The sequence below is a fragment of the Gorilla gorilla genome, chromosome 18 (genome assembly GCF_029281585.2).
Source record: "Gorilla gorilla gorilla isolate KB3781 chromosome 18, NHGRI_mGorGor1-v2.1_pri, whole genome shotgun sequence".
Classification (NCBI taxonomy): domain Eukaryota; kingdom Metazoa; phylum Chordata; class Mammalia; order Primates; family Hominidae; genus Gorilla; species Gorilla gorilla.
The window spans coordinates 28,787,064-29,322,500 of NC_073242.2; the positions used below are offsets into that span (position 1 = coordinate 28,787,064).

The 535,437-nt window shown below is 46.2% G+C and overlaps 7 protein-coding genes, 2 long non-coding RNA genes, 1 other non-coding gene and 2 pseudogenes across 38 annotated transcripts; 7 read left to right on the forward strand and 5 right to left on the reverse strand.

Moving 5' to 3' along the window:
* The first annotated feature begins 45,285 nt into the window (after positions 1–45,285).
* LOC129527621 (uncharacterized) lies at positions 45,286–59,302 on the forward strand. Its single transcript, XR_008672622.2, has 3 exons — positions 45,286–51,632; positions 53,103–53,280; positions 53,366–59,302. It is a non-coding gene; the product is annotated as an uncharacterized lncRNA (long non-coding RNA).
* A 4,127-nt stretch (positions 59,303–63,429) lies between these two features.
* LOC115932779 (sortilin-related receptor-like) lies at positions 63,430–371,464 on the reverse strand. 17 transcript variants are annotated; one of them, XM_055365626.2, is made up of 71 exons: positions 371,306–371,464; positions 325,778–325,942; positions 323,886–324,011; positions 319,141–319,278; positions 317,632–317,753; positions 317,156–317,281; positions 297,163–297,294; positions 292,476–292,631; positions 289,098–289,328; positions 287,765–287,942; positions 285,483–285,644; positions 280,950–281,042; positions 277,487–277,690; positions 265,455–265,601; positions 262,068–262,110; positions 257,383–257,458; positions 254,323–254,449; positions 250,257–250,433; positions 247,065–247,232; positions 243,511–243,694; positions 230,647–230,732; positions 226,340–226,468; positions 222,279–222,378; positions 221,971–222,115; positions 217,837–217,897; positions 217,692–217,727; positions 207,069–207,136; positions 200,022–200,202; positions 183,995–184,096; positions 182,777–182,946; positions 176,244–176,436; positions 174,391–174,508; positions 174,106–174,179; positions 164,546–164,634; positions 153,376–153,554; positions 151,377–151,563; positions 146,713–146,841; positions 146,131–146,216; positions 144,029–144,031; positions 142,677–142,846; positions 141,497–141,628; positions 139,415–139,515; positions 137,986–138,232; positions 137,176–137,314; positions 129,709–129,882; positions 126,552–126,665; positions 122,465–122,587; positions 119,427–119,546; positions 113,236–113,361; positions 110,493–110,600; positions 108,614–108,745; positions 107,375–107,506; positions 106,588–106,722; positions 105,602–105,757; positions 100,975–101,124; positions 93,145–93,276; positions 92,227–92,353; positions 91,898–92,067; positions 90,511–90,623; positions 90,177–90,281; positions 89,294–89,366; positions 86,312–86,394; positions 84,305–84,401; positions 82,084–82,268; positions 78,246–78,365; positions 77,222–77,386; positions 75,901–76,075; positions 74,870–74,976; positions 71,858–72,050; positions 69,366–69,578; positions 63,430–67,635 (listed from the first exon to the last, which is right to left on the reverse strand). In XM_055365626.2, exons 1-71 carry the CDS (start codon positions 371,351–371,353, stop codon positions 67,565–67,567), a joined length of 9,327 nt encoding a protein of 3,108 aa, XP_055221601.2. In that variant the 5' UTR covers positions 371,354–371,464; the 3' UTR covers positions 63,430–67,564. The 17 variants fall into 17 exon arrangements, with proteins under 17 accessions (XP_055221601.2, XP_063555643.1, XP_055221587.2 ...); XM_063699573.1 differs by lacking the exons at positions 63,430–67,635; positions 69,366–69,578; positions 71,858–72,050; ... (41 more) ...; positions 207,069–207,136; positions 317,632–317,753 and adding exons at positions 208,057–216,331; positions 300,591–300,652; XM_055365612.2 differs by lacking the exons at positions 63,430–67,635; positions 69,366–69,578; positions 71,858–72,050; ... (42 more) ...; positions 292,476–292,631; positions 317,632–317,753 and adding exons at positions 208,057–216,331; positions 300,591–300,652.
* LOC134757431 (uncharacterized) lies at positions 218,660–219,299 on the forward strand. The gene is made up of 2 exons (XR_010131339.1): positions 218,660–218,732; positions 218,999–219,299. It is a non-coding gene; the product is annotated as an uncharacterized lncRNA (long non-coding RNA).
* Positions 371,465–372,329: 865 nt separating the features above from the next.
* On the forward strand, positions 372,330–412,646 carry LOC134757470 (uncharacterized). The gene is made up of 9 exons (XM_063699798.1): positions 372,330–372,607; positions 375,901–376,008; positions 377,824–377,903; positions 378,011–378,136; positions 378,226–378,323; positions 401,190–401,280; positions 404,878–404,990; positions 406,117–406,314; positions 412,330–412,646. Exons 1-9 carry the CDS (start codon positions 372,330–372,332, stop codon positions 412,516–412,518), a joined length of 1,281 nt encoding a protein of 426 aa, XP_063555868.1. The 3' UTR covers positions 412,519–412,646.
* LOC129528975 (small nucleolar RNA SNORA25) lies at positions 402,983–403,108 on the reverse strand. The gene has a single exon (XR_008674330.1). It is a non-coding gene; the product is annotated as a small nucleolar RNA SNORA25 (small nucleolar RNA).
* Positions 412,647–424,155: 11,509 nt separating the features above from the next.
* LOC115931110 (sulfotransferase 1A1-like) lies at positions 424,156–461,822 on the forward strand. Of its 6 annotated transcripts, none has more exons than XM_063700076.1 (8): positions 434,979–435,102; positions 439,078–439,187; positions 456,914–457,039; positions 457,129–457,226; positions 459,965–460,091; positions 460,187–460,281; positions 460,781–460,961; positions 461,084–461,821. In XM_063700076.1, the coding sequence occupies exons 3-8, from the start codon at positions 456,943–456,945 to the stop codon at positions 461,194–461,196; spliced, it is 711 nt and encodes a 236-aa protein (XP_063556146.1). In that variant the 5' UTR covers positions 434,979–435,102; positions 439,078–439,187; positions 456,914–456,942; the 3' UTR covers positions 461,197–461,821. The 6 variants fall into 6 exon arrangements, with proteins under 6 accessions (XP_063556145.1, XP_063556148.1, XP_063556146.1 ...); XM_063700074.1 differs by lacking the exons at positions 434,979–435,102; positions 439,078–439,187 and adding exons at positions 446,583–446,665; positions 455,332–456,809 and having other exon boundaries at positions 461,084–461,822; XM_031003138.3 differs by lacking the exons at positions 434,979–435,102; positions 439,078–439,187 and adding exons at positions 454,010–455,591; positions 456,627–456,809 and having other exon boundaries at positions 461,084–461,822.
* LOC134757498 (N-alpha-acetyltransferase 60-like) lies at positions 433,479–434,475 on the reverse strand. Of its 3 annotated transcripts, none has more exons than XM_063700081.1 (2): positions 433,984–434,475; positions 433,483–433,685 (listed from the first exon to the last, which is right to left on the reverse strand). In XM_063700081.1, the coding sequence occupies exons 1-2, from the start codon at positions 434,318–434,320 to the stop codon at positions 433,483–433,485; spliced, it is 540 nt and encodes a 179-aa protein (XP_063556151.1). In that variant the 5' UTR covers positions 434,321–434,475. The 3 variants fall into 3 exon arrangements, with proteins under 3 accessions (XP_063556149.1, XP_063556151.1, XP_063556150.1); XM_063700080.1 differs by having other exon boundaries at positions 433,521–433,757; positions 433,985–434,473; XM_063700079.1 differs by having other exon boundaries at positions 433,479–434,439.
* Positions 461,823–462,405: 583 nt separating the features above from the next.
* LOC115931111 (SAGA-associated factor 29-like) lies at positions 462,406–464,824 on the reverse strand (annotated as a pseudogene).
* A 34-nt stretch (positions 464,825–464,858) lies between these two features.
* LOC129527338 (structure-specific endonuclease subunit SLX1-like) lies at positions 464,859–466,906 on the forward strand (annotated as a pseudogene).
* Positions 466,907–468,281: 1,375 nt separating this feature from the next.
* Positions 468,282–473,776, forward strand: SULT1A2 (sulfotransferase family 1A member 2). Of its 5 annotated transcripts, none has more exons than XM_031003135.3 (8): positions 468,282–468,737; positions 469,769–469,951; positions 470,059–470,184; positions 470,270–470,367; positions 472,152–472,278; positions 472,374–472,468; positions 473,278–473,458; positions 473,581–473,776. In XM_031003135.3, the coding sequence occupies exons 2-8, from the start codon at positions 469,804–469,806 to the stop codon at positions 473,691–473,693; spliced, it is 888 nt and encodes a 295-aa protein (XP_030858995.3). In that variant the 5' UTR covers positions 468,282–468,737; positions 469,769–469,803; the 3' UTR covers positions 473,694–473,776. The 5 variants fall into 5 exon arrangements, 4 of the variants coding, with proteins under 4 accessions (XP_030858995.3, XP_030858993.3, XP_055221614.2 ...); XM_031003133.3 differs by having other exon boundaries at positions 468,662–468,737; positions 469,215–469,951; positions 473,581–473,744; XR_004067668.3 differs by lacking the exon at positions 468,282–468,737 and having other exon boundaries at positions 468,892–469,951; positions 473,240–473,458; positions 473,581–473,723.
* A 156-nt stretch (positions 473,777–473,932) lies between these two features.
* LOC101133975 (SAGA-associated factor 29) lies at positions 473,933–511,968 on the reverse strand. Its single transcript, XM_031003139.3, has 10 exons — positions 511,701–511,968; positions 484,581–484,670; positions 480,736–480,811; positions 480,004–480,076; positions 476,557–476,621; positions 475,496–475,625; positions 475,279–475,425; positions 475,055–475,090; positions 474,786–474,948; positions 473,933–474,131 (listed from the first exon to the last, which is right to left on the reverse strand). The coding sequence occupies exons 2-10, from the start codon at positions 484,653–484,655 to the stop codon at positions 474,015–474,017; spliced, it is 882 nt and encodes a 293-aa protein (XP_030858999.1). The 5' UTR covers positions 484,656–484,670; positions 511,701–511,968; the 3' UTR covers positions 473,933–474,014.
* A 14,449-nt stretch (positions 511,969–526,417) lies between these two features.
* Positions 526,418–528,191, forward strand: NUPR1 (nuclear protein 1, transcriptional regulator). Of its 2 annotated transcripts, none has more exons than XM_004057408.5 (3): positions 526,418–526,762; positions 527,402–527,551; positions 527,888–528,191. In XM_004057408.5, the coding sequence occupies exons 1-2, from the start codon at positions 526,651–526,653 to the stop codon at positions 527,536–527,538; spliced, it is 249 nt and encodes an 82-aa protein (XP_004057456.4). In that variant the 5' UTR covers positions 526,418–526,650; the 3' UTR covers positions 527,539–527,551; positions 527,888–528,191. The 2 variants fall into 2 exon arrangements, with proteins under 2 accessions (XP_004057456.4, XP_004057457.4); XM_004057409.5 differs by having other exon boundaries at positions 526,537–526,762; positions 527,348–527,551.
* Positions 528,192–535,437: the final 7,246 nt, after the last annotated feature.

The window sequence follows — 535,437 nt, forward strand, 5'->3', positions numbered from 1 at the left end:
CCCATTCAGCTCAGACTTAGCTGCCACGATGTTCCGGCATTGTCTTTCTGAGCCATACTCTTCCAGCCCCTGCCATTCTGTTATTTAACAGAGAGCATGCAAAAGAAAAAAAAATTAAGGTGAAAAAGAATCATACTAAAGGTCAACCCCATATTTTGTATAAAGATATTTTTTTTTGTTGTTTATTATTGTTGGCCTGTTTGGATTAATTATAGCACCGTTTTTGTAAGTGGCAGGGGCAATCTGTCACCCAGAATTACACAGCAGGCCACCCAAGCTCCACACTTCCTGTTATCCTGCTGTAAATCAGTGTCACTCGCTGGAGAGCATGCCACACGTACCCACGGCCGGGCTGGCCCCTGTCACAATCAATGCAGTGCCCACCACTCGCCTCTTCTCATTCCCGAAAGGGTCCTGAAAGAGGATTTGTCCAGGAATGCCACAGCCTCACAGTGTGCTGACTTTATAAAGAGACGAGGTGAAGTAACACTTTTCTTTTTAATACCCCGTGGTGTCGAACTGAAATTGCAGCCTGCTTCTATTTTCAGAGGCCTCCTTGGCAAGAGAATGTTTTTTATCTGGAGATACAATGACCGTACCCCGTACCCTGCAGTTCCCATGAAGCTGTTGCCAAAGTCCATGAATGCTTGCTTTATGAATTGGTCTTGCAGGTGTTCAGGGGGGTATGTAATCACTAATGAATAGTCGAAAAACACAGAAACTCTCTGCAGCCTCTGGCACCGAGAGCTGCTGGGCTTTATAATTCTGTGAGAAAACACACATGCAACTAAAGCTTTCCCTGGGCTCCAGCGTTGCCTGAGGCCAAATATTCGTCACAGCCCATCCCTAGGCTGGTGGTACGTTCCAGAAGGGATGAGAGCTGTAGTCGCCCTGTGGGCCGGGAAGTTTGTGGCACTTACACAGTTTCCCTGCCCTGACGTGGTACATTATTTTAGCCAATGGTACCATCTTTATTTAAGGGCCATTTATGGAATATCCAGCAGGCCAGACCACCTGGATATTTTATGAAGACCTTATGGGCTTAGGCCCAGGTGGGCTGGATGCCCAGGGAAACAAGGCATTGGGAGGTCAAAACCAAATCACCTCAGATAATCTGCACCAATGCTTGGGCAGGAGGGACTAGAGCTATGGAGAGTCAAGAGTAAAGTATTGGCTGGGTGCAGTGGCTCACACCTGTAATCCCAGCACTTTAGGAGGCTGAAGCAGGCAGATCACGAGGTCAGCAGATCGAGACCATCCTGGCTAACACGGTGAAACCGTCTCTACTAAAAATACAAAAAAATTATCCAGGCGTGGTAGCAGGTGCTTGTAGTCCCAGCTACTAGGGAGGCTGAGGCAGAAGAATGGCATGAACCTGGGAAGCGGAGCTTGCAGAGCCAAGATCATGCCACTGCTCTCCACTGCTTTGGGTGACAGAGCGAGACTCTGTCTCAAAAAAAAAAAAAGAATAAAGTATTTTTTTCAGCCAGGCATAGTGGCTCACGCCTGGAATCCCAGCACTTTGGGAGGCTGAGGTGGGTGGATCACCTGAGATCAGGAGTTCAAGACCAGCCTTGTCAACACGGTGAAACCCCGTCTCTACTAAAAATACAAAAATTAGCTATGCGCAGTGGTGGGCACCCGTAATCCCAGCTACTCGGGAGGCTGAGGCAGGAGAACTCCTTGAACCCAGGAGGCAGAGGTTGCAGTTAGCCGAGATCGCACCACTGCATTCCAGCCTGGATAACAGAGCGAGGCTCCATCTCAAAAAAAAAAAAAAAAAAAAAAGAATAAAGTACTTTTCTCAAGCAGGCTAGATAAGGGGGCTGTGCATGGGAAAGAAAGGGTCTTGGTATTGGATGCCCACAGAGCAAGAGGCTTTAAATCTAAAGAGAACCTATCATGTCCCCTCCACCCAAGAAAAGTTACTGAGAATCAAGACTTGTAGGAAGAGGATTTTATTAGAGCTAATCGAGCTTGTCCTTCCCAGCCTCAGCCCGGCGGGGAAGCAAAGCTAAAACATTTTAGATGTGGAAGGCAATGCTTGTTATTTTTCTCACTTTCCCTACCTGCCCTCCCTCTCTTTCATGAGCCCTCTCTGAGCTGATAACTGGAAAAATGTAAGAGTGGTAACTGGATCAGCTCTCCAGCCCTTCGAAAGGCTGGAAAAATAAAAATAAAAACTTGTGAGAGATATCCAAATTCTCTGGTACTTTGAATGGGGGTAGTAAGATCTCTTTATCAATACAGGCTCCATCCCCACATTGAAAACACAACATCAGGGCATTGGGAAAATACAGAAGCCTAGTATTAGAAAAATAGAATATTGGACAGTAGCATGTGGCACCTTCCAGTATCCTCCATAGCTGGGAGCAGCCCAAATCTCTAGCAAACACCGAAAGCCCCTAGGCACTGATAAAAGAAAATGGGGGCTGGCCCCCGACAGGGCCATGTCCCTGAGAACAAGCTTTCAGGGCTCACAGCACCTGGGACGCTGAGTCTCTTTCTCAGCCAGAGCCAGCAGTAGTGGTCCCAGAGCAAAGCTAGGACTGGAGTTCAGAAGCTGAACTGTCATAGCTACTTATAAACATTGAAAAACACTAACTTCTGCACTTTGGGGGTGAAAGAATTTTGAACTATGGGAGCTACAAAGATAGCAGACTCTTTCTCACAAAATACTTGCTTTCTCTGGGTTTTCATACCTCTCCTCATTCATGTTACACTAACATTTCCAATCATCTACACTGACACTGGAGATGCCAAAACTACCCTGATGAGTCAGTTACAGTTAGATGGGTTGGGACATCTTGGAATTAGTGATATTTCAGAAACACAATGAAAGTTCTAGCATGCTATAGGAGGATGACTATAGTTAATGATAATATTGGCCGGGCACAGTGGCTCACGCCTGTAATCCCAGCACTTTGGGAGGCTGAGGTGGGTGGGTCATCTGAGGTCAGGAGTTGGAGACCAGCCTGGCCAACATGGTGAAACCCCATCTCTACTAAAAATACAAAAATTAGCAAAAAAAAAAAAGTGTATATATATATAATATATTATACAGCTTCAAACAGCTAGAAGGAGAATTTTGAGTGTTCCCAACACAAAGAAATGATAAGTGTTTGAGATGACGGATGTACTAATTACCCTGAACTGATCACTACATATTATGTTCATTGAAACATCACTATGTACCTCATGAATATGCACAATTATTATGTGTCAATTTTTTTTTGAGACAGGGTCTCACTTCATCGCTCAGGCTGGAGTGCAGTGGTGTGATCTCATCTCACTGCAGCCTCAACCTCCTGGGCTCAAGTGATTCTCCTGCCTCAGACCCCCAAGTAGCTGGGGCTAAAGGTGTGCCTCACCACATCAGGCTAATTGTGGTATTTTTTGTAGGGATGGGGTTTCACCATCTTGCCCAGGTTGCTCACGAATTCCTGAGCTCAAGCCACCTACCTTGGCTTCCCAAAGTGCTGTGATTACAGGCATGCGCCATCGCGTCTAGCCCATTATGTGTCAATTTTTTAAAAAAATTCCAAGACATTTTATTTCCAAAAATATTTCCCAACTAAGCACCCTGACACAAGAAATTCCACAATTAGAGGTGTGTTTCTTTGGCCTAATTCAAAATTGCACTACTATAAACATTAATTTATTTAGCAAATATCTACTAAACATTCTATGCAATGCACAGTGCTGGGGAATAGATAGATGGAGTAAATAATATGTACAAGGTTTCTGCTCTTGTAGCACTTCTATTGATCTATATCAGTCATTTAAGGATGAGTTCACCAAATTATTTCCTGGAAACACATGAAGAGGGGCTGGGTAGTGATGGCTGTTCCTAAACCAAAAGGCACAAAGACCAGGATGTCAAGACAGTGGCCACTGAGGATAAATTTCACCTACTTCATTCATTCACCACTCAACAAGTATATTTTGAGCATCTCTTTAGAGCCAGATACTAGAGATATAACAGTGACCAAGGCAGACACAGTCCTTGCCCTTGGAGTGTTTTTTTTTTTTTTTTTTTTTTGAGATGAAGTCTCGCACTTTTGCCCAGGCTGGAGTGCAGTGGCGCGATCTCGGCTCACTGCAAGCTCCGCCTCCCGGGTTCATGCCATTCTCCTGCCTCAGCCTCCCGAGTAGCTGGAACTACAGGTGCCCGCCACCACGCCAGTCTAATTTTTTGTATTTTTAGTAGAGACGGGGTTTTACCATGTTAGCCAGGATGGTCTCAATCTCCTGACCTCGTGATCCACCCGCCTCAGCCTCCCAAAGTGCTGGGATCACAGGCGTGAGCCACCACGCCCAGCCGGAGTGTTTATATATAATATGAGAGACAAACAAGTAACTCAATTACAGTACAACATAACTAGTGCTATTCGGGGTGAGCACAATACACTAACAGGGCACACATTAGGAGTACATACACTGGACATGGGGAAAGGAGTGAAGCAGGGAAAGCTCTGTGAAATCATAGGAATGGGGATGGGGGGCCCAGTACTCCTGAGAACAGGAGCAGCTTATGCACAGTCCCTGAAACAAGAGTACTATTGTGCCCCTCAGCACCACAGTTGGAATGTGAACTATCAAAGCACAGTTGAGGCAAGAGAGCACATCAAACTGTAGGTTGAAGCCAGGTGTCAGCTCACTGCTGTTGCAAAGGGCCAGATGGTAAATATTGCAGGCTCCATGGTCCACAGGGTTCATTGCATTGACTCTACTCTCCCCTTGTAGCAGAAAAGCAGCATAGGCAGTGAGTAAGCAAATAGGCATGGCTGTATTTCAATGAAACTGCATGTACAAGAAAAGGCAGTAGGCTGGATTTTGCCCATGAACCATAGTTTTTCAATCTGTGGTCTAACCAGGATTTGGAGCCAAACAGAGGAAACTAAGGAAACCTTGTCTGCTGGGGTTGGCTTCCCTAAAGAAAGGTGATATTTGTGGCAAAAGAATACTAGGGTAGGGAGCCAGGAGATCTGAATTCAGCTCTTGGTTGGACCACAGTCTCTATGATAATGTCCCTGAAGCACAGTTTCCTCATCTATAAAACTAAAGAGTAGAAAAGAGTCTCTAGGGTCTCTTCTCTGAAGGTCTAAGCAGGGGTACTTAACTTAGGGGACAGGGTCATCCCAAGGAGTCTATGAATAATATTGAGTGGTTCATGAACTTAGAGCCCTATTACATTTGTTTCATTAATTTCTAACTGAAATGTTGTATTTACTTCAATTACAACAAACCACAGTATCATTAGCAGTACCTATGACTTTGTCTCCAATAGAAATCATAAATATGTTCATATGTTACAGTTGGTGCATATATCTTGAAATACCAATTATATTTATCACTTCTTTTAATTTATGATAGCTATTAGACCTGCAAGTAGACCTTGTTATTTAATATGTTAATAGAGACACACACATTTCTGTATCACAAATACAGTTTTTAAAAATATGTTTGACTTATTCTCTTTTTTCTACATCCAAGTATCCATTATTTAAAAAAATTGATAACTGTATTTCAATATAATTGGTTTTTCTTTGTAATCCTATGTAATTTATTTTGCTTATTAAAAAAAAAGTATTCAGGCTTGGCATGGTGGCTCACGCCTGTAATCTCAGCATTTTGGGAGACCAAGGCAGGTAGATCATCTGAGGTCAGGCGTTGAAGACTAGCCTGGCCAACATGGTGAAACCCCACCTCTACTAAAAATTCAAAAATTAGCTGGGTGTGGTGGCGGCACGTCTGTAATCCCAGCTGCTCAGGAGGCTGAGGCACAAGAAACATTTGAACCCAGGAGGCAGAGGTTGCAGTGAGCTGAGATTGCACCACTGCGCTCCAGCCTGGGCGACAGAGCAAGACTCCATCTCAAAAAACAAAAAACAAAACAAACAAAACAAACAAACAAAAAACTAGTATTTTGAGAAGGAGTCCATGGCCAAAATAATGGTTAAGAACCTTGGTCCAGAGCAATGAATTATTAATTTATATCAATTATACTTATAAAATATTTCTTACAAAAAGAAAACACACCATTTTGGGTAAAAATGTGGCAAAGAATTAGTTTCTTACACAGTTTATGAAAATATGAATTGTTACAGCCTTTTAAAAAGTAATGGAGCAAATATTTATTAAAATTTTAAAATACATATATACTCTGTGATCTCAGCCCTGAGACTTAACTTATATAAAGAAAAACGCCAGCACAAAAAAAAGGATATGTAGACAAGCATTGTTCACAGTGTCAAAAAGAAACAAACACACACACCTAGAAACAAAGTGAATGCCTATTGCTAAGGGATGATTGAGAAATGATGATATATCAACAGAATGGAATATTATATGGTCATTAAAAAGAATGAGTTGGACAGCCTGGGGTGGTGGCCCATACCTGTCATCCCAGCATTTTGGGAAGCTGAGGCGGGTCGATCACCTGAGGTCAGGAGTTCAAGACCAGCATGACCAATATGGTGAAACCCCATCTCTACTAAAAATACAAAAATTAGCCAGGTATGGTGGCATGTCCCTGCAGTTCCAGCTACTCAGGAGACTGAGACAGGAGAATTGCTTGAACCTGGGAGGCAGAGGTTGCAGTGAGCCAAGATCTCACCACTGCACTCCAGCCTGGGTGACAGAGTGAGACTACATCTCAGAAAACAAAAAAGAATGAGTTGGAGCTATACTAGATGCCCTGGTGGAATGTCCATGCAGTATCATTGAATGAGGAAAGGATAGAATTTTACTCCATTTAATAAAAATGCACTGTGACAAAAGACATGTTATATGTGTATGATGATGATGATGTGTGTGTGATTATGTGAGGATGGAGAAAAGTGAAGATGGAAATATATCAGTATGCTAATATGTACATCATGGGCAGAGGTCAAGTTGATGGGAACAAGAGTGGGGAAAGGAAGAGCCAAGCAAAAACAGAAAAGGAAAACCACACTTACAACAGCAACAAAGTGCATGTATAGTATCATTGCATTTTTGTGTTGACATAAAATTATATCTGTATGGTTCGAAGGAGAAATCATTCTCTCCACCCCTCAGAAAAATCTATGACATCAGATAAACAGAGGGTGAATCCTCCTTCTCTGGTATGCGACATTATCAGTTAACTTTTAAATCATCAAGTATTTATTGATTCCCTCTTTGCTCCAAACTGATACCTAACATCTTCGAGCACCTTATTTGGGAACTTAAAAGATAATCACAACACCAAAATGGTTTTATTTTACAAATAAATATGTCTATTTTGATATAAACCACTCATTCACTCATTCCTACATTCATTTCCAAAGAACCTTAAGTGTCAGGGTCTCTGAATAAAAAGAAGCAAAAAAATACAGGAAGGGAAGAGTATCTTATATTCTTTCCTGTCTCTAGTTTGTTTGATTGTTGTCATTGTTGATTAATATCAAACACACACTTTTTCTCATTTCCACTACTTACTCCTTTGCAGGCTTACCAAATTCTCATAAAGATCAGGTCAATGCCCAGCACATCATAGATACTCAATAGAGGCTCACAGAGCAATGAATGCAGATCCACTTGTCACACCTTTCAAGGTCAGAAGAGAGCAACGGTGGCTCCAGCCAGGCGCCATCCTGCCCAGTGACCTAGATGCTCAGGAATCTGATCAGGCCACTTTGCAGAGGCCGTCCACCCCACTCACTGCCCATCAGTTTCTATTCTGATGACCAAGAATGAGAACAAAAGAAATGAAATGCCAGCAACTTTCAGTCTTTCCTCATCCGATTGGATGGCCTTTTTGTTTTTACCTATTCAGATCTGTTTTGGGAACTGTTAACCAAAGGACAGTCTAAGCCTCTCAAACTGCCGTTCTTAACTTTTAGGAAGAAAAAGTTTCTCACAGTTTTCTCCTTGCACGAAGTGGAAGATGAGGAATGATCCTGGATGTACTGGATCCTCTATTAGAGATGGCAGCTGTTACCACCTAACGATCATTCTAATTCCTTACAGCCAGTGCCATACATTTCAAAAGATTCCCTTCCACCTATAAAATTCCATGAGAGATCGGTAGCATGGGCAGTGTTAAACTAGCAATCGGTGAAGAATCTGAAGCTAAGTATAGGGCAGCAACTTGCCGGAGATGACAAACTAGTGATCTGGGAACCAGGAGTTGAACCCTGGTCTTTCAAATAGTAGTAGGAGTACAAGAGCAGTTGGCATTTTAGAGAAAATAAACTGATGTAGATCAATGCTGTTCAACAGAAACTTCATGGGAGCCACACGTGTAAGTTAAACATTTTCCACATTTAACACAAATTAGCCACATTCACAAAGCAAAAGGAAACAGGTGAAATTAATGGTTTTTTAATGCCAATATATTAAAATATTATCATCTCAACATACAGTCAATATAAAAATTTTTCATGAGCTATTTTACATGCTTTGTTGTACATAGAGGACATCTGAATTTGAACTGGCCCCATGTCAAGTGTGCAATAGCTACATGTGGCTGATAACTGCCAGACAAGCCAGCATGTAGGTAAAGGAGGAAGAATAAGACAATAGGCTGCATTTACAAATCAAGTGAGATTTCCTTCAAAAAAAGAAATTGTGTTGCAGTGTTTCAGCAGAAATGGAGCTAAGGAAAGTCAGCAACAACCCTTCTTTAGGCCCCAAAATGTGGAATTCAAAGCCGTGGTACTGTACTACATCACAGATCACCCAGGAAAACAATATCTAGCCCTCAATAATAGAAGCAATGCCTGGAAAGGTTATGAACAAGCTGCTCTCTGCGGGATGGAAGCAGGGACAGACATACTGGGGGCTTATAAAGCCTCTGTCAATAAGAAACTGGGCTCCATAATAATTTTAAACCACAGTGAGCCTGACAGGAAACTGACCTAGTAAACCAGACAAATTACTGCTGCAGCCAGGCCAGCCTGCCTCCCACTCCAACCCGCAGTGAAACTTGAGCTGTTTGAAAGCTTTCTGGAGGGTGAGAGAGAAGAGGCATGCAGAGAGACCATGAGTGCTCTGGACAGCCTGAATCCTGAGCCCTGGAGGTCTAGGTCACTGTCATTTCCCTATGGGAGCAAGTACACAGGGGTGTGCACTTGAGGGCAGTCAATCCTGATTTGCTGGATGTCTCTGAACTGGCTGGTTCCCCTCTCTGTCCTCTCCCTCACCCTGACAGAAGGTGACTATAATAATGCCTGCTCATCTGGGACCACATTCTTTAAGTTGGTGACCTCCTCCGACAGCAAAAGACCGTTGTCATAATATTTAAGCTACATTGGGATAAAGTGTCCAGTGGACTCCCATTAGAATCCTTGGAAAAAGCCAGAGGTATCACACTTGTAGCACACTTCGAAATGTGCTGTAAGACTACAGTAACCGAAACAGCATAGTACTGGTAAGAAAAAGGATACATAGACCAATGGAACAGAATAGAGAACCCAGAAATAAAGCCACACGCTTACAGCTATCTGATCTTCGGCAAAGTCAACAAAAATAAGCAGTGGGGAAAAGACTGCCTATTCAATAAATGGGCTGGGATAGCTGGCTAGCCATATGCAGAAGAATGAAACTGGACCCCTACCTTTTACCATATGCAAAAATTAACTCAAGATGAATCAAAGATTTAAATGTAAGACCTGAAACTATAAGACTCCTGGAAGAAAACCTAGGAAACACCATTCTGGACATCAGTTTTGGGAAATAATTTATGACTAAGTCCTCAAAAGCAATTGCAACAGAAACTAAAATTGACAAGTGAGAGCTAATTAAACTGAAGAGCTTCTGTACAGCAAAAGAAACTATCAACAGAGTAAACAAACAACCTACAGAATGAGAGAAAATATTCACAACTATGCATCCTACAAAGGTCTAATGTCCAGAATCCATAAGGAAATTAAACAACTCAACAAGCAAAAAACAAAGAGCCCCACTAAAAAGTGGACAAAAGACATGAACAGACACTTCTCAAAAGAAGACATATGAGCAACAAACAAGTTTATATAAAAGTTCTCAACATCACTAATCATCAGAGAAATACAAAACAAAACCACAAGGAGATACCATCTCACACCAGTCAGAATGGCTATTATTAAAAAGTCAAAAAACAACAGATGCTAGTGAGGCTGTGGAGAAAAGAGAATACTTACACACTATTGGTAGGAATGTAAATTAGTTCAGCAACTGTGGAAAGCAGTTTGGAGGTTTCTCAAAGAACTTAGAATGACCATTCAACCTAGCAATCGCATTACTGGGTATATACCCAAAGGAAAATAACTTGTTCTTTCCAGAAAGACATTGGCACTCCCATGTTTATTGTGCGCTATTCACAATAGCAAAGACATGGAATCAACCTAAGTTCCCATCTACAGTGGACTGGATAAAGAAAACGTGGGACATATACACTACAGAATACTATGTGGCCATAAAAAAGAATGAAATTGGCCAGGCATGGTGGCTCATGCCTGTAATCTCAGCACTTTGGGATGCTGAGCGGGGTGGATCGCCTGAGGTCAGGAGTTCGAGACCAGACTGGCCAACATAGTGAAACCCCGTCTATACTAAAAATACAAAAAATTATCTGGGCATGGTGGCAGGTAACTGTAATCCCACCTACTTGGGAGGTTGAGGCAGGAGAATCGCTTAAACCTGGGAGGCGGAGGTTGCAGTGAGCCAAGATCGCGCCATTACACTCCGATCCGGCAACAAGAGCGAAACTCCATCTCGAAGAAAAAAGAAAAAAAACAAGAATGAAATCATGTCCTCTGCAGCAGCGTGAATGCAGCTGGAGGCCATTATCCTAAGCGAATTAACACAGGAAAAGAAAACCAGATAGTACATGTTCTTAGTTATAAGTGGGAGCTAAACACAGGTACTCATGGACATAAAGATGGCAACAATAGACACTGGGGACTATTAGAGGGTGGAAGGAGATGGGGAGGGTTGAAAAACCAACTAGTGGCTACTATGCTCATTACCTGAGTGATAGGATCAATCGTTCCCCAAACCTCAGCATCACACAATATACTCATGTAGCAAGCCTGCGCATGTACCCTCTGAATCTAAAATAAAAGTTGAAATCATTTTTTAAAAAAAGAAATTGAAAAAAGAATCCTTGGGACTCGATTCCTGGCAAGAAGGCTATAGGGATGCAGAAGAAACCACTGGAAAACAAAAGTTATAATATAAAAGTGTAAAAATAGATTCGGAGGGCATCAGAAGGTCCAAGCGGGTAGGAAACGGCCTTTTTGTCTGGAGTTTACTCCACTTCTATCCCCTTTGTAGGCAGGAAACCTGGGGCCCTGCTCGATGATTATAAACAGAAAACTGTAAACTTGGACAAAGGTGGGGCAAATCAAAGTCTACTGAAATAGGACACCCGGGATTATTCAAATGGCACTGGGCTGGTTAGTTAGAAGACTTGAGCAAATCCCAGAAGTACTCCAAGTCCCATGACGTCTCTACAAACTGCGTACGGACGCCTTCCACCTCTGATGTTCTCTGAATCTGTTTCTGAACCCTCTGCACATTGAGTGCATGCTACAGGCACTTAAACACTCACTAAATGGGCAACCCAGTGTATTCCACACAGGACAGCAAGATGACTCTAGTATAATATTCTCCTGACTCTCACTCAAAATACTAAGATCCATTCTATGGGAAGGACCAGGTGCATTGTGGGAATGGACAGAGCTGAGCTCAAGGAGCCCTGTCATGTGAGGAGCTCAGAGCCTTGGCACCCCTGGTACTGCTCTCCTGCTTCCACCTCCACCTGGGTCCTGAGCTCCAGAATTGGGTTCCTTTCAGTCCATTTGTGTCCCCTCAATCTGTGGAATTTCTCAAATGCTCTGGATTTTCTGGCTAGTTTAACAGCCTTATGGAAGGGTTGAAATCTCGAATTTAAACTGTCAATGCTGCTTAAGGTCTAACAAAGCCTCAACGATCTAGCTGAATCCAGGTCCCTTACAAGGATGCAACTGAATGCCATAGTCATTTGGTTTTTGCAAATTCTTCTCTTTCTATTGATGTTAAGAAACTTTGACATAATACTAGAAGGCAACTAAACACGCAATGAAAATAAGGCAACGCAATTTCTTGGTAAACCCTTGAATTTTAATTCTTATCAGTCATGAAAGCTCAAACCAGTGATTCTGGGAGGTAAGTGTTCTAACATAACCTGTGGGCACCATGCTGGGAGAAACTATCAAGACACCCACCTTCCTCATGTGTCTTCACCCTGATTTCTGATGTCAAATTGCACAACTTTCTTGAATCCCTGAGCCTCAGTTTCACCATCTGCAAAAAGAAGACAGTAACCTATTTTCTACCTAGGAACCTATCAATATAATTTATTGTATCAATAATATAATATTAGAGTAACTTGAATTGAGTTAAAAATTTTGTAAGGACTGTGATAAGTTTACAGAGGGATTTTTTTCTCCTGTATCTTTCAAGAGTTTTGAAATGTAATCATATTTCACTCCCCCAAAATTAATTTATGATAAATTTTAACATAAAGTAACTTGAAATTGATGAATGCCATATGAGGGCAAATCACAGCCAAACCGTAATTATTCATTTGCCACTGGATTCACAAAGTCTATTATCTACAATTAATTTTTAAAATCCAAATGGAATTTCCCTGGTCACTAAGAATACTTTAGAGACAATCTCAATCCATCAGTCAATCACAAAATATGAATACATGTATTGATTTTGAACTGTGAATTCGGCACTGCAGAAAACATCTGAGAAGGCAGGAGAGGACCTTCAGGTCCCGACCTGAAGGAATCCCAGTGATGTTGGAAAAACAAGACTAAAAATTATCACAAAATGCAAATGGCAAAACTGTGGCCATGACTAAGGGCCAAACCATAGGGAACAAATTCTAGAGATGAGTGGATGTTCAGAGCAACTATGTACAATGTTACGAAAAATTGCGATGAAGTGAATCCTTGAAAAATGTATGACATCTATCTATGAGATAGAAGGAGGAAAATAAACTAATATTTGCTGACATCTACTATTCCCCAACACTGTTGTAGGTGATTTCACACATGTGATATGATTGGCTCCCCACAACTTCCCTATGAGACAAGAATTTTTAGTTTCCATTTGACAGATGAGGAAGCTCAGCCTCAATTATTGTGCTGTGTTTATGGTATAATGCAGGACCCTGCCTGATTACCAGGGACACTTGTGCCCTATGCCTGATAACATAATGAAACCTAAGCTAGAATAAAGAGGGGCCAGATAATACACAGCTGTGTGGTCCAATATGGTAGCCACCAGCCAATGTGCCCCTGGACAATTTGAGACGTGTCTGGTGCAACTAAAGAACTAAAACAGTGTGAAATATTTTTTTGTTAAACACAACTACATTGTTTGGATAGGGCTACATTTTCCTTTAAACATTGAACATTTAGCTTCCAAATTAAGAAGTGTTACAAGTTTTAAAATACACACTGAATTTCAGAAACTCCGTATAAAAAAGGAATGTAAAAAATCTTATAATAAGCTTTTAATATCGATTGAATGTTAAAATGATAATGTTTTGGATATGTTGAGTGAAATAAGATATTGTAATAAAAATCATTTCACCTATTTCTTCTTACATTTTTATGTGACCACTAGAATATTTTCAGTTACAAACGTGGCCCTCCTTATATTTCTCTTGAACAACACTGCAGCAGAGGATATCAGATGCCAGGCAGTGGCAGGATGGAGAATAAAGTACAGCAAGGAGTAAGAGTGATGGTCTGTCTTCCTCTACAACATGAGATCCATATATTCTCTATTTACAATACAGTAGAGGCCTTGTTTCTATTCACCGCTGTATCCTCACTACATCCTCACTACATCCTCTGGCATATAGTGAATGCTCACTACATCCTCTGGCATATAATGAATACTCAGTACATTTTGACTCTGAACTCTCGCCATTGGTACCACCACCATTCTAACCACTGAAGCTAGAAAGCTTGGTGCTCTGTTGGCTCTCAACTGTCTGCCATCTTTTGTCAGTCCCAAGACCTGTCATTTCTCCCTCTGTGAGGGCCCCAATATCCATCCATTGTTTCCTATTTCCTATGTCTCCCACCCCTGCCTCACCCCACATCCCACCTCACTAGGTGCTAGTGCCTAAATTACCTTAATTGCTTCATAACTGCTCTCTCTGCCTCTCTCTCCCTCCAATACACTCTTCTCATCACTGCCAAATTAATTCTTCTCGACCATCACTTTCATTTTCAAAGTTCCTTAAAAGCAAGAAATGGGTCTTATTCATCTTGGAATAACCTGTGTATGGCACTCAGTAGGTGCTAAAGAACTGTGAAAAAAAAAGTTTCATAAATTTATTTACTTATTTAGAGAGAGAGTCTCGCTGTGTCACCCACGCTGGAGTGCAGTGGCATGATCTCAGCTCACTGCAACCTCTGCCTCCCGGGTCCAAGAGCTGGGATTACAGGTGTGTGTCACCACGCCTGGCTAACTTTTTTGTATTTTCAGCAGAAACAAAGTTTCACCATGTTGACCAGGCTGGTCTTGAACTCCTGGACTCAAGTGATCTGCCTGCCTCTACCTCCTGCAGTGTTGGGATTACAGGCATGAGACACCGTGCTTGGCTGTTGTATAATTCGCTTTTGTCCATAATGACTAAAAATTACTTTTATCCTGTCAGTTCCATGCTCAGAACCCTTTAGGATTCCCCAACAACCAACAAAACAAAGTTCAAAATCAGCCTATGATTCATGGCCCATTATGATCTGGGGATGCCCACCTTTTGGTCCTAGCTCCTCCACATTCATCCTTCCCTCCCTGATAACACCCCTCTCTCCTGCTTACTTCTGCTGATGCTGTTCTTCACTCCCTTGGGGCACCTTCCCTCATCCATTTATCCAACTTCTACCCACCCTTCAAAGTCTGGATCAATCCCCACTTCTCCATCAAGGACTCTCCAAATCATATCATGCAAAAGTGAGCACCCCCTGCCCTGTCCTCCTGGAGATCCTACCAGTAGCATTAGTCATTTGGCATTTAGCACACCCTGACATTCATTCATTTATCATTCATTTATTCAACAGATACTTATCAGACCATTATCACATAGTATTAACATTTTCTTCCCATACTTGCACATTATCTATTCAATTATGTTATAAACTCTTTGGAGGAGAGCACTAAGATTTTAAACTTATTTGAATGTACACATTCATATATATGTTACATTACTGATCAAAGAGAATGTGGTCTGTTTCATGCCTCTATGTTGTTACACATATTGTTCCATTTGCCTAGAACATCCTCTCTCCAGCTGTCATGATTCCCATCTGTCAGGCAAATTCTTAGTCATCTTTAAATAAACAAGTGAGTCTGATCTCTCCCTCCTTTGGGTGTCCTCTACCAACAACACATCACACTTGTCCAGCTCTTATCCTCATGATTTTCTTGTCTGTCTTGTTTGGTGAATGATTCTCCCTCCTGAAACCACTAACAATAGTATTTTATGATATACTCAAGTACTATATGTTCTTCACAGGAAAAGCATTAATTAAATTTATTCAGGTGTTGTAGTCATGGTTGTACCAAATATATCTATGAACTTTAAACATACATTCTCATGACTAGTCCCTTATGTAGTAAAATGTGTTTCCTTCCTTTCAACCCTCTCAACATCTATGTGATGTTGCTACAAAACATCCCCATATTGCATTTGAACTAATAAGTTCTGCAGTTTCATGCTTCTTTTGCTGTTTTTCATATTATTCCATTTGCCTGGAATGCCCTAAGAATAGAAAGAGATTAAATGAATCTGTAAAACATACTCAATGTACACCGAACAGATCAGCCTGGCCAACATGGTGAAACCCCATCTCTACTAAAACTACAAAAAACTAGCCAGACGTGGTGGTGCACTTTTGTAATCCCAGCTACTCGGGAGGCTGAGGCTGGAGAATTGCTTGAACCTGGGAGGTGGAGGTTGCAGTGAGCCGGGATTGCATCACTGCACTCCACAAGGGGCAACAGAGTGAGACTCCGTCTCAAAAAAAAAAAAAAAAAAAAAGAGGATGCTGAAGGACCCCATATTTGTTCATATTTGGCATTCCTTGGGTACTTCAAATGATATTTAGAAACAAAAAAAGAGTTCAATTTTTTGGTTAAAAGAAAATTCTGAGAAATCACGAAGCTCAAGACAGGTGATGTTAAGGATAGCCCAGTGGTTCAACTGGTATTTTCTAATCAAACTTCTTTGATTCAAATGTCAGCTCCATCTCTTTCTGGTTATGTGGCCTGAAGCATGTTATTTTATATCTCTAATTCTCAATTTCTTCAACTATTAAGTGAGGATAATAGAAGAACTCATATTATTGTAATGATTCAAAACTCACAGTATTATGATGACTCAAAAAGATAAGGTATATAAAACATGCAGCCTGCTTCCAGGCACACAGTAAGCACTTCATAAGCAAATAAATGTTATTTATAAATATTATGCCAAAGACCAAAAACAGACAAATATTTTCATATTTTTAAAAAGCATATTCCAAAACCTGCTTAATGGTAAACATTACATTCTCTGGGAAAATCCCTAAAACATCATTAAATGTCTGACTTATGAAGAGAAAGAGATGTGATCCCTATAGGCCAGCATGGGTTCATTACGAATAAGTCAAATCCACTAATCTTATTTCTGTTTGAAAAGGCTTATCAGACAAGTGAATTAATGTGATCATACAGAGGTCATATATATTTTTTGTTGGTTTTATACTCTTCTGGTGATTTCTTTAAAGAAATACAGACAAAATGAAAATTCTGTTATGTAAGCTGATTAAACCTGTATCAATGGCCATGATGGAGTAACTGGTACCAGGTTTGCCCTCCTATAGTAAATAACTTAAAAACTGGACAAAAAAAAAAAAACAATTATTTTCAAACATTAGAAAATAGGCAATGCTGGACTGCGATCTCTGAGAAAAGAGATGCAAACTAGGTGAGCTATAGAAGAGAATGGGCATTCTGTCTGGAAGCATTTTCAAGGCCACAGCAGAGAAGAAAGGAGCCCAAGCAAAGCACAGCACTCTTGCTGAATTGAGGAGGCAGAAATCAGAGTTTGAGCAGGCGGGGGCAGCTGGAATTTATGAAATAGAATACAACAGAGCAGGAATTCTACACAGGAAAAGAGCTCCAGAAATTTGCATAGTGGTCCCCTTGAGTCTTTTATTAAGTATTAAGCTGCATATTTTCAGACAGAAGCTCTATGAGGCCAAGAAAACAACAAATATTGGGGAGTTGTAAACTAAACAATTTCCAGAGCTCATATGGGCTGGAAGATAGTTAAGCTCCAGCCAGCCAGCATGAAGAGAGTTCACAGAACCTCAGGGCATTTAGCAGAGACTACAGAAGAACCACACCTTAGCAGTAATAAGAAAAAACTACCGTGAGGGTAAAGACTATTCTAGACCCAAGTTTTAAAAATTTTTACACAAATCTCAACACAGTCAGTGTGATCCACAAGTAACTTAATAGTCTGCCAAAACAAAATTCGCCAGTCTTTAAAGGAAAACAACAAAATCCAAGACACTCAACAATGTAGCTTTCACAATGTACAACACCCAATGGACACCCTACACCAAAAATGGTTAGATATGGAACCCATAGTCAGTTTAAAAAAAAAAAAAACAGGCAATAAGAACAGTGGCAGAACAGATAGAAATTATGAAAGTAGCAGACAACAACTTTTAAATGGCTAATATAAACAAGTTTAATGATTTAAGAGAGAATATAAAAGTATAAATTAAAAATATGAAAAAAAATCAAAATGGAACTTCCAGAGCTGAAAAATATTATATCTGAAATAAAAAATTTACTAAATAGACTTACCTAAAGCAGACTAGACGTTGCAGTAGAAAAGACCAGTTCTGTTTTAAGAACTTGCCTGAAGTTCTTTTAGGCAAGGCAATAGAAATTATCCAAATTGAAGCAGAGGAAAGAAAAAAAGAATTAGAAAAAAAATGAACATAACATCAGCGACTTTCAAGACAAGAGGAAGCAGTCTAGCATGTGTGTAATTTGAGTCCTAGAAGGACAAGCATAAAATATTATTTAAATAAATAATGGTTACAAATTTACCAAATTTGATGAAAATTATAAATCCAGAGATCCAAGACACTCAACAAAGAGCATGTAGAATGAAAATAATTGGACACACCAGAGTGAAACTGTATAAATCAAAGGTAAAGAGAAAATTGCAAAAGCACTTAGAGAAAAAATATATACAAAGAAGCAAAATAATACTGACTGCAGACTTTCCAAAAAAAAAAGTAAGCCTGAAGGAAATTGAATGACACTTTTAAAGTGCTGAAAGAAAGTGGTCAATCCAGAATTCTATATCCATTGACAATCTGTCTCAAAAATGGAGGCAAAATAAAGACATTTTTTAAAACAAAAGCTAAAAGAATCTGTCATCAGCATATCTGCATACAAAAATATTAAAGAAGTTTAGGCTGAAGGAAAATGACATCAAATGGAAACTGAGATCTACACAAAGAAATGAAGAGCATCAAAATGGTAAATGTATGAATATAAAATATATTTAAGTGAATTTAATTAAAGACATTCTTTTCAAAAACGTAAAACTTTCCCAAAAAGCAAACTCCCACCTCAGATGGTTTCCGTAGTCAGTTAGTTGAAACTTACAAGGAAAAAATAATACTTTTTTCACAGAATATTTTTCAGAAAACAAAAAAGGGGAAACATTTGCCAACTCATTTTATAGGACAGTAATAATATGATACCCAAACCAAATAATAAAACTACAAGAAAAAAATTCAAACTAATATCCTTCATAAATATAAACACAAAAGTGTTAGCAAAATATTCGCTAATTAAATTCAGCAATGTATAAAAATCATAATGCATCATAACCGAACAGGATTTATACCAAGAATGTAATACTGATTTAACATTTGAAAATCAGCCACTGAAATTTGCCATAAAATTTTGCCACAAAATAAAGGAGAAAATTACACGATCATCTCTATAGATGCAGAAAAAGCACTTGACAAAATTCAACATTCACTCATGATAAAAACTCTCAGTAAACTGAGACTAGAAGCAAACTTTCTTCAACCTGGTAAAGGATGTCTATGAAAACCTACAGTTAACATCATACTTAATGCTGAACACTAAACTCTTTCCCCCTAAGATTTGTAACAAGGCAAAAATATAAGCTCTCACTACTTTTAGTCAACTTTGTACTGGAGGTTCCAGCCAGTGAAATGAGAAAAGAAAAAGATATAAAAAGATAGCTGTTGGAAAGAAAGGCGTGAAACTGCTTTTATTTACAGGCAATATCACGTACGGAGAAAATTCTAAGGAACCTAAGAAGTCGTTGAAACTAAGTAAATTTGGAATATCAGAGGATGCTAGGTCAACACACAATAGAGGATGCTAGGTCAACACACAATAGAGGATGCTAGGTCAACACACAATAGAGGATGCTAGGTCAACACACAATAGAGGATGCTAGGTCAGAGAATGTTAGGAAAGAGTCAGTTATATTTCTATACACAAAATAAAAAATAATATTTAAAAGCAATATAATTTGCCATAGCATTCAAAAACATGATATAATAAGGGATAAGTATAAAAATCTTTTCAAGACCTGCACACTGACAATGGCAAAGCAAAAGCATTGTTGAGAGAAATTGGAGAAGAAAGCCAAGATACGCCATGTTCATGGATTGAAAGACTAAATGTTATCACTCTCCCAAATTGATCTATAGGATCCGTATAATTATTTATTTATTTAGAGACGGAGCTTCACTCTATTGTCCAGGCTGAAGTGCAATGGCACAATCTCGGCTCACTGCAACTTCCTCCTCCTGGGCTCAAGGGCTCAGGTGATTCTCCTGCCTCAGCCTCCCGAGTAGCTGAGATTACAGGTGTGCACCACCACGCCTGGCTAATTTTTGTATTTTTAGTAGAGATGGGGTTTCACCCTGTTGGCCAGGCTGGTCTCAAACTCCTGACCTTGGGTGATCCACCTGCCTTGGCCTCCCAAAGTGCTGGGATTACAGGCGTGAGCCACTGCACCCAGCCAGGATCCATATAATTTTGAGCAAAATTATAAAAGTTTTTTTTTTGTAGAATTTGACAAGCTGGTTCTAATATTTATAGGGAAATAAAAAATCCATAATGTATAATATAATTTTGTATAAAGAACAAAGTTGGAGAATTTATGCTGTCTGATTCTATATTTACTAGAAAATGACACTAACCAGTGAGGTTTGTGCTCACACATTGGTGCGAGGTCAGGCATACAAATCAATGGAGAGTATATAGGGTCCAGAAACAGACCCGCACTCATATCTGGTCAGTTGATTTTTCAACCCTTTGGTCAGTTCATTCAAACAGTTGAACTGCCAAGGTAATTCAATGGGGGAAAAAGCAGTCTTTTCAAAAAACTGTGTTAGAATAACCAGATGTTTGTGAAGAAAAACTTAAATCTTGGCTTTTATTTCACATCATATACAAAAAAGTAGCTCAAAGTCCATCACTAAACTCAACTTAAAAGTTACAACTACAAAACTTCAAGAAAGAAACAGTAGAAAATGTTATCAATCTCAAGGTAGGCAATGATTCCATAATAAAGGCAAGTAAAGCATTAATCATATAAGAAAAAATAATCAATTAAGCTCCATCAAAATTAAATATGGCTGTTCTGATCTTTAATACTATTAAGAAAATGAAAAGAAAAGCTACAAATCAGGTGGAAAGAAAAACAAAACAAAACAACAATGACATTATATATATATATATACACACACACACATAGGGAGAGAAGAGAGAGAAGCTCAACCTCATTAGTAATCATGGAAATAAAAATTAATTGCCCAATAAATTATCACCGCACACAATACCAAATGTTGGCAAGTATGTAGAACAACTGGGACTCTCAGCCAAGGCATGGCAGAGGTGAGCTGCAAACTCCAGGTGAGGGCTAGACACCGAATAGATCTGTTTTCTGCATCTCCAGCAAGGCATGGGAGAAGGCTTCAAGGGCCCTTTCCCAGCTCATGCCACCAGCACTTTGCACCTGCTTACAAGGAAACCAGGAAGCCAGAGTGCATAGGTATTGGTGCCTAGGACTCAGGGTTCAGGGTGCTAGACAGGCAATGCAAGGTGCACTCTCATACACCGCTGACAGGAGGGTAAAATCTGACAACTACTTTGGAAAACTGGCAGTTGCTTATACAGTTAAGCATACACTTACCTTATGATGTAAAAATTCCTCGCTTAGGCATTTACTCAAGAGAAGTGAAATGAATGGACTCATACACAAGGACACACAGACTCACAAGGACTCATACAGGAATATTTGAGACTGAGTTAATCACGATAGCCAAAAACTGGACATAACCCAAATGTCCATCGAGAGGGGAGTGCATAAACACATTGTGACAAATTTACACAGTGGAGTATTCTTTAGCAATAAAAAGAACAAATTACTTATATATGCTACCTCATGAGCGAGTCTCACAAACATTATGCCGAGTAAAAATGGCTGGATACAAATAGTACATAATGTATGATTCCACTTATGTGAAACTCTAGAACAGGCAATACTGTACTAATCAATAGAGACAGAAGACAGAGCTGTGGTTGCCTGGATCCAGGAAGGGGTGAAAACTGCACACAAAGCGACATGGTAGATGGCAGAAATGCTCCGTCTTGACTGTGGCGATGCTTGCAGGGCTGCATGTGTTGGTCAAAATTCATCAAAATGTGCACTTTAAACGGGTTCATTTTAATCTATGTGATTTTTATGTAAATTATACCTCAATAATATTGACTTTCAATAATCAAAAAAGATTCTATAAAATGGATTAAAAGTACGGGGCTTTGTTCTTGACCTTGCCCTGTTCCACGTTTTCATATGGCAAAAAATCCTACTTATTAGATTTACTGGTGGCATTTAGTTGTGAGAGTTTCTTTTATGTGTTTATCCAACAAGTGTTCTTTAAGCATCCATGTTTTGGTAGACATTTAAGACAATAATGATGAAGAAAAGAATGAGGTTTCTATTCTCATGGTATTACCGTCTTATAGGGGAAGCAGACATTAATTGAACAAGTAGAATGTACGATTTCAAGGTGAAAGAAGCTGAACAATTCTATGGGACCACATACAAAGGGACCTGGCCTAGCCCAGGAGAGCAGGGGAAGCCTCCTTGAGAAAATGACCATCCAGTTAGACGCTTAAAGATGAGTGGGTATGACTTCATCCAATTGGGGGAGGGGATGCATTTTGCATTTGCAAAGTCCCTGTGTGGGAGAGGGAAGCATTTTGAAGGAAGTATAGGAAGATCAGTGTGGTTGGAACTCTAACAACAACAAAGCAAGATGAAGTGCAAAAGGCAGGAAGTCATATCCAAGCCATGTCCTGAGAACCATGAAAAGCCAGCCAGGGGTCCTACGCAGGAGCAAGAGTATTAACCAAACAGTCTGGGTGAGAGAATTGGCAACTTCTGCTAGGCCTATGGCAGTGGAGAGGGAGGAAGTGGATGCATTTGAAAAATAGCTAGGAGGTAAAAAGGACAGTTAGTGAGGGATTAGATTTGGAGGATGAGAGACAAGGAGGTGTCAAGGATGACAGCCAGCTCTCTTCCTTGGGCAACACTGAATGGAAGCATCTCCATTCTATATGAAGGTAAAGAGGCACTCAGGGGATTTTGAGGCAAAGACGAGGAACATATTCAACCTCACGTACCTAGAGGATGCTGATAGGAAAAAGTCCAGATTATTCCACACGGTGTCCTGAAGTTTGGGACATCCGGGCTGGAGGTATGGAGATGGCACCCATCAGAATAGAGCAAAACCTTTAGGAGGACGAGGTTACAGAAACAGCTGTAAGGAGAGAAGAGTTGATCCTGTAACAGAGCCCAGAGGAGAACCAGTCCTTAAGTGCCAGGCCAGAAAGAGCAGGGTCCACAAAGAACGATGAGAAGGAGTGCCCAGGAAGCGGGAAGAAAAACAGAAAAATGTTATACTGCAAAAACCAAGAGGGTGCAGCTGGGGATGGCGTCCCTTCTAACTCAAGATTCCAGAACCATGCAGAAGGCGAGTGGGAGGGTAGTGATGGCAATGTCTAACATGATTGAGTGCTTACTGTATACCCTGGCACTACTCTAAGCTCTTTATGAGAATGATCTCATGTCATCACAACAGTGGCATTGCGTAGGAAAAGGGATCACACTCATCTAGATCTCTCTGCCAGAGCCAGGATGAATACAAGACTTCTGACTTCTGAGCCAGTACTCCTTGCTCCTCTTGCCTTTTCACTGGCCTAGCCTACCTGGCCATCTCTTTCTCCAAAACTGCCCCTCAGGCTAGGTGACCTAAGTCTTCTGTACCATGGGATGTGATACTCATCAAAGATATTTGAGACTTTGGACTTCAGGGTCTTCTTCCTGGCCCACGTTGAAGCCAGCTGACTCTGACCAGAGGGGGAGGCCACTGTCAAGCAAGTCACCAGAGAAAGAGCATCTACTCCTGCAGGAACCTGGTGCAGCACCCCGTCCACCTACCCGCTTCGGGATTCCTCCTTTATCACGCAATTGATGGCACAATTTCTGCAGGAGAAGTCACTGTCACTGCAACCTGCTGTGGGTGGATGAAGGGGAATATCTCTAGCTCTGCACCAAAAGTGGCCTTCCCTGCACTCTCCCCATTCTTTCACTATCCCATCCCTTAGGTTGGCATCATTCTCTTTCCTTCCCAGGCCTTATATAGTCATGAAGTTTCACAAGAACTCAGGCTGACTGTGACTGTCTGCCAGCACCTCTAACCACTCTACTGCCAAGGCATGGCTGAAGCAAGCTGCAAACTCCGGTCAGGGCCAGACACCAAATAGATCTATTTTCTGTGTCCCAGGCACCCGAGAAGGCCTCAGGGGCCCTTTCCCAGCTCATGCCGCCAGCACTTCACACATGCTTACAAGGAAACCAGGAAGCCAGTGTGCATAGGTGCCGGTGCCTAGCACTGAGGGGCCAGGGTGCTGGGCAGGCAATGCACAGTGCCCGTGGATGCCTGGCAGGTGCTGAGCACCCACCCTTCTCCCGCTTGCTGCCTGCACAGGCTGCAGTTCTTCGTGTCTGAGTTTCTGCTCCCTGTCTGCACTAGACTGGGTGGGGTGGGGAAGCCGGAAGTGTCAAATCAGCGTCTGGGTCTTGAGAAATGCCTAGAAGTGGACATTTGCTTTAGAAACTTCGCCCGTTTGGACAGAACAAGTCTGCCTGTGCAGTTGTTTTCCTCTCCTGGCCTCCTTCCCTCCCCCGCACCCACTTCTTATCACCTTAGCTCCCCTTTCTGATTTCTCTACCAACCCCCTCCCTCCCTGGTCATCTGGATCTCGTTGTTCTTGCATTTCCCCAGCTGCCTGTCTGCATTAGCAGCCCTGCATGTGCACAGACACACACGTGCTCCCGGCACCCCCACCCTGTGGCTCTTTACCCTAACAACCCCACACCTTTTGCAAATTCACAAGGCAATTCCTTCCTTGGCTCCAGGACCCCCTTAACAGAATGGATTCTTTATTCCAAAGTAGGAATAGAAAGGGCCTTGGGTATAGTTAACTTGAGTGAGAGAAGCCACCAGGAAGGGGTGCATTTTTGTATGGGAGAGTGGGTGGGCGGCTTGTGTGGTTTGCTGTATTTTAGTCCTTTCTCAAAGACTATACCATACGAACAATCTACTTCTCCACTTCAGGGGCTTCCCTAAATGAAGACTGTTGAAAGGAATATATAGGGAACACCCTTAACAAAATGTGTTTCCCTCACTTCACCTAAAGGCCTTTTGCTGCATTCAATTACTGTTCATTTTATATTGCTTATGTTAACCAATGTGTTGAAAAAGATCAGCAAAAATCTAAGACATTGTCGCTTTAAGAATCTAGACTAAAACACCTTAAATGAACTCTGCAGCAGACAGATGAAAAAAAAAAAAAGCCCTCTCTGGCCCTTGCTGCTTTTGCCATTATTCATGATGTAATTTTTCAGGTGTTAGTTTGGCAGAGAAAGATTGGAACAGAGCTTGTTGCTAGGACATGAATGAAGAAGAGGGATCCCATTGGTTCTTTGGGACTTGGCAGAAACCAATGGGAATGAAGGGGATGGAGGGGGGAAAAAAGCCACCAAAAGAAAAAAAAAAAAGACTCTCCCGGCTGGACTATTGTTGCGTTTTCTATGTTAAAGTGGGGTATTGTAAATTTATGGGAGGTTTCGTTGGTCTATTTTTTTAAGGTGTAGGTGGGTAGTGGTGCTCGATGGACCAAGGCTGAGAATGAGCAATTAAGAGGCAGCTTTGTTCAGACTGTCCTGGGTTTCACTAATAGCTCACTGTTACTGGCAGTCTGGAGAGGTATGCAAACGAGGCCGGGTACATTTCACACCCTCGCCATGCTGTCACACACCGTTTGGGGAATACAAGTATACTAGAGCGGGAGGCAGGGATGAGGGTGGAGGGGCACTGGGATGCTTCCTCCAGCCTCGAGATTAGGTGAACCCCAAACAACCTTTTACAATGTAAGTGAAACTGCTCTGCGTGCGGAAACGAGGGGCCCAACGTGTTCCCTGCCCAACGCTTCTGAGCCGCCTCCCAACACGCTGCCCTAAGCATTTCACTGAGTCAGGGCAAGATGTGGCCCAGCGAAACCTCTAGTTCTGATAACAAGCATGTGGGCTCATGTGTTATCAGTGCAGCAGAGAATGTCACTGGGACTTCCAGACGGAGGCTATAAAACGTTCCCCCACTTAAGCCGTTTGCGTTTCAGCCTCCCAGCTAGCAAAGTAAGCAGTTCTGTGTGCCAGTCATGCTTAGCTGCTTGATTCTAGGCAGAGCCTTGCAAATCTGGGCAGGAAGAGAAATACCGATCTCCACAGGTCCCCCTCGTCTCCTCCATTGACTGTGTAGACTTGACAATCATTGCGGGGCCTCCGTTGCTATATTCCATTGTCTGGGCTCCGGCTGTAACCCACATCTTTTCTTTAATACATGGGCAGGGTTTGGGCTGAGTGACTTGAAACACACACACATAATAAATTGACTTCTATTGGGTTATAGACCTGGCCAGTTTATTTACACCCTGGAGGGGGCTCAACCTCTGCCAGATTCCTAACATCAGAGATTTTGTGGCTGGAGTCCAGCAACATAAAAGGATTTCTTTTTGTAATCGGAGCACTTCCTCAGACCACAGGCAGTTTCAACCAATTAACATCTCTGATTGCAATAGAAACATTTTAGGAGACTCACAAGGACTAGGAGGGTTTTCATTCACAAGCCTTTATTGAATCCATAGCATCCAGGAATTGATCTGATTATTGATTTATGATAATCATCCAGGAATTGATCTGATTATTGATTTATTTCTTGCTGATTTCTGTGACTTCTCAGGTTGTTGGTGATTTGGGAAAAAGGAGGGTGGGGTGTGGGCAGAAAATGGGAAGAAATGAAACAAAAAGGGAATTGTTTTTAATAGGCCTGTCTTGTTCTTTCAGCCAAACGAATCCCACGCACTGTTCATGTCCACCCCTCAGCATTGATAGAAAACATAGCTCCAAGTACAGAGCTTAATTGCACTCTTCAGGTGACAGGTAGCATGTGTGCCTCAGCTCAAAGCCAAAGTCCGGGTTGAATAAATCTGATTTCAGACAGTCAGCATTTTAAAATAAAAGCATTCACCCTGAGCCCCAAATGGGAGGTCTCTCTGCGCTTTTTTGTTTGTTTTTTAACCAGGAATCCTGTGAGATGCACTGCAGTCAAAGTCTCCACTCAGACCTCACTTTGTTCTCAGTTCTCATAAAACCTCAGACTGCTTACAAAGCTGCCTCACCCAAACTAAGCAGAGGCTTCAGAGCCTGGTGCCAGACAGGGTAAACTGCACAGGAATGAGGTTGCAGGCAGCCTCCACTGGGGAGTGGGGAGCTGAGCAGCCGCCAAGGGGGACAAACAGGTCCCCGGAAAGAAGAATGAAAGTGGCAAGGCATCTCTTTCCCTATATCTCAATGCATTAATGAGTTATTTATTAATTAGGAACCTTTCTATATTTACTGAGGAAAATGTGTGAAAATCATAAGATCTGAGCTCTCCCTTTCATGGAAAAAAAAAAAAAAAAAAAAAAAAGACAAAAAAGACTATCAGACCAGTTGAAGAATCAATACTAGAGCTCTGTCATTTAAGCAAAAGGGATTGTATTCAAAGCCAGGCTCTAACTTGAAGCCTCCAAATATCCAACTTATGTATTATTAACTGTATAAAAGCGTTGTCATTCCTGGGTGCAAGAAATTAACAAGGGCCCCACAAGTTAAGAGAGCTGCTTAGTGACACCCGATCAACCTGGGTCAGGAACCAGAAAGGAGAAAGGAACACCTCCCACTTGGATCAGAAAGGACCCTCCACCCACGAACAGACTTTAGAAATGAGCACATTTTCATTGCCACTGCGTGACCTATAAGCTAATTATGTTTTCCTGCAAGGGAAGCAAATTATATTGATTGTACAATAAAAGCTATTGTCATTCCCAGTATATTCATCATGACTCAGAAAGATGCAAAAATATTGACTTGCTCTAAATAGCATTTTACTTTTGTCTCCAGACAACAGTTTTTAAGGCGTAGCATGACTAGAGATGATTTTGTTAACCAGTCATGGGGAGGGAAAGGGACGGAGGAGAAAGCAGTTTATGGGCATAACCTCGTCCACCATTTGTGAATGACAGAGAACTCTAAGGAAAAGCATACACATTTCCAAGTTCATGAAAGAGTTAACCTTGGTTATTACATATATATTTTTTAAATTCCCTAAAACTCCCAATAGTACGCACAGTAACAAGAAAATAACGAAGCCCACCGACATCTTTGAAAAGAAGGTGATTAATTAAAGTAATTAGGCTGCACTGAATTATTAAAATATGAAGTCTTCTGTAGGGAGGACAAAAAAAGGCAGAACATTTTTGCAGTTCAAAAATTAAAACCATATTCTGGTTCATTAGCTGAGACGGGAACTCACACGTTTTAGCCTACAATCTTATTCACAGATGCGTGTCTAATATTTCACACCTTTGTAATGGCTTTTGTAAAAATTTAAAAAAAGAAAATACAACAACCTGACTTTAATTATTTTATTGCTTGTAGAAAAGAGGCGATCTTTTGAAAGAATGGCAATGAGCCTTTCGGGTTTGCTTTGAAAATGCCCCAGGCTTTGAAATGCCAGGTGTGTTGGGGCCGTGACTAGGCTCAGGCTGGGGACAGTGAAGGGCAAGGAGACACCTCTTAACACATTTCTTGGCTGTGTCTTCAAAGTGGTCCATGTCTCTTTCCCTCTTACTAAATCAAACCGAACTCCTTAGTCTGACTTTAAAATCCCTTACCACGTTGCTTTGCCCTATCTGTCCCCACTCTATGAAACCTACTCCCAACGTAGTCAAACAAATCTCACTATCTTGCTCCAATCCACATTTATTCCTTCTACGTCCTCAGCGGGCTTGTCCCTTGCCTGGAAAGTCCTTTATTTCTCTCTGATATGATCATAGCATCCCCATCACTCAGAATCCAGCTCAAGTCCCCTTCTCCTCTTCTCCCATGTCTTCACACTTTAGGGACCTGGGCCATTTATGATTTAATTACGAATCTGATCATGTCACTCTCCTCCTTTGAAGCCTTCCATGGTGCCCCCTGCCTCCAGAGTAAATGTTCGGGTGCCTTAGGCTGGTGTTCATTGCCCTCTGGAATCTGGACCTTACCTGTAACAGCACCCACTCTGGAGTCAGATGGCCTCAGGGACAAGCTTAGCTCTGCCTTATAGTACTACTGTGGACTTGGGCAAATTAACTTAAATAATACTTAAAATCTTTGGGCCCCAGTTTCGACAAAGGACTATTGAGATGACTAAATGAGTTACTATACGTGAAGCACTTAAAACCGGGCCTAGCACATACTTGGCACTCAGTTATCATTGTCCTTCATATCCTTCCTCCTCATCTCAGATCCTGCCCTCAAGCAAACTATTTGCTGTTCTATGTTGCTTTTCTACCAGCATGCCTTTGTTCAAAGACTCTATCAAAACCTACCAATCCTTCAGGCTGTAATGCCATGTTCTCCAAAATCCTGTCCTGGATTCAGTCCCACCAATCTGTCCAGTCTCTCAACTAACTCAGCACTTTATCTGTATCTCTCTGATGGTGCTTAGCACCATCTGTTTTGTGTCATAGTTTTGAACAGGAATTGAGGGTAGGGACTATATCTATCTTTATATCCACTCCCACGTGTCGCAGAAACTGTTAGTGTTCATCAAATATTTCATGTATGCTATATTAAAGTTCAGCCACAATATGGGGAGCTCCCATCTGTATGGGTCCCTGAGTGACTATGTGGAGCAGACAATTCCTTACACCCTTGTTGGATGTATTATCTGAGCAAAATTAACCCTTTGTTGTGCTAAAGCTTTAAAATCTGGGGACTGCTGTTACTTCAGCACAGCTTAGCTTATCCTGCCTATTTTGACAGCCTACATTTTCAACACCTGATATAGGAAATTTAGCACATAGCAAGTATTTAATATTCAAATGCAGAATACATCATATACAGAACTACCTTTTTTTTTTTTTTTTTTTGAGATGGAGTCTTGCTCTGTCACCCAGGCTGGAGTGCAGTGGCACAATCTCAGCTCACTGCAACCTCCACCTCCCTGGTTCAAACAATTCCCCTGTCTCAGCCTCCTGAGTAGCTGGGATTACAGGTGCACGCCACCACATCCAGCTAATTTTTTTGCATTTTTAGTAGAGACAGGGTTTCATCGTGTCGGCCAGACTGGTTTCAAACTCCTGATCTCAGTCCATCTGCCTGCCTCGGCCTATCAAAGTGCATGGCATGAGCCACCATGCTCGGCCCAGAATTACTCTTTTTTATGAACCTGTCTAATGGTTTACATAGTTCAGTCCAACTTTAAGCATTTTGTTTTGACTCCTTACCTAGAATGCACACCCTTCGTGGGTTTTCTCTGTTGTCCAAAGGACCTAGCATAGTACTGGACATGTGCTTAGTAAGACCTGTTGATTAATCCGTCAGCCTCAGTCCACCAGTTCACCAGAAGTCAACTCCATCTGAGACTACAAATTGGTAGTAAAGGCTCTGATGATAGCTGATTCCTCTGGAGCTACTTCTGGCTCCACACTCTATCAGGGTATAGTGGGATGATGGCCATGCAGTAAGGTAGCTGTCCCAGCTCCAGAGACCACAACTCTTTGGTGGACATAGAGGACAAAAAAGATCAAACTGGTTTTCAGTATTTTTTTTACCCATACCATATTAGTCAAGATTTTGCCAGAATTTTCCTAGATAGTTTATATTATAAACATTCATTTTCTAAGCAGGAATGTATAATGAATATATTTTTCTGAAAAACACTAGATTTTTTTTTTCCTCCTTTGCCCACTCTGGAGATTCTGATATCCACCAGATGGGTGGATATCGAGTTGAAGCCCTGTTCACAGTGCAGCTTTCTACCATCTTCATCCAAGATGGATGAGCCAGGTAATACATATGATGCCTCCCACCCTCAAAGAACTTCTCCCTGTGGTGGGAATCTGAAGACCCAGGTTCAAGTCCCAGATCTACCTAATGGATAGCTCATTCCTTCTACATCTCAGTTGCCATCTATAAAAAGGTAAAAGGTGAGGAGGAGCAAGCTATTCCACTCTCCTTCCTTTCCCTGTAGGATTATTCTAGTAAAGATTAAATAAGATACAATGGGAAATTCTTGGAAATAAAAAGACATGAACATTTTCCTTTGGGCTTTTAAATAAAATCCCCTGTCCCCTAGAATGCTCACATGCACTTACCTGTTGGGGGCTGTCACAAGCATCTGGGGCATATGAGATAGTTTATATAATTCAATCCACCTTCAAGCATCTTATTTTGACTATTTACCCAGAATGCACACCCTTCGTGGGTTTTCTCTGTTGTCCAAAGGACCTAGCATAGGAGCTCTTATCTGAGCACCTGATGAGAAGACGACACTCAGAAATCTAGGTATCATGCTCACCTTCACTGTCAGGGTCATCAAAGTTGACACAGAGGGAAAGATTAAAATATCTATAGAATAAAAGCAACTCAATTCAGAAGAAGGGTAAATTTTGGAGTTTCTCTACTGACTGGAATTTAAGAAAAAAGCTAAGAGGGTTAAGAGGCGGCAAATTTCGTCAGTTAGCTGGAGAAAGCTCTCCATTCTGAGGTCATGCTCTGAACCAAGATGCCGTCAATCCAAGGTCACCCACCCTCAAAAAGGAAAAACATTGAAATCCTTTTAGAGCAGGGAGAGTTCAAGAATAGGCACTATCTGGGCTGAGATGACCTGACTGAGGTAGGCTCTTTTCCAGGATGTCAGAACATTGTACAAAGAGAGCATCCAGGGATTCAGGTAATTACCGTCACCCTGACTTGGAAAGTCCACCAATGATAGACTATGCCACGGGTCCCAGCATCTCTGAACTGCCCTCTTAATTGGTTTTATCCTGTGCCAGTTACTCTCAAAGGCTCTAAATGCCAGTTTGCCCTGTGGGGCATTGCCCCTGAGTGGACAGAACTAGCTCAGAGCTGCCAGGGCCACCTGGATGTCAGGCTGCTCTGAACCACTACATGGGTAAGGCAGGATATCCCAAAAGGAAAGGGCTGGCTGAAGGCGACCAAAGGAAATCTCAGCCAGGAAAGATAGGCTTTGTCAGGTCACTGCTTAAAATGCAACAGGGAAGCAAAGCTGGTCTCTTGAGCCAGGTGGGAGCCAAGGCTGGTAATTAAGAGGTAAGAGACACTGGAGCCAGCGGGCTGGGAATTAACTAAGCAGATGGTGGAGGTGGAAGTGCAGTTGCTCCCCAGCCAAGTTCCCTTGTGCACAAATGACATTGTTGGGTACGTGTCCTACCAAGGGCTCCAGCTCTTTGACACAGCAGTGTGACTGTCCTGCCTCCTGCTACGTGGAGACACATTATACCATACCAGCTCCTACACTGTTCCGAAAGCATGCTAAAACAATGCTATCTCAGCCCCCGAAGCCTCAGCTTTAAGGGTATTTTATTCTCCTGCTTGGCCTTTGAGATTCCTTCCTTCCTTCCTTCTTTCTTTCTTTCTTTTTCTTTCCTTCTTTCAATTCATTAGACAATGAGCAAGCACCAATTATGTGCCCGGCTTTGTGCTGTGCCCTGCTGATTCTAAGATAAATGTGATTCCTGTACAGTCTGAACTTGAGCTGGACTTGGAAAATGGGTCTAGTCAGTGAGACAGACAAGTAAATACGTGCATGAAGGTGACATCGTTTCTAGGAGTGAAACTTTACATGGCTGACCAGTGCTCCCTTAACACTGTCTGCTCTGGGCTTCAAGGATAACACAGTCACCTGGTTTTCCTCCTAACTCAGTGACGCCTCCGTCTCAGCCTGCTTTGCTGGATCTTGTTCCTTCATGTCTCAGAAAGTCCTGTGGCTTATTCCCTGGTCCTCTCTTCCCCTGAGTGACATCCAACACAGTGACTTTAAGTACCATCTATGTGCTGACAATTTTCAAATTTATAGTTCCAGCCCAGTTCTCTTCTGAGCTCAGTTCCCTACATCCAACCTCTCTCTGACATCTATGTTTGGATACCTAATAGACATCTCAAGCTTATTTACTGTTTACATGCTGACTTTCCTCTTCTTCAGGTCTGCTCCCACATCCACCAGCAAATCCTCACTCCCTCAGTACATGGCAGGACACCCATCCAATCACTCAAAGAGAAAATCCAAGATAAAGAAAATTAATCAATAAACCAATAAGTCCAAAACAAAATCCAGCATCTGCTACTTCTCACCATCTCTTATGCCCTAACTCTCACAGCAGTTGTGGACCTTATCCCCAAAATATGCATATATGCAACATTTTCCATATCATTTCAGAGGTTTCGTAGACTCATTCACACACTGCTGGAGGAGAGGCTTGTCAGTAGATTTCAGGTTAAGAACCCAGGTCACACTGGCTGCTACAGATGAGTGTTTATATCTGTTTAGCAGTTTTAGATGTTAAGCTACTTAGGGACAGGGACCCTTCGTGTATTTATCTCGACAGAGCACCTGGCACTGTGCCTCATACAGCTAATCCTTTAATTAATTCTTTTTGAATATAATATGGAGAAGAAAATTAATCATTCATCCAATAAACGTTTATTGAACATATACCATGTGCAGTGACCTGTGCTGGTTGTCATGGAAAATACAAAGATTTACACAAAACATAGAAGGAAAATCAGCCAACAACACAAGGAATGGCATGAACAGGAAGGGAGTACAGGATAGAATGGGACAAGGTAGGCTTGTTAAAGAATAAGGCAACTCAGCATGGCTAGAACAGAGGGTGTGGAGAGGGCTTGCTGGAGCCAAGGTTAGGAGGTGATGGGCAGTGGAAGCAACTCTCAAGCAATACTTTCCTGTGGCTGAGTTGGCAGGAGGATCATCTGACAATGTTCAAAATACATTGACTCTGAAAGGTGGTGGGCAGCCTCCTTTATTTTCCTGTTTTCATGCTGGAAGACGGAAAATGGGTTGGATCACACTCTTCAGAGGACACTGGGGTATCCAGGTACTTACAGAGGGCACTGGGGCATTGGGTGCTTAATTGTACGATGTATTTTTGAGTGTTTTACAGGCGCATGTAAATTAATTTCAAACTTATCACTCCCTTTTAAATAGGGGTGCCTGAACTCCACTATATAAAGACTACTAACATTTTCTTTTAGCCTCTCTGAAAACCCTGATTGTCAACATCTGTCTCTCTATCAACGGGTCTTCATCCAGTACCCCCAGTTCCAACTCTCTGTTCTGATGGCTGTGGATTCCCCACCAAAGTCAAGTGAAGAGGAATGTCCCAAAATAATGGAAGTACCATTTGTAGCACTCTTATCACCAGTCCTCTGAATGGCAGGCAGAGGGTGACTGTGTCTGAAGCCAGGGAATTTAGAAATAATCATATTTAGAAATAATATTTCTAAGGGAATGAGCTTTGAAAAATTGAATTCAGAGCTGGACTATTCTTTTGCATACCAGCTTTTATTCAAGATTCTCAACTGAATATAATCACCACTCATATTCCTATTTCCTGGGGTCTCCTTCCTCTACACCCAGTTTATCTAACAAAATCTGAAAGAGGAAATCAGTTCTGTGGTCCTACAAGAAGTTGGGGTAGAGATGGCTATAGATCTAGACAGCCTTGAGGAAAGGATCAATGTCTAGTGCATAATACGACGGCCCTACAGCACCTGGTGTGGCATCTTATTCCTGAGAGCACCTCAACAACAAATAATCACTGAATTTCATTGAACCTAGCTGAATCGAAATGGCCCCATGAATACTGCTCAGCAGAGAGTGTGGTAGGTGATTCCTTGGTCACAGGTTTCATCATTAGTAGAGAGGGAATCCTGGTGCTCCTAGTTTGGGAAGGTGGAATCAAGAGATGACAAGACCTCTCTATCACAACGTCCAGTCCCTAAGCCCAATCAGCTTTCCAGGTGTCCATTCCCGGGCAGTGGAATCAATCACCCAAGCCATTGTCAGTTGTCCTGCATGGGATTTAAGCTCTAGTTGGATCCAGTATGAAACTTTTATTTTTCTATAAGAACCACATAAACATGTTCAGCTTGGTTCTGAATTATGAAATCAACTGGAAACTTGTTTCTTATCCTTTACAGATAGGGGCCTGGGGGTGAGGGGCAGGGACAGAGAGAATATTTTGAAAACAGTCATTAAGGAAACACTGCCAGGACAAATTACACAAGCCAACACAATTACTCACCATCTGTTACATGGACAAGGGATGGTTATTTAGTGATCAGAACAGATCCCTTGGTTCCTGGCCTGAGCTCTTCATGGAAACTGCTTTGTGCTCTGAAGTTGGTGCCTTTGTCTCTCAGCACACAATTTACTGGTGTGTCAAACAGAGGTGAAACGGCCATACCCTTGCGGATGTGATGACAAAGTTTTTTCCATACAGATTGAGCAGGAATGTGACGCTAGCAGTCTTTAATTTAATTAGTCTTTGCTACATTTTGGGTGGAATTGCTGGTGAAAAGGGCCACATAGAGGAGCAAAGTCTTGTTACTATAATTTATGACTCAACTCTTTTCCCAAGCTCTGTGTTGATACATTTTGCAATCCCGTGTGATTTCCACAGCAGAGTTCATCTCTTCTACATGCATTGGAAAAACAGCTTCCCAGAGGAACACCACTAGAGGCTCTCACTGTCTTACGGAGCCATACTTAATGCATTAATACAAGTGCACACAGAAACGAAACTTCAATAAGGGAGACTCTCCGTGACCTATTTATGGCTGTCGGTTTCTAAACACATAATCAATTCTTAATTATGCATTCAGATAAAGGACAAATGATGTAGGAATCTAAATGGATGTCAATGAAAAGATACTTCTCCTTCCATCCATTCATTTATCCACTCATTCTTGCAATAAGCATTTATTGAGCACCTGCTAAGTATCAGGAAGTATGCTAAGTTCTGGTGATTCAAAGCTGACTAAGATATAAGATTGTCCTTTAAGGACTCATGGTATAGCAGAGAAAACAGGCAAAAAAAAAAAAAAAAAAATCACAATACATGATGATAGGGACTGTAGCAATAAAGGTATACAAAATTTCCCTGGGAACATGGAGGAAGAAATGCTCTTATTTCCATGCTGGTGAAGTCCCACTGACAACCCAGCTGATGTGGGGCCCTGGCATAAGCTGGGCAGCAGCCAGGCCTCTTTCCTGCAAGCTCTCGATCCATGGAGCTGGCAAACCAAGGTAACATGAAGATATCAAAAAACCATGTGACCACTGGCTGGTTATCGCAGCAAGCAGACACTGAGGCAAGTAAGTGTGGGGAGCTGAGTTGTGGAGCCAAAGGACTGGCGATCCAAAAAGGATAAGAATAAGAAGCAGTGGGCCAGGCGCGGTGGCTCACGGCTGTAATCCCAGAACTTTGGGAGGCCGAGGTGGGTGGATCACTTGAGGTCAGGAGTTCGAGACCAGCCTGACCAACAGGGTGAAACCCCATTTCTACTAAAAATACACATACACACACACACACAAAAGGCAAGGTGATGGATGCCTATAATGCCAGCTACTTGGGAGGCTGAGACAGGAGAATCACTTGAACCCAGGAAGCGGAGGTTGCAGTGATGCCAAGATCACGCCACTGCACTCCAGCCTGGGTGACAGAGCAAGACTCCATCTCAAAAAAAAAAAAAAAAAAAAGAATAAGAACCAGTGAGTGCATTCTAGAGAAAGTAGGCAGAACCGGCTCTTGTCAAGACTGACCTTACCTGCTCCTGGTGACATCGCGATGAGTGTGAATGGACTTCAGAAACAGAAAGAGAAGAGGCCAGAGTGACTAGTTCTATCTGCAGAGGTTGGGTAAAACTTTAGAGAGGAATCTTACGTGCTAGTTTTGAAGAATGGGCAGGAGTTTGCCACAGAAAATTCATTAGTTAGACAACCAAGTGTTGATGGTTATACTGCAGCTACTTGTGGGTGCAGCATGAAATACATGTTTGGTTTATCTCTTCTTGAGGTCAGAGTTTTAATTGCTTGTATAGCTTTTGAGGCACCCATTGTCAGACACCAAGCAATATTTATACCCCGTTACATCCCTCCCCATACCTACTACCTTCCAGTCACATAGAGTAATCTCTGTGTCCTAAACAACTTCAGGCTCTGTAACTTTGCTTCCATTGTCCCCTCAGCCTAAAATCACCCCCCCCCGACCTTGCCCTTTTCCTGTTGAAACTGTACACACCTTTCTATACCTAATTCAAATACTGCCCCATTAAGAAGCCTTCCCTTACCCCCATCAAAGCCCTAGGAAAAATTAACAACTCTCCATTTTGGTCTTCCAAGATCTACCACTTACACCTCCTCTGGCCATGTATTCTATTCTGCCTTGGATTAAATATAGTGATTCACATGTCTGTTTGCCTTTGATAAGCAGCAAAGGGTAAATAAATGGGAAATGGAAGCCCCCTGTGGACAGGGGCACTCCCTTTTTGGTCATGACTTTTTATTTCGAAAACTCATCTCCAGAAAAGTTGAGTTAGTCAATGAGCACTTGATACTCCCCATCCTTGATTCATCAATCATCAGCAACTGGTACATTTGCTTTTTTTTCTGAATCATTTGAAGGAACGTTGCAAACATCATGACACTGATCCTTAAGTACTTCAGCATGTAAAATGTCTCATGTAAAACCACAATGCTATTATCAAATCTAAAAAATGTGTCAATAATCCCATTACGAGATCTATATTCAGATTTCCACAGGTCTCTCAAAAATGTCTTCTCTGGCTTTTTTCTTCTTCTTGGATCTAGGATTTAGTTATAATGCCTCTGTAGCCTCTTAATCTGGAAGAGTCATTCCTAGAAATAAACATTCTTCCCCATCCTTTTTTTTAAGCAGAGTTGGTACTTAACAAATGTTTATAAGATGGAATAAATGGGTGGATGGACAAACAAGCCCCAGTGATGCAAGATCCCTGGGCAGTTCCTCTAAGAAAAGAAAGAATTCTAGAGAAGGGACTTACAGCAAGTGTCCTTTGTGAAGTCACCAGGCACTGGGTAGGGAACCAAGTCATTGTTTTTGTGTGGCTGCTCATGTTCTGACCTCCATTTTTAAAAATCATGAGTTAGTCCTAAGGTCACTGGGGAAATGCCTCAAGAGTAATTGACTTAGAGAGAGAAGAGAATCCAGAGCCTCACATCTGACCGACAAAAGGAAGATCCCAGAGATGAGGAACTCATTGTCCCATGAAATGTCAGAGCTGGGAGAGACCTCAGAGATGATGTCCAACTTCCTGGCTTTTTTCCAGAAGAAAAAACTTGGGCCCATAGTGATACAATGGCTTGTCCAAGGTCACACAGGACACCGTTGCCTGACTCCCTGTCCAGCTTCCTTTCCACTTTACCTGGTGACCACAACGTCTGGGCTCTTTGTCTCCCTTGTTCCCAATGAGTTATGGTAATATGGTAACTTCCTCAACCTTCAAGCATCAAAGATCTCAAAATATTCAAGTCAAACCAATTCTCAGAAACATAGGGTTAAGCCAGTGACTGCTTCCTTGCCCACAGAGGACAGATGTATTTCTGAGGGTGTTTGTTACCTCCAGCAGGTGACGACTAACAAGAAAACAGCACCTTGAGCAGCCCCAGGGGAAGAGAGGTGAGATTAAAGCAGTGATGTCACCAAGGGCTGGGAAGTGGGTGCCTCCATGTTCATTTTGCCTCTGCCATCTACTTTGGCCCAAACACGGCACTAAACTTTTCTAGGGCCCAGGAGCCTCATCTCTAAAAACAAATCATTGCAAAGCAGTTATCACCATGATGGCCATCTGCAGGTGTGAATCCCGTTTGGGAACACAAGTGATAAATGAGGGAAATCAGGGTTGGCGGGGGTTAGATTTTCATTTCTAAAGGTCTCAGTATAAGCCTTTATTTAAAGCTACAAAGTTGAAAATTCCCCAGTAAGTACTGTTCTCTCTCGGTATCTGTGGGGAATTGGTTCCAGGACCCTCACAGATACCAAAATTCATGGATGCTAAAGTCTCTTTAGATGAAATGGTGTGGGATTTGCATAAAACCTACACACATCCTTCTACATACTTTAAATCATCTCTAGATTACTTATAATACCTAATACAATGTAAATGCTATGTGAATAGTTGATATACTGTATTGTTTAGAGAATAATGACAAGAAACAAAGTCTACATGTTCAGTACAGACACAGCCATCCATATATACATACATATATATATATATATATATTTAATATTTTGTATCTGAGGCCAATTGAATCCATGGATGAAGGACCCATGGATACAGAGAGCCGACTGTAAGAGGAATTTCTTATAGGCAACAGCAACACAGGTTGTGGCGGATAGAGGGTTTCATTAAACAGGGAAAAGAAGTGACCGGCTCAGTCATTAATGGGTTCAAAGATTGAGGAAAAGCCTCAATCATTGCTGAGGAGCAAGGAGGTCTTATACAGAAATTCCATACTTGGACTTGAATTTGTGTGACCTTGGCTGAGCCGCTTAAATCTTAGGAACCTCATCTGTAAATCAAGGGAATTTGGGTTAGAAATGCAGTGATTTTTAAATTTTGTTTTTTAGCTTCTAGCTGTACATTACAACCACCTGGGCAGGGAGTAAAATCATGACCCCTATCCCCAACCCCTTTTCATTGTGATTTCAGCAGCTCTGGGGGTAGGGTCCAGGCAAATCTTAAGTACGCAAGACTGAGAATTTCTGGATTATAGCATGTCCAAAAACTGATTCTCAGAAGGGAATAAAGTAAATGAAGCAATGGAAAGGAATACTGGAATTCCTTAGCCATTCTAGGCACACAGGCCTCGAACCATTGTACTCACCTGAATGCCTAATTTGCCTATTTCCCTCCAAGGCCAAGCCCCCTCTAGGATCAGCGTGAGGCTCCCGCCAAGACAATCAGCACTTTCCCAACAATCTGCAGGGACACATGTAGTTTTCAGACTGAAAGGAGGATAGCAGGAAGTCTGGGTCCCTAAACACTCTGGAGGTATTGGACCAGATGTGTGGAGGTCCCACCATCTTTCCTACGCCTCCTCCACACAGTGGGGTGGCCCCTGCAGCAGGTAAGTGATGAGCGAGGCCCCAACCACATCTAACAAGATGGCCACTCTGTCTGCCTGGCTGGCTGATGCCAACACCAGCCGCTAGCTCCCGACATGCAGGACTTAAAGCATCTGCCAGACTGGTGCCAGCTTTTGATCAGTACCATGTTCAGCCAGAGACCTGCAGGGAAGCGGCCAGGCTCCCTGTAGTCGACTAGCAGGAATCTTACTTGCAACCTTGAGAGAGGTGCTTGAAGAATTTGAGCACAGATTTAAAAGTGAGGTGCAGGCAGGGGGAAGGGGTGTGGGGGACTGCTTGACAGAGGCTGTCTTTTCAAGGCCAGGTTATTCCATCTCTGCTAAGGGAAGAGACACCCTTTCCTGGCTGGTGGTTGGAGCAGGATTTCTGGGCTCCCTTTGCACATTTTGCTGCTCTGCCCTGGGGGTCAGAGGGAGTCTTTTAGCCTCAGCTCATGCATCTGTAATACCCTGAGACCACCAGGATGGGTCCCTAGTCTCCCCCGTGTCCAGCTCCACGGTGTTGCAGTAAAACCACAGCAGGGCCGTTTACAAGACACTTGATGACTCCAGCCAGTCCACTCGCCAGAGGGCCTGCAGGAGGGCTCCTGTCTTCTAAATGAGTCCTCTGCGGCCTAGGCTGCTGTCCTTAGGAAACCCAGTCTACATCCTTGGCAGACATTCAGAGTGCCCCTAAAAGCTGTGTGCTAAGATGGGGAGCCCCCTCCTCCACTGCCCCCTTCCTGGGACACCAAGCCAAGTGTTAAGCAGAGGCCCAGCCCCAGAAACAACACGTTTTGTGTCTGACAATAGCAGCCTACGTGACTTGAAGGACTCTGCTGTTGGTAAACCAAATGCACGCCAGTTTTGCTTATTTGCTCTAACCTTCAAAGAACCTAGAGGTCCCTTCCTAGTTCAACAAATAAATCCAGTTCCACTCTAGCGGGCCTCCTGGACAAAGTGCCATTGTTACGCCTTCCCTGAATGTCCACTGCTCGCTCCCTCTCGGGCACCCTAGCCCCACGCCTGTGCACCCTTCTTTCGTTTTGGGATAAATCAGCCTCCTTTTTTTGTTTTGTTTTGTTTTGCTTTAATTCTTTCAAAGGGTAAGGAATGTTGACACCCCCGAAACATGCCTCTGATGTCTGGTTAGACTTCAGACGGCTGTATTTGAACGTGCGCTGACGCAGTCGGGTAGATTGGGTTAAACCAAATATTACAATTGCAAGAACTCATCTGGAACTAATAATTTTGAGGCCACCGAAAGTAAAAGGGCCCTGCTTTGGGGCTGGCCAGCGGCAGAGGCCAGCTCGGGCCAATGCTGCCACCTGCCGAGGGCGCCGGGAACAGGGTGCGCCGCCGCGGCCTTCCTGTTTTGTTCTGGCCCCGCTCACCGGCTCCCACGCAGACAGGTTCGCCAGCCGGCCAGACCAGGGCTATTTTAAAAGGCTAGCGCCTCTTCCCAGCCCTTGGTGTAAAGATAGCTAGTCTGGCTGTCCCGTGTCTTCGCTGAAAAAAAGACAACTTCCCAATTATAGAGCCGGGGCTGGCTACAAAGGCAGTTGCACTTGGAGTCCGATTAAACATGTGCCGGGTGGATTACACAGATCGTGTCAGTGGCTCGCCTAGGAGGAAGGCTCGTTTAAGTTCAGGATTTTTATTTTGCGGGGGATGATGGGGACGTACAACTCTGGGTTATGTCGGCGCATTGCTGAACTGCGAGTCACATGCCAGATCCAGAAATGATGAAAACATCTGTTTTTGCTTTAGACCAGCGAGGCTCTGGCGGTGGGGAGGGGCGCGAGAGGGACGGGAATGGCTTTGCTCACCAGCGCCATCTGCTGAGCCTGCTGTGGAAACGCGTGCGTCCCCAGCACAATGCAGGTTGCCACTCGCCCCGGGAAGGGGGAGATCAACAGGTGGGGGTCTCTGCCCGGGCGATCACTCTCCATGGAGGACAGCCCCGATTGTGCCCTGGGCACTGTGCAATCCCGTATTGTCTCGGAGTGTTCACAACAAAGAGCTTTGTCCCTGGGGACTGCCCGAGGGCAGAGGAGGAGGAGAGAGAAGCAGCAAATGAATTCCCAGGTTGGGAAGGAAGGAGGTAAAGGGGGAGGGGAGTAGCTCCTTAGTGGTTTGCAGACAGTAAAAATTTGCTGTTCTTTCTGGCTGAAATCTACCAGAACAAAGGAACCACGTCTCTAGGAAAACTCCCAGCTGCACTTCCCCCCACCGTCCCTCTTGCCTGCGATGGTAGCTTTTGCTCGGCATGTCTGAGAATGTTCCAGTATTCACAGAGACCTTTCTGGTCTCTATGACCAAAGTATTCACAGAGACCTTTCTGGTCAGGCAGGGCTTGACCAGCCCTTCAACGTGCAATCCTCCCAGCTTCAAGAACCCAGCAATGGGATGGTTCTGAATCGGAGCCATACTGACAGCCAAGCCAACGGCATTCTTTCGATGTACAGCAAATATTTACTGCCTGCCTGCTAGGTGTTCGGAACTCACTCAGCACAACTATTTGTCATACAGTTTAAAAAACAATACAAATATGTCAGAGAAAAATGTATGTTTAGTGTCAAGTGCGTGTTTGAGACAATGACAGCTCTGAGTTCAGAGGCAAGGAGAGGATTGCGGACCTCGAATCTACCGTTCCTCGGTATTTGGGGGCAGTTCTGAGAAGAAGCTGGATTCCTCCAGCTTGTGTTTTGGGTTGTGTAGTCAAATCCCCTGAGTAACTGATTTTAATCAGCCTGCTTCAGCTCTGACCTCCAGCCCTCTGGCGTTAAAGATAAATCCTCTACAGTTCCCATCCAAACGGCATCCATTACTCACAATCAGAATTGGGTGGGGACCTAGATTCCACTCCCAGGAATCTCCTCTGGGCCAGGTACAAAATTCTGAGCTACAACCAGATGAACAGTACTTCCCAACAACACACAGAGAGGTTAATCTAAGGGAGAAAAACCTGGGTCAAATGAAAAGATCCAGGCTTGCAGACCTCATTAAGCACAGTGCCTCCCTTTACACGCAGCTACCAAACACACCCTCAGCTCTCTGCTGCCCACAGCTGAGGTTCCCAGAAGAGCAAATGCTGCTGATCCGGACGGAAGTTAGTCTCTTCCGTAGGCTCATTTTTGCCCACTTACCTATAAACTCCCAAGTTCAAAAAGGAAAGGGATCCTCTCCATTCCATCCCTTCTTCCGTTTCACTCCCAAATAAGTATAGAAAGAGCTGCCATTTGCGTGGGAATGGGAACTTGACGCTAAGGGATGAGTCGGAAAAAAGCCTCCTTCCCATTTTACAGCTGGAAAAAAAATGTAAGAACCATCCCGATCCTCACAGAGCTTGCCACCAGCTATATCCCCAGTGGCCACATCCGTTCCCACAGGACTCACGTTCTCAAATTATGAGGGCGCAAACGAATCCCCAAAGCCATCTACAAGTCCGTTGGTCAGTCACCTGCTCCGCTCTGATGTTGAAAGATTACTAGTTCAGGGGAGCCATGCAAATCAACACAATCAACTTCACTTTTTGTTTCAGGCCTCAGAAGATTAGAACATGAGACAGCACTTTAATCTGGTTTGGTATTGGGCTGATGTGGAGAGTTCTGATGAATTTTCTTTGTTTTATAAACTGAGGAAACCTTGTCACTGACCCGTATTTCTTTTCTGGACTCTTCTTGACAGTTTTCCTCATTTCTACCTGGTTTTGCAACAGGTCTGTGTTTGAATCTATTGAGGGCTGAAATTTTTCATGCTGCATTGACAACTGGGAGCCCAGAATTTAGGGTGTTTTGTCAACATTCGGCAAAATAAAATCTCTGAACTAGGCTCCAGCAAGAGGGTAGAAAAACTGCAGATGAAAAAATATGTGGCATGAAAATAAACTTTGGTGATTTTGTGCTTTACTAGGCTTAGGATGCCAACCTCCCAACTATTTTTCCAGGCCTATATAAGACTCTCTTTTTCCTCATTATAAAAAATAATTTCTGTTGCCCCACTTCACTCCATACATCTTGGTGTGATTCCCTTCACACAGAGAAATAACCTTTGTTCAAAGCTCTGCTCTCCTAAGCTGAGCTAAATTCTGCAAGATCACTCTCCACATACAAGATTAGCACCTCCTTTCCAGCTCCAAATAGACTATAATCCAAAAGCTGCTCTTTTAAATAGAGGTTCCTTTTATGCTTAAATTCCTACATAAAAGAAACATCAATGCTACTGCTAGTCTCCCCAGTTAAATCCGATTTGCAAGAAATGCTGCATGCTCAAAAATCTGGGTGTGAACTGAAGTCTGGGCTAAGGGAACGCATTTGGGATTCTCCAGTCATTCTCTATCTGGAGGGCCCTCCAGTGGCCAAAATAATACCTGATATAAACAAAGACCACCAAAGCAAGTGTTACAACAAAGGCAGAGGATGGACGCTGGCCTGCATTTAAAATGCTGCATGTGAGCCCCACATTTGCCCCTTAGAGGTGTCTCTCATTTAAAGAAAGCCAAGACAGAATCTCAGCTCACAAAACGAAGACATTATTTGCATTACAAAAGGACCCTTCACTTGATTAAAAAGAGGCAGGTTTGAACTCCATTAAACGACAACTCCCCCTAATTTCTTTAAGATTCTATTGAATTTGCAGGAAAAAAAAGACTGACATACAAATTTGCAGAATGCATGTGCGGCGTAAAACAAGGTACATTTGTACTCACTCTGCACTACCTGACCTACCCCACCCACATCTCCACCTCCGAAAGCCTAATAAGCACTCTGACCATGAGACACGGGGGGAAAGTGCAGGTCAGAACCTGTGGAGGTAAGATCTGAAGGCTCAGGGCAAGTTCAAGGTGCTCGGAGCCCAGAGCTGCCCTTCTGGAGGACTGTGAGGGAAGCAGCCATTTGTTCCAATACAATTTGCTTTGGACTTGAAGGATGCTGTTGGTTTTCCAGAAGGAAAGTTCTAGCTCTGTCGTGTATTGTCATCTTATGACACGCAGGCATGCCTCACTTTCCACGGGTGTAAAATGAATGGGTGGACTACACAAGCCAGATACAAATTCTAGAACCTTGGACTCCCAGACGTCGTAATGATCTTTTTTCCCTCGGAAGCATTGGGCGTGAAGTGGGGAGAAAGGGGGGAAGGAAACTTTCTCCCATTAAGTCTTTTAGGTCCTTCTGACTTCTGCTTCTGCACCTCACCCTGACTCCAGTCCCCCAACCAACCTGTGACCTGCAGCAGCACCAAATTTCAGCACCCCACCACAGACCACAGTCTTCACACAGCCACCCTCACCTCACTCCCTGCTAGGCAGACTCCTCCTCATTCCTCATGGCCCAAGTCAAATGCCAATCCTACCCTTAATCATTACCAACTTCCCCAAACACTGGGCTGTTTTCTTCCCTGCTTTATGTCCCAACAGCACTGTGCACCTGCCTCGGTCCTGGCACTTGGCCATGCTGGTCCTTTCCAGCTTGAGGACTACAGGGCAGCCGCTGCCTCCTTTGTAGTTACATCCCCAGGGCTTAGCATACTGCTGGGGACATGAGGTGAGTAAACGGAGAATGAAAGCAAGGGATTCCTGAGAGCAGAGCTCCTTCCATTCCCTTGGGAGATGAGACAGTGGTTGGGGTCAGCAATCCCTTCCCCAGGCCTGCTCTGACCCAGGGCCATAGGCTTCCACTGCCAGATGCTGGGAGAAACAGAACACTGGTCCCTCCCTTCTGCAGTGTGGTGGTGGTGATGGAGGAATGTCTTGTCCTCCCCATTCCTCTCTCTCAATCAAGCACCCGCCATCAGTCAGATCCCCCTTTGTGTTATAATGATCTGTGCTAGAGACTGAATATTTGTATCCCCCCAAAATTTATAGGTTGCAACCTGATCCCCATGGTGATGGTATAAGGAGGTGAGGCCTTTGGGAGGTGATTTGGTCAGGAGGGCAGAGCACTTATGAATGGGATTCATGTCTTTATCAAAGGGACCCCAGAGAGCTCCCTCACCCCTTTCTCCATGTGAGGACACAGCAAGAAGTCTATGAACCAGGAAGTGGGCCCTTATCAGTCATCAAATCTGCAGGTGCCTTGATCTCAGACTTCCCAGCCACCAGAGCTGTGAGAAATACATTCCCTCTGTGAATCTGCCACCCATTCTGTGCTATTCTGTGACAGCCCCAAACAGACTCAGATCACCTGGGTTATTTTTGCACTTTCAACGAGGCAGGTGCTCAGTTCCGTGGGGGCACAAAGCAGGGAAGAAAACAGCAAGTATCTGGAGCAGCAAGTGTCTGTCTGGAAACTGTGCTAGTGCTGGGCCCAGCCACATCTAGTTCAGGAGAAAGGACACATCTGAACAAGATGATGACGTTCTGAGGCAGGTGGGGGTGCAGGCGGCAGAGCAGTGAATTCTGAGGTGGCAGAAGCCACTGAGCACACAGGTACAGGCTGCAGGGCTGGCCTCCTGCTCTCCAGACACTCCTGCTTCCCCTCTGCCCACCAGACATGCCCCGGTCTTCCCCAGACTATGAGATCTTTCCCTTGATCTTTTTTTCACATTGAACCTACTCTCCTCTTTCTCTCTTTTTCAACATTTGTAGAGATAACTCTAAACTCATTTCTTCTCCCCACCTCTCAATCCCTGCTCATCCTCTGCTAGTCTGGTGTCGCTGCGTAGTGTTCCAAAACCCACTTGTTGAGGACACCAATGGTTTCTTTATCTGTCAAGGGCTGCAGGAAGGAGGAAGGAGGGGCACTCTCACAGGCAACACTCATAGTCTTGGTTTCGATATGCATTATTATCTCATTATCTAATTTCATCCTCACTACAACACTGTGAGTCAAGTGCTAAACCACCCTTATTTACAACCAAGGAAACTGCGATGCAGAGGGTTAAGAAACCCAGAGTCACACAGCCCGAGTCCAGATCAAGCCCAGGCCATCCGAGCCCAGAGCCCAGACCATTAACCACATGTGATTCTGCATGGAAAATGCAAAGAAGAGTTTCTGGAACAGAGGAGCTTCTCCACAGTCATCATCCCTGAACTCCCTGTGGTATTTGAGCCAGATCCTGCCTCATAAGCTCCCTGTGCCCCTTGACATCTGAGTGCTCCTGATCTCCACCTACCTCTCTGGCCTCCCTAGCACAGCCTGTCCCAGGCTCCTAATGTTGGATGTTGGAAGAGTCCTGAAAGTGTTGCTTTGAGATCTCTTCTCATTCCTGACATCCTTCTCCCAACTTTTCTCTCTACCCTCCCTCTTACTGCCACGATTCAAGATATAAATCTCCGGCAAACATCTCCAGCCTAGCTCTGCACTCCAAAAAACACTGTCTAAACTGTCCTCCCCAACCGCCCCTCCCATACACAATTCTCCTTCAAACTCTATACCTCCCGCAGCCCCGGCCCCCCAGCACTGGTAGCACTGACCACCTTCAAACATACGATGTCACTTCGTAATCTCTTGTGTTTATTGTTTGTCTCCCTCTGCTTGAGGCCAAGTTCCTCGAAGACAGCGGTTTGTGTGTTTGTTCACTGTATTATCCCCAGCACCTGGAGTGTGCCTGGTACACAGTCACTCAGTAGATGTTTGCTCAATGAAAGAAACCAGCTGTCAACCAGTCATGCTGCCTGGAAGTGCCACTAGCCCTTCAAACTCAACATTTCCAAAACAGAACTCACCACCTTTCCCAGCCCTTGTCCTCCTTCTGCCTCTCCTATCTGGGTTCATTCAGCCAGACCCTCAGTTTTACAGGCTGGGAATGTTGGAAGTGTCCTGAACCTCGCTCTGCCTTCATGCCCCTTCTTCTAGGGGCACACTGCTAGCTGTAGTGAGTTCTCTGCAGATGGTGTGACCTCTGAGGTTTTGCAAAACAGTGATCTCTGTACTCAAGGAGACCCCTAACAACCTTACTAGCAAGGCATTTTCCTAGATGAAACAACTGAGGACCCACGTAAGACTAGATAATGAAATGGGCGGCACGAGTAGTGTGGTGAATGCAGTGCAGCAAAGTCGGTCACAAGACATTGGCCTGGGCTAGGTGATCATTTGCCAAACATTGTCTTTTTTCTCCAAACACTTATAGAAGGGATATTCATCTAGCGTCTTCCAGCTTAAAAGCACTTGTACGACCCGGTGCGGTGGCTCACTCCTTGTAATCCCAGCACTTTGGGAGGCGAGTCCTGAGGTCAGGAGTTTGAGACCAGCCTGGCCAACATGGCGAAACCCTGTCTGTACTAAAAATACAAAAAATTAGCCAGATGTGGTGGTGGGTGCCTGTAATCCCAGCTACTTGGGAGGCTGAGGCAGGAGAATTGCTTGAACCCAGGAGGTGGTGGTTGCAGTGAGGCGAGATCACGCCACTGCACTCCAGCCTGGGCAACAGAGTGAGACTCCATCTCAAAAAAGAAAAAAAAAAAAAAAGCACTTGTACATCTACATCTTTCAAACCTTCCAACAACCCTGTGAGGTCCACTTCCACATCATTCCATTTTATGGACAAGAGAACGAAGGCACTGAGGTACTGAGGTGACCAGGGAAATTGTCTTAGTGGTCACAGAGCCACGAAGAAGCGCTGAGGCAGGCTGATGCCTCAGCTTATACTTGCTCCCCTGCACCGCCCTTTGGGCTAGACTTAGCTAACCTGGCCCTCCGTATAATCCGGCCTGTTTTGTTTTCGTTTTTTGTTTTCTAACTTTTCATTAGTTTTACTATTATCTGCCACAGACTGTATGGCAAAGATCACTAGTTGCCTGCTCAATATGGATTCTCCCCTTCCTCCTTCCAGTGCTGGAAGTGGCAATGAGCCAGGATAAATGCACGTGCTTCCCAGACTCCTTGCAGGAAGGGATGGCCAAAGCCACACAATCAGAAGTTGTTGGGTGGAGATTCTGGGAAAACTCTTTAAAAGGAGCCGACACAACAGTGAAGTACTCTTACCCACCTCACCTCTTCCTCCCTCTTGATACCTGAAACTTAGACATGCTGGCTGGGATGGGAACTCCATGCAGGCTGCAGACAAGGTGGGGATCTAAAGGGAGAAACTCACACTAAGGATGGCGGAGCAGAAAGATGGGAAGATCCTGGATCTTTGACGGCCAAAGCTTCTATACCAGCCCAAGATTTCTTTTACACAAAAACAAACAAACACACAACCCCAGTCTTTTGAAGCCACTGTTATATGGGGTTTAGGTTATATGCAACTGAGCCACATACTAACTGATTCACTCTTCAAGAACAGGTTAATTAAGGCCTGGTGCAGTAGCTCACATCTGTAATCCCAGCATTTTGTGAGGCCAAGGCAGAGAATCACTTGCGCCCAGACTCTGTCTCCAATAAAAATTTAAAATCAAATTAGCCAGGCATGGTGGCACAGCCTGTAGTCCCAGCTGCCTGGGAGGCTTAGGTGGGAGGATCGTTTGAGGCTGGAAGGTCCAGGCTGCAAGTGAGCCATGATTGCATCACTGTACTCCAGCCTGGGTGGCAAAGTGAGATCCCTGTCTAGAAAAGAAAAAGAAAAGAAAAGAAAAGAAAAGAAACAAGAACAGGTTGATTCATCCCCTCATCCATTCAACAGATTCACTGAGTGTCAAGGATTGTTCTAGGCTCTATGGACATAAACAAATGAGGAGCTCCAATTTAAAAGGTTCTGTGTTTTCTACTTCTTCACCCTCACTCTACCCCTAACCACTCGGGATCCAGGGCTGACGAGTGGCAGGCTTTATTCCACAACAGTTTGCCCACTCTTGGGTAAGATCAATGGCCTTCACTTTTATACTCTCCCCAGCAAGCTCACCATCTCCACAGATGGGGTGACTTGTGCTCCTGAAGCAGAGAGGTCACCTTTTGTGCTGTCTCCCCCTATCAGAGCCACTTCTGGCCCATGTGTCTTTGTGTGAAGAGCAACCTCACATGACCTTGGAATGTCTTTTAAGAGTGAGCCCCCAAAGGACTACTTCAGTCTGGAGCACTTATTCAGAAAGTTTGCTACATCTTGAAAATGTGTCCATTCATTCTAACCTATTCAATGTATTACCAAATTTTGCAGCAGTAGAAATTTAAAGATCATGTAGCTATATAGAATAGATTACTCTGTGTGTGTTTGTCTCATTTTCAATGAGGAGTGTGATGGTTAATTTTATATATCAATTTAACTGCCCATAAAGTGCCCAGATTAAACATTATTTCAGGGTGTGTCTGTGAGGGTGTTTCCAGACGAGGTTATCCCTTGATTGTTGGACTCGCTAAAATAGATCCCCTTCCCCAGTGAAACGGTGAATCACCCAGTCCATCAGGGGCCTGAATAGAACAAACGTGAAAGAAGGAGGGGCTTGCTCCTTTTTTTTGATCCCTACCTGCCTGCTTGAGCTGGAACATCTCATCTCATTGTCTCCAGCCCTTAGATTAGGATTTACACCATTAGCTCCTATGGTTCTCACCTTTTGGACTAAGTTACACAACTACCTTTCCTGGGTCTCCAGCTTGCAAACAGTAGACTGTAGGACTTCCCAGTCTTCGTAATTATGTGAGCCAATTCCATGTATATATTTCCTACTGGTTCCACCCTAATGCAAGGAGATAGGGAAATCACATAAATCTCTGGGCTCACTCTTCCTGCCATGTCTTGCTGCCTCTTGTAAGACATAATTACTCTGTCTTCTCCTTTCAATCTATCCCCCTCCACCCAGAACCTCTGAATACAGGAAACACGCAAGTAAATGTCGATTCCATAAAAGAGACCATCTAGTAACTAGCACAGTGGGGTTAACTCCAGGAAGGACCAGATAGATCTGGGCTCAAAACTGGCTTTATGTTCTATGTAAAACTTGATGATTATATTTATTCCAAAGGAGTTTTCATGTTTAATGATATGGCAATGCCTGGCAAATCATTGGTCCTAAATAAATGGGAGCAATTATTATGCACTCACCCGTCCATCCACCCAACAAACATTTCCAGAATAACCATAAATTCAGAGCAGTCTAGTTTCAATGATAGAAAAGAAGTAGACAACATGGCTTTTCATTTTAGAGAACTTAGTTTTGCCATCCAAAATAGAAGTTAGGGGAAATTTTACCAGGTGAGAAGGTAAAATAGATTTTCCATCAAAGGGTTCCAATGGCCATGGATCTCTGTAATCAGAAAGTTGATTCTCTGATGAATCCTCCAGTGTGATTTATTTTATTTTATTATTTTTGAGGCAGGGTATCAGTCCATCTCCTGGTCTCAAGCGATCTTCCCACCTCGGCCCCCAAGTAGCTGGGACTACAGGCGCAAGCCAACACACCCAGCTAATTTTTGTATTTTCAGTAGAGACAGGGTTTCACCATATTGGCCAGGCTGGTCTCAAACTCCTGACCTCAATCAATTGACTTGCCTTGGCCTCCCAAAGTGCTAGGATTACAGGTGTGAGCCACCACACCCAGTCAGTGTGATTTATTTTAGTAAGAAACCACATCACACCTCAGGCCCTGTGCATATATGCCATTCCTTCACACAGCCCAACTTCAGAGATGAGCAGAAGACAGCTGCCCTTTCAGTGAAGGACTGAAGGATGCATTCTTCACTTTCCATCCTGCTGGTACCCCTGCTACAGAAGCTGACAAGCAGAAGCATTCAGGGAAGGACTCCGTCCCCTGCTCTACTGTGCAGGGGATGATGCTATTTTCACATCAACAGGCCATATGGGTGTAGGATACAGCTGCTTGCACCATTGTTTCAAGGCTGTCTAAAAGAGTCAAGGAGAAGGAATCCCATCTATGGAGTTCAGAAAAGGGAGGAAGATCAACTTGTTAATCTGTGGTTTAGAGACTCATTTTTAGTATGAATTACAGAGTTTAGGGTGAAATGGTTAAGACAGACATATTACCTGTGCTCCATTAAGAAAGGGAGCTGAGAAATTCTGGAAAAACTTTAAAAGGTGGGTTATTCAAAAATGTATTTTCTATGTGTGTTTTATAAACAAAAAGCTTGCCTACTTGTGTACATTTTGCTGTTATTACAGTCAGCTTTTATTTCCCCAATATAAAATAACAGAATAGTGTTAGGTTATAGGAGAGTATTTGGGTACTGGGATTCTTCCATTCATCCCTCTTTCCATTTGAGGAAGAGTCTACATATAAAAAACAATGGCCAAGGGGAATAAGGTACCACATTATTAATAAAATCTGGATCAACAGACAACAACACAACCCTTCCGCCCCAGTGAAGAAGGTTTCTCTGAGAAGCTGAGTTGCAGCCTGACTCAGGCTGGAAATCAAATTGGAGCCTACTCCCCCATCCCAGTAGAATCACAGGATGTACAGCACGGGCTTCACTTCAGAGCTTTTGGATTAAAACTGATTAGCTCACTGATGAGCCAAACTCTTAGGCAAGTCATTTGACATCTTTATTCTCCATTTCCTCTTTTATCAAATCATTTATACTACCTACATAAGACCCGAAATGGCCTCTCAACCCTGAGGTTTTATTATTTGTTACTCTGGAGAGCAGGAATCATGCCTGTCTTATTCCACATTATATTCCCAGGACAAATATAGCACTGGATACAGAGGAAGTACTCAATAAGTATTTCTTGAATAAATGTTGCTATTGGATCTATGCATCCAGTGCCCTAATTGACCAGGGAGTTTTGAATCTTGCCAAGTAGAGCTTGAGACCTCACTTTCCTCTTTAATTTCTCCAGAAACTACTAAATCCTCAGGATTCTCTTTTTCTCCTACTTGAACTTGATACTATATCCTGAAGACTGCAGACATAAAAGATTCCAATAGAAGGCTCAGCATCTATTCACATAGAATCCGAATTTTACATCCTCTAGCTCTGGCATCATAATCTCTTTTTCTTTTTTTTTTTTTTTTTTTTTTTTTTTTTGAGACGGAGTCTTGCTCTGTTGCCCAGGCTCTGGAGTGCAGTGGCGCGATTTCGGCTCACTGCAAGCTCCGCCTCCTGGGTTCATGCCGTTCTCCTGACTGACATCATAATCTCTATAATATTCTTGTGCTGCAATTTAATACTAAGGAAAACCATCTTGCCCATTTAACACATTCCCATTCTGAGTTGAAATGAAGAAAGTATTCACCACCCAACACTAAATACCTCCAAAGCTCCTTTCATCTCTTTCTCTTCCTCCCTCCCCATCAAAGAAACCCGCAAACCAGTCCCACCACTGAGCTTTTAGCAGACTGTAGACCATCCACTTCTCCGCAGAGTCAACACCTCCTTGTTTGCAAGTCAGGTTCCTTTTGTCCTAAACGTGCTTAATGTGACAAACATGTTTGCAACCCATCTTCTGTTTATGTGCCTATGTTATGCTGTCTCATGTCTACTTCTGTTTTCTACTTTCGTTGATGGGATGTGTTGATAGCTATTCCTCCAATCTTGTGAGCAGCAAAACACTGAAGAGTAAAAACCTGGTGAGCCAGAGATAACGAGGTGACTGGAATGAATCCTCCTGGGAGCTCCATTAATGTGAAAGATGACTCAAAGCACTTGATTGTAATGATAAGAGAGGGAGACAACACAGCTGGCGGTGTAGCAACAACCCCCTGGTTCCACTGGTCTTCTGAGTAAGTCTATTAAAACTGCTCACAGGGACAAAGGGGGACGAAGATCCTGCTCGGCTTCTATCTGAATTCAGATTTGTCTTTACAGTTGGAACTAAGACCTAAGAGAAGTGACAGAAGTCTGGAACACTCCCACACATGGACTTAGTCATTGTCACAGCAGAACTGTAACAGATGCCATCACTCATACAGAACAAAGCAATAAAAGGACACATACCAAATGTTAACAGCCATTATCTCTGGGATTACCTGGAAATCTTATTTCCTTCTGGCTGCTTTTAGTTTCCAAAAATGTCTACAATGGATACAAATTGTCAGGCCTCTGAGCTCAAGCTAAGCCATCGCATCCCCAATGACTTGCACATATATGCCCAGATGGCCTGAAGTAACTGAAGAATCACAAAAGAAGTGAAAATGCCCTGCCCCACCTTAACTGATGACATTCCACCACAAAAGAAGTGAAAATGGCCAGTCCTTGCCTTAAGTGATGACATTACCTTGTAAAAGTCCTTTTCCTGGCTCATCCTGGCTCAAAAAGCTCCCCTACTGAGCACCTTGCCACCCCCACTCCTGCCCACCAGAGAACAACCCCCCTTTGACTGTAATTTTCCTTTATCTACCCAAATCCTATAAAATGGCCCCACCCTTATCTCCCTTCGCTGACTCTCTTTTTGGACTCAGCCTGACTGCACCCAGGTGAAATAAACAGCTTTATTGTTCACACAAAGCCTGTTTGGTGGTCTCTTCACACAGACGTGAGTGAAATTTGGTGCTGTGACTCGGATCGGGGGACCTCCCTTGGGAGATCAATCCCCTGTCCTCCTGCTCTTTGCTCCATGAAAAAGATCCACCTACAAACTAGGGTCCTCAGACCCACCAGCCCAATGAACATCTCACCAATTTTAAATCGGGTAAGCGGCCTCTTCTTACTCTCTTCTCCAACCTCTCTCACTATCCCTCAACCACTTTCTCCTTTCCACTCTTCAATCTCTCCCTTCTCTTAATTTCAATTCCTTTCATTTTCTGGTAGAGACAAAGGGGACACCTTTTATCCGTGGACCCAAAACTCCGGCGCCGGTCACGGACTGGGAAGGCAGCCTTCCCTTGGTGTTTAATCATTGCAGGGACACCTCTCTGATTTTTATTCACCCACGTTTCAGAGGTGTCAGACCAGGCAGGGATGCCTGCCTTGGTCCTTCACCCTTAGCGGCAAGTCCCGCTTTTCTGGGGGAGGGGCAAGTACCCCAACCTCGTATCTCTGTGCCCCAATCCCTTATTTCCATGCCCCGACCTCTCTCTGTGCCCCAACCTCTTATCTCTGTGCCCCAACCCCTCATTTCCACACCCCAACCCCTTTCCCGCTTTCCTGGAAGGTAAGAACCCCTGAACCCTTTCCCTCCGTGTCTCTATTCTCTCTTTTCTCTGGGCTTGCCTCCTTCACTATAGGCAACCTTCCACCCTCCATTCCTCCTCCTTCTCCCTTAGCCTGTGTTCTCAAGAACTTAAAACCTCTTCAACTCACACCTGACCTTAAAACCTTATCTTCTTCTGCAATGCCACTTGACCCCAATATAAACTCAACAGTGGTTCCAAATAGCCAGAAAATGGCACTTTCAATTTTTCCACCCTACAAGATCTAAATAATTCTTGTCGTAAAATGGGCAAATGGTCTGAGGTGCCTGACGTCCACACATTCTTTTATACATTGTTCCCTCCATAGTCTCTGTTCCCAATGCAACTCGTCCCAGATCCTCCTTCTTTCCCTCCCACCTGTCCCCTCAGTCCCAACCCCAAGCGTCACTGAGTCTTCCTAATCTTCCTTTTCTACAGACCCATCTGACCTCTCCCCTCCTCGCCAGGCCGATCCAGGTCCCAATTCTTCCTCAGCCTCTGCTCCCCCACCCTATAATGCTTTTATCACCTCCCCTCCTCACACCCGGTCCAGCTTACAGTTTCGTTCCGCGACTAGCCTTCCCCCACCTGCCCAGCAATTTCCTCCTAAAAAGGTGGCTGGAGCTAAAGGCATAGTCAAGGTTAATGCTCCTTTTTCTTTATCTGACCTCTCCCAAAATCAGTTAGCATTTAGGCTCTTTTTCATCAAATATAAAAACCCAGCCCAGTTCATGGCTCGTTTGGCAGCAACCCTGAGACGCTTTACAGCCCTAGACCCTGAAAGGTCAGAAGGCCGTCTTATTCTCAATATGCATTTTATTTTATTACCCAATCTGTTCCCGACATGAAAGAAAGCTCCAAAAATTAAATTCCGGCCCTCAAACCCCACAACAGGACTTAATTAACCTCACCTTCAAGGTGTACAATAAGAGCAGAGGCAGCCAAGTAACAATGTATTTCTGAGTTGCAATTCCTTGCCTCCACTGTGAGACAAACCCCAGCCACATCTCCAGCACACGAGAACTCCAAACGCCTGAACCGCAGCTGCCAGGGGTTCCTCCAGAACCTCCTCCCCCGGGAGCTTGCTACAAGTGCCAGAAATCTGGCTACTGGGCCAAGGAATGCCCACAGCCCGGGATTCCTCCTAAGCCGTGTCCCATCTGTGTGGGACCCCACTGAAAATCGGACTGTTCAACTCACCTGACAGCCACTTCCAGAGCCCCTGGAACTCTGGCCCAAGGCTCTCTGACTGACTCCTTCCCACATCTTCTCAGCTTAGCAGCTGAAGACTGACACTGCCTGATCACCTCAGAAGCCTACAGGACCATCACAGATGCTCTAAATAACTCTCACAGTGGAGGATAAGTCTGTCCCCTTCTTAGTCAATACGGAGGCTACCCACTCCACATTACCTTCTTTTCAAGGGCCTGTTTCCCTTGCCTCCATAACTGTTGTGGGTATTGACGGCCAGGCTTCTAAAACTCTTAAAACTCTGCAACTCTGGTGCCAACTTAGAAAACATTCTTTTATGTGCTCTTTTTTAGTTATCCCCACCTGCCCAGTTCCCTTATTAGGCCAAGACATTTTAACTAAATTATCTGCTTCCCTGACTATTCCTGGATTACAGCTGCATCTCATTGCCGCCCTTCTCCCCATCCCAAAGCCTCCTTTGCATCTTCCTCTTGTATCCCCCCACCTTAACCCACAAGTATGGGACATCTCTACTCCTTCCCTGGCAACCCATCACATGCCCATTACCATCCCATTAAAACCTAATCACCCTTACCCCGCTCAACGCCAATATCCCATCCCACAGCATGCTTTAAAAGGATTAAAGCCTGTTATCCTCGCCTGCTACAGCATGGGCTTCTAAAACCTATAAACTCCCCTTACAATTTCCCCATTTCACCTGTCCTAAAACCAGACAAGGCTTACAGGTTAGTTCAAGATCTGTGCCTTATCAACCAAATTGTTTTGCCTATCCACCCCATGGTGCCAAACCCATATACTCTACTATCCTCAATACCTCCCTCCACAATCCATTATTCTGTTCTAGATCTCAAACATGCTTTCTTTACTATTCCTTTGCACCCTTCATCCCAGCCTCTCTTCGCTTTCACTTGGACTGACCCTGACACCCATCGGGCTCAGCAAATTACCTGGGCTGTACTGCCGCAAAGCTTCACAGACAGCCCCCATTACTTCAGTCAAGCCCAAATTTCTTCCTCATCTGTTACCTATCTCGGCATAATTCTCGTAAAAACACACGTGCTCTCCCTGCTGATCGTGTCTGGCTAATCTCCCAAACCCCAATCCCTTCTACAAAACAACAACTCCTTTCCTTCCTAGGCATGCTTAGTGTGGTCAGAATTCTTACACAAGAGCCAGGACCGCACCCTGTAGCCTTTCTGCCCAAACAACTTGACCTTACTGTTTTAGCCTAGCCCTCATGTCTGTGTGCAGCGGCTACCACTGCTTTAATACGTTTAGAGGCCCTAAAAATCACAAACTATGCTCAACGCACTCTCTACAGTTCTCATAACTTCCAAAATCTATTTTCTTCCTCACACCTGATGCATACACTTTCTGCTCCCCAGCTCCTTCAGCCGTACTCACTCTTTGTTGAGTCTCCCACAATTACCATTGTTCCTGGCCCGGACTTCAATCCGGCCTCTCACATTATTCCAGATACCACACCTGACCCTCATGACTGCATCTCTCTGATCCACCTGACTTTCACCCCATTTCCCCACATTTCCTTCTTCCCTGTTTCTCATCCTGATCACACTTGGTTTACTGATGGCAGTTCCACCAGGCCTAATTGCCACTCACCAGCAAAGGCAGGATATGCTATAGTATCTTCCACATCTGTTATTGAGGCTACCGCTCTGCCCCCCTCCACTACCTCTCAGCAAGCCGAACCAGTTGCCTTAACTCAGGCCCTCACTCTTGCAAAAGGACTATGCATCAATATTTATACTGACTCTAAATATGCCTTTCATATTCTGCACCACCATGCTGTCATATAGGCTGAAAGAGTTTTCCTCACTACGCAAGGGTCCTCCATCATTAATGCCTCTTTAATAAAAACTCTGCTCAAGGCCGCTTTACTTCCAAAGGAAGCTGGAGTCATTCACTGCAAAGGCCATCAAAAGGCGTCAGATCCCTTTGCTCTAGGCAACGCTTATGCTGATAAGGTGGCTAGACAAGCAGCTAGCTTTCCACCTTCTGTCCCTCATGGCCAGTTTTTCTCCTTCACATCAGTCACTCCCACCTACTCCCCCGCTGAAACTTCCACCTATCAATCTCTTCCCACACAAGGCAAATGGTTCTTAGACCAAGGAAAATATCTCCTTCCAGCCTCACAGGCCCATTCTATTCTGTCGTCATTTCATAACCTCTTCCATGTAGGTTACAAGCCGCTAGCCCATCTCTTAGAACCTCTCATTTCCTTTCCATCCTGGAAATCTATCCTCAAGGAAATCACTTCTCAGTGTTCCATTTGCCATTCTACTACCCCTTAGGGATTGTTCAGGCCCCCTCCCTTTCCTACACATCAAGCTTCAGGATTTGCCACCACCCAGGACTGGCAAATTGACTTCAGTCACATGCCTGAGTCAGGAAACTAAAATACCTCCTAGTCTAGGTAGACACTTTCACTGGATAGGTAGAGGCCTTTCCCACAGGATCTGAGAAGGCCACCACGGTCATTTCTCCCCTTCTGTCAGACATACTTCCTCGGTTTGGCCTTCCCACCTCTATACAGTCCAATAGCAGACCGGCCTTTATTAGTCAAATCAGCCAAGCATTTTTTCAGGCTCTTAGTAGTCAGTGAAACCTTTACATCCCTTACAGTCCTCAGTCTTCAGGAAAAGTAGAACAGACTAATAGTCTTTTAAAAACACACCTCACCAAGCTCAGCTACCAACTTAAAAAGGACTGGACAATACTTTTACCACTTTCCCTTCTCAGAGTTCAGGCCTGTCCTCAGAATGCTACAGGGTACAGCCCATTTGAGCTCCTGTATAGACGCTCCTTTTTATTAGGGCCCAGTCTCATTCCAGACATCAGACCAACTTGGACTGTGCCCCCAAAAAACTTGTCATCTCTACTGTCTTCTCTCTAGTCATACTCCTATTCACCATTCTCAACTACTCATACATGCCCTGCTCTTGTTTACACTGCTGGTTTACACTGTTTCTCCAAGCCATCACAGCTGATATCTCCTGATGCTATCCCCAAACTGCCACTCTTAACTCTTAAAGTAAATAAATAATCTTTGCTGGCAGGACTATGCTGAATCTCCTGAGGCACTCTCTAATCAGATGTCCTGGGTCCTCCCAATTCTTAGACCTTTTATACCTGTTTTTCTCCTTCTCTTATTCCGTTTAGTTTTTCAATTCATACAAAACCGTATCCAGGCCATCACCAATCATTCTACACGACAACTGTTTCTTCTAACAACCCCACAATATCACCCCTCACCACAAAATCTTCCTTCAGCTTAATCTCTCCCACTCTAGGTTCCCACGCCGCCCCTAATCCCGCTTGAAGCAGCTCTGAGAAACATCGCCCATTCTCTCTCTCCATACCACCCCAAAAAATTTTCGCCACCCCAACACTTCAACACTATTTTATTTTTCTTATTAATATAAGAAGGCAGGAATGTCACGCCTCTGAGCCCAAGCTAAGCCATTGCATCCCGGATGACTTGCACATATATGCCCAGATGGCCTGAAGTAACTGAAGAATCACAAAAGAAGTGAAAATGCCCTGCCCCGCCTTAACTGATGACATTCCACCACAAAAGAAGTGAAAATGGCCGGTCCTTGCCTTAAGCGATGACATTACCTTGTAAAAGTCCTTTTCCTGGCTCATCCTGGCTCAAAAAGCTCCCCCACTGAGCACCTTGCCACGTCCACTCCTGCCCCCCAAAGAACAACCCCCCTTTGACTGTAATTTTCCTTTATCTACCCAAATCCTATAAAACGGCCCCACCCTTATCTCCCTTCGCTGACTCTCTTTTCGGACTCTGCCCACCTGCACCCAGGTGAAATAAGCAGCCTTGTTGCTCACACAAATCCTGTTTGGTGGTCTCTTCACACGGATGCGCGTGAAACAAATTCCTTCTATAATCCATCCCCTAACAGAACATTACTGTATTGAAAAAGGTAAACTGGCTGGTTAAAATAAATTCCTAATGCATACACCCAAAACTGTGCTATCAAAAGGGTTGTTTGGACGGGCCGTGCAGTGAAGTAATTGAAAGCAGTCCGGAGCCAGGTTACCTGGGTTCATATCTCAGCTCTGACACTTAGAAGCTGTTGTGACCTTGGGGAAATTTCTTAACCTTTTTGTGCTTCAATTTCTTTATAATATGAGAATAATAATACCTTCCTTAAAAGGTTGTTGTGAAGATTAAATGAGTTAACATACAAGAAGCCCTCAGAACGGTGTCTGGCAAGTAGCAATTGCTTACTACTTATTACGAAATACTATTACTTATTGCTACAGTGTTGCCATTGCTCAAGATATTTTTGGACCACCTTTTGGGAGTCTTGTCATGAGTCTTAAACGCATTCTTTTGAATCACCTCAATAAGAACAAAACTTCTCCTTTGAAAATGTGCTAATTTTTAGGAGCAGTCCAGCAGTTTGGGGTCCAAAATAAGGTGTATTTATGAAACCAACAGGTTGTTCTCATGTTGTTCATCTGCTGTCTATGAAGAATTCCATCAAACATAGCTGCACACACACACCCAGACAGTTCAGCACCATCCAGGGCTTGATCAATCCCTGAGTAACTAATAAGTTCTGCCTCTGCTAGAGAGAGGTTGAAAAACAAGTTTTAATTATGAAACCTCTTTGTCTGATAGATCTTGAAGGTTTACAGATTAGCATATAACCAAAGGGCAAATCTCATAAAAGGCTGATTTATATTTAAATCCTAGTCTTTTTTCTTCCTCAAAGTTTGCTGATGCTGAGTTTTAAGTATGAAATGTCATTGTTTTCAAACAAATATTCCCAAACATTACCAATCATCATTTTGGCATTAAATAGGGTTGCAACATTACAACTGTAACATTAGCATTTTAAAAAGCATAACATCATTGTTCTGTAAATTGTTGCAGGCTCAAATTACCCTGCACATGATCTCTTAAAATTAATGGGCCACAAGCATCAAAGCCAGTTCGGGCTGGATGAAAAGAATGGGAGCCACCTCCTTTTGCTGGGATTTTTGATGGTCTCATACTAGCCCAATTATCACCCTAATAGAACATGTGATGATGTACCTCACTGCGTATGTAAATAAAGGTGAATAAGATATTCACTGAACCTTCCTATCCAAAGATGCAAAGAATTTTGATAAAATGTAACTGGCTTGCTGCAAAGCAAAAGAATCCTCCATGTTCCTAATTATTGAACTATTTGCAAAAACATTTTCCAATAAAAAAGGCTTCATTGATCTACCACCCATAAGTAATACTGTGTTCCATATAAATGGCTGTGCAAAGAAATCTAAGTATACTTCTTTATGTCTCCAAACGTTGTTTTTAATCTTTCTAGTGGGAATCCTTTAAATATCACTATTACAGATTCTTAATATTGTACTGACAGGGCTAAATAGCATTGACAACCAAGAGCAGGAGTTTTAAGGATGCAATAAATCTAGATTTTGACTCTTCCACTTTAATTCATGTGAGACCTTGGAGAAGTTACTCTTCTTTTAAAGCAACATCTTGTTTCTTTTAAAGGAAAGATTAATACCTAAATCCTAAATCACAGAAGCACTTTTAGAATTAAAATATGTACATATATATTTAATATATTTATATTCATATATTATATAAAAATATATTTAATACATTTGATATTTTAATTCTAAAAGTGCTTCTGTGATTTAGGTATTAATCTTTCCTTTAAAAGAAAAAAGATGTTTTTATATCTATAACAAGATATATAATCTTTCCTATAAAAGAAAAAAGATGTTGTTTTATATATATACAGAGAGAGAGAGAGAGAGTTTAGCATGGTCACTACCAAAGAACAGGGGTTCAACGGAAGGGAATGATAATTATTCTAATTGGATGGGCTACTTACTGTGTAGGACTCTGGTTTTATGCCAAATATTCCCAATAAGTATATTTGCTGGAGTTCCTTTATCTCTCACATAGGTTTTCCAGCAGTCTAACTCTAACTCGTGGCTTCTCTTCTATTGTCCTCGGAGTAGCTGCCTTTAGCAGCCTCACCCCATGTTCAATTTGCTGTGGGCTGGGGAACCCAATAATCATAGCTGACGGATGTAGTCAGAATCTTTGCCAGGAAGATTCGATTCAAACTCAGTCCAAATGCATTAATTTTGCTATAGAATGTTTTCGTGAGTGGGAGAGTTTACTCAACAACAGGACATGTAGAGATGAGTCAGAGTGACCGATATGGGAGTGCCCAAGCCCTGTCCAGGGGAACCACAGTGCATGGACTTAAAGTATTAGATCCCATTGGCAAGATCTTTTTAACTAGAAATGGATACAGGGTGTTGCAATCTGACGGCTTCAAATACTAAGTTTATATGGAGTAGATTATTCCTGTTGTGGAGTGTCAAGCTTTGTTCATTCATTCAGTATTTATTGGGCAACCACTATGCTAACCCAGATCCCTCTTACTTTTAAAACTCTTTGCCCCTGCTCTCCAAGCAACCTTCTGGTGGTGACTGGCTCCTGGGGTAGATCTCCCTACAGGGGGAGAATGCACTGGTCATGCAGACATTGTAAGGGACAGGACACTTTCCCAGGGTGAATTAACAAATGGACATTATGACGTTGCATATCAACATCCTGAGTTTGGTTAAGGTGTGTTTGGCCATGAGAGATGAATTCACTATCATGTTGACAAAAATTATCTAAGCCTGAAAACCTAAGGATGAGGCCATGACCAAGGAGGCTCACCCAGGTGGTAGGTCTCCCCTTGGGATTTCGCTTGGTGCAATGTGTTGGACTAATGTGTTATTTGTGACACTGAATGGTGACATGAGGCGCTGTGGCGTCGTGATTCAGAAGAGGATCTGGGATCAGAAACACCTGGGATGGGAGGCTGGTGTTGCCTTTTATGCTCTGGTTTCTCCTAAATTACTTCACTTTTCTATGCCTCCTTTTCTTCATTCACAAAACCGGATGACAATACTTCAGGGTTTGGCTCTGGCTCAGTGTCTAAACAAAAGCAGCATACCAGAAGACCTGTTAACTTCTTAAAAACCTGCCTCCCTCCCCCACCCAGTTCCACAGCCTCCAATCCTGACTTACAGGCCCATGGCCATTCAGCTGCCCATAATAGGTACATGCAGCGCTCCTCACAAGACTGTCTATGGAAACCCACAGAAGTGCTCTTAGACACACAGCTCATCTATACTGCTGTGCTTCCATCTCTTAGATTTGAAAATTGCCTTCTTAGCAAACTGTCTCTTAGCAAATGTAGTTACAAATTTAAGGGAGCCACTTTAGTCATTGTCCCTACGGAATAATTCTGTTTACTCAAAACAGCCACCACATCTCCCCGCTCCTCAACCAACACAAAGACATCGTGTTCTTCAAGGATCCACCATCTGAGACCAGCTTGTTAATAACAAAATTATTCCAGGCCTTGGTGTTCTCTCATCTATGAAATAAACATCCGTTTAAAACAGACCAATCAAATGGGGTTTGGAGACTGCGTTAGCCATCTTTATCGCGCTCTAAAGAACAACTCGAGACACACAGAGACAGTGGATTTTCAAAGAGGTGTTTTCTTGACCCAGTTAAATTTTTATTCAGTGAAAAAAGTTGACATTGAGACAAAAATTATCTTAAAGTTGTGCAACAATACAGTAAAACCTTCAGCAGATTTCAGTGACTTGGAAACTTACCGAGGCAATTGAAATTCTAAATACTTAATTTCACTTTGGAGAGAAACAAGTATACAGTGTTTCACTTTAAATAAGAGTAGAATAGGCCTTTATTTTGCCGCAAATACTTTTGATTTTGCCTAAAGTTTCTAATAGTTCATAACAAGAGTCTTTAAATGAGAAGTGACATAGAATATTTGAGGATAATGGTCCACTCCAGCATTCATGCTTATTCCATTTGAGCTATTACACATGAAACTAATACCATTCTTGGGTTATTACTTGGCTGTGACGATTTAATTCATAATATGGCTGCTCAAAATTAGTGGGCAGAAACATACATACAACCCATCCTCCCTCAACCCATTTTCGGTGCTGGTACTCCATCTGAAGACACACTTACTGTCCATGTACCCAGCAGTACATATCTCTTCCTATCTATTCCATATCTCAGTCTTGCATAGAAAGTAGTCTATATAAACTTAATGCACTGGCTTTTATTACACAAAAATTGTACCTGAAAGGCAGCACACACTCCAGTTAAGAAAAATAACATAACAGGAATGTCAAGATACAATCCCAACACAAGATTCTGCACAGAGTTTTAGAGTCAATTCCTAAAATCAATATGGGATGATATTCAGTTTGGTTATGTCTCTGGATGCCTTCTCTAAGGGACTCATCCAACTGTCTGCAGAAGGAAGAAAATTTTCAGGAATTCACCATGACTCCCTTCATGGAGAAGGGACTGACCAAACCTGACAGGATGGTGTTTCTGCCCTAAGGAAGTGTACTGGAAATATAATCTTACTAGATGCAGTGACCACTTGGTAAGCATCTGAAGGCAGCATTTGCCAAGGAGGAGTAGGCGCTCATCTCTAAGGGGCTCACCATACTATTGCTCTCCCAAGCTTCCCCTGAAAATGGCCAGTTCTGAGAAGGGTTACATTCCCTAAATTGCTGAGTACAGCTTCATCTAGTGGGCCAAACATGATGGGCAGGAGAGAACAGGCAGCTGGGTGTCTTCTGTCTGTCCCACCCAAATATCCCTGGTGATGCTACCAAAGACAGAACCCCAGGAATTACTTGTCCAAAAGTCAGAGTTTCAACCAGTTACCCAGAATGATAACTATTTACTCAGCTTGTCAAGGTAGCCAGTAGTTCCTGGAGCTTCTCACCTGTCTGGAACTAGGACTGCACAGACATGGCCTCTTCCTGGAATCCTCTGTAGAACTCCACTCTCTAACATTTTATCCATGTGGACTCGTATCTCATAAAGCTCAAGGGGCATTCAATACATCCAGGAGTAAAATCGGTTTCCAGAGAAAACTCATAAGCAAACCCCCTGCCCACCAATTTTTAGAGGCCCATCGTGGTCCACATGGATGCAAGCATCTGACATTCTAATGTATGCCAGGAGAGAATAAAACCTGTTTCCTGCACAGTGTGAACTTCTGAGGTGGCATCTCCAACAAGGTACAAAAGCCCCTTCTTCACAAGCAAGCAGGGACTCCGATTGGTCACAGTGAAGACAGTTATCTGGTCACCTTCAAAGGCTGCCTGTAGTACAAGGCATTTGTTTTCATTTTCTATTGGCACTCCAACCTCTGGATTCTTTCAGACAGCATATATACATGAAATCCCCACAAAGCTACACAGAGGGAAACAGGAGTGTGTGCTTCAAAAGTTCATAAAAATATACAATTTACATATAGCTGCAGCTATCTAGCTTAGTCTTCAGGAACTTAGCTCTTCTGTTTATATAAAATACTCTAGCCCTAAAAGGCTGCTTTTTTTCAAACAGCACAGTGGCATTTTCCAAGGAGAGGGGTGATGGCCAGTCTACAGTACTGTGCACTAAGCATTGGGAGGCACTGGTAGCTAGAACCGGATGCTGGGAAATATCTCAAGCTGCCAACTGGAGACATATGCTCTGTAAAAAGGCTTGCCTATGGAATAACTGAAAATAACATCTCAGAGCCTTTTATATCAGCTTTTACAAATGCCACCAAAAAGTTGGCAGAAAAAGAAAAGAAAATACACTTCCTAGTGGTTCAATTAAATGACTTGCCTCCCACCAGGTTGTTAATGATTCAACTATTTAAAGAGCTTATTAAAGGGGAGGTGGTAGGGCTTAGAGTTTTGAACGAATCTCTACGGTAAGACAAGATAAAGCCAAAAAAAATTCCAGTCTTTAAAAAAAAAAAAAAACTTAAAAAAGGAGAGTGACAGGAAAGAAGAGAAAATACACTAGAAGGCGGCTTATCATTACCACCAGTTGTTAAAATGAAATACAGTCCTACCCGTATGGCAAACTAAAGGTCGACAGCTTAAAATACTCATCTAAGTATACATATAAATAAAAATTTCAAAAACTAAAAAATTTAATTGGCTCTTTCTTTGTTTTCTAAACAATCCCTAAGTAGAATGAAACTATATTATCACCCAAGAATGATACTTGTGGTTAAAAGAAACTAAACACTTGTGAGAAGGTGATGCCTCGCACCTAAGGGGGGATGGGGTTTTACAAAGCTTGCATATCAAGGACACATATTCAGAGACATGACTTTGGAATATTCCCAGACCTCACTGCTTCTTGGCTGAAAGGAAATTCTTCAGTGAGAATCATACAGTACAAGTCACAACGATGCTCGACATTGGTGCCTACAACACTAAGCCTAAAGGGCTTGCATCAGCCCACGATGGATTCTACATAACTATCAAGTGGCCATGGTTTGAATACACGGGTGGCATTTTAAAGGCAGAAGAAAAAAAGCACAGCTTGTTTTACAGACAGAATAAATGAACAAACTCTAGTGCTCCTGCTGTTGTTAACTGAATTGAGTAGTCTCAACTTTTTAGATCTTCTCTATCTCTATGAGAGTGTACAGCACTGTCTCTTTAGATTGGGTGGGGGCATGGGTGAGGGAGATGGAAGAAGAGGAAAAAAAAAAAAAAGAGAAGGCACTGTCCAATTCAAAATGACTGCATATATCAGTATGGATTTTTAAAGACAATAAGTGGCCATCTCAAACCAAATACATAATTTTACATTTGAGATCGTTCAGTAGTAAGTAAAAACAAAAAATGGAAAATGGAAAAATTATGTACTCTATTAGCCAGTGTATGGATCATGGCACAGATCTAGAACTCTCCCCCACAACCAGGGTAAGTTTTTGCAATGACAATGAAACCAGTGTGTAATAAAGCAGTGTTATCATTTTGTAGCTCTCAAAGCTACATCTTGTACAGAGGCACATACAGTAAAATTCCATCAATTAATATAAGAGAGGAAGCTGTGGGCTTACAGGGCTTCCCAAGCTGCAGCTTTGTTGAACTGAACTCCAGCAATGACTCAGTGCTCTCTCCTGCCAAAGACCATTACATGACACACGAGTGAATAAAAATGGATTGCTTCCAGAATGGCAAAAAAATATGCTTCTCTTCCCACCCCCAACCCTATGGGTAAGGGGCTCATAACACATGTGGTGTCTAATGACCACTAAAGCCTGGCCTTACACAGAGTCCCAATAAATTAACAAAATAACATAAAGAAACCTTCTCCCATAATACACCCACACACTTTCCTATAAACTATATCCAAACAAAATGGAATATCTGTACACACTTTCAAGGAGAAGGGGTTCCACCCATCACTCTCTCGAGGTTTTTATTAAATACATTTCTGTGTCTTAGAAAAATAAAAAGATTGGCCAATTTACTGAACCGAAATTATCTCACAGACGTAAAAGCATGCCCAGCAAGCACAGCCCTGTAAGGCTACATTAATGTCAAATCAAAGCAATTGGGTTACTAAAATCAACCTGGTTTGAAGTTCACAGTTGATTACTACAAAGTTTATTCATTCCTTTCTTTCCTTTTTTTTTTTTTTTTTTTGTTTTTGGCCCATATAAAAATAACATATTGCAACTCAAAGTGCATCTTTTAAAATAAACCATCAACTATCTTTATCAAATAAAATATTTACACCATTTGGTTTCTAGTGAGGAAAGCTCTTTCAGGCTATCACCATGGGGACGTCGTCATCTGAAAATCCAGTTGTCATAGGGGCATCTTCATCATCTTCCCCTAGAGACAAAACAGTCAGGCCTTGGTGAGTTCCAACACATTTTAACCTGACCCCACATCCCACCACTCTACCCACCCCTCAACCCTACCACAACCCTCTAGCTGAGAAGGTCAATGCCATAGCCAGGCAGCCACCATAATCAGTTGTGAAACCTAGCCCAGCTTCCCACTGTCCCTCCTGGCCATCTTCTACCCGTCGATGGATCCTCACATTTATTCTAGTGGTCGTTTGAACTTAGCCAAATTAGGAAAACAAAGCTTCTCAGGAGAAGACTCTTATTACCTACTCAAAAGCTAAGTGGGTAGTTTGGGTTCCCCAGTTTGAGTTATCTATACCCTACACTAGCACAGTGAACTTCAGTGTCTGCTTTCTCTTCTGAACCCAAAGTGCTCTGAGGAAAAGGATCTGGGAGGAGTTTAAGCATTTTGAGGACAGCTTCCCAGACTAACGGCTGTCCCCTTGTGACGCCCGGTATAATCCTGTGTCACCAAGTGTGGACCGACACTCAGTGACTATCGCAGGGCATGATGATGGGTCCACTCCTGTTGCCTCCAACAGCAGAAGCAAAGAAGCCACCCCATTCACACAAGGCAGTCCAGGTGCCGGCTTATTAGGCAAGAAAGGAAACTGACAAGGAAAGGGAACAGAGCTAACATCATATGATCAGTGAAGGGGAATATACAAATGTCTTTGTAAACATAGATAAATAATTGTAACTAGTTAACGGAAAAAAATAAACTTGTACATTCACAGTCATTAGTCTTAAGTTTGGGGAAGCCTCGTAACACACCCACTTTATTATATTACTATCTTACTATCTCTATTAGCATTTAGGGTTTTCATTGTGCAAAGATTTCAAAACGGGAAATTTCTTACTTTTTCCCTTGCTATGTGTTAAGACAGGGATCCCCAATGCCCAGGCCGAGGGCCATCAGTACCAGTACATGGCCTGTTAGGAATGGGGGGCCGCACAGCAGGCTGTGAGTGGTGAGTCAGAGCATTACAGCCTGAGCCTCGCCTCCTGTCAGATCAGGGCAGCATTAGATTCTCACAGGAGCGCAAACCCTATCGTGAACTGAGCGTGCAAGGGATCCAGACTGAGCGCTCCCTATGAGAATCTAATGCTTGCTGATCTGAGGTGGAACAGTCTCATCCTGAAATCATCCCCCAACCCTTCCCCCTCCACCGCTGGTCCAGTGAAAAAAGAATTATCTTCCACAAAACTGGTCCCTGGTGCAAAAAAGGTTGGGGACCACTGTGTTAAGGTACATAAAAGAATGGCTGGTGAGGTTACACTAGCAACCAGAAAGAGAAACAGTAAGATGGAAATGGTCTCCTTTGATAGAAGCTGACTGGGAAAGCATTATTTTTTATCTCGAGTTAGGATCTCCAGAGACGTCAGACCTCCAGGCTCAGTGAAGGATGAGACAGGGGTCAGATATTCTTAAGGATTTTCCGATACTTTGGGAGTCTCAAGGCCTGGGGCAAGCTCCCTGTTTCAGGCCAGAACTACACAATCAAAGAGAATACAACATTTTAATTTAACTTAAAAGTTAAAAAGTGAGGGCTCTGAATGGTTTAACCAAAACTCATGGAATCAAATCGCTGGCTGATGAAGAGCTCCTCTAGGGTCAAAAGAGGAGCTGAAGGTGGGTGTTTCCTAATCAAGTCATTGGCTGCGTGGGGGTCAGCCCTGGGAGGAAGAACCGACTCTCCCTGCCCCACTTACCCAGGTCATCCCCAGAGGAGAAGATTGCGGACCCCAGCCTGGAGCTGTAGTGGCTGTTGGCGAAGGCGGTGAAGCTGCTCTGCAGCCTCCGGTGCTTCGTGTACAGGATGGCAAACCCCACCCCCAGGCTCAGCAGTATCAGGAATAAGATGGGCACCACCACAGCAGCAACATCCGTAGATCTGGCAGCCTGCGTTGCAGATGCATCTGCACCTGCCAAGGCAAAGTTCCCACCAATAGGCCCACCTGAGGGCAGGAGAACAGACCAGATGACTCCTCAAGGCCCCACCCACCAAAAAAAGCTGGACGATCGCCACAGCTACGCAAACTGCCTGTCTGGTGTGAGACGTTTCTGCATATGCGTGATGCCTGATTGCTTCCCCACTACTTGCCATGAGCTGATAGACCAAGGGCCTTGTGCATGCAAATATGGTAATTACATTAGACTCCTAATCACTGCCTTGTTGGTTATTTAGATAATCTCTTGGAAGGGAGACCTTTGTTGGGGTATCAACATTGATTTCATTAGCATTATTACTTAAGACCACTTGCTTGCCTTACATAAGAGGATGTGAAATCAGACCACTAATTAACGAGATTGCAATTATTTCCCCCTACTTGGCACCAAAGTCACTCTGAACTGCAATTACCTGAAGCTCCATTAAGTGATACAAACGAGATTCCTACACCACAATACAGACTTAACAGCTCATGAAGTTTTATGAGGTTTTTCACTTAAGTGAAAAAGAGAGTGAGGGAGAAAAACAACTTTCCATATACATTTAACATTTTTTAAAGTTCTTTGCAAAGCCGTTTCGGCATTTATAACCTAACAAAGATGGCCCCTTCCTATTAACTTAAACAGACAGGCTCTGTGATGATTCACTAATAGATTTGTACCACCAGGACTCTAGGGCAAAGCCATGCCCCATGTCCCATCCTGCTGGGGTAGGGGCCAGTCTCCTTGAAAATGGTAGACTTTTCATGTTAAAAATCCCAGGGTAAGTCTGAACTTGAAAATGAAACCTAGGAATCAGTTTTTGGCAAAGGAAACAGACTGGACTTCCCTCAGTCTAGGTCTCCATGAGGAGCCTCAACAGGCTCAGGGTTGCTCCCTGGTGTCAGGAGAGGTGGCGCAGGCCAGGTCTCTGCTTCACTAGAAAGCTCTGTCACTCCCCAGGCATTCACCCTGACAGGGTATTCATCAAGATGGGCCAGAGAACAATCGTTTCTTGCAAACCTAGTCTAACAATTCAATATTTGTGTCTGTATTTACATTTCTTTCATTATTTCCTTGCCAGAAAAAAAAAAAAAAACTCTAGCAACATCTTATTTAATATGTTCCAACCTATTCCAACTGTGCAGTGGTTAATGAAGGGGGTGTGCTCAGCTGGAGCAGTGAAGAGGAAGTCGGCACAATGAAGGCTGGGAGCTCCAGGAACGAGTGCCCTCCCTCCCCCACCCCACTTCCAAGGGGAAGGTGAACGTGAAGGGGCAAGATGTTGGCCAAGAGCCCTTCTGCCTGACAACCTTGGTTCCATAAAGGTGGCCGGGAGGGGTCTGCACAGGAATTTTTCCCAAAGCATATTTCACAGGTTGCCAATTAGTTTTGCCTAAAAATGTGGCTCTGTTGAGGAAATACTAGGTCAACAAGAGTTGGGCTGGTTTTTGTAGGACCTTCTTAGAACCTCTAATATGTTAAGATTCTCCCAAGGGAAGTGGCAGGCAGTGTTTCCCTCTCTTAGTGGGGCGTGCCAAGGATAAATATTGCACGAGATCTCACCCTGAGAAACACTATGAGACGGAACATTTAACAACTCTAACACAAGATTTTGGCTTGAGCACTGGTTAGTTCTTGGCTGAGAGTAAATGGAACTAAAAAAGACCAGTGGCAAAACATTTGTTGAAATCCTGGCCAAACTACTATAATGTAAGCAGACTTTCTGTATGAACGGAAGGGTCCTCTCTTCCATCACTAGCGTGGCCCAGCGTAAGACATAAGACAGAGATCCCAGGACAAATTCCAGTCCTAAGCTTATGCTGAGAGCTAAGATGAAGCCGGGGCGGGGCAGAGGTGTGCACTGTAAAATCAGTTATATGATTTTACATGTAAAATCCACGACAAGGAGATGATCTACTGGCTTGGAGATCCACAGGATATATTAGCATGTTAGAGGTGCTGAGAAGTCCCACAAAAAACAAATGAAACTCTTGTGAACCTAGAGTTTCCCTTTTTAAACAAAGCCTTGCCTTTCTTGCACTTTATGTTCAGAATCCGGTCCCCCTGTAATCTCAGCTTCCTGTACCGTGTTCAGCTCAGGAAGTATTTGTTAAATACATCACTACCTGACCAAACTGATATATAAATGATTTTCTTTTAAGCTGAGAATATCTTCCATGTGTTTTAGAAAGACACATGGTCATCAAACCATATGACGTTCTTGCTATTTCCCTAGAACTGAAGACAGAAACGGGCAGCAATCGCAACTCACCAGACCCTAGCTCATCGTACAGCAGGATGGCAGGCTCCCCACAGATCTGGCTGCCAAAAAGGCATCTTGCTTGGACGGTGAACGTGTAATTATGACCCATCTTCAGGTTGGAAATTTTAAAGAAATTGTCAGTAGTATTCCCAAGGTAAGCTGTGATATTCATGGCACTATCAAACATGTGTATCTCATAGCCCTGAAAACAAACACAAGAGATTGCTCAGGAAGTCGAATATGGAAACTGACAGCCTCTATTACTGGTTCCATCTTTATGTGAGCTCCTCACTGCAGGCTGCTACAGACGCGAAAGCGCCCTGGGTTTCTCCTTGTTCTTTTTACATTACCACTGAGATACTGGATTCAGAAAATGAAAATTTTCTCATCTCCAATATCTCAAATAACTGCCACCCCCCCCCCCCCCAACAAGCTATATTGTGGAAATGAAAACTGTGGCCCTCAGGAAAGTCATTTTAACAAAGCCACACTCAGAGATTTGCTCAGCAGTCTGCCTGTCTCAAGCAATATTAAATGCCACCAAGAATCTGAACAGTTTGCCATAATGGAATTTGACTAATAATAAATCCAGGTCGCAGTGGACTCCAGCAATGGGGTGAGAAAGGGGAACTTGCAATTAGAAAAGACAAGACATTTGTCCCCAGAACAATATGTAGGAATGACCTTGTCGGCTCACTTCCTGTCTCCCTGCTTTCTAGCTCCTTCTGAGCCGATCTCAGCCCCCCAACAACCTGGCCTTGAAATCAGAAGCACTGAAGCCAGCTCAGGCCCCTGTTCACTGGAGGAGAGGATGAAATGTCTTCCTAGTTACAGCCCTGGACTCTGGTGCTGGGAAAAGCCATCCTGGGGACAGCCCTGGCCCAGGATACTAGCTGGGATGAGGGCTGACAACCTGACTTCTCTGCTGATCCCCAACTATTCCAGTGTCAAAGCTACTGACACTCTCCATCATCCCCCTGAAAAGACTCCATCACTTTTCTCTAGCCACATATTGGGCCCCCTTGCATAATCAAGGTCTCTTGATCCCAATACCACTGACCCATCTATTCTTGATGTGGGTTGGCTGTGTCCCCACCCAAATCTCATCTTGAATTCTAGCTCCTATAATTCTCCTGTGTTGTGGGAGGGACCCGGTGAGAGATCACTGGATCATGGGTGCGGCTTCCCCTATACTGTTCTCATGGTAGTGAATAGTCTCACAAGATCTGATGGTTTTATAAGAAGTTTCCCCTTTCACTTGGCTCTCATTCTCTCTTTGTCTGCCACCATGTAAGATGTGGCTTTGCTCCTCTTTGCCTTCCACCATGATGGAGAGGCCTCCGCGGCCATGTGGAACTGTGAGTCAATTAAACCTCTTTCCTTTATAAATTTCCCAGGCTTGGGTATGTCTTTATTAGCACTGTAGAAACGGACTAATACAATTCTTTGAACTCCTTGTCAGGGGAAGGGAAGAAGGACATGTTATGCCTATGCCAGACCCTCCACTAGGAACGAAATACTAACCTAGAATCTTCACCTAAGAGCCGGGCTCCAGCCACCCAGGAAGGATCCCCTAATGGCGACTGGCTGCCCAACTGGGATTCCCAATACCCGCCTGGAATCTCATCCCCGCATTCTTTCCTATAAGCCAGCAGTTATTACCTTCCACCTAATAGATATCTGGCGTCGATCATTTGTAAAATACATAAAGGTTATAAAGAAAATAATTGAGATTACACAACATCAACCACCCATACGTTATTTAACCCATCCTCTTCTGTTCGGCATCTCGGCTGTTTCCTCTTTCTTGCTGTCATAAATACTACACATAAATTCTTCATGCACGTTGTTGCTTTAGAGTAAAATCCTACAACTGCTGGATCAATGGGTGTGAACACTTTCAACGTTTTTGATAGGTATTACCCAAGAGCCTTACTTGAGTTTGAACCAATTCATATTCCCAGAATGTTTACTTCCCCAACTACTATTCATACCAGTTATACTCTTCCCTGCAAATCTTTACCAATTTAACATGAGAGGGCTACCTCTTTGTTATTTAGATTACTGGTGAGGTTGAACTTTTCTCCTTTTGCTTACTGCTGCTGGAATTTTCCACTTTGTTACATGTTACCTTCTTCAAAATTAGAATATTTCCATTTTGAACTTACTTGAAAGCTTTCCTTATATTTAAGGATATTAGCCATTTAGATGTCATAGTTACAAGAGTTATGAGAATTCTCACTGAGTGTGTGGTGAGAATTTTCCAATTTTAATTTCACTTTGCTTTGGCATTGCACGGTGACTATTTAGAACCCATGGCTCTTTGCCTATGCTGCATCTCCAGGTAGCCATAGTTGATTCATCACATTCCTATTTAGCAAAGGCTTCGCTGTCACTGGGGCCAACCCAGTTTTACTCAAGAATCTGTCCACCCTTGGGTGGTAAATCTACTCCCAGGTCTCACTCCTCTTCCCCTGTCTTTTGCTGTGAATACCATATTGGCCTACCAATAGCAAAACCAAACAAAACCAAGGTGTTCTTCATAAGCCAGCACAGTATCTTCAAGTGCCTCCTGCTCCCTGTAATTTATCTGGGAAGAGAGTGCTGAGATGCCAGGCTGAGAGTGCAGCTCAACTCCTGGTACTGAAGCCACAGGCCCACCCTCAGCGAGTGTGGAACAGGCAGGGCTCCTGGTTTAACACCCTGAGCCCCAGCCCAGCTGCAGCTTCTGCGGGAAGCACAGCATGGCCTCCAGCCCATTTGTCTTTCTTCAGGGGAAGACAAGTCAGGATTGAAAAGTGCTTAGTGCAGAGATTCTCATCTTTAACGGGCAGTATAAACATTTCGCTAATTAGCAATCCCACTGAAAATGGTCCTTTAATTCTCAAGTTCATGTCCATGTCCTATTCTTTTTCTTTTTTTTTTTACACTATCTATGCCAGCATGCTGTTAACAAGCTTATCTCTGAAACAGCATTTCAATTAAATTTCCAAAGTCATTGAGAATGAGGGAGGAACTTACCCTGCTTTCATTAAAATGCTTTTCCTTTAAAGCCAGGCTTTTCCAAAACAGAAGAACATGGTCATTTTCTGTTATGATTTTTAAGGCATCAGGTGCTGATAATGAAACTGAAAATTAAAGATGAGATGGGATGCGGTTAGTGGATATACATTTGAAACTCCATTTTCTTGCCTGTCAAAGAGAGATTAAATAATGCTAGCCTTGGAGGGCTGGGTTACAGAAAAAATAAAACACATAGATTGCTGAGTACAGAATCTAGCACATGGTAGATATTCTTTAATTGGCATCTCTTTTATTGTTGTTATAACATCTTTAGCCAAGAAATTTGGACAGTACTTAATAGCCCTTGTAACCAAGTGTGTACAAAAACAAATGGGGTGGGGTAGAAGGGTGGTGAGGAAGGAATGGGATGGGATAAGGAGTTCCATCTGAAGACAGGACACTGGAGTGACAATGGCACATGGCCCAGGCCCACTGCACACCACCAGCATAAATGGGGCTGGGCCTCCATTACCCAATATCAAAACTCCCAATAATACCTGCTGCTGTCTGAGCAACAGAGCTTACTACCAGCTCTCTGAACTTGAGCCTGACTGCCCTTTGATCTACTGCCCAGCTGTGGGTCTCCCTCCATTTCAACATGTCAGATTGCCACAATGGACCACTGAGAACCTGTCATCCAGATTCTCAGATACAGCACTTGGTCTTAGTGGTAACTATTCAGTTTTATTTCCTCTCTTGGGCATCCCTCCTCTTTTCCTTTAGTAATATCAAAACCAGCGAGGGGAGTTAAAAAGACTTAGAAAATATAGAAAACGATAGCCACTCCCCAGCCCACTGTGCCCTGGCCACCACGCCATGGCCCAGACCCTGGAGCCTCTGCACTACTCTGCCCCTGTAGGGATATTGAAGGGCAGCGTGTGCACTCCCTGTGAAACAAACGCCTAATGAAAAGTCTGTCTCTGGAGGTCTAGCGGCACAGCACTGAGGGCAGGCTGTGTGAGAAGACCTCTAACCTCTCTCCTGCTTACCTGTGGTAATTTTTATGCTGGAATCTTTGCTCATGTTCCCCAGTTGGACAATGATGTGGTATTTCCCGCCAGGCTCCAACTTGTTAAGGGTGTATTCCACAGTGCTGTTACGGGATTTTACTTTGTAGCTCCTGTCAGTCTTTCTTATGAGACCTTTGACTGCAATTGCATACAACTAGGACCAAAAAAGAACATGTGAATGATAATCAGAAAGTTGACATTTTTCACTCTTTGTAGTTCAATGGTGGACAATGTAGTATATTAATAGCTGGGACCCACAGCAACAAGAGTTTGAGTCCCGAAATCTGACTCCATTCTTTGGAAGGCCTTTGGAGTGACCAGATCCAATCTTAAAATAACTATTCACTCATAGAATTGCACATAGAGTTATCAACTAAAATTTTTTTAACCCTCTAGGGAGGGCCACATTCATCGTGACATCAGCAGGCAGGTTGGAACAAGCAAGCACATCCAAACTCAGTACTCAACTTCCACATCTCCACCACTGCAATAGTTCATGGATGTTGTTGGTGCAGAGAGAATGAACCAAAGTGTTCAATCCCGGCTCTAAAGGGCAAGGCTCTACTTACTTTCTCCCAGGCTGCTTCTGGGTATAGGGGGGCAAGGGGAAAATAACAGGGCATATAGTAAGCACAGGAAATTAAATCGTGACAAGGAAGTGGAGAGTTGAGAGGAGTATTAGCAACCAAGCATTTTAAACCAACCACCGCTGGATGAAGGGGAGTGGAGAGAGGAGAGAGGGAGGAGCAACCCAGAGCAAGGAAAAAATGGCAGTTTTTTTGTTTTGTTTAGGATCAATGCTCCTTTTAAAGAGGGGTCAGGAACCTTTTGTAAGGGTCCACACACAGTAATACTGTAGGCGTTGAGGGCCAGATAGTCTCCACCACAACAACTCTGCTGATCATTGCATGAAAGTGGTCAGATATAATATATAAACAAATAGGCGTGACTTGGTTCCAATAAAGCTTTATTTTAAAAACATAGGCAATGGGCTGTGTTTGGCCTGCAGGCCTTTGTTTGCTAATCCCTGTGTGAGAGGGTCAGGGAAGGAAATATGAGCAGCGGAGGAGAAAGAGGGACAAACCAAAATGGCAGCTAGGAATAATGGAGAAGGGCCAACTAAGAAGAGGTCCCTATACGGACCCCATCTTTGGTCAGACAGAAATGGGAGAGAGACCTCCTGCTGAGCGCCAGAAACCAGGCCTGTGCTTCTTGCCCCATTAGCGGACCCGCTTCCATCCCACCCCACCCTAACCAGGCCAGGAATAAACAAAGAGGCCTGGAAGCCCAACCCACTCACCAAGTCCTGGTCAGGAGAGTCATACGGTGATTCCCACTTTATGACCACGGAGGTTTTGCCCGTATGAACCACATGCAGGTGACGGGGTGGAAGCCTGCTGTCCGGGATCATCTTCACTACAACGTAGTCAGAGGACGGCCCCTGGTAGGGTACCACTACACGGACCTGAAGCCCAAGCACACACGTAGGAAAAAAAATACATCATGGCCTTATGCAATCTTTATTAAAGTATTTTTTCAACAAAATAATGACAACAATCAAAATTCAGTTAGTACAAAAAACCATAAAATATAAAATAATTTCCCACCTACCCCAAATCATTTTCCAAGAGGTACCACTGGTAAGAGTTTTTGTGCTTCCTTCCAGAAATCCCCTATGCATATATAAGGAAGGATATGTATGTACGTGTATCCTTACACATATATGCATGTGTATATGAAGCCTATCTTCCTCAAATATTTTTTATACAACTGAGAAAATGGCACACATATTATGCTCTTGGCTTCTTTTATATAATAATATAGCTTAGAGATTTTTCCATATCAGTACATTTAGAGTTGTCATACTTCTTATGAACGGCTGGCCTGCATTCCATTGCATGAATAAGCCATGATATGTTTAACCAGTTCTCTCTTTATAGACATTTAAGTTGCTTCACATCTTTTGCTATCATAAGAATAATAACGTACCATGTATCTTTCTCCATATATCTTGGCACACACATAAAAGTATGTAGGCTAAATTCCTAGAAGTGGAACCTGATAAAAATTTTTGATTTATCTATACTTGTGATCATCTGCCAAGTTATCAGTCCTCCATAACGGAGCTGCAGTTGGTCAAAGTGGCCGTTCATTCTGTATTTCAAGCAAGAACCTGATGATGCTTACGAAGAAGAGGAAGTTGCCTCTCGTCACACACATCGATCCTGGAGTCCAGGTATGTGAGCTCCCCAGGTCCTGGGTTGAGACCAGAGCCCAGGACTTAAGACATCCCTTAAAAAACTGAAATGGTACGGGAAACTTACCAGAAACAAATACTGCTCATCCTTACTGACAATGACCGTCTTGTTGTGGAGTGAAGTAGTCAAGCTCTTTGGGTTGCGATAGAGGTCAAGAAAGGACGTGGCATAGAAAATACCACAAACCTGGTAAAAGCAGAGAATGGAAGAGGACATCAGCTCATGGGCCGATGATCTCATTTCCTTGAAATCCCCAATTTAAGACCCTGGAACTGCTTCAAAAGAGCTCACAGAGAAGTCTTCATTCAACATTTATTGCATTTATGGCATTTACAGAGAAGGCACTTGGGCCAGGCACTGTATGTAGAGCTACAAAAATAAATATGATGTGGTCTCTGTCTTCAAAGTGCTCTTCTGGAGGAGAGGCGGGCAGAGAAGAAAAACATACATAATTATAAATAACAAGTGGCAAACATAGAGTGTTAGATGCTACACCAGAAACCCACAAGATGAGCCAGGGAACGGGGGGGTTATTAAAGAGGGGGTGTCATTCTACCATTGGCAGCACAGACGTGGGCTCCAAGGGGATGTGCTGAGTGGGAAGGAAAGCCATGGGAGCTTGCACAGTGGATGCGAACACCCCAGGAAGTATGTGGAGGGAGGGAAGGAGAGCAGACACGGCTGGCTGTCCAGCAGGTACCCATCCTCCCTTTCTTCCTCAGAACTCTGGTTCTGATTGAGAATTGCTGCCTGGAAAAAGTCTAAACTGCGAACCTCCCTAAGCTAGAAGAGGCTAGACAAAGAGCTTCCAGCCATTGAGACGCAGAAGTGTCACAGGAAAAGCTTTAGGAGGGCTCATTACAACAGAGGGAGGAGCCCTTCTTCCTGCCCTCTGGTCGCCTGGAATACAGATCATGACTGCAGGCCCAGGAGGCCTCTTGTACCATGAGGTGAGCTTGAAGACACATGCCACAGGCTGGAGATGACAGGGCTCGGGTGCCCAATCAAATCGTGCTGCCACGACAGAAGCCCTGCACTGCTCAACTCTAAACTTCTTTTAATTACAAGAGGAAATAAACTGTTCGAAGCCACTGTTACTGTCACTTCCTCTGCTCTATGCATCCCTGCTTAGTCCTAACTGGTAAACGTTGGAAACTGAGGGAGTTTCAAGCAGGGAAGTGCGAATGGGATGAAGTTTACAGCAGAAAGTGGAAGCCGAGGGAGTTTATAACTGGAGGGTGGGAGCTGAGGAAGCTTTCTTTGTAAGGCACAATCAAAGAGCATTTTCTCCAAGAGTTATGTGCACATGTAAGACAGGGGCTTGACGAGGACTGTAGGAGCTGCAGGATCCATGGGATGAGCAGGAACTGAGCGGGGACCCACAAAGGGATTTCCAAGTCCCAGGCAACAGGGTGACTTTCTCCAGCACTGCTCAGCAGCTGTGAGGACTAAGCTCTGATTTTTTAAATCTTGCCCAAATCCCTATCTAAGGGGTCTGGGGAGTCATGTCCTACAAACCATAAATTCTCATCAGATGGGTTTTATTTAATCCTATATATCGTGACTTACTTTCCAAGTTGACTCTGGCATAACATCATGAGACAAGGAAGAAAATCAAAATATTTTACCCCAAAACATGTTTCTTTGTCATATCTTGAAATGGCCCTGAAAAGCTGTCCTTTGTGGGGGAAACTTCGCATCTGTAAAGAATCTCTATTAACATAACTAGATCTTTTTCTTCCAGGCCCTCCCAATCCTGAAGACATTAGCTAAAAGTCTTGCACCTTTTAAAGATCTGGATAGGAAACATTTGTCATCTATTTCCCCTAAGGGCAGCCACTAAAAGATGTCAAAAGAACCTTGGTCTCCACAATCTTTTATCTTAACCTGAACATCTCCTTTCTGTCAATCTCAGGTCTTTAGACAAACTCAACCAACTGACAACCAGAAAATGTTTAAATTTCCCTATAGCCTGGAAACCCCCACTTCCCCATGCCCACTTTGAGTTGTCCTGCCTTTCTGGACCAAACCAGTGTATTTCCTAAATGTATTTGATGGATGTCTCATGCCTCCCTAATATGTATAAAACCAAGCTGCATCCCGGCCACCTTGGGCACAAGTTCTCAGGACCTCCTGAGGGCTGTGTCACGGGCCATGGTCACTCCTATTTGGCTCAGAATAAATCTTTTCATATATTTTACAGAGTTTGACTCTTTTTGTTGACAGATGAGAAAGGACAGACAGACAGGAGAGCACAGACAGAGAAACAGGAAGGGAAGCCCCGAAGGGGGTGATCGCCTGGGAGGATGTAGGAAAGAGAAGCGCTGAGGGACTCAAAGGGGTCCCAAAGCAAATGCAAGTGGAGCTGCAAAGCATGAGATGGGAGTAGGCCAAGTGGGGGCTTAGAGTACAGAGGTAGGATGACATCACCGAGGACAAGGCTGGTGACCACCCGGGATGGGGTGTCTCTGGAGAGGAAAGGGGTCCACAGAGCCATGGGAGCCAAGGGATGAGAGGTTCCCCACATGCACAGTGACAATGGCACTTCTCACAGTAGACAGGAAAATCATGAGAGCTGCCAGGGTCCTCAATGAACTAAAGAGGGGCAGAAGCAGAGAGCTTCCTACAGGTGATCTCATTTGCGCTCTCACCTCTGAAAGCCACCTTTAGTGTGACCAGTGCATGAGCTGAGATGAGGTGCAGGAAGCCTCCTCCAACTTCATGCACAATTAGAGACCCTAAGTCAAGTCAGGCTTCTGTGTTCTGTGCAATTGCCCTACTCTGGAGAGATAGTTGGGGGTGATGGGGTGGTCATGTGCTGCCAGGTATATAAATGGAAAGAAAGGGTTCTTTACGAGTAGACTCAACTTCCAGGTAAAAGAGAGCTCCGGGGATAGGTCAGGGCTTCTCTTCACTGTCCCTGCCTCAGCATCAGGTGCTGGGACACACAAAAGAGCAGAGGCTGTTAAATTAGCCAGACCTGAGCTGAAACTCAGTCTACTGCTTGTGAGAGCTTTAACTCTGGCAAGTTACTTCGCCTCACTGAGTCTTAGTTTCCTCGCTGGCAAAATGGGAATATTTACCCACAGAACCAATGAAAGGAATAAGGGGGAACATGGGTTTATCGGATTTTATATTGTTCCTGGCACTTACTGGCTGCTCAGTAAATCTTACTTCTTCCTTCTTCTTCACTGATTTTACAGACAACTACTTGCAAACTTTGGTTATTTCCCTATGAATCAGCCCTGTGCCAAATGCACACTTAAGATATCCTCAGAAGACCAGACCTAGGCTAGTTCCTCTGCTCATCACTAAGGATTTACTAATTCCTTATTATAAATTTACTTCTGTATGCTTTTCCATTGAGAAAATCAAGAAAACAATCCTTCCCTTCAAGGAACTTACAAACTAGTTAGGAAGGTAAGAGTAACAGACAAAAATTATCAAATAGGGTAAAGCTGTATTTAATGAAATATCATGCTATATGGAACCAACTATAAATATATTAGGAGTTCATAGGGAGAGAGATCAACTATAGAAGGGAGGATTTTCTTGCACAGCAAGAGGAGGGAAGGACACCAAGGAGGAGAAAGGGCATAAGCCAAGTACAGAGGCAAGAGGGGGACAAATGTGCCAACAGCCTTGGGACGGTTGATCTAAAAGCAAAGGGGACACACTGGGGAGGAGTGGAAAGTAAAACAGTAGACTCAAAAAGGAGCACAGATCTGATCATAGTGAATCATAACGCACATATGAAAACAAAGGAAAAAGAAAGGCCTATATCCAAGAGCAGCAGGGGCACTGGAACATTTGCAAAAGAGAGAAAAGACCTGCAGTTGTGTGGTGGCGTAGCATCAGGGGACAGTCCACACTCACTTTGTGATGGTCATTCTGGCTGACTCACCACATTCCGGGGGCCGGTCCAGGTACATTCCACTGCAGTCTGGTTGATGGCTTTGGCCTTGAGGCTAGGTGCAGATGGGCGAACCCCTCTGGTCATAACATGCTCAAATGCCAGAGGGCTATCCCCCAAGTCAGTCTTGGCCCAGGCAGAAATCTCATAGGATGTATGAGCTGTCAGATTGCCAACTGTGAAAACAGGAAAAGGAGATTCCAGGAGGAAGTTGGGGGTGTGAGTCAAGAACGTGTCTTGGTACATGCACTTTTTTTAAAAAAAATAGTAATCTCTTGATTTAAATGAGTCCCATGTGCTGTAGGACTGTCATTAGATGACAAATTCATTCAACGTTTATGTACTGATGATGACGGTACGTAACACACTGCACAGGCACTGGGTAATTTCTTTAAAGCTGTCCATCCGCGGATAGGAGTTGGTACAACGTTCCTGGAAGCCATTTGGCCTTGTATAACAAGAACCTTGGAAACCATATCCTTCAATCCAGTTATCCCATGAAGTCAGAGAAAGACTCAAAAGTGTGTTTAACAAGGATCTCCATCACAGTGTTACAGCAGGAAAAAACTGAATGTAATTTGATTGTCTAGTAACAGGATAATAATTAAATAATGTGCATTCCATCAACTACTGTGCAGGCACTAAAGGTTGTTTCAAAAATATTTGATGACACTGGAAAATTCTCACAATTTTATGTGAAGTGAAAAGGGCAGGATACAATACTATATATGGCATTATTCTGATTTTAGAAAAAAGATATAAAGAGATCAATCCATGGAAAAATATATTAGAAGATACCTGAAATGTAAAAGTGAAATTACAGGCAATTTTAATTTTCATTACACTCTTTTTGTTCTCTCAATTTTCTGAAACAAATATGTATCCCCTTTCTAATCAGAGGAAATGCTATTAAAACTAAAAAAAGAAAAGTGAGAAGGGGGAGGCTACGCTAACAGGATAGCCTTTGGAATCAGAAGGACTGGGGTTTAAGGCCTGACTCTATACTTTGTGGTTGTATAACCTTGGGTAAAGTATTTAAACTCTCTATTTCCTTGTTTGTAAGATGGAGAAAAAAATAACAGCACTTACAGCAGCTGCTGGCTGGCAGGGAGAAAAAAAGAAAATGCTTAGAAAGTGCTTGGCATAATGCCTAGCATCGCACTAGCCCTAATAGATTTCAAACAACAGCTAGTTAAGGCTTCTGCTCCTGACTCTGCCAGTTTCTACTGGGGCAACACTAAGGCCATGAGATCATAGGCTGTGGAGTTAGAAAGATGTGGGTTCCAATCCTGGCTCTGCCACCATCTGAGCGTATGACTTATTCTTTCAACTTCAGTTTTGCCTCTGTAAAGCAGGCATATCTCACGGAATTATACTTGGGGTTATGTAAATAATATGCGTAGAATGCCTATGTAAATGCCTGTACATGGTAGGTGCTCAATGCGCAAAAGTCAAAATAACAACCTCCTCGGGCACCTTGTAGACTTTCAATTAAAAAAAAAAGTAACAATAGAACATGTGTAGTCTCTACTTTATAAGGCTATGACAAGGACTAAATAAAAACATGACTGAAAGTGCTTCACAGCCTAGAAGGAGGAGACAGGAAGAAGCTCCCAAGTCATTCTCAACAGTTACAGGCAGGTTTCGCCACTTAGAAATAAATTAAAATCCATCCTTTAGCACGTGTTCAGATAGAGGAATTTTAGCTGAGACTTGCTGCTGGTACATACGTAACAGGGACTGGACCACTCCTCCCTTAGTTTGTTGTCCATTCCTCCAGTCAACATGTATTTACTGAACACCAGTTATGCATAAGGCCTTCTGCTGTCTCTCATTAGCAACAGGAGAGTGAACCAGACTAGAAAGGACAGATAGGTAACTGTCTACATCTAAGAACTCTTTCTTTTGGAAATCAAAACTCATCTGCAGAGAATTAGTCTTGCCTCTGTCCAATTTTCCTCCTTATGGCCCCCAACTTCCACTAAGGGTCATGAGGTTGGAGGAGGGCTCGAGGGGCCACTGAGTGAATCCCTCTGCCTAGGATCAGCAGCACACTTATAGGATCCTCAATGCACAAGAACCCGTCAACACAGAACAGCTTCTAGAGAATACCTCCCCTTCCCTGGCACCCCCAGTCAAGCTCTACAGCGGGAAAGCATTGGTCCAGCCTTACCCCTTCCTGCTCACACACTGACCAGCACCAAAGTGTTACCTTTGTGTGACAATATGCTTCCTCGGAAGTTCAAAGTTCTCCTCTCTTGCTTGTGGGTGTCAAATGCCCAGAAAAGGTTCACCACATAGCCATTCACCTGCCGAGAACCAAGAAGCATGTTAGATGAACAGCTAGTCATGGGGCACACTAAATACAAAAGGCGGGATTAAAAATACACCTCTTTTCTGTTCTTTCCTTGGGTATCTCCATTCTTACAGTGAACAGGTTGTTTTTAAAAATTTTTAAACAGGTTCTATTTGTGCTACCATTAGCTAATATTTAGTTGTACTCCACCTACTTCTAAAAACAAACATGAGACCATATTTAATTTATAGATTCAATGAAACAAAAAAGTGAAGAATAAAAGGACGAGAACCAATTAATAAAGGTAGAAAGAGGAAACACTGGAAAGATAATTAGGCTACGGAAATTAAGGATAAATCCTTGCAGTCAAGGCCAAGAAGACAATCCATACAAAACAGGCTGGTTAGATCTCATTGTCTAACTACAGAAAATACATCCACCCATCAGGAAAGACTACCTTTTCCAAGTCCTGAGCTCATAAAAGGATTTGATCTGAAGATCTGTAAATATGGGACAACAAACAAAAATATTTTCAAGATCAAAGACTACAAGACAAGAAGCACATAAGCCCATTTCTTTTTTCTTTCTTTTCTTTTTTTCTTTTTTTTGAGACAGAGTCTCACTCTGTTGCCCAGGCTGGACTTCAGTGGCATGATCTTGACTCACTGCAGCCTCTGCCTCCCAGGTTCAAGCGATTCTCCTGCCCCAGCCTCCAAGTAGCTGGGATTACAGGCATGCGCCACCACACCTGGCTAATTTTTGTATTTTTAATAGAGATGGGGTTTCACCATGTTGGCCAGGCTGGTCTCGAACTCCCAACCTCAGGTGATACACCCATCTCAGCCTCCCAAAGTGCTGGGATTACAGGCGTGAGCCACCACGCCCGGCCAAGGCCGTTTCTTTTGTTTTTTTTTTTTTTTTTGAGACGGAGTCTCGCTCTGTCGCCCAGGCTAGAGTGCAGTGGCGCGATCTCGGCTCACTGCAAGCTCCGCCTCCCGGGTTCACGCCATTCTCCTGCCTCAGCCTCCCGCGTAGCTGGGACTACAGGCGCCCGCCACCACGCCCGGCTAATTTTTTGTATTTTTTTAGTAGAGACGGGGTTTCACTGTTAGCCAGGATGGTCTCGATCTCCCAACCTCGTGATCCGCCCGCCTCGGCCTCCCAAAGTGCTGGGATTACAGGCGTGAGCCACCGCGCCCGGCCAAGGCCATTTCTTATATCAACCCATTCTGAAGCCAAGGTCATGACACTAAATGGCAGTTAAGTAAATGGCAGAAAGACTCTGAAGGCTGCTTGTCCCAACTTGTCCCAACACAAATTCATCAATGGAGAGGCTGTGAGGCAGGACAGATAAGAAGGAACACTATGGAAAGCGGATCTCAGCTTGAGGAACCACATGGGCACAGATAACAATGATGAAGTCGGCTATGCAGAGGGCCAGTAGAGCGGATGGCGGTGCTGGAAGAGGAAGATCTTAGGTGGATGGAAAGTGAATAAGTTTCCAAGGTATCCAACTCTCCCACAAGAAGGTTGTTCTTCCACTGTGAGCGCCTCAGCATTAGCGCTTAGCACCAGGAAATCCAATAAAGCTGAAAATTACAGGGCATACATATTCTGTTAACACCAACTCTTTATTTGCACTGTAGCTGTGAACCATTTAATTATATGGTTAAGGAAAAAAAGGCACCAGGCTGACGCAGAATAATTACATGTGAAGACTCAAGTTGTTCTTCATGGGGGAAGGAACCACCCTAGTTCTGGTATTTTAGCTTCAGTAGATCTAGCCGTTCGTTTTTTTTATTTTTATTTATTTATTTTATTTATTTATTTATTTATTTTTCCCAGTCTTACTGTGCTATGTCCTTTCAGTTCCCATACAAAATAAAGCCCCATCCAGCTGCTGGCTTGAAATTCCCACATTACCTTGATATCACTCTCCATGGTCAGGGTGAAGCTTAGATAATTTTCACCATAGCTGTCAATGTGGATATCTGGTGGTGGGATCACTGAAAACAAAAAGGAATTCAAAAACAGAAGCCACGTGATGAAAAGTGAGGAAGGCAGGACTTAATAGTTTTCAACTCAACGGACAAAGCCATCTTTCAGTCGGGGAAGAAAGGGTATTTCTTTGGCAGTGTTCCTCATCGATCTTTTTTTACCACTGTTTTCCTGAAGCTAAGGTTGGTCCACAGTTGCTTGGTGAACACAAAACTATCTTGGCTCAGTCGGCTATCCTGGCAATTAGGTCAGGCAGAAAAGTTCCATTTTGTAAAGGTCCCAAAACAGCCCAGCTTCAGCCTGGTTCTTAAAGGAACAGGGATCATTCACTGCGAGTGGCATCTTGATTGGCACTAACAAAGTCCCACCAATCTCAAGTCCTTTCGGAAGGCTGACAATGGAGTAAATCATAAATGGTAAACGTGCGTGTGGCAAAATGGAAAGAATGTGGCCTCTGGAAGCTGGCAAACTTGAGTTCGAATTCCTATTCTGGCAGCTGTGTAACCTAGGCAAGTTACTGATCTTCCTGGAGCCTAGATAGAGATGTTATCTGCATTTCACAGAGCTGGGAAGGTTAACTAAAATAATGTATGTGTGATGCCTAGCACTCAACTGATACTCTCTTTCTCTTCCTTTCCAATATAACCTCACATATGGCCAACTAAACAACTAGAAACCACTGGTGCTCTCAAAAAGACTGGAGCTCAAGCTGAGAGTCGAGGGGGCAAGGAGAAGTGGCCAAGGAAAAGATCCCTCTCAGTTCAACCAATGAGCGCCATGCTTGTCATCTGGAAGGTCTTCCCACCAGAAGGCTGACAGTGCTTGGCCCAGCATGATCTAAAAGAGCTCAATGGATCAATATTATCAGAAAATATTAAACAACAACTTGCATATTAGACTCTCCACACATATGCCCCTTCTATAGACTGGGCAAGAGAGACTCAAAGGAGCAGATAAGATTTGGTGGCAAAAGAGATGTGTCAAAGTCTGAAGAGGTCTGTCCAGATAATCAATCATGTAATAAAACTAGGCTTCAGGAAAATGCAATAACCGGAAGAAGAAAGGATATTGGAAGCTTCAGGCGGCCAACACAGAGCAAAACAGTGCGAGTGCTGCATATGGTAAAGCTGACTTGAATTATAATCATGGCAACCAGGGACAAGTCACAATCCACTCCAAACCCGTTTCCTCAGCTACACAATAAGGATAAGGATACTTATCTCATAGGATTCATAAGGATTAATAAGGGATTCATTCACGAGCAACAATAGCATGGTGCTTAGTGTATAAGAAGTGCTCAGGGAATGGTGGCTTTTCTCATTGTCATTACTAATCCACTACATTCACCAATTAACCTGGTGTGTCTGGCTGATGCCTCTGCTGTCTTTGTCCTTTATCTTAAAACGTTATTATGATACTATGTCACAGATATTTTACAACAAACACTTTTTGGATATGGCACACAGCTGCCTTCTGTACAAATCCTAGCCCAAATATATGCAAGCAGCTGAGATTCATCAAAATCACAGAAAAGAAGTTAAAGAGAAGCAACCACCCACTGAGATTTTCAAATGCAGTTGTGACTTGTGCCTTCGGAATTCAAGGTACATGTATTTGGTTGCTCTTCCAACATCCCTTCTTGGTATGTGTGGTCAGTGTTTTGAAACAGACTTTGTAGAGAGAAGAGATACAACAATAAAAACTCTAGGAGAGTGTGAATTCAGCAGGCTTTCTCTAATACCAGCAAGCATTCAGCTCCAAAGACCATCTGGTGGCAGTACATTTGGCCGCCTTGGGCCCTGATCTCAAAGGCTCCAGATTTTAGAGGGGACTAGACAGTGACTCTCCATGACCCAGAGCCTATTCCTCACAGGCTTAGGTTAAAGTACAATCTTCCAGTCCTATTGCGTGCCACAGTGTCCATCTGGTTTTAATACCTGGAAGTCCAGAAATGCAAGTCCCCAGTATCAAGGCTAAGGTCAGGAAAACCACTCTGGAAAATGAGTTGTAGTCCATCTCCCAAAGTATGCCAGAACCCTTCATTTAACTGCTTCGATTCACTCAATCATCAATTATTTCCTTAGTCTCTACTAGATGCCCGTGATAGAGTAGAGAAAAACAGACCAGATCTCTGCCCTCATGAGGCACTTGTGCAAGATGCTGAGCCCGCCACCCCCGGCAAGCAGGGCGGTCCAGTAGGCCGCATGTGTCTCAGCCCAGAGAGAAGCGTGGAGCACAGTGGTTAAGAGCACAGGCTTTGGAGTCAGGCAGATCAGGTTCCAGTGCCAGCTCTGTCACTTACTGATTGTGTGGCCTGGAACAAGTGACATAACCTCATTCCAGTTCCTTATCCTTTCTTGTAGTTGTTCTGACTGTTCAATTAGATGAGCTGATGTACGCAAAGCAGTGAACACTCTAGAGTGTCCTGCCCTTGGCAAGCCATCAGTTATTACTAATGTCAGCTCTAGTACAAGATAAAAAACCACCTACACACAGTTTGCCAGTGCCACTGGGAGAATAACAAGAGTCAGCATGGTGCTTTCTTTAAAACCCTGCAAATGAACATGCACAAAATCATCTTCAGCTTTGGTGAGAAGGAAGGACTCCTTCTATTTTAGATATTGTGACTACTCACAAAGGGCTGCGCATGACGGCCTTTGGAAATCCCTTTGGATGTCTGCATTAGAAGAAATGCTCAATACTAGGAGGAAAAAGACACTCAGTCACCCCAAAAAGACTCTATCTAAAGCACTACAGAGACACCCAGAAATGTGCGTGTGTTGGGGAGAAGGAAGTTGTGTGATGTTTTTCTAAACTACGTTTCTCCATTTTCCGGTCATACTGAAAGTCATTTGAAAGGGTTTGTATAATATTTTCTCTAAATCTGCAAATGCTGGGATCATTTACCTTTTCCTTTTATGGTGGTAATGGATTTAGAATCGCTCCAGTTTCCTATTCCACGACTAGTCACCGCAGCCACCTTTTCAAATCAGAGGGTGAATTAATATGAAATAAAGGCAATACACCATACACCATACAGCAAGAATACTGAATGAGCTAAAGGGGTGAGATTTTGGCAGTGAGGCTGGAAAAATTTTATACAGAGTGATCCAGAATATTCAGAGGCCCCAGCATCTGAAATAAGAGGGCAAAAAAGCCAAGGGAAGGAGCTTGGGTAAAGGGCATTATGACAGTCCTAAGATCAGAAAATTTCTATTGATCGACAAATATCAAGGTTCTTCTAAAGGGCAGGTGTATGGGGGGATGTGTTCATAAATACACACATATACAAAAAGGGTACTGACAAAATTATCAGTGTGAGAGTCACGAATGTGTACACTTAATGGTCTCAGCAAACATATTCACAAAATCTATCTCTTTCTGCTAAAAATACTAAAAATATATTTCATAAGAACCTCATAAAATCAGTTTTGAAAGACTACTTATCATAGCTCTGCATCATCCTGCAGCTAAAGATAAGCAGAAAAGAGCTGAGTGCAAAAGTATAGGAGCTGGAAAGCTAGCAGAATATCGGAGTTAAAAGCAGGGAAAGCTGCATTCCCATAAACGCCCGGTTATCTACAGAAACTCTGATGTCAAGCTCTTTGTGGTGTCCATTTAAGAGACTGAAAGAAACTCTGAGCTCCCCCACCCCAGGGCAAGAAGTTGGGTATTTTGCAGATTACTAATATGCATCTCACAAAGGTGAGTAGAGAGTTCTCACAAAACAGCAGCAATTTCGCTCAGTTCTAAGACTGCATGGATGGCTGGAATGGATGACGACACTCACTCTGACGGTGTATAGAGTGTTGACCAATAAGTTCTTGATTTCTGTAAAGTTACTAGCAGCCCTCTGGGAGGCCCACATCTTGGAACCACTCCTGCTGTATTCTACCTAAAGGGAGAAGAAAAAAAAATGTGAGTAAAGGGAACCAAAGGTCCAGGGCATCCTAATATCTTGCAAGGAGTTGGGAGGAGAGAAAAGAAGGTGAGGAGCAAAATGTTCTGACGGATGGGTCATCACCTACAAAGCTAAACCAAATCAACCCCCTAGTCATACAGAATACCCAGAAATCTCCTAGCACCCCCAACACACATACAGCCAACTCATGGAAGGTACTTACAATGTACTCACGGATGAGGCCATGGGTATGGATGGGAGGAGCCCAGTGGCCTACAATCACACCTTCTGCTTCCCTGGGGAGTGACAGCTGGAGATTTCGAGGGGCATCTGGCACTAGAAAAAGAGCCAACTCAAGGTTAAAACCCATCTGCATAGCAGCCAACCAGAGGAATTTTCCTGAGCTTAGAACAAGGACAAGAACGACTCCACAGCCGGCACTGAGACTATCCACTAGAAAGGCTGCTAGCTTGGTCTTCACATTGACAAGACACTTTTCCTCTTCTTCCAAAAAGCAAGGTGTGCCGTCCACACATCACATCATGGCTCAGTTGAGTGTGTGGTAAATTTGTGGCTCATAAGGGCTGCAGGATAGAATCACTTGGGCAGGCTGAGTCACCACTGACCCTGAGACTTCCATGCTGAGATCTTAATTGTCAATGACAGCACCTGCTGCCTCTGCTTCTTGTACAACAAAAACTGTACTGCGGGCATGACTACCAAAAAATAAGACTAATTTTGTAACATCACAGAATTTCTATATCCAAATGAATTTGATCATCTTCAAAGCAGGCTCCTTAATGAGTTTAGTGCTAGCATATTCAAGATACTTTAGGCAATGGAAAAATATGACATTCAAGCAGACAGTTGCTCATGTCAACTACTTTGAAGTAGGGAGGAGGCGAGGAACTCTCTTAGACACATAAATTTGGTAAATTTCTTAAAAACTTAGCCACAAAGCCAGGTGCAGTGGCTCACACCTGTAATCCCAACATTTTGGGAGGCTGAAGTAGGTGGATTGCTTGAGCTCAGTAGCTCAAGACCAGCCTAGGTAACATGGCAAAACCCTTTCTGTACAAAAATACAAAAAGTTAGCTGAGCATGGTGGCACACACCTATAGTCTCAGCTATGCAAGAGGCTGAGGCGGGAGGACCACCTGAGCCTGGGAAGACTGAGGTGGTGAGCAGTGATTGCGCCTCCACTGCACTCCAGTGTGGATGCCAGAGTGAGACCTTGTCTCCAAAAAGAAAAAAACTTAGCCACAAAATTGCTGATATGCCTCATATTTTAACGACGATGACCTCCTCCTAAGTACCAAGTACTAGGAAATATCTAGAGGAGGAACGTAGAGGTAGAAACTAGACAAAAAAATGCAAGAGGGCAATGGTGGAGAGAATCTTAAATTAACTTAAGGTACAAGAAAAGTCTCTGATGCAGTAAGAAGAACAGATGTTTGACAACTCTGGCAAGACTATAAAGCTTAGCCACCATACTTCTGTACATGTGAGGCACATGTATGTTCCCACATTCCTGAGAATACTCAGAAAGACCCTCACAAACCCCCACCTGAGGTCTTACCCATGCCATAAAAATTAACTGAAACACTTACATCCCTCCGGGGTCCTCAGGGTCACGAAGTCATTGGTGTTGTGTGCCTTGCTGAGACACTGAACCTGTACTTTAACCTGATACGTGGTATCTGGTTTCAAGACTTTTAATACAGTGTTTGTCTTATTGCTGTGGGTCTCCAGAGTCTTCCATATGCTCTCTCCAACCACCCTGGCCCAAAAAAAAATAAAGATATTGTCACACTGGAGCAGCATGGGGGGCTGAGATGTCTGACTCAGTTAATAGCATGGTGCATGCCACTAGAGAGTTTACAGAACATCCCTGGGCAAGGAAGACATTTTCATCTCCCATGACAAAGATGGGACCTACCTGTAGTAGACATTATATACACAAGAAGCAGAGGGCATTTTTTTGGGCCTCATCCAGGTCAAAGTCACATCCCCAGAGAAGTCAGCTGTCCACTGAAGATTCTGTACTTTGTACACAGTCAACTCATCTAGAGAGATAAAGGAGAAAAAGTCAAACAAAGTTACATCTTGGCTGGGCGTGGTGGCTCACACCTGTAATCCTAGCACTTTGGGAGGCCGAGGCGGGCAAATTGCCTGAGCTCAGGAGTTTGAGACTGGCCTGGGCAATGTGGCTAAACCCCGTCTCTACTAAAAATACAAAAAAAAAAAAAAAAGTTACATCTTACAAATCCTTAGATTTCAAAGGACTCCTGCTTTTAAACAGAACTACTATGATCTAGATTATCAGGAGGCCATAATCATTATCTGAAAAGAAATCTCAGAAAATGTAGTTGAAACCTCCCTATGCAAGCCCTCCTAGGGTCTCCTACTTTTCCGGTCGTGATATTTTCCCTTGAATTTCATCTTCCTCCTGCCTATGACAATTTAAGCCTATTTCTCAATAAAGAATGCTACAAGTCCAAGGACCATGCCATAGGGTCCGTTACTAGACACTCCAGAGATAAGAACTGAGTTAATCCCACCAGCAGATTGAGACTGTGAGAGCCATGGCGTATGGGCATGAGGTGGGAAGTCCATAAAAAAAAAAAATCCAAGACTAGCATTTCACTAACAGGGAGGAGACAGCTGCATGTTATATCAGAGTCTAGCCAAGGCTCACCTCACTTGGGGCTCCAAAACTAGGCACAAATCTGTTTTATCCTTAGATTGAGCAACAGTTCAAAAGGGTCCTAGCTCGAGGTCTACAAAGGAGGGGCCCTGGGGTAAGCGAGCCTCCCAGCCCAGCCCAGCCCAGCCCAGCCCATGGACCAGCACTCACCACTGCAGGCCTTTTCATCGCTCTCATCCGAGCAGTCCAGGAAGCCATCGCAGCGCTCCGAGAGCACAATACAGGCCTCCCCATCCTCACACTGGAACTCCCTGCTCATGCAAGTCAAGGTGCTGTGTGTGGCTGAAACACAGAGAGGCTTCTTAAGTCCACGGGGAGGGGCCGTATGGTACTAAAGGTTGGGCCCAAGTTTATTCTCATTTAGGCAAAGTACTAATCGGCTTCTGCTTCAAAACACACCTCTGGAATGACCAGTGGTGGAATCTATACCAGCACTAAGGTGCCATCTCATCTAACATTAACAACTGGAATCTGCATTCAGGAAGAGTGAGCACTTTGGAGTCAAACAAACTAGAGTTTAAATCCTAGATCTGCATGAGCTTGAGCAAACAGCTTACCATCACCTGAGTTCAGTTGCCCTATAAAAAATGGAAGTAACAATTCCATCACTATCATGTCTGCAAGGATCTAATGAGATCACACACCTGGAACGCTGCCTGGCTCCTGGCCGGCATCAACAAACTGTAGCTATTGCTCTATAGTACTATTAATTATTCTGCTACTATTATTAGTTTGCAATCTGGAAAGAGGAGCTGATTTCTGGTTTGAGTAACAGAAATAACAATGAGATGAATCCCAACAATATTAAGAGGCATGCATACTTTATGTAGTATTTAAAGTTGTTTGGCTTTTCAAAGTACTTGAACAGAAAATGAAATAATGCAAATAATGAGCACTGGTAAGTTAAAGGTTATGCAACTGTATGTCTAGGCTATTGACCAAAATGTGATGTTCTCTCCAGTTCTGAAAGTAGATTAAAACTTCATGGGAGGCTCCAAAAAGAAAGCAATGACCATATAATTGCAAATGCTCCTGAAAAGAGAAAAGGTGAGAATGGCTGTAGACAGCAAATCTGCTGTGCAGGCTGTGTACCTGGGTGATACAAATCTGCTATGTAGCTGGTTAAGCCCAGGAACAGTAACTTGAGGCCTTCCTTATACAGATTCACACCTGCCTGCCCAGTCCTGGACAAGGAAGGGCTACATCAGAAATCCAATCCCACCAGTGATGAGGGTCTAAAATCAATCTTGCTCCTCCAAGTCAAAGACATCCACATCCTAATCCCTGGAACCTGTCATATGTTACCTTATGTAACAAAGCAACTTTGCAGGTGTGATTAGATTAAGGACCCAGAGGTAGGAGAGTTCAGCCTGGATTATCCAGGTGGGCTCTGTCTAATGACATAGGTCCTTAAAAGCAGAGACCCTTTTCTGGTTGTGGTGAGAGAAAGAGAGAATACAGAAGAAAGGTGAGAGACATGCAACATCACCGGCTTTGAAAATGGGGAAATTATAACAGACAAAAGGAGGCTGAACATGAGTGGCTCCATTCTGCTCCCCGCACCCTGCCCCCTGCCCATGGTGACATCTTGTAGGTTAACGGCCTCTGCTTATCTCTGCACGTAGGCCAAGCTAACTATGGAAGGAATTTTGTTTATAGTTTAATTTTAAAGCAAGGATGATAATAGCCCCTTCCTGAAACTAAGCCCTGAGAAAATAAAGAGAGTGTACACACAAGTAACAAAGTTATGTTAAAGGTGATATGAGCATTGTGACCTGAGCAAGGAAGCTTCATACGCCCCACTTCAGACCCAGGCATGTGGTCATGGGTCACCACTTGACCTCGACCCCCTCCCTCTTCTCCTTCCTCCTAACATAAACAACCACACTTTGAGATATAGGTAGAGAAACTGGATAATGTTCCCATGAGAGCAACCAGGATGGTCAAGAGGAATGGATAAAGGATCCAGGGATATTTTCCTAGAGGTGAAAAGATACAAGGATGGGGGAGGTGGTAAGAAGACATGCAGACCACTCTGACAAGTGTTCTCCACTGATGAGTTTTCATGAGAAAGAAGAATTAAGACTTCTTTGCACGAGTCTCCAGGATGGAGGTACAGACTTCAGTTCACTACTTATTAAAAAACAATCCTGATAAAAAATTGTCAATAGGAGAAGGGAACTATCAAAACCACTTATGAGGCTTTTCACAAACTATAATCCCCCATTCTCCAGGAAGATCATTGCATTTCAGAATTCTATTATATACTGAGCTGAAATTAGTTTGCCATGGTGGGGGGAAGCTCATGACAAATAAACGTGTATTCAAGAATTAGAGAAAGGTTTGAGAACCACTACTGTAATAGTCTCAGAAGCCCAAGATGGAATTCTGTGAACATTCATGGAGGTCCTACCATGACTCGGGCACTGCTCCAGATGTTAAAAATATGGGGATATGTAAAACAGATGAAGGACCTGTCCTCAGGGAGTTATCTTCTATTGAGAGAAACTGCAAACAAGTAAATTAACCTGATCAGGTTATGCCATTTTATATAGGATTGCCAGGGAGAGACTATGCTCAGAGGGGATTATTTTGAAAAATACCAAAACCCCCATCACAGAAGTATTCTACTGGGTAACAATGTGGTCAGATATAATCAAACAACAGCTAAGCAGTAGAGCTGAGGACGTTGGAGGTTTCTTTACAAAGTATGTCTCAAAATTTTAAGAGCAAAAAAGCATGGGCTTTAGACTCTGGAAGTAAGCTGGGTGCGGTAGTGTGCACCTGTAATCCCAGCTACTTGGGAGGCTGAGGCTGGATTGCTTGAGTCCAGGAGTCTGAGACCAGCCTGGGTAACATAACCAGACCCGGTTTCTTAAAAAAAAAAAAAAAAAAAAAAAAAAAAGCCTTAAATTAAAACAAAAAAACAATAGAATCTGGGAATAAAGTTGTCATTAACTCTGAAAATTCTTAAACTGATAATTAACCGATGATTAACAGGCACTTAGAATAGAACTTAGTAGCCTTCAGGGGACAGGTTCTCCAAAAAGAATCGCACCACACTAATCTCATTTCATTTTTAGATATGGTTATCAAATTAATGTTGGAAAAAAACTGTGGATATAACACATCTTGATTTTAAGACCCTTTACCAGGCAACATCCCTGTGAATAAGCCAGATTGGAAACAAGCTGAAAACACTGATTTAAAGAATGCCAATTAATGAATTAATATCACCCAGGAGGGAGGTCCCATTTCTTTTCTCTTTCTTAATTATCTCCAATGTTCATCTTATTATGTGGTTGCTTATTCGCCTCAGACGTTCCTACTGTTATTTTGGTGAGTGTGGGATCAACCTGTCCCTGTTGGTTTAACACTCTAGGAGTCTACTTTGTTCATTCCTTTAATGTAAGTGTAGAATTGTACACTAATCCCTATTCAGTTCATCTTTGTTAGTTTTGGTGTATTCTTCCCTGATGAGAACTTTCAACATGGCTTTCAACCTAAATAAATAACCCAATCTGGTACTGGCTAGGTGATCCTCTTGGGACCTTAATTCTCCTATCTCGACAAAGGAGATAAGACCAAAATCACAGTTATTTTGAGAATTAAGTGAAACGAATACATGATTTGCTTGAGAATAATGAATAGCACATTAAAACCCACCACCAAAGTTTAGCTTCCCTTTGTAAATCCTGAGTGTTTTGCCAGAAAATAAGCTATCTGGGTAACTCTGTATTACCTGCAAGTATGACAGGCATGCCTTCCAAGTTTTCATCTGGTCATTAATGACTTTGTAAAGAAGATAGGGCCACTTTTAAAAGCATCAGAAAATATTACCACAGCAAATAGAAAAAGTAAAGCAGAAGCAGCCTGAAAAAGACCACTTATGATAAAGCAAAGTGAAAAACAAAACAGCCAAAATGCAGGAAAGCAAACAGGCATAAGGCGACAGAAAGAGAAATAAGAATCTTTTAAGGCTTATCAAAGGCTGCCGCATCCTGCTAAACACCGAAGAACTTCAAAAAAAAAAAGTACACAGCAGGAGAATTAATTATATTGAAGACAAACTCCATCAGCAAATCCAAACACTTATTTGTGCAAACTTGCATTAACTTTGAAAGTAAATGACAAAGCTCAACCTTAGAACTGAAAGACATGACAAAGAAATGAGAAAGAGATGTAATATGGAAATGTTAACCAAGGAGATTAAAATATCCCCCACCATCTGAATTTATTTGGTTTATTTTTTTATTTATTTGACAGAGTTTCGCTCTTGTTGCCCAGGCTGGAGTGCAATGGCCCGATCTCAGCTCACTGCAACCTCCACCGCCTGGGTTCAAGCGATTCTCCTGCCTCAGCCTCCCAAATAGCTAGGATTACAGGCATGAGCCGCCATGCCCAGCTAATTTTACATTTTTAGTAGACACGGGGTTTCTCCATATTGGTCAGGCTGGTCTCAAACTCCCGACCTCAGGTGATCCACCCGCCTTGGCCTCCCAAAGTGCTGGGATTACAGGCGTGAGCCACCGCGCCTGGCCTATTTGGTTTATTTATATAGATTCATTTATTTATTTATATGGATTTATACACAAGTATCAAGAGATATCAAATTATCTTAATCTTTTTGGTTCTTGGGTTCCAGATAACAACTGGCACGTTCTGGACAGAGAGAAATCCATCCCCAAAATGGATCTGAGTTCCAACAGGAATAGTTTAGTAATGAAAGATTCCTTATGATTTTCCTAAACTAAAATAAACAAATAAATAAATAAACGAAACAAAAAGAAATCACCCTACCTTGGAAATTGAAGAATTGGAAAGACTCAAAGGGTGTTTCTTGAAAAAAAAGACCTCTAGGTAGCAACTTATCCAATTCCTTGACTTTTAGCCAAAGAAAAGACCCTTCAGGCAGCCGAAACAAAAGCAAAAGTGACATTCCTGGAGAGGAAAGGACGCATGAAGGATGGGGGTCCTGGGACCCCTCTGAAAAGCCAAGTGTTAGGAGAAAAACCTATGCATGGTGGAAATAAATTAGTTTCATATTTCAAGTTAAGGACTTGGCCAAGATGATTTTTCTCTCAAGTCAGAGCACGTCAAGGCCTAGAATGAAATTCGTCTCCAGAAGTCCATCACTGTAGAGATCATCATAAGGAACAACAAAAGTGTGAAAATTGGCAAAGACTCATTGCAACAGGCAAGCGAAGATCACTTGCATGGACAATTAATGTAGTAAAATGAAAAGGAAGACAAGAATGCCCCGGTTTCTGACCTCCCCTTTTCAGTTTCTTCCAGGATGACTGGCACTACCTCAGATGCTGATGTCAATCAATGAACCCACTATCGTGCTAGCCCCACCCAGGGAAAGCTGCGACTCCTCATCCTCAATAACCCCCGCATAGCTGGTAGCATCAGCTTTCACTGTCATCCTGGGGAAAACCCTCATTATTCCTTTTTCCTTATTACCACAGCCAAAAAAACTCACTGGATGCTGTTAATAGTACCTCCAATATACAAAGAGGTCACTCTTCCTTTTTCATCTTCACAGTCCCATCAAATTAGCCTCCTAATGGGCACCTGGCTTCCAATCTCACCTCAGCCTTCTTCTAACCCATTCCCCCCATGATGAAGTCCAGGTGATCTAAGATATAAACACCCCATCTCTGAAATCTTCAAGGGCTCCTTAGGACCAGAAAAATAAACTCCAAGCACAGGGGTCGCCCTATCTACCTCACGCCTACCTCTCTGCACTCACCTTTGTCCCACCCACAGCCACTCTACAGGTCTGTTTTCTTATGCCTCTGAGCCTTGGAATATACATGCTGTCCCTTGTGTCTAGAATGCCCGTCATCTGCCACCTTGTCCCACCATTGTCCAGGCACCATCAATGGGGCTGCCTCTCCTGGCCTGTCCCCACCTCTCCAGGAAGCTGGCCCACCTGCAAACTATGCCAGTTCCTTGGATAACTTCTGCTACTGCCTACACCACACTGTAGGATAGCTGCTGACTTGATGTCCCTCCCACTAGAATCTGTATTGCCAGTCACCGGGCATGGTGGCTCAGGCCTGTAATCCCAGCACTTTGGGAGGCCAAGGTGGGCAGATCACTTGAGGTCAGGAGTTCGAGACCAGCCTGGCCAACATGGCAAAACCTGTCTGTACTGAAAACATAAAATTAGCCAGGCATGGTGGCACATGCCTGTAGTCCCAGCTACTCGGGAGGCTGAGGCAAGAGAATCACTTGAGCTCGAAAGGCGGAAGCTACAGTGAGCTGAGATCCCACCCGCCCCTGCACTCCAGCCTGGGCGACAGAGCGAGATGACATCTCAAAAGAAAAAAAAGAAAAAAAAAAACACACAAAGAATTTGTATTGCCAGAAACCTGATCAATGCCTGCCATGCTGTGCATGATCAACAAAAATTTGTCCAACCAAACTGAAGATGTTACTGGATCCACACTCCTTCCTCTTAACCAGGCCTCTCCAGGGAGAGCCCAGTCGGGCACCCTGTGGAGAACAACGCTACAGACAGAGAAGGGACAGCCGACTCCCTCTTCCCTTTCCCCCTGAGCCTTACTGAGTGAACTATTTAGGACAGAGCAGTATTTGCCAATCTTGTCTGATGCTAAGAATCAGACAGGGCACCTCTGAAAAGGCTTGGGTTCCCGAGCATCTCCTCCACCATTGCTCTTGATTCAGTGGTCTGAGGTGAGATCACCAAATTCACATTTCTTATAAGCACTTCCACATGATCCTGCTAAGTCCCATAAATTTTGTAAATACTGAATTAGAGGAATTAAGAGATGACTAACCTCCACCTCAGATTCTATTCCATCTCTAAATGGTAAGACTTGGTAGGATTCCAAGTGAGGCTCAGTTTTTCATTGGTTGAGGAAGTCATTATTTTAAGATTAAAAAAAAAAAAAATGGGACCAGAACAGGGATCAAAGTGGAGGAACTGAGGTGTTTGCTGCTTAGGGTTAGGGCTTGGCGGCAGGGAGGCTCTCAGCAGAGAGTGAGAGGGGCGTCTTCTACATTCACCAGGACAGGAATCAGGCAAGCATGGACGAAGCCCTTATCCCGGCAAGGAAGGGAGAGTGACTGGCTAGGACATCTGCTGTCTGCAGCCAGCAGGAGACTGGATGGAGGGGAGGCCCGCAAAGCAGGGATCCCCGAGCCAGAGCAGCACCCAACCATCAGAGAGGCAGGCTGGTGGGGGGCTGCATAAGCACCGTCCAGCCATGCCCTCCCAAGTCTGCTACAGTAGGACAGACCAGCCAACGGCGGCATTAGCGTGCGGCCAGGGACTGAAAAGTGCTGACTGGTCACATGAGGATAAACGCTTGCAGAAGCCAGTGTCTCCCTCCATCACTCACTGCAAAGATCCTCCCTGGGTTCATAAGAGGACCAAACACCAGGACCCACCAACTCCAAACCCGTAGAGAATGCATGCATCACCTCACACTAGGCTCAGATGGCCCTGTGATTATTCCCCATGTGGCTCGGCACACTATCTCACCAACCATAATTACCCTAAGGACTGAGAATGAATTTTCTTAATGGGGTGCTAGAGGCAAACCCTCTAATAACACAGCTTCTATGCCCAGTAAGTGCTCACTAAATACTTCCAGAAGAATGAATGTACATACAGAAGAGTTGTGGCTTTCCCCAAGGGCGTTTTTAAAGAGTTAAACATGCTTATGAAACCTATTTAAAATATTTATCTTAGTCATTCAGAAAGTATTTTTACTGGACATGCTCCTGGTATTTAAAACGCAGTCAACTTATTAAAAAGAAGGTGACTAACGCAATGGTATGGGTGCATGTGGCAAAGCGCTTGTGGAGAATGCAGTAAGAGCATGGTTACGCAAGTACACAGACTCACACACAGGCGTGTGCTGATCCAGAAATGAAGCAGAAGCACCGGAACTGTGCTCTCTGCAGAAACGTGCCCAGGGGGTGAAGGGCTCTCTGACTACTCACGGCAATTGGCCTCGTCCCGGCCATCCTGGCAGTCTTGGTGGCCGTCACAGCGCTTCCAGTTGGGAATACACTTCTTCGGTTGGTGGCATTCGAACTCAAATCGGTCACATCGCCCAAGTTGGGTGGGAGTGGAGGCAGCAGTGACGTTTGCTAAAATAAAAGATTTTTAAAATTTACTTTTTAGTATTGAGGGAGCTGGCCAATAACAGCAACCAATCAATATGCTAGGAGATTACGGTGTTTTAGAAATTACAATGGGAACCTGAAGACAAATGCGAGTTCCGGATAGACAGCAGAGTAGACACAGACATCTAATGTTGCTTCCCCACAGGATCCCACTAAAGCCACAGTCAAGAGATTGTTTTCAAAGACCTAAATCCACGAGGACATGGATAATGAGATTTGGGAGCTGGAAAGAAGACAGATAGCGGTATGTGACTAAAGAGGCCAGTGAAGGCTGCGTCCTACCCTAAGCCGTCACAGGAGAAAGCTCAGAACCAATCAGATCAACAACACACAGTCCTCCAAAAGTTCAGAAACTGGTATCTCCTAACTGGAAGTGAAGAAGGAGTTAAAATAAGGGAACTGACTGAATGATGTTTAAGACGCAGCTACGTTCCTTCCTTATATCCCCTCCTATCAGTCCCACGAGGCAACCAACCCATACGTCAACCCAATAGAAGAATGGAGGATTGTTATTCGGAGAAAGTAAAAACAGAGACTTGTTTAGATAGGCGTAGTTGACAGAGTATATCCTACTGATAAAAGGGGGATTAAACCTACATATGGAAGTCCCAGTCCTCTTCTCCGAGGATCCTAGCAATAAGGTAATTATTGTCTAGGCAGGAGATCTAATAATCTTCTCTGGGGAAAAAGACCAGCTTCAGAGACTAACCCTGAAGTAACCAAGATTCAGAGTTCCCCCATGGTTCCCAGCCATGAACCTCGAAGTTGACAAGCCCACCCACGTGCTCAGAATTACTTACCAGCACTTTAGTCCCCAGCCTTAAATACAAGCAGCAACCAAGGACTATCTGAGAAAAGGCTTTGACATGAAAGGCAGAAAGCCAAACAGAGCCCTAACCCCCAGAAAGGCCATTTGGAGGAAATAGAGGCTTTGCAAGAAGAAAACTTCAAAAACAAATATCCTTAATATGTTCAGAAAGAAAGAATATATTATTTATCCAAGAAAAAAAGAAAACAGGATACCATAAAAAGGGACAGTGGTAAAAATGGAAAAGCTCTTAAAGTTAAAACCATGACAACAAAGATGAAAAACTCAGCAAAGAGTTGAAATATAAAGTTGAGTAAATCTCCTAGAAAATTGGGGGGGTGGGGGAAGGGAATTTTCAAAACGATAAAAGATTAAACAAAAAAATAAGGAAGAAGACCAGATCAGGAGACAATATATGAATGACAAGAGTTCCAGGAAATAAGAGAAAACAGAGAGGGAAATATCATTAATAAAAACTTCAAGAAAAATTCCTTGAACTAAAATATATAAACTTCCATATCAAAAAGCATGCAAGTGTCCGCTATGTTAGATGGAAAGGGTCTCAGAGCAAAGCACATCATTGTGAAATTTTAAAACACTGGTGCCAAAGGGAAGATTCTACAAGCTTCTAGAGGATTAAAAACAGGTTACATACAAAAAAAAAAAAAAAAATCAGAATCAAAATGGCTTTTGGATTTCCGAAAAGCTGCTTGAAGGCAGTGGGAAAAAACCTTCAAAACTCTGAAGGAAAATTACTTACAATCTAGCATGCCAAACCCAGCCCAACTATCAATTAAGTCTGAAGACAGAATTAAAACACTTTAAGACAAGCAAGACCTCACACAGGCCTCCCACATACATTTTCTCAGGCATTTTCCAGAAAACGTGCTCTACCGAAACATGGGATTAAACTAAAAAGAGAAAAACTGGGACACAGAAAACAGGAGCTCCAACAGGAGATGGAGGTAAAGCAAATCCTGAGGATGATGATGGTACAACGTCCTAAAAGGCAGTTGTGCCCCAGGTATACAGGGCAACCAATACAAACCAGAGCAGCAAAATTCAAGAGACAAACACCTGAGAGCTGTCATCACAGTGTCCTTGGCCACTGTGTCATCATATTCACCTGACAAGGCTACTGAAGGATGCACTCCACCCAAACAAGGGAGTAAACCAAGAAAAAGCAAAACACAAGATCCAGAAACAAGGAATCTAAACTGGGAGAAAGGCAAAGAGAATTCCAAGGAGGCAGTGAAAGTCCCCGGATAACAGGTACACAGCAGGACTAGAGAACAATCTGTCCCGAAAGGAGAATCCAAGTTGTTAGAAGGAGTATCTCCAAGAGAAAAACTGGACTTGATAAATCCCTGGACATGTCGACCTGTGGAAAGTTATCCTGAGTGGCGATTGAAAGGCAGAAAGCATTGGCAAATGGTACAAAACAACCTAAGCAAACAAATGAAAAAAGTAATTATTAACTTCAGGATATTGTGCATATTCTATAGTTTTCACTGGATTTTCAAAGGGGCTTTCCCTAAATCTCAGAACCACTCTGCAGAAACACAAGGTACATGGAGACAGGTGATAAAAAATAAAAAGGGGGAGAACGCCAGGCCAAGGCAAATCATGCCCTGGACAATAAGGGAGGCATCAGAGGGCTCCAATACTGGGGAGGACATGATCATTCATCAGTATGGGCCTTATCAGAAGAAAAACTGAGAGGGGGAGAAATATGAGGTTGATAAGCCAGTTAGGAGACTTCTACACTAAACAAAGAAGATCCACGAGCTACAGATAACAATGAGTTTAAATTTGTCCCAGCACTGCGCACAAAAAAGAAAGTACAAAAGCTGAACAGGATATATAAACAGAGATCTGCTCACTGCATTAGTCAGAATTTGCTAGAGTCTATTAATGTCCTGGTCAGAGTTTCAATAAGCAAAAACAACTTGGAGAGGATAATCAAGTTATTCAATAAATATGTAGGCCTTGAGGAGAAAGGACAGACACAAAGTTTTGTTTTCTCTTTTACAATTCATTTTAATTTGAGAAGGATTTTAGGGGATACTGACTATTTGCCTATTATTGTAGGAAACACAGAGCAGGACTCAAAGTAGTAGACAGCATGATTCCCAAACAGGAAATCCACACAATGGCTATGGAAGCAAAGATCAACATGCATGAAATAATTAGGAAGCAATATATGGCAGATCATAGTTAAGAATCAAAAGGTCAATGGGTAAGTTTAATGAGACTGGAAAAGAGATGGAAATCATTTAAAGGAATCAGTGAAAGAGCCACAGAGGTGAAGCTTGAAAGGAGAATAATACCCTACTTGTTCAAAGCAGAAATCCCAAACTTTTGTGAACCTAAGAATCATATGGGGATCTCCTGGGCTCCATCCAGAAATTCTGATTCTACATTTTTTTATAAACACCCCAGGCAATTCCATTAGGGTGGTCTTTGCATCATATTTTGAGAAGTTCTGATGATATTAATATATCAAGGTCTCTTTTGCTATAACATCCATGCTTCTGTTTGCACTGATGGATGGTGGGTTTCAGTGATAAGGAAAGTAGGAAGACAAGGTTGAGGGTACAGGAGTTCCTGCTGAGGGCAAAACCTTGCTGCAGGTGCACAGGCAGGAAAGAAGCAAGTCTATCTGAAGAAGATCAGGAATCTAGCTTGGCTGATGTAAGGAATCCAGGGAGGCAAGGAGGAATCAGCTCATAGAGGGCCTGGAAAATAGAAATTGTCAAAAATTGATCTTCTAGACAGGAGAACAAGAGGAAACTCAATATGGCAAAAAGACCACCCTAGTAAAAACATCATTTTTATAATGTTTTATAAAAAACATAGAATCAGAATTTCTGGGTGGAACCCAGGAGATCTCTATATGCTTTAGGTTCACTAAAGTTTGGGGATTTTGATGTTTTTAAACAAGGAAGCAATAGAAAGAACATGCTCACAGAAGAAGGGAAAAGATCATGCAAAGCATGCAAAAAATTGTTTGTTCTCCTATTATAACTGAGTTCGAAGTAGACTCCTGCTTAGGAAAGAACACAGGATCCTCACCTCTGTTCCGCCTGCTGTTAGGAGCACAAACAAAATGGGATTTCAAGGTCTACCCCACCTCCAACAATATGGTGACCACAGACCTTCAGCTGCCTCTTTGAGTTTAGCCACTAGATGGCAGTGCTTACCCTTCTTTTAGTTGGACAGGCCGGCCAACTAGCAAGCTGAATTGGGCTCTCTCCCCAGAGAGTTTAATACACACACAAAAAGTTCCACATTAATTCCAATTTGTACTTTCCCACTAAGAAGGCAGCAAAGGTGGCATAACCACAGCCTGGGTGGAAATCAGGGTGGCTGGCATCTTGCAGGAAGGTCAGAGGCCAGTTATAGAGGATGAGATGCTCCCATTCCAATTTCCTATGCATCTATGATCCAGGAAAAAATGCTAGAAATCAGCCTTCCCTGGAGGTACACCATTAGTAACAGGCAACCTGGCCACACAGCAGAGTCCCAGACAGCAGGGCATGGGGCCCGGTTGGATTGTGCCCAGAGCGTACCCCCAGAAGGTCCTCTCCACAATAGCAGGTACCACAGGAGAGGACCTGGGCCAGAACTCACCAAGCGAGGGGCAGGCTTCCTCGTCAGAGCCATCTGCACAATCTCGGTACCCGTCGCACACCCAGGTGTCCATCACGCAGGTCCCACTGCTGCAGCGGTAGTAATTGGGCAGACACGTGGAGGGCCCAGGAGTCGAGAAGGGAAGAATATGTGAATCTGAGAAAAACACCAAGCACGGAAACCCAAAACATTAGAAGCAGCTTGATCTTAGACCAAATATGTCCCAAACCTAGTGCGGATGTCCCAGTTTTAGCTGTACCTGCTGAGGGAGGCCAGTGACAGGCACAGCTCTGAGCAGCGGCTAATCTAGAAATCATGTATAATGGGTTGTCAGAAGAGGCAATATTCTTTTCCCTTTTGGGGAGTAGATTTCCCTTGCTTACTATATTTGATTTCGGTTAATATTCAGATAAGTTTGCTTTTGCAGGGGCTGGTGAAAGAAACAGGTGGCTGAGGAGGCACAGGGTGGCTAAGAGAATTCCTACTGAGGCAAAGCATTGTGTTCTAGTTAATTCAACCGCAACTACCCCACGACCTGGTTCAGAGATGAGAATGCCAGAAAGGAAAGGGGCAAGTCTGCATTCCACATGAGTGCTCCTCAAATGCACTGTGGAGCACACAGGACCTGGGGGCTTATTAGCATGCAGATTCTGACTCTGTAGGTCTGGGGTGAGGTCAGAGATTCTACATTTCTAACAAGTTCCAAGGAGATGCAGATGCTACTGGTTGCAAACCACACTTTGAGTAGGAAGGCTCTAGACTTCTCACTCTGCCCTGCAAATACGGAATAAATAGCCTGAAAATAGGAGAAACCAACCACACTTATTTCAAAATGAGAAAGAGGAACAGAAAAAATTTGAGTCACTCCTCTCACAAAAATATGCCCCCCAAAACACGGAATCAGCCAGGCACATCCTGCATAGCTGGTGGAACTATTCTGGTGTGTCTTGGTTGTGGGGCTGACCCAGGCCCCAGGGGCCTCTTACCTCCACAATCCTTCTCATCAGACCAGTCCCCACAGTCGTTCTCCCTGTCGCATTTCCATCTGTTGGGGATGCAGTGGCCATTCTCACACCGAAACTGGAAGTAGCGGGAGCAGTTTGGGGCTTCTGTGGGGTTTTCTGCAGAGATCAACCACATCATCAGTTGCTTTCCCCGCATCAGTGTGAACACAGGGCTCCAACTCTAGGCATCCTCCTCCAGACCCAAGTTCCAGGGCAACCCACACTTCCCACCCATAAAGAGATAAGGCAGCTTCATGGACCCAATGGGGAACAAAAAATACGCCTACAAACTAAACAAAACCCCATCTTCCCAGCCCCTAACCCATGTTCCTCTGATCTATACTACAATATCCTGAGAACGATCACCTGAATTTTAATTCTGACATTTTACCAAAGGAATAAAACAACTATTGATGGTAATCCAATCATGACAATAACTATTACATTGTGGCCTGTCACTTTTAGGGGGAGGTCACTCCATTATATTTACCATAATTCCTTATCTACCACCTTCCTTATACATAATGTGGTCTTCCCAACTGCAGAAAGGAAAGGAGATCAAATAAACTTTTCCCTAGCACCTGCTGGGTGCCAGCTGCCCCCTTCAAGACTCAGCTCCTCGTATGAGTATTCAGGAACTGGCAGCAACTGTTGCTGAGTTACGGGAAGGCCAAGTCTGCAGTGGGGTTGCCGGTGAGTGTCCCTGTAACTGCAGGCATCACTGTTACCTAGAGGATTAGGATGCGAGGAGGCAGATTGGACATCTTACCGCAGTTGGCTTCATCAGAATAATCGCCACAATCATCCATCCCGTCGCACTTCCAAATCAAACTGATGCACACTCCATTCTGACACTGGAAACCGAACTCATCACATACCTTGTGGAACTCAGGATCTTGGGCTACAGAGGGAACAAACATCCATGAAGTCCAGGAACTTCCATGCTGAGGGGTCGAAGCAGCAGTGCTGCCCAGAAGCAAGGGGGAACAGCAGTGAGTTCTGGCAAGGGACTGTCTGGCTAAACCATGCCTTGAAAGCAAAAGCCAAACCTAATCTAAACAGAGCACACACTTTGTTAATTAATTCATTCCATGAATCTTTACCGAGTCGTGTTATGAGCTGAGTTTATCCTCCCAAAAATCATGTGTTTAAGTTCCAACCTCTAGTCTCTCAGAAACAGGACTGTATTTAGAGATAAGGGCTTGAAAGAGGAAACGTTAGAATGAGGTGATCTGGGTGGCCCGAATCTAATAGGCCTGGTGTCCTTACAGAAGAGGAAATTTAGACACAGATGTGTACAGAGGAAAGACCGTGTGAAGAGCCAGGGAGAAGGCAGCCAGGCAGCCGTCTATGAGGCCAGGGAGAGAGGCCTCGGAGGAACCCAACCCTGCCAACACCTTGATCTTGGACTGCTAGCTTCCAGGCTTGCAAGAAATAAATTTCTGTTGTTTGAGCCATCTGGTCTGTGGTACTTTGCTACAGCAGTCCCAGGAAACAAATATAAGAGCTGCCCCAAGGAGGGCACTATTTTAGGATAGGGCCATAGCAATGCACAAAACAAGTCCCTGCTCCTATGAAGCTCAAGCAGCAAAATGAATAGACAGGTCCAAATTGGGGCAAGTTGTGACAGGATCATCGAAGCAGGGTAAGGGGCTACGGCACGCTGGGAGTGCCATCTGATACAGTACTGGCAAGAAAGGCCTCTCACTTTCAGCGACCCTTGAGCCAAGACCCTGGTCACTCGCCATCCTGCCCCTTATACATACACCCACAACTGAAAAGCAGGATTCCTTAAGCAACAAAAGAAAGTCTTTCTCAGAAAAGGCAAGCTTGGATGCTCAACCTAGACACGTAAGCTAAATAGAGGTGCAACTCCAGGGTGGTCAAACCCTCGACACTCAACCAAGACCTGTAAGTTATTAAATAGAGACACAACCCCAGGGTGGCCAAACCCCCGTGCAAGCTCTTTAGTGACCGTGAGTCACCTCCCCTGCCTGCCCCAACTCACAGCATCCTGCAAACGCCACATCCTCATCGGACCCGTCACGGCACTGGATGATTCCGTCACAGACCATGGAGTGGAACAGGCACTGCTGGCGGTTCTTACACACAAAGTCCATGAAGTGTGTACAGAGGGGCTCTGTAAGGGATCCAGAGAAGGGAAGAGGCCATGAGCACTGCAGCTGGCTGGGCCCTCTAGCCCTGGGCAAGTGCACACGAGTACAGATGTGGCTTCAGGAAGCAACAGTAAAAGCCACCATTTATTGAGCACTTGTTTTCTGCCAAGCCTAGAGCTAAAGCATTTGACATAAAGTGCATCATTAAACCCTCAAGACAACATTAGGAGAGATTTTATTGTCGCTAATTCAAAATGAGAAAACAAGGGCAGTAGCATTAAGTATTTTGCCAAGAGTACACAGCTGATGAAGATGAAGCCAAAAGTGAAATCCAGAGCTGTCTGGCATCAAACCCCCGATCTCAAGCATGATTAATAGATACTGACTGTCTAATACGGGGGCAGGCAAATTTTTCTGTAAGGAACTAATATTATGGAATGCACTGTGTTCCCCCAAAATTTGTATGTTGAAGCCCTGATCCCCAATTTGACTGTATTTGGAGATAGGGCCTTTAAAAAGGTAATAGAGGTTAAATGAAACCGTAAGAATGGGGCCTAAACTCAAAAGAATTCATGTCCTTTGAGAAGAGAGAGACACCAGGAATGTCCACACAGAGGAAGAGAGAGACACCAGGAATGTCCACACAGAGGAAGAGAGAGACACCAGGAATGTCCACACAGAGAAAGGGCCATGTGCGGACACAGCAAGGAGACCTTCATACTTGAACTGCAACTGGCTCTCTCCAAGGTTTGCAGCCTGACGGCCTTTGGACTTGAACTATATAGCCTCAGTGTATCCCTGGGTCTCCAGCCTGCTGGCTCACCTAGCAAATTTGGGACTTGCCAGCCTCCAAAATTGCATGATGGTTCCTTAAAGTAAATCTATATGTACACATATGCATATCCTATTGGTCCTATTCCTCTGGAGAACCCCAACTAACCCCAACTAACACAACTAGAAAGCAACTATTGCAGGGTTTTCAGGTCATACAGACTCTGTCACAACTGCTCAAGTCCACCACTACAGCATGAGAGCAGCCATATACAATATGTAAACAAATAGTAGTTACTGTATGCAAATCAAACTTCATTTAATAGAGCAGGTTAGGGACTGGATTTTGCCCACAGGCTAGTTTGCCACTCCCTGCACTGATAACATTAGCTCTCAACCGGGACTGCACAGTAGAATCACCAGGAGCACCATAAATGTCCCAACGTCCCAGCCACACCTACGCTAATTAAATCAGAATCTCTGGGGGTAAGGTCCAGGCACCAGGTGGTTTTAAAGCTCCCCAGGTGATTCCAATATATAATCAAGGATGAGCACCAGTGACCCAAGGCAATCTTTCTGGGGCTAAAGAAAACTGAAGATAAAAAGGGTCACCTGGCCTAAAAATGCCCCCCACCACTCTACCCCCAGTGATACTCAGCAACACTAACAAAACCAATCAAGTAGAAATAAGTGGCCGATTCAAAACAACTGGTCAATTAATAGAACATATTTCAACTAAACAATAACTTTCACTGAAGTTCGATCTAATCCCACCATCGCCCCCAACCCTGCTTTCTTCCTTCCTGCTCTCCTTTAACCAAACCATGTCTCTCTGCCACGATCAGCCTCCAGGAGTCCTAGCCAAGTACTCAGGGATCAACTCAGTTAAAAGCTAACCACAAGCAGGTACTGAGGAAATGAAAGGATTTAGTCCAATATACGCTCTTCACTCATAATCACTAGGCCTGAGTGCTTCCTGGAGGCAAGGAATGAACTCACCGCAGTGCTGTTCATCAGAGCCATCAGAGCAATCACGCAGACCATCACAATGTTTGCTGGATGGGATGCAAGTGCCATTTGGGCAGCGGAATCCATTGCACTTCTTCTCTGAAATAGAATTCAACAACACAGAAGAATGACGAGGAGGAAACAGGCAGGCAATCACACACAGTGCTGGCGGGAGTACACACTGGTACCACCACTGGGGAGGGCAATTTGGCTGTAACTAGCAAAATGACAAATGTATACACACTTTGACCCAGTAATTCTACTTTTGTAGAAATGCATTCTATTTCACAACTGAAAAAATAATGTAAATAAAAGTTTACGACCTTGTACTTAATGTAAGTCACAAGGGTTGCATTACAACACTGTTCGTAATAGGTTGAAAACCGCCCACAAGTACAAGTGTTGCATTGCAAAACTGTGTAATAGATTGAAAACAGTCCATCAATAACAGACTGTTTAATAAATTACTGTACACTGGAACACAGACAGCTATAAAGAGATGCAAGAAGTGCTCTATAAAAATTATGCCCTAGATAAACAGTTCTGTGAAAAAAACAACGTGCAAAACAATATGCAAAGTTAAACATTATGGGTATGAAATAGGACAATAATACAGAGTATACTTAAATTTGTTTATATATGCACAAAAATATTCTGAAAAAATATACAACTTGGTTTCCTATTAGGAAAAAGTGGGAACTAGGCAGGTGAGGAGATCAACCTACACCTGAGAGATTATATCTTTTTGTATCTTTTCCATTTTGAACATTTCCATTTTGATAAGTGTGTGTGTGTGTGTGTGTGTGTGTGTATACATTTTTTTTTTTTTAAGGCAGAGTCTTGCTCTGTCACCCAACCTGGAGTGCAGTGGCGCGATCACAGTTCACTGCAGCCTCCACCTCCCATGCTCAAGCAATCCTGCCACCTCAGCCTCCTGAGTAGCTGGGACCACAGGCGTGCGCCACTGTGCCTGGCTAATTTTTGTATTTTTGTAGAGATGGGGTCTTGCTATGTTGCCCAGGCTGATCTCAAATTCCTGGGCTCAAGCCATCCTCCCGCCTCAGCCTCCTAAAGTGCTGGGATTACAGGCGTGAGCCACCATACCTGATCTAAGTATATTTTTTAGAAGAAAAAGAAAAGCTTCAATGAATAGAAAAAGCACAATATGAATCTTGAGTATGAAATCCTAGTTTTATAAAGCTCTTTAAATCACTCACCACCTTAATTCTGGAGGAATTCTAAAGCAAAGTTGTTTTGGAGAAAGTTTGCCTAGAAACGCTAAGAGCCTGAGGTTTCACAACAGTTCCAGGGGAAATTAAACTACAACTAAGGTATCTTGATCAGAATCTTTAGTACTAGGTCACCCTTTCTCCTGAGCAAAAAGTTATTGCCAGGCATTGGACTTGAATATCAGTTCTGGCCAGGCGCAGTGGCTCGTGCCTATAATCGCAGCACTTTGGGAGGCCAAGGTGGGCAGATCACTTGAACCCAGGAGTTTGAGAGCAGCCTGAGCCATATGGCGAAAACCTCATCTCTACAAAAAAATACAAAAATTAGCTGGGCGTGGTGGCCAACCCCTGTGGTCCCAGCTACTCAGGAGGCTGAAGTAGGAAGATGCCTTGCGCCCAGGAGGTCAAAGCTGCAGTGAGCCACAATCATACTACTATACTCCAGCCTGGGTGACAGAGTGAGACCCTATCTCAAAAAAAAAAAAAAGAAAGAAAATCACTTCTAATGAGGCAGTCATAGATAGCCTTTGCAAACCGAGCTCTGTGTAGAATAGTTCCTTGAGGATTAGGTATAAGCATGAAAATGTGTTTTAATCCTGTAAAAAGTAATCATTTCTGGGAAATTAGCCAAAGGATATCAAACAGAAACAGTAAACAAGCACCACTATTTGGAGAAATGGTTAATGTCACTAGGTAGAAAAAGTATTTTAAAAGAGGTATAAATCAAAACTACATGAGGCAAACACACATATTACATTAGTGGAAGCAACTAAAAAGATACAAATCTAATATCAAGGAGACTTGGGGAAACATGCAACGTTTTACTGGTAGAGACACATTTGATGTAATCCCTTGGAAACCCAATTTGGTAACAGAGAGACTCAAAAACTGGTCAGAACCTTTCACCTTACAACTCCATACTGAAGAATGCCTCTCAGAAAATATCTCAAAGAAATATCAGGCCATTTCCAAGGACACGAATAGTGGTACTAGCATAACAGTATAAATCTAAAAACCTCAAACACCCAACCAGGAAGCAACCATGTAAACTAGGTTATGGTAGCATAAAGTGAATATGCATCCTCCATGAAAATGCTTACTACACAAAAACAGAGTTGCATAAACATCTTCACTTAAGGAGTAGAATGTATAACAACATGTAGACAACTAACATCCCCTGAAAACTTGGAATGTTTGGCAAAAGGATAGAGAACCTTAAACATATTTGGTTTCAAAAAACATTTTATATATTTTGTTTACGTGGCAGCATTTTATATAGTTTGTGTGTGGGGCAAACTGCTTGCCTGCAACTCTTAAGACTATATAATTTAATCTGATACATCATATGGCAATATAACATAGAAAGTAGATGGGCTTATTTGGTTTCAGAGTGTAAATACAGGCATAGGAGAACAGCATTTCATCCCCTGGCTCTCTGTTGCCTCTCTTCCTGAACAGCAGACACTGGGGAGGCTCAGGGAGGGAGCTGGGGAATTTGCATTTACCACAGTTGACTGGATCCTCATCGGAACCATCCTGGCAGTCCGTATCCCCGTCACACGCCCACCGCTGGGGGATGCAGTGCCCGTTTCGGCACTGGAAGTTGGAGGCCTCACAGGTGTGAGAGATGGCTGTAACAGAGAAGACACAGTCGCACACCCCTCATCTCCATCCCCCGCCAACTGTCCAAGGGGGTGGGCTGAAAAGAGGTTTGCATGAGGTAGGAATAAGGTCTGAACTGTGGGAGCATCTGGGTTTCTCCTTGGCTGAGAATTGGGCACTTGGGCTGACCTTGGGCAGCTCCCTCGGTGGACTTGAGCCTATGGATTTATAAACATGACCCAGGCCATTGCCCAGGGACAGATGCACACGTTAAAAAATCACTTGCTCTTCATGACAACCTATGAGGTAAGGATTATTCCCCTTTCACAAATGAGGAACAGGCTTAGAGAGAATAGGAAAATTAGAGATCATTAAGTAGTAACACCAAGGCAGTCCAAGGCCCAAGCCTGCACTTCTTCTGCTATACCCTGGTAGTTTGCCTTCTCACCTAAGTCCTCTTACTCATCCAGATGCTGAGAAATAAGGAGCGGCAGCCTGTGCTCAGGAGACGGAGTCCTGGACCTGGTGCAGCCGCTGTGTGGTGATCTCAAATTCACCATCCTTACAGTGAAACCTAAGGGCCCTGCTAAGTTCTGGAAGGCCATACATTACAATTCTTAAAAAAAAAAAAAATCCAATTTCAAATGTGAAAAACCTCAGGCCAGAGGAATATAAAAGAGTCATCCAAAATCACAAAGAAAGCAGGCCTAAGAACCTGAAATTGTCTTTCTGTAGAGTTGAAAGCAACATCTACCAGCCAATAATATGTGGTGTCCACTATAATCACTAGAAGCAAAAAAGAAGCTAGTGAAACAGAGAGTCACTGCTAAACATGAACAGCCTCCTCTGCACACATGGGCTGAGGCCACCTGGAAGTCATTTAGAACCACCTCAAAAACTCAGTCAAACACTAGTTCAAATGCGTAATATGTGCCTCCAACCCAACCAACACTCCTAACGGTCCTCTCCATCTGATTTCCTCTTCCTCCTCTGAAACAGAAAGCTGTTTGTGTCTGTTCATTGCTGAATGCAAGCCAGGACTGGCCGTGTTTACAACCAGCATAAAATAATAGAACCTAGATAGATGGACTCTCTGTTAGTTTAACTGTGTGGAGAGGATGACACCACAACAGAAAGAAACAAAACACACAGAAGTGGGTTGCTGAGAGCAAACTGTAGTTTTCTATTCAACTGAGACAGTTGGCAGTAAGCTGCCCAAGGACTGGGGAAATTGGTTTATGATGTCCTCAGGAATTTTACTGCATTTGAGGCTATTTTTTGCAATGGTCAGAAATCCAAAGAACCTGATTTTTCAAACCACTTTAAAACAAGTGGTGGCTCATTATCTATGTCTTCCCATCTCTCCAAGGACCAAGGCTGTATTTGGCAGCGTGTATATACAACTATAAGAAGTTTCAATATTTACAACCTTTGGCACTCAGAATCCATTAAACATCTTTAAAAACTATACTTATTTCTGATAAGAGGAATAAATGTATCATGCATGTTACATGAGTTTCTGCCCCAGTAACAGCCATCGCCTGGAATACTTTTGATTTATTAGTGTCACAAGTCTGACAGCCTTTCAAAACATCCCTCACCGACACCTTGCTCACATTCATAAAATATAAAGTTGCCTAAACCGATTGCCATACTAATCTAGTTATTATTCAGCCTCTGCATTTCATTTTTAATTGAAAACCATTTCAGAGTGCTAGTGAAGTTTCCAAATGACAATTCTGGGAGGCATGGCTGAGATCTCCAGATTCTATCACAGAAGCTGAGCTCAGAAAGAGTAATCAGTTTGCATTCAAGTGGCCAGGTATGGCTGGAATACATAACACATTATCTTTTTCTAGATTTTTCTATCTTCTTAGTAACTTACGAGCTCTGATTTTGAGTGCCCGGTAAATACTGCATGCTTAATACATAATTTTTTTTTTAATTACAAGGATGGAAGAGATGGACTTTAATCCAGACTGAAGAATTTAGGGAAGAAAAAGAATCCTCTGCATGGTAGGATTCATTGTAACTGTAAGAATGGTGAAGTTCATGTGGTAAACAATCATGGAAATCTAACATCAGTTTCTAATATAGGTCAATATCCTACAACTTAATCTTTGACTCAGGCAGAACATTCCTGATTCATCAAGACCTGCTGGAACACCTGATTAAAAGCATTAACCAAACATGAGCAGAGTAGAATGGATGAAATAAGTACTATAACAGGGAAAGTACTGCCTTATTTCTTACAAAGCACGACTATAAAGAAATGCATGAGGCGTGGTAGCTCACACCTGTAATCCCAGCACTTTGGGAGGCCGAGGAGGGTGGATCACTTTGAGATCAGGAGTTAGAGACAAGCTTGGCCAACATGGTAAAACCTCATCTCTACTAAAAACACAAAATTAGCCAGGCCTGCTGGCACACATCTGTAGTCCCAGCTACTCGTGAGGCTGAGGCAGGAGAATTGCTTGAACCTGGGAGACAGAGGATGCAGTGAGCCAAGATCGCACCACTGTACTCTAGCCTGGGTGACAGAGACCCCGTCTCAAAAAAAAAAAAAAAAAAAAGTGTATGAGAAGGGGACCAGGTGCAGTAGCTCATACCTGTAATCCCAGCACTTTGAGAGGACAAGGTAAGAGGATCACTTGCACCCAGGAGTTCGAGACCAGCCTGGGCAATATGGCAAAACCCCATCTCTACAAAACATACAAAAATTAGCCAGGCATGACGGCACATGTCTGTAGTCCCAGCTACTCAAGAGGCTAAGGCGGGAAGATGGATTGAGCCCAGGAGGTCAAGGCTACAGTGAGCTGTCATTGCGCCACTACCCTCCAGCCTGGGAGACAAAACAAAACCCTGTCTCAAAAAAAAAAAAAAAAAAAAAAAAGTAAGTGCGTGAGGAAAAAAATGACTATCATCACAATTTGAATGATTAATGACAGAGAAGAAAAAACATAAAGTATTAAAAAAAGAACACTGAAAAATAAAAGGCAGATGTGAAAAAGAACCAAACAGAAATTCTAGATACAAAACGTATACGCATGGAAATAAAAAAAACAGCTCCATGTATATGTGAAACAGCAGATTAGAGTTAGCTGAAAAGAGAATTGTTGAACTGGAAGATAAATCTAGAGAAGTCGCTCAGATTCTAGCACAGAGTCATAAAGAGACAGCAAATATAAAAACAGGAGGGAAGAGAACAACAGAATGAGGCAGTCCAACGAATGGCTTAGAGTAACTGCTGAAGACAAGACCAGAGAAAGTAGCCAACAGGTATAGTTGAAGAGTTAGTAGCTGTAACTTCCCAGAGTTGTCTTTCGAAAAATTCTCAGATCTTAAAACAAACAAAGTCTCAAGCAGGATAAGTAAAAATAATTCCACGCCTAGGTAGGTAAAACTAAGAGCAATATAACCTAAAGGTAATTAGAAAGAAAAGAATGTCTGTTATTATTTGAACAGACAACTAAGAGCAGAATTCAAATCAACACAAAAGAGGCCAGGAAGAAATGGAAGAATTCTATGAAAATACGGAAAATTACTAAAAGCCTAGAAACCCAGACCCATCTGAATTCAAGATTGAGGATTAAATACATGTCTATAATAACAAAACCTTGAAAGAGTGTGCCACTCATAGACTCCTGCTGCAAAACCCCTGAAGGATGTACATTGGTGGGAGGCATTAGCAATAAGACACAGAGGTAGTTGGTAATACCTGTGTGCCTATGCAGAAGTGTGGTTATTTAAAAAGAGTAACAGTGAAGTTTAGGATTTTTTAATATAAAACTAAAATACTAAATATTTAGTGTTTAAAATACTAGGTATTTTAGTACTGGAACTGTAGGCAGAGATTTGGATCAAATTCTAAAGTCCCCATATATCTAGGAGAGAGAAAAGATGTTAAGAATACAAATAAAATGTCTACAGGTAATTGTCCTAAAAAAACACACAGAAATCAGATGTACACGTTTAAAAACAATAGCGGTGGGTTGAGGTGAATAAAGAAAACAGCCCTGTGCAAAGTAAAAGTGGCAAAAAGAAAAGCAAAGAGGACGCACAGCAGAGTGCGCATCCAAGCTGATGCCAACAGGAGGTCAGCTACCTTGACCTATTTCTTTTGGCACTGTACGCAGCTTAATTTAGTAGGTCTGAAAATGAGGTGTCATGCCACACATCACCATGAGCTCACATCTGACCTCCAACTATTTTGAGATGACAGAGAAGGTGGATCATCCTTGAAAGGTTTGGAAGAACAGCCCTTGGAACAAGACTGCAGCTGAGCAGCAAGGACTCTAAGTTTTCTCCAGTTTGCCTTGCTGGAAGAAAATCAGAGAAAAAACCAGGAGTTTATTCAAGCTTGCCTATAGAAATGAAGTTATCAATTCATTCTGTAAGACCGGCACACGCTGCTGAAATGCAAATTTGAGTAAGGCAGTTGTGTTAACAAGATGTTCAATCATACTGCAATTTACAAACTGCAATGTCCAAGTGCACCCTTCTAATCTATTAACTAATTATCCATCCAAACCCGAAGCTTCCAAACAGCATTCATGTGTTTCCTGTGCCAACGGCAGCTCCTTTATGGGCCTCGGTTCTTCCTCCTTCTGCAGACCATGCTTTAATATACAGAGAGAAGCATTTTCCTGCAGTCTTTTCAGAAGCAGAGGTGCAGACACAGAGGCTGCGCCAGAAAGAACATGGGTGGACTTTGCAAGTGAACAGGATTTGGTAACACCACAGAATATCCCATGTGATGTATATGGCATTTGAAGAGATCCATTCACTCCCTTAAGGCCATATGAGGTCACCTCCAAACTAAAAGGAATGGAGGGAAGCAGTTGCATAAAATTACTCAATCCACAAAGGTTCTCTGAGCACGTACTCTATTATGTGCTGGACACTTCAGAGAACACAAAAGAGTAAAAGAGGTCATCTCTCTCCTTGGTGAAGCAAGTCTAAGCCAGAGCATAATGCACACTTATTTATCCTTAGGTTTGAGATACAACAGATGTACCTTCTTTGTATTTCCTTTTACCAATTAGTAGGCGTGCTCTGAGCCGCCAGATGCCGGGCAGTGTAGGAAGTGCTGGGATACTCTGGGGGCAGAGGAGGTTAAGACACGAGATTTAAAAGTCCAATAATTCACAAGATTAATAGCTGGCTTCAGATAATTGAGAAGTTGACTCAACAATGAATTACACAATGAAGTCTGAATTATCCGAGTGTAAAAACAGATCTGTCCTTACCATGAAATGTTTAAAGGAAACATCTTTATCTCCCTAGTCCAAAATCACTAGAGGGGTTCAAGACAGAACTGAATAACAGCTTCTCAAGGAGGCTGTAGAGCAAATTTACTCAATGAGTAATAAAATCTGGAACAAAACTTCCTTAATTTTTGTTTTTTGGACAAATTACAATGGGGTACAAAGTGATGATTATAAAATGGAATTTGTTTTCATTTCTCCACAAGCTTCTCAACTCCTTGCACTACCCACTGCCTATCACCCCCAGTCTGCCCTGCCCCATCATAATATATCTGGCCACCATTCATCCACTCATTCATAAATATAATGTAATGAACATAAGTGAACCCAACAAAAGAATGAGAACACTACCCCTACCTTATAGCACCTAGCACATTCATGTTGTTTCCATCTTTACTTTTAATAAAATCTTACCCAAAACGGGTACAAACACAGTTTACATTTTCATTGTCTGGGGAACCCCCTGATGCTCCATTTTAATAAACATGAGCTACTTCAGTGCTTACTCAAAGTATGGACCCCAGCCGAGGGGCTGGTCTGAAAACTGTTTAACACTGGTCCTGAATGAATAAGAAGCTTGAGCCAGAACATAAATCAACGATATCACTCAGAACACTGTTAAATCAGTTGAAAGCAGGGTGTTGATTTACATTCTGGCACAGGTTCCTTATCTCATCAAAGACCAGCTCTTTGAGAAGCATGAAACTCGCTGATTTCTAAGGTCCAAGCTAATTCTCAGAGCCTAGATTTTCCGATCGTTTAAAGCTATAATGTTAACCACTGCATGAACGGATGAGTGCTGTCAACTGAGTCCAGGAAGTACTGACCGGTACAGTTGGCTTCGTCAGACCAGTCCCTGCAGTCGTTGTCCCCGTCACATACCCAGGAGGAGCGGATGCCCATGCCGGAACTGCAATTGTACTCGTCACTCCGGCACTGGTGCATTTCTGCAGGTGAGACCATAAACAGAGAGGTGAGGACAAAAGCTTCTTCAGAATTTTGTCTCTGGTGTCAAAGCTCTCATAAAGGGTGGAGATGGACCCGTGATCACCAATGATCCACAGAGACCATGAACGAAGAGACTTTTACCAGGGACAAAAGGTCATTTAGCAGCTTCCAGTCGGTGTGCCGCAAATGGGTTACAGGTGTGCTGAGATTCTGAGACCCTCAGACCCTTGGAGCTGCTTGCCTCTTGACAACAGCATCCTTGTCCATTCATCCCAGTGCTCTCCACATATATTATTTTCTATGCTTGCTATGATGGGAAGAAGGTTAGGAAGCAGTGATAGAGGAGGCCAGGAAGTAGAACTTTCAAGAAACAGAGGACTCCTACAGACACAGCCTGTGGTTTGAGAAAAGGAGTGCCGAGATGTCTGCATGAGCTGATCACCGTGAGATGCTCAGTCAGAGAGAGTAAAATCAGTGCTGAGCTCCCAAAACGGAGGAAACATAACTTGGGACTTTCTGTGGGCAGAGCTCCAGGGACACGGGTGGATGCGCTGTCTCTAGAAGGGTGGGGGCCTGGTAAGAACCAACCAGCAGAGCTTGACCAAGAAGGGGAAGGAGGCTGCCCTGGCAATAGCCTTCAAAGCTCCTGGGGAGATCATGAAGACAGAATGCTATAGACTGAGCTTATAAACAATAGCAATTTATTTCTCTCAGTTCTGGAGGCTAGGAAAATTCAAATGTTTATACTTCATATGTTGAAACTTCAAATTTGTATGTTGAAACTTAATCACCAATGTGATATTATTAAGAGATGGGGCCTTTGTGAGGGAATTAAGTCATGGGGGCAGAGCCCTCATGAATAGGATTAGTGTCCTTATGAAAGAGGTGGGAGGGAGCTGTTCACTCCTTCTGCCACGCTTGCGTACAGATAGAAGCATTTCCCTGCAGTCCTTCCAGAAGCAGAGGTGCCATCTGACGCTGCAGTGAAGGTACCATCTATGAGGAACAGGCCCTCACTAGACAATAAGTCTGCTGGCACCTCAATCTTGGACCTCCCAGTCTCCAGTACTGTGAGAAACAAAATACTATTGTTTATAAATTACCTACACTAAGTATTTTGTTATCACAGCCCGAATAGACTGTGGCATAGAACTTTCACATGGAGTTTACAGAGCCTCAGAAAACAGGAGCAGCCAAGCGTGGGGCCCAAGGCAGCCGTCTCAGTCATTCTCGCCAAGAGGCTTGATGATGGCAAAGCTAGTAAGTCAGATATTTTTGAGGAAGAGTTTGGAAACTTACGAAGAGGACCTGCATCAGAGGAAGGGGCTAACTGGGACCCTGGGATGAATTCAGGACAAACTAGTAAGAATGAGCCATGAACAGAGGATCCGGGGGGCTGAAACTGCTTCACAGTCACACACGTGCCCAGTACGTGAGCTCGATGATACCAGAAAGAGGGAACCACGTGGAGTTTCCTTCTTACTAGGGCAAAACTAGCTACACATTTCAACCTTCTAAGAGTGCTGGGAAGGAAATGGCAGGGATGAAGGGGAAATAGTTGCATATTCCAAGGACATGTTTTCAGGCACTTGAAGAAGGAAAACTGGGAATTTTTAAAAAACCTTCCAAGAGCCAGGCTAGGGGTATTTTCTGTGTGGAAATGGCCTAGGCTCTGCTCTGCTGGTTAACTTGCGTTGAGATGATTTACAAGCTGCCCTTGCTCCCCTTATTTCAGCTGCTCTGAGTCAAACCACCTGCTCATAATCAAGCAGGCTGTGTCCATGTGCGTAAGCACAGCGTGGCTGGACCTGCCCCCCGTGGACAGGGAGAGAGGGCCCAGTAGGGCCCAGCCAACTCATCACCACGTCTGGGTCAGTGTCTGACCTCCACTCTCACTTCCCTCTCATGCCTCAATCTGGCACACCATGCTGATTGCATAATGTCTCCTTCGGAGGTCAGCAACTATGAGTCTGGGACCAGGGACTGTTAACTAAGATGGGTCTCATGGAACTGACAAGGAGGTACTGTGCAACAGAAATAGTGGAGGATTAGAAAACGGGAGACATGGATTCCAGTTCCCCATTCTGACACAAACTAATTGTGTCACCTTGAATAAGCCCCCTGACCTCTACAGACCTCAGTCACTTTAGAAAGTAGAAATTAAAAGGATTGGACCAGAGAATCTCTACCATTCCTTGGAATTGTAACCCACTGTTTTTCTAAATATAAAAATGTCCATTCAGAAAACAGATGCTCACTCAATGCCTATACCATCTGCTAACTTCTAATAATAACAGAGTTGAATGAATTAAATCGGTTTAAAAAAAAAGAACAGTTCACAGAGGTGCAGATTTATGTCTTCAGCAGGCTAATCTCACACCCACTGAGACATGTGGGCCAAGCCTGTAGAGCTGTTAATAACCCCCTGAATTCATTCAGAAATTTACTTCTTTATCATCACCTTTCATCCTTATAGCATCTCTCCAAGGCAAAGCAGGGTCCATTTCCCCATTTTTCAGACTAGAAAACAAAGGCTAATCTAAGAGTAAGTGACAGGAGCTGAGTCCAGTCTCCATCTTTTCTGACCATGAATCATGAGGATTCAGTTCTGCTGGAGACACTTGATCCAGAGTTAATGGGAATCTAGGGTCCCATCCAGAGTTAATGGGAATCTAGGGTCCCAGTTCGCAAGTGTCTCCAGCGAACTGAATCCTCATGAAAAGCAGCAAACAAACTCTTTAAGAATGGACAGAGAAATGACTCAACCCCACCATGTGGATGGAGAAAGCCATTCAGCTAGAATATCATAAATCCTGAGACGGCTATCAGAAAACCAGTACACACCAGTACAGCCCTGTGAGGGAGCACGATGACCCCCCTCTCCAGAGCAGGGTTTCAGGATGTGGTGTCCCCTTACCACAATGACTTTCATCACTGTTGTCTCCACAGTCATCCTCAAGGTCACATTTATAGGACAGTGGGATACAAGTCCCAGATTCCTGGCAACGAAACTGGGTGTCCAGGTCACAGATGGTGGTAGCTAAAATGGGAGAGAAAGACAACATATTCCTTAGGTACAATTCATTTTCCACAAATGTAAACATCCTACTGGAAAACCAATTAAAAAATAGAAGAAAGCAGATATTAATTGTAGCAACAGAAATTAAACCTAGACTTACAGAAGAAATAAATTGCATGAGAGCTTGAAATTTACAACCAAGAGAGATAAGGGCATATCTTTCTGTGGACAGCTTCCAGATCGGAACAGGACTGGGAAAAGTGAGAAACTGTCATCTGTTGGCGAGAGAGAGTGACAGGCTAGGTGACCTCCTAAGATCCCTTCAGACGCGAAAAGTGTCTTCCTAAATAAGTGACAGAAATACCTTTATCTACGAAACTGCGATTAGAGAAGCTCAATTTCACACAAGAAGTTAGCACTTCATTGTACAGATGGTAAAGGCAGCATGGAGGTAGAATTCTACAGTAGGAACACAGGCTCTGTCTGCAGTCAGTCAAGACTGGGTACCAAATCGTGGCTCTACCTCTTCCTGGGGAAATTAATTTTAATCTCCCTACGGCTCAGTTTTCTCAACAGTAAAACTGGGTAAGATAACATGTCCTAGTGCTTGAGATCACAGTCAGAGAGACTAGATTTGTTTTTTTGTTTTTTGAGATGGAGCCTCGCTCTGTTGCCCAGGCTGGAGTGCAGTGGCGCAATCTCGGCTCACTGCAACCTCCGCCTCGCGGGTTCAAGCGATTTCTCCAGCCTCAGCCTCCTGAGTAGCTGGGATTACAGGCACCCACCACCAGCCCCAGTTAATTTTTGTATTTTTAGTACAGATGGGGTTTTGCCATGTTGGCCAGGCTGGTCTCGAACTCCTGGCCTCAAGTGATCTGCCTGCCTCAGCCTCCCAAAGTGCTAGGATTACAGGCATGAGCCACCACACCCAGCCAGAAAGTCTAGATTTGAATTGAGTCTGCTACCTACAACTTACTTAATCTGCCTTTACTTGGTAGCATTATTATGAAGATAAACCAGGGAAGAAGTTTGGAACCAGAGCCTATTAAATAGGATGTAAATATAATGGGCTCTAAACAAATGTCACTTCTCTTCCTCATCATTCCTCATGTCCTTCTGGCATTAGAATGGATATAGAATTAGATTTTTCTTCCTCTCCTAAGTAGATATTTCCTGTGCTTAAGCACAATCCCTGGCACCCCGTGAAACACCCTCCAGGAAAGGCGAGGGGAAGGCAGGCTGCTCTCAGGAGAGTGAAAGGCTGACCCAGGAGGTAAAATGTGGCAGAACAGAATCCTGGCACGGGGGGTGGGGGGTTGTCGTGCACGAAATGCCAAATAGCAATGCTGCCGTTAGACATCCTGGCAGCTCTTATTTGAGGCTCCATTTCTTCTCTGTAATTGAGCTCGTGGTGGGAGGCAGGGGATGAATGCAAAATGACAAGACTGCAGGGATTCACGTCAAAACCCTGAGTGCCTGACAGTCACCCAGCTAGAGGAATCTGTGTAAGAGGGAGGGAAACCCACTGACAACACCCTCCTGCATCCCTGTGTCCCCCCTCCTCCACTGCTCCCTGGCAGCTGGCAGAGTGCCTCACTTAACTCCCCACATGGCAGTACTCAGTCACTGCGGTCCCGCTCCTGCAGCCCTGCTTAGAAACAGGGAACCTCTCTCCTCCACACGCAACCTCCTTGATGAGGGAGACACACACGCAGGCACAGATAAGCCCCTCTCTCTTGACTCCCAGTCTCTGAGTTTTAAATCCTTCTGGTTCCTCCTCTCCACGCCTCAGCTCCATCTGACATGTGTAGACCTGAGCCAGGTGAAACAGGGAGACGACGGAGCAGAAAGTAGGTCTCGGGGTCTCTGGAAAGTGAATCCCAGTTGACATTCACGCCAAGCCAGGAGGAGGGCAGGCCCAGCTCCATCTTTCATGCATAACTGTGCAGTCTGCAACAGAGCTCAGGGGCTGGGTGGGAGGAAGCCATTGGGGGCAGCAGGTGCCTCCCAAAAGATGCAGGTCTTCATTCCTCTCAAAACTCGGAGCCAATACAAGATTCAGCTTGTCCATTTAGTAGAAACCAAGCCCAAGGGCACAAGGAGGAATGCTCTGCCACCTGTGTCCCTCACTCTTGGCTATGAGGTCATCTGGTTTGTATCTCGCTGCTTCCACTGTGCCTAATTATGTCTGGGCAATTTCCTTGTAACTTGTTAATTCTAAGAAGCATCTTCTATCCCACCCAGATATGTAATAAACTCCTTTCCATTATCTGCTTCAATGCTGTTAATAAGCATTAATGTTTTTAAAGAGCTTTGGCTATTCCCCCACAAATATCACACCTTCCTGCAACTCTGAGAGATAAAGGAGGCTTTATAGGCCTTATTTTTTGCAGAAAAGACACAGAGAGGCTAGTGCTTTCCCAAATCTGCCATTCAGCAAATAAGCTCTACTCCCTCGGTGTGAAAGGCACCCTCTGAAGCCAAGGGAAAACGATTAAGGAAAGGCTTTGTAAATAACCCTCTATCAGCCAAAAGGGGGAGTCTATAGGATTGCAGGGCCCAGATGTGTTTAATGAGCTGGATATTTCACAAGTTGCTTTCTGGGTGAAGTGGCAGGGGAGCCGGGCACAGGCCCCATGGATGACTGGCTAAATGAGTATCTAGAGCTTCCCATTAATCTGTTCTTATAGTACAAATGGGTAAATGAGCCCCTGGGTTGCCAAAGGTAAAATATATAAAAGAGAAGCCTCTGACTTGGTTCCTGCTTCTGGTCTCTCTCCATCAAACGCATTCTGCCCACTACTTATCCTTCCAAAGATGAACTTTCATCACATCACATCAGTGGTTCCCAACTGCTTCTCCGATAAAGTCCACAAAGCCCTTGCTGCCCTGGGCGCTGCCCACTCATCCAACTTCACCTTGGCCCCTGTGCCCATGCCCATTCTCCATAACTCAAACCAGTTTCCTGGCCATGCCAGCTTCCCCACATGCTGCTCCCTTGCCTGTGAATTGATTCCCTCCACCTCTGCTTGGTTCACCCCAGACACTCTCCAGAGCTCTTTGCTAGGGCCTACCCAAGTTTGCTTTGGGTGCCCATCCTACATGCATATGACACTTCCGCAGCGCAGTGCCCATCACTCTACTGTAACTGCCTATTTTTCTGACTCCTACTTCAGACTGTGAACTCCGTTTCTGCCTTGATCGGCAATATATATGCAGGCCCAGCACAGAGCCTGGAACACAGGGTGTATAGCAACTGCTTATTGAGTGAGTGCATGACTGACAAAAGGGCAAATCATCTCCTTATAAGATAATGTCGAAGCTATTAAAAATTAAGTGAAGAAAAGATAGTGAAAATTCGTGGTTAATAAACTATCTGTTATTTGTGGTTGTTTGGTTGTCTTTAACTTCTGCTAACCACAGTCTTATACTTTAGAAGTCAGACCTTAAAAATTATACAGCCCAAAGATGACATTTACATGGCATGTACACCAATGGCCCCACACTGTAGGCCAAGCTATGCATTACTAACCAATGAAAACAATCTCTCTTGAGCCTGGTAGGTAGCCAACATCAACCAACTGGAGTAAATACTCATTTCCCATCCCTAAAAAGGCTGAATATTGAATTTCCAAATCAAAGAACATCACCCGTTTACTCGCCCCAAGTCATCAGCTTTATTACAGAGCCACAGCTAAGATTAGAGCCCAGATTGGCAAATCAATTCAGTTTCAGCCATGTGATGTTTATTTATAAATCTCTTGTAACGAGTGGTACTTCTGGGGTGGTTAAAAAAATATTATGTATATAATATTAATCCTATATATCTAATATCTACCTGTGTATGGAAATATGTTTTCTCTGTCATCTAAGCCCCATCAACTAAGATGGGCATCACCACTAGACCTTAGGCCCTCAGCCTGGGAAGAGCCAGCCAGGCTTCTGAGTAATGGTAAGTGCTTAACGTCCAATCCAGAAGACTTACGGCAGTTTCTCTCATCGCTCATGTCTCCACAGTCGTTGTCAAAGTCACACCACCAAATGCTGTTGATACAGTTCCCGTTGCTGCAGCGATACTGGTTGCGAAGACAGGTGTTCTCTACCCATCAGAGTGCGGCAGGGGAGGAAATGAAACCAATATTATTCTTACTGCTGGACCACAGGACTTTCTCTTTTGAGTTTCCCTCCCTTTAGTAACTATCAGGGGAAATTCAGCCAGATATCGGGTGAAATTCACCCCCGATATTTCACGTAGGTTCTTTTCTATTTTCCCTAAGTGTCGGCGGGTCTGAGAAATAAAGGGACAGCATAAAAAAAGAGACAAATCTTAAAGCTGGGTGTCTGGGGAGACATCACATGTCGGCAGGTTCCGTGATGCCCCCTGAGCCGTAAAACCAGCAAGTTTTTATTAGTGATTTCAAAAGGGGAGGGAGTGTACGAATAAGGTGTGGGTCACAGAGATCACGTGCTTCACAAGGTAATAGAATATCACAAGGCAAATGGAGGCAGGGCAAGATCACAGGACCACAGGACCGGGGTGAAATTAAAATTGCTAATGAAGTTTTGGGCACGCATTGTCACTGATAACATCTTATCAGGAGACAGGGTTTGAAAGCAGACAACCAGTCTGACCAAAATTTATTAGGCAGGAATTTCCTCATTCTAATAAGCCTAGGAGCACTACGGGAGACTGGGGTTTATTTCATCCCTACAGCTTCGACCATAAAAGATGGCCGCCCCTCGAAGCGGCCATTTTAGAAGCCTACCCTCAGGGACGCATTCTCTTTCTCAGGGATGTTCCTTGCTGGGAAAAAGAATTCAGCGATATTTCTCCCATTTGCTTTTGAAAGAAGAGAAATATGGCTCTGTTCCGCCCGGCTCACCGGCAGTCAGAGTTTAAGGTTATCTGTCTTGTTCCCTGAACATTGCTGTTATCCTGTTCTTTTTTCAAGGTGCCCAGATTTCATATTGTTCAAACACACATGCTCTACAAACAATTTGTGCAGTTAATGCAATCATCACAGGGTCCTGAGGCGACATACATCCTCCTCAGCTTACGAAGATGGCGGGATTAAGAGATTAAAGTAAAGACAGGCATAGGAAATCACAAGGATATTGATTGGGGAAGTGATAAGTGTCCATGAAATCTTCACAATTTATGTTCAGAGACTGCAGTAAAGACAGGCATAAGAAATTATAAAAGTATTAATTTGGGGAACTAATAAATGTCCATGAAATCTTCACAATCCATGTTCTTCTGCCATGGCTTCAGCCGGTCCCTCCGTTCGGGGTCCCGGACTTCCCGCAACAAGTAACATGATGGTAAAGGGGGAGGAGGAATGCCAAGCACACATGTCTACAGGGAAGGAAATGTCCCATACTAGCCTCTTGCTTTCCTCTTTTAGTTAAAATCAAAAGAGAGGAGGAGGCTGGAAGAAATATTTAGAAGCAGATACAATGCTTTAAGAAGGATAGCCACAATACCAGTTGAGTCTATTGGGTAGTGAATACAGTACATCAACATTATAAAATACTAATTACACACAGAACTCCTTAATGGACTGTGTCTACACAGAATTAAAACATACAGATTCAATATATCTATAGGTATGTTTTTATATACATAGTTATATATATCCATATATATTCTATCAAGCAAATGAGTTATGAAGATTTTCTCAATACTCTGAGAAATTTTTCTGCCCCATGACTACTTTAAAGCAAGCAATTAAAATTCCTTACAGAAAAAAATGTATAGTTTGGCAAACTGCATCAAGGACATGCAATGATTGGTCTCATATTTGGATAATCAAAGGCATTCTAATGGGAAATATGGAGTAGCTTTCTTCCCCTTCTCTTGGAATTTAGTGTTGATTCTATTTCTTTCCAAACAGTTTTAAGATTGTATCCATAGCCTGAAAGAAAGTCTCTTGTTTCTAAGAAAGAAAGGCTCATCTTTTTTCTGTTTATATTTCTTAAGGAAGATTGACTAAAAGGCTTGTATTGTGTGTTTCACTGCCTTGGACTTGGGCTGCTGTGAGAAGCAGGGTTAGGATTACAAAGCAAATAGAGTAGGCACAGTGGCTTATGCCTGTGATCCCAGCTCCTTGGGAGGCAGAGGAGGGAGGATCCCTGAGCCCAGATGTTCAAGACCAGACTGGGCAACAAAGTGAGACCTCATCCCTATAAAAGAAATTAGCCGGGCTCGTGCCTGTAGTCCTAGCTTCATGGGAAGCTGAGACAGGAGGATCCCTTGAGCCCAGGAGTTTGAGTTGAAGCTGCAGTGAGCCGTGAATGTGCCAGCCTGGGCAATACAGCAAGACCCTGTCTCTTTCTTGTCTCTTTAAAATATAAAAAAAAAAAGGCAAATAGAATCACAGATAAGGAAAAGCAGAAATTCTGGCCATCAATCCATGCACTTCATGGCAAGGTGCCCCTGCAGGGGTTCACCTCACTCACAGAAACATGACGCTGGAGGCGGGGGAAGTGGTGACGGTAAAAATTACACAGGAAGGAAAAATGTTTTAACTTCGGAGGAAAGAAATGTTAAATCTCTATATTCAAATTCAGAGGGGGAGTGGGTGTAAGGCTGCTCTTGCCGCTTGGTCATGGCACAAGGTCTAGACTCAAAGTGCTTTGCAAACATTGGTCTGAAAGTTCAGGACACACTGGGCTAGGCTACGGTGAGAGGATGGACAACCGTTAGGTGAGAGTAAGTCAATGCGGAAGGAGTCACACTGGTTATTTTTCCCAATCAGGTTGGTCCAACTTATGCAAAACAGGAGAAGGTAAGAAACCTGGATGTGAGGGATGGGTGAGGAGAGGAAGAAGCAAAAGAATAAAAAGGGAGACCCTGAAGAAAGCCTGTGCCATCTGACACGAAACCAAAAACCACAGCTACTACTTAGAAAGGTACAGCGTAGGCTTGTTCTGAGTGAGGACTGAAGGGCCTCTTTGACCCTTACCAGGCCTTAGAACCCAAACCAGTATTCTTGTGAGTATCTGGTAGGTTTGATTTTTACCTTGGACTTTTTCCAATAACACGAAAAGGTTAGGAAACAGAGAGCTATCCCTCCCTCCCCTGGCGGGGAGCAGGAAACAAAGGAAGGAGGATGACAGGCAAAAAAGAAAAAGGGAAGTACCTTCTTTGACACAGGTATTGTTCTTGAGCTGATAGCCCTGAGGGCAGTCACACATCAGGTCCCCTGATGGAAGCACACTGCTGGACACGCCCTCTGGACACCTGCAGCTTCTACTGTTGTTGGCCTTGGGCAGGCACAGCAGGCTGCATGGCCTGGGCACACAGGCATTGCTTCCTGGAGGGAAGACAAACAGCAGCAGGTAGGTTAATACACACCATGAGGGAGGTACTGAATACAAGAAGGAGACCCACTGCAACCTCCTCGTCTTACGGAAAGGACAGCGAGAAGCTCTCAAGGGTCAAGTGGCAAGCTTTGGGGCGCCTACTGTGCTGAAAACTTCTACTCAGTATAACCAGTGACTTGCATCCTGTCTTCAGCCAGATCAGACTGCCCCAGAGCCAAACCAGGCAGCAGGGTTCCTCCTGGGAATTTGTAATTGGGTCACTGAAAGACAAGAAAGCAACCAAGGAGCTGGAGCCAGGGAAAGGGTCACAGAGCATGGGTGTTGAAGTGGCGCATGGCAAGCCAAAACCGTGTGGAAGTCAAAACTCTGGGTATGCAGATAAGCTCAGTCTGCAGACCGTCAGGAGACTAAAAGAGACTTAAGGAGGCCAGGCATGGCAGCACGCACCTGTAGCCCCAGCTACTCAGGAGGCTGAGGCAGGAGGATCACTTGAGCCTGGGAGCTCGAATCCAGCCTGGGCAATATAGCAAGATCCTATCCCTTAAAAAATTTTTTTTTTAATTTAAAAAAGAATCAGAATGTCTTTGGACTTCTCAATTACAACACTAGTGGCTATAATATAGTTGAACATTGCCTTCAAAATTCTGAATAATTTTTTTTTAAAAAAGAAAGAGACTTATGGAGAGAAGAGGCCTAATGAGAGGGAAAGAGAAAGAACAGCTCCAGTCCCCATGAGGCTCTCCTAGACTTTCAACTTTGGGCTCCTTTATTCATTCCATAAAACCATTCACTTGAGCTAGCTTGAGTGGGTTTCTGCTCCTTAGGGCCCCAAAGGCCTTAATTAGAACATACACCTGGTTAATGGTGGGCCCAGGACAAAAATCCAGGCCTCCCCTTCTCAATTCCTTTGTGCCAGAGTGCCCCTCAAGAGCTAAAGGAGGAGCCGACCACAGTACTCATCAGCCACTGCTGTGCAATGTGTTCATGTAAGGACTAGTTCATGCTCATCTAGCCCACTCCTGCCAATCTTTTCTCTGGTTCAGCTTACTAAAGGCAGCACCGGAGAGAGTTTGTAAAATCCACCACTGCACTCTTGAGAAGGAGCCTTTGTGGATGAACGAGGATGGCAAAAGTGCCATCCTATCCCCTACATCGTTCCGGGGATGGCAGGTAAGAAGATGCATAAACCATTTTATAACAATCTGAAACATGATACAACTATGGGGTCACAGAAACTATGAAATCATGTTTTTTCTTTTGACTGCAATCATTAATCATGAAAATGGGAAAAATGAACATAAAAACTTAGATAAAACTCAATTGCTAATTCTTCATTCGTGCTATGTCATGGACAGAGATGCCCTCCCACACTTCAGCACCATATCCAAATCATCTGTTGCCACCCAGCCAAGCATTCATCTAAGCCATGCCTATCCTGGCCTACAGGTTAGACGAAGTTCATTAATGACAATCAGTGTCGATATGGATAATATACTCAGTAGCTTTGGGTGTGTGGGCACATCATTGGTTAATTTACATTACAAATAAAAATAAAAATCACAATGCTATGGCAACAACGTTATTATGATGCCAAGGAAAAGACTAAGAGGTATTACCAAAGAGAAAACATACACGTCCAGAGGAAGGGAGGTTCATATGATGAAACATTCCAAAAGATTCAGTAAATAGAGAGAAAACATACACCTCCAGAGGAAGGGAAGTCCACATGATGAAAGAGTCCAAAAGGTTCAGTAAATAATCAATCATAACAGCTTAATTACCATAGCAGACTAACCAGTTGACTAGAGCAGAAGTCCCAGACATCCCTTCACTCTGATCCATTAGTGGGCACAGATGGCTCCTTTAGTTCAAAGGTACAGGCCACTGGCTACAAGAGGGAATGCAGAATTGACATAGAGCCACCACTCATGAGAAACAACTCAAACAAGGATGTGGGAACACGTGTTTTGTATTCAAAGGACAATATATCACTCAATGTTCCAAGATCCTGAACAATAATGGAATATGATGTTATTTTAAAATACTCTATTACCGGCTGGGTGCAGTGGCTCACATCTGTAATCCCAGCACTTTGGGAGGCCGAGGTGGGAGGATCACTCGAGCCCAGGAGATCGAGACCACCCTGAGCAACATAGTGAAGACTGCCTCCACACAAAAAAATAAGCAAAATTAGCTGGGTACACATCTGTGATCCCAGCCACTTCAGAGGCTGAAGTGGGAGGATTGCTTAAGCCCAGGAGACAGAGGCCGCAGTTAGCTGAGATGGCGCCACTGCACTCCAGCCTGGGCAACAGAGCCAGAGCCTGTCTCAAAAACAAACAAACAAACAAAACGAACAAATAAAAAAAACTACTCTATTACAGGATGATTTTTTTCACAGGGATCATGTCTGTAAAATCATGTAACTAACATTTTCATATGCAGAGCAAATATTCCTATCCAAACAAGCAAGAAGAGCTAAGAGTAGAGAACTCAAAATGGGGTATCATATTTCAGGAGGCTGATCTAGGCAGAAATGTATGAAACTGTACTCTGAGGCAGTAACCAGGGGCAAACTGCAAAACAAGCTAACCAAGTCACTGATCCTAAGAGGTAGGCAGGGGCAGGAATGTCTAGGCTAGTCTGAAGCCAGAGAATGGAAAATGGGAGAGCTGCATCAGAGAGAACCTGGAAGAAGATGGAAGGGTAATTCACCAGCTCCTATGATGGCAGTTCTACCACAGCCACAGACCCTTTATACAGGATGACGATTGTCTTGAGTGGACCAGGCAATATGAAAACCGTCATCTCAATGTGAACAGTGGACAATCATCTTCAAAGACATTCCCTTAGAAGATCAAACACGTAGCCCCGTGATGTCTTCACTGGGCATGTTCAGAACATTTTCACATTTCCTGTTTGGAAAATTCCTCCAGGAATACTTTAGGAGCCAAAAATGTCATCATCTCAAGTATCTATACACTTGGCAATTATCAAAATCAAATCTACCTCAAATAATAAATATGTGCCCTCATTATAGATACTTAAAAGCACATACTTACTGCAGGCTCTAAAGGAGAATTCCAAAACTGCAAAAGAATTCCAAAGCTCCAAGAGCCATTGCAGGAGCAACTGAATACATCAACAATCTTGTAACCTCTTTAAAGAAAAAACACACTTTACAAAGAACAAATTCCAGTTATACCATTTAAAAACCAGCTAGTGGCCAGACACAGTGGCTCACACCTGTAAATCCTAGCACTTTGGGAGGCTGGGGTGTGCAGATTGCCTGAGCTCAGGAGTTCAAGACCAGCCTGGGCAACATGGTGAAACCCAATCTCTACTAAAATACAAAAAATTAGCCAGGCATGGTGGCACATGCCTTTAGTCCCAGCTACTTAGGAGGCTGAGGCATGAGAATTGCTTGAACCCAGGAGACAGAGGTTGCAGTGAGCCAATATCATGCCACTGCACTCCAGCCGGGGCAACAGAACAAGACTCTGTCTCCAAAAAAACTAAACAAATAAAAAATAAAAACCAGCTAGCTATAAAGGAAAAATGCATTTTTTGTTATCCATTTATAACCAAATATTTCAAATTGATAAATGTTGCAACTGAACAACATTTTTATTATGAACCATCATCAGTCAAAATCTAGAACAGTACTTCTGAACTGCTGTCATACTACCAGGGCACTGCTATTCTAGCAACACATGACAGAGGGAGCAGAGCCTGGTGGTTTTATCGAAGTTCAGGCTTTGAAGTCAACGGGCCACAGTGCAAATTCTTACCACTTACTAAAAGTGTGACCTACACAAGTTACTAAACCAGACTTTCATATTCTCATCTATAAAATGGAAATATTGATAGTACATATAGAAGTCTTTGGGAAGACGAAGTGAGGTTATACAAGCCCACAAAGCACATTACTGTGGTACTTATAACACAGCAACCCCTCAATAAATGTAGTTACTATCAATTATTATTATTTAACACTTGGTTAATATAGTAGTCCCCTCTTATTCCAAAACCCCCAATTCCAAGACCCCTAGGTGACACCTGAAACTGCAGATACGACCAAACCTATACTGTGCATGAATTTCTTTTTCTTTCTTTACAATTTCAGAGATAGAAGGTTCGTTCTTACAGCAGATCTTAGCAAACTTGGTGTAAGATTTTTTTTCCTCCCTTATTAAGTCTAGAACTTTCACCCTTTCCCTAAAGGAAGCACTTTACAACCTCTCTTTGGCATATCCAAATTACTGGAATCACTACTCTTGAGGTGTAGGGTCATCATGAAGTAAAATAAGGGTTCCTTGCGTACAAGAACTGCAGTACTTTGACACCCTGATAACCCAGCCGGCTCCTAAAGGGACTAATGAGCCGGCAGCATCAACAGCATGAGACGCTGGACAAAGGGAGGATTCACATCCCAGGTGGGACAGGGAGGAGACAGTACAAGATTTCATCACACTATTCAGAACAGCAAGCAATTTAAATCTTATACATTGTTTATTTCTGGAATCTTCCATATATATTTTTGGACAGTGGTTGACCACAGGTAGCTGAAATCACAGAAAGCAAAATGGCAAATAAGCAGACTACTGTAGAAAGTCCCGAATGTGTTAGGAGGAGACAACAAAAATAATAAAGATGGACAGGAGTCACATTCTTTCTTAGAGGAGTCACCTGTTTTAAAATAAGGAGAGTTGAAGGAATCTTGCTTCTTAGCTCCAGTGACTGAAATATTCAGGCCCTTGCTTGATGGAGGACATCCACCCCTACTGATCTGACTTGCTAGCTGGCAGAGTGGATTTTTAGCATTTCTCCAAGTGCTAGATCCAACACACACCGTGGATCTGTAATACAATGTCCAAAAAAGCAAGTGTCCTCTCAGTGTCCAAAAAAAGCAAGCAGGTTAGAGCAAACAAGTTCAAGGCCAAGAGGTGCGGAGTGCTCATAGACAGTGCTGACAGCCAGACACCATTGCAAAAGCTTTGATTTGACCCAAACTGGGCTGCAGAGAAAGACAAAAATGTCCTTCTCCAGCCCTGTGTTTGGAGGCAGTAGGTCTCCTGGAAGTATCCTGCTCACAACCAAAGGACAGCAAGAGAAAATCCCAAAGGCAAACAGAAAGGAGCAGAGAGGCGATAACTGGCCATGGCCAAAGGGACAGTCACAGCCGCCCATGCACAGGTCCAGGTATGTGTTCTATTCACCAACACAGATCTCCCCCAGCCATTTTTTTTTTTTTCGGTGACAGGGTCTCACTCTGTCACCCAGGATGGAGTGCAGCAGCACGATCTTGGCTAACTGCAGCCTCAACCTCCTGAGCTCAGGTGATGCTCCCACCTCCGCCTCCTGAGTAGCTGAGACTACAGGCATGTGCCACTATGCCCTGCTAATACATATCTCCCTTTTAAACCAGCCTGTCATCTATCCAGACCTCACTCTGGGCCCCAAAATGACTCTGGCTAATTTAAATGAAGATGACTCTTTGAGGCATGAAAGGGAAACTACACCTAAGATGAGGATTGCAGACCTGTCTGATTGGCACCAAGACACCATGTTTGCATGTGCTGAGACCACAAACTCTCTCCTCCCACACTGCTCCTCAGTCACAGGTGTGACTGCATGTCAGCTGTGCCCAAGTTCTTGGGATGAAGTGGACAGTCAAGACTGGGAAGTAAGTTGTGACCGGGTAGCCACTGGCTTCATCTGCACACAGTGTTTCAGAAGCTCCTGTGTGCAAATCAAACACATGCATACAAGCACTTGTAAAAATGAAAACCCTCTCTTCTGGACTAAGTGGTAACGTGGAGAAATGCTAAAAATCCACTTGGAGAAATACTAAAAATCCACTCTGCTAGCTAGCAAGTCAGATCAGTAGGGGTGGGTATCCTCCATTAAACAAAGGTCTGAAGATTTCAGTCACTGGAGCTGAGAAGCAAGATTCCTTCAACTCTCCTTATTCTAAAACAGGTGCCTCCTCTAAGAAAGAATGTGACTTCTCCATTTAGCGGCAGAATTGCAACAAAAGCCCAGCTCCTAAACTAGTGAGAATATTTTGGGAAAGCTAATTCATATCTGAGATTTAATTCCCTCATCTATAAACCATGGATCATAATACCAGCCTTCCCTACCTCACAGGTCAGTGGTGAAGACATAACAAATAATATCGTCTTACATTTGTAAGACACTTTATAGTTTTCCCAGGGTGTTCTCATGCTATCTTCACAATCCCAAGAGGATAACAATGATATCTATAACAGTATTATTTCCCCTGTCAATTTTCTCTTAGTATAGGGTCAGCCAAGAACCATAAAACAATATCAACATTCCAGTTAAGAACAGAAAACTTAGCAGTTTGTCAATAAAGGAGAATCAGCAAACCCAGGATGCCATTTAATCCTGCTGAGATAAAGAGGGAAATTCTTAAAGGGACTATTCTTCTTGGTAATCCTCTGATCCTTCTCCTCTAGAATCAATAGTATGGCTGGGAGATAAGCAAAATTAAAGAGCAGTCATGAAATGATAAAGGCTTTCCACTGAATAGTCTCAGACTCCAGGACTAGCAGCTCAAAGCCTCATAGCAGTTCTTGAAGCCTCGCCCGGTAGATCTCTAAGACAGCTACTGTCTGCACTCACTGCAATTCTTCCCCTCCCTTTTCATCCCTTATTCTTTCAACAAATATGAATTGAGCACCTACAAAGTGCTAGACACTGGTAAAACTATCGGGGAATAAAAAAGACCATCTCTTTCTTCATGGGGTTTAGAGTTTCATGGTGGGAAAAGTTAATTAAAACAACACCTAACTACACAGCACCATTCCAGCAGAGGTAGGTACAGTCAATGAGCAGTAGGTCATCTGAGCAACCGGAGAACAAGCAAGAGTCCCTGACAGGAAGCAACAACTATCTGAGCACCCAGCACAGAGTCTCTTCCTGCAAGTGTGCCAAACAGGGATTAAGCACATGTTAGGACTCTCCCAGCTGCAACAGAAGCCGCGCCACCAATCAGTCAGGGGCCAAGGGCAGGAGGAGGGTGTAATTACCCACCAAGCACCAACACTCTAGGCAGGCAAAAGCATGCTGTCTTCCAGCTGTTTGTGTATCATTAGAAAAGAAATTAAGATGTCATTAGGAAGAAATTAAATAATGTGCATGTTGTCGTGACAACAAAGATGCAGGCTGCCAGCTCCTACTCTGAGCAGAGATTGGCCACACGCAGCCCCTTTCTTGAGATCAACTCTACAGAGACAAAAGAAGAGACTCCGGCTTACCAGTGTTCTTCCCCTTGTAGAAAATCTTCATGTCCATGAGCCCCGTGAGCTGGTTTGCCAGAATCTCCATCTGGGACCCACTGTATCTGGAAGCTCGGAATATGCTGAGCTGTGACCAGTCATCCCGGTAGATTTCATTCTAAAAAGAAAACCTTTGCCCGTTAGTCCAGCTCTTTCATTCTTTACTCTGGTTCTCTCTAACGGTAAGAGTTCCCCCAGGCAGGAGACAACTAACATTTATTGGCTGAATGACTGGCCTGATCAAGATTCTACTTAAATGCAAAGGACAGCAATTTTATCCAAACCTCACCATATAACCCCACAGAAGAAACTGCCCAAAAGAAACTGTCTGATAAGCATTCAAGTTTATGACACAAACCCAACCCCCTCAGCTTGAAATCTGCTTCCCAACTCCATGTTGCTCTCCAGAGTCGAAAAAGAACTGCAAGGCACCATAGGTGGTGCAGAGCTCACCAGAAGTCATCAGAGAATAAAGTGAGCAAAGCGCACAAGAAATGAAGACACCACCCCGAAATGAGGCTACTGACACTGAGGGGCAAACTGGGAATGTTCATGGGAAGAGCCTTCACTTTTAACCTTTTGAAATGTGAACAGCAGGGGAGCCTGGACCCTTGGCGCCTCTGCCTGGCATCCCTCCATAGGCTGAAAATAAGTTATCTCAAATTTGGAAAAAAGGCAACCTTTAAGAAGTTAAACAGCTTCTCTGCAAAGCCCAGGGATGCAGGCTCCTGATCTCATATCCTCCTCACCCGCTCTAGCAGACTGTCCAGCAGCAACAAATGGACTCACCTTAAAGACAGCAATGGCATAGGGGTGCGGGAGGTTGTCCAGAATAACGGAGCGCTGCTGGCCACTGAACGTGATCCGCTCTATGCAGTCCAGGTAGGCATCCGTCCAGTAAATCCACTGGTCGTCCACAGAGATGCCACTGGGCCACTTCACATCCTCTGACACCAGGCGATAGGCAGCAGAACCATCCATATTGCTCCGATAAATCCCAGGCTTCAGGTCTCCCCAGTCTGTCCAGAACATCACCCTAGCGAAAATGGGGACAGAACACATACCTCATCAATACTAGAGAAATGGGAGCTCAAATACTACTCCAGAAAAGGTCAGAAACTCCTTTCGAATGATCCGGCTGGTTATTTCAGCATTATTATAACAATATGTAATGACAACACCTGAAACTACTTAAATTCCTTCACCTGGAAATTCCTTTACTAGAATTTATCTATAGATAAAATCAAATTATGCAAAGATAATATACAAAGAAATGTATATGTATGTATATTAAACTAAATGTTAATCAGCAGAGGAAGTGACACATTATGGTACATATAATAGAATACTGTGAAACCTAAAAATCTATATATGCTCACACAGAACTATTTTCAATACATATTAAGTTTGTTTAAAAAGGTACAGAATAGTAACTATACTACAATTCTATCTGGCGTGTATGTGTGTGTATATGTGTGTGTTTTAAAGATAATACTTGTACATAAGTAAAAGCAATCACGAAAGATACACAAGACATTATTAACAATGATTACCACTAGGAAGTGTGAGGGTAAAGGGTTGAGAATGAAAAGAAAGAAAGCAAATTTTTTTCATAAAGTGCTGTTCTCTCTCAATATTGTCAACCAAGTACATACATTACTCTTAGAATTTTCCTTGAAAAAAATTGTGCCAATTCTCTATCATAAATGCTACGAGAGAGGAAAAGCCAGAATGTCAAATCCAGAATTTCCCTCTTAATTATGTTTCCTTCAGTTAATGAGTTAATAAAAAGCACCTTTGCCTTCCCCAAGTGCACACTGATTGTACATAAGAAAACCTACACATGCTGGGAAGGCAGGGGAAAGATGGAATGAATTAAATGTTTGTACCATGCATGAAACTCAAGAGAAAGTTCTCACAATATCCAAGCAGGCCTGTCTATGTCTACAGAAGCTCTCTTTTAACATCAACTTTTCTAGAGAAACAACCCACAGATGCAAGACATCTGGATGCCTAAAGAGACTCTGACACTGGCTAACAAAAAGCGAACGGAGTTACCTGACCACAATGACTAAGCTGTGGTCTCAAACTTCTCAGTTAATAGACCATTTCAACCACCATCATGAGAAACAAGAGTTTTTGTCCCGCAGTCTGTGTTTCCATGAGAATCTATTAGTGTAGCATTGGACGCAAGACTGATTTCCTTTTGGGGCAACACTTACCCCTCCCCTCTTGGGGCACGAGGACCAGAGCCCTGGGACGATCAAGCACAGAGGAATTGACGATTGTGAGTCGGAAGTCGCCATCTGGATTAGCTACCTGACAAAAACAGGGGGAAAAGAGGCTGAGATGGATCGGAGCTCCTTAAAGACCCCCATTGCCAAAGATGGCTACTCAGCTTCTGCTACAGACATGCCCCCTCCATGCCTGCCTATTTCCCTGACCTGACCCATCTGGGAAACCTGCCCCAACTTCTAGTCACAATGCGCTGTTCCTTCCTCTGACTCATGGGACAATTTTCAAGTGGTCTGAAAGAGGAGCTAGAACCATGTATGCCCCAGTTTCCAGGGCATGATGATCTGGACAAAGCAGTATCAATAAGTAAATTACTCAAATAAGTAAATAAGCAAATGAGCATTTACTTATTTCACCATCCCGTGTCACTCCACGTTCCAAGGCAATCGATGGCTCCACACTCCCATAAAACAAATTCTCAATGTCACAGCCTTGCAATGAAGAGTCCACAGGTGGGACTCATATTCTTGCTCCTTCCCGTCAGCCAGGCTGGTCATCTCTTGCTTCTCCAAGCCTGATGCGGACTCACTCCCGTCTGCTCTTGCCACATCCCATCCTGGGCCTACCTGCCCCACTGCTTACTCTAATCAAGGCATAACTCTCCTTCAAACCTCACTGCCAGGCCTGCCTCCTTTCCTAACTCTTCTGACCCACCTGGCCCAATAAGCATCAGTAGCTCTGCACCTTGGCTCATCTGACACCATTTTGCACCAACAGTATTTGAGTTGTGCAGTGGTCGCCCCACAGCCTGTGAAAAGGTGGGTGCTTGTGCATCACCTGCATTCTTCTAGCCCCTAGCCAAGTGCTGACCACACGCAATTAAAGAAAGGAGAGAAACAGCAATAACACAACCACCGAGGCAGCATTCAGTAGATGCCAGTTCACTTCTATCAGCATCCCCATGAGGTGGACACAAGATCATCCTCTTCTCAGCCAGGGCTCAGCTAAGACATCAACCTCAAGTTGCCTGCTCTGTCTGCCTATTCTAATGTTGCCCCACTCTCCAAAAGCGCAATCACACTGCACTGTTTCAGAGTCTTTGCAGCATGTACCACCAACAGAACTGATTTATTATTTTGCTTCCTCCACTAAAATCTAGGCTCTACTGGAACAAGAACGTGTGTGTCCTGCCCACTGCTTTATCATCAGAACCTAAACCATATGTATCATGCAGAGAACCCCTGTCAAATGGTTGCGTGAATAAATGAATCTCCATCTAACGCATGAAGCAACTTAAGTTTAGAAAGCATAAGTACCTTGCCCCATGTCGCTGAGCTAGTGGAGTCAAGCCTACACCCGGGTCTATCTCTCAAGTCTGTGTCTTTCGTCTTGCAATTCCTCTTAGCTCTCTGCCTCTCCCTGCTTCTACTGCACTTCCCACTTCACCCACATGCCGTCTCTCCATGCAGAGTCAGTATAAAGAGGTGCTGAGGCAGTGAGCTAGCATACTACATTCCCCCAGACAAAGATTTGGCAGTTTAGAGGTCACTCATCATCCTTGCCTTGGGTATATAAGGTGGGACAGGTTACTAGGTAGCTAAGTTGCAGAGAAATGGGGATTAATAACAGTGGTGATGATGATATTGTTGCTATCACTCTAATCGACTAAAATAATACTAGACGATTATTGTTATAGCATTATAATAATACCATGATTTAGGTTGATGCAAAAGTAATTGTAGTTTTTGCCATCATGTTTAATAAAAGTAGTAAAATAAAACAAAAATAGTATATAAATAAAATAAATAAGTACATATATAAATAAAATAAAAATACTACCATTTATTGTTATTAGCTAAGCTTCTGCTAGCCAAAAGATCAACTCCCAGGTACTTACCCCCTTTTCTCTCCTCTCCAGAGGCTCAGCTGGTCCATTCTCTGGAAACTCGCAGTAAATTTCCTGAGTAATCTGACACACTGGCCCTTGCCTCTGTGTCAAATGTGGCTCGAAGCCCAGGTGCCCCGCCTGCTCCCTTAATTAAGAACAGCACGAAAATACACATACCTCAATCTTTTTGAAGCCCGCATCTACCCAGTAAAGCAGCTGGCTGAGGGGTTCAAAAGCCAAAGCGTCTACTGTCTCCAGGCCAGAATTGATGATCACCTCTTGCCCTGTGCTTCCATTCAAACAGAGGCGCTTAAGAGAGAAAAGTAATAATAAATGCTAGGAACTGTTCAAATGACCCCCTGCCAAGTCAGTCCCATGAAGGGTAACCCTTTATTCAACTGGCAGGACTGGCAAGGGATGAGAGGTTTTACGTTAGTAAACTTTCCAGACACATGAAGCCAGCTACATTTTTGTTTTTTAAGCAGAATAAAGAGAATTTAATCATATATATTACTCTGCATTATCATTATGAACACTGGTTACTAAATTATGCTGTATGGCAATAATAAAGTCGGAGATTACTGAGATTGTATGAGTCTGTTTGCTTTTAAAATAAGTGAAACCAGACTGCTGTTACATTTCAGTTCTTGTGTCTGCTTTTATACTCTTTCTTCCCTGTGAGGCTCTTAGCCATCAAGTGCTATTGTTGGACAGCTCCATTCAGCATCACCGCCATCCCCCACCCCAAGCCCCTCAAATACCCAGGCACTGTGAAATTTCTGTTGGGTTGGAATCTAGATAAAAATTTGTTGGAATTGCTTTTCTAAAAGGATTAAGTAGACAATGAATAAAGATCAAATAGCTCTCCTTTAAATGCATGGGTTTGAGCGTATGGCTATCTACCTGGCCCGTCCAGGGCTCTTTAATGCTTACTTCCTGGTTCTTACTTGTGTTCAGAGCAGCTGAAGTGGACAATTATGTGAGCTATGGGTAAGTCAAGCGTTACTGTATCATGGCTTGGGAAGAAAGATGCTCAAGAGGCAGTTGGCACAATAGGGGGGCAACTAATCATCCTACATTACTAGTCCCAACACTTTCCCAGCAGGAAAAGCAAGACCTCACTTTCAAGCAGGTCTGTGGATTTAGGGCTTTCTTTATCCTTCCTATATGAACAGATGAAGACAGAGAAAGAAAAATACTAACACAGAAGACTGGAAACTTTCACCTGTCAGCCCTGAGATGAGTAACACTTACAAACTTCTAACTGCCCATTTCCATAGGCCATTCTGCATGCAGCTTATCAGGACAGGGCAGTCACGATGCACAGCTCCCACAGTCAGACCAAGCGCTGACTCACCTGGATGATGTCCAAGGCCAGGTCGGACCAATACAAACAGTTGTGCTCATAGTCAAAGTCCAGGGCCACTGCTGCCCGTAGCCCGGTGAGAGGCAACTGCTCGGTGGCTCCCGAGGCCAGATCATAGCGGTAGATGGATTTCCTCACAGCATACAGAATGAACTCGTTCTCTTCCGCCAGACACACAAGACACGTGGGAGGTTGGACCCAGGGGATGCTGAAGAGGTCCTAGCACATCTGACCTATTTGTTTCTCACACACAAACCTCAAATTCATTGGCATGTGGTGTGGACCAAGTGAAGAGCACAGAAATCAAGACTCAGGAGGTGTGTAATGGAATCACATTTCTGCCTCAGGCAAGTTACTTAAACTCCAGTGAATCTGTTTCTTCATCTGCAAGTGTTTCACTTGTTATGTTTTTCTTTATTCTAAATCTCCCAATATGCATGCTTCAACAACCATACTTCGGGGCTAAGCCTGCCAGTCTTCAAGTCACACTTGCCAACCTAATTACACCAATCGCCCTGTTCTCCCTCCTCACGTGACTGTATCACCACAGCACCATCATCTTGTTGACGAGAGACCATTAGTCACTGAAGCTTTGTAACTAAGGTCTCTAATCAATTTGCTCACTTATTCATATTGTTCACAACACCATATGGCAATTCTACGAACCTCTTAGATCTCCAAAATAATACTAATAATGCATTTGTTCTTGGTTATTTACAAAATGTTCCACAACATAATCACCACAAAAATTCTGTTTCTACTCAACAAATATAAATTGTGTACATATTGTGTATAATGTGCTTACTACGTATCGGGTATTGTTTAAGACCCACAACAACTGCCTGATGGTAGAACTCTTGTTAACCAAATTTTACAAATGAGAAAACTGAGACCAGAGAGGTTAAGTAACTCACCCAAGGTCACACAACTAGCAAGTGGCAGAACCAAGACTGGAACCCAGGCACTCTGGATCCAGAGTCTATGCTTTAACCACTACACTGTGCTGCCTGTTATGATACAGACACTAGTGCGGATGATTTTTAAGATGTAGAAATGAAGGTCCTGAGTGCTGAAGATACTTACCTAATGTCAGACAACTGGAAATAGGAAGACCCAGTACACTCTCTTGTCCACTTAGGGAACGGCCTGGGAAACATCCAGATTCTTCCCCAGGAGTGGACACAAGCAGCACACCAGCATCTGTGTCTAAAGTGTGCATCTTGACAGTGTGTTGCATATGGGACCAAGATGCAAATCGGAATTCTTTTGCTGCATGCCTGGGTTAGCCATTCCTGCCCACTTCCTGATTCCATACACTCAGTGACTTAACATGTACCACTCACCTTCTTTATAAAAGCTGTAATATAGATAATGCATCAAAAAAATAAATCTACCTACAATTTTTAATAAGGTAAGTTTTCCTTCTTTTCCTCTGGTTCCAGCTCACTTTAGAAGTATCTATGTTACCATCACATGGTAACCTACCTCCCCTTTTGGTTGTCAAGGAAACCTTCCTGCTGTCATTCCCAGGGAGGGGGCCAGCTAAGGTATAGGGACATGAAAGCTACATTTGCAGGAGCAAGGCTTTTGCCCCACATCTCTCTCCAGCATCTATAAACCAGATTCTGTCACTCTGGGCTTTTTTTTCCTCTAAGAAACTAATACCCATAAAGTAGAACCTGAATCCAGAAATACTTGTTTTAGGATTATGTTCAGAGCAGCATGCGGCATTCCAGGGCACAATGCTTACCCTGGAAAAGGAATGGAATTCTTGGCTGGTCCTGCCATACATACAGCCTAGGAATGTGTGTTTTCATAGTAATTGTAAAGGAAGAAAAATTCTTGCGTTTAAAAAATCCTTCCAGATGCCCAGATTACCTCATCTTTGCAAAGATATTACGGCCCCCATTAGTCCTGTGAAAGCATCTTTTTCTTTCCTGGTATATCCCTGCCTCCTATGCCATGCCTTTTTTTTTTTTTTTTCTCTTTTACATAGGAGGTGGCCCACAATGGAATGAGATTTCTCCACTTCATTCCCTGTTCTATCTTCCAGTAGAAGAGAAAATAGCTTTCCTGCCAGTATAGATGGCTTTAAACAAAGTGTTTTGTCCCTTGCTGAATTATCTTCAGAAATATTTATTACAAAAGTAGGCACTCCAGCCCCTTAAGAGCAATCACTCAAACCCTACTAACCCACGCCCTCATCAATAACAGCTCTTGTGAGGGAAATATTTGAATATTATCTGCTCATTTGTTGGAATTTGCTGAAGTGGTGGTTCTTTTCAAGTCTCCACAGTGAGGTATGTTAATTACTCTGGTAATGATGAAAGATTAAATTAAGGGACTAACGAACTTAGCATGAAAAACACCAGGGCAAGCTGGCAGCAGTGAGCAAAAGAGAGGGCTGCCCTGCCCTGCCTGTGGAGACCACACACTTCTTTCATGATTCATTCGGTGCTTATGGCTGTCCACGCAGACACCACCACCCACCGCAGATGGAAGTTAACTCCAGCCATTTACCTTCACCAAGAGGTATGGGCAGGAAAGAGGGCACAGAGGGAATAAAGAAGCTTTAAATGAATAAGAACTGGAAACAGAGTGAAGAAAAGCAAATAAGAGATTATTTTTCAAAGTATCATAATTTCATGTCTCTGTGGTAAAGACCCCATGTTACATCGCCACTAAATCTAGCAGAAACGTGTTTTAGAACACACTATACCTTTATAGCATGTGAATCATTTCAGAGAAGTTTTTCTTAATTAGCATGCATAATGATTATCTAAAATAGTGAGAATGACATTTATTTGCCATTTGGGCAATGTCCAATGAAGAGCATGGGGCTTAGAGTCTGAATTTCAACTTTGTCACTTACTAGATGTGTGACCTTAAGCCATTTAACCTCCTCTGAACATGCTTCCTCGTGAAAAAGTAAAAAACAAAATTGATAATATCTGCTTCCCTGAGTTGTTAAAAGGGTTAAACTGGCAACACATAAAAAGTACACTGAAATCTATAAAATTCCATTAAAATTTTAGTTACAGTTAGTTTTATTATAAAATTAACATAGACTACTTAGCTACTTCCTAAGAAGTCACACACCTCTTTATACTCAACTTTGACAAACAGATTAAGGAACACACAAAAGCCTGTGGGGACCTTTCTACCCTAGTGGATGCTGAATAAATATTTTTCAATTAACAAAGGGATTTCCCTGAAAGAAACTGAGCTGACACAAAGTACTTTCCATTCCTAAAAACGGGTATGGCTATGTATAAGTTCAGTGTGGAAACCAACCTTAGGGAAAAGAGGAAGCCCTGTGATGCTTGTGACGGCCACTGTTTTTCTCCACTCAATTAAAGGAGCCACAAGCCCGGACTTGGGTGAGATCGTGATACTGCTTCAACCATGTCTCAAGAAACGAAAGGGAAGAAACCACCTCTCTTACCTGCCAGGGGACAGGGGACCAGCTCTCCTTCCAGTCGTGCTTCAACATCTCCTCTGCTACAAGTGTCCCCAGAAATCTTCCAGTAGCTGTCACCCCACCCCAAGAGCAAGAGGTCAGAAACATGGAAGAATAGCCACAAAGGCATCCCAGCTGGGAATACATTTACTACCCACGGCCAGTAGAGTCCATCCACTCATTTCCCTTTAGAACTAGAAAGAGGATGTTCGTAGTTCTGAGTCAGTTCTGCTTATAATTAGACTAGGCAGGCCCAGACAATTTAGGGCACTGTCCTGGCCAAGATTTTTAAATATATCTCTTGAATACATTCCTCTGAAGATGTTTCCCTGCTGAAGTTGATGACTTAAGATATTCCTAGAGTTTCAGGGATGCTTACAGACTTGCAATGTGGAGGTAGGAGAGTTTACAAATACCATAATTTATAATGTTGCCCAAACTACTTGCAGGCTGTTAACTTGGAATTCTAGAATTTAGAGTGTAGGGCAATCCAGATGGTCCTCTATGCTCTCTCGCTCCATGTGCGGACCGCTGAGAACCTGACAGGGCAACCTCTGTGATACATACCCTCTCGTTCTCCTGTAAGTAGAACCCACAGGGCAAGGCACAGGAGGGGAGTATGACTTTCCAGAAAATTCCGGATCTGGAACACAAACCTCTAATGACAAATCTTCACTCATCTTGAAACCGAAGTCACTAAAAAGGCAATTGGGCTTTGTTAAGGCCACTGTTTTATACATTTCAGGCATTCCTGTACCAATTCTGCTGACTTTACCTTACTACTTTTCACTTTTATTATAAGTTATTTAACATGTCCCTTTAAAGAATATTTACTTTTTATATAAAATACATCTTCAAAAGAAGATTTATATCAGAACCACAGTTGGAAAAACACAATCACATGCCATAAATAGACCAAAAAAAAATAAAAATCATCATGCCAAATCAAAACAGTATTAAATTTTAGCCAGATCCAGTTCCCTACTCTAAGACTCTGAACCTGCCCTCTCTGTTAAAAGGGATTAGGCAAATGTTACAGTTGCTAGCAACCAATGAGACTTTCTTTTTGACAGAATCTGAAGAAGTAAAAGAGAAATTTTAAAAGAATAACCTTTTTAAAAAATTATTTGGGGCCGGGCATGGTGGTTCACGCCTGTAATCCCAACACTTTGGGAGGCCAAGGCAGACATATTGTTTAAGCCCAGGAGTTCAAGACCAACGTGGGCAACATGGTAAGACCCTGTCTCTACAAAAAAGAATAAAAAAAAATAGCCAGGTATGGTGCTGCACACCTGTGGTCCCAGCTACTTGGGAGGCTGAGGTGGGAGAATCATTTGAGCCCAGGAGGTCAAGGCTGCAGTGAGCCGTGATTGCGCCACTGCACTCCAGCCTGGGCAACAGAGCAAGCCCCTGTCTCAGAAAAAAAAGAAAAAATTTGACTAGGGGTTCAGTGTTATTTAAGAGTATATCCACATACTAGCTAAGTCATCCTGTACTTTGAGATACATCAGTTAGGTTCATGAGACCTCCTGTGATCTGGAGTCACATCTGCCAAACCTCCCAGCTTGAAGGGCAGCATCCTGGAGTAGGAAGCAGGAGGCCTCAGTCGAAGACGATTCTAAAACGAGGTGACTGTACTATGAATGTTCTAAGGCCCTTCCAAACCTGTAAATTCTATAATTCAATGAATTACAGAATATATTCAAAGAGTTATAGAACAGAACATATATTCCACGTTCATGTGCTCTACCAGAACACATTTATTTGCTCTATTCAATTCAACAAATATTTAGGTCCGGCATGGTAGCTCACGCCTGTAATCCCAGCATTTTGGGAGCCTGAGGCGGGTGGATCACTTGAGGTCAGGAGTTCTAGACCAGCCTGGGCAACATGGCAAAACCCCGTCTCTACTAAAAATACAAAAATCAGCTGGGCATGGTGGCACACACCTGTAATCCCAGCTACTCTGGAGGCTGAGGCAAGAGAATGGCTTGAACTTGGGAGGCAGAGGTTGCAGTGAGCCAAGATTGCACCACTGCACTCCAGCCTGGGTGACAGAGTGAGACTCTGTCTCAGAAAAACAAAAAACAAAAAGAAAAACTCCAAATATTCATTAAACATTTCTGACACAAAAAGTATTAACAGATACACAGAGAGTGATTTGTGTGCATTATATCATAATCCACATTTAATAGTTTGTAAGAATTGTTCAAAAGGCAGCAGTTTTGTCACTGTATCAAATGTGCCTCTTTCATTACCTCAGTTCGTTATTACTGAACGGCCACTTTAAATCTTTTTAGGAACCAGATAAAGCATTAGCTAATTACTTATTTGCCTCCAATAGCAAAGCACTCTTCCTGGGCAGCTTTCTTTGACCATAGGTCATGACCTAGTGGACTCTGAAAGTACTTGGGAGGCCCAAGACTAGATTCTTCCCCTCCCAAAAAAGTGCAAAAGATTGCAAAAGGCACCATCACACATTTAAAAGTCAATGTTGTCTCCTAAAATTTGTGTTTTAATTATATGTGTGTATGTATCTACACATACATATGTAAGTACAGGGTCATAAGAGAAAATGTATTATTTACTAGGGGTTGCAGTCAAGAATGTGAAAGCTGTATGACTTGGCAATGTCGAGAAATATAAGAAATAAAAGAATCTACCATGGAAATCAGGAAACATGGGCCAATAGCTGGGCTTCCCAGTGTGGTCTAAAAGGACTATCAGAAATAACCTGGTGTTCAAACACAGTTGTCAACCAGTACCTGAACTAATGGAAAGATACTATAAGCTTGCTCATTCTCATCTCATTTCCTGACGTCCATCTTGGGACCATTTTCCTTCTCAGTGCCATAGTCCAATGCCATCAAACATCTCCAAGAGCCATATAGTTGGGCTGGCTGCCTTCCAGCAGCTACAGCAAGCAGAGAAACAATTGGGGGGGGGGGGTGGAGCGGGGAACAGCTGACATCCATATACCCCTTACCATTTCAGAGGGTCATCACCCCACGATCTCATTTGGCCTGCAACCCAACTCCACGAGGGGCAGAGCAGGTGGTTTTACTGGTCTACAATAAAAACACTCCACATACAAGCAGGGTGAGCATACAGCAGGTTCCAGCAAGGCAGATGGGGTGGGCATGGTAGACCAGCAGGTCCCAGGCCAGTTTACCCAGAAGGGCACACCAAGCTCCATTTCTTTTCTTGTGTGTGTGATTTTTTTTTTTTTTTTTTTTTTTTTTTTTTGGTGAGGGTTGGGGAAATGTAGGGCAAGAGAGAAAATTTTAATGTTATTTGTTTTTAAGCCTAAATGTCATGAAAAAAAAAACCCCAACGATTTGTTAGACTTTCTCACCTATTTTTCACTTAGTCTTAATTTTATTTTGAAGTACATATTGGGGATAGGAAGAGGGGAGAGAGAGGGCACTATGATCTTTTCAGGGATTAGGACCTCTCCAGTCTCAAGCCGGTCTGGGGAGGACTACCTGGAGCCAACAAAGCTCTCAGATTAGATTAGACTATAATGCAAAAGTGTGTAAGAAAGAGCAGAAGGCAAACGGCATGGAACTGACGTCACCAAGAACATCAGTCAGCTCTGTGCTTTTGCTGTTAAAGAGTCTGTGTCGTTACCTTGGGAGCACACACCTTTCTAAGGAAATTACTGTCTTCTCTGTTCTAAGCCTTGCTGCTCAAAGGGTGAATGTGCAGATAAGCAGCAGCCACATCTCTTGGGAGATTGATGGGAACACAGAGCCCCAGAACTCCTGAGGCAGAATCTGCATGTGACCAAGGCAGAATCTGCAAGTGATTCATATGCACCTTAAAGTTTCAGAAGCACTGGTCGAGAACAGAAGTGGCCAAACCTGGCAGGCCATTTTTGTAAATAGAGATTTACTGGATCACAGCCACGTTCATTCCTCTAGAGCTGCTTTCATTCACCCATGGGTACTGCCATGGGCAAAGTGAGGAGTTGTAACGCAGATCATAGAAACCATATGGCCTACAAAGTCTAAAACATTTACTATATGACCATGTTCCAACCTCTGGTCTAGAATACGTCGGAGGTTTCTGGCTTTAGTCAAGACAAGTACAGCTGCCCAAAGCAAAATCTAGTTCCTCTGTGCCTCAGCAACCACTGAAATATGAGTTGTGTATTTATATTAAATACCCATGGCTCTCTTGGTGCTCCTGACTAAACTACAATGATTTCATGCTGAATTACAGACTACAGTGACTGTCCAGGAGCTCTGAGATCCTGTGTACTCTGCCACTAGAATCCTCTTCCTACAGCTAAGCTCTGTTCTCATCATCAATTCTCCTCAAAAGCTCCTACAGCTAAGCTCTGTTCTGATCATCAACTCTCCTCAAAAGCCCCTGAAGGCCTCCTCCTAATTACAGAATAAGGTTCATCCCCTCTAAGGTCTCTCTCCCCTACTGTATTCTATCTTTTCAGCCTCATCTCCAATTATCATCCCCATGTCATACACCCAACAAGGCATCCCAATTCAACTCCCAACCACACCCTGCTGCCTCTACACCTGCCTGTTGCAGACACATGGTCTCAAAACACTGCTGTCTGCAAATATAGATGCTCCCTGAGAGCCCAGCTCAAACAGCACTTCTTCCAAAAATTTCCTCATTCTCCAACAGCAATCCACAGCCCTCTCATTCCTTTCAATAGTCACAATAAAAGTGCCAGTTCCTCCTCTGAGGCACTTGCTCTCTTCTACCTCCTGTGCCAATTAGCCATGCACAAATCACTTCTCCTACTTCTAGCATTCGCAGCAGTGCCTTGGATATTTTGCTTAAGGAATAATAAATGATGCAAACACACACACATATACATACACTAACATCCCCTCGTTTCAGATAAAGAAATAAATCCCCTCTAGAATAGGGTCCTAAGGAGAAGGATTAAAAACAATGAAACCTTCAGCATATTTTTGGGTTACCCTAATAGAAATAAATCCCAGAGCTATCTATTCCTGTAGAAATAGCTGCAGATCTCCTAGACACCTCTACCGCATTACCTGGCTATAAGAACTAAAGAAAACAACTTACATGAAACACGCCTAGCACAGTTCCTGGCACATAAAAGATGCTTCACAAATACTTGTTTCCTTCTATTCCCTTCCTTTGCTCAGGGAAAGGGACCATGCCTAATCTCTTCCCACAACACTGCTGAGTGAATAAAACACAACTCAGTCCCCAGCCATCAAAGAAGAACTGACCATTCATAGTCCTCCCGGGTGCAGGGGCAGTTGGACACGACCACCGGCCTGTCAAAGTCCTCTCCATTGAAGCATGTGGCATGGGGGGTCCTCCGTTTGAAAACAGTCTTGTGTCCCAGCAAACACTCATTCCCCCGCTCATGAGATGGTGACCACAGCTTGTAGTCATTCTCTGTGCAGGGAACTCCTAAAGAAAAAGGAACACAGCACGAAGCATTAGAGGCAGGCCCAGGTAGGGTTTCCTGCTATGCCTCAAGGTGCCTGGCCTCAACCCCCACTTCTTGTCTATCTGTTGCCACCCCGCAAGCACACAGACCCTCCAATCAGCTTGCTTTGAAGCTGGGCAGCCCTATGCCAATGAAAAGGATACCTGAAACGCAGGCATTTGCCTGGAAAAGTTGGAAAGAAGCAAGCCACCTTTAGGCACTATCCAAATTTCCGAAACATTACAGAAGAGTCAGCAGTGCCCTTTAGAAACGAGTACTCAGAAGTGTTTCTCTCCTAGAGAACTAGGGAACAGCTGAATCCTTGATGAGCAATACCACTGGGGGTTAATGTTCCTGGCCTGCTTCCTCGGGCAGTGAGGGCACATCTGGTAGTGTGGCCCGAAGGCAATGGAGGGCTCGCTGGCCCTACTTGAAGGTACAGATCTCCATGGAAAGAGGCTGGAAAATGCTAAGATACCTTGCACCATCACTCCATCTGCCACGTTCATCGAAATGTCTAAGTAGGGTGCTTTCTACAAGCATTCCAAAGTATGCCTATGTCTATGTTGGCACTTCGTGTCTCTTATATATGTGTCTTCAGTCAGACTAGATACTACCCGAAGCTGATACACAACCTTTGACTCAATGCCATGCAAATCAGTAAACTTATTAAACTCCTACAGACTGTTAGGCTATCAGGCTTTCCAGTAGGTACAATACAAATATGCACAGGGCAAGTTCTTATCTTTAAGGGCTTTATAATCTAGTCAATGGAAGGTGAAACACACTGAGTGACAGACACAAAGTTATGCATACACTTATGTTCTGGACATAGAGAAGAAGGGAGACGTCTTCTGGTTGGGATATCAGCCACAAATGTGTTGGATCCTGAGATATGAAAAGGATTTCGAGTAGGGGAGGCTGAATGGGTGGAGATGAGAAGAAACAGGGCACTCTGGGCAGCTAGAATCAGGTTAGCCAAGGCTGAGAGGTAGGAAAGGGTAAGATAACACGGGGAAGCAGGGAGAGGATGCTGAAGAGTTTCACTTCTCCCTGCATACTTATGCATCCTGTATCTAGATTAGCAGATCACAACTAGATCCTAGATGGCTTTGAGAGGACCCTGCATCGCTTGGCACACTGACTTACAGAGAGTCAGGCACACTCACTGAATACATCCAATTGGCACTGCTGATTTGGAAATATGTTTTTCATTCATGCATTTATCTACATATTCAGCAGACATATATTTAAACTTCTTATGTGCCAGGAACTGCATGAGGAAACTAAGATACAAAGAATAACACCCAGTCTTACTAAGAAGAATTGAGCAGGCCTTCAATTACCTCCCTATGCTTTTTGCTAATTCTTTTTTTTTTTTTGAGACGGAGTCTCGCTCTGTCGCCCAGGCTGGAGTGCAGTGGTGCAATCTTGGCTCACTGCAAGCTCCGCCTCCCGGGTTCACGCCATTCTCCTGCCTCAGCCTCCCGAGTAGCTGGGACTACAGGCGCCCGCCACTGCGCCCGGCTAATTTTTTGTATTTTTAGTAGAGATGGGGTTTCACCGTGGTCTCGATCTCCTGACCTCGTGATCCGCCCACCTCGGCCTCCCAAAGTGCTGGGATTACAGGCGTGAGCCACCGCGCCCGGCCGCTTTTTGCTAATTCTTATGGGCCCATCTCCCCCAATAAATGTCAGGCTCTTCTGAGTACACAGTATCTAAGCTGGTGCTTTGCACATAACAGGAAGTCCACGCATATCCATGTGAAAAGGTCCAAGGAGGCAGCGGCTTACCCAAGGCATCCGTGGCATTGACCTGGAGGATCAGCCAGCTGTGGACATTCTCTTTGTTCGAGCCAAAGATGGTGAAGACAGTGCTCTTCTCCCCAGGTTCTGTGAGGAGGCCATACACAAACACTGGCTTCTCAGAGAAGATGAATGTTTTCCAGGTCTCCCCTTCATTGGTACTGTATCTGCCCAAATGCAAGTAAGAGAATCCTTGCAGTGAAAGTCTCTAAGGCAAAGGTTTGGTTTCCATATAACATTCACCAGGAACAGGAACCAGGGCTCCTTGGAGAAATGGCTGATCCTGGGCTAAGGCAGGGAAAGTTTAAGGAAATGCTCAGAAATAAATGCAGTCATCTCAAAAGAACACAGGAACCAGCCTGATGGGGCTCCAACTGGCCGAATTTAGGAGAATTCAAACATAAAAAAGAAAAATGATGGTAACAGAGTACACACTGAATGAAAATAGGACATGGGTCTCTAACGATACTAAAAGACAGAGGAGCAAAAGAGAAATTTTTTTCTTTTTTTTTTCTTTTTTTTGAGATGGAGTCTCACTCTGTCACCCAGGCTGGAGTGCAGTGGCGTGATCTCGGCTCACTACAAGCTCTGCCTCCTGGGTTCACGCCATTCTCCTGCCTCAGCCTCCCGAGTAGCTGGGACTACAGGTGCCCGCCACCACACCCGGCTAATTTTTTTTTTTTGTATTTGTATTTGTAGTAAAGACGGGGTTTCACCATGTTAGCCAGGATGATCTCGACCTCCCGACCTCGTGATCCACCTGCCTCGGCCTCCCAAAGTGCTGGGATTACAGTCATGAGCCACCGCGTCTGGCCCCCAATTTTTTTCTTATATTAGAATGGCACTTAATAAGGGTTGGACACAATAATATATATATTATAATATAATATAATATAATTACAGAAAAATTATCCCCACTGCAATAACTAAATCACACAAGGATCATCACTGGATGCTAAAACCATTCGGTGAAAGTGTTGGGGCCAGGATGTTCAGATGATCTGAACAGACAAATCATTCACTACAAATGGGGAAATAAAATTTTACAAAACATAATCTTACAATGAATGATCAGAGAGTCACAATCTTAACTAAACATCATCAATAGCAGGACAACTTGATATTAGGTGCCTCCTGAATAAAGCACTGAGAATAACACATCCTCTGTGTACTATTCTATACAATTGGACAAATCCAAAATGTGGGCTATTCTACACGATAACTGCTCCAGATTCTTCAAAAAAAATCAAGGCCACAAAAACCAAATAAATAAAGAAAAAAGGCAGATAATGTGTTATAGGTTTTAAAAGACTAAAGGAGTATAAAAGCCAAATGCAATGACTAAACAAATTTGCAATGTGTAAATCCAATCCAGGGTTTAGTTCAGGACTGGCTAAATCCCGGATTGAAGGGGAAAAGTGGCCATAAATAATTTGAGACAACTGAGAAAATATGGTCTATAAGTCATACCGAGTTCATGTTAATTTTCTTAGGTGTGAGAATGGCATTGTGATTATACAGGAAAATGCCCTCATTTATTGGAGATACACATTTAAGTAGCTGTGAGGGAGCATGATGTCTGCAACTTTCTTTAAAATGATTCAGCTAAAAAATAATGGATGGATACACAGGATAGATAAATAGACCAATGATAGAAGTAGAGCAAACCGGCAAATGCTAACAATTTGTGACTCTAGGTGAAGGTTTCATGGGTGTTCGTTATACGGTTTTTCTAACTTTTCCGTGGTCTTAGAAATTAAAAAGTAAAAAGTTGAAGGAAACTATATACTGAGGAAAGTCTCCAAGACAGACTTTAACAGAAGCAGGAAGCCAGCCCTTGAAAAACTAAGCAGCGTTTGAGTAACTGCACTGATTTTACATTATCTTTGGTGTCGAAGAAGGAGAAGAGGGACAGAGAGGGAGGCAAGGAAGAAAATCTGCCCAACACTAGTTTTATCACCCAGTGAGCTGGTGAGACGCTTGACATGAGAAATCACTCAATTCAAGCCTTCATTAGAATCACAGGGCTTCTGGGTCCTTCTTAAATCCAAATTATATGCAAAACTTTTTCTTTCACCTTTCTCATGTTTTTGAGATTTTAGTTTTACACCTTTGGGATTCTAATCCTTGACAGAAATCTTTTCATGACATCACTCTATCCAAACACTTCATCTCATATTGAGATTATTAAAATCGATTTGGCTAGGTGTGGTGGCACATGCCTGTAATCCCAGCACTTTGGGAGGCCAAGGCAGAAGGATCTTTTGAGGCCAGGAGTTTGAGACCAGCCTGAGAAACATAATGAGAACCACATCTCTACAGAAAAATTTTTTTAAAAATTAGTCACGTGTGGTGGTGCCCCCTGTGGTCCCAGCTACTTCTCTGGAGGCTGAGGTGTGAGGACTGCTTGAGTCCAAGAGTGTGAGGCTGCAGTGTGCCATGACTGCACCACTGCAGTCCCACCTGGATGACAGAGCGAGACCCTGCCTTAAAAAAAAAAAAAAAAAAAGATACTGCTACAAAAAGGCTAGGGGGGTTAAACCAACTGGTAGGGTTACAAGGCAGAATAATAAATGTCAATGGGAGACTAAGTAATCTCCCCCTACAAATCTCTCACAAGGGGAGAAATCTCACCTGGCAGATATGCTTTTGGTTTAAGAAAATTTTGAAACAGATATTTGGATAAATTAACTCATTCAGTCTCCTTCTTGTAACCAGTGTGATAAGCTAAAGGTCTGTATTACTTTTAAAGCAAACTGAACCAACAGAGTCAACCTATTATCCAGACATGATGGTAGCCATCTGCCCATTCAGTGGTAATGCTAAAGTCCATCTATGTATACATTGCCAAGTTAATTCTCCTTAAGAGCTCCTCGAACCCAACATAACCTCAGGAAATGATCACCCCATTTCTTGAGAGTTCCCAGAGGACTCTGACAATAACTCATTAATGAAATAACAAGCAGGTACATGACCAAGCATAGCTTGTATCTGAAAATACACTGCTCATTTAGAAAATGGTGCTCTTCAGAATTTTGGGGAAAAGGCTCTTGTCTTATCAACAGCAACAGTTAAGAGAACACGCATTTTGGACTGAATTCTGACCCCCAAAGGAGAACTTGTATGGGTAAAAGTAAGTGACAAGAACCTTGTGAAGAAACAAAGTCATCTTTGCATTCTTTTTTTTTTTTTTTTTTTTTTTTTGTATTTTTAGTAGAGATGGGATTTCACCTTGTTGGTCAGGCTGGTCTCAAACTCCTGACATCAAATGATCCACCCACCTCAGCCTCCCAGAGTGCTGGGATTACAGGCGTGAGCCACCGCGTCTGGCCCATCTTTGCATTCTTAAGTTATGAAAGAGGATATAGGGCACTAGCCTTTAGGAATGAAGAAATCAAACTGTTCAGATAAAAATATAGACATAATCCCAGGGCCAAAAACTCTCAAGAAGATGGGAAGGTCAGATAATATAATAATAAAACATAATATAACCACAGATACTCTAAAAGGAAGAAGTGTGGTAGATACCCAACTTAGGACTCTAGCAGGCAGCTACCCAGAAAAGTTCCTGATGAGTTCAGGTTTCTAAAGAACACATTCAAGATGGGAAAAAAGGTCATACAACCAAGAGCGACAAATTCAGTTACTGCTAGCTAATTCTAGCTGTAATTCTCATAGCCAGTAGTCTGTTGGAATAGTAGCAAGATAAGTTCAAAATGAATCAAGGTTTATGTTTCAAATTACCAAAATAATTGGCAGACTGGTGGGTCAATGGATTGGTTATCTGGCAAGTTCTATAAAGAATTAGAAAGGAATAGGATCATTGCTCTGATGGCCAATAGAATAAATAATAGCAGACATAATCATATGTATCAATTTAAAAAAACAGAGCACTTGATACACATTCGTCCATTCGTTCATTCATTCATTCATTTATGAAAACCATCACCCAGTTCTTCCTATCTTTACTAGAACTTTGAATTGAAAATACTTTATGTTTTCTGGCTGATTGGAAAGCTGAGAACAAAAGAAATAAAGACTTCGTTAGTAAAAAAAAGAAAAAAATCTTTGAATAACAACATAGTAGTAAAGCTGGGTCTAAAAAAAAAACAGAAAAAAAATTTCTATTTGCTTTTATCTTTATCAAGGAAAATAATCTTCAAATTGGACAAGAAAAACCATTTAAGTTAAAGGAAAATGAGTACAAAATAAATTCTAAGGAACTGAAAGACTTAAAGATAGGATGATTATAGCACCCTTTTCAATAATCTCTAGAAGAATTATGAAGAACAAAGATCTCAAAAACTAGAATGGGAAAATACTTTTATTTCCTTAATGAAGAAAAGGTGGTTTCAAGAATGGATTATGAAACAGTTTATTTGAGAGCACTCAGACGAAAAGAAGGTCAAGGCTAAGAACCCAAATGGTTTCACACACAAGTCACAACAGACTAACTCCATTTCCTTTCCTCGTGGTAATTCTTGATTTGAAAAACAGGACAATGACACAGAACATTCTTTTTTTCATGAAGATCTCTGTGGACCACGCAGTCAGATAAAATTCACTGATGGTAAAATAAGCACATCCCAAGAGTGCTGACGTATGGTTTGATCTCAACCCAAGATAAGACTTCTAGTTCTCACAGAGCTCAACACATCTGTCAATGATCTGGATAGGGATCTGGAAGGCGAATCTGCCAAATTTGCAAAGGGTAAAAGGCTAATTGTATAAATAATATAATAAATGCCGGGGCCAGGCACGGAGGCTCACGCCTGTAATCCCAGCACTTTGGGAGGCTGAGGCGGGCGGATCACAAGGTCAAGAAATCGAGACCAGCCTGACCAACAAGGTGAAATCCCGTCTCTACTAAAAATACAAAAATTAGCTGGGCGTGGTGGTGCATGCCTGTAATCCCAGCTACTCGGGAGGCTGAGGCAGGAGAATCGCTTGAACCTGGGAGGCGGAGGTTGCAGTGAGCCAAGATGGCACCACTGCACTCCAGCCTAAGCGACAGAGTGAGACTCTGTCTCAAAAAAATAAATAAATGCCAAAAATACAATTCAAACCAAAAAAATAAGCAAAAATAAAAATAAAGCTCCACACGTAGTTTCAAAAACCTGTTTGCTCAAACACAGGACGGGGAACATCCGGTCTTTAATAAGATCCATAAGAAAGAAGGATCTCAGGTATTTTAGTTAAAGTGAACTCAGCCTACTGATACCAGCTAAAAGATTGATAAATCTCAAAATCATTATGCTGAGTAAAAGAAGCCAAATACAAAACATACACACAAATGAAATTCTGGAATAGGCAGCTACAGTGATAAACATACCAGTGGTTGCCTGTAATTGGGGCAGGGGTTTGGGGGTGGAGAGCACTGACTGGAAAGGGGCACGTGAGTATTTTCTGGAGTGATGGAAATACTCTACATCTTGACATGCACCCTTCAGAACTGATTAAATGGTGTAGTCAATATCTGAGCATCCTGTGGTATGCAAATGATACCTCCTCTCAAAAAAAAAAAAAAAAAAATAGGAGCCACCAGTTTGAGATGGCTGTTAAAAATGGAAACACTGTCACAGGTTTTTATTAATAGATACAGAGTGTTCAGAATCATGAAGGCAAAATCTCAACATCTTCTGCATGTTTCAGGCTATTGGGGCCAAATCCAGGTACCACATTTTAAGGCACTGACATCGTGAGGCAGACCTAAGGGAGAACCTAGAAGATGGAGATTGAGGATCTATAGAATATGAGGAAAGGAACTGGGGATATTCATCATGAAATGGCAGACACTCAGGAGAACATGACAGGGTCCTTAAATACTTGCAAGGCTTTCATGCAAAAGGAAGTATCTACTGTGCATCTCTAGGGAGCAGAACAAAGTCCACGAATAGAAGCTGGAGGGAGGAGAATTTGGGCTCTCCCTTACCAGAGAACCTTAATTCACCAATGAATTAGTGAACAAATGAACAGCAAACTGTCCCAAAGTAAAATGGAAGCACCTTTTGATATGGCAAATTCCCCATTAATAGAAATGTTCAAGTATAGAACAAAAGATTGTCTATCACAGATGGCATGGAGAAACTTCTCGCAAAGGGTGGCGGAAGGCTGCACCAGATGTTGTAATATGTCCAGATTCCTGCTGGACATCGCCCCCCGGACACACCACAGAGGCTTCAATTCAACCTGTCCATGTCTGTATTTAATATACAGCCCTGCAAGCCTACTCCTTTACCTCTGCCTTTCTATGAGCGATATAATCACTTCTCCCATCATCCCAGGTGAATCAGAAACCATGCCCTGCAGACTTAGTCCTCAAACGCACCCCAGCATCAGCTCTCACCTCCATTCTCTCTCCACTGAATCCATCCTCTCCATTCTGCCAGATCCATCATTCTATAATGCAAGTCTAGCCATGTCATTCCCCTACTAAAATCCTTCAAAGGGACCCTATCACCTCAAAGCAAACTTTAATCTCTTTAGTAAGGCACAGGTGAGGTCCCCCAGGACCTGGCCTCTACATACACACCTTCCTCCAGCCTCGTTTCTCACCACTTCCCACCTGGAAATTTGTATTCTATTAATACTCAAGAGCCGTGCACATTCCCCACTGATCATGCTTTGGCCCTTGCTCAAGGTCTCTCTAGACCTGGAAAAGCATTCCGACCTTGCTTTGTATCCTTTTAGGCTCAGCTGGGGTTTCCTCTCTCAGAAGTCCTCCTTTGTCCCCCAGATAGCATCACCTGGCCCTCATTCTGGCTCCCACCGCACCCAGCGCTCTCCATAATCTTATACCTCACTGTATTTCAGTGACTTGATTTTGCGAGTGTTTTCTACTGGATTGCCGTTCATCAGGAATAAGACCTCTTACTTTTCTGCCCCTGGCACCTCGAATCTTTCCTAGCACACAGAAAGGGCATTATTCATAAACGCTTGTTGAAGGAAGTTAAAGAAACTGCACTGCAACTCCGTTTCTCGGTTTCTTAACAGTTAAAAGGTGATAAAGACCAAGCTTGGTGGCTGACACCTGTAATCCCAACACTTAGGAAGGCAGGTGGATCACTTTGAACTCAGGAGTTCAAATGAGAACAACCTGGGCAACATGGCGAAACCTGTCTCTACCAAAAAAAAAAAGATATAAAAATTAGCCAGGCATGGTGGCTCATGCCTGTGGTCCCAGCTACTGGGAGGCTGAGATGGGAGGACCGCTTGAGTCTGGGAAGAGGAGGTTGCAGTGAGCCGAGATCGCACCACTGCACTCCAGAAAAAACAAAAAACAAAAAACACAGTGATAAGAACACCTGCTTCTCTATACCTCAAGGGGCAGAAAAACCACAGGGGTTAGGATAAAGTAGGGGTGGCTCTCCCGACAACTGTACCATTGAGAGGTGCTGCAAGCAAGTGAAGACATTAACCACTGCCTCCCACATTCTGGAACTGTGGGGCTGCTTCCAGAGCCCAGGTCCAGAAAAGACAGCTGCTCTGCTGCGTGGAGTCTTTTCAGGGGCTTTTTAGGATTTCCAGAGACAAGCCCCTATGAAATTGGATGTCTTAGAAAAAAAAGATGCTTTGGGGCAAGTTCAAAATATTATTACTGACTACGAATAATATCATCACGCTGACAAGCAAACCGCAGCGAAGAAACAGAAATTGATCTTCTCTTCCGTGATCAAGCTGACAAACGTGTTTGAATCTTCTTCGGTCAGGGTGCAAAAATGCAACAGCCCCTTCTCTGACGAAAAAGCCACTGCCCCTATGCCTCCCGTGAGCAGGTTCACAGGAGCAGCGGGCTGAATGAACGAATAAGTGGATCCCCAGTGCAGGTTCTTATTTACCCATTTCAGACATGTAGACACAAGAGCAAAACAAAGTGTTCCACTTCTTGCTCTCAATTTCAATTAACAATAACAAAGATAACAGTCTCAGAGGAGACTCAAGGCAGAAGCTGAAACAAGTAACAGTCAACTCCTACATATCTGTGCTAGTCAGGGAGAGAAAGACATGCATAACTTAAAAGAACATCAACCAAAAAAAAAAAAAAACCCTAATGTTTACTTTGAGCAATGCTTCAATTGCTGTCCCCACTACAACCTATTTGAGTTACTAATGCTACTTTACTTGGCTTTCCTCCCTAAAGATGAGTAAAATCAGAGCAGAAAGCCCTCTTTCAAACAACCCCCTCCTCCCAGCCTCTCTCTCTGCATCTGGCTCAGAAACATCACAGAGCCACAGTGGGCACAGGCAGCTCCCGATCAGTGCCCCGCTCGCCTTTGCATCCTTGGTATCTAGCACAGCATCTCCTTCATTGTAGATGTTCAACAGTTGTCTGTGTAACTGACCTGAAATGATTCCTAACAGAAATATGCTCAAGTTCCAGTGTGGGCATTAACTCCTGACTAATCTCTTATTCCCTCATGTGAAAACTAAGGAAAGTGGATTAGGTCATCTCTGGTGTCTCTTGGGTACCACCAGGTTGCACACATCCAGGGAGCCTCCACTCACATCTGTGCTCCAGGGGTTGTCATTGACATGGAGCACAGTGGCAGTGGTCCCCTTGGAGCTGTGCAATTGGCACACTAGCTAGGTCTCTTCTAGTTTTATAAATCAGTTAAAAAAAAACCCATAAGCAATCTTGGATGATTAAGTATGCATGACCTATTTCAATCAAATATTTGCTAAGTGCCTGGTAACCTATATCGAGCAGAAATATTTACCTACAAAGACCTTACTAACGAGTTGCAGAATTCAGGCACATCATGTAAAGGTAACTAACATAAGGAGTCAGAATATGATCAATGCCAAATGAATGGGACAGCCTATACATGCTACGAGTCATAAAGGAAAAGAGATCTCTGTGATTGAGGAGGCCAAACTTAGAAGGGGCCTGAAGCCCTAGCCCAGCAACAGATATCCAGTCTTGTCAGAAGCCACCTGTCCTTGTGCATGGGTGTCACACTAAATCACCATTGTAGTCTGAGAATATCAACTAACTTGAATATTATTTCTTGCTTTTCAGAGCAGCAGGGGAAGAAGCAAAATACCTCTGTGAACAACACACTGAGTAAATGCCAGGTGGCTACACAGATTTAGGCCAAGCTCAGGTTGTTATGTGGGACACATGCACCTGTCAATTACGAGGCTTGTATGTATTTTCGTATTTTCAAATGCTTTATTTGAACTATTCAAACAGACACCTCCAAATGAAACCTATACAAATAGAGGAATGCTACAGTGTCCATAATCCCCCAAAGTCTACAACCCCCAAGTCATTTCAAAATGTCTGGGGAAGGCTTTATGATTTTCTGGCAGCAAGTTTATTTTCCTGATCATGTTTTGCTCCAGCTAGTGCAGAATGACGCTGCGTTCCCTGAGCACATATGCACCGACAGATGGTGTAAGAGGACTAGATTCACACTAACTCCTTCAGAGGAGCCAGTTTGGAATGCAAATTTAATTTTCAGAGAAGTTAAACAAGGCAAATTGAGAACTGACTCTGAAATCTGAAAGCCATACAAAGAATGAAATGTATTCCTAGGAAGCCAAACTATGTCCCCTACGTGCGTATTACACACATAGCAGTATACCAAACACTACAATTGTTTCCTCGCCCACCTTTCAACTACAGGGTGGCAGGCATCCTATTCATCTACAGATACACAGCATCTGGCACAATCGGTGCTTGCTGAACATGTGAAATGAAAATTAAATTAATGGGTATATAAATGATAGCACAAATGTGGGAAGTACTGTGCTCTGTGATGGTCGTTGTCTGAGCAAACACCAATCTGAATATGAATACAGAGTGTTGCACACAAACAGGACCTCTTCGGAGTATTGCCTCTAAAGAAATAGCTAACCAGTGCTACATGGAACAGAGAACAGCCAGGTGGAATGCCAAATACCAGTACTTTGCTTCTCTCTCCATCTCTGAGGCCAGGCTGCTCAGCACATGTCAAATTAACCACAGGGGAAAAAAAACAGCTGCTAAGATCTCTTTTTCCAAACCACCCACCTCTCACTTACTGCTGGCCCCATTTCTAAAAGGAGCAAAAAAAAAGAAAGCTTTGTCCTCGCAATAAACAAGATAGTTACAGAAGCCCTCTCCAGATCCTTCACCAATCCATCTAATGGGTTCAGCTCAAAAACAGGGAGAAGTGTGGTCCAGCATGAACTTGACCTAACATGAACCATTCAGAAACGAGCCAAAGGTAATCAGAGGACTGGTTCTGATAAAATCAGAACATAAGGGTGTAGAGGTTACAAACTCTTGACAGTTTTGCTTTTCAGAACAATATATTGCAAAGAATGTACGACGCAATCGAAAAACCCAAGTGCTAATCCTGTCTCTGTCACTAACAAAGGGAATGACCCTGGGCAAGTTACTTTGCCTTGCTGAGCCTGTTTTCTCATCTGTGAAACGATGCAGTTAACCCTAAACACCCCTTCCAGCTCCATGAGACCCCCCACCAACCTAACGCACCAAAAGTCAATGGCTATCAAGTTGTATGCATTCTGTAATTGTTACTCACGTATTATTATTATTATTGCTATTTATTATTAGTCATTCTATGTAATAAAGACACAAAGCAAAGAAGGACAAATTAAAGAGCCTCCAATTAATTATTTGGCCATTATTATTAATTGCCCTCTTGCTCACAATCTCCCTTTGTGATAGAAAGGACAGGTTCTTATATTCCCATTTTGGAGATAAAGAGTTTAAATCGGGGTGGGCACAGTGGCTCACACCTGTAATCCAAGCATTTTGGGAGGCCGAGACAGGTGGATCACCTGAGGTCAGGGGTTCGAGACTAGCCTGATCAACATGGTAAAACCCTGTCTCTACTAAAAATACAAAAATTAGCCAGACGTGGTGGCAGGCACCTGTAATCCCAGACTCAGGAGGCTGAGGCAGGAGAATCGCTTCAACCCAGGAGGTGGAGTTTGCAGTGAGCTGAGATCGCACCATTGTATTCCTGCCTGGGGGAGAGAGCAAGACTCCATCTCAAAAAAAAAAAAAAAAGTTTAACTCATATCCAGAGATCACAAATTGTGCTGTCAACAACATAGTGCTGTAGAGAGATAATCCAATTATAATCACAGATGTAAATTTCTGGGAGAAAGTTTGATGTTAAAAGGCCTCATCAGAGACACTTACTTTAGCTCGTTGGTTTCCATGCCCTGGGCAATGGCCGTGATGATTCCGCCGTGGTCTCCCCACGTGTAGTAGTGAGGTCCAGGAAGTGCCTGAAGAGGAAAAATCCATGGTGACACCACTGCTGTGGAGGTAATTGTGCAGAAACCATGTACACATGCCCACAGGCATGCACACACGTGCACATAGACATAACAGCAATGACAACCACTTGAAAACAATTTTTCCGTTTACAGAAGACATTGACATCCATTATCTCATCTGTTCCACACAATCCTAGGGACAGGTGGAGCAAGTTCTAGTATCTCAATTTTTTTCCCAAATGAAGAAACACGGGCTTAATATTAAAATGGTAGACTGTGAACAGCAGAGGTAGGACTCAAATCCAAATCTATGACTCCCACCAACCCTTGATTAAAAATTAAGTAACTGGGGTTTCAGTTCTACTATGACAGTATTAGCCCTCTATACCCCATCCTTCCTGCTAATTACAGCTGAAAACTCTGGACAAAAAACAACTACCAGTGGATGCTGAAAAGTAAACAAAAGCAAGCCGCTTGTGGAGATTTAAAACCTAGAGAAGCTACACACACAAGTCATGAATATCCTGGTAAAGCTTTGCCCAAAGGAAAAGTCCCAGTCATGGGGTGCACCTCAGTCTCAGTCACAGCTAAAACTGCAATAGATATTATTTCCCCCAAAGGAACCAGAGAAAGGAGCCCCTATAGGGTAGGTAAAGTGTGGATGGAATCCCATAGCAGGGAGTGTCAAAAAAGTAAATCCCCTAATTTTGTATATGAACTTACGCAAGTCGCAGCCTAACCCCTGAAGTGTACATGCATGAAACAGACACAAACCAGTGTAACAAAGGCTTAGCATACTGAACTAAGAGTTAAACTACCACCTACAGAAAGCAAGACAGAACTCAGGGTCAGAACCTAAACAGGCTGATTACATGCTGAGACAAAAATGTCAATATCCTCCAGAAGGCTTAATTTCATGAATTTCATTCATATGTGCAGAATACAAACCAAAATTACTTAACATACAGCATACAAACATATCCATAAGATGTGTCCAATTCTCAAGGGAAAAGATAGTCAAAAGGTGCCAATCCCAAGTGACCCGTATATTGGAATTTTTTTTTAATTTTTTATTTTTTGAGACACAGTCTCACTCTGTTGCCCAGGCTGGAGTGCAGTGGTGCAATCTCGGCTCACTGCAACCTCTGCCTCCTGGGTTCAAGTGATTCTCCTGCTTCAACCTCCCAAGTAGCTGGGATTACAGGCATGCACTACCACGCCCAGCTCATTTTTATATTTTTAGTACAGACAGGGTTTCACCATGTTGGTCAGGCTGGTCTCAAGCTCCTGACCTCAAGTGCTTCCACCTGCCTCGGCCTCCCAAAGTGCTGGGATTATAGGCATGAGCCACCATACCTGGCTGGAATTTTAAAATAGCTATTATAACCATGTCGCATGAGGGAAAGAAAAACACATGTGAAATGAATGAGAGAAAAGAATTCTCCCAGAGAAGTGGAAACAATTTTTAAAAAGAAACCAAACAAATTTTATAACAGAAAAATATAATGTCCGAAATAAGAAATTTACTGATGGGCTCAACATCAGAAAAGCAATGATAAACGAATTAGTGAACTTCAAAATAAATATAGATCTGTAGAAATTATAGATCTATCTGTCTGTTCTAGAGAACATACGGGGGAAAAAAGATTTCAAAGAAAGAAAGATTGCCAAGGACATAGGGAACAATAACAGTAGGTCTAATATGTAACTGGAGTCCGAGAAGAACAGGAGAAAGGGATGGGAGCAGAAAAAAAATATTTGAAGAAATAATGGCTGAAAATTTCCCAAATTTGTTGAAAGATATAAATATAGATTCAAAATCAGCATCTACATAGAGAATAAACTCAAAGAAAAGCCCTCCTAGACACATCATACCAAAACTGCTGAAAACCAATGAAAAAAAATCTTCAAAGCATCTAGAGAAAAATGGCATGTTACACACAGGAGAATGATAGCTAAAGTGAAGAGAGGTTTCTCATCAGAACCCATGGAAACAAGAAAACAGTAGACATCTTTAAAGTACTAGAAGAAAATTACTGTCAACCCAGAATTCTCTATCCAATAAACATATCCTTCAGGAATGAAGGTAAATAAAACAGAAATTTCAAAAGAGGGAAAAACAAGAGAATTCACAGCCAACAGATCTCACTACAGGAAATGCTATAGGTATTTCTTTAGGCTATAGGGAAATTTCCCATGGGTAAACAGAGATTTTTCCAGAATGAAGAGCAAGCAAGAGAAATGGTAAATATCTGGGTAAATATTTAAGTTCTTTGAAATTCATATGATAATTTAAAGCAAAAACAAACACTGCTTTGTGGGTTTTGTAATGTGTGTTGATGTGATAAATATGAAAATAACATATAGGTGGGGGAGGAGAAAAGGGACTTGTATGGTTGAAAGGGTTCTAAATTTTACGTTAAGTGCAATTATCAACTCAAAGAAGACTATAAAAGATTAGATACGTATGTTGCAATCCTTAGAGAAGTCACTAGAAATACACATAGATAAGCCCCCCAAAAAATCTAAATAAAAGTAGAATACTTAATGTATCTAGATAATACAAAAGGAGAGAGGACAGAAGGAACAGAAGAATAATAAATAGGAGAAATGAAAAGAAAATAAATGAAATATCAGGCCTAAATTCAAATATATCAATAATTATATTAAATGTTAATGGCCTAAGCATTTCAGTTAAAAAGGAGAGCTTGGCAGAATGAGTAAAAAAAGCAAGACCCCACTATATGTTGTCTAGAAGAAACACTTCAAAGAACTGGGCATGGTGGCATGTGCCTTTAATTCCAACTATTTGGCAGGATCACTTGAACCCAGGAGTTTAAGACCAGCCTGGACAACACACAAGACCCAACTTCAAAAAACAGAAAAAAAAAAACACTTTAAATATAAAGACATAGATAGGTTGAAAGCGAATGGATGTTAAAAGATGTACTATCCAGGGCTGGGCGTGGTATCTCACACCTGTAACCCCAGCTCTTTGGGAGGCCAAGGCGGGTGGATCACTTGAGGTCAGCAGTTCAAGACCAACCTAACCAACATGGCGAAACCCTGTCTCTATTAGAAATACAAAAATTAGCCGGGTGTGGTGGTGAGCGCCTGAAATCCCAGCTACTCGGGAGGCTGAGGCAGGAGAATCACTTGAACCCAGGAGGCCGAGGTCGCAGTGAGCCGAGATCATACCATTGCACTCCAGCCTGGGTGACACAGTAAGACACCAACTCGAAAAAAGATGTACTATCCAAATAGTAAACAGAAGAACGCTACAGTAACTATTTTAATATCAGATCAAATAGATTTTAAGACACATGGCATTACAATAGATAAAGAGAGATAGTTCATAATGATAAAAGGGACAATTCATGAGAAAATATTATTATAAATGTGAATACACTTAACAACAGAGACTCAAAATGCATACCAAAATAAAGCAAAAATTGACAGAATTTAAAGGAGCAAGAGGCAATTTCAGAATCATAGTAGATCTTACCATTCCTCTCTTAGGAATTTAGAGAACCAGAACCCCCAAAAATCAATATGAACACAAAAGATCTGAACAACATTATCAACCACCTTCATATAAATAATATCTACAGAACACTACCTCAAACAACTGCTTAATACATATTCCTTCCCAGTGCACGTGATATATTCAACAATATAGACCACAGGCTGGATCTCAAAACAAATCTCAACAAATCTAAAGGGACTGAAATCATACAAAGGGTCTTCTCTGACTATAGGAAATTAAATTAGAAATCAATAACAAGATATCTATGAAACCCCCAAATACCTGCAAATTAAATAACACTTTGCTAAGTAACTTATCTTTCGAAGATAAAAATCAAGAGATATTTATGGATTGATGAAAATGTTCTGGAATCAGATAATGGTGATGACTGAATAATACTAAAAACATATGAACTGTACACTTTAAAATGGTGAACTTTATAGTATGTGAATTACATCTCAATTTTATCTGTTTTTTTATTTTTTTGAGACCCGGTCTTGCTCTGTCACCCAGGCTGGAGTGCACTGACACAATCACAGCTCACTGCAACCTTGACCTCCTGGGCTCAAGTGAGCCTCCCACCTCAGCCCCCAGAGTAACTGGGATCACAGGTATGCCCAGTTAATTTTTTTATTTTTTGTAGAGACAAGGTTTTGCTATGGTGCCTGGGCTGGTCTTGAACTCCTGGCCTCAAGTGATCCTCCTGCCTTGGTCTTCCTAAGTGCTGGGATTACAGGCATGAGCCACTGTGTGCAGCCTATATCTCAGTTTTAAAAGGGGACATTAAATATACTCTGAACTTAAAAACACTAAAAACATATCTAAATATGTGGCATATAGCTAAATTAGTACTTAAAGGAAAACTTACAGCTTTAAATGCTTACATTAGAAAAGAAGATATAAAATCAATAACCCAAGGTTATATCTTAATAAGCTACAAAAAGAACAACAAAACAAATAAGGGAAAAAATAATAATAAAGAAAAAAAAGCAACAAAACAGAAAACAGACAACAGAAAATCAACAGAGCCAAAAGCAGATTCTTTGGAAAGATCAACAGTATTGAAACACCTAAATGAACAAAAAATAGAGAAAATACACATATCACCAATATCAAGAATGAAATCATCACCAAAGATCCTACAGACATTAAAAAGATAAAGAGAATATATCATTGATAACATAAGGCCAACAAATGTCACAACTTACATGAAGGGACAAATTTCTTGAAACACACAACTCATCAAAATTGAAACAAAAAGAAGAAAATCTGAATAGTCTTATATCAACCAGAGAAATTAAATCTCTTATCAAAAAATATTCCCAAAAAGAAAACTCAATGCCTGGACAGTTTCATTAGGGAATTACTCAAGAAAAAATAACACCAAACTTTGTCCTAAAAAAGAGGAAGAGGGGTTTAACCCTCTGCTTGTTTTATGATACTAGCCAAACACTAATATCAAAACTTAAGAAAGATTTTACAAAAAAACAAATTAAAGGAAAGTATCTCTCACAAATAATGCAAAAATCTTTAACAAAATATTAGCAAATCAAACCTAGCTGCACATAAAAAGGATAATGCATTATGACCAAGTAGAGTTTGCCCTAGTAATTCCAGGTTGTTCTAATATTCAAGAATTAATTAATGTAATATTTAATCATCATAGTAATAGAAAAACTCATTTTAATAAATGTAAAAATAGCATTTGACAAAATCCAGTATCTGATTATGATAAAAAAAAAACTCAACAACTAATGATAATAGGGAGCTTCCCAAATGTTGATAAAGAAATCTACTGCTAACACCATAGTTAATGGTAAAAAGGTTGAATTGTTTCCCCCAGAGAGAGAGAACAAGGCAAGAATGCCCACTTTCACTACTTCTATTCAATACCGTATAGAGGTCCTAGCCATTGTGATAAGAAGAATGAAAGAAATCAGAAGGGAGAAAATGGAGGAAAGGAGGGAAAGAGAAGAAAGAAGGACAAGAAAGAAGAGAAAAAGGAAGAAGGGAAGAATGAGAGAATACATAAAAGACATTAAGATCAGAAAGGAAGAAATAAAACTGTCACTCTTTGCAAATGGTATGATTGCTTACATAGAATCTAAAAACCTACTAGAACTAATGAATTACCTTAGCAAGGTCACAGAATACAAGATGAATATATAAAAAATCAGTTGTATTCTTATATACTAGAGCAAAAATTAGAAAATAAAATTCCATTCACAGTAATACCGCAAAAAATTAAAATACCTAGGAATAAAGCTAATAAAAGATGTACAGGACCTCTACATTGGAAACTACATAGTACTGAGAGAAATTAAACAAGAAATGGAAAAAGATACTACATTCATGGATCAGAAGACTCAATAGTATTAACATGTCGATTCTCCTCCAAATTGATTCTATAAATTCAAGGCAATTATAATAAAAATCCCAGCAGATTCCATAGAAATTGACAAGCGACCCTGAAATGTATCAGGAAATATGAAGGACCTACAATAATAAAAAAGATTTTTAAAATGATCAAAGTTGAAGGACTTACCCTACTTGATCTCAACATTTACTATAAGGCTTTGGAAATTAAGATAATTTGGTATTAGTGAAAAGACAGACAGATTAAGGGGACAGAATAAAGACCTGAAATACACCCAATTGGCCTAAAATTGGCCCATATATGGCCAATTGATTTTCAAACAGGTACCAAGGCAATTCAATGGGAGAGAGAGAAGGGTTTTCAATAAATGGTGCTAAATCAATTAGATCTCCATATGGAAAAAATGAGTATCTACCCATATATCATACAAAAGACCTGAATCCAAAATATATTTTTTAAAAAACTCCTACAACTCAAAGAAGATAGACAACTCAATTATTAAAATTAGTTTTTAAAATTTATTTATATATTTATTGAGACAGGCTCTGATTCCATTGCCCAGGCTGGAATGCAGCAGCACAATCACAGCTCACTACACCTTCAACCACCAGGGCTCATGTGACCCTCTGACCTCAGCCTCCTAAGTAGCTAGGACTACAGGCATGCACCACCATGCCTGGCTATTTTTATGTTTTGTAGAGACAAGCTTTCCCTATGTTGCCCACGGCTCCAGCAACCCTCTTACCTCAGCCGTCCAAAGTGCTGGGATTACAGGCAGAGCCACTGTGCTGGACCAACCCAATTTTTTCAAAAAGGCAAAAGATTTGGGCAAATACTTCACAACCAGATTTTAAAATGGCCAATGAGCACATGAAAAGAATCATTAATAATCACACAAATGCCAATTACAACTACAATGAGATATTATCACCTGCTTATTAAAATGTCTAAAATTAAAAAGACTAATCATACCACGTGTTGGCAAAGATGTGAAGCAATTAAAATTCTCACATACTGTTTGGTGGAAATGTAAAAGGGACAATAATTTGGCAGTTCTTTAAAAAGTTAAACATATACCCACCATGCTACCCAGCTATTCCATTCCTAAGTATTTACCCTAGAGAAATGAATAAAATATGTACATGAATGTTCATAACAGCTATATTTGTAATCAGCAAAACTGGAATGTTTATCAACAGATGAATGAATAAATAAATTATGATACATCCCTACAATGGGATACAACTAGCAAAGGAATGAACAACTGATACACGAAGCAACTTGGATGAAACCCAAAATCATCGTGATGTGTGACAGAAGCCAGGCAAAAAGAGTATATACTGTGTGAGTCTACTTATCAAAATTCTAGAAAATGCCAATGAATAACCTATTCTAGAAAATGCCAATGAATAACAGAAGCAGACAAGGACAAGACTGGAGAGTGGGACGGATTACCGAGGGGCACAAAGATACCTCGGGGAGGGTGATGGAAATGTTTGTTATCTTAATTGTGGCGACCATAATTAATTCCGATCAAACTGTACACTTTAAATATGTGCGTGTATTGTCCCCTTATCTGCTTCAATAAATTTGTTAAAGAAAAAAGCTAAAAATAAAAGAAATAAAAATTATTTTAAAAAGAAAAAACACAAAAAAGGAATTGTGAGGATCAGAGAATTTGCAGATGGAAATGTTTGTTATCTTAATTGTGGTGACCATAATTAATTCTGATCAAACTGTACACTTTAAATATGCGCAGTGTACTGTGCCTTCATCTGCTTCAATAAAGTTTATAAAGAAAAAAGCTAAAAATAAAAGAAATAAAAATTATTTAAAAAGAAAAAAAGCACAAAAAAAGGAATTCTGAGGATCAGAGAATTTGCACAACTAATTAGGAGGAAAAAGAAAACCACAATTACAGTCATCAGTGCTCCAGGCAACATTCTGTCCACTACAGCCTCTTCCTCTGCCACCACCTGCTCCCGCATACAGCCCAGATTGTCCCTCTAAAGTGAAGGCTGCCCATGGGTACTCAGATGCCCACTCACACAGATAAACTCACAATCTTTTCATCCCCAAGTTAGTTTTCTGCTATGTCCCAAAATAAGGTCTCTTATGCACTGGTTGCTTCTTGGCAGGCACAAGGCACGTGTGGAGGGAGGCACTGACAGCTGCCCCGGTAATCGCCAGACGATACCACTTCACTGGAGGAGGAACAAGACACTGCTTTCTAACCAGAAGGAAATCACTTGCAGATGTGCAAATCCCAGATTACACCAACAGCAGAAGGCACAAACAAACCACAGGCCTATTCGCAGAGAAGAGGATACCCCATTTCAAAGGGAGCGTCCAGCTCCACGAAAGGGGAAAGCAGCTGCTTAATCTTCCCTTGGGAGCTGGACAAGGACAACCCGAAAATTTCCATTCAAACTGTTTGCACTCTGACTACAATGGCCTTAACAACCTGCCTCATCTGAACACATATTTGTGTTCGCCACATACAGTACACAGTGTCTGAGCCTCATCTCTCTCCTCGGGAGGGATGGGAAGCCGTGCCACAGTGAGAGAAGGCTTGTGACAGGCCTCTGTGAACTGCAAGGTGCCAAATGAATGTTGGTATTTTTATTACTGCTTTACGTATTACCTATTCAAATATCAAGGTGAGCATGGTGCATTCCCAGTAAAGCACCACGTGGATGGGAACTATGTCTGCTAGCTGTTCTGAGAACTCCACATCACTCCCGACGTGCTGCTCCGGCTGCCCAGCCTGCAGGGCTGCTCGATGACAAGGTGCTCATCCTGTCAAGTGATCTGTTGGGTTTTACCCTGGTGGCTCCTGGCATAACTAGAGGGTCACCCCTGAAAGCACCCCTACAGAACGAGACCAAACACACTTCCTTGGCCTTAATCAATGGGAGGCTGGCAACAACTTTTTTTTTTTTTTTTTTTTTTTACAAATTTGGAAATTCTCTAATGCCCACAGATGAAGATGAATTAGCATTTTGGAACTAGGGAACTAGCCCTGTCTTAGGAATTGGTATAATCAGAATCGATACTAGTTATACAACCTTAAGGCAAAAAGAGAGTCTACTTCCATAGCACAGAGTGAGACGAAAGTGCCTATACAACATAGCCCAGCAAGGACAGGCTTCATCTCAACTTCAATAATATACAAAATAATAATAATAATAGCAGCCCATTTCAGGGCTGATACCACTACGCTGTAATTTGCTGATACATGCAGCATATATGCCCTGAGTCCCCACTCCATGCCAGGCACTCTTAGGTGCTAAGGATAAAGAAGTCAGTAAAACAGACATTGTCTTTGCTCTCATAGAACTCATAATCTTAGAACGTTCAGTAAAATTCACACATTTGCAAAGGTCTGTTTTTAATTTAAAGTAACTGTGGATATAAATCAGTGGCTTCAGGTACCTTTCTTTACTTTATAGTCATATCTGGCATTACTGGTCTCTGCCATGGACTATTTGTGTCCCTGAAATGCCAAGGCACAGTCTACATTCTCACACAAATGGGAACGAGGGTGGAGGGGACGGGATTGGGGGAGGGGGCTGACCTCTCGCCACCTGGCTCCAGCACTGCTAGAGATGTACACGTTTGTCTTGCTAGCCAAGTTCTTTCCCACTGAGCCTAAAATGCAAGAGAAATAATTATTTTTAATTTCAAGAATATGTCAGATAATCACCTTGCCCAGCCAGAAATTCTGAGTAGTATCTAGCAACTAAGAATGCTTTCAAACCACAAAGCGTGGTTACTGCTGGAGGTGTGGGTGATCGCCCTGCATTTGGCTGCGTATCACCAGACAGCTGAACTCCTTGTGAGAACAGGCAAGGACACTTACCAGTGGCGATGATGAGGCCTGGAGCCGACTCCTTGGACAGGATGGGCATTCTCCGGAGCTGGAGGTTGAGGAGCTGACTGAGGCGCTGAGCCAGATGAAGGGAACAGCCCTGGGAAAGCTATACAACCAAAGTTTCAGACAGTGTCAGCACATGATACCATGCCTAGCATTCCCTGTAAACCCTGCGGCCTGTGTGAGGGCAGTGCAGCTGACACGGGGCAAGGAGGCCTGGCCCAGGGGAAACCAGACTCACAGCCCAGCTGTCCCCACACCCCCCAGACAGAGAGGATCATCTGAACCCACATCAATGTCCCGTGGAAGAAGAGAACAATTACAACTTAAAAAGGCCTTCTGAGACTCTCAGGGAATAACAATTAGAAATCAGTGTCAACTCAAGTAGATGGGAAAGTCATCATCTCATCCTATCACTCAGAGATCCTCTCAAGTGACTCAAAACTAAAGAGAAATGAAATGATTTTGTCATATTCACTTTCTAAGTCAGAGACATATTTCAAACATGATTCCAGCAATTCTGTCATAAGAAAGACCAAGAATCAGAAGTCATAAGTCTCATGGATAAGCTCCCCTGATGTACAGTATCAATGAGATATAAAAAGCAAAGGATTAGCACTAAATTTTTTCCTATGTATTTTACATTTGCACAAAGGTGTAGGTATACAGGGCAAGGCTTCAAGCGATTCAATCTGGCCTCCATCACTCATGTCCAGATTTTCATAGCTCTGCAAGCAATCAGGACAACACCTTTTGCCACATGGTCACACTCAGTTCTCCTGGTCAGAAAGAGCTTGTTCAATGTTACTCAGATGTGGCCAGGGTTCTGCACAGGAGGACTATGTGCTTATGTGGTTATGGTCAGGTAAAAATGGTAGCAAGGTTTGCTGGATTATTTGCTACTTATTTTTGTCATAAAAGGATCTCTAACAAGTATCTGTCTTGCTAGAGTCTCAGTTTGACCAATGAAAACTGGAACAAATTAGGCTGGGTCTCAAAGAAATATTTATTTGCTCACTCCTCTTTCTGACTCATGCTTCTCTGCCTGCAAGGAAGTCTATTCACTGAAGAGTTTCTGTAACCTCAGGTAATCAGACTTACCCATTTCCTATACATTCCTTCCACCACCTAAACTCAGAAGAAGAAACCTATACCTAAAGCTGATGAACGACAGTTCATAAATAAACTGATTAGTCAGGGAAACAAAAAGCTGAATTTGAATGATACCATTAATTCGATTTAACTAAAGCCTGACCCCCACAGCACGCTCAAAAACACCCAAGCCCTAACCATCCCAGGATCTCACCAAGCTGCTGTAGAAGACACTATTGAGGGAAGAGGAAGTACCCAGATATTTGTCTATATCCATTTATAGGCTGCCTCTTTCCAAAATTAGATTTGATGTGGTAAGCCAAGACCCATTGCCAAATAGAGAAGAAAAACCAAGAAGTAAATTCTAAGGTAAGAGTCTCCTAAAGAATTTTCCCAAGGGCCACAGATACATTATATAGGGGAGTGTCCACATAGCCCACCGTGGACAAACAAAATTCAAAAATCCAAAAGACCAAGTAATGGTCTAACTAAACAAGTAGTACTAAAAATGAATAGTACTTTTTTTTTTTTTTTCTGAGTTGCTTCTGCCCAGAAGTGGTAGCAAGACCTTGGAGCAGAGTTTGGAAACTCCAAGTGTAGCAACACAAATAGAAGTCTGCTCCATGTGATATTAATAGAATACCATGTGATCTTGTATTTTTTCAATAAATACTAGACATAGGAAACTACCACAGAGCAGGGCTCTTTCCCTTATATTAAAAAGCAAAAGAAGATTAAAGCATCAATACCTCACAGTTGATTTTCTCTCCATATCCCGTGAAGGCTGGAGCCTGAAGAAACTCCCAGGTTCCCCCTTTGTCAAAGGTGATGACCGATCTCATGTTCTCCTCATTCATAGAACCATTAATCAGAGTAGCAATGTAGACTCCTTGCAATCCTTCCACTCGGTGGAAGTCAGCAAATGGCTCATTTGCAAAATACCTACAATATGAAAATAAACAGCTATGAACCTGAATTGGTATTTGCTTGTTATTGTAAATAACATAAAATTTGAACATTTAAAAGTATACAATTTTGTGGCATTAAGCACATGCACAATGTTGTGCAACTATCATTACTATCTAGTTCCAGAACATTTCATCATTCCAAAAGGAAACCTCATACCCACTGGCAGTCACTCTCCATTTCCTCTTCCCTTCCCAAGCCCTGGAAACCACTCATCTGCTCCATGTGTTTATGAATTGGCCTATCTAGACATTTCATATAAATGGAATCTGCAATATGTGGTCTTTTGTATCTGGTTACTTTCACTTAGCATAATGCTTTCAAGGTTCATCCACGTTATAGCACATTGTTAGAACTTCATTCCTTTTTTTTTTTTTGGAGACAGAGTCTTACTGCTGCCCAGGCAGGAGTGCAGTGGTGCAATCATGGCTCACTGCAGCCTCAACCTCCCAGACTCAGATGATCCTCAATGATCCTCACACCTCAGCCTCCCAAGTACCTGGGACTACAGGCATAGTGTGCCACTATGCCCAGCTAATTTTTTTTTTATTTTTTGGTAGAGATGGGGTTTCACCATGTTGCCAAGGCTAGTCTTGAACTCCTTAGCTCAAGTGATCCACCTGCCTTGGCCTCCCAAAGTGCTGGGATTATAGGCATGAGCCACCATGTCCAGCCAGATAATCTGCTATTTTAAAAAATTTGTTTCTTTTCAACTTTTAGGGCCAAAAGGCTTATCTGATCAACAATTCCTAACAGGGGGTTTAGAATGATGAATATAATATACAAAAGTTGACGAAAGAGTCACATCTATTACATCGCTAACGAAATTGACTCCAAATCCTCCAGTGAGCCTTCAAAAACAGAAATCATTAAGTCAGACTTGCAAGACACTAATAACAGTGCTGAGGCTTAAAATTCAACCCAATCTGTAGGAACCTAGCTCAGGGTTACACAGCCCCTGTCCAGGTACTTACAACCTAATTATCCAACACCCTGATCAGATAGAAGCCCACAGGGTTTTCTGTCACGAAGCTCAGCAGAACCTGTCGATTCTTTCCTAAAGAAACTGTACATATAGCAAGGATGGCTCTAGAAAGCTTGGGGTTATATTCTTAAGAGAATATGGGCGGCATGAACCCGGGACGCGGAGCTTGCAGTGAGCCGAGATCGCGCCGCTGCACTCCAACCAGCCTGGACGACAGAGCGAGACTCCGTCTCAAAAAAAAAAAAAAAAAAGAGAGAGAGAGAATATGGGCTTCCCAGGCTTTATCTACCATGCGGATACCCTGATGCCACAGCCACAGGGAAGTGGTTTTGCGCTAAAATGATACACGCATTACAAATAGAGCGATCTCTGAGAAATTGTAACCAGGGTTCATAGGTGGCTGTTAAGACTGGAAGCTTGGCCGGGCGTGGTGGCTCACACCTATAATCCCAGCACTTTGGGAGGCTGAAGCGGGCAGATCACAAGGTCAAGAGATCGAGACCATCCTGGCCAACATAGTGAAACCCTGTCTCTATTAAAAATACAAAAATTAGCTGGGCATGGTGGCACGTGCCTGTAGTCCCAGCTACTTGGGAGGCTGAGGCAGGAGAATCGCTTGAACCCGGGAGGCAGAGGTTGCAGTGAGCTGAGATCGTGCCACTGCACTCCAGCCTGGTGACAGAGCGAGACTCCAACTCAAAAAAAAAAAAAAAGAAAAAGAAAAAAGACTGGAAGCTTGCCCTTTACTTCAGGGGTTCTAAGCCACTGGCTACACAATAAAGCCGAGAAACGCTGCCTTCCATCAACCGTCTCCACACAATCTCTTCAGCTGGATGACTGCCCTGCCATCTCAGACAGAAAGACCCAAACAACAACCTCTGAGGCAGGAAAAGGAACACTAGGAGCCCCACCAAAGCTGCTTCAGGCTGAGGGACTGAGCAAAGTGTCGAATGAAATGCTGGAGTTGAGACCAAATTCTCTGACATATGGTTTCCTTAGGTCTAGTTCAGTTATTTTTCAGGGGCTTCCTTAGGAACCAGCTGAAGGTCTCGATTCCTCCTTCTCTGTTGACCTCTGCTCTACCTCTCTGAGGGTTATCCTCATAAACTTGTCATCCCACTGGTTATGGGCTTCTTCTATATATCTGGGAGGCCTGAGTTTCTCTCATTTAGATGAGCCCTGTTTCTTTCCCGAGTCGGATTCCTGGAGTTTTATCTTTTACTTCTAAGCAGAATCCTGTCTTCCTGTACCTGACATGCTCCTTCACCAGAAGTCCCAGCCCATCCTTTCCTTTCCCCCACTTGACCTGCCCTGCAACAATTTGCCCCACCCTAATACTTTCTTCCATTTTATCCTCACTGGCCCTCCCCAGGGCACTTCTCCCCTTCTTCCCAGAGTGCCCTGGGCCAAGGCTTACCAGGAAGCTCACCAGGTCCCCTATAGCCCCACTCAGTGCAGAATCCATGCCCTGGCAATACCCCCACCAACTGGGCCCATGCCCCTCCCTAAGGTGACCCGCGGGGCTGACATCTCCTCAGCACATTAGTTCCTCCAAAGCATCCAACATCTAGCTAGTGCTTTCCATGAGACTCCCACCTGACACAGCCCACCAGGGCCAGGGTCATTCCCTAGAAAGAGCTCTTTCTCCATGTCTCTGAGTAAATCAGAAGCAGTTCCCAGACACCATTCTTTCCTATTCAGTTCAAAGACTTGCTCATTTCACATACCAGTTTACTCTAAACCAGCCTGCCCACACGATGTGCTAATTCACCTTTATCCCATTTCTTCTGGCTGAGATTGAGATGCAGATGACAAAACGTCACTCAACTGAGTATAATGGAACCTCTCTAGTCCTCAGATAAAATCTGAGAACAATGAGAAAACTGAGTGGGACGTTGGCCTATGACTCTTGACGTGAATCTATTTCCAGTTTCTTCACTGGACTGTGTGCTCAGGCAAGGAGGGGAGGCCTTCATAACTCTGTAAAGGGCCATCGCTCTGGCTTCTGGCTCATACTTCGTCCCAGCATGAAACATTCACCCTGAATATCTGACAAATGAGGAAGACGAGAAAATATTTAGCAAGCTGTGACTTTTCCATTCCACAGCCAGGGGCTTTCAATGGTGAAAAAAGAAAAATTAAAGAGTCAGTGAAAGGTCTGAGGGATAGTGATTCATTATTTTAATTATTTTTAAAAGGAGAATATTATTCACCCATTAAAATGAATGAGGCACTGATATATGGTACTCACGGATGAACCTTGAAAACATTAGGCTAAGTGAAAGAAGCCAGACACAGAAGGTCACATATTATTGTATGATTCCATTTATATGAAACATCCTGTAAAATAGGGAAAAATCCACAGACACAGAAATCAGACTGACGGCTGCCAGGGGCTGGGAGAAGGGGACGGTGGGGAGAAGCGGCTTAATGGGCATGGGGTTCTCTTTTGGAGAAATGAGAAGGCCATGAAATTAAACAGAGGTGGCGGTGGCACAACATTGTAAATGTATTGAATGCCACTGAATTGCCCCACTTTAAAACGATTAAGCTGATGTTATATACATTTCACCTCAATAAATATTTTTTTTTTTTTTTTTGAGATGGAGTCTCGCTCTGTCGCCCAGGCTGAAGTGCAGTAGCACGATCTTGGCTCACTGCATCCTCTACCTCCCAGGTTCAAGCGTTTCTCCAGCCTCAGCCTCCCAAGTAGCTGGGACTATAGGTACGTGCCACCACGCCCAGCTAATTTTTGTATTTTTAGTAGAGATGGGGTTTCACCACGTTAGCCAAGATGGTCTCGATCTCCTAACCTCGTGATCTACCCACCTTGGCCTCCCAAAGTGCTGGGATTACAGGCGTGAGCCACCATGCCCGGCCAGTAAATAATTTTTTCAATAAAAAACAACAAGAACCAAACAGAAGGAGGTAGGGTCCTCCACTGACCAAACCAGGACAAGCTGAGCATCAAAATGTATCATGGCAGGAATGGTTTATAACACATTAAATAATAATTAATCCATGAGTCTATGTCAGGGGAGGAAAGGAATAAAAGATGACAGCACCTCCAAAAGAGAAGAAACAGGAAGTGGAAAAGCACTATCAGAGACCACGTAGAAAGCTGGGCACATGGATATCCAATAGGCCTCTCCAACCAGGTAAGTCCCAAACCAAGCTGGTGATCTCCCCCAAATATTGCCCCTGCCCCAGCTCTCCCTGACTCCCTATGCGGCCATCTCTTTAAAGGCAGCTTGGGTGAAGCAGTAGCAGTCCCCTGGCTCCTCCTTCTTTTGTACCCTTCGTCCCATCTATCAACAAATCCCACTGGCTCTACTTTCAAAATATATTTAGGGTCTGACCATTTCCAGCATCTCTAGTGTGACCACCCTGGGTCCAGCCAACATCCATCCCTACTGGCCTGTATCTCTGCAATACTTTCACAACTAGTCTTCCTGTTCCCACCTTTGTCCCCTACAGTAGTCACAGTAGTCAAATTCCCACACAGCATTGAGGATAACTCCTGTAAAAGATAAGCCACATGAGTGCTCACTTATAATTATTTATAACACTATCCATTTATGTTTTATATTCTTTTCATTATATAATGCAATTCACAGATTTTAATGGAAAAAAATTGAAAGGTTAAATCAGATCATGTCCATCTCCTGGTCTAAACCTTCCATCTCATTTAGAAGGAAAAGACAGGATTGAGTGTGGTGGCTCATATCTGTAATCCCAGCACTTTGGGAGTCCAAGGCGGGCAGATCACTTGAGGTCAGGAGTTTGAGATCAGCCTGGCCAACATGGTGCTGTCTCTGCTAAAAACATAAAAATTAGCCTGGCCTGGTGGTGCACACCTGTAATCCCAGCTACTTTTGAGGCTAAGGCAGGAGAATCACTTGAACCCAGGAAGCGGCGGTTGCAGTGACCCAAGATTGCGCCACTGTACTCCAGCCTGGGCGACAGAGTGAGACTCCATCTCAAAAACAAACAAACAAAAAAACAACAACAAAAAAGAAAAAAACAAAGTTCTTCACAAGCCCCTGAAGGCCCTATAGGATCTGAGCCCTGCTCTCTTAGGTCCTGTTTCTTCCTTCTCTCTCCCTCTCTGCAGCCCTTCCAGCCACCCTGGCCTCCTCCCTGCTCCTAAAACACCAGTGCAGTCCAGCCTCAGAGTCACTGTGCTTCCTGTCTGCCCTGCTTGCAGTGCTACTCGCCCAGGGGTCTGCCTGGTTCCTTCCCTCATGTAATTCAGGCACCTGCTTAAATGTCCCCATCCTGAAGCAGCCAATAGAATAAAAGAACACCGTTGCAAATCCCCATCCCCTGATCTTGCTTTATTCTTCTTTTCAACATGTTACCAGGCAGATCACATATTTGCTTATATTCTATCTTCCCCAACTAGAATACAAACTCCATGGAAGAGGGACTTTGTTCTGATATTTTATTGCTTCATACATTACTTTGTGGCTATACCTAGAACACTGTCTGGCAGAGAGCAGCAGCATACCTGTGAATAAATTGACAATGGAATGAATTGCCCAGAAACAGTGGGCACAGGGGCATGCCCTCAGACCCGGTTGTCATGGCTGGAGAGCCAGACCCCATCCTAGACCAGTCAGCTTCACACAGGAGACTCTTTCCAAGAGCAGAGGGGACTCTAACCACAGCCACACAGGTCACACAAGTCTGGTTGTCAAACGACAAATCAGAATAAATGGCCCTGAACGGATCTTAAGAACCAATTCATCCCTCCCAAACCCCCAACTCCCCCACCACCCCTTGATGGATGTGGTGCTCAGAGACCGCCCACTGCTGGACTACAAAACAGCTCTAAACACGCGATTTACAGACAAAGGATCAATGCCGTTGGTGCCTTTCTTTACAAAACACCGTCCAATTATCTCTTAAAAAGAGTAATGACATCAATTAACCTGATCCACTGGCCACATATGCCAGCTCTCACTGACTCATATTTACCAAGTGCTGTTTTTCACTGCTCAGAAACCACAAAACCAGAAAACTGAACAAAAGGAGCTCAAGGGAGTGATTAACACAGTAGCTCGGACCCTAAATGTTACCTAGAGCTGTAATTCCCAGACTTGGCTGCACGTAAGAATCACCTAGGGCGCTTCTTAAAATCCTCATAACCTGGCCACACCCCAAACCCATCCCATGGTGATCTCTGCGCACGTGAGCTAGGCATCGGGTTTCCGAAAGCTCCCCGGGTGTATCCACATGGGCAGCTAATGTTGAAAACCACAGAACCAGAGAGAAGCTAATGGTTGTGTTGGCCTAAGAAGGCAGGAGAAGGACTCACAGTCTCCTTACCTCACCAAGGTGTCACTGCCGGCCCCTCCTGGGCTGTAATAGAGCACGTTCTCCAAGGACAGGGAGAACTTCAGGCCCTCTGCCTCTGAGATGTATAAATTGGTGCGGTTGTTACTGTGGCTGACACACACAAACACCTGGTCCTCGGAGGCATCTGCGATGTAATATTCCTTTGGAATCAAAAGTCAAAAAAGATACGTCAAAAAACAAATGTGCCCTGTGGGCTTTTACTATACACACGGAAGCAATGACTTTCAAATGTTCTAGCGACGAATGTTGGCCTGAAGCCCACGGGAAGCTCCCTAACCTTGGCAAAGAAGCTTTGGTGACTTTCCCTTTGGAGAACCTGAGGCAGATCTGCAGCTTAGCGGGCCCCTTACTGGCAAATGGGGCACAAAATAATGGGCCACTGCACTGCACAAATGACCTACAAACCTCTTCCCGTTAATAATGTCTCCCTCATTTTCCCATGAGAACTTTCATTCGTACAAAGTACAATACGGGTTAATGCACTTCCCTTTATTTTTCCTAAGGTGACCAAAGGAAAGCAGAATCCATAGAAACTAGCAAAGGACTGGCAAGACTGTTCTCCGTATGATCCCATTCATTTGGTGGAAGGTAAGTAAGTGAGCTACTTACCTTTCACCAAACCACCTGCCAATGTCAAGACGTTTCACTGTGACCGCCTCCCTGTGGCAGCTCCTCTAATGACCCCATCCCAGGCAGACTTTTCCTATCCATCTTCATGTTATAAAGCTGCATATTTAAGCATTTGCTTATGTCTGGTTTCTTCTGCTACTCAGTTCTTAGTCTCTCCAGCCTGTTTCTAAAAGGTGGGACCCAAATCCTATCCTCTTCTGGAATTCACCCCCTGCAAGCAATCCAGCAGTTACTTAATAAAAAAAATTCCTATCATGCACAAACTTCCCATTGCTTCAGTACTGGCACATTGCTCAGATGGCACTGACTCTGTCTCCAACCTCTCTCTGCCAGTGCTGTTCCACTTAAAGCAAACTAAGTCTCTCGTTCAGCTCTGCTTCAGTGAAGTGGGAAACACAGACCACGATGCCCAAAGCATAGCTGCACTCTCTAGAGACCTGACTTCAGGGAGGCGCCATAAAATATCCAATCCAGCAGGCCATCCCTGCAACAACCTTCCTCTGACCTCTGCATAAAGACAATGATACTTCTTCCCATCCTCAAGCAGACCCCACTCACATTAATAGGATGTCTTGTGACAAACTGGGCTGCTCGCATGGGCTTCCGGCCAAAGGAGACCCAGAGCTGGACAGAAGACTGCTGTTCACTGCCCAAGAGATGCTGCCAAGGAAGAGGAGAAAAAAAAAATTAATGGTGCCACATTACAGTCATTCAAAAGCAGCAAAAATAAAAATAGAAGAGTCAGATTCTTCCAGTTCTACTGGAAACACAAAATAGAGACTGTGATTGCAAATTCATATTTTTGCAATGTCTGCCATCACTGGGCAGTTTGGGTTGTACCGCTTCATCTTAGATACCCGGTTTGCAACAGACACTAGACACTCCATGGATATTAGATAAGGAAATGGTATGATGGTAGAACTTGGACTAGAGGAGGTTTTTGGAGGCTGCCAACACTTCAACAGAGTAAGAGATAGAAAGAGGATTGTGTGATGAGGCTGAAGAAACACGCAGGGTGGAGCCTACAGCCCCCCAGCCACTAAAGGGTGAGATCAGCCACACACCATGCACACAAAACATGTTCTTTTCTTCTTTCTACTCCTATTTTTAGATTACAAAGATGCTCCAGTCACAAGGTTTTAATTTGCACCAAGACTTGAGAGAATCTTCATTGATTCTGGTTTTCCATCTCTGAATAATCTCATTGAGGAAGGTCTTTTGCTAGAATACATATTCATTGGTAGAGTATTCAACATGATGTTGACCACATCACATTGCATTTTAGGGATTTTTAAGTCACAGCAAGAATCTTGGAAATGTGTATAAAAGCATAGATTAAGAGCTAGCTCTACCAACTGAGAAAATGACAGAAATCTCTCTAGCTTTCAGTTTATTCACATACAAAAGGAGAAGCTTATTTGGATCAAGACTTCCCTGTAGATGGGTTTAAATGGTCCAGCAACCCTGTAAACATATATGCAAATTTTTTTATATACACTCATTTATTTTGCTATGGAGGCTCCGTACGTTTTATCAGATTCTCAAGAAAGTCCACAACTCAAAAAAGGATAAGAACTGTTATAAACACTCCGTGTGGTTTCTTCCAGCTCTAAAAGAACATGGCCAGAAGCTGAAGGCAAATGTTGCATATCTATCAGGAAAGACACAGGGAGGCATACCCTCATGTGGACATAATCATACAAATGACTATTAAACGTATTGAGATGTTAGGATTCCCAGCCAGAGGGGTTACTTTGGCTTCACTTATCCTTGACTAGGTTGCTGTTTATTATAGATATTAACTTCCTATAGAGAAAGGAACATATCCATTTATTTTATCTGTAATATAACGATTCAGTACCCTGTGCTCATACATGCCCCATAAATACTGTGAGGACCCAGCTGATAAAGACAAAGTTACTTTTAATCCATTTGAGCAGCAGACATTCAAACCACCACTGAACAAATGGTTAAAAGTAGTTTGTTTTAAAGAAATCAGGCAGAGAGGTACGAAAGACTGCCCACCAAAATGGAAACCTGAAAACCATATTAATAGCTTGTACTAAACATAGGGCCGTAGGAAATGATGGATCTATTAAAAATGTAAAAGCATATTAACTGAATAAGAAAACAGTTCCCAGCAAAATTGTTACATATAAATTCCAAAAGCCTTCATTAAGTTGATAAAATGTCATGGCTATGTCAGATGATTAGTTTAAGTCAGCCTGTACACATACATTTTTGTGAATATATAGAGGAACATATCAATGAAATACACATTTTTATGCTTTGTTTTTTACGACTTCCAACTGTGAGTATAACTTTAAAAAGAGTGATTTCTCAATGACACCCAGGCCCATCATTAGTTAAAAATACTTAACGATTGCTGCTGGGAGGCCTGAGTATTAAGAATATATTTCACAGGTCAGTCTTACCTCATAAATGCAAAAATCACAGAATACTACAATCATCAAAAAAAATCTCAAAATGCATCGATCCCACTACCTTCTTGGAGAATTATTCCTAAACCTGGACAATTCAGGTTCATTCTTAATGGATTTTTAAAGAGTTACTGTATTGTTTTACTGCCACCAAGAAATATATTAACAATTAAACTATGGCACACTAGTGATTATAAGATGTATTGTAAGGCTCTGAGATTTTTCTTAATAAACCATAGGTTTTGGGTTGGTTTGTTTTTTATCACTATTATTAAAAAGCAAAGCATACTCATGGAAAATATCCAACAGCACAGATGGGTATAAGGTAAATGCAGAAGCTCTGCTCTGATCTCCACATCCCTCCTCCCACTCTACCCTGCAGAGTGCCCAGTGGCTAACAGCTCTTGTGCATCCTTTCAGAAATGTACTGTGCCACCACACGCAAGCATACGTACATAGTGACAGACACTGCTACACCTACCCCCAACACCCATTATCCCTTTCCTCCCGAGCAGTGGGACCCTGATACCACCCAGAATAAATGACTGCACTTCTCTACCATTTTTGCAGCTATGGGAAGTCACGTGACTAAGTACTAGTCAATGAGATAAAAACAGAAGTTTCGTGCTGGATTTCTGAGAAGGCTGCCTAAACAGACGGAATTGGTGGGAAGAGGTCCTACTTGCTGCCTTTCCTTATTCTTCTTAACTGCAATAAGGACTTGAAGGCTAGTATGGATGTCTTGAACCATGAGGTAATCTTGAGAATGGAAATCACTAGTCAGGATGGTAGAACGTTAAGACAGAAACCTGGGTCCCCAAGAACATCAGGACACCAACATACCAGCCCGAGACAGCCTACCTCCAGGCAGCAAGGGGGAGAAAACTAAACTCCTGACTTGGTTAAGCAATTTTTATTTCTAGTCTATTACCAGCAACCTAATATAGTTCTAAACTGACACAGGCAATTTAATTTTTCACATATAATTTGGATCATGATATAAATGCTGTTGTATTACTTAACTTTTTCCATTAACAGTGTATCTTACTGTCCCACAATTTAAAATTTTATCATTGGCAATGTATCTTAGACATCTTTCCACTTAACAGCTATTGGTGGGCACTTTAGTTATTTCCAAAAACATTCTTAAACACACACATATATATGCATGTATTTATTACTTTTTCAGAACTGCACAATACCATTGGTAGGATGCAGTCTTAGAAGAATTATTAAGTCAAAATTTGTATTTTTGATAGCTATCATGAAATAGCCCTCCTGAAAGGTTGTACCAACTAATACATCCACAAACGCACATACTTCATCAACTAGTAGGAATGATTTAAATATTTGAATCTAATTCAATCTTATAGAGTCTGAGAATTTATAAGAAGATTTTTTTTAATTTTGTGTTTTCATTTCTGATAACTAAAAATAAATTCTGCTGGGTGCAGTGGCTCATGCCTATAATCCCAGCACTTTGGGACGCCGAGGTGGGCAGATCACGAGGTCAAGAGATCAAGATCATCCTGGCCGACATGGTGAAACCCCGTCTCTACTAAAAATAGAAAAATTAGCAAGGCATGGTGGAGTACACCTGTAATCCCAGCTACTCGGGAGGCTGAGACAGGAGAATCACCTGAACCCAGGAGGCGGAGGTTGCGGTGAGCCGAGATCATGCTGCTGCACTCCAGCCTGGCAACAGAGCAAGACTCCATCTCAGAAAAAAATAAATAATTAAATAAATAAATTCATCTAGGTATCTGAATAACCTGAATTTCCATTTATATTTGAGATTGTGTCAAGAGCAAAAAGAAACAGAGGATCAAGGAGAAAAGAGGAGTAAAGGAACTAAATAAAGGACATTCTTATCAAGTAAAGGCCAAAGGATACTGCAATGAGCTATCCCACTGAAAGTTGCATGGCAGCTCCGCTAGAGAAAATGGGTAAAGAACTAAGCCCTCCCAGGGCATGGGGACGCACAGGGCCACTAGTTCAGAAGCACCAGAGCCATGGGTCACATCCTCCCTTGGAGCAGCAACAAAGGTTCAGCAAAACATCCTCATCCACCTTAATGTTGTTTACAAAAAAAAAAAAAATCATAAATAAAACATAGCTAAAATCCGACATCTGGGATATTCCAGGGGGGAAAAAAGTAGTGAGTAGATAGCTAAGGAGAGGTTGGCAAATGTAGGTAAGTAATATTGAAGTTGGATGAGGGCACGTGGGGAGGTCATATCAGCATTAACTGTTCTTTCGTGTAGGTTGGAAAATGCCTATAATAAAGTTTACAAAGTTAATATTAATTGGAAGCATTTCTAGGAACTCTAAAAATATACTTATCCATAAAAGCAAGAAAAACACTGACAAAAATCCTCAAAATCAACTTTTTCAGAATTCTGCAAATGAAATAAAGGGTTGCAAAAATCCAAGGCACATTTACTCAAGAACAATGGCTGAATCTTGGCAAAAATAGCCAGCTTTGTGATGTTTTCATTTGCCCTAATCCCATCCCCCTCTCTCTAGCTCTGTGGTAGCCTTGGAAACCCACAGCCTCACATCTACAATAGCTGTGAAAAACAGCAGCCTAGCAGCCACTGGAGAGGACAGAATAGGTCTGGAGTTCCCAAAAAGCCTGACCTGTCTGGGGGCTCACAGGAAAGCTGCATTATCAGCTCTTGTCTTTACATAGCCTGACTTGGTTCATGATATAGACAGCCTTATAGCCAGCCAAGACATTTACTGAAAATAGTGAATAAAAATTAGCAAAGGCTTATCACTGTAACTTCTGAAGACAGTATTACCAATCGGGAATTAAAAAGAGGCTAACTAAAAAGCTTAAAAGGAAAAACTGGGGAAGAAGATGCCCTTAGGAGGCTTTAATAAGCTCTAGAGTATTCCTGGGACTCTACAAGGTCAAGCACATAAGAGCCGTGAGTATGCTCAAGAAAGAAATGAATGGGGTCTAGTCTCTTACCTCCAGCTAATCTTGAAGCTCTACATAAGCAGGAAGTGAAGGCTAGGACAGAGTTGTAAACTGCCTGCGAAAGCATTGAAGGTATACCCTAACACACACCCAGAGGCCATTAGCAAAGGCTGAGAGACTTAGTGGTTCAAAGAGTTTAAGAAAATCTCTGTCTTATCATTAGCTGACCAATAAGCTAAATTATGAGACACTTCAGTAGCAAAAACAATAAAGAACACAAACTTGATAGCAGTACAAGAAACTCCCTGAACAACAATAACAACAACAACAAAAACAGCAACAACAAACAGCAACAACACAAAACCCTGAGGAGGGGGTGTCAGTGGTTCGGAGCTGCCACACCATTTAAAATGTCCAGTTTTCAACAAAAAAAATCACAGGACAAGCAAAGAAACAACAAAGTATAACCTATACACAAGCAAAAAGAGTAGTCAGTAGAAATTGTCCTTAAAAGCTCAGACATTAGACTAAGTAAAAAAAAAAATTAAATAAGCTATCATAAATATGTTCAAAGGACTAAAAGAAATCATGTATAAAGTATGAAAGGACAGTATGAGAGCAATGCCTCATCAAATAGAGAATATCAATAAAGAAATAGAAATATTTTTTAAAAACCAGCAAATAGAAATTTGGGAGTTGAAAAGTATAATAAATCAAAAGAAAAATTTAGTAGAGGGGTTCAACAGAAGATTTGAACCAGGAAAATAAAAAAGCAGTGAACTTTAAGACATGTCAATTGTGATGTCTCAGTCTGACAACAACAACAAAAAAGAATGTTAAAAATAAACAGCCTAAAAGACCCAGGAAACACCATCAAGTGCCCTGACATACACGTTACCGAAGTCACTGATGAGATGAGAGAATAAAGGAGAAAGAAAATTTGAAGAAATAATGACCCAAAACTCCCCAAATTTGATGAAAAACATAAATCCAGTAAGCTCAATGAATTCCTAAAAGGATAAACTCAGAGACCCATACCCAGACACACCACAGTAAAACTGCTGAAAGCCAAAGATAAAGAACCTTGGAAAGCAGCAAAAGAAAAATGACTCATCTAAGGAGTCCTCAATTAGACTAAAACTGTGCTGTGGGCTTAAAGAGTATAAAGATGAAACAATAATAGCACAAAAGCAGGGACACAATAAAGCTATATAATGACAAAGATTTTGTACACTACTGAAGTTACATTGTTATTAATCCAAATTAGATTTCATAAATTAAGATATTTATTGTAATCCCCAAAGCACAGATTAAGAAAACACCTGGGAATAATTTAGTGAAAGAAGGTACAAGGGAATTTAAATGTCACCCTAGAAAATCTGTATTTAATACAAAAAAAGGCAGTAATGAAGTAATAAAGGATCCAAAAAAAATTTATCAGGAATATAGAAAGCAAACAGCAAAATAGCAGATATGTAGTCTACCTTTCAGTAATTACATTAAATGTAAGTAAATTAAACATCCTAATCAAAAGGCAGAAATTAAAAGAATGCATAAAAGACCTGACACAACCATATGCTATTTACAAGGATTCAAAGATACAAATAGATTGAAACTACAAGGATGAAAAAATGATATGCCATGTGATATGGTTTGGCTGTGTCCCCACCCAAATCTCATCTTGAATTCCCACATGTCATGGGAGGGACCAGGTGGGAGGTAATTGAACCATGGGGGCAGGTCTTTTCCATGATAGTGTTATCACTGTTCTCCTGATAGTGAATAAGTCTCATGAGATCTGATGGTTTTAAAAAGGAGGAGTTTCCCTGCATGAGCTCTCTTTGCCTGCTGTCATCCATGTAAGACATGACTTGCTCCTGCTTGCCTTCCACCATGATTGTGAGGCTTCCCAGCCACGTGGAACTGTAAGTCCACTATAAACCTTTTTTGTAAATTGCCCAGTGTTGGGTATGTCTTTATCAGCAGCATGAAAATGGACTAATACACCATGTTTACTGTACCCAGAAGAAAAGAATAGGCAAAATAGAATTTAAGACAAAAAATAGTTACTAGAGACAAGGAAGGACATTTAATAATGATGAAAGTGTCAATCTAGAAGAATTAACAATCATAAACATATATGCACCTAACAACAGAACTCCAAAGCACATGAGGGAAAACTGCCAGAATTGAAGGGAGAAATAAATAATCAAGATGATAATACTTAAAGATTTCAACAGTTGAAGATTTTCCCACCTTCAATATAGAACAAGGCAGAAAAGGAAAAAGATAAACTGAACATCACCATCAGCCAAGTAGATTTAATAAACATTTATAGAACATAATACCCAACAACAGCAGAATACACATTCTTCTCAAAGCACACGTTTCATTCCACATGTTCAGCCACATTCTGAAGGATAACAGATGTTAAGTATCAAAATAAGCCCCAATACATTTAAAAAGAACTGAAACCATATAAAGCACATTCTGTGATCATAATAGAATAAAATGAGAAACCAAAAAGAGAAGGAAATTCACAAATATATTGAAATTAAACAACACATTCAAAAATCATCAGTGAGTCAAAAGGAATCACAAGAGTCATTAGAAAGTACTTTAAGATGAATGAAAATGAAAACATAAGCATATGAAATGCAGCTAAAGCAGTGATTAGAGGAAAATGTATACCCGTAATCACTTATATAAAAAAAGAAGAAAAATATCAAATCAATAACCTGACTATCCACCTTAAGAACATAGAAACATAAGGGCAAACTAAGCCCAAAGCAAGCAGAATGAAAGAAATATAAAGATTACAGTAGGAATAAATGAAATAGAGAAGAGAAAAATAATAAAGAAAATTACTCAAATAATATATTGATTCTTTGAAAAGATTAACAACATTTAATAAACTAGACTACAAGCTAGACTTACCAAGAAAATAAGAGAAGACTCAAATTACTAAAATTAGGAAAGAAATAAGAAACATCATTAACAACCTCACAGAAATAAAAAAGATTAGTGTGAACACTATGAATAATTAAACATTAAATAACCTAGAATAAATGAACAAATTACTAGAAAGATACAAACTGCTGAAACTGAACCAAAGAGAAATTTTAAAAACTGAAAAGATTGAATTAGTATCCAGAGAACTTCCCACAAAGATGGTAAAGTCTGCCAAACAAATTAAAGGATAAAAATGATTATAAACCAAGAGCATGTGGGATTCATTCCAAAAATGTGCATTGGTTTAACATATGAGAAAGATCCATCAGTGTAATATTCAATGTTAATAGACTAAAGGAGGAAAAAAAAGAAACATATGATCATCGCAACTGACACAGAAAAAGCACTGACAAAATCCCAGATTTTTTCATGATAAAAACACTCAACAACCCAGGAATAGAAGGGAACCTTCCTCAAATTGATAAAGGACATCTAGAAAAACTTCACAGTTAAAAATCATGCTTAATAAGACTGAATGCATTTCCCCTAAGATCAGGAATAAGACAAGGATGCCTACTCTCTCCACTCCTAGTCAACATTTTACTAGAGGTTCTAGCCAAGGCAGTTGGGCAAAAAAATAAATAAATAAAAAGCCTCCAGACTGAAAAGGAAGAATTAAAGGATGATGTTGTCTCTTTTAGCAGACAATATCATCTTGTAAACAGAAAATCCTAAGGAATACACACACCAAAAAAGTTAGAACTAATAAAGTTCAGCAAGGTTGTAGAATATAAGATCAATAATACAAAAATCAATCATGTTTCTATATATTAGCAATGAACAATCTGAAAATAAAATTTAGAAAAGAACCATTTACAATGGAGCCAAAAAGAATACTTAGGAAGTTTTTTTTTTGAGACAGAGTCTCGCTCTGTCACCCAGGCTGGAGTGCAGTGGCACGATCTCAGCTCACTGCAATCTCCACCTCCCAGGGTCAAGCGATTCTTCGGCCTCAGTCTCTCGAGTAGCTAGGACTACAGGTGCGCTCCACCATGCCCAGCTAATTTTTCTATTTTTAGTAGAGACGGGGTTTCGCCATATTGGCCAGGCTGGTCTCGAACTCCTGGCCTCGTGATCCGCCCACCTCAGCCTCCCAAAGTGCTGATATTACAGGCGTGAGCCACCGCACCCGGCCAGGAAAAAATTTTTAACTAAAGAAGTCCGGGACTTGTACACTGAAAACCAGAAAACCCAGTTGAAAGACATTAAAGAAAACCTAAATAAATGGAAGAATATCCTTTGTCCATGCATTGGAAGGCATGATATATTAAGATGATAACACTCTCCAAATTGTGTTGAATCTGTAGATCAATCTCTATCAAAATCCTATCTGTGGTTTTTGTTTTGTTTTGTTTTGGCAAAAAATTGACAAGCTGATCTTAAAATACACAAGGAAATGCAAGGAACCCAGAATAGCCAATACAATCTTGAAAAAGAACAAAGTTGGAGAGTTCAAATTTTCCAAATTCAAAACTTATTAGAGAACTACAGTAATCGAGACAGTGTGATGCTGGCATAGGGGTAGATATATAGATTAATGGAATAGAATTAAGAGTCCAGAAACAGGCCAGGTGCAGTGGCCTGGGCAACATAGTGAGACCCTGTCTCTTCAAAAATTTAGCCAGGCACAGTGGTGCATGCCTGCAGTTGCAGCTACTCAGGAGGCTGGGGCGGGAGGACCATTGAGCCTGGGAGTTCAAAGCTGCAGTGAGCCATGACCATGCCACTATATCCCAGCCTAGGTGACAGCAAAACTGTCTCAAAAAAAAAGAGAGAAGGAGTCCAGAAATAAATTCTCATATTTATGAGAAAATAATTTCCAACCAAGGTGCCAAGGAAAAAGTATAGCCTTTTCAACAAATGGTGGTAGGACAACTGGTTATCCACATGCAAAAGAATGAAGGTAAATAACTATTTCACACTAGATACAAAAATTAATTGAAAATGAATCATAGACTGTAAGAACTAAAACTACATAACTCTTAAAGGAAAGGGAAGTATATCTTCATGACCTCAGATTAGGCAATAGTTTCTTGGATATAACAATAGCACAGGCAACAAAAAAAATTGACAAACTGAACTTCATCAAAATTAAAAACATGGCTGGGCATGGTGGCTCGTGCCTGCAATCCCAACACTTTGGGAGGCCAAGGTGGGAGGATTGCTTGAGCCCAGGAGTTTGAGACCAGCCTGGGCAACATGATGAAACCCCGTCTCTACAAAAAATAAAAAAATTAACAGGTATGGTGGCACATGCCTGTGGTCCCAGCTACTTGGGAGGCTGAGGTAGGAGGATTGCTTGAGCACACGAAGATCACGGCTGCAGTGAGCCACGATCGCTCCGCTGTACTCCAGCCTGGGTGACAGAGGAAGACCCCCAACTCAAAAAAATAAAATAAAAATAAAAACTTCAGTGCTGAAAAAGAAAAAAGTAAAAAGATAAACCACGGAATGGCAGAAAAGATTTGCAAATCATGTAACTTGTATATAAAGAATATATAGAATAAAGAACTATTATAACTCAACAACAAAAAAGAACCCAATTTAAAAACGGACAAAGGACTTGAATAGACATCCATCCAAGAAAGACATACAAATGGCCAACAGCCATGTGAAAAGATGTTCAACATCCTTAGCCATCAGGAATTCAAATGAAAACCATAAGATACCACTTCACACTTAACTGGGATGGCTATCATCCAAAAAACAGTAGCAAATGTTGACAAGGATATGGGAAAACTACAACTTAATACATTTCTGGTGGGAATATAAAATGGTACAATAGTTTTGGAAAACCACTTGACCGATTCTCGAAAAGTTAAACATAGAATTGTCGGCCAGGCATGGTGGCTCACGCCTGTAATCCCAGCACTTTGGGAGTCCAAGGTGGGTGGATCACGAGGTTAGGAGATCAAGACCACCCTGGCTAACACAGTGAAACCCTGTCTCTACTAAAAAATCCAAAAAATTAGCCAGGTGTGGCAGCGGGCGCCTGTAGTCCCAGCTACTCGGGAGGCTGAGACAGGAGAATGGCATGAACCCGGGAGGCGGAGCTTGCAGTGAGCCGAGATCGCACCACTGCACTCCAGCCTGAGCAACAGAGTGAGACTCCATCTCAAAAAAAAAAAAAAAAGTCACATGACCCAGTAGTTACGCTCCCAGGTATAAACTAACAGAATTAAAACATAAGTTCACACACAAACTTGCACACGAACATTCACAGCAGCACTGTTTGTAGCAGTAAAATAGTAGACACAAGCCAAATGGCCACCAACTAATACACGGATAAATAAAATGTGTTATATTCATTACAATACTAGTCAGCCATTAAAAATGGTTAAAGTAACGATACATGCTACGATATAAATGAAACTTGAAAACATTATACTGTGAAAGAAACCAGTCACAAAAGGTCACTGATATGGTTTGGCTGTGTCCCCACCCAAATCTCATCTTGAATTGTAGCTCCCATAATCCCCACGTGTCATGGGAGGGACCTGGTGGGAGGTAACTGAATCATGGGGGCGGGTTTTCCTGTGCTGTTCTCATGATAATGAATAAGTCTCACAAAATCTGATGGTTTTATGAAGGGCAGTTCCCCTGCACACGCTCTCTTGCCTGCCGCCATGTAAGCCATGCCTTTGCTCCTCCTTCACCTTCCGCCTTGATTGTGAGGCCTCTCCAGCCATGTGGAACTGTGAGTCTATTAAACCTCTTTTTCTTTATAAATAACCCAGTGTCGGGCATTTCATCATAGCAGTATGAAAATGGACTAATAAAGTCACAAATTGTATGATTTCCATTACATAAAATGCCCAAAATTGAAAAAGCCATAAAGATACTAGATTAGTGGTTACCAGCATCAGGGAGGAGAAGGAAGTAATGGTAATGGGTATGTGGTTTCTTTCTGAGGTGATAAAAATATTTGGAATTAGGTAATGATGATCATTGCACAACCTTACGAATAAACTAAAAACCACTAAATTGCACACTTAAAAAGGGTAAATTTTGCAGAATGTGAATTGTATCTCAACACAGTTGTAACAAATATTAATTTTAAATGTATTGTTATTATAGTTTTATTTTTAATCTGTAAATATCTGGGTTTTATTGATCACATATGAGAGTTATAAGCATTGGGTGCTTATACATTTAAGTAACATAGTTAAAATAATTTATAAGTAGTTTGGTTTGGGTCAGTTATCCTATAATTCACAACACAGTTTTGTCAGCTGATTTCTCATCTAGAAGCCCACAAAACCCTGTAGCAGTTACTAAACTGTTCTGTTACCTCTGATCAACATTAGAGACTAAATTAGCTTAAGGTTGAAAATTGGTTTTCAATAGTGAAATTCGTGGTTGCTTAGTCAGAATCATGAAAATACACATGGACCCTCACTTGGGAGATTGGTGTGACATCAAAATATTTGAATTGGTCATAATATTCTAAAGATACCATCCTGTCATTAACAGGGCATAACAATTTAGAGAGGCCCATAACCTATACTTTTCGGGATAATGCCTGGGACCTGTCAAGACATTGCGATTCCAGTTACCTGATGCCAACTGAAGGGGTAACAGACAACTATCAGCATAGTCAGCAACTACAGGAAGTGAGACAACTATCTGTAAAGGTCCAGATAATAGATATTTTAGGCTTTTGGAGCCATACTGCCTCTGTATAGGTACCTATGCAACTCTACCACTGGGCATGAAAGCAACCTTAGACCACAAATAAGCAACGAGCATGGCTGCGTCCCAGTAAAACTTCATTTACAAAAACAGGTGGTGGGCCACAGTTTCCTAGCATCCACTCTAGAACACAGCGTCTGCAGCACGCAAGGCGTGGGTGGCTGCATCATCTGTAAGGTCACAGAAGAGACTTCAAGTCCACAGATCACGTCTTTGCTTACTGATACACATTTGTGCAAGAAATATCTGGGCCTGGCTTGCATGATAATCTTAATCTGGTAGTGAGGTTATGAGGTTGTGAGGTTGTAGGGGAGTAGCTAACCCTGACCCACCTCAAGCTTTTCAGCAATTACTGTTACCTACTGAAAGAGCCTAACAGTTGTATATTACCAAATTAACAAATCACAGAGGAACCTCACTGTTTCTTTAATGGCCCTATCATTTTGAGGTAGACTATGAAGACAGATAAGTGAACTTCATGTCAAAAAGCAAGGAATAAAAATTAAACAAGGCAACTTAAGGGCAAAAAATACAAAGCACATTACAAAGCCAGAGCGAGGCCAACAGGGTACCAGGAGGTTCTGAAGACCTGGACACCAGCTCCAGTCCAGAAGCCAGGGGGCTGAAACAGTAGCTTGCAAAGGACTGTAATCATTCATGGTGCTGGAAGGAAGCAAAAGAGTTAATCATGCAAAACCAGCTTTCTGTAGTTTTAAAATCAGTTCTTTGATTTTCCCAATTTGATTTGAATTCATTTAACACTAAAGCCAGCTGGAATTTCCCAAGCTCAGGCAGCCTTAGAGCTAGGCAGACCCCAGATAAAAAGTTACACTTGCAGGTTTCAACACTCCTACTGGGAGGGGATTATCTGACCAAGGCCAACTTTGTTTATCTTTGTGGTTTAGCAGTCTGATGTAATAAAAAGGAGGAAAGCACATATTTAATGTGCTATCCACAGCCAGTTGTGTTTCTTTTCCCATCAATCCATCCCTTGAGAAATATTCCCTAGACAGTAGTACAACTCTGTCATTTGAAGCATCTGCCTGTAGAAAGCTCAGGGCAGAGTTTGTCAAACTGGTGATTGTTAGACAACCTTGGGATGATCTGGGGAAAAGTGCATTTGAGCCCTGCAATCTGCACTTGTAACAACTGTCCTTGCCTGATGCTGACGTGGGTACTCCTAAGACCACAATTTGGGAAACACCTCTCAGTGGTGGCCTAACTCATCTTACCTACATCCTCTCGCTAACACCACTGGCCCTGGAATCTGGTGGCTCATCCATGTGCAGAAGGAGGAGCCAGCTCATAACTACAATTTTGCCACCAACAGCATATAAATAAAAAAGCCATACAGAGAGTTAAGAATTGCCTATAAAAGTACCAAAAATTTAATACCTCTCCCACCAAATTTCTAAAAATTGACTACTTTTTAAATTAGGTGGGCAAACATGGCATTCATTCAACTCTATTGTGCATCTGCTGCGTATCAAACATAGCGCAAGGCACTGGGTACTGTATCAGTGAGATCAAAACAAACATGACCCCTAATCTTACCACTGGCCAGGTTTAATTAAAAACTCACCACAGGCACTCTGTAAATCAGATATATCTGAAGAACAGACATAGCTGTCAGACTGGAATGGAGGGCACGGAAAGCTCCAGCTAGAATATAACTTCTTTTTTTTTTTTTTTGAGACAGAGTCTTGCTCTGTTGCTCAGATTGGAGTGCAATGGCCTGATCTTGGCTCACTGCAACCTCCACCTCCCGAATTCAAGCAATTCTCCTGCCTCGGCCTTCCGAGTAGCTGGGATTACAAGCATGTGCCACCACACCAGACTAATTTTTGTATTTTTAGTAGAGACGGGGTTTCACCACGTTGACCAGGCTCGTCTCGAACTACTGACCTCAAGTGATCCACCCACCTCAGACTCCCAAAGTGCTGGGATTACAGGCATGAGCCACCATGCCCGGCCCAGCTGGGATATAACTTAAACTCTCGACCGTGACACCTAGAAATAACCCGGTTAAGAGAAATGCACAACAGCTATCCATCCTGCCCTGGTTCACGCAAAAAGGACGACAAACCAGGCAGTCAGTCAATGTGTTTTAGAGTTCAGAATTAAAATCACACAATAATTCCAGGCCCAAGGCACTAAGGCAGAAAAGGCCTATAAACCCTGGAGAACTGAAGACAAGCTTTTAGACCATACTGAAAACTCAAGACTGTCCAACTGATGTCACAAGGCACCAGTGCTTGGGCCTGATTTCTCATCTGTGTGTTCCCATCACCCCATCCCTGCCCAAAGCCATTCAAGGATGCTTATGTTTCTGGGCTGCTGTACATATTTGTGCATGTGTGTTTAAGAGAAAGATAAAGAAAGAAACAGTCAAGGCAGGAAGGCACTGAACCAATGTCTATGGGTCAATGCAAATGGCCTGACAAGAAAAACTGCCATAGGCTAATGGTTTTTCAGAACATTTTGCAAGGTATGTAACTGGAAATGCCTCTAGCCTTTAGCCACCCACATCTCTCTTCTCATTCTGTCCTTACTCCCTGCTTTTCCTGCTGGGGAGATCCTCTCTTGACCCTAAAATCCTACTAAGAAGGTTGACCTACTTCCACTTGGCCTGCTACCAATTATAGAAGTAAATGAGAACCTGAAGGAAAACATTACGTCTGATTTCAGTCTCTAAGGTTGACAGTGAAAGACAACAGAGCAACCTCCCAGTTAGCAAAGGCCTTCAACAGAGCCTGAGTCAACAAGGGAAGGGCACCATCAGGAAAGCAAGCTAGTAGCCTCCCAGAAATAAGAGCCCCGCCTGCCCTTGACTGGGCCTGGTTTTTTCCTTTACAACCAGGGAGATAAAGACTGAACTCAATACAATTTCAAGACAAGTCCTGTTAAGTAATCAACTCTGGTTTTGAATGAGCAAGCCCACCATTTTGGCACCTGGCTCCAACACATCAAATCAAGGGGAAGATTTTCCCAAAGGCTGAGAGTTAAGCTACTTACTGACAGCTGGAAGCTTAATTACTGCTTTCTTAGAGCATTAACTCCCACTAGCCAATGACTACACATCCTATTAGCCATGTAAATTAACATGTGTTGAAAAATCTCAAAGAAATCAGCCTAAGTTTAAAGGAAATCAGGCAGTGGGATTAAAGGAAAGAAGCCACTGAGCCACCCTCCATTCTTTGTTCTTTTCATTGGGATTTCAAAGAAATACGTCTTTGTCAAGGATGCTTGGCTACCAGGAAACAACCAAATTCCTAGAGCCTAGAGCCACTTTGAGTGTTTGTCCTAGGCCTCTCCACTCCTCTGACTTCCTAGCACCTGCCAAGCCCTTTGGGAATGTTCGTCAATGTTGTCAATGTTGAGATTCCTTCAGTCAATCTGTCCCAAGCACATCCTTCCAATTCCTGTGTATGCAAACTCACCTGTTTAATCACAGAATGCCAAACTTCACAAAGGAAACTCAAAAGTAGTTTATTCTTTAGTACATTCAACTTACCACCACCTTTGTAGGAAACATGTACTTGTCCCGAAGCTGAAAATCTCTCACTTCCTCAAAGATCACTTCCTGGTTTTCCCGGGACTGGAAGAAATCTGTACTTCGGAAAACAGTGGAGTAGCCAGAGGGTTCATGTCGTTCAATGTAGATGGTATTCGGTTTCTCATAGGGATCAATTCCCCTGGCAGAAAAAAAAAAAAAAAAAGGTTGTTATCATTTGCACATTTAATTACTAGAGGCATGGAAGTCTTGCAATGAGGATAATCAACTAGAGTTTAGGCCTACCATGGTGTGACCCACAGATCATACTCTCTGTGCCTCAAACATATCCCTTTGGTTACTCCTTGACTCAGGATAGAGGGGACAAATTGCCATTTGTAAGGTGTTTTATGTTGTTTTCAAAGCATCCTGGGTTTAGCTCAAGGCAACCCTGCCCTGCTTAGGAAGAGCAAAAAGTAGTAGTACAAGATTAAATGTTTCAAAATTAATAAGCAAGGGACTGCTTGAAGCTATAAGCAAGTTTCTGGTCTAAAGTTATGAATCTCAGAGGAATGAAGGAGAGTTTTCCCAAGGTGCTACATCCTCTGAAGAACATTACTGGAGAAACCACACCATGAACCTCTGAGCCTGATCCTTCCAAGTGACGCTGCCCTGTCTCTGCCCTGTCCCCTACCAATGTCATGGATCTAGGCAATCTGGAGCTGCCTGTGCATTTCGTCTCCCATGAGGCTCTTCCACAAACTCTTTCTCACACATACTGATCTCCTCGATGTCCTTCAGAAAGGGAGGGCACCTTTCTCCCACTGTGCTTTTGCAAACACCACACTCCCGTGAGGAGATGCCCTCTGCACGCACTCTGATCCCTCCACCCAATTCCTACTCTCCTCTGTCATCAAGTTCAAGTCTTCATCTTCCAGGAAGCCTTCCTCAGTGCTGTCCTCTCTTCTCCCAACACTAGCAATAACATCCCTCTGCAGCATCCAATTCCTACTCTCCTCTGTCATCAAGTTCAAGTCTTCATCTTCCAGGAAGCCTTTCTCAGTGCCGTCCTCTCTTCTCCCAACACTAGCAATAACATCCCTCTGCAGCATCCAATTCCAAGCCTTTTACATGAGTTTTAACTCCAAACAAAGGTATAAAACCCCTTTAGTTGGGTGATTTTTTAGAATCAGTCTTATTCCTTTATGCAGTAATGCCTCTTAGACACGGTATTTTATTGTTCACCATTATGTATTTGTCTGAGCTTCCTAGACACAGTATAGATGCCTCGGAAGGCCATGTCTTAGATTTCATTTTACCCTATAGTATTCCTAGCTGAAGAGATACTTTCTGCATTGGATCTGTGGGGCAATTCAAGAAGCTAATCCAAAATGAAAACATAGAATGACCAGGCCAAACTACCTTGGAGAAGAACTTCTGAGCCAGTGATCCCCCAAGAATCCCCACACAGCAGCTCAGAGGACAACTTACCTGCTCCAGGTCTCCTAACATTCTCAAGAACACCAAGGCCATGGGAACCATTCAGCAAATGGAAAAAGTAAATGGTAAAGTCGGGAAGATAGTCTTGTAGTGAGAATACAGAGTGATGACTCAAGGAAAAGCAGAAGGCCTCAGTTAGGTAACTGCCCTTATACAATCCCATATGCATGATGGCTCTCAGAATAATGAAGGTAATCGTGTCAAATTCCTTCAGAGATATACTGTCAAGAGCATATTCCCCCCACCCCTCCCAAAAAGGAAAACAAGAAACAGAAAAACAAGAACCTCTTTTGCCAGATGTACTGGGTCACACCTGTAATTCCAACACTTTGGGAGGCTGAGGCCAGGGTAGGGAGGGGGACCATTTGAACCCAAGAGTTCAAGACCAGCCTGGGCAACATAGTGAGACTCCACCTCTACAAAAAATAAATTTAAAAAATTTAGCCAGGTATGCTGGCGTACACCTGTAGCCTCAGCTACTCAGGAGGCTGAGGTGGGTGGATTGAAGCCTGGAAGTTTGAGGCTGGGTGAGCCATGATTGTGCCACTGCACTCCAGCCTGGGCAACAGAGCAATACCCTGTCTTGAAAAAACAAAGAAAAAAGAGCTTCTTTTTACAATGGGAGCAAGACTTGAGTTTTGCCCTACAATCTGGATTCTTAGGGCAACGGAGAAACCAGCAGCTTTGGTCCCAGTGTGGGAGAACACTATTCTTCATTATCAGATCCTCTGTGTGCATGTGTGGGTGGATGGTGGCATGTTCTCTTCTTTTCCACAATTAGAAGTACTGATTAAAGTACTTCCTCTAGCCAGAGGATACGCAAATTAAAATGAGGCTGCTTGGTATTTTTAAAACGGCAGAGAGGAAGGAACCTTTATTGAGCTATTTTGAGACCCAGCTCACCTCTATTATTCCTTCCTAGCCAAAAGCAGCAGCCAACACCTAGAGATAGAAAGAACTGTGGCTTTCATCCCAATTTTCTTCCATAATCCATATTTGGACCTCCCATTTCTGCAAGCTGCTCCACCTACAAGTTCTCATACTTTGCAATCACTTAGACTTCCAATGTCTTACGCTCACTGACACCTACTTTCTATTGTCTTTGTCCTCATTGAGAAATTCCAATCCTTGCTCTATCTCTGAGCAGTCACCAGCCTCACCTGAAATCCCTCAGTGATACTCCACAGGGTATCTTTGAGTCCCCTCAGCCCCCTCCAGGTCTTCCACTGTTCTGTCTTGCCAATCGCAAGCTCCGGACCACGTAAATTTTTAGCTTTCCCACTCCTGCTGCCCCCAACTTGCCAAGCATTGTTGAACAAATGTATATCATTATTCTGAGAGACTAGATTACACTTTCACTTATTATGGGGAAACCTAGGGGGAGAAATCCCACAAATAGCCTAAAATCCCCTAACCGACATGTCATTAGCTTCAATGAGATAAACCAGTCCTTTCTCCCAGGATATCTGTATATCTACACAGAGGCAGAAGGTACAATATGATTTTAGAACTTAAAATTTCTAAATTGTATGTTCCCTTATCTAGTAATTCTGCTGGTTTTCCCTCTTAATTTATAGTTTCTTAAGCAGATAAAAGAACAATTTTTCCCTTAAAATTCAAATAAAGCAGAAGAAAGTTCTAATGGTTCTCCTTGAGCAGAGTGTGTCCTTGGATGAGACTGTGGTTATAATTTCACTAAGATCCCACAACTTTTGCTCAAGGAAAATAACAAAAGGGTGAGAAACAGCTACCCTCTGTGGAAACATAAACAGAGTCTATGGGTGTCTGATGATGGTCAGCTGTAAGGCTCCTCAACATACCAGCTCCATCTTTACCATCCTCTATTACTAAGGAAGCAATACTAACTAAAAGACATTTCACTTTACATGGAGAACTAAAAGAAACAAAGGCAGTATCTACATCTTCTGGGACCATTACACTTAATGAGGACTAAAATTACAAGTAAAAGTCTAAAAACAAATGAAAAACTAGGAGATAGAAATATACATACACACACATATGATCTATCTCATATCACAGCCAAAGGGCTAATCTCGAATATATAAAGAGCTCCTTGAAACCAACAATGAAAAGACTAATAATCAAATAGAAAACAGGCATGAGATCAGGCATGGTGGCTCACACCTGTAATCTCAGCACTTTGGGAGGCCAAGGTGGGTGGATCACCTAAGGTTGGGAGTTCGAGACCAGCCTGGCCAACATGGTGAAACTTCATCTCTACTAAAAATACAAAAATTAGCCAGGCATGTTGGTGGGTGCCTGTAATCCCAGCTTCTCGGGAGACTGAGACAGGAGAATCACTTGAATCCGGGAGGCAGAGGTTGCTGTGAGCCAAGATCATGCTACTACACTCCAACCTGGTCATACTTAAACAGACAAACAAACAAATAAATAAAACAAACCATAATCCCAGCACTTTGGAAGGCCAAGGTGGGAGGATTGCTTTAGGCCAGGTGTTTGAGATCAGCCTGGGAAACATAGGGAGACCTCCTTTCTACAAAAAAATGTAAAAATTAGCTAGGCATGGCTGCACATGCCTGTAGTCCTAGCTACTTGAGAGGCTGAGGTGGGAGGATCACTTGAGCCCGAGTTTGAAGCTGCTGTAAGCTATGACAGTGTCACTGCACTCCAGCCTGGGTAACAGAGTGAGACTCTCACTAAAAAATATAAAATAAAAATAAATAAAATTAGCCAGGCATGGTGGCAGTCACCTGTAATCCCAGCTACTCAGGAGGCTGAGGCAGAGAATTGCTTGAACTCTGGAGACGGAGGTTGCAGTGAGCCGAGATCACGCCACTGCACTCCAGCCTGGGCAACAGAGCAAGACTCCGTCTCAAAAAAAAAAAAAAAATGACCCTTAAGCAGATTAAAAGATGTTCTAACTCATAATAAGGAAAATGCAAATTAAACCACAGAGATAACATTTCTTCCCTAACACATTGGCTGTGGAGGGAGACACTATTCTATATTGTTGAGATGAGTGCAAACTTGACACTTTCTATATCAAATCTGCCACTCTCTACCAAAGTTACAGTTTTAAGGATTTATTCACTGTGGATATATCAGTGCACAAAACTTACAAAAGTCCTTGCCCTTGGGAAGCTTTCATTCTATTGAAGGGAGAAAGACAAATAATAAACATAATAATAGTATATTAGAATGTGGTAAAGTGCTCTGCAAAACAGAACAGAACACAGTACAGGAGATTGGGAGTAATGGGGGAGTAGGTGCAATTTTATTTTTATTCATTCATTCATTCATTCATTCATTCATTAAGACAGTTATTATTTATTTATTGAGACAGTGTCTTGGTCTGTCGCACAGGCTGGAGTGCAGTGACGCAATCTCAGCTCACTGCAACCTCCACCTACCGGGTTCAAGCGATTCTCCTGCCTCAGCCTCCCGAGTAGCTGGGACCACAGGCGCCCGCCACCATGCCCAGCTACTTTTTGTGTTTTTAGTGGAGATGGGGTTTCATCATGTTGGCCAGGCTGGTCTCGAACTCCTGACCTCAGATGGTCCACCCACCTCGGCCTCCCAAGGTGCTGGGATTACAGGCATGAGCCACCGCACTTGGCCAGGTGCAATTTTAAATAGGATCCTAAGGTGGGCATAAATGAGGTGGGCTTCATTTAGAAGATGTTATTTGAGCAAAGACTGGAATGAGGTAAGGGAGTAAGCAGTAAGTATATCTTGGGTAACAGCATTTTAGGCAGAGAAAACAGCAATTGCAAATATCCTGTTCCCTGTGGTAAGAAGGTATCTGACATTTAATCTGAGAGAAATGATGAAGCATTAAAGGGTTCAAAACAGAGGAACAAAATGATCTAATTTATTTGAATAGACTCAAACTGACCACATGCTGAGAATTAATGATAGAAAAACAAGAGTAAAAGCAGAAAGACTACTTGGGAGACTAATGAGCTATGACACTGGAGGCTGGCACTAGAAGTGGTACCTGAGTAGAAGATTCTAGATATATACTGAAGGTGAAGCCAATAGGATTTCCTGATAGAATGAATTTAAGCATAAAACAAATGTGAAATCAACGATGACTCCAAAGATTTTGGCCTGAGCAAATGAGAAAAATTATAGGTGGAGCTGATTTGGGGTGGTGAAGATCAAGAGTCAATTTGCGAGGGGTCAAGTTTGCAATATCTATCAGTCATCCATGTGAGTGAATGGATAGCTGTTAGATAAACCCACTGACCCAGCATACCCACTCCTAGAAATCTGTCCTACACATTTGCCTGCACATGTACAAATTCATATAATTCAAGATCCTATACTACTTTATCACTGTAATAGTAAATTACGATAAGTATATTACTATTTACTTCTAGAAGTACTTCTTGAAGTACAGCCTGTTTATTTCACTCCTCTTCTCAAAAAACTACAGGGGTACCTCATTGCTTTCAGAATGTAGCCCAAATTCCTTTATCAAGCAATGCAGATTCTAATACCAACTTCCCTTTCAAAACTTCACCCAATACACTGTCCAAAATTAGGAGTTCATGTTCTCTACCCAAGCACCACATTGGCGCATCCCTGTGCCTTTCGCAAGTCACTTTGTTCCTCTGCCTGGAATTCCTGTCCTCCACACCTCCACACAGGGACATCCTACCTGTTGTGCACATCCTGGATCAAGGACCACCTCCTCTACACGGCTGTTTATGATCCTCCCATCTGGAAGGATAAATCCTCTCTCTAGCTTCTCATACTATGTCTGTTACCTCTGTGCCTCTTTCACAATGTGTGTTATGTACCTGAAATGTCTTTCCTTCACTCTCCTTAATAACTATATCCATAAATTATTCAACTTCTTATACCCTTAAGAATCTAGTAGGTTTTATATTTAACAGACATTCAAGATAATGTTATGAACAAATGCAGGAATTTTTTTTTTTTTTTTTTTTTTTGAGACAGAGTCTCACTGTATCGCCCAGGCTGCAGTGCAGTGATGCGATCTCGGCTCACTGCAACCTCTGCCTCCCAGGTTGAAGCAGTTTTCTTGCCTCAGCCTCCCAAGTAGCTGGGATTTATAGGCACATACCACCATGCTCGGCTAATTTTTGTATTTTTAGTAGAGACAGGGTTTGACCATGTTGGCCAGGCTGGTCTTCAACTCCCGAGCTCAGGTGATCTGCCCACCTCAGCCTCCCAAAGTGCTGGGATTACAGGCATGAGCCACTGCACCCAGCGAAATGCATGAATTTTATATAGAGAAAAAACTCCCACTTCTAATATGATGCTCTAAAAATGAAACTCTACAAACATGCAAGGGCCTCAAGATTCCCCTGGGTTCCCTGACTGATTGAAAAATGCAAAAGCTCTACCACTCCTCTCATAAATACCTTACTTTCTCCTCCCCGCTACTCTCTCCCCCAGTGAGATCACTGTACTTGCAGCTCTAATTCTCAGATCTGGAAAAATATATTTCCTGAATATATTGACATTTCAGGGGAGGGCAGTTTGTCCACCATGAAGGAGCTAGAACTGGAGAAAGGAGGTTACGTACATCAAGATTTCTCAGATGACACAACTTACCAAGAAAAGGACTTGACATGTTCCTGAATCATGATCCAGGTCTGGCCAAAGTCATCTGACTTCCACAGCTGCAAAGACAAGTGGTCATGATGCAAGAGGCATGTACAATACAACCTGAATGGCATCACCATCAAACACCTGCTGAAATCCCACCTTCCGTGACATGCTGTCTGTGAAGGCAGGCACTGAGACTGCCAAAGCCAGCTCAGTTGCTCCAAAAGCAAACAAGGGCAAGAAAGGAAAGACAACTGTGTACCTATGTGTTCTCTCAATAGCAACTGGAAGGAAAAATGAGTAGGACTTGCCTTCCATTTACGGATTACCAAAAATTATATTTCACTCAAGACTAGCCTCTAGGTAATGGTAAAAACCAACGGATGATTATACTCAGCACTTTTCAATGAAGAAACAGTGTCCTTAAAAACCTTTCATGGATAGCAGCATTATTCACAACAGCTAAAACGTGGAAGCAATCCAAGTGTCCATGAGGGATAAGCAAATAAGCAAAATGTGGTCTATGCATACAATGGAATATTATTCAGCTTTAAAAAGAAAAAAATTGACACATGCTACAATATGCATTAATCTTAAGGACATTCTGCTAAGTGAAATAAGTCCATCACAAAGGGACAAATAGTATATAATTCCACTTAGGAAGTACCTAGAGTAGGCAAAAGCATAGAGACAGAAAGCAGAATGGTGGTTGCCAGGGGCTGGGGGCAGAGAGGTATTATTTAATGGGTGTAGCGTTTCAGTCTTGCAACATGAAAAGTGTTCTAGAGATGGATGGTGGTGATGGCTGCAAAACAACATGAATATACTCAATATCACTAAACTGCATGCTTAAATCGTCTCAAAAAATAATAATAATATTTTACATAACCAACCACTTCTAAAGATTAAAACAACCCCCATGGTTAAAAACCTCAGGTCCCTCAGGCAATCAAAGCAGATATCGAAACAAAGCAATAACATAAGGACTGCAGTATTTATTTTATTTTTAAATTATTTATTTATTCTTTGTTTTTGGAATGTGGGTTTTGTTTTGTTTTTTGATTTTTTTATTTTGTTCTACTCAGTTTTATTCTTATTGCTCAGGCTTGAGTGCAATGGCCTGTTCTCAGCTAATTCAACCTCCGCCTCTTGGGTTCGGGTAATGATGGTTCCACGTCGGCGGCCTGCGGCCTCTTGCGTTTGCGTGGCAGTTCCACGTCACCGACCCTCCGCCTCTTGGGTTCGGGTAATGATGGTTCCACGTCGGCGGCCCTCGGCCTCTTGGGTTTGCGTGGCAGTTCCACGTCACCGACCCTCCGCCTCTTGGGTTCGGGTGATGATGGTTCAATGTCAGCTGCCCTCCGCCTCTTGGGTTTGCGAGGCGGTTCCGCGTCAGCGGCGCTCCGCCTCTCGGGTTTCGGCGACGGCTGCGCGTCAGCAGCGGCGCTCCGCCTCTCGGGTTTCGGCGACAGCTGCGCGTCAGCGGCGCTCCGCCTCTCGGGTTCCGGTGGTGATTCCAGGTCAGCGGCGCTCCGCCTCTCGGGTTTCGGCGACGGCTGCACGTCAGCGGCGCTCCGCCTCTCGGGTTTCAATGACGGCTGCGCGTCAGCGGCGCTCCGCCTCTCGGGTTTCGGCGACGGCTGCGCGTCAGCGGCGCTGCGCCTCTCGGGTTTCGGCGACGGCTGCGCCTCAGCGGCGCTCCGCCTCTCGGGTTTCGGTGGTGATTCCAGGTCAGCGGCGCTCCGCCTCTCGGGTTTCGGTGGTGATTCCAGGTCAGCGACGCTCCGCCTCTCAGGTTTCGGTGATGGCTGCGTGTCAGCGGCGCTCCGCCTCTCGGATTTCGGCGACGGCTGCGCCTCAGCGGCGCTCCGCCCCTCGGGTTTCGGCGACGGCTGCGCCTCAGCGGCGCTCCGCCCCTCGGGTTTCGGCGACGGCTGCGCGTCAGCGGCGCTCCGCCTCTCGGGTTTCGATGATGGCTGCGTGTCAGCGGCGCTCCGCCTCTCGGGTTCCGGTGGTGATTCCAGGTCAGCGGCGCTCCGCCTCTCGGGTTTCGGCGACGGCTGCACGTCAGCGGCGCTCCGCCTCTCGGGTTTCAATGACGGCTGCGCGTCAGCGGCGCTCCGCCTCTCGGGTTTCGGCAACGGCTGCGAGTCAGCGGCGCTCCGCCTCTCGGGTTTCGGCGACGGCTGCGCCTCAGCGGCGCTCCGCCTCTCGGGTTTCGCTGGTGATTCCAGGTCAGCGGCGCTCCGCCTCTCGGGTTTCGGTGATGCTTGCGCGTCAGCGGCGCTCCGCCTCTCGGGTTTCGGTGGTGATTCCCGGTCAGCGGCGCTCCGCCTCTCAGGTTTCGGTGATGGCTGCACGTCAGCGGCGCTCCGCCTCTCGGGTTTCCGTGGTGATTCCAGGTCAGCCGCGCTCCGCCCCTCGGGTTTCGGCGACGGCTGCGCGTCAGCGGCGCTCCGCCCCTCGGGTTTCGGCGACGGCTGCGCGTCAGCGGCGCTCCGCCCCTCGGGTTTCGGCGACGGCTGCGCCTCAGCGGCGCTCCGCCCCTCGGGTTTCGGCGACGGCTGCGCCTCAGCGGCGCTCCGCCCCTCGGGTTTCGGCGACGGCTGCGCCTCAGCGGCGCTCCGCCCCTCGGGTTTCGGCGACGGCTGCGCCTCAGCGGCGCTCCGCCCCTCGGGTTTCGGCAACGGCTGCGCCTTAGCGGCGCTCCACCTCTTGGGTTTGCGTGGGGGTTTGCGTGGCCGTCTCACGTCAGCGACCCTCCGCCTCTTGGGTCTGTGTGGCGGTTCCACGTCAGCGACCCTCCGCCTCTTGGGTTCGGGTGATGATGGTTTCACGTCAGCGGCCCTCCGCCTCTTTGGCCTGCGTGGAGGTTCCGCGTCAGTGGCGCTCCGCCTCTCAGGTTTTGGCGACGGCTGCGCCTCAGCGGCGCTCCACCTCTTGGGTTTGCGTGGGGGTTTGCGTGGCCGTTCCCTGTCAGCGGCCCTCCGCCTCTTGGGTTTGCATGGGGGTTTGCATGGCGGTTCCACGTCAGCGACCCTCCGCCTCTTGGGTTCGGGTGATGATGGTTCCGCGTCAGCGGCGCTCCGCCTCTTGGGTTTCAGCGACGACTGCGCGTCAGCAGCCCTCCGCCTCTCGGGTTTCGGTGATGGCTGCGCATCAGCGGTGCTCCGCCTCTCGGGTTTCGGTGATGGCTGCGCGTCAGCGGTGCTCCGCCTCTCAGGTTTCGGTGATGGTTGCACGTCAGCGGCCCTCCGCCTCTCGGGTTTCGGTGATGGCTGCGCGTCAGCGGCCCTCCGCCTCTCGGGTTTCGGTGATGGTTGCGCGTCAGCGGCGCTCCGCCTCTCGGGTTTCGGTGGTGATTCCAGGTCAGCGGCCCTCCGCCTCTCAGGTTTCGGCGACGGCTGCGCGTCAGCGGCGCTCCGCCTCTCGGGTTTCGGTGATGGTTGCGCGTCAGCGGTGCTCCGCCTCTCAGGTTTCGGTGATGGTTGCGCGTCAGCGGCGCTCCCCCTCTCGAGTTTCGGTGGTGATTCCAGGTCAGTGGCCCTCCGCCTCTCAGGTTTCGGCGACGGCTGCGCGTCAGCGGCGCTCCGCCTCTCGTGTTTCAGTGATGGTTGCGCGTCAGCGGCGCTCCGCCTCTCAGGTTTCGGCGACGGCTGCGCCTCAGCGGCGCTCCACCTCTCGGGTTTCAGTGATGGCTGCGCGTCAGCGGCACTCCGCCTCTCGGGTTTCGGTGATGGTTGCGCGTCAGCGGCGCTCCGCCTCTCGGGTTTCGGTGGTGATTCCAGGTCAGCGGCCCTCCGCCTCTCAGGTTTCGGCGACGGCTGCGCGTCAGCGGCGCTCCGCCTCTCGGGTTTCGGTGATGGTTGCGCGTCAGCGGCGCTCCGCCTCTCGAGTTTCGGTGGTGATTCCAGGTCAGTGGCCCTCCGCCTCTCAGGTTTCGGCGACGGCTGCGCGTCAGCGGTGCTCCGCCTCTCGGGTTTCGGTGATGGTTGCGCGTCAGCGGCACTCCGCCTCTCGGGTTTCGGTGGTGATTCCAGGTCAGCGGCCCTCCGCCTCTCAGGTTTCGGCGACGGCTGCGCGTCAGCGGCGCTCCGCCTCTCGGGTTTCGGTGATGGTTGCGCGTCAGCGGTGCTCCGCCTCTCAGGTTTCGGTGATGGTTGCGCATCAGCGGCGCTCCCCCTCTCGAGTTTCGGTGGTGATTCCAGGTCAGTGGCCCTCCGCCTCTCAGGTTTCGGCGACGGCTGCGCGTCAGCGGCGCTCCGCCTCTCGTGTTTCAGTGATGGTTGCGCGTCAGTGGCGCTCCGCCTCTCAGGTTTCGGCGACGGCTGCGCCTCAGCGGCGCTCCACCTCTCGGGTTTCAGTGATGGCTGCGCGTCAGCGGCACTCCGCCTCTCGGGTTTCGGTGATGGTTGCGCGTCAGCGGCGCTCCGCCTCTCGGGTTTCGGTGGTGATTCCAGGTCAGCGGCCCTCCGCCTCTCAGGTTTCGGCGACGGCTGCGCGTCAGCGGCGCTCCGCCTCTCGGGTTTCGGTGATGGTTGTGCGTCAGCGGCGCTCCGCCTCTCGAGTTTCGGTGGTGATTCCAGGTCAGTGGCCCTCCGCCTCTCAGGTTTCGGCGACGGCTGCGCGTCAGCGGTGCTCCGCCTCTCGGGTTTCGGTGATGGTTGCGCGTCAGCAGCGCTCCGCCTCTCGGGTTTCGGTGGTGATTCCAGGTCAGCGGCCCTCCGCCTCTCGGGTTTTGGTGATGGTTGAACGTCAGCGGCGCTCCGCCTCTCGGGTTTCGGCGACGGCTGCGCGTCAGCGGCGCTCCGCCTCTCGGGTTTCGGTGGTGATTCCAGGTCAGCGGCCCTCCGCCTCTCGGGTTTCCGTGATGGCTGCGCGTCAGCGGCGCTCCGCGTCTCGGGTTTCAGTGGCGGTTCCACGTCAGTGGCCCTCCGCCTCTCGGGTTTCGGTGGTTTTTCTGCCTCAGCCTCCTGAGTAGCTAAGGGAGGTGTCTTGAGATTATCATCCGCTGAGGGTGGAGCTGAGGGTGGAGGTGAGGGTGGAAGAGGAGTGAGGAGACACTCGAGAGGCATTTCGAGATTATCATCCGCTGAGGGTGGAAGGGGATAGACCAGAAACTCGGCAGGTGTCTTATCCACTGCGGCCCTCCGCCTCTCGGGTTTCCGTGATGGTTGCACGTCAGTGGTCCTCCGCCTCTCGGGTTTCCCTGATGGTTGCACGTCAGCGGCCCTCCGCCTCTCGGGTTTCCGTGATGGTTGCACGTCAGCGGCCCTCCGCCTCTCGGGTTTCGGTGGTGGTTCCACGTCAGCGGCCCTCTCTCTCTCGGGTTTGGGTGGTTTTTCTGCCTCAGCCTCCTGAGTAGCTAAGGGAGGTGTCTTGAGATTATCATCCGCTGAGGGTGGAGGTGAGGGTGGAAGAGGAGTGAGGAGACACTCGAGAGGCGTTTCGAGATCATCATCCGCTGAGGGTGGAAGGAGATAGACCACAAACTCGGCAAGTGTCTCATCATCCGCTGAGGGTGGATCTGAGGATGGAGGTGAGGGTGGAAGAGGAGTAAGGAGACACTCGAGAGGCATTTCGAGATTATCATCCGCTGAGGGTGGAAGAGGATAGACCAGAAACTCGGCAGGTGTCTTATCATCCACTGCGGCCCTCCGCCTCTCGGGTTTCCGTGATGGTTGCACGTCAGCGGCCCTCCGCCTCTCGGGTTTCCGTGATGGTTGCACGTCAGCGGCCCTCCGCCTCTCGGGTTTCGGTGGTGGTTCCACGTCAGCGGCCCTCTGTCTCTCGGGTTTGGGTGGTTTTTCTGCCTCAGCCTCCTGAGTAGCTAAGGGAGGTGTCTTGAGATTATCATCCGCTGAGGGTGGAGCTGAGGGTGGAGGTGAGGGTGGAAGAGGAGTGAGGAGACACTCGAGAGGCGTTTCGAGATTATCATCCGCTGAGGGTGGAAGGGGATAGACCACAAACTCGGCAGGTGTCTTATCATCCGCTGAGGGTGGAGCTGGGGATAGACGTGAGGGTGGAAGAGGAGCGAGGAGACACTCGAGAGGCGTTTCGAGATTATCATCCGCTGAGGGTGGAAGGGGATAGACCAGAAACTCGGCAGGTGTCTTATACACTGCGGCCCTCCGCCTCTCGGGTTTCCGTGATGGTTGCACGTCAGTGGTCCTCCGCCTCTCGGGTTTCCGTGATGGTTGCACGTCAGCGGCCCTCCGCCTCTCGGGTTTCGGTGGTGGTTCCACGTCAGCGGCCCTCTGTCTCTCGGGTTTGGGTGGTTTTTCTGCCTCAGCCTCCTGAGTAGCTAAGGGAGGTGTCTTGAGATTATCATCCGCTGAGGTTGGAGCTGAGGGTGGAGGTGAGGGTGGAAGAGGAGTGAGGAGACACTCGAGAGGTGTTTCGAGATTATCATCCGCTGAGGGTGGAAGGGGATAGACCAGAAACTCGGCAGGTGTCTTATCATCCGCTGAGGGTGGAGCTGGGGATAGACGTGAGGGTGGAAGAGGAGCGAGGAGACACTCGAGAGGCGTTTCGAGATTATCATCCGCTGAGGGTGGAAGGGGATAGACCAGAAACTCGGCAGGTGTCTTATCCACTGCGGCCCTCCGCCTCTCGGGTTTCCGTGATGGTTGCACGTCAGTGGTCCTCCGCCTCTCGGGTTTCCGTGATGGTTGCACGTCAGCGGCCCTCCGCCTCTCGGGTTTCCGTGATGGTTGCACGTCAGCGGCCCTCCGCCTCTCGGGTTTCGGTGGTGGTTCCACGTCAGCGGCCCTCTGTCTCTCGGGTTTGGGTGGTTTTTCTGCCTCAGCCTCCTGAGTAGCTAAGGGAGGTGTCTTGAGATTATCATCCGCTGAGGGTGGAGCTGAGGGTGGAGGTGAGGGTGGAAGAGGAGTGAGGAGACACTCGAGAGGCATTTCGAGATTATCATCCGCTGAGGGTGGAAGGGGATAGACCAGAAACTCGGCAGGTGTCTTATCCACTGCGGCCCTCCGCCTCTCGGGTTTCCGTGATGGTTGCACGTCAGTGGTCCTCCGCCTCTCGGGTTTCCATGATGGTTGCACGTCAGCGGCCCTCCGCCTCTCGGGTTTCTGTGATGGTTGCACGTCAGCGGCCCTCCGCCTCTCGGGTTTCGGTGGTGGTTCCACGTCAGCGGCCCTCTGTCTCTCGGGTTTGGGTGGTTTTTCTGCCTCAGCCTCCTGAGTAGCTAAGGGAGGTGTCTTGAGATTATCATCCGCTGAGGGTGGAGGTGAGGGTGGAAGAGGAGTGAGGAGACACTCGAGAGGCATTTCGAGATTATCATCCGCTGAGGGTGGAAGGGGATAGACCAGAAACTCGGCAGGTGTCTTATCATCCGCTGAGGGTGGAGCTGGGGATAGACGTGAGGGTGGAAGAGGAGCGAGGAGACACTCGAGAGGCGTTTCGAGATTATCATCCGCTGAGGGTGGAAGGGGATAGACCAGAAACTCGGCAGGTGTCTTATCCACTGCGGCCCTCCGCCTCTCGGGTTTCCGTGATGGTTGCACGTCAGTGATCCTCCGCCTCTCGGGTTTCCACGATGGTTGCACGTCAGCGGCCCTCCGCCTCTCGGGTTTCCGTGATGGTTGCACGTCAGCGGCCCTCCGCCTCTCGGGTTTCGGTGGTGGTTCCACGTCAGTGGCCCTCTGTCTCTCGGGTTTGGGTGGTTTTTCTGCCTCAGCCTCCTGAGTAGCTAAGGGAGGTGTCTTGAGATTATCATCCGCTGAGGGTGGAGCTGAGGGTGGAGGTGAGGGTGGAAGAGGAGTGAGGAGACACTCGAGAGGCATTTCGAGATTATCATCCGCTGAGGGTGGAAGGGGATAGACCAGAAACTCGGCAGGTGTCTTATCCACTGCGGCCCTCCGCCTCTCGGGTTTCCGTGATGGTTGCACGTCAGTGGTCCTCCGCCTCTCGGGTTTCCATGATGGTTGCACGTCAGCGGCCCTCCGCCTCTCGGGTTTCCGTGATGGTTGCACGTCAGCGGCCCTCCGCCTCTCGGGTTTCGGTGGTGGTTCCACGTCAGCGGCCCTCTGTCTCTCGGGTTTGGGTGGTTTTTCTGCCTCAGCCTCCTGAGTAGCTAAGGGAGGTGTCTTGAGATTATCATCCGCTGAGGGTGGAGGTGAGGGTGGAAGAGGAGTGAGGAGACACTCGAGAGGCATTTCGAGATTATCATCCGCTGAGGGTGGAAGGGGATAGACCAGAAACTCGGCAGGTGTCTTATCATCCGCTGAGGGTGGAGCTGGGGATAGACGTGAGGGTGGAAGAGGAGCGAGGAGACACTCGAGAGGCGTTTCGAGATTATCATCCGCTGAGGGTGGAAGGGGATAGACCAGAAACTCGGCAGGTGTCTTATCCACTGCGGCCCTCCGCCTCTCGGGTTTCCGTGATGGTTGCACGTCAGTGGTCCTCCGCCTCTCGGGTTTCCGTGATGGTTGCACGTCAGCGGCCCTCCGCCTCTCGGGTTTCCGTGATGATTGCACGTCAGCGGCCCTCCGCCTCTCGGGTTTCGGTGGTGGTTCCACGTCAGCGGCCCTCTGTCTCTCGGGTTTGGGTGGTTTTTCTGCCTCAGCCTCCTGAGTAGCTAAGGGAGGTGTCTTGAGATTATCATCCGCTGAGGGTGGAGCTGAGGGTGGAGGTGAGGGTGGAAGAGGAGTGAGGAGACACTCGAGAGGCATTTCGAGATTATCATCCGCTGAGGGTGGAAGGGGATAGACCAGAAACTCGGCAGGTGTCTTATCCACTGCGGCCCTCCGCCTCTCGGGTTTCCGTGATGGTTGCACGTCAGTGGTCCTCCGCCTCTCGGGTTTCCGTGATGGTTGCACGTCAGCGGCCCTCCGCCTCTCGGGTTTCCGTGATGGTTGCACGTCAGCGGCCCTCCGCCTCTCGGGTTTCGGTGGTGGTTCCACGTCAGCGGCCCTCTGTCTCTCGGGTTTGGGTGGTTTTTCTGCCTCAGCCTCCTGAGTAGCTAAGGGAGGTGTCTTGAGATTATCATCCGCTGAGGGTGGAGCTGAGGGTGGAAGAGGAGTGAGGAAACACTCGGGAGGCGTCGTGAGATTATCATCCGCTGAGGGTGGAAGGGGATAGACCAGACATTCGGCATGTGTCTTGAGGCTCAGGGAGTTATCAGTTATAGAATGTTGTTGAGTTGGAGGAGGTGGCTGGTGGCCCATCCTGTTTTTTAAAGTTTCAGCTGTGAGGTAGGGCCAGTGGGGCAATCCTGAAGAATGACGATGCTGCGCTGCCGCCATTCTGACCTGTAGGGACAAAGGAGGGAATGTTTTCACACATATCCGTTTGATGGACAAAATTACCGCCACCAACACAGTCTGCACCTTCTGTTGCTGGTGATAGATTTTTGCACCTTTCCATCCTCCGGGTTTCAAAATAGCAGTATCAGTGTCATAATATCACCCTTCCACTGAGTACTGCCGACAGCTGGGGGGTAAAGAAAAGTCATTGGGACACACTGTTGTCTCCACATGCCACTCTGTCTGTCTGCAAATGTAGGCAGGCTGGGGTCCTGCCCCAGGGAAGACAGAGTCATAACAGAGTAATAAAGAAGCATGTTTGAGACACAGGAGTGTCTATGTCTATCCTCATTCCTCCCTCACAGCCATCACCAGAGCATGTTTCTTGCACCAGGTCAACAGACAGTAAGAGACAGTAAGAGAGGCATGAAAAGCCCATTGTCCACACATGTTGCAGCTTCTTTTTGGAGAATGTTTTCCAGGCCTTTTATGTTCTGTCTCTGATTCTCAGAACTCTGCAAGGTCAGTGTGACCACCCTGCTCCAAATCTAAGAAAACAGAGGTTTCCAGAGGAAGGAGAAATTGTGCCCAGGGTCACACAGCTTGCAAGAGGCAGAGTGGAAGTTGACTCCAGCTCTGCCTGCAGGACCCTCTCATTTCCCCTCTGTTTCCCTTCTTGACAAAGGATCTTCTTCACTCTGGAGGTGCCACCCATGAGAACAAAGAGCTCTGGAGAGATGTGGATTCCTGAAGAGCTGCAGGGGAACTGGGAGAGGGTTTTCTGACAGAACAATCTTATCTCAAGAAGTCAGTTAGGCATGGCTATAATATTTCTTTTCACTCCCAGGTAATGCCAAATTGTAAGTGCACTAGGACATGAAGAATACTTTTGTCCCTGGAAAAATGAGGTGGGAATTCTAAACAAAGCAAGTTTTAAAACTGTGTTTCACTTCAAGTGTACAAGTCCCATCACGTGTAATCATAGGACTCGGCAGCTTTTGAAGGTACAGAGGCCACACAAGAACCAGCTTAGCTGAGCATCATTTAAGGCCTTCATTTGGAATTGTCCCTGTGGGTAATAAGTTACATTCACTCTTCACTAATTTACAGTCAGGGCCCATTTGCTATTACAAATACGGGACCTCTGACACTTAGAATATTAGATCAGGGGCCCCACTGGGTGGGGATGAAAGTGTTTTTGCACAACATGGTTACCAACAGGGATGGGACTGTGATGCTTGTAGGCAGCCTTTCTCTCTGCCATCTCCCTCTGCAGGGCTTGAGCACAGAGCTGTAGGGAGAAAAATGTATCCATGTCCTGACCTGGCAGACTATGTCCAAAAGCAAGGAAAACAAGCAAACTTACCCAGTTGCAAAGAGGCTTTCTTGCAGAAGGGGGGATCTGAAAAAGCCAACACATGAGAAATTGAATGTTGAGAGAGTCTAAGGGCCGTGGCATCATCTGCATCAGCACTGAACTATCCTGCAACTGCGGGGAGGAAGCTCCTTACTTTGCGTTTGTGGTAGTCCTCTGCCCGCCGCCGCAACTCTTGCGCACGTTGAAACATTTTCCTATGGATTACAATCACTTTCATCAGATAAAGCACCACTTTCAGGATGATTTTAAATAATCTGCCATGTTTCTCTTATCCTCACAACTGTACCCTTACACAATCTATCTATACCTAGAAAACGTATTTCAGATGGCTATAAGAGTACAGTCTGAGCCGGTCACGGTGGCTGACGCCTGTAATCCCAGCACTCTGGGACGGCGAGGCGGATGGATCATGAGGTCAGGAGATTGAGACCATTGTGGCTAATATGGTGAAACCCCTTCTCTACTAAAAATACAAAAAATTAGCCAGGCGTGGTGGCAGGCACCTGTAATCCCAGCTACTCGGGAGGCTGAGGCAGGGGAATCACTTGAACCTGGGAGGCGGAGGTTGCAGTGAGCCAAGATCACGTCATTGCACTCCAGCCTGGGTGACACAGTGAGACTCCATCTCACAAAAACAAAAAAACTGTACAGTCTGATCCAAACTGTTGCTATATTGATTCCTCCTCTTGCTTACTGCCTGCTGACTTCTGAGATGATAGTTTCCTTCCCCATCCTCAGTATATCCCTAATTCATCCTTCATTGAGCATCTTTTATCATAAAGCTGTATTGTCTTTGTATTAACATCCTTACCGTGTTTCACAGGGCAGAAACAGCTGGGCTTATAAACAGGCATAGTCCTTTTGAAGGATGTGGTTGATCCTACAACAACACACTTTCCTAAGGATGACAACAACTCACCCCACCCCTAGAATGGCTGGTATGAACCGAGTTTCCACACAGTCTAGCTGGCAATGGGGTCAGGAGACGTTTTGCTACTTCACATCTTTTGGTCACTGGTAAATATTAAGGTACTTTGTTTTCTGTTTTGTGAACTCTCTCTCTCTCTCTCTCACGATATGTCTTCTGACCATTTGTTTCTATTTCTGCATTTACTGGGTCTAAACACTGTACAAAGGTTAAAAACAACACTCCAATGGGCGTTTCCCAGGAGGGTGGGGTTCAGTTTCTGAACTCACTTGTAGGTGTGTATTTCTTTCATATCCAATTTCCCATTTTCCTCTGCCTCTGATACCTACCTCTCCTTTTCTGCATGCTCACATTCTTTCATGTTTAGTTTCCTCAGATTAGAAGGGAGAGAAATGCACACACATGATCCACCAGCCCGTGTGGGATTCCCTCTGCCCTTCTGGCATCTGAAGGCTGTGATTCAAAGATCCCCCCTGCAACCTTTCCACAAATGAACCAACTGATTCTCACAACCGAAGGGAGAATTGACACCTCCCATTCAGGGACAAAAAAAAGTCACACTCTGGCCTGCTGGCAAGTCACCTGTCATTTCCAGCTCATCTTCATAGTTCCATAGTTAGTCCTATTCTTTAGTAAATATAAAGACTATTAAAAGCTTCTATGAGGTGCAGTATGTGTGTTTCTGGGGTCAGTCTTGTGCTTGACACAGCGAAAGCTCATTTCAGTTCTGTGTGAAAAACCAGACCTCACCAATTCATCACAACTAACTCCTTCGGAAGCAGAGGATTGCTCCTCATCTGACTCCTCCTGTGTGAGACCTGATTCTCAGTCAGAGGCTGATGCCGGAACTGAGACCATCAGCCAAAGAGAGATCCTTCCAGAATATGGTGTCATTAACCCCGCAGTTCACTACTGCACTTTGCCATGATTCAGGACTGGAACTCTTGTCATCGACTTTAAAGATCCTGGTTGAGAGAAAAGGCAATCTGAAGGCTGGGCGCATCTATTGAATTACAAATGATTGGAATGGCTCCTAAGTCAGGGTGTTATGTCCTGAAAATAGGTGACAACGGCAAACCATCCACCCTGGTGTTGACTGACTTTAACAAGGTTCAGTTCACAGAGATTGAGGGCAGAAAAAGGAAACGGCCTAAAAAGGGTAAGTTTGCTGTGTTGCCCTCACACCACTTGATTCATGGTCCTGATCCTAAGGATCTCACCTGATACTTGGTTTTATAGGAAGGATGTGTAAAATTCCCAGAACGCTAGGAAACAGGGACGAAAACACTTCAAAGAGAAAGTTAATGAACTTGTTTCTGACCACAGGGCATCCTTCAGCACGTGCTGTCTGGAGTGGCCTCAAACAAGGAGTGTGTGGTGAGGTGCTGAGAATGCAATGGGAGCAGGGTCCTGTCCCCACGCTAAAGAAGCTCACAGTTTAATGCAAATGAGAAGCCAGTGAGGACATCACTACTCCTGCTGTGCACTTGGGAACTAGAAACATAAAACCTGACTCTGGAGGGAAGCTAAGGAAGCATTCTACTCTTGAGTTGACGTAAGTGCATCTGAAGCTTCTGATCTCCGATGAGAACAATGGGGGACACCAAACAGAATATAAAACCCATGATTGAATACATCAAATTGCTAACATGGCAGTAAACAGACATGAGGTGAAGATGGAGAAGAAGGAAACCCAGGATGAAAGTCAGCCTCGCATTTGGAACCCATTTCCCTGAGTTTCATTGCTGAATTCCAGAAGGAACTACTACTGAGATGCAAAGAAGCACAGCAGCTTTTGCACACATGCGTGGGATTAGAAGGAAAACAAGTGGATTGAGGGTCTGCCAATGAAAGCGACCCATACTGAAGTCCACTGGCTCTGGTTGAGACCCAGAAGAGTCACGCATCAGAATAGAGGTGGACAGGAAATACCCTGGCCTTTGTAGGGACTGAGCCTGCACCGGCGACCTCAATTGCAGCCTGTATGGAGGACCCCTGACCATCCCCCAGAAGTAGACTCCCATCTCTTCTGCAGCAAGATAACATGCTACTAGGCCTCAATTCATTGCTAAATATTTTTTAACAAGTATCTCACATTTAACAAAAAAAGATCAGTCATATGGCAGCAAAATACAATGTAATATGACCAAAACATGAAAGACTGTGAAAATGAATCTGGAGGTGACCCAAGCATTGAATTCAACAATCCAGGCTGGGTGTGGTGGCTCACACTGGGAGGCTGAGGTAGGCAGATCACCTGAGGTCAGGAGTTCAAGACTAGCCTGGCCAACATGGTCAACCCCTATCTCTACTAAAATTACAAATATTGGGCTGGGCACGGTGGCTCATGCCTGTAATCCCAGCACATTGGGAGGCCGAGGTGTGCGGATCATGATGTCAGGAGTTCTAGACCAGCTTGGCCAATATGGTGAAACCCCGCCTCTACTAAAAATACAAAAATTATCCGGGCATGGTGGCATATGCCTGTAGTCCCAGCTGCTCAAGAGGCTGAGGGATAAGAATCGCTTGAACCTGGGAGGTGGAGGTTGCAGCGAGCCAAGATCATGCCACTGCACTCTAGCCTGGGTGACAGAGTGAGACTCTGTCTCAAAAAAAAAAAAAAAAAAAAAAATCGGCAAAATGTGGTGGCACACACCTGTAATCCAAGCTACTCGGGAAGCTGAGGCAGAATTGCTTCAAACTGGGAGGCAGAGGTTGCAGTGAGCCAAGATTGCACCATAGCACTCCAGCCTGGGCGACAGAGCGAGACTCTATCTCAAAATTAAAAAAAAAAAAAAAGGCTGGCTGTGGTGGCTCACGCCTCTAATCCCAGCACTTTGGGAGGCTGAGGCAGGTGGATTACCTGAGGTCAGAAGTTCGAGACCAGCCTGGACAACATGGTGAAACCCCATCTCTAGTAAAAATACAAAAATTACCTGGGCGTGGTGGTGGGCACCTGTAATCCCAGCTACTTGGGAGGCTGAGGCAGGAGAATCGCTTGAACCCAAAAGGCAGTGAGCTGAGATTGTGCCATTGCACTACAGCCTGGGCAACAACAGCAAAGCTCCATCTCAGGAAAAAAAAAAAGAGAGAGAGAGAGAAAGGAAAACCAATGCCAGTACTAGCAACTCCTCTTCCGCCGAAAAAATGACAAACAAGAATGTAGGAAGGGAAAGGAATTATACAGCTTAAACTAATGAAGCAGAAAGGACAAACTCAATTTTGAACCCACTGAATTTGCCACAAATATTGTAGAAAATATTCTCAAGGACTTTACAGTTGTCTACTTTGATTGGCACATGGTTCATACAACAGTATTTGTGTCAAGGCACATCTTACTGTTTTTTGGCGGTCTTCCTCTTTCCACTGATTTTGTCATGATGGTTGATTTTCGTTGTCACCTTCATCTTACGGATTTTAGGCATAACTTTTGTTTTCACATGTCTCCATAGAGTAATGACGTCTTTCCGGCCAATTTTATTTCCTGGAAAGGAAGAAACTCTTTTCTTTGTGTGCATACAAATAGACCTCAGCCCTTGGTGAGAGTGAGGAGAGGAGAAGGTGAGAAACCTGAGGGCAAGAAGCTGTTCTTTCCCTTTCCAGGGCAAACTCATTTCCACACTATGGGGACTCCAACAGAGCCATACCTTCCTGTCTACGGCGGTTGGACCTCCAAGCTCTCTGCTGTACATCTGTGGATCCATCATGTCCATTTTCAGACTGGAAGATAGTCTTCAGGAAAGACAACTAGGAAATAATAATATAAGAATGACGGCTGGGCACGGTGGCTCATGCGTACAATCCCAGTACTTTGGGAGGCCGAGGCAGGTGGATCACGGGGTCAGGAGTTCAAGACCAGCCTGGCCAAGATGGTGAAACCCTGTCTCTACTAAAAATACAAAAATTAGCCAGGCACGGCAGCGGGCGCCTGTAATCCGAGCTACTCGGGAGGCTGAGGCAGAGAACCGTTTGAAGCTGGGAGGCGGAGGTTGCAGTGAGCCGAGATCACACCACTGCACTCCAGCCTGAGCGACAGAATGAGACTCTGTCACACACACACACACACACACACACACACACACACACACACACAAGAATGACATGAGGCTGGCACGGTGGCTCACTCCTGTAATCCCAGCACTTTGGGAGGCCGAGGCAGGCGGATGACCTGAGGTCGGGAGTTTGAGACCAGCCTCACCAACATGGAGAAACGCTGTCTCTGCTAAAAATACAAAATTAGCCAGGCATGGTGGTGCATGCCTGTAATCCCAGCTAGTCGGGAGGCTGAGGCAGGAGAATCACTTGAACCCAGCAGGAAAAGGTTGTGGTGAGCTGAGATTGTGCCATTGCACTCCAACCTGGGCAACAAAATTGAAACTGTCTCAAAAAAAAAAAAAAAAAAAATAGGCCAGGTGCGGTAGGTCACGCCTGTAATCCCAGCACTTTGGGGGGCTGAGGCAGGTGAATCACAAGGTCAAGAGATGGAGACCATCCTGGGCAACATGGTGAAACCCCGTCTCTACTAAAAATACAAAAATTAGCTGAGCATGGTGATGCACGCATGTAGTCCCAGCTACTTGGGAGGCTGAGGCAGAAGAACTGCTTGAACTCAGGAGGCAGAGGTTGCAGTGAGCCAAGATCCCACCACTGTACTCCAGCCTGGTGACAGAGTGAGACTCCGTCTCAAAAAAAAAAAAAAAAAAAAAAAGAATGACATGAATATACTTCACACAACGGAACTGTACACTTCAACAGTTAGACGGTAATTATCATCTTATAAGTATTTTACCACAGGTTAACATGTTTCACAACTTGAAAAGGAAGTAATTACCTTCAGCTCTCTGAGTTCTAGAATTTGTAACATTTCACCCCCTGCTCCTTCCTGATCTGCACTGGAGCATCTTCCTTCTGTCCCTGCTCTACTCAGAGTTCACTTTCCCTTCCCTCACATCAGCTTCATTGAGGCTGGTTTGAACTTAACGCAAAACATTCTCACTAATGACTGAATTCCCACCAAGATTTCCATATTATCACAGTATGCTTTTAATCTTCGAAGATACGGCCGGGCGCGGTGGCTCACGCTTGTAATCCCAGCACTTTGGGAGGCCGAGGCGGGCGGATCACGAGGTCAGGAGATCGAGACCATCCTGGCTAACACGGTGAAACCCCGTCTCTACTAAAAATACAAAAAAATTAGCCGGGCGTGATGGCGGACGCCTGTAGTCCCAGCTACTCGGGAGGCTGAGGCAGGAGAATGGCGTGAACCCGGGAGGCGGAGCTTACAGTGAGCCGAGATCGCGCCACTGCACTCCCGCCTGGGCCACAGAGCGAGACTTTGCCTCAAAAAAAAAATAAAAATAAAAATAAATCTTCGAAGATACTAAATATTTGTTCTCATCATAGCTAAAATGCAATGCAAATCCCATCTCAGATGTGGGTCAGATACCTATGAATCTCCTGAGGTAGTCATTGAAATGACTTTTTTCTTGAGACGGAGTGTCACTCTCAACCATGCTGAAGTGCAGTGGCGTAGCTACCTTGGCTCACGGCAACCTCCACCTCCCAGATTCAAGCGATTCTTGTCCCTCGGCCTCCCAAGTAGCTGGGATTACAGGTGCCTGCTACCATGCCTGCCTAATTTTTGTCTTTTTAGTAGAGATGGGGTTTCACCATGTTGGCCCATCTGGTCTTGAACTCCTGACCTCAAGTGATCCATCTGCCTCAGCCTCCCAAAGTGCTGGGATTACAGGCATGAGCCACCACACCTGGCCTGAAATAATATCTTTCAAATTCTTTGTAGAATTTGTTTTTTCCTGATTTCTGCACATAGGATAAAAAAAAATTCATGTACTAGGATTTCGAGAGAAGCAATGGGTAATCTAAAAAGATGAAAACAGCAACCACGTCAATCCCACAGCTACTGCTAGATTTCATAGGAAAGGTAGCTGGCCCCGTTTGGAGCTAGGAGAAATGTCAAACACATGAAGAAATGAGAAGCAAAGAAATGCCATCACGCATGAATGCTTCATGGCACCCATGATGTCTCCCTGCTTAGGAGGTAATGGTATAGATGACTAGATGACAAGGACAAAGATGAGAGGTGCGAAGTTGTCCAAGTCCAACAGCTCAACTGAACCTTCCTAAATGGAATTGTTAAAAAGTGGTAAATTTAAAAACTTCCCCTGGCTCACGTGGTGGCTCACGCTTGTAATCCCAGCACTTTGGGAGGCTGAGGCGGGTGGATCATTTGAGGTCGGGTTTTGAGACTAGCCTGGCCAACATGGTAAAACCCCGACTCTACTAAAAATACAAAAATTAGCTGGGCATGGTGGTGGGCACCTGTAATCCCAGCTACTTGAGAGGCTGAGGCAGGGGAATCCCTTGAAGCCAAGAGGTGGAGGTTGCAGTGAGCCGAGGTCACACCATTATACTCCAGCCTGGGCAACAGAGGGAGACTCGTCTTGGGGGTGAGAAAAGAAAAAAAAAAAAAAAAAAAAAAAGCTTCCTCCAATTCATACCGAAAATTCTCTGTTCAGGACTAAGTGGCATAGAGAATGTTAAATGTGCCTAGATATCTTCATAACTCATATATTTTCTGTTTTCTACATATCTTGAAAGGCAGTGCCAAATGACGTGTAATTATCTAGGTGGTAAAACTGAAACATACTTCCTCTTCCCTTGAATATAAAAAAGCATTGTGGTATTAGTACTTTTATCTTGGATCATTGTTCAGAAGGAGGTTCAGCCCCCAGACAACCATATTTTTACTGTCATGAATGGCAAGACAAAACGTAGAGCTCAACTTACCCAAAGGAAAAAAGGCTCAAAAGACAAATTATGGCACAACTTAGCAGCCAAATTCTTACCAAGTACAGACTTTTGACATACTGATCTCTCTCCAGTTGCAAGTGGGAACATGCACTTTGAATGATCTCATTCAAAATTACCCTGCCCAGACACACTTTTCATTGATTCTCTTGGAGGGCAGTTCTGAGAGATTCTCTGGGGCTTTCTCTGCATCATGAGACGCAGTGCACTTCTGCCCTTCACCTTCCGGCAGTTTGTCACCTCGTCCCTATGACCTCAGAGGAACTTTGTCTCAGGCCAATTGTTTGTTCCTTGGGCTCTTTCATTTCCCCTAAAAATCATTTGCTGCCCCTCTAAATGGCCTACATCTCCATCTATCTCCCTCTCCCCTCAGAAGAGGGTGCTCTTTAAGCATCAACCATCCGGCCCTTCTAGCAGTCTCATTTTTCAGCTGGTTCCCATGTTTATGCCTGTTCTATGTTTTTCTTTTCCTGTTAAGCTGTCTGTTGTCAGCTCATTTCTGCAGTGAATCTTCAGAGAGGAGACTGGAAGCTTTCCTTCCACCCATACGATAGAACTATAAAACAGAAGAGTTTAGAAAGAATTTCCTATTTAAGTGACGAAACCTCATACTCCATTTGTGACAAATAGCACAAAGGTTAAAAAAACTTATTTTTGACCAAAAGCTCTGTTGACATTCTATTAAACAAACACTGACCTATTTAATTTTCATAATGTAAATGGCAGATATTTTCATAATTCTTATGCTAATAAATCATTTCCCTGATTTTTTGGGTAAAACCACATATTCATAATGAAGTCCAGAAACGTGAATTGTTTTATATAATTTATTCTTATTTGTGATTACAAGTATACCTCTACAGAAAGTTAGTATACTCACCCAAAGGTAAACTGTCCAGAGGATAATGACAACTTTATAACTTCTCGGAAATTCAATAATGATATCTAACCAAGGACTTCCACCAAAGTCAGTCCCACGATGATGATGGTCAGCCAGAGTATTGATAACCTGGAATAATAATAGTTGAAATAATGAAAAGGTCAATGACACTGACAGTATTTCACTCAGAAAGAATCATCCTTAGAAACCGTCAACCTCCTCCAAAAGGTAACCACATCCCTCAGATATCACCGTGGGATTCCACTGCTACAAAAAAGAACAGAAGTTAGAAGTCACGTTTTTCAGATGGCTGGTAGTGTTTTTAGGCATTGCAAATGTGGGGTGTTGTGTTGTCTTTCTTGGTATAAAGCAGGGATATCCAATCTTTTGACTTCCCTGCCTATATTAAAAGAAGCAAAGTTGTCTTTAGCCACACATAACATACACTAACACTAACAATAGCTGATAATCTAAAAAAAACCTCTTTTTTTTTTTTTTGAGACAGAGTTCTGCTCCACTCAGTCACCCAGGCTGGAGTGCAGTGGTGCAATCTCGGCTCACTGCAACCCCCAGCTCCTGGGCTCAAGCCATTCTCCTCCCTCAGCCTCCCGAGTAGCTGAGATTACAGGTCTCTGCCACCACGCCCGACTAATTTTTGTATTTTTCGTAGAGATGAGGTTTCACCATGTTGGCCAGTCTGGCCTTGAACTCCTGACAGGCGATCTGCCTGCCTCGGCCTCCCAAAGCGCTGGGATTACAGGTGTGAGCCACCGTGCCCAGCCATTTTTTTGTTTTTGTTTGTTGTTTTTGAGATGGGGTCTCACTCTGTCACCCAGGCTGGAGTGCAGTGGTGTGCTCTCGGCTCACTGCAACCTCTGCCTCTCAGGTTCAAGTGATTCTCCTGCCTCAGCCTCCTGAGTAGCTGGGAGTACAGGTGCCTGACAGTGCACTCAGCAAATTTTTGTATTTTCTGTGGAGATGGGGTTTTGCCATGTTGGCCAGGGTGGTCTCGAACTCCTGACGTCAGGTAATCTGCCCACCTCAGCCTCCCAAAGTGCTGGGATTACAGGCATGAGCCACTGTACCTGGCCAAAATCTCCTAACGTTTTAAGAAAGTTTACAAATTTGTGTTGAACTGCATTCAAAACTGTCCTGGGCCACATGCAGCCCGTCACTCATGGGTAAGACAAGCTAAGTATAAAGTAATTATCTTCTCTTTTCTTTTTTGTTTTGAGACAAAGTTTTGCTCTGTCACCCAGGCTAGATTGCAGTGGCATGATCTCAGCTCACCGCAACCTCCACCTCCCGGGTTCAAGCGATTCTCCTGCCTCAGCTACTGAGTAACTGGGATTACAGGCGCCTGCCACCACGCTCGGCTAATTTTTGTATTTTTAGTAGAAACAGGGTTTCACCATCTTGGCCAGGCTGGTCTCCAACTCCTGACCTCATGATCCACCTGCCTCGGCCTCCCAAAGTGCTGGGAATACAGGTGTGAGCCACTGCACCTGGCCAGTAGTTATCTTTTCTTTAAAGTTATTTACTTGTTTTTTAAATTGATGTATAGCATTGGATGCATTTATTATATATCACATGGTAAAAGAATCCCTCTAAATAATACTTCTCTCTTGGATTATAGGAATCTTTGTCATTTAAAGCTCAGCATAAGTAAAAAAAAAAAAACACACAATGAAGAGATTACTTCATTCACAAATAAGTATCAAATTTTAGTGCTTAAAAATTAACCAGGTGGGCCGGGCGTGGTGGCTCACGCCTGCAATCCCAGCACTTTGGGAAGCCGAGGTGGGTGGACCACGAGATCAGGAGATTGAGACCATCCTAGCTAACACGGTGAAACCCATCTCTACTAAAAATACAAAAAATTAGCAGGGCATGGTGGCATGCGCCTATAGTTCCAGCTACTTGGGAGGCTGAGGCAGAAGAATCACTTGAACCCGGGAGGCAGAGGTTGCAGTGAGCCGAGATCGCACCACTGCACTTCAGCCTGGGTGACAGAGCGAGACTCTGTCTCAAAAAAAAAAAAAAAATTACCAAGGTGGAGATCGTGAAAATGGCATGAATAGTATGGGATTTCTCTAAGACTGTTGATATTAATTCCATTAGACTCTTATGTGAGTGAAGACGAAGACGTCCCCTGAGTAATTTCAGACAGCTTGTGATAACATTTCTACATGGATTCCTCAGGATTTGACTATATATTCTTGAAAACATCTCAATTTTCAATGTTTCTTTCAAGATGGTGAATTAAACAGAGATAGCCCTTCAACAGGTTGAACTCAGCATATGCTGAGTCTGAAATGGAAATGATGGAGTTAGAGAACCAGACAACAATGGTAATGATTTCAGAAACATGGTGTTGAGCAAAACAAAGCAGACACAAAAGAGTACCTATGGCATGGCATGCATCTGTATACACGAAATTCCAGAATGAGCAAGCTAACCTATGATAAGAAAGAGACTGGCTGGGAAGAGTGAGAGTTCACTTTCTGGGGTGACATAATAGTGTAGATCTTGGCTGGGCACGGTGGTTCACGCCTGTAATCCAACGCTTTGGGAGGCCGAGGCGGGCGGATCACCTGAGGTCGGGAGTTCAAAACCAGCCTGACCAACATGGAGAAACCCTATCTCTACTAAAAATACAAAATTAGCTGGGAGTGGTGGCACATGTCTGTAATCCCAGCCACTCGGGAGGCTGAGGCAGGAGAATCGCTCGAACCTGGGAAGCAGAGGTTGCGGTGAGCTGATATTGCCCCATTGCACTCCAGCCTGGGCAACAAGGGAAAAACTGTCTCAAAAAAATAAATAAATAAATAAATAAAATAACGTAGATCTTGAAAGGGGGTTGGTTTATGCTGGTGTATGTACTTTCCAAAGTTAGTAAAACTTACACTTAAGGTTATATATTTTGGCCAGGCACGGTGGTTCACGCCTGTAATCCCAGCACTGGGAGGCTGAGGCAGGCGGATCACGAGGTCAAGAGATGGAGACTATCCTGGCAAACATGGTGAAACCCCATCTCTACTAAAAATACAAAAATTAGCCAGGCGTGGTGGTCTACTAAAAATACAAAAATTAGCCAGGCGTTGTAATCTGAGCTACTCAGGAGGCTGAAGCAGGACAATTGCTTGAACCCCAGAAGCGGAGGTTGCAGTGAGCCGAGATCTTGCCACTGCACTCCAGCCTGGGCGACAGAGTGAGACTCTGTCTTAAAAAAAAAAAAAAAAAAAAAGAAAGTCATCAAACCAGATGACACAAATCAAATGACATTTCACTTTGTTTTGGTCCATTTTGTTTGTTAGAGACAAGAGTGCAGCGGGGCCATCTCGGCTCACTGCAACGTCCAGCTCCTGGGCCCAAGCGATCCTCTCACCTCAGCCTCTCCAGTAACTGGGATAACAGGTACACACCACCAGGCCCAACTCATCTTTTTTGGAATTTTTTGTAGAGATGGAGTTTCGCTATGATGCCCTGGCTAGTCTTCAACTCCTGGACTCAAGTGATCTGCCTCTGCCCACCTCGGCCCCCTAAAGTGCTGGGATTACAGGCCTGAGCTGTGTAATTTCATGCCGCGTGACACAGCCCAGTAAAAAGGAAGAAACCCCACGGGTCCAGCGTCTACTCACAGAGATGCACTGATGGCTGATAAATTCCAGCAGGAGCAAAAAGAGGAGCCAAAAGAGCATCCACCACACCCGCATGTCCTGGTCCTTTCAGGGCGCCCTGAGGCGGCCAGGACAGAGGTGGAGGTGGCTTAGGGCAGGGGGGAGGGAAGGGGACGGGGACCGGCCGGGATCTGAGTTGGGGAGGGGGAGGGGAGGGGGAGGGGAAGGGGAGGGGAAGGGGAGGGGAAGGGGGGAAGTAAGGGAAGGGAAAGGAGAAGGGGGCTGTTGGGCACCTGGAGGAGGAGGAGGAGAAGAAGAAAGGGGTCTGGGAAAGGATCCGGTTCAAATTAAGTTCTCAAGCGCTGGTGGAAGGTTTAGCTACAGGTCACGGAGAAGATCAGGGAAGCAACAGGACACGCGGGGCAAGGGAGCGGGCAAGGGAGCGTGAGGCTTAGGAGCAATTAGAGGGAGACAAAGGTTCTGCTATCCACCAAACCTTCTTCGGTCTGGGCCCTCCCTTAGCAACCCTGGGGCTTTATACTCCCTCTCCACCAATCCCTGATGACCCCGGTGGTGCCTCACAATGGACAATGCCAAGTAGCTCCCGCATCATTCCAATGACCCCTCCCCCATCTCAGTCTCCCACTCTCCTCCCAAGGACAGGTCCTCTCTGGAACCTTCACAAACCTGATTTCTGGTCCTCCCCAACCAGCTCCCTGTCCCTGCTTCTGGGCGCTCCTTCCTTCCTGAGCTCCCAGGGTTCCTCAAGGTCACTTTTGGCGACAAAACATAAAAAGTAAATGATGGCAGGATGGCAGGAAGAACCTCATACCCAAGCAGAGTGCCAGGTTTTACAGCCTCCGCTCAGCCATTCATATCCTAAGCAACAAAACATCAGCAGGATGCGGAAGGTCCCGATAGTAAACCATCTCCATCACATCCATGTAGCCATCTGTCCATCAACCTGTATCTCAGGAACAAATGTAGATACATTCATTTTAAGCATGCATGGTATATTTACAAAAATTAACCTGACTTATTTTGTTCCAGCAAATCTCAATATATTTGAGAGCAATCAAATCACACAGCATGTTTCTGATCATATAACTGTGCTAGAAGTCAATGATTAAAAGCTAATTCAAAATTATTATTTGCTTGGAAATTCAAAGTGCCCTTATAAGACATAAACATAAGAAATAATCCAAAATGAAACAAGATTGCCTTTCAACTCAATGATAAGATCATAACATGGCAATAAAATGTCTCCCTCTGGCCTGGGAATTCCTCTTTGTGGCACAAGGTTGTGTGATCTCAAATCACCCCTAACCCACCTAGACATTTTAACATCCGAAACCGAGTGATGAGGTCCTTATCTATATCATCTTACTGCCTGTGTGTGTGGACTTTAAATTCTGAACCCAAATGAGGGGGAGAAAACCAAGTTGACTTTCATGACTGACCTCTCAGGGATGTCCAAGGAATCTGTGCATTTCAAGAAACAAAGTTCATCAGCTTCTCTCCTAAGGTATTTGCCCACAATACCCAGAGGGCTTGGCAGCATCATGTGTGATGGGTGGGGAGCTCCAAGCAGGTGGGCAGGACCCAGGGGCCTGGTGACCAGGACAGACCCCCACTGTCCATCACCTTTCCTGGCCCCGTCCTCAGCTAAACTTCCCACAGGCCTTCTGCCCGATCACACAGAGTGTGCCCAAACTCTCTCAGGCCTCTGGCAGCTGAAAACCACTGCTTTAAATCCCTTTACCATTTACTATGACATACGGTTATTGTAAACAGGAAATATTCTATTGATGCTACAAATGGAAAGCCAATGCCTTTACCATAAATAGAAAAACAACCCTAAGAAACAAGCAAAACAAAAACAACACAGGGGCTGGGTGTGATGGCTCAGGCCTGTAATCCCAGCACTTTGGGAGGCCGAGGTGGGCGGATCACAAGGTCAGGAGTTCCAGACCAGCCTGGCCAATATGGTGAAACCCTGTCTCTAATAAAATACAAAAATTAGCCGGGTGTGGTGGTGGGCGCCTGTAGTCCCACCTACTTGGGAGGCTGAGGCAGAAGAATAGTTTGAACCCGGGAGGCAGAGTTTGCAGTGAGCCGAGATTGCACCACTGCACTCCAGCCTAGGTGACAGAGCGAGACTCTGTCTCACAAACAGCAACAACTACAAACAAACAAACAAAAAACAGGGTTAACAAAACTATGGAATTCAATTCTATTTGTATGCTGCAGCCATGTTCCAGCCCTAGATTTGGCTGGGCATGGTGGCTCACGCCTGTAATCCCAGCACTTTGGGAGGCTGAGGCAGGCGGATCACGAGGTTAGGAGTTCGAGACCAGCCTGACCAACATGGTAAAACCCCGTCTCTACTAAAAATACAAAAATTAGCCAGGCATGGTGGCACATGCCTGTAATCCCAGCTACTCAGAAGGCTGAGGCAGGACAATCCCTTGAACCCGGGAGGCAGAGGTTGCAGTGAGCTGAGATCGCGCCATTGCACTCCAGCCTGGGCAACAAGAGCAAAACTCCGTCTTAAAATTAAAAAAAAAGCCAGGCACGGTGGCTCATGCCTGTAATCCCAGCACTTTGGGAGGCCGAGACGGGTGGATCACAAGGTCAGGAGATCGAGACCATCCTGGCTAACATGGTGAAACCCTGTCTCTACTAAAAATACAAAAAATTAGCTGGCCGTGGTGGTGGGCGCCTGTAATCCCAGCTACTTGGGAGGCCGAGGCAGGAGAATGGCGTGAACCTGGGAGGTGGAGCTGGCAGTGAGCCGAGATCGCGCCACTGCACTCCAGCCTGGGTGACAGAGCAAGACTCTGTCTCAAAAAAAAAAAAAAAAAAAAAAAGAGGCAAAACTAATAGTATAATTTATAAGAAAGGAAGATTAACAAATTGGCTGTGATACTTGGTACATTACCACAAATTTTAAAACATGAAGTGAAGATTTTACCAGAAAACAGCAGAACACCAGTACTGCCTGTGATACAGGTGATAAACTGGATTTTTTTTTTTTTTTTTTTTTTTTGGAGATGGAGTCTTGCCCTGTCGCCCAGGTTGGAATGCACTATTGCGGTCTCGGCTCACTGAAACCTCCACCTACCAGGTTCAAGAGATTCTCCTGCTTTAAGTCCCAAGTAGCTGGGACTATAGGCGCGTGCCACCACACCCAACTAATTTTTGTAGTTTTAGTAGAGACGGGGGTTTCACGATGTTGCCAGGCTGGTCTCAAACTCCTGACCTCATGTGATCTGCCCACCTCAGCCTCCCAAAGTCCCGGGATTACAGTCATGAGCCACCACACCTGGCCTTAAATTTTTTATAGGCAGAGTGCGGTAGCTCACGCCTGTAATCCCAGCACTTTGGGAGGCCGAGGCGGGTGAATCACCTGAGGTCAGGAGTTTAAGACCAGCCTGACCAACATGGCAAAACCCTGTCTCTACTAAAAATACAAAAATTAGCTGGGCGTGGTGGTGCGCACCTGTAATCCCAGCTACTTGGAAGGCTGAGGCAGGAGAATCGCTTGAACCTGGGAGATGGAGTTTGCAGTAAGCCAAGATGACACAGACTCCGCGTCAAAAAAAAAAAAAAAACAGGAACAGAAAACAAAACAAAACATATACAAAAGAAATAAAATACATTTAGGCCAGATGCTGTTACCTGCTGAAGCCCTCTCTGTTCAAAATGGAGATGAGGAAACCTTGGAGATGTGTTAAAGATATAATAGCCAGCCGGGCGCGGTGGCTCATGCCTGTAATCCCAGCACTTTGGAAGGTTGAGGTGGGTGGATCACCTGAGGTCGGGAGTTCAAGACCAGCCTGACCAACATGGAGAAACCCCATCTCTACTAAAAATAAAAAAAATAAAAAAAAAAAAATTAGCCAGGCATGGTGATGCATGCCTGTAATCCCAGCTACTCGGGAGGCTGAGGCAGAAGAATCGCTTGAACCCGGGAGGCAGAGGTTGCGGTGGCCGAGATCACGCCATTGCACTCCAGCCTGGGCAATAAAAGCAAAACTCTGTCTGAAAAAATAAACAAACAAATAAATAAATATATAAAAAGATATAATAGCCAATGAGGTACTGTGTGCTTGTAGTCCCAGCTACTTGGAAGGCTGAGGCAGGGACATCCCTTGAGGCCAGGAGTTCGAGGCTACAGTGAGCTCTGATGGCACCACTGCAGTCAGGCCTGGACAACATAGTGAGACCGTCTTTCAAAAATAAATAAGCAGGGTGCAGTAACTCACACCTGTAATCTCAGCACTTTGGGAGGCTGGGGTGGGTGGATCACTTGAGGCCAGGAATTTGAGACCAGGCTGACCACGAAGCTAAAACCCCCATCTCTACTAAAAATACAAAAAAAATTAGCCAGGTGTGGTGGTACGTCCCTGTAGTCCTAGCTACTCAGGAGGCTGAAGCAGGAGAAACGCTTGAACCCGGGAGGTGGATGCTTCACTGAGCTGAAATCGTGCCAATGCAATCCAGCCTGGGTGACAGAGCGAGACTCTGTCTTAAAAACAAAAACAAAAACAAAATGCTGGAGTCATGCTGAGCATAGGGAATGTGAAGGTCCTGGATTGAGACAGGCTGAGGGAAGGACAGCTGTGCCCTCTCCTCCTTCTATTCAGCCCATGGGTTCTATGTTCTTACAGAGTGGAGGGCAGAAACCCCTGCATTATTTAAAGCATTATTCTTTCTGTCTGTCTCATTTCTGTCTCTTTCTCTGTCTCTCTCACATTCAAACATGCATAGTTGGATTTACCAAGTTAAATACAGGTATATTATGACTCCAGTGTTTGTAGCTTGTCAAAGCATCCCCTCATGATTTGTTTCTTCCTGTGGCTTCTACAAAAAAAAAAAAAAGAAAAAAGAAAGAATGAAAGAAGAAAGGAAGGAAGGAAGGAAGGAAGGAAGGAAGGAAAGAACCCAGAGAGCTGGGCATGGTGGCTTATACCTGTAATCCCAGCACTTTGGGAGGCCAGAGCGGGCAGATCGCCTGAGGTCGGGAGTTCAAGACCAGCCTGACCAACATGTAGAAACCCTGTCTCTACTAAAAATGCAAAATTAGCCAGGCATGGTGGCACATGCCTGTAATCCCAGCTACTTGGGAGGCTGAGGCAGGAGAATTGCTTGAACCCGGGAGGTGGAGGTGGAGGTGAGCCGAGATCGTACCGTTGCACTCCAGCCTGGGCAATAAAAGCTAAACTCTATCTCAAAAAAAAAAAAAAAAGGTAAAAAATTAGCCAGGCGCAGTGGTGTGTGCCTTTAGTCCTAGCCACTAAGGAGGCTGAGGCTGAGGTGGGGGGATACTTTTAGCCCAGAAGTTTGAGGCTACTGTGAGCTATGATTGTGCCACTCTACTCCAGCCTGGGCAACGGAGTGAGACCATATCTTTAAGAAAAGCAATGCATAATGAGATACTACTTCATATCCACTAGGATGACTAATACTCAAAAAGAGAATAATAAGTGGTGAGGATATGGAGAAACAGAAACTCTCCCACATTGCCGGTAGGAAAGTAAAATGGGGCCTGCCACTTTGGAAAGCAGTTGGAAAGTTTAATAAAAATGTAAAGATAAATTGATCCAGCAATCTTATTCCTAGGTATCTCTCACTGAGAGGAATGAAAGCATATGTTTACACAAAGTAACATAAACTCGCCTCCTGAGTAGCTGGGATTACTGGCGCTTGCCACCACACCTGGCTAATTTTTCTATTTTTAGTAGAGATGGGGTTTCATCATGTTGGCCAGGCTGGTCTCGAACTCCTGACCTGAGGTGTGATCCACCTGCCTCAATCTCCCAAAGTGCTGGGATTACAGGTGTGACCCACCTTGACCAGCCTAAATTCAACTATTTGAATTATATATATATATATATATATGGTCTATATATAAACATATATATAATATAGAAAATAAAATTCAATTATATATGTTTTAATTAAACAATTTTTTTTGTTCTGATGGGGTCTCACTATGATGCTCAGGCAGGTCTCAAACTCCTGGGCTCAGAATATCCTCCTGCCTCAGCTTCTCAAAGTGCAGGAAGGTGTGAGCCACCATACCCAGCCAATGGTTGAATGGTGTGTGTGTGTGTACATACATACATACACATACACATACTTTATTTACTTATTTATTTATTTACTTATTTATTTATTTTTGAGAGACGGAGTCTCGCTCTGTCGCCCAGGCTGGAGTGCAGTGGCTTGGCTCACTGCAAGCTCCACCTCCCAGGTTCACGCCATTCTCCTGCCTCAGCCTCCCGAGTAGCTAGGACTACAGGCGCACGATGCCACGCCCTGCTAATTTTTTGTACTTTTAGTAGAGACGGGGTTTCACCACATTAGCCAGGAGAGTCTCAATCTCCTGACCTCGTGATCTGCCCGCCTCAGCCTCCCAAAATGCTGGGATTACAGGTGTGAGCCACCGCTCCCGGCCACATATACATATTTTAAAGAGTGATCTTCATCAGAAATTCTAGATGAAAAAAATAAAAGTAAATATAATTTTTTTAAAAAAGAATAAGGAAATGTTTTCCCAAATGCCTCTGACAAATTACCCCTTGTGATTTATTGGCCCAAGGTGTGGCATGGGGACTGGCTTGCACTGACCAGCTTCGTCCTGGGTTCTGGAAGGGAGCAGCTGGTCATGGAAGCTGGGGCTAGCATCAGTGCCCGTGAAGCATGTGGGCTGTGGGTAGGGATCATTACCTAATCAAAAATCAGGGGATTGCAAGAAGGTGAAAGCGGATACTAGGTGGACAACTACTAAGGTGTCAATTACACCCAAGACTGGCCACTAGATACAGACCCCTCGCCCTGCATTCTCCAGCCCATTATCCACATCCTGTCTCCTACTTCTCTGCCCACTATGGCAAAGGGAGGCAGAGTGGGGGTGGGAAGAGTCACTGCCTAAAACATGGCTTTCCTGCAGGGTGACCAGCTGTCCTGGGACTGAGTGGTTTCCTGGGACATGGGACTGAAGGTGCCAAAACGGGGGAAGTTCCAGGTGAACTGGGAAGGGTTGGTGACCTGGTCACCTCACCAAACAGAAAAAAAGAAGCACTCCTAATGAACTGTGGATCCTGTCATCAAGCACCAATGGCTGCTGATACCACAAAGAGACAATTGGTCATTGTGCGTCTGTGAGGAAAGCACGCTCAACACCATTTTTGAAATATTTTTTGGCAAAAAGATTGAACATAAATACAAACAAGTCTGTAGATCCAAGTACCAATTCATAGGAAATACAGACTGTGGAGTGTTTAAAATGGAAACTTACTGGGCGCAGTGGCTCACGCCTGTAATCCCAGCACTTTGGGAGCCCGAGGTGGGTGGATCACCTGAGGTCAGGAGTTCGAGACCAGCCTGGCCAACATGGCGAAACCTCGTCTCTACTAAAAATATAAAAATTAGCCGGGCGTGGTGGCAGGCACCTGTAGTCCTAGCTACTTAGGAGGCTGAGGCAGGAGAATCGCTTGAACTCAGGAGGCGGAGGTTGCAGTGAGCTGAGATCGCACCACTGCACTGCAGCCTGGGGAACAGAGTGAGACTCTGTCTCAAAAGAAAAGAAAACAAAAGAAATGATCTCCTGCAGAATGCCCAGGAGGAACACTGACTGAGAACCAGATGCTCATGCTGGCATTGGAACCAGGCTTCTTGAGGTCCCCTCCTGAAAACCTCTTTTGCTCTTGGCAGGCTCTCAGTCTCCATGCTCAGCTGGCTTCACCCCAGGGGTACCAGGCACTAGGGGGTGGAGGACAGGTACCCTGCTGACCAGGCCCCCAGGAGGGCTCCACAGCTCGCCCTGCCTCCTCATTTAGGCAGCATGAATTGTTGCCAAGATGGCTATTATTTTTATTTTTAATTAATTAATTAATTCTTCTTCTTCTTTTGAGATGGAGTCTCACTCTGTCACCGAGGCTGGAGTGCATTGGTGCGATCTCAGCTTACTGTAGTCTCCACTGCTTGGGGTTCAAGCGATTCTCCTGCCTCAGCCTCCTGACATTTCTGTATTTTTAGTAGAGATGGGGTTTCACCATGTTGGCGAGCCTGGTCTCGAACTCCTGACCTCAGGTGATCCGCCTACCTTGGCCTCCCAAAGTCCTGGCATTACAGTCATGAGCCACTTTTTTCCTGATTCTTTGTACTCTTTTCTAGTTTGCAAATGTCTACGATGAGCACATGTTGCTTTTATAATCATTAAGAAAAACTCGGTAAATACTTAAGAGGGAAAAGTATTTGCCATGAGGTTAACAGATGGTTCAAGCAAGGTTTTGAAAAATGGCCACAGGCCAGGTGCCACGACTCATGCTTATAATCCCAGCATTTGCATTTTGGGAGGTCAAGGTGGGAGGATCGCTTGAGCCCAGGAGTTCGAGACCAGCCTGGGCAACAGAGTGATATCCCATCTCTATAAAAAAACATAAAAATATATAAATAAAATTTTTAAAAGAGAAAAACGGCCACATTGTTGGAATAAAGATCCTTCTCCCAAGAGGACAAGGGAAGAATTCAGCAGTGTGAAGTCGGAGCACACCGGGTTTCTTGCTCATGGTGCTTTGGATGTCCTGGCGACCGGATTCCCTGTCACGGGGGGCAGGGTAAGGGGGAATTCGTCTTGAGTGCTGTAGGATGTTTAGCGACATCGCTGGCCTCTACCCTGGTTGCCTGCCATGGGCAAACCCCACTCCAGTTTTGACATCCAAACATGTCTCCAAACATTGCCAACTGTCCCCAGGGTGGGGGCAACTTGCCCCTGATGGAAAACCACTGCTCTAGGTATTAGGTTCCTAAGAAAGAAACCAGAGTCATGAAGATGTGTTTTACCTTCCAGGTATGAAGGTTAATGAGCCATTTTTTTAAATCCCTTAAAAATCTGTTCCCCTAAGGTGCTTGAGGCAATCTGTGAAAATGGTTCACTATTCACTTTATCCAGAAAACACCACAGAATCATGCAGATCAAGAGGTTCAAATCTTCGTGTTCACCTTAAGAACATTTGTGAGGCCGGGCATGGTGGCTCAGGCCTGTTATCCCAACACCTTGGGAGGCTGAGGCAGGAGGATCCCTTGAGGCCAGGAGTTTGAGACCAGCCTGGTCAGCATGGTGAAACCCCATCTCTACTAAAAATACAAAAATTAGCCGGGCGTGGTGGCACATGCCTGTAACTCTAGCTACTCGAGAGGCTGAGGCACAAGAATTTCTTGAACCCGGGAGGTGGAGGCTGCAGTGAGCCAAGATCGTGCCACTACACTCCAGCCTGGGCAACAGAGTGAGACTCTGTATCAAAAAAAAAAAAAAAAAAAAAAGGCCAGGCGCAGTGGCTCACGCCTGTAATCCCAGCACTTTGGGAGGCCGAGGCGGGCGGATCATGATGTCAAGAGATCGAGACCATCCTGACTAACACAGTGAAACCCCGTTTCTACTAAAAATACAAAAAAAATTAGCCGGGCGTGGTGGCGGGTGCCTGTAGTCCCAGCTACTCGGGAGGCTGAGGCAGGAGAATGGCGTGAACCCGGGCGGCAGAGCTTGCAGTGAGCCAAGATCGCGCCACTGCGCTCCAGCCTGGGCGACAGAGCAACACTCCGTCTCAAAAAAAAAAAGAAAAAGAAAAAGAACACTCCTGAAAGCGCCCAGGCCATCAAAGGTATGCACACACAAAAGGCCACAAAGTATCAGAAAGATGCCACTTTACAGAAACAACATGTACCATTCTGACATTGTAATGGTGGAGTTGGTAGATGTACCCAGGCCAAGAAGTGGGGCTGGCCACAAGGTCGGCGGCCCAAAAAGAGCACTGAATTTCTGCTGCACATGCTTAAAAATACAGAGAGTCACACTCAACTTAAGGGTTCAGATGCAGATTCTCTGGTCCTTGAGCATATCCAACTGAAGAAAGCACCTAAGTTGCGTCACCGGACCTACAGAGCTCAAGGTCGGTCGGATTAACCCATACGTGAGCTCACCCTGCCACATCCAGATATCCTGCCTGAAAGGGAACAAACTGTTCCTAAATCAGAAGGGGAGGCTGCACAGAAGAAAAATATATCCCAGAAGAAATTGAAGAAACAAAAGCTTATGGCATGGGAATAAATTGGGAATAAATTAGGAATAGAAGGAATGCCATTAAAAGTTTAAAAAAAAAAAAAAAGGAGAGAGGGAGACAAACAGTAAAAAAGATATATTTCTTAGAAATCAGTAAACTGAATATCCCGGGAGAGAGGTCGGTATGGCCCCATTCACAAGCCTGGTTCCTGCCCATCCCCCCTCAAGGATTCTCCCAAACCAAATACCAACACCTGCACCCCTTCAGCCTGGGTGTTCTAAAAAAAAAAGAGCTGATTAATCCAACAAGGAAAAAAGTTCCCCTTTAGGAAGAGCCAAAAATGTGGTTTAAACAAACCCAAGGTCATTGGCGCTTCGAGTTGGCTAAGGCTGGGCAAGACCAGACCCTGATGTCAAGACTTTATAGCCAGGGCCCCTCCAGAGCAATGGAAAAGGGTGGGTGGTGAGAGAGGGGGGTGCCCCAGTTTGATGTAAGACCCACTGCCAAGGACTTCTATGTAACCTCAAAGGCAGGAGGTGGGGAGGTCAAACTGGGAAAATGAACGCACGAGGTGCCAGGGTGGTGGGCGGCATTTGCATCACCAAATTAAGTGCTGATGTGTACAAAAATCACAAAGCATCTGGCAGCCTTCCATGTTCTGTATACACTGCTTGGATACTCTAGCAGCTCGGAAAGAAAGGGGACATTTAAGGACATTTTTTGCTCACCTGGACGGAAGGGTAGAGAGACAGACCTCACGCTGGGCAAAAGATTCAGCTAAACCCACACATTTTGATTTAGAGAGCACAAAGGGTATTGCCACCTAAAAGTAGCCTGCCAAGCAGGTCAGTGAAAAAGTCACCAAGAAGTTGCAACAATGCATTGCTCGGGCTGAGAGACAGACAAAGGGGGATTCTGCAGCAAGAAGAAACAGGCTAGACTCAAGGTAGAACTTCCCAACCACAAGGGAATGAACATGCAGAAATTCAGTCTAATCAAATAATTTAAAAGCTGAAGGGAATGTCAGCTATCATGCACTGGCAAGAAACAAAAATCCAACTGTTTTTTGAGACACGGTCTTGCTCTGTCACCCAGGCCCGATGGAGCGCGGTGGCATGCTTTTGGCTCACAGCAGCCTGACTCCCAGGCTCAAGCGATTCCCCCACCTCAGCCTCCCGAATAGCCGGGACTACAGGTGTGCACCACCATCCCACCTAATGTTTGTACTTTTAGTAGAGACGAGGTTTCACCATGCTGCCCAGGCTGGTCTTGAACTCCTAACCTCAAGTGATCCACCCACCTTGGCCTCCCAAAGTGGTGGGATTACAGGCACAAACCACCACACCTGGCCACCAACTTTTCCTTTAAAACCACCAGGGCTCATGACAGCAGTATTCACAAGAGTCAGAAAGTGGAAAAAACCTGAATGTCCATCAACCAGTGAACAGATCAACACAGTATGGTCTATCTGCACAATGGTATATTATTCCGCAATAAAAGGAAATGAAGCTACAACATAGATGAACCTTGAAAACATCACGCTAAGCGTAAAAGCCGCCAGTCACAACATTCCACCTATTGTGATGCCATTTATATGAAATGTCCAGAATAAGCAAATCTACAGAGACAGAAAGATTAGTGGTTGCCTAGGGCTTGGGAGGTGCTGGGGAAAACAGGGAGTCATGGCTGATGGATTGGGGTTTCTTTTGGGGGTGATTAAAAAAAGTTCTAAACCTGACTGTGGTGATGGTTGGATTGTGTGATTTAAGTGGGTTAATTGTATGTTGTATGAATTTTTGTTTTGTTTTGTTTTTCTGAGACTAAGTCTTGCTCTGTTGCCCAAGCTGGAGTGTAGTGGCACGATCTCGGTTCACTGCAACCTCCGCCTCCCAGGTTCAAACTATTCTCCTGCCTCAGCCTCCCCAGTAGCTGGGCCTATAGGTGTGCGCCACCACGCCAGGATAATTTTTGTATTTTTAGTAGAGACAGGGTTTCATCAGGTTGGCCAGACTGGTCTCGAACTCCTGACCTCAGGTGATCCACCTGTGTCAGCCTCCCACAGTGCTGGGATTACAGGCGTGAGCCACTGCGCCCAGCCTACGTGTGTGAATTACATCTCAAAAAAGCACTTATTAGAGACCACTGGGATCTCTGCAGAGAAGAAGCTCCCACTCCCACCCCAGGCAAAGGATGAGAAACTCAGAGACCAACTTGAGAACCAACCCTGCCAGCAGCTGCTGCGTATCCTGGGGCTGGTCACTTTGCCTCTCTGACACTCAGTGGCTTCCCAGGTCAGTTAGACCAAAACCCACCTGGAAGGCCCTGCAGGACAATCACTGTGCTGACCTCTTCTCCTGCCCCCCACGTCCTGGCACACCATGGTCTGGCCACACCACCCTTTTTGTTTTGTAAACAAATTGAGCTCATGCTGGTCCTGAGGCCTTTGCACTGGCTGTTCCCTCTGCCCACAACACTGTTCCCAGATCTTCTCCCTGCTGGCTCCTTCCCATGCCAATGCAACCTCCCCAGAGAGGGTTTCCCTATCCCCTGCCTGAGTTGCCACAATGACACCCATCACTCCTCAGCCCATGGCATTGTCTTTTTTGTTTCCCCTCCAAAGCACTTAATAGCATCTGAATTTTTTTTTTTTTTTTTTTTTTTTTTTGTAGAGTTGGGGTTTCAGTGTGTTGGCCAGGCTGGTCTTGAACTCCTCCTGGCCTCAAGGGATCCACCCACCACGACCTCCCAAAGTGCTGGGATTACAGACGTGAGCCACTGTGCCTGGCAAATTTTTTGTATTTTTTGTAGAGATGAGGTTTCGCCATGCTACCGAGGATGATCTCAAACTCCCGAGCTGGAGCGATCCTCCCACCTCAGCCTCTCTATGTGTTGGGATTACAAGTGTTGGGAACTACCACGTCTGGCCCTGCTGAACTGCTTTATGAGGGAGGAAAGTGAAGCTCAGATGGGTCTGAAGGGCAGGCCTGAGGTCACATAGCTGGGGAGATGAGCGGCCGGGGATTGAACCCAGACGTCACCAACCCGAGCCTGCCAGCTTAACTCTGTGCTTCACCTCACGACCCTCACATCTCTTGTGTCACGTACGTCCTCAGTTTCTCTCAGCCCCGAGAGCCAGGACTTTAATTACCATCGTTCCCATTTTTGCCATAAGGACCCTGAAACTCATCAGGTCCAAGGTCATGTTCCAGGAAGGCGCTAGACCCTGCCCTGAGGTCAGCTGAGCTGAAGCCTGGTGCTCCCGTCCCCTGGCCATAAAGCACCGAGACTCTCTCCCAATTCAGCGCTGCAGGGACTAAGGTGGTTTTCCACATTGCTTCTTTAGGGGGCTCCATCCAGCTCCCACCCTCATGCCCTGATGAGCCGCCTTCCCCAAGTGGCTGGTGGCAACCTCAAAGAGGCCAATGTGGCCCTTCAAGTTGCCAGACACCCTGAGCAGGTGGAACCCTGGGGCTGCCCCTACCGTTCTCCTCTGCGTCCTGCTCCTGCTCTGTGCTGGCATAGGTACGCAGGAACTCCGCGAAGGCGCCGTCTCGGGCCAGCAGCTCCTGGTAGGAGCCCATCTCAGAGATCTTGCCGCCACTCATGACGATGATGACGTCCACCTGCGGCAAGTAGCTCATGCTCTGCGTGACCAAGATCCGCGTCTGTGGGCAAAGAGGACACCCGGCCATGTCAGTGCACATGTGTGAGACTGCCTAGCTTGGCAGAGTGAAGACTAAAGGAGGAATGAGCCAACGAACACCTGGCGGGCAAAACTCAGGTCTGAGGGTGGGACATGCACCTGCGATAACAGCATCCAGGAGCAGCTGAACCTGTGCACACGGTCCTGTAACATGCATGTGCAAAGGGCCTGCCACGCCTCAGGTGCTGAGCTAAAAGCTGGGGAAGGGCCGCAGGAGAAACGAACACTAGTAGAATAGTGCTTGCTGAACGGCGAAAACGCAGCAAAAAGGGGAACGGGTGTACCAAGTGTGCGGGTTTTGCAATTTTAACAAAGGTAATGGGGAAGGTTATTTTTTAACAAAAACCTGAATGACAAGAGGTAGGGAGGGAACCATACAAGTGTGTAAAGGAATAAAAGGATGGTGCCACAGCGAAACAGTTTGTATGCAATGGCTTTTTTTTTTTTTTTTTTGAGACAGAGTTTCACTTTGTTGTCCAGGCTGGAGTGCAGTGGCACGGTCTCGGCTCACTGCAACCTCCGCCTCCCGGGTTCAAGCAATTCCCGTGCCTCAGCCTCCCTCCGCGTAGCTGGGATTACATACGCCCGCCACCACACCTGGCTGATTTTTTTTTTGTTGTATTCTAGTAGAGATGGCGTTTCACCACGTTGCCCAGGCTGGTCTCAAACTCCTGACCTCCGGCAATCTGCCTATCTCGGCCTCCCAAAGTTTTAGGATTACAGGTGTGAGCCGCTGCGCCCAGCCCAATGGCTTAATTTTTTTCTTTTTTCTTTTTTTTGAGATAGGGTCTCGCTCTGTCGCCCAGGCTGGAGTGCAGTGCTGCGACCTCAGCTCACCGCAACCTATGCTTCCTGGGTTCAAGCGATTCTCCTGCCTCAGCCTCCCAAGTAGCTGGGACTACAGATACATGCCACCATGCCCAGATAATTTTTGTATTTTTTGTCAAGACAGGGGTCTCATCATGTTGTCCAGGCTCATCTTGAACTCCTGAACTGAAGCGATCCATTCGCCCTTGGCTTACAAAAGTGCTGGGACTACAGGCATGCGCTACCGTGCCCAGCTCTGGCTTAATTTTTTTCTAAAACAACTCCCGCTGTCAGCCACCCCCAAAACCACTACAAAATATGCACATGCATACATTTTATCTGCAAATCTGAAAGTTTGGGAAGACATTCATCAAACTATTAATAGAAGTCAGCATATGTTTCCTTAAACAGCTAACGGTCAATCTTTTCAGCTTTATGGATCTTACAGTTGCCATGGCACCAACTCAGCCCTGCCGAGGTGAAGTAACTGTAGATGATGCTTTAAAGAACAGGACACGTGCGGTGGCTCACACCTGTAATCCCAGCACTTTGGGAGGCCAAAACGGGAGGATTCCTTGAGGCCAAGAGTTTGAAACCAGCCTGGGAAACATAGTGAGACCTGTCTCCACAAAATAAAAATAACAATAAATTAGCCAGGCATGGTGCTGCATGCCTGTGGTCCCAGGAGCTACTCAGAAGGCAGGAGGATTGATTCAGCCGAAGAGCTGGAGGCTACCATGCCATGACTGTGGCACTGCACTCCAGCCTGGACAACAGAGGAAAACCCTGTCTCCAGAAAAAAAAGAAAAAAAAAATACATTGGCCATGTTCCAATAAAGTTTTATTTATGGACACTGATATCTAAATTTAATACGATTTTCAAATGTCATAAAATATTCTTCCTGTTTAGATTTCTTCTATTTAAAAACACACACATCATTCTTAGCTCAAGAGCCATATAAAAAGCAGGCAGTGGGCCAGATTTGCTAACCCTTGCTCTCTAAGAGAAGAATTAAAGATTAGGGATGCAGGATGAAGAGGGACTATTTTATTTATTTTATTGATATATATTTTCTGAGATGGAGTCTCGCTCTGTTACCCAGGCTAGAGTGCAGTGGCGCAATCTCAGATCACTGCAACCTCCACGTCCCGGGTTCAAGACATTCTCCAGCCTCAGCTTCCCGAGTAGCTGGGATTACAGCCATGCACCACCACACTCGGCTGATTTTTGTATTTTTAGTAGAGATGGGGTTTCACCATGTTGGCCAGGCTGGTCTCGAACTCCTGACATCAGGTGATCCACTGGTTTAGGCCTCCAAAAGTGTTGGGATTACTCACTGTGCCCAGCTTTAATTACTTTACATACATGCACACACACACACTCACACACACACACACACACACACATTATAAGAATATATCCATATTCTTGTACTTTTCAATTTTGTTACTATGGGCATGTATTACTTAGTAATTTTCAAAAATGTTTTGTACTATTTTAAAATATGTTTACACAGAATGTTAGTGGTATGTACGGGAACGATTACAAGAGGTCATGTAGCACGATGTTTCCTGTATATATACGTGTAACAAGATAACCCTATTTAAAAAGTTTACACACAGAGCAAAAAGACTTGAAAAAAATACAAAACCTCTAACCAGTGGAATGTGTGTAACTGCTTCCATTTTTCTTTTTCATGTTTTTCTTAATCTATATGCCCCCGATGGGGATGTGTTAGTTTTAAAATCAGGGGAAACAGCTGGTTGTGGTGGCTCACGCCTGTAATCCCAGCACTGCAAGAAACCCAGGCGGGCAGATCACTTGAGGTCAGGAGTTCTAGACCAGCCTGACCAACATGGTGAAACCTCGACTCTACTAAAAATACAAAAAGTTAGCCAGGCGTGGTGGTGGGCACCTGAAATCCCAGCTACTTGGGAGGCCAAAGCAGGAGAAGTGCTTGAACCCGGGAGGCGGAGGTTGCAGTGAACTGAGATCATGCCACTGCACTCCAGCCTGGGCAACAATAGCGAAACTCCACCTCAAAAAAATAAAATCAGGAGGAGAAAAAAAAGAGCCAGTGTGTACCCATTACCACAACTGCCCTATAAAAAGAACACAGGAACTATTTCCTATCATGTTAAGGTGTTGTGGCAATTTTCCGACCCCTCTACCCACAGACACCTCTGCAAGTAAGAAAACGCAGCCTGCTAGGTCACAGGCAACGTCTTGGGGTGGGATTCCCCGCTAAGAAGCCAGCCCTGTGACTTAATCAGGAAGAGAGGCCTCCCTTGGCCATGCAGAGGCAATGAGGTTAACTCTGCACGGAGGACTTACCCCTATAAAGACAAGTACAAGACGGCTGTCTTAGGAAGGCTTCCAAGACAAGCATGAGAAATGTGTTCTTTAAAGTCCAATTAAAAACAAAGAAAGCCAGAGAAAGTAAAGGACTCCTAAAGGGGACACGTTCTGACTTAACCAAAGGGCGAGACGGCCCAACACCAAGCCCCGCCCCGCCAGCAGGCACCTTGTTTTTCAGCATCCCCTTGGGGCCAATCACATTTTCAAAGATGTGTTTTCCCACATGGGCATCCACTGCTGAGAGGGGATCATCGAAGAGGTAAATGTCAGCGTTGGAGTACACGGCCCGGGCCAGGCTCACGCGCTGCTTCTGGCCCCCAGACAGGTTCACGCCCTGGGGAGAGACATACACAGGAGTGGGTTTCCTGGGAAATCTTGAGACTCACGATACGTAGAAGCAGGCCGAGTGTGGTGTGATCCCAGAACTTTGGGAGGCCAAGGTGGAAGGACTGCTTGAGGCCAGGGGTTTGAGACCAGCCTGAGCAATATAGGGAGACCCTGTCTCTACAAAAAAAAAAAAAAAAAAGAAAAAAGAAAAGAAAAAATTAGCCAAGCCTGCTGATGTGCGCCTGTAGTTCCAGCTATTCAGGAGGCTGAGTGGGAAGATGGCTGGAGCCCAGGAGTTCGAGGCTGCAACGAGCTATGGCTGGGCCACTGCACTCCAGCCTGGGCGACAGAATGAGACCCTGTCTCTTTAAACAAGAAAGAAAGAAAGGCATAGAGCCTGCTCAGGACACAGCAGGTCCCGGGTGAAGGCCCTGCAGAGCTGCACCCACCTCCTCTTCTTTAAGTTTGATGCTGAAGGCATGAGGTCACGCCTGCACAAACCTGGAGCCAGGCCCCAGCTCCACCACCACCAAGGATGGGATCACAGGCACAGGGTTTAGCCCCACCTGTCAACTGGGCAAAAGAGAAAACCTGAGTCTCCCGTGAGGTGCTGAGCAGGGGACCTGGCGCACAGCGAGTGCTCAGCGAAGGGTGGCTGACGGCACCAAATCATGTTGACCAGTGGGAAGGCCCTGATCCCTTAGTCTCATGGAAGGCGCTGGTGGACGTGGTCATATTATTGTTACTGCTGCTGTTGGTGACAGCTGCCGTGTTTGCCAGCTTACTCTGGATCTGTCACTGTCCGGCAAAGCCACATACAGGTGAAGCAAGGCTCCGGCCTGGGGACGCTGAAATCCAGCCCACATCCCAGTCACCAGGAGGAAGGACAATGCATGGACCAGCAGCAGTGCCAGCTCCCAAAATGACAGATAAGCCAACGTCGTTTCCCTATTTGGCTGGAAATCACAGGTTACTGCCCGGCCCCTCCTGAGATGCCTGCCCTGACTCCTATGCACTGAGGTGGGGTCCTGGCAGCCGCGTGCCTTCTTTCTGTTTTTGGAGACAGAATCTCACTCTGTCGCCCAGGCAGGAGTGCAGTGGCACAATCTCGGCTCACTGTAATCTCCGCTTCCCAGGTTCAAGCAATCCTCTCACCTCAGCCCCCTAAGTGGCTGGGACCACAGGTGCACGGCACCATGCCTGGCAACTTTTTGTATTTTTAGTAGAGGTGGGTTTTCACCATGTTGCCCAGGTTGGTCTTGAACTCCTGACCTCAGGCAATCCTCCCACCTTGGTCTCCCGAAGTGCTGGGATTATAGGCGTGAGCTACCGCACCCGCCCAATAACTCATTTTTTATTACCAAGGAGCTGCAGACTTATCTCAATTTTTAAACATCATTCACCACGTAAGAAAGCCGACAGAGCCCCTGGCTTGTAACTAAAAACAGAAATGGGCCAGTGCTTTGCACTCTTGATCTTCCAAGAGGGGACACACCAGACGACCACCATGGGGTGCCAGAGCAAAGTGGCCAGGCAAGCAGCAGGGGAGGCACCCCAGGCCTGGAAGGCTCAGACCAAGGTGTGGAGGTGGGCAGGGGCTGGGGGTTGCTGTGAAGCAGCAGGAAAACCTGGGGGATGGAGCACAGCAGGAGGGAGGGTCTGCAGTGGTGAGAGGCAGAGAATGGCCCTTTTAGAGATGACAAAATGAGCAGGTAACAACATGGACACAGGAACCATGCTCTCTGCAGCTCTATGGCTGTGTGGCCTCAGGTAAGTCACTTGGCCTCTCTGTGCCTCCTTTTCCTCAATGATTACCTAGGTATAACAACAAATTCCACCCATGGGCTTGCTGTGAGGAAGAATTACGTGTAAAATGTTTAGCATAGTTCCCAACATACAGAAAATACTCAAGTTATGGGCCAGGCGAGGTGGTTAACATCTGTAATCCCAGCATTGTGAGAGGCAGAGGCGGGCAGATCACCTGAGGCCAGGAGTTCAAGATCAGCATGGCCAACACAGCGAAATCCCATCTCTACTAAAAATACAGAAATTAGCCGTGCATGGTGGCAGGGGCCTGTAGTCCCAGCTATTCAAGAGGCTGAGGGAGGAGAATCACTTGAACTCAGGAGGCAGAGGTTGCAATGAGCCAAGAGTGTGCCACTACACTCTAGCCTGGGCGACAGAGAGAGACTCCATTTCAAAAAAAAAAGAACTTTGAGAGGCTGAGGCCAGCCGATCACTTGAGGTCAGGAGTTAGACACCAACCTGGCCAACATGGTGAAACCCTGCCTCGACTAAAAATACAAAAATTAGCCAAGTGTGGTGATATGCACCTGTAATTCCAGCCCCTCAGGAAGCTGAGGCAGGAGAATCACCTGAACCCGGGAGGCAGAGGTTGCAGTGAGCTGAGATCGTGCCACTGCACTCCAGCCTGGGCAAGAGAGCGAGACTCCATCTCAAAAATAAATAAATAAATAAAAAGAAAGAAAGAAAGAGAAAATGCTCAGTAAGTGTTAGCTATTGTGCTATTTTCAGTATTATGACTATCTTGACAGGGACTGTGAACATCTGAATCATCGACTCCCCTCCTCCCAACAGCATGCCCTCTGTCATGTGACTCTGCAGTCATGTGACCACAAAGGTAGAATGTACTTCCTTCTTGGTCCCTTGCCTTTGAGCTTGGCCAAGTGACTTGCTTTGTGAGTAGAAGGGACAGTGTACTTTAAGGGACATTGCATGCTTTTTGGGGGGCCTATCTTGGGCCTCTGCTGCCACCATGAGAAGAGCCCCCCTTTGGAAAGCTGTGGACCCCTCACCCCGGTCCCCAGCAAAAGCTCTGTAAGGGAGACCTGAGCCACACCCACAGCCTGGACCCAAGTTCAGCTGGCCTGCAGAGTGCAGCAGAGCCGCCCAGCTGAGCCCTGCCGGGTCAGCTGATAGCAGCAGACTCACAGACCACTGAGATTGTGAGAGCATTTGTTACACAGCAACAGCTGACTGATTCAGGGGCCAACATCCAACCTATACTGACCTTCTCGCCAATCTCTGTCCGATCCTCGCTGGGCAGGATTTCCAGGTCTGGGAGGAGGGCACAGGCCTGTATCACGGACCTGTAATATGGTTCCTCCAGCTGACATCCAAAAAGGATGTTTTCTCGGAGAGAATCATTCTGAATCCAGGCCTGCTGTGGCACATAGGCCACGGAGCCCTAAGTTGCAAATGGAGAACGAGGTGAGACAGACACACAGACAGATCTGATCAACGAGACAACAGCTGGCCCACCCGCCTGCTAGGAGGGCCTCACTTCGCAAGTCATTTTCATCACAACTATTGCTTTGGCAAGAGGGAAACTGACTCACAAAGGACAACAGATGCCAGGGCTGGGATCAGAACCCACAGCAGGTGAATCACTGACTCCAATATCAGGAGTCAAAGAGTTGATATCCTCGTTGATAAGATTACAGTTATTTACTTAGTAGCTAGCTATTAACTCAATGCCTACAGCGGTGATCAAAACCCCTGCTTCCAAAGAGTGGAAGTCCCTCACGTGACGGAAAACTACTTGATTACAGTTACGGTGGACGCGAAGATAAAAAGATATATGACACTTTTTAAGAGTCTAACTTGACTAGGCGCGGTGGCTCATGCCTGTAATCCCAGCACTTTGGGAGGCCGAGGCAGGCAGACTGCTTGAGGTCAGGAGTTCAAAGCCACCCTGGGCAACATAGAGAAATCCCATCTCTAAAAAAAATAGAAAAATTAGCCAGGCATGGCACTGTGCATCTGTAGTCCCAGCTACTTGGGAGGCTGAGGTGGGAGGATCACCTGGGCCCAGGAAATGGAGGTACCACGAGCTGAGATTGCACCGTGCCACTGCACTCCAGCCTGGACCACAGAGCAAGATCCTGTCTCAAAAAAATTAAAAGACTGACCTAGTTTGGGACATCCGGGAAGGATCTTTGAGGAAATATCCTTGCTAAAAATTGAAGCAAAGACTCCTATATCAAAGCATCCATTTCAAAGGCTTATTTTTATTTCCATATGTCAGGTATCACAAACAGCATGAGAATAAAGGCTAGAGTAAGGATATTTGTTTCGTGTATTTTGCTAATGAAAATGCTGAGGTAGTTAATTCTCTATATATTTACTATGTTTGTAGAAACAAAATCTTGCCATGTTGCTAAGCCTGGTCTCAAACTCCTGGCCTCAAGCAATCCTCTTGCCTTGGCCTCCTGAAGTGCTGGGATTATAGGCATGAGCCATCACGCTCAGCTCAAACATATGTTTAGACAAGAACCAAAAAGTGAAGAATGAGTCACTTTCATGAGGAGAAGAGGGAAGAGCATTCAAGTCCGAGGGAACAGCACATGCGAAGGCCTGGAAGTGAAAAGTACTTGGCACATTCAAGGAACGGAAAGGCCAGTGTGACAGGAACATCGATCAACCCTGTGAGGGAACAACTGGCAGAAAACACACCAGGGACAGCAAGGGGGCCTATAGGTGGTGGGGAGCATGGGCTTTATCAGAAGGGCAAGGGGAACCCCTGAAGATTTTTTTTTTGACACAAAGCCTTGCTGTCGCTCAGGCTGGAATACCGTGGCAAGATCTCAGCTCACTGCAATCTCTGCCTCCGGGCTCAAGGGATTCTCCTTCCTCAGCCTCCTGAGTAGCTGGGACTAAAGGCGCACACCACCAGGCCCACTGATTTTTGTATTTTTAGTAGAGACGGGGTTTCGCTATGCTGATCAGGCTGGTCTCAAACTCCTGACCTCAGGTGATCAACCTGCCTCAGCCTCCCAAGTGCTGGGATTACAGATGTGAGCCACCGCGCCCAGCCAGAAGATTCTTGAATAAGGGAATTCTAGAGAGGGCAAAGCTGACAGCAGGTCCCGGGTACCCTCATTCTTACTCTAAATTCTCAAATAATTAACCTGCTGACTTGAATATCCTAACTTTTAAAAAGCCAAAATGTCAACAGTGGTGCCTTACCATAGAACCCACAGAAAATTCAGACATAATATACACAAACCACACCGACTAAAACATTTGGGAAAAGATAAATATTTTATATACATTTCTAGCACTCCCCTTACCTAGGCAAAACAACCAATAATAAATAATCATCTGGCCTGAAATGCTAATAGTGCCAGGATAGCAGAAAGCTGGGGTTAAGGAAACAGAAAGCAATGTGGATCCCATCCGGATTTGGAATTTTCTTCCATTAATCTAGCTCTCATGGTTCATTCCTCTTATTTTATGGCAGGAACTTGAAAGTAATGATAAAACATTTCTTAAAACAACAGTTAAAGGTCATTAATTTGGACCCAATCACAATGTATACTTTCTAAAGGCATTGTATAATCAAAGAAAGGGTTTTGCTCTGAAATAAAAACAATGTCATAAACTAGACCAGGAGCAGTGGCTCACGCCTGTAATCCCAGCACTTTGGGAAGCCGAGATGGGGAGATCACCTGAGGTTAGGAGTTCTAGACTACCCAGGTCAACATGGTAAAATCCCGTCTTTACTGAAAATACAAAAATTAGCTGGGTGCAGTAATGGCAGGTGCCTATAATCCCAGCTACTCAAGAGGCTGAGACAGGAGAATCGGTTGAACCCAGGAGGCAGAGGTTGCAGTGAGTCAAGATCACACGACTGCACTCCAGCCTGGGCAACAAAAAAAACTCTGTCTCAAAAAAACCCACAACAACAAACAACGTCATAAACTTGACATTCCCAAAGGCAGATTCCAAGAGACAAATGTGCAGTTGCACAGACACTAAAGAGGTGCGGACAAGTACACCTGGGACACAAAAGGTTAAACAGTTAATAGATTTTTTCTCCTTGCAGGACTTGTCAGAGCCTTTAATTTGCTAATGTTTACTGTAAGTCTCCAAGAGGGAGGGGGCTGGAGTATGCATTATTTCCCACGCTTGTTTGAGCCTGGGGTTCTTTATCGCCCAAATGTCCTGCAAGATGAGCTGCCTGCAGACCACACTCCTGGAAATGCTGGTAGCAAAACTTCCAGGGACGTATTGTTACACTAGGAAAAGGCCTTCATGGGGAGTGAACTAAATGCAAACAAAGGCTGTTGATTTCCAGTGGGGATTATTTGTAAAGGAGCCTCTTAAGCTCACTCCTGGGGAATTTCAACTTACTTCAAAGTACACTGTGTATTTAAAAGCAGTAAAACTGCAGTCTTCTTTTAGCTCCATATTAAGAATTCAACACTAAAAATTTAAACTGTTCCCTTTAAAAAATGTTCTAAGAAAATATTCTAACCGCATAAACATTTTTGTTTTGTTACATTTATAAGAATAGATACTCAGAGATCCATAAAGATAAAGAACAATCCAAAAAGACCCAAACAGACCAAGAGACACTCAGTGACAGGCAGAGACGCAAGGGAAGGAGACACAGGCTGCGTACCAGGGAGTCTTCATGTGTCTACTAAGTATTTATTAAGTGGCCAAATGCGGTGACTCACACCTGTAATCCCAGCACTTTGGGAGACAGAGGTGTGCAGATCACTTGAGGTCAGGAGTTTGAGACCAGCCTGGCCAACATGGTAAAACACCGTCTCTACTAAAAAAATATAAAAATTAGCTGGGCATGGTGGCGCATGCCTGTAATCCTAGCTATTCGGGAGGCTGAGGGAGAATCGCTTGGACCCAGCAGGCAGAGGCTGCAGTGAGCCGAGATCACGCCACTTCACTCCAGCCTGCGGGACAGAGCCTGACCCTGTCTCAAAAAAAAAAAAATAATGATAATGATAATAATAATAATAAAATAACAGCTTAATAAGGAGGTAACAAAATAAATATTTATTAAGTGCCTACTATATACTGGGCACTATTTTAAGTGCTGGGAGACAGATGGAAATAAATGATACCAAAATCCTGCCTTCTAGGACAGCACGGAACAGAACAGAAAGAACAAGAGAGAAAGAGACAGTGGAAAGATACAGGAGGAGGAGGAAAAGAGACGTTGCTGCTTTCACTTCTGGCACAGGGACAGTCAAAAGAAACACCAGCATTTCTGAGCTTTTCCTCAGACCACCAGCTTCCCCACTGCCCCTCCCCGCTGGTCCTCATCCTACCTTGATAGCCACGTGCCCCTCCACTTTGTCCATCTCAGCCAAGAGGGCTGAGAGCAGGGACGACTTTCCGCAGCCCACCTGGCCCACCACGGCCACCAAAGCACCTTCGGGGATGGAGAAGGTGATGCTGAAACGACACAACACACCTGACTCAGCCACGCTGAATGAGGCCTGCCGGGCTAATGCCCATGGCCACCGAGCCTCAATTTACCCCAAGTAGATAAAGAGAAAGACAGACAAAAGGCAAGACTGTACTAAACACTGAAGGCCTCAACATTCCTTCCATTTCTACTGCTGAGTTCAGTTCAGTGACCTGTCTCAGGGGGCCTCCAGGTGGGAGGTAGGTGACAGGTGTCCCTTAGAGAAGAGAGGCACGGAGTAACCTGAGGGATCCTGTCACAGTGGGCTTCTGGAACAGTTTTTGCCCCTCAGAGAGGCAGGAACTTCACTGGGGGCATGATGCAAGGTCTGAAAGGAGAGGACACCTCAAGACAAACTGGGGCCAGGCACGGTAGCTCATGCCAGTGCTGGTAATCCCAGCACTCTGGGAGGCCAACACAGGCGGATCACGAGGTCAGGAGCTCGAGACCAGCCTGGCCAACATGGTGAAACCCCGTTTCTACTGAAAATATAAAAATTAGCCAGGCACGGTGGCAGGGCCTGTGGTCCCAGCTACTCAGGAGGCTGAGGCACAAGAATCACTTGAACCCAAGACGCAGAGGTTACAGTGAGCTGAGATCGTGCCACTGAACTCCGGTCTGGGCAAGAGCGTGAGACTCTGTCTCAGGAAATAAATAAACCAAAAAACTCTGACAGAAAAGCAGGCGTGTCCCACACACAGAAACATGGGGAGAGCCGGAGAAAGGTGTAAAGGGGTGAAGGCACAGGGTGTAACCAGGGATGCGATGGCACTGAGGTAGGTAGTGGCCAGACCTGGGAGCACCTTGAAATATGCCCTGGAAGGACGCTGTGCTACGACACCTGAACTCTGCCAGCCGGGAGCCACCAAAGGGTTGAAAAGGGAAACGCGTATGAATAAATCTGAGTTGAATTTCAGGAAGATGTCTCTATTGAAATCATCCTTTAACGAACAGCAGAAAGCAAAATAAAATAAGCTCAGCATTCTCCCAGCAAGACCGGCTGTCAATGGGGCAGGTCAACCCCAGGCCACTCCCACTGCTGACGGCACCTCCAGAGCAGGGTTTCCATCCTCCCAGGGAAGGGAGGGCACATCCAAACCTTTGCTGGACTCACTTATATGGAATGTGCTTTTATTTTTTATTTACCTGTATTTAGTTACTTAAGTATTTTTTTTTTTTTTTTTGAGACAAGAGTCTCACTCTGTGGCCCAGGCTGGAGTACAGTGGCTCAATCTTGGCTCACTGAAAACTGTGCCTCCCAGGTTCAAATGATTCTTGTGCCTCAGCCTCCCAAGTAGCTGGGATTACAGGCGAGCGCCACCACATCCAGCTAACTTTTGTGTTTTTAGTACAGATGGGGTTTCCCCACGTTGGCCAGGCTGGTCTCGAACTGCTGACCTCCAGTGATCTGCCCGCCTCAGCCTCCCACAGTGCTGGGATTACAGGCATGCACCACCATGCCCAGCTAATTTTTTTATTTTTAGTAGTGACAGGGTTTCACCATGTTGGCCAGGCTGGTCTCAGACTTCGGACTTCAGGTGATGTGCCCACCTTGGCCTCCCAAAGTGCTGGGATTCTGTGCTTTTTAACTGCCACCTTTCTGATTTCAGAGTATTAGTGGAAATGCTGATAGTCGTTGCTGTCACTGATTGTTTCATTCTTATGACACTGCTGCGTGGTGACACTCATCAGGCTTTTTGTTCCTGTGCTGGGAGGGGAAAGGATTATGGGGCCTGAGTGGGCAGGAAGCCCAGTGAGACAGTACCTGCCACTGTCCACGTGAGACTGAAATATTCTTACAGAGGCTGATGAGAGAAAAGGGTTAGAGAAAGGTTCTGGGGTCTCATGGGGGGAAGGTAACTGAACAGGAAAACCACTGGGTCAGGAAAGGGACACAGATACAGATTAGTTGTGCAGCTCAACAAGACAGAACAGCTACAATTGAAGCAGGCAGGATTTAAGTTAGACATAAGGAAGAACTTCCTAAGCATGCAGTACCCCCATGAATTTTCAAGGCAGGCTTCCTACAGATTCTTTTCTCTGGAGAGTTTCTCTCCTTCATGATAAAATACAGCAGTGATTTGGCTACCCAGGCATGAGCTAAACCTCTAAAAGGGTCCCATCACCCTTGTGTTTTGCGGATTCCTTAAGGGGGCCTAAAAAGCTGTTGATCAAGGCCTCTGGTCAGAAAAAAATGAGAGGTGCTTGACAAGTTGCCTGGGGATAAGGTCAATTTCCTAGACTTCATGTGCTTTGGAAAGGTAAGGACTGTAGGGTGTGGGGTGCCAGATAGAAAGCTGGCAAGAAAGGGTGAGCTGGGCAGCTGAGGGGCACTGGAGTTCAGCAGCATCACAGCCTCTGACTGAGACTGGCCAATCAGCACACTCAGTGTCTGAAGGCATAGCGATTGCCTCACAGAGGGCACAGGACCCAATCTGTGTCAATAAGAAGCAGGGAGTTCTCCTAACAGTGGGATACACAGTGGGAGCTGTTGGGACCATTTACCATCACAAGTGGAGAGGATGCATGAGGATAAAGCAGACCAGGAGAAAGTGAAACAAAGAAAATATGAAGAAAGTTCCGATGGCAGAGTCCCTGGATCACACCGCACCTGAAAGTAGAACCTCCTCCCAGTTATGCGAGCCAAGAATCTCCTGTATTGTCTAAGTCTAGCTGTCCAAGGCTGCTGTAACTTACAATCACAGGGAACCCTCTGTGCTAGGCATCTGTGTCTGCTTCTCACGACAGCCTAAGCAGGTGTATCTGCACCCACTGTCCAGATGGGTAAGCTAAGTCTTAGAAAGGCAAAGTGAGTTGTTCAAGGTCACAGAGAGGGAACACGGTGGGAATTCGAATCCACGTTTGACAAAAGCCCTGTGGCTCTCTCCACGCCATCACGTGTGTCCACGTCCCGGCTTACCCATTCAGTGTGGGTGGGTCGCTCCTGGCCCAGGTGAATGTGGCATTCCTCACGGTGATGCTGTTCGTGCCCCCGCCTACGAAGCACAGAGACATGTCAGGCACAGGCTGAGCTGTGGGACTCCACATCAACAGAACGCTCTCTTTCTCTGCTTGAGTGGTTCAACCCCAGACGCTTGGCACGAATGGCGCTAGGCATTATTATCTGGTGGCATCAGCCACGGGTTCTGAAAGAAGAAACTCAACCTGCAGTTTTGGAGGCAGCCCCAGACCCAGAAAGCAGAAGGAAACTTCAAGAAGCTTTGTCCTTGTAAGATGGGGTTGCGCCATCTGGACGATCATCTCGGGAGATCACTGCAGAGGCGGGGGCCGCATGACAATTACTCAATGCTCTCGATGCCCTGGCCCTTCTCAGGCAGGTTCGGGGCAGCTCCAGCTGGGAGGGCCGAGCAGTGGCCAAGGTCAGTGGGAAACAGCTGGCGTCCACATGCAAACCTCTCTCCACTGGGGTGGCCAGCATCAGACCGCTGGGCCCTCCTTGAGGTTCAAAGGGAGGTCGTTCACCCTTCTCCCCACGTCCTCTATCTGTCTTCCTCCCCCAGCCACACCACCCTACACACAGCACATCACAGCAGGTGGATCTTTCTAAAACATCCATCACGATAAACTCAAAAAGAGAGGATACGGAACAGGAAATGTGGTATGAGGGCACAGGGAAGGGGAGAGTGTTGGAGACAAGACACATGTTAACTGATTCCATGTTTCTGTCTTCTTCTGAGACAGGATCTGGCTTCTGCACCGAGGCTAGAGCGCAGTGGTGCGATCTCGGCTCACTGCAACCTCCATCTCCCAGGCGCAGGCGATTCTCCCACTTCAGCCTCCTGAGCAACTGGGACTACAGGATGTGCACCATCACACCCAGCTAATTTTTTTTTGTATTTTTTGTAGAGATGGGGTCTTGACATGTTGCTCAGCCTGGTCTCGAACTCTTGGCCTCAAGTGATCTGCTTGCCTCGGCCTTCCAAAGTGCCGGGATTACAGGCATGAGACACCATGCCCGGCCAGCTCCACACTTCTAAAGCTCCTAGCACCTCTGTCTTCTTTTACTCTTCTTCCTGTTATTTTCCTTTTACTTCATGTCTCTCACTTAAAACAAAAGCAGGCCAGTCGCAGGGGCTCATGCCTGTAATCCCAACACTTTGGGAGACCGAGGCGGGCAGATCACCTGATGTCAGGAGTTCGAGACCAGCCTGGCCAACATGGTGAAACCCCGTATCTACTAAAAATACAAACATTAGCCAGGTGTGGTAGCGCATGCCTGTAGTCCCAGCTACTTGGGAGTCTGAGACAGGAGAACCGCTTGAAACCAAGGCAGAGGTCGCAGAGAGCCAAGATCGTGCCACTGCACTCCAGCCTGGGCAACAGAGTGAAACTCTGTCTCAAAAAAAAAAAGAAAACGAAAAAGAAAAAACAGAAAAGCAGCTCTCTGAATTATGAGCCACCTTAAGACCATCTAGAGATAATACAGGAGTATTTTTTGTTTAAGTTGTCAAATGAAGAAATAACTTCCTCCATGCACCAAAAAAACAAAAAACCTACAGAGAGAGGAAGGTGCTGGTTAACCTAGATTAACTTTCTCCCTCAGCTCTTCTAAAAGAGTGGACATGGAATGAGGAAACTGGGAGTTGCTATTTAAGCAATTTAAGAAAAGCCACTGGAGAGAGAGAGGTTGCAGAGAACGGTTAGCTTGGGAGCTGGGAGCAGCCAAGGGGGCCCCCACTGGCTAGAGCGTGCTAAACATTCCAGGAAGTCCAACCACCTAGGAGGCCACTATTAGGGCAGGAAGGAGGGGCTGGGGTGCGGGCGGCACCCGGGGGCCTAGGGGTTTCCTGATGCTTGCATTGAGCTGTGAACAACTTCAGTAGCAAGAAACCACCCCCCGCCCACCGCCGGCCACCTCAAATTTCAGACTGTGTTTAGCAGACAAATTTGACCCCAGAGTAGATGGAATCATTGCCTTATGATGTGAGGGGATGTGGGACACTGGGACAGCAGAAACCAGATGACCACAGCCCAGGGGTGTTGGGAGGAAGAGTTCAGCATCCACTTGGGCCACAGTTCTCAACTGGAGGCAACTGTGTCCCTCAAGGCACATCTGGCAATGTCTGGAGCCATTTTTGGTTGCCAAAATTGGGGTGGACACTACTGTATCTAATGGGTAGAGTCCAGGGTTGCTGCTCAACATCCCACAGTGCACAGGACAGTCCCCAACCACAAAGAACAATGTGTCTCCAGATGTCAGTAGCGCCCAGGATAAAAAACCCCACACCAGGGGGCTGAGCTGAAGACGCTGAGACCATCTCACTCAGACCAGAGACGTGACAACTCCCAGGATCTCTTTATCATCTTCTATGCACCAGGTGCCGTGTCAAACGTGTCAAATGTTTAGGTGCCACTAAAGATACCTGAGCGCCTGCGAGGTGCCAGACACAGCTCACGCGGTATAACCGACGTTTACACACATTTAATCTTCTGACATTGGACTCTGGAGCCAGACTGTATGGGTTTGAATCCTGGGGCTACCACTTCGTACCTGGGTAGCCACAGGCAAGTTAGTTAACTTCTCTGTGCCTTCGTTTGTTTCTTTTTTGAGACAGGGTCTCACTCTGACACCCAGGCTGGAGTACAGTGGCATGATCATAGCTCACTATAGCCTTGAACTCCCGGGCTCAGCCAATCCTCCTGCCTCAGCCTCTCAAGTAACTAGGACTACAGGTGCACCACCATGCCTGGTGAATTTTTTAATTTTTGTAGAGATGAGGTCTCACTACATTACCCAAGGTGGTCTCAAACTCCTGGCCTCAAGCAATCCTCCAGCCTTGGCCTCCCAAAGTACTAGGATTATAGGTACGAGCCACTGCACCCAGCCTGTGCCTCACTTTTTCATCTGTAAAATACAGCTGTCAATCATGCAATCAACTTCAGAGGGCTGCGGTGGGGTGTCTATGAGGCAGTGCACACAGGGCACTTCTCACAATGCTTGGCACATAGCAGGTGCTCAGTAAATCTCAGTGAGGCAACACCCTATGGCCAGGAAGAGCATGGACTCTACCGATGGGCTGTAGGTGTGAATGCTGGTTCTTCTTTTCATCAGCTGTGCAATCTCTGGCAAGTTTCAGAGACCAGTTTCTTCATCTGGAAAATGGGGGTTTCCATCACCCTCCTCCAGGGGTACCATGGTGAGTAATGGACAAGTTGGGACATTGACATCCTTGGAACGGAATGTGCATGACAGAGGCTTTATAAGTGAACGTGTCACTGCACTTAGTGCCATTAATATTTATTATATTATTATTATTTTTTTTTTTTTTTTGAGATGAAGTCTCACTCTTTGCCCTGGCTGGAGTGCAGTGGCGCGATCTTGGCTCACTGCAACCTCCGCCTCCTGGGTTCAAGTGATTCTCCTGCCTCAGCCTCCTGAGTAGTTGGGATTACAGGTGCCCAACACCATGTCCAGCTAATTTTTGTATTTTCAGTAGAGACGGGGTTTCACCATGTTGGCCAGGCTGATCTCAAACTCCTGACCTCAAGTGATCCACCTGCCTCAGCTCCCCAAAGTGCTGGGATTACAGGTGTGAGCCACTGTGCCCGGCCTAATATTTATTATTAAGTGCCTAGAGAGATGGTTACAAACAACATCCCTGGCTCAGGGGGATGGGCTGGGAAACGATAAATTAACAAGCTACAAAACAAACAAACCTGCCAATAAAAATGCATGGCCAGGTGCAGTGGCTCACATCTGTCATCCCAGCAATTTGGGAGGCTGAGGCAGAGGGATCCTTGAGCCCAGCAGTTCAAGACCAACTTGAGGAACAAAGCAAGACCTTGTCTCTCCAAATAAAAAATTTAATATTGAAAAAAAAAAAAAGGCCAGGAGAAGTGGCTCATGCCTATAAGCCCAGCACTTTGGGAGGCTAAGGCAGGTGGATTGCTTGAGCTGAGGAGTTCGAGACCGGCCTGGACAACATGGTGAAACCCTGTCTCTACAAAACATACCAAAATATTATCCAAGTATGGTGCTGTGTGTGCCTGTAGTTCCAGCTACTTGGGAGGCTAAGGTCAGAGGATCACCTGAGCCCGCGAAATCAAGGCTGCAATGACAGCTGTGACTACGCCACTGCACTCCAGCCTGGGAAATGGAATGAGACCCTGTCTCCAAAAAAAAAAAAAATAATCCAAGTAACACTCAGCCAAAGAAAGGTACTTTTGTTTCCCTGATCTAGATAAAACTGAGGCTCAGACCTAAGTCTACACAGCTTGTGGGTGATGGAGGCTGGCCAGCCTCCAGAGTTCTCATTTAGCCCAGAATAGAATCAAGGTCAAAGCCTTGGAAAGTGACTCCCAGGGGGAAGCCTCAAGCAGCTGCTGCCCCTCAGCAAGAAAACAAAAATGCAAGTGCAAGTTCACCCTCCTGGGAAGTGTGAGACAGGACAGAAGCCCAGGAGGCCAGGCTTCCCTTCCCTTCTGCAGGCTCTGCAGAACCCTTGTCCCACGGGGTCTCGCAGACAAGCGGCTGGGCAGAGTCAAACCTGAGGGCAGCCAAGGGAAAGAAATGCAAGTAGGGAGGACCCAGTGGGAGATGGGAAGGCGGCCACTTCCAGAAGCCAGGACCGAACACACACATACCGTCTTTGACAGGCCGTCGCTCGATGCTGTCAGGTTCCAGCTCCTCATGGGAGAGAAAGATCCTCAGGCGTTTCAGGGAGACACTCGCATATACAGAGAGCAATGGCAGGGGAGAGTTATTTTTAAAAAGCATTTTTGCAAAACCAACCAAGGTTAACTTTCAAGGGTTTCCCCGGGTGTGGAGGGGCACACACCCTCCCTTATTTCTGAAGGTCCCACATTTCTTAGAACCAGTGTATACTTTAGAATTAAACAAAACAAAACAAAACAAGAAACAGGTTTTGGTTCTGCTTTGTGTTAAAAGCCCACAAAAGGTATTTCAGAAAAAATGGGCGAATGGCTGGGCACGGTAGCTCAAACCTGTAATCCCAGCACTTTGGGAGGCCGAGGCAGGCAGATCACTTGAGGTCAGGAGTTTGAGACCAGCCTGGCCAACATGGTGAAACCCTGCCTCAGCTAAAAAAAAAAAAATACATAAAATTAGCCTGGCGTGGTGGCACGCACCTGCAATCCCAGCTACTCGGGAGGCTGAGGCAGAAGAATCACTTGAACCTGGGAAGGCAGAGGTCGCAGTGAGCCAAGATCATGTCACTGCACTCCAGCCTGGGCGACAGACTGAGGCTCCATTTCAAAAAATAAATAAATAAAAATAAAAACAAAAGAAGAAAAGGGCAGAGGCCTGGTGGAAAAGGGACTCTGGAAACATAACAGCAAATTCAACAGAGCCAATTCAAACAGCCCAATGGGACAGGCATTTCTGAGATACTCCAGAAAACTTGGATATGGGCTGAGTATTATTGTAAAAACTTATTGTTAGTTTGCTTAGACATGATGATGGTATTACATTATGTAGAAAGAAATGCATGCTGAAATATTTGTGGGTAGAATGTAAGGGGTCTGAGATTTGCTTTAAAATTATTCGGCAAATAAAGGAAAGAATGAAGGGATAGATAGCAGAGTTTAGCATCAAAAACAAATGAAGGGAAAGAGGGACAAGGGAGGGATACTGAAAAAGAATGAGATAAATCAACTGTGGCAAAATGTTTTGGGTTTTTTTGTTTGTTTTTGAGACGGAGTCTCGCTCTGTCACCCAGGCTGGAGTGCAGTGGCGCAATCTCAGCTCACTGCAAGCTCCACCTCCCGGGTTCACAACATTCTCCTGCCTCAGCCTCCCGAGTAGCTGGGATTACAGGCGCCTGCCACCACACCTGGCTAATTTTTTTGTATTTATAGCAGAGACAGGGTTTCACCGTGTTAGCCAGGATGGTCTCAATCTCCTGACCTCGTGATCCACCCACCTCGACCTCCCAAAGTGCTGGGATTATAGGCATGAGCCACTGTGCTCAGCCTTGGTTTCTTTATTTGAGACGACAGAGTCTTGCTCTGTTGCCCAGGCTGGAGTGCAGTGGTGCAAACATAACTCACTGCAGCCTCAAACTCCTAGGCTCAAGCGATCCTTCTGCCTCAGCCTCCCATGTAGTCACTGCAGGCGTGCACCCCACACCCATTTTGTTATTTTTTGTAGAGTAGGGGTCTCATTGCCCAGGCTGATTTTGAACTCCTGGGCTGAAGCAATCCTACCACCTCAGCCTCCCACAGTGCTGGGATTACAGGTGTGAGCCACTGTGCCCAGCCAAAAAATGCCGACGTTGAATCTGAGTGATGTGTACACGGGGTTCATGTTGTATTATTTCCTTTCTTGGAGACTGAGTCTCACTCAGTCGCCCAGGCTGGAGTGCAGTGGTGCAATCTCAGCTCACTGCAACCTCGGCAACCTCCACCTCCCGGGTTCAAGCGATTCTCGTGTCTCAGCCTCCAGATTAGCTGGGATTACAGGCACCCACCAACACATCTGGCTAATTTTTGTATTTTTAGTAGAGACAGGGTTTCCCCATGTTGGCCAGGCTTGTCTCGAACTCCCGACCTCAGCTGATCTGCCTGCCTTGGTCACCCAAAGTGCTGGGATTGCAGGTGTGAGCCATCATGCCTGGCTTTTTTTTTTCTTTTTCTTTTTTTTTTTTTTTTTAATGCCAGCTTACAAGCTTTAAGCTATTCTACTTCTGTGTACACTTGACATTTTTCATAATAAAATGGATTTTTTTGTTTTGGACAAAGCCTGCAATCAGCGTTGTACTACCAAATTTTAAGGTTGATTTGCCTATGTAGTTAAAATGGAGTTTTCAAAAGGGATGTTCGCAATGCTCGGAAAAAGAATGTGAAAATAGTGCAGAAAAGTGACAGGAGCTTCCAGTAGTGCCCAAGTGTGACAAAATAGAAAGCCACCCCTCCTTACACAGTCAATGGCAGGAATTTTAGAGATTCTACAGGGTCTACATTGTTTTTAAAAAATAAAAACAAAAAACAAAAAAAAACAGGGTCTTACTCCCCTCACCCAGGCTGGAGTGTAGTGGTGTGACTATGACTCACTGCAGCCTCAGCTTCCCAAGATCAGCTGATCCTCCCACCCCAGCCTTCTGAGTAGCTGGGAGTACAGGGGCACACCACCATGCCTGGCTAATTTTCAAATATATATATATATATATATATTTTTACATACAGGGTTTTACCATATTGCCCAGGCTAGTCTCAAACTCCTGGGCTTAAGAGATCCACCTGCCTTGGCCTCCCAAAGTGCTGGGATTACAGGCATGTGCCATCATGCCCGGCTATAAGGTTGGGGTTTTTCTTTTTTTTTTTTTTTTTTAATTTTGAGACGGAGTTTTTGCTGTGTCACCCCGACTGGAATGCAATGGCACGATCTTGGCTCACTGCAACCTCTTCTCCTGGGCTCAAGCAATTCTCCTGCCTCAGCTTTCCGAGTAGCTGGGATTACAGGGACCCGCCACCACACCTGGCTAATTTTTGTATTTTTAGTAGAGATGAGGTTGCACTATGTTGGCCAGGCTGGTCTCGAACTCTTGACCTCAGGTGATCTACCCGCCTCAGCCTCCCAAAGTGGTGGGATTACAGGCATGAGCCACCGCGCCCGGCTGTAAGGTTGGGGTTTCTCAAAGCGTGGGTGGTCAAGACCTATCAGTGGGTTGTAAAATCAATCAACTCAGACAACAGCTACATTTTTGAAAAAAAGGATAGGAATGGCAGAGGAATAGGCTATAGAGTATTTCGGAAAGATTCTTCCAGAGCATGGGAAAGCCCTGCTGCATTAAACTTGATTCATATACTCAAGTGCGAGTTCTCTGTCAAGAAGTCAAATGCGTTTTCTTTCTTTCAGGCATGACCAGACAAAAGCATGGCAGCCTTTGTCCGGGCCTCATGGAGCCCGACCGGGAGTGTGATCTAGAGGCTGCGCTCGGGGGCGCTTCCATGCTTTTGTGGCCTAGAACCCCAAGGCCCCCTCTCGGAAGTCGCCCCAGCTTCTCCCTGTACCTGCACGATGCTGCTGATGACCATCGGAAGAATGTTCAGGGGAAACCGGAGGATGTTGAACAAGGCCAAAGACACGAAGGCTGTCTGGGCATCCAGGATGTTGTTCTCGTCAATGGTCACATAGACGGCAAACGTGCACAGGGCCACCTGCAAGCAGAACGCCCAGTGCTGACTGCTGTGCCCTGAGGGAGAGTCATCACCCTAGGAGCAGTGACAGGCCCTAGAGACGTGCTCGGGCCCTCCCCAGGTGGCCACAACTGACCAGCTGCTGGAGCTCATGGAAAAACCTGGGGCAGTATCTGGAACATAGCAGGTGCTCACTAAACACTCTGGGAATGAACTGGATAAATCAACGACCAGGAGCCGAAAGAGCCGGCCTCTCCCATCAACTTTCTCGGCGATGTACTAGAGGGGCATTCTTAGTATTCGTCAAAAGCACCAAGCACAATCCCCAAGCCAGGCCTTTGCCCCTGCCATTTCCTCTGCCTGAAACCATCTTCCATCTAGGTGGCCACCTGACTCCTCCCTCTCACCATTCAAGGGAGCTGCCTCTCCCACTCTACCCAAATAGCCCTGCCATCTGGCCATCGGCCCATGTATTTTCAGGGTCTCAGCACTGCCATTTCATTGTCACTTCCTGGAAGGTTATACAGCTTAAAAATAAAAACCATACACTTTGCCATATTTCTGCTGTGGGACCCTGGTTGAGTTATTTCACCTCTCCAGGCGAGCCCCTATTTTCTCATCTATAAAATGGAAGTCATGATAGGCTTTTAAGGGCTGTTGGCACTTATGTAGGGTGCTTATTTGCACAGGGCCCAAGCACAGTAAAACTCAACAGATGGCAGCTGTTTTTCTTTCTTGTTAGAAGATTTGGTCCAAATTCCCTAGATCATTCTTCCAAGGAATCTATTAATGTGGTCACACAAGCGAGAGCCCGGTCCCACGGGAAGCCAGAGCTGGTTCGTGTTCTGGCTCTGACATTAACAAGACAGATGACGCTGAGCCATGGCACAGAAATTTTCCAGGCTCCGATGTCAAGAGGGAGGCAAGGTGCTCGAAACGACAGGGACACATGATCCCTGGGTGCAGTGGTGCAATCATGCATGGCTCACCACAGCCTCGACCTCCCGGGCCCAAGCATTCCTCCCACCTCAGCCTCCTGAGCAGCTAGGACTACAGGCGCATACCACCATGCCCGGCTAATTTTTTTATTTTTGTAGAGACAGGGTCTCCCTATGCTTCCTAGGCTGTTCTCGAACACCTGGGCTCAGGCCATCTGCCTGCCTCGGCCACCTAAAGTACTGGGATTACAGGCATTAGCCACTGCACCCATCCTGGCTCCCATCTTCTAAGCGGTAACGCAACACTGGCATCTTACCTAAAGATACTTTTTTTTTTTTTTTTGAGACACAGTCTCATTCTTTTGCACAAAATGGAGTGCAGTGGTGCGATCGCAGTTCACCGCAACCTCTGCCTCCCAGGGTCAAACGATTCTCATGCCTCAGTCTCCAAGTAGCTGGGATTATAGGTGCCCACCACCATGCCCAGCTAATCTTTTTCTATTTTTCTTAGTAGAGATGGGGTTTCGCCATGTTGGTCAGGCTGGTCTTGAGCTCCTGGCCTCAAGTGATCCGTCTGCCTCGGCCTCCCAAAATGCTGGGATTACAGGTATGAGCCACCATGCCCAGCCCAGAGATATTCTTTACTCAAAAGGGTCTACATGTATCTACATGATAGACTTCTCAACCATAAAAAGGAGTGAAATTCTTATACATGCTAAAACATGGATAAACCTTGAAAACATCACGCTAAGAAACCAGTCAGATGGCCAGGCGGGGTGGCTCACACCTGAAATCCCAGCACTTCGGGAGGCTGAGGCGGGCGGATCACCTGAGGTCAGGAGTTCCAGACCAGCCTGACCAACATGGAGAAACTCCGTCTCTACTAAAAATACACAATTAGCCAGGAGTGGTGGTGCATGCCTATAATCCCAGCTACTCAGTAGGCTGAGGCAGGAGAATCGCTTGAACCTAGGAGGCAAACGTTGTAGTGAGGCAAGGTCATGCCATTGCGCTTCAGGTGGGCAACAAGGGAGAAACTTAGTCTGAAAAAAAAAGGAACAGTCAGAAAAGGACACCTGTTGTTTGATTCCATTTATATGAAATGTCCACAGTAGATAAACAGAGACAGACAGAAAGCAGATTACTGGTTGCCTGGGATGGAATGGAAGATTTGGGGAGCAAGTGGTAACAGGTACAGGGCTTCCTTTTGGGGTAATGAAAATGTCCTGGAATTAGTGGTGACTGTCTATCATTTATACAAAAAACCCACTAGGTGACCTTCACACCACCTACACAAAAACCCACTGGGTGAGCATCACACCACCTACACAAAAAAACCACTGAATTGCACACTTTTAAATGGTGAATTATACCTCCATTAAAAAAATAAATTTCGATAGGCATGGTAGCCCATGCCTGTAATCCAAATGCTTTGCGAGGCAGAGGAGGGAGGATCACTTGAGGCCAGAAGTTTGAGCTGAGCCAGGGCAAAAAAGCAAGGCTGTGTCTCTACAAAATTTTTTAAAAAATAAGCCAGGTGGCTGGGCTCAATGGCTCATGCCTGTAATCCCAGCACGTTGGGAGGCCAAGGCAGGTGGATCACCTGAAGTCAGGAGTTCAAGACCAGCCTGTCTGACAGGGCAAAACCCTGTCTCTACTAAAAATACAAAAATTAGCCAGGTGTGGTGGTGCGTGCCTGTAGTCCCAGCTACCAGGGAGGCTGAAGTAGGAGAATCACTTTAACCCAGGAGGTGGAGGTTGCAGTGAGCCAAGATTGCACCATTGCACTCCAGCATGTGTAACAGAGCAAGACTCAGTCTCAAAACAATAATAATATTAATAAATAAGTCAAGCATAGTGGCATGCACCTGTAGTCCTAGCTAGTAGGGAGGCTGAGGCAGGAGAATCATTTGAGCCCAAGAGGTCGAGGCTGCAGTGAGCTATGACCGTGCCCCCGTACCAGCCTGGGTAACAGAGCGAGGCCCCCATCTCTAAACAAGTAATATTTTAAAAAGTACCTCTCCAAAGTCAACCTACTTTTTAGTATAGAAGTCAAAGTGCTGACTCAGATCCCAAGGCCCAGCTGATTTGTAAAGTCCCTTCCCTGTACCTCATTTGGCCTCATCTGTCACTCTCCCCTCACTCCCACTGTTTCAGCCTCCATGGTTATCCCACCTACGAACGGGCACAGTAATGCCCCAGGGTCTTTGCACATGCTCTTGCTACTCCCTGGTTGGCCTCTTTACCTCCATCAAGTCTTTCCTCAAGTGTCACCTTCTCAGTGAGCTTGGACCACCCTACTTAAAACTGCAAGCCGCCCTTATTACAAAGATCTGACTCTTTTCTTTCTGTAGCACTTAGGATGGCTTTCTCTAGCACTAGGATTTATTTATTGTGCCTGTTTTTCCTTGTCTGTTTCTCTCCATGAAAATGAATGTTCCATGACTGGAGATTATTACCTGTAGTATTCACTGCTGTATTGTCAGAGCCTAGGACAGAGCCCAGATCATGGTGCTCAGTGAATGTCTGCTGGGTAGATGATGGATGGGTGGGAGTGGATAAATGGGTGGGGACAGGGTAGGTGAATTTGCCTGAGGGCAGAAGAGCACATCACAGGTGTCTCTTCAGCAGTGAAGCAAACCAGGCCTCAGGCATCTCACCACCAAAACGTACCAGCCCCCTTGGTGAGCCAAGTACCAATCGATGCTGGCTGCTGGCAGCACAGGACACACACAGAGAGGAGACAGGACAACATCATGCGGCCCCTTTCAGGTCCATGGTCCTGGCTTCTCCAGAAGGAGGAGGTCATCTAGCCATCCACCCCTCGGTTGTTAACTGAGCAACCATCACGCGCTGGGGACTGAGGTGGGCTTGGCAACCCTGAGACGCACAGTCTAGTGGAAGCACAGGCTTTAACAGGTTCCCTACAGGCCGTGTTTGGAAATCCGAAGAGGCTGGTAGGACGGGCACAATGACTGGGGCTCCAGGCAGCAGGAGACTGGAGTTCGCCTTTTAATAGGCGAGGGTCTAGGGTGCAAAAGCCCTTCATACACAGTGAGGAGCACCTGTCCCCTAGGTGCCTTTTCTGAGAAACGTGGAAAACCAATGAATGGAACCCCTACACTCCAGCCCACCCCCTAAAAATCCTGATGCCCTGTGTGCAGTTATCTGCTCTTCCTGCCTACCTGGCATCTATTACTCTGTTTATGGCAACATGCAATTTTCTCTGGGGGAACTGAACTTCTCCCAGTGTCAACCTATGAGCTTCAGCCACAGATGAACCTCCTCCCTCACCCCCTACCTTGGCCCGAAGCTCTGAAAAACATGACCTAGCCCTGGCTGACCCAAGCATCCTATCTCCCTGGCCTCAGTGACTGGCTCAGGAAGAAGCATGTGATCGACCACAACCAATGAGACTCAATCTCATAGCTTTGCAGGAAATATTAGGGGAAAAGAGTAAGATTCTCTGTTCACAGGGGTTGCTGAGGTGACAGGATGATCAGGAAACTGCCAGCTAATAAAGAAACCACCATCAAGAAAGCAGAGTTGAGAGTCAGAGACGTTGTTATTCCCAACAGTATCCTGGGAACTCCTAGATCCAGCCATGCCTGGAACCCCATTCATGCTTAAAAGTCTTTTTCTAGACTTTTTAGTTTTGTGACTCAAAAATCCCCCTCTTCTCTTACTCTAGTTGATTTAAGCTAGGTTTCTGTTATTTGCAAGACAGTTCCTAATTAATATGATTTATTTCAACCTCTCATTCATTCATGTATTTATTCATTTACCTACATACATTTACAGACCATGAACTATTTGCCAAGGTCCCTATGCTTTGCTGGTACAAGCACAAAATGACAAGGTCTGACTGGGCGTGGTAGCTCACACCTGCAATCCCAGCACTTTGGGAGGCCGAGGTGGGCGGATCACTTGAGGTCAGGAGTTTGAGACCAGCCTGGCCAACATGGTGAAACCCCATCTCTACTAAAAAGACAAAAAATTAGCCGGGTGTGGTGGCGCACACCTGTAATCCCAGCTTTTCGGGAGGCTGAGGCAGGAGAATCAGCTGAACCCGGGAGGTGGAGGTTGCAGTGAGCTGAGATTGTGCCATTGCACTCCAGCCTGGGTGGCAGAATGAGACTCCGTCTCAAAAATACAGAAATGTATAAATATATAAATAAATAAAATGACATGGTCGTGGCCGTGTCTCCATGGACCCTAGGATATGATCAGCAGAGAACTACAGGACAGATCATTACCATAGAGAATGATGAATTATTCTAACAAAGGGAGATTCAGGGTAAACAGAAGGCAAGAAGCTCACAAATCATCCAAGACAGAGAATGTTAAATATTGACGGCTGCCTGGCGATGCTATTTTAGGAAAGTGCATTAGGTGGACGTGGTAAATGCCAGGTTTGCCATTCCAGAAAAACAGTCCCATCAGTCCCTGGATGGCATCCCTGGCCTTCCCCGGCCTCTGTGTTCCATCACACCTCCCGCTGGGTAAACACCTCATCGTCTTTGAAGCACAGGAATGCACACCAGTGGAAAAAACACTCAGGCACCTTCCAGGGGAACTGAAGGCCACGTATTTTATCCTAATGTAGTCAGAGGCTTCGATGCCTCGGCCAGGACAAGGTCTCTCCAGCTGACACCCAGGCCCATCTGTTTCTTGCCAAATAGCTCAACAAACTCTGTCTCTGGAAACTCCGGGAAACTAAATGGCAAGAAAGGTCAAGAAAAGGTTAAGCCGGTAGCCGGGTTCAGTATTTCACATCTGTAATCCCAGCTACTCCAGAGGCTGAAGCAGGAGGATCGCTTTAGCTCAGGAGTTAGAGGTTGCAGTGAGCCGTGATCAAGCCACTGTACTCCAGCCTGGGCAGCAAAAACAAGACCCTGTCTCTTTGAAAAAGAAAGAAAGAAAGAAAAAAGACAAGAAAAGCCAGTCCTGCTCTTAAGCATCTTCTGCTGTGGTTTCCTAATGGGGAACAGGGCAAGAAGTGATACGCAAAGTTTGCTGACAGCCTGGAAACTGTGGGTTTTGCCAACGAATCCAATGTGCAGAGCAAAAAGCTGTGAGAACACGCTGCCCATCCCCTCCTAAGCGGGACACAAGGCACAGACCAAACCTCATCACCAGCACCCTCTGGCTTGTATCTTTTCCTCTAAGACAAGGCCTTTCAAAATGCCATCAAGTCCAGGTGCAGTGGCTCATACCTACAATCCCAGCACTTTGGGAGACAGAGGCAGGCGGATTGCTCGAGCTCAGGAGTTTGAAAACATCCTCGGCAACAAAGTGAGACCCTGTCTCTGCAAAAATTACAGAAATTAGCTGGGCATGGTGGTGTATGCTTGTAGTCCCAGCTGCCTGGGAGGCTGAGGTTGGAGGATCACTGGAGCCTGGGAGGCAGAGGTTGCAGTGAGCCAAGATCATGTCACTGCACTCCAGCTTCGGCGGCAGTGTGAGACCCCATCTCAAAAAAAAGAAAAAAAGAAGAAAAAAGCCATTTTGTATGGATTTATGTATGACTCTATCACTTGTATAAAAGTAAAGTAAACAGAATCAAGTAACCATAACTACATGTATGACATGTATCCACCATTACAGTGATACAGACATGGACTCTGGAAAAACACAAGAAACATGGAGAGAGGAAAGCAAGGTGACTGGTGTTAGGAGGAAGGGCTTGGGCCTTTCACTATGGACTGTGGTTCTCAACTGGGAGAATTCTGTCCCCCAAGGGGACACTTCGCAATGCCTGGAGCCATTTTCCATTGTCACCACTGGGAAGAAGAGGGAGAGGTACGACTTAGCATCTGGCAGGTAGAGGCCGCAGATGCTGGGAAACATCCTGCAATGTGCAGTCCAGGCCCTACAACACAGGGACAAAGGATGACCTGTTGGCGAATGTCAGCAGGCTGAGGTGGCCACGTGCGGAGAAGTCCGGCTGTATGAATACCATCTGGTGCAGCTTTAATTATGTTTCACCATATGCAAATACATTACTTCCTACTTTATAAAGTAAGACCCACCGGGCATGGCAGCTCACACCTGTAATCCCAGCACTTTAGGAGGCCGAGGTGGGTGGACCACTAGAGGCCAGGAGTTTGAGACCAGCCTGGCCAACATGGCTAAACCCCATCTCTACTAAAAATACAAAAAATTGGCTTGGCATGGTGGCATGCGCCTATTAATCCCAGCTACTCGGACGCTGAGGCAGGAGAATTGCTTGAACCCTGGTGAAACCCCGTCTCTACTAAAAATACAAAACTTAGCTGGGCATGGCAGTAGGTGCCTGTAATCCCAGCTACTCTGGAGGCTGAGGCAGGAGAATCACTTGAACCCAAGAGGCGGAGATTGCAGTGAGCTGAGATCGTGCCAATGCACTCCAGCCTCGCGAGACAGCAAGACTCCTTCTTCTCAAAAAAAAGGAGAGTCTAGGCGCGGTGGCTCACGCCTGTAATCCCAGCACGTTGGGAGGCCAAGGCAGGTAGATCACTTGAGGTCAGGAGTTCGAGACCAGCCTGGCGAACATGACAAAAACCCATCTCTACTAAAAATATTAAAATTAACAAGGCATGGTGGTGCATGTTTGTAATCCCAGCTAGTCGGGGGGCTGAGGCAGGAGAATTGCTTGAACTGGGAGATGGAGGTTGCAGTGAGCTGAGATGGCACCACTGCACTTCAGCCTGGGTGACAGAGCGAGACTCAGTCCCAAAAAAACAAAAAAAGAGAGAGTTCATCAATGCACCCAGGTAAAGTCAAGGTATTGGAGTGTAAGAAGAATGCAATGTACAAGGCAGAATGCAGGGGCACTGGAGCTGGAAGTGATCTTAGGGAACATGGAGTTACAGAAGGGCAACAAGATGTCATTTCTTGCTCAACTCTAGGCCACTGGCACCAGTCACCTGGAGGACTGCTTGAACATAACTCATTGGGAAAGAACCCCATGAGTGACTGTGGGTGTCTGCCGTGGGCATGAGGAAGGAGGACAGGGCCCAGTATTTGACATGCTTGGAATCTAACCCCTTCATTTTCCATGTGACAAAATCTAGAGCCAGCGAGGTGAGATGACCAGCTTCGGGGTCACACTGTGAGCTGGCAGTAGAATGTGGCAGGTGTCCTGATTCTCAGAAGAACATTCCAGTCCTCTAAGCCAGGGGCTGGCCAAGGATGGCTCAGGTCCACATTTGGCCCACACCTGTTTACATACGGCCCATGAGCTCAGCATTGATTTCATTTTTTTTATTTTTTTTGAGACAGAGTCTTGTACTGTTGCCCAGGCTTAGAGTGCAGTGGCGTCACCTCAGCTCACTGCGATCTCCACCTCCCGGGTTCAAACGATTCCCGTACCTCAGCCTCCCAAAAAGCTTGGATGACCAGCATGCTCCACCACACCTGGCTAATTTTTTTTTGTGGGGGGCTGGGAGGGGGTGGGGGGGCAGTGGCAGGAAAGGGTCTCACTCTGTTGCCCAGCCAGGAGTGTGTGGCATGATCTCACTGCACTCTGCAGTTGCTCACTGCAACTTCTGCCTCCTGGGTTGAAGCGATCCTCCTGCCTCAGCCTCCCGAGTAGCTATGACCACAGGTGCGCACCACCACTTCCAGCTAATTTTTGTATTTTTAGTACAGACGGGATTTCACCACGTTGGCTAGGCTGGTCTCAATCTGCTAGCCTCAAGCAACCCACCCGCCTCGGCCTCCCAAAGTGCTGAGATTACAGGTATGAGCCCCTGCGCCCAGCCAGATTTCATATTTTTTAAAAGTTAAAAAAATCAAAAGAACATTACATGACACATGCAAATTCTATAAAATTCAAATTTTGGTGTCTCTAAATACTTTTTTACAGGAACACAGCCACACCCATCAATTTCCATATTATCTAAGGCTATTTTTGCACTACGCTGGAAGAGACTGGTATTTGTGACAGAGACTGTATGGCCCGGAATTGCGAAAGTATTTACAGAAAAAGTTTCTTTACTCCTACTTTCTGCCAGTCTCTCTTGAAATTTAATGTGCATACACACCACCTAGAGAACTAGTTACAACTCAGATTCTGTTTCAGTGGATCTGGGCTGAGGCCTGAAATTCTGCACCGTTAACAAGCACCAGGTGATGCCATGGCTGCTGGTCCACGGACCATACTTTAGGTAGTGAGGATCCACTCCAGTGTCTCTACATGTCGACCTGAACCAGAAGCAGCAGCACCTAGGGATATGTTAGGAAAGCAAATACTCAGGCCCCAACCAGACCTACTAAAACTGAAAATTTGAGGGGCCCCGAAAGCTGAGTTTTATAGTAACAAGCTAGCAGCCAGCACTGTGGCTCATGCCTGTAATCCCAGCACTTTGGGAGGCCAAGGTGGGCGGATCGCCTGAGGTCAGGAGTTCGAGACCAGCCTGGCCAACATGGTGAAACACCATCTCTACTAAAGATATTTTAAAAATTAGCTGAGCATGGTTGCTGCACGCCTGTAATCCCAGCTACTCGGAGGCTGAGGTGGAAGAATCCCTTGAACCCGGGAGGCAGAGATTGCAGTGAGCCAAGATTGTGCCACAGCAATCCAGCCTGGGTGACAGACTGGGACTTCATCTCAATAAATAAATAAATAATAAAATATAATAACAAGCTCTCCAGGTGATTCTGATGCAGGCTTGAATTTGAACACCATCTCTCCTGCAGTTCCAGACCCTGAGAGATGTAAGGCAAGACTAAGAAAATTCAGTGGCAGCATGAACACGCTTTCGCAAATGCTGAAACGGCTGCAGCTTCCTTAGACATTCCACCTGAAACTCAGCTAAGATGAAGCAGGTGGTACTTTAACAGAAAAGTTCATATTCATAAACATGTTTAACTCTGCTTCACGGAAACTTGCCAGAAAAACATATAATTTGCCAACCTGACCAAGAGGGAATAGTTGTAATGAGCACATTACAAAAAGAATGACACAGTTAGTAAAAAGACAGAAAGAAAAAACAAACATGGGGCATGATCTGAAGTCATCCTTCACCATTAACTGTTTTTAACTGTGCTTAAAAAGGGAATTTCCAAAGTCCATCTCTGTATGGTCTCCTGATTTGCGGCCAACTTTGCAAAATAGTAAGTTTCACTGTTGTCTTTAAACTTTTCAAAGCCAGCTAGGCAGGGATAGACCCATTACCATACCCCAGGACAGGTACCAGAACTTTCAGTGTAGCATGGATCATAATAGCAAAAAAATAGGGAACAACCTGTTTTTGCAAGGAATGGGAGAAAGGGTAATTCCAGCAGGGCGCATCCACACGTCAGACAAGCATCCATCATGAACGCAAATGAAACAAGCTGGGAGTGGTAGCAGCCCACCTGGAGTCCCAGCTACTTAGGAAACTAAAGCAGGAGGATTGCTTGGGCCCAGGAGTTCAAGGCTGCAGTGAGCTATGATCGCACCACAGTACTCCAGCCTGGGGGACAGAGCGAGACCCCATTTCAAAACAAAACCCCCAAAAAAACTAAAATGAAGTAGACTAGAATGAACGAACTAAGACTATATATTGTTAACCAAAGAAAAGAGAACACTATGTACAGTATGATTCCACTTAAATCTGTCAAAGTATTTTTAAATACCTATATGCTTGTCCATTTTTCTCTAAAAGCATACACGAAACTGTCACTTTGGAAGAGAGGAACTGATGGAAGAGAGAACAATATACTTTTCATTTTATATCTTTTTTTTTTTTTTTTTTTACAATGGATGACAAATATTTGTTCAGCACCTGCTATGCACTGTTTTATATACTGAGGATACAGCAGTCAATAGAAAAGACAAAAACGCCCATCTGGAGCTGAGATCCTAGTGGGGGAAAAGCAGACAATAAAATAAGTACATTTTATTTTACTTATTTATTTATTTATTTTTTTTACTTTTTTGAGACAGGGTCTTGCTCTGTTGCCCAGGCTGGAGTGCCGTGGCTCGATCTCGGCTCACTGCAACCTCAGCCTCCCAGGTTCAAGGGATTCTCATGTCTCGGCCTCCTGAGTAGCTGGGAATATAGGCATGCACCACCGTGCCCAGCTAATTTCTTTTTTCTTTTTTTTTTTTTTTTTAGCAGAAACAGGGTTTCACCAGGTTGGCCAGGCTGGTCTCGAGCTCCTGGCCTCAAGTGATCTACCCACCTTGGACTCCCAAAGGGCTGGGATTACAGGCACAAGCCACCGTACCCAGCCCAAAATAAGTAAATTTTAGAGTGTGTTTAGACCATGCCACTTGACATGTGGCCCATGAGACACTGACAATCCACACTTTGTGACCAGTTGGTGACAAAATAAGGAGGCAGCACCATAATGTAGATCAACTATGGCACCAAGCGTGCCGTTCGACTCAGCTCGCACTTTTTGTCCTGCAAGGCTATCTTAATGCAGGAAGCAGGGGGCACTGGTTTACATTCTGGCACAAGCTCCTTATATCACAGTAAATAGATAACGAACAGTTCCTACACAGGTTGTTAGAAGCTGCTAAGTGTGAATAAAATAAAGGAGAATGGAGAAGATGGCAAATGTTTAAAAACCAAGTGTTCAGGGAAGGCCTTGCTGACATAGTGACTTTTTTGTTTGTTTTTGAGACAAGGTCTTGCTCTGTCGCCCAGGCTGGAGTGCACCGGCGTGATCTTGGCCCACTCCAACTGTCGCCTCCCAGGTTGCAGTAATTCTCTTGCCTCAGCCTCCCGAGTAGCTGGGACTACAGGCATGCGCCACCACACCCGGCTTATTTTTTTGTATTTTTAGTAGAGACTGGGTTTCATCATGTTGGCCAGGCTGGTCTTGAACTCCTGACCTCAGGTGATCCACCTGCTTTGGCCTCCCAGAGTGCTGGGATTACCAAGCATGAGCCACTGCACCTGAGCAACATAGTGACCTTTTAAAAATATTCAGGTACGCAGACAAAAGAAAACATCAAACAATGAGGGCCAGGAAAAATGTGGCTTCACTCACCAGGAAGGGCATGCAGACCCAGGTGAAGGTGCCCACGGCTGACAGGTAGGCAGACTTCTTCAGCACCTTCAGCTCCTCCTGCCTGATGGCCAGCACCTTGTCCTTGAATGCCAGCTCCCAGGCATAAAGCTTTAGCACTTTGATCCCATTGAGAATTTCGTTCATCAGCTTGATCCGATTGTCTTTGCTCTTCATGTGGGCCACCTTGGAAGAGAAGGGCAGTCAACACATCTGGGGTGACCCTGGGATCAGCCCATCACTCAACATCACCAGCTATTTTTTTCATAAACTTTATTATATACTTTGACATGTAAATGTTTTTTATATTGATTTTTTTTTTTCAAATAGAGATGGGGTTTCACCATGCTGCCCAGGCTGGTCTCAAACTCCTGTGCTGGGATTACAGGTGTGAGCCACCGCACTGGGCCTCAACTTCACCGTCTATTAAAAATGGGCCTCCTGAGGGTGGGAGAGCTGACCCTGTAATCCCTACTAGCCCTACTCTTGAGCCCCAAGACCACACCAAAGGACCCCGGTATCAAGAAAAAAAAAACCCCTTCAAATCATGTTAGGTTAGACATTGGAGAAACATACTCAATTTAGAATCCAGGAACAGAGGCAAGAAAAACCCTTCACGTGTACAGAAAAGAAGGGATTCAATCCCTACTCTGATGACCCAAACACAGGAGACATGGTGGTGGTGGTTTTCTTCTCTGTTTTCTTATTTTTTCTTTTTTTTTTTTTTGTGACAAGAGTCTCACTCTGTTGCCCAGGCTGGAGTGTAGTAGCATGATCTCGGCTCACTGCAACCTCTGCCTCCCGGGTTAAAGAGATTCTCCTACCTCAGCCTCCTGAGTAGCTGGGACTATAAACGCCTGCCACCACACCTGGCTAATTTTTCTATTTTTAGTAGAGACGGGGCTTCACCATGTTGGCCAGGCCGGTTTCGAACTCCTGACCTCAGGTGATCCACCGACCTCGGCCTACCAGAGTGCTGGGATTACAGGCATGAGCCACCGCACCCAGCCTGTTTTCTTATTTCTTGTCAGCCCAGTTTTCTTTTTTTTTGGAAACATCATCTCACTCTGGCATCCAGGCTGGAGTGCAGTGGCATGATCATAGCTCACTACAGCCTTGAATTCCTGGGCTCAAGCGATCCTCCCACCTCAGCCTCCTTAGTATCTGGGACCACAGGCACATGCCACCACACCCAGCTCATTTTTGTATTTTTTGTAGAGATGGCACCTTGCTATGTTGCTCAGGCTGGTCTTGCACTCCTGGCCACAAGCCATCCTCCTGCCTCAGCCTTCCAAAGAGCTGGGATTACAGACATGAGCCCCTGTGCCTGGCCCGTGGTTGTTAAAATAGTGAAATGTTTCTGTACTGCCTAGCACTGGTTCCAAATAGTGGATACTTGTGCAGTGCAGTTGTTAAATACTTTTACTACCACCCAGGATTTTGTGTATAGCAGCAACTTTTCTAAGCATTTTACATGTGTTCAGACACTTAACAATCACAAGAACTCTTATCGTTTAGTGCTACAGTCACCCCCGGGTCACAGATGGGAAGAATGTAAGCTACATGATCTGGAGGCCAGGGACGGAAATGGGTTGAGTCGGGCCACTCAGGGCATCCTACACATCAAGAGACTGAAGGGTGACTCAATCCTAAAGCCCCTGCCTCACCCATCCCACCCAACCCTACCCCGTGAGGCCTCTCCTTCCAACAGGCCCATGTCCTGAAACTCATCTCCCTGTGGTACCGCGTCAGTGCAGCCAAGTGCTCCCATTTGAAATTCCACAGCACACCATAAATATCCATCAACAGAAGAGCAGAGAAATAAACCGCACCATCTCTGTCATAGACCAAAAGGCACCAGGTCGGGAGAATGAATTGAAGCTATACGGCACAGCACAGAGAGGTCCCCAAAGCAGGGCGCTAAAAGACAAAAATCATGCTGCCTTGTGGGCCCATTTAGGTAAAAACAGATATGGTAATAATATCAAACACACAAAACATATATAATGGCCAGGCATGGTGGCTCACGCCTGTAATCCCAGCAATTTGGGAGGCCGAGGCGGGTGGATCATCCGAGGTCAGGAGTTCAAGACCAGCCTGGCCAATGTGGTGAAGCCTCATCTCTACTAAAAATACAAAGATTAGCTGGGTGTGGTGGTGGGCACCTGTAATCCCAGCTGCTCGGGAGGCTGAGGCAGGAGAACTGCTTGAACCCGGGAGGCAGAGGTTGCAGTGAGCCAAGATCGTACCACTGCACTCTAGCCTGGGCAACAAAGTGAGACTCCATCTCAACAAACAAACAAAAAAAACCCACATATATAAAAACAAACCAAACTATACCATTAATCAGGTCTGTATATACATACGTAGAAAGTTGTAGAAGGATTTGCTTCTATATATTTGCAGTGGTTGAGAGAGTAGGGAAGGGGGTATCCCCTTTTAATTTACGTACTTATGTACGATTTAAACTTTTTTTTTTTTTTTTTCGAGACAGGGTCTCACTCTGTTGTGCAGTGGCACAATCATGGCTCACCACAGCTTCGACCTCCTGGGTTCAGGTGATCCTCATGCTTCAGCCTCCCAAGTAGCTGGGACTACAGGCACGCATCACCACACGCAGCTAACTTTTCCATTTTTGGTAGAGACAGGTTTCACCATGTTTCTCAGGCTGGTCTTGAACTCCTAAGCTCAGGCGATCCACCCACCTTGGCCTCCCAAAATCCTGAAATTACAGGGGTGAGCCCGGCTTGATTTGAACTTTTTTATAATAAGAAACCTCACTCTATTACTTGGGTATTCAAACTTTTTAAAATACAAAATATCTCCAAAAATAAAAAGCTGAAAGCCGGGCATGGTGGCTCACACCTGTAATCCCAACACTTTGAGAGGCTGAGGCAACAGGATCACTTAAGCCCAGGAGTTTGAGACCAGCCTGGGCAACACAGCAAGGCCCCATTTTAGAAATTAATTATTTTAATTTAAATAAAGAGATTAACAGCATGTATCCTATAAGGTAAGAGCTAATAAGGGGGAAAAAAGTAGGGGGTAATTTGTACTCAACTCTTGAAAGCTGAGTCACACATACACATAACAAACAAGACTGTGGGAAACAAGGACTTTCTCGGAGGCTCACAGACCTTCTGATTCCAGTCACCGGCCTACAAGGTCTAACCATGTGTCAGGAGCTCTCAATCTTGGCTGCCCAATACAATGACCTGGGAGGCTTTAAAACATCTTGATGTCCAGACCCCACCCACAGTAAGTGAATCAGAATCCCAGATATGCGGCCGGGGCATCAGCATTTGTTAAGGCTCCCCAAGTGACTCCAACTGGCAGGCAAGGCTGAGAACCCCAGGGACAGAGCAGAAGGAACTGGACTAGAATCCTCATGGAGAGGCCCCTGCCTAGGGCCCGGCTTGGGGGCCCGCAGAGACACATGCCTTACCTGATACGTCTTGGTCTTCATCGCCATCACAGCATTGACGGGCACCATGAGGACCATCACCGCCACTCCAGCCAGGACGGAGGGGCCCAGGTTCTAAGGAAGGAAAGGAGACTCTTCATCACTCACCAGACAGAAGAAAACAGGGCCCGTAACAGCTTCCCCGGCTGATCCATCCCACATGGATGCTGCTGACCAAGTTCAGGGCAAGGTGTGTTACTTTTACCCCACAATAGGGTGTTAAGAGCCTGTGGTTTCATTCCTGAGCATGTCTCCAGGTCCTCCCAATCCCTTGAAGAATAAGCAGGTCCATGCTCCTTTCTCCCAAGCCCTTGGGGCCACATGAGTTTTGCAAATTGCAACTTCAGGCTTCTAATTTTTTTTTTTTTTTCGGAGATGAGGTCTCGCTATGTTGCCCAGGCTGCAGTACAGTGGCTATTTGCATCAGTGATCCTCCTACTTCAGCCTCCAAAGTAGCTGGGACTACAGGTAAGCATTAGGTCTTGCTACATTGCCCAAGCTGGTCTCCAACTCCTGGGCTCCAGCGATCCTCCCAATTCAGCCTCCCAAGTAGCTGTGACTAGTCACATCACCATGCCCAGCTAATTTTTTTGGTTTTTTGTAAGGACAAGGTCTCACTATGTTACTCAAACTGGTCTCTATCTCCTGGGCTCAAGTGATCCTCCCAACTCAGCCTCCCAAGTAGCTGTGACTACAGTCACACCACCATGCCCGGCTATTTTTTTGATTTTTTGTAGAGACAAGGTCTCACTATGTTGCCTAAGCTGGTCTCAAACTCATGGGCTCAAGCGACCTTCCCACCTCTGCCTCCCAAGTCGCTGGGATTACAGGCGCGAGCCATCACACCCAGCTTAGATTTTTAGAAAGGTAATAAGGTAGTAAGCAGAAAAGTGTGAACATGACCACCTGACTGCTTTTCCTGCTTGAAGGCTGCTTACAAGTTTAGCCCTTGGCTACTGTCTGCATACTTACAGGGTTTCCACCATTAACAGAATTGGGTAGAGTAGCTCAGTGTGCCTCAACTGTTTGTACAAACAATATGGTTTATGCTGAACACCGCTTTCCCTCTGGGAGTCTAGACTTTTGGTATGTGCCAAGCAAAGGCTGCTTATGTGACCTGCCCCTAATATAAACCCAGGAACTGGGCTCCTACCAAGCTTCCCTGGTTGGCAACATTTCACACACATAATCATCATGGTTGCCAGAGAATTAGTGAACCTGTGACTCTGCTGGGGACTCACAGAAGCCTGCACCTGGCTTCTCTTGAACACCGCCCCATGTGTGCCTTAATTCCTTGCTAATTTTGCTGTATTAACTTATAGCTTTGTGTACAGGTGCAGTGACTGACACCTGTAATCCCATCACTTTGGGAGGCCAAAGTGGTAAGATAGCTTGAGGGTAGAAGTTCAAGACCAGCCTGGGCAACACAGCAAGACCCCCATTTCTACAAAAAAATAAATAACTTAGCCAGGCATGGTGGCGTGCACCTGTAGTCCCCAGCTAGATGAGATGACAAAGTGGGAAGACTGCTTGAGGCCAGGAATTTAAGGCTGCAGTGAGCTATGATCGCACCACTGCACTCCAGCCTGGGCAATAGAGCAAGACTCTGTCCCTTAAAAAAACAAAAAAAACAATAACAAGAACAAAAAAACAAGACAGCCCCCACAACAAAGAACTGTCTGGCCCCAAGTGTCAACAGTGCTGAGCTCAAGCAACTACCATCTAAAACAAAATGTGATGTTAGACAATTTTCTTAACGGTTCATAAACCAATCCTGAAGGCAGTTCTAGAACAAATGTTCCAAAAATATTTTTCCCATAGTAGCACTTTTACAAAAGTGGACTCCCCAAGACACCGGCTTGAAAAGACAATTTATTTAGATTTTTTTTTCTTCTAGAGATAGGGTCTTGCCTCGTCACCCACGTAGGAGTGCAGTGGTGTGATCCTAGCTCACTGCAGCCTCTGCACTCCTAGGCTCAAGCAATCCTCCTGCCTCAGCCTCCACGGTAGCTGGGACCACAGGTAGGCACCATCACGCCCAGCTAATTTTTTTTTTTTTTTTTTTTTTTTTGTAGAGACAGGGTCTCACTATGTTGCCCAGGCTGGTCTCAAACTCCTGGCTTCAAGCAATCCTTCCACCTCAGCCTCCCAAAGTGCAGGGATTACAGGCGCATGCCACCTATATCTGTACCCAGCCTATTAGATAATTAAATTCTGGTGTTTTTTCTGAGTTTTATTATTAGAAACACTTTACTCACCTTCTGCTCTACAAATGTACAAAAAAAAAAACCAAACTACAGCCAAATAAACCAGTAATTTTTTCTTCTTCCTTTTTCTTTTTTTTTGAGACAGAGTCTCGCTCTGTTGCCCAAGCTGGTATGCAGTGGTGCAAACTCAGCTCAATGCAACCTCCACCTCCCGGATTCAGGCCATTCTCCTGCCTCAGCCACCCAAGTAGTTGAGATTATAGGCATACACCACCATGCCCGACTAATGTTTATATTTTTAGTAGAGACGGGGTTTTGCCATGTTGGCCAGGCTGCTCTCCTGGCCTCAGATGATCCACCCACCTTGGCCTCCCAAAGTGTTCAGATCACAGGCATGAGCCATTTCGTCCAGCCCTTCTCTTTCAATAACAGATAATAATTTGAGCTGTGCCCATTATGCATCAGGCCCTGCTGGGGTTGTACCCACGGAAGACACAAAAGTCAGCTGCTATATGTCTGCAAGTAGCTAACATGTTACCCTTCAAAGAGGAGGCAGTACACTGAGCATGCAAAAAAAAAAAAAAAACAAAAAAACAAAAAACTATTTCAGGGAGTGGGCTGGGCACGGTGGCTCACGCCTGTAATTCCAACACTTTGGGAGACCACAGAGGGTAGATCACCTGAGGCCAGGAGTTCAAGATCAGCCTAGCCAACATGGTCAAACACTGTCTCTACTGAAAATACAAAAAAAAAAAAAACATTTAGTGGGTGTGGTGGCGTAAGCCTGTAGTCCCAGCTACTCGGGAGACTGAGGTAGGAGAACTGCTTGAAACTGGGCGGCAGAGGTTGCAGCGAGCCAAGATGGCACACCACACTCCAGCCTGGGCAACAGAGCGCGACTCCATGTCAAAACAAAAACAAAACAAAAAAAACTATTTATGAAAGTATTATTAGATGAGTTCCTATACTAAAGTTATTGGGATTCAAAATTCAAAAGAAGTCCATCTAATGGAGAGGGGACGGTAAATCAATGGAAGTAGTGTTTGTTACAGCCTTGGGGGATGAGCAGGCTTTCATCAATTAGGAAGAAGGAAGGAAAGGTACGTGGCAAAGATCCAGAGGTAGCAAAGCACAAGGCATGTGTTGTGCTATGAGCCTCTTTGCTTATCATTTTATTTTGGGAACTCTCCCTCTCCACATGGAAGGGCTGTCAATCACATCTCTTCTGCCAAGGGAGAGGACATGTGACCCAGGCTGGCCAATGAGAGAACTCTGCCTCCTGGGCCACAGTGATTGGTTCACGGGTGTGAATACGACCAACCCAGGCCAATCAGAGCGCACTCTGAGACTGACTCTGGCTGTGCAGAGAAATGCTGCCTTGTCTTTTCTCTGGCACCTTTATCTGTCAGGATGTTATCAGCCCAAAGCTACGGAGCCATGTAGGGAAGTACCACTGAGAATAATGTTAACTCAGAGGACAACAGGGCAGTAGGTGAAACTGAGTACTGACAACATTGCTTGATCTCCTGGATCAATCCACACCTGAAGCTAGTCCCCAGATTTCTGAGATACATGCAGCCCCAAAGTTCCCTTTATTGACTTAAGCTACTTTTTTTTATTTTTATTTTTTTGAATTGGAGTTTCACTCTTGTTGCCCAGGCTGGAGTGCAATGGCCCAATCTCGGCTCACCGCAACCTCCGCCTTCCAGGTTCAAGCAGTTCTCCTGTCTCAGCCTCCCAGGTAGCTGGCATTACAGGCATGCACCACCACGCCCAGCTCATTTTGTATTTTTAGTAGAGACAGGGTTTCTCCACGTTGCGGCTGGTCTCGAACTCCTGATCTCAGGTGATCTGCCCGCCTTGGCCTCCCAAAGTGCTGGGATTACAGGCGTGAGCCTCCGCAACCAGCCACTTAGGCTACTTTAAGATAGATTTATATCCCTTGCAATTGAGAGAATTTTGACCACCATAATTAGGGACTAGTGAATAAGTGAGTCTGGTTAGCGTTTGGGAGGATTCAATGGGAGAAATATGATGTGTCCATTGTAGGGTAGTTAATTACTGACACTGTCAAGGAAAAGAGATAATGAAAACGCCATGCCACCAAGGAGAACATCAACCTGACAATTCAGGAAAGGAACAAAATACTGAGGAATTGGTTAACAGGCTGGAAAATAAAATATGAACGACAGCCGGAACTGCCAGGGAGCTCTACATGCCATTACCATCAACACCCACTCCCTCAGCCCACTGCCCACACGTAGAAGTCCCTCCCTGCATGCAAAGGGAAACGGCATCAAACACACACCAGCCACAGGAGGTAGAGAGCAACGATGACTTGCAGGGGGGCTGACCAGATCATGTTGATGTATGTGGCCAAGTCCACGAACCTCTGAGCGTCCACAGACATGAGGTTGACAATCTCCCCGACCGTGGAGGATTTTCTGGCTGAACTGGTGATCACCAGGGCCTGTGGGACAAAGGAGAGGGAAGGGGGGTGAGTGTGGCAGGTGAAGAGGCCTGACTCTCCCTCCAGACCCACGGAGAGGAAGGAGACTCTCAGGGGCAGAAATGCCGCAGATCTCTGCTCCTCCCCTCCCGACCTATCTGTCTGCCCAGGACGCCTGTGTCATCTCAAAGCCCACATTCTTATCCACGGTGCTCAACGCCTCCCAACCTTGAACTCATCAGTTGGCAAGGGACCCTAGGTGTCCTCGAAACCAGGGCTTCGCATGCTTTAATGTGCACACATGTAGCCGGGTTTTTTTGGGGGGAGTGGTGGGGGGTGGGGGGAGTTGTTTCGGATTCTGCAAGTCTGGGCTGTGGCCTGGGATTCTGCATTTCTACGCTTCCAGGCTGTGCCAATGCTACTGGTCCCAGGTCCCACTGAAGGACTGAGTGTCTGGGCCAGGGTCTCTAATCCTTGGCATTCTTGACATCTGGAGCCAGATAATTCTTTGGGGGGCTGTCTTGCGCGCCGTAGGAGTTTTAGCAGCAATCCCTGGCTTCGACCCACTACATGCCCTCACCCCCCGTTGGGACAACGAAAAATGCCCCCAGATATTGCCAAACATGCCCTGGTGGGGAAAATCTCCCTAGCCCTCAAACATGATTGCACACTATCACCTGGTGAGTTTTAAAAACACTAAGACATTAGCAGGCGTGGTGATGCATGCCTCTGGGCCCAGCTACGTGGTGGGCTGAGGTGGCAGGATCATTTGAGCCCAGGAGGTGGAGGCTGCAGTAAGCCAAGATCATGCCACTGCACTCTAGCCTGGGTGACAGAGCGAGACCCTATCTCAAAAAATAAAAATAAATAAAAAATAAAAACAGTGACACCTGGGTGCAACCACAGCAATCGCAATTTCACTGGTCTGGTGCAACCTAGGTGTCAGGAAGTTTTTTTGCTTTTTGAGACAGGGTCTCATTCTGTCACACAGGCCGGAATGCAGGGATGCTATCAGGACTCACTGCAGCCTCCAACTCCGGGGCTGAAGTGATTCTTTTAACTCAATGTCCTGAGTAGACGGGACTACAGGTACGCACCACCATACCTGGCTAATTTTTTAAAATTTTCTGCAGAGCCAGGGTCTTGCTATATTGACCAGGCTGCTATTGAACTTCCAGCCTCCAGTGATTCCCCCACCTTGGTCTCCCAAACTGCTGGGATTACAGGCATGAGCTACAGTGCCTGGCCTGCATCAGTTTAAGGTCCCCAGATGAGTCTAATTCACAGACAGGCCTGAGAATCACTCCTCTAGTTCATCAAGTACCTGCAAGACTGTCTCTTCCTAACCTAGAATCCAAGCAGTTTCCTTGACCTCGAGACAAAAAAAAAATTTATAGAGATCAAGAAGGTAATTTAGGTCCTTTGAAATTGGATGTACACAAATGCCTGCTACATACTCTTATCATGCAAGGAATGTGCCACCTGCTCAGTTCAAATTAAGAGTGACAACAGGCTGGGCGTGGTGGCTCATGCCTGTAATCCCAGCACTTTGGGAGGCTGAGGCAGGCGGATCACCTGAGGTCAGCAGTTCAAGATCAGCCTGGCCAACATGGCAAAACCCTGTCTCTACTAAAAATACAAAAATTAGCCGGTCGTGGTGGCAGGCGCCTGTAGTCCCAGCTACTCAGGAGGCTCAGGCAGAAGAATCGCTTGAACTCAGGAGGTGGAAGTTGCAGTGAGCCAAGATCACGCCACTGCACTCCACTCTAGGGGAGAGAGTGAGACCTGGTCTCAAAAAAATGAAAAAAAAGAGTGACAACAAGCTGAAACACAGAATGTTAACAGCAGAATGAGGATCCAAACTTGGATTTCCCCACATCAAGGGCCACTGATCCATCTAAGAAACTCAATTACTCACAGCTGATACACCAAAACATCTACACGCCAACCCCTGAAATCAGCTTTCCTAACGTACAACGCCTGATGCGTACTGTCCCTGCCACCTAAGGTCACGGAAGCTACCCTCATCCTACTGCTCCAGAAGCTGGGCTGGAAATCCCCACGCTGGCCCCAGAGTAACCCAGGGCTGCAGGAGGGGATGTGGAAGTCGGGCCACATGCCAATGGCACAGCGCCCCCTACCTTCCGATAGACAGCCCCAATGACAGCGGTCTTGATCCTCATGCCACTGACAAAGCAGATGTGGAAGTACTGGTGCAGCACGAGGGTCTGCAGGCAGGCAGTGACAAACAGCAGCACGGTGTAGAAGTAGCCCTGCCAGTCTGGGGCCTTCGTGTCGTTCACGAACTTGATGAGCAACCTGCAAAGGAGCAAAGAGAGGGCCTGGAATGACTTGTGACACGTGGGGGCAGGGAAAAGAGCTTCAGTGTTGGCACTGCAACTTTCTCCTGAGCCAGATGAGCTAGACACTATCACTTCAATTTCATAGACGGAAAAACAAGTCCACAGTGGTGATCTGGCTGTCCAGGGGGCCCAAACTGCTCATAAAAGAGGCCTCTGCCTTGGGGTTGTGCACTAATTGCTCTAGCTGTATCTCATCACCAGCAAGTCACCCAAAGGAATTGCATAGGGAACAGGTAAAGAGGTAGGGAGGAAAAGAGAAGGGATATGTAGCCCCTGAGTCACAGAGCAGCAGAGAGCCAGGTAGGAGAGAGGCAACTTCCTTTCTGACTCCCCGGTTCCTGGTTGCAGTTTTTGTTATTGTTTGTTTTTTTTATTCTTTGCTTTTTTTTTTTTTGAGACAAAGTCTTGCTCTGTCGCCAAGGCTTGAGTTCAGTGATGCAATCAGCTTGCTGTAACCTCTGCCTCCTGGGTTCAAGCAATTTTTATGCCTCAGACTCCTGAGTAGCTGGGATTACAGGCGTGCACCACCACGCCCAGCTAATTTTTGGATTTTTAGCAGATGGTTTTACCATGCTGGCCAGGCTGGTCTTGACCTCCTGACCTCAGGTTGATCTTCCCACCTCAGCCTCTCAAAGTGCTGGGATTATAGGCATGAGCCACTGCGCCCAACCCTGGTTGCAGTTTTTTCATGAGATCTGCTGCCATTTCCTTGCTCTTGGTTTCCCAACACAATGCCATATCCTCCCCATTTGGGTTTCAGGGGAGCCTAGTGGGTTTCTGTTACTTGCAAACGATGTGGTCTTCACTAATATGGTAATTAAGTAAAGCATAAAGTAAAGCTAGGCAGTGACCATGGCTCACATCTGCAATCCCAGCACTTTGGGAGGCCAAGGCAGGAGGATCGCTTGAAGTCAGGAGCTCGAGACCAGCCTGACCAACAAAGCAAGACCCTGTCTCTATTTTTTTCAAAAAAGCTAAAGTAAAAATGGAGACATCTGGCTATGAGCCCACTTCAGGACACAGCATGACCCCAGGGTTATGACTGATGCAACTGAAAGATCAAATCCAAGGAGGGAAAATGGAGCCCACCTGGGAGGGAAGGGGGTCTTACTTTAAGATCTGCGGCCCGGAAAACATCATCAGGTCGTGGATGGCCTTAAAGAAGAAGCTCATGAGGAAGTAGGGCCCAAAGGTCTTGTATAACACCTTAAACAGAGAGGGGTTCCACTCCTTCTGTGGGGACTTGACAATCAAAGCCTCCACCTCCTCATTCGCATCCACCTTGGAACTCTCTTTCGGCTGGGCAGGATCCTTGGAGGAGTACACGACCTTCACCGGCTGCCTGGAACACAAGGAGGTGAAGCCGTCGTGGGGTCTGCCAGAGACAGAGCCCCCTACCACAAGGACATGGCCAGGGAATGTCACCCTTCAGGGAAGGCAGAGTCAAAGACAACAAGCCCAGGGAGAGAGGCAGCTCAGCAGTGGTTACAAACAAGGGCTCCAGAGCCACCGGCTCAAGGTCTGGCTTGGCCACTGGCCAGCTGCGTGACTTCAGGCAAGGTCCTTAAGCTCTCTGGGCCTCAGTTTCCTCCTCTGTGAAATGAGGATAAAAGTAGGACCTACCTCCAAGGTAGGTAAGATTAAACGAGTTGAATAAGTTAAAGACTTAGAAAACTGACGGCTCCAAACTGATCTAGAGTCAAGGCAATCTCCATCAAAAGCCCAGCTGGCTGCCAGGTAGAAATTATGAGCTAACTCTAAAACTCACATGGAAACTCAAGGATCCAGAACAGTCAAAACAATCATGAAAAATAAGAATCAAGTTGGAGGATTCACACTTCCTGATTTCAAAACAATACAAAATAACAATCATGGCCAGGAGTGGTGGTTCACACCTGTAATCCCAGCACTTTGGGAGGCCAAGGTGGCTGGATCACTTGGGGTCAGGAGTTTGAGACCAGCCTGACCAACATAGTGAAACCCCATCTCTACTAAAAATACAAAAATTAGCCGGGCATGGTGACAGGTGCCTGTAATCCCAGCTACTTGGGAGGCTGAGGCAGGAGAATTACTTGAACCTGGGAGGTGGAGGTTGCTGTGAGTGGAGATCACTCCAGCCTGGGTGACAGAGCAAAACTCCATCTCAAAAAGAAAGAACAACAATAGGCTGGGCACAGTGGCTCACGCCTGTAATCCCAGCACTATGGGAGGCCGAGGTGGGCAGATCACCTGAGGTCGGCAGGTTCAAGACCAGCCTGACCAAACATGGAGAAACCCCATCTCTACTAAAAATACAAAATCAGCCCAGCATGGTGGCGCATACCTATAATCCCAGCTACTTTGGAGGCTGAGGCAGGAGAATCGCTTGAACCCGGGAGGCAGAGGTTGTGGTGAGCTGAGACCACACCGTTGCACTCCAGCCTGGGCAAAAAGACTCAGTCTTAAAAACAAAAAAACAAAACAAAAAAAAGAACAACAATCATCAAGACAGGTAAAGGGATAGGCATATATAGATCAATGCAAAAAAAAAAAAAAAAAAACAGTCCAGCCAGCCACAGCAACATAGCAAGACCCTATTTCTAAAAAAAAATTTTTTTTTTGACTGGGTGCAGTAGTTCATGCCTGTAATGCCAGCACTTCGGGAGGTCGAGGCGGGTGGATCACCTGAGGTCAGGAGTTTGAGAACAGCCTGACCAACATGGCAAAACCTTGTCTCTACTAAAAATATAAAAAATTAGCCAGGCATGATGGCGGTTGCCTGTAATCCCAGCTACTTGGGAGGGTGAGAAAGGAGAATCACTTGAACTCAGGAGGAGGAGGGGGTTGCAATGAGCCGAGGTTGTGCCACTGCACTCCAGCCTCAGTGCCACAGCAAGACTCTGTCTTAAAAAGCAAATAAATAAAATTGACTGTGATGATGACTGCACAACTCTGTGAACACACTAAAAATCAGTGAATTGTATGTTCTGCATACGTGAATCGTGCGGTGTTATCAATATCTCAATAAAGCTGTCACCAAAAAGTAGTCTTTATCTTATAAAGATTTTTTTTGTTTGTTTGAGATGGAGTCTTGCTCTATCACACAGGCTGGAGTGCAATGGTGCAATCCCGACTCACTGCAACCTCCACCTCCTGGGTTCAAGCGATTCTCCTGCCTCAGCCTCCCGAGTAGCTGGCATTACAGGTGTGCGCCACCACACCCGGCTAATTTTTATGTTTTTAGTACAGACAGGGTTTCACCATGTTAGCCAAGCTGGTCTCGAACTCCTGACCTCAAGTGATCTGCCTGCCTTGGGCCCGCAAAGTGCTGAGATTATGGGCATGAGCCACTGTGCCCGGCCAATAGTTCGTTCTTGTACATCACTTAGTATTCAGTTGTGCAGATGTACATAACTGGTGCATCTGTCTGTTCACTTGCTAATAGATGTCTGGCTTACCTCCAGTTTGGGTTATCACAAAGTAGCTAAGAACATTCCTGTACCAGCCTTTTATGAACATATGTTCTCAGCTCTGTTGGCTGGATGCCTGGGAAGGGGGTGACTGGTGGTATGTTCACTCTGTCTAACTTAAAAAAAACAAAAAAAAAAAACTGCCAAACTCTTCCAGAGTCACAGAAGCATTTCACATTCATGCCAGCAGAAACCACAGTCCAAAATGGCCCTAAGCTCTGAGTGGCCATACACAAAAGAGAACATAAAACCACTACACACAAACCAATGAAGCACTGGGTTTTTCAATCCAAACAATTCAAGCAATTCTCATGCTTCAGCCCCACTGTAGCTGGCTTACAGGTGAGCGCCACCACATCCGGCTAATTTTTGTATTTTTAGCAGAGACAGGGATTCACCATGTTGGCCAGGCTGGTCTCGAACTCATGAACTCAGGTGAGCCTCCCGCCTCAGCCTCCCAAAGTACTACAATTACAGGCATGAGCCACCATGCCCAGCCACACCTGACTTTTGAGAAGGAGTCACTCAGGGGTGAAGAGAGGTGGTAAAAGGATCCAGGAAGCCATGCAGACCCCCCAGCCCTGGCGTCCATCACCTGATCCCCGAGCCCAGGACACCCAGCAGCCCAGAGCTGCACGGGCTGCATTCCTTTCTCTGGTTAACAAAAGGGATCTGAGTGTAAGGGGCCACACCAGGAAATTCCAGCCTAGGACAGGGTTTTCCTTCTCACCCTCTCCAGGTTCACAGGGGTTACAGGTGCCAGATCTGGCTTACGCCTCTGGGAATAAAGCAAGCGATCCGTCTACCAATGTCCCAAGTAAATGATCCCCTGGCTCCACGCTGAGATCTCTAAACACCAAGGTACTCACAGAGCCAGACCCTTCTCAGGTGGCCCGCTTTCAAGCCCCAAGACCCAGTTCTCACCACATCCTCCCTGGCAAGATCAAAGTGTCCAGATGAATAAATAAAACTTGTACAATTAAAACCTGCCCAGCATGTACTCAGGGCTAGGGCACAGCTTATCATGACACATATCTCACTGAATTCTCAGAAAATGCTCTGGATGAAAAATGGAGGCTCCAGTCAGGCACAGTGGCTCACGCCTGTAATCCCAGCACTTTGGGTGGCCAAGGTAGGTGGACTGCTTGAGCTCAGGAGCTTGAGAACAGCCTGGGCAACATGGCGAGATATCATCTCTACAAAAAAAATATACATATATTAGCCAGGTGTGGTGGCACGTGCCTGTAGTCCCAGCTACTAGGGAGGCTGAGGTGGGAGGATCACTCCAGCCTAGGAGATGGAGGTTGCAGTGAGCCGAGATCGTGCCACTGCACTCCAGCCTGGACAAAAGAGTGACACCCTGTCTCAAAAAATAAATAAATAAATAAAATGGAGGCTCCCGGTGAGGCATGAAGGGACTTCATGGACAGCCCTTGAGGTTCCCACCCTGGTCTCCCTACCTTCACTCTTGTCCCTAAATATCCACCTTCCCCAGGGCAGCCTGGGTTGTTATGAACCAGAACTCAGCTGGGTGTGGTGGCTCACACCTGTAATCCCAGCTATTTGGGAGGCTGAGGCAGGAGGACTGCTTGAAGCCAAGAGTTGGAGACCAGCCTGGGCAACACAGTGAGACCTGTCTCTATACATATGTAACTAACCTGCACATGGTGCACATGTACCCTAAAACTTAAAGTATAATAATAATAAAATAAAATAAATTTAAAAAGGCCAGGTGCAGTGGCTCACACCTGTAATCCCAGCACTTTGGGAGGCCGAGGCAGGCAGATCACCTGAGGTCAGGAGTTTGACACTAGACTGACCAACATGGAGAAACCCCATCTCTACTAAAAATACACAATTAGCCGGGCGTGGTGGTACATTCCTGTAATCCCAGCTACTCGGGAGGCTGAGGCAGGAAAATCGCTTGAACCCGGGGGGTGGAGGCTGCAGTGAGCCAAGACAGCACCACTGCACTCCAGCCTAAGCAACAAGAGCAAAATTCCATCTCAAAAAAATAAATATAAAATATAAAATTAATTAATTAATCAATCAGCCAGGCATGGTGGTGTGCACCTGTAATCCCAGCTACTCCGGAGGATGAGGTGGGAGGACTGCTTGAGCCCGGAATTTCCAGGCTGCAATGAGCTGAGATCATGCCACTGCCATCCAGCCTGGGCAACAGAGCAAGACCCTGTCTCTAAAATACATACATACATACATACATACATACATACATACATACATACATACATACAAACAAACAAACAAACAACAGAACTCACGTCACACCACTGCCCTGCAAAAAACCTGCCCCCCTGTGTTCTCACTGCACCTGGAATCCCACCCTAACTCTCAGAGGAGACCCCTGCAAATCCTTCTCCTGCTTCATCTCCTCCCTTTCTCCCCCTCACTCACTTTCCTCAAGCCACACGAGCCCCCTGATGCACCACGAGCGTCCTCAGAGCCTTTGCACTGGCTGCTCCCTCTACCTGGAAAGCCCTTCCTTCCCCAGATACACACAAGGCTCACTCCCTCCGATGCAAGTCTCTGCTCAAACGTGACCTTCTGAAAACAATCATACATGGTCAGCTGGGCATGTTGAACAAAAGCACTTCAAAAAGCAGTAACACTCAGGATGCCAGAGGCTCGGAAACAGCCAGAGATAGACTTAGGGAGGGACGGGCACATGCTCACCAAGGGTCATGGCCGCACTGGGTAGAACTTTGACCACTGTATCTAAAACACCTCCCTCAGCCGGACACAGTAGCTCATGCCTGTAATCCCAGCACTTTGGGAGGCCAAGGCAGGAGGATCACTTGAGATTAGAAGTTTAAGACCAGCCTGGCCAACACGGTGAAACCCCGTCTCTACTAAAAATACAAAAATTAGTCAGGCGTGGTGGCATGCACCTGTAATCCCAGCACTTTGGGAGACCGGGGCAGAAGAATTGCTTGAACCCGAGAGGCAGAGGTTGCAGTGAGCCGAGATCACACTACTGTATTCCACGCTGGGTAACAGAGTGAGACTCCATCTCAAAAAAAAAAAAAAAGAAAAAGAACACACACACACACACACACACACACACACGCTTCCTCGGTTACTCTCACCCTCATTTCCTCATTTTTACCTCACCCCAACACTATCATTCTCCAAAGCTTCTTGTCAATGCATGTTTCACAACCAGCGTCCTGTCTCCCATATAGAATGTCGATGGCACCCAACTAGAGTGTGTCTCTTTTGTTCCACTCTCTGAACCCTCAGAGACTAAACATCGCTAAGCACAAAAGCAGCAGTCAGTTTCATCTGCTCAGTGGATTAAGGGCCAGGCCAGTGGAGGAGCTTCTGGATTCAAACTCTGTCCTCCTCCCAAGGCTGTGATATTGGCCTCTCCCACGGTGTCTCCAGCAACCTGCTCCCCTGACAAGCTCCAGGGGACACAAAGGTGGGCACCCCTCTTCCATGAGAGGAAGCCGAGCCACGTGATCAGCAGAGGCGTGGATGATGAGGAATGCTGAAGCCCACACTACAAATGTGGCCTGCTTAGCGGGGGGGGGGGGGGGGGGGGGATGCTGCAGGTGAGGCTGAAGGAATCCAGATGAGATGGGTGATGTTAGGGGTCAAGTTGACTGGGTTAAGGGATACCCAGATTGCTTGCTGTTAAAGTGTTATTTCTGGGTGTGTCTGTGAGGGTGTTTCCAGACGAGACTGGCATTTGAATGAGTGGACTGACTAAGGAAGATCCATCCTCGCCCCATGTGGGTGGCACCGCCCAATCAGCAGAGGGTCCGGACACAACAAAAAGTCAGAGTAATGGCAAGTGCAGGCGCTCTCTCTTCTGCAGCCGGGATGTCATCCTCTCCCACCCTTGAACATCAGAACTCCAGGATTTCTGGCCTCTGGACTCTGGGACTTACCCAATGACTCCAGGTTCTCAGGCCTTTGACTATGGACTGAGAATTCCACCATCACCTTCCCTGGGTTTGAGACTTTTGGACTTGGCCTGAGCCATGCTACCAGCTTCCTGGGTTCTACAGGTTGCAGATGACCTAGGGTGGGACTTCTCAGCCTCCATAATCACATGATCCAGTTTCCCTAGTAGATCCCCTCTCATCCTCCATCCATCCATCCATCCATCATCTATCAATCATCCATCCATCTATCATCTATCCATCTACCTACCATGTATACATCCACCAACTATCTATCCGTCTATCATCTACCTATCATCTATCATCTATCAATCTATCATCCATCTATCTATCATCCATCCATCCATCCATCCTACTAGTTCTGTCTCCATGAAGAACTGTAATAAACAGGGACCCCACCTTTGCCTGCCAAAAACCTTCAACTGGGTCATGGACATGGGCCATTTCCTTACAATGTTCAGTCACAGAGGCCCAAGCTCTATCTGCCTCCCACGAGACAATTTCTCCCATCACCTGGACCACCCAAACAGCCTCCGACCGGAGTCACGAGGTCCACTGCTGATGTCCTAGTGGCTGGCACATGGATGTCCAGATTCCCACCCATCATCTGGGTCTGACTGAAGGCCTGTATCCTGGGCATCCCCGGAACAGAATGAGGAACAGAACCCCAGTCTGGGGTTTTCCCCTGTAAGGCCAATGGGTCTGTGGGGAATCCAATGCACCACACTGGCCCCCCCCATCACAGTTTATCGTAATAAACTTACCCCAGAAGAGGCAACAGGAACAAAAACAGCCATTCTACTACCCCCATGGCCGCAATCCACTGCCCCCATGTCACCCGCAATTTCATGTTCCAGCTCGTCCAGGCTCGAGACAAGTCTTATGTCCTTGTTTAATTGGCAGCTGCTTTTCTTTCTTATTGTTACATAGAATAATAACGCATCGTGCAACTAATGGCGTCTCAGATTTGATGAGTTAAGGTATGTGCAGGGGAGGCCCTGGCCTGATTCCCGAAAGAATGACAGAGGTGGTGTAGTGGGGCACGCCTTACATAGGGGGTAGAGCCTAAAATCCAGTACAGCCAAAATCACCCTCAAATGGGGCTTCTTTGGCTAAACAGACTTACATGGTCAGCTGGGCATGTTGCATAGAACATTCAAACAGCAAGAACATGCAGGATGCCAGATGCTCAGAAAGAGACAGAAAAAAGTGAGACTGACTCAAGGAGGGATAGTCACGCGCCATGGCAAACAGCATCAACTGCCTGTTTGGACAACATTTCTCTTCTTTTTTTTTTTTTTTGAGACGGAGTCTCACTCTGTCTCCCAGGCTAGTATGCAGTGGCGCAATCTCAGCTCACTGCAACCTCAGCCTCCTGGGTTCAAGTGATTCTCCTGCCTCAGCCTCCCGAGTAGCTAGGATTACAGGCACCTGCCACCATGCCTAGCTAATTTTTGTATTTTTAGTAGAGACAGGGTTTCGCCATGTTGGCCAGGCTGGTCTCAAACTCCCGACCAAGTGATCCGCCTGCCTTGGCCTCCCAAAGTGCTAGGATTAGACATGAGAGCCACCACACCCAGCTCCTTTCTTCTTTTCTCTGCCCAGTTGCTTTAATGACATGTGAGATCCTACCCCATTTGGCAGAAAAGCAAACTGAGGCCAGGAGGAGAAGTGAGGCATCTTGCCCAGAACCACAAAGCTAGTAACAGCACTGCCAGGGCCCCATCCTGGATTCAGGCCACAGTAGTGGAAAGGAGGTGACCGGGGCATCCTGGAGGACAAGGAAACTCACACTTACTTCCTAGTCTTGGCGCATTCCTTCTTCCACTTCTTTACCAAAACAGGCACGACTTGTTCCGACGTGTCCTCCTTGTTTAAAGACCAGAGGTCACTGCCCTCCAGGGGCTGGCGGTAGCCCCGGACAATCAACCTGGGGCCAAGACACAAGGGGGTTAGGCAATGAGAGTCAATGAGAGGAGGAGGAGGAGGAGGAGGAGGACGGGACTCACTCATTCCACACGCCTGCTGATGCTGCTCCCCTCTGCAGCACAGCTGCCTGCTGCAAATGAAGGCAGCCATGCAGCTTGGGAAGTCAGAATGCGGATGGACATTTGCATATATTACAAGCTAATTACAGCTCATTCTGTTGGGTCATGCAGGAAAAATGGCTTTTTTTTTTTAGTGGTGCACACAAAAGACTTAGGAAAAAAAGATGATTTAGGAGCGAAGTATCAGGACAGCTCTTTTTTATTTTTTATTATTCATTCATTCATTTATTTATTTGGAGAGAGGGTCTCGCTGTGTCACCCGGGATGGAGTACAGTGGTGCGATCGCAGCTCCCTGCAGCCTCCAGCTCCCGGTCTAGAGTGGTTCTCCCATCTCAGCCTCCCGAGTAGCTGGGACTTTGGGTGTAAGCCATTATGACTGGGTAATTTTTTTTTTTATTTTTTATTTTTGTAGAGACAAGAGTCTCCCTATGTTGCCCAAGCTGGTCTTGAACCTCCGGGCTCAAGCAACCCTCCCACCTTGGCCTCCCGAAGTCTTGGAATTATAGGCATAAGCCACCGTGCCCCGCCAACTTTTTAAAATTTTAAATTAAAAAGGCTGATATGGGCCAGGCACGGTAGCTCATGTCTATAATCCCAGCACTCTGGGAGGCCGAAGTGGGAGGATTTTGTGAGCCCTGGAGTTCAAGACCAGCCTGGGCAACATAGGGAGACTATCTCTACAAAAAGTAAAATAAAAAAATTAGCCAGTCATGATGGCTCGCACCTGTAGTCCCAGCTACTCGGGAGGCTGAGGTGCCAGGATTGCTCAAGGCCAGGAGGTGGAGGCTGCAAAGAGCCGTCATTGTGCCACTGCACTCCAGCCTGGGCAACAGAGTCAGACCCTATAAAAAGAAAAAAAAAATAGGCTGAAGGAAAAAATTAAAAAATAAAAAGGCTGACATGACAAAGCATTAGTAAGCATGAAATCTGGGTGATGAGATTATTTAGTTTTATTATATTAATCTTTCTATGTGACTCCATCCAGGCTGGAGTGTAATGGCACCATCTCAGCGCACTGCAACCTCTGCCTCCTGTATTCTAGCAATTCTCCTGCCTCACCCTCCCAAGTAGCTGGGATTACAGGCATGTGCTGCCGGGCTAATTTCTGTATTGTTAGTGGAGACAGGGTTTCACCATGGAGGCCAGGCTGGTCTCGAACTCCTGACCTCAGGTGATCCACCCACCTTGGCCTCTGAAAGTGCTAACATTACAGGCATGAGCCACCGTGCCCAGCAGACTAAACACTTTTATAATAAAAGGTAAAATACTTTCATCTTTTGTTCTAAAATAATTTCAAACTTATAGAAAAATTACTCAAATCATACTAAGAATTCACTCAACTCACCATTGTTAACACGCTGCCACGTTTGCAGTATCATTCTGTCTGTATCCATTGACATGCACACACAAACACACACACACATGCAAACACATCATCTTTTTCTGAACCATTTAAACAGTTAAAGGCCTGGCATGGTGGCTCACACCTGTAATCTCAGCACCTTGGGAGGCTGACGTCGGTGGATCACCTGAAGTCAGGAGTTTGAGACCAGCCTGGACAACATAGTGAAACTCCATCTCTACTAAAAATACAAAAATTAGCTGGATGTGGTGGCAGGTCCCTGTAATCCCAGCTACTCAGGAGGCTGAGACAGGAGAATCTCTTGAACCCAGGAGGCAGAGGTTGCGGAGAGCTGAGATCCTGCCACTGCACTCCACCCTGGACGACAGAGCAAGACTCCATCTCAAAAAAAAAAAAAAAAAAAATTAACATATAGCCTCTACATGCCTTTACCCCAAAAAAACTGGAGGTATTCCCTTCCAATCCAGGACATGCTCTTATGTAACTAGAGCACAATTTTCCAAAACAAGAATGAATGTCATTAGCATGCATCCGGTGTCCTGTAGTCATGAACAAATTACATCAACTGTCCCAGTGATGCTTTTTAATAGTAACTTCAAGAAATTATTTAAAACATCTAATTTTTTAAAACGATGTTTGTCATTAAGACAAGGATGAGACCGGGCATGGTGGTTCATGCCTGTAATCCCAGCACTCTGGAGGCTGAGGCGGGAGAATCACTTGAGCTCAGAAGCTGGAGACCAGCCTGGGCAACATGATGAAACCCCACCTCTACAGAAAGTACAAAAATCTGCTGGGCGTGGGGGAGTGTGCCTGTAGCCCCAGCTACTCAGGAGGCTGAGGCAGGAGCATCACCTAAGCCCAGTAGATTGGGACTGCAGTGAGCTACAAGTGTGCCGCTGCACTCCAGCCTCAGCGACAGAGCGAAAGCCTGTCTCAAAAAAAAAAAAAAAAAAAAAAAAAGATGATGCTTATTAGGGGCAAAAAAAGATTCTTCAAACAATCCCCACTAAGATGTTAACAATGGGCAGAAAAAGATATACAAAAAGAGGACCAGAAGGTAGCTGGGCATGGTGGCTCACACCTGTAATCCCAGCACTTTGGGAAGTCGATGCGGGTGGATCACCTGAGGTCAGGAGTTTCAAGACAAGCCTGGCCAACATGGCAAAACTCTGTCTCTACTAAAAATACAAAAAGTAGCCGGGCATGGTGGCGCAAGCCTGTAATCCCAGCTACCTGGGAGGCTGAGGCAGGAGAATCGCTTGAACCTGGGAGGCGGAGACTTGTAGTGAGCTGAGACTGACAGAGTAAGACTCCGTCTCAAAAAAAAGAAAGACGACCAGAAGAAGGCATACTAAAATGGTGACACTGGTTACCTCTAGATGTCTCCTGCACTGCTGATCTGCACATGTGGTTTTTTAACCCACACTTCCTGTGGTGAGACAGTATTATTTTTCTAAGGCGTGGGGAACAGGAGGGGGACAATGTCAATAATAACTATACCTAATATTTTAAAAACCCAAATGTGAAGCTAAAGCAAAAGCAGTCCAATATATGGCTGTCCCAGGCAAAGCCTTCTGCAGAGGTGTCAGCTGCTCACGGCTCATGTGTTTATCACATTCAAGTTCACGGAACTGCCGGACAGAGTTGGTGTCTCTGAGACCACATGGCCAGCACAGGCAGATTCAAGACAACTCTGCAGAAGAGCAAAGGAGGGAGAAGTTGGGGAGGGGGAGCTGAGCATGTTCATTCATTCATTCATTCATTCATTCACTCCCCACCACCTCCCTGAGGTCTGGGGGGCCTGGCCTTACCCTGTGATCCACCAGAAGGTGATCCTCGACAGGAAGGAAGCGCTGGACTCTGGGCAGGGATTCTAGTGGAAAGAAAGCACAGGTTTGGGAGGAAGAGGGAAAGGAACGATTTGACTTTTCATCCAGGTCAGAGCTTAGCAAGTAGTCAGCTGCTCACTCTTCCTTCCAGAGGACTAGCGTCAGCTCCACACCATTCTGCACCCCAAAAGGACCCTCTCCTAATCCCCAGGAGAAAGAAACTCATGGCAGCTCTTCCAGTTTCAATCAACGGAGTGTCTACCATTTGCAACCACAATACAACATGCTATAGACCTGCCTTGTCTTCTATCCCCGCAACAACCCTAGGAGCTGGTGTTAACATCATCCCTACTTCACTCATTCATTCAACAAATATTTTCTGAGCACCTACTATGTGCTAGGCATTCTACAAGGTACTACAGGGTTGCCTTATATCCCCACGACAACCTCATGAGCGGTTATTACTTTGTCCCCACTTTACTCATTCAGTCACTGAATATTTATTGACCACCTACTATGTGCTAGACACTCTACCAAGAGCTTATATACTTGCATTATTTTATATCCTCATGGAATTCTATAAACATGGTATTACTATTATCTCCACTTCATTCATTCATTCATCCAACAAGTATTTCCTGAGCACAACCCTTGTGCCAAGCACCCTGCATACAAATCTAAACAAACAGAAATGACCCCTGCCTGTATGGAGCTTGTGGTCTACTGCAGTAATCGTCAGTAATACCTGCCAAGATTCTCTACTATTAGTAGCTAGCTCTTTTCTAAGTGCTTTACACAAACTACCTTATTTAATCTTAATCCTCACCTCACAAGATAAATAAAAAGTATTATATCATCCCTGTTTTGCAGTTAAAAGAAACTGGGCCTGTAATCCCAGTACTTTCGGAGGCCGAGGCAGGCAGATGATGAGGTCAAGAGATCGAGACCATTCTAGCCAACATGGTGAAACCCTGTCTCTCCTAAAAATATAAAAATTAGTTGGATGTGATGGCGGGCGCCTGTAGTTCCAGCTACTAGGGAGGCTGAGGCAAGAGAATCGCTTGAACCTGGGAGGCGGAGGTTGCAGTGAGCCATGATCGAACGACTGCACTACAGCCTGGCAACAGAGCAAGAGTGTCTCAAAATAAAAATAAAATAAAATTTAATTTAATTTAAAAACTGGGGACCAGAGACGAAAAGATTTGTTCAAGGTCCCACAGCTAAAAGCAGTGGAGTCAGGATGTGAGCCCCAAAGAGTCAGGCTCCAGAGAGAGACATGCATCAAATGATCACATGAACAAATGCAAAACTACAACTTCTGGGCCTTGATGTGTGTCCTGAAGGGAGAGAAATATTACCAATGAGACAAAGTAAGTGCATGGGGGCTGATCTGGTGTACGAAGGTCAGAGAAGGCTCCCCCGAGGAAGACAGTCAAGCTGGCACCTGAAGTGTGAGTAGAGGAGAACTAAGTAACAAGGAAAGGCAACGCATTCCCAACAGACAGCAGTGTGTGCAAAGGCCGGGTGGTAGAAGAAAGCATGGTAGACTCCAGGAACCAAGAAGGGGCCTGAGCAGTCTACACTGGAGGCTGTGCACAGTCTACACTGCAGGCCACACATTTTGGTCTTCATTCTAAGGGCAATGGGAAGTACTGAGAGATTCTAAGCAAGCTATCAAAGAACTTATTTCCCAGAGAAATGAAGATGAGCCCCAAGTCAACAACATGCAGGCAAGGAAAGGGACCGACACAGAGCTCCTGGGATGACATACAAAGCCTGGCTTTCAACATGGATGCATCCAGGTCTACATTCTGAAACACAAGCTTTAGCAGCAGAGGGAAGAGAGGTCACCATGCAGTAATGAAAGCTTTAGCCAAGGACTCCACTCAAAGTTCCAGCCTTGTGCAGATATAAGGCATTTACAGAGCCCGATAAGGTGGCATACTCTCGTCCAGTGGTTTTCCATTCAAGGCTGGGCGTGCTTTTTAAAAAATACTGTATCCTGGCTGGGTGTGGTGGCTCATGCCTGTAATCCCAGTACTTTGGGAGGCCAAGGCATGCAGATCACTTGTGGTCAGGAGTTCGAGACCAGCCTAGGCAACATGATGAAACCTCGTCTCTACCAAAAATACAAAAAATTAGCTGGATGTGGTGGTGGGTGCCTGCAAGCTCAGCTACTCGGGAGGCTGAGGCAGAATTGCTTGAATCCATGAGGCGGAGGTTGCAGTGAGCTGAGATCGTGCCACTGCACTCCAGCCTAGGGACCCTGTCTCAATCAAAATAAAAATAAAATTTAAAAAAATACTGTATCCAGGCCCTACCAGCACCAGGCAATCTGATTAAGCTGGTTCTGGGTGCGACTGGGGCACTGAAGCTTTGTTTTTGTTTTAAACTTCCAGATTTTTCTTGGAAAAGTGGCTGGGCAGGAAATATGCAAGGTAAGCCAAGAACATCTTGTCACACTGGACAACAAGGAAACTAAGCATGAACAGGATTGTTAAAAGGCTCAAGAGCCAAGCAGAAGTGGCCCCTGCAGGCTAAAAGAGGGACAATTTGAGCTTTGACAAGGAGAATAAGTACAACAGGCTGAAACATACCAAGCAAGGTTTTTGTTTTGTTTTGTTTTGTTTTTTGAGATGGTCTCGCTCTGTCGCCCAGGCTGGAGTCCAGTGGCGTGATCTTGGCTCACTGCAAACTCCGCCTCCTGGGTTCAAGTGATCCTCCCGCCTCGGCCTCCCAAGTAGCTGGGATTACAAGCGTCAGCCACCACACTGGGCTAATGTTTGTATCTTTAGTAGAGATGGGGTTTCACCATGTTGGTGAACAGGCTGGTCTCAAACTCCTGACTCAAGTGATCTGCCCACCGTGGCTTCCCAAAGTGGTGGGATTACAGGCTTGGGCCACTGCGCCCGGCCTTTCATGTTTATATACACAAGTTTCATATTGACGCTGGAAATAAAGAGAAACATCTGATGTTGTCAGTGAACCAGGTCATTGTTTGAACACAGAAAAAGCGGAAAGAAACAAGTATTTTCTCCACCTTTCCCAAATGTACTCATTTGGTTCATCAGGGTTGGAGAAGGCTTCCCTGAGGAAAACAGTCATTTATTCGATCACTACAGAGTGATCAGTGATCAAAGAAATGAAGGGGAAACTCTTTTCCATAAAAAAACCCAGCTAAAACATAAAGAATGATATCATAGAAGAATGAGCCATTGTACAAACACAATGGAGTACTGGAATATTCGATAATAATGAATTATTACTAAAGTTAGTATTACAGTCACATATACATGTTTTTTGTCAAGACAAGGTCTAGCTATATTGATCAGGCTGGTCTCAAACTCCTAGGCTTAAGTGATCCTCCTGCCTCAGCTTCCCAAAGTGCTGGAATTACAGGCATGAGCCATCACATGCAGCCCAACAGTTACAGTTTTTAAAATTCTTATCTTTCAGATGTTATCATTAGAGAACGTGGAGCAATGAACATCAGGAACTCTGTTATTTTTGCAACTTTTTGTGAGTCAAACTATTGTGAAATAAAAAGTCATTAAAAATAAACAAATCCATGTCCTTCGGAGATACATATTAAAACGTTCACCTATGCAATGCATGGTAAAGAGCTCATGGCAGCTGGGCGCAGTGGCTCACACTTGTAACCCCAACACTTTGGGAGGCTGAGGCGGGAGAACTGCTTTGAGTTCAGGAGTTCGAGACCAGTCTGGGCAACATGGCAAGACCCTGTCTCTACAAAAAATATAAAAATTGGCCGGACATGGTGGCACGTGCCTGTAGTCCCAGCTACTCAAGAGGCTGAGGCACGAGAATGGCTTGAACCCGGGAGGCAGAGGTTGCAGCAAGCTGAGACTGTGCCATCGCACTCCAGCCTGGGTAATAGTGAGACCCTGTCTCAAAAATAAATAAAAAGAAAAGAAAAAGAGCTCATGGTAGTTCATTATCCTATGCTGTCTACTTTATGTTTCCATCATAAAAGGCTAAATAAAAAGCTCCTCCAGTGATTCGAATAGACAGCCAGGGCTAAGGATCAGGCTCCAGTCTGGGGCTCGGAGGGGTGATGAAGTTCCCAGCCCTGCCTGTCCACTGGAATCACCTAAGGAGTTTGTTAAGTGCCAAGTGCCTAGGGCCCTACCCCAGACCAACTAAATCAGCACCTCTAGGGGGAGGACCCTGACAGCCACAGATCTTTAATAAGATCATCAGATGCAGCCGGTGCATTCCAGACCAACTGAAGCCAAGTTCAGATCAGACCGTGGACCCGGACAGACCTGGGTTCTAATCCCAGCCCTGCTATATTCTAGCTAATGACCTTGGGCAAGTCCCTTCACCTCCAAGCCTCAGTTTTTACACCTGGAAAATGGGAGTCGTTTCTCCTACTGCTTGCTCAGCCTATCCCCCGGGACTGCCAGGAGGGACAAATGACATGAGGCCCATGGGACTGTGTCGTAAAGCGGAATTTCTCCAACCTAAGGCGTGGAGGTAGTGGTGTTTGCTTTGTAGGCTGGGTAGAAACACTGCATTGCAGGCTGGTTTTTCATCCGGAAGAGCTGACACCTTCTTGCCCACTCCCACAGTCAGTGGTTGGGTTATCAGGGAATTGCAAATCCATTTCACCTGCAGCCCAAGCCCTACCCACTGTGAAAGACCGAGGTGCTGGCTGGCATAGAGAGGAGGAAGGGGTGGGGCATGGCTGTCAATGATTCATTTATTTCTTGGTCAAATATATGGGCAGGACTTGCTTATAGGCCAGGATGTGGGTGAAGTGCCGTGGACGGAGCTGCAAACGAGACAGCGAGACCCCTGCCCCATTCAGCCTCCTGCCCTGGGGAAGATGGACAGTAAGTAAACCACGGTGCAAACAAATATATAATTACAATCAGAATTACAATCAGTGAGAGCTGCAACAAAGGAAAAAGGTCAGTCATTTGAGGCCTGATATCACCCCTTAATCACTGAGGGTTGAGGTAGGCAGAGGTTAACCAACCTTTTCTGGAAACGGCCGGCTGATAACAAAGGAACAAAGGAAAAAGAAGGCGGCAGGGGTGGAGGGGCAGCTTCTGTGTGAAGCAGTGCACAGCACGGGGCTAGCTGGCATGGCTCAATCCCAGCTTGCCATTTCCTAGCTGTGGGACCTTGGGTCAGTTCCTTGGTGGTGAAGATTAAATAAGATCAAACATGGTAAGTACTTAGAATAGTACCTGGCACAGAGTAACAGCCAAAGAAAGGGTAATATGAGTAGTAGTAGTAGTAGTAGTAGTAATAATAATAGAAGCAGTGACAGTAGCCTCTGGTATATGGAAACATAAAACTGTACACCTTAAATATATTTTCGAGACAGGGTCTCGCTCTGTCACCCAGGCTGGAGCACGGTAGTGTAATCATAGCTCTTTGCAGCCTCCACTTCCCAGGTTCAAGTGATCCTCCCACCTCAGCCCCCCAGGTAGCTGGGACTACAGACACACACCACAACACCCAGCTAATTTTTGTATTTTTTGTAGAGACAGGATTTCACTCTATTGCTTGAGCTAGTCTCGAATTCCTGAGCTCAAGTGATCCATCTGCCTCGGCCTCCCAAAGTCCTGGGATTATAGGCATGAACCACCGTGCCCAACCTATATACCATTTTTATTTGTCAATATACATCAATAAAGCTCAAGTGTTTGGGGGGGAAAAAACCCAGTGGGTTCACAATACACCACTATACCAGATGCTTTATATATCAGAAGCATCTATGGCCCACAGACCAGCTATTTATAAGTAAAGTTTCATTGGAACAGTCACACCCATTCATTTATGTATTATAAATGAATATGGCAGCTTTTGAGCTACACAGCAGAGTTAGGGGTTGCCACAGACAGTGTATGGGATGCAAAGCCTAAAGTATTTATCAGCCAGCCCTTTCCAGAAAAGGTTGGCTAACCTCTGCCTACCTCAACCCCCACAACATACTAAGACACAGTGATTAAGGGGTGAAATCAGGCCTCAAATGACAGTCTTTTGCCTGCAAATCCAGTCTTCTTCAGCCTTGGCATCAACGCGCAGGATAGAGACAGCCAGGGGAGGCTTGAAATGCAGCCCATATCCAGCTTAACAAGACCCTCAAATCCTAACCTTCCCTCAGCCCAGTAAAACTAAGTCCCCAGCCACTGGTAGAAAACCTGCCCTGCAAATGCAACAAGGACATTGACAGACAGAACACTGCACAGTTTTTTGTTTTTTGTGTTTTGAGACTGAGTCTCACTCTGTCGCCCAGGCTGGAGTGCAGTGGCCCGATCTCGGCTCACTGCAACCTCCACCTCCCAGGTTCAAGTAATTCTCCTGCCTCAGCCTCCTGACTAGCTGGGATTATAGGCACCTGCCACCACACCCGGCTAATTTTTGGATTTTTTGATAGAGATGGGGTTTCACCATGTTGGCTAGGCTGGTCTCGAACTCCTGACCTCAACTGATCCGCCTACCTCGGCCTCACAAAGCGCTGGGATTACAGGCATGACCCACCGCGCCCAGCCATTGCCGTTTCTAATTTGCACACTCAAAGAGCTTTGTCAAATTCTTCTCCTCAGGCCGCCTCTCTTCTATGGATCTAAACACAGATTTTCAGATTATCTCAAGTTACCAATAGGGAGGCCAACACAGGGTCCCCCCTTCACTGGCAAAAAAAAAAAAAAGGGAACAGCTTTTTTTTTTTTTTTTGGAGACGGTTTCACTCTCATCGCCCAGGCTGGAGCGCAATGGTGCATTCTCAGCTCACTGCAGCCTCCGCTTCCCAAATTGAAACGGTTCTCCTGCCTCATCCTGCCACATAGCGGGGATTACATGGTGCACGCCACCATGCCTGGCTAATTTTTGCATTTGTAGTACAGACGGGGGTTTTATCATGTTGGCCAGGCTGGTCTCGAACTCCTGACCTCAAGCGATCCACCCACCTCGGCCTCCCAAAGTGCTGGGATTACAGGCATGAGCCACTGCGCCCAGCCTGGAAATAGCCTCTATCTGACGTGGAAGGCGTTACTTGACAACAAAGACTACTAACTTCTGAAGTAGGTCAAGGATGGAAAATAAAAAAGGAGGAAAAAAAATCATGGGGCACTGGATTGTAATCCAGGGAGCATCTCATTTAACCCAAACCAAGGAGAATCTTTTGACATCACACACTAGGTACAAAAGACAGAGCCACCTCCAGGGGGTTTTCCAGCCTCAGACACTGAAATACAGCAACTCCTGTCCCAGATAGCATGAAAGCAGCTTGTGAACTGGTCCCTCCTTCATTTGAAATGAAAACAATTCAGAGAAGTCCTGGCTGAAGGCAGAGGGAGGAAAAGCCTGATTCATCCAAACAGAGTGATGTGTTCTTTGGCATCCACCATATTGATATCTACGTTTGGTACCAGATGAGCTGGCCAGAAACCCTGTGGTTTAAACCAATTAGGTACGGCAGCCCCAGGCACTGATTCTTGGAGCGCAGGGTAGTTTAAGGACCTTGTCTGGGTCTTTCAGCATGTTGACCTGTTTGTCAGAAAACACTCTCGGCTTTTAGTTCTAACGGGTTTTCTGCTGGTTACCTCCGCTCTGCACTGCCAAAGTGCCCCCCACAACCCCTGCACCCAGCAGGAGGCAATGCGTGCAGCAGCAATAATGTTTAGAGCAGTGATCCTCAAACGCAGCTCCGTCACCAGCATCGGTGGCACCTGGGAACTTGTTGGGAACCGCATATGCTCGGGCCCCACCCAGACCTACTGCATCAGAAACTGTGTGGGTGGGGACCAGCAATCTGTGTTTCAAGCGTGAGAACCCAGTGGGAGGGTTCCTGACACATCACCACTCTGACCCTCAGTGTCTTCATCTGTCAAGTGGGGAGACTGATCATCCTGCCCTACTGTGAGGACTAAATAAATAATACAGTGCACCCAGCTGTCACCCTTATTAGACGGAGCCTAAATGTCCAGCAGTAAGAGATCTGCCAGTATAACGTAAACACTGGTGATTTGTTTGCCCTGTTGCTTACCAACTGTGCAAAATGCCTCCCTGCCCAGGACCTCCGTTTCCTCTACTGGAGCACACCCCAGAATCTTTTCCCATGCCCTCTGCCCATCAACTTGTCTGTTTTCTTTGCTTGTTTGTTTCGAGAGATGGGGTCTCACTATGTTGACCAGATTGGTCTCAAGAAATCTTCCCCCCTAAACCTCCCAAGATGCCAGGACTACAGGTGTGAGCCACGCACCTGGCCCTTTTTCTGGTTTTTGATGCTGTAGTGGGCACAGGGGAATATCCTGGCTCAGCCTCCCTCTCTACCTGCCTGGGTGCCTGCAAAGGCTTTTTAAGTGCCACCGACCTCACCCCCATGTCCAATGTATCCTCTTCCTTTGAGCCTGAGGATCTTCCACAACCTGTCCAACCTGAGTGTGTCATTCCACTGGTGAAAAACCTTTCCTCAGCTCCCACCACAGTAGGGTTAAAATTCCAAGTCCTGGCTGGATGTGGTGGTTCACCCATCCCTGTAATCCTAGCATTTTGGGAGGCCAAGGCAGGGCATCACTTGAGCTCAGGAGTTCAAGACCAGCCTGAGTAACATACAGAAACCCCGTCTCTACCAAAAACAGAAAAAGTTACTTGGGCGTGGTGGCACGCAACTATGGTCCCAGCTACTTGCGAGGCTGAGGTGGGAGGATCGCTTGAGCCCCGGAGGTGGAGGGCACGGTGAGCTGAGATGGCACCACCGCACTCCAACCTTGGTGACAAGAGTGAAACTCCATCTCAAAACAAACAAACAAACAAAAATTCCAAGTCCTTACTGTGACACATAATTGCACCCTTGATCTCTGATGCTCCCTGACTCTTGCCTCTCTTTTCGCTTACATCCTAGCCCTTCCAATCTAGCCAAGCAGAATTCTTTTTTTCTTTCTTTCTTTTGAGACAGTCTTGCTCTGTCGCCCAGACTGGAGTACAGTGGCGCGATCTCGGCGCACTGCAACCTCCGCCTCCCGGGTTCAAGGAATTCTCCTGCCTGAGCCTCCCGAGTAGCTGGGATTACAGGCATGCACCACCACACCCAGCTAATTTTTTTATGTTCAGTAGAGACAGGGTTTTACCACGTTGGCCAGGCTGGTCTTGAGCTCCTAGTCTCAGGTGATCTGCCTGCCTCGGCCTCCCAAAGTGCTGGGATTACAGGCACGAGCCACTGCACCCAGCCTAGCCAAGCCGAATTCCAAGTGATTCCCAACACCCACAAGCTCCCTCAAGTGGACCTTTGCACATGCCAGTTGCTCTACGAGAAGCACCCTCCCACCCCACCACCACCTCCAACCATATTCACCTGGCCAGAGCCTCGCATTCCTTAGACTTGAGCATCCCCTCTCCTCCCTGGATGCTAGCCCTGGAGCCCCAGGCTGAGTCAGGGACCACTCTCCCAGCCCCCACAACTCCCAGCACTTCCCTCCCTCAGAGCCCCCACCGTCCATCCTGCAGTTGTTGGTTCAACTGCCTGCCACCCACCTTCCATCTCTCCTCCAGGGCAGTGGTCAAGGTCTGTTTCTTTCTAGCTCAGCCCCTGGCACAACACCTGATTATTAAATGACTGAAAGCATGATGGAGAAGTGGAAAGAAAATGGGAGTTTCAACGCTTTAATCAACGGTCCAAGATCAGGCCTTGGTGGGTGGGGACAGAGACTGATCATGAAGGAGCACAAGGGAACTTCCTGGCATCCTTGCAGTGTTCTGTATCTTGACAGGGGTTTAAAGTATTCCTTTACCAAGATTCATCAAATGCTAACTTGAGATCAGCAATTTCACTGTATGTAAATTTTAAGCAAAAAACTCAGAACTATAAACAGATCTTAAACTCTAGCTAATGATTTACTTGGAAGTGGGTGCATGAAAGAATACTAATATATTTCGAAGGAAGTTTCAGATATCAAAAAAACTACGTTCAGTGGCTCAGGCCTGTAATCCCAGTACTTTGGGAGGCTGAGGTGGGAGGATGGCTTGAGGCCAGGAGTTCAAGACCAGACTGGGCAACATAAGGAGCCCTCATGCCTACAAAAAATTTAAAAATTAGCCAAACACAGTAGTGTGCACCTGTAGGGCCCAAGCTACTTGGGAGGCAGAAGTGGGAAGATCACTGGAGCCCAGGAGTTGGAGGCTGCAGTGAGCTATGATCGCACCACTGCACTCTAGTCTGCGAGACAGAGTGAGACCCTATCTCAAAAACAAAAAACAAAACAAAAGTAGCCGGTTGGCTGGCTGATTAGCTATCTGGTTAGACAGACAGATATGTGACAAAGCAAGTTTAGCAAAATGTTAACTGTGGCTCTAGGTACCAACTATATGACTGCTCACTGTAGAATTCTTTCAACTTTTCTGTAGGTTTAAAAATGTTCATAGTAAAATGCTGGGGGGAAAATATTACATATTATACAGACAGGACTAAAAATACCTCTTACTGCAAATGAGCTGAGTAGCTTTCACTGAATGTTCCAAACCAGTGATTTGCAACCCTGAACCACCTGGAGATCTTGTTAAAATGAGTTTGACTTGGTAGGTCTGGGATGAGGCCTGAGACCCAGCATTTCTAGCAAGCTTGCGGGGGATGTCGAGCGTTCCAACTGGTCCAAGGACCTCTGTTTTCAGCTGGGACCTAATAAATGATCTCCTTTGGCCTTGATCCCCTTATCTACAAGATCCTCCTCCCCCAAACCTAAACCACAGACTCAGGGCCAATGAGAAAAAAGGCAGGAGACTGGGGACCGGCCGGAGCTCTGGCAGTCTTGGTCAGCCCTGCCCAGGCTCCCAAAAGCCTCGGCAGCCCCAGAGCCAGAAGGACAGATGGGAGGAGACCCACCAAGCAGCCAGGGCTGGAATAGACATCTGAGTCATGGAGTGGGAGCAGGGCCAGCTGGGGAGGACTGGCCGACTCAGTGACTCAGCACGAAGTGGCCTGGAGGAGCCAGCCCTGCCAGCTCCCACCCAGGCCCTGCCTGACCTGACCCCAGCCGCCCCAGGCCTTGGCTGATCACTCTGAGGACAGGCGACAGGTGATGGATGGCCTGCTGCTGCTCTGAGGATGGGAGAGCAGCAAGCCTGGACTCTCCCCATCTTCCTGGCTCCACTGTGATTCAATCCCTGAGAGTGATGGGAAGACAAGCAAACAGGTTGTCCCGTTGTCCTCCTCCCCAGATCACAGGGCTCAGCTCTGGGACAGAGAGAGGAGGTGAAGCCAACAACAAATCGAGTTGCAACCCGTTTTCAAGAAGGGGCTGCTGAGGTCCCCAAAGGAAGAGCACCGAGCCCACAGCCACAAGTCTAGCTGATTCTCACAGGACCTGGTTCCTACCCTTCCTTGCCCCCATCTCAATTGCTAGGCTATGTTGCTAGGTAGTTATGTGGTTATTTTGTTTGTTTGTTCATTTGTTCGTTGTTTGTTTGAGACAGGGTCTCAGTCTGTTGCCCAGACTGGAGTGATCTCAGCTCACTGCAACCTCCGCCTCCTGGGTACAAGCAATTCTCCTGCCTCTGCCTCCTAAATAGCAGGGATCACAGGTGCTCAACACCATGCCCAGCTAATTTTTCTATTTTTAGTAGAGATGGGATTGCACCATGTTGGTCAGGCTGGTCTCAAACTCCTGATCTCGGGTGATCTACCTGCCTTGGCCTCCCAAAGTGCTGGGTTTATAGGTGTAAGCCACCACACCTGGCCTTGAACAAGATTTTTAAAAGCACTTAGCATCACTGAATTGCACACTTAAAATGGTTAAAATGGCAAATCTTAGGTTACATATATTTAACCCCCCAAAATGCAACATTTTAAAAAAGAAAATAAGGCTCTTGACACCATGCCAAGCCTTCAGAACATCTGTGCATACATCAGTCCCCTTCCTCTTTCTTGCTGGTAATACTTGAACAGGATGAAGGCAGAGAAGCAGCTTAATCTGATGTCCTGTGAGGCCTCATGCACACTTCACCCTTATGCAAGACATAATATACGTGCCACATGTACTGAGCACCTCCCCATATAACACAACAATAAATTACCACTACAGGCCCACCGTGTGCCTGGCTGTGTCTTAGGCACTGAGGTTACAAGGTGGATACTGCCACGTGAAGCCTCTAGCCTAACACAAAGCCATTATTTAGCCAAGACCCTCCCATTCAGCAGTTACAACCAAGAGAAGTGACACGATTGTGCACAGCAGCCAGTCGTGACTTCGAATCTCTGCTCTACTACTCACGTTGAGCAAGGCACTTATGTCTGCGATTGTTTGTCTGTAAAATGAGAAAAATAGTACCAAGTTCACCACGACTGCTGTGAGAGTCAAGTGAGACATGTATATAAAGAACTTAGCATAGTGCTAGCCAGTACACAGCAAGCATCTAATAAATGTCGATTCCCGTCCTTGCCTTGCAAAGGAAGAAAGAATGCCTGAAAATGGAAAGGGGACAAAAAAGGAAGCTAAAAAGTCATCAGAGCTAAAGAAATGCTTAGACCAGGGGTGGACAAACTTCTTCTGTAAAGGGCCAGATGGTAGGTATCTTAGACTTTGTGGGTGCTACAGTCTCTGTAGCAACTACACAACTCCACTGCTGCAGCTCCAGACACCTGTAGACACTATGTGATGAATGCGAGTGGCTGTGTTCCAATAAAACTTTATTTACAAAAACAGGCAGCAGGCCAGATTCGGCCCATGGGCCACTGGCTAACTCCTGGTCTAAACTCTAATCTGCAAAAAGGTAAATGGCAACCCCATGGGGTTCCTGAACAGGAACCCAAAGGGAAGTTCAGGCTTCCTGGACAGAGAGTGTCAGCCAATCAAAGTGTTCTCTCCCGGACAAGTGCACAAATGTCAGAAATGCAGCAGCCTGCACACCCACATTTGACACCCTGCTGGATCTCACTGCACAAGAGGCAGACCACAGCCGGGCACGGTGGCTCAAGCCTGTAATCCCAGCACTTTGGGAGGCCAAAGTGGGTGGATCACTTGAAGTCAGGAGATCGAGACCATCCTGGCCAACACGGTGAAACCCCATCTCTACTAAAAATACAAAAACTAGCCAGGCATGGTGGTGTGCGCCTGTAGTCCCAGTTACTCAGGAGGCTGAGTCAGGAGAATTGCTTGAACCTGGGAGGCGGAGGCTGCAGAGCCAAGATCATGCCACTGCACTACAGCCTTGGCGACAGAGTGAGACTCCAAAGAGACAAACTACAGTGTCTTCCACCATCTTGGAAGACCAGCAGTGACACAGGAGGAGCTGAGCTGGGGGAGATGAGACAGAAACAGAAAACAATGACTGGGGAGAAGAGTCAGGGTGTCCCAGCCCCACAACAGTGCAGCCTTTTAGCCGCCAGAGCTGAGAGCTTCATGTCACCCAGGGTGGCAGAGCAAATCCCAGGACCAGGCTGCCAGGAACGCAGAAAGCACAAAAAAAGGTCCAAGTCAGCTCTGTGAGTCACCCTGGTACACACACACCCAGGGGAGAAGTGAAAGGGAATTTATCCAGATTCCCAAGGGAGATCAGAAATCAAGAAAATCCCTCCTTCAAAAAGCTTCCAGAACCATCCATGGCAAGAGAGCTCTTCCCAGGCTCCCAGAGGAAGCTTGATGGGTCGGGTGATCCCCACGCCAGCCAGGCAGCCCCAACCAGACTCTGTTTACCCTGAGCAATCCAAGGTCTGCAGCCACCCAGTTGAGGTGTGACTTGTTTTGTATAAATCCCAGTTCTAAAGAATGGCTCGGCCAGACATGGTGGCTCACACCTGTAATCCCAACACTTTGGGAGGCCGAGGCGGGTGGATCACTTGAGGTCAGGAGTTCGAGACCAGCCGGGCCAAGATGGTGAAGCCCCGTCTCTACTAAAAATGCAAAAATTAGTCGAGCATGGTGATGGGCACCTGTAATCCCAGCTATTCAGGAGGCTGAAGCAGAAGAATCGCTTGAACCCAGGAGGCGGGGTTGCAGTGGGCCGAGATCATGCCACTGCACTCTAGCCTGGGCAACAAGAGCAAGAATCTGTCTTAAAACAACAACAACAACAACAACAACAACAAAAAACAACAAACAAAAGACAAAAAAGAATAGCCCAACATTTGACAAACAGGGACACTCGGCTGCCACACACTTACACACACTGATACACAATACATCCAACAGCCACTGACTCATGAGCCCCTCTCTTCTGTGTCAGGCACCAGCCAGGGATCCAAAATGGGGTGACCCCTGGGCTCAAGCGATCCTCTAGCCTTGGCCTTTCAAAGTGCTGGGATTACAGGCATGAGTCACCATTGCCTTTGTGAACTTTATACATATGCAAGCACACACAACACAAAGACACACACACACATATTCAAACACACACATACATGAACATAAACACACTCACAAGCACACATTCACATATAAGCACATACACGCATATACATGCCTATGACTACCGAGACACACAAGCATGCACATGCATGCATATGCACACGTACACACAGATGCACAGGAATACATACACAGACGTGTGCACTTGCTCATTTCTCCAACCCAGCTCCTCTTTGGGCAAGGAAATACCAACATGGGACTCCTCAGAACATACACTGGGACATGCATTTCTTTTCTCTTTTTTTGAGACAGAGTCTCATTCTGTCACCCAGGTTGGAGCGCAGTGGTGTGATCTCTGCTCACTGCAACCTCCGCCTCCCAGGGTCAAGAGATTCTCCTGCCTCAGCCTCCCGACTAGCTGGGATGACAAGCATGCACCACCATGCCTGGCTAATTTTTGTATTTTTAGCAGAGATGGCATTTCACCATGTTGGCTGGGCTGGTCTCAAACTCCTGAACTCAACTGATCTGCCTGCCTCAGCTTCCCAAAGCGCTGGGATTACAGGTGTGAGCCACCACGCCCGGCCTGGGACATAGGTTTCTAAAATCTCTTAGTTATCATCAACCTCCTCCTCCATACTGATGCACACCAAGCCCTTTCGTCACCCACAAGGTAAGCCTCTGCCCCTCACAGAGGTTTAGGCCAAACCCAACAGAACCACAGAGGTGAAAAGTTCTCCCACTGCAATCTGCCCATTACCAGCTGACTAGCCACGAACCAGCATCAAATAGGTGCTCCAAGGCCTCCCTGCCATACTCACAATAAAACCCAAACAGCTCATCTGGCTCACAAGGGGGCTGTCCCACCTCTCAGGCACACACTGTCTCTTAGCCTTCTCCTGCTGTGCTGGCTTTTCTTGCTGTTCTCTCCACACCTCCCCACCCCAGGGCCCTTATACTTGTTCCCCTCTGCCTGGAACACTCTTCCTCTAGGTGTTTGCTCCACCCACTACCTCACCCCTCTAGGTCTCCGCTCACATGCAGTTTTCTGGGCAGGCCTTCCCAGATCTCTCTTATCAAAAGCTGCATATGAGCCTGGGCAACACAGCAAGATCCCATCTCTATTTAAAAAAATAAAGAATAGGCCAGGCGTGGTGACTCACACCTGTAATCCCAGCACTTTGAGAGGCCAAGGCGAGAGGATCACTTGAGCCCAGGGGTTTGAGACCATCTCCCCATCTTTAATTATTAATTAATTAAAAGTAAGCCAAGTTGGGGAGCAGGTGTAGGGAGAACATCAGGAGGAATAGCTAATGGATCCTGGGCTTGATTCCTAGATGATGGGTTGATCTGTGCAGCAAATCACCATGGCACACGTCTACCTATGTAACGAACTTGCACATCTTGTACCTATACCCTGGAACTTAAAATAAAAGTTGAAGAAAGAAAAAAAATTAGCCAGGCATGGTGGTGTGTGCCTGTAATTCCAGCTACTCAGAAAGCTGAGGTAGGAAGATTGCTTGAGCCCAGGACGTCAAGACTACAGTGAGCCGAGATCACACCACTGCACTCCAGCCTAGGCAACAGAGCAAAACCCTGTCTCAAAAAAAAGAAGAAAAGAATTAAAGGAAATTAATAAAGTGTTCCCTTTTGTTCTACTAGCAGAAACGGTGGCCATCTCTACACTCCTCACTGATAAGTTTCCATATTTACAGAATTTCTCTGAAACTGACAAAACAGACCAAGGGTCTCAAACTCAAATCCCTCAGGGGCCAGGCATTTGCCACAAGTGAGGAAAGCATGCCAGTATAATACAATAGGGAGTGCCGGGGACTCCAGCAACTCCTCAGCTCTGCCCTGTAGGATTATAGGCCTAATCTGTCAGAACTTTACTTTTCCAGAACATCTGGACAGCTAGAATTCATAAAAAATACCTGATTTGTAATTATCTGCTCACATTTTCCAAAATCACCATGCCAAGTGAGAAACCTACAGGCCTGCAAGATAGCAGTTCATCAACGACAAAGCAGATTCTCTCCTTCAGCTCCCCTAGCCACATCTAAGCCTCAGTTTTTCCATCTGTAAAGTAGGTGGGATGATATTCCCTGTATCAGGGGTTGAGGGAGGCTGGAACGAGATCCTGGATGGATCTAAGAAATGTTAGGGGGTACTGTGTCACGCATCTCTCTCACACACACACACGCACACACACTTGTCTGTGGTCACACTTACAGGGTCGTGGATAGTTTCCGAGAACAGGCGTGAGCGATCTGAGAAACAGGACAAGACGAGCTGAATGAGTAAGAGGGAAAAGTAGACGTAGAAAGTGATGTCACGAAACAGGTCCACCTGGGCATCCTGCATGGTGGGGAAGGAAGGAAGAAAAAGATCACATTCTGGGGCTGGGTGTGGTGGCTCACGCCTGTAATCCTAGCACTTTTGGAGGCCGAGACAGGCGGATCACCTGAGGTCAAGAGTTGGAGACCATCCTGGTCAACATGGTGAAACCCCGTCTCTACTAAAAATACAAAAATTGGCCAGGCGTGGTGGCGGACAACTGTAATCCCAGCTACTCGGGAGGCTGAGACAGGAGAATCACTTGAACCCAGGAGGCGGAGGCTGCAGTGAGCCGAGATCACGCCACTGCATTCCAGCCTGTGTGACAGAGCAAAACTCCATCTCAAAAAAAAAAAAAAAACCAAGATCACCTTCTGAGAGCAGGTGGCAGAAACCCACTCAGCCACAGGGACATCGCAGGCTCCCAGCTCCCCCCGGGACGTAATGGCAGAAAGCCGGCTCCATCACGGGTAGTCTCACTGCTCACCGCTGCCTGATGGGAGGAAGACAGGGCTTGGGAATGAAACAGAGCTGTATCAAGGCCTGGCTCTCTCACACTGGCTGTGGGATCTTGTCAACTTATTTAACCTTTCTGTGCCTCAGATTCCCCACCTATAAACCACCGGTGGTTCTTAACCAGGGGTGATTCTACCTCCAGGGAAACATCTGGCAGTGTCTGGGGACACCTTCTTTGTCGTAACTTGGGAGTGTTATGGCACGCAGTCAGGGGAAGCCAGGGACGCCCCTAAATGTCTACAAAGCACAGGACAGCCCCTACAACCAAAGAGTCTCCAATCCAAAATGTCGATTAGTGCTGAGGCTGAGAAATTCTGTCCAAGTCACTGCAAGAGGTCAGGAAGATTATTCGTGACACATACACAGTCCCCTGTGAGGCACTTTGAAAACATGAACTCAATCAGCACCAGCTGCTATCACTCATAATAATATGTAGGCAATCAATAGTCAAATGTTCAGCTTCTTTTCCTTCCTTTGCCTCATGCCAGTCTCTAATTTAGCTCCAAGATGGCAGGAACAGCAGGTTATTCCAAAAGCACAAACTCCAGGTCAGGCGTGGTGGCTCACGCCTGTAATCCCAACACTTTGGGAGGCTGAGGCGGGTGGATCACGAGGTCAAGTGATCGAGACCATCCTGACCAACATGGTGAAACCCCGTCTCTACTAAAAATACAAAAATTAGCTGGGCATGCTGGCGCGTGCCTGTGGTCCCAGCTACTCGGGAGGCTGAGGCAGGAGAATCGCTTGAACACAGGAGGTAGAAGTTACAGTGAGCCTAGATCGTGCCACTGCACTCCAGCCTGGTGACAGAGCGAGACTCCGCCTCAACAACAGCAAAAAAAAAAAAAAAAAAAAAAGAAAGTGCACACTCCCCAAAATTCCTAGGAGCAGCACATGGCAGCCAATGTAAACAACTTCCCCAGCCAGAGCAGCAACTGATGGGACAAAGGTAATGTGAGGACAAGCCTAGGGTCCCCCAGGGGAACAGTCACTCTGCAAACACCGTTCCCGGCTCGGCTCCATCCCAGCCTGGCAAAATTTGGAGCCGCCTCTCTTGCTGTTTCCTGCTGATGGTGCCAGCCTGGCATCGGCCCACAGCTCTGGCCCTTGGAGGTCCCATGGGAGCCCCTTGGAGCAACCCAGACAAATCAGGCCCTGGGGAAAGGAGGTGCTAGAAAAAAGGCTGGGGCTGACTTAGTGAGGATTTGGTGGGGTAGGAAAGTCACCAAGGGAGAAGCTAGGTGCATGTGGTACCCATCCCCTGGTTCCCATGGCAACGCAGGACTTCTACACAAGCCAGAGGGACCCAGCATCTCTCCCTCCGGGTCCACTGAAGGAAGATGAGGTAGGAGACTGCCACTTACCTCTTTTAAGGCTGTCATAATTTTGGATCTCAGGATGGCTAGGGCACACACTAGGGCTACCAGCCAGAAAGTGAGCATGATACCTGAAGACTGAACTCCCTTCCTCCTCTCCAGCTGAATTAAAAAGGTAGCAAGCAGCTGAGGAGAGAAGCACAAGACAGGAGTTGTTGGGTTTTTTCTGAGACAGAGTTTCACTCTTGTCGCCCAGGATGGAGCACAGTGGCGCAATCTCAGCTCACTTGCAACCTCTGCCTCCCAGCTTCAAATGATTCTCCTGCCTCAGCTTCCCAAGTAGCTGGGACTACAGGTGCCCGCCACCATGCCTAGCTAATTTGTGTATTTTTAGTAAAGACGGGGTTTCACCACGTTGGCCAGGCTGGTTTCAAACTCCTGACCTCAGGTGATCCCCTTGCCTTGGCCTCCCAAGGTGCTGGGATTACAGGTGTGAGCCACTGCTCCCAGCCACACTATTTCTTAATGGACCACGTAATAAATATTTTGGACTTCATGGGCCATAGACTACATCAAAACTACTCAGCTTTGCCACTGCAGTGTGAAAGTGGCCATAGACAAGATGTAAATGAATGGACATGCCTTCATGCCAATAAAACTTTATTTAAAAGAACAGGCAGAGTACCCAGTACAGAAAACAAAACCCACTTGCCCTGATGCTCAACGTTCCCGGGGTCAGCCTCTGCCCCATCGCCCCTGCTCTCTGCCTCGGCCAGCTCTGCTCCAGCCACACACAACTCTCAAGTTTTCCCTGTGACCCCCAGGACTTTACATGTGCTTTTCTCCCCAGCTGGTCCTCTGCCCTCAGCCCCTTCAGCTTTTTAACAACTTGCTCATTCTCAGGCTTCAGCTCCACCATCCCTCCCTCAGAGAAGCCTGGCTATGCCCCAGACCAAACCAAGCTCCCCTACCTTCACCCTCACACAGCACTCTGCAGACGTTTAAACACTTTGTGCCTTTTGAGGAATCATTTGTTTAATGTCTGTTTGCACAGCTAGACTATATGGTTGTGTCTCCAACGCTTGATACAGAGTAGGGATAAAAAAAAAAAAAAACAGCCGGGCGCAGTGGCTGATGCCTGTAATCCCAGCACTTTGGGAGGCCAAGGCAGGCAGGTCAGGAGTTTGAGACCAGCCTGGCCAACATAGTGAAACCCTACCTCTACTAAAAATACAAAAATTAGCCAGGCGTAGTGGCGTGCGCCTTTAGTCACAGCTAGCTGGGAAGCTGAGGCAGGAGAATCACTTGAACCTGGGAGGCGGAGGCTACATTGAGCTGAGAGCACGCCACAGCATTCCAGCCTGGGCGACAGAGTGAGACGCCATCTCAAAGAAAAAAAAAAAAAAAACATGTGCTGGCTGCATCCTGTCCCATATTCCCAGTGCCTGCATATCCTGGTTCCCTGGGATATAGTCAGAATGTTTCTGACGCATTCACAGCTGAGCTGGTCCTCCATTCCATCCCAGAGATCTCAGGTGGATAAAGAGAGGCTGAGGATCTCATAGGCCAGTTCACCTCTTGGCCAGCCCAGCTCAGAGTCCCCTGAGGAGTCAAAAGCCCCAACCCTCAGACTATCACCCCCGTTTCCCCCAGGGTGACACAGGCATAAATGAACGATCATAAGACCAGGAACGGCCAGGCACAGTGGCTCACACCTGTAATACCAGCACTTTGGGAGGCCGAGGCACGTGGATCACCTGAGGTCAGGAGTTTGAGACCAGCCTGGCCAACATGGTGAAACCCCGTCTCTACTAAAAATACAAAAATTAGCCAGGTGTGGTGGCGCGTGCCTGTAATCCCAGTTATTGGGGAAGCTGAGGCAGGACAATCACTTGAACCCGGGAGGCAGAGGTTGCAGTGAGCCAAGATCACGCCATTGAGCCTGGGAAAAAAGAGCGAAACTCTGACTCAAAGGAAAAAAAAAAAAAAGACCAGGAACAAGGAATGTTAAGGGAGGATGACCTACTCAAGTCAAAAACAGCTGACCACGTATGGTGGCTCGTGCCTGTAATCCCACCACTTTAGGAGGCCAAGGCAGGGGGATCACCTGGGCTCGGGAGTTTAAGACTAGCCTGGGCAACATGGAAAGACCCTGTCTCTATTATAGTGAAATTGAGGGAAAAAAAAAAAAAAAAATCCACTCTAATACCCCACTGCCAGAACGCAGAGCCCAAGACCCGAATTCAGGACAAAGCAAAGCCCTTCACTCTCTCATTCCCTCCATGCATTTATGGAACGCTTACTGCATGCCAGGCACAGGGCCAGGCTCTGAGGACACAAAGGGGAATCAAACCCAGCAGGAGAGCCAGGCATAAAGCAGGTGCCAGGCTACACGCTGGGGCCTAGACTGGAAGCTGGCCCTACCACTTACTGACCAGGTGACCTTGGGCCAGTCCTTCTTCTCTCTGTACCACAGTTTGCTTATCTTATTTACAACGTAAAAGGGTTAATAAGTAAAGGGATTAGGACAGTTCTTGGCAGAGAGTGGACAGCACATATGTGTGCTATATAGAACCACGGTCTGGGCAGGGCATGGTGGCTCACACCTATAATCCTAGCACTTTAGGAGGCCCAGGCAGGAGGATCACTTGAGACAAGGAGTTTGAGGCCAGCCTGGGCAACATAGGGAGACCCTGTCTCTACAAAAATAACAAACTGGCCGGGGGTGGTGGCTCATGCCTGTAATCCCAGCACTTTGGGGGGCCTAGGTGGGTGGATCACCTGAGGTCCGGAGTTCGAGACCAGCCTGGCCAACATGGTGAAATCCCATCTCTACTAAAAATACAAAATCAGCCGGGCGTGGTGGCGCATGCCTGTAATCCCAGCTTCTCGGGAGGCTGAGGCAGGAGAATCGCTTGAATCCAGGAGGCGGAGGTTGCGGCAACTCAAGATCACGCCATTACATTTCAGCCTGGGCAACAAAGCGAAACTCCATCTCGGGGGGGGGGGAAATAAATAAATAAATAAATAAATAAATAATAAATTTAGATGGGCATGTTGGTGCATGTCTACACTCCCAGCTACCTGGGAGGCTGAGGCAGAAGGATCATTTGAGCCCAGGAGTTCAAGCCTGCAGTGAGCTGTGATCTCACGCCAGTGAAGTCCAGCCTGGGCAACAGAGTATGACTCTGACTCTAAAATTTAAAAAATGAAAAATTAATTTAGAAAAATAAAGATTCATGGTCCTTGGCAACCTGGCTCCGCGTTGTCTTTCCTGACCCCTCTGTCACATCCACTCTATCCCCCCAACCTTCACACCGTGTTCCTTCACCGAACACCTTGTCCTCCCTGCCTGCATCCCCTCCCCTTAACCTTCCACCCCTCCCTGGACACACTGTTCACCCTGCTCAGAATGTCCTGCCTTAAACTTGTTCTCTCCTTTTTTTTTTTTTTTTCTTTTTTGAGATGAGGTCTCGCTCTGTCCCCCAGACTGGAGCACAGTGGTGCGATCTCGGCTTACTGCAGCCTCCACTTCCCGGGTTCAAGCAATTCTCCTGCCTCGGCCTCTTGAGTAGCTAGGACTACAGGCGTGTGCCACCACGCCGGCTAATTTTTTTATTTTTAGTAGAGACGGGGTTTTGCCATGTTGGCTACGCTGGTCTCAAATTCCCGACCTCAAGTGATTCTCCCACCTCAGCCTCCCAAAGTGCTGGGATTACAGGCATGAGCCACGATGCCCGGCCTCCCTCCTCTTTTTACAATACTCAAGGGCTACACTCTCCGAGAACTCTCTGATCAGGGCTCAGAAGCTGCAGGTTGCAGGGGCTAAAAGCATGGCATCTGGGGTCCCACCCCTGACTCAGCTGCACATTAGTGGTGTGATCTTGAGCAGGACACTTAACCTCTCTGTGCCTTGTTTCCTCACCTGTAAGATGGGAACAAAGCAGGACGCATCTCACAGGGTTGTTGTGAAAATTCAATGAATTTCAAGACACGTGAAACACCAAGAATACTGCCAGGTACATACATAGTAAGTGCTCAATACACATCAGCTGTAATTAATAAAGTTGTTTCCTTGTCTCTGTCACTCACTAAGTTGTGTATCCCCCGGGACAGAGCAGTTTCCTATGTAGCTTAGCAACCCACCCCCTATGCCAGATAGTGAAAACTCAAGGCCATTAGACCCCAGGCAGTTAGTATATAAGTGACCAAAGTAGCCAATGCAAGAGCAAAGTCTGGCAAACACAACAAAAGGGGGCATCTGCCACTCAGAATCAGTGGCAGGGAAGACAACAGGGCATGGCGGGGACTGTGGCAAACTGGACAACACACGCCCCATCCAAAGACTGCAGCTGGGGCTGGGAACAGTGGCTCATGCTTATAATGCCAGTGCTCTGGAAGGATCACTTGAGGCCAGGAGTTTAAGACCAGCCTAGACAACACAGTGAGATCCCATTTCTACAGAAAATTTTAAAATTAGCCAAAAATAAGCTGGGCGTGGTGACACACACCTGTAGTCCCAACTACTCAGAAGTCTGAGGTAGGAGGATTGCTTGAGGCCAGAAGTTTGAGGCTGCAGTGAACTATGATGGTACCACAGCACTCCAGCCTGGATGAAAGCGAGATCTCATCTCTTAAAAAAAAGAAAAAAAAAAAAAAAAAGGCTACATTTATATCCCAGCTCCAGCTGATCATTGCCTTAAAAAACTATGATTCTAGTCTTACGGGTTATTACTTTTGGTCTCCACTGAGCCCAGCAGATGGCCCAGGGGTCACAGCCAGCTCCTACTTACCATGGTGATGCCCAAGAGAGTTGGGCTGACCAGAAACACTGGGGCCAGGAATATGCCCCGACTTCTTTCCCAGAAAGAGTAGAAGAGGTCTGCCCAGCACACGATCCACAGCAAAAATCCCAAGGCCTGGAAGAGAAGCACATACATATCCTACAACAGACAGCCCTGGAACCTCCCCCAGGGCCTGCACAAACAGCTCAGCCCCAGGGATAGGGGAACCAGCCAGCCTTCAAATGATCAGCCACAGTCCTAGGACATGGCACATATCCTCTGGAATAAGGACAAGTCCTCGGTAGGTTGAGCTGGCATCCAGGCCGGCACGTGATGGTCTGTAACCAGCTTGCTACGCCCCGCTACCTCCAACAGGACTGTTTGTCTGGTCACCATGCTCCCCAGTGCCTGAACACTCAAGAGCTCAGCTCACAGCTCATCTCTAGCTGCAACTCCAGCGCACTGCACAAGAAAGCCCTCCACGACAACCATTCATTCAACCAGTATTTACTGAGGGCCCTCTACAGGTGGGATATGTTTCAAGGTGCATCCATTCTCAAATGATTCAGAAAAAATAAATTATAGCATGCATACAGAGAGAGAGAACAAAAGCTCATGATAAAACAAATGTAGCAGAAGATTAAAAAATCAGTGAATACGGGCCAGATTCATGCCTGTAATACCAGCACTTTGGGAGGCCGAGGCAGGAGGATCACTGGAAGCCAGGAGTTTGAAAACAGCCTGGGCAACAAGGCGAGACCCTGTCTCTACAAAAAATTGTTTTAAATTAGCCAGGCATGGTAGTGTATGCCTGCAGTCCCAGCTACCAGCTACTCAAAAAGCTGAGGCAGGAGGATGGCTTGAGCCAGGAGTTCAAGGTTGCAGTATGCTGTGATCATACCACTGCACTCCAGCCTGGGCAAAAGAGCAAGACCTTGTGTCAAAAAAAAAAAAAAAAAAAAAAACAGGAAACAGTGACTATGAGTGATGGATAGAGAAAATCAGGCAGCAGTTCCTGGTATCATTATCGCAACTTTTTTTTTTTTTTTTTTTTGAGAAGGAGTCTCGCTGTTGCACAGGCTAGAGTGCAGTGGCATGATCTCAGTTCGCTGCAACCTCTGCCTCCTGGGTTCAAGGGATCCTCCCACCTCAGCCTCCCAAGTAGCTAAGATTACAGGCACATGCCACCACACCCAGCTCATTTTTGTATTTTTAGTAGAGACAGGTTCACCATGTTGGTCAGGCTGGTCTCAAACTCCTGACCTGCCCGCCTTGGCCTCCCAAAGTGCTGGGATTACAGGCGTGAAACACCACACCTGGCCCATTATTGCAGTTTTCCTGTAGCTTTAAATTATTTCAAAATAAAAGCCAACTTAAAAAAAAATTAGGGGCCAGGCATGGTGGTTCACACTGAGCATCCCAGTACTTTGGGAGACCAAGGCAGGAGGACTGCTTGAGGCCAGGTGTTCAAGACCAGCCTGGGCAACACAGCAAGTCCCCCCTCTCTACAAAAAATAAATTAAAAATTGGCCAGAAAAAATCTATATAAATATATTTAATTAAATACAAAGGAGATCGCCTCAGTAAGAGGGGAAGAGCTGATAATCTCCCAGTAATGCCTTGAGAACAAGCCTATCATTCCTATTGCATAAACAGGGAAACTGAGGCTTGGGGAGGTTAAAAAATTTGCTCGAGGCCAAATACTAAGCGGCAGAGCAAAGATTTGTACCCATGTTTGTCTCCAGAGATCCAGTTTTCACCTCCCACATTATTCTTCTGCCTTCTAGAAGAAGGAACTTAGGGTCAACTAAGTAGAAGAGAAATGTCAGTTATCACCAACCACCACTCCCCATCCAGGTGCACCTTCCCACCCCCCACAACGAAAGCCCCCAGTGACTTACAGTTTTGGTTTTGTTGAGAGGTGTCATCTGAATGTAGCCTCGGTCATGTCGGGAGAGATAGAGGAAGTAGAAGGGGAAACAGGCCCAGAGGTAAAAACAAGGCACCCACACGAGGAAGCACTTGGTGAAGTCCGGGTTGCTGGTATTCCACGTGACATTCCAGTCCTGCGAACACAAACACAGGCGAGGGGTCAGCAGGACACACCCCAGAGGACAGGAGCTCGCCTGGAGCATGAAACCAGCTGCCACGGGGTTTGAAGAAACAGACAAGGCTCCTATATATCCAAGGACCTTTCAGGATGAACACGCAAACTCAAAAGATCAGTAGCCAGAAAGACTGAGAAATGAGGAATAAGGGATAAAGGTACGTGGTGTCTTCTGCACGCCCACCTGAGCAACAGAGACCCTGTCTCGAAATAAATAAATAAAAATAAAGCTGTCTTAACAGGAGCATACAGGTCAGGTGCAGTGGCTCATGCCTGTAATCCCAGCACTTTGGGAGGCCAAGTGGGCAGACCACTTTAGGCCAGGAGTTCGAGACCAGCCTAGGCAAGATAGTGAGATGCTGCCTCTATGAAAAACACAAAAAGTGGCTGAGCATGGAGCGTGCCTGTATTCCCAGCCACTCAGGAGGCTGAAGTGGGAGGACTGCCTGAGCCTGGAAGGCGGAAGTTGCAACGAGCTGAGATCATGCCACTGTACTACACCCTGGGCAACAGAGCGAGACCCTATCTCACACACACACACACACACACACACACACACACAACAGTGCATACACACAAAAAAACCCACCAACAACAAAAAGGTATGTAGCATCTCATCTCACATTAACAGTCCCCAGAACCTGTGGCATGTCCCACTGTAGTATAAAAGATGGAGAGAGCCATTTAAATGAACCCTGAAGGATATTCTCTTATAACCAAAGAACCCTGTGTCATCTAGATCACTCTGACCTTGTGAACTGAGGACTTTCTAACCATCTTCATTCATCATCATCACCTTCCCCACTATGACCATCACCACCACCAATATCACTGCCAACACCATCACCGCCATCACCATCACCACCACCATCATCACCATCGCCACCATCACCGCCACCATCACCGCCACCGCCACCACCACCACCACCACCACGGATAACAACCAAACTGCAGTTCTGTGTGCCAGGCTTTATTCTAAGTACCTCATGTGTATTATCTCCTTTCATTCTGTAATTATTTTTATCATCTCCTTTTTCAGATGTGAAACTCAGGCACAGAAGGGTTAAATACTGTGTCCAGTATCACACAGCTGGTAAGCTCTGGAGCTGAATTCAAACTCAGGCAATGTTGTTCAAGTCTGCATTTTGCCACTGAGCTGTCCAGCCTTGGAAACAAATTTTGTTTCAATTACTTTTACTTAAAAAAAAAAAAGCCTGTATTTTGTTAAAGAGCCATGCCAAATAGACAAATTCATAGATACATACATAAATAGATCAGAGGTACCTGCCCAAGAATAAACCTCCACCATCAGCTGTTCTGTAATGAAGAATTTAAATTTTTTTTTTTTCTTTTTTTGAAATGAGGTCTTGCTCTGTTGCCCAGGCTGAAGTGTGGTGGTAAGATCACAGCTTCCTGTGCCTTGAACTTTGGGGCTCAAGCAGTCCTCCCACCTCTGCCTCCCAAGCAGCTATACTACAGGTGTGCACCACCATGCCCAGCTGAAGAATTTAAATTTAATTCAAGCCATAATCCGGCAACTGACTAAACAACTTTGGGAAGACTTACTACCCTTTTTGGGGTCTCAATTTCCTATCTCCACCACAATTCAATCGGATAAAATAAGAAGTACAAAATAGGTTTCCCCACCCACAGCTTGGCCCATAGATGGCTGCTTGTTATTGCTGTTGTTTTAGGCATACTTTTTGTTTTTAAAAAAATTAGATTAGATCCCAACATTTAAAATTTGATTTCCAGCTTTTTATTTTTATTTATTTTTTTTTTCTTGACAGAGTCTTGCTTTGTCACCCAGACTGGAATGCAGTGGCATGATCTCAGCTCACTGCAATCTCTGCTTCTCGGGTTCAAGCGATTTCGGCTCACTGCAATCTCTGCTTCCCGGGTTCAAGTGATTCTCCTGCCTCAACCTCCTAAGTAGCTGGGACTGCGGTCACCCCGCCTCGCTAATTTTTTTGAATTTTTAGTAGAGACAAGGTTTTACCATATTGGCCAGTCTAGTCTCAAAGTCCTAAACCTCAGGTGATCTGCCAACCTCAGTCTCCCAAAGTGTTGGAATTACAGGCGTGAGCCACCACACCCGGTCTCTGGCATAACTTTAAAAATCAGAAAATCTTCTGGGCGCAGTGGCTCACGCCTGTCATCCCAGCACTTTGGGAGGCCAAGGCAGGAGGATCACGAGGTCAGGAGATCAAGACCATCCTGGCCAACATGGTAAAACCTCATCTCTACTAAAGTACAAAAAACTAGCCAGGCATGGTGGCGCATGCCTGTAGTCTCAGCTACTTGGGAGGCTGAGGCAGGTGAATCGCTTGAACCCGGGAGGCGGAGGTTGCAGTGAGCCAATATCATGCCACTGCACTCCAGCCTGGCAATAGAGCAAGACTGTGTCTCAAAAAAAAAAAAAAAAATCAGAAAATCTGGTGGTGCTGGGCCCCATTCCTGTTACATGACCATCGGTAGGAGCTGCGAGGGGCCAGTCTTTAGATTAGGCCCAGTTGTCCATTTGGCTGCGGTCCCCAAAAAGCCCACTTCTCCCACAGCCTTCCCATCCTACCGGCCTATGCACCCTCCAAATAGCTGTGATTCCAACAGCCCTCCCACGATCACCTGAGACCCCCATGGAATGTCAAGGAACCCAGACCCTTACAGCTCCACACAGCTTTAAAGCCATATCAAAAAAAAAAAAGTTAAAAATGAGAAATGAGGGAAATAAGATCACTTCACTTAAAAAAAAAAGTGTCAATCTGATCAAAATATACATGTTCCAATAATTAAAGAGATCTAGTTATTAGGATGGGCGCGGTGGCTCATGCCTGCAATCCCAGCACTTTGGGAGGCCTAGGCAGGCAGTCAGGAGTCTGAGACAAGCCCGGCCAACATGGCAAGACCCCCCCCCATAAAAACATAATTTTTATATTTTACTAAAAACAAAAATTAGCCAGGCAGGGTAGTGCACGTCCGTAATCCCACCTACTAGGGAGGCTCAGGCAGGAGAATCACCTGAACCCGGGAGGCAAAGGTTGCAGTGAGCTGAGATTGCACCACTGCACTCCAGCCTGGGCAACACAGTCTCCATCTCAAAAAAAAAAAACAAAAAAAAAAAGTAAACCTTACAAGGCCAACACATACAAAGAGATTTAGCTAGGAAACATCAAGACACAAACCCTAAAAAGGACAAAGTTCACGTCTTTTTGGCCTGGCATATTTGGAACACAGCCTTGTAAAGAAGAAGTTGATCGTGGAGAAGGCATGACATCTCAAAGACTGATTATTTTAATTAATTTCATACTACTGTTAATTCCTGAGGTGATGGCTGAAAAAAGGATTAAACTGTTGGTGGTCATTATATACAGAACAGCTTCTGAGCAGTTGCCAGTAAAAGCTCATTTCAAAGGAATGTGCCCTGCTAGAAAGAAAACAATACCAAGACTTGACATACGCAGTTATGTATACAAGAGACATAGTTCCAATGTTAAACATTTAATTGACCTGACCCTAGCCCCAAATTATTCCTTGCCAGGACTATTGCAATTGCTTCCTAAGTCTTCACTGCCTCCAGCCTCTCCTTGTCCTACTGAGTCGTCCCCGCTACAGCCAGTGCTCCCCACCAGTCAGTGTTCCCCACCACAGCCAGTCCTCCCCATCATAGCCACAGAATTATCTATGTACACATCCATATGTATACCCATGGATATATTTATCACCCAACCATGAACCCATCCATCCATCCATCCATCCACCCATCCACCAATTCATCCATCCACCCACCCACCAATGCATCCATCCACCCACCTACCCACTCACCAATTCATCCATCCACCCCCCAACCAATTCATCCATTCAGCTACCCACCTACCAATTCATCCACCCATCCACCCACCCCCCAACCAATTCATCCATTCAGCTACCCACCTACCAATTCATCCACCCATCCACCCACCCACCAATTCATTCATCCATCCACCTACCCATCCACCCTACCCACCTACCAATTCATTCACCCATCCATCCATCCACCCACCCACCAGTTCATCCATCCATCCACCCACCCACCAATTCATTATCCATCCACCTACCCATCCACCAATTCACCCATCCACCCTACCCACCTACCAATTCATTCACCCATCAATCCATCCATCCACCCACCTACCAATTCATCCACCCATCCACCAACCCACCAATTCATTCATCCATGCACCTACCCATCCACTAATTCACCCATCCACCCTACCCACCCACCAATTCATTCACCCATCAATCCATCCATCCACCCACCTACCAATTCATCCACCCATCCATCAACACACCAGTTCATTCATCCATCCACCTACCCATCCACCAATTCATCCATCCACCCTACCCACCTACCAATTCATTCACCCATCAATCCATCTACCCACCCAACAGTTCATCCATCCATCCACCAACCAATCCATCCACCTGTCTATGTATCCATCTACCCAACCAACTATCCATCCATGCATCCACCCATGTCTCCCTCTCTTTATAATTATTTTTAATAGGTAATATATTTGTGTGCTAAAACTCTTTCAAATTACTCAAAAAGGTATACAGTGAAAAATATGTCTTTCTCCCCAAATTAACAGCCCCCCATTCCTACCCTACAGGCAAGCTACCATTGCTAACATCTTACATTCTTCCAGATATATTCCAAATACGACCTATTTTGTTGCCGCAAAAGGCACTACGATACTCCATTCTATACCTTGCTTTTTTTTACTTAGCTAATATTAAAAACTGGACTTTTTTTTTTTTTTTTTTTTTTTTTTGAGACAAGGTCTCACTCTGTTGCCCAGGCTGGAATGCAGTGGTGCAATCACAGCTCACTGCAGCCTCAACCTCTCAGGCTCCAGCAATCCTCCCACCTCAGCCTCCTGAGCAGCTAGGACCACAGGCACACACCACCATGCCCAGCTAATTTTGTATTTTTAGTAGAAATGCGGTTTTGCCATGTTGTTCAGGCTGGTCTCAAAGTCCTGAGCTCAAGCGATCCACTCGCCTTGGCCACCCAAAATGCTGGCATCACAGGTGTCAACCACCGCACACAGCCTTTGGAAACTGATCTTTATCACTAACATAGATGTGTTTTATTCTTCATATTTCTTTTGAACAAAGAGGTAAAAGGGACAAGTCTTCTCATTCCATTCCCTATGCCCCTCCCCTCAGTTCCTCTCTCTAGAGGCAATGATCATGGGTTGCTTATGTCTTCTTTCAGAAAATATTTTATACAAAAATAACTAAATATATATCTTCTGTTATCAAATGGAAGGAAGCATACATTACATAATGTTCTGTACTTTGCTTTTTTCTCTTAATCACAGATTTTAAAGATCATCCCGCAGTATACATGAACAGTTTCCTCACTCTTTGTTACGGCTGCTTTGTATTCTATTGTAGGGATGAACTTGACTTCCATCCGTCTCCTGGGGACTTGGCATTGGTGTTGCTCTTACAAACAATGCAGCATTGAATAAACAGCTTGGTAGGAGCTTTATTTCACACTCAAGCAAGAGTGTTGATAAGATCACTTTCTCTGCCAGGTGTGGTGGCTCCCATCTGTAACTCCAGCATTTTGGGAGGCCCAGGTGGGAGGATGCCATGAGCCCAGGAGTTTGAAACCACCCTGGGCAACATAATGAGACTCTGTCTCACATATATATAAACTTTCAAAAAAGGAACCTGCCAGGTCAAAGGGTGCCTACAGTAACATTTAGACAGACACTGCCCTCCAAATGGGGAACATCAATTCATACCCCAGCTGATAAGGTACAAAGGCAATTACTTCACAAAGCACAGCAGATAACAAGTTTCTGACCTCTGCCAATCTGAGGTGAAAAATATCTCTCTGTAGTTTAAGTTCCTTTTCTCTTTATCATGAATAAAACTGAGGGTCTTTCCATATGGATTTAAAAGCAATCACGCTTTCCTGCTCAGAGGAAGATTCATAGACTTAGATATTTGCATTAATAAATAGGGCAGATCTAATGGCCTTCTCTCTTCTGCTGGGAAACAACTTCCCATGGCTCCCTATTGGCTTTTAAGAACCAACCCTGGCTGGACGCGGTGGCTCACGCTTGTAATCCCAGCACTTTGGGAGGCCGAGGTGGGTGGATCACGAGGTCAGCAGATCGAGACCACAGTGAAACCCCGTCTCTACTAAAAATACAAAAAATTAGCCGGGCGTGGTGGCGGGCGCCTGTAGTCCCAGCTACTTGGAGAGGCTGAGGCAGGAGAATGGCGTGCACCCGGGAGGCAGAGCTTACAGTGAGCCGAGATCGCGCCACTGCACTCCAGCCTGGGCGACAAAGCGAGACTCCATCTCAAAAAAATAAAAAATAAAAAAAATAACCAACCCTTGCAGTGATCCATGAGGCCTTCCTTCTACATTCAAGTCCCCCATCTACTTCTCCTACAATTTCTCCCACCGTGTTCCCCACATGTGCCAACTCAGGCATTTACTTAAAGAAGTATTTACCAAGCTTGTTGTCAGATAATGTTCTAGACACTGTTGCAGGCACTGGAGATTCTGAAAGGCTGTGCTTCCTGCCTTCAAGGCATTCCCCAACTGCTGGTCAAATAAATGGTTTCTTCAGTCACCTCTTGCTAGATCCTCTCTCTGCAATGTCTTTCTGTCCTAACAAACTCCCATTCATCCTTCAAAATCCAACTCAGGTACCTCATTTAAAAAGCTTCCTCCACACTCCCCGACCAACCTGCCCCCAACCTGTGCAATGATCTTCTTACTTGTCCACCGTCAATTTCCTCCTTTGTTTTGGTTTTGTTACTGTTGTTTTGGTTATTAAGTAATAATCTGGCTAGGCACAGTAGTTTGCACTTGTAACCTCAGCATTTTGGGAGGCCAAGGCAGGAGGATCACTTGAGCCCAGGAGTTCAAGACCAGCCTGGGAAACATAATGACACCCTCTTTTTTAATACAATAATTTAAAATTATTTTGAAAAAATTTAACAATTAAACAACAATCCATCTAGGTAGAGACTAGCTATGACCACTCACTTCCTAATTGAGCAGATGTAGATTCAAATTCAGGCCTTAACCCCATGTGAACTTGGGCAAGTCACTTAATTTCTCCAAGCTTTAGTCTCCTGATAAGTAAAAAGAGTCAGAAAAGCTGGACACGGTGGCTCACGCCTGTAATCCCGGCACTTTGGGAGGCCGACACAGGTGGATCGCTTGAGCTCAGGAGTTCAAAACCAGCCTGGACAACATGGCGAAACCCGTCTCTACTAAAAACACAAAAATTAGCCAGGCATGGTGAACTCGCCTATAATCCCAGCTACTCAGTGGGCTGAAGCAGGAGATCACCTGAGCCTTGGAAGGTAGACACTGCAGTGAGATATAATCACACCATTGCACTCCAACCTGGGCAACAGAGTGAGAACCTGCTTCAAAAAAAACGAAGGCCAGGCGCGGTGGCTCACGCCTGTAATCCCAACACTTTGGGAGACCGAGGCGGGCAGATCACGAGATCAGGAGTTCAAGACCATCCTGGCCAATATGGTGAAACTCCGTCTGTACTAAAAAATACAAAAATTAGCCAGGCATGGTGGCACACACCTGTAGTCCCAGCTACTCGGGAGGCTGAGGCAGAAGAATCACTTGAACCTGGGAAGCGGAGGTTTCAGCGAGCCCAGATCATGCCACTGCACTCCAGCCTGGCGACAAAGCGAGACTCAGGCAGAAAGAAAAGAAAAGAAAAAAGAGAGAGAGAGAGAGAGACGACAGAGAGACGAGAGAGAGAGACAGAGAGACAGAGAGAGACAGAAAGAAAGAAAGAGGCTGGGCACAGAGGCTCACACATTTAATCCCAGCAATTTGGGAGACCGAAATGGGAGGACAGCTGGAGCCCAGGAATTCTAGACCAGCCTGGGCAACACAGTGAGACCCCATTTCTTTTTTATTCTTTTTCTATTTTTTTTTTTCTTTTGAGACAGAGTTTCACTCTTGTTGCCCAGGCTGGAGTGCAATGGAGAGATTTCAGCTCACCGCAACCTCTGCCTCCCGGGTTCAAACGATTCTCCTGCCTCAGCTTCCCGAGTAGCTGGGACTATAGGTGCCTGCCACCGCGCCTGGCTAATCTTGTATTTTTAGTAGAGATGGGGTTTCTCCATGTTGGTCAGGCTGTCCTGGAACTCCCAACCTCAGGTGATCTGCCCACCTCAGCCTCCCAAAGTGCTGGGACTACAGGCGTGAGCCATCGCACCCAGCGAGACCCCATTTCTTTAAAAAAAAATTTTGGGCTGGGCACAGTGGCTCACGCCTGTAATCCCAGCACTTCGGGAGGCCAAGGTGGGAGAATCATGAGGTTAGGAGACAGAGACCATCCTGGCTAACACGGTGAAACCCTGTCTCTACTAAAAATATTAAAAAACAAATTAGCCGGGTGTGGTGGCGAGCACCTGTAGTCCCAGCTACTCGGGAGGTTGAGGCAGGAGAATGGCATGAACCCAGAAGGCGGAGCTTGCAGTGAGCCGAGATCGCAGCACTGCATTCCAGCCTGGGAGACAGAGCGAGACTCCGTCTCAAAGAAAAATAAAAAATTTTTTTAAATTTTTTTAGAAGTCAGGAAAACACATCATTTGGAAGAGTTCTGGAGAGGATTCAATGGGACAATGTGTGACAGGTGCTGATACAGCCTAGAGACAATAAACCATAGTAGCAGATACTAATAGTTGATAATAATCACCACTGCCACCACCACTGTATTGCCCAGAAATAAGAAGTTTAAAGGACAAAGAAAAGTTGTCCTTTCAAGCAAGAAAGTAAGCTACAGAAGAAACCAGAGAGCATTTAAGGGCACCGGAACTCCAGGGAAGGAGAGGTCAGGAAACGCTGAGCAAAGGAAGGTGTTTCCCCTGCAGAAAGCAAATTGAAGAGCACACGCTAGCTTCCTGCTCAGAGCCAGATGGCCAGCCCAGACCCAAAGGGCGGCTGTGGGAGGGAGCGGACGGAAGGGAAGGAAGGCATGACGAGAGGAAATCTGACTCTGACCATGAACTATGTTACAGAAAGCAGCCAACACGGGTCACCCCTGCCATCCACCCCCACATCACCTCCATCACAGCCCCTACAGCGGCCAACAGCATAGGTCACAAAGCTAAGATCATCTGAGGACCAGGCACAGTGGCTCACGCCTGTAAACCCAGCACTTTGGGAGGCTGAGGCGGGAGGACTGCTTGAGCTCAGGAGTTCAAGAAAAGCCTGGGCAACAAAGTAAGACCCTGTCTTCACAAAAAAAATTTAAAAAATTATCCAGGCGTGGTAGTGCAGGCCTGTAGTCCCACCTACTCAGAAGGCTGAAGTGGGAGGATCTTTTGAGCCTAGGGGCTTGAGGCTGCAGTGAGCTTTGATCGTCCCACTGCACTCCAGCCTGGGTGACTGAGAGTAAGAGACTGTCTCAAAGAAACAAAGTATCGGGGCTGGGCGCAGTGGGTCACACCTGAAATCCCAGCACTTTGGGAGGCTGAGGAGGGCAGATCACTTGAGGCCAGGAGTTTAAGACCAGCCTGGCCAACATAGTGAAACCCCATCTCTACTGAAAAAAAAAATACAAAAACATTAGCCAGCCATGGTGGCAAATGCCTGTAATCCCAGCTAGTCGGGCAGCTGAGGCACAGGAATCGCTTAAACCCAGGTGGTGGAGGTTGCAGTGAGCAGAGATCAGGTCATTGTCCTCCAGCCTGGATGACAGAGCGAGACTCTGTCTCAGAAAAAACAAACAAAAAAAAAGTATCGAGGCCTCCTCGATGTTCCTTACCGGCAGGGACCCTAATGTGTCCTTCTTTACTTTAACAACTCCAGGAGGTAAGAAGTGCGACTCTCACTACTGGAGGCTTCTGGGAAAAATGGTGAATAATGGGCAATACCTAAAGGCTCAAGGAAGGGACGATTCCCTGGCAGTCTGCAGGCCACTTGCTTTTCCCAACTCAAAGAATCACAGCTACCCGAGGCTGCTTCCTAATCTAGGGAAATCCAGCCAGGCCCACCACGCTCTGAGCAGAATCAGAAGGACCCAACTCTCCAGACACACAATTCAGTCACAAGAGATGAGTCCTGAACACGGTCACCGGCCACTGCACTGGCCCAGGCCCTGCCCTTTGGGGAACCTGGCCCACAGAAATCTTGACAGAGAAAGCGCAAGTCGGCTGGGTGCGGTGGCTCATGCCTATAATCCTAGCACTTTCGGAGGCCAAGGCAGGTGGATCATGAGGTCAGGAGATCAAGACCATCCTGGCTAACATGGTGAAGCCCCGTCTCTACTAAAAATACAAAAAAATTCACCAGGCGTGGTGGCACAGGCCTGAGTCCCGGCTACGTGAGAGGCTGAGGCAGGAGAATCGCTTGAACCCAGGAGGCAGAGGTTGCAGTGAGCCGAGATTGCACCACTGCACTCCAGCCTGGGTGATAGAGCGAGACTCCGTCTCAAAAAAAAAAAAAAAAAGAGAAAGCGCATGTCCTCCCCAGCTCCCGGCTCCCTCCAACAGAGGCTTCTCCTTGCTGGACACTTCACCAGCTTGATCAAGTTGTGTCTCCATGCCCTCAGCCCTGACACTCAAGGAGTTGGGGACCCCGTCCAAGTCCGAGTGGCCCCTGACCTTTGTGTGTTCATAAAATTCCTGTTGCATAGCATCATGTTTTCTGGGCTGAATGATGATGACTAAGGCACTAGGCATTGATCTAAGTCTTCCCATACAAGATCCTGGTGCCGATCTCCTTTCTGTACATGACCCTGGCCTTGACCTGCCTTCCTGGTTCAGCCCTGATTATCATGGAAGTCCTCGTGCACCGGGCAGCTCACTAACTTTGCCCTACACCCTTACTGCTCCCATCTGGATGGCACAGGTTCTGGACGGATGCTCCAACAGGGCCTGCAGGGATAAGGCAAGCAGACCTGCAGGGATAACGCATGCAGCCCTGCCAGGGACCCAGCCAGCCAACTCCAGGACAGGAGGGAAGGCCACAGAGAGGATGGGGCAGACAACAGGCAGAAAAAGTGATTATGAATCTCAACTGCCACTGATGGAGGTAATGAGGACCTACTGTGTACCACAAGTTCCACTGAGGCCTGAGCATCCACTCCCAATTCAACCATCTCAATAACTCACAACCAGCTGGGTGCAGTGGCTCATGCCTATATTTCCCAGCACTTGAGGAGGCAGAGGCAGGAGGATAGTTTGAGGCCAGGAATTTCAGATCAGCTTGGGCAACACAGTGAGACTGTATCTCTACAAAAAAATTTAAAAACTTAGCTGGCCGGGTGGAGGGGTTCACGCCTGTAATCCCAGAACTTTGGGAGGCTGAGGCGGGCGGATCATGAGGTCAGGAGTTCAAGACCAGCCTGGCCAACATAGTGAAACCCTCTCTGTACTAAATGTACAAAAATTAGCCAGGCATGGTGGCGTGCGCCTGTAGTCCCAGCTACTCAGGAGGCTGAGACAGGAGAATCGCTTGAACCCAGGAGGTGGAGGTTGTGGTGAGCCGAGATCATGCCACTGCACTCCAGCCTGGACAAAAGAGTGAGACTGCATCTCAAAAAAAAAAAAAAAAAAAAACTTAGCTGGGCGTGGTGGTGCACACCTGTAATCCCAACACTTTGGGGGACCGAGGCAAGAGGATCGCTTAAGCCCAGGAGTTCGAGACCAGAGGTGGCAATGGAGTGAGACTCCTCACCTTCTACAAATAAAAAAATTTAAAAGTAGCCAGATGTGATGACGTTTGCCTTTAGTCCCAGCTACTCAAGAGGCTGACGAAGGAGGATCCCTTGAGCCCAGAAGTTCGAGGCTGCAGTGAGCTATGACTGCACCACCGAACTCCAGCCTAGGTGAAAGATTGAGACCCTGTCTCAAAAATAAATAAATAAGTAACTTGCAACAGTCGGGTTCCTACTGCTCAGTGGACATTTATCAGGGACTACTATCATGGGCCAAGGTCATGTGGAAGTAAAATAAAGTCTCCACTCTCACACAATTTCACTGTATGGAAAGAGGCCAAAACTACCAACAGCTAAAAAAACAACTCTATGTATGCCCAACGGGAGCAAATGGCTTGAAGAAGAAGAAAGTGGGTGAAGCATAATGGTGGGTGGGCAGGTGCTAGTTCTTTATCAGGTAGACAGAAAGGGCCTCTGAGCCAAGATGACATTTCAGCAAAGGGCGAAAAGCAATGAAGAAACCTGTGCCGCCTTCTTCTGTCTATAGAAAGAGTAAGAGGGAAGATTCATTAGCTGCATCAGCCAAGCACCACCCTCACACACAACTCTAGGACTCAGGTACTATAACGTAACCCATTTTACAGATACAGAACCAGGCCTGGTCATATATAACCTGCAAGCAGCATACACAGTCAGGAATTTGATGTTTTGTTTGTTTTTTGAGACGGAGTTTCGTTCTTGTTGCCCAGGCTGGAGTGCAATGGTATAGTCTCAGCTCACTGCAACCTCCACCTCCCGAGTTCAAGTAATTCGCCTGCCTCAGCCTCGCAAGTAGCTGGGATTACAGGCGCCCACTACCACGCCTGGCTAATTTTTGCATTTTTAGTACAGACGGGGTTTCACCATGTTGGCCAGGCTGTTGTCACATTTCTGACCTCATGATCTGCCCAAATCCCAGCTACTAGGGAGGCTGAGGCAGGAGAATTGCTTGAACCCAGGAGGCGGAGGTTGCAGTGAGTCAAAATCACACCACTGCACTCCAGCCTGGGCAACAGAGCAAGACTTCATATCGCAAAAAAAAGAAAAGAAAAAAAGCTAATTAATCTGCAGGGGGTAGGCCTGAAACCAGGGAGAGGAAGGCAACTACTATTTTTTGTTTTATTATCTTTCGTACTGTTTGAATTTTCTCCTCTGCATGATTTCTAAAATAATAATAAGAAAGCTTGTTCGCACTTCAAATAAATAAATAGCAGCAGGAATTGAAGGGTAGGACATTTCTAAATGCTGAGTTGGAAACAAAGAGAAAGCATGTATTTATTGGGTGCCAATAATAACAGCCAGAGTGACCACGCCAGGCACAGTGATTAAGTGCTTCCCAAGCACAGTCCATTTAAGCTTTCCAACAGCCCTACAAAGTCAGGACTATTAAAACTCTCCCCTTTCCTGGCAAGGGCTCTGAGGTCCAGAGAGTTTATGTAAATTGCTTGGGCTCGTCAACCTAGAAGAAACAGTGCCAGGATTTGAACCCACTGAGAGTCTGACACTGAGATCCACCACCTCTAAACCACGTGCTTGAACTCTAAGGCCTTTTGGTTTGTTTGGTTGGCTGGTTTTGTTTTTTGAGACAGGGTCTCACTCTGTTGCCCAGGCTTGAGTACACTGCCACCATCACAGCTCACTGCAGCCTCGATCTCCTGGGCTCCAGCAATCCTCCTGCCTCAGCCTCCCAAGTAGCTGGGACTACCTGGCACGCATCACCATGCCTGGCTAATTTTTGTATCTTTTGTAGATTCAGGGTTTTACCATGTCGCCCAGGCTGGTCTTGAACTCAAACAGTCTGCCCGCCTCGGCCTCCCAGAGTGCCGGGATTAGAGGTGTGAGCCACCATGCCCGGCCAGAATTCTAAGGTGTTTGCAAGGTACATGGCAGACAGATGGAGCCTGAGATCGCTTGGAGGCAAGATCTCCAGGGCCGGAGATCAAGTGAATGGCCTCAGGCCTCACAGATTCCAAATTCATCTCTCCAGAGCAGAGAAGCAAGATTTTGACTCAGACATGGAAACATTCTACAACTCCTCCCACCCACCCACCCCCGCATGTGAGCAGTGCAGGGTAGTGGTTAACAATACAAGGTTTGGGGTCTAGGTTCCCGTCTCCACCACTTACAGATGTGTGCCCTCAAGCAGGGCTTCTTCAACCTCAGAACCGCTGATATTTGAGCCCAAGTAATTCTTGGTTGTGGGGGGCCATCCTGTGCATTGTAAGATACTGAGTGGCGTCGCTGGCCTCTGCCACTAGATAATAGTAGCACTCCCCACCTCCTCAAGTTATGACAATCAAAACTGTCTCTAGACATTGCCAAATATCTCCAGAGAGGCAAAAATCATCCCCGCTGCCCTAAAGCAAGTCAGTTCACCTCACCAGGCCTTGATTTCTTCATCTGTGAAATGGGACTAATTCTAGAACCCACCTATTACAGAGTTTAGAGAGTTATCAGGAGGGTTCAATCAGGTGACCCAAGTGCCAGGTTGCAGGAGCTGGTGTTCCCGGAAGCCAAGAGACGGGTTAACACACATAAGTGCAGGGTTCCTGTCATGCATGCATTCATTCAATCTATCATTCGATGACTGTTTATTGAGCACCTACTATATGCCTAGACCTGGGCTAGTCACAGGCATGGGAGAAAATCAGAAACGATATCTCTGTCCTCTTAAGACTCATAGTCCATCAAAGATGAAAGCTCACAGATAAGAACATAATGACAAAGAGCAGTACCTGCTGTGAAGGAAAGAGCAGGGGTGTCAGGACAGGAAGCACCAGAGTGGCGGTCTGGGCAGATGACATCCCAGCAGACTGGAAGGGTCAGGAAGAGCTGGCTGTGCAAAGATCTTGGGAAGCACATACCAGGCAGAAAGATGGCACAGGCAAAGTCCACAGTGGGGTGGGGTCGGGGGAGGATATGGCTGCAGCAATGAGCCAGGACCCAAGATTGGGCGGGAGAAGTCACCAAAGGCCACCACATAGCCAATCCTGGGGGCATGGTACAGAGCATGGATTTTTTGTTCTAATTCTCACAGGAGGCCCTGGGAGTGCATTAAGCAGGGGCATGGCATCGCCTAATTCACAGATTAAGACAGTGGTCCCTGGCCAGGCACAGTGGCTCACGCCTGTAATCCCAGCACTTTGGGAGGCCGAGGCGGGAGGATCACCCGAGGTTAGGAGTTTGAGAGCAGCCTGGCCAACATGATAAAACCCCATCTCTACTAAAAATACAAAAATTAGCCGGGCACAGTGCCATGTGCCTGTAATCCCAGCTACCCAGGAGGCTGAGGCAGGAGAATCGCTGGAACCTGGGAGGCAGAGGCTGCAGTGAGCCGAGATTGTGCCACTGCACTCCAGCCTGGGCAACAGAGCAAGAATCCATCTCAAAAGGAAAAAAGACAGCCATCCCCTTCTTGGCAGCAAGGATGGGTTTTGTGGAAGACGATTTTTCACAGACAGGGTAGGGGATGATTCGAGTGCATTACATTTATTGGGCACTTTACTTCTATGATTACATTGTAATATATAATGAAATAATTATACAACTCACCATTATGTAGAATCAGTGGGAGCCCTGAGTTTGTTTTCCTGCAACTAGATGGTCCCATCTCAGGGGTGATGGGAGACAGTGACAGATCATCAGGCACTGGATTCTCAAAAGAAGCACACAGCCTGGATCCCTCGCACACACAGTTCACAGCAGGGTTCGCGCTCCTATGAGAATCTAATGCCACAGGTGATCTGACAGGAGGCAGAGCTCAGGCGGTGATGCGAAAGATGGGGAGCGGCTGTAAATACAGATGAAGTCTCACACGCTCGCCTGCCGCTCACCTCCTGCTGTGCGGCCTGTGGCCTGGTTCCTAACAGGGCATGTATGAACTGGTGCCAGTCCGTGCTCTGGGGATTGGGGACCCCTGTATTAAGAGACCCTAGGAGAAGATCCTAGGGAAGATGGGCAAGGAGGCTGCAGCCATTGTCAAGGCAACGCAAGGGGTGACAGAGAAGCGTGGTTCAAGGCCACTGCTGAGTCTGCGTGTATGGCCTTAGCACATTTACTTCTCCCCGTAACCCTAGGAGAAAGGTGAAGACCAGCAAGGTGAAGGAACAGCCCATAAGTGGGAATGCAAGGATGTCTGACTTAGATTCCATCCCGAGACGTGCACAGTGAGTACCAGGTGCTGCTTTGTAACACTGCAGAGTCTACATTCACTGATCCACCTAATGAATGTTGATGGCCCTGCAGCTCTGCCCGCAGTGGGGGTCCTGCTTGGTGACACCAAGCTCTGTCCTGAAGCCCCCAGAAGAGCCGAGAGGTGCCGTCCTTGCGGAACTTCACTCAACCCTGAGCTCGCTGGGGCTACTCTTCTTTTGCAGAACAAGCCCTGCACTTTTCATGTATATTGCAAGAATGAAAGGGGTCTGGAGTGGCGCTCTGTTTTGCCAATGGAAAATTAAGAAAAGGGAAAGAAGAGAAATAAGATTCACCCCACCACATACTCATAGCCCCCCACACCCCCCCCACACACACACACAAAGCTTCCCTGCGATTTAGAGGCACAGGTGGCCCTAGACCCTGAGGCACGCAAATTCCACTCCCTTGAGCTGGACGCTAAATGCCAGGAGGCACTAGCACTGCTGAACTAGAGACGACAGCAGTGATCTCCTAATCTCAGCCACACATGGGCCCTGAAGAGATATCTGCACTCCCGTGTTCACTGGAGCATCACTCACAACAACTAGGCTGCAGAGGGGTAGCTCAGAAGCCAAGGGAAGTTGAGAAAAGGAGTGCAAGAGGCCCATGGTTAGGTCAGGGCACCCGCTGGGCTTCTGAACATTAATCCTGTTTAGAGAGACAGCAAGTGGCCTTCATTTCCCCACCGCAGTCCTGAAAAGATCTGGAAAAAGGCTAAAGTCTCTCAGCCCCGACACAGCAGGAGGCAAGCACGGCTGGCAGGGGCATGGGGTGAGAGGAAGGTGGCTAGAGCCAGCATCGCGTGGGCGGTGACGCGCCCTGGCATGCTGCTGGCTGGGCTGCACCCCGCCCTGCCCCCTAACTCAGCAGAGCTAAGAATAAAGCCCAGTAACATCACAGGGGCAATTTCCAGACTTATCCCCATCACCCAGGAAGGCAGGGGCACGGCCATCCTTGCTCTATCCAGGCGGGTACCACAAATCCTCACGTCCAAGACACAGAACTGAACACAGTTACATGCAAAACTAATTCTTTTTTTTTTTTTTCCTTTTGAGACAGAGTCTTGCTCTGTCTCCTCGGCTGGAGTGTAATGGCGTGATTATAGCTCATTACAGCTTTGAACTCCCAGGCTCAAGTGATCCTCCCGCCTCAGCCTCTCAAGTAGCTGGGACTAGAGGTACACACCACCAAGCCTGGTTAATTTTTGTATTTCTTTCCAGAGATGGGGTCTTGCTATGTTGCCCAGTCTGGCCTCAAACTCCTGGGGCTCAAATGATCCTCCCACCTAGGGCTCCCAAAGTGCTGGATAAGCCACTGTGCCCAGTCCTAAGAATCCTGTCTTAACAGTGCTTCGGTGCTGTTAAGCACTGAAAAGAAAGGAGAGGTCAGGCTGCCCATCAGTGCCCAAATGTCAGCAGCAAGCATCTTGTTCCAACCTGCTTTCACGCCCACTCTCCCAAGCACCACGAGGCCTCTCGTGGAAGGCCCATCCTATGAAGCTGACACTCACCCTCGTTTTCTCCATCCAACCCTGGCTATCTTTGCAAGGTTGCTCCCCAGCCACTTCCTCTCCTCTTATCAGACTCTCATGCTTCACCAAATAAATCCCTTAGTCATGTTCCAGGGTCTTGTGAGGGGTCAAGCATGTGCTGGGCATAGGGATACGTCTGGGGACATTGCAGTAACAGGACAGACAGCATTCACCCATTTACAGAGCATGGTTCCTAGGGCTGAGGGCCCAGCAGTGAACAATAGGGACCAAGGGCCGGCCCGCCTGGAGCTGACAGCCTAAAGAGAAGAGACAGATGGTTTAGAAAGGAAAGGATATGAAGACATGTGTGATGAAAAGGACTCAGAGAAGAGGCCAAGCCTTGCTGAGGACGGGTATTTAAATACAGGATTGAGCCAGGCACAGTGGCTCACGCCTATAATCCCAGCACTTTGGGAGGCCAAGACAAGTGGATCACTTGAGGCCAGGAGTTCAAGACCAGCCTGGCCAACATAGCGTGGTAGTGCATGCCTGTAATCCCAGCTACTCAGGAGGCTGAGGCACGAGAATCCCTTGAACCTGGGTGGTGGAGGTTGCAGTGAGCCGCGATCACACCACTGCACTCCAGCCTGGGTGACAGAGCGAGACTCCATCTCAATTAAAAATAAATAAACAAATACAGGATGGAAGGAAACAGGGGAGTAAACCAAATGGCCATCTGGGGGAAGGGCACACCAAGCAGAGAAAACAGCCAGTGCAAAGGTCCTGAGGTCAGACCAGGCCTGGCATTTCTGAGAAACACAGAGAGGCCAAGAGGTCTGAAGAATAACAAGCAGTGAAGACAGCGAGGAAGGCAGAAGGCAGGGAGGAGACAGTCAGTGCGGGACGCACAGGCCACCGCAGGGATTTTGACTTTCAAGCAGGGTGACCTGAGGAGCATGGAGTTGATGTGCCGTGATCTATGTTTCAACACCATGGTTCTCAAGTGGGGGCAAGTTTGTCACTCAGGGGACATGTGACAACATTTGGAAACATCCTGGCTTTTCACAACTTAGGAAGAGGGTAGCGCTATTGGCACTTTGTGGAGAGGCCAGGGATACTGCTTAATGGCCACAATGCACAGGACAGCCCCCACGACGGGAAATATCTGGCCCCAAATGTCAACAGTGCCAAAGCTAAGCAGCCCTGTTTGAACAGAATCCCTCCCTGAGCAAGCTTCTAGTCCACATCCCCAACACACCCCTCGTCAGGCAGATGGGGCTTCAGCTCCTCACCCTGTAATACTAGGCCAGCAACTAAACCTCAGTTTCCGCATCTGTAAAATGGGAATACTAACATTATGCAAATAAGCACTTTGTTAAACATGAGCCAGAGCACACAGTAGGTGCTCAATAAATACCACTACTAGTAAAACTTCCAGATCCACTTCTTGCTATAATATCCCTCCACATTCTCTCTTTTTCTGACACAGGGTCTCGTTTTGTTGCCCAGACTGGACTGCAGTGCCATGATCTCAGCTCACTGAAACCTCCACCTTCTGGGCTCAAGTGATCCTCCTGCCTCAGCCTCCTGAGTAGCTGGGACTACAGACACACACTATCACACCCAGGTAATTTTTGTATTTTTAGGAGAGATGGGATTTCGCCACGTTGTCCAGGCTAGTCTCAAACTCCTGAGCTCAAGTGATACACCTGCCTCAGCCTTAGGATTACAGGCGTGAGCCACTGCACCCGGCCTCCTTCCACATTCTCTAGCCTAACCAAATGATTGATTGTGTCATTCAACAAAGATGTATTGAGCCCCTGCTGAACAGGTGCAGTACACAGAACAGCCCGTAAAGATGCCTACATCCCCATCCCCAGAACCTGAGTCTCTTACCTTTCATGGCAAAAGGGACTCTGCAGGCATCATTAAGGACTTTGGAATGGGGAGAATGTCCCAGATCAGAGGTCCCCATGCTTTTTGGCACCAGGGATGGATTTCATGGAAGACAGTTTTGCCAGGGATGGAGGGGGGTGGCTTTCAGGATGAAACTGTTCCCCCTCAGATCATCAGGCATTAGATTCTCATAAGGAGCACACAGCCTAGGTCCCTCGCATGCACGGTTCACGTTAGGGTTCACGCTCCTGTGAGAATCCAATGCAGCCACTGATCTGACAGGAGGTGGAATTCAGGTGGTAATGCTGGCTTGCCCACCACTCAGCTCCTGTTGCATGACTCAGTTCCTAACAGGCCACAGACCGCTCGCTACTGGTTCATGGCCCAGGAGTTGGGGACCCCTGTCCTAGATGATCCAGGTGGGCCCAATGTAATCACAGGGAATTATAAGGGACAAGAGGACGGTGGGAATATCTGAGTCAGAAAAGGAGATTTGAGGCAGGGCGTGGTGGCTCATGCCTATATAATCCCACCACTTTGGGAGGCTGAGGCGGGTAGATCACCCAGGGTCAGGAGTTCAAGACCAGCCTGTCCAACATGGTGAAACCCCGTCTCTACTAAAAATACAAAAATTAGCCGGGCGTGGTGACATGCACCTGTAATCCCAGCTACTCGGGAAGCTGAGGCAGGAGAATCACTTGAACCTGGGAGGCAGAGACTACAGTGAGCTGAGATTCCGTCTCAAAAATAAAAAAAAAAGTAAAGGAAATTTGACAACACAAGCAGGGGTGGAGGGACATGAAACCACGAATTGAGGAATACAGGTGGCCTCTTGATGCTGGACAGGGCCAGGCCATGGATTCTCCCTGCGAGCTTCCGGAAAGAACACCAGCCATGCATTTTGGATTCTGACTCCCGAGAACTAGAGTGATGTGTGTTGTTCTCAGTCACCAAGTTGATGGCAATACCAGCAATAAGAAACCAATAGAGACTAGGCACAGTGGCTCACACCTCAGGAGGATCACCTGAGGTCAGGAGTTCGAGACCAGCCTGACCAACATGCAAAAACCCCATCTCTACTAAAAATATAAAAATTAGCTGGGCATGGTGGTGCACACCTGTAGTCCCAGCTACTCGGGAGGCTGGGGCAGGAGAATCACTTGAACCCAGGAGGCGGAAGTTGCAGTGAGCCGAGATGGTGCCATGGCACTCCAGCCTGGGGCAACAAAAGCAAAACTCAGTCTCAAAAGAAAAAAAAAAAGAAAAAGAAACCAATAGAGCAGGCAACAAAAATAGAGCTGGTGGGGAAACAAGGGTATCAAGGCATGAACACATATCACCTTGCTGAGTGATGCTTGTTCACGTCTCAATACCCTTGCCATGCCCCTGCCTTGACATCAGACGGAGCCCAACAGCACCTCCAGTGAAGCCCCGGGTTCTGCCCTCCCAGGGCATTTCTAATGCCTTTCTGAAATACCCGCTACATCCACAGTGGAGCTGCTTAGGAAAATGCTTTAGAATGGCAGAAGCTGGGGATGATGGAATATAGGAATTTATTTTTTAAATTTCACCTTAATAGGAAATATACGATTCTTTGTTTTTGCTTTAAGACACAGTCTCACTCTGTCACCCAGGCTGGAGTGCAGTGGCGTGATCATGGCTCACTGCGGCCTCTACCTACCAGGCTCAAGCAATCTTCCCACCTCAGCCTACCAGGCAGCTGGGACCACAGGTGTATGCCACCACACCCGGCCAATTTTTGTGATTTTTGTAGAGAAGGGGTTTCTCATGTTGCCCAGGCTGGTCTCAAACTCCTGAGCTCAGGCAATCCTCCCACCTTCACCTGCCAAAGTGCTGGGATTACAGGTGTGACCCACACTGCACCTGGCCATGACTCAATTTTTAAAAAATATATGTGTGTGTATGTATGCATGTGTGTACATATGTTTATATAATACACATATAGGCCGGGCGCAGTGGCTCAAGCCTGTAATCTCAGCACTTTGGGAGGCCAAGGTGGGCAGATCACGAGGTCAGGGGTTCAAGACCAGCCCAGCCAACGTGGTGAAACCCAATCTCTACTAAAGATACCAAAAATTAGCTGAGCTTGGTGGCACACACACCTGTAATCTCAGCTACTCAGAAGGCTGAGGCAGGAGAATCGCTTGAACCTGGGAAGCGGAGGATGCAGTGAGCCACGATCACGCCACTGCACTCCAGCCTGTTGACAGGGCGAGGCTCTATCTCAAAAAAAAAAAAAAAAAAGTATATATCAAGGTAAACAATAAAAAGTTACTCTGCCCAAATGCAATTGCCTCTTTTAGTTTCTCATTTATCCCTCTGGAATTTCTTACAAATACAGCAAATACAACTACGTAATTCTTACTTGTCTGCTTTTTTACACAGAGGTAACATACCAAATATACCAAGTGGATCTCCACGTTTTCACTTAAAAACTGGACCTTGGAGGCTGCCGCACATCTGTGCACAAAGGGCTTCCTCGTCTTATGTCCTTCTGCAAGCATCCCACCCTACCACGGAAGGGGTGGAACCCACTGTATTCACCCAGCTCCTACTGATTGCCACTTGGGAGGCTGCCCATCTTTTGCTATTCTAAACAATGACACAATGAGTTCCCTTAGAAACTGCTTATTAAGCTAAAGAAAACATGAAGAGCCTGACCCACACACCAATCCGGCTTTGCTTAATGGCTCATAAGCCTAGAGGAGGCAGAAAACAAGGGAAAAGGCCCAGGTTACTTTTGATGACCTCAAGACACACAGTGAGAAACAGAACAGTAGCAATAAATGCAGACCCAGGCATCTCTAAGGGAATTTAGTCTTTAAAATATCACTAAAGGCCAGGCGCGGTGGCTTGTACCTGTAATCCCAGTACTTTGGGAGGCTGAGGCAGGCGAATCACTTCAGGTCAGAAGTTAGAGAGGAGCCTGGCCAACATGATGAAACCCCGTCTCCAATAAAAATACTAAAATTAGCCAGGCATGGTAGTCGGCACCTGTAGTCCCAGCTACTCCGGAAGCTGAAGTAGGAGGATTGCTTGAACCAGGGAAGTCAAGGCTGCAGTGAGCCATGATCATGCCACTGCTCTCCAGCCTGGGAGACAGAGCAAGACTGTCTCAAAACCAAAAAAAAAAAAAAAAAAAAAAAAGTGTGGTGTACCATTAGAAGACATGTGATTTGCTCAGTTTATTCCACACCTAATAAATCTTATCTGCATGACCTGGGTGAAAACCCCAGCCTCCAAATAGGTTTCCTGACTCCCCTCCCAACTGCAGACAGGGGATATCTTCAAAACACAGCCCCAGTCCCGTCACACTGTGCTGAAAACTATTCCAGGTTCTCAGAGCTCTCAGGATGGATCACAATCCCCACAACTGCAGCTGTGGGTTCAGCCGCAACTCACTGTTCCAGGGATCCCTTCATGACTCAGGGCCTTTGCAGAGTGGGTTCCCTCTACCTGGAGTCTTTCTCCCCATCACTGCCCTGACATGCAATGCAGGGGCATCCTTCAGCTCTCAGTTGAAACATTCCTTCTTGAGGGAGGCCCACCTATCTCCCCACCCCTTTCTCAAACACCCTGATCCCCCATTTAACAACTTTATGGTACTTTGTACTGTGCCTGCTAAGTACTTATCAGATTTTTTCATCAAGTATTTCTCAGACACTATTTTATGCTGTATATGTTACCTTATACATTATATGACATTTGATATGAACATGCTATATAGTATCTAATACACCACGTACAGTTATCGCGAGGATGAACCATATGAATTGCCATTTGTATAGGTCATGAGTTGGCGAACCACAGCCTGTGGGCCAAATTCAGCCTGCTGCCTGCTTTTGTACAGCACACAGGCTAAAAATGGATTTCCTTTTTTCTTTTTTTTGACAGCATCTCACTCTGTTGCCCAGACTGGAGTGCAGTGGTGTGGTCATAGCTGACCGCAGTCTCAACCTCCTGGACTTAAGCAATCCTCCCATCTCAGCCTCATGAGTAGCTGGGATACAGGCATGAGCCACCACACCCGGCTTTTTTTTTTTTTGGTAGAGACAGTGATATGGCTTGGCTGTGTCCCCACCCAAATCTCATTTTGAACTGTAGTTCCCATAATCCTCACATGTCATGGAAGAAACCCAGTGGGAGGTAACTGAATCGTGGGGGTGGTTACCTCCATGCTGTTCTTGTGACAGTGAAGTTTCACAAGATCTGATTTTGCTCAACACTTCTCAGCAAAAGAAGCACCTTTGCTCAGCACTTCTCCTTCCTGCCACCATGTGAAGAAGGACGTGTTTGCTTCCCCTTCTACCATGATTACAAGCTTCCTGAGGCCTCCCCAGCCCTGCAGAACTGTGGGCCAATTAAATCTCTTCCCTTTATAAACTACCCAGTCTTGGGCAGTTCTTTATAGCAGCGTGAGAACAAACTAATACAGTAAATTGGTACTGGGAGTGGGGTGCTACTGTAAAGATACCCAAAAATGTGGAAGCAACTTTGGAACTGAGTATCAGGCAGAGGCTGGAACAGTTTGGAGGGCTCAGAAGAGTATAGGAAGATGTAAGAAAGTTTGGAACTTCCTAGGGACTTATTGAATGACTTTAACCAAAATGCTGATAGTGATATGGACAATGAAGTCCAGGCTGAGGTGGTCTCAGATGGAGATGAGGAACTTCTTGGGAAATGGAGCAAAGGTGACTCTTGCTATGCTTAAGCAAAAAGAGTGGCAGCATTTTGCCTTTGTCCTAAAGATCTGTGGAACTTAGAACTTGAGAGAGATGATTTAGATGACTGTCAGAAGAAATTTCTAAGCAACAAAGTGTTTAAGAGGAAGCAGAGCATAAAAGTTTGAAGCACTGGAAGGGTGATGATGTGACGGAAAAGAAAAACCCATTTTCTGGGGAAAAATTCAAGCCTGCCGCAGAAATTTGCGTAAGTAAAATGGAACCAAATGTTAATCACCAAGACAATGGGGAAAATGTCTCCAGGGCATGTCAGAGACCTTTGCAGTAGCCCCTCCCATCACAGGCCTAGAGGTCTAGGAGGAAAAAATGATTCCATAGGCCAGACCCAGGGCCCCCCTGCTGTGTGCTGCCTAGGGAGTTGGTACACTTTGTTCCAGTTGCTTCAACCATGGCTAAAAGGGGCCAAAATGCTGCTCGGGCTGTGCCTTCAGAGGGTGCAAGCCCCAAAAGCCTTAGGAGATTCCATGTGGTATTGAGCCTGTGGACAAAAGTCAAGAATCAAGGTTTGGGAACCTCCACCTAGATTTCAGAGGATGCATGGAAATGCCTGGGTGTCCAGGCAGAAGTTTGCTGCAGCAGTGGAGCCCTCATGGAGAACCTCTGCTAAGGCAGTGCAGAAGGCAAATGTGGGGCCAGAGCCCCCATACAGTCCCCACTGGGACACTGCCTAGTGGAGCTGTGAGAAGAGGGCCACCATCCTCCAGACTCCAGAATGGTAGATCCATGGACAGCTTGCACCGTGCACCTGGAAAAGCCACAGACTCACAACACAAACCCGTGAAAGCCCCTTGATGGGGGCTGTACCCTGCAAAGCCACAGGGGCAGAGCTGCCCAAGGCCATAGCTAGAGCCCACCTCTCGCATAAGCATGACCTGGATGTGAGACATGGAGTCAAAGGAGATCATTTCAGAGCTTTAAGAAATGACTGCCCCACTGGATTTCAGACTTGCATGGGGCCTGTAGCCCCTTCATTTTGGCCAAATTTTCCCATTTGGAATGGGTGTATTTACCCAATGCTTGCACTCCTATTGTATCTAGGAAGTAACTAACTTGCTTTCAATTTTACAGGCTAATAGGCAGAAGGGACTTGCCTTGTCTCAGATGAGACTTTGGAATTGGACTTTTGGGTTAATGCTGGAATGAGCTAAGACTCTGGGTGACACTTGGAAAGGCATGATTGTGTTTTGAAATGTGAGGACATGAGATTTGGGAGGGGCAGAACGATATCATTTGCCCATGGAATTATATGGTTCAGCTGTATCCCCACCCAAATCTTATCTTGAATTGTAGTTCTCATAATCCCCATGTGTTGTGGGAGGAACCCGGTGAGAGACAATTCAATCATGGGGGCAGTTACCTCCATGCTGTTCTCATTATAGTGAGTTCTCACGAGATCTGATGGTTTGATAAAGGGCTTTTCCCCTTTTGCTCAGCACTTCTCCTTCCTGCCACCATGTGAAGAAGGACATGTTTGCTTCCCTTTCTGCTGTGAGTGTAAGTTTCCTGAGGTCTCCCCAGCCCTGTGGAATTGTGAGTCAATTAAACCTCTTTCCCTTATAAACTACCTAGTGTTGGGCAGTTCTTTATAGCAGCGTGAGAACAGACTAATACAAACAGAGTCTCACCTTGTTGCTGAGGCTGGTCTCGAACTCCTGGGCTCAAGCAATCTTCCCACCTTGGCCTCTCAAAGTGCTGAGATTACAGGCAGAAGCCACCATGCCTGGCCAATTTTTAAATACATATTATAAGAAAGACTATTTGCCCCTGGGCCTGAGAGACCTAAAATATGTACTACCTAACCCTTCACAGAAAAAGCATGCCAACCCCTGCTCCAAGTCAAACATTGTTGAAGGTTGGCATCTTCCTATGTCTCCATCAGATGTTTATTTTATATGTTATTTTTTCGATGTCTCGCTCTCCCCAGACTGTTTCTTTAGCGCAGTGAATGTACTGTTGCTGTCCCTCAAAATGTCACTCCCCACTCACTGTGCAGAATTCCTGGGGTGTGGCAAGTAATCAGGAAGTACCTAGGGCATCTATGAATGGACCTCAGAACGAGTCTCAGCAAAATGTCAATTCAGTGTAACTAGCATTTGTGATCACAAGGCCAGGCACACACCACACCAGGTCTTAAATAAAAACAAGTAAGTAGGGTGATAAAAATATCTAATGTTGACTACAGTCACTTTGAATATTGAATATAGTCACTCTGGAAGGCCAAGATGGGAGGAAGGCCAAGAAGTTCAAGACCAGCCTGGGCAACATAGTGAGACCCCCATCTCTAAAAAATAAAATCTAAGAAGGGCCGAGGTGCTAAGATTTGCCTACCTGGAGACAGAAGACATGCACAATTCTGAATGTACTAAACTGAGTTGCACACTTTATAGGTGCATCATATGGTATGTGAATTATATCTCAACAAAGCTGTTTATTAAAAAAGAGAGAGAGAGAGAATAAGCCCCAGGGTCATTTTGGCTATACGCAATTTTCACCTTACACGTGCTGCCTTTAGCACCTAACACCCTCCTCAAAAGAATTAATAAATACACTTAGACCTCACTTTATCATCTCAGGAAGAGCGTATCTCATCTAGACTACTTCGCATTTGTGAAAAAAAAAAATTGTTTTTTTTGTTTGTTTCTTTGTTTGAGACAGAGTCTTGCTCTGTCTCCAGGCTGGAGTGCAGTAGTGCAATCTCAGCTCACTGCAACCTCCGCCTCCCAGGTTAAAGTGATTTTCCTGCCTCAGCCTCCCAAGTAGCTGGGACTACAGGCACACACCACCACACCAGACTACTTTTTGTATTTTTAGTAGAGATGGGGTTTCACCATGTTCACCAGGATGGTCTCGATGTCTTGACCTCATGATCCGCCCACCTCGGCCTCCCGAAGTGTTGGGACTACGGGTGTGAGCCACCACACCTGGCCAAAAAAAATTTAAATGCATGTTTTTTCCTGTTGCTATTAATATGTTGCTTGTTGCCTTAATAAGCCCAGGGTTTCTCACCCTCAACACTACTGACGTTTTAGGCTGGATACGTCTGTCCCGTGTATCACAGGATGTTTATAGCATTCCTGATCCCAACCCAATAGACACCAACTGCACCCCCATCCCAAACTGTGACAACAAAAATGTCTCTAGACATCACTGAACATCCTCTGAGAGGCAGATCACTCCCCACTGAGATCCACTGCCTTAATATCTTTTTCTATGTGGTCCCACTCCTGCCACCAATACTTAGTGACTCTGAAGACCCAACCACCGGCCCACCCATTCATTTAAAAAAATTACTGAGCTTTGCTTGTATCAGGACTTGAACCAGAAACAAACACATTTATATCCTGCCCTCAAAAAGCTTAGAATCTTGAATATAAGGTACGATTTGTCCATAAATGGCCATTACAAAAGATTTTAAAAGCACAGAGTACCACCAAAGAGATACACATAAAAGGCAAGAAATATCCAGAAAAGAGTTTCACAAAGCAAAAAGGAAAACTCACTTTCCTCATTCATACAGCAAGGACAATACCTGTTTTTTGTTTATTTGTTTGTTTGTTTGTTTGAGATGGGGTTTCACTCTGTTGCCCAGGCTGGAAAGCAGTCGTGTGCAATCACAGCTCACTGCAGCCTCAACCTCCTGAGCTCAGGAGATCCTCCCACCTCACCTGCTCCAAACTAGTTAGAAACACAAGTGCATGGCACCAAACCTAGCTAAATTTTTTTTAAGAGATGTGGTCTGGCCATGTTCCCCAGGCTGGTCTCAAGCTCCTGGCCTCAAGCAATCCTCCCTGCTCCGCCTCCCAAAGTGCTGGGATTACAGGTATGACCACCATGTGCAACCAATACCTGCTTTTCATCAGAGACATTGTGAAGACGAGACTTATATATTATTTCATTTTCACCCCATTTGAAATGGGTAGTATTTTTTCCATTTTGCTGAGGAAGAGACTAAGGCACAGAGAAGTAAAGCAACTTGCCCAAGGTTGTACAGCCTGTAAAAAGAAGAAAACTTCAACACAGGCAGGTTAGCTCACTGCTGCATGTACTGCCTCCTTAATATGGATAAAATCATTCATGTGACAACAGATGGATGCCCAGTGATCACTCTATTCCTAGAAGTTGTTATTTCCACTTGAGAGGTCAAAGCAGGCTTCTTGAAGTAAGTAAAATCTAAGAAGGGTTGGCTGGACACAGTGGCTCACACCTGCAATCCCAGCACTCTGGAAGGCCAAGATGGGAGGATCACTTGAGACCAGGAGTTCAGGACCAGCCTAGGCAACACAGACCCCCATCTCGAAGGGCCAAGGTGCTAAGATTTGCCAACATGGAGACAGGAGGGAACCTCACTCCAAGAGGGACACACATAGAAGATAGTCACAAGCTTAGGGGGTATAAGCTGGCCACAGAGGCTCATGCCTATAATCCCAGTATTTTGGGAGACTGAGGCAGGAGGATCACTTGGGTCCAGGAGTTCCAGAACAGACGGCAACACAGTGAGACCCCAGCTCTATTAAAAATAAAAATAAATAATAATAAATGGGACAAAGAGCCAGAAGAGGACCAGATGGCCAATACAGCTGGGAAGACAGGCCAGAGCCAGAATGAGTTAAGTGAAGGAAAATGAAACTTCACTTAGGATTCAAACCAGGAAAATGCTGCATCACCCAGACTTTGCAAAAGCTCCCAGAAGTTGTGAAACTCAAGAGGGAAATTTTCTGGCTTACCCTTTTCTTGAATATAGCTAAGAACAGGAAACTGGAAAAACCACTGTCATCTTCAAACACTCCTTCGGAGACACCCCAGTCTCCACCACTCCCTCTCCCCCCACCCCAGAGCCTTCCATCTCAAGGAGTGTCCTGCCTCACCCATCTCCCTGCCCTATGACAAACTGAAATCCTCACTCCCCATCCTGGCCAGCCAGCATCACAACACAGATGGCCCAGGGGCAGGCAGGGCTGAAAGCAGTGACCATGACTTGGTGGTCAAGGGCACAGGCTCTGGGGCAGCAGATCTGGGCTCGCGTCCCTGTCCTACTACTTCCAGGCTGTGTGGCCTGGGGGAAGCCACCCAATCTCTCTGGCTTTCAGTTCCCGTGTGTCAAATTAAAAGAATAACACCCATCTCTCATGGCTATTGCACACAATGTTGGGAAGATAGAATACTCGTTAGGGGTTGAGTTTGCTGCAGTTACTTCTACCATAGTATTATCACTACTATGACTATTGTAATCATTACTGTTGGAGTAAACAGCTCATAAAGCCACGTGCCAAAATGCTGAAGCCCCCTTAGTAGACTGACTAATCCTCCAGCCTCCAAGATTAGCCAAAGTCATCTGGCACAGCCTGTTGGAAAAGACTCCTCTCTGGCCCACCCCAGGGTATTTATGGGGCAAGATGGAGCATGAGGTACCGGCCAGGCCCTGGAGACAGACAGCCTGGGTTTCAGTCTAGTCCTGTCATTTACTAGCTGGGTGACTTCACCTCTCTCTGCCTCCTTTCCCCACCCATAAGGTAGAAACAATCACAGTCCCTGCTTCACAGGGAACTTGTCACCATTAAGTCATTATTAGCACTTCAAAGGCATTAACAACAGTCCCTGGCACTTAGGAAGTGCCAAAGAAGCCTTAATGATCCGTTTCTCCGTTGAGTTTTTTCTTTTTTTTTTTTTTGAGACAGTTTTGCTCTTGTTGCCCAGGCTGGAGTGCAGTAGTGCAATCTCGGCTCACTGCAATGTCTGCCTCCCGGGTTCAAGCAATTCTCCTGCCTCAGCCTCCCGAGTAGCTGGGATCACAGGCATGTGCCATCACCACGCCTGATTGATTTTATATTTTAGTAGAGACGGGATTTCACCATTTTGGCCAGGCTGGTCTCGAACTCCTGATCTCAGGTGATCCGCCCACCTCAGCCTCCCAAAGTGCTGGGATAACAGGCGTAAGCCACCGCGCCTGGCCTCTGTTGAGTTCTAAGTGTCTCTTTCTCTCCTACCTGTCATTTCCCCCAAAGCAAGACCATGTCCATTTAATTCTCCTGATGCATATAGGACACGCTTATTAAATACTCATTCAACAAATAAAAGGTGGCCAGGTGTGGTGGCTCACGCCTGTAATCCCAGCACCTTGGGAGGCTGAGGCGGGCAGATCACCTGAGGTTGGGAGTTCCAGACCAGCTTGACCAACATGGAGAAACCCCGTCTGTAATAAAAATACAAAATTAGCCAGAGATGGTGGCGCATGCCTGTAATCCCAGCTACTCGGGAAGCTGAGGAAGGAGAATCGTTTGAACCCAGGAGGCAGAGGTTGCTGTGAGCCGAGATCCCACCATTGCACTCCAGCCTGCGCAACGAGACCAAAACTCAGTCTCAAAACAAAAAAACAAACAAACAAACAAACAAAAACCACCACAAAACACAAATAAAAGGTGATTAAATCTATCTGAAGAGCAACCCAGAAAGCAGGCAGAGAAAAGCCTAACCACGCATACCCCACTTTCACCCAACAATCCTGCTTTACGGACAGGAGTCTAAAGGAAATAACTCCAGCAAGAAAAGGAACAACGTGTACAAGCTGGGCCATTTCACAACAGCAAAAAACCAGGAGAACTCCCAAGCACCTAAGAGCCAAGCAAACTGGGGCAGATGATCCGATTAAAAAATGACCCTGCTGTCACAAAACGAACTGTGCAACCTCCTGCACCCCAGGAGAGGCCACCCCTAAAGGTGGCAGGTAGCACTGGCCATGGGGCTTACATTCTTGGGCGAGGATTTTTAAACCATGTGTAAAAGCAGAACAAGAAATACAGCAGGCAACATCTCTGACTGCCGAAGAGCTGTGCTTAAGAGTGAGGGGGCGGCTGGGCATGGTGGCTCACACCTGTCATCCCAGTACTTTGGGAAGCCAAGGCAGGGGGGATCATTTGAGGTCAGGCATTCGAGACCAACCTGGCCAACATGGTGAAACCCTGTCTCTATTAAAAATACAAAAATTAGCTGGGCATGGTGGCAAACAACTTGTAATCCCAGTGACTTGGAGGCTGAGATGGGAGGATCACTTGAACCCAGGAGACGGAGGCTACAGTGAGCGGAGATCATGCCACCACAGTCCAGCCTGGGCGACAGTGAGACTCTGTATCAAAAAAAAGAAAAACAGAAAGAAACTAGAAGCTATTATTATACTGCATTGATTCTAAGACTCTGTTTCTTCCTATTTTGCTATCTTTGATATTTCTCTGTGTCTCTCGATTAGCCCATCCTATAAACACTGCTGGCTACGTTTTTATATCCTAACATCTCTGAAACTGGGATGTATGTCACAAATGCTGGCCTCCAGGATCCCATGAAATGCAGCATGTCCATATCAACAGCCTGGTCTCTATAACTGAATGATTAAGGGATGGTGAGAGGCTTTTTTCTAAGTTTCCAGAATTAAGAAGGAAAAGTTAAAAAATTCCCTTACTTCTTAGCCACGCCAACTCAAGGAGACAGGCAGTCATCACACCCCCCACTCCCCACTCCCACTCTGTAACAGCTCAATTAACTTTAATGGGGGGTAAGCATCATTGTCAAGCTACCTGACCAGGCCAGCTCAGGCAAACCCACCAGCAGCCTGATCTCTGATAATCTCAAGCTGCCTTCTTGTCTCCACAAGGCCCATGCCCAGGCCAGGTTTGTTTTTGCCAAACTGAGGCAGACAGGAGAAAATAAATAATAAAATCTCCCACTTGCCAAAGCACAGCCCTTTCCAAAGCGTGTGGTCACCAAGAGGCCCTGATTCCTGCCAGGTCCCAGGAATACTCTCTGCAAGGCACAGTGTTCTTTTAGAAGCACTCACATAGGATTTGCCCAGCAAGAGGGCTATCAATTCAACCACTTCAGCTTCAGAGTCAGTAAGCTGTGTCCTCACCAGTCTCTATAAGGGACATATCTTGAATTCATATGCACATTCTTTTTTTTGAGACAGGGTCTCGCTCTGTCGCCCAAGCTGGAATACGGTGGTGCAATCGTGGCTCACCGCAGCCTCAACCTCCCAGGCCCAGGTGATCATCCCACCTCTGCCTCCTGAGTAGCTGTGACCATGGCCATGCACCATCATACCTGGCTAATTTTTTTTTTTTTTAATTTTGTGTAGAGACTGGGTCTCGCTATGTTGCCCAGGCTGGTTTCAAACTCCTGGGCTCAAGCCATTCTCCAGCCTTGGCCTCTCAAAGTGCTGGGATTACAGGCATGAGTCACCACGCCCAGCTCACATGAACATTTCAAACTGCATCACACGATTGCTGGAGATCTGATAGTATCTTGAGAATGGACCTTGAAAACCAACAAGCAGGCTACAGCGTTGCTGATAGTCACCCAGGAGAAAACACAATCACGATGGACATATTGCAGCATTACCCTAACATGGCTTGTATATAACTCCTGGCAGCAGGTGGGTTGCGTCCATGCCAGGGTTTCTCAACTGCAGTACTACTGACATTTGGGACCAGAGGATTTTTCATTATGGAGCCCATCCTGTATTGCAGGATATTTAGCACACCCCCTGGCCTCTACCCACTAGACTCTAGGCATGCACTCCCTGCCCCATCACGACAGCCAAAAATGTTTCCAGACATTGCCAAATGTCCCCTGGAGACAAAATCATCCAGAGTTAAGAACCACTGATAATAGGCGATTTAAAGAATATCTTTTTTTCTTAGTAGTGCTATATTTACTTTAATAGCTATTAAAGTAAGCACATAAATATAACCAACCTGTGACTTCAAAGACATTCTAAAGTGATATGAAACTTCCTTTTGCAATAACTTTGTTAAGGCTTAAAAAGTGAATTGATTGAAAGAAAAACATTAGCTGAGTACGATGGCTCATGCCTGTCATCCCAGCACTTTGGGAGGCTGAGGTGGGCAGATGGCTTGAACTCACAAGTTCAAGAGCAGCCTGGACAACATGGTGAGACCCCATCTCTACAAACATAAAAATTAGCCAGGTATGGTGGTGCATGTGGTAGTCCCAGCTACTCTGGAGGCTAAGGTGGGAGGATAGCTTCAGCCTAGGAGGTAGAGGTTGCAGCGAGCTGAGATTGTGCCACCACACTCTAGCCTGGGCAACAGAGCCAGCCAGACCTTGTCTCAAAAAAAAAAAAAAGTTAAAAAATAAGTACATGTTGGACAATATTGGCTGGCTTACTCAAAAGTTTCTCCCTTGCTGTTTCCTCCTAGAGAAGCATAAAACCAAATGCTCATTTTTCCTGCCTCCCTTGCAGCTAGAGGTGGTCATGTAATCCAGTTTCAGCCAAGGAGACATGACCAGAAGTCTGCAATGTGGACAGAAGAGCCTTTGAAGAAGGCTTGGACTTTCCTGAATAGAAAGGAACCCATGAGGCTGGTGCAATCCTTCCCTCTTCCTACCTTGAACCCAGATATATTGGCTAGGGCTGTAGCAGCCATTTAGGGGCCTTGAGGAAAAGACAATGAAAACAGCAGAGATGTCAGTCCTAACAACCCTGCATCACTAATCCAATGCCAGCAACTCCAAGGGGTACTGGAATTCCTGACATGTAAAAAATAAACAAATAAATACCTTTCTGCTTAGGCTGCTGAAGTAGCGCTGTTTCTTGAAGCCAGATGCAATCCTAACAGATACAAGGTAAGAGATAGATGTCAAAATCCTGAAGACTAGACTCAAATGACTGAGGGCAAAACAGCTGGGAAAAGGGCAGGCTTTGAGTCAACCTGCTGGGTTTGAATACTGTGTCCACTCCTTGCTAGTGACATGATCCTGGGCATGTTTAACTGTGTCACAGATTCCCCATTTAAAATAAAAAGTCCTACCTACCTCCTCCTTGGTCTCCCACACCAGCTGGGATTTTTACTTGAGAGAGAAATGAGCTTGTATCTTAACCCACTATATTTGGGATCTTCGACACACATAGCCAAACCTGTATCATCAAAGGGGTTCCCCACTTAAGGAGTCTCCTTTTTTCTCTCCAACCAGATGAAACCCTGCTATTGCACTCACCGGGCACCATGCAGCTCCCCTTCATAGCACTTCCTGATGATTATTCATTTATTTGACCATTTCCCCAACAAGACTGGGGCTCAAGGAAGGCAGGGAACCATGCTCTGTACACCGCTCGATTCCCAGCATGGAGCCCAGGTTAAGGGCTATGCAGGACCCTCAGAGACTGTCACCTGAATGGGACCAGTCAGGCCATGGGACCCATTCATGGGCACTGACCCTCGGAGATTCTACCTCCTGCAAAGAGCTCCTAAGAGGGTCTAAGATACCCACTCACCCAAGTCTTGCCTCGAATTTCCCCAGGACCTACCTGTACACAGAGGTTTAAAAAAAAAAAAAAAGACTATGGGCTGGGAGCAGTGGCTCAAGCCTGTAATCTCAGCACTTTGGGAGGCAGAGGCAGGGGGATCACCTGAGGTCAGGAGTTTGAGACCAGCCTGGCCAACATGGCAAAACCCGTCTCTACTAAAAATACAAAAAGTAGCCGGGCGTGGTGGCACATGCCTGTAATCCCAGCTACTCGGGGGGCTGAGGCAGGAGAATCACTCGAACCCTGGCGAAGGAGGTTGCAGTGAGCCGAGATCACGCTACTGCACTCCAGTCTGGGCAACAAGACAGAAACTCTCTTAAGAAGAAAAAAGAAAAAAAAAAAAAAGACTATGACCAGCTGCCTAAAGAGGAAACAATTATCAGCAATTACTCAGATCCATGTTACATTTCATCTGCAATTAAATATCAATTAACAAAAATGCATCATAATCAAGATGCACCAGCCCACGCAAACAAAAAAATAAAGACTATATGTTTTGTTTTGTTTTTCTGAGACAGAGTCTTGCTCTGTTGCCCAGGCTGGAGTGCAGTGCCATCATCTTGGCTCTCTACAACCTCCTCCTCCCAGGTTCAAGTGATCCTTATGCCTCCCCCTTCCCAGTAGCTGGGATTATAGGCAAGCGCCACCACAGTTAATTTTTGTATTTTTAGTAGAGATGGAGTTTCACCATGTTGGACAGCCTGGCCTTGAACTACTGACCTCAAGTGATCTGCCCACCTCAGCCTCTCAACGTACTGAGATTACAGGTGTGAGCCACCACACCTGGCTCACTGTTTTCAATACAAAAAAAAAAAAGAAAAATGTTAGCTGGGCATGGTGGTGGGCACCTGTGGTCCCAGCTACTCCAGAGGCTAAGGTGGGAGGATTGCTTGAGCTTCAGAGGTCATGGCTGCAGTGGGCCATGATCGTGCCCCTGCACTCCACCCTGAGCAACAGAGGAGATCCTGTCTCAAAATACACATATATATGTTTTTGTAGAATCCCGTTCTTGTTCTTAAAAAATACCATGTATTTATGGCTGCGCACGGTGGCTTAGACCTGTAATCCCAGCACTTTGGGAGGCTGCGGCAGGTGGATCACTTGGGGTCATGAGCTTGAGACCAGCCTGGCCAAAATGGTAAAACCCCATCTCTACTAAAAATACAAAAATTAGCTAGACATAGTGGTGCATGCCTGCAGTCCTAGCTACTCGGCAGGTGGAGGCTGCAGTGAGCAGAGATCACGCCACCTGCACTCCAGCCTGGGTAATAGAGCAAGAATGTGTCTCAAAAAAAAAAAAATTACTCTATCTTTAGGATCTGTGGAGAAGAGAGGTTGAAAATTAAAAACATCAACGTGCCAATAAGATTGTCTCTAGAAGAGGCCGGCCATGGTGGCTCACCCCAGTAATCCCAGGACTTTGGGAGGCCGAGGTGGGCGGATCACCTGAGGTCAGGAATTCGAGACCAGCCAGGCTAACACAGCAAACCCTGTCTCTACTAAAAATACAAAAATTAGCCGGGCATGGTGGTGCATGGTACACACCTATAACCCCAGCTACTCGGGAGGCTGAGGCAGGAGAATCACTTGAACTTGGGAGGTGGAGGTTGCCGTGAGCCGAGATCACTGTACTCCAGACTGGGCGACGGAGCAGGACTCCGTCTCAAAAAAATAATAATAAAAAATTATCTCTAGAAGGGATTTTCGTGTTTCACTCATTTCTGCACTGTTTTCATTCTGTACTGTACCCCTTATAACATCAGACAAGAGAAAGAGTAGGAGAAAAGAAGTCCGAAGTCCCTTTAAGAAATTCAATCTCTACCATGTTTATAGTAACAGAAAACCTGGAACTTCCAAAATATGTATATGTCAGCAGTTCTCAGAGTTGTGATCGTCTGGCTTCACACAAATGCTATGATTTAGGTAGTTAAACAAGTTTTCTTTTTTTTTATTTTTTTTGGAGACAGTGTCATGCTGTTGTCCAGGCTGGAGTGCAGTGGTGCAATCATAGCTCACTGCAGCTCAACCTCCCAGGATCAAGCAATCCTCCTGCCTCAGCCTCCTGAGTAGCTGGGACTACAGGCATGTGCCATCATGCCCAGCTAATACTAATAATAATTATTATTATTATTATTTTGTAGAGATGGGGTCTTTCTGTTGCCCAGGCTGGTCTCAAACTCCTGGGCTCAAGTGATCCTCCCACTTCAGCATCACAAAGTGCTGGGATCAGATGACAGCAACAGTGCCCAGTCCAAGTTTTCTTAAACCTAAACTACAAATAAAACTGCAGAATGAATCTCCCCACATATCAGTCCAATTTCAGAGCTGAAACCTGATACCCATCTTGTCCAAGAGACTCACCCAGACCTGGCCACCCTACAGACAGATGCTCTATAACAACAGGGTGAATTAACCTGAATCGTCTATACTGATTTTCAAACCTAGGCTCCTGAACTTGGCCTCTTCACCCAGCATACACCTCCCTGGCTTTCTCTGGAGCTACAACATCTCTTCACCCCAGCCTCCTCCACCCCATCCCCATGGCCCTTTGGAGAATATAGAGGGTGTGACTCAGAGGTGAGCCTTTTCTCCAAACACTCCCCTACCAAGTATGCAGAGAACTGGACATAGGCCAGCTTTGTCCCAAGTACCAAGCATCAAACGGCTCACTCCACGGATCTCGGGGGGCAGGGGACCAAAGTTAAAGATGAAAGAGCCCTATTAAACCACTGCAGGCCAGGCACAGTGGTGCCGAACCTGTAATCCCAGCACTTTGGAAGGCTGAGGCAGGAGAACTGCTTGAGGCCAGAAGTTTAAGGCTGCAGTGAGCTATGTTCATGCCACTGCACTCCAGCCTGGGTGACAGGGCAAGACCTCATCTCTAAAAAAATTAAAAATTAGCTGGGCATGTTAACAAGCATCTATAATCCAAGACACTCAGGAGGCTAAGGCAGGAAGATCGCTTGAGGCCAGGAGTTCAAGGCTACAGTGAGCCATGATCATACCACTGCACTCCAGCCTGGGCAACAGAGTGAGTCTCTGTCTCTAAAAAAAAAAAAAAGAGAGAGAAAAGCAAACTACAATTGCAGCACTCAGAGAGATCCTGATCTAACATGTGATCCTGGGTTAGTAAATTAGTGAAGCCTTATCAAAGGGCTCGCAGATAAGCCAACTTAATTATAACTACTGGGTTACCCTTCCCAGTGCCAGACAGCTCCAATTTTCTTCCTGGCCACGGGTCTCCAGCCTTACCAGGCTGATGGACGAACCCTAGAAAAGCCTGACTTTTTTTTTTTTTTTTTTTTTAAGATAAAGTCTCTCTCTGTCACCCAGGCTGGAGTGCAGTGGCACAATCTCAGTTCACTGCAACCTCCACCTCTTGGGTTCAAGCAATTCTCCTGCCTCAGCCTCCCGAGTAGCTGAGATTACAGGTGCCTGCCACCACGCCCAGCTAATTTTTGTATTTTTAGTAGAGACGGGGTTTCACCATGTTGGTCATGCTGGTCTCCAACTCCTGACCTCGTGATCCACCCACCTCGGCCTCCCAAAGTGCTAGGATTACAGTCGTGAGCCACCGTGCCCTGCTGTGCCTGACATTAATATGCACCATCGTCCACTCTGAATAATAACCACAGCAGTAAGTAACCTTAGACCCTGCTAGAATGGTGAGCTGGGCCAGCCCACTTTTAGAAAATAAGACAATGGCTAGAGTGAAGCCTTTTCACATGTTATTCATTCCACTCCTGAGAACATCATCTAAGGAAATAAGCCAATACGCACTCTACCCATGTGGTATTCAGGACAGTGTTTTCTTTAAAAGAAAAAGAAAAATGACCGGGTATGGTGGCTCTCGCCTGTAATCCCAGCACGTTGGGAGGCAGATCACCTGAGGTCAGGAGTTCGAGACCAGCCTGGCCAACATGGTGAAACCCCATCTCTACCGAAAATACAAAAATTAATCAGGCATCATGGTACACGTGTGTAATCCCAGCTACTCCAGCGGCTGAGGCAGGAGAATCACCTGAACCCAGGAGGCAGAGGTCACAGGGAGCCAAGATTGCGCAATGCACTCCAGCCTGGGTGATGGTATAAGATGCTGTCTCAAAAAAATTAAAAGGGGAGAAAGAGGCTGGGTGCAGTGGGTCATGCCTGTAATCCCAGCACTTTGGGAGGCCGAAGTGGGCAGATCACAAGGTCAGGAGATCAAGACTATCCTGGCTAACATGGTGAAACTCCGTCTCTACTAAAAACACTGAAAAATTAGCCAGGCGTGGTGGCAGGCGCCTGTAGTCCCAGCTACTCAGGAGGCTGAGGCAGGAGAATGGCGTGAACCTGGGAGGCGGAGCTTGCAGTGAGCCAAGGTCGCACCACTGCACTTCAGCCTGGGCGACAGAACAAGACTCCGTCTCAAAAATAATAATAAAAAAAAAAAAGGAGAAAGAAAACACAGCAACCCAAATGTCAAACCACAGATAATAATTATGTGATTATAGCCCACCAACACAGGGAACTATCGATTGGACATTTATAGGTTTAATTAAAAAGGTTACGTGGGTACATGGGAAAATACTTATTACAGTAAATAAAAACATAGGAGACAAAATAGTATGCAAGCTACAAATGCAACCTTGCAAAACTACATACTAGTAAGAACAAGACTCAAATGTTAATATGCCAATAGGAAAACAATAGCCTGTAACAAAATATTTATACAATACACGTGATGGACAAAGAGGAAGGGTCCCACGATAACAAGAGCCCTTACAAACTAACAGGAAAAAGACAAACTAGTCCAGGCATACCCAAAAAGGACTCAGAAACACACACTGAAAATACACAAATTGCTGGAAAATATGTTGCAGGATGCATAGCTTCTAATTGTAATTGAAATGCAGATGAAAATATATTTTAGCTATCAAATTAACAAACTTTGATCCCAGCACTTTGGGAGGCCAAAGCCGGGGGATCGATTCAGTCCAGGGGTTCAAAACCAGCCTGGGTAACATAGGGAGATCCTGTCTCTACAAAAAATAAATTTAAAAATTAAAAAAAAGAAAAAAAAACTGGCAGAGTAATGATTACAACATAATCCATTTTGATTTAAATGTTATTTAAATTTCTAAATATTTATAAAATTTCAAAGAAAAAATACAAGAATACATTGGTTATTGGTTAGCCCAAGAGATTACTGATATGGTCTGGCTCTGTGTCCCCACCTAAATCCCATCTTGAATTGTAATCTGAATTGGAATCCCCACATATTAGGGAAGGAACATCATGGGAGGTGATTAGATCATGGGGACAGTTCCCCCCATACTGTTCTCCTGATCCTTGCTATGCTTTAGCAAAGAGACTGGCAGCATTTTGACCCTGCCCTAGAGATCTGTGAACTTTGAACTTGAGAGAGAAGATTTAGGGCATCTAGGGGAAGAAATTACTAAGCAGCAAAGCATTCAAGAGGAAGCAGAGCATAAAAGTGTGGAAATTGGCCGGGCGCAGTGGCTCACGCCTGAAATCCCAGCACTTTGGGAGGCCAAGGTGGGCAGATCACTTGAGGTCAGGAATTCGAGACCAGTCTAGCCAACATGGTGAAATCCTGTCTCTACAAAAATACAAACATTAGCCAGGCATGATGGTGGGTGCCTGTAATCCCAGCTACTCGGGAGGCTGAGGCAGGAGAATTGCTTGAACCCAGGAGGCAGAGGTTGCAATGAGCCGAGATCATGCCATTGCACTCTAGCCTGGGCAACAGAGCGAGACTCCATCTCAAAAAAAAAAAAGTGTGGAAATTTGCAGTCTGACAATGTGAAAAGAAAAACCCATTTTCTGAAGAGAAATTCAAGCCGGCTGCAGAAACTTGCAAAAGTAACAAGGAGCCCAATTCCAAGACAATGGGGAAAATGTCTCCAGGGCATATCACAAACCTTCACGGCAGCCCCTCCCATCCCAGGCCTAGGAGGGAAAAACGGTTTCCTGGGCTGGGTCCAGGGCCCCCCTGATGTGTGCAGCCTTAGGACTTGGTGCCCAGCCACCCCAGCCATGGCTAAGAGGGGCCAAGGTACACAGCTCAGGCTGTGCCTTCAGAGGGTGCAAGCCCCAAGCCTCGGCAGCTTCCATGTGGTATTGAGCCTGTGGGTACATAGAACTAAAGTATTGAGGTTTGGAAACCTCCACCTAGATTTCAGAGGATGTATGCAAATGCCTGGATGTCCAGCCAGAAGCTTGCTGCAGGGGTGGAGCCTTTATGGAGAACCTCTACTAATGCAGTAAAGAAGGGAAATATGGGGTCAGAGCCCCCACACAGAGTCCCCACTGGGGTACTGCCTAATGGAGCTGTGAGAAAAGGGCCACCATCCAGAACCCAGAATGGTAGATCCACCTGCAGCTACATTGTGTGCCTGGAAAAGACGGAGACACTCAACGCCAACCTGTGAAAGCAGCCAGGAGCGGGACTATACCCTGCAAAGCCACAGGGGCAGAGCTGCCCAAGGCCATGGAAGCCCACCTCTTGCAACAGTGTGACCTGGATGTGAGACATGGAGTCAAAGGAGATAATTATGGAACTTGAAAGTTTTATGACTGGCCTATTGGATTTCAGACTTGCATGGGGCCTGCAGCCCCTTTGTTTTGGCCAATTTCTCCCATTTCAAACGGGTGTATTTACCCAATGCCTGTACCCCCACCGTATCTAGGAAGTAACTAACTTCTTTTGATTTTACAGGCTCATAGGTGGAAGAGACTAGATTTTGTCTCAGATGAGATTTTGGACATAGACTTTCGAGTTAATGCTGAAATGAGTTAAGACTTTGGGGAACTGTTTGTTGGGAAGGCATAATTGTGTTTTGAAATATGAGAAAGATGAGATTTGGGAGGGGCCAGGGGCAGAATGATATGGCACGGCTCTGTGTCCCCGCACAAATCTCATCTTGAATTGTAATCTTAATTGTAATCCCCACGTGTTGGTGGAGGGACCTCACGGGAGGTGATTAGATCATGGGAGCGGTTCCCCCATGCTGTTCTCCTGATAGTGAGTCCTCAGAAGATCTGATGGTTTTATACCGGCTTTTCTCCTCTTTACTCTGCACTTCTGTCTCCTGCCACCATGTGAAGGACATGTTTGCTTTCCTTTCCACCATCATTTTAAGTTTCCTGAGGCCTCCCCAGCCATGCAGAACTGTGAGTCAATTAAACCTCTTTCCTTTATAAACTACCCAGTCTCAGGTATTTTTTCATAGCAGCATGAACAAACTAATATCAGTACCATGTTCAGGCTTTATTTAAATATCTTTGTATTGTTTGTTCTGTCATATGGAACACATGTCACTTGTGATCAGAAAACTCTGCAATTAAATTAGTTTAGGTGTAAAAATCAGAGTGACATTAGCATGGTGAGATTATCAGTAATGTTTTTACACATTGTTAAATTATTGATTTAAAAGCAATTTTTAAAATAAGTCCAAAAATGTTTAAAATTTAAACACATCTTTTAAAAAACTGAACAAAACCAAAGCACACTTCTGCTTTGATCTCCTGACCTCTGGAATGTAAGGTTTAACTTAACTGGGCAAAGCCCTCTCACACACAGCCAAGCAACATGGGCCTGATCACTTCCCAGCTTGCTCAATTTTTCTGATATGGCAGGAAAACAACAGGTGCTTAATAAGTGCTGGTGGGCCCATTAGTGGGAGTATAAACTGCTGCAGTAACCTGACAATTAACTATCAAATTTCAAAATGCACGTACTGTCAACCTAGCAATTTCCTGTGGGAAAATTTATTCTGCTGAATCATTTACATATATTTGCATACATGTGCCTTCAATGCAGCACTGCTTATCACAGCAAGAAACCAGGAACTGGGAATGACCTTGATAGACACCAAGAGGGGACTGGGTGAATACATGGCTCAGCCATTTAACAGGCAAATGCGTGGCTTGTTAAAAAAAAAAAAAAAAAAAAAGTTGATTTGATTGGCTTTTACTTTCAATTTGCATAGGCTTAAAATGGCAAGAAAATCAACACTGGTTAAGTGAAGAGAAGAAGAGACAAAACAGTATTTAAAATACCCAACTAGGGAGGGAAAAAATGAATATGTAAACATATACACACAAACGAACACGTTCTTGCATATACATTTGCATATACTTGAAACTTTTCTCAAAAAACACCCAAGAAACTATCAACAACCATCATCAACAACGGCTACTTCTGGGAACAAAGGGCAGGGTGGGAACATACTAAAACTTTCACTTTTCCCTTTATATTCTTCTAGAATATTCACCTTAAAGTATTAGCATCATCAACAAAGTTGCAGTACAAGATCTTCCTCCTGCAATCAGCCAGATCAATTCAACAACATCTTGTTTTAAAAGAAGAGTTTTCTAGCAACCTATAGAAAATCCTCTTAACCACAGGAAAAAAGTACTTCATCAACTTACTAACAAGCCCTTGGCGGAGAATCAAAGGCAACTGGGGAGTGGGGAAACCCAAGTTGGTCTTGATCGCAAACGTTTCAGTTAAGGTTCTGAGAAAGAGAAGAGACTCATAAAACAATATAAACTGAATTTTTAAGACCTGAGATTCAGCAGGGCGTAGCGCCTCATGCCTGTAATCCCAGCACATGGAAGGGCCAAGGTGGGTGGATTGCTTGAGCCCAGGAGTTCAAGACCAGCCTGAGCAGCATAGCAAGACCCCATCTATTTAAAAAAAAAACAACAAAAAACCTGAGATTCATTCAAACATAAACAGATCAGAAGGTTCTTGCTTCTGCCAGGGACCATGCATTGCTCTACTTCCTTGCTGAGCTGGTAAGTGCCTTCCCAAGCTTGTAAGTGCCTCCCCTGGAAATTCCAGGACCAGAAGCCATTGTGTTAGTGCTTTATGCATTTTGCCGAATGCTCCAGGCGAGATTTTTATGAGATGGGCTCTGCAGTTCCTTTGAGTTAAACTCCTCAGTACTTTAACCACACCATGATCTTCCTCAAGGCCTATGCACATTCTCTTCCCACTCTGGGACTCCCTTCCCCCACATCCTTGCATGGCCAGCTTTGCCACTGAGCTCTGGGGTCAAACCTCACCGCCTCCGAAAGGCCTTCTGTGGACATCCCTCCGTAGTAGTTTGCACCTCACCCAGTTTTTCCCGGTTCAAGTCTTTGCAGCACTTGCCAGCATCTGAAATCATTTCCGTCACCCTCAGTGTAAACCCCATGAGAACATGGGCCTGGTCTGTCCTGTTCACTGTTGTATCCTCAGTGTCTAGAGCAGCAGCAGCACATAGTAGCTGCTCAATTAATAATGACTGAATAAATGAATGAATGAAAACCAGTGTGGGAAGAACAATACAATGAACCCAGGGGTACCAAAGACCACACAAGGCTGGGCGTGGTGGATCATACCTGTAATCCCAGCACTCTGGGAGACCGCTTGAGCTCAGGAGTTCAAGACCGAACTGGGCAACATAGTGAAACCACATCTCTACAAAAAAAAAAAAAAATTAGCCGGGTGTGTTGGTGCATGCCTGTAGTCCCAGCTACTTGGGAGGGTGAGTTGGGAGGGTCACTTGGCCTCGGAGGTCGAGACTGCAGTGCAGTGGTGCAATCAGCTAGGGCGACAGAACAAGACTCCATCCATCCATCAATCAAACACCACACAAATTTCTTGTACTGGGAAGACAGACATCACACATATTCTCCAAACAAGTATTACCTAGTAGGCCAGTAAAAGGTAGACTGAGGTTCCTCAGAGAGGAAACTCACAGAGAGGAAGACAAAAGCTCCATAAAAATCTCAATTACTACTTGAGGGTTACAGGATGTAGCCTAGAGCCTCCCTCCCTAGACAGGTTTCTCAGAGAAAAAACTCACAGAGAGGAAGAGAAAACCTCCATAAAAATCTCAATTCCTGAGGGTTACAGGATGCTAGCCTAGGGCCACCCTCCCTGGTCATTAACACCCACTTTCCAGAACCTGGTAACCTCCCCAGGAGACGAATCCCACAGTTAAACTAAGCGAACACTTAAGTGGAATCTCACCTTTGTAATCGTCCACTTCTCCTGGGGCACTTTAAAATGAAGGAGCAGAGCTTCAAAGCTGATCTCTCAAGAAAGCCATTTTCGGCTGGGCATGGTGGCTCACGCCTGTAATCCCAGCACTTTGAGAGGCCGAGGCAGGAGGATCGCTTGAGCGCAGGGGCCTTGCAGAATCTGCAGAGCTCCACGTGTTGCAGGGAAGCGAGGGCAGGACCACAGCTACCAGGGTCCTGGGCGTCCTCAGCTGCACCCCAAGTCTGCCCCGAGCCGAGGGTCAGGTAGGGCACATCAAGGGTGAACATCCCCCTTCTTCCCTGGTTCCACCAAACTTCCCCCGCAGTATTTAAGTAGAAAGAACAAAAAAAACAAAGCTAGGTAACCACAGAAGAGTAACGTGGCTTGTACAACAACTTTGGGGAGACAATGAAAGTCCCTTTCTACAATCTAAGCCCCTCCCCAGCTCACCCCGTTGGTCACGGAGTATTTTTCGTGAAAAGGGGGGACCCTAACCACAAAAAAGATGGGAAAACAGAAACAGAGAGACACCCCTCTTCCCGCCCCCCATCTCTAGCGTCCCCTTCCCTGGAAGGTTGTTTTTACAGACGGGAAGCCCAAAACAGGAAGGCCTCCTCAAGGCGGCTCTGACCCGACCCGACCCGACCCTCCAAAACCCCAGGGCTGGGCACGCGGCCCCCCACGCTCTGCTCCGCAGGAACTGAGTCACCCAAGTTTCCCCCATGCCTTGCACCCCCGAAAGGGGCTGGGCCGCGGGCGACGTGAGGGTCCCGGGCCCCCCAGGCCGGCAGCAGAGCGGGGAGCGGGGTGCCCCGGGCGGCTGCGGGCCCGGTGCTTTCCCTCCCCGCCGGCCTCCCTCCGTCCCGCCGGCCTCACGCGGCCCCCGGCACGTACCGAGAGCGGGTCGGAGCCATCGGCGCTGCAGAAGCCCCTGAACGCCATGCCGGTGGCGCAGACGGCGGCGGGTGATCGGGCGGCGGGTGATCGGGCCCGGCTGCTGGCGGCGACGGCGGCGGCGGCGGCGGCGGCGGCGGGTGATCGGGCCCGGCTGCTGGCGGCGGCGGCGGCGGCGGCGGGTGATCGGGCCCGGCTGCTGGCGGCGGCGGCGGCGGCGGCGGGTGATCGGGCCCGGCTGCTGGCGGCGGCGGCGGCGGCGGCGGCGGCGGGTGATCGGGCCCGGCTGCTGGCGGCGGCGGCGGCGGCGGCGGCGGCGGCGGCGGCGGGTGATCGGGCCCGGCTGCTGGCGGCGGCGGCGGCGGCGGCGGCGGCGGCGGCGGCGGCGGCGGGTGATCGGGCCCGGCTGCTGGCGGCGGCGGCGGCGGCGGCGGCGGCGGCGGCGGCGGGTGATCGGGCCCGGCTGCTGGCGGCGGCGGCGGCGGCGGCGGGTGATCGGGCCCGGCTGCTGGCGGCGGCGGCGGCGGCGGCGGCGGCGGCGGCGGGTGATCGGGCCCGGCTGCTGGCGGCGGCGGCGGCGGCGGCGGCGGCGGGTGATCGGGCCCGGCTGCTGGCGGCGGCGGCGGCGGCGGCGGCGGCGGCGGCGGCGGGTGATCGGGCCCGGCTGCTGGCGGCGGCGGCGGCGGCGGCGGCGGCGGGTGATCGGGCCCGGCTGCTGGCGGCGGCGGCGGCGGCGGCGGCGGCGGCGGCGGGTGATCGGGCCCGGCTGCTGGCGGCGGCGGCGGCGGCGGCGGCGGCGGCGGCGGGTGATCGGGCCCGGCTGCTGGCGGCGGCGGCGGCGGCGGCGGGTGATCGGGCCCGGCTGCTGGCGGCGGCGGCGGCGGCGGCGGCGGCGGCGGCGGCGGCGGCGGCGGGTGATCGGGCCGGCTGCTGGCGGCGGCGGCGGCGGCGGCGGCGGCGGCGGCGGCGCAGGGAGCCGGGGCCGGGGCCGCAACGCCGCCTGGTTGGCCGGCGCGTCACGGGGATGCGGCGGCCCCGCCCCGCCCCGCCCCGCCCCGGCGCCCGCTCACCTCGCGCGTCTCGGCGTGGGCCGCCGGACCAGCCACCTCTCGGCGCCCCGGGCCTGGACCCCGCGCCACCCGCACCCCAGATCCTCCAAGGCCTAGGCCCATCCGCTCGCGGACGGGCCTGGGGAGCGTTGGCTCGCCTTCCGGAAGCGCCTGGGATCTTTGGGGCCACACACCCTGCGACCACTTTTCAAATCCTGTTTAAGGACAGTAACCGTCACCAGGGGAAAATAACGTGAACGGAGCCCCCTACCTGCCTGGAGTGTACCGGGCGCCTTAACTGTGCCCTCATTTCATCCTGTAAACTATCCACTTTAATGAAGGAAGAAACCCAGGTGCAGAGAGGTTGAGTGATTCCCTCTGCCCAGGGTCACCTGGCTAATCGCTTGTAGGGCTGGGATTTGAACCCGGTCCGCTGACTCCAAAGCTGAGTCACAGAGAAGGAGGACATTTAAAGTTGCTGTACTTTGCTCTATGAAAGTTAAACTCAATTAAAACAATTTTTTTGAGCTATGATCCTGTTCTTGCTCTGTTGCTCAGGCTAGAGAGCAGTGGTGCTCACTGTAGCCTCAAACTCTTGGACTCAAGCAATCTTCCTGCCGTAGCCCCCCAAGTAGCTGTGACTATGGGACACACCACCACGCCTGACTAACATTTTTTGTAATATTTTTGTAAAATTGGATCTCACTACGTTACCCAAGTCGGTCTTGAACTCCTGGCCGCAGGCGACCCTCCTGCCTTAGCCTCCCAAAGCGCTGGGATTACAGGCATGAGCCACTGTGCGCAGCCTCAATAAAAATTTTTAAAATAGAAAATAAATAAACGTGAGTCGGGCACGGTGGCTCACGCCTGTAATCCCAACACTCTGGGAGGCCGAAGCGGGTGGATCACCTGAGGTCAGGAGTTCAAGACCAGCCTGACCAATATGGTGAAACCCCGTCTCTACTAAAAATACAAAAATTAGCCAGGCATGGTGGCGCATGCCTGTAATCCAAGCGACTCAGGAGGTGGACGCAGGAGAATCACTTGAACCCACCAGGCAGAGGTGGAGGTGAGCCAAGATGGCGCCACTGCACTCCAGTCTCAGAGACAGAGTGAGACTCCATCAAGAAAGGAAAGAAAGAGAGAGAGAGAAAGAAAAGAGAGAGAAAGAAAGAGAAAGAGCGAGAAAGACAGCGAGAAAGAAAGAAGGGAGGGAGGGAAGGAGGGAAAGAAAAGCAAAGAAAGAAAAGCAAGAAAGAAATTTATTGCGAGTCTCCTGTGTGCCGGATACTTTATCAGGTGCTGTAAACACAGGAGTGAGCAAAACAAAGAAGGAAGTAATTATAGAACAAACAAATTAGTCTACCATTTTCCAAAAGCGGAAACTGGGTTTAGAGGGAAGAAGTAATTTGTTGCAGATCCAGCAGCTGGGATGTGGCAGAGATAAGGCCCAGCTCTGCTCCTAACCACCAAGCCTCTCTGTGCAACTCTTTCAGCCACAGGCTCAAACCACCCCCTTTGCCTTCTTTCTAAGCCCCTTCCTCCCCATTAGGGGCTCTCACAATGTAACAAACCCTTAGACCAACAGACTCGGCCCTGCATCAAACCCACTCAACTGGCAGCAAAGTGACTCATGATTAAAATGCAAGATTTGAATTTTGGATTTCAAGCATCACTAAACTGATAGCTAGCGCAGAGAATGTCAGAGTTCCTCTTTTTATTTCCTGTAATCACAGCACTCTGTTCTTGTTCGTTTATGTAGGAGTACTTTTCACTATTTGTAATCATTCATTTATTTATTTGCTCCATATGGCCTCCCCAGCCAGACTGAGAGCATTTATTTTATTTTATTTTTATTTTTTTTAAGATGGAGTCTCGCTCTGTCACCCAGGCTGGAGTGCAGTGGCAGGATCTTGGCTCGCTGCAACCTCCATCTCCCAGGTTCAAGCGATTCTCCTGCCTCAGTCTCTTAAGTAGCTGGGACTACAGGCACACACCACCACGCCCAGCCAATTTTTGTATTTTTGGTAGAGACGGGGTTTCACCATGTTGGCCAGGCTGGTCTTGAACTCCTGACCTCAAGTGATCCGCCCGCCTTGGCCTCCCAAAGTGCTAGGATTACAGGCGTGAGCGCCTGGCCCAGATTGGGACCTTGAAGCTGCTGCTACCTGTGACCTGAACTTCTGTACCTACCTCCTCCTTGGTCTCCCCACTTCCTTTCTTTCCCCACTACAATCAGAACGCCTCACAGCAGCCCCAGGGGACCTAGTAAAGCACCCTGCATGCAGCTTCCCATGGCCTCCCTTTGTCCTTGGTATAAAATCCTGTTGGAAAAAAATACAATTCTACTTCTAGGTATATAACCAAAATAAGTGAGGCCAGGCGCAGTGGCTCACGTCTGTAATCCCAGCACTTTGGGATCCCGAAGCAGGTGCGTTACTTGAAGTCATGAGTTCGAGACCAACCTGACCAACAAGGAGAAATCCTCTCTCTACTAAAAATATAAAATTAGCCGGGCACAGTGGCGCCTGCCTGTAATCCCAGATACTCGGGAGGCTGAGGCAGGAGAATCGCTTGAACCCAGGAGACAGAGGTTGCAGTGAGCCGAAACCGTGCCATCGCACTCTAGCGTGGGCAACAGAGCAAGACTTTGTCTCAAAAAAAAAAAAATTTGAACTGTTTATAATTTTTGACTTAGCAATACTTTTTTTTAAACAGAGTCTTGCTCTACTGCCCAGGCTGGAGTACGATGGTGCAATCTCAGCTCACTACAACCTTCCCTCTCAGGTTCAAGCAATTCCCCTGCCTCAGACTCCCGAGTAGCTGGGACTACAGGCACGCACCACCACACCTGGCTAACTTTTTTGTATTTTTGTAAAGATGGGGTTTCGCCACGTTGGCCAGGCTGGTCTTGAATTCCTGACCTCAGGTGATCCACCTGCTTCAGCCTCCCAAAGTGCTGGGATTATAGGCATGAGCCACTGCACATGGCCTAACAAACATACTTAATAAGTAAATCATGGAGTGTGTAGCAGGTGAGAAAGGCAGTGACGAGAACTTGCGATGCGGGGTGGAGGTGAAGGAGCATTGCAATTTTAAGCAGAGTGGTCAGTGTAGGCCTCAGGGAGAAGGTGATATTTGAGCAAAGCATTAAAGATCATGAATAGGACACCTCCCACTCTTGTTCTAAGTTGGAAATTCATCAGGAGTTACTTTTTCCTTTTTGTTTGTTCTAGAGGCAGAGTTCTCACTACGTTGCCCAGGCTGGTCTTGATCTCCTGAGCTCAAGGGATCCACCCACCTCAGCCTCCCAAAGTGCTGGGATTACAGGTGTGAATCACTGCACCCAGCACTGGGAGACACTGGTGAGGGGCCTGGCATCCAGCAGGCTCTGAAGGACGGTCGCTATTATTGTTCATTTTAGTCCTGAAATGAACAGGAGCTCTCAAAGCGCTTACCTAAGGAAGATGTCTAAGAGCATTGCAGTTTGCAAATGAAGAGTGGGCAGGGTTTGGGTTATGGTAACTGTTTTATCTGCCTCCCCAGAAAGGAAACAAAGTATCTGGTCAGCGGGGAAGGTTTCCACCTGTGCATCCTGTTTGCCAGCGAGCCTGCCGGCCCCTGTGGCAATCCACCCATTGTGTTTCCATCAGCGTAACTACATGTGGGAGGCTCCTCTGCACTCTCAGTCCTTGAAACATCCCCCACAGGGCCTCCCCAATTAGGCAATGATAAAGCCATTGGTGTGGTCAGATCCCTCCTGGGACAGGATGTTAACCCTCAGCAGCTCCTGAACCATGGGAGCTGGTCCCTGTCAATGTCACGGAAACAGAACAAGAGGAGGATTCAAAGAAATCAGTTGCCCGCACTCCCTGATTGCAACCAGGCCTTATCTAGTGCCTTTTAAAAATGGCCCTGACCCTTTCTTCTTATTTATTAAATTATTTATTTATTTATTTATTTATTTTTTGAGACAGGGTCTTGCTCTGCGGCCCAGGCTGGAGTGCAGTGACTCGATCTCTGCTCATTGCAACCTCCGCCTCCCAGATTCAAGCGATTCTCCTGCCTCAGCCTCCCAGTAGCTGCAATTACAGGTGCCTGCCACCACACCCAGCTAATTTCTGTATTTTTAGTAGAGACAGGGTTTTCCCATGTTGGCCAGGCTGGTCTCAAACTCCTGACCTCGTGATCTGCACGCCTGGCCTCCCAAAGTGCTGGGATTACAAGCGTGAGCCACTGCACCCGGCCTGCATTGCCCTTTTTAATTTTTGATCACCATTTATTAAGTTACAAAGAGCCAGGCCCAGTGCTGCGCTAAGCACTTTACATATTTGGCATGTTTTCTCTTTTTTACTCCTTCCAGCAGCCAGGGCCTATGAACTTACAGAAGGCATGATGCCTAAGGCCCACAATACTTTTAGGGCCCCATGAAAATGTTTTACTTCTTTTAAAATCAGAAGAAAAAATAAACATAACCCTGCCTTTATTACATATATATATATTATTTTTAGTTTTTAGTTTTTGGTATTTTTGAGCAGGAGCTCTGGCGCCCAGGCTGGAGTGCAGTGGCACAATCATGGCTCACTGCAGCCTTGACCCCCTGGGCTCAGGCAGTCTTCCCACCTGAGCCTCCCGAGGAGCTGGGACCACAGGTACATGCCAGCACTTCCGGCTAATTTTTATTTTTTTTATTTTTTGTGGAGAAAGGGTCTTGCCATGTTGCCCAGGCTGTTCTTGAACTCTTTGGATGAAGTAATTCTCCCACCTTGGCCTCCCAAAGTGCTGGGATTTCAGGCATGAGCCACTGCACCAGGCTTTGTTATATTCATCCTTATACGGTCATAAAATATGATTTAAAACACTTTTTTCTTATGGAGGAAAGAACCCACCAAAAAAATCCATGTGACTGAGTGTGGTGCCGGGTGCCTGTAGTCCCAGCTACCAGGAGGCTGAGGCAGGAGAATCACTTGAACCTGGGAAGCGGAGGTTGCAGTGAGCCGAGATCATGCCACTGCACTTCAACCTGGGTGACAGAGTAAGACTCTGTCTCAAAAAAAAAAAAAAAAAAAAAAAAGGCCAGCAGTGGCTCACACCTGTAATCTCAGCACTTTGGGAGACCAAGGCGGGTGGACCTCCTGAGGTCAGGAGTTCGAGACCAGCCTGGCCAACATGGTGAAACCCCGACTCTACTAAAAATACAAAAAATTAGCTAGGCATGGTGGCGGGTGTCTGTAATCCCAGTTACTCAGGAGGCTGAAGCAGGAAAAATCAGTTGAACCCAGGAGGCGGAGGTTGTAGTGAACCAAGACTGTGCCACTGCACTCCAGCCTGGGCAATAAGAGCGAAACTCTGTCTCAAAAAGAAAAAAAATCATAATGTGGCCAAACCAGCAACCCTATGACATGGGTACTATTGCTATGCAGTTTATCCAAGGGAGGAAACTAAAGTCTGAGAAGTGATTTAGCCCAGGTCAGGTGGCTGGAAGGGGCCCCTGCAGAGCTTCCAGGCCCGGCCCGATGACCTGCTCATCAGCACCTACCCCAAGTCCGGTAGGTGAGGAGGGCCACCCACCCTCTCCCAGGCGGCAGTCCCCACCTTGGCCAGCGAGGTCATGCTCACCTCAGCCTGCTCACCTCCCATCTCCCTCCCTCTCCAGGCACCACCTGGGTGAGCCAGATTCTGGACATGATCTACCAGGGCGGTGACCTGGAGAAGTGTCACCGAGCTCCCATCTTCATGCGGGTGCCCTTCCTTGAGTTCAGAGTCCCAGGGATTCCCTCAGGTGTGTGAGTGTGTCCTGGGTGCAAGGGGAGTGGAGGAAGACAGGGCTGGGGCTTCAGCTCACCAGACCTTCCCTGACCCACTGCTCAGGGATGGAGACTCTGAAAGACACAGCAGCACCACGACTCCTGAAGACACACCTGCCCCTGGCTCTGCTCCCCCAGACTCTGTTGGATCAGAAGGTCAAGGTGAGACTGGGCACAGTGGTTCACACCCGCAATCTCAGTACTTTGGGAGGCTGAGGTGGGAAGATCCCTTGAAGCCAGAAGTTCCAGATAAGTCTCTTCCAAAAAAAAAAATTAGCTGTGCATAGTGGTATGTGCCTGTAATACCAGCTACTCAGGAGGCTGAGGTGGGAGGATCATCTGAGCCTAGGAGCTCACCTAGGCTATGATCACACCAGTGCACTCCAGGCTGGGTGACAGAGAAACACTGTCTCAAAAAACGATGAATAGAAAGAGTGTCCCACCAGTGTGGTGGCTCACACCTGTAATTCCAGCACTTGAAGAGGCTGAGGCAGGTGGATCACCTGAGACTAGGAGTTTGAGATCAGCCTGGCCAACATGGCAAAACCCCATCTCTACTAAAAATACAAAAAAATTAGCCGGGCATGGTGGCAGGCATCTGTAATCCCAGCTACTTGGGAGGCTGAAGCAGGAGAATTGCTTGAAGCTGGGAGGCAGAGGTTGTAGTCAGCCGAGACCTCACCATTGCACTGCAGCCTGGGAAACGAGCAAAACTCTGTCTCAAAAAAAAAAAAAAAAAAAGCGGCAGGTGGCAGGGAGCTGGGCCTGTTGTGGCTCACGCCTGTAATACCAGCACTTTCGGAGGTCGAGGTGGGCAGATCACCCAAGGTTAGGAGTTTGAGATCAGCCTGGCCAACATGGAGAAACCCCGTCTCTACTAAAAATACAAAAATTAGCCAGGCGTTGGGGCAGGCGCCTGTAATCGCAGCTACTCGGGAGGCTGAGGCAGGAGAATAGCTTGCACCTGGGAGGCGGTGGTTGCAGTGAGCCGAGATTGTGCCACTGCACTCCAGCCTGGGAGACACGAGACATTGTTTCAAACAAAACAAATAAATATTTAAAAAGGTTTGCCACCTGGGTGGCTCACCGCTGTAATGCCAGCATTTTGGGAGGCCAAGATGGGTGGATCGCTTGAGCTCAGGAGTTCCAGACCAGCCCAGGAAACATGGGGCGACTCCATCTCTATAAAAGATGCAAATAATCAGCAGGGCATGGTGGCATAGCGCTATAGTCCCAGCTACTCAAAAGACTAAGGTGGAGCCTGGGAGGTCAACGTTGCAGTGAGCTATTCTCACTCCAGTGCACTCCAACCTGGGCAACAGGAAAAAAGAAAGCCCAAGGTCTTTTTTCTCTTTTCTCTTTTTTTTGAGACCTAGAGTGCCCCCCCCCCCAAAAAAAAACCCCCACAACAAAAAGAAAAAAGCAAAGGTCCAGGTGTGGGGCATGTGAATCCAGGGAAGGAGGCCCTGGCTCAGCCCAGCTTTGGTCCTGTTCTTCTGGGAGAGTCGCCTCACTTCCTCCAGACTTGTCTCATCTTCCACGGGGGGTACTGTCTGCCTTTTGCTCTGATGACCAAAAACATGAGACTCTTCCGGGTAGACCTAAGAAAGCTAGAGGGTGGGTCCTCACAGGCCCACAAAATTTGGTGGTGGTGGGAACATGCCTGGTGGAACATGCCTTGCTCCAGATCGGGGTGTGATGCATTGATGCAGATTATATTACTATAGAATATGATGTTCTCAGGGACCAGACAGGACTTTGGCTTCTGAGCAGGGTTCAGATCCTGGATTGGCCCTACCTGTGCCGTGAGATCTCAAACAAGTCAGCCTCTAAGCCTCAGCTTCCTCCTTTGCCAAACCAAGAGATGAGCTGGCCTGGGGCAGGCTGTGTGGTGATGGTGCTGGGGTTGAGTCTTCTGCCCCTGCAGGTGGTCTATGTTGCCCGCAACGCAAAGGATGTGGCGGTTTCCTACTACCACTTCTACCACATGGCCAAAGTGTACCCTCACCCTGGGACCTGGGACAGCTTCCTGGAGAAGTTCATGGCTGGAGAAGGTGGGTTGGATGGGAGGAAGGAAGGTGTGGAGCTAAGGGGTGGTGGCTGCAACGCACAGCAACCCTGTGTCGGCACCCCCTGCCCACTTCTCCAGTGTCCTATGGGTCCTGGTACCAGCACGTGCAGGAGTGGTGGGAGCTGAGCCGCACCCACCCTGTTCTCTACCTCTGCAGAGCTTGCAGTGAGCCAAGATCGCGCCACTGCACTCCAGTCCGGGCAACAGTGCGAGACTCCGTCTCAAAAAATAAAAATAAAAAAAGAAGAAACTGGCCTTCTAGCCAGCTGCTATTGGTGTATCTTTTCTCCCCCAACAGACTAGAAGCTCTCAGGCAAGAACGGAAATCTCTGCTTTCATCAATCAATCACCATTCATTAGTAGCGTCAGGGACTTAGCAGAACTTTTCTAATTTTCACTACTTCACACCCCAGCTCTCTCCTTCCCTGACCCCCAATGGGCATAGAGAGAGAAAAGGTCTGTGTTTCATAATTGCACTCTGTGCTAGTCGTCGTTAAGGGGCCCTCATGCATACCGCGTAGGGTATTTGATTTAATCTCTCACAGCCACCCTGCCAGGTAGGTATTATGTTCCCATTTTATAGTTGAGGAAGATAAGGACGCTGAGGCCCAGGGTGGGTAATGCTAAGTAACTTGTCCAAAGTTACCTAGTGTTCTCTTCATCTGGGCTAAGAAAATAAAAAACCAAAAAAACAGAAATCAGAATTACCTAGTGAGTTGACAGAGCCAGGATTCAGTTCTAAGGTTCCAACTCCAAGGCCCATGTTTTTTTCTAGATCACTAGGTTTCTTTTTTATGAGATGGAATCTTTACCTGTTGCCCAGGCTGGAGTGCAATGGTGCGATCTTGGCTCACTGCACCCCAGCCTGGGTGACAGACGAAACTCCGTCTCAAAAAAAAAAAGAAAGAAAGAAAAAGTAGTGTGACTTGAGGGCACAGTGGTAGCTGGTCCATATTACAGGACATCAACAAAAAGGAAGATTGCTTGATTTCTTTGAGTTTTAATTCAGGTAAGCCCGTTAGGCTTAGCATATGCAATAGGTTCATTTCCATTAGAGGAGCCTGCTGCTGTTTTATATGAAGGTTATAATGAAAAAGATCTCTGGTCTAGGGCTCCCTGAAAAGTTAAGGGTATTTTATAAGCCAAATGGAGCTGGAAGGAAAATCGTTGGTTTCTAAACTCATTAATAATCAGACCTGAGAAGTTCTGTCCTTTCCTTTCCCTTTTTTTTTTCTGAGATAGAGTCTCCCTCTGTTTCGCCCAGGCTGGGGTGTAGTGGCGTGATCTTGGCTCACTGCAACCTCTGCCTCTGGATTCAAGCGATTCTCCTGCCTCAGCCTCCCGAGTAGATGGGATTACAGGTGCCCACCACGATGCCTGACTAGTTTTTGTATTTTCAGTAGAGACAGGGTTTACACCATGTTGGGCAGGCTGGTCTTGAACTCCTGACCTCAGGTAATCCACCGCCTTGGCCTCCCAAAGTGCTGGGATTACAGGAGTGAGCCACCGTGCCCGGCCCAGGGAAGGCCTTTTAAAAAATTCATGAGGAGGCCAGGTGCAGTGGCTCATGCCTGTAATCCTAGCACTTTGGGAGGCCAAGGTGGGCAGATCACAAGGTCAGGCATTCGAGACCAGCCTGACCAACATAAGTGAAACCCATTAGCCAGGTGTGGTGGTGGGTGCCTGTAATCCCAGCTACTTGGGAGGCTGAGGCAGGAGAATCACTTGAACCCAGGAGGTGGAGGTTGTAGTGGGCTGAGATTGCACCATTGCACTTTATCCTGGGTGACAGAGCAAGACTGTCTCAAAATAAAAAGGCCGGGCATGGTGGCTCACTCCTGTAATCCCAGCACTTTGGGAGGCCGAGGCAGGCGGATCACCTGAGGTCAGGAGTTTGAGACCAGCCTAACCAACATGGCGAAACCTGTCTCTACTTAAAAAAATACAAAAATTAGCTGGACGTGGCGGTGGGCACCTGTAATCCCAGCTACTCAGGAGGCTGAGGTGGGAGAATCGCTTGAACCCGGGAAGTGGAGGTTGTAGTGAGCCAAGTGCTTTGTTATTGTCCAGGAAATTATTCATCTGCATTTTGTTTTTAGAGAAAGATAAATTGAGTGATCTATCAAGGATTTTTTAATTTTAGGGGCACATGTCATCAGGACCTCCTGAGGCTGTGTCACAGACTCATGTCCTTTTAAATAAAAAAATTTTTATAAAAAGGGTTTGTTTATTTAATTTAATTTCATTTTTTTGAGACGGAGTTTCACTCTTGTTGCCCAGGCTGTAGTGCAATGGCACGATCTCAGCTCACTGCAACCTCCACCTTCTGGGTTCAAGCGATTCTCCTGCCTTAGCCTCCCAAGTAGCTGGGATTACATGTGACACCACGCCCGGCTAATTTTTATATTTTTAATAGAGATGGGGTTTCACCAGGTTGGCCAGGCTGCTCTCAAACTCTGAACCTCAGGTGATCCACCCACCTCGGCCTCTCAAAGTGCTGGGATTACATGTGTGAGCCACTGCGCCTGGCCAGATTTATTTATTTTAAATAAGTACTTTTGAGATAATGTAAGACTTATGGAAGAGTTGCAGAAATAGTATAGGGAGTTTTTGTAAGCTCTTCTCCCATAGGTACTTACTAACAAACAACAAAACTGCAGCAGCCAAGCCCTCCAACATTTGTGACCAACAATTTATTTTTTAAAAATTTTCTTTTTTTTTTAAATTTTAAAATTATTATTTTTTTCTTGTATCAGGATAGGATCTCGCTGTGTTGCCCAGGCTGGTTTTAAAATCCTGGGCTCAAGCAATTCTCCTGCTTTGGCCTCCCAAAGTGCTGGGATTATGGGTGTGAGCCGTTGTTCCTGGCCTTGTGACCAATAATTTAGCTCAGTTTCTGTGCCTTCTTTATTCTAGTACTGCTAGACAATTAAAGTAGGTACTGATGCTACTGTAGAAACACAAAATCTTCTCTGCCACTTCTTGATTTTGCTTAGTTGTTATTATCCTGATTGTAAAAAGTATTTTGAACTCTAGAATATTTGATAATTTAAAAAAAAATTACCGCCATTGGATTCAATCTCTAATAACATTTTGATTTGCTTCCTTCTAGTCTTTTTTCCTATTTACTTTTTCAATGTGGTTGAGATTACACTGTAAATGCACTTTTTTCTTCTGCCTTTTCCGCTTTATAGCATAAGTGGCTTTTCAAATCATTAAATATTTTATAAATATTTGCAGTGGCTTTATAATACCGCATTGCATGGATTTTTAAGCAGTTCATTGTTCTGTTTTTTGCCATGGTGAATAATAATGTGATTAATGTCTTTGCGAAAAGCTTTGTATGTATTTTAGAAAATTGCCTTAGGATAGATTCCCAGAAGGGCCCAAGGGTATGAGGGGTTTTTTTTGTTTTTTTTTAATAAACTTAGATGTAGTCTGAACAATTTTTTTTTTTTTTTTTTTAAGACAGAGTCTCTCTGTGTTGCTCAGGCTGGAGTGCAGTAGCGTGATCTTGGCTCACTGTAACCTCCGCCTCCCGGGTTCAAGCAGTTTTCCTGCCTCAGCCTCCCAAGTAGCTGGTACTGCAGGCGCCCGCCACCACGCCTGGCTAATTTTTTTTTGTATTTTTAGTAGAGACGGGGTTTCACTATGTTGGCCAGGCTGGTCTTGAACTCCTGACCTCGTGATCTGCCTGCCCGGGCCTCGCAAAGTGCTGGGATTACAGGCGTGAGCCACCGCGCCCGGCCTAGTCTTAATATTTTTAAGGCACTTTATCACATGTTTTCCAGAAAGGTTACACGAGTTTATTCTTCCCATCAGCTGTAGATAAATATCCTCATCAGCGTTGGGTAATCTTTTTTTTTTTTTGAGACGGAGTCTCGCTCTGTCACCCAGGCTGGACTGCAGTGGCGCGATCTCGGCTCACTGCAAGCTCCGCCTCCCGGGTTCACGCCATTCTCCTGCCTCAGCCTCCCGAGTAGCTGGGACTACAGGCGCCCGCCACTACGCCCGGCTAACTTTTTGTATTTTTAGTAGAGACGGGGTTTCACCTTGGTCTCGATCTCCTGACCTCGTGATCCGCCCGCCTCGGCCTCCCAAAGTGCTGGGATTACAGGCGTGAGCCACCGCGCCCGGCCTTTTTTTTTTTTTTTTTTTGAGACGGAGTCTCGCTCTGTCGCCCGGGCTGGAGTGCAGTGGCGCGATCTCGGCTCACTGCAAGCTCCGCCTCCTGGGTTCACGCCATTCTCCTGCCTCAGCCTCCCGAGTAGCTGGGACTACAGGCGCCCGCCACCACGCCCGGCTAATTTTTAGTATTTTTAGTAGAGACGGGGTTTCACCATGTTAGCCAGGATGGTCTCGATCTCCTGACCTCGTGATCCACCCGCCTCGGCCTCCCAAAGTGCTGGGATTACAGGCGTGAGCCACCGCGCCCGGCCAGCGTTGGGTAATCTTAAGAAAATTGTCGCTAATTTAGTAGGTTAAATAATGGCTTCTCATTATTGTTCCTCAGTATCTTTTTCTGTGTGTCTATGTAGGAAACTTATCAACAAGTTAGATTTTATTTTTTGTCTGTTTATAGGAGACAGATCCCTTAAGCTTTATTTAGGTATCCCTTATATTTACATTAATGTATTAGAAATAGTGGCTTAACATATTTTAATTTTTTCCAGTCGTAAGTTAGTTACTTTTTAAAAAGCTGTAGTAAAATACACATTATTTTTTTTTTGAGTCAGAGTCTCTCTCTGTCACCCAGGCTAAAGTGCAGTGGCGTGATCTCAGCTCACTGCAACCTCTGTCTCCCGGATTTAAGTGATTCTCCTGCGTCAGCCTCCCGAGTAGCTGGGATTACAGGTGTGAGCCATCACACCCGGCTAATTTTTGTATTTTTAGTAGAGACGGGGTTTCACCATTTTGGCTAGGCTGATCTTGAACTCCTGACCTGAAGGGATCTGCCCGCCTTGGCCTTAAAATACTACATGTTTTAGTCTGTTTTGTGTTGCTGAAGGAGTATTTGAAGCTGGGTAATTTGTAAAGGGGAAAGGTGTATTTGGCTCCCAATTTTGGTGGCTGAAAAGTTCAAGATTGGGCATGTGGTAAGGGACTCAGGCTACTTCCACTCCTGGTGGACGGTGAAGGGGAATCTGTGTGCAGAGATCACAGGGCAAGAGAGGAAGGATGAGAGTGAGAGGAGAGGCGCCAGGCCCTTTCAAACAGCCAGCTCTCAGGAACTAGGAGAGTGAGAATTTACTTACCCTCACCCCCCGAACTCCTTGCCAGGGAGGGCATTAATCTTTTTATCAGATATCTACCCCCATGACCCAAACACCTCTCATTAGGCCCTGCTTCCAACATTGGGGATCAAATTTAGGCATGAGATTAGGTGGAGACAAACCACATCCAGACTATGGCAACACATAACATAAAACGTCACCATTTTAAAGTATGCAGTTCAGTGACATTAAGTGCATTCACCATGTTGTGTAAGAATCACCACTCTAGTTTCACACTTTTTCATCACTCCAGAGGAAACCTGTACCCATTAAGCAGTCATTCCCCTTTCTCCCTTGCCCCAGCCCCTGGTGACCACAAATCTAATTCCTGTCTCATGAATTTGCTTATTCTGGATATTTTATATAAATTATCATACACTATATGGTCCTTCCTTATCTCTGAATGCATAAAAAGATGACATAGATTAAGTAAAAGTTGAATTGAATCTATATTTTGAAAATAGAAATCCATCTGTGGCAGCAGTCTTAAATTCAGCATATTTAATTGGCCAGGATGTCCCATGCCCCAGCCACTAGGAAGAAATAGTTTATACCAATAGTTACTGCCAGTGGACAGAGGGTTATAGACCTTGGGGTAGGATGGAACCTAAAATAGAGACAAAGACAGGAAAAGTATGGGGCTTAGAGAGTGAAAGCCAGTGAATGGCAGGCAGCACATTCCATGGTGGAATAAACAGAAAACTTCTAGGCATTTACCTTGATTTGGAGTGCAGATTGGAGAACTTGCAGGTAAGTGCAAGTTCTTCTGTTATCAAAAAAATAACCAGCCTAAAGAATGAATGTTTGTGACAGTGTCTAGTACATAAGACCTTAGTAAATGTGCGGAGTTTTGCTTAAGAGCAAGAGTGGTATTTGGGATGACAAGGACAAGCAGAGAGGATCCCCAGGCATCTCTTTCTCAGTGTTTGACATTTTCTCTCTTTCTTTTTCTTTTTTTTTTTTTTTTTTTGAGACAAGTCTCTGTCTGTCACCCAGGCTGGAGTGCAGTGGCGTGATCTCTGCCCACTGCAACCTCCGCCTCCTGGATTCAAGCAATTCTTCTGCCTCAACCTCCCGAGTAGCTGGTACTACAGGCTCACGCCACCACACCTGGCTAATTTTTGTATTTTTAGTAAAGACGAGGTTTCACCATGTTGACCAGGCTGGTCTCTAACTCCTGACCTCAAGTGGTCCGCCCGCCTCAGCCTCTCAAAGTGCTGGGATTACAGGTGTGAGCCACCACGCCTGGCCATGTTTGACTGGGATCCTTGGGTGTGGGGAAATGTGTTTTTAGGTGAGTAGTTTTCATGGTTCCATATACATATAGGTATAGAGCTTATTCACTATTTTTCATAGTTAGTAGGTGTTCTACAGTGTGGATGTACCTTATTTAACCAATCCTGCCTTGATGGAAATTTAAGTTGTCCCCATTCTTTTGTTTTACAAACGGCATTGACGTGAAGATCCTTTACACCTAAGCTTTGGAGGAAAAATCACCAAAAGTGTATTGCTGGGTGAAGTTGTCTTTGTGTTTGAAATTTGATAAATATTGCTGACTTGTCTTCCACTGAGGTGGCACCAGTTGTCTTGCCATCCCTGTATGAGAGTGAAAGATTTAATTTCAGTTCATTATGGTCGGTGTCATGTTGAAGCCCACAAGGAGTGAGGAGCTCTGAGGGTGGGGAAGGGGGAACTGCATTAGGCTTCACAGAGTTGGGGACCTTTTCGAGGACTCAGGAGCATTCTAGATAGAGGAAATGGCGTGTGTGAAGACATGGAACTGTTATGTGGAGAGAAAAGGGTGAGTTTGGGTTTGGCTGAGGCAGAGGGTGGGTGGGTGGCTGTGGATGGTGAGGTGGGGACAGTAAGTCAGCTAGGTTAGGGCCAGGTGATGAAATGGTTTAATCACCCCTGGTGGTCAGGTAGCAAAGACCCTGGGCGGCAGTGGTGATGGAGCTTGCAGTTGAAAGATACTTGAGAGAGAATGTACGACCAGTCTTTTTAGCAATCTTTTTTTACCCCCCAAAAACTTTCTAGACTTGTTAGAACCTGAATCACAAAGCTGGGAAGGGCTTTAGTGCAGGGCTTTTCTGGTGCTCTGTAGGCCCATAGGGATTCTTGGAGGTGTCACAGATACTAGGTTTGGGAGTACAGACAGGCATTTGAGACCCCCTCCTCTACCCTTATTAATTAAGCAGTTTCTCATTTAGTCTGCTTTATATGGTGGGGTTCTATGCAATATTTCTTTCTTTAAAAAGAAAAAAAGTGTTTGCTGCTAGAGTCATGAGTCTAGTCCCAAACTCTTACTGTCCTGAACACAGATGGAGGCCTGTGGGACACGTTTTCATTCTTACATTCTTCGTTTGCAGCAGTGAGAGGTGATCTGTATATAAAAATGAAAGTGAAAAGGCATTTGGCATTCTTGGGATGTTTTTGAGCATTTAGCTAATTTTTTATGTAGGATTTTTATTTTATTCCTTTTTTTTTAAGCTCATTGACTCACCAGTGAAATATCTAGTGAAATAGTTTTGCTCATTTATGGATGAGGGTGCTAAGGGATTTACATCCATTGATGTCATTCCCACAACTGCTTGGTGAGGGGGAGTACTGTTGAAAGTTCATTTTGCAAGTGAAGAAACTTGAGCTCCGAGAGGTTAGGTAATTTGCTCAGGGGCAAGCAGATAAGTAATCAGGAAGTCATCATTAGATGCGACCTGCCCTGATTCCACAGCCCACACCCTTCAGTTCATGCTAAGGCATTCCCAGGACAAGCGTACCCAGCCACCTGTTGGGTGTGGAAGGGCCCAGGAAGAAGAAGGGTGTTGGATTTCTGGTCAGTCTTGGCTTTGGGCTGGTGCCTGTAGAAGGGGCAGAGCTGAGAGACGGACTGAGTCACTTCTAGCAAAATTGGTTGAGAATCGTGGGACGGGTGATGCGTGCTTGCTGTGCGGGGATTGAAGGCTCATGGAAAACCCCTTGTAGAGTTATCATCTTCACTCTCCAGGGATGTGAGCAAGGCCAAGGTCATTGGCCGAGTACCTGTTTCATTTCACCTGTGCACCGACTCCCTCCAGAGAGGCGCCATCTGCTTTCTTGCTGCTCACTGCCACCACAGTCACCACTACCACTGTTTTGCCTTTCTAATCCAGTGCCTCGCCAGTGGGGTGGAGGGATGGAACTGTGTATAGTTCCAGTATTACGATATAGTTTTTTATATTGTACAAGTTTTAGTTTATTAGTGGAACCCGGGCACATGAAAGTCCCTGGTTAGAGAGTTGCTTTGCAGCGTCTTCTCCCTTTGTGGCTAGTAATGATCTGCGGGGATGGGAGGAGCATTGAGAACCTATTGGCCATGAAGAGTCACTTCCTCCCGACACAGATCTCTGCTTGTGCAGTGCCCCCACACTTCCTGCGTAATGCAGTGCCCTCAGAGATCCCCCAGCAGCTGCCACCGCGGCAACATTATCTATATTTGCAGGGATACTTAAGGACCCTTTGGCAATTAGCAGTGATATTTTGAGAGCCTTTGAGGAATGTGACTGAACATGAATTTTAAAAAAGTATAAAGGTGGCACTAGGTGTATTCAGAGGGACAAGCTGGTGGCAACTTAGGGGGACTTTGCCTTTATAAAAGCAGACCCACACGTGGAGTTTACGTAAGAAGAACTTACAGTGAGGGAGAGATGACTGTATCAGCCAATACAGATGAAGAATGCTCCAGGAGCTTGCGGGGTTTGCCCACAGTGCCACAGACTAGACTCAGTAGAGCCAGGACTGGCTCTAATCTGGTACTTTCTCTGCCTGCCATGCTTGGCCCTGTACCCCTCAGTGGCAGCACTGTTTCCCATTAGAGAAAACAAACCTGTTAGTTTTCTCATTGCTTATGTAGAGGGTAACCTTCCTGTGTCCCCTCATTCTTGCTTTAGCCTACATTCAGGGGGGTTTTGACTGCACACCAGGTGGGAGCAGTATTGGGGCACATTCTTCTGGTCCTGTCTCCACCCTCTCATTTCTTCCTTTCCATAGGAGTGATTTATCTGATTGGTACACCAGGGAGAGCCTCACTCCATTGGTCCACATCTACCTGGTGTGAGGTCACTGCATCAGAACACTGCCTGGCTTTGTGCTTGAACTCTCTCCCCTGCTTACCCTTAAGAGAAGGCTGTCCTTAGCTGTGTCCTACCTTCCTTTTGTGGCTAGCACCATTCTTTGTCCCTAGGTCTGGAGGTGGGTGGCAAGGCCAACTAGAAATGGGAAGGGCGAGGCATTGCAGCTTTGCCATTGACAAAGAGGATGGTAGACTTTGGTTTGCTCTTGGTTTCTTGAGACTTTATAGCAACCGAGTGGAACCTGGAGGGGATGATTATGCTACCCCAGTTCCCAGTAGTAATGTGGTCTAGAGATTTTTACCAAAGTCAAATAATATTATAACTTTTTTTTTTTTTGAGACGGAGTCTTGCTCTGTCACCCAGGCTGGAGTGCAGTGGCCCGGTCTCTGCTCACTGCAGCCTCCGCCACCTGGGTTCAAGTGATTCTCCTGCCTCAGCCTCCTGAGTAGCTGGGATTACAGGCGTCCGCCACCACCACTCCTGGCTAATTTTTGTATTTTTATTAGAGATGGGGTTTCACCATGTTGGCCAGGCTGGTCTCGAACTCCTGACCTCAGGTGATCTGCCTGCCTCAGCCTCCCACAGTGCTGGGATTACAGGCGTGAGCCACCGCGCCCAGCCGTTATGTTAACTTATTTAAAATGCCAAGTCTACCTGGGAATAATTCAGGATGAAGGTGGTTTTACAAGAGACTTGCTCTTAAATAGCACAGGTGGTAATAGCAGCTGAAATGAAATTACTCACCTGAGCAGTAGTGTTAATCATCATGTTAGATTTGCAGCATGCTTTTATAGTGGTTCGTCAGTTTCATACTCATTCATTACCTGATGTCATCCAATGCCAGGTAAAGCCAGCTCATTCATCATCCTTAAAACCCTTGGAGCAGAACTTGTCTGTGCTTCCTCAAGGGGTGTAGGAGCTGTCACTGGGCAAGAGCTCTGGTGGCCTGCCCCTGTCTTCACTTGACCCACAGCTAGCTGACTTTGGGAGGATGCTCTCTCTCAGATTCATTTTCCTCATTGTAGAACAAGATTGGACTTGCTGTGCTCTGGGGTTTGTTTACTTCTGTCTTAAGATTCTGTGATCGTGTTTTAGGATTTCTTGGTAGCATGCCTTGTGTTAATGTGCCCAGTAAGTATCTTTTGAGTTTAATACTAGGCATGCAGATATAAACATCCATCCTCCTGGGATATGTACCTGGGAAAGGGAAGCAGATGGGACTGTGAAGAGAGAGCCTACTCTTGGCTGTATTACTTACTTTAGACAGTTTCTGCAGAATAACTATTTTTATCATTTACTTTTTTTGGCTGTTTAATTAAGGCTTCTGACTGGAATATAAATAAGTATATAAAATATATGTATTTTAGCTCCTAGTGGATATGGTTTGTTGCCCAACCAGTAGATGCAAACATTTTAATGTCTAGGCTGTGTAACCATGGTGAAAATAAACCTGGCACCTGAGAGAATAATTCTTTCCTATTGTATCCTTTTCTCCATTTCTCTTTCCCATATGCCCAGCTAGCTGGGAGCAGCCAGGGGCAAGGTAGAGGGTACCGGCCAGTGGATGGTATTTTAAAAACTGTTTATTTCAAAATGATTTCAAATAGAAAGATTTCAAGGAATAAGTTATACAAAGATCTCTCATACTCTTTACCCAAACTCACCTACCGTTAATATTTTGTCCTGTTAACGTTATTATTTGCACGTTCCCTCTTTATATGTATATATAGACATATATGCATGTACATGCATGTACATTCACACACACATGTATTTTTTTCTGAACAATTTTAGAGTAAGTTGCCTTTGTCATGGTCCATTGCCCTATATCATATATTTCTTAATAGGGGCATTCTCCCACATGACTACGGTACAGTTACCATCTTCGGTTAATAGAACATTGATTCAGTACTTTGATCTAAACTACTACCACCTGTATTCCAGTTTTGTCAGTTGGCTCAGTCATGCCTTTCATAGCATTTTTTCCCTCCAGTCCAGGATCAATCTGTGGTCAGGTGTAGCATTTACTTGTCATGCTCTTTAGTCTTTAGATTTGTTGTTTAAAATTATTGAAACCAGGCTGGGCACGCTGGCTCAGGTCTGTAATCCCAGCACTTTGGGAGGCTGAGGTGGGCGGGATCGCTTGAGGTCAAGAGTTCAAGACCAGCCTGGCCAACATGATGAGATCTTGTCTCTAATAAAAATTCAAAAAAAATTAGCCAGGTGTGGTGGCGGGCACCTGTAATCCGAGCTCCTTGGGAGGCTGAGACACAAGAATTGCTTGAACCTGGGAGGTGGAGGTTGCAGTGAGCTGAGATTGTGCCACTGCACTCCAGCTGGGCGATAGAGCTAAACTCAGTCTCAAAAAAGAAAAAAAATAAACTGGTGCACCTCTCCATTGGTAGCTGATTGATGAGTCTTGTTTTTATGCATTCTCCAATACTATGTGGATGAGGTTTCCCAGCATAAAACGTACCATCCTCTGTATACAAAGATGTTTCCTCTAACTGGTCTCCATGGGGAGAAAATATGCTGCTTCCATGTTATCACTGCCACAGTGGGATCAGTTGAACTTCCTGGCCCAGACACCCGGCAGTCATCTTGCTTCTAACTCTTGGTCCTCAGCAGTAATTAGAGGAAGAGACAGACAATCTGACTGGGCACTTTGTGCAAACCCAAGAAATAATAGAGGAATGTTCTGCCATCGATCAACTTTATGGTAGTTTTAGATTAAAGCAGAAAAGTGCTTTTTAATGACTAAAATTATGTTTAGATGCAGCCAGAGTGTATGTTTAAATCAAATATTAAATGTCTGTGTGAAGATATTGTGCAAAGTTATGTCTAGATCTAAGCTGCAGACAAGAAAACGAGAAGCCTTTCTCATGCGAGGGGATGACTTTGTTCCAGATTGTGTTAATAGAGGGGTGGGCGCGCCTGCCCAGCCTTAGCAGTCCTGTTACATGCTGTGGTTGTCTGTTTGTTTGCTTCAGTAGAAGACATTTTTTTTCTCCTGCAACTCTTGTACACAATGTTTAGAATTAATTACATCAATGTATATTTGTACCTCGGTCTTCCCTCTGCTTGGCCTTACCCTGTCCTATCACAGTCAGGCTAAGGAAAGGAACTCACATGGGTGTGGCTGGGGCTGAGATTCTGGCTGGCTGCTCACTGGCTGTGTGTCTTTGAGCGAGTCATCCAGTGTCTCTGGGCTTCCCTGATTGCCCTGCTGACTGCTAGACTGTGGAGGGTCAGTGGGCTTCACCACTTTTTCTTTTTTTTGAATAGAGGAATAAAGTGAGATTTCCACTTCAATATGCTGTGCTTTTTTTTTTTTTTTAAAGGAAGTGTCAGCTGGGCGCGGTGGCTCGTGCCTCTAATCCCAGCACTTTTGGAGGCTGAGGCAGGCGGATCGCTTGAGCCCTGGAGTTTAAGACCAGCCTGGGCAGCATGGCGAAACCCCAGCTCTACAAAAAATACAAAAATCAGCTGGATGTGGTGGTGTGCGGCTGTGGTCCCAGCTACTTGGGAGGCTGAGGTAGAAGGATAGCTTGAGCCCGGGAGATAGAGTTTGTGCCACTGTACTCCAGCCTGGGCGACAGAGCAAGACCTGTGCCTCCAGAAAACAAAAGGAAAAGGAAAATATCTACGGGCTGGGATGCAAAAGAGCAGTAGTGACGGGAGGGAGAGATGGGAGGAAGCCTTGTTCTGAATGTCGTTCTCCTGACTGGGGCTTCCTTGATGCACTTTTCTAGCTTTCTGGCTTTTTGAGCTGAATGACTTCAGGAGGGGGATAGGTAGATGTCACTCGCCCTGGTTCCCATGCATGTTATTTTAAGCTTAGTATTTCATCTCATACTTGTGTGCAGGCCTACAGGTCAAAGATTTTTTTCTCTCTTCTTTTTTTTTTTTTTTTTTTTTTTGCAGTGGTGAAGGGTGTAGGGAAGTGAGAGTGATGATCTGAGAGTTTAGACATCTATGGTAATCCTGTTAGCTTTCAGAGAAAGTTTACATGAGTTTGAATATCTTTGCTAATCGCATGTGTTGTAACACACCGGATATGTTTTGCATACTTTTTAACCTTGGTTGGCAGCAGGGATAGAATCACTTTTCTTCGAAACCTTTATATACAGCAAATAGGGTAATGACACTGTTCTAGATATGCCACAGGGATATTTGAATGGTACTCTGGGATACTAGTCCTCATTTTGTTGAGGTTTGGTATCTATGAGCCCATGAACCTGAATATAGGAGACCCATATGATTCACCTCCTAGTAGATTATACAAAATGAGGCCCTGGGAAAGGATGGCAAAAAGCTTAATAGAAGCGTCTTTAAAAAATAGTCATTTTTGGCTGGGCATGGTGGCCCATGCCTGTAATCCCAGAACTTTGAGAGGCATAGGTGGGAGGATTGCTTGAACCTGGGGGTTTTAAGACTAGCTTGGGCAACATAGCAAGACCCCATCTTTATTTAAAAAAAATTTTAAACATAGTCATTATTCCCCAAGATTAATTTTGTAAAAAGGTTATGCTTAGAGGGGGTTGTTTTAGAGGCCATTAGGTAACATATTACAGATTTAATCAGGGTTTGAGGAAACCACCTTCTAGCTGCCACATCTTAGGCAAAAGCACCTTATTATCCACCTTCAGTCTCAGTGTTAGCAGTCTCCTGTTTTTCAACACAGATTGAATCTGCGTGTGAGCAGAAGTCTGCTTATGGTCAGAACCCTTAAAGGGGAAAATGTAAAGAGTCACATGTATCTTCAATTTGGAGGAATTACCAGTATTCCTGAGAAACTGAAAGTGATACCAACAGTTTTCTTGTTCCTTTTACTCTCTTGAATTTGGTCTTTAAGATAGCTGAGCACCAACCCATGGTAGATATTGTAGAAAATACAGACATACTAGATAGAGCATCTTTCCAGACAGTTGATGTTCTGGTTAGAGAAGCCTAATATCTATGATGTATGAACAGTGACTTTCAGCCCACACTTCATGCCTGACATTGTGTTTACTATGTATTTTACATTTTATTTAATTCTCAGAATGACCCAATATGTTAGGTACTTTTACTGTCCCCACTTGTGCACAAGAAGAAACAGTGACACATTAAATAACTAGGCCAAGGTCAAGCTGCACATTTGGATTCAAACCTGGGGAATCTGACCCTAGAGCCTGCATTTTAAAACTTTTGCCATTCTGAAATGACCAGAGAACAGCACCAAGGGCAAAATTCTGTAGTACTGATTACAAGACAAAGACACAAGATGTAAATGACCTGATCTGTACTGTAATCTGTGTAGGAAAATTCATGAAGGTTAAACTATAAATTGCAGTCTCAGAAGCAAATGCAGGATGGGGCTAGGTACTCGCTTATGAGACCATGAGTGTTCAGATTGGAGTGGCTTCCTATGGCGAGTGACATTGAATCAGGCATGCTTTCCTTCTTATCCTCCTAGTAAACTTCTTTGCTCTTCAAAACCCAAATCACCCCTGTGAAGCTTTCTTTGCTTCAGATAGAGTTAGTTTTCTCTTTGGTCTTCTGAGGCTGTTTATGTGTACGCCAGGACTACAGGATGTAACTGCTAGGCCACCTTCAGTTCTTTGAAGTTAGGGACCGTCTTACTCACCATTGTATCCCAGGGGCTTAATTTAAGCAATATCAGTTACTTAGTGAGTATTGAATTCTCATTTCTCCAACAAATAGCTGAGTTGCTTAGTCACTCCAGAATTAAAGCTAGGTTTAGAATAATTGGAGCGGTGTGATGGCATGTGCCTATAGTCTCAGCTTCTCAGGAGGCTGAGGTGGGGAGGATCGCCTGAGCCCAGGGGTTTGAGGCTGCAGTGAGCTGTGATTGTTCCACTGCACTCCAGCCTGGGGTGATACAGCAACACTCTGTCTCTAAAAAAAAAAAAAAAAAAAAAAAATTAGGCTGAATGCAGAGGCTCCCACCTGTAATCCCAGCATTTTGGGAGGCCAAGGTGGGAGGATCAGTTGAAGTCAGGTGTTCAACCCCAACCTCGGCAACAGAGCAAGACCCAGGCTCTACAAAAATGAAAATAAAAATCAGCCAGATGTGGTGGCATGTGCCTGCAGTCTCAGCTATTTGAAGCTGAGGCAGGAGGATTGCTTGAGCCCAGGAGTTTGAGGCCTCAGTGAACTAGGATCATGCCACTGCACTCTAGCCTGGCAACAGAGTGAGACCATGTCTTTAGCAAAAAAAAAAAAAAAAAAAAAAAAGAATAACTGGGGCAGAAAAATCTATATTTAAGAGAATTTATCTGGCGGTAAAGTACTGTTTGGATTGGAATTGGAAAACCTGGTAACCAGGTAAAAGCAATTATAGTAATGTAGGCAGGAGATGATTAGGGCTCCATAGAAATAGTGGTGAGGGAGAAGGTACAAACCTGCGAAAGAGTGAGAAGCAACAGTCCGCAGACCTGATGGTGTTTGCTGTGGATGGAGAATATGGGGAAGAAGCAAAGGCGATCTCAAATTATGTCACCCTTCTGCTTCTTCCAAGTTTTAATTTTTTTACGTGATTATGGGTCTTGGTGGACTTAGTAGTCCCTTAATAAATGAGTCAATGGCATAGATCTCTGAACTGCTGACCCATGAGCAGCAAAGTAAAAGGAGCAGATAAAGTCAGGGCAGGCACACTTGCAAGCTTATCACCTTTGCAGTTTTAACTGTTTCTGGAACAGAAAACTTGGGTTTGTTTTAGATCTATGCAGAGCTCTCCAAGAGTATATTCTGAGCCAAGCTTAATTCGTCATCCTGCCCAAGGATTTTAAGTGTATGTGCCATTTGCTATTGAGGTGAGCCAAGTAACTCTTGGGGAAGCATAGGCTTATGGGGTTGTAATACCTTGTGCTGCCATCCTGGCAGCTCTGAAGACAAGCAATGGTTCCTAGAAATCAGGAGCCTCATGCTCACACTGTTACCTGCAGGCTTATTGCCAGTCCCCAGAGCCATAGTTGTGCTGATAGAGCTAAAATACAGTTTCTAAAGAGTCTGATAACACCAACCTGGACTTTAGAAATGAGGATTTTAAAACATTAAGTGTTTAAAATTGCAGTATATATTTACACAGAAGCAGATAAATTGTAAAGTTGATCATCTTTGTGTAACTAACACTCAGATAAAGAAATAGACTATAACCAGAATCCCTCCTCCTCCAAGGTAACCACTAGTCTGATTATAACACCACAGATAAGTTTTACTTATTTAAATTATTATTATTATTTTTTAAGAGGCAAGGTCTTGCTCTGTTGCCCAGGCTAGAGTGCATTGGTGCAATCATACCTCATTGCAGCCTTGAACTCCTGGGCTCGAGTGATCCTCTTGCCTCAGCCTCCCAAGTAGCTGGAATTACAGATGTGGGCCACTATGCCTGGCTTTTTTTTGTTGTTGTTGTTAAAATTAATATAAAGTGAATAATGAAAGGTTGTGTTTTGGTTTCTTTCACTCTACATTGTGTTTGTGAGATTCATCTGTGTTGTTGCATGTAGCAATATTAATTCCTGTTGTCTTATAATATTCTCCTCTATCAAGAAATCACTATTCATCCATTCCAGTGGTGACGGATATTTGGGTTCTTTTGACTTTTTGGGTATTGTGTATAATAGTGCTGTGAACATTTGTGTATGTTTTCATTTGGTACACATGTAAAAATTTCTGTTGGGTATATATCAAGGAGTAGAATTGCAGGGTCATAAGATATGCATATGTTTAGCTGTCAGTTTTCTAGAGTGGTTGTACCAGTGTATACTCCCACCAGCAGTATATGCATGTGCTGGTTGCTCAGCCTCCTCATCAACACTTATTATTGTCAGTCTTTTAAATTTTAGCCTTTCTGGTAGATGTGTAGCACTATCTTATATTAAATTTGTATTTTCCTGATAACTAATGAGGCTGAACACTTATTTATTGGCTTTTTGAATACCCTCTTTTATAAGTAATTATTTGCCTGTCCAAAAAAATTGAAGTCCTTTGTCTTTTTTTTTACTGATTTGTTGAAGTTATTTTATGCTCTGATATGAGTTCCCTGTTTCCATATTGCAGACAGCTCCTATTTTGTGGCTTTCTTTTACACTCTCTCCATTGTGCCATCTGATGAACATTTCAACTTATCAGTCTTTTCCTTTATGGTTAGTGGTTTATGTGTTCTGTTTAAGAAATTTTTCCCTACCCCTAGATGGTGAAGATACTCTGTATCTACATTCCAACTGGAATTTTTGTGTGTGAATGTGTCTCACTTAGTTTTAAACTAATCTTACCTTTCCTTAGTTTGTCAAGATCTATCTGAGGCTTAAATCCCAAGCACAAGGTAGGAGGCAGTCAGGTAAATTTTCTTGTTCTTCATAAATTAATGCAGCACAGGAGATAAAGTTTTTGAATAGCCTTTGGGAATGGAAGCCTTGTCTCCCTACCACACAATGGCACTTGGATTTTGTTTTATGTTCTTTGTCCCTTTCATTACTTGAAAGTGTAATCTGCTTGGAGTATTACCTCTTCCTCACTTGCAGTTAATTCCTTAACTCACCCAATCTACTTTCTGGCTTCACCACTTGCTTGAAACAGCTGGCCAAGGTTCCGGTGGCTTTGTTGCCAAACGGGAGCCGGGGAATTCTCCAGTATCCTTGAACCAGTATCCTTGAATGTGCCTTCTATGTCTTTTCTACCTCTGTTCTGATTGTGTGATGTTGGCAAATTCTCGGCCTCCTGATTTTTACCGCTTATACATTTTACATAGCTTCATTTTGAAATCTAGTCTGAAGCCCCACTAGATGTGATTGGGAGAAAGCCCTTAAACCTGAGGGCATGAGTCTCTAGTTTCAAAGTAGGCCTGACCACTTTTGTTGTTTTGCTTTGGTCTGTTTTCATTTGGTATCTAAGACCAAATAAAAATGAGATCAGCCATAACTACAGATTAGATAATTCCTTACGGTTTATGTAGCAGTTTTACATGGATCGCCTGATTGGATCTCATATCACCCTGTGAGGCAGGTATTATTGTTACAGATATAGAAATGATTAAAAATGCAAACAGCACTTATTTGTTCTTGTTGAGAAACACCTGGTAATGCCCCGGATTTGGTTTTGGAGCTTCCTTTTTCATGTAGTCATCATTTAATGGGAAAATGCATCTGGGTTTTTTTTTTTTTTTTTTAAACTAGTGAAGTATAGTAGTGAGAACGGGGGAAAGAGTAGAACAAGGAGTTGCATCTGTAACTGACTGCAAACAGTCCACTGAGATAACTCAGTACCTTTGGGCCAGCCCATCTGGGATTCTTAGGAGTACTTTTGTCCTTCCACTTTCTGCAGGAACCATAACTTCTTGGGTTGGGGCAGAGAGTAAAGGGTAGATGGGACTGGGAATGGTGGCAGAGTTGGATTCTTTTTGGAGATTATCAGGAACTTGCCAGTAATCATTTATTTCTCAGATCTCTTCCTCAAGAATCTAGTACTAAATAAATGTTGGTGGTTGATTGCCTGGATGTGATAAGCTCAAGTTTGCTGCAGGATCTACTTTAAAATGATTCAACACAAGAAGTTATGGAGAGATATGATTTGCAGATGTGTCCTTAGTTTCCAGGAACACATTTTGGCTCCAGAAGAACTATTGATTTATTTTAACATGTGATTTTTTTTTGATTCTTCTGCATCTTCCCACAGCCTTTTTATTTTAAATAGCAAATCCTTTTTTCAAATGAAATGGCACACCAGACTCGATTTATGAAACAGACTACGGCGTTCTTTTATTATGTACCCTCATTTTAGAGGTTTGCATTTATAGCATTTATTTATAAAGTCAGTGAGAACAGTGAGGCTGTTTTGATCAACACAAACACTTGAAACATTTTAGAAGATTGCAGTCTTATTTTAGCTTCACTTTACAGTTTATTTTTGGGTTTGAAAAAATAGATAGTTTTTAATAAAACAGCTTGGCTTGCAAGCCAAGGATATTTTTTAGTTAAACCAATATGGAAGTTTGAAAGAGGAGTAGGGGGCTAGGCTAATCTTTATCCTAAATACAAAGTTCAGGGAAGAAAGTCTCTCTCACTCACAAGCGCTCAAAGTATTGTACAATAATTCATCATTCAGTGTGTCGCAGTTCAGGTGTCATTGCAGAGCCATCATTCTGTGACCTCAGTGTGGGAGGAACGTGGCCCTGTGTTCTGTGTAGTGAGTGCACTTGTGTGTGTTGGTTGGTGTGCACACGCTTGTGAATCAAGTCTGATTCAGCCTCTGTAATTGGTACTGAGAAGTGCTGGTTTTTCCTCAGAGATGAAAATTTGTTCCTCAGTCTTCACAAAGTCAGTCACCCGACGAAGGCCGCTGGTATACTACAGTTTGACATGTGACACATTTGAGTGTGGGCTTTTTGTTTTAAAATGCAGTTTTTATAGTCAGGTCTCAGTCCATGGGTGATGGAGAGGATATGGGGAAGGGAGATAGGTGGGAAGAAAGAAGTTAAGAGATAATTAAATAATCACAACTGCTGCTGGCTCTTGATTATGTCTGGTGTAGAATTATACCAGTGATGACTCAAAAATGGTTTGGGAATGGTTACCTTTTTGCAGGCAGGTTGTGTGAAGGAGTGTTAACTCAAGGTCATTCCTGCGACTCCTACTTGAGTAAGAATAAAGGAAGTGGGTTTTGGGGCTTCATATGAACCCCGAAGGGAGGGGATGGGTACTGGGGGCCTTGAGCTGCCTCTCCTCTCATTTCCAACCTGAGCAGTTCTGCTGAGAGTCTGGCTCTCACTGTGGGCCTGTGGTTTACAGGAGCTAATTTTGAATCCCTGGTTAGCTTGGCTCTCAGCTGCACTTTAATCTCTGTTGGCTGCTCACGTGAGATTGAGAATTGACTGTATGACTCCTGGAATGCCTTCAAAAACCTCCAAGAATCCATGGCCAGTTGCAGTGAGTGACTCACACTTGTAGTCCCATTGCTTTGGGTGGCTGGGTTGGGAAGATCGCTTGAGCCCAGGAATTCAAGGCTGCAGTGAGCTATGATTGCACCACTATACTCCAGCCTGGGCAAACAGAGACCCTGTCTCTTAAAAAAAAAAAAAAAACCACTCTCCCTGGTTACCCCCCCCCTCCAAACCCCTGAGAATCCATGAAGCTGTTTGATATAAGTGCTGTGAATCAAAATATGGCAAATTATTCAGACACAGGGGAAATGTATCAGGGATGGATAGTCTATGAGGAGTTCTGGCCTTCTTGAATCTCTCTGCTCTGCCCATTCAGGAAGGGCCAGGGGCTAATTTGCTTTCAATCATTATTCCAGAGTTGAATTTTGAATTTCCCCTTTCCTTAGCATACATAATTGAAAATCAGCTGCACAGTAGCATGAATTTATAGAGGATGCAACAACAACGTTGGGTTTTGAGCCAGCTGGGAAATTCCCTTCAGTTTTTTCTGGCATATACCATGCATTTGAAGAATGTTGAACCAAGATTTTGAGGAAGTAAATTGCTCTTGCTGTTGAATGTGACCTAGAAGGAACTGAGGAACAGTGGAACTGAAGATGCAGCTTATTGATTTTTTTCAAATTCCTTTGTTAGGCATCTGAAGAAGCCTCTCTCAGGGCATTGGAAAGTCTGATGACAGAATTTTTTCACGATTGTACAACCAATGAAAGAAAACGTGAGATAGGTAAGTGGAGCATTGACTTGTAAAGAGGAATTTATAATGAGGAGGCCCTGGTAGGGAGGAAGGAGTTGTTCGTAGCCGTGACTGGTCAAGTCTGCGTGCTTTCCACTTGAATTCTTGCTCTTTTTGCTCTGGTTCTGTTGGCTGGTGGCTGGGGAAACCCCTCCACTTGACCAAAGGAAAGAAAATCCATCACTGTGGATCTTAATTTCAGCAATGTTGTTGAACTTTCATATAAGAAGCCTGCGACTTTTTGGTGGGGGCGTCTAGTGTGGGGTGGGACAGGGTCTCGCTATGTTGCCCAGGCTGGTCTTGAACTCCTGGCCTCAAGTGATCCTTCCATCTCAGCCTCCTGAATAGCTGGGATTATAAGCGGGAGCCACTGCACCTGGATGGTTATTTAAAGAGAAACAGTAACAACTCAGGAAAGTGTCAAAATGAACATGTTTTGCTGTGCAGAGGTCTGATCTGAACCTAATAGTGCCCAGAAATCCCATAACTGGTATTACTTTTGGGGGCTTCCCACTGCCTGGGCAATGTAAGATCCTGTCTCAAAAAAAAATTTTTTTTTTTTTGTTTTTGAGACGGCGTCTCATTCTGTTGCCCAGGCTGGAGTTCATGGGGCGATCTCGGCTCACTGCAACCTCCGCCTCCTGGGTTCAAGCAATTCTCCTGTCTCAGCCTCCCGAGTTGCTGGGATTACAGGTGCCCACCACCACCCCCGGCTAATTTTTTGTATTTTTAGTAGAGACGGGGTTTCACCATATTAGCCAGGTGGGTCTTGAACTGACCTCAAGAGATCTGCCCACCTCGGCCTCCCAAAGTGCTGGGATTACAGGTGTGAGCCACCGTGCCTGGCCATTAGTCTTCGATATTCTGACACTCTACTGTATTCTTTGAAGTCTTGTTTTAGATTATAATTGAAATGCTTTTGATTCTTTTAATTTTTGGTTTGTAAATCAAATATTTCTCACCTTCTATTTCATGAATTAAACGTAGAACCTTCTGAACATGTTCATATTCTAATCTGATCTTAAAAGAGATTTAAGTAGCCAAATGCTCCAGATGCCAAATTTGAGTGCAGGCTGAGGGGAATCCAGGGGTTTGTTTCTATACAGTTCAGTTCTCTTTGTACCTAGTCATTGTAGCTTTATTTGAGTGTGTGGGCTTGGACCACTTATTGCTTCTTTTCTATGGTCTTGGGATAAACTCTAGGCTTTTCCTAGTTTGGTCAGAGAAAGGAAGGAAGCCTTTTCTTCAAAGGGCTCCACCCACCCTCCAGCAAAGGTAAATCACTAGTGCTCTAGAAATTGATAGAGCTGTTAGCAGGGACCTCGAGACCATGTGGTCATTGTAGAGTGGAGGAAACAGAAGCATCAAGGGGGAGCAGTGACTCACCTGGGGTCAGACTCAGAGTCTAGAACAGAGCCCAGAGTTCCTCAGTTCCAGTCTGGTTTGACTTCACTTTGGGGATTCACAGAAACCTTTGCTTAATTATTAGGGCAGGCTGTTAGCTTCCTTTTATGGATTTGTAATTAACTTTTATTTTTATTAAAATAATGTTTTTGACTAGGCATGGTGGCTCATGCCTGTAATCTCAGCACTTTGGGAGGTCAAGGCGGGTGGATCACTTGAGCCCAGGGGTTTGAGACCAGTCGGCAACATAGCAAGACTCCGTCTCTACAAAAATATGTTTCCCCCCTTTTCTTATGTCTCCTCAGGAAAACAGCACCATTGAGTGCTATGGCATCCTATAGAGAACTTCAGTCTTTGGTCATAGCATTAAGAGCTCATGGTTTCATAGCCCCACGAGCCCTCTTTGAAATGATCTAAAATTAAAAGGCTTGGATTTTTTTTTTTTTTTTTTGAAATGGTGCCTCACTCTGTCGCCAGGCTGGAGTGCAGTGGCGCAATCTCGGCTCACTGCAAGCTCCGCCTCCCGGGTTCAAGCGATTCTCCTGCCTCAGCCTCCCAAGTAGCTGGGACTAGAGGCACTTGCCACTACGCCCAGCTAATTTTTGTATTTTTAGTAGTGACGGGGTTTCGCCATGTTGGCCAGGATAGTCTCGATCTCTTGACCTCGTGATACACCCGCCTTGGCCTCCGAAAGTGCTGGGATTAACGGGCATGAGCCAATGGGCCCGGCCTTTTTTCGTTTTGTTTTGTTTTGTTTTGTTTTAAGAGTTAGGATTTTGCTCTATCACTCAGGCTGGGTGTAGTGGCATGATCATAGCTCATTGCAACCTCGGCCTCCTGGGCTAAAGCTTCAGGCACAACAAAGCATGTTCATTTTGACACTCTCCTAAGTTGTCGAGTTTTTTTTTTTTTTCTTTAAATAGCCATCTGTGCGTGGTGTCTCATGCTTATAATCCTAGCTATTCAGGTGGCTGAGACAGGAGGATCACTTGAGGCCAGGAGTTAAAGACCAGCCTGGGCAACAGAGCAAGGTCTCCTCCTGCCTCAGCCTCTTGAGTAACTAGGACTACAGGCACTTACCACCGTTATCTAGTTAAGTTTTTCATTGTTTTGTAGAGACAGGGTCTCAGTGTTGCCCAGGCTGGTCTTTCAACTCCTGGCCTCAAGCAGTCCTCCTGCCTCAGCTTCTCAAAGTGCTGGGATTACAGATGTGAGCCACTGTGCCTGGCCTTTCCATGGATTTTTTAATGAGACTGCCTCGTTGCATTTAGCTTAAGTTGTAGGGAACTAGCAGAGCAGTGACTTGAGGATTAGAAGAAGCTGCTGTGTGTTCTGCTTTTCCAAAGGCTTTCTAGAATCTCTCAAGGTTGTGGGCCTTTGCACTTTTACCCTTTTTGGATTATATTTCATGACCAGTGCAGCAGGTCAGGGTGACTAAGGGACAGCATGTCCAGAAACATGATGGTAGCCCCGTAATGCTTGCTGCCTTGTGGGTTCTGGCTGATGCCATCAGCAGCCTCAGGAGGAGGAAAGCCGTTTCTAACCAACGTGATGTGTGGACAGGGCTACTCGCCGCAACACTCGTCATCGTTGCTCTTGCCACCGGTCGATTCACTTTTTTGGTGGCAGTGTTTTAAAATAAAACCAACCCAAATGAAGAGTTAGCCGTTTTGAATTCTCTTGCATTTTTTTCCTTTCCTATCTTTGTAGAGTTAGTCTTAATCTTTTCTTTTTCTGCCTTTCTAGCCGTCATTTTGTGTGTGTGAACAATGTAGGCTCCACTGAAGATTTGTAGAGGAATGGCGAGGCCCTAGAATGTAGCTCATATTCAGACGAAGTAAGTTAGCTAGCAGTTTTAAGAAGATGGAAGGGTACTCTTAGAACATTCCAGCCACACATTAGCTTAAATAAGAACTTTAGCAGTGAAAGTTTCTCTGCCTAGAGAAATATCCATAGCGAGGTTATTGGCTTTTAGGTGGCTGAAAACATTGTCAGTGTCCATGGTCACCTCAGACGCAGAAAAATATTGTATGATTTATTCTTTCTATCTTAAAGAATCCGCTGGTTTTGACATCATTTACATTATATGCAGAGAGACATGTTTAAATAATAATAAGATAGCCCAGTCTTGTCTAATTTCATGTATTTTCATAGCTTTCTTTTGTTGCCATTTAACTTTTCCAGAGGAGCTTCTTAATAACTTTGCCCAGCAAATAGGAGCCTGGAGATTCTGCCTGTACTTTCTCTCCAGCACTAGGAATGACTATGTAATGATGTACAGTTTAACAGTTTTTGAGGTAAGTTGTCAGTAATTTTATACTCTTCTGAAAAGGATTTTGTAGTTGTATTGCCATATCATGAGCACTAGACTAGAGCTGTAATGTGCTGGGAGAGGGTAGCTCAGCTCTGGGATGTCGTCCCACATACTGTCTTTATGTAGTTGTCTGGTGTTTGGGGCATCTTCCATCTTCCACACTAGAAAGGTAAGATGGATGGTTGACTTTAGGGTTAAGTAGGTAGGTCATTTGTGGTAACATGTAACTATTCCCTGCCTGTTATCATTGATAAAGGAAAGATAATTAAATAAAAACATTTTAGGAGGAGAAATAATAACCATAATACCATCATCCCCAACAACAAAAAGTTTTATTTATCACCTCTCTTCCAATCCTTGTCTTCTGTGCCCCCCTTTAAAAAGCCTAACTGTAGGCCGGGCGCAGTGGCTCATGCCTGTAATCCCAGCACTTTGGGAGGCCGAGGCGGGTGGATCAATGAGGTCAGGAGATGGAGACCATCCTGGCTAATAAGGTGAAACCCCGTCTCTACTAAAAATGCAAAAAAAAAAAAAAAAAATTAGCCGGGCGCGGTGGCGGGCGCCTGTAGTCCCAGCTACTCTGGAGGCTGTGGTAGGAGAATGGCATGAACCCGGGAGGCGGAGCTTGCAGTGAGCTGAGATTGCACCACTGCACTCCAGCCTGGGCGACAGAGCGAGACTCCGTCTCAAAAAAAAAAAAAAAAATCTAATTGTAATCATATTGCCCATGCTATTTTGTATTCTACTTTTCCCCACTTTATTTTATATCCCCACATGTGGTTATGACATTATTCACCAAGGCATTCTCCTGTTTTTGAACATTGAAGTTGCTTCTGTCATTATATTTTGGTGGCCATTAGAGACAGTGGTGTAAACAAGTTTTTGCACATACAGCTTTTTGTTTCTGTTATTTGGCAGTTCTTCCTAGGAATGGGACTGTTGTGTCCTAAGATTTGAATACTTTTATTATTCTTATTGCCATATTGCCCCAAACCTTTATTTAAAGAGGGATTCTTGTTTATTGAAGTGATAATAGCTACCTGTGGGATGAAAAGCAGTTATTTTTGTGTATAGGTTGTTAACTTAAAAGATGTATATTTGTTTTTCAGAATCTGATCAATAAAATGTGGCTTGGGGTCCCATCTCAGGATAAGATGGAAATCCGTAGCTGCCTGCCCAAACTCCTTTTGGCTCACCATAAAACCTTACCTTACTTTATCCGGAACAAGCTCTGCAAAGTTATTGTTGATATTGGACGTCAGGATTGGCCTATGTTCTACCACGACTTTTTTACTAACATTTTACAGGTAAGGATATGCCTAAGGAAACTTTATCTTGTGAATAGTTTGTTTGTTGAAGTGATTATTTCCTTGTCCTGAAGAGGACTTTTAAGATTAGCAGTTTGGAACTGCAGTAGTGAGGTTATTGTAGGACTGATTATCGCATTCACTTAACTTTATATTTATAAGACATATTGTATCTTTGTGCGGTGGAGAAAGTGGGGGAGAAAAACCTAATCTCTTTGTTAACCTCTTGTGCAGTTTGTTCAGCCAGTATTCGAAAGCCTGTTAGGTGCTGTACTAGGTGTTGGGGGTACAAGGGTGAGGCTTTCAGTAGTTTCGGCGTTTAGTGGGGGAAATAGCTGTGCAAACAGTAATTACTCAACAATATGGTAATTATTGTGGAAGTATATGCAGAGTGCTGTGGTGGCATAGCATGTAGACTTGGTGTTGTTGGGCTGAGATGTGAGATGGTGAAGTGGCAGAGTAAGGGGCTAGATTGATGGGCAGAGGCCAGGCCAGGAAGGGTTGGGGGGTTCCATTGTGCAATTCGTAGTTTTTCCTAGGGAGCTAATGAAAAGTTTTGAGGAGGGAGAAAACATGGCTACATGTTTATGGTGGAATGATGGCTAGCTGGGGTCTGGATTGCAGAGGGGCGAGGTGAGAGGGAAAGAGGCAGGGTGTAGAGGATCTGAGCCAAAAGGAGACGACCTGGTGGGTGGAGGTGAGGCACCCAGGGGATGGGGGCAGGAGGCCAGTGACAATAGGTGAGAGGGGAGAGAAGGGAGGAATCTAGAATGACTTCCAGTTTTCTGGCTCAGATAGATTTTTCAGGCCAGGGTTGAAAGAAGGGGAATGAATTTGGGCAGAAGATGGTGAATTCAGTTTGATAGAAAATGCATTTAAAATTTGTGTGTTCCTTCTTTGTAATAACTAATGAGACATTAGGAAGTGTGGATCTGGGATCGGGATTTGGAAGTCAGAAGGGAGTAACTGGGACCTAAAAGCTATGAGGGAGATGCTATTGCTCATTTGAATCCTGTGATCAAGTTGGAAACATTTTCATGTATTGAGCTAGTCTTGGGTATGCAGGAAGTGGGTATTATATACAGTTTATAGAAATAAAGTTCTTTGAAAATTGTTTATAGTCTCAGTGACTGTAGGATTTTCCAGAACAATATCATTTTCTAATGTTCTGCCTGCTCTTCATACAAACCATTTTAATGATGCAGCAATTCAAAAAGAATTCAGCATCCAAAGTGCTTCTCTCAGATTGTCTCTCAAAGGGGCACAAAAATTCTTCATTTAGTTTTGTTTTGTACAGTGCTTCATTTATCTAGAGATTTATTGGGTTGTTACTGCAAAGGAGATTCATGCCTTTATTCAAGTAAACTATTTGTTGAACACTAAGCACATGAGGGGATATAGTAATGAACAAAGACCAAGTCCCTGCCTTCCTGGAATTTATGATCTCAGGGCGGGGATGGGGGCATCAACGAACAATAAACAGGTACACACTTGGAGGTATTTATAAGTATGATGAGAACTCAATCCAGGGAAGGGGAAAGAAAGTAGCGGGGGTTGTGTTTAGATGGGATGCTCGTAGAAGGCTTTTCTGGGGACAGACATTTGAGCAGAAACCTGAGTGGGGGTGATGGGGTGCACCACGTGGGTATCTAGGGGAACAGTATTTTGGGCAGAGAGAATAGGAAGTGCACAGGACCTCAGGAATGGCAAGCAGGCCAGTAGGCCTGGACTGGGGGGCCACGAGGTGGGAGACACTTCCCTGGCGTTCTGTCCAATACACTTGCCTTCAATCCAAGTTGAGGACGGTTATGGTAACCCTCTCCAAGGCTCTCTTAAGTGGGCGTCAGGGAAGCCCACTGGAGACAGGAAAGACCAAGAGGGTTGGGAGTCTAAGTGAACCTATTCCTGGGTTGGTTAGTAGTGCGTCCTGTGACAAGAAGAGAGGGACCTTGAGACGGAGAGTCACAGGCCTGATGATAGCAGGTAAGGTGGAGCTACAGTTCCACTGCTGGGATTGGTCCCTTTGATGAAGAACAGAATGTTTCCTGGCTACATTTGAAGTATAATTATTTGTAACAAAAGATGGATTTGGAAGAGAGCGCTTTTAGGTGAAGGGCTTCTGGAGGTTTAAAAAGGCTAGTTGTCCACTGTTCTCCACCACCTCCCGTTTTCAACCCCTTCAGTATTGACTCCTTTAACCTCATGTAGCTTTTGTGACTTTGAAACACCATATAGTAGAAGGAGCCAGACTGTGAGGCAGCAGGTTTGGGTTCTGCACCCAACTTTGTGTAAAGTCTTCTTTTTCTTTTCTTTTATTTTAATAAATAGAGATAGAGTCTCACTATGTTGCCTAGGCTGGTCTTGACTTCGTGGCCTCAAGTGATTTTCCTGCCATGGCCTCTCAAAGTGCTAGGATTATAGGCGTGAGCTGCTGCCCCTAGCCTAAAGTCCCCTTTGATTTTAGCACCTCCTGCCACTTATGTAAGCTTCCCTTTCTTTCTTTGTAAAATGAGAGGGTTGGACTAAGTGATCTTTGAAATCCTTTCCAGTTGTGTTATGTCCTGCTTCTTATTTATTCTTGTGAACTAGACAATGGCATATAAGCCTTGTCAAGAATGATCAGTACTCAATGATCAGTGCCCAGTTGCTGACATTTCTGATAATATAGTGGAGTTATCCCTCTGTATCCGTGGGGGATTGGTTCCAGGACCTCCTTGGATACCACAATTCATGGATGTCGAAATCCCTGATATAAAAAGGCATAGTTTGCATGTAACCTATGCACATCCTTTTGTGTAGGTTAGACCATCTCTGGATTACTTCTAATACCTAATAGAAGGTAAGTGCTCTGTAAATAGTTGTTATACTGTATTGTTTAGGAAATAATGACAAGAAAAAACTATACATGTTTACTACAGATGCAGCCATTTTTTCTTCTTTTTCCTGATTATGTTCTATCTGTGGTCGTTTGAACCCTTGGATACAGAACTCGTGGATATGGAGGGCTAACTGTAAACATTTTCTTCAGGTATTGGTAAATAATGCCAAACTGGTTCTGGAATCCATTTCACCATCACTTGATCCTTTGAGTAAATCATCTCAAGGGTTTTTTTTTGGCTCACGTTGTGTTTGCAGTCTGGGGTGCGTGGTTTTGTTTTTTTTAAACGCTGTGACAGTTTGTTGGGTGGTATCTATGCAGTTTTTGTTATAATTGTGGTGACCACCATAACCAGATAGAGAGGGGTTGATTTGGTAACCCAGCCTTACGTGCGGTGGGTTGGTTATACCCTTTCTAGGCTCCTGGAGAAGTAATCGAAATTGAAACCGACCGCTTTCCTTCCCACCTGCCTGCATATACGTTAGCACACACATAACACTAATGGTTCTAGAACCTGTTCTTCAAATTCCTGAAGTCTGTTGAGCAGAACCTGTGGTCACATTGTACCTGGGGCTAGAGACTTAAGGGGCAAGCAGCATAGGAGAGAATTGCTGTTTCTTCTGTTGGGTCGTGTAATAAAAACAATGGAACCTTTTCAGAAGTTCACGCTAGAAACCTGAACTTGTTCTTCAACCTGCAGGAGCTTATTGTCTGTTAAATTGCAGAGATTACCTATGTTACAGGCTTAAATTATAGATGTGAAGATGGTAAAGGGAGACACTATTTTAATAAAAAGCTTCCTGAGTACAAAGCTAATGAGAGGAAAAATTACACATTTTATCAAGCTCTTTTTCAAGTAAAGAATAGCTTTCTTTTTTCATCTGGCTTCTTGCCTGACCTTCTCCCCTTCCCCTAAGTGGTGAGAGGAAAGAGAGCTTGCAGATAGATTTTCCATATCGTAGGGGATTTTTATATCTGGGAAGCACAGCATTTCATATTTATAGGACGGTGTATATTGCCAAATGGGATATTTGGCATTACGAGTCATTTCCAGCTGAGAGAGTAAGGATGCAGCCTGGAGGGGAAAATAGAGACAAAAGAGGTAGAGGAGAAAGAAAGGGAAAGGAGGAAGTAATGGGAATCTTTTAGAATATAGACTGATAAGCCAGAGGTCTCCAAATGGAAAGAGATGCTTACCAAGGATCAGTTCTATTTCATTGTGTGAAGAGAAATTTCCTGTCCTCCCTACACTGCATGATCTGAATTTAAGTCAGTGTTAGAAATAGGCCCAATTTGTAGAAAATGAAGATAAAAATTGTGGAGAATATACAAAGTTTTAGTGTTCAAGAGACCTGAATTTATAGAGAGCATTTTAAACACATCATTCATTGCTGCTGGTTACCTAGTGCTGCTTCTGAAGACACTTGAATTTACCTTAAGTTCCCATTATTGAGTACTTGTCCTGTTCTTTAGGGGTGAGCTTTTCCTTGCTTTGTGATAGGGAGAGTTATTTCTAAGGGAAAGGAATGTACCCTGTATTTATTTTTTTATTTATTTATTTTTTGAGACAGAGTCTTGCTCTCTTGCCCAGGCTGGAATACAGTGGGGTGATCTTGGCTCACTGCAACCTTTGCTTCCTGAGTTCAAGTGATCCTCCTGCCTCAGCCTCCTGAGTAGCTGGGACTATAGGCGCCTGCCACCACACCTGGCTAATTTTTGTATTTTTAGTAGAGACAGAGTTTCACCATGTTGGCCAGGTTGGTCTCGAACTGCTGACCTCAAGTGATCTGCCCACCTTGGCCTCCCAAAGTGCTGGGATTACAGGCATGAGCCACCATGCCCAGCCCGTACCCTGTATTTCTTGAAGTGAAGAATATAAAGTCTGTATGGGTGCAGTTCCTGAGTGTTCTCCTCTTCCCTAAAGTTTATATATTTTTTTAGCTTGAGTAAGTAAAAAAAAAAAAAAAAGTGTGTCAGGGAATTAACTACATTTAAATTTAAGATTAAGGAAAAACTTGAAGTGCTTTTCAAATTGTCTGCTCTTTTATAGATTGTAGCAATTAACTCAACAGATAATTTTAGTGGCAACTTGTTTACTTTTATCATTTCTGGAAATTAAAAAATAAGTGTAATAGTAATGCTTTGAATTTTGTAAAAATGATTAGGAAGATGTAAATAGTGCTTTGCTGTTGAAGGCGTACTTTTTTTGTCTTGTTTAGTTAAACTTTGTTATGGTAGAGAGACTATTACACGTGATAGAAAAAGCAACTTAATTTGCTACATAGGTATTTGCAAAATCCTAACTAATCTTAGTTTAATGACATGTATGTGTGGTGTTGCTCTGCTATATTTAATCATGAACTTTTCTGAAGCATGCAAAGTTTAGAAGTGTAAAGTTGATTTAACAACATGCATATTGAAAAGACATCACAAATTGATTTACACATCTTAATCACTAATACAGATATAATTTATATACATACACACACAAAACTTGGTTACTAGACAAAGTAACAAAGGCTGTGTTAGGAATCTGGACATGTATAAAAATTGTCATGTTAGGTATAAAAGACCATTGTTTTCTAGCTGTTTTTAAGTTCATGGTATTAGAATTTTGTCCATAAAATATGATGAGAATGTATTTTGAATGGTTAAAAAGAGCTACCTAAATAGCCTCTAAGTGATGTTTCTTTTTTTTTTTTTTTTTTTTTTTTGAGACAGAGTTTTGCTCTTGTTGCCCAGGCTGGAATGCAATGGCACGATCTCGGCTCACCACAACCTCCACCTCCTGGGTTCAAGCGATTCTCCTGCCTCAGCCTCCCAAGTAGCTGGGATTGTAGGCATGCACCACCACACCCGGCTAATTTTGTATTTTTAGTTGAGACAGGATTTCTCCATGTTGGTCAGGCTGGTCTCTAACTCCCGACCTCAGGTGATCCGCCCGTCTCAGCCACCCAAAGTGCTGGGATTACAGGCGTGAGCCATTGCACCTGGCCTCTAAGTGATGTTTCTGAAGTGTTGATTTATGTTCATGTAAGATTAAACACACACAGATGCTTCACAGCTTTAATGCTACTGAGTCTTCTTTGTACTTTATTAGACCAACACTCTGCTCAGAACATGCTTTTTCCTGGCAGTTGATCCAGTCCCCTGTGACAACCCCCCTTGGGCTGATCATGTTGAAGACAACTTCAGAAGAGCTGGCTTGTCCCCGTGAGGACCTCAGTGTGGCTCGGAAGGAGGAGTTGCGGAAGCTGCTACTGGACCAGGTGCAGACAGTGCTTGGGCTACTGACAGGTGAGCAGTATGGTAGTGCCCAGAGATAGAGGCCTGCCCGCAGGCACCCAGAGTTCAGGCCTTGGCACTCAGCAGCTTTGAGCAGTTGTTTGCGCTGTTTCTGAGATAGCATGAAAATGGGAAGCTGCGTTCCCAACACCTATAGCCCAGGGTCTAGCACACAGTAGGACTACAAAATAGATTTGTACCTTATTTTCCTCATAGTCTTTCACGAAGTGGTCTTCACTGTAACTGTGATCAGTGAGGTAGAGTCCAGGTCATAGGAGTATACCTACAGTGCTGATCACTGCATGGTAAGTTAGGTGGGTGGCAAGCACTCTATTTAAAATAATTTGAATTGAAGATCAGGAGAAGTTGGAGTAGGAGGATATGAAAATTTCCCGTTCTGGGTAAGGAAGTGAGACATGGTGTGGAGCCAGCCCCTTGTGCACTAGGTTGTAGTTGTATGTAGCATTTTGTCTTTTCTGTTTGATGAGAGCCTCATGACAAGGTGTAAAGGGTAAGAATAAACAGAAAGCAAACCACAACATGAGACAGGAAGGTAGGAGGAGAGGGGAGTACCCTGGGTGACTGGGGTGGCTGCTCTGTGCTGCTGTGATACCTGTTTGCTAGGGAGACACGTATGCGATGCCTGGCCGTGAGGCCCTGGGGGTGCCGGGAGCCTGGGCTTGCTACTTGAGGGAATCTTGTAGTGAAAAGAAGTTTTTATCTCTAACTCCTTTATCCAGGCTTCTTCTTGGATGTCTAGGAACTTTCTTTATATCTCCCATTTAGTGCTTGGCATGTGGTGGGCACTTAAAGTTGGCTGAAAGAACCATTGATTTAAAAAAGTAAACTTGGGTTAGTGCAATGGCTCACACCTGTAATCCCAGTGCTTTGGGAGGCTGAGGTGGGAGGATCACTTGAGCCCAGGAGTTTGAGACCAGACTAGGCAACATATTGAGACCCCCATTTCTGGAAAAAACAAAACAAAACAAAAAAGTTAGCTGGGTGTGATGATGCATGCCTGTAGTCCCAGCTACTCAGGAGGCTAAAGAAGGAGAATTGCTTGAGCTCAGGAGTTTGAGGCTGCAGTGAGCTATGATCGTACCACTGCACTCCAGCCTGGGTGACAGAGTGAGACCCTGTCTCTTTAAAAAAAAAAAAAAGAAAAAGAAAAAGAACTTGGCATTTGCCCCCCTATCCTTCCCTAAAGCCCCAGGGGTAAACCTAAACCTTCAGAGTATTTATTCATTCAAAGCACTTTTTTTTTCTTTTTCCTTTTTTTTGAGACAGGATGTCTCTTTGTTGCTCAGGCTGGAGTGCGGTGATGTGAACACAGCTTACTGCAGCCTCAGATTTTGGGACCTAAGCGATCCTTCCACCTCAGCCTCCCCAGAAGCTGGGACTACAGGCATGCGGCACCACGCCTGAATAATTTTTGTATTTTTACTAGACATAGAGTCCCTGTATTGCCCAGGCTAGTCTCTAACTCTTAGGCTCAAGTGATCCTCCTGCCTTAGCCTCCCAAAGTGCTGAAATTACAGGCAAGAGCCACTGTGCCTGGTCTCAAAGCACATTTTTTGACACCCCAACTAAATGTTAAATTTCTAATGTTAGGGACCATGTTTTATACCTCTGTGTCCTACAGTGCCCAGCAGTATATTAAATATTTTAAAAATTGAGATAAAACTCACCATTTTAAAGTGCAATATTGACCGGCTTTTAGTATATTCTTGAGGTTGTGCAACCTTCACCGCTATCTAATTCCAGAACATTGTCATCACTATAAAAAGAAGCCTCATACCCATTAGCAGTACCCTCCCCCACCCCGCCCCATTCTCCTCTCCCCCAATCCCTGGCATTCACTAATCTACTTAGTCTGTCTCTATGGATTTGCCTTTTTTGGAATTCTCATAAAAATGGAAGCATACAATATGTGATCTTTTGTGTCTGGCTTTTTCACTTAACATAATGCTTTCAAGATTTATTCAGGTTTTAATATGAAAAATTTGAGAATAAGATATTTTCAGAAGCCTTTGTGATCACCTTATGTTCCGGGTTCTGTACGGGTATAAAGAGGAAGAAAACACAGTTCCCACCCTCAGGTAATTTACACTTGAGTGGGGAGAGACAAGTAAACAGTTAAAGATGTTTTAAGAGCTAAATAGAGGTATGTTTTATGTGCAGGAATTCCTGAAGGAGGTGACAGCTGAATGGAATTTTGAGCGACAGACAGGTGGCATTTAGTCTGGTGGAAAGGTGATGTTGAAATTGGGAGGAGGAGAGCAGGTTAGAGGTTGAGAGGGACACATGTAGAAGGAACAGCAGACAGTTGAGCATAGCAAGGCCGCGTCTGTCGGGTGAGCTGAAGCCTGGGTCAGGTGAGGCTAGATGAGGCCAGCAGAAGCCAGGATTTCCAGCTTGTTTCCTGCATGAGGAACGAAAAAGGATTGGTGGCAGGTTTGTGGGGAACGAAAAGTTGAGTTTGGGATATGCACGTAGCATTGTCCAGGAAGCAGGTGGACATGCAGGTCTGTTACTGCCTTGCCTTGTTTCTGAAGCCCCCATCGTGTGAGGCAGAGCTTGGTGTGTATATAGTCAAGCTGAGTTTGGGCCAAGAACAGGAGACTTGAGAGGCTTCAGAATATATTGAAGCCATAGCAGTGGATGAGTCACTCTAGCAGTGAGAGTGAAATGAGAGGAGAAGCAGGTCAGTCAGGGAACCTGGGGAAACGTGTGTTTAAGTGACTCATGGGCAGAGGATGGAAGTAATAGTGAAAGGGATAGAATTGAGTTCAAAGAAACCAGAGAAAAGCCAGGAAAGAGTGGTGCTACCAGCTCAAAGAAGGGTTTAGGCAATGGCCTGTAATGCCACAGTGTGGTCAAGGAGGATGGGGATTAAGTGACCAGTGAGTGCATGCAGCAACCAGGTGACTCTGGCAAAGAGCAGTGCTGGAGGCAACAGTGGGGAGAGGCCACACCACAAGGCCACAGTGAAGCAGTGGAGAGCCAGAAGATAGCTGTGAAGTCGAGAGGCACAGCCGCTAGCTGGAGGAGGACATGGTCAAGAAAGGGATGTTCAAGTACTCATGTTTGATCAGAGGTATCAAGAAACTTTCTCTAAATATGATTTTTATATGCTGGACATTATTTCTCTTATAACTCTGTTTCTCCTTTCTTGGTAGGTATCATGGAGACTGTCTGGGACAAACACAGTGTTACTGCTGCCACTCCACCACCATCCCCGACCTCAGGAGAAAGTGGTATGGTCTGCCTGCCAGCCAAGGCATTCTTCTTTTTAAATGTATTGGGGGCCAGGTGTGGTGATTTGCAACTGTAGTCCTCAGTACTGAGGAGGCTGAGGTGGGAGGATCACTAGAGGCCAAGAGTTTGAGACCAGCCTGGGCAACATAGTGAGACTCTATCTCTGTTTTTAAAAATTACATTAAAAAAATAGTCCTAGGTTGTTTCCCTCATTTTTTTATTTTTCCTGAATGTCATGGTTATGTGCTTGTGCTGAGATTGTTAGGAGCCTTTGGGCTTGAAACGTCTGCTTGTCCTTCTGTAGGGGTGGCAGGAGGTGGGCAGCAGCCTGCAGGAGAGGACATAGGAACAGGAATATTGAGTGCTTTCTTCCTCACTGGATTCATGTTGGCCAAGGCAGAGTGGAGACCTCTCTGCCTGCATAGTGGAGACCTCTCTGCCTGCATAGTGGAGACTATGCAGTAGTTAGCATTGAATCAACATTGGTTAAGAGTCATTTGGTAAAGCGGGGCATGTTTGCAGAGGCTATTAAATAGTTTACTGGTTGCTAGTTATTGTCCACAGTTATGTTAATATCTGCTTCAAAATTCAGAGTGTAGTTCTTCTAAAGATGACTACTTTCAAGGATGGATGGAAAGAGGAAATTGCATCTGAACAGGAACTTTTAGTTTCTAAATGCTGCTGTTTACACTAAATGATCACAAATGCTTTTCCAGCAGAGTACATCCTGTGAATTGGCACATATAGCTTCCTCTACTGTAAAGGTTGATGTGGCTAATGAGAAATATTTCCACATCTTCTCCTTTATTTCAAGGAGATAGGCTGTGGAAGTCAGACATCTCTAAGCCCAAGCTGTTTTATGTAGCCTGTTGTTAGTATGTGGAAGCTGAAATTCTTACAGAGTTACTCTAGAATTGAAAAATCTATCTGGAAGTTTTGGGGAGTACTCATAGTGCACTAATTATTACAAATTTTCATTATCTTACTTGGATTAAAAATTATTAGAGAGCCATTTGTCATACTGCTTAGATTACAAACAATTATAGAGTTCTAGAGTGCACTATAAGCTCATAGGAAATGGAACTTTGTATTTGGTGGCAAACCTTTATTCTTTAGGTAGATATTTGAGGTGGCTCAGCAGATTTATATGTTGCAGTATCTGGAGATTAAAGAAACAATTGGAAATGATTCAGAGATTTGATTTTATGAGTGAACGAATGTCTTGGAGTATCCACAGTTAAGTTTGTTTTTTCGTTTAAATTCTGTTTGCAAATATTAATTCTTTTTTTCGAGACAAGGTCTCCTTCTGTCACCCAGACTGGAGTGCAGTGGTGTGATCACAATTCACTGCAGCCTCGACTTCCTGGGCTCCAGCAATCCTCCCATTTCAGCCTCCCAGGTAGCTGGGACCATAGATGTGCACCAACATGCCTGGCTAATTTTTGTATTTGTTGTAGAGACGGGGTTTCGCCATGTTGCCCAGGCTGATCTTGAACTCCTGAGCTTAAGCTATCCACCCGCCTCAGCCTTTCAGATTTCTGGGATTACAGGTGTGAGCCACCATGCCCAGCCAAGATTAGTTCTTTTGAGTTAGATTTGTTTTAGACAGTTGAATACTCGCTAGCATGGTTTATTAGCAACAGCAGTTTACTGTAGAAGAAACGCTTGTTTGTGTTTCTGTTGGCTTCATCCAAACAGGTTCTGAGCTAACTCAGTTTATACTTTGATAGGCTCTGTTTTCCTCAGGGCCATGTTGGGGAATGTCAGATAATACCGATATGTGCTTACTTCTTCCATGTGTTGCCTAGGTTTTATGCGGCTAAGCGGAATAAAATATGAACTAACTTGACATTTGCTTGTAACAAAACCTAAAATGTGGTGCCTACTTCTTGAGAATTGCCTCTTAAAATTTTTTGAAGTGTTGGATTTTAGTATTTGAGAAATAACAAAATAAATTGAGACTGTGGGGGCACTTAGGGAGTTATGTAAGCTTTTAAGCTGGTATACTTCCCCTTTAAAAAAAAATTGCATGTTCATTTGTTACAGTATTTTTCTTTCTTTTTATGGTAATGTAAGTGAAGTCATTAGATCTTGCCCCACTATTTGGACAGTGCTGATGATGCAATCACCATTCATTTTGATGCTTTTGTTCAACTGTCTTTGTGCGCTTAAGATGCCAAGTTAAGCAGTAAAACTTCCAGAAAATTGTTTTGCTTTCTTGACCGTATCAGTTTTCTAGAGAAAATTTGTTCTGAGAAACTGTAGGGCCCAGTGAAGCAACCACATGAATTCCTTAGCTCAGCCCCTGTGGGGCTCTCCTGCCCTGCGTCTTAGGTTTAGTAGCCCCCTGAGGCTTGTGGGGTTTTTTCCCCAGATACTTTCTTTTAATGTAATTTTCTGTCTTATTACTTTTAAAGAACAAAGCCCAGGGACTAGTTCCTGCAACAACTCCTGTAATAGTCTGGATGTATAAAAAAGTTTGAAGGAGTGGAGTGTGTGTGGTTTATTTCTCAGCATAGTTCCCCCAAATTGTTACCTTAACTCCTAAACTGGCTGCAATAGTGATCACTCACCTCACGAGATCAGACTAGTCTGTCTCTTGCTTACAAACAAGGAAGCTTGCCAGGGGTTGCATCGCCAGTGAGCAGAGTGGGGCCAAGAACCCCTACCAGAACCCTAGAATTCCAAATCTAGGTGCACGGTCATTGTCCTAGCTTTGCTTTCTTGGTCGTTCTCACCAATTCTGTCCACTTCCTTCTTCCCCTGGTTTGGAGTCTTGGCCCTGCCACTTACTCTGTGACCTTGAGTGGATCCTTCACCTTCTCTGACCGCTGATGTCCTTGATTTTAAAAAAGGAATAGCTTCCTCTGAGGATAAATGAGGGAAGATGTGGACATTGCCCCCCCGCCTGCTGAGGCTGTTCCTTCCTGCTGCACTTGAGCAGCCTCATATTCCTTCATCTCCTCTCATCTTCACTTCTCTTTGCCTGGACCAATGGGGAAAAAGTGCACAGAATGAGATTATGTGACTACAGCAATTCTGAGTTAGCTTTAATTGCTCTACAGTAAAATTAAGGGACCATATCTTTCTCATGCACATGATATGTAGTTTCAAATATAGATCTGTACATACATGATGATGAAAAGTTCTTCAGGGTGAGGATGTATCAGAGAGCGTGAATTGAGGCCAGTACTTCTGTTTCCTCCCAAACTCTTAACAGATTGCATATCTTCATGCAAATCTTTTCATGTATTCCTTGTATACTACCTATAGAAAGGTGGGACTTGGGAGGGTCACTTACAACTCCTGTGATCTTATTTTCTCCTCCAGGGGCTCCTTGAATAGAGTTTTCCCCCATTTTACTGGCCAAGGCTGCAGTTAGAGCTGTGGTTTGTCCTGCAGGGGATATTTGTCAGTGTCTGGAGAAATTTAGGTTAACGCGACTGGAGAAGTGCTATTGGCATCTAGTGAGTGGAGGCCAGGGATGCTGCTGAACACCCCGCGGTACACAGCGGACCAAAGAATGATCTAGCCCCAGATGCCAGTAGTGCTGAGGTTGGGAAACTCTTAAGTTAGTAAATATACAACCGATAGGAAAAACATGAAGTTTCAATAATTAAAAAGCTTTTGCACGAAAGTTTATTACAGGGCTGGGCATGGTGGCTTAGGCCTGTAAATCCCAGCACTTTGGGGAGCCGAGGTGAGAGGATCACTTGAGCTTAGGAATTTGAGACCTGTGTTGGCAACATAGTGAGACCCCATCTCTAATATATATATATCTGGGCATGGTGGCTCCTGCCTGTAGTCCCAGCTACTTGGGAGGGTTGAAGTGGGAGAATCGCTTGAGTCCAGGAGGTTGAGGCTGCAGTGAGCCATGATTGCATCACTGTACTCCAGCCTGGGCGACAGAGGAAGACCCTGTCTCAAAAAAAAAAAAAAAAAAAAAAATTTACAAATATGCCAACCATGTCTTCATTCCTTCTAAGTCAGTAAATGCACCAGAGTTGTCTACACAGCTCTGTGGGCATTGGTGCATATCGCTGCCAGGGTCACAGGTTTTGTAATCAAGGTACCCTCTTCCATAGAGAACTTGATAAAGCTCTCTTAGGTTTGCATTGGAAGTGCTGCTGCATGAAGCAGAATCTGTTTTGTGGTGATTCCTTCCACTTTGATTACGGTGTAATTTTTGAAAAACACTTCCGTCATCCACTAAAATACCTTGAAACATTTAAATTTGAGTAAAATCGTTTTTATGGAGAAATAGCCTTAACAGGTTCTTTCCCTCACCCCAACCTTTTTAGGCAAATGAGTTGTGGTACACTCCTTAGCAGATGCTGACTTCCATGACCATGGTCCTGCTATTTTCTTTCTTTTGAGGACAAAAGTAATCGCAGATCATCCATATCCACCTAAACAGTTTTCGCCTTTGCATAATCTTGTTCAGTCTTTGTCTTCACATATTTGTCTTTCTATGCTTGTAGTCATGGTATACACATGCTATTATTTTACATATGATTTTAGGCCATACATATTTTTCCATATTTATTTTTTCACTTTAATACAGAGGAGAACAATTAGGAATATTTTTCTGTATTTAAATATTAGCTTTCTTATTGCTCATTTTTCCTGGTTGCATAATCTTTCCAGTTAACTTGCTTTTTGGAAGGAAACATTGGTTTTGAGGCCAGACCCTGGTTTGGTTTCATTTCTACCTTATGCTAGCAGAGGGACTTGGGGAAACACTTGGTCTGTCTGTGCCTTAGTTATTTTAATGGTCTGTAAATATGGGTAATAATGCCCACCTTAGAGTTGTGAATATTAAATGAGAATATGCATATATAGTTTTCAGTATAGGGCCAAGCAAGTAGTCACACAGCAGATGGTGGCTGTTACTGCTTTTACCGTAAGTATTATTATAGATGTTTTGTTTTTTTTTCCTTTTAGCATCCATTCTGGAAAAAGTCTTCTGAGCCACATACTAGGGACAGCTTTTAAATCTACTTTTCTTTTTTTTGGTTCCTCATAAATCAACTTGATAAGTCCACTTTTAAGAATAGAACTTAAACCCTTCGTTAATGAATTCACAAAATCCTCATTATAATGGTGGAGGAGGTTGAGGCTGAGAAAGGCTAGCCAACTTGTTCATGTTCATCCAGCGTTAGTATAAGACCTCAGCTCTCAGTAAGTCTGGGGACCCCTGGAAGTGCCCCAAACCCTTTTAGGGAGTCCCAAAGGCCAGGTATGTGTTCATAAAAATACTAAGACATTGTTTGTCATTTTTATTCCCATTCTCTCATGAGTATATGAATAAAAAAGTTAATTCCAGATTCCACATTGCAGTTAACCCTTCAGAAATGACTATTCATCAGACTTTAATCTAATATGATAGAATAGACACAGTTATTTGAAAAGGCCACTAAAGCCCTTTGTTCATTTGTAGTTGCATATCTGTGTGGAGTTGCATTTTCTTCACATACTTCAGTGAAAACAATCTATTGCAAAAGAGTGAAGGCAGAAGCAGTTGGGAGAGTCTAGTTATCTTTTAAACCAGCCACTAAAGAGATTTCAAAAATAGAAAAACTGTACTACCTTTCTCACTATTTTTGGGTAAAATACAGTTTTTTTCATTTAAAAATGTTATGCTAACATGATGGCTTTGTAATTAAATGAATTAAATATTTAAACACTTCTCAGCTTTAATTTCTAATATGGCAAATATCAATAGAAGTAACGCTCCTAAGAGCTTTCTCTTCGGGATGCTTAGTAATTTTTAAGAGTGAGGACTTCTGAAACCCAAACATTTGAGACCTAGTGCTGTAAAGTACAAAATAAAATGTAAACATTTACCCAGTATCTTATATAGAAAGAACATCAAATAATATTTGATCACTCCAGACATCTCTACACAGAGATAAGACAGATAAAAAGACAAAAATGGCATCAGATTATATATTTTTTAATAACATTTAAATTTTAGTTTTACTTGATTTTTTTTTTTTTTTTTTTTTTTGAGATGGAGTCTCACTTTGTTATCCAGGCTAGAGTGCAGTGGCATGATCTTGGCTCACTGCAGCGTCCGCCTCCCAGGGGCAAGCGATTCTCCTGCCTCAGCCTCCTGAGTAGTTGGGATTACAGGTGGCAGCTGCCATGCCCGGCTAAGTTTTGTATTTCTAGTAGAGATGGGGTTTCACCATTTTGGCCGGGCTGGTCTGGAACTTCTGACCTCAAGTGATTTATCCGCTTCAGCCTCCCAAAGTGCTGGGATTACAGGTGTGAGCCACAGTACCCAGCATTTTACTTGATTTTTTTTTTTTTTTTTTTTAAGACGGAGGCTTGCTCTGTTGCCCAGGCTGGAGTGCAGTGGTGCAATCTCTACTTACTGCAACCTCCACCTCCCGGGTTCAAGCAATTCTCCTGCCCCAGCCTCCCGAGTAGCTGGGATTATAGGCACGCACCACCACGCCCAGCTAATTTTTGTATTTTAGTAGAGACGGGGTTTCACCATGTTGGCCGGGCTTGTCTCGAATTCCTGACCTCAAGTGATTTGCCCGCCTTGGCCTCCCAAAGTGCTGGGATTACAGGCGTGAGCGACTGTGCCCGGCCAGGTTTTACCTAAACGTAACAGAAATTGTTAAACTTAAGGAATTGCTGACCTTGAGGTGCTTTTTCTACAAGAAATACTAATTTCTAAAAGATACCTTTATGGTTAAGAAAAAATGATAAAAATCAATTTTGTACTACATGTTTGAATTTTATGTATCACCTCCCCCCCCACCATGCTTAATTTTAGACCATGTATTTTGAGACTTCTTCCTTGTGAAAGATGGGAAAGTTAGCTAGCACACCCTCTTAATTCCTACGTCTGTTTAGTCTTGAGTCTCTATGTAATTTGATGCCAGTGTGTCCTTTTGCTACAGCTTCTCCATTCCTTAATTCTTTATTTTGATTTACCTCTTTATCTGTGTGGTTTCTTTGTCTGTTATCCTCCTTGAGAAGAATTTGTGGAGTTACCTGAGTTTTTGCATGTTTGAGAGAATGTCCCCATGCTGTGAATGTTACTGTGAAGAAGTCTGACTGAGGTGTTTTCTCCTTTGTATCTGTACTTTTTCTGCCTACACTGCTTCCTCATTTTAAACATTCTTAGTATTGATCACTCTTCATCATTTTTTTCTTGGAACAGGATAAACCCTTTCATGTTGTAGAGTCATGTCAAATTTCAGGAAATTTTTCTTCTTGTTATAGTTGTTTTTTTTTTTTCTTTTTTCTTTTTTTAAAGACAGAGTCTTGCTCTGTCACCCAGGCTGGAGTGCAGTGGTAAAATCGTAGCTCACTGCAGCCTTGACCTCCCCGGGCTCAAGCGATCCTCCCACTTCAGCCTCCTGTGTAGCTGGGCCTATAGGCATGTGCCACCATGCTTGGCTAATTTTTGTATTTTTTGTAGAGACGGGGTGTCGCTATGTTGCCCAAGCTGGTTTTGAACTCCTGGGCTCAAGTGATCTGCCCGCCTCAGCCTACCGAAATGCTGGGATTACAGGTGTGAGCCACCGCTCCTGGCCTGTTGTTATAGTTTTAAATATTTTTCTTCTTTTGTCTTCTCTAAAATAATTTTATAGCTTTTTTTCCCCTGTTTCATTTTGTTTGATTTCCTTTAGTCTAGTGCTTTCAAAAATCAAGCAAGCATGAGAATCACTTGGAGTGCTTATAAGAACACAGATTCCTGGGCCCCAACCCCTTCAGGCTCTACTCCAGTAGGTGTGGGATGGGGCCTGATGATTTGTATTTCTGACAAGTTCCCTGATTACATTACTGGTCCAGGTCCACAGAGTAGCCCCGTGGTCCTCCAATTTTGGGTCTTGGGGTCCCTTGACTCTTAAAAAATTACTGAGGTCCTCAAAACACTTTGTAAGTTATATCTGTTGATAGAAAAACTGAGAAAAATGTACAAATAGTCATTAATTCATTTAAAAATATCTGTGATGAACCCATTACATATTAACAGATAATATGCTTTAATAAAAAATAACTATATTTTTCAAAGCAAACAGAAAAATTCACTGAGAAGAGTGGTGGTGTTTTACAGTTTTGCAAATCTCTAACATGTGGCTTAGTGAAAGGCAGCTTCTGCATTTCATCTGTTGCAATATCCCATGTGATGTAGCCTCTGGAAAGCTCCATTGTACACTTGGAGATAATGAAAGTGAAAAAGGAAAAGAACATCTTAGTATTCCTTTAAAAATAGTTTTGAATTTGTGGACTCCCTTCCCGGTAATCAACAGCCATTTTAATGTAGATAACCTCTGTCTTCTGTTTGGTAACATGTTCTTGTAAGAACTTACTGTTTTGTGTCCATGTATTTTAATATGTAAGTGGTATAGTGAAACTGTCATTCTGTTTCTTACTTTTAATTTGACTGTATCTTTTTAAGGTCTCTCCAAGCTGTTGCCCGTCTGTGCCTTAGTCCTCTACTTCTGCTCACTGTGTGATATGATACCTGACTCTGCATTCCCTATCCTCTCCCGCCAAGGAGGAGGCCAGACTGCCTCCAGCTCTCCCCCTCACGCCTGTCCCTTCATGGACCCGTGTGAGGGTTGCGTTGGGAGCATACCAGGAGAATGGTCAGGTGAAAGGATATGTGAATGTTTAATAGGACTCCAGAGTGCCAGGTCCTCCTCAGAATGGCCCTTCTTCCTGCACCGCCTTGTGAAGGTTCCTGCATCCATTCCTTGTACTTGACGTCTGGCATTTGCCAACATTTTTTCAGACTCCTTTTAATTTGCTTTTTCTGATTACTAATGAATTTGAAATCTCTTCATATGCTTTGGAGTTTCTTTCTCTGAAAATTGTCTCTCCATATCAACTGCCTGTTTTTGTACTGGGGTTGTTGTGTTTACTGATGTGTAGCATTTTAAAAATAGATTTTAGTTTTTAGTCCTTTTCGATGTTAGAAACTGTGAATATCTTCTCACAGTCTGTTGTCTGCCTGGTAACTTTCCCTTAATGTTTTTCATTGATTAGGAACTCTTCTTTTATTTTTATTTTTTATTTTTTGAGATGGAGTTTCGCTCTTGATGCCCAGGCTGGAGTGCAATGGCGTGATCTTAGCTCACTGCAACCTCCACCTCCTGGGTTCAAGCGATTCTCCTGCCTCAGCCTCCCAAGTAGCTGGGATTACAGGCATGCACCACCATGCCTGGCTAACTTTGTATTCTACTAGAGACAGGGTTTCACCATGTTGGTCAGGCTGGTCTTGAACTACTGACCTCAGGTAATCCACCCGCCTCGGCCTCCCACAGTGCTGGGATTACAGACATGAGCCACCGCGCCCAGCCTTGATTAGAAAATCTTAATTTTGTTATATTCATCAGTATTTTTTGTTAAGGTTTTCTTTTTTGGTAGTTTTAAGGAGTCTTTTTCTCTCTTATATTTCAAATACTCTTATAGTTTCTTCTGTTAACTTTAAAGTTTTATCTTTGGTTTAAGTCTTTAATTCATTTGGTGCCCAACTTTGTATGTGGTGTTAGGGATTTTTATTTGTTTATTTATTTAATGGTCATGTATCATGCTTTTCAAAAGCAAGGTCATGATTTGGGGGAACAGTAGCAAGAAAAGAAAAACTTGAGTGGATTTGGGGTTTTGCAGCCAGGGAATAATCCCATCTTCTCTTCACTTATGTCTCCTGGGAAACTGCTGTTGTACAAATCTCACTAAAACTAAATTTGAGTCAAAACACTAAAGATTGTATCCAGATCCCCCTCACTAAGAATCATAATCAATTATCTTATTTTTGCTGTACTGTTAAAATTTCCTAATTAGTGTTTAACTTTGAGCATATAGATTTTATTTTTTTATTTCATAGGTAACTAAACTGATACATATATGTATACATATATATATATTTTTTTTTTTTTTGAAGAAGAAGAATTACTTAAAGTCATTTGTAAGAGATTTGATGCTGGATAGCTTAAAAGCCTTTCTTATTTTCAGGTGACTTACTGAGTAACCTGTTGCAGAGTCCCAGTTCAGCCAAACTGTTGAATCAGCCAATTCGCATCCTTGATGTGGAGAGTGAGTATATCTGTTCCCTGGCTTTGGAGTGCCTGGCCCATCTCTTCAGTTGGATTCCTCTGTCTGCCAGCATCACCCCATCCCTCCTTACCACCATCTTCCACTTTGCACGATTTGGCTGTGACATCCGGGCCAGAAAGATGGCGTCAGTTAACGGCAGCAGCCAGAACTGTGTCTCGGGTCAGGAGCGCGGCCGGCTGGGGGTCCTGGCCATGTCCTGCATCAATGAACTCATGTCCAAGAACTGTGTGCCTATGGAATTTGAGGAGTATTTACTGCGTATGTTCCAGCAGACTTTCTACCTCCTGCAGAAAATCACCAAGGATAACAATGCCCACACAGTGAAGAGCAGGCTAGAAGAGCTCGATGAGAGGTAATGAAACCAAGTGTGGAGCTGGTGTGCCCCAAGAAAGGGCCCTGACTGTTTACCATGCTGTGCTGCATGGCATCTGTAATCCTCTTTGATTTCAGAATATGGGGCTCCTGGTGAGGAACAGAAAGGTAGGTGTGTGCCAGTAAGTCTGAGATTAGCTGGAAGGGCTTGGGTGGTTAAGGGAAGTGACTGAGTTTGAAAAATGCTTGTGCCTTGTGTAGGTTTGTTGTCTTTTCTCCCCATCCATCTCCTGTCCTCCCTTCTACTCCTCTTGCCCCCTTTTCCTTACTATTTGCTTGCAGGTCTGAGGTGGTGCAGGGACTGAGACTGCTGCTCCTGCGTAGCCAAGAACAGGAGAAGAGGTCCGTGGAGGTACAGGAGTTATAATCGCCTTTTCTCACTTGGTGTCAGTTTTTACTATTTGACTTTTCCCAAGTGAACATCCTGCAGTATCCAGGAATGTTGTTGTTATTGTGAGTTTTACACCAATGGCAAGTTTTCATCAAACTATAGGAGGGATGTTAATGTGTGCACAGGTTAATGTAGCACACAGCTGTGTTTCTTTGTTATTGTCCTCTCGAGTGGAGCCTACAATGACCTACTTTTTTTTTTTTTAAAAAGCACTCTAAAAGACGACTCCATCACAGTACTCTGAGGCAGGGTTTCATGATTTATGTCTCTTGCAGATGAGGTCATTTATGTATCTTACAACTGCTGCTGTATGAAAACAGGAGGGAAGTTGGAAACTTATATTATGAACAATCAGATTGACGGTTTAGAGACTTTCTAGCAATAAATCGTATCGAATTAGTAAATATTTACAGATGACATGGCAGCAACAGTTGCTAATATTCTCAGTTTTCCTTAGATTGTCCTTTGTTATTAAGCTATATAGAATTAAGCTATTTTCTTTTCCTTAGAGTAAATAGCAGAATATAAAATCAAGTGCATAAAGTTGAAAGTTTTAGTGCTTTTTAAATTGGGCAGTTTTGTAAAATATTTCTAAAATTAAAAAATTGGTACATAAGATTATTTTGGTTTGGTTTATTGTAAAACCGTGATGTTTGCTCTGTATAAGAACACAATCTGATATGGTAATATGTTCTTAAAAATTATTTGGTGATAGCTTTCCATATGAATTCAAAGGCATCATTATTCACACTTTCATATTCTTTCTGTCTGTGGTTAAGAAAGGCTGTATTACCTTTTTTTTTTATGATCTGTGTGTCTCATGTCAATATCTCTTCATATGTTAATTTAAAAATCTAGCTGCTTGTATCAACTATCAAATATCAGTTGTTTTGACTTTAATCATAATGTAGTCACAGACAACTTTGTTGTGGCTTCCATTTGGATGGTATAGAAATGTCATTATGGATTGTCTATGTACTGATGTTGTTACGTGTAACTTTTGTGCTCTTGGTTTTACATTTTAATCCTGTGCTTCCTATTGCCCTGTGAAAGCTGAGAGGTGCCTGGGAGCAGAAAGGTGACATAAATAATGCTGTGTGCTTGCTTCCTGGCTCTGGGTCCCCTACCACTAATTCTAAACAGCTCAGTCCATTCTCAGTTGTTTAGGAGCTGCTAACCAGATCCTTGGCTTCTCTTTCCCTCTACTGCCTTTCCCCCTAACTTTCTACTGTTCATTAGCACCTGTACCAGAAGGTGGGCAAGGGAAAGAAAATGAGGTGAAATAAAATCTGTAGTTTTAGCTACTGAACAGCCTTGTTTGTATTTTTAAAAAATTGGGTTAGATACTAAAGTAAAATTGAGATTGTTCTGTATTTAGCCCATGGCTTTTTTTTTTTTTTTTTTTTTTAATGGGTAGTAGGGAATTGAGTGCACCTTCCTAAAGAACAGTCAGCTGGGTGGTGACTTTGAATATCCGTGTAAAACTATCATGCGGTACATAAGTGAGTGAGGAAGGAGTTCCTGCTCTTGAGTATTAGTGATTGATGACACCAGAGAGAAGTGTCTTTGTATGTTCCTGTCTCTAAAAACAGTTGATTTTAGTGCCTTACTGTTTTTCGAGTACTTGGCCCCATGATCCACAGAGACAGCCATTCTCTTTATCAAAACAAATTAATATGTATTTTTTAAAAAGCTGCAAATAAGCTCGGCCGCATAGAGGTCAGGCAGGCAGGCTGGCCACCGTCAGGGAGATAGGTCCCAGGAGCAACCTGGGACATTTTATTTCCGGGCCAGTTTTGCTTTTCTGAGTAGTAGTTTTCTCTGCTTTTATTATTTTACATATCTCTGTTTTGAAAAATAGCTTTTGCAGTAATGAGTTTCAGAATTGCTTTTAGCCATTATTTCATTTTCAGCTAAGGCCTAGTATGTCTTTACCTTTTTGTGTTGGTCTCTGAAATGTGATTTATGAAGGTATGGCCATCTCATTTTCTAATCACCTTTTGGTATTTAGGGGCTTAAAATGACAGTTTCTGAAATGTGAGAGTGATGATGTGCTGTGTATTTAATAACAGAGATCTCTTATCCTTGCAGCTGTGACCCATACTCTTCTGTGAAATGATTTTGTGAATACAAATGAGTTGGGGATTCACTGTGAAGTGAAAAGAAAGAGCACTGGATTGGGAGTGGATGATAGTCCTGTTCTGCCATGAGTTGGCTGAGTGACTTTGGGCTGGTCACTTTACCTCTCTGGGCTTCATCTGCAAAATGGAAGCATCAGACTAAAGTCCCTGAGGCTTGCCCAGTTCTAATAGCCTTCCTCCCTTATATTTGAAATCACTTTTAGAGTATTGGGTTGTGCTATGTTTAATTAGCACCAGGAACCAAAGGGGGAAAAATGGCCATTAAGTTGCAAGCCTGAGTACATCTTACCTGGATGCCATGCCCTTCGTAGCCTGGTTTTGTTTTTGTGTCTTTAGCACCATTCACTTTAGTATTTTGGCCTCCCGGAAAGAAAACCAGCCTTCTAGACTTGCCAGATTGAAATGACACAGTGATCTGCCCATCAACTTTTTATCATTTCCCTTCACTTTAATTGGGTCACAACACAAATGACTTAGAAAATGTGAGCGCACTAGATTATAAGAAGCCTTAGCAGACAGTGTCTGAGGATTAAAGTTGCTTTTCTGCTATGTTTCAGGTGGTTAATGGAATGAAGGGTTGCCTGTCCTGTAGGTAATTGTTGCAGGCCTTTATATTTTTAAAAGAAAATATATTACAAATTTGTATAGTTCTGTACTGAAAGAACTTTGGATTGAATTTAAGTTCTAAGGAGGTGGCTGGGTTTCTTATTGTCACCTTTTGTCTTGTCTCATTTAGCTATATCGAGAAGTTTACTGACTTTCTTCGGCTCTTTGTGAGTGTTCACCTAAGAAGAATCGAGTCTTACTCCCAGTTCCCTGTGGTGGAGTTTTTGACACTTTTGTTCAAGTACACATTTCATCAGGTAAAGCACCAAAGTCATCCTTCCCTTCCAGAGAAAAGGTTTATTACCTTGTTACTTTGAGAAGAAAGAACTTTTTCTTTCAACTTTATTTTCCAAACATTAATATAATGCTTATTATGTGAAGAGTCACAGGTTTAATCTTCCTAACATCCCTGTGAAGTAGGTTCTATTACCATTGTCATCTCTGTTTTGCAGGTAAAGAGACTGAGGCACAAAGAGTAACTTGCTTAGAGTCATACAGTTAGTAAGTGGTGGAGCTGGGATCTGAACCCAGAGTCAGGGCTCTTGACCACTATTATGTGAGCAAAGCAAAAGACAGGAAAAGTCTGAAATTAAGGCCTTTAGTTCTGTTCTGTAACTGCCACTGAAACCTCCTTCAAGAAGATTATATATAGTGAAGCTCTCAAGAGTTAAGTTTTGGTAGTGTCCAAGTTTTTCTCCCCCTCAACAAATATTTTTTGAGCTCCTATTGTATTCCAGGATTTAGACATACAACCTTCACAAGCAAAGTCTTTGCCTGCATTGAGTTTACTTACATTCTAGTGACCCTAGTCATTCTACTATGTGTGTGTACACACACACACACACACACACACATAAAAAATATATAAAATTATATATGTGGCTTTATTGAGGTATAATTTTATATACCATGAAATTCACTCATTGTAATTGTATAACTCAGTGATGTTCAGTGAATTCATGGAGCTGTCCAAACATCACCACAGTACAATTTTAGATATTTCTATCACATCCTATCCCCCGTGCCTGTTGGTGTGTGTTTTATCTTAGTTTTTAAAGTTTTTGGTAGACATTGGGTCTTGCTATGTTGACGAGGCTGACTTTGAACACCTGGCCTCAAGTGAGCCTCCTGTCTGGGCCTCCTGAAGTGCCAGTGTTACAGGCGTGAGCTACCGTGCCCAGCTGTGTGTTTTTAAAATAAGCTTTTTATTGAAGTATGACACACATACAGAAAAGTGCATAAATCTTAGGTGTAGTTAGATGAGTTTTCCCCAAATTGACATATGCATGTAACCATCACCTAAGTCAAGAAATACATTGTTGCCAGCAACCAGGAAATCTCCTCATGTCCTTTCCAATCACTTCCCCTCGTTTCTCCCCAGAAGTAACCCCAGTCCTGACCTTAATACCACAGACTAGTTTCGCCTGTTTTAGAGCTTCTCTGAATGAAAGCACATAATGTATGTTTTATCTGTGTTTTTATTGGCCATCGTGTTTGTGAGCTTCGTTTGCGTTGTGTGTGGCAGTCATGTGTTGATTTTCTTTGTGCTGTTGTTAAGTCATGGTTTGCAAGTCCACTCCCCTGCTGATTTGGCTGCTTCCAGTGCTTGCTGATCTTGCAGTGAACATTCTTGTACGTGCTTTTGGATGTACACAGATAGCTGTTTTAGTTGATATGTACCAGGGATGAAACTAATGGGTCACTGAGGACATTTGATTTTAGAAGTAGCCTTTTTTTTTTTTTTTTTTTTTAACCACTAGTGTTGTAGCTTAATGTGGCTAGAGGAAAGGCAAGGGTCTAGGCTAGGAGGGTTGTGTATATGACTTAGAGCAGGGGTTTGTTGGGAAAGCTGTCCTTTCTCAAGGAAGATCTTGGCATGTGAAAATAGAAGAGGACCCAGTGGTAAGGATGAGCCAGTCCTGGGAGCAGGGGAGGGAAGGCCAAAACTTGAAGAAGCTCAGAGGTGTCAGGTAGAGGGGCAAGTGCGTGCAGAGCATGAGGAGAGCCATGCCGAGGTCATAGTCCTCAGGAGAACTTGAAGTGACTGCAGGAGGGTGAGGATGTAGGGGAGAAGCATCAGAGGTGGAAGAGTTTTGGGACATCCAGAGGAATTTTAAAGGAGACCATGAAAAAAGAGGATTTGAGAGAATTTTTTTTTTTTTTCCAATGAAAGTCTATTTATTTGCTCGTAATGAGACAGAACGCTACAATCTGTTCAACACGGGGCTGGACACTGCAGTGATTAGGGGCAGGCGCGGGGCAGGGTGGGGCCTCTGAGCCCGAGGACAAATGTCCATGGCAGAGCCTTCCAGAAGACTCGTCCCTTACCCTGTGGGGCAGAAATAGAAATCACATGATCGCCACTGATTCACAGTGGAGAGGGCGCTGAGCTGCGCCTGGCAGGCAGGCAGCCTCAGCAGAGATTCAGGCAGTCAGCATGGTGCGGCCCTCCCACCAGCACCATCAGGTCAGCAGAGGTTCAGGCAGTCAGCATGGCGCGGCCCTCCTGCCAGCACCGTCAAGGAGGGGGATGCTCCTCCTGCCTGGTGCCTGCCTTCATTCTGAGGGCCCCTGGCCCCAACTGAGGTCAACAGGGGACCTGGGGCTGCCCCAGCACCCTGAGAGCCCGCGGCTGGGCAGCTCTGGAGGAGGAAGGACACAGGTCCCTGAGGCCCCATCTGCCCAGGGTTGTTCCTCCCTCTCCCTCCTCCTCAGGCTGGGGCAGGGTGGCGCTGCTAGGACCCTCTGCCATGGCTTTGTGACACTGCAGCTATGCTGGGCGGGACTCCGCCCCCCACCCCACCCCTGCATCGGAGGGCAGGGCAGGCAGCAAGCAGCATTTGGAATGCAGGGTGGAGAGGATGCTAGAACTGTGTGATGCACCTGCGGCACTCACAGCGTCTCTGCCCTCAGAGGCTGAGGGCCCACAAGGCACAGGACTGCCCCCTGCCCACAAGGCCAGGCCCTACGAGACACATGGCAGCCTTGAGGCCTAATGTCGAGCTCAGCTTCCTCCTGTCTGCATGTGGCCAGGCCTCGGAGCAGCAGCTTGTGGCAGCATGAGGGAGGGCGGGGAGGACCCAAGGAGTCTCGGCGATGCCTGTCCTCAGCAGGTCAGCTGAATGGAGCATGCCAAGGTCCGACGGGCAGTGTGACCTCCCAGGGCACTGGTAACTGCACGGAAGGTGCTGAGGAGTAGGAACCATCCCCATGCGTGACCGCCTGTGCCGGGGGGCTGAGCCTCAGAGCTCTGTGCTTGTGAGGAAAGCCTCCCCCAGGCTGCCCACCCCTCATCAGCCCCTCGTGGAGGAGCGGAGGCCACTCCTCACCCCCCAGGCTTCTTTGGGCTGGTTCTGGAGGGGGACGGGCCATTCCCTTTATTGCGCCCCCTTGTTCCGAGGCTCCCGTGCCTTTACGGTCAAGTGTGTCCATAATACTTGCGTTCCTCCCTTGCAGGACAAAGTCCCCTCCAGCTTTCCAGGAAGGAGCTGCAAGAACAGGCAGTGGAGTGGGAGAGGCCCAGTGAGGGCAGCCCCCTCCCAGTGAATGCAACCACGCTGGGTCAGCCCTGGGGACGGTGCATGCGCAGGGGGGCAGGGCCAGGGCAGCAGGCAGAGGTTTCCAGAAGCAGGAAGGGGAGCTGAAGAGCCTGTGGGAAAGAGAAGAGCAGGGCAGGGTGAAGGCCCGGCGGAGACACTCTGCCCACCCCACACCCCGCCTATGGGCCACACAGCTGGGCCTGGGTGCTCCAGGAGCATGAGCCCTTCTCCAGGCCATGGTGTCTGCCTGCAGCCACTAGGCGCCTCTCGGTCCCCACACAAATAAAGGCACTGATGGATCCAAAGTCGGGTGCACAGCCCAGTGGCCGTGGAGCCTGCTGTGTTAGCTTGGCACAAGTCACCAAACCTCTGGGCTGTGCTGGTGCGCAAGGTGGTGGACTCTGCAGTCCCCACGGCCCCTTCCAGCTCTGCCGTTCTCTGTGCCCATCCAGGGCCTTCTGCTTTTGTGGCTGGAGGCACCAAGCTCCCATATCCTCCTGTCTGCTGTGGCGTACCTGCCACGGATGGGCATGCTCTGCGTGTGCCCACGATGTTCTGTTCCCGAGCCCGTGTAGCACCGGGCCTGCGGCTGGGGCAGGCCAACCAGCCCAGTTAGATGGCTGGCAGCTCCTTGCAGAAAATAGAAGGGGTCAGATGGACAGGAAGGCGGGCTCTGCGGGGGGCCAAAGGGTGGGGCCTGGTGGCGGCTGCCCAGCCGACATCACATGGTCCGGCTGTACTCGATGCCACTCTTGGAGGAGATGCCCGACCATGGCAGGAAGCTGCAGAGCAGGCTGTGGGCCTGGCGGTAGACTCTGTGTGGAATGGAGCAGGGGCTCAGGCTGGCTAGTGCAGAGCCCAGGTGCTGGATGTAGTCCAAAATCGTCCAGGGAGGGTGGCCGCCGTTGATGTAGAGGACATAGGTGAAGCCATCTTTGAGGACCCCTCGGATGGAGTAGTAATAGGGGAGATAGTGGTGCTGCTTGAAGTCTCTGTTTTCATAGAAGTTTATTGCTGTGTTGTTGGTGGTGAGGACATGCAGGTAAATGGCTTTGCAGTGGTCCTGGGCGGTGGTTGATATGTGATCCTTTAAACTTTCAAGTAAGAGGGAACCTATGCCGTGCTTCCTGAACTCTTTCACGACGCCCAGACTCAGGATGTACGCGACTTGTGTGTCAACAGAGAAGTTGGATGCTAGAATATCTCCATCCTCTTTATGTATTTTGGTCCTGTTCTTAATTTCAGCTACTATCATTCCCACAATGGCACCTCTGTAGGTTGCAGCAAGGGAAAAGAACTTCTTGTTGGATGTGATATCACGATACCATGAGTCTGGGTACTCGATGGGGAACCAGTCGCCACACAGGTGCTTCACAGTGTCTATGTCATCGTGGCAGAGGAGGCGCAGGCTGACCGCGCTGAGCGCGCTGGATGGCACCACCTCTGTCATTCACACCTCGTGGGGGAGCCGGCGGCCGCTGGGGGTGTTGTAGGGCTCAGCGCATCCTGGAGGCGAAGGGAGCCGGGAAGTGGGACCGCGCGGAGCCCGCAACGAGTTATGTAACCGGCAGGGGCCGCAGCCGGGACGGAGGCGGCAGCCCGCGGCACTTCCGCCTCCCGCTCCCCGAGAGAATGTTGAGTGAGTGTTAAATAGCGTAACAGAAATGAGGGAGCTGAGGAGCCAGTTCTGAGGCCAGAAACAGGAGGCTTACTTGGGGGAGATGGAATGACAATGTCTTGACATTTCACTCTCTATGTAAAATGGGGTCTTCTGGTGTGTATAGTATAGAAGAAAGTGAAACATCTTTTAAAGTAGGCATGTCTTATGCCTGATTCTTTGGATTGGACCCAAAAGTTTTGTGTTTGAGGTCTGCTTATTTCTATTAGTTCTGTGTCCTTGGAGAAACCTTAAATTTACTTAGATTTCAGTTTCCTCACCTAAGAAGATAGACTGCAGTGGACATCTTCAGGCCTTTCCCCTGGCTTATTTTTTTATGATTCTTTCAGTAGACTCCTATGTGTCATCGAATTGAAAATGGTGGTTTTATATATTTATATATTATATTTATATATTGGGAAAGTAATTGGGGAAAAAGTATGCTCATGAAGCAAACCACAAGCTTCTTTCCTCCTCTCTGTACCTGGAATGGTCAGATGAGCTCCTTTCTGCTCTCCTGTCTCCTGTATGAGGACCTTCCTTTCTGGGAGCAGGCTGGCCACCTGTGGGAGTAGGTATGTCTTTGAGGTCCAGACAGAATCAGATTCTGAGCATTAGGTAGAGGGACAGGAACCTGAAAGGTACACTGTCCCAGCTTACTGTGGGTAAACCAGGGCAGACAGCCCTTTGCTGGGGAGGTAGAATGGTGAAAAGGTGTCAAGGTGCACTCTAGGACCAAGGCCTGCTTATAGGGGAGGTCTTTGGAATAAGACTTAAGAATGAGAAATTAAATGATCTCAAGAGACAGCTTTAAGTTCTCATCTGTTCACTAACAAGTATGATCTTACTCTCTCATAGCTTTATTACCTGTAATGTGGGAAAATGTGTCTTTCTCTCGTCTAGAGGGTTATATAAATATATTTAATATTCTTGCCTGTTGTTTCTAAAATTCACAAATTTTAGTACAGTCATGTGTTGCGTCCCTTAATTGACAGGGATGTGTTCTGATGAATGTGTTAGGTGATGTCATCGTTGTGTGTACATCATAGAGTGCACTTACGCAAGCCTAGATGGGAGAGTCCATCACACACGTAGGCTAGGTGGTGTAGGCCACAAACCTGTGCAGTGTGTTACTGTGTAGAGTACTACTCTACTATTCTACTGTGTAGAATACTGTAGGCAGCTGTAACACAAGGGTAGGGATTTGTATCTAAACATAGAAAAGGTAGAATAAAAATACAGGGGTTATCTTATTGGGCCACTGTCACACATGCAGTCTATTGTTGATGGAAATGTTGTTATATGGTACATGACTGTACTGATGAACATAATTTCGAAGAACAGTCATAAGACAGAAGATGGTGCTAGTATCTTCCTTAACCGTTTCTCCTTTTCTGTTTCTTTTCCTGCATTTTTCTGTAAATGCCCTGCCGCCAGCGCCTCCAGGTAGCAGTGCTCAGCAGGTGTCTGCTGCCTCCTGCTTTGCTTTGCTTGCTGAGCCTCTTGGCTGTCTATAAACCTATGTCTGTCTGTCTTAATGCTCCTAAGCTTAGTGCGTCCTCACCACTTCCTTCTTGTTCTTGTGTTTTTCATTTTGCCCCTTCTTCCTGAAACTGTGCCTGAGATGGTATACCCTGGGGGGAAGGGCTGTGGACCACAGAGCCTTAAGATCCACCTTCCTTTTGTTTTTTTTTTATTTTCTTTTTTTTTGGAGACAGAGTTTCACTCTTGTCGCCCATGCTGGAGTGCGATGGTGCGATCTTGACTTACTGCAACCTCTGCCTCCCGGGTTCAAGCAATTCTGCCTCTCAGCCTCCTGAGTATCTGGGATTACAGGCAAGCACCACCCCACCTGGCTAATTTTTTGTATTTTTAGTAGAGATAGGGTTTCACCGTGTTGACCAGGCTGGTCTCGAATTCCTGACCTCAGGTGATCCACTCGACTCAGCCTCCCAAAGTGCTGGGATTACAGGTGTGAACCACCGTGCCTGGCCAAGATCCACTTTCTAGTTCTGATTTTGTTCCTTAATTGTCTTGTTACCTTGGGCAAGATATGACTGGACTTGACTTTTGAGCCTTGGTTTCTTTATCTGTAAAAGGGGAAGATGCAAAATATTTGTTCACTTTCCAAGACTCTTATGAAGATCACATAGACCAATGCAAATGAAAACTAAACACTGTAAACCACCTGGAAGATAGAATGGTATCATTAGTTTCTTAAAGAAACCTGGATTTGTAGCCCTGGAATCTGAAAAGTAAATTGGGGTCTAGGTCCATTTTAAAAATGGGTCTATGAAGGTTTTGAAAAGTTAGGCGACTTCAAAAATGGAGCCAGCCCATCATCTTGATGACCGGAATGAACCATGTCCACAGCAACTATCAGAGGCCAGGTCATGGGCGGCCTGTGGGCAGTGCACAAGCCCTCGCAGTGGGGCCTGCAGGAATGGATGTGAAAGGTGGTGCTTCAGGTTATACAGGGTGTGTCTGCTCACCTTTCCCCCAGCCTTGAGCATATAGCAAGTCCTCAATTCACATGCATGAAGTTTATATGTATAATTATAAAGTACTTTGACGGAGCCATAATACTTGGATTTATGTGGTAACCTTTCCCAAAGGCACTTCCATATGCATCTGATGGGCTGTGCTCTTTTGAGGGGGCTAGTGGATAGTTTTGAACCAAGGAGGGATAACCTTGGTGATTGACTTGAGGGAAGCTCAGCAAGTTGAACCCAGGACAAGAGTGTGTCTCTTGGATGGGCAGGTCTAGTGGCCTGTCCAAGGACTACTCATATCATTTCTTTCTTCTTTTTTTTTGAGACAGGGTCTTGCTCTGTTGTCCAGGCTGGAGTGCAGTGGCACGATCTCAGCTCACTGCAACCTCTGCCTCCTGGGTTCAAGCGATTTTCCTGTTAAGCCTCCCGAGTAGCTGGGATCACAGGTGTGCATCGCCATGCCCGGCTAATTTTTGTATTTTTAGTAGAGAAAGGGTTTACACCATGTTGGCCAGGGTGGTCTCAAACTCCTGACCTCAAGAGATCCACCCGCCTGGGCCTCCCAAAGTGTTGGGATTACAGATGTGAGCCACTCCGTCTGGCTGCCGTATCATTTCCATGTGGCTTATTCATTGTTTTTCCTGGTTATTCTCCTGGTTCACTTCATGTCGTGGATATTGTCAGTATTGCCAAGTATGAGGTAGAGACAGGACTTGGTCATTTTGTTTTCTGAGGTTGGTCCTGTCTAGTTCCAGAGCTACCCTTTGGGTCGTGAAGTTGGAATTTGCCTGGCTTTTTAAGTTACACTCTTTTCTTTCTTTTTCTTCCTTTCCTTTCCTATTTTAATTTTTTTTCTAAAATATACACACCGAGTCTCACTATGTTGCCCAGGCTGGTCTCGAACTCCTGGTCTCAAGCAGTCCACCTGCCTTGGCCTCTCATAATGCTGGAATTACAGGCATGAGCCACCACGCCCAGCCAAGTTACACTTATTCTGTCTCAGACTTCAGCTTAGGTACAGAACTCCCACTGGATACCGCCACCCATTGTTAGTTATTTCTTGGGCACCTCCATGTATGCCCTTGTAAACGTCTAGATTTCCATGTGGATCAGCAATGGAAAGAAACTGATCCAAGAAGGTCATGTTATTATTTATTTTCATATTTGATCTTGTCACCAAATGTGTGGTCCAGTGAGACAGCCACCAGCAAAACCAAAGGAGTCTTTCAGGTAGTGAGCATTTGAGTGGAGATATCAGGGTTTGGAGCCACAAGTTGAACCTGAATGCATAGGGGAAGGAGTAGCTGTTGGAGATTGTGTTGCCTGGACTTTGCATGAAATAGAGTCTCAGAGCCCTTGAGAAAGTTAACTAGTGCAGTGGTCTTCATTGTACTACTAGGATCCTACAAAGACTTCTCACTTTGTTCCTCCACATCAGCACCTGGTTGGAGGTTGCTATTAGCACGTTTGACACCCTTGCTTTTGCAAATGGGATAATGCCCTGAGGGTCAGACTTAATGAGCTCATTTTCAGTCTGTTCTATAGAAAGACTGCAAGTGTTACTTTCCTTACATTCAAATGTGTGAACCTGTCACCTTTGGAGCCACTGAAACTGATTTTTGCTTTCGTAATGGTTTGTAATGGAAAGAGCATTGGCTGGGGGTAAAGGGACTTGTTTTTACCTCTGGCCTTGAACAACTTGTATCTCTGAATCTCGATTTCTCTCTGGAAAATAGATTTAAACTAGATGATCTGTAAGAGCCCTCTCTACCAGTCTCAGATTTTAAGATAGGTTTTTGCTTGACTTATTTTATAACTCAGTTTATGCTGCACAGTAGCTCCCTCGTGATGTGTTCCATGGTACCCTTGTCTCGTAAGGTTCAGGAGGGCCCAATGGTATAGACCGACTAAAAGCCACCAGTTTTGGTTACCAGGAAACTGGGGAATCTAGGCTTATGATTTCATCATTCTGCTGGAATTAAACACTGGCATGCGTGTGTTTCTAAGGAATAGTAGCATTAAATAATTTCATTGTCTGGATTTTTTTTTGTACCATAGCCTACTCATGAAGGTTACTGCTCTTGTTTGGATATCTGGACGCTGTTTTTGGACTATCTGACAAGTAAAATTAAAAGTCGTCTTGGAGACAAGGAGGCAGTTCTCAACAGGTAAACTCCTCAAACACTGAAAACTAGATATGGTCATTTTGCCAGTTATTCTAGTGGCCTAAGGGACAGCCATGCATCTGGACCTTTTCAGCAAAGCTGAGTCATGTAAGCTGTTTAGGCAATAATGCCATTGAGCATTTCCTTTTTTTTCTCCTTTAAGTATTCCGTTAAGACTTTTTAAAATTTTTAAAGTAATATGTATTACTAATTTTTTTATATTTTAGTGCATTTGTGTTAATGTTCTTAATTTTTTAATAGCCCTTATTTTAGAGATACAAACTGAAGTATTTATTGGATAAAATGATATGACATCTGGGATTTGCTTAAATAACCCAGTGGGGGTAGAAGGGAAGTGGGTTCGTGTAGAGAAGAAACAGGCTGCCCATGTGTTGGTGATTGATGTTGGAGTCAGTTCCTAGGAACTTGGGGTTCATTATGTTCTTAGCCCATTTGTATGTGTTTGAAAATTTCCTAAATAAATTAATAAATACCTGTTAAGAAAAAGTTGTTCATTTTTAAATCTAGGAAAAGATATAGGAAAATGTAAGGAAGATAAACATAATCCCACACCCCAGAGATAATTGCTTTTGCACCTTTTGTTGTATTTTTAAAAAACAGAGAATGCGGAATGGTTTGTTTCCCCCCCCCCCCCGTATGTTTCTCAAACCCATTTTTCTTGCTTGCAGGAAGAGAGTATATTTCCTGTACAATATGTTCTTTGTGCCACAGGGTGGGGAGAAGAGGAGGGGAAGGTGGAGATTCAGCATGCCAGGAAAATAATGGCAGCATCCATATATGGGGAAAGTAAATGTGGCAGCTTTTCTTAGCAGAAACATACCCATCATAGTCTCGGTAGGTGACTGCATCCCAGTCACACAGTGAGCAGGCAGTCATGAAGGAGGCAAAGAAGCTATATTTTGCATTTTAGGATCAGAGTAGTTTCCTAATAAACTAAAACTGATTTGTATAATTTGTATATTTATGCTATGAGATTACAAACTAGGTGATCTAGCCCTAGGTACTTTATCATACTTAACAGAGTGCCTGCAGATTTTACTCAGTTTGGTTATAGCTCCTACTTCTTTGCACAGTATTTATAAGAGCAATTTCAGATTAGGTGGTCATTGTGTTGTAAAACCAGTGCATGAGGGGGTTCTGTCGAGTGGAAGCCATGACGGGGAATCGCACAGACCTATGTTTGGATCCTGGTTTTGTAGTTCCTACCTAGGGATACTTGGGTAAGGTACTTAGCCTGTGGAAGCTTCTGTTTCCTCATTTGTAAAATGAGGATGAAAATAATAGTTGTTGAGACATTAATTGAAATAACGAACTAACATATTTAGAATGCTTGGCACACTGCAAGTGTTCAGCTGGTGGTGGTGTTAGTGAATACTCTTTCCCCATAAATGTACCAAATGGAGGAAGGTGGAGAGGAGAGACTCCACTGCAGAGAAAAGGTTGGGCTGGAACTCCAAAGGCTTTTCCATTGCTGAGGTTTTATGAGTTTAAAAAATTCTAAACAGGACCTAGATGTGGTAGTATGTACCTGTAGTCTCAGCTACATGGGAGGCTGAGGCAGAAGAATCGCTGGAGCTCAGGAGTTCAGAACTGTTGTGTGCAGTGATCATGCTGTGGCTGGCCACTGCTCTCCAGGCTGGGAACATAGTGAGACTCCTTGTGTCTCTTGGTACCAGTCACTGGTACCATTTGCTGAACTCTGTCTCTATTGAAAATTAAAATAAATAAATATGCAAATATTCTGTTGAGAATTTTATTTTCCAAGTTTAAACATTTGTTCTTTTGTTCCCAAAGATGGTTTTTGTAATTGTGGAATAAGTTCCAGGTTGCTACGGTGTCAGGTCACATGTGTGATTATAGGTAGTATGTTCATATATCAGAAATCGTATTACACACAGGAGATCCTGTTTTTGGTGAAGTTGCCAACTTTAAGTAATTATGTTTTTGAAATGAGATTCTTGAAGGAAAAGTTACTTGTGCCAAAATAATCTTTCTTGCATGCTAAATAGGCATATCTTTTTGGTTCTGGGACTATGCCTCATTTTTCTATATTTAGTGGTAGATATTCCTTCATATCTCTCAAGCTTGTTGTGAGAATAAACTGAGGAAATGATTAATATGAAAATGCTTTTTAAAAAACAGTACAAGGCCGAGTGCGGTGACTCATGCCTGTAATCCCAGCGCTTTAGGAGGCCAAGGCAGGTGGACCACGAGGTCAGGAGTTCAAGACCAGCCTGGCCGAGAAGGTGAAACCTGTCTCTACTAAAAATACAAAAATTAGCTGGGCGTGGTGGCGGGCATCTGTAATCCCAGCTACTTGGGAGGCTGAGGCAGGAGACTCTCCTGAACCCGGGTGGCAGAGGTTGCAGTGAGCCAAGATCATACCACTGGACTCCAGCCTAGGCGACAGAATGAGACTGTTTAAAAAAACAAAAACAAAGCACAAATGAGAGATGTGAAGAATATGGTCCTGTTGAGAAAATATATACTAGCAGATTATTAGTATTAAACACACACTTTTGCAGATCATTATACTAATAGAGCAGTGGTATAGAGAATTTAAATTCTTTTTTTGCCACGTTGGTGGTGACCTTCCACGCCAACTTCAACTACGTGTGGCTGGGCCTGCTGGAGCGCGCGCTCCCGGGCCGAGCGCCGCACGCCGTGCTGGCCAAGTTGCTGTGCGACCAGGTGGTCGGTGCGCCCATCGCGGTCTCGGCCTTCTACGCCGGTGAGGGGCCGGGGGGGAACCTGGGGGGTGGGACCCAGTATTGGGGGACTGGAGGCAGGGACTCGGGGATCAAGCGGCTGGAGGGAGGGTGCTGCAGGAGCCTGGGGACCCGGGCAGGAGCCGGGGCTCTGAGACCGGAGCTGCTTCAGAGGCCTGAAGGGCCAGGGCAAAGGCTGGAGGCTGGGGTGTTTGATTGCGAGAAGTTGCAGGAGGCACTGGCTGGGGAGCCGAGAAATTGGGGAGCCAGAGGTCCACCAGGTCAGGAATTTAGAGGACTAGGGTCGGGGCTCAGACTCTGGGGTTGGGTGTAGGCCAAGGCTGGAGGTAGGCAGGGCTGCGGAGGTCTTTGCCCCCTGAAAAAGGCCCACGGGAAAATAAAGGAGATCCCAGTTCAAGGCCGTAGCAGCTGCAATGACCGTGAACCAATCGTGGGACAGGGAAGGAACCGACCTGCTGTTCAGAAAATCCACGCCTGGGGCCCCGGGGCCAACACAGGAACAAAATGCAAGGGGACCCGTGACCCTGGGGGGCAGAGCAGGTGGAATCTGAGGTTGGGCCTGGATCTTCAGCAAATTCATGCCCAGGGGCCTAGTCCTGCTTTGGTAACAAGATTTTCCCCTGGGGTCTCACGGAAAACATCAAGGGACCTTGGATCCTTGCCGTAGAGGACTATATACCTGTGAGGGTTCAGGGAACCCTCTCCTTAGAAAATCCGACCCGGGCCTGGGGTGTGGGGGACAGGGGCTTGACTGTGGAAACCTTCTCTACTGCGTACAATAAGAACAATGGAAATGTTACCTGAAAAATACCGAGGTTCATTCCCTTAACGAGTCACAAATGACTCCACCAAGAGGCGGGTTTTGATCAATGGGAGTTTTACTTGGCACAAGAAAGGAAGACACTGGGCATATTCTCCCAAGTAGTGTGTCCCCCAGAGAAAGAGACAGGAAGGTTTTATGGGGTGATGGAGAAAGGAGAGGGTGCATGATTGCATGTAGAGTAGGGGTCCCAGTGAGTCATGATGCTAGCGCATAGGTTGCATAGGTTATAGTCATGAAGCTATAGCTTCTCCCGGGGTGAAGACTTTAGCATGGTAATGAGGAGAGTTAACTTGGGTTCAACTGTAAGTAACCTGGGGTCATTTAGGAGCCGATTTAAACAAACAGGGTGACCTCATTCCACCCAGGGCTGGGGAAGAACAGGTTGAGGTCAGGAGGCTGTAAAACAGGCTGATCACTCAAGTTGGTTAAATTCTTGTAATCTTTGGAGATCCTCCGTCTGCTCACAGGAGGGGCCCTGTGGCCTCTATCATCATTGCAATTTCTATAGCCTTGAAGGGGATGGGGTGGGTAACTGGGGAGAAAATCTCTATGGGTCTTAAACCTGACGGGGTCAGTGGGTCAGGAGAACAGACAGCCCGGGAGCTAGGGCCTCCTGTTTTATCAGAAGGTCTGTGCCTGGTCCCGGCGTGTGGTTTGCAGACTAGATTTGCAAACAGCTTCCTAGCAACTGTTAAAGAAGCCTTGTACAGCGGTGAAGGGGTAGGGGACCAGAATGCTATTTAATCCTCAAGAAACTAGTGAGATTGTTCTCTTTTTCTTTTCTTCTTCTTCTTCTTCTTCTTTTTTTTTTTTGAGACAGAGTCTTGTTTTATTGCCCAGCCTGGAGTGTGCAGTGGCCTGATCTCAGCTCATTGAAACCTCCATCTCCAGGTTCAAGCGATCCTCCTGCCTCAGCCTACCAAGTAGCTGGCATTACAGATGCACACCACCATGCCCGGCTAATTTTTGCATTTTTAATGGAGACAAGGTTCACCATGTTTGCCAGGGTCATCTCGAACTCCTGAACTCAAGTAATCTGCCCATCATGGCCTCCCAAAGTGCTGGGATCACAGACATGAGCCCTCGCACCTGAGATTGTTCTTATTACTCTCATATTACAAATGAGGAAACAACTAGTGAAATTGTTCTCTTTTTCTTTTCTTTTTCTTTTTTTTTTTTTTGGAGACAGAGTCTCGCTTTATCATCCTGGCTGGAGTGTGCATTGGCCCGATCTCAGCTCACTGCAACCTCCACTTTCTGGGTTCAAGTGATCCTTCTGCCTCAGCTTCTCGAGAAGCTGGGATTACAGGCATGCGCCACCACACCCAGCTAATTTTGTATTTTTAGTAGAGACGGGGTTTCTCCGTGTTGGTCAGGCTGGTCTCGAACTCCTGACCTCAGGTGATCCACTCACCTCAACTTCCCAAAGTGCTGGGATTACAGGCATGAGCCACCGTGCCCAGCCCACTAGCTTTTTTTAAAAGATAGAAATTAAAATTTCAAAATGTCCAAATGTTCAACTTTTCACAAAATGTTTGGAAGGTAGAGAAAAGTAACCAATAGACCCACTATTGTAACTGGATTGTTTTTGTGAATTGTTATAGTTTTTGAAAAAATAATCGTTCTGCTGTAACTTTTATATTCTGCTATTCTCACTTCATATTTATCATTCCTTTAAAATTTTCTAGTTTTAGAATGGAGACTATGTTCTTTTTTTTTTTTTTTGAGACAGGGTCTTGCTGTGTTGTCCAGACTGGAGTGCAGTGGCATGATCACAGCTCACTGTAGCCTCCACCTCCCAGGCTCAAGCAATCCTCCCACCTCAGCCTCCTGAGTAACTGTGACTACAGGCACACCACCACACCTGGCTAATTTTTGTATTTTTTGTAGAGATGGGGTTTTGCCTTGTTGCCCAGGCTGGTCTCTTAACTCCTGGACTCAAGCAATCTGCCTGCCTCGGCCTCCCAAAGTGCTGGGATTACAGGCTTGAGCCACGGCACCTGTCTATGTTCTCTTTTCACTGTTGGGTCAGATGGTCATATTGATGGATGATAGTGATGGTTACTTTGCATTTTGGAATGGGAAACTTAAACATGAACTGTTATACGGTACTCTACCGAATCTTTTTTTTTTTTTTTTTTTTTTTTTTTTTTGAGACGGAGTCTGGCTCTGTCGCCCAGGCTGGAGTGTAGTGGCGCGATCTCGGCTCACTGCAAGCTCCGCCTCCCGGATTCACGCCATTCTCCTGCCTCAGCCTCCCGAGTAGCTGGGACTACAGGCGCCCACCACCACGCCCGGCTAATTTTTTTGTATTTTTAGTAGAGACGGGGTTTCACCATGTTAGCCAGGATGGTCTCGATCTCCTGACCTCGTGATCCGCCCGCCTCGGCCTCCCAAAGTGCTGGGATTACAGGCGTGAGCCACCGCGCCCGGCCTCTACCGAATCTTTTAAAATTCTTTTGGTGTTTTTGCAAATAGGTATGAGCATTCTCCAGGGAAAGGATGACATATTTTTGGACCTGAAACAGAAATTCTGGAACACCTATATGGTAAGACAGGCGTTTGAAAATGTAATCAGTATCTTTTTGTGTGTGTATATATATACACACACACACACACACACACAATATACAATATATATACATATACATATACAATCAGTAACTTTTTGTGTATATATGTGTGTATGTATATATATGTACATAGATCCACAAAAATATATACTTTTTGTGTACATATTTATAAAGATTTAAAATGTTTTAATTGACACATATATGTATGTATTTTCAGAATACATGTGATGATTTGATACATTTGTATAATCATATCAGGATTCTTTGTGTGTGTGTGTGTCTATATATGGATATATATATGTATATATATTTTTTTTAATAAAATTTTTTTTGAGACAGGGTCTCATTCTGTCACCCAGGCTGGAATGCAGTGGCATGGTCATGGCTCACTGCAGCCTGGACCTCCTGAGCTCAAGCAATGCTCCCACCTCATCCTTCTGAGTAGCTGAGACTACAGGCATGTGCCACTACACCCAGCTAATTATTTTTAAATTTTTTGATAGAGACAGAGCCTCACTATGTAGCACAGGCTGGCCTCAAACTCCTGTGCTCCAGTTATTCTCCCACCTCAACATTAAGTACATTTTTATTAAACTATTCCTAAATTAGAGCTCCAGTTTGGTTGGCAGAAGGGTCCAATATTTTGACAGAGAAATCTTAAAGTTATTTTGATAGATGTATGAGGAGAGGCTTTAAGAGTGTCTATACTTCTCATGAATTGGAAAGAAATACTTTCTCTGGGCCGGGCACGGTGGCTCACGCCTCTAATCCCAACACCTGGGAGGCTGAGGCAGGCAGATCACTTGATGTCAGGAGTTTGAAACCAGCCTGGCCAATATGGTGAAACCCTGTCTCTACTAAAAATACAAAAATTAGCTGGGCATGGTGGTGGATGTCTGTAATCCCAGCTACTCAGTAGGCTGAGGCAGGACAATCACTTGAATCTGAAGACAGGTTGCAGTGAGCCAAGATCTCACCACTGCACTCCAGCCTAGGCAACAGAGCAAGACTCCATCTCAAAAAGAAAAAAAGAAAAGAAATAATATCTCTGCATTTTAGTTCATGTTCTCAATGATTTCTGACTTTATTATATTAACTCTTATTAATGATCACAATTTATTTTGTAAATTTTGCAGCCAAAGGGACAATTTATTTTGTAAATTTGGGATTCTATTTGCAAAATAGGGATGGTAGACTGTGAGTGGCTTAATGGAATCATTCCCACATTCAGAGCCAATGTTTTCAGGTGAGCATCCTGCGGAGTCCTGGTGAAAAGAACTTTAACATCACAAAGGTACTGATAGCGAAGGAGAAGGTTTCCAAGGTTACTCCAAGGTTCAAAGCAAATCAGCGGTTTTACTATTTGCTCGGCACAAATATATATAGTCCAGTCCAGTGCAAAATTTAGGCCGGGCACGGTGGCTCACGCCTGTAATCCCAACACTTTGGGAGGTGGAGGCGGGTGGATCACAAGGTCGGGAGATCGAGACCATCCTGGCTAACATGGTGAAACCCTGTCTCCACTAAAAATAAAAAAATTAGCAGGGCATGGTGGTACGAGCCTGTAGTCCCAGCTACTTGGGAGGCTGAGGCAGGAGAATCACTTGAACCCGGGAAACGGGGGTTGCACTAAGCCGAGATCACGCCACTGCACTCCAGCCTGGGCGACAGAGCGAGACTCTGTCTCAAAAAAAAAAAAAAAGAGCAGGAAGTAGCCGGCTCACACTTGTAATCCCAGCATTTTAGGAGGCTGAGGCAGGAGGATCGGTAGAGCTCAGCAGTTTCAGACCAGCCTGCGCAACACAGTGAGACCCCATCGCTACAAAAATTAAAATAAATTAGCTGGGCATAGTGGCAAGCGTCTGTTGTCCCAGCTGCTCAGGAAGCTGAGATGGGAGGATTGCAAGCCTGGGAGGTCGAGGCTGCAGTAAGCTGTGATTGCACCGCTGCACACCAGCCTGAGTGACAGAGTGAGACCCTGATTCAAAAAAAAAAAAGAGCATGAAGTAGAATTGGGAAAGAAAGAAAGAAGCTTCAGGCAGGGATTTGTAAATGAACAAAACCGCAGGAATATTTGCATACTGTTTTAAAAAACAGTGGTTACAATGAATGAGTCTCATCTACCCTCAGGAAAAGAAAGAGGGTATACCAGCAGTCTAAAGCCCAGCCCATTTGGAGATTTTTTGGGAAGATTTTTTGTGATAAGAAATTGTCAGCCGGGCACGACAACTCACACCTGTAATCCCAGCACTTTGGCAGGCCAAGGCAGGCGGATCACTAGGTCAAGAGATTGAGACCATCCTGGCCAACTTGGTGAAACCCCGTCACTACTAAAAATACAAAAATTAGCCAGGCATGGTGGCGGGTGCCTGTAATCCCAGCTACTCAGGAGACTGAGGCAGGACAATTGCTGGAACCCAGGAGGCGGAGGTTGCAGTGAGCTGAGATCGTGCCACTGCACTCCAGCCTGGCAACAGAGGGAAACTCCATCACAAAAAAAAAAAAAAAAAGAAAGAAAAGAAAAGAAACTGTCTTCCAGGTGCTGTCCTAGGTGTTAGTGGAAGATACCCAAAAAACCATATAAAACAGAGATTCTGTCCTAAAGGGACTTAGAGTCTAGTGGGATAGATAGATAAATAGACAAGTCATTAACTAGAGTTCGATGAGAAATGCTCTCAGAGCCCATGGGTACTCAGCACAGCGAGGAGGTGTGGGAGTGGGGATCAAGGAAGTCTTGCTGGGGCCAGGCACCAGTGGCTCATGCCTGTAATGCTAGCACTTTGGGAGGCCAAGGTGGGTAGATTGCTTGAGCTCAGGAATTTGAGACCAGCCTGGGCAATATGACGATGAAACCTCATCTCCACAAATACAAAAATGAGCTGGTCGTGGTGGCTCACACCTGTAGTCCCAGCTACTCAGGAGGCTGAGGTGGGAGGATCTCCTGAGCCCAGGAGGTCAAGACTGCAGTAAGCTATGATTGTGCCACTGCACTCCAGCCTGGGTAACACAGCGAGACCCTGTCTCAAAATAAAAAATAAAAAATAAAAAAAAAGATCTGGAGTTAGGCACATACTGGGGGACAGGTCATTCCAGGGGCAGAAGAGCTGAGTAGAGTTGACAATGTGTAAAGCACCACGGTATGCCCAGAGGGGAGAAACCGCAGGCAGTTTGGTGTTCACAGAGTATTTGTTGAGCAACTTGGAATGAGTTTGGATCCTGGAGACTGTTGAACACCCGGAGCTGAGGATCTTGCACTTCACGGTTAGGTAATGGCAGCAGAGGAAACCAGAGTGGGGGGTTATTGTAGCCAAGTTCACATAAGAAATAATGAAGTACGTCGGGTGTGGTGGCTCACGCCTGTAATCCTAACACTTTGGGAGGCTGAGGCGAGAGGATCCCTTGAGGTTAGGAGTTCAAGACCAGCTTGGGCAACATAGCAAGACCCTGTCTGTATTTAAAAAAATAAAACTGGCCTGGCATGGTGGCTCACACCTGTAATCTCACCACTTTGAGAGGCCGAGGTGAGCAGATCACTTGAGGTCAGGAGTTCGAGACCAGCCTGACCAAAATGGTGAAACCCCGTCTCTACTAAAAATACAAAAAATTAGCCAGGCATGGTGGCGCACGCCTGTAATCCCAGCTACTCAGGAGGCTGAGTCAGGAGAATTGTGGGCGGCAAGCCACCCAGGCAACGAGGCAAGAGACAGAGGACACAATCTGTTCCAGTATAATAAAATATAAAAGAAGAATAGTTATACCAGATATAGATCTTAGATATGATTATATATGAATATCATTAATCATTAGTTTGTAGCAATTACTTTTTCTTCCAATATTATAATAATCCTCGCTCAATAATCATAGCCTAGGAAAAACCAGGCCATACACAGATAGGAGCTGAAGGGACATAGTGAGGTGTGACCGGAAGACAGGAGTGCGAGCCTTCTGTTATGCCCGGACAGGGCCACCAGAGGGCTCCTTGGTCTAGCGGTGACGCCAGCATCTGGGAAGACTCCCGTTACCAGGCAGATCGTGGTCCAGCGGTAGCAAAAGGTGTCAAGAAACAACACCCGCTACTTAGCAGACCGGGAAAGGGGGGGTCTCCCTTTCCGCGGGGGAGTTTAGAGAAGACTCTGCTCCTCCACCTCTTGTGGAGGGCCTGACATCAGTCAGGCTCGCCCGCAGTTATCCGGAGGCCTAACCGTCTCCCTGTGATGCTGTGCTTCAGTGGTCACACTCCTAGTCCACCTTCATGTTCCATCCTGTGCACCTGACTCTGCTTTCTAGATAGCAGTGGTAAATTAGTGAAAATACTAATAGTCCCTGATATGCAGAAATAATGGCATAAGCTGTCTTTCTCTTTGTCTCCTCTCCCTCTCTGCCTCGGCTGCCAGGCAGGGAAGGGCCCCCTGTCCAGTGGACACGTGACCCACGTGACCTTACCTATCATTGGAGGTGACTCACATTCTTTACCCTGACCCTTCAGCCTTGTATCCAATAAATAACAGCACAGCCCGACGTTCGGGGCCACTACCGGTCTCTGTGTATTGGTGGTAGTGGTCCCCCGGGCCCAGCTGCCTGTGTTGCCCAGGCTTCCTGTGTTGGCCGTGCTGTCACCAAGGTCACAGCATCCTGAGAACATGGTTTTCTCCTTGACTAACAAGGCCTCGGGGTCTGTCTCGGGGTTGGCCTTCCACCAGGTCAGCGGGATGATCCGGCGCAAGCTCACGGTGTGTCTCCTGGTGGTAGAGGGGCTTGTGTCAACCTGTGGCCGGGTGGGGATGCTCCTTCCCAGCTGTTAGGCTGCCCCCAGGCTCCATGCCCTGCCCTGGCCTGGACACTCACGCTTTGCCTTCTTCATCAATGTCATCTACCTCATACCTGTGGACAAAAGGAGGAAAATGCAGGATGCAGCCAGGGGCACAGTCCCTGTAGGGGAGTGTGGAGGACAGGGGCAGGGCGAGGACCCGGTGCTCCCTGCACAGGCGGCCCCGCCCACAGCACGCTCTGTGGAGTTTTTCTCCTGCTGTGCAGATGAGAAGCAGAGTGGCACCCCAGGCAGGTGCAGTGACCAGAGAGCAGCCCTGGGGCTGTTGGAGGAGCCCCTGGGAGCCTCCATCTCCCGAGTGAGCCCAGCAGGACTGTGACCCGTTCGGCCAGGTGTCCTACAGGGGCTGCTGGGCTCAGCTACAGATGGGCGAGACCGCAGCATAGTGGGCACCCAGCGGGAAGAACCAGGGAGGGACAAAGTGAGTTTCGAGGTGCTGGAGAGGCTCTCTTCTTGATGTCGGTGCTGAACCAGAAGTGTGTTTAAGGAGAATTTCCTAAAATTCAAAGAGTTCCATGGGAGTCGTGGCTAGGCCGGGGCGCTTCTTCAGCATCTACCTGCTCTAAGGCCTGAACCCCCGTCATCAGGGCCACGTTTATATGGGGTTCACTGTCAGCCCTGCTTGTCAGGTCCAGCAGCACAATGGGGGCCACACAAAAGGCAGGGCCCAGGCCTGGTGCGGTGGCTCAAGCCTGTAAACCCAACACATTGGGAGGCCAAAGCGGTTGGATCACTTGAGGTCAGGAGTTCGAGACCAGCCTGACCAACATGGTGAAACCCCATCTGTAATAGAAATACAAAAATTAGTCGGGCATGGTGGCACGTGCCTGTAATTACAGCTACTCAAAAGGCTGAGGCAGGAGAATTGCTTGAAAGATGGGGCAGGGGGCAGCGGCAGAGGTTGCAGTGAGCCAAATCGGGCCATTGCACTCCTGGTGAGACCGGAAGGGTCTCTGTGCCAGGAGGAAGGCTTCCTGGAGGAGGCGGACCCCGCTGGGCACAAGCCTGATGAGAGGGAGGGGCATGCCTGTGACATGGGTGGGGAGTCCAGGGTGGGGACGGGACTGTCACAGAGGAGGAGCATGACGGGGAGACAGTGCCCTGGGAATCTCGGCGGTGGAACTCCAGGGAGGAGCTGGCTGGGGCGGAGGTGATGATCCAGGATGCGGGCCAGCGTAGGGGTCTCGGTGGGCATGCTGGGGTCGGATGGAGCGCAGGAGGGAGAGGAGGGGGGACAGGTGGGTACCTGGGCTGGAGGCGCGGCCTGAGGTGGGCAGGTGCAGGGGGCGTGACTTCATTCAGGGGCAGGGCCTGGGGCTAGGCTGAAGCCGGGAGTGAGGACCCCGCTCTCGGGTGGAATTGGAGGGGACCCGCGGTTGGGCGCGGCAGGGCTCACAGGGACACCCCCGTTCTCCTCCCCAGGGAGAAAGTGCTCGTCGTGCACGGCTTCCCGCCCGCCGTGGCAACCCTTCGGGTAAGGAAGGAGACCAGGCGGTGGCAGGCGGGCAAGGGCTTGGGGTCCGCCCCCTGCCTGGAGCCGCCCTAACTCCTCCGTATCCTGCCGCTGTTGGAGTGGGCCTGGAACCCCCTCCATAGGCGCGCCTCCTACTCCCGCTGCACCCCGACCCCCGCCGGGACCTCTATGCGCCGCGCCGCACGGGCGATGGCCTTCGGGCCTCCCCGGCCCCAGGGCACCGCGCAGGTCCCTTTGCTGACACCAAGCCCGAGCCTGAGCCGGACCCGGGGCCCAAGAGGCCTGTGCGCCCTGCGAGCCCTTGAGCTCCAGGGGAGGTCCGCCCCAGGCAGGGCGGCTCATCCCCCAGACCACTTCGGATCCAGCTGTTTGTTGAGGAGCCAGGAAACGCCCTGACACTGTTGCGGCCCTGTCCCCGTCTCTAAGATGGGATGACAGTATTTCTGGCCATTCCTGAGCACAGCAGGACCTGCCTTTTCCCTTTGACTGGAAGGTTCTTCTCTACACCTGTCTTGATAAGCTGCCACCTCCACAGGGAGGTCTTCTCTATCTCCCGATTTAAAATTGCAGCTCTGAGAAGCCAGGCATGGTGGCATATGCCTGTAGTCCCAGCTACAGGGGGAGGCTGAGGTGGGAGGATCGCTTGATCCCAGGAGTTGGAGGCTGCAGTGAGCTATGATCGCTCCACTGCACTATAGCCTGGGCAAAAGAGCAAGAAACTATCTCTAAAAATATAAAATAAAATTGCACCTCTTGTGTACTTCCCCGTCTGCTTCTTTACCTGAATACTTACTATCTCACCGGCTAGGTGCTTTATGACTGTCGTTAGTCTCTCCCACCCCAACCTTTGCACTAAATTGCAGCTCTTGTCACTGCTGTAGAACAAAGTCCTGCACAGAGACGATAGCCAAGAAACAGTTAATAAAATAATGGAAAACGGGTACCTTCTGCTGAGCACCTGCTAATTGTGAGTGAGTAGAGGACTTGCCCTGTGGAGATTCAGTGACCTGCTGGGTGTTGCTGAGCTGTGAGGAAGTTCAGGTCTGGCTGCAGTGGTGAGGCTGTGACTCAATCAATCACTGATGATGCTCCCAGGACCTGCACCAGCTTAGTCCCAGGGGCAAGGAATCTAAACCCCCACCTCCATTTCCTCATCTGTAAGATGCAAATAACAGTCACCCCTGCCTCACGGGATGGAGCTGTGTAATGCCCGGAACAGTGCCTGCTGCACAGAGGGGCTTGCTGCCAGCTGCCTCTCCCTCCTTGTCTCTTACCTGCCTGCTGCCTGGGACAGGATGAAGCAGGGCCCTTGTGTTGCCCCAACCCTGGCTGTTGGCTAAGAGCCCACGTGATCTGCCTGTGAGAGGAGTTCCTTCCGGAAGAACCAGGGCAGCTTCTGCCCCTAGAGGGCCAATGCCCTAGCTGAGTGGAGTCCCCCGGCCCCAGCCTGGTCCAGCTTTGGGAAGAGGGTGCCCAGTTGTGCAATCCAGGCCGGGGCAGCCGTGTCCTGATCTTGGTATTCAGGGCTGAGCCTGGAGGGGGCTTGTTATGCCTGACTCTGTCTCTCTCTCTGGCCCCATGCCTTGGTAGCTGTGAGGTGTCACTGCTTTGGGTGACCTGATCTGGCTGTGATGGATGAGCACGGCGGAAATAGTAGAAGACTCGGAATTAGAAGACGTGAGTGGGCTTTGGCACCAGCCTCCCTACCCCACTCCCTGTCCTGGGCTGCCTGTGACCAACCTTCTTGTTTCTGCAGGCACACTGGATAGCCCTGCTGGAGCCTGATCCTCAGTGTCCCTAATCCCCTCCAGATACTGGTGGCCTAGGGGAAGTCATCAAAGACTGGTGGGACATCGACCTCAGCCCGTTTCCATGCTTTTTGTTTTTGTTTTTTTTTTTTTTGAGAACAGAGTTTCACTCTTGTTGCCCAGGCTGGAGTGCAATGGCATGATCTTGGCTCACCGCAACCTCCGCCTCCTGGGTTCAAGCGATTCTCCTGCCTCAGCCTCCCGAGTAGCTGGGATTACAGGCATGTGCCACCAGGCTTGACTAATTTTCTATTTTTAGTAGAGACAAGGTTTCTCCATGTTGGTCAGGCTGGTCTCAAACTCCCGACTTCAGGTGATCTGCCTGCCTTGGCCTCCGAAAGTGCTAGGATTACAGGAGTGAGCCACTGCGCCAGGCCTTCTCCAGGCTCTTGGCACCTTAGCCAGAAACAATTTAAGGACAAGTCCAAAAGTCATGAACGTAGGCAGATTTCTTGCAGAGTAAAGGGACTCACTCAAGAAGAGGGGGTCCTCAAGAGAGTGTCTCATGCCGTACAAGGTGTGGGGCTGACCTTTATGGGCTTAACTAAAGAGGGGTATATTCATGAAGATTCCAGGAAAAGGTAAAGATTTCTCAAGACCGTGGTGCCACAATTTACACCCAAATACAGGTGTTCCTGGAGCCGTCTTGGCGCTGGTGGGTGTATGGTTTCATATGTTACTGATCATACAATGAGATCCTAGGTGAAACCTACATCAAATACAGCGCCATGTTGTGTCTGGTTGGTCGTAGCCAGCTTGGTCCTCATCCTATTTTTCAGGGACTTATTGGCCCTTAGCACATGCAGCTATTTCAAGTTTCCTTCTTCTCCTCAAGTGAAACTGCTGCCTGGGATTTTCTATTCACTTGCTACCACTCTATTAATCTCACATTCTCGCCTCTTTTCTGTGCCACCCCGTGTGGGTCCGACAGGTTGTTACTAGAGTGCGATACAAAGTCTTAGTCAAGGGAACCTCCTGAGGGTTGCTGAGGGCAGGGGTGAAGCTAGTAGCCTGAGGACCTGCCAGTCACGGGGATTCCTCATGGGCACAGAGGAGGGAGGAGGGGCCCATGGCCCTAGCATATGAGAAGCCTCTCCTCTGCCTGGAAGTCCCATGCCTCAGCTTCCCCCACACTCCCACCTGTCCGCTTGCCTCTGAACTCACGCATTTCTTGGAAGTCTTGGGAGATTCACCTTTACTCAGATGGTTGTTTACCTGTCTCGTGCACAGCTTGACCTTGGACTTTAAAGTGAGGATAAAGAACGAGGAGGATGGGGGGATGCCCTCCTTCCACGGGGCCCTGTGGCTTCCAAGCCTCGGCCTCCTCTGGTCTCTTGTCTGTGGAGCCTCCTTCAAACCCAGGGAAATAAAACCACCTGCCACGGGTTGTGGTTCTTCTGGGATCTTCTATCAATGTTCTATGAGGTCCCCAGGAGCCATGAAGCTGGGGCTGACTCCCAGGGCAATGGGACTGCAGTGTCCTTATTCTTTCTTGTTCTATGCATCCATGCTCTGCTCCACCCCTGCCCCTTCACTCTGCCCACACACATCACTCCAGACTGGCCTTGTGGTCAGAGCCTGGAGTGCATGGGCTGCTGGGGGCCTGTGGGCTGCACTGGGCCAGAACCCCTGGCACCTTCAAGACTGGCCTGGAGCCAGCAGGTAGGTGACCTTTCCAGGGCCTGCCTATCCCATCTTTCTCCTCCAATCCCTCCCCTCTCTTGCCTGGGTCAATTAGAGAAATCTTGTCTGTTGGCCTGCCTGGCAGGGTGGAGTTCAGGGGCAGGTCAGGAGCCCCGTGACAGCTCAAAAAACAAAAAACAAAAAACACAAACCTACAAAAACAAAGCCACCTTTGGGCCTTTCCCCTTTCATTCTGTTTTCTACACAGCAAACTCAGTCGTGGCTTTGGAGATCACTTTAAGCTTGTCTCCAGCTGGCAAACTAAGGAGGGTAACGGAGAAGCTCCCCCACCCCCAACCCTACCCCTTCCTTCCGGAAGCAAATCTAAGTCCGCCCTGGCTCCAGATCCCTCCCACCCTGGACCTAAGAAACCCTCAGCACAGACAACACCCCTGCATTCCCCACACAACACCCACACTCAGCCACTGCGGGCGAGGAGGGCACAAGGCCAGGTTCCCGAGAGCTCAGGTGAGTGACACACTGGAATGGCCCAGGGCACCCTCACCCTGCTCAGCTTGTGGCTCCAACACTCCAGAAGCCGAGGCCTCTGCCATCCCTGCCCTCTCCCCATGGATATCCCATTTCAGACAACCCCGGCCGGCATGAATCCCCCTCCCTTCCTTTTTTTTTTTTTCCGGGGAGGCCAGGTCTTGCTGTCACCGAGGCTGGAGTGCTGTGGGATCCTGGCCACTGCAGCCTGGAATTCCTGGGCTCAAGTGATTCTCCTGCCTCAGTAGCTAGGACTACAGGCCCTCACCATCCTGCCTGGTTAATTTTTTAAAATACTTTTAAAAGATTTTTAGAGATGGGGTCTTGCAATGCTGCCCCAGGTTGGTCTCCAACTCCTGGCCTCAGCTTCCCTAGGGTCTAGGATTACAGGCGGGAGCCACCCTGCCTGGACCCATCCTTTTGCCGAGTCATCAGAGTTTTGTTCATTCCCACAGCAGCTCTGGCCCCTAGTAGCAGCTCAGTTCCTCAATGGGCCGTGTTTGTCCTGGAGCTCAGATGCACGGTGGCTTGGCAAGTGGATCACAGGCCTGGCTGGCCTGGGAGGTTTCCACATGTGAGGGGCCGAGGGGCTCAAGGAGGGGAGTATCTGGGAGAGGAGCCCACTGGGTGGAGGCTGGGGGTCACAGCAGGAAATGGTGAGACAAAGGGCGCTGGCTGGCAGGAAGACAGCACAGGAAGGTCCTAGAGTTTCCTCAGTGCAGCTGGACTCTCCTGGAGACCTTCACACACCCTGATATCTGGGCCCCGCGCCACGAGGGTGCTTTCACTGGTCTGCACCATGGCCCAGGCCCTGGGATTTTGAACAGCTCTGCAGGTGAATGAAAGGTGAGGCCAGGCTGGGGAACCACCACATTAGAGCCCGACCTGGTTTTCAGCCCCAGCCCCGCCACTGACTGGCTTTGTGAGTGCGGGCAAGTCACTCAGCCTCCCTAGGCCTCAGTGACTTCCCTGAAAGCAAGAATTCCACTTTCTTGCTGTTGTGATGGTGGTAAGGGAACGGGCCTGGCTCTGGCCCCTGAAGCGGGAACATGGAGCTGATCCAGGATATCTCCCGCCTGCCACTGGAGTACGTGAAGGGGGTCCCGCTCATCAAGTACTTTGCAGAGGCACTGGGGTCCCTGCAGAGCTTCCAGGCCCGGCCTGATGACCTGCTCATCAGCACCTACCCCAAGTCCGGTAAGTGAGGAGGGCCACCCACCCTCTCCCAGGCGGCAGTCCCCACTTTGGTCAGCAAGGTCGTGCCCTCAGCCTGCTCACCTCCCATCTCCCTCCCTCTCCAGGCACCACCTGGGTGAGCCAGATTGTGGACATGATCTACCAGGGCGGCGATCTGGAGAAGTGTCACCGAGCTCCCATCTTCATGCGGGTGCCCTTCCTTGAGTTCAAAGTCCCAGGGATTCCCTCAGGTGTGTGAGTGTGTCCTGGGTGCAAGGGGAGTGGAGGAAGACAGGGCTGGGGCTTCAGCTCACCAGACCTTCCCTGACCCACTGCTCAGGGCTGGAGACTCTGAAAGACACACCGGCTCCACGGCTCATCAAGACACACCTGCCCCTGGCTCTGCTCCCCCAGACTCTGTTGGATCAGAAGGTCAAGGTGAGGCTGGGCATAGTGTTTCACATCCGTAATCCCAGCACTTTGGGAGGCTGAGCTGGGAAGATCCCTTGAAGCCAGATGTTCCAGACCAATCTCTTCCAAAAAAAAAAAAAAAAAAATTAGCTGGGCCTGGTGGTGTGTGCCTGTAGTACCAGCTACTCAGGAGTCTGAAGTGGGGGATCATCTGAGCCTAGGAGTTCAAGAGTGAAGACCGGGCGCGGTGGTTCACGCCTGCACTTTGGGATGCCAAGGCCGGTGGATCACAAGGTCAGGAAATCGAGACCATCCTGGCTAACACGGTGAAACCCCGTCTCTACTAAAAAATACAAAAATTAGCCGGGCACGGTGGTGGGCGACTGTAGTCCCAGCTACTCAGGAGGCTGAGGCAGGAGAATGGCGTGAACCCAGGAGGCGGAGCTTGCAGTGAGCCGAGATCCCACCACTGCACTCCAGCCTGGGCGAAAGAGTGAGACTGTCTCAAAAAAAAAAAAAAAAAAAAGAGTGAAGTGAGCTATGATCACACCACTGCACTCCAGACTAGATGACAGAGAAACCTTGTCTCAAAAAAAGATGAAGAATAAAAAGAGGGGCCGGCAGGCGCGGTGGCTCACGCCTGTCTTAAAGTGTCCCAGCACTTTAAGAGGGTGAGGCCGGCAGATCACCTGAGGTCAAGAGTTGGAGACCAGCCTGGCCAACATGGCAAAATCCCATCTCTACTAAAAATCCGAAAAAATTAGCCAGGCATGGTGGTAGGCACCTGTAATCCCAGCTACTAAGGAGGATGAGGCAGAAGAATTGCTTGAACCCAGGAGGCAGAGGTTGCAGTGAGCCGAGAGTGCACCATTGCACTCCAGCCTGAGCAACAAGAGCGAAACTCTGTCTCCAAAAAAAAAGAAAAAGCGGGGGGCCAGGCACATGGTGGCTCACGCCTGTAATCTCAACACTTTGGGAGGTCAAGGTGGGTGGATCACCTGAGGTCAGGAGTTGGAGACCACCCCGGCCAACATGGGGAAACCCCGTTCATACTAAAAATACAAAAAATAGCCAGGCGTGGCGGCAGGCACCTGTAATCCCAGCTACTCGGGAGGCTGAGGCAGGATCATCGCTTGAACCCAGGAGGCAGAGGTTGCAGTGAGCTGAGAGTGCACCATTGCACTCCAGCCTGAGCAACAAGAGCGAAACTCTGTCTCCAAAAAAAAAAAAAAAAAAAAGTGAGGGAGCCAGGCACATGGTGGCTCACGCCTGTAATCTCAACACTTTGGGAGGTCAAGGTGGGTGGATCACCTGAGGTCAGGAGTTGGAGACCACCCTGGCCAACATGGGGAAACCCCGTTCATACTAAAAATACAAAAAATAGCCAGGCGTGGCGGCAGGCACCTGTAATCCCAGCTACTCGGGAGGCTGAGGCAGGATCATCGCTTGAACCTGGGAGGTGGGTGGTTGCAGTGAGCCAAGATCGAGCCACAGCACTCCAGCCTGCAAGACAGAAAGACTTCATTTCAAACAAAGTAAATAAATACATAAAAATTTAAAAAAGGTGTCCAGGCGCATTGGCTCACGCCTGTAATCCCAGCACTTTTGGAGGCTGAGCCGCGCAGATAACCTGAGGTTGGGAATTTTAGACCACCTGGAGCAACATAGAAAAACCCCGTGTCTACTAAAAATACAAAATTAACCAGGTGTGGTGGCGCATGCCTAAAATCCCAGTTACTCAGTAGCCTGAGGCAGGAGAATCACGTGAACCTGGGAGGAGGAGCTTGTAGTGAGCGGGAGATCGCGCCATTGCACTCCAGCCTGGGCAACAAGAGCAAAACTGCCTCCCAAAAAAAAAAAAAAGGGGTGCTACCTGTGGTGGATCACTGCTGTAATGCCAGCACTTTGGGAGGCCAAGGTGGGTAGAACGCTTGAGCTCAGGAGTTACAGACCAGCCCAGGAAACATGGGGAGACTCCATCTCTATAAAAATGCAAAATATCAGCAGGGCATGGTGGCATGGCGCTGTAGTTCCAGCTACTGGAAAGTCTGAGGTTGGAGGATTGCTTGAGCCTGGGAGGTCAAGGTTGCAGTGAGTTATCATCACTCCAGTGTACTCCAACTTGGGCGACAGAAAAAAAGAAAGACCAAGGTCTTTTTTTTTTTTTTTTTTTTTTTTTGAGACCGTCTGTCTCAATAAATAAATAAATGAATAAATAAAAATAAAATAAAGTAAAATAAATCCCACAATTAAAAGAAAAAGCAAAGGTCCAGGTGTGGGGCATGTGAATCCAGGGAAGGAGGCCCTGGCTCAGCCCAGCTTTGGTCCTGTTCTTCTGGGAAAGTCGCCTCACTTCCTCCAGCCTTGTCTCATCTTCCACGGGGGGACTGTCTGCCTGTTGCTCTGATGACCAAGAACATAAGACTCTTCAGTGTAGACCTAAGAAAGCTAGAGGGTGGGTCCTCACAGGCCCACAATATTTGGTGGTGGTGGGATCACGGCTGGTGGAACATGCCTTGCTCCAGATCGGGGTGTGACGCATTGATGCAGATTATATTACTATAGAATATGATGGTCTCAGGGACCAGGCAGGACTTTGGCTTCTGAGCAGGGTTCAGATCCTGGCTTGGCCCTACCTGTGCCGTGAGATCTCAAACAAGTCAGCCTCTAAGCCTCAGCTTCCTCCTTTGCCAAACCAAGAGATGAGCTGGCCTGGGGCAGGCTGTGTGGTGATGGTGCTGGGGTTGAGTCTTCTGCCCCTGCAGGTGGTCTATGTTGCCCGCAACGCAAAGGATGTGGCGGTTTCCTACTACCACTTCTACCACATGGACAAGGTGCACCCTGAGCCTGGGACCTGGGACAGCTTCCTGGAGAAGTTCATGGTCGGAGAAGGTAGGTTGGATGGGAGGAAGGAAGGTGTGGAGCTGAGGGGTGGTGGCTACAACGCACAGCAACCCTGTGTTGGTGCCCCTTGCCTGCTTCTCTAGTGTCCTACGGATCCTGGTACCAGCACGTGCAGGAGTGGTGGGAGCTGAGCCGCACCCACCCTGTTCTCTACCTCTTCTATGAAGACATGAAGGAGGTGAGACCACGTGCGATGCTTCCCTCCATGTGACTCCTGGGGGCAGGCACCTCACAGGGACCCGCCAAGGCCACCCAGCCCCCTCCCTGGGCAGCCCCCACAGCAGGCCCAGATTCCCCATCCTGCCTTCTTGGCCCAGGCCTCCCCGCTACAGGCCCCACCTGGCAGCAGGCCCCACACAGCTCTCATCTCTCACACCTGAGTCAGCTGCATGGGTGGCCATGGATCAGAAACTTAGTCCTATTGCTACTCCCTGCCAAAGGGTGTGCCACCCAGGGCCACAGTCACAGAAGAAGACCATCATGGTCCTCACCCATAGGTGCCAAGCCCAGCTCATGATGGGATCACAGGGCAGAGAGCAATTCATTTTACCCCAGGGACTGGGGCCCTGGTGTTCGAGGCTCTTTAGGGTTTCCAGGGGAAGTGGCCAGATCCCCTCTGAGGTTAGAGAGGGAGGCCCATTTTGTTTTGCTCCACTGAGGAGCTCTCTGCTGCTCAGAACCCCAAAAGGGAGATTCAAAAGATCCTGGAGTTTGTGGGGCGCTTCCTGCCAGAGGAGACCGTGGACCTCATGGTTCAGCACACGTCGTTCAAGGAGATGAAGAAGAACCCTATGACCAACTACACCACCGTCCCCTGGGAGTTCATGGACCACAGCATCTCCCCCTTCATGAGGAAAGGTGGGCGATGGCCAGCACAGGGGTTTGGGGCGGGTGGGAGCAGCAGCTGGAGCCTCCCCATAGGCACTCGGGGCCTCCCCTGGAATGAGACTCCAGCTTTGCTCCCTGCCTTCCTCCCCCAGGCATGGCTGGGGACTGGAAGACCACCTTCACCGTGGCGCAGAATGAGCGCTTCGATGCGGACTATGCGGAGAAGATGGCAGGCTGCAGCCTCAGCTTCCGCTCTCAGCTGTGAGAGGGGCTCCTGGAGTCACTGCAGAGGGAGTGTGCGAATCAAGCCTGACCAAGGGGCAAATCAATCCTGACCAAGAATAAAATATGAATTGAGGGCCAGGGACGGTAGGTCATGTCTGTAATCCCAGCAATTTGGGAGGCTGAGGTGGGAGGATCATTTGAGCTCAGGAGTTCAAGACCCACCTGGGCAACATAGATTCTGTTGAAAAATAAAATAAAATAAAATCAATTTTTAAAAAGAGAATAAAATATGATTTGTGGGCCAGGCAGGGTGGCTCATGCCTGTAATCCCAGCAATTTGTGAAGTTGAGGCCAGAAGATCACTGGAGGACAGGAGTTTGAGACCAGCCTGGTCAACGTAACAAGACACCAACCTTACAAAAATTTGAGAAAATTATTTGCATGTGGTGGTGGGCACCTGTAGTCCCAGCTACTTGACAAGTGAAGGCAGGAGGATCGCCTGAGCCAGGGAGGTTGTGGCTGCAGTTGGCTGTGACTGGGCTAATCCACTCAAGCCTGAGGGACAGAGTGAACCCTGCCTGAGAAATAAACAATGTAATGAAAATAAATTTGATTCGTGATCAGCCTGGCCAACATGGTGAAACCCCGACTCTACTGAAAAAAAAAAAAAATCATAAATTAGGGAGGCGTGGTGGGGGGGTGGGCACCTGTAATCCCAGCTACTCTGGAGGCTGAGGCAGGAGAATCGCTGGAACTGGTGGGGGAGGGGGCAGAGGTTGCAGTGAGCCAAGATCGCCCCACTTCACTCCAGCCTGGGCATAAGAGTGAAACTCCATCTTAAAAAAATAATAATAATGAACAAAATAAAATAAATTATGATTTGGGCTGGGCTCGGTGGCTTATGCCTCTAATCCCAGCACTTCAGCCTGGTGGATCATCTGAGGTCAGGATTTGGAGACCAGCCTGGCCAACATGGTGAAACCCCATCTCTACTAAAAATACAAAATTAGCCAAGAGTGTTGGCGCGCACTTGTAATCCCAGTTACTCGGGAGGTCGAGGCAGGAGAATCGTAGTGAGCCGAGATCGCGCCACTGCCCACCAGCCTGGGTGACAGAGCAAGACTCTGTCTCAAAAAATAAATAAATAAGCAAAATAAAATAATTTAAACAGGAAACACACAGCCAAAGAAGTGCAGCATGGAGTAACTTATTGCAAAAGAAAAACTGTATTTTGAAAGTTAAGTGCAGAATAGACAATACACCTTGAGTGAGCTCAGAATGGGCTGCTCCTCAGGGTGGGACAGTGTTGATTACTGCAGGAAAAACTCCCTTTATGGGAGTCTTACACAACTGTTCATAATGGGTGGGAAGAGGCATCACTAGTAAGCATGTTCTGGGTGGTCCTCTGGGTGCACATGCGCATTTGCTATATATGCCTGTTCCTAGGATGCATATCTTATTAGCATTTTAAATCTCCACCCAGGGCTGTGGTTTTTACTATTAAAATGAGCAAAAGGTCAGTTTGAGGACAGGTAAAATCAAAATGCACATGTTCTCAAAAGGGAAAGTCCCTACTGAAGATAGCTTTGCTTGAGCTCAGTGACCAGGCGAATGCTGAGGCTTACTGTGTTGGCCGTGCAGTCACCAAGGCCACAGCATCCTGAGAAAGTGGCTGTCTCCTTGACTACCTATCCTGCCTCACCTGGGCTCCATGCCCTGCCCTGGCCCAAACAAGGACCGCCCGCCTGTCTGATCAGCCTGTTCCTGACATCATCCATGGCCTCTCCCATGGAGGCTGCTTTACCCACTGTGAGGGCGTGTGGATCAGGGCACGGTAGAAGCAGGTGGTCTGCGGATACAGGGTCAGCACGAGCTGCTCCTTCTGCAACAAGGCCTCAGGGTGTCTCGGGGTTGACCTTCCACTGGAGCAGCAGGATGATTCGGCGCCAGCTCATGCTGTGTCTCCTGGTGGTTGAGGGTCTTGTGTCAGCCTGTGGCCGGGTGGGGATGCTCCTTCTCAGCTGTTATGCTGCCCCCAGGCTCCATGCCCTGCCCTGGCCTGAACACTCACTCTTTGCCTTCTTCATCGATGTCATCTACCTCATACCTGTGGACAAAAGGAGGAAAACGCTGGATGCAACCAGGGGCATAGTCCCTGTGGGGGAGTATGGAGGACAGGGGCAGGGCGAGGACCCAGTGCTCCCTGCGCAGCCGGCCCTGCCCACAGCACCCTCTGGGGAGCTTTTCTCCCGCTGTGCAGACAGGAAGCAGAGTGGCAGCCCAGGCAGGTGCAGCGACCAGAGAGCAGCCCGGGGGCTGGTGTCACTCACTTGGTGGTGGTGTGGCTGTAACTGACCACCTCGGCCAGGATCCACTGCTCGTCCCCATTCACGGCCTTCACCCGGGCAGCCACCTTGTCTTCAGGTCTGGTTACATAGTCCCCTGAGGCGGGGTTGGCCCCACAGAGGGGTGGGGGCCTGTGAGTGGAACAAAGGGTCAGTCCCAGCCCCTGGGCACCAGCCCCTCCCTCGCAGCTGCTGCCCTCACTTGTCACCAGGCTTCCCGATCCGCAGGGGCAGGGTCATGGCCGACTGCTGCAGCAGGGTCATCAGCACCCCTCTGCTCATGGTCTTCCGGGGTGGCTCCGAGTCATTGTAGAGACCGGCGATCTTGGCCGCTGTGGGAAGGAAGGGAGGCCTGAGGCCCCAGGGACAGGGGCTGGCCCTGACCCCCCAGCATGCTGCAATGAGCTGTGGGAAGGAGCCCCTGGGAGCCTCAAGCTCCCAAGTGAGCCCGAGGGCCCAGCAGGACTGTGACCCGATCGGCCAGGTGTCCTACAAGGGCTGCTGCTTTCAACTACAGATGGGTGAGATGGCAGCACAGCTGGCACCCAGAGGGAGGAACCAGGGAGGGACAACGCGGGTTCTGAGGTGCTGGTCACATTCTCTTCCTGATGTCGTGCTGACCCAGAAGTGTATTTAATAAGAATTTCCTAAAATTCGAAGGATCCCGCAGGGTCACTGAGAGGTGGAGGCGCTTCTTCTGCGTCTACCTGCTCTACTGCCTGAACTCCTGTCACCAGGGCCGCGTCTATGTGGGGTTCACTGTCAACCCTGCTTGTTGGGTCCAGCAGCACAATGGGGGCCTCACAAAAGACAGGGTCCAGGCCGGGCGCAGTCGCTCACGCCTGTAATCTCAGCACTTTGGGAGGCCTTAAGCGGTCAGATCACTTGAGGTCAGGTGTTCTTTGAGAACAGCCTGGCCAACATGGTGAAACCCCGTCTCTACTAGAAATAAACAAAAATTAGCCAGGCATGGTGGCACGTACCTGTAATTCCAGCTACTTGGGAGGCTGAGGCAGGAGAATCGCTTGAGCCCCGGGGGTCGGGGCAGTGGTTGCAGCGAGCTGAATCGTGCCATTGCACTCCTGGTGAGACGGGGAGGGTCTCTGTGGCTGGAGGAAGGCTTCCTGGAGAAGGCGGACCCCGCGAGGCGCAGGCCTGATGAGAGGGACCCGCCAGGCCTGTGACAAGGGTGGGGCGTCTGGGGAGGGGACGAGGCCTGTCGCAGAGGAGGCGCGTGACGGGGAGCCAGTGCGCTGGGAATCTCGGCGGTGGAATTCCGGGAAGGAGCGGGCTGGGGCGGGGTGATGACCCAGGCTGGAGTCCAGCCTAGGGGTCTTGGTGGGCACGCTGGGGTCGGATGGAGCGCAGGAGGGAGAGGGTGGGGGACAGGTGGGTGGGTACCTGAGCAGGAGGCAGGGCCTGAGGAGGACAGGTGCAGGGGGCGTGACTTCAGGCAGGGGCGGGGCCTGGGACTCTGCTGAAGCCCGGAATGAGGACCTCGCTTTCGGGTGGGGTTGGAGGGGACCCGCGGTGGAACGCGGCGGGACTCCCAGGGACATTCCCGTTCTCCTCCCCAGGGAGATAGTGCTCATAGTGCACAGCTTCCCGTCAGCCGTGGCCGCCCTTCGAGTAAGGAAGAAGACCGGGCGGCCGCTAGTGGCCGGGGTTTAGGGTCCGACACCTGCCCGGAGCCGCCCTGATGCCCCCCTACCCTGCTGCGGTTGGAGTGGGCCTGGCACCCCCGCTCTGGGCGCGCCTCCCTCTCCTGCAGCGCCCCAACCTCCTCCAGCCGCACCGCACTGGCCACTGGCCTTCGGGCCTCCTCTGCCCCAGGACGCCTCGCAGGTCCCTTTGCTGACGCCAAGCCTGAGCCTGAGCCGGACCCTGGGACCTAGAGGCCTGTGCGCCCTGCGCGCCCACGCGCTCCAGGGGAGGTCCGCCCCAGGCACTGAGGCTCGATCTTCCAGACGACTTCGGATCCAGCTGTTTGTTGAGGAATCAGGAAACGCCCTGACACTTTTGCGGCCCTGTCCCCGTCTCTAAGATGGGATGATAGTATTTCTGGCCATTCCTGAGCACAGCAGGACCTGCCTTTTCCCTTTGACTGGAAGGGTTTTCTCTACAACTTCTGCCTTGATAACCTGCCACCTCCACAGGGAGGTCTTCCCTGGCTCCCGATTTAAAATTGCAGCTCTGATAAGCTGGGCATGGTGGCACATGCCTGTAGTCCCAGCTACCGGGGAGGCTGAGGTGGGAGGATCACCTGAACCCAGGAGTTGGAGGCTGCAGTGAGCTATGATCACTCCACTGCACTACAGCCTGGGCAAAAGAGCAAGACCCTGTCTCTAAAAATATAAAATAAAATTGCACTTCTTGTGTACTTGCCCATCCGCTCATTTTCCTGAATACTTTGTTACTTGCTTCGTCTTTAGGGTTCTCATTATTCTCTCCCACCCCAACCTTTGCACTGAACTGCCCGAGGGCAGCTCTTGTCACTGCTGTAGAACAAAGTCTTACACAGAGCTGATGGCCAAGAAATAGTTAATAAAATAATGGATGATGGGCGCCTTCTACTGAGCTCCCACTAATTGTGAGTGAGTAGAGGACTTGCCCTGTGGAGATTCAGTGACCTGCTGGGTGTTGCTGAGCTGTGAGGGAGTTCAGGTCTGGCTGCAGTGGTGAGGCTGTGACTCAATCAATCACTGCTGATGCTCACAGGACCTGCACCAGCTTAGTCCCAGGGGGCAAGGATTTTAAACCCCCATGGCCATTTCCTCGTCTGTAAGATGCAAATAAGAGTCACCCCTGCCTCACAGGATGGAGCTGTGTAATGCCCGGAACAGTGCCTGCTGAACAGAGGGGTTGCTGCCAGCTCCCTCTCCCTCCTTGTCTCTTACGTGCCTGCTGCCTGGGACAGGATGAAGAGGGGCCCTTGTGTTGCCCCAACCCTGGCTGCCCCCTAAGAGCCCACGTGATCTGCCTGTGAGAGGAGTTCCTTCAGGAAGAACCAGGGCAGCTTCTGCCCCTAGAGGGCCAATGCCCTAGGTGAGTGCAGTCCCCTGGCCCCAGCATGGTCCAGCTCTGGGAAGAGGGTGCCCAGTTGTGCAATCCAGGCTGGGGCAGCCAAGTCCTGATCTTGGTATTCAGGGCTGAGCCTGGAGGGGGCTTGTGATGCCTGACTCTGTATCTCTCTCTGGCCCCATGCCTCGGTAGCTGTGAGGTGTCACTGCTTTGGGTGACCTGATCTGGCTGTGCCGGATGGGCATGAAGGAAATAGAAGACTCGGAATTAGAAGAAGAGAGTGGGCTTTGGCCCCGGCCTCCTACCCTACTCCCTGCCCTGGGCTGCCTGTGACCAACTTTCTTGCCTCTGCAGGCACAGTGGACAGCCCTGCTGGAGACCTGATCCTCAGTGTCCCTAACCCCCTCCAGATACCGGTGGCCTAGGGGAGGTCCTCAAAGACCAGTGGGACATCGACCTCGATCAGTATCCAGGCTGTTGACACCTTTGCCAGAAGGAATTTTAAGGACAAGTCAGAAAGTCATGAATGTAGGGAGATTTCTTGCAAAGCGAAAGGACTCACTCAAGAAGGGGAATGTGGGGGTCCTCAAGAGAGTGTCTCATGCCCTACAAGGTGTGGGGCTGACCTTTATGGGCTTCTTTAACTAAAGAGGGGTATATTCATGAAGATTCCAGGAAAAGGTAAAGATTTCTCAAGACCGTGGTGCCACAATTTACACCCAAATACAGGTGTTCCTGGAGCCGTCTTGGCACTGGTGGGTGTATGGTTTCATATGTTACTGATTGTACAGTGAGATCCTAGGTGAAACCTACATCAAATACAGCGCCATGTTGCTTCTGGTTGGTCGTAGCCAGCTTGGTCCTTATCCTATTTTTCAGGGACTTATTGGCCCTTAGCACATGCAGCTATTTCAAGTTTCCTTCTTCTGGTCATGTGAAACTGCTGCCTGGGATTTTCTGTTCTCTTGCTAGCACTCTATTAATCTCACATTCTTGCCTCTTTTCTGTGCCACCCCCTGCTGGTCCGGCTGGTTTTCACTAGAGTGCAATACAAAGTCTGAGTCAAGAGGGCCTCCTGAAGCTTGCTGAGGGCAGGGGTGGAGCTAGTAGCCCGAGGACCTGCCAGTCATGGGGATTCCTCAGGGGCACAGAGGAGGGAGGAGGGGCCTGTGGCCCTAGCAGGGGAGCAGCCTCTCCTCTGCCTGGAAATCCCATGCCTCAGTTTTCCCCGCTTGCCTCTGAGCTCACACAACCCTGGGAAGGCTTGGAAGACTCACCTTTACTCAGATGGTTGTTTACCTGTCTCGTGCCCAGCTTGACCCTGGACTTTAAATAGTGAGGACAAAGAACGAGGAGGGTAGGGGGATGCACTCCTTCCACGGGGCCCTGTGGCTTCCAAGCCTCAACCTCCTCTGGCCTCTGTCTGTGGAGCCTCCTTCAAACCCAGGGAAAGAAAAGTACCTGCCAGGGGCTGTGGTTCTTCTAGGATCTTCTATCGATGTTCTGTGAGGTCCCCAGGGAGCCATGAAGCTGGGGCTGGCTCCCAGGGCAATGGGACTGCAGTGTCCTTGTTCTTTCTTGTACTATGCATCCATGCTCTGCTCCACCCCTGCCCCTTCACTCTGCCCACACACATCACTCCAGACTGGCCTTGTGGTCAGAGCCTGGAGTGCATGGGCTGCTGGGGGCCTGTGGGCTGCACTGGGCCAGGACCCCTGGCACCTTCAAGACTGGCCTGGAGCCAGCAGGTAGGTGACCTTTCCAGGGCCTGCCTATCCCATCTTTCTCCTCCAATCCCTCCCCTCTCTTGCCTGGGTCAATTAGAGAAAGCTTCTCTGTTGGAGTTCAGGGGCAGGTCAGGAGCCCCGTGACAGCTCAAAAAACAAAAAAAACCCCACAAAAACAAACCCACCATTGGGCCCTTTCCCCTTTCATTCTTCTGTTTTCTACACACCAAACCCAGTCGTGGCTTTGGAGATCACTTTAAGCTTGTCTCCAGCTGGCAAACTAAGGAGGGTAATAGAGAAGCTCCCCCACCCCCAACCCTACCCCTTCCTTCCGGAAGCAAATCTAAGTCCAGCCCCGGCTCCAGATCCCTCCCACACTGGACCTAGGAAACCCTCAGCACAGACAACACCCCTGCATTCCCCACACAACACCCACACTCAGCCACTGCGGGCGAGGAGGGCACAAGGCCAGGTTCCCAAGAGCTCAGGTGAGTGACACACTGGAATGGCCCAGGGCACCCTCACCCTGCTCAGCTTGTGGCTTCAACACTCCAGAAGCCGAGGCCTCTGCCATCCCTGCCCTCTCCCCATGGATATCCCATTTCAGACAACCCCGGCCGGCATGAATCCCCCTCCCTTCCTTTTTTTTTTTTCCGGGGAGGCCAGGTCTTGCTGTCACCGAGGCTGGAGTGCTGTGGGATCCTGGCCACTGCAGCCTTGAATTCCTGGGCTCAAGTGATTCTCCTGCCTCAGTAGCTAGGACTACAGGCCCTCATCATCCTGCCTGGATAGTTTTAAAAAATATTTTTAAAAGATTTTTAGAGATGGGGTCTTCCAATGCTGCCCAGATTGGTCTCCAACTTCTGGCCTCAGCCTCCCTAGGGTCTGGGATTACAGGCGGGAGCCACCCTGCCTGGACCCATCCTTTTGCTGAGTCATCACAGTTTTGCTCATTCCCACACCAGGCTCTGGCCCCCAATACCAGCTCAGTTGCTCAATGGGCTGTTTGTCCTGGAGCCCAGATGGACTGTGGCCGGGCAAGTGGATCACAGGCCTGGCCAGCCTAGGAGTTGCCACATGTGAGGGGCCGAGGGGCTCAAGGAGGGGAACATCGGGGAGAGGAGCCCACTGGGTGGAGGCTGGGGGTCCCAGCAGGAAATGGTGAGACAAAGGGCGCTGGCTGGCAGGAAGACAGCACAGGAAGGTCCTAGAGCTTCCTCAGTGCAGCTGGACTCTCCTGGAGACCTTCACACACCCTGATATCTGGGCCCCGCGCCACGAGGGTGCTTTCACTGGTCTGCACCATGGCCCAGGCCCTGGGATTTTGAACAGCTCTGCAGGTGAATGAAAGGTGCGGCCAGGCTGGGGAACCACCACATTAGAGCCCGACCTGGTTTTCAGCCCCAGCCCCGCCACTGACTGGCTTTGTGAGTGCGGGCAGGTCACTCAGCCTCCCTAGGCCTCAGTGACTTCCCTGAAAGCAAGAATTCCACTTTCTTGCTGTTGTGATGGTGGTAAGGGAACAGGCCTGGCTCTGGCCCCTGACGCGGGAACATGGAGCTGATCCAGGACATCTCTCGCCCGCCACTGGAGTACGTGAAGGGGGTCCCGCTCATCAAGTACTTTGCAGAGGCACTGGGGCCCCTGCAGAGCTTCCAGGCCCGGCCCGATGACCTGCTCATCAGCACCTACCCCAAGTCCGGTAGGTGAGGAGGGCCACCCACCCTCTCCCAGGCGGCAGTCCCCACCTTGGCCAGCGAGGTCATGCTCACCTCAGCCTGCTCACCTCCCATCTCCCTCCCTCTCCAGGCACCACCTGGGTAAGCCAGATTCTGGACATGATCTACCAGGGCGGTGACCTGGAGAAGTGTCACCGAGCTCCCATCTTCATGCGGGTGCCCTTCCTTGAGTTCAAAGTCCCAGGGATTCCCTCAGGTGTGTGTGTCCTGGGTGCAAGGGGAGTGGAGGAAGACAGGGCTGGGGCTTCAGCTCACCAGACCTTCCCTGACCCACTGCTCAGGGATGGAGACTCTGAAAGACACAGCAGCACCACGACTCCTGAAGACACACCTGCCCCTGGCTCTGCTCCCCCAGACTCTGTTGGATCAGAAGGTCAAGGTGAGACTGGGCACAGTGGTTCACACCCGCAATCTCAGTACTTTGGGAGGCTGAGGTGGGAAGATCCCTTGAAGCCAGAAGTTCCAGATAAGTCTCTTCCAAAAAAAAAAATTAGCTGTGCATAGTGGTATGTGCCTGTAATACCAGCTACTCAGGAGGCTGAGGTGGGAGGATCATCTGAGCCTAGGAGTTTAAGGCTACAGTGAGCTATGATCACACCAGTGCACTCCAGGCTGGGTGACAGAGAAACACTGTCTCAAAAAACGATGAATAGAAAGAGTGTCCCACCAGTGCGGTGGCTCACACCTGTAATTCCAGCACTTGAAGAGGCTGAGGCAGGTGGATCACCTGAGACTAGGAGTTTGAGATCAGCCTGGCCAACATGGCAAAACCCCATCTCTACTAAAAATACAAAAAAATTAGCCGGGCATGGTGGCAGCCATCTGTAATCCCAGCTACTTGGGAGGCTGAAGCAGAATTGCTTGAAGCTGGGAGGCAGAGGTTGTAGTCAGCCGAGACCTCACCATTGCACTGCAGCCTGGGAAACGAGCAAAACTCTGTCTCAAAAAAAAAAAAAAAAAAAAGCGGCAGGTGGCAGGGAGCTGGGCCTGTTGTGGCTCACGCCTGTAATACCAGCACTTTCGGAGGTCGAGGTGGGCAGATCACCCAAGGTTAGGAGTTTGAGATCAGCCTGGCCAACATGGAGAAACCCCGTCTCTACTAAAAATACAAAAATTAGCCAGGCGTTGGGGCAGGCGCCTGTAATCGCAGCTACTCGGGAGGCTGAGGCAGGAGAATAGCTTGCACCTGGGAGGCGGTGGTTGCAGTGAGCCGAGATTGTGCCACTGCACTCCAGCCTGGGAGACACGAGACATTGTTTCAAACAAAACAAATAAATATTTAAAAAGGTTTGCCACCTGGGTGGCTCACCGCTGTAATGCCAGCATTTTGGGAGGCCAAGATGGGTGGATCGCTTGAGCTCAGGAGTTCCAGACCAGCCCAGGAAACATGGGGCGACTCCATCTCTATAAAAGATGCAAATAATCAGCAGGGCATGGTGGCATAGCGCTATAGTCCCAGCTACTCAAAAGTCTAAGGTTGGAGGATTGCTTGAGCCTGGGAGGTCAACGTTGCAGTGAGCTATTCTCACTCCAGTGCACTCCAACCTGGGCAACAGGAAAAAAGAAAGCCCAAGGTCTTTTTTCTCTTTTCTCTTTTTTTTGAGACCTAGAGTCCCCCCGCCCAAAAAAAAAAAACAACCCACAACAAAAAGAAAAAAGCAAAGGTCCAGGTGTGGGGCATGTGAATCCAGGGAAGGAGGCCCTGGCTCAGCCCAGCTTTGGTCCTGTTCTTCTGGGAGAGTCGCCTCACTTCCTCCAGACTTGTCTCATCTTCCACGGGGGGTACTGTCTGCCTTTTGCTCTGATGACCAAAAACATGAGACTCTTCCGGGTAGACCTAAGAAAGCTAGAGGGTGGGTCCTCACAGGCCCACAAAATTTGGTGGTGGTGGGAACATGCCTGGTGGAACATGCCTTGCTCCAGATCGGGGTGTGATGCATTGATGCAGATTATATTACTATAGAATATGATGGTCTCAGGGACCAGGCAGGACTTTGGCTTCTGAGCAGGGTTCAGATCCTGGATTGGCCCTACCTGTGCCGTGAGATCTCAAACAAGTCAGCCTCTAAGCCTCAGCTTCCTCCTTTGCCAAACCAAGAGATGAGCTGGCCTGGGGCAGGCTGTGTGGTGATGGTGCTGGGGTTGAGTCTTCTGCCCCTGCAGGTGGTCTATGTTGCCCGCAACGCAAAGGATGTGGCGGTTTCCTACTACCACTTCTACCACATGGCCAAAGTGTACCCTCACCCTGGGACCTGGGAAAGCTTCCTGGAGAAGTTCATGGCTGGAGAAGGTAGGTTGGATGGGAGGAAGGAAGGTGTGGAGCTAAGGGGTGGTGGCTGCAACGCACAGCAACCCTGTGTCGGTACCCCCTGCCCGCTTCTCCAGTGTCCTATGGGTCCTGGTACCAGCACGTGCAGGAGTGGTGGGAACTGAGCCGCACCCACCCTGTTCTCTACCTCTTCTATGAAGACATGAAGGAGGTGAGACGGCCTTTGATGCTTCCCTCCAGGTGACACCTGGGGGCAGGCACTTCACAGGGACCCGCCAAGGTCACCCAGCCACCTCCCTGGGCAGCCCCCACAGCAGGCCCGGATTCCCCATCCTGACTCCCTGGCCCAGGCCCCACTGCAGCCCCATGTGGCAGCAGGCTGGGCACAGCTCTCATCTCCTGTGCCTGAGTCAGCTGCACGGGTGGCCATGGATCAGCTATTTTTTTTTTTTTGAGACAAAGTCTTGCTCTGTTGTCCAGGATGGTGTGCAGTGGTGTGATCTCAGCTCAGTGTAACCCCCCCTCCCAGGTTCAAGTGATTCTCCTGCCTCAGCCTCCTGAGTAGCTGAGATTACAGATGCACACTACCATGCCTGGCTAATTTTTGTGTTGTGCCATGTTGGCCAGGTTGGTCTCCATCTCCTGAGCTCAGGTGGTCCGCCTGCCTCAGCCTCCCAAAGTCTTGGGAATTACACGCCTGAACCACGGCCCCTTGCCACAGATCAGCTATCTATTCCAATTGCTTCTCCCTGCCAATGGTTATGCCACCCAGGGCCACAGGCACGGAAGAAGACCATCCCAGTCCTTACCCATAGGAGCCAAGCCCAGCTCATGATGGGATCACAGGGCAGAGAGCAATTCATTTTGCCCCAGGGACTGGGGTCCCAGGGGTCGAGGAGCTGGCTCTATGGGTTTTCAAGTGGAAGTGGCCAGTTCCCCTCTGAGGTTAGAGAAGTGGACCCCTTTTATTTTCCTGAATCAGCAATCCGAGCCTCCACTGAGGAGCCCTCTGCTGCTCAGAACCCCAAAAGGGAGATCCAAAAGATCCTGGAGTTTGTGGGGCGCTCCCTGCCAGAGGAGACTGTGGACCTCATGGTTGAGCACACGTCGTTCAAGGAGATGAAGAAGAACCCTATGACCAACTACACCACCGTCCCCAGGGAGTTCATGGACCACAGCATCTCCCCCTTCATGAGGAAAGGTAGGTGCCAGCCAGCACGGGGGTTTGGAGCGGGTAGGAGCAGCAGCTGGAGCCTCCCCATAGGCACTCGGGGCCTCCCCTGGAATGAGACTCCAGCTTTGCTCCCTGCCTTCCTCCCCCAGGCATGGCTGGGGACTGGAAGACCACCTTCACCGTGGCGCAGAATGAGCGCTTCGATGCGGACTATGTGGAGAAGATGGCAGGCTGCAGCCTCAGCTTCCGCTCTGAGCTGTGAGAGGGGTTCCTGGAGTCACTGCAGAGGGAGTGTGCGAATCAAGCCTGATCAAGAGGCTCCAGAATAAAGTATGATTTGTGTTCAATGCAGAGTCTCTATTCCAAGCCAACAGAAACCCTGAGCTGAAAGAGTGATTGCCCACTGGGGCCAAATACGGCCACCTCCCCGCTCCAGCTCCTCAACTTGCCCTGTTTGGAGAGGGGAGAGGGTCTGGAGAAGTAAAACCCAGGAGACGAGTAGAGGGGGAATGTGTTTAATCCAAGCACGTCCTCTGCTGTCCTGCCCTGTGTCGTTGGGGGATGGCGAGTCTGCCAGGCGGCATCACTTTTTCTTGGGTTCCTTACAAGCCACCACGTACCTCTGAGCCACATTGAGGGGAGGGGAATAGCCATCTGCATAGGAGGTATCTTCAAACAGGACAGAGTAGTCATCCTGGGGCTGTGGGGCAGGCAGACAGGAGGGGCTGCTCAGAGACCCACAGGCCAGGACAGGCACCCCCTTCCCCCAGCCTAGACCACAGGAGGCTCTGGGCCGTGGACTCTCAGCCACTCCTAACATCCTTCACTCTGGGGTCAAGAAGTCTTGGCCCAGTCCCTGCTGCTACAGAGCTCTTTTCTCAGTGGCTGGAGACCCAAGGCAGGGAATAGGCGGGGAGGAGTAGGGGTGCTGACTCCCTTCCTAGTGGGGTCATAGCTGGAGGGTCTGCTGCCTTTCAAGGACTCTTTGTTGAGAGGACTGAGGGCAACCCAGAGGGCGGCAGGCAGGGATCCTGGCCTCAGGTGGCTTGTGTCCCATGTCACCAAGAGCACAAGGCGGTAGGAGCCCAGGGCTTAGGGCAGGAGCTTCCCATCTCGGAGCTGGTTCTCCTGGGGCTGGAAGCCACTGACTCGGGGCTTGCCAAGGCTGCCAGGGCTGGCAAAGGGATGGTGGCCTTTGGGGCTGGAGTGGAACAGGGAGGGCAGCTGGTGGGTCCTGTCAGCTTGGAGCCTGTGAGATGAGGACAAAGGGAAGGAGTGGGGAGAGGACCCCTCGTCTGTCTGATCAGCCTGTTCCTGACATCACCCATGGCCTCTCCCCTGGAGGCTGCTTTACCCGCTGTGGGGGCGCATGGATCAGGGCGCGGTAGAAGCAGGTGGTCTGGGGATACAGGGCCAGCACGAGCTGCTCCTTCTGGAACAAGGCCTCGGGGTCCGTCTCCGGGTTGGCCTTCCACTGGGGCAGCGGGATGACACGGCGCCGGCTCAGGGTGTGTCTCCTGGGGGAAGAGGGGCTTATATCAACCTGTGGCCGGGTGGGGATGCTCCTTCTCAGCTGTTAGGCTGCCCCCAGGCTCCATGCCCTGCCCTGGCCTGGACACTCACTCTTTGCCTTCTTCATCGATGTCATCTACCTCATACCTGCAGACAAAAGGAGGAAAAGGCTGGATGCAGCCAGGGGCGCAGTCCCTGTTGGGGAGTGAGGATGGGGGAGGACCTGGTGCTCCCTGCACAACCAGCCTCTGGGGAGCACCCTCTGCAGAGCTTTTCTCCCGCAGCCCAGGCAAGTTCGGTGACCAGAGAGCAGCCCCGGGGCTGGTGTCACTCACTTGTTGGTGGCATGGCTGTAACTGACCACCTCGGCCAGGATCCACTGCTCGTCCCCATCCACGGCCTTCACCCGGGCAGCCACCTTGTCTCCAGGTCTGGCCACATAGTCCCCTGAGGCAGGGATGGCCCCACAGAGGGGTGGGGGCCTGTGAGTGGAACAAAGGGTCAGTCCCAGCCCCTGGGCACCAGCCCCTCCCTCGCAGCTGCTGCCCTCACTTGTCACCAGGCTTCCCGATCCACAGGGGCAGGGTCATGGCTGACTGCTGCAGCAGGGTCATCAGCACCCCTCTGCGCATGGTCTTCCGGGGTGGCTCCGAGTCATTGTAGAGACCGGCGATCTTGGCCGCTGTGGGAAGGAAGGGAGGCCTGAGGCCCCAGGGATAGGTGCAGGCCTTGACCCCCGAGCATGCTGCACTGAGCTGTTGAAGGAGCACCTGGGAGCCCCCAGTTCCCGAGTGAGCCCGAGGGCCCAGCAGGACTGTGACCCCATCGGCCATGTGTCAGCACCTATAGGGGCTGCTGGGTTTAACTACAGTTGGGTGAGATGGCAGCACAGCGGGGATCCAGGGGGAGGAACCAGAAGAAAGAAAGCGGGTTCCGAGGTGCTGTTCAGGCTGTGTTTGCTGATCTGAATGCTGGTTACAGAAGTGTGTTCAGTTAGTGACTATTTCATTGAACTCTGCACTTACGTATATTTTTCTTCTATTAATATACATTGTAATTCAACAGAAAGTTAAAAAAACCAAAAAAAAAATTAAATGTGCACCTTCAACCTCCTCAGGCACGGCTGGACACCCCACTTGACTTCACACAGAACCAGCATGGCTGTGTGGGGACATTGACGTGCCAAGATTCTGCCCACCATGGGATTGTTGGGAGGGCAGACAGGTAGGAGAGCCTAATGCAGGCTGAGGGGGTCTGGAAGGCTGGCTTTACGACACACAGCATGTGGCTCTGCAGAAACCAGCCAGGGCAACAGATGGGCATGGGCCATGGCAGAGGTGGGGGCGACTGGCCCAGGCCCCAGAAGGGGCAGGAGATGAGGGGCCAGGGCGGGATGATCTCTAGCTGCTGAGGGAGAACTGGGAAACCCCTGCCTCTGGGCGCTGGGAATGACCTCCTGTCCCTTCTCAGTGGTAGAGCCAGTCTGCCAGAGCCTCCATGGGAGGATCCCAGCAGGTGGTGGCCACAGGCCCCCACAGGAGGGTGACTGCTGCCCGCAGGGCCTCTCCTCTTGTCCTAGCAAAGGACCTCCCAGCATGTTCTCTCCCACTCACCAATCCGCCTCTCTTCCAACAGAGACTTGATTTCCGCGATCTTGTCCAGAGCTTTCCGAAGGATGCTGAGGGCGGGGAGAAGGGAGAAAGAGGGTTTGGTTAACGTACATAGCATAGACTTCTCTTCCATTTTTTCTGTTTTGGGTCTCGCTACATTGCCCAGGCTGGTCCCGGGCTCCAGAGGTTCTCACAGTAGCCTCCTGCGCAGGTGGAATGACAGGTGTGTGCAGCTTCCTGTTCTGGTCAAGGTGGGCTGGGTTATTCAGACCAACCTCATGGTGAAAACTAGAAATCTGCCCGGGTGTGGTGGTTCACGCCTGTAATCCCAGCACTTTGGGAGGCCGAGGAGTGTGGATCACCTGAGGTCAGGAGTTCAAGACCAGCCTGACCAATATGGTGAAACCCCGTCTGTATTAAAAATACAAAACTTAGCCAGGTGTGGTGGCGAGCGTCTTTAACTGTAATCCCACCTACTTGGGAGGCTGAGGCAAGAGAATCGCTTGAACCTGGGAGGCAGAGGTTGTAGTGAACCGAGATCGCGTCATTGCACTCCAACCTGGGCAAAAAGAACGAAACTCCATCTCAAAAAAAAAAAGAAAACTAGAAATCTTCAGTGTTTTTTAGTCTTAAGAACATAAAAAACAAGGTGGTAGAAAGCAGCATGCCAAAAACTAAGAGAACACAGGATCCCAGAGAGGAAAGGATACAGGCAAACTGCCTTCGGCAAACCCTGCAGAAAGGCTGCAGGAACCTCCTGAAATGAGGAGAGGGGGCCTCAGGTCTGCCCGAGGGTCACACAAAAGGAGGGGAGACTCTGGGGAGAGGTGCTGGCCCAGAGCAGAACTGGGTGGAAGGACCTCATCCTTTCTGAGAGGCTGAACCCAACGACAGACCCCTGCATGGCCTTGAAGCCCCAGGAAGCCTCTGTGAAGTTAGTTTATGGGGATTCCAGGGTGGCAGGAACCCAAAGAACCCAGCAGAAGCAAACACAGAACTTGGCTGGAGTGAGGCTCCTTCATCCTAAAGCTCAGGGAATCTTCCCAAAGAGTATTTCCACAGCAGGGCTGGGTGCGGTGGCTCACGCCTGTAATCTCAGCACTTTAGGAGGCTGAGGCAGGAGGATCACTTGAGGTCAGGAGATCGACACCAGCCTGGCCAACATAGAGAAACTCCTTCTCTACTAAAAATACAAAAATTAGCCCGGCGTGGTGGCGGGCGTCTATAATCCCAGCTACTTGGGAGGCTGAGGCAAGAGAATTGCTTGAACCTGGGGGGCAGAGCTTGCAGTGAGCCGAGATTGTGTCACTGCACTCCAGCCTGGGTGACAGAGCGAAACTCCATTTCAAAAAAAATATGTATTTCCACAGTAGTCAGCAGCACAAACTCCACTTTGGGTCATTTTATTTTCCTCTGATACCATGGCAAACCCCAGTCCATTCCTCTGGCAAGCCTTTCTGAAATGACCCGGAGTTCTAAAGACCTTTGTGCGGCAGGAAGGAGATGCACAGGAACTGGGTGTGATGCAGCATCTCGGGAGGTGTCCGGGGGCGCCCCAGGGCATGTGACTCATGGACCTCACCAGGCCAGGGCCAGAAGATGGAGGTAGGCCAAGGGCAGCCAAACCAACGCAGGAACAGGGAACAGCTTGCCTGCTGCGTACAATGCAGGGATGGCCCAGCCAGTGCCACCTCAGGCTGTGAGCACCGGGACCCCAGAAAGCAGAGAAGGAGAAAGAGCCACGGGGCCAAAGGGAACTCTGAGAGTCTCATCACTGTTGCCAGGCCTGTGTGGAGGATACAGTTTTATACAGCCTGCCCTAAACTGTCTTCTGTGACATGTTACTGAAGTGGCTTTCAAACCTTGGTGGGCATCAGAATCTCCTGGGGGAACTTCAAAAAATCTCAATTGTTTCATACACAAATCATAAATGGATGCTAAAACTAGTGTGTTTGATATGAACAGGATAGTTACAGTCTCAAAAGTATCTCCCAAGACACTTATTAATTATGCAATGGAGGCCAGGTGCAGAGGCTCACACCTGTAATCCCAGCACTTTGGGAGGCCAAGGTGGGTGGATCGCTTGAGCTGAGGAGTTCAAGACCAGCCTGGGCAACATGGCAAAACCCCTCTCTACAAAAAATACAAAAATTAGGTGGAGTGGTGGCAGGTGCCTATTGTCCCAGCTACTCAGGAGGCTGAGGCAGGAGGATCACTTGAGGCCCGGAGTTTGAGGCTGAAGTGAGCCATGATTACGCCACTCCACTCCAGCCTGGATGACAGACTGAGACCCTGTCTTAATCAATCATCACACAATGGAAAATAGCAGTAATCTGATACAAGAGAAACGTGGAAAATACCACTTTAACCAATGGCACAGACAGCATCCTGTGCCGTCTAATATGACCCACCAGAGACACCTCTTCTGTGCCAAAAGTGTAAAGCATGAATCCTACTAGTGAGGAAATGACAGATAGTTAATACCAACGTTGGAGCTCCACCCCAAATAAACAGAGCCTCTGGGCACAGTCAGACTTCAGAACCAGTGTGTTCTCAAAGGAGAGGAATGTAATGTTCAAGTTCCTAAAGTTACTGCAGTTCCCCTGCTGAGATTCAAGGAAACAGTGTTTCTAGATCATTTTTTTATTTTAGTTTTTTTTTTTTGAGGCAGAGCCTTGCTCTGTTGCCCAGGCTGGAGTGCAGTGGCACGATCTTAGCTCACTGCAACCTCCGCCTCCTGCCTCAGCCTCCCAAGTAGCGTGTGCCACCACACCTGGCTAATTTTTGTATTTTTAGTAGATATGGGGTTTCGCTATGCTAGCCAGGCTGGTCTCAAACCCCCAACCTCAGGTGATCCACCCACCTTGGGATTGCAGGCATGAGCCACTGTGCCTGCCCGGCCTTAAGATTATTTTAAAAGCAGGAGTTTTCTGGAAGTGAAACTTCTCCATCTCAGAACCATAAAACCTTCAGGTCATCTGAGTATGACTTCCCAGCCAAGCTTACAGACACATGCCACCACGCTCAGCTAATTAAAAACTTTTTGTAGAGACAAAGTCTCACTTTGTTGCCCAGGCTGGTCTCAAACACCTGCGTTCAAGTGATCCTCTAACCTCGGCCTCCCAATCACCTCTGTAATGTTGTGATTACAGATCTGAGCTACTCAGCCCCTGATATCCCTATTTTAATGACTCTGCCAAGGTCATAGAGCCAGTAAACGGCAGTGTTGACTCACGCCTTGCCACCTTCTGTAAAGGCATTAGCAGCAGAGGTAACTGGAAGAGTGGGCCTGGCAGTGGGCCAGGGAATGCGGGACCCAAGCGAGAGGCTGGGAGTAGCAATCAGCTTATCCATGGGAGGAAGGCAGGCTGGGGACTTGGTCCAAATGGACCTGCAGCCCAGCCCCCAGGAAAGGAGGGAGTGACGATGAAGTGGGTGCACGGTACTCACTTGCACTCAGCCTCTGCATCGGCCTTGGCGGTTGTGTAGAGGCCACGCAGCTTTGTCCGGTAATAGGGAGAAACTGCAGAGGAAACACAGGGATAAGGAGGCAGGGCCAGGGCAGGCACAGTAGCATGGCACTGCTTCCATGCACCGGAATCACATTCGTGGAGGCACAGAGAGGCCGTAGCTGCAGTCAGAGCTCTGCTGGCTCAGGAGTGCTCCTAAGGCGGATGCCCCCAGGCTCCATGAGTCCGCATTTCCATATGGTACAAATGCCATCCCTACATCTGCGAGAGTACTGTCTTACCTTTTCTCCATCATGACACTCACAGAAAATATTTGTCAGGACCCAGGAAAACACAATTCTCAGAGTTACCCAGAGTAAGAAAGCCCCAGCCCCAGGATCTCACCACCTCAGGGCCTCAGGGCAGATGCAGGGGCCGCCTGGGAAGGAAGCTCCTTTCTAGAAAACACCAGCTAACTGGGGTGCTTGTGCGCTCTAAGGGCAAGCTTCCCTAGATACAGCCTCATTTCACTGCCTTTCGAATCCTCAGAGTAGAGGGATTTTAGTTCTTCAGGTCACCCAGATTAACGGAAAGCTGTCCCTCCTGCTGCATTTTGGAATATGCAGATACATGCAAATCTATTTTGAATACAATGACCACCTCGGTCACAGTCTTGGCCATACTCACCCCAGCCTCATCTCATCCCCTTTCTCTCCTGAGCCCAGCTACTCACTCTTGTTCTCTGTCTGCATCCGCTCATGGGTCTTCTGGATGTTCACTAAGTTGTGTTCGCTCCGCGAACGCTCTTCCTGTAAGGAAAAGAGCAGCAGGACATGACGGTGGCCCTTTGTGCTGCTGTGGTACCCTGCCAGCCAGGCCAGAGTCCCCATCCCCAAAATACGGCCCTCATTTTCTTTTCTTTTTTTTTGAGATGGAGTCTCACTCTGTCGCCCAGGCTGGAGTGCAGTGGCACGATCTCGGCTCACTGCAAGCTCCGCCTCCCGGGTTCACGCCATTCTCCTGCCTCAGCCTCCCAAGTAGCTGGGACTACAGGCGCCCGCCACCACGCCTGGTTAATTTTTTGTAGTTTTAGAAGAGACGGAGTTTCACCGTCTTAGCCAGGATGGTCTCGATCTCCTGACCTCGTGATCCGCCTGCCTCGGCCTCCCAAAGTGCTGGGATTACAGGCGTAAGCCAATGCGCCCGGCCTAATTTTTTGTATTTTTAGTAGAGACAGGGTTTCGCCATCTTGGCCAGGCTGGTCTTGAACTCCTGACCTCGTGATCCACTTGCCTCGGTTTCCCAAAGTGCTGGGATTACAGGCAAGGGCGCCCGGCCATGGCCCTCATTTTCTAAATCCAAATTCAGGAGTTCAAGATGATTTTCTCCTTTGACTAATGCAAAAGCATTATAAAAGGCCTTAAAGGGCCTGGTGCAGTGGCTTAAGCCTGTAATCCCAGCACTTTGGAAGGCCAAAGTGGGCAGATCACTTGAGATCAGGAGTTCAAGACCAGCCTGGCCAACATGATGAAACCCCACCTCTATTAAAAATACAAAAATTAGCCGGGCATTGTAGCATGTGCGTATAGTCCTAGCTACTCGGGAGGCTGAGGTTGCAGTGAGCTGAGATCATGTCACTGCACTCCAGCCTGGGTGACAGAGTGAGACTGTTAAAAAAAAAAAAAAAGAAGGCATTAAAGTTAAATCATAAGTGATATCTTTAATGATAGTCCTTTATCAAAGAGACAAATCAATCTATACAGTCAATACAATCCCCATCAAAATTCTAATTGACTTCTTTGCAGAAATTGACAAGTTCATCCTAAAATTCATATGGAAATTCACGGGACCCAGATTATTCCCAATCTTGGGAAAAGAAAAAAAAAGTTAGAGAACTCATACTTCCCAATTTCAAAATTTATTACGAAGTTACGGTAATCACGATGGTGTGGTACTGGCATATAGATCAACAGAACAGAATTCAGAGTCCAGAAATGGACACATACAGGTATGATCAATTGATGTGGAGAAGAAGGGGTGGGGAAGAATGCTGGTGCAATTCCTCCCATATCAGTCGTCCTGGGAGCAGAGCTGCAACTGCAGATGCTGGAAACTGAGACAGATCCTAAGAAAGAAATTATGACTATGCTTTTTAGCCTTTATGTGAGAATTTTTAAGTGCCTGATGGGTGGGTTGTGCCTTTACCTCAACCTGCAAAATGAGGTTAACAGTGAACACAGCTAGCTGCCTAGTGCTCAAGACAGCCAATAGTCTATACCTGTGTAACCCCACCCTATATAAATGGGAATGGATTGGGGTTGGGGGGGAATACTTGCTAGACTAGTACTGCTGCCGCTGCAATCTGGACCAGGTACAGGGCCAAAGCTAACATCCCTTACAAAGGTGGAAAAGTCTGGGTGAAAACCAATCACAAATGGAGAGGAGAAATAGTAGCCAAGTTAACAGAACAAATTAAATGGGTTATGCAATGAGGGAAATCCAACATTGTACTCATACCTCAAGAGAGGCTGAGAGAGAGACAATGCCATCTCTTAGGTCAGTTACACCAGGTGCCTGAAAGGGCGAAGCCCTGTGTCTGTCAGGACCACGCCTGCTGTTGGAAGCTGACGGGTGAGATGGGAGTCTGGGAACTCGGCAGCAGCTGTCTGAGGGACACCCTGGTTGTATGGGATGATGATAAACTGTTCTAACTGTGGATGACTGAATGGAATGCGTAATCTGCCTGTATCTTTTTTTTCCTTTATTTATTTTTTTGAGACGGAGTTTCGCTCTTGTCGCCCAGGCTGGAGTGCAGTGGTGCGACCTTGGCTCACTGCAACCTCCACTTCCCAGGTTCAAGCGATTCTCCTGCCTCAGCCTCCCTAGTAGCTGGGATTACAAGCATGTACCACCACGCCCGGCTAATTTTTAGTAGAGATGGAGTTTCGCCATTTGGCCAGACTGGTCTCAAACTCCTGACCTCAGGTGATCCACCCGCCTCAGCCTCCCAACATGCTGGGATTACAGGCATGAGTTACCACGCCCAGCCCTTTTTTCCTTTATTTTACAATGTATTTTATTGATAAACTCTTCTTAGAGCAGTTTTGGTTTACAGAAAAGCTGAGCTGATGGCACAGAGTTCCTGTATGTATACCTGCTCTGCCCTGCGCAGTCTCCCCTATTGTTAACATCTTGCATTAGAGTGGTGCGTTTGTAACAACTGATGAGCCAATACTGTTAGATAATTAACTACATCCATCCCCATGATGGTTTACTCCGTGTGTTCTGCCGTTCTATGTGTTTGGACAACGCATCATGTTGCGTGTCCCCCATCATGGTACCCTGCAGAAGAGTTCCACCCCCTAAAATCCTCTGTGCTCCACCTATCCATCCCTTTCATCCTATCTCTCCCAAGGCCCTGGCTATCGCTCATCCTTTCACTCTCTAGTTTTGCTTTTCGTTTACAGTTGGAATAGACAGCACGTAACCTTTCAGACTGGCATCTTTCACTTAGCAATGAGTGCCGGCATCTTCTGACTCTTACTCTCCAGGTTACGTCTAAAAGGAATACCATTTGGGAAGGAATTTCTGGGATCTACTCCTTCCTGGCTGTGTGGTGCACAACTGCCAGCAAACTGATCCTTGTGTAGCTATAAACCCTGAGTATCGTGGGCAAAATGTGGCGGAGCATGCCCGATAGCCTGCAGTGAGCTACAGGCACCAATACGCATCTCCCCTGTATCTGTGAAAGAAAAGATATCAAATAGGGGAAAAATGGCTTTTTTTTTTTTTTGACATGGAGTCTTGCTTTGTCACCCAGGCTGGAGTGCAGTGGTGCCATCTCGGCTCACTGCAACCTCTGCCTCCCGAGTTCAACTGATTCTCCTGCCTCAGCCTCCCCAGTAGCTGGGATTATAGGCATCCGCCACCAAGCCTAGCTAATTTTTGTATTTTTAGTAGAGACAGCCAACATGGCAAAACCCCGTCTCTACTAAAAATACAAAAACAATTAGCCAGACATGGTGGTGTGTGCCTGTAATCCCAGCTACTAGGGAGACTGAGGCAGAAGAATCGCTTGAACCCAGGAGGCGGAGCTTGCAGTGAGCTGAGATCGCGCCACCGCACTCCAGCCTAGGTGACACAGCGAGACTCCGTCTCAAAAAAAAAAAAAAAAAAAAAGAGTGTTTTTGTTTGCCTGGATTAATAGGGTGGAAGGAAAAGATATGGGGCATTTTTGTTGGGTGCTAAAAATGTTCTGAAATTGATCGTGCTAATGGTTGCACAATTTTGTGACCTGCGAAAAACCACTGGGATTATACACTTTAAATGGGTGCATTGTATGGCATGTGAATTCTATCTCAGGATAGCTGTCAAACAAAATAAATCATGAAATCCTGTACATGGTAGAAAATCCAACAGGAATGGTAGCCATACACCAAATTCCCCTCCTCTCACTTTTATTACGTTATTTTGGTTCCTGCGAGTCCAATCTCTCTGAACACAAATGCCACCCCCACTTCACGGCTCAGCATCAAAGCCCATGTTCCCATCTGGGAATGGAGGGTGGTGACTTTTTACCTGGGTTTGTTTGATCAGCTGATGGAGCTCTGTGAGAAGTTCTGCAATGCGGGAATCGGCAGACACGAGGGCCATTGTCTACAGGGGCACCTGGTGGGGGAGTGAGGACAGAAGAGAACTCTGTTAGTGGCTGCTGTGGGCTGAACTGTGCCCCCTCAAAAGATACATTAGGCCTGGAGGCTCATGCTGTAATCCCAGCACTTTGGGAGGCCAAGGCGGGAGGATTGCTTGAGGCCAGGAGTTCAAGACCAGCCTGGGCAACACGGAGACCCCGTCTTTACAAAAAAATTAAAAACTTAGCCCGGCATAGTGGCACACATCTGTAGTCCCAGCTATTCGAGAAGCTAAGGTGAGTGGATCGCTAGGCCCTAGGGGGTTGAGGCTGCATGAGCTACGATCGTGCCATTGCACTCCAGCCTACATGACAGTGTGACACCCTATCCCTTTAAAAGATAATAATAATAAAAGGATACATTGTAGTCCTAACCATGGTACCTGTAATGTAACCTTGTTTGGAATTAGGATCTTTGGAGAAGTATTTAAGATGTCACTAAGATGAAGTCATAGTGGCCGGGCGCGGTGGCTCACGCCTGTAATCCCAGCACTTTGGGAGGCCGAGGCGGGCGGATCACGAGGTCAGGAGATCGAGACCATCCTGGCTAACATGGTGAAACCCCGTCTCTACTAAAAATACAAAAAATTAGCCGGGCGTGGTGGCGGGCGCCTGTAGTCCCAGCTACTCGGGAGGCTGAGGCAGGAGAATGGCGTGAACCCGGGAGGCGGAGCTTGCAGTGAGCTGAGATTGCGCCACTGCACTCCAGCCTGGGCGACAGAGCCAGACTCCGTCTCAAAAAAAAAAAAAAAAAGATGAAGTCATAGTGGAATAGGGTGTGCCCTTAATCCAGACACACAGCCAGGTGCAGACAGAAGCAGCGACTGGACTTGGACAGCTGCAAGCCAGGGGATGCCAAGGACTGCCGGCAGCCACCCATCCAGCCGGGAGAGATGCACGGAGTAACGGCCCCGTCTGAGTCTCCAAGAAGCAACAATCCCTTGTCTTTGGAACCAAGCTGACATCTTGATTTTGGAATTATGGCCCCTAGAACTGTGATGGAATAAATTTCTCTTGTCTTAAGCCACCCAGTTTGCAGTAACTTGTTATGACAGCCATAAGAAATGAATACAGTGGCAAGCTATCCTTGGATTCTCCTCCACCCTAATGATATGTTTGAATGTCATATGTTCGACGAAGTCAAGGAGTCAAGGAGTGTATAATTTTTGTATATAAATACAAAAATTAATATGAAGTGCCTTAAAAAGATAGCATGCCCTTAGCCCCTGCTCTGCTGCCAATATCCTGACAAATGATTCAAACATTTCTGGTATCCATATTTTAATCTGTAAAATGGGGATCATCTCTGCTATATTTTGGGAGATTCAAATAAGATTTTATATGAAGACACTTTCCAAGTCATAAAACGCTGTTACTTTCTTACTATAGTGGGAAGATAATTTTTTTTTTTTTTGAGACGGGAGTCTTGCCCTGTCACCTAGGCTGGAGTGCAGTGGTGTGATCTTGGCTCACTGCAATCTCTGCCTCCCAGGTTCAAGCAATTCTCCTGCCTCAGCCTCCTGAGTAGCTGAGATTACAGGTGTGTGCCACCATGTCCAGCTAATTTTTGTATTTTTAGTAGAGATGGGGTTTCACCATGTTGGCCAGGCTGGTCTCAAACTCCTGACCTCAGGTGATCTGCTTGCTTCAGTCTCCCAAAGTGCTGGCATTACAGGCGTGAGCCATCACGCCCAGCCAGCATGGGAAGAGAAACTAACTACTGTAAAATATCTCAATCAAGATGAATGTACTCTGATGAAAATAAAATGCTTCTGTACAATAAAAGATAATTAGGGCTGGGCGTGGTGGCTCATGCCTGTAATCCCAGCACTTTGGGAGGCTGAGGAGGGCAGATCATGAGGTCAAGAGATCAAGACCATCCTGGCCAACATGGTGAAACCTTGTCTCTACTAAAAATACAAAAATTAGCTGGGCATGGTGGTGGGCACCTGTAGTCCCAGCTACTCAGGAAGCTGAGGCAGGAGAATCGCTTGAACCCGGGAGGTGGAGGTTGCAGTGCGCCGAGATCACGCCACTGCACTCCAGCCTAGCGACAGAGTGAGACTCCGTCTCAAAAAAAAAAAAAAAAAAAGATAATTAGAACAAGAGTAAAAAGACAACCAAAAGTAATCAAGAGTGTAAGTTACAAGTAGGTGAAAATAGACATATGCCTAAAGATAAAGGTATATTTGATAAAATAAGGGGATATTTTTTACAGTGCTAAAATTTTGCACAATAGCCTGCATCTTACAAAGTTTGTTCAAGCTGGGGACAGTGACTAACATCTGTAATCCCAGCACTTTGGGAGGCGAAGGTAGGAAGATGGTTTGAGTCCAGGAGCTCGAGATCAGCCTGGACAATACAGCAAGACCCTGTCTCTATTTTTATTTTTTATTTATTTATTTTTTGAGATAGAGTCTTGCTCTTCGCCCAGGCTAGAGTGCAGTGGCGTGATCTCTGCTCACTGCAACCTCGGCATCCTGGGTTCAAGCGATTCACCTGCCTCAGCCTCCAGAGTAGCTGGGATTACAGGCACCCGCCACCTTGCCTGGCTAATTTTTTGTATTTTTAGTAGAGACGGGGTTTCACCATCTTGGCCAGGTTGGTCTCAAACTCCTGCCCTCGTGATCCACCCACCTCGCCCTCTTTTTTTCTTTTTTTTTAAAGTTGTTCAACTAACACATCCTCCTACTCACAGAGATCAGATTCACGATGAATGGAGTAAACTCTTCCCCCCACTTAATCAACTGCGAACCTCTCGCCATGTATTTATTCATATCTTCTTACATGCTCTGCTGCTGCTATTTAAAAGTATAATAACATACAAACTAGGAATAGAGGGGAACCTCCTCAACCTGATGAAGGGCATCTATGAAAAACCCACAACGAACATCAGACTTAAAGGTGAAAGATTAAAAGCTTTCCCCTAAGTCAGGAACAAGATGAGCATGGGCCCTTGTCATTTCTAGTCAACATTGTTCTGGAGGCTCTCGCCAGGGCAATGAGGCAATAAGATGAAATAAAAGGCATCCAGATTGGAAAGGAAGAAGTACAACTATTTCTATTTGCAGATGACATGACCTTGTATATAGAAAACCCTAAGGAATCCATTAAACAACTATTAGGACTAAGACAAGGTTAGAACTCATAGCAAAGTTGCAGGATACAAGATCAATAAACAAAACTCAATTGCGGCCAGGCCCCAGAGGCTCACGCCTGTAATCCCAGCACTTTGGGAGGCTGAGGCAGGAGGATCACTTGCAGCCAGGGGTCCAGATGAGCCTAGGCCACCAGACGAGCCTGAGCCCCACTTCTACTTTATAAATTTTTTAACTTTAAAAAAAGAAAGCTACAGTAATCAAGATGTTGTAAGCAAAGACATCTAGTTCAATGGAATAGAACTGAGAAACCAGAAATGGTCGACTGATTTTCAACAAGGGCGTCAAGACAAATTAGTGGGGAAAGAATAATCTTTTCAACAAATGGTACTGGGACAACTGAATATCCACATGTAAAAGAATGAATCTGGTTCCCTATCTCAGCCCATATACAAAAATGATCTGAATAGACAGTTCTCCAAAGAAGACATATAAATGACCACCAAGCACATGACAAGATGCTCCGTATCATTAGCCATTGGGAAATGCAAGTCAAAACTACTGAAGACACCACTTCACGCCTACAATAAAAAAGAGACAAGAGTTGGGAAGGAGGTAGAGAAACTATACGAATGCATAAAGTGTGATATTATCCATACAGTGGAATATTACTTGACGGTAAAAAGAAATGAAGTACTGAGACACGCTATGACATGGATGAACCTTGAAAACATTATGCTAAGTGAAAGAAGCTGCAATCACAGAAGACCACATAATTGTGTTTCCATTTACGTGAAATATCCAGAATAGCCGAATCCATAGAAAGCTGGGTGGGGAAGGGTTGGGAGAGAAAGGACAGCGACTATTAATGAGTATGGGTTTTCTGGGGTTTTTTTTTGGCCAGGTGTTGAAAATGTTCTAAAATTGTGCTGATGGTTGCACAACTCTGAATATACTAAAAACCAATGAGTTGCACACTTTAAATACATGGTACACGGCCACCCCACCCCCAGGCAAATATTAATTTACTTTCTGTCTCTTTAGATTTATGTAGTCTGCACTTTTTTTTTTCTTTTTTAATGAGACAGAGTCTCGCTGTGTCACCGAGGCTGGAGTGCAATGGCACGATGTTGGCTCACTACAACCTCCGCCTCCCGGGTTCAAGTGTTTCTCCTGCCTCCCAAGTAGCTGGGACTATAGGCGCCCACCACCACGCCCGGCTAATTTCTGTATTCTTAGTAGAAACGGGGTTTCGACATGTTAGCCAGGCCGGTCTCGAATGCCTGACCTTGGGTGATACGCCTGACCTTGGGTGATCCACCTGCCTCGGCCTCCCAAAGTGCTGGGATTACAGGCGTGAGCCACCATGCCAGGCCTGTGCTTTCTTTTTATTGCTGAATAACTCCATTGTTTTGCTATATCATATTTTACATGTCAGTTCATGAACTGATGGACATTGGGTTACGTCTATTTTTTTGGCTATTATGAATAATGCTGCTATGAGCGTTGTGTACAAGTTTTTGTGTGGGCACGTTTTCTTTGTTTTTCTTTTTTGAGACAGAGTCTAGCCTTGTTGCCCAGCTTGGAGTGCAGTGGTGTGATCTCGGCTCACTGCAATCTCTGCCTCTCTCGTTCAAGCAATTCTCCTGCCTCAGCCTCCCAAGTAGCTGGGATTACAGGCACCCATCATCACGCTGGCTACTTTTTGTATTTTTAGTAGAGATGGGGTTTCACCATGTTGGCCAGGCTGGTCTCAAACTCCTGACCTTAGGTGATCCACCTGCCTTGACCTCCCAAAGTGCTGGGATTACAGGCGTGAGCCACTGCGCCCGGCCCTTCTTTTTTATTTTAATTTTAGGTTTTGGGGATACATGTGAAGGTTTGTTGCATAGGTAAATACGTGTCATGGGGGTCTGTTGTACAGATAATTTCATCACCCAGGTATTAAGCCCAGTACCCGATGGTTATCTTTCCCGCTCCTCCCTCCTCCCACCCTCCCCGCCCAGTGTCTGTTGTTTCCTTCTTTGTATTCATGACATGTTTTCATTTCTGGGTACATATCTATGAGTAGAATTAATAATGTGTTATTTTTTTAACGTATTACACTATGTTTATCTTAATAAGTGTATTAAACATAAACTCTGTTTAACCTTCTGAGAAGCCGCATGCTGTTTCCAACTGGGTGACCATTTTACATTCCCACCTGCAATGTGCATTCCCACTCTGCATCTGCGCCAACACATGCTATTGTCTCTCTCTGTCATTTTTATTTTTGGCAGAGGCAGGGTCACACTATGTTGCCCAGGCTGCTGTCGAATTCCTGAGCTCAACCAATCCTCCTGCCTTGGTCTCCCAAAATGCTGGGATTACACGTGTGAGCCACCATGCCTGGCCTCTCTCTTTTTGATTACAGCCATCCTAGTGAGTCTGAAGTAGAGTCTCATTGTGGTTTTGATTTGTGTTTCCCTAACGGTTAATGGCATTGAGTATCTTTTCATATGCTGTTGGCCATCTGTATATATTACCATTTTAAAGTTTGGTTATTTGTCTTTTTTGTTTGCTTGTTTGTTTTGAGACGGAGTCTCACTCTGCCACCCAAGCTGGAGTGCAGTGACTCAATCTCAGCTCACTGCAACCTCTGCCTCCCGGCTTCAAGCAATTTTCCTGCCTCAGCCTCCTGAGTAGCTGGGATTACAAGGCACGCACCACAAAGCCCAGCTAATTTTTGTATTTCTTTTAGTAGAGACAGGGTTTCACCATGTTGACCAGGCTGGTCTCAAACTCTCAACCTCAAGTGATCCACCCGCCTTGGCCTCCTAAAGTGCTGGGCTTATAGGTGTGAGCCACCGTGTCCAGCCAGTTGTCTTGAGTTGTGTCCTTGGAAGCACATGTTTTTAATTTTTATGAAGACCAATTTCTTTTTCTTTTAGCTGCTTGTGATATTGATCTGTGTTGTCCCACATGTACGACACTGTTTTTACCACCACAGCTTTACACAATGCATTGTCATATAGAGAAGAACATATCCCCTTAGAAACATTTAGAGACCTAGGAACAGAAGCTACATCTGTGTCTCAGGTGGTGGTGAAGCCAGATGGTGGATCCTGGTGCCAGTACCCCCAGGGCTTGTATACCATAGGGAAAGGGTGGTTCAGAAGGGATGCACTGGACAACTGAAGTATGATAACATCAAGATGGTGTGACCCCATGGCAGGATTTATGGTAAGTATGTACTCTTACACAGCGAACAATAGACAAACTGGAAATCTTGGAGTGCTTTCCAGAACTGGAATTAATCAGAAGTGAACACGGTGAATTAGAATCCAGGATGAAGTTGCTTTAGTCTCCCTAGTTGCATTAGTTAAAACCACACAAAAGAATAAAAGTGGAGTTTAGATCACAGATTGGAAGTGGATAAATCTGAGCATGATCAGCATGCAGGCTGTTGCTAAAGTCTTGGGAACTGATGAGGTTAGAGACTATCTGCTAAGTGAGGAAAAAGGAAAGAACCCCAGTGAGCCATAACAAAGAAAGTGAAGGTGTGGACAGAAGATGCAAGCTCAGTGGCCAGATCAGGGAAGGTGTGGCTTGGCATAGAAAGGGTTATTCTCTCCTGCTAAAGCAGGAATCCTGGCTGAAACTGTTATAGGGAGTTGGACAGGCAGGAGCAGGGCAGGAGAGGGCTCTCCCCCACCCACTAGGTGCCAGGGAGAGGCCATTTCCTGACGGTCCACACTTGATGCACTAAAGTGTTAATTGAATGCAGACACCAAGGAGACGCACCTTCCTGAGCATGCACATTAAGAGACCAAATGGCAGAGCATGGCCTCCCAGGGCACATCACCAGAACAGGGAAGAAAGCCTCAGATGGGCATCCGTACAACTTCCTACACTGTGTGTGTGCCCACCTCCCAAGGGTAAGGAGCACACTGTGCATGCGGGCAGCTCGCCGTGAGGGAAGAATCATGGGAAAAGGGCCAGCCTTGGTCCTAGAATGTCCTAGGATCAAGGTTAAACACCGCACTGGACCTCAGCACCCACGTGGGTCTCCTTCAAGTGTACTTCTCCTTTCTTTCCTGTTCCAAAGCTTCTTAATGAACTTCCACTCCTGCTCTGAAACTTGCCTCGGTCTTTTCCTGCCTTGTGCCCGAGTCGAATTCTTAACAGGCAAGAAGCGAGATTGCTGCAAATCCGTACAGATTTGCTGCTGGTAACTCAGATACCTTCCACCCGTAACAAAACCAATGGCCCGCCTTGCACATGCCCGCACCTGAGCCCTATTAACAGCCCCACCACTGGACAGGGGGTTTTACTTTACACAGCACTGTCACAAACAGCAAGAGGTGCTGCAACCACGCGGCCAAGTCATCCGGTTAGCCTTCCCTTAGCACACTTCAGACCTCCTCTCTCCTCAATATCCTTGATACTGCCCTCAGACCCAGGCCTGGGTCCTATTAGCTGATATCTGAGGTTCCTACTTCACTCGGAAGGGAAGCCAGAGACTTTATTCCCACCATCAAAACTACAAGCTCTGTATAGCAATGCCTGTCACCTCTGCCTTCACCCTAAAGAGGGAAAAACAGTCTTCATTTGTGTTCTGAACTCCATCTCCCCTCCGACTGTCAGTGAATCCTTTCTCCTCTACCAGTGAACAAGCATGATTGAGGAGAGTTCATCTTGAAAAAACACAAAAGAGCTTCCAAACCCCTTTAGAGGCCCCCACCTCTGTTCCTCTTCATGGCAAAACTTCTTCCCTAAATTGTGCAGGGATCCGGTGCTGCTTCCTTGTCCCCACTTCACTTTCCAACCCACTTCTCTAGCTCTGTCCTCACCAGTCTCTCATCAAGAGAGTCAACAGCCCCTGCAGGGGAAGCGTGAGGGCCCTCTCTGCCGCTTCCGATGTGGCCTACTGATCTTGACATGATGCTACCTCCTTCTCCTCTGGCTTCAGGGCCTCCCTCCTGGCAGTTCGCCGGCCACCCACCTCCAGCTCCTCCTCTGGGCTGGAGCCTGGCTATCTCTTACACCCCCCCAGGTCCTCACCCCCACTTCCCAGCTGTGTAGTGCCATCTCCCAATCTGTACGTCCGTCAAAAGAAAGTCACAGAAGGGATGATAAACAGCACCAAATGCCACAGAAGAGGACTCACAGGGGTCTCCCAAAGCTGAGGAAGTCACTGAGGACCTTGGGGAAAACACTTTCTGTGGAAGAGACAGAAGCCAACACACAGGAGGGGGAGGCAAATGCAGGAAGCAAATGTAGGTTACTCTGTCTGGGAGCACGGCTGGGAGGCCAGCGAGCAGGAAGGGGTATGGGGGGTGCTGAATGGAGGAAAGTGACACGGAGGAATGTGACCACGTGGCTGGGGGGAGTTTCATGCTGAGAAGCCAGGGACAGAAGAGGGGGCTGTGTGAGAGGAGGCAGGCGCAGCGAGAGACAGGCTCTAGCACTGGATCATACCCAGCGACACCTCCCCGGCTCAGCTGACATTCCTTCTGGCCTGTTCCCTCTACACTGTCTCAGACACACGATCTTGCTGCCTGCCCACTCCTACCTGCAAAGCCCTTTCCCTTCTGGCTCAAGGCTGCGCTTGCCTGACCAGTCCTAAAGAAGCACACTTTTCTCTTGCTTGATTCTTCCTAGAACTGACATGGACTCTGCAACACACCTTCAGAAACTGGCCTTCTACCGGGCGCAGTGGCTCATGCCTGTAATACCAGCACTTTGGGAAGCCGAGGCAGGCGGATCACCTGAGGTCAGGAGTTTGAGACCAGCCTGGCCAACATGGTGAAACCCTGTATCTACTGAAAATACAAAAGTTAGCCAGGCGTGGTGGCCGGTGCCTGTAATCCCAGCTACTCGGAGGCTGAGGCAGGAGAGCTGCTTGAACCCAGCAGGCGGATGTTGCAGTGAGCCGAGATCGTGCCACTGCACTCCAGCCTGGGCAACAAGAGCTCCGTCTCAAAAAAAATACAAAAGGGCCAGGCGCGGTGGCTCACGCCTGTAATCCCAGCGCTTAGGGAGGCTGAGGCAGGTGGATCACAAGGTCAGGAGATCGAGACAATCCTGGCTAACACAATGAAACCCCATCTCTGCTAAAAATACTAAAAATTAGCCGGGCGTGGTGATGGGTGCCTGTGGTCCCAGCTACTCGGGAGGCTGAGGCAGGAGAATGGCGTGAACCCAGGAGGCAGAGCTTGCAGTGAGCCAAGATCGCGCCACTGCACTCCAGTACGGGCAACAGTGCGAGACTCCGTCTCAAAAAATAAAAATAAAAAAAGAAGAAACTGGCCTTCTAGCCAGCTGCTATTGGTGTATCTTTTCTCCCCCAACAGACTAGAAGCTCTCAGGCAAGAACGGAAATCTCTGCTTTCATCAATCAATCACCATTCATTAGTAGCGTCAGGGACTTAGCAGAACTTTTCTAATTTTCACTACTTCACACCCCAGCTCTCTCCTTCCCTGACCCCCATCTCCACAGTTAGGTCCACTTTGGATTTCCTTACATTGACTCTTCCAAACTTTTTTTGAAAGCGTAGGCTTTCCTTGGCTTCTGCAAGCTACCGTATCAACTATGAACCACATGGTACTGACTCCCAAATCGATCCCCAGCCCAGAGGGCTTCCCAAAGATTCAGAATCTTTTTTTTTTTTTTTTAAGGCGGAGTCTAGTTCTGTCGCCAGGCTGGAGTGCAGTGGCATGATCTTGGCTCACTGAAACCTCCATCTCTCTGGTTCAAGCGATTCTCCTGCCTCAACCTCCCAAGTAGCTGGGATTACAGGTGTCTGCCACCATGCCCAGCTAATTTTGTATTTTTAGTAGAGACAGGGTTTTGCTTTGTTGGCCAGGCTGGTCTCGAACTCCTGACCTCAGGTGATCCACCTGCCTCGGCCTCCCAATGTGCTGAGATTACAGGCGTGAGCCACCATGCCTGGCCAACAACAAAAATTTACTGCTCACAGTTCTGAAGGCCGGAAAGTACAAGATCCAGGCCCCAGTAGATTCAGCATCACTCTCCGCTTCAAAGATGGCGCCTTCTCACTGCATTCTCAACATGGCAGAAGGGGCAACACAAGTCCCTCAGGCCTCTTTCATAAGGGCGCTAACCCCATTCTTGAGAGTGGAGCCCTCACGGCCTAATCACTTCCCAAAGGCCCCACCATGTTGGGGATCAAGTTTCAACATATGAATTTTAGGGGAACACAAACACTCAGACCACAGCATTTGGCTCCTGAACCCCCAAAAGTCATGTCCTTTTTACTTGAAATACATTCAGTCCACCCCAATGGCCCCAAATAGAAACTCATTCTAGCATCAACTCAGAAGTCTAAAGTCCAGAGTCTCATCTATCATCTAAATCAGATATGGGTGGCTGGGTGTGGTGTATCATGCCTGTAATCCCACACTCTGGGAAACCAAGGTGGGCGAATCACTTGAGGTCAGGAGTTCAAGACCAGCCTGGCCAACATGGTGAAACCCTGTCTCTATTAAAAATACAAAAATTAGCTGGGCATGATGGCAGGCACCTGTAATTCAGCTACTCAGGAAGCTGAGGCAGGAGAATCACTTGAACCTGGGAGGCGGAGGTTGCAGTGAGCCGAGATCCCACCAGTGCACTCCAGCCTGGGTGACAGAGTGAGACTCACTCTCTCGCTCTCTAAATAAATAAATAAATAAATAAATAAATAAATAAATAAAATTTAAAAAAATCAATCAATCAATCAGGTATGGGTGAGACTCAAAGTACAATTCATCCTGGGGCAAATTCCCCACCATCTGTGAGCCTGTGAAATCAAACGTGTTATGTGCTTGTAAAATACAACGGTGGGACAGGCATAGGACAGACATTCTAAAAGAGAGAAACAACAAAGAAGAAAGGGGTAATACATCCCAGGTAAGTCCAAAACCCAACAGAGCAAACCCCATTCAATCTCAAGGTTTCTGAACAACCTTCTTCAACTCTATGTCCTCCTACCTTCTGGACACACTGGCAGGGACATGTTGCTGGGCTCTGGGCAGCCCTGCCTGTACAGCTTTGCTGGGCACAGCCCATGCAACAGCCCTCACTTGTTGGAGTTGCATGCCTGTGGCTCTCCCAGGCTGGAGTTGCACACTGGTGGCTCTACCAGTCTGGGGTCTCAGAGGCAACCCTACCCCCATAGCTCTGCTAGGCAATGCCCTAATGGGGACTTTCTGCAGGGGCCTTACCCTGTGTCAGTTCTCTGCCTGGGCCCAAGGCTCTTCAGGGCATCCTTTACAATCTAGGTGGGGGTAGCCATGCCCCTACAGCTTGTGTATTCTGTGCACCAGCAAAGACAGCGCCATGTGGATGCTGCCAAACTACCTCGGGCTGCCAAGGAGCACTGCCCCAGAATGCTAGGAACAGAGCCTTGAAATGGTTCTGCCCCCAACACCCTGGCCTTCTGGGCCTGTGATGGGGGTGACAGCCCCCACATGCCTTCGGGGTCATCCTTCCATTGTCTTGATTAGTACCTGGCTTCCACATCCATACTAGTCTCCTTATCAAAGGATGGCTTGGCCACACCCTTCATATTCTCTCCAAATACATTTATTCTTTTTTTTTCTTTTTGAGACAGGCTCTTGCTCTGTCACCCAGGCTGGAGTGCACTGGTGCAATTTCAGCTCACTGCAGCCTCAATCTCCCAGGTTCAAGTGATCCTCCCACCTCAGCCTCTTGAGAAGCTGGGACCACAGGCACATGCCACCATGCCCGGCTAATTTTTTGTAGAGACAGGGTTGCACCATGTTGCCCAGGCTGGTCTTGAACTCCTGAGCTCAAGTGATCCACCTGCCTCAACCTCCTGAAGTGCTAGGATTACAGGCATAAGCCATTGTGCCCAGCCTACTTTTTCATTCTTTACAACGTGGCCATGCTGAGAATCTTCCAAATGCTTAAGTTCTGCTTTCCTTTTGGCTTTAAATTCTGTATTTAGTTTGTTTCTCTCTTCTCACATTTTACTATAAGCCATCAAGAGAAGCCATGCCACCCCCTCACCACTTTGTTCAGTGACTTCATCCACCAAATATTCTATTTCATCACTCTTAAGTTCTCCCACAAAACACTAGGACATAAGAAAGAAAAGAAGCTCTTATTTTTCTTTCTTTCTTTCTTTTACTTTATTTATTTATTCTGAGACAGAGTTTCGCTCTTGTTGCCCAGGCTGGAGTGTAATGGTGCGATCTCGGCTCACTGCAAACTTCGCCTCCCGGGTTCAAGCGATTCTCCTGCCTCAGCCTCCCAAGTAGCTGGGATTACAGGCACACGCCACCACGCCCGTCTAATTTTGTATTTTTTTTTTCTTTTTTTGAGATGGAGTCTTACTCTGTCATCAGGCTGGAGTGCAGTGGCACAATCTCAGCTCACCACAACCTCTGCCTCCCGGGTTCAAGCGATTCTCCTGCCTCAGCCTCCCAAGTAGCTGAGATTGCAGGCACAAACCACCACGCCCCGCTAATTTTTGTATTTTTAGTAGACAGGGTTTCACCATGTTGGCCAGGAGGGTCTTGATCTCTTGACCTCGTGATCCATCCCCCTCGGCCTCCAAAGTGCTGGGATTACAGGCGTGAGCCACTGCTCCTGGCCAAGAAACTTTTAATCTGAAGAATGTGAGCCCCCCCCACCACCCCTTAATTATCAAGCCCAGAGAAGCAATGAGATGCAACAGCAGTCATATCTCACTCCACACTTAAGCTAAATAATCAATCACCTCATGAAGCCACTTGCTATGTGAGCTCTAAACTAACTCATGCAAAGTAGCTATACAATGCCATACACTGGCATTTTCTGTAATTTCTCATATCCTATAGTTCAACAATGTATAGCCAGTCACTAATTCATGTTATCTCTGTAAATCAATGAGAATTCCTGTCAAACAATTTTTTTTTTTTTTTTTTTTTTTGAGATGGAGTTTTGCTCTTGCTGCCCAGGCTAGAGTGCAATGGCGTGATCTTGGCTCACTGCAACCTCCACCTCCCAGATTCAAGCAATTCTCCTGCGTCAGCCTCCTGAGCAGCTGGGATTATAGGCGCCGACCACCATGCCTGGCTAATTTTTGTATTTTTAGTAGAGATGGGGTTTTACCATGTTGGTCAGCCTGGTCTCAAACTCCTGATCTCAGGTGATCCACCCGCCTCAGCCTCCCAAAGTGCTGGGGTTACAGGCGTGAGCCAACATGCCTGGCCCCTGTCAAACAACTTTGTGTGAGCCCACTCCTCATTCCCTTTTGCCTTTAAAAATCTGCTTGTAACAAAGGCCAAACAGAGCACTCCCCAAGGCAACTTACAAGTGTGTCCCAGGCTGCAGTCCTCAACCTTGGCCCAAATAAACTCTACATTAATTTTGCCTAGGCTTGTTCCTTTAGGTCAACAGGCAGAAACCCAAATCAGCCAAGTTCTTTGCCACTTTATAACAAAGATCACCTTTCCCCCAGTTTCCACTAACATGCTCCTCATTTCCATCTGAGATCTCATCAGAATGGCCTTTACCATCCATATTTCTACCAACATTCTGTTAATGCCCTCTTAGGGCATCTCTAAGAAGACCGAGGCTTTCTCTACAGCTCTCCTCCTGTGCCCTTACCACACCTGTGCTTAATGATTTGTTCATGACAATGTAAACCTTTTCTAGTATGAACGTCAAAACTCAGTCTCTACCCACTACCCAGTTCCAAAGCTGCTTCCATATCTTCAGGTATTTGTTATAGCAGCACCCCACTTCTGGTACCAATTTGTCTTAATCCATTTGGCTGCTTTAACAAAATATTTTAGACTAGGTAATGTATAAACAACAGAAATGCATTGCTCTAGAGGCTAGGAAGTCCATGATCATGGTGCCAGCAGATTCGGCATCTGGTGAGGGCTTGCTCTGTGCTTCAAAGATGGCACCTTCAAAACTATGAGCAATATGTTTCTGTTGTTTACAAATATCCAGCCTAAGGTATTTTGTTACAGCAACCCAAATGAACTAAGATACTCACTCACTGGTTGAACATCTCTATCCAGAAAAGACCCCAAATTACTATGCTCAACATGGATATTTCTTACACACTTCTACTTCTCTATGGCTAGAAATTTTCCATAATAAAAGTAATATTTAAAAAATCATATTGAAGTTAAAGCCTTAAAAAATAATATTTTTAAAAGTCAAGAAAATGAAAAAATCAGTGTGTCCAGAAAATATTCTAAAATTGGATTATGGTAATGATTTTATAATTGAATGTACTTTAAAAGCCAATTAACTGGTGGGGTACGGTGGCTCACCCCTGTAATTGCAGCAGTTTGGGAGGCCAAGGCGGATAGATCACCTGAGGTCAGGAGTTTGAGACCAGCCTGGCCAACATGGTGAAACCTGGTCTCTACTAAAAATACAAAAAAAGTATCTGGGTGTGGTGGTGCACGCCTGTAATCCCAGCTACTTGGGAGGCTGAGATGGGGTCTCACTCTGTTGCCCAGGCTAGTATGCAGTGGTGCAATCTTGACTCACTGCAACCTCTGCTTCCCAGGCTCAAGCAATTCTCTCTCCAGGCTCAGCCTCCTGAGTAGCTGGGACTACAGGTGTGTACCACCACGCCCAGGTAATTTTTGTAGAGATGAGGTTTCACCATGTTGCCCAGGCTGGTCTTGAACTCCTGAGCCCAAAGTGATTTGCCCGCCTTGGCTCTGAAAAGTGTTGGGATTACAGATGTGAGCCGCCACGCCCAGCCCCACATAATTTCTTATCTCCATGCCTGCCCTGTGTTCACACTGTTCCCTCTATCTGGGACATCCAGATCACTCCTAATCCTCTCAGTTAATTACTTAATCTTTAAGATCTAGCTTAGCACCAAGTCACCTCCTCCACTGATCACAAACTGAAACTCCCAGTCTCCTAGGCAGGGTTAAGTTGCCTTTCTGTTCCCCTAAGACCCTCTTTCTTTTTCTTTTTCTTTTTTTTTTTTTTTGAGACAGAGTCTTGATCTGTCGCCCAGGCTGGAGTGCAGTGGCGCGATCTTGGCTCACTGCAAGCTCTGCCTCCCGGGTTCATGCCATTCTCCCACCTCAGCCTCCTGAGTAGCTGGGACTACAGGCGCCCGCCACCACGCCTGGCTAATTTTTTTGTATTTTTAGTAGAGACGGGGTTTCACCGTGTTAGCCAGGATGGTCTCGATCTCCTAACCTCGTGATCTGCCCACCTCAGCCTCCCAAAGTGCTGGGATTACAGGCGTGAGCCACCGTGCCCGGCCCCCAAGACCCTCTTTCTAGCACTGTACCTACCAAATCACATTCAAATCTTCTTTGTATATATTTGTCTCCTCCCCTAGTTTGTCCAGTCTTTGAGGATAGGGATCACTTTACTCTCCATACCTAGCAGAGAGCCTGGCACACTGGGTTCTCAATAAATGCTGACTGAATCACTATCCTTTCCTTCACCATAAAACTACCATACCCGGCCGGGCGCGGTGGCTCACGTCTGTAATCCCAGCACTTTGGGAGGCCGAGGCGGGTGGATCACGAGGTCAGGAGTTTGAGACCAACATAGTGAAACCCCATCTCTACTAAAATTACAAAAATTAGCCAGGTGTGGTGGCGGGTGCCTGTAGTCCCAGCTACTCTAGAGGCTGAGGCAGGAGAATTGCAGGAACCCAGGAGGAGGTTACAGTGAGCCAAAATCGTGCCATTGCACTCCAGCCTGGGTGACAGAGTGAGACTCCGTCTCAAAATAAAAAACAAAAAAGTACCATACCTACCATCGTCACTTCTCCCATTCACGCCTCAGCCCACCCTCAGCTCCCAGGGAGCACCTGGCAGCTCCTGGACCTTTCTGCTGCACTGCACACCTGCTTACATACTGCACCTCAAAGCTCCACTCTCTAGATTTCCAGGTGTGATGGTTAATCCTAGGTAACAACTTGTCTGGATTGAGGGATGCCTAGATGGCTGGTGAAGCGCTGTTCCTGGGTGTGTCTGTGAGGGTGTTGCCAGAAGAGGCTGACATTTGTCAGTGGACTAGGAGAGGAAGACCCACCCTCCATATGGGTGGGCACCGTCCAGTTGGCTGCCAGTGTGGCTGGCACAAAGCAGGCGGAAGAAGGGGGACCAGCAGCTTGCTGAGTCCGCATGCTGGCTCTGTTCTGTGTCACGCCGGACACTTGGCCTCCTCTCCCCTTGCCCTTGGACATCAGACTCCAGGTTCTTTGGCCTTTAGACTCTGAGACTTACACCTCTCAGGGGCTCTCAGGCCTTAGGCCTCAGACTGACAGCTGCACTGCTGGCTTCCCTGGTTTTAAGGCTGGCAGACTTGGACTGAATTATGCTACCAGCTTCTCTCTTTCCTCAGCTTGCTGATGGCCTATCATGGGATTTCACCTTGTAATCGTGTGAGGCAATTCTCCCTAATAAACTCATATGTGTGTGTGTGTGGGTGTGTGCATATATATATATATATACACAGAGTTCTGTCCCTCTGGAGAACGCTAACACACCAGGCCTCCACGCTCCCCAGTGTCTCTAACCACCATTCTGGTTTGTTGCCGCCTCCTTCTCTAACCCGGTGGAAGATCGCTCCGGGATCCTCTTCTCATTCTCTAAGCACTCCCTAAGCATTCTCATCAGCTTCAGGCTAAACTTCCAAATCAGTGTCACCAACCCTGACCTCTCAAGGCTCCCAATTCAGACTTCCAACTGCCCCCTGAATAATCCCACTGAGATGCACCCGCAGATGCTCACACTTCCAGTCCCGCACTGCTCTGCCTTCTAGATGCTGGTTAACAGCATTGCTGCACAGCTGGCTTCCCAAGCTGGGAATCCAGCCCCCTCTCTCCCACCACGCTTGTCATTGTTTTAGTTTAGGCCCTCATCACCTGTCTCACTGTCTCATGTGGTTGTTCATAAAGTCTGTTTCTCTTGGCCAGGCGCGGTGGCTTAAGCCTCTAATCCCAGCACTTTGGGAGGCCGAGGCGGGCAGATCACCTGAGGTCAGGAGTTCAAGACCAGCCTGGCTAACATGGCAAAACCCTGTCTCTACTAAAAATACAAAAATTAGCCAGGTGTGGTGGTGTGCGCCTGTAGTCCCAGCTACTCAGGAACGCCTGCAATCCCAGCTACTCACGAGGCTGAGGCAGGAGAATCGCTTGAACCCAGGAGGCGGAGGTTGCAGTGAGCCGAGATTACGCCACTGCAGCTCCAGCCTGGGTGACAGAGCAAGACTCTGTCTCAAAAAAAAAAAAAAAAAAAGAGTCTGTTTCTCTAGAAAAACACACACACACAAAACTGAGTAAACAATATATGCATGTAGTAAAAAAATTCAGATTATTTTTGAAATACAACGAAATCTCCTATCGCTACAGGCAACTAGTTGTTTCTTGGGTTTTCCTTTAAAGATATCCCATGTACATATAACAAGAAAAAATGGTGTGTATCTCATAAAAGCTTTTGCTGACAAAGACACACAGATAGACACACAACACACAGAGGTTGAAACTTTCAGGGAGACAGCTGACCACGTGGTCTGGAAGATCACTGTGCCTACTGGGTAGTGCCTAGCCTGGCAGAACCACCTCATTTTGTAATTTCACAATAAGCTCTTGCTATCCCTGGATCCCATCAGCCACGAACTTTCAAAGTGGACCATCTAACTATGCCCACTGCCTTGATGCCCCTTGCCTCTGGCACGTATCTGGCGAATGGCAACACACACTTACCACGCAAACACCCTCTCTTCTTTGTGGCCTCCTTGGCTACCAACAGTTATTACAGAACCTCTGCCTCCCCAGAGCACTCTGGTCACCCCTGTTTCCAATTATCTCCCTTTTTCCCCTAATTAAGATGAAAGAAAAATGCAACATTAAAGGATGTTTTAAAGCAAATCCCAACAACCTCAAGTGATTTTCATTCTGTATCCACCTTCTGTAAATGTTATATAACCACAATCAGAGCACACACACCCTTTTAAGACTGCTTTCTATGTGTGGAAGAGTCTACTTCTCAGACTTCAAGCCCCTTAAAAGTAGAAGAACTAAGTCTTTTTTTTTTTTTTTTTTTTTTGAGACAGGGTCTCACTCTGTCACCCAAGCTGGAGTGCAGTGGCCCAATCTCGGCTCCCTGTAGCCTGCACCTCCCAGGCTCAAGTGATCCTCCCACCTCAGCCTCCCAAGTAGCTGAGACTATAGGCATGTACCATCACACCCAGCTAATTTTTAAATATTTTTCTAGAGATGAGGTCTTGCCTTGTTGCCCAGGATGATCTCAAACTCCTGGGCGCAGGCAATCCTCCCACCTCAGCCTCCTTAAAGTTCTGGGATGACGGGCATGAGTCACCATGAGCGGCCAAGAACTGTCTTAATGGATTGTCTTTGCATCTTGGTACCCAAAATAAAGCCTGAAATACAGGAGGGCTTGGATCCCCATTTGTCAGACCTTACTTGGGAAAACACTGAAGAGGCGAGCAGCATGCCCAGCATCAATACAAGTATAATTTCCCACAAAGAAATGAAGTACGCCACCTGCCATACAGCCATCAGGGAAAGGAACTGGACCTTCATGTTCCAGGAACAGTCCAAGCAGGGGGAAGGGAGAGAACAACTGCAAAGCTCTCATAAAGCTCTCATAAAGCCTCACACTCACCCTGGATGAATTATTTAACCTTTCTGGGTCTCAATAAAATTAAAACAAGAGCACCTACTTGATGATCAAATACCTAAGAAAGGTCCTAGGCAGTGGCTGGCCCAGAGCATGCACTTAGTGAATGCTAGCGGCCCTTCTCATCTGGAGGTCAGGGCTCTGCTGTTACACTGAGCAAAAGAGCCAATCGCCACAAGCAAAAGAAATGCTGACGCTTGCCAAACCTAGGAATAACCCCGCGATGGCCAAAGACCACACCATTTAAGGGCTCTCTTGTTTGAGCTTTGCCTACTGGGTAGTGGCTTGTCTGAGAGAACAAGCTCTTCCTATGATTTTACATCAAAGTGCTGCTATCTCTGGATCTGGTCAGTCATAAGTCTAAACTTCCCCAGGAAACATGTTCTAAGTAGAAGCAAAGGTTTCTGTGACCTTCTGAGAACAAATGCCAAGCCTGCTGGTGCAAAGTAAGTGGGAATGAGGCCCTGGGGTTGGAACCATAACGAATTGGAAGGCCAGATGAGGGGACACTGCACTTCCAGGCCAAGTGGCTGGTTTTATCAGAGTCCGAGGGTGCCAGCTAATCTTATCACAATTCTATCATGTAAACAAAACTGTCCCAAACCGTGAGAGGCTCAGCAATTCCAGCAAGGTTTCAAGCATTCTTAGGAATGCTGAGGTAACGCCCAGTACCCTAAACTTTTTGGCTCCTAGCATGCTCATATTCCCACTGACTTAGAAGGCCACATCTTTTCTTTCTTTCTTTCCCCTGCACCTTTTGTGTTTTTTTGTTTTTTGTTTTTAGAGATGGAGTCTTGCTCTGTTGCCCAGGCTGGAGTGCAGTGGTGCGATCTTGGCTCACTGCAATCTCCACCTCCAAGTTTCAAGCAATTCTCCTGCATCAGCCTCCCAGGTAGCTGGGATTGCAGGTGCCAGCTACCGCACCCAGCTAATTTTTGTATTTTTAGTAGAGACAGGGTTTAACCATGTTGGCCAGGCTGGTCTCCAACTCTTGACCTCAGGTGATCTGCCTGCCTCAGCCTCCCAAAAAGTACTGGGATTACAGGCGTGAGCACTGTGCCTGTCCAGCTAATTTTTAAACTTTTTGTAGAGATGGGGTCTCACTATGTTGCCCAGGCTGGTCTTTAACTCCTGGGCTCAGGTGATCCTCCCGACTCAGCCTCCCAAATTGTTGGGATTATAGGTGTGAGCCACCACACCTGGCCTGACAAAGTTTTAATAACTGCTTTAAATTTTTTAAAAAATTTATTTTAACTAATTATTTTGATTCTCTTTTAGAATTCTTGTCAGTTGATACCAACATCTGGGTCCTCTTGGGGTTGATCTTCGTTGATTGCCTTTTTTTTTTTTTTTTGAGACAGAGTCTTGCTCTGTCACCCAGGCTGGAGTGCAGTGGTGCGATCTCAGCTCACTGCAAGCTCCGCCTCCCAGGTTCATGCCATTCTCCTGCCTCAGCCTCCCGAGTAGCTGGGACTACAGGCCCCCGCCACCACGCCCAGCTAATTTTTTGTATTTTTAGCAGAGATGGGGTTTCACCATGTTAGCCAGGATGGTCTCGATCTGCTGACCTCGTGATCAGCCTGCCTCGGCCTCCCAAAGTGCTGGGATTACCGGCGTGAGCCACTGCGCCGGGCCCGTTCATTGCCTTTTTTTGTAAACACAGATCACATTTTCCTGTTTTGTAAAAATATATTTTAAAATTTTCATTCCTTTTTTTTTTTTTTTTTTTTCTTGAGACAGAGTCTCGCTCTGTTGCCCAAGCTGGAGTGCAATGGTGTAATCTCGGCTCACTGCAATCTCTTCCTCCCAGGTTCAAGCAATTCTCCTGCCTCAGCTTCCTAAGTAGCTGGGATTACAGGTGTGCGAAACCATGTCCAGCTAATTTTTGTATTTTTAGTAGAGATGGGGTTTCACCATGTTGGTCAGGCTGGTCTCGAACTCCTGACCTCGTGATCCACCCACCTCGGCCTCCCAAAGTGCTGGGATTACAGGCGTGAGCCACTGCGCCGGGCCCATTCATTGCCTTTTTTTGTGAACACAGATCATATTTTCCTGTTTTGTAAAAATATATTTTAAAATTTTCGTTTTTTGTTTTTTGGTTTTTTTTTTTTTTGAGTCAGAGTCTTGCTCTGTTGCCCAGGCTGGAGTGGTGGCACGATCTCAGCTCAACCTCCACTTCCTGGGTTCAAACAATTCTTGTGCCTTAGCCTCCTGAGCCTCCTGTGTACCACCACGCCTAGCTAATTTTTTTGTACTTTTAGTAGAGAAGGGGTTTTGCTATGTTGGCCAGGCTGGTCTCAAACTCCTGTCCTCAAGTGATCTGCCTGCCTCAGCCTCCCAAAGTGCTGTGCTGGGTTTACAGGCATAAGACACCATGCCCAGGCCATTTCTTGTGTCTAAGAATTTTGGATTATATCCTGGACATTGTAGATGATGTGTTGTAGACTCTGGATTCTGTTATGTTCTTGAGAATTTGGTGTTTTGTTTCTGTTAACATGCAGTTAATCACAGCTGAACTCAAACTCCAAATCTAGCTTCCCTGAGGCAAGCATCAGCTGAAATCTGTACTGATCTTTTAAACTTGGCTAAGTTGCTTGGAATGTGCCCCATGTTTGTCTAGTTCAGAGGTTTAGGCAGACTTTTTAAAATAACAGCTTAATGGGCCGGGTGCGGTGGCTCACACCTGTAATCCCAGCACTTTTGGAGGCCAAGGTGGGCAGATCACTTGAGGCCAGGAATTCGAGACCAGCCTGGCCAACACTGTCTCTACTAAAAAAGTACAAAGATTAGCTGGGTATGGTGGCACACACCTGTAATCCCAGCTACTTGAGAAGCTGAGGCACAAGAATCACTTGAATCCGGGAGGCGGAGGTTAAAGTGACCCAAAATCGCACCACTGCACTCCAGTCTGGGTGACAGAGTGAGATTCTGTCTCAAAACAACAACAACAACAACAAAAACAGCTTAATGAAGATAATTTGCATGCCATACAATTCTCTATCTCTCTATCTATTTATTTGAGACAGGGTCTCACTCTCATTGCCCAGGCTGGAGTGAAGTGGTGTAATTACAGCTCACTGCAGCCTTGACTTCTTTGGCTCAGTCAATCCTCCTGCCCCAGCCTCCCAAGTGGCTGGGACTACAGGTGTGCACCACCACGCCCAGCTAATTTTATAATTTTCTGTTGAGATGAGGTCTCATCATATTGCTCAGGCTGGTCTCAAACTACTGGGCTCAAGCTATCTTCCTGCTTCAGCCTCCCAAAATGTGCTGGGATTAAAAATGTGAGCCACCGCACCCACCCCAATTCACTTTTTTAAAGTGTGCAATTCAGTGTTACGTTAGTCACAAGGTTGTGCAATTACATTAGTCACAAGGTTGTGCAAATATCACCATTATCTAATTTTAGAACATTTTCACCAACTCTCCTTAAAACCTTATACTCATTAGCAGTCATTCCCCACCCCCTTCTCCTCTCAGTCACTGGCAGCCATTATTCTAATTCATATTTGTAGATTTGCCTATTCTAGACATTTCATATAAATAGAATCGTACTGTGACCTTATGTGACTTGCTTCTTTCACTTAGCATGTTTCCAAAGGTCATCAATGTCACAGCATGTATCAGTAACTTCATTCCTTTTTATGGTTAAATAACATTCCATTCTATGGATAGATCTCGTTTTTAATCCACTCATCTGTTGAAGAATTTGTGAAGAATTTGGAATCCCTTCTCTGGGGCTATCTTCTTTCCATCATGGGCTTTTTAATGCCTCATGACAAGGCATTTAACAAAACCAATAAACAGGCGGGTCGCAGTGCCTCATGCCTGTAATCCCAACACCTTGGAAGGCCAAGTACAGAGGATTGCTTGAGCCCAGGAGTTTGAGACCAGACTTGTCAACATAGCCAGGCTCTATCTCTACCAAAAATAAAAAGTACCCAGGTGTGCAGCCAGGCGTGGTGGCTCACACCTGTAATCCCAGCACTTTGGAAGGCCGAGGCGGGTGGATCATGAGGTCAAGAGGTCCAGACCAGCCTGGCCAACATGGTGAAACCCCATCTCTACTAAAAATACAAAAAAAAAAAAAAAAAAAAATTAGCTGGGCATGGTGGTGCATGCCTGTAGTCCCAGCTACTTGGGAGGCTGAGGCAGGAGAATCACTTGAACCCGGGAGGTGGAGGTCGCAGTGAGTCGAGACTGCGCCATTGCACTCCAGCCTGGCGACACAGCGAGACTCCGTCTCAAAAAAAAAAAAAAAGTACCCAGGTGTGGTGGTGGACTCCTGTAGTCCCAGCTTTCAGGAGGCTGAGGCAGGAGGATCTCTTGAGGCCTGAAGTTCAAGACCAGCCTGGGAAACACAGCAAGACCCCGTCTCTAAAAAAAAAAAAAAAAAACAGAGAAAGAAAAACAGAAAATACTGGTGACATAATTTAGGCTTCTGGATAGAGTCCCATCTGAAACTGATTTACTCCAGGACTCTTCAGCTACAGTCTGTGAGGAAAAAACAAAACTTTCTCCTTTGCTGTCACAATATACGATAATCAACACATAAGATTTCCGTGGCCAAATGTGTGGAGATTTTCCCCAACACCAATCAATCCATTGAGTCTGCAGTGGATACACGCTGGATGTCCTCTAATTCAGTTTATTTCCAACACTATCCACCCAGACAGAGTGTCAAACCCCACAGGTTGAGGGCTCAGTCCCACGAGCATGTCCCCCCAATTCTCAATGCCAGTCACAAGCCCCCAGTTGCTTTATTTGTGCTTCTGACCAACTGACTATAAATCAGCGTTTCCATGACTCCCTCCTTGGGTTCCATTAATTTGCAGGAGCAGCTCTCAGCACTCAGGGAAACACTTAGGTTTACTGGCTTATTATAAAGGATGTCACAATGGATACAGATGAAGGAAGAGGTGCACAGGGCAAAGCATGTGGGAAGGAGCGAAGAGCTTCCATACCCCCCCTGGGCACGCCACCCTCCAGGAAGCTCCAAACTGGGATACAAACCAGATATATATTTTACAATATCACAGAGTCAACAAACACCCCTTTCATGCTTAGGCTAGTCAGAGTAGCTTTTTGTTATCTGCAACTGACTAGCTTGACTAATAAGAACTTTCATTAAGCACGGTCTGAAGAGATAGCCAATTCTGAGGGACAAAGGCTGCAGGGTAGAAGCATATGTTAACCACTAATACCCAGCCTAAAATTGCTGGCCCTTTTACTATAATAGCATCCAAGGCCTCAAATAAACAAATCCAAATATCCTACACTTAAGCCACTCTAAGATTAATCCCACAGGGCTTAAAACAGTAAGAGCTTTGTTCTGGGTCAAAGGGAAAGAGGAACCTAATACCCCACACTCACATCCCACACTCTCAACCCAGTCACTAGCAATGAGAATCTGCAAACTGGGTGCAGTGGCTCATGACCGTAATCCCAGCATTTTGGGAGGCCGAAATGGGAGGATCACTTGAAGTCAGGAGTTCAGGACCATCCTGGGCAAGACACGGAGGCCCTGTCTCTACAAAAACAAAATAAAATAATTAGCTGGGCAGGGTGGTGCACATGTGTAGTCCTAGCTACTCAGGAGGCTATGGCAGGAGGATCACTTGAGCCCAGGAATTTGGGAATAATGAGCTATAATGGCACCACTAGGCTCCAGCCTGGGTGACAGAGTAAGACCTTGTTTCTAAAAAAAACATAAGTAGGTTGGGCGCAATGGCTCACACCTGTAATCCCAGCACTTTGGGAGGCCAAGGCCGGCAGATCAACTAAGATTAGGAGTTCAAGACCAGCCTGGCCAACATGGTGAAACCCTGTCTCTACTAAAAATACAAAATTAATCGGGTGTGGTGGCGCATGCCTGTAATCACAGCTACTTGGAAGGCTGAGGCAGGAGAATCGCTTGAAACCGGAAGGCGGAGGTTGCAGTGAGCCATGATTGCGCCATTGCAATCCAGCCTGGGCAACAAAGAGCGAAACTCCATCTCAAAACAAACGAACAAAAAATTAGCCAGGCATGGTGGTGCATGCTTGTAATCCCAGCTACGCAGGAGGCTGAGGCAGGAGAATCACTTGAACCCGGAAGGCAGAGGTTGCAGTGAGCCGACATTGCACCACTATACTCTGGCCTGGGTGACAGAGCGAGACTCCATCTCAAAAATAAATAAATAAATAGAATCTATATTCATCAATTGGTTAAAGAGACATTAAGAAGAGAAGACAATTTTTTTCCTTCATGCCTCTGTATTGCAACTTATGCCAGTGTTTCTCATTTAAACCTTACAGCAATCCTATAAAATAGATAACAGAATAGTAAGTATAGTGAAGAAACTGAAATTCAGATAGCTTATGCTAGGTAACTCAGGAAAAATAGGTAGTTGAGCTGGGGCTGCAAGGCTGCAAGTTCTAAAACCTATGCTCTTCCTCTGAATTCCAAGTTGTGTCACGACTTCAGCATATTCAATAGTAAAAGAGATCACAAAAGTGGAAGCTGCCAATCCACCATTAGGCTATTATGACAACACTCAAAGTATCACCAGTAAAATGATGATTGAGGCAACTGAAAAACAAAGCTAGGGAAATGTGATGGTTAACTTTATGTGTCAAACTGATTGGGCTAGGGGATTCCCAGATAGCTGGTGAAACACTTTTGAGTGTGTCTGTGAGTTTCCGTAGGGTTTGCTTTCCTGGGCTTCCAGCTTGCAGATGGCAAATCTCGGGACTTCTCAGCCTCTATAATAGTGTCACCCAATCCACCACAATAAATCTCTTTCAACATAGCTATACAGTTGACCCTCGAACAATGCAGGTTTTAATTGTGCAGGTCCACTTATATGTGGATTTTCTTCCACCTCTAGAACTCTTTTTTGAGACAGGGTCTTGCTCTGTCACCCAGGCTAGAGTGCAGTGGCACGATCTTGGCTCACTGCAGCATCCACCTCCTGGGTTTAAGTGATTATTGTGCCTCAGCCTCCCAAGTAGCTGGGATTACAGGCGCGCACCACCACGCCCGGCTAATTTTTTATTTTTATTTTTTTTTAGAAGAGACTGGATTTCACCACGTTGCTCGGGCTGGTCTCAAACCCCTGAGCTCAGGCAATCTGCCCACCTCGGCCTCCCAAAGTGCTAGGATTACACGCATGAGCCACTGCGCCTGGCCAGTATTTACATTTAAAATGTGAAACTGGGATTGCGGTGGCTCATGCCTGTAATTCCAGCATTTGGGGAGGCTTTGGTTAGGAGGACTGCTTAAGCCCACGAGTTTGAGGCTGCAGTGAGCTGTAATAGCACCACTGTTCTCCAGTCTGAGCAACAGGCAATGTGTCTCTAATAAAAACAAAAATGTGAGATGATGCCTAGGTTAGAATCAGCAGAGGAGAAGCCAGAAAGAGCACAGGCAAAGGAAGAGAACGTTCAGCAAGCCAAATGAAAACAGTGTTTCAAGGAGGGGCAGTGATCCACAGCATCAAATGCTGCTACAGGACTGAGACCTAACTTAACAATGAATTTGGCCACCTAGAGATCACTGGTGGCTTTGACAAGAAGCCTTTTTAGTGGAGTGGTGGAGACCAAAGCCTGACTAGAGGCTCAAGGGTTCAAGACTTGGAGGAGAAAAGGCATTAGTGAGGGTAGACTAAGGCCTTTGGCTGCAAACCGGAGCCGAGGAGGAGGTAACTGGAGGATAGCGAGGGTGAAGGAGGCTGTTTTGTTGTTCTTAAGACGGGCATTTTTTGGCCGGGCGCGGGGGCTCACGCCTATACTCCCCACACTTTGGGAGGCCGAGGCGGGAGGTTGAGCCAACGAGTTCGAGACCAGCCTGGGCAAACGACGAGCTGTTAGTGTATCTTTTTAAAAACTATATATATATATATAAAATTTTTGTGCAAATCATAAAATAAGTGCTGGAGTTCGGGGCCCATCCTCTGTCCGCATCTTCGTGACCCGGGTCCGAGCACCCCACCTGGAAGCTGCGTCCGTGCCGAGCCCAGCGTGTCGCTGTTTCCCACCCTCGCCCGGGATGGAAGCACGCACGCGCAGACCTCGAGCGGCCGGGGGCAGGGCCCGCCCTCCCCGAGCCCCGCCCCCGCCCTCCCCTCCCGCCCCCACCCCCACGAGCCCCGCCCCCCTCCCGCCCAGAGCGCGTGCGCACCGCCCCTAGAGCGCCGCCTCAGGGAGGTCTGGAGCCGCGGCGCGGAGGGAGGACTCAGCCCTTCGCTTCCGCGTTTCGCGGGAGGTCTCAGGCCACGGCCCGTCCCCACCTACCGAGTCTGGGACAAAACAAGCTCGTCGGGCTGGAAACTGCGACGAGGGGAGCAGGCGCGTTCCTCGAACGTTTTTTCGGAGTCTGCGGATGATCACAGACCTGCGTTCGAAGATTGGCGGCACGTCGAAAACCGCACACGCTTTTTTTCCTTTTATGAGCGTAGTCGCGCGCGGAGGACCTTGCACGCATGCGTAGTCATTCCTCTGTGACGTGACCCGCTGCCCCGTGGGAAATGTAGTTTTCACTTGGCACACCGCTCCGGCTCTTGGCGGAACCCTAATTTAACTAACCAAAGTGCTTGTGCGTTTTCAGCGTTTTCTCCCATTTCCCCAGACTCTATTTAAAACAAAATGCAATAAATAAATAAATAAATAAAACTTGAAAGCGAACAGATTGCTGCTTGCTGGAGGTGGGTGGGCGCAGGGGTAATATGAAAACTGTACTTTCTGCTCAATTTTGTTGTGAACCTAAAAATGCCCTAAAAAATAAAGTCTGTTGTTAAAAAATTAATTAAAAACAGGCCGGGCGCGGTGGCTCACGCCTGTAATCCCAACACTGGGACGCTGAGGCGGGCGGATCACCTGAGTTCAGGAGTTTGAAACCAACCTGGCCAACATGGTGAAACCCCGTCTCTACTAAAAAATACAAAAATCAGCCGGGCGTGGTGGCGGGTGCCTGTAATCCCAGGTACTGGGGAGGCTGAGGCTGGAGAATCGCTTGAATTCAGGAGGCGGAGGTTGTAGTGACTGGAGATTGTACCATTGCACTCCAGCCTGGGTGACAAGAGGGAAACTCCATCTCAAAAAAACAAACAAACAAACAAAAAACAAGCAGATCTTTAGACCCAGAAATCGCACTTTTAGGGAATCTTCTCAGGAAAGTACTAAGGATATGGACGTGCAATGGACATGTAGCCTCAATGGTATTTTATCGAAGGCCATCCTGGTATCTTAAAGTTTCTTACATAACCTACAAATGTCTGTAATTATTTGTTGATTATTTGATAAACTTGCAAGTCCTATGAGATTAGGATCATCTTGTGTTCACCTGTGTATTCCTAGTACCTAGCACAGTGCCTGGCCATCACATGTTTCTTTTTTTTTCTCTTTGAGACAGGGTCTCGCTCTGTTGTCCAGGTTGGAGTGCAGTGGTGCCATCAGGGCTCCTGAGTAGCTAGGACTACAAGCACACACCAGCACATTCTGCTGATTTTTAAATTTTTTTTGGTAGAGATGGGGGTCTTGCTATGTTGCATAGGCTGGTCTTGAGTTCCTGGGCTCAAGCAATCCTCCTGCCTCAGCTTCCCAAAGTGCTGGGATTACAGGCATGAGCCACCACGCTCAGCCCCGTCAGTATTTTTCTGTTTATTAGAGAATCTCAGGCGTTAGCACTGAAACTATTTTAACCCCAAAATTAATGCGTCATTTTCTTCCATCACACTTGCATTTCTTTCTGTGGGCGTCAGGTCAGTGAATGACATGCTCATCCACCCAGCTGCAGTTCTACTTACTGCCTTTTATGAAGGTTATGCTTTGAGGGATTTTGCAAATTTTGCATTTGTAAAGGTCTCAGGGGCTCTTTTTCCGGATTGTTAAATATCAGCCCTAGCTAGGCCAGGCGTGGTGACTCACGCCTGTAAACCCAGCACTTTGGGAGGCCGAGGTGGGCGGATCACGAGGTCAGGAGTTTGAGACCAGCCTGGCCAATATGATGAAACCATGTCTCTACTAAAAATACAAAAATTAGCTGGGCATGGTGGCACGCACCTGTAGTCCCAGCTACTCTGGAGGCTGAAGCAGGAAAGAACTACTTGAACCCAGGAGGCAGAGATTGCAGTGAGCCAAGATTGCGCCACTGCACTCCAGTCTGGGCAACAGAGCAAGACTCTGTCTCAAAAAATAAATAAATAAATAAAATTTAAAAAATCAACCCTAGTCACTGATCAGGAGAGATGTAGAGCTCACAGTTGTTTTTTAAATTATTTTGGTCTCTGCCCTGTTTTAAAATTTTATCGTTAATTTCTGATTTTTCTACAATAAACATGTATTTATTAACTTTTAAAGTGTTTTAGAGTGTTGTCCACATGTAAGGAATTGCTCTGTCTTCTCCACATCCACATTTCTCAAAAGAATCATCTATACTCAGTTTTCATGTCCCACCTCCTACTTAGTACAATGTCCTAAGCCAGCACCTGGGGGTTATCCCTGACATCACCCTTTCCCTCCCCTCCCTCATTCAATCCACCACGTGTCTGCAATATAAAAACACATTTGTTAGGCACTTGCTATGCACCGGGCACTGTTCAAAATCCTTTACACATATTCATTCATATAACACAATCCACCTACTTTTCACCTCCACCACATCCACCCTAGGCCAAGGTAGGGACACCTTCCCTAAACAACTGCAAAGGTTCTCTGTTTTTTAATCACTGGTGCTAAGGTTGAGTTACTTATTTCTACTTAATGACACACTTCGTCATTGGGCTCTGCACGGCCTATTTATTTGTTATTTTAAAAATTTTTTTGAGACAGAGTCTCACTCTGTCACTCAGGCTGGAGTGCAGACGTGCACCACGACACCCAGCTAATTTTTTATATTTTTAGTAGAGATGGGGTTTCACCATGTTGGCCAGGCTGGTCTCAAACTCCTGACCTCAGGTGATCCACTAACCTCAGCCTCCCAAGTTTCCTGGGATTACAGGCGTGAGCCAGCACGCCAGGCCTCAGCCCTCTGCTTTCAACACCCATCATTGTGTGCACACTTTACCTATGACTTACAGCAACCATGCAATATTTCGAAGTGGGCAGCAACATTTCAGTTATAATGGACCTGTAAGTTGCCTCCAACTACTACTGGCTACCACAAACAATGCCACAGTGAACAACCTCATGCTTATTCCTCTGCAGTCTATGTGAAGATTTCTCTGAGATGTATGCCCACTAGTGAGACTGAGCAATGCCGTCTTAAATGATCTCCCCTCATCTGTTCGGGCCAGAGTGGCACATGCCTACAATCCCACTGCTTTGGGAGGCTGAGGCTAGAGGATCACTTGAGGCCAAGAGTTCAAGGCAACAGTGAGCTATGATTGTGCCACTGCGTTCTAGCCTGGAAAACATAGCAAGATCCTGTCTCTACAAAAAAATTCTTTTTAATTAGCCAGGCGTGGTGGCATGCACCTGTAGTCCCAGCTACTACTGAAATTGAGGCAGGAGGACCGCTTGAGCCCAGGAATTCAAGACCAGCCTGGGTAACAGAGTGAGATCTCATCTCTACAAAAAATTTAAAAATTAGCCAGGCGCGGTGGCTCACACCTATAATCCCAGCACTTTGGGAGGCCGAGGTGGGTAGATCACAAGGTCAGGAGATCGAGACCATCCTGGCTAACACGGTGAAACCCCGTCTGTACTAAAAATACAAAAAATTAGCCAGGCGTGGTGGCAGGTGCCTGTAGTCCCAGCTACTTGGGAGGCTAAGACAGGAGAATGGCATGAACCCGGGAGGTGGAGCTTGCAGTGAGCCAAGATCGTGCCACTGCACTCCAGCCTGGGTGACAGAGTGAGACTCTGTCTCAAAAAAAAAAAAAAAAAAATGTAAAAATCAGGCCAGGCGGAGTGGCTCACACCTGTAATCCCAACACTTCGGGAGGCCAAGGCGGGTGGATCCCCTGAGGTCAGGAGTTCGAGATCAGCCTGGCCAACATGGTGAAACCCTGTCTCTACTAAAAATACAAAAATTAGCTGGGCGTGGTGGTGCACGCCTGTAATCCCAGCTACTTGGTGAGGCTGAGGCAGGAGAATCGCTTGAACCCAAGAGGCGGAGGTTGCAGTGAGCTGAGATGGTGCCACTGCACTCCAGCCTCATAAAAAATAAAATAAAATAAATTAGCCGAGTAGTCCCAGCTACTAGGGAGGCTGAGGCAGGAGCATCGCTTGAACCCGAGAGGCGGAGGTTGCAGTGAGCTGAGATTGTGCCACTGCACTCCAGCCTGGGTGACAGAGCAAGACTCTGTCTCAAAGAAAAAAAAAAAATCAGCCGGGTATGGTGGGGGACAGGGAGGTGGGGCATGAGGATCACTTGAGCCCAGGAGGTTGAGGCTGCAGTGAGCTGTGAATACGCCGCTGCACTGCGCTCCAACCCGGACAACAGAGTGAGACCATTTCTCAGAACACACACACACACACACACACAGACACACACACGCGCACACACACAGCTCTCTCAGGATCTGACCTCCCATGGCAAAGAGGAAATTGTAACTATTCACAATTTAATGGTTTTTGTCCCCGCTGCAGGCACACGTAGCCATATCATGACCAGAAGGTGGCATAGTGTGCCTGCAATCCAAAAGGAAAAAGAGATGAAATACATTAACTCTTAAATGTTGCCTCTTTTTCTGGTATACATTGTGCAAAAGTCCAACACTACAGAGATCTGGAGTCTATAAAGGAGAAAGTAAAAATTATCCAGAACCCCAGTCTAGGATATAACCACTTTGGAGAGTTTGGTTTACATCTCATTGCCCCCCCTACTTTTATTTTCAATAATGAAAATAATTTTTCTGGCCAGGTGCGGTGGCTCACGCCTGTAATCCCAGCACTTTGGGAGGCCGAGGCGGGGGGATCACCTGAGGTCGGGAGTTTGAGACCAGCCTGGCCAACATGGTGAAACCCGTCTCTACTAAAAATACAAAAAAAATAGCCAGGCATGGTGGCCCGCACCTGTAATCTCAGCTGCTCAGTACTTGGGAGGCTGAGGCAGGAGAATCGCTTGAACCCAGGAGGTGGAGGCGGTGAGCCGAGATCATGCCGCTGCACTCCAGCCTGGGGGACAGAGTGAGACTCCGTCTCAAAAAAAAAAGAAAAAGAAAAAGAAAATAATTTTTCTTGCAAAAATGGGAGCATAGATGCACCGTTGCGGGGGGCGACAATGATGTCTGGGCTCGCTTCATTCTACATGGGCTGGGGCATGCGGTAGGGGGGCACGGCCCCTTGGCCCGAGGGGGGAGGGTAGGGGACGGTGTCTGTGGCCCAGGGGTGGGACAACGCATTGTTTTCAGGGCACCCCGTCTACACCCGTTACACTCCGCAGCAAAGCCTGCCCAGGTCTCCACCCACCACCCCACCCATCAGGACACCAGGAAGACGCACTTGACCTGCAAGAGACTGTTTGAATACATCTTCCCTAAGAGGATGGACTGATGCTGCAGGCTGGACAAACCGCCAAGCTGAGCTCCAAGGTCCCCCTGACTGAGCCCTGGGATCCTCTTGACCTTCAGCAGAACTCCACCTTTGCAGTCCGGTACCCACCAGGCGGCTGGATGAGCGTGCCTCCATGCAGGGGCGCTCAGGCAGAAAGTCAGCCAGAGCAGATGAAACCTGAATTGTTATCCCAACCAAAAATTACAGCACGATGTTGCCCTCCCTTGTTTTTTTGACATACACCTGGGTGTTAAAGACCCCTCCATGTTGACCCCGTGGGGCATGGGCCAGACAGCCCAGTGGAGAAGACGAGCAGGACCAGCCCTGGTGAACGTGAAAACCCAGAAGTGACGGCATTGGACATCAGATGTCAGTGACCCCAGCTGGAAACAGATTTGATATTTGAGAATTTTCACTGGAGCTTAAATATTATAAGTTTAGGACGGTAGACATTTTTATGGGTGTTTTTGTAAGTATGATCTTGACTAATCAAACTGTCTATAAAAGAAATTGAATGGGCTGAATCAATGGCTAATATGGATACCTCAGGGGTTTTTGTGTGTGTGTGTTTTTGTTCTATTTTGTTTTGTTTTGACAGGGTCTTGCTTTGTCACCCAGGCTGGAGTGCAATAGCACAGTCTTGGCTCGCTGCAACCTCTGCCTCTCCGGCTCAAGCGATCCTCCCTCCTCAGCCTCCCAAGTAACTGGGACTATGGGTACACACCACCACACACAGCTAATTTTTTGTGTGTGGTGGTTTTTTTTTTCTTCTTTTTTTTTTTTTCAGACAGCTCCTTGCTCTGTCGCCCAGGCTGCAGTGCAATGGCACGATCTCGGCTCACTGCAACCTCCGCCTCCTGGGGTTCAAGTGATTCTCCTTCCTCAGCCTCTTGAGTAGCTAGGATTACAGGTGCCACCATGCTGGGCTAGTTTTTGTATTTTTAGTAGAGACAGGGGTTTCACCATGTTGCCCAGGCTGGTCTGGAACTCCTGACCTCAAGTGATCTGCCTGCCTAAGCCTCCCAAAGTGTGGGGATTACAGGCATGAGCCACCGCTCCCGGTCTTAATTTTTGTATTTTTTGTATAGACGAGGTCTCGCCATGTGGCCCAGGCTGGTCTCAAACTCCTGGGCTCAACCAATGTGCCCTCCTCAGCCTCCCAAATTGCTGGGATTACAGTGTGAGCCACCACGCCTGGCCTCGTTTTTTTTGAACAGTGCTAAGAGGTAAGGAGGACTCCCTAGGAGCAGTTCGCAGTGGCAGGGAGGCATATTTTATTACTGACATTGTTGAGAATTGATAGTGATAATAAAAGGCAGAATGATTTGGATCAGTTTAATTATTAAGTTCTTTACAGACAGACTGGATTAGGGTGGGGACTGCTCCTACTGCCCTGTCCCAAAATGCTCCCTTAAAATTATTTCCAGATATTTAAGAGCTTTATGGCATGTCCCAATTGCTATAAAAATTTTAACTTGAAGGAAAATCTATACTATAAAGTAATCGTTTCTTTAAAGATACATTTTAAGCAAGAGGGTTTGGAAAAATCTTTATGTCTACACCTGGTAAGCACAAGCCATGTATATTCCGTTTTTCTTTCTTTCTTTCTTTTCTTTCTTTCTTTCTTTCTTTTCTTTCTTTCTTTCTTTCTTTTCTTTCTTTCTTTCTTTCCTTTGTTTTTGTAAAAAAATTTTGTTTTGAGCCAGGGTCTCACTCTGTTGCTCAGGCTGGAGTGCAGGGGCGCAATCACCGCTCACTGCAGCCATGACCTCCCCAGGCTCAGGTGATCCTCTGGCGCCAGCCACCTGAGTAGCTGGGACCATAGGCACGAGCCACCACACCTGGCTAACTTTTGTATTTTCTGTAGAGATGGGAATTTCGCCATGTTGCTCAGGCTGGTCTCAAACTCCTGGGGTCAAGCCATCCGCCTGCCTTGGCCTCCCAAAGTGCTGGGATTACAACACCAGGTCCAGCCATTTCCTTTTTTTCTATGCAAGAGTATTGATATATGCACTGAATCATCCCATACTTGCCAATGTATGTGATCACATACTTATCTTGCTGGGATCACAGGCAAGAGCCACTGCGCCTGGCCCAAGTTTACTTTTTTTTTTTTTTTTTTTTGGAAATGGAGTTTTGCTTTTGTTGCCCAGGCTGGAGTGTGATGGCGCCATCTCGGCTCACCGCAACCTCCGCCTCCCGGGTCCAAGCGATTCTTCTGCCTCAGCCTCCAGAGTAACTGGGACTACAGGTGCCCACTACCACGCTTGCTAATTTTTTGTATTTTTAGTAGAGACTGGGTTTCACCATGTTGGCCAGACTGGTCTCGAACTCCTGACTTCAGGTGATCTACCCGCCTCGGCCTCTCAAAGTGCTGGGATTACAGGCATGAGCCACCACGCCCGGCCCCATGTTTACTTTTATAGTCCCAGCACCAAGCAAGTGCCTGGCACATGGTTAGTACCCTAAACATTTGTAGGCTGGAGAATGCATGCCTCTCTGGTCTTTACTTTCCTCTTCTGTTAAATGGGGTCGGGTTTGCTGATCTCCCAGAAGACATCAGGCTTCTTTCTTTTCTTCTTTCTTTCTTTCCTTCCTCTTTTTTTTTTTTTTTTTTTTTTTTTTTTTTTTTTTTTTTTTTTGGTGACACAGAGTTTCGCTCTTGTTGCCCAGGCTGGAGTGCAATGGTGCAATTTCAGCTCACTGCAACCTCCACCTCCTGGGCTCAAGCAATTTTCCTGCCTCAGCCTCCCAAGTAGCTGGGATTACAGCCATGTGCCACCAAGCCCGGCTAATTTTGTATTTTTAGTAGAGACGGGGTTTCACCATGTTGGTCAAGCTGATCTCAAACCCCTGACCTCAGGTGATCCACATGCCTTGGCCTCCCAAAGTGCTGGCATTACAGGCATGAGCCACCGCGTCCAGCCTTATTCTAGATTTTTCTACTACTGTGTTTTATGTGGCTGTCTATTTTAGTTGTCAGGAGAAAATGTCACACCTCTATTATGGTGAAAACTGTGTATTACTCATAGTTATCTATACATTTAATGCAAAAATATAATTTGTAGTGTACATGATGTTCTGCAACCTGTGTTTTTCATTAGGAATGTATTATGGACATCTTTCTCATCAGAGATAGAGATACATTCTCTCTCTAAAGAGTATTGAATGGCTACAGTGTTTCACAGAAGGAAACTGATCAGTCACCTACTGATGGACATTTAGGTTGTTTCCGATTTTTGGTTTTTGCTTTTTTTAGAGACAGGGTGTTGCTCTGTCGCCCAGGCTGGAGTGCAGAGGCACCATCATGGCTCAAGCCATCCTCCTGCCTCATCCTCCTGAGTAGCTGGGACTACAAGTACACACCACCATGCCAGTCTTTTTTTTTTTTTTTTAAGATATGGGGTCTCGCTATGTTGTCCAGGCTGGGTTTCCTGTTTTTCACTACTACAAACAAATGAACTTCCTTGTACCTGCCTCTTTACTCACCTCTGGGAAGATTTCTGTAGGAGAGACTGCTGAAAGTGGGACTGCAATATCAGGGGGATATAAGCATTTCAAAATCTTATCAATGTTGCCAAACCACCCATTAAAGACAGCATCTGGCGGGGCGCAGTGGCTCATGCCTGTAATCCCAACACTTTGGAAGGCTGAGGCAGGCGGATCACCTGAGGTTAGGAGTTCGAAACCAGCCTGACCAACAGGGTGAAACCCCGTCTCTACTAAAAATACAAAAATTAGCTGGGCATCATGGCATCTGCCTGTAATCCCAGCTACTAGGGAGACTGAGGCAGGAGAATCGCTTGAACCCGGGAAGCGGAGGTTGCAGCTAGCCGAGATTGCGCCACTGCACTCCAGCCTGGGCAACAAGAGCAAAACTCCATCTCAAAGAAAAAAAAAAAAAGACAGCATCCACTGATATTTAAAACAATGATATCACACAGCCAAGAAAACTTGCAAATGCAGCTGCCAGATTTGACATTTTTATCTGGGATGGGGTTGTGAGATCATATGGATATATTTTGTTTAACCTTATTTAGATTTCTTGTGACCTCTTGGAACACAGCGATGTCCAATCCACCTTAATTACGTATTCTGCCTTCAGCCTGGGAAGCTTCTGTTCCTTTGAGCTAGTGACTTCGTACATCCCTCAGGCTATCCAACAGAGAGGAAGTCTTGCTCTGTTGCCTAGGCTGGAGTGCAGTGGTGCGATCATGGCTCACTGTAGCCTCAACCTCCTGGGCTCAAGTCATCCTCCTGCCTCAGCCTCCTGAGTACTTGGAGCTACAGGCATGCACCACCACGCCTGGCTAACTTTTGGATTTTTTTTGTAAAGATGAGATCTCGCTATGTTGCCCAGGCTGGTCTTGAATTCCTGGGCTCAAGCAGTCCTCCTGCCTCAGCCTCCCAAAGTGCTGGGATTACAGGTGTCAGCCTTTGCATCTGGCCCACAAACAGCCATTCTTGTTCAAACTTTGCCTCCAGGCCTGGCGTGGTGACTCATACCTGTAATTCCAGCTATTTGGGAGGCCGAGGTAAGAGGACCACTTTAGCCAAGGAGTTCAAGACCAGTCTTGGCAACATAGGGAGACCTCATCTCTACAAAAAATAAAATTAGCTGGGCATGATGGTGCGTGCCTAAAGTCCCAACTACTTGGGAGGCTGAGGTGGGAGGATCCCCTGAGCCCTAGAGGTCGAGGCTACAGTGAGCAAGGTTGCTCCACTGTACTCAGCCTGGACGACAGAGTGAGAACCTGTCTCAAAAATAAATAAATAGGCCGGGTGCGATGGCTCATGCCTGTAATCCTAGCACTTTGGAAGCCGAGGCGGGTGGATGACTTGAGGTCAGGAGTTTGAAATCAGTCTGGCCAACATGATGAAACCCTGTCTCTACTAAAAATACAAAAATTAGCTGGGTGTAGTGGTGCATGCCTGTGATTCCAGCTACTCAGGAGACTGAGACAGGAGAATCGCTTGAACCCGGGACACGGAGGTTGCAGTGAGCCGAGATCGTGCCACTGCACTCCAGCCTGGGTGACAGAGCAAGACTCTGTCTCAAAAAAAAAGAGAAAAAAGAAAAAAGAAAAGAAAATTAAAATTAAATTAATTAAAAATAAAAGAATTAGAAAACAAGCTTCACCTCCTCCAGGAAGTGTGCCTTCATCTCCCTATCTCCAGAGAGGTTAGGTGCCCTCCTGGGAGCTCCCAGCCCTCTGCGTTTACTCCAAGCTGATGGCGCTGGGTTGTCATAGGTGTGCCTAGCAACGTCACGAAGGTATAACTCTAAGCAGGAAGAAAATAAACTTCCTCGTGGCAGATTTTACATGCACCTGGAGGCTTGAGGATGGGAAATTGAAACCATCCCTGTAAACCTCATGCAATTAATCAGAGAACAGAGAGGAGAAATGGAAACAAGCCAGGCTTGCAGCACACCCAGCGCTGATCATGAGGTCAGCTGCCCCCTGATCTGCTTCCTCTTAGTTGTCTGGTGCCTGCTGTTCTAGAATCACGTAGACCTGGTTACAAGATCATAGTTCCCCTTAACTGCACTAGAGATAGCAACTTGAACATTATGAAACATTAAATGTTACTTTTGAGAAATTCCTTCAGGTCCTGCGTGCCGGTGAAGCGATGAAGCGACTGACTCCGCCAGCCTGAAGGACCCCACCAGGAGCTAACTCCCCAAAAATGTCTTTTTCACATCATGATGATTTCATTTCCCTTGCTCTGACCAATGACCCCAATTTTCTAGCCCCTCACCCTCCATAATCCCCTTAAAAGCCCCATCCCAGAATTCCCTGGGGAGATGCATTCGCAGGTCTCCTCCTATCCCCTTGCACAGTGCCCTGTGATCATGAAACTCTCTCTACTGCATCCCTGCTGTCCAGTGTAATAGGGCTGTGACAGGGCAGCAGGCATACAAATCTGCTGTTCCTGTAACAAAAAGCACACCTCTACGTCTAGATGGAGCCACGTCTAGAGCCCTGCAGATCCATGCTAGAGGGGTTCCAGCAGGCTGGAGTACAATGGCGCGATCTCGGCTCACTGCAACCTCTGCCTCCTGGGTTCAAGAGATTCTTCCGCCTCAGCCTCCTGAGTATCTTGAATTACAGGTGCATGCCTCCACGCCCAGCTTATTTTTGTATTTTTAGTAAAGACGGAATTTCACCATGTTGGCCAGGCTGGTCTTGAACTCCTGACCTGGTGATCCACCCGCCTCGGCCTCCCAAAGTGCTAGGATTACAGGCGTGAACTACCGCGCCTGGCCCTTTTTTTTGTTTTGTTTTGTTTTTTTGAGATGGAGTCTCGCTCTGTCGCCCAGGCTGGAGTGCAGTGGCGCGATCTGGGCTCACTGCAAGCTCCGCCTTCCAGGTTCATGCCATTCTCCAGCCTCAGCCTCCCCAGCAGCTGGGACTACAGGTGCCCGCCACCACACCTGGCTAATTTTTGTATTTTTAGTAGAGACGGGGTTTCACCATGTTGGCCAGGCTGGTCTCGAACTCCTGACCTCAGGTGACCCACCCAACCTCGTCGGCCTCCCAAAGTGCTGGGATTACAGGCGCGAGCCACCATGCCCCTCCTCCTTCTCTCGTAGGCTTCTTTCTTCCAGCACCTGTAAGATCAAGGCCAGGGAGACCTCCTTCCCTGGCTCCATCTGGGACAATCACAGTGTTTCTGTGGTCCCCTGTGAGGCTACAATTGGCCTCTCAGTTCCTGCATTGCAGAGCAGGTGGAAGCTGAGCAAGCAACACTGATCTTAGCAGAGCCTCATGTATTCAACTAGACATTTACTGAGCTCAGACTGAGTGCCAGGCATTGAGGATACAATATGGCAGGCAAGATTCCTGCCCCGAGAATAATGATAATTAAAATAGCAAGCATTTATTGCACACTGATTATCTTCTAGGCACTGCACTAAGCATTTTCTTTTTTTTTTTTTTTGAGACAGAGTCTCGCTCTGTCATCCAGGCTGGAGTGCAGTGGCGCGATCTTAGCTCACCGCAACCTCTGCCTCCTGGGTTCAAGCGATTCTACTGCCTCAGCCTGCTGAGTAGCTGGGATTACAGGCACACACCACCACGCCTAGGTAATTTTTGTATTTTTAGTAGAGACGGGGTTTCACCATCTTAGCTAGGCTGGTCTCGAACTCCTGATATCGTGATCCACCCACCTCGGCCTCCCAAAGTGCTGGGATTACAGGTGTGAGCTACCGTGCCCGGCCCCAACCTTCTTTTCTTTTTCTTTTTCGAGTGCAGTGGCACGATCATAGCTCACCGCAGCCTCAAACTCCTGACCTCAAGTGATCCTTCCACCTCAGCCTCTCAAAACAGTGGGATTGCAGGTGTGCCTCACCTTATCCAGCCTAGATGCCATTAATCCCATCGTATAGATGAGTAAACAAACATGCAGACTAAGCTTGTCTAAGAGCACACAGCTAACTAGGGGGCAGAACCAAGCTTTAGACCTGAGAAGCCCTGTTCCAGAGCCTACTCCTTTAACCATTAACTAAACTAAACCAACGGTTGCATGCCAGTGGGGACAAATAATGGTAAAGCAAACCAATAAAACAGATACTGGCCGGGTGGCTCACGCCTGTAATCCCAGCACTTTGGGAGGCCGAGGCGGGCAGATCACCTGAGGTCAGGAGTTCGAGACCAGCCTGGCCAACGTGGTGAAACCCCGTCTCTACTAAAAATATAAAAATTAGCCGGGCGTGGTGGCACAAGCCTGTAATCTCAGCTACTCAGGAGGCTGAGGCAGGCGAATCACTTGAACCCAGGAGGCGGAGGTTGCAGTGAGCCGAGATCATACCACTGCACTCCAGCCTGGTGACAGAGTGAGACTCTGTCTCAAAACAAAAACAAACAAACCAACAAAAAAAGGATGGAGTCTTGCTCTACTGCCCAAGCTGGCCTTGAACTCCCAGCTTCAAGCAATCCTCCCAGCTTACCCTCCCAGAGCCCTGGAATTACAGGCATGAGCTACCGCACTAGGCCAATTTTTGCTTAATTTAAGATTATTTTCCTCTTTTTCTGATCACCTGGTCTGTTATTATTGCCCCAATCCTGTTTTCATTCAAGTATCCTGTCTTCACTTTCATTTCCTGGGTGTTAAGGAACTCATACATCATCCAAATCTGGGAAAACAAAGGCTAAATTCAATTCCGGCTCAGGCAAGGGAGAAACACGAGCAGAAGTTCAGCTTTTTGTGTTTTTGTTTTTGTTTTCAGACACAGTCTCGTTCTGTTGCTGAGGCTGGAGTGCAGTGGCTCGATCTCAGCTCACCACAACCTCTCCCTCCCAGGTTCAAGCGATTCTCCTGCCTCAGCCTCCTGAGTAGCTGGGATTACAGGCACTTGCCACCACGCCAGGCTAATTTTTGTATTTTTAGTAGAGATGGGATTTCGCCATGTTGGCCAGGCTGGTCTTGAACTCCTGACCTCAGGTGATCCACCCACTTTGTGGATCTCCCAAAGTGCTGGGACTACAGGCATAAGCCACCGCGCTCGGCCTCATTATGTTTTCTGCCTCAGTACATCCATATTTTGAAATACATATTATTTTATTATAATTTGTTTTTGAGACAGGGTCTCCCTCTGTCACCGGGCACTGTGGCAAGTGTCTTTCAAACATTATCTCATTTGATCCTCTCCCCAACTCTAGGAAGAAGATACAATTATTATCATCCTTATTTTACAGAATTGGAAACCAAGGCACAGAGAGGTGAAGGGACTCGCCCAAGGTCACACGGAAAGTGGTGGGTCAGGGGATTGAAGCGAGGGCAACTGGCTCCAGACCCTGAACTCTCCAACCCTCTGCCACCCTCCTCCTAGGTGAGGGAGATTACATTACTGGGGACCCTGTTTCAGGATATTAAGTGGTTTTCCAAGATGTTTCTCATAGAAAAAAGAAAAAAAAGGGTGTGCCTCATGCCTGTAATCCCAGCACTTTGGGAGGCCGAGGCGGGCAGATGACTTGAGGTCAGGAGTTCAAGATCAGCCTGTCCAACATGGTGAAACCCCATCTCTACTAAAAATACAAAAATTAGCCAGGCATGGTGGCAGGTGTCTATAATCCCAGCTACTCAGGAGGCTGAGCCAGGAGAATTGCTTGAACCTGGGAGGAGGAGGTTGCAGGTTGCAGTGAGCCAAGATCACACCACTGCACTCCAGCCGGGCGACAGAGACTCCATTTCAAAAAAAAAAGAAGACAAGCAAGATGTTGAGTGTGACTGGGTGGAAGCCACTAACTTGTCCCTGGCACAAGTGTGCTGATATCCCTTCCCCCTCCTTCCTCACGTCCTGCATCTCAGCGAGAATTGGGGTGCCGGGGTTAGCTGTGTGGCCGTCATCTCAGGCCCATGTGAAGCCCTCGATCAGGTGAGGCCATGATCCCAACGAGTGTTTTAGCCCAGATCCTGCCTCTTCCCTGCTTTCTGCCGAGAAGCGGGACCTCCTCTATGGAAAATATCCAGCTGGGTGAGCCTGGGAGGGAGGAGGTGAGTTGGGCTGGACTCAGGGACCCACTCTTCCCGTCTCATGACTGTGTTTACTGGGCTGGATTTTGGGAAGGGGCCAGATTGCATCAGACAGGGCCTGATGGGCTGGAGCCAGACTGTGGTCTGAGGAGGAGACACAGCCTTATAAGCTGAGGGAGTGGACTGGGAGTGGAGAGGCCCGGGGCCAGGAAAGCAGAGACAGACAAAGCGTTAGGAGAAGAAGAGAGGCAGGGAAGACAAGCCAGGCACGATGGCCACCTTCCCACCAGCAACCAGTGCCCCCCAGCAGCCCCCAGGCCTGGAGGACGAGGACTCCAGCCTGGATGAATCTGACCTCTACAGCCTGGCCCATTCCTACCTCGGTAAGGCCCACTCAGCCATCTCCACGGTCCTTCCTCCTCTCCCGAGATCAGGACCCACCCCTCTTGTTTCCTCTCATTTCCTTTCCTTTCCTCTTCGTTTCTTTCTTTTTTTTTTTTGAGAGAGTCACTCTGTCACCCAGGCTGGTGTGCAGTAGTGTGATCACAACAACTCAAAGAACTCACCGCAGCCTCGAACTCCTGGGCTCAAGTGATCCTCCTGCTTCAGCCTCCTGAGTGGCTGGAACTTCAGGTGTGCACCACCTGCAGTGGTGAGATGGGGTCTCACTATGTTGCCCAGGCTGATCTCAAATTCCTGGGCTCAAGCAATTCTCCTGCCTTGGCCTCCCAAAGTGCTGAGATTACAGGAGTGAGCCACCCTGCCCAGCCCACTCACCCTTTTCTAGCCAACCTGTTCCTTGGACTCTCACGTCACCCCTGTCTAGTCCCTTATCCCAGGAGTGCTATGTTACTCAGCCTGGGACCTCACACACATCTGGGGTCCCACATTCCACAGAGGGGAAGCAGCAGGCTTCTCCCTGCTCTTCCCATCCCCACAACCCTGAACCCCTGCCTCTCCTCTGACAGGGCCTCTCATCATGCCTATGCCCACTTCACCTCTGACTCCTGCCTTGGTTACAGGAGGCGGAGGCCGGAAAGGTCGCACCAAGAGAGAAGCTGCTGCCAACACCAACCGCCCCAGCCCTGGCGGGCACGAGAGGAAACTGGTAACCAAGCTGCAGAATTCAGAGAGGAAGAAGCGAGGGGCACGGCGCTGAGACAGAGCTGGAGGTAAGGAGTCGGGGGGCCCAGAGAGCTCAAGGTGGTGCTTCTGCCATGAAGGACAGGCCGGAAGGTGTGCGATTGGGTGGGGAGGAGGGATCAGGCAACTGTTGTCTTGATGCAGAATAAAACGAGACATATGTTTGACTGTGAGTTTCCTAGTGGCCAGAGCAAAGTGGGAACACAGAACCTTTCCAATTGAAGGGAAATTTGACTTACAGAGACAGAAATTGAGGCTAGAGAGGGTGGGTCCTTCCCTGGAGTCACAAATCAAGTGAGTGGGAGAGGCAGAATTAGAACCCAGATCTCTGTCCCTTTTACCACCTGCTTTTCCTCACCCCCCAGATAAGGCCAGACCACGGACACTACACCCAGCAACAGAGACGGGACTGCAGAGGAAGGAGGACCCAGGACAGGATCCAGGCCGGCTTGCCACACCCCCCACCCCTAGGACTTATTCCCGCTGACTGAGTCTCTGAGGGGCTACCAGGAAAGCACCTCCAACCCTAGCAAAAGTGCAAGATGGGGAGTGAGAGGCTGGGAATGGAGGGGCAGAGCCAGGAAGATCCCCCAGAAAAGAAAGCTACAGAAGAAACTGGGGCTCCTCCAGGGTGGCAGCAACAATAAATAGACACGCACGGCAGCCACAGCTTGGGTGTGTGTTCATCCTTGTTCTTTTTGTGTTTTTGTTCGGGCATGTGTGTGCTTGCCTGTGCCTGCACATTCATGAGCCTGGGAGAGCATCTTTGATGTGTATTTGTGTTTGGTGCATGTATCTGGGGTAGGGAGTGTTCCTGCTCTTGCAGGGTCTACGCTGTGAATGCAGCTTTTGGTTTGTTTGCTTTTGCTTGCATATATTTTAGTGCATACATTTCTGTGGGCTCCTACGTAGTGGATAGGAATTTCTTCTGCTTTTTTGCGATAGTGCCCATGAAACACGGCCCTCCCCAGCGCCTGTTTTTGTTGATTGTGTCCTGTTCATAGACGGGAATGCTACTTATGCGCGCCATCTAAAAGTCAGAGAAAACTGAGATTTAAAATATTAAAAGCCAGGGCCGGGGGCAGTGGCTCACGCCTGTAATCCCAGCACTTTGGGAGGCTGAGGCGGGTGGATCACAAAGTCAGGAGTTCAAGACCAGCCTGACCAACATGGTGAAACCCCATCTCCACTAAAAATACCAAAATTTAATTAGCCAAGCATGGTGGCAGGTGCCTGTAATCCCAGCTACTCAGGAGGCTGAGGCAGTAGAATCGCTTGAACCCAGGAGGTAGAGGTTGCAGTGAGCCGACATCGTGCCATTGCACTCCAGCCTGGGTGACAGAGGGAGACTCTGTCTCAAAACAAACAAACAAAAACTAAAGTCTGGGAGCAGTGGCTCATGCCTGTAATCACAGCAGTGTAAGAGGCCGAAGTGGGAGGATTACTTGAGCCTAGGAGTTCAAGACCAGCCTGAGCATCATAGTAAGACCCCATCTCTACAATTTTTTTTTTGAGACAGAGTCTCACTCTGTTGCTCAGGTTAGAGTGCAGTGGCACCATCTTGGCTCACTGCAACCTCTGCCTCCCGGGTTCAAGCAATTCTCGTGCCTACGCCCCCTGAGTAGCTGGGATTACAGGTGAGCACCACCACGCCTGGCTAATTTTTGTTTTTTTGTTTTTTTGATACAGAGTCTCACTCTGTCGCTCAGGCTGGAGTGCAGTGGCATGATTGCAGCTCACTGCAACCTCTGCCTCCTGGGTTCAAGCTATTCTCCTGCCTCAGCCTCCTGAGTAGCTGGGACTACAGGCACCTGCCACCATGCCTGGCTAATTTTTGTATTTTTAGTAGAAACAGAGTTTCACCATGTTGGCCAGGATGGTCTCAATCTCTTGACCTCATGATCCACCCGCCTTGACCTCCCAAAGTGCTGGGATTACAGGCGTCAGCCACCACGCCTGGCCAATTTTTGTATTTTTAGTAGCGATGGGGTTTCATCATGTTGGCCAGCCTGGTCTCAAACTCCTGACCTCAAATGATCTGCCCACCTCAGCCTCCCAGCCTTTGGGAGGCCAAGGAGGGAGGATCGCTTGAGGCCAGGAGTTCGAGACCAGCCTAGGCAACATACCAAGGCCCTGTCTCTACAAAAATTTAAAAATTAGCAAAGCGTGGTGGCTCATGCCTGTAGTCCTAGTTGCTCAGAGGCTGAAGTTGGAGGATCCCTTGAACCCAGTTGGAGGCTACAGTAAGCCATGATGGTGCCACTGCACTGCAGCCTGAGCAATAGAGTGAAACCATGTATTGAAAAAGAAAGAAAGAGAAAAAGAAGGAAGGAAAAGAAAGGAAGGAAGAAAGAAAAGAGAGAAAGGAGAGAAAAAGAAGAAAGAAAGAGAGAGAAAGAAAGAGAAAGAAAGAAAGAAAAGAAAAGAAAAGAAAAGAAAAGAAAGAGAGAGAGAAAAGAGCGAGCCCGGGCACAGTGGCTCACACCTGTAATCCCAGCACTTTGGGAGGCCAAGGCAGGCGGATCACCTGAGGTCAGTAGTTCGAGATCAGCCTGACCAATATGGAGAAACCCCATCTCTACTAAAAATACAAAAGTAGCCGGGTGTGGTGGCACATGCCTGTAATCCCAGCTACTTGGGAGGCTAAGGCAGGAGAATCGCTTGAACCCGTGAGGCAGAGGTTGTGGTGAGCCAAGATCACGCCATTGCACTCCAGCCTGGGCAACAAGAGCAAAACTCCATCTCAAAAAAAGAAAAAGAGAGAAAGAAAGAGAGAAGGAGGGAAAGAAAGAGGAAGGAAAGGAGGGAGGGAAGGAGGAAGGGAGGGAAAGAAATATTAAGGGATTTGCCCTAGCTCACTCAGGGCTCATATTCAGGGATCTTATTGTCTTCAGATATGAGGTGGGTCCCCAGGCCAAGGGGGCTGTGGGACAGGGTTCTGGGAAGTGAGATGGGGGAGGGAGATTCTTATTCAGTGCTATGTCTCAGGACCAGAGTTGAAAAAAAATATGGGGCAAACAAGAAGTGTGGTTGGAGCTGAGATTATTTATTGATTGAGATACAGGTTTGGGTTGCTATTATGAAGAATCAAAACAGGATACAAAGTTACTCCTCTCTTAATTAGCTCCTCCTGGGTTAAAATGGCGGCTCCATTGTGTTGAGGATTCCAGCTATTTTTACTCACTGTTCTGCCACACCCAAAACATGGCTTCCACTTTGAGGCCCAAAATAGCTACTCCAATACCTGCCATAACGTTTGCATCTCAGCCTGTGGAAAGAGTGTGGAAGAGACAGAGGAGGCCACACCTCTTCAATTTGAGGGCATAACCTAAAAGTAGAACACATCACATCTGCTCCGAATGTGGCTACATGGCCACACCCAACTACGAGAGAGGTTGGGAAATGTAGCATTGAGCTGCTTAGCCACGTGGTAGCCAAAACTTGGGCAACAGCAGGGTTTTATGATGAAAGGGAACCAGAGAGAGTGAATACACGAAGAAGCTAGCAAGAAACATTGCCCACATGCAGACTCAACAGATGTCGGGGGAGAAAACTCTGAGATTGGGCCCCGGGCAGAGCCTGTTTCCTTTTCCCCTGTCCCTTTCACATAAGCCCCACACTGCAGAACTTGGAGTCAGTGGTTCATGGGGACCCAGAGACATCCACAGAGGACCGAAGTACCTGATAGAGCAGGAACAGATGCACGTCAGACTACGACCAGCTTGAACCCTTGGGGACCTGTATCCATCCCCTTCCCTTGAGTCCAGCCTAATCACAGCCACAGAATGAATCCATGACCGGGAAGGACATTTAAGGACCTCTGGCCCAACTCTCCCCACGCAACAGTGGGATTGCCTCTGCTTGTTTGAATACCACTATGGAGGGGGACCTTGCTACATTTAAAGGTTGCTGAATTTTTTTGTTTTGTTTTGGGAGACGGAGTCTCTCTCTGTCACCCAGGCTGGAGTGCAGTGGTGTGATCTCGACCCACTGCAACCTCCGCTTCCTGGGTTCAAGCGATTTTCATGTCTCAGCCTCCCTAGTAGCTGGGACTACAGGTGTGGGCCACCACACCTGGCTAATTTTTGTATTTTTAGTAGAGACGGAGTTTCACCATATTGGCCAGGCTGGTCTCAAACTCCCGACCTCAGGTGATCTGCCTGCCTTGGCCTCCCAAAGTGTTGGGATTACAGGCTTGAGCCACACCGCCCGGCAAAGGTTGCCTAATTCTATCTCAGGGCAAGTCTGTTCATGTGGGCTGAAATCTGTCTCTCATACCTGCCCTTAAATAAGCTTCTGTTTTTCTGGTCCTTTCTGTCTGAGATGACTTTAATTCCTCCCCCGACCCCGTCTCATGAGGCTCAGCTTAGATGTTTCCTTCTCTTCCTCCCTGACGGCTGCGTGCAGAAGCTCATACCTGCAATCCCAGCACTTTGGGAGGCCGAGGTGGGAGGATTGCTTGGGCCCAGGAGTTCTAGGCCAGCCTAGCAACACAGCAAGACCCTCTCTCTACAAAAAATTAAAAATTAGCCAGGTGTGGTGGCTTGTGCCTGTGGGCTCACCTACTCAAGAGGCTGAGGTGAGAGGATCTCTTGAGCCTGGGAGGTGGAGGCTGCAATGAGCCATGATCTCACTCCAGCCTGGGCGTCAGAGTGAGACCTGTCTCAAAAAAACAAAAACCAAAGTTTTCCTTAACTTGCAATCCTCCGCCCATCTCCTGACCTCCACCCCAGGCAGACCCTCCTCTGGGATCACACGGAAGCCTGGGCCCAGAATCTTACAGTCTACCTTGGAAATCCTTCAGATTTTGCCTCCAACTCCTCTTTCCATACAAGTTACATATTAACTCAATCAATGCTTATTGGATGCCTACTGAGTTACCAGGACCCTGCTGGAGGCCTGTGCTGCTGAGAGGGACAAATAGAATCCTGATATGACTGGAACCAGGAATAGGGCCATCATCAGTTCTAGAACCCAGGGAGCAAATGGCAGGAGCAACACCAGGCAGTCGGCCCTCAGCCCAGCACAGACCTGGTGTGTTGCCTTCAGAAAATCCTGGAAACATCTCTGCTGTGTTTGGAGCTCCTATTCTGTGAGAAGTGTTTTATAGGCTTTGCTCCATTTAATCCTTACGATAACCCAATAGGACATACTATTAATGATCCCCTTTTTTTCAGACCGGAAAACTGAGGTTCGGAGACATTAAGTAATTTGCCTAAAGTCACACAGCCACATCCTGTAGGACTTGGAATTATGAACTCAGGTCTATCTGAATTTTAAAGCCTGGATTTTTCCCCCTTTGCTACATGCCTGGGAAGAACCATGTATTGACAATGAGGAATCCTAAACTCTCGTTAATTTCTGGTCAATTACTCCTCTGGGCCTGGGTTTCCTCACCTGTCAAATGGTGAGACTGGCCTCTCTTCTGTCAAAAGAGAAAATGAAGGCTGGGAAGCACTGTGTCCCTAGCTGGAATGGCCACTCCCTGTCCTGGGTCCTTTGACACCAGCCAGGAGTCCTCACACACTGCCCCTCCCTCCTGGCCTCTGATTGGCCTTTCCTGGCCTCACCCTCGCCTGGCACAGCCTCTGCCTGAGAGGCCTTTAAGTGGCTGTTCTGGGAATTAAGGCAATTCTTGGAATTGCAGAATTTTTGGATCCGAAAGGATCCTACCCAGACTCTTCCTCTTCTGTCTCCATCCCCTTTCCTAAACCCTTTCTTTTTCTTCTGGTTGCATGTCTGTTTCCCCATTTTGGGGGGATCCCCCTGAGAACCAGAGAAATCACTGACCTCTGTCCTACCCCAGGGGCTTACAGAATTGGCCCTGTCAGGCTTCTATAACTCAAAGGACTCCCGACTCCTTGCAGAGAACTGAGAAACTCACCATGGGGTTGTCTGTCTGTTCTGCAAGCAACCTGATTCTCTTCCACCTTCCCCTTTCTCAAAGGCCAGCTCACAGATACAGGAGTACATTTTAAAATTTCAGAATCACCCTCAGTTTTCTCTTTTTTGAGACAGGGTTTCAGTCCATCACCCAGGCTGGGGTGGAGTGGTGCAATCACTGCAGCCTTGACCTCCTGGACTAATTTTTAAATTTTTCGTAGAGATGAAGTCTCGCTGCTATGATGCCAAGGCTGGTTTCAAACTCCTGTCCTCAAGTGATCCTCCTGCCTCGGCCTTCCAAAAGTGCTGGGATTACAGGCATGAGCCACCGTGCCCAGCCCCAAAATTGATTTTTTAACTAAAATCCCCTAAAGTTAATGCTAATGACAGTAATAGTTCCAGCTACCACTATTGATAATCTACCTTAGGGTTTTCCCAACTTCATCTTTCCCATAGCACTTTTGTGATTGATTTCTGCTGTCTATACATTCAAACTATACTATATATATTAAGCTATATTTACTTAGCATTTAAAAAACTACCTCCTGCCAGTCACAGTGGCTCACGCCTGTAATCCCAGCACTTTGGGAGGCCAAGGCGGGCAGATCACCTGAGATCAGGAGTTCGAAACCAGCCTGGCCAACGTGGGGAAACCCCATCTCTACTAAAAATACAAAAATCAGCCAGGCGCAGTGGTGGGTACGTGTAATCCCAGCTACTCAGGAGGCTGAGGCAGGAGAATTGCTTAAACTCGGGAGGCAGAGGTTGCAGTGAGCCAAGATCGTTCCGTTGCACTCCAGCCTGGGCAACAGAGCAAGACTCTGTCTCAAAAAAAGAAAAAAAAAAACTACCTCCTTATCCTTTTCACTCAAATATACTTAAAAAGGAAGCTACAGCATATAACCACCACCAATGGAAAACCACGGTCATATGTCATAATTAGAAATTAATTGTAGGCCAGACACAGCAGTTCACGCCTGTAATCCCAGCACTTTGGGAGGCTGAGGAGGGTGGATTATCTGAGGTCAGGAGTTTCACACCAGCCTGACCAATATGGTGAAACACCATCACTATCAAAAACACAAAAAAATTTAGCTGGACATGGTGGCAGGCAGCTGTAATCCCAGGTACTAGGGAGGCTGAGACAGAAGAATCGCTTGAACCTGGGAGGCAGAGGTTGCAGTGAGCGGAGATCGTGCTACTGCACTCCAGCCTGGGCAACAGAGCAAGACTCTATCTCAAAAATAAATAAATAAATAAATAAAATAAAGAAATTAACTGTAAAGGCTGAGCATGGTGGCTCATGCCTGTAATCCCAGCACATTTGGAAGCTGAGGTGGGTGGATTACTTGAGGTCAGGAGTTTGAGACCAGCATGGTGAAACCCCATCTCTACTAAAAATACAAAAATTAGCTGGGTGTGATGGCACACCCCTGTAATCCCAGCTACTCAGGAGGCTGAGGCAGGAGAATTTCCTGAACCTGGGAGGCAGAGGTTGCAGTGAGCCAAGATCGAACCATTGCACTCCAGCCTGGGCGACAAGAGCGAAACTCCATCTCAAAAAAAAAAAAAAAAAAAAAAAAAGGAAAGGAAAAGAAATTAACTGTAAAAAGAAATACCGAAGTTAGCCAGTGTGGTGGTGTGTGCCTGTAGTCCTAGCTACTCAGGAGGCTTAGGTGGGAGGATCGTTTGAGCCCAGGAGTTTGAGGCTGCAGTGAGCTGTGATTGCACCACTGCACTCTAGCCTGAACAACAGAGCAAGACCCTGTTTTTAAAAAAAAAAAAAAAAAAAAGGAACACTTAACTAAAACTTTTTTTAGAGTTCATCCAGCCAGGCGCGGTGGCTCATGCCTGTAATCTCAGCACTTTGGGAGGCTGAGGCAGGCGGATCACCTGAGGTCGGGAGTTTGAGACCAGCCTGACCAACATGGAGAACCCTTGTCCCTACTAAAAATACAAAATTAGCTGGGCGTGGTGGTGCATGCCTGTAATCCCAGCTACTTGGAAGGCTGAAGAATGGCTTGAACCCAGG

Coding starts and splice junctions, on each gene's coding strand:
- LOC115932779 (XM_063699573.1), bottom strand. CDS start 371,353: ATGGCGTTCAGGGGCTTCTGCAGCGCCGATGGCTCCGACCCGCTCTCG. Junction 250,434..254,322: donor AGGGGCACGTGGCTATCAAG/GTAGGATGAGGA, acceptor TTTGCAACTTAG/GGCTCCGTGGCCTATGTGCC. Junction 243,695..247,064: donor AGGGGATGCTGAAAAACAAG/GTGCCTGCTGGC, acceptor CTTTGCCCACAG/ACGCGGATCTTGGTCACGCA.
- LOC134757470 (XM_063699798.1), top strand. CDS start 372,330: ATGCGGCGGCCCCGCCCCGCCCCGCCCCGCCCCGGCGCCCGCTCACCT. Junction 377,904..378,010: donor CAGCACCTACCCCAAGTCCG/GTAGGTGAGGAG, acceptor CTCCCTCTCCAG/GCACCACCTGGGTGAGCCAG. Junction 406,315..412,329: donor TTTTTACTAACATTTTACAG/GTAAGGATATGC, acceptor TTTTCCTGGCAG/TTGATCCAGTCCCCTGTGAC.
- LOC134757498 (XM_063700079.1), bottom strand. CDS start 434,320: ATGACAGAGGTGGTGCCATCCAGCGCGCTCAGCGCGGTCAGCCTGCGC.
- LOC115931110 (XM_063700074.1), top strand. CDS start 456,662: ATGGAGCTGATCCAGGATATCTCCCGCCTGCCACTGGAGTACGTGAAG. Junction 457,040..457,128: donor AGTCCCAGGGATTCCCTCAG/GTGTGTGAGTGT, acceptor CCCACTGCTCAG/GGCTGGAGACTCTGAAAGAC. Junction 460,092..460,186: donor GAAGTTCATGGTCGGAGAAG/GTAGGTTGGATG, acceptor CTGCTTCTCTAG/TGTCCTACGGATCCTGGTAC.
- SULT1A2 (XM_031003135.3), top strand. CDS start 469,804: ATGGAGCTGATCCAGGACATCTCTCGCCCGCCACTGGAGTACGTGAAG. Junction 470,368..472,151: donor TGTTGGATCAGAAGGTCAAG/GTGAGACTGGGC, acceptor CTGCCCCTGCAG/GTGGTCTATGTTGCCCGCAA. Junction 472,279..472,373: donor GAAGTTCATGGCTGGAGAAG/GTAGGTTGGATG, acceptor CCGCTTCTCCAG/TGTCCTATGGGTCCTGGTAC.
- LOC101133975 (XM_031003139.3), bottom strand. CDS start 484,655: ATGGCCCTCGTGTCTGCCGATTCCCGCATTGCAGAACTTCTCACAGAG. Junction 475,626..476,556: donor GTTGGAAGAGAGGCGGATTG/GTGAGTGGGAGA, acceptor TCCTTCCCACAG/CGGCCAAGATCGCCGGTCTC. Junction 474,132..474,785: donor TCCATGCGCCCCCACAGCGG/GTAAAGCAGCCT, acceptor CCTGCCCCACAG/CCCCAGGATGACTACTCTGT.
- NUPR1 (XM_004057409.5), top strand. CDS start 526,651: ATGGCCACCTTCCCACCAGCAACCAGTGCCCCCCAGCAGCCCCCAGGC. Junction 526,763..527,347: donor CCTGGCCCATTCCTACCTCG/GTAAGGCCCACT, acceptor CTCCTCTGACAG/GGCCTCTCATCATGCCTATG.